This window comes from Pongo pygmaeus, chromosome 23, assembly GCF_028885625.2.
Source record: "Pongo pygmaeus isolate AG05252 chromosome 23, NHGRI_mPonPyg2-v2.0_pri, whole genome shotgun sequence".
In the NCBI taxonomy this organism is placed as follows: domain Eukaryota; kingdom Metazoa; phylum Chordata; class Mammalia; order Primates; family Hominidae; genus Pongo; species Pongo pygmaeus.
Window position 1 is genome coordinate 54357564 of NC_085931.1, and position 566414 is coordinate 54923977.

Sequence of the window (566414 nt, forward strand, 5' to 3'; positions counted from 1 at the left end):
TCAGGGCTGGGTGACCCCTGGGCTGGGTGACTTCAAGGCTGGGTGACCTCAGGGCTGGGTGACCCCAGGGCTGACTATTGGCGGAGCACCTGAGGTGGGTGCCATGGGCACCTGAGAGGGAACTTTGATCTGAGCGGAGGTCAGAACCCTCCTCTGAGGAAGTGCCCCACCCCACTGAGCTCCCAGAGGCTGGTGGCAGGTTGAACAGGGAACTATGCCAGCAGAGGGACTGCCTTCCAGAGACTTTGGGTCATCACCACGATGGGTTGATTTTACAAATTTAGCCACTGTCACCAGAGGCCTGGCTGAACTTCAGAGTTTCTTCTCCAGCGTCGGTTTCTTGGTTTGTAATGGGGAGGGCTGGATCCCCCTGCACTGATACTCCCATGGCATGGCTGCGGGAGGGGAACCCACCCTGCTGGCCTGGTGGCTGTGGAGCGGCCGGAGGTGGTGTGTGCCAAAGCTGCTGCTGGTGCTCCCTCTGGCTGCCTTGGGGCGATGACAGGAGCTGACGGCTTGGCAGCAGCTCCCAGGGAGGCAGCAGCCAGGCTGGCGGCAGGTGGTGGCGGTGGTGGGAGGGGGCTTCTAGGGAGAACAAAGCACTGAGGATGCTGGGCTCCAGGGGCGACAGAGGAGTGGGGGATGGGGGCAGGGTTCTGGAGTGTGTGGCCCACAGGGAGGCCATGGCATGGGTGTGTGTGTGGGTGTAGGATTTGGAACCCACCTCATGGTTGTGTGAGCCCAGGCAGGTCACTTAGCCTCTCTGGGCCTCAGTTTCCACAGCTGTGCAATTGGAACAATACCATCATTACACTATTGTATCCCCAGTGCTGAGAGTAGTGAGTGGCACAGAGTAGGCATTCACTGAATTTTTCTGGAGTCAACAAATCAGTAGGTTTGATGGAAGATGGAACTGGCTAATTCATGCTTAGCTCAGTGATTGGCACATGTTCATTCTAGAGAAGCAATATCTTTGTTATTGCTGCTGTAATTGTTTATCAAGGGTGCAGAGGACTGAGCCAGCATGGAGTCCCAGGGCAGAAGGAGAAAGTTGATCAGTGCATCTGGATGAGGCTGGACTCTGGGACCAGACCACGGAGACTTGAGGGCCACAGCCAGGAGGCTGAGAGTGGGGGAGGGGCCCATATGCCAGGAGTGAGCAGGATGAGATCTAAGCAAGACCACACGAGACACCAGGGAGAGCGTTGGTGGCCCTGGCCTGGCCTGAGGAGGCAGGGAAGCAGAGTGGGCACCTGCGATGGCTGTTTGAGGAAACTCAGTTGAGGAGGTGGATGAGATGGGGCAGGAGTGGGAGGGTGAGGTAGGAGGGACAGAGGCCTGTTTCTTAGGTCAGGTGATGTGAGCAAGTATGAATGCAGATGGAGAGGGGTGGGTGCACCGGGGGTACCTGAAGGTGTGGAGAAGTGGGGTACCAAGTAGAGGGCTCTTGAGGGAGGCAGAGGCTGGAGGGGAGAGAGGAGCTTCAGGAAGGGCTGCAGCTTAGGGTTTAGGCTGGTGAGGGTTTCCTTGGTTCAGTGACATACAAAGTATGTTTGTCTTCAAGGCAGAGAACTGGAGACCCCAGGAGCTGTGAGGAGAGGAAGGTCTGGGGAGAGAGGGCAGTGTGGAGGTGGCAGAGCCCTGCTGTATCACAGCGTGGCCCTGGTCAGCTCCAGACCCAGCCCTGCAGGGACGTAATTGCCTCTGGGAGCCCAGTGGGTCTTTCACAGGGAGATAACAGCTTCTGTGGCAAGCTTTGAGATAATCATCCAACCTTCCAGTTGCCATTTTGCTTGTGGGGCACAGGTTCTGGGGGCACCCTGCAAGGCTGGCAGTCCCCAGGGTTCCATTGCATTTTGGGGAAACTGAGTGGTGGACACTGGGGTGGGGACACGGAGCAGGAACTCCAGGCCTGGCCTGGTGCAGAGGCTGCTTTACCAGTTTGCTGTATGCATGGATCAGTTCACCTCTTTGTTCACTTATATGCCCAAAGATTGCCAAAATTTCCTTCCAGTCTAATACTCTGGGATTCTGGGCCAGTTTCTGGTCTGTCACAGCTGAATAAGAGCACAAGGGCAGGAGTGGAATGTTCAGACTGCTCCAAGAGGACCTTGGCCCAGGTAGGAGTGGCAAGTGGATATTGCTTCTAGGGCCAAGCCCTCAGAGTGGCTGCCTGGAGCCCTGTGCAAGGATTCTAGTTTAATAGGAAAGAGTTCTGTGATGGATTAGTGTTATCTGCTGCATCCTGGTTTAATAGGAAAGAGTTCTGTGATTGATTAGTGATGTCTGCTGTGGACACACAGTGGGAGGTATGGAGCTTGAGTAGTTTCTGCACTGCCCCTGCCTGGGCTTTTTCTTTTGCTAGTGGCGCTAGAATTGGGTGCCACTCCAGCCCTACCAGAGACTCAAGGTGTGACCTTGGGTAAGTCCATTCTTCCAGCCCAATTTTGTCATCTGTAAACTGGAGATAATACTGCCATCTTTCCTGGTGGTTATGAGGATTAAATGCATAATTTGTGCAGAGTGATCAGCTCAAGGGGGATGCTCAGACATAGCAGCTTTGATCTCTGTGAGCGGTTTGCAGGGGTAGAGTGGTCAGAGGAGTATAGGGATGGGAGTCAGGAGGGAGGCCAAGTGCTGTCCCCTTGGGTGATGGCCTGGGGACTGCACATGCACACACACATTTCTCCTCCCCTCTGCTGCCTGCAGAATGGTGTCAGGGAGTGGAAATATGTGGAGGTTGGGGTCATGCAGATCTGGGCAGTGTTGCAATGCACCCTTGGCCAAGTCATTCAGTGCCTCTGACCTCACTTGACTCATTGGCAAAATAGATGCTTTCCTGATGAATTAGATAGTAAAGTTTATCAGCAGCCTCTGCAGCCTCAGGTGATAGGCAATCCTGACAGAAAACATAAAAGTTTCTTTTTAATCTTGCCCTCACACCTTGACCTCCTCTTCAGGAGCCATTTATCCTTTCCTCAAATCTGAGGAGAGAGTGTTTCCTCTCCTACACTTCTTCTTCCGCATGGGTCTCAGTTTTCCTATTTGTACAGTGGAGGAATAGAGTGGGGTTGGAGAAGGGCACTGAGGTCCCCACCAGGTCTAACTTTATTTTATTTATTTATTTATTTATTTATTTTGAGACAGAGTATCACTCTGTTGCCCAGGCTGGAGTGCAGTGGTATGATCTCAGCTCACTGTAACCTCTGCCTCCTGGGTTCAAGTGATTCTCGTGCCTCAGCCTCTTGAGTAGCTGGGATTACAGGCGCCCGCCACCACACCTGGCTAATTTTTGTATTTTTAGTAGGGACAGGGTTTCACCATGTTGGCCAGGCTGGTCTTGAACTCTTGACCTCAGGTGATCCACCTGCCTCAGTCTTCCAAAGTGCTGAGATCACAGGCGTGGGCCACTGCACCTTAATTCAAATATGCTGTTAGAAAAGAGCTGGAAACATTTGGAGTAGGGTGTGAATGACTGCCATGGCAGACACATTACACTGCCTAGCTGGGTTCTGTGTCATCCACACCCTGCTAAGAGCTGCATTTGGCCTCAGCTGGTCTGGCTTCCTCACCTTGAGGGGAAAGAGAGACTGGGGCTCATCCAGAGAAGGGCAGGGGTGTGCAGCCAGGTGAGCCAAGACAGTTGCAGAGAGGGCTGTGGAGCCTGGGGAGGAAGAGGCTCAGGGAGTTCCACTGATGGCTCCAAGGCTCCCTGGGGAACCCAGGAGGGAGCTGAGGGTGCTGTGCAGTCCTGGAGGTAGGGTGAGAAGCAAAGGGAGAAGTTCCAAGCTCAACAGAAGAAAAAACTTCTGACAGGTAGACGTTCTCAAAGATAGAACAGGTCCCAGGCAGGGGAAAAGCAGTGGGCACAGGGAGCAGGTGGACCCTTGCAGGAATGCAGGGGGGGAGGCCTATTTTCTGAGGAGGGCAGCAGGGGGCAGCTGCAAAGTTTGTCTGGTGCTATTTCCCCAGCACTGCTCCTCCTCCCCAGCTCTACTGTCCCTCCCCCACCTCTTCTGTCCCTCCCCCACCTCTACTGTCCCTCCCCCACCTCTATTGTCCCTCCCCCAGCTCTCCTGTCCCTCCCCAGCTTCTCTGTCTCTCCCCACCTCAATTGTCCCTCCCCCAGCTCTCCTGTCCCTCCCCCAGCTCTCCTGTCCCTCCCCAGCTTCTCTGTCCCTCCCCTGCCTCTGCTGTCCTTCCCCAGCTCTCCTGACCCTCCCCCAACTCCACTGTACCTCCCCAGCTCTCCTGACCCTCCCCACCTCAATTGTCCCTCCCCCAGCTCTCCTGTTCTTCCCCAGCTCCTCTGTGCCTTCCCCAGCTCTGCGATCTCTCCCCACCTCTCTTGCATTGTCTCCTTGAGAAAGTGCCTCTCACCATTGGATAATGGCTCCCGTTTTAGGGTGCTTTCCCAGGTTCCTGTGTCTGATGCATCCTGGTGCATGCTGTGTTGACTGAGTGTCTTCTGGGTAGTAGGAATGGAGATGAGGGTCCCGCGGTGCATAGCATGGGACCTGTTGTGGTTGGGGAGGCTGGGGCAGGCACCTGCTGGCTGTCCTGGGGACCACTGCTGATTGGTACTTGCTGGAATCAGAGCTGGCACTAGGCAGTTCACGGTCCTGATTCCATGCCATTGGCACAACCTTGCAGGGCAGCGTCTTTTCCTTCATGTTACAGGTGAGGCAGCAGGTCCGGCACCCTGCCCACAACCACATAGCTGGCCCAGGATTGTCTGACGCCTCAGGCTGTGCTCTCACCAGCTCACTGCGGTGCCTCTCCCAGGTGAGGGGTACTGGGAGGGGGACTTCTGGCAGGAGAGGAATGGGGTGGGGCTCTGGTTGGTGCTGGTATGGGCTCCCGGAAGGCGCCTGCGTGGCGGGAAGCCTCAGCTGTGTGCTGCTGGACCTCAGGCCCGTCCAGCTGCCTCCTTCGCTCTTGATTCCACCCAAGGTTCACAGGCCCAGACCCTGCCACTGGCCGTGGGCCAAGGTCGAGGACAGAGCAGCCATAGCCCATGGTGGGCCAGGATGGGGAGGTTGCCTGGGTGAGCGTATCTTTGGCAGGACAGGCAGGACCCCCTCCCCAAACAGGATGCTGGGCAGGGTGAGCCGGGAGCTCAGTGAGGCCTGAGGGTGGAGAGGGCCGGAGGGACTGCAGGTGGATTCGGGAGCAGGTGGACAGGACCTGGGTACTGCCCGATGCAGGAGTAAGGGACAGGGAGAGGGGACAGGGGACAGGGCATGGGGTTGCACAGATTTCGGTTCTCACTGCCCTGGAAGGAGCTGCCCACTCTGAGCTGCTGCCTCCTGCCTTCGCCTTCCAGCCCTCTGCACCCCCGAACATTCGCCGCAGGGTCTGCTTGGTCCTGGCCAGGACACTCGTGCCAAGACTCAGGCCCATGTCCCGAGCCCCTGCTTATCCGAGCCACCCATGGACCTGTCTGGTGTGGGTGGGGGTGGTGTTTGGGGCTGGGGTTGGGCAGAGATCGGGGTCTGGGCTTTCATGGCTGGAGCCAGGACCTCCCTCACTCATCCCTTTCCTGGGTCCCAGGAGCAAACCCTGTTTGGCTCCTTCTTTCCCCACATTTGACTCTGGCACCACTGTTGACCCGGCTCTCGGGTCAGACTACTGGACTTGAACCCAGGGTTCCTGCTACTGGCCCCCACACCTGGGCCTTCTGTGGGTGGCAAGGGCAAATGAGCCTGCGGTAGGGGCAGCTCTGGAGATGTCAATCCCAGAGAGAAGAGGACACAGGGGACCCGCCATGAGCTGGTGAGCTCACCCAAACTCCTGCGGTAGGGAAAAATGTCCCCAGTGATAAGGGCCTGGTTTTCAGAGCCTGATGCCCCAGGCTCTGCAACTTACTCTCTGGGTGGGGACACTGAGCTCGGGGACGTTAGACAAATCAGAAGCTCAGCTGGAGGGGGTGACTGGAAGCCTGTGGACCTCATAGTGTCCCAGTTCATGCCACCGTTGCCACCACTCCACAGTGAACAGGTTGGGTCATGAGGATTGAATGAGGAGCCCAGCACAGCCCCTAGGCTGAGCAAATGCTTAGCAAGGGTCAGCTGGTGTTGTGGAGACTGTGATGCCACAAGCCATGTAGCTCTGGCCTTTCTACCTCCGGGGGACCCTCCTCGCTATCCCTCTGCCCCCGCCCCACACTCTGTCCCTCGGATTGCTGCCTCTGCTTTGCGCTTGGCTTTCAGTCTTCTGCCTCCGCCCACTGCCTGAGGGATCTCCCCAGGATGGGTCCTGGCCCCGACCACCTTCCCTGGTGTTCTTCTCTGTGGCCACTGACAGTGCAGGGAAGAGGGGCCGCCTCTGCCTCCCAGGCGCTCTCTGAGCAAGGCTCCCCTTTGGTTCCTGCCTCTAGGCCTTTGCTTCTGCTCCCTCTGCCTGTTATGCCCTCTCTGCCCTTGTCAAGGGCACTCTCCAAGCTCCTCTCCTCTCTGCTTTCCAGGAGGGATGGGAGGCCCCAGTGTGCTCCCCAGCCCGTGTGCCCCTCGGCCTGGCAGGGCATGGTCATCGTGTTCTCAAGCCTCACAACCTCTGGACCTCTTGCTCAAGGGCAGGGCTGGGCCCAAATGCCTCTGAGTCTCTGGCTTTACTTGGCCCAGAGGAGGAGGCAGAGACAACTGCAGAGGTGTGCTGAGTCTGAACCACCTCCTGGCTTGCCCCATGCTGTGCCCATTTTTCAGAAAAGGAAACTGAGGCCCTGAGTGTTGAAGTGTGATGTCCAAGGGTACACAGGCAGCGTAGGACCGGAAGGTCTGGGCCAGGCCCGGCATCACATAGTCCCACTTTTCTTTTTTCTTTTTTTTTTAGATGGAGTCTTGCTTTTGTCGCCCGGGGTTGGAGTGCGATGGCACGATCTCGGCTCACTGCAACCTCTGCCTCCTGGGTTCAAGCGATTCTCCTCTCTCAGCCTCCTGAGTAGCTGGGACTACAGGCATGCACAACCATGCCCAGCTAATTTTTGTATTTTTAGTAGAGATGGGGTTTCACCATGTTGGTCAGGCTGGTCTCAAACTCCTGATCTCAGGCGATCCACCCATCTCATCCTCCCAAAGTGCTGGGATTACAGGCATGAGCCACCAAGCCCAGCCACATGTTCCCACTTTTTTTTGTTGCGATCCAGGAAGTTGGAGAGGTGCCAGCCAGGGAAGGATCAGAGGCCTTGAGGCAGGGCTGGGCATGGCCAGGACCCTGGACAGCTCAGAAGAGCCCATCTGCCCGTGGCAGTGCTGGGATGGTAGCCGAGATGTGTTGGGGGCAGTGCTGGGATGGTAGCCGAGATGTGTTGGGGGCAGTGCTGGGATGGTAGCTGAGACGTGTTGGGGGCAGTGCTGGGATGGTAGCTGAGATGTGTTGGGGGCAGTGCTGGGATGGTAGCTGAGATGTGTTGGGGGCCTCAGCAGGGTTTGAAGGAGTTGGTCTGGCGCCAGGTAGGGGCAGGGGAGCTGGGTGGAGGGAAGAGTGGGTGTCTTAGAGTCTGAAGATGGGCCTTGTTATCGCAACTTTACACCAGCTGGGCAGGTCTCGAAACCTCTTGGAGCCTCAGTTTTTTCGTCTATAAAATGGGGTTTCTAGTCTCCCTTCACAGGGAGGGCTGCCCCTCACTGAGGTCCCAACCAGGCTGTTGTGAGAAATAAACCAGCTAGAAGCCATCTGGAGAAGTTCTCTCAAACAGCAAAGGGCTCACAGGCAGCATGTGAGGGTCCAAGAGCCATAGGTACCGTCAGCTCAGGCCACCCCCAGGGGAGGCTTGAGAGCAGTGACTGGAGGACCAGGAGTGGCACCAGGAGCAGCCCCCACCTCGGGAGCATGTCCTCCTGGCTCCTGCAGACTGCACAGGAGCCCAGCCCTGCCTGGGCTTGGCCTCCATCCAGCTCCTGCCTGGCTTTCTGGGTGATGGCCTGGAGTCACGTGGCAGGGAATACTGCAGAGTGGGGTGGGCGTCTCATGTGGCCAGTGGTCCAGTTGGAACTCTAGCTGGGGGCAGGAGGAGGGAGCTCCTGGGGTCTTTCCATAGCTTGTCATTTCATCTATGAGCAAGCTCAGGAGTGAGCCATCCCATCCCCTTTCTCAAGCTGAGGAAACTGAGGCTCAGCGAAACATGAGAATGTCCCAAGGTCCCAAGCAAGTTAGTAACGGAACTGGGTTTTAGAATCCAGATCCCCACACCTGCTGTCTAGAACTGTGACAGTGTGAGCTGCCACTGCTTGCTGAATGTAAACCCTGCACTCTGCATGTGCACGGCCCTTGAGGTAGGGATTATTGCATCAGCTTTACAGAAGAGACTGAGGTTCAGACTCATGAGCTGTCAAGTGGCAAAAGCAGAATTTGGTTAGGACATGGTTTAAGAGTAGGTATAGTCATTGCAGGCTGTACCTGAGCCTGCTGGAGGTGAGCAGGGCCCAGGGTCCCTGATAAGGTGTGGCTTTTCCACCTTGGGCTCTAGGCCTAGAGGAAGGCCCAGGATGAGGACCATGCCAGATAGCTGGACTGAAACTGACCCTGCCCTGGGCTGTGTCAGGATCCACACAGACCTGGCTGGCAGGTAGAGACCTTGTAGGGGTCTAATGGGGCCGAGGTGGGGATATGAAACTAGGGCTCCATCCTTCAAGACCCAGCTTGAGTCACCTCCTCTTGGGAGCCTCTCCCAAACCCCAGCCCATGATGACTTTCATGTCCTCTGAACTCCTCTGCCCTTCTCTGCCAGAGTGATTCCTGGGGCCTAACACAGTGCACATGGATATTTGCTGATTAATAACCTTTCTGGCATGCTGGCTGTGAGCCAGTCACCATGAAGGACCCAAGAAAGGCATGAAAGCTTAGGTCACTCTGTCAACGAAGCCACCCAGGCCTCCAGTTCATCCCAGCCCTTGCCCTGCAGGGACCCCACACACCCCACACCCCTCCTTGAATGCCCCACACTCACCATCCTTCGTGACATCCTGATGATCGCGGGAAAGTAGGAGACAAAAAATTCCCATAAATAAACTAGGCTCCCCCAGCCCCCACCCAGAATCTTATCATCAGGGCTGAAATTTTGCTGTATTTACTTCCTGACTTCTTTCTCCTCTTTCTCTCTATTTTTTCATTTTTCAAAACACAGAATCGGGCACACTCTGGTGTAACCCGCTTTGCTCGTTCACGGGATGGGTGGTGAGCATGAAGCCCATTTCCCACCATGTGGCATTTCAGCAACAGGACTTGGCTGCTTGAAACTCCCCAGACATAGCAGAATTTAAAAAACGGATCCCCTCTGGCTGGGCATTTAGGTTGCTTTCACTTCTGGGCTGCTATAAACAGCCTGCAGTTACTGCCTCAGGACACCTTTCTGGAAGGTGAGTTTCTTGGCCAGGGGAGATCACACATGCACTTTGGAGCCTCTGAGCCTTTGCACAGGCTGGTCCCTCTGCCCGGCTGCCCCCTCCCATTTATCCCTAGATTCTTCTGCAGCACACACACTGCCTCCTCCGAGGTGTCCTGGCTGCATGTGCTGCTCTCCTTGCCCTGGGCTTCCCTCTTCTCCCCGGTGTCATGAGTATCTGCTGACCTTCTGCTTCTCCCAGGACAGAGTGCCTTCCTTCTCTTCCTTCTCCGCCTTGGCCTCCAGCACGTAGTAGGCGCCTAGGAAATGTTTTCCAGCAGAACGAGCCATCTCCTGGCTGGTTTAGCAGTGTGGGATTGTGTGGTGTTTCTATTAGTCTCCATGAACAAGTGCCACTGTGTTATTAAATTTTTCCAAAAGCAGAATGTGTGCTGCGTTTGCCAGAATGGTTGCTCTTTTAGGAGTGGGTCTATCCTGCCCATCCCACACTCCTCATTCCCTCATCTTTTAGGGACCATTCCCTGGGCACCTACAGAGTACCAGGCCCTGTGGGATGCAGCACTAGGCGCTGGGGAGGCTGACCTCTGGGGTGCAGCATGGCCCAGGGGAGGCTTGAGGGCTACATGAGACAGTGTGGGTCAAGCTGAGAGCTCCGTGCCTGGGACTGGGTGGTGCAGGTAGCACCAGGTCCCTCTGGTGGAGAGCTCATGTTTGGCTTCAAAGGAAGTGCCGAGTGCCAGGAATACGGTAGGTGCTCAATAAATGTGTACCCTGGGAAGGTAAGAGATGATGTTCTGGGACTTGAGGGTAGTGCTGGTAGGACTGGAGGTGGTGAGGAAGCTGGCCTTGGAGGACAAGTGTCACAGGAACCTGTGCTCTCGACCCAGGGACCAGGAAGGCACATTTGCCACTGTCCTTTGCGATCTCCAGAGGCCACAGCCAAGCTGTGGCTTTGTCCCGGGCAGGCGGCAGGTGGGGTCTGCTGAGACACTGAGTCCAAGCCACCTTCCCAGGCAGGCACTGAGTCCAAGCCACCTTCCCAGGCAGTTTTCTCCTTCACCTCCCTCGAAGTCACCGTGCTCAGGAAGCCTGCAGCCTAGGGGGAGAAAGAGGCAAGGAAGCCGGAGGGGGTGACTGCCTCAGGACCCCTCGGCCAGCCCTTGCCCCCCATCTCTGGCCTGAGGGCCCCAGGCCTCCATCCTCTCCCTCCATAGCCCAGCCTCTCCCCCTCTACCTCTGTCTTTAGAGGTGCCAGAACAAGCTGTAAAAAGATGAACCTGACCAAGTCACAGCCCTGCTCAAAAACCCTCTATGGCTCCCACTGCCCCTGATAAAGTCTATCCAAGGCTCTTCCCCATCTGGCTTCTGTTCCCTCACTCCCAACCTTGCCACCTCATCTTCCCTCCTCTTGCTTTTCCTTTGTTTCTAACCCCACTGAACTCACATGCCAAGGCCTTTGCGTGCCCCATTCCCTTGGCCTGGATGTCTTTTCCAGGCCTTCTCTCCTGGCATATACTCATTCAACTGGGCTGTCCCCACCTCCAGGAAGCCACACCAGATAGCTGTCCTCAGGGGTAGAACAGGCCTGAGGGGCCAGCAGAGGGTGTCCTTGGGGATGGTGTGATGTGTGTGTTGGTGAAGGGAGACCCACAAGCATTTGTTGAGGGGCCTTGGGCCTCTGAGGAGCCACAGCCCTTTTTCATCTTCCTCTCAGTCTGGGAGGCCCAGGCCAGAGTGATCTGCACCCTAACTATACAAGGCCCTGGAACCCCCGTCCCACCCGCGGCAAGGGGCTGGAAGCCACATGGCCTCAAACTCCCCAGGGTGATCCCCGACACTGAGGGCGATGGTCTCTGCTCTTCCCAGCAAGGCAGGGCCTCTTTACACTGGGTGTCGCGCCCTCTGAGTTCCTGACTTGTTCATCCGTCCCGTTGGGGCTCTGGCCGCTGCAGGCTACCTGCTGTGCCCGGGATTGGGGACCTGGGACTCCCGAGTGGAAGAGATGGTGGCCCAGGAGGAGGACCCCGACCTATTCAGACTGGGAGCTGGAGTCAGAGTGTTTCCGTCTCCGGAGGGGGACCTTCCAGACCCTGGGCGGGAGGGGCCCAGAGCAGGGTGCCCCGGCGGCCCCAGGAGGGGGTCCGGGCCTCGGGCGAAGGCTGCGGCGCCCCGGAAGGAGCCACGCACGCCCCTGCACGCGGTGCCCGCCTCGGCGGCCACGGATCCGGAGGTGAGAGCGCCCCCGCCCAGCTCGCTGCCCAGCCCGCGCGCGGCCCGGCCCGGGCTGGGGTCGGGCGCGGAGAGGGGCGCCGGGCGCGGTGGGGCGGCCCCCTCCCTTTTCCGCAGCGCGGGCCCCGCTCCTCCTCCCGGGTCCAGGCCCGCGGCCGCGCTCCCTGTCCCTCCGCAGCGGGATGCGGGCTCCGAGCCCGGGCGCGGGCCGAGGGCCGAGGCCTGGCGGGCCTGGCTGGGGCCCCGGCGGGTGGCGGCGCAGGGGCCGGGACCGAGGCCGCGAGCGCGCCCCTCCCGGCGGCCGGGCGCGGGGAGGCGGGGAGGGCGGGCGTGGGGAGGCGGGCGGCGGCGGGCGGGGGGAGCCAAGGAGGCTCGGAGCCTCGCGGCGCGCGGGCGGGCGGCGGAGGGGGCGCGGGGAGCCCCCCGCCCCCCGAAGGAGGAGTCTGGCTCCCACTTGCAGCCTCGGACGCGCGGCGAGGCGGCCGCCGCCGGAGGAGCCCCCGCCCCTGCGCGCCTCCCTCCCGGGAGCCCCTGCCTCCCTCGGTGCGCGCTGCTGCTCGCAGCCGCCGCGGCCGCCGAAGAGGAGCCCGGGGCCAGGTAGGACCGGGGGCGGGCGGGGCGCGGCGGGCGCGGGCTGGGGGCCGGGCGCGGGGCGCGGTCGGGACCCTCTCCAGGCGCTGGGCGACGCCGGCGGCGCTGCGCAGGGGCGTCCGCAAAGTTACTTTGGCCGCCTTTGCCGGGTGCGGGAAGCGGGCTGGGCACCCCAGCTGCCCCGCCTGCCGAGCGGGTGCTGGCGGGAGGGGGCTCCGCCAGGGCGCGGGACTCCGGCTGGGGCCGCGGGGTCAGCGAAACTTTTCCCTTGCTCGCCAGTCGCTGCTGCTGCTGGCGGAGTAGCTGGTGGAAGCAGCGGGCTGGTGGGGTGCCAGTGATGATGATGGTGGTAACAATAGCAGCCCCTGCTTGTAGAGAGCCTACTGTGTGCGCTGCCAAGCCCCTGCTGGCACTCGGCGGGGAAGAGAGGGGGGACGAACGCTGGCCGAGTGGCCACTTTTGCTAGGTATTGCTGGAAACTTCATCCATTTCCTTCCATCCATTCATCCCTCCCTCCCCTCCCTCCCTCCATCCATCCATCCATCCATCCATCCATCCATCCATCCATCCATCCATCCATCCATCTATCCATCCACTCACTCAACACATATTTATTCCTGTCTGCTATGTGCCCGCCCAGGGGATTCAGTGGCTACCTAGACAGGTCCCAGCCCTCAAAGGGAATGTTGATCATGGAATGCCCAAACTAAGGAGCAGTTGTGCTCCTGTGTGTTTGTTCTGGGACACGTTACAGGAGCGTGAATTCATGCAGTCTCTCTTCACCCAGGCAGGGCCAGAGGCGTGTCATTCAGAGCACTGATGTGCCCAGGAGTCTGGCAGGCCCCGGCTTGGCCTTCGGGACTCACCCCTCTCCTTTCCCTCCCACCTCTCCGGGCTCAAGCTGGGTGGCCCGGTTGGTGTCAGGAGGCTCCACTCCGGAACTGGCCCCCACCCCTGTCCAGCTGACCTCTCTGGGATGTCTCTTCCCCAGTGCTGGGCTGGCCTGGCTCCCAGCTCCCCTCCCAGAGTTTCTTTGCCTTCCCCCTCCCCATTTCCCCTGCTCTATTGAATGGCCCAGAGGAGAGCTTGTTAAGTGGCAAACAATTATGAAATTAAACTGGGGGAACAAAAGTGGGCTGGCTGTTGAATGGCGGAGCTGGCTCACGGGAGTTGAATGGCAGTGGGAGACTTGTTAGCAGGGATCTGTGGCGCTGCGGGGCGGGGGCGGGTCAGGCAGACAGGCACTGTCAATAATCTGACTGGACTTCGCAAAAAAAAAAAAAAAAATTAAACCAACTTGGTGAGAAACCTGGCACAGGGCGATGTTGGAGAGGCCACCAGCTGACTGCCACGTCCAGTCGGAAGCCAGATCTTGGTGTACAGGAGCCAAGGCTCTAAGAGACTATTTGGGGAGGATGCTGACGGATTCGGCCCGGCTGAGGCAGGGGAGAACCTCAATGCGTTTGAGCTGGTGGTGCTAGGGAGGCATTCTGGAGCCAGGCGCAGTCTGCAGGGGCCCTCTGTGTGGGAACCACGCATGATAAACTGCGCTTCACCGTGCTGGGCTCCTTGCAAATTGGCTTTCTGAGTGGCAGCCCCACAACACTTGTAAAATCTTTTTCTGGAGATGGATTTCGGTGGAATGGTTCCATCGATTCTAGTGCTTGCTCGCTGGAGGTACATTAATTGGGCGATGGCTAGTCAAAAGGCGATAATCCAGTCACGGAGGCTTAATCGTGTGTTCGGAAGTGTTTCAATGTGGGACTGCCTTCCTATTTATTTCTCGGCCCCAGGAATTTCGGAAGACCTGGATTGAATGAGGTCCCTGTACTGGTGATGTGGATGGGTTCAGAGAGTCACCTACATGGCCGAGGAGGTACCCCTGATGTAACCACCCCATGGTACGCTTAGATTCACTCACATCCACCCTGGCTGATGCCCCGTGGGCTGTGCCTGTGGACAGATAGGACAGGTTTAGATCTAGGTGAACAATAAGAATTTTAGAGTGTTTTACTTGAGCCCCAACTGTCAGGAATACAGACTGATGTAGGGAATCATCGTTCTTGAAAAGCCTGCTTTTAATAAATTCCCAGCTCACCCGTGAGACTCTTAAATCTTCATCCAATGAATGTGGCTTAAGTTCATTTGTTCTTCTTTGAACTTGCTACCTTCCCACCTAGGCAGTACGGGCCTTGGTATGCTCACTTTATACAGGACACATCTCTCTCTGCTTGTTTGAGGAATGACGGTGGTCGCTGGGATTCCCTGAAGGGCCACATTAAGGAGAAAAATCAGCATTCTGGGTGCAGCTCTGGACTTCTGGAAAAAAAAGAAAACCCTCCCCAAAGTGCAATCATCTTTTAATCTATCAAAATGACTTCATTTTCCCAATTTCAGGCCTGTGAACTGATCATGAATACCAGGGCAGAGGAAATTAGTCAGCCAGGCAAAGACTTTTAACAAGTAAATATTATGCACAGAAAAACATGCAATTAGTGGAGGTTAGTTAATGCCTTTCAAGTTGCATCAAGCTGCAGTTAAGGGTGGAATTTCTGCGTTATCCCTGGATTGTCTGTCAAAGTCTTTAATGTGACAATGTGACATGTCTCTCCCATCGCCCCTCCCTCACCGGGAACAAAAAAGGGTCTTTTCACGAATTCCCCCTTTCCATTCTTCTTCTCCCTGAGATCTTTCCGTTCAGCAATAAGTACCTTTGTCTGCCTGCCCCTCTGGAGCAAGGGTCCTGGGGCAAAGGGCTCCCCAGGTGCAGAGGCCTGGGAATAGCTTCTCAGGCTCGCTCCGTACCCACAGATCAAAGTCGATGGCACCTCCGATAAGAGGTAGGAGACTTCCTTCTGGCCTGGGCGCCTCACCCTCTAGGACCAGAAGTGTCCAACACTTGGGGGTGGCAGGGAGAAGAGGGGGTGAAGGGACTGTTTCCCACAGTAAGAACTGTTTAGTGTAGCCTGGGGCACTCTGAAAGCCATTCCCTGCAGCCCTCGTTCTTGCTGTGTGAATGTCCCCATGTAATAAGACCACCAGTAAGCATCCCTTCCAGACTGCCACTGAAGTTGTCTGACTTGAGTTTGAAGAGGTGACTAAAATGTCAAAAGCAAAAAAAAAAAAAAAAAAAAAAAAGGTAAAGAAACAAAAAACCCAAGGGGAAAAAAATAGGAGACCCCTTTTTGGGGGTGGTATTGGAGGAAAGGTATAAATTGCTTCTCAGTTAATTTGATTCACCATGGTTCTCCCTGGTGACCTGACAGGTCTGCTGCCAACACAAATGTTTTACTTTATTTTGACTTTTTTCCCCCTAATGAGACAAGACTTAGTTATGCTTTATTTCCCCTTAAAATATCTGTGACCAATGAGGGCAGTCCAATTTCATAAAAAAATAACAAATTGAGATTATAGGTATTAATTTTGAAATCAAATTGTGATTTGAGGTGTTCCTTGGCCTTTTCAGGCCTTTTCGTGAATTACTTTGTGGGGGATTTTCTTGGACATGAACTTGGCCAGCTTAATGTCAGAACCAGGTCGTCATCATAAATAGAAGCAGCTGCGGGGAAAAATAAATAAATAAAATTCTCCCTTCTGGTTGACTCTGCTCTGCATTCAGTTCAAAGCCAGGGATGAGTAGGCTCCTCTTTCCACCACCCCAGTCTACACCTGAAAGTTTGTTTCTATAAAATTATAAAATGTGACTTGTCTGTTGCCCACCTTCGCATTCCCGTCTGCTCCTTCCAAGAAGGATGTGAGGCTTAGCGTTGATGCACACGAAGAGACTTTTGGCATCGCCCATGCTAATTTCATCACTTCAAGGAGAAAATGATGCCTGCTTCCAATTTCTAACACTCTCATCGTTTCCCCTTCATTTCATTCTTTTGCATTTTCCGGACAGTGCTGCAGTCTGCAAGCCTGCAGAATATATTGCACTGGCTACCTGAGAAATGTAATCCTGACAAAGCGCTTTTTAGTGTTTCAGTGTTCACAGAAAAGGCAAAGGTTCTCTCCCCCAACCCTTATTCTGCCCTGGGTTCCCTGCACAGCGCAGTGGTTGGGGGCTGGTGAGAATGGAGTTTTGCTTTTGTAAGTTTGTCATTCAGACACATTAGTTAATTGATCATACTTGGGAGGTTTCATCCTTAATTGCAAATTCCCGCACCATCACAAAACATACACTTGAACTGATCATAAAAATGGCAAAACCCCAATATCAGACTTAAGTGTAGAATTGCCATAGTGCTGATTCGATTATGCTTCAGTGACATCTGTTTAATAGATTTCCACAAGAACTGTAAATCCACATTTACTTTCTTTGCAAATTGTATTTCAATGCTGAGCAATCACAGCCCTCTAGCCTCTTCCCCTCCCTAGCCATGTATGTGCTAAACCCCCATTCCTGTTGAGTGTGACTTGATAAATAAGTGGGAAGGGGACACGATGCTGAGTTTTACACATTTACCTCCTATTTCCTTTTGTGTGTGGATATGTCTGTGTGCATGTTTGAAACAGATCTGAACAGCTTCCCATTTCAACTCCATAGATACGTGACTCTCCAAGTGCTTTATTTTGAAAACTAGGACGTAGCACTTTGCAGAAGAAAAATCAGTCCACTTGCTATTATTTATGTGATCGCTGATCTGCTAGATGGATATAGAAAGCACCAAGAATTATAATAATTTATGGAGTGGAGCACTGGTTTACAAACATATTTCTCTGCCCGAGCTTTGTGTGTTTCTTTGCGTCTCGGGGCTCGTTCTGTGCAATGGGAACGGAGGATATTCAGAATTTGAAGACAAGCCCGGCGAGCCGACTGCATTCATAGCTAAAATTAAAGGAATAAGTGAGCAGCTATTTGTGGCAGACAGGACATGATCCAGTAAGTAGCACTCTTCATATTCCGAAATAAAAGTACATAATTGGAAAATGAAGCGGCAGAGACTGCTGGGGGGTGGCGGTGGTGAGGAATTAGAAAGTGTAATTTAAAATCATGTAGTCATAATTCAAAATGGGCCCAGCTAAAAGGTTTTTAAGTGGTAAATGCTTTAAAGTCACTGTGGTTGATCCTTTTGCAAGGAATAGGGGCTAATTTTCACTTTATTTGTGGATTCCTTCATCTACTGAGCTCATCAGCTTATTCAACTTAGCTGATAATACCAGCTGCTAGCCAGTGTTTCTTTTCCTTGGGATCCCACACTTGATTGGGAAGGAGATCAAACAAAAAGGTCTGTCATTTTAGGACATGGTGGGATGAGGTCTGATTTTTTTTCTCCCATTGGGGTATTTGCTTCTTTTCCTTTGAGTCCCTCTGCTTTTTTTTTTTTTTTTTTCCTTTTATGGCATTTTCTACTATGGGCTCATCAATTGCATATTTTCAAGTAGAGGCAAAACAAGGAAAGAAAATACGATTTAAAAGTGATTTTTGAGCTTGTGTGGGAATCGTCGCTTGTAAAACAATTCTCCCCAGACCCCCACACCTTGGTACTTTTCTGTTAAATATTATCTCCTGCATTTTGCTTGCGGGGACCACTTAGGAAGGGTTAGCGTGGTTTCTCTGTGACATTTTGCCACATTGCAACAAAAGCCCTAGTAAGCACTGCCTTTGCTGAGCCAAGCCGGCTTTTTCTCTGCATTGCCCTGAGCCACCGGCCTGAAGACGGGCAGCTGCACTTTGGGCTGACCCGTTAGAGAGGCTGGGGCTATTCAGTCGCTCCTACTCTCAGTTAAAGGCCCCAAGAGGAGACGGAGCCAAGGTGCGTCTAGGATTCTGGTGAAAGCTTTCCAAGGTGGGGTTCCTCAGAACGCCGCAGCGGGGACGGCTGTTGGGGGAGATGTTTCTCTGGAAGCTTCTCATGCTTAATAAGACAGTCGTTTCTGTGTGCTCATTGACTGTCATCCGAGTTTTGGACCCAGGACAGCACCATATTATGCTAGCCCCCCAGTGATTGTTAAAGAGCTGCCGATGAATGGAAGAGAAACACAGGTGGGTTCTGGGGATGGATGCCTTACGGGCCTGGCACCGGCTTTGATCAGAGTGACCTTTCCCTTCCAAACGAGAGCACTTTTGAGAGCCGGAGACTATGGTAATAGTGGCACAGGGACAGCAGATGTGAACTGGGGCTGTCCTGGGCCCGCGCTGACTTTGAGAGGCCTGTGTTGGCTGGAAGTGATGCTTCAAGTCACACGGTGAAGCAAAATCTATCTTTGGTCTGCAGGGCAGCAGCTCCTCTGGTAGTGCAATGCTCCAAGATCTTCCTCACACATCTTCGGACAGAGAGGGGCCACCAGACTGATCCAAGCATCTCTTTTGCAAAAATCCATCTGCTGCTGAGATGCTCTGTGTGAGCCAAGGCCTCTCTCTCTCTCCTTCCTGGGCATTCGGCACACACTGGCTGGCCTTGCTGTTTGGTGGGGGCCTTCTTAGGGGCCCACAGACCCCCTCCACTGCAACTCCTCAAAACAGAGTTCTGAGGAGGTCTGTTGTCTGCCTGGCTGGTTCGCCGCGTCTGTGCCCTTGGAGGTCTAGTTTCCTGTCTGGGTCCTGTGGCTCCCAGAACAGGATCTGGCCCAGAGCAGGAGCAGCAGCAGGTGCATTGGGGCTGACCAGTGCCCTGCAGTGTCCAGATGGGGGTGGTGGTGAAGAATTTGCCTAGAAAAATGAGTCAAGAGTGGATTGTAGTGGATGTGTCCAGCCACAACTCCCTGGGAAGTCAAAGCCTCAGAGTCTTACTCAGTGGGGCGAGAGGGAAGGGGTCAGGCTCCATGGGCTTTCAGGCAGGAGAGGAGGGGTTGCTTGAAAATCCCTTCTGCATTCTTGAAATTTCCCTGGGGAGCTTCTAAGTTCATCAGAACTTTCTAACTGGAGGGGAAGAGACATGGAGTGAGCACCTCCTGTGTGCTAGGCCCTGGCAGGGGCTTTTGAATCTCCTGTGTCCTTCAGTGCTCCAGCAGCCCAGGAAGGAAGGTTTGAGAATCCACATGTTTGTAGATGAAAAACTAAGATTAAGGGGGGCAAAGCTGCTTTTGAGTCCTGCTGTCAGACTCAAAGGCATGTGTAGTTTCTCTCATTCATTGATTCATTCACATATCATTTTATTCTTTGGCGTTTCCTTCCGTTCAGATAAAAAGCCGACTGTGTGTTGGGAGCTTTGATACAGGAAGCCTTGGGGGCTGTGGGTGGAGGCTCCTGACCCAGCCAGGGGAGGTCAGGGAAGGTGTTTCTGAGGCTCTGAGCCTTCCTGAGACTGAGTGGTCATGTGTCAGGAAACGAGGGTGAACGCAGGGGTGTTGTTGAGTGCAGGTCCTTCTGGGCAGAGGGAATAGCATTCGTGGAGGCTTCAAGACAGGACCCCTTCTGTGCCAGGGAAAGCCTGCATGACTGAGCCAGGCCTGAGAAGCGGGAATGGGGCTGGGGCCAGGTGCAGCCTCCTGAGCTGACCTGAGGCACTGAGCTTCACCTGAGGGCAGCAGCTGCTCTGGAGGGTGCTGGGTGTGCCAGAGGGAATGGCACGGGCAGAGGTGAGTTCTAGGACATTCCTTCGGGAGGCCGGTGTGGTGTGACCATGGTGATGGGGGGTCAAGACCGCCAGGAGACCAGACAAGTTTGGGGGTGGGGGGTGGTCAGAGAGAGGCACAGAGAGGTGGGGCCTGGAGTCTGACCTCTTTCCTAGACACCAGCTTTCCATACAGTTGGCGTCAAATGGGACCTGCTCTTTGGTGTCTTGGCTGACACCCAGTTTCTCCTTGGAGCACCCTGGCCTCACTGGACTCACAGTACCCAAGGAACAACAAATGAATGTCTCTGAAAGGAAAACGGAAAGAGAAACCATCTGCTAAGAGAATCAGACTTTGGAAAAGCAAGCCCTTAGAACCAGAGGGAATTTTTCAAGGAGCGCTGGGCTGGGGCGACCTGGAGTCTCCCATTCTGGGTTCACTGGGCCTTTATGGGCAGGTACAAGGCTCGTTCCAGCCCCTCTGTAACCCCTCAAGGGGACCACTGAAGAAGTAGAAACAGAGAGGTTGAGTGACTTTCCCAGTGTCCCACCGCTCAGCAGCCTGAGATGGAATTTAATGGGAACCCTGCTTTCTCTGACTTCAGAGTCCAGGCTGTCCTCCACGGCAGAAGCATGCCAGTTGACCCATGACAACGAAAGAGTGAGGCCACTTATCCAGGCCACCCGGGCCTCAGGGACTTAGCACTTCCCCTCCCTCTGCCCAGGTTCTCATTCCCCAGGTCGGGGTGTGCCTGTTGTCATTGGTGTGTGAAGTGACACCCCTTCAGATAGACATTTTTTTTTTTTTTTTTGAGATGGAGTCTCTGTTACCCAGGCTGGAGTGCAGTGGCACGATCTCGGCTCAACGCCACCTCCACCTCCTGGGTTCAAGTGATTCTTCTACCTCACCCTCCCGAGTAGCTGGGATTACAGGCGCCCGCCACCACGCCCGGCTGTTTGTATTTTTAGTAGAGACGGGGTTTCTCCATGTTGGTCAGGCTGGTCTCGAACTCCCGACCTCAGGTGATCCTCCCGCCTCGGCCTCCCAAAGTGCTGGGGTTACAGGTGTGAGCCACCATGCCCAGCCCAGATAGACCTTTCTTGATCACCCAATTTAGTCACCCAATCACCCTGTTCTATCTTTTTCCAGGTACCGATTATTAGCTGAAAGTGTCTTTTCTGTTTAATTCTTTGTTTACCTTATTGTCCCCCCTCCCACCTCGTCCCATATTCCTCGAGGGCAGGAGCCTCTTTGTGTTTCCATTGCCCTTCCTGGCACCTGGAACAGGGAGAGCATGTAGGGCCGTGGCTAATGGTTGTTGAATAAGTCATGTGTTCATTCATTCATTCATTCCATCCATCCTCCCTCGTAGTTCCATTTTGGGGAGGCATCTGCAGCCCCATCAGGATACATGACTTGCTTAAGGTCACTCCGCTGGACTGAGAGCCGGGCTGGGAGCCCAGGTGGTTTCCCTGCGGCGGGTCCCGGGGCACCACTGCATCGCTCGCATGCTGTGCTGTTTTGTGGACCGGGTGTAAACGCTTCCTAGCTCAAAGCTGTTTGTTTGGGAGATGCTGCGCCTCCTCCGTGGATCGGCTGCACCGCGGAGAATGCTCGCCTCCTCGCACGGTGGCTAACGTGCTGCTGCGGCTCCATAAATATTAAATGGGCATTAAAAGAAGGCGCTGCGTTTCCAGTTTCCCGGATTTCTCTGAGCAGGGCCCGTTGCGAACCCCCTTTATGTGAAATGCAGCATTTCACCGCGGAGCGCCTCCGGGAGCCTTGCCGCCCGCCTTTCCCGGTTGAGTCCCTTTGGTGCAGAGCGGTTCTCCCTCGACTGCAGGCTGTCTGCATGCTGGCGCCTGCTCCTCTGGGGCAAAGACGGGTGGGGGCCCCTGGAACACCTTTTCACAAGGGCTGTGCCAGCCTGGCAGCCTCCTTGCTGGATATGCAAGGTGGGTAAGATGGAGAGGGGGCAGTGACTCTTTGGTCTTCAGCTAAGCTCTCCTGACACCCACCCTCTGCCAAGCCTCTGCTGGGCACTAGGCAAAGTCTCCAGACATTCTGTATGTCCTTCTGTCCCCTCATTGTCTCTGCATCCATCCCTCCATCCATCCGTTTCTCCCTCCCTGCCTCCATCCATCCACTAATACTATTGATGAAGTATTCGTGATAGGCCATGGGGTGATCATGTTATAAAAATAATATTAGCTATAACATTTATTGACCACTTACTGTGTGCTAGGCTCTGTGATCAGCAGCTTACGTGTGTCACCTCATTGAATATTCATGACTCTACAAGGTAGGGACTGTTTTTCTTTCCATTTTGTAGAAGAGGAAACAGAGCCTCTGGAGGTTCAGCCGCTTGATCAGGGTCACAGAGCTGCTGGGGGCCGGAGCTGACACATGGGGTGCACAAGGAGGGAGCCCAGCCCTGCCCTCAGGGGACATCTGGGCTCTTCCTGGGACCCTGAAACGAAGGCCCCAGATCCAGCCCTCTCCGAGGAGACCCTGGCATTGCTGAGAGGAAGGGTGTCAGCTTCAGCCAGTGGGAGAGGAGGGCAGAGCCGGAAGCCAGGCAGCTAGGTCTGGGGGCTCAGCCCTGCCACCTACTCTCTGTGCAATGAGATGTCACTTCTGTGAGATGTACCCTTCATCATTTGTCAAATGTGAGACATGGGCATCAATATCTGTCTCTTAGTGGTGAGCCTGGCAGAGGAAGACTCTCGAAAAGCGTTGGACTTGTGTGGCTCTGAACAAGAGCATGGCCCCTGTGAGCTGTAGGCCTCCAGGTGCAAGAGGCCACCGGGGGCCGGCCTGTGTGGCTCAAGTAGAGGCCAGACTAGTCACAGGGCCAGACCACGCAGGGTCTTATGGTCAAGGGATTTTATCAGAGAAGTCACCACAAGGATTTCAAGTAGGGATGTGATGCGGTCAGGTTGCATTTGAGAAATATTTGAGTTCTCCAGGGCCTGTCCGGCACTGCTTGCTCCTGGAACTGGCCCCTTGGTTCGCACTTGACACCCTTGTACCAAGGGTGTCCAGTACTCTGGCAGCACCCGCTGACAGCAGCTCCTCAATATGCAGGGATCAAATTGAACAGAATAGTGACTGTGACCATCACAGCTGAGGTGAGCCGGCCCCTGGGACCCACCAGGCATTGTACTCAGGATTCCTGCTTACTTCTTCATTTAACCTGCACAACCCCCGGGAGGCGGCATTACTACTATCAAATCCATTGTCTTTTTCTTTTTCTTTCTTTCTTTTTTTTTTTTTTTGAGACAGAGTCTTACTCTGTCATCCAGGCTGTCTTGGCTCACTGCAACCTCCGCCTTCTGGGTTCAAGCACTTCTTCTGCCTCACCCTCCCAAGTAGCTGGGATTACAGGTGTGCACCACAGTGCCCGGCTAATTTTTGTATTTTTAATGGAGAGGGGGTTTCAGCATGTTGGCCAGGCTGGTCTCGAACTCTTGACCTCAGGTGATCCGCCTGCCTCAACCTCCCGAAGTGCTGGGATTACAGGTGTGAGCCACTGCACTGGGCCTCAAATCCGTCTTCTAGAAGAGGAAGCTGGAGGCTCAGAGAAGTTAGGAAGTTGGCTTAAGGTCACACAGCAAGTCAGCCATGCTGGGGCTTGACCCCCATCCAGATCTGGGCAGGCCTGGCTGAGAGTATGCAGAGTCCTGGAACTTGGCATCTGGTGCCCTGGGGCCTTTCCCAGGGCTTCTGGGTGCCGGGCAGCAGTTACAGACAAGAGGGGTGCAGGCCCCTGCTCCCCCACCTACAGTTCTGTTGCATAGCACCCACAGGGAGAGCCAATTCACTTAGAAACAACCCATAGGACCAAACAATGGCACAAGTGTGTCCCCAGGAAAAGGGAGATTGTTTTCCCCCGTTGTCTCTGCGGGTGGAGAAGAGGGATATGTTTTGGGAATCAGGAAGTGTCTTTAGGGGTCAGTGGGAGAAGGAGGATATTGCTATTTATTTCACCTTCTAGGGAGATGATCAAGATTTAAAAAAATTAATAACCCATTTCTCCTTTGCACATAATTAAAATGTTCTCCAGTCTCTAATTTTTGTCATTTTCCTAATCTAATTTGTTTTCTGACTGTGTCCATTCTTCCAAGCGCAAAGCAAAGGAGATTTTTCTTCATTTAATGTGATTGCGATATGACTGTCCAGGAATAGTTTAAATGATGTTATTTTCTCCTTGGTTAAATACAGCGCAAAAGGAATCGTTGGAGGGTCTTAATGACCCAAACTGAAAACAACGACAAAAAGTCTTCAAAGCATTTCCCATTTACACAGTTTAAAAAATAATTATGAAAAGGAACAAGACAACTCGATGGTCTGGGTAACGAGGCATCGGCCATAGTGCTGTGTGTTGGAGTAGGATGGGGTCTCACCCGGGGCCTGTATTTCCAAGTTTCTACAGAGTTCTACACTGACCCCAAGGTGGGGTCGGTTGGAGGGATATTTAAGCCCAGTAAATATAAATGCAAACTGCACTTCCCAGTGAAAAAGATTTGAAAAATATTGCAGCATTCTCAAGCTGCAATTCAAAGACTGACGGGGCACATCAGGGTTCCTGAGATCCTTACGAGAGAGAGGGTAGAGAGGCATCGGAGGAGGTTTTTGCAAAAGGTTCCTCCTCCCTCACCATCTCTGCCCCTGCCTGCACTACCACCCCTGAGCCAGTGGGTATGTGACCATCTATGTCTGGGAAAATCCCTTCTAGGGGCACCACTAAAAGATATCTTTAGATGAAATTGATGTCGAGGGAGGAATTTTCGCCCGTGCTGTCTCCACCTGCTCAGGCTTGCAGGGGTGTGGGCGTGGGGCCGTGTGGGTGTGTTTGGGGGTCTGTGGGGGATGGGGGAGGGTTGTAGGAGAATCCTTCCTATTCCCCAATTCTGAAAAGTAAAACTTAACTCACCTGTTTACAAAATACCAGCCATTGTCTTACCCCAGCTGACTGTCACCCTGTAGGCTCGGGAGGATTTTGTTGAAGGAAAAAAAAAATGTCTTAAGTATTTAAACACGTTGGGCCATGCATGCATCCGTCCACAGTGCTGTAGGGTTTTTTTTTTTTTTTCTTTTTTTTCTTGTCCCCTCCCTCCTTTCCCTTTTCTTTTTACCAAAGTATATTCATCAAACTGCTGAGTTGGAAAGATTTGTAATGAGTTTTTGAGCTGTACGACTGTGTTTTTTTTCCTCTCCCCCCGCCCTCTCCCTCTTTCTAAATCTTCATCTGACATTAAATAAAGCAAATCCCAAACAGATTAACTGTCGCACGGTTCTGCTCCGTCTCCTCAGTCTGTTTCCAGGTCTGGCGGGGGGCCGGGCTGCGGTGGCGGCAGCGGTGGGAGATGCCGGGGCGGCCAGCGGAGGTCCATGTGGCGCTCTAGGTGGGATGCCGGCGTCCTGAAGGCAGAGGCCCTGGCCCTCCTCCCCTGCGGCCTGGGCATGGCATTCTCCCAGTCCCACGTGATGGCCGCTCGGCGGCACCAGCACAGCCGGCTCATCATCGAGGTGGACGAGTACAGCTCCAACCCCACCCAGGCCTTCACCTTCTACAACATCAACCAGGGCCGCTTCCAGCCACCGCATGTGCAGATGTAAGTGGGACCCGTGGGGTGGGGGTGGGGGCGGAGACGGCCCCCTGGGGTGGGTGCATGGTCTTGGGTACCTCCTGGTTCTGGGTGCACTGTAACAAGCATTGATGTTTGTTGACTGCAACAATTCTGGAATCCTAGGATCATCGGGGCTCTGAGTTGGGAGGGACCGGCAAGAAGTTGCAGATGGACGGCCTGTGGGCCGATTCTGGCCGCAGTCCTGTTTCACTTGGCCAGAAGCATGTTTTACAAATATTTAAAGATGAGGTGGATGCACAGAAAACTCCAGACTTCTGGCTTCACTTTATAAAACCCAAAGGCCTGGCAACCCCAGGCCCACATGTCCTCCTGGCAGCGTCTGGCGGGGGCCACATTCCAGATCCCTTTCTTGGCATTTGGGTGGCGACCCCTGGTCTGATTTACTCTCCTCATTGCACACATGGGGAGACCGAGCCCCAGAGAGGGGAAAGGGCTCGCCACAAGCCCCATGGCAGTTAGGACACCAGTCTTGGGCTCTTTGTTTCCCCTCCCCGCCCTTCCTTTTGTCCAGACCCTGTGCTTCTCTTGTGAAAGCAGAGATGCTTTTCCAAAAGGACTGGGGCATTCTGTTGTCTGCCCCTCGGGGCACTAGGGGTGCTCAAGCAGTGAGGCCCTGGGGAACGCACAGACTCAAGGCCCCCGTGAGCAGCAGGAGGACTTGTCCTGATGCCTCTGTGCAGAGCCAGCCTTTCCCTCTCTGGATTTCCCGAGGACCTGGAAAGCTGTGGGTGGCTTGGGGTGGCTCCAGAGGTGGTCGAGCTCCTGGCCCTGCTCTGGGTGGTTCCCTGAGTTCCTGGAGCCCCCCTCCTCCTTTATCCCCATTGCTCCTCCCATGAGCCCTGCATGACAGAGCTTACCTGGTGAGGAACCAGGGGCCCCAGGCCCATGAGGTGCCCCACCCTGCTGGCAGGTGCCAGAGCTGGACTTGAACCCAGGCTTCCTGAATCCACCCTGGGGCTCTCCATGCTGGGCCTCCCGCATCCTCGGGCTATGATGTGTGTGGACGTTCATGCTTCTGCCTGAGAGCGGAGGCTGTTGTCCCCTTGGCTGTTGTACCTTCAGCCGGCCACTCTGGGTGCCCGCCCCCAAGCTGGGTCTGGATGAGGGATGACCCCTGCAGAGCAGGGAGGTGACAGCACAGGGAGGGGGGAGCTGTGACAGGGGCTGATCCAGTGCTGTAGGGCCTACAGGAAGCCCTCCTGACTGCCCGTGGGTCTGGTGCCCCAACAAAGGTCCAGGCCCTGGGCCGCCTCTGGGGCTGTGATCTCCATCTTGGGGCAGCGGTGTTTGTGGCGTCCCAGCCGCTGTCCATCGGACCACTCGGAGAAGGAGTTGAGGGGGTTTCCAAACCCTGGCCTGGTGGGGTGTGTGTGAAGGTGCAACCTCCCATCCCTGTGTGGCCTCCCTCAGGCCTGGCCTCTGTTGTGGGGAGAGAGAGGTGCAGGGAAGGGCTCTGCAGGGCAGCAGGCTCCAGGCGGGGATCGCCCTCTTCCAGTGGCACTTGCCCAGGAAAATGCTTGTCTCTGTGTGGGGCCACAGGGCTAGTGTTGCCTGTGGCTGCCTACTTTATTTTTTGGTAGATTTCTATCTGGGCTGCTGCCTCTGGTTTTCTGTTTTTGGGGCCCGATTGGCAGGTTTGGGCAGGAAGGAAGGCCCCAGGCCTCAGGCTTGCCGCTCCTCGGTCTGTGAGACTTGAGGCCTGGGAGGGGCTGCAGGGATGGGGGCCTTCCCTGGGCTGGGTTTTGTCTTTTGTTGGTGAGGGTCATCCTCCAACTGGGTGGGTCAGAGGTGACTGAGCCTGAGGTCCCCGGAGGCCAGGCTGAACTCCTGCCCAGTGGGCAGGGGGAGAGCAGCAAGGCTTCCCAGGGCAGGTGGGGTTTGTGAGGGTCCCAGCACCACACACAGTGGGACCATGGACAGCTGTCAATCACGGCGCCCCTGCCTGGGCCAGGCACACTATTAGGGAGCTCCTCGTCAGAGAACAGAGCCAGAGAAAGAGGAAGACAGGGAGTGGGGGCCGAGGAGGTGCTTCCCAGTTTCAAGGGATCCGGGAAAGACCCCCTGGAGCACTAGGTAATTTCTAGGTTAAGGCCAGAGCAGGAGGAATAGGCATAGCAAGTTGGGAGAGGGTGTGAGGAGGAAGTGGGCCAGGCAGAAGGGGTGGCAGGGTTGGAGCCTACAGGTGGCTAGAAGATGGGGGTCTCTGAGAACTGTACGGAGGCCCAGCTGGGCAGGCAGCAGGGGTTGGGGGTGTGCAGGAGACACCACAGGCCCCTGCAGGCCGGGCTGCGTCCTGAGGGAGGGTAGTGAATGACTGAATGAGAGGGGGTGATCTACCCCATTTAACTGAGCAACCCAGGGCCATTCATTCATTTGTTGAGTCATTCATTCACGCATTTGGGATGTCTGTGAGCTGCTGAGTTTCTCATTGTTTAGGACCTTGGGCACTGAGCTTGCCTGCTTGGATGGGGTTCATGCTGCTTGGTGCCTCAGTTTCCCCAACCTGGGGCTGGCTACTCCAGGTCGAGGGACCACATGTTCCCCCTGAAATTCCCCTTGCCGTGCCACCCTTCTTGGATGGCGCATGCACTCTGCGTGGCTCGGAAAGCTGGTCCTCACCCCCCGTGACGCTAGTCCATGCATTCTCAGTGGAGGAAACAGCACCTCCAAGGGGTGAAAACTGGTTCTTAGGGGGTGAAAAAAATGCTGCGCACAGTAATACTGGGGATGAAATAGTTAAATCCTCATAGAGAAGGCCCAGTGGGCAGCAAGCATTCAGCATTGGTAGCACATGCCAGGCCTGGTGAGGTGCTTGGGACCCAGCAGTGATCGAAGGCGCCCCTGCCTGTGCTGAGCTTACATCCAGTGGATGGCAGGCAGTTAGCAGATGGTCATGAAAGCGTGTGATGCTGGTGATGGTAAGTGCTATGGAGAAGAACTTAGCTGGGGAGCTGGAGCAGGTCCCACAAGGATTCACACCTGGCCTGCCCCACCCCATCCCGGACTGCTCTGCACCACCACCTCCGGCAGAGGGGAGAGTTCCCGGCTCCTGCTGGCTCCGAGGCAGCTGGGGTTTGGATGGGGCCCTGGAGGGAGCGTGCTCCGAGCTCCAGCTTTGAAACACAACTTTGCACACAGCTGGGTAAAGCCAGGATGGGCACAGGGATGAGGGGGATGCTGCCTCCCACTCCCCGTTCATTCAGACTCCACACCTCAAGCTCGGAAGCACGCAGGCTGCTGGAGGTGGCTGAATGGATTTCCATGGCGAGCCGGCTGCTCCCTCCCAGGAGCGGTGGGGGGATGACTGCCACTTCCCAACATGTGATTTGTCGCCACCCTGGGCTTTGTCTCGGGGGTGAGGGAGCGAGGGGGCCTTATTTAATAAGTCCACAATTTATATTTAATAACAACAGTGACAGTCCAAACATGGCCTCTGGTTGAGTCCTGTGATTTATGCCGTTGCCCCCAGAGACCCTGCTGGTGACGAGGCCGCCTTTGCTTGGGTAATGAATCTCCGGAGCTGGGCCTCTAGGTTGTGAGCAAGGCTGAAAACTCCTTGCCCCAGCGACTGAGAAACGCTGTGGGGGTCTCAGGAGGCTCCTCCAGGCCCAGCCCTTCTGTCCTGGGTGGGTAGGTGGACCACTGGCCTGGTGGTCAGTGAGAAGGCAAGAGTGAGTGTTGGGGACAGGGTTATCCTGGAGCTCTCACGTAGGTCCCCAGGGCCATGGCACCAAGCACAGCAACTCCTCTCTGACCTTTAAAAGGCGTTATGGCAGAGACTTGAGTCATCGCTTAAAGACCCTTCCAGCCCCTCAGGCTGCACCGGGTCCTTGAAGCTACAGCAGAGTGGGATGCAAGGCCACAGCTGCGTGCCAGGCCTGGAGTAGCCCCTTTGTGCCTTGTTCCTGGCCTTTCCTGCTGTCCCAGGTCGGTGTGGACCCCCTCTCTACAGATGAGGACGCTGAGGCTTTGGAAGGTGAGCATGGGGAGCTGGGACTCCCACCCAGTGCCGTGTGGCTCCTTGGCCTGTCCACACACTGAGAGGCTCCTGGAGACATGGAGCTCAGCCTGGAGTGCAGGGAGGGGGACAAGGAGCAAAGCAGGTGGGGAGGACTCACACCCCGGCGCCACCTGGCTCTCAAGCCTCATTCTCCATCCCTGTCCTGCTGGGCAACAGATGTGGTAGCTGCTTCCAGTTTCTCAAACATTCCAGTCTTCCTCCTGCCTCAGGTCTTTGCACATGCTGTTCCCTCTGATCCCAACTCTTTGCCCTATGAGCACTGACTCCTCCTTCAAATCTCACCTAGGTGTCACCACCTCAGGGAAGTCTTTCCTGCTGCAGCTCTAGGTGCTCAGCACTGGCCCTTGTGGCGCACGCTTTGTGGCACCTGATTCAGTCTGTGCTGACGCATTCACTTGTGGGAGGATTTCCCAAGCATCTCTCCCCTCCACGAGCATGGGGCTGCATGCCTGGTGCCTAGCACAGGGAATAGGAAGCAGGAAAGAGAAGAAAGTGAGAACGGGACAGGCGGCAAGACTCAGGAGGAGTGTCAGGGATCACGGAGGACTTTCTATGGGGGTGGGGGTGGCATAATCCCTGGGTGTGGAGGACCAGTTGCACTGTGGCCTCCGTGGAGTGGGCCACTTTAGGAAGAGGGACCAGCAAGTGCAGAGGCCAGGATGTAGGAAGCAAGGACAGGTGTGGGGATGCAGGAGGGTCCTGTGGCCAGGGTCCCCTTGGATGCAGTGCTTTGTGGGAAGAGCACTGGGCAAGGGATGGGGGCAGATGTTGTGTGATGCTGGTCCAGCCAGTCATTGCGCCTCCCCAGGCCTCAGTTTCCCCATTTGTAAAATGAGAGGAAGGGACTAGAGATCCTTTCCTACTAAAACACCATGGCTGATGCCCAGTCACACGGCTGGATGAATAGTTGGAAGCTGTCCCTGCCTGGACCTTCAGAGCACCCATTTCTGCAGGAATAGGGTTACGAGGGGTAACAGCCTCTGCTTCTGATGCCTCTCTGGGCTTTTGGCACCAGGAACTGCACTTCCACAGAACCAGTGGCTTATGGGAGAGAAAAAACCAAGAGCAGGATCCAGAGCGCACTGCAGGGGTGTTGGCATCAGGGCTCCAGCTGTGAAGGTCGGTGAAGTTCTCACAACATGACAAAGAGGGAGTGGCTTGTCCCCACCCTACAGAGCAGGGCTGGAGCCTGGTGGGGTCCAGGGGCACAGCGAGGAGGAGGTCACTGAGCTGGGGTGCCAGCCTGGGGTCTGGCGTCGGAGGCTGTGTTCTCTCCTCTGTGCTGTTCCTGCTGCCAGGAATCCCATGGGAAGAAGATCGGTGTAGGCTGGGGAGAGCTGGAGATGGGTGTCAGGTCTCAGAGCCACCCCAGTAGGCAGAAGCTTTGGGGAAGTTGAGTTTGGCTCCAAGAAATAAGAAACCTTTGCTTCCACGTCTTATCTCTGGTCCCTGCAGAATGTCACTGAGAAAAAAACATTTTGCATTTTTTTTTTTTTGTGGTCACAAAGTGTTGAGATTAGATGCCCAGATTCCTGTTGTGAGGTCCTGGGTTCAAATTCCACTCTTTAACTTAGTAGCTGGGAGCTTGGGCATGGACTAACTTTTCATTGTCATTGCAAGTATCAGAAACACAACTTAAGTTGCCTTAAGGATGAAAAGGAGTCTACTGGCCCATATTAAGAATTTCAAGTTTGGGTCCAGCTTCAAGTATAGCTGGATCTTCAAATTATGCCCTCTTGTTCACTGTCTCTTTCTATTGTTGTTGTTAATTTTTTTTTTTTTTTTCAGGCAGAATCTCACTCTGTCACCCAGGCTGGAGTGCAGTGGTGCGATCTCAGCTCACTGTAACTTCCGCCTTCCGGGTTCAAGTGATTCTCCTGTCTCAGCCTCCAGAGTAGCTGGGACTATAGGCGCCTGCCACCATGCCCAGCTAATTTTTTATATTTTTAGTAGAGACAATGTTTCACCATGTTGGCCAGGCTGGTCTTGAACTCCTGACCTCAAGTGATCTGCCCGCCTTGGCCTCCCAAAGTGCTGGGTTTACAGGCGTCAGGCATTGTGCCTGGCCTCTTTCTCCATATTTTGACTCCTTTTACTCTTTCCTTCACTTGCAAACATAGTCAGGTTTCTGGATCTTCACACCAGTGGCCTCTGTGGGTGTCCTACCCACAGATGTATCCTTATACCAAGCAGGTCCCTGGCGTTTAGAGGCATTCAGTAGGATTTGTCCATAGGTTGATTGAATGAAATGAAGTCCAGCCTGGTAATAGTCCAGCCTGGTAATAGTCCAGCCTGGTGTGAGTTCTGGACCCAAAAACCAGCTTCAAATTTCAGCTGCAGCAACTCCTGTAGCTAAGATCATGGACAAGTCAGCCTTTTCTGAGCCTCAGTTTGCTCATCTGTAAAATGGGGCTACCCATAGTACCCTGCTTAGATGGTCATTATGAGGGTGAAGAGAGCCACTGCCTGTAACATGCCTAGCACATAATGAGCTCTTGATGCGTGGGGATCATTGAAATCATTATTGTTATTATTTCAGAGTCGAGCATTTGTTGCAATCCAAATAGCTGGGGGACTGTGCCGGGAAATGAGAGTCTATTTCTTTCTCTGGGGATGACTAGGTCTGCGTCTTCGCTGTGCTCCAGAAGCCTCGGGGTGCAGGGAAATAAGAGTGGAGTTAATTAAAGAGCTCTGGCTCCAGCAGCAGACCCAGCCCAACCAGAGCCCTCAGAACCGCACTGCTCTTGGCTGGCTGGTGGTGGGCGGGAGCTGAGGCCCTCTTAGGGCTCCTCTGCTAGGCGGGGCTCCCGGGAGGGTAGACTGTCGGGGCCCCAGCAGCTCGGGGGTGGCATTGTGCTCCCTGTCTCTCCCTTCTTCATCTCTCTTTGTCTCTTTGACTTAGTCTTTGTCACCTTATGACATCTTCAAAACCTCAGAGACACACACACACACAGAGACACACACACACATACAGAGAGAGAGAGAGAGAAAGGGAAGAGAGAGAGGGAAAGAGAGAGAGAGAAAGGGAGGAGAGAGAGAGAGAAAGGGAGGAGATAGAAAGGGAGGAGAGAGAGAAAGGGAGGAGAGAGAGAGAAAGAGACGAGAGAGAAAGGGAGGAGAGAGAGAAAGGGAGGAGAGAGAGAAAGGGAGGAGAGAGAGAAAGGGAGGAGAGAGAGAAAGGGAGGAGAGAGAGAAAGGGAGGAGAGAGAGAAAGGGAGGAGAGAGAGAAAGGGAGGAGAGAGAGAAAGGGAAGAGAGAGAGAGGGAGGAGAGAGAGAGGGAAAGAGAGAGAGAGAGAAGAGAGAGAAAGAGAGGAGAGAGAGAGAAAGGGAGGAGAGAGAGAGAGAAAGGGAGGAGAGAGAGAGAAAGGGAGGAGAGAGAGAGAAAGGGAGGAGAGAGAGAGAGAAAAGGAGGAGGAGAGAGAGGGAGAGAATATGAATGAATGAATTTGATTGGCTCACTTGAATTCCTGTGCCAGGCCAGTAGCCCAGTAGCAATTGGCTGCCCTTGGTCTGATCAGCTGTGTGTGTGAGGGGCGGCAGGGTGTGTAGGTCACACCAGCTGTCTGTCATGGGGAGTGGGGGTCATTGAGGGCCCCAGAGGACAGAGGAGTGGTGGGAATTTCTGGGAAGGAGATTTCAGCTTCCAGACCAGCTCAGACACTACCCCTGATGGAAGCTTCCAGGAGACCCCAGGCCAGGTTAGGGCCTTCTCTGGGCCCTGTCCCCTCTGCTGCCCTGTCAAAGGTGCTGGCTGTATTGTCATCGTCTGGCCAAGTCTGCTGCCGCCATCAGTCCCTGGGCTTGTCGTGAGCAGGGGTCAGCCTGGTTCATCCCTGTGGCCCTCCGCTGAGCTCAGGGTTGGCACACGGTAGTCATTCAGGATGTGTTGTATTCAGTGAATGAGTGAATGAGTGAATGGAGGAGAAGAGGAAAAGCTCCTAGCATCTCCCTGGTTGGTCATCATAAGATTCATATTCATTTTTCTCCCAGTGTAGCCCAGCTCTAACTTGCTGGGATTCTCCCTAGGCCTAACAACCCCCAGGAAGGGGCCCCGGGTGCGCGCTCCCGCCGCGGCATCGTGGTGGGGAGAGGCTGGCTCGGCGCCTCTGGCTGCGGCGGAGGGAGTGCGCTAGTGCACCCTGCACATTAGCATGCTGAACCCACGTCTCTCGTAAGGTGTTAATTAAATTTCTTCGAAGTATATTGTCTGAAAAAAAAAGGATAATTAGAAAGATGTCTTTAAAAGTATTTATGTAACTGATATGGCACCGCTTTTGGTTTGCCGCATAATTAGATTTAAACACAACTCCTCGAGCGGCATACTCATTTGGAGAGAGCTGCTTGTTGAAATGTCATGGCGTTGTTTTTAAGAGTTTTGAGCCTGGTAAAACCATTCAACTGGGGAGGCAACGTGTAGTGGAGACAGCACTGGATGGGGAGCTGGGGTCTTAGCCCACGGGGAACTGGGAGCCGGGGTCTTAGCCCACGTCCACATTTCTGCACTGGGGTGCCCAGGGCCGCTTGCTCAGCCCGGCTGGATCTTGGCATCCTCATCTGTCAAACGAGAGGGCCACGATGGGCTCCTGAGGCACAAGAACTACATTTATGCCGCTTTTTAAAATGTTATTTTTGCTCAGTGAAGTAGCTTCGTTTTACAGATGTGCAGACCCGGGCTGTGCAAAGCCCGGTCTTCTGACTCCAGAAGTGTTTTCTGACACAGCCCTGGAAGGCCCTTGGTCTAGAAATGATCACACTGTCTTACAGTTTTGAAAAATGGACACCTTTCCTTTAGGGTCTTTATTTCACACGTTCTCCTGAAACTCCCCCTCCCGTGCCGCTGTCCTGCGTTGGCGGACGTGCCCTGCACAGCCTGGGCAGTCGTCCTCATCTCCCGACCATAGGCTTTTACTCCATGTGGTTTCAGTGGGGGCCATAGCGCCCCTAAGGGGTAAAATCTGGTGCTTGGGGAGTGAAAAAAACATCTTGCTCTTCTGTCTAAAGCAGAGGTGGACATGAGGTACCTAAACACACGTACAGCATCTCTGTGATGCTAAAGCTTCATGAGAGGGAAGTGAGTAGAGGAAAATAAAAGACATATTGAAAAGGCCACTCTGGGGGTGATAACGAACAAAAGGCTGGAAGCTGTGCAGCACCTCAGCTCAGAGGGCAGATGCTTGCTGCACCCGCTTCTCACTCCCTTTAACCTTCCCAACAGCCCCCCAACCCGACGTTTCCATGTTACAGACAGGGAAACTGAGGCTTGGAGTCCAAACATGCTTTGCCTGGCTGAAGATGAGAGAAGTCAGCATTCGGGCTGGGGTGGACCCCTGGGAAGGCTGGGCGTCCAGTCCTTGGTCTGGTGGATCTGAGCGGGATTGATGGGGCTGTGAGCTGTGGTGGATGGGGCTGCAGACACACCACCTGCCGGCTCGCGGCTCCATGGCCTCCTGACCCGCAGTGTCATCTCTCCCCGCAGGGTGGACCCGGTGCCTCACGATGCCCCCAAGCCTCCAGGCTACACCCGCTTCGTCTGCGTCTCTGACACCCACTCGAGGACGGACCCCATCCAGATGCCGTATGGTGACGTGCTGATCCACGCTGGGGACTTCACTGAGCTGGGGCTCCCGAGCGAGGTGAAGAAGTTCAACGAGTGGCTGGGTAGGTCCCTCCTGCCCAGAGCGGGCGGCTGTGCTGAGCAGGAAGGGGGATCCCACCAGCTCCCAAGGCTGCCTCCCTGCCTTTCACTCCTGCGCTGCCCGGGCCCCCTCCTTGGCGTGTGCCTGCCTGGTCACCCTCCCTGACCTCTCAGAGCAGGTGCCCCTTTCTCTCCCATCCACCTTGGACCTCTCCTCTTCCAGCATCTCTCTTGGTTGTGATTTTCCATTTGTTTGTGGGATTTCTTTTTTGGCCTGGAAAACCCCCTCCAAAAGGGACTTTGCTCATGTCTTTGTCCATTTGTGTGTCCAGGCGCCAGTGCCTGGCAAAGGTAGGGCCTCAATAAATAATTGATGAATGAGGCCGGGTGCAGGGGCTCACGCCTGTAATCCCAGCACTTTGGGAGGCCGAGGCAGGTGGATCACCTGAGGTCAGGAGTTTGAGACCAGCCTGGCCAACATGGTGAAACCCCATCTCTACTAAAAATACAAAAATTAGCTGGGCGTGGTGGCAGGCGCCTGTAATCCCAGCTACATGGGAGGCTGAGGCAGGAGAATCGCTTGAACCTGGGAGGCGGAGGTTGCAGTGAGCCCAGATCACTCCACTGCACTCCAGCCTGGGCAACAGAGTGAGACTCTGTCTCAAAAGAAAAGAAATTGATGAATGAATGAATGAATGGCTGAGTGGGTGAATGAATGAATGACAGGGAGAATGGTGGTGCCAGGGTAGGTGCTCAGCTGGTTCATCCTAGCTCAGTCACCCACTGCCATGGAGATAGTTTCTCCAGGGGCCAGATGTGAGCAGCTGCTGGTCTCAGCAGCAGAGCCCTTTCCCATGCACTGTGCCATGGTGGGTGATGATTTATAAGCACATCCCCTGGGTTTTGTCTTTGTGCTTTTTTTCAAAAATAAGAAACAAACCTGGGGGACCCCCTGGGAAAACTCACTTGCCTTGGAATCCAGAGAAATCTCACAGTGAGACATCTCCGTCCCCACCCTGCGAAGACAGATGGACGGCCCCTGTGCAGCCCAGCACCCAGGCCTACTGCCGTGGAGGCGTGGGTGTGGGGCCGCTCACCTTCCTGCACAGCCCCACGTGGCTGCCAGACGGTCCCTTCTGCCTCCCCAGGGGCGTCCCGCTGTGCAGTTGGCTGGGACTGCGCAAGCAGAGGGCCAGGAGTAAGGCAGGGCAGCCGCGGCGAGCCAGGGGCCCGACTCTGCCAGGCGAGACAAATATTTACAAGCAAGGCCTTCCCTTCTGTTTGGCAGGCAGAGGGCTTTAAATATTGATTTTTCAAACGGGAAATTCTAATCAAAGGCCCCGTTTGGGCTGCAGGAAGTACAGGCTAGGGGATAGGGCTCCTGAAGTCCTTCTCTCGGATTCTCCCCTTGCCCACACTGGCTCCAGGTCTGGGCTGCCTCCCAGGAGGGGCCCCTTCCCCGAGGGAGACTGCTTGTCCCATCTGCTGCGGGTTTCAAAAGACAGGAGGTTCCACTTGGTGGAGTCAAGAGGCCGTTTCCAAGGCAGAGAGACTGGAGTCGCTGTGGGCCAGTCCCCCACTGTGTGCCAGGCATGGGGTGGCCGGCTCTTACCACCTCTGCTTTGTTGAATTTGGGAACAGCTACTTGAGGTGGCTACCATTTGCGTCCCTATTTGACAGAGGAGAATGGAGGTTCTGAAGGGTAGGGACTGTCTCTCACACACAGCTTGGCCTTCCAGGTGCCCATGATGGGTGGAAAGTGTGAACTTACAACTTGTAAAGGGGTCTTCTATATTTTTAGATATAAAAAGAGCTGTTGAACCTACCATTGAAATTTTAAAAGGAAGCTGAAGAACAAGTACAGTGTAATAAATTGTTTGTTTTTTACAATTAAAAAAAAAATAGAAAAGGTTCTTTCCCTCAGGCCTCGCCCCTTTGCTGCCTGGAAGTGTTTGCAGATGTCAGGACCCTCACTCAAGGAGGAATGGGCTTCAGACTGAGGGAGGAGGAGCATTTGCATGGGGGTGAGAGTGTGAATTGAAGCCCATTTGCCGCTGGTATTTTGGGAACTCACCCACTGCACAAAGCGAGACACCTTGGTTGGCCGGTGGGCCAGGTCCCCAGAGTTTGGTGATCATGGCTGAGAGATGGACTGTGCACCTATTCGGTGCCTTTGGAAAGGGGCATTTTTTTCTATGAAGCTCAAGTTTACCGAGCATTTAGTATGTGCTGGGTGCTGTTCTATACCCTTCGCGTGTATTAGTAACTCATTTAATCCTCCTGACAATGAGGCAGGAGCTATTATCATTCCCATTTTACAGAGGAGAAAACCAAGGCCCAGAGAAGTGAAGTCACTTACTCAAAGTTACACAGCTTGTAAATGGCAGAACTGGGCAGTTGGACCCCAGTGCTGAACTCTTGGTATAGCTCTGTGTTGCCTCTCCTTCTTGAGGTGAAGCCTCCCTAATTGGAAGTAAGGGTGTGGACGATGCTGTTTGGAGTCTGGATCTGCTTCCTGCCTGGGTGACCACAGCAGCACGTAGCCCCTCTGGGCCTCATTTTAAAAGGGAGCGGTTAGGCTCCCCTGCCTCGCATCCCTCCAAAGGTTGTTTTGAGGCTCTGTTGGAATGGAGGAAAGAATCACCTTGCAAACTGTGAAGTGCTGTGTACCTGTTATGATTGCCCCCGTGAACTGGCGTCTACCAGATCTGGGCTCCCCTGGGTAGGGGTGGGGTGTTGGGAGGAAGACATTGGACCTGAACCTTGAGGTTGAATTGGCAGGGAAGGCAGTGGAACAACACGTGTGTTACGGCATGTGGAGTTCCTGAGAGATGTGGACGTGTGGTCTCAGCTAGCAACCGCCCTCCCCACAACAGACACAGAGAAAAAGAGACTGGAAAGAAACATTCCGTCATCCTATTGCTGAGCCTCACTGAGAGCCCACGAGGTGCCAGGTGTGTTGCAAGCCCTGGGGTAACAGTAGGCCCTGAGCACGCAGGGCCCCATTCGGCCTGATGCGAGGGGACGGTGGCTCCATGGCCATGAGGGCGGCACGGGAGCCGTTCATTAGAGAGAGCTATGGGGTCTGTCTGGGACCCACCTGGGGACGTGTGGTGATGGTCATTCAGCTGGGTGGGCATGGAAGGCCTCCCTGAGGAGGGGATGTTGGGCCAGGCCTGAGGGTGAGAATGAGGCAGCCTTGTGCAGCTCTGGGCAGGACCCGTTCCAGGCAGAGGACGCGGAGGCTGCAGGGGCCCTGGGGTGGGAGCAGAGAGCACTGGGAGCGTTGGGAAGTGGGAGAAGCAGGGCAGCGGGGCAGGCACTGGTCCACACAGGTCTCCTGGGCCTGGGACAGGAGTGTGGGGCTGATCCTAAGGGCAGGAGGAGCTTTGGGAAGGTTTTTGAATCGGGATGACCTTTAGAAAGCTTTTCAAAGGCCATGATGGATTGTAGAACCAGAGTGTACCCGGCGAGGGCTAAAGCTCCAGAATGTTCCAGAGTCGATGTCTGGGTGGTGGGGTCATGGGGTTTTACCTTCTGCTTTAGGATTGTCTCTCTCTCTCTCTGTATCTGATTTTCTATGGGGGAGGGGTGTGTTTTTCTGGTAATTTCAAACAAAGGCAATGCTCCTGGGCGTCTGGTGCCAAGTGTGTCCCAGGAGGGATGGGACAGCGCTGGGCCTTGGGTCAATCCTGGCGTCATCCAGCCACTCAAGGGCCTCCATGAGCCCCTTCCCCAGCCGACAGGGTGGGAGACCTTTGCACACCCACCTCATCATCTTGCCCCTCACCCACCCACTGGCTCAGCCCCTTCTCCTGGATGAGAAAGTTATAGATTTGAAATTCACAACTTGCTCCTTCCCTGTTCATTGATCTCATGGAAAAAAGCATTTGAAATCATATTCTGGGAGCCACCTCCAGACAGACAGGAAGAGATTTAAAAAATTAATAAAGACCCACCATCTAAGACAAGACAAGGCACCTAACCAGGCTCTGCGTGGCTAAATTCCTGCGGACTCTAACTTGCTGTGAGGTGCGTTGCTCTCAGCTCGGCTGTGACTTGTGTCCATGCGTTGCCCATTTGCAGGCTTCTGTCTGGGTCTGCATTCATTGGAGGGGGACGGGTTGGGATGAAAGAGTCCCTCTGAGCAGCCCCTCTTTCCCCTTGGCCATTAATATCCCAAATGTGTTCATGAAATAGAAGCGGCAGCTTGATTTGTAAATGTCGAGTAAGCAGCTAAAAAATTGATAAGGACATGTTCTCCAGCTACAAAGAGTGAACACAAAAGCAAAACTTGCTGAAAATGGCAAAGAATGTGCAGGTGGTTCCTTGCTCCTCACCAGCCACAGGGAGCTCACAGCCTGGATGGATCAGTCAGCGGTGCCAGTGCAGGGAGGTGGGGCGGCTGGAGGCCAGGCAGCTGTCTTCACCCCTGTTTCCTCCTCTTCTTTGCTGTGTTACCTCAGTTCAGTCTCTCAACCTCTCTGTGCCTCGCCTGTAGAACGAGGAGAATTATTTTCTTGCCCTAGGGCTGTGGGGGAGGGTTGATGAATAGTATTCCCATGCAGCGCTTTGCACAGTCCGGGCACCACGGGAGCCCTGTCATTGTGAAACATCTGTCATGGTGATCAACTTGCCGCTCCCAGATCCTTGCCCCACACAAAACAGACTCCTCAACTTCAACACCAGCAGCACCATTTCCTTCCAGCCACACCGGCCAGCTGGACTCCTCACTCATAGAACAAGCTCCCCTCCCTGGTCCTGGGCCCATGCTCCACTCACCCCTCCAGAGCTGCCCCTTGTGAAGCCTCCCCCACCCCGCTGGGCAGAGCCGTTCCGTCCTCCTCTTTACACCCAGAGCTCCTGGTCTGGGCTCTGCTGGTGGCTCTCACCTTGCAGCGGGGGCGTGTCTCCCACCCTCACTGTCAGCCCCGGGAGGGGAGGGTCAAGGCTTCATGCCCAGTGCCAGCCAGGGGAGCCCTGGACAGAGAGGAATGTGCAGCCATGAATGGCATGCTGACCCCGCTGACACAGCCCTGTCTGTCAGCTGGCCATGGTGACCCCAGCAGGGCAGGGCATGCCTGAATGTTGCTGGGTGGGCCACCAGTAAATGGGGGCTTCAAGGAGGGCAGTGCTGTGACATAGACCAGTGTGAGCCATCGCTGTTGCCACACAGGACTTGGGAAGTGATCTGAGAAGACTCAGGGAGCGTAAGTTGAGTTGGGGTCTCAAGGACGAGGCTAGAAGCTGGGGCCACAGGTGCTCCGGACCTGATGAAATGTGCTAGCATGCAGGCCCCCCTGGAGGCCAGGGTGCTGAGGGCAGGAGGGGAGGCTGAGCAAGTACCCTCCTCCCAGGATGCCTTGCAGAGGCAGCAGCCACTGACCCCAAGGCCCTGGCACTGCCCACATCTTTCCCAAGGCAAGAATGCCAGGTCCAAATTCTGCTGCCGTCTCTGAATGACAGCCATGCCTGCAAGAACTGTCAGTTCCTGAGCTGGGATTTACAAGATGCCAGAAATTTTCCTCTCTGTGACTGGCAGGTGCCAGGCTGGCCTCCCCACCCCCAGCCACAGGAAGTCTGCAGCCTCTGCAGCCCTCACTGCATCCCTAGCCCCCACAGCCTGAGGACCCTGTGCCACCCTCGGGAGTGACTGCCAGAGGCCACAGGTGGCTTTGTACTGGCCGGCCTCTCCTCCCCTCAGCTCTGCGGCACCTGATGCTGGACGCAGGTTCTGCTAGCGTGGGTTCTGCCACAGCCTCCATGTGGCCTCCCTCTCCAGGGCCCTTTTCCATCTCCTCCTTTTGTTCGTCATTCCCCTCCTGCCACCGAAGGGGGCTACTCCTAGGGTCCATCCTTAGGCCTCTCAGCCACCTTCTTTACAAATGATAACTAATCACTCAGACCCCCAAGCTCTCGCTCCACCCAGACCAGCAGAATGCCTCCATCTCTCTCATCCAGCCACTGCATTGTCTAGTCTTCTTACAAAACACCTCCTCCTGGGTGTCTGCCAGGGTTTTAGAATAGTTCTATCCCAAACTGAACTCCCAAACCTCTGACCATCCCCTTAGGCTACGTAGTAAGATGAAGCACTTCACTGTGGCGTTTGGGACCCTCTCAGTCTGGGCTCCTGTGTCCCCTCTCCTTTCCCTTTGAGGCTGATGTCTGCAGTCATCTATTGTGATTCTGACACTGCTATCGTCTGTCCTGCCCACTGTCCCCTCTGCTCACTGTGTCACCTGCTGAGCTGCTGTGAGTGCTCTGTGTGCCAGCCTACTGGCCCCCCTTCCTCCTGCAGCATCTGTGAGCCTCTCCAGGGCCGAGACCATACCCTGGTCAGCACAAGTCCTCAGAGCCCAGCCAAGCCTGGCACCGAGGTGCCCAGGGGTGTTTGTTGAAAAAGCGTGGTCTGTAAAGCACATGATGGGCCCATTAATTAAGTGGCACTACCCTTAGCAGACTCAGGCAGGGGAGGAAGATGAGGGCCTGGTAATGGAGTATTTAGAAGTTATAATTAACTTCGTACTGGCGCCTGAGCATAACACGATATATGAGACAATATAAAAGGGGTCGAAGGATTTAGTGAAATAGAACTAGGTCTTTTGCAAGTAAACCCTTAATTAAAATCCGTGAGGGAGGAAGGGGGAGAAAGGGAAATGGAGAATTTGCGTCAAGGCAGTTTCTTTGGTTCTTGCCTCATTTGCTACTGCGTGGAAGGCCCGAGGCTGCAGGAGCTTTGCCTGGAAATGGGCCACACACAATCGTTTTGCCTCTTTGTGATTTAATCCCAGGGCGCCTGCCGGCGGAATGGGCACCTTCTCTGTTCAAGGTTCCAAGTGGAGATCGGGGGCTTCAGAAAGGAGCAGGTGGGGCCTTGCCCTCCCCTTGCAGGAGCAGGAGGCAGCTCACAGGCACAGTAATTAGGATCATGTGTGGGAAACAAGTACTTTCTGGCGCAAGCTGGTGGTTGATCTCCCTCCACGTCCCTCTCATAATTTGTCTGTTCTTTCCAGTCTACTCTCTGGCCTCCTCTCTTCTTGAGGGGGCGGAGACCAACCTTGGATGCAGATGGGGAAGGTCACCATCCCAGAGTTCATGGCTGTCTGTCCCCGGCAGCTTGTGCAAGTCCCTGCTTTTGTTTCATTTCTTTATTTTTTCCCTCCCTTCTTCCCACGTCCCCATCCAATGAACAGCATGCACAAGCTCCCTCCTTCTCTCCCGTGCTCCTTCCTGCCTGGGTGCACCTCGCTCTTCCTCCCTTTCCTGACTTGAGCACTGCAAGATCCTGCCCCGTGGCTGCCCCTTCTGACTGCTGCAGAGTGTGCTGGGCAGGCACCCTCTGTTATAGGTCAGGACCTAGAGCTGGTACCTGGGCACCCGCCCCAGTGCGGGGCTGCTCTTGCCTCCGGGAGGTGGAGCTATTCTCTATGCATGGAGGGTACGGTCAGGTGGGACTGGAGTCTTCCTGGGAATGGGGTGCCAAGCTCTGCAGGGGCAGTCCATCAGGCCTCAAGCTGGCTCTGTCGGGACTTGCAGCCTCTCCCCAGTGCAGGGCACCAAGCACTGGAGGTCAGGGACGTGGGGCCACTTCTGGCTCTGCCCTCATCAGCCAGCTGGCCTCCCTTCTCCCTCATGGAGTGTCCACCTCAATGAGATGAGACCGTGTGTGCACCCTGTGTGAACTCAGCCCCTCCTGGCACTTAGGGCGCTGCTGGTTCACGTACCTCCCAACGTCAGAGCCCCCAGCATGGGTTAGTGGAGCTCTCACCTCTCCCACGGGGCTGTGAGTGCTAGGGACCAGGGCAGGGGTCTACACGCATCTCAGTCAACACAGTGTGAGGGGCTACTCTGTTCATTGCTTTGGTGCTGGAGATTCAGTGATGGATGGCACAGAAGTGTCCCTGCCTGGGCGGCCTGAGGGTGAATGCAGTCATAGGTGGTAAATAGCAAGCAGAGTGAAGAGAATTGATCAATCCACAGGGTAGGCTGGTGGTTACTGGGGTGAAAAGTTTCTTGACATATGGCTGGGGAAGACCCCCCCTGGGAGGGTTGTGCACGGAGAAGGACCCAGCTGTGAATTCCTGCTGCACAGTGGAGGCCTGTGGGCCTGATCCTGGTGATCCTGGGCCGCTGACCAGCTGGGACGAGGGCATGGATTTTATTCTAGAGGCCACTGGGGGGCTTAGGCAGAGAGGACAAGGTCTGATTCGGGTTTCTGAAGGACCCTTCTGGGTGGAGCCTGACAGTGGCAGGCAGGAGAGGATGCCAGGGTACCAGGAGATGTTGGTGCAGGTGTTTGCGAGAGGCCAGGGTAGCTCAGACTGGACCTGGAGGTGGCCCAGGGAGAATGCAGTAGAGGCTTGGCTCTGGTTTGGAAGTGGAATCAACAGGATTTGCTGGTGGGGTATGGAGTTAGGGGCGAGGGAGATGGCTGACCTGGTATCCTTAGGGCCTGGCAGCCTGGCATGAGGTGGGCATTTAACAAATATTTGTTAAAGGAATGAGGAAAGAGAAGACAAATTTTATGATGTGGTCACTTTGATAAAAAAAAGTCCAACCAACTTTTTTTTTTAAAGAGCCAACAAGAATTCTCTCTGAAAGTATACAGCAGACAAGATGGATTCTGGTGCGACGGCCTGATTCAGACATTTCTAGACACACATTGTTATTCTTGCAAAGACTCGAGATTGAATATTTTAAAAATAATTTTACTTTTAAACTCTGGAGCCTCTTGTCACCTCCGGCACTCTCTGGTGGGGAGCTGTTGGTGTCCAGGGATTTTGGTTGTGTAGTCCCATGGCAAGTGTGATTGATAAACTGAGTGACCACCTGGAGAGTGAGATCAATGCTCAGATGGAAAATGGATGGCTTGTGCAGCAGAGGTTTGGTCTTCATTTAAAAAATTACTTTTCTATATTCTTCATCAAAAAAATTCCTCACAAGCCATGCTGTATTTTAGGGGCTAAAAGGAAGAAAATTAACTTCTAAGAAAGATGAAAAATCTAGAATTCTAAGTTGTAGTCAAGTGATTTTGGCCAGCCATAATTACAGTATTTTCATGTTAATGTATAAACCGCTTGAAAGGTATGCTTAAGTGATAATTATCTATTTACAACAAAATGGCTTTGGAAATGAAATGAGACCCACTGGTGTGTGTGTGTGTGTGTGTGTGTGTGTGTGTGTGTGTATCAAACATGTTATGCAGTGGTGTTTTTTTCTTTCTTTCTTTTTTTTTTTTTTTTTGAGATGGAGTCTCGCCCTGTCACCCAGGCTAGAGTGCAGTGGCGTGATCTCGGCTCACTGCAACCTCCCCCTCCCGGGTTCAAATGATTCTCCTGCCTCAGCCTCCCGAGTAGCTGGGATTACAGGAGCCAGCCACCGCGCCTACTTTTTGTATTTTTTGTGGAAATGGGGTTTCACCATGTTGGCCACGCTGGTCTCGAACTCTTGACCTCAGGTGGTCCACCTGCCTCGGCCTACCAAAGTGTTGGGATTATAGGCATAGGCCACCATGCCTGGCCCTTTCTTTCTTTATTTTTTTTTGAAGACCATCATCCTAAGTATCTCTGCCTTAAAATTAAAAACTAAAAAAAAAATCTAAGCAGCATAGAGAGATTAATTTCTCTGAAAGTCCTGGGCTGTCTGAAAGTTCTTGTGTGGCTTAATTTTGTGTAGTTTGTTATTCACTTGGATTTTTTGTTTGCTTGTTTATATCTCATTTTGTGTAAAAGAGTTGGAGATAGTTTATAAAAATGACAAAAATAGTAAAATGGGTAGAATATTGATGATAAATTAAAAGCCAGTGTTGAAAAAAAAGGGAGAGTAGCTCAGATGGAGGGCCTAGAATTCCAGTACCCAGTGCTATGTGGGCTGTAAGTGGGAAACTAGGGTCTGAGCTTCCTGGGGACCAAAGCAAAGAAGCTAATTTGACTAATGGCCCTGATTATTGGGAGATGTGCCAGCTCCTCTGATTGGTCCTCTGTAGCATGTTTGACATCCATCTCATTCCACTGGGAGTACCTTGAAGCCCTATTCCTGTGTCCTCCTTGTTTCTGTGTGGAAGGACCTTGGTAAAGCCTTTTGTATTTGGATAATAACAACAAATATTTATTTAGTTTCCTGGTATATAAAACATGCCCATTTCTGTCATTCATTTTGTGCTTTCTATCCCCCCCACCTCCACCTTCTTTTGGATTGATTGATTGAAGTTTCTTTTTTTCGCCTCTACTGGTTTGGAAATTCCATATTCTTTTTTGATTTGTTTAGTAGTTACTCATAAATTTTTAATTTGTGTATCAGACTTAACACAGCCTAAAGTTAATCAACATCTCCATTCCTTCCTGAAAAACCTGGGGACACACGTACCCTGCCCCCTCTTGCTGCCATCTTATCTATATCTTTGCTGTCTGGTGTTTACTTTTTTTTTTTTTTTTTTTTTTTTTTTGCAGACGGGATCTTACTCTTTTGCCCAGTCTGGAGTGCGGTGGCACAATAATTGCTTACTGGAGCCTCGACCTCCTGGGCTCAAGCAATCCTCCAGTCTTAGTCCCCCACCTCACCCCGAGTAGCTGGGACTACAGGCAAGCACCACCATGCCTGGCTAATTTTTGTATTTTTTTTTAGAGATGGGGTTTTACCATTTTGCCCAGGCTGGTCTCGAACTCCTGGGCTCAGGTGATCTGCCTACCTCGGCCTCCCAAAATGCTGGGATTACAGGCATGAGCCACTGTGCCTAGCCTGGTGTTCACATTTTTTTTTTTTTTCTTTGAGACAGGGTCCTAGGCTGGAGCGCAGTGGTGTGATCATGGCTCACTGCAGCCTCAACCTCCTGGGATCAGGTGATTCTCCCACCTTAGCCCCCCTAGTAGCTGGGACTACAGGCATGCACCACGACACCCAACTGATTTTTCTATTTTTTGTAGAGATGGGGTTTCACCATGTTGCCCAGGCTGGTCTTGAACTCCTGGGCTCAAGCGATCTGCCTGCCTTGGCCTTCCAAAGTGCTGGGATTACAGGCATGAGCCACCGCACCCAGCCTGGTGTTTACTTTTAATGCATTTTTAACTCTGCCTCCAACCAGTCATCATTATTAGTATTTGTTTTCCAGGTTGCACTTGATTATTTACTCAACAGATGTTTCCTGAGCACTTTTTCTGCACTGGGCATGATTCTAGGCACTGGGGATGCAGCAGTGAACAAAACTAGTTCCTGCCTTTGTGAGTCAGGGGAGAAGGCTGTGGATAAACAGCTGTCATATGATGGGGGTGTTCAGGCTGAGGGGACATGAAGGGATGGGGAAGGACCAGACCCTCTGCTGAGGTGATGTTTGCATGAAGATCTGAAAGGAGGCAGCCAGCCATGCCCATGTCTGGGCAGAGGCAGCAACTCTGAGTTGGGGGTGTTGACGGCACATGGGAGGACGTGGCTGGAACTCCACGGAGAGTCTGAGCAAGTGAGTGGAAGAAGCTGAGTCCAGATGGGGGATGGGACCCAGTAGGGAAGCTTGCAGGGCTTCATGCAGGAGGTGGCAAGCAAGGCGGCCTGGGCATTTGGGCAGTGCTTGGACACATGAAGTATGAGCACAGGCCTTCCAGCTCAAGGGGTGAGGCTAACCTAGAGCGCAAGGCTGAAGCTGCTACTTGCCTTTGGTTTGCAATCATTCATTCACTCAACAAACATTTGTGGCACCCCTGTGTTGTTCTACACCCTGTGCCAGACACCAGAGATACTGTGGGCAGCAAATCAAGCAAGACTTCCACCTGAGAGCCACGCAAACAAGAAAACACCATGACACGATGGAGACAGGACAGGGGGAAGTGGTAGCCTGGGACCAAGTTGGACCATGTAGGCTTAACTTGCGGCTCACCTGACTCCCAGGTGTGAGACAGAGGGCAATGGAGGGTGGCGGTGCCTTCCTCCCCGCTGCTGGTGGTTCTGCGGATGAGAGAGGATGTATGCCAAGCGTGCGGTCTGGGGCTGTGCCAGGTTCTGTCGTGTGAGTCTTCCTCTTCCTGTGCCGCTTCTCTCCAGCTCATTCAAGGCTGTGGACCCTTTGGGGAGAAATTGCTGGTTGGTTGTTCAGAAGTTGGTGGAAGCAAGGTTTTCTTACTGACATGCTTTTTCTCTCTTTTCACAAACATGGAGAGAGGTGTTTGGATATGAAACAAGCCTGTAGATTTTTTAAAATGTCATTTTCATACAGGATTTTATTCCAGAACAGGAATAATGAACAAGCCAGAAAATCCTGGCCAGCACAGAATTCAAATACTGTGTCCCCGCGTGCACATAAACTTCTGAAATGTCTGGAAGTTTCCACCGTCTCCCTGTCTATGCAACCTGCCCCTGCCTGCCTCCTGCACCTGCACTCAGCGTAAATGTTGTCAGAAGCCCGGGGACTAGTTCCGTTTGGAGAATATGATCGCCACTTAGAGAGAGTGGAAACCAGCAGGTGCTGTTATTGTTCATGTAGAGGGGTGTCTCCCCTCCTGGTCTCTCGTTTATCCTCACAACTGGCCTGTCTCACACTTCAGTGCTCAAGTGCAGATTACACAGCTCTCGGGAGGGCATGACATTCTGCATTTCTAACGAGCTCCCAGGGGATGCCCCTTCTCTGTTCTCCCGAGGACTCTTGGGGAGCACACTTTGATATATATACATTTTTTTAGACAAAGTCTTGCCCTGTTGCCCAGGCTGGAGTGCAGTGGTGCGATCTCGGCTCACTACAACCTCTGCTTCCCGGGTTCAAGCAATTCTCCTGCCTCAGCCTCCCAAGTAGCTGGAATTACAGGCACCTACCACCACGCCTAGCTAATTTTTGTATTTTTAATTTTTGTATTTAGAGACAGGGTTTCACCATGTTGGTGAGGCTGGTCTTGAACTCTTGACCTCAAGTGATCCACCTGCCTTGGCCTCCCGAAGTGCTGGGATTACAGGCGTAAGCCACTGCGCCCATCCTGGGAATCACACTTTGAGTAACAGGGCCTGACACCAGCATTGTCAAACTTCCTGAGAGAGTGGAGAGGCTGTATATCTGTGCTGTCCAGTGTGGTAACCACGAGCCCCCATGTGGGTATTGAGCACTCAAAATTCAGTTAGTGTGACTGAGAAACTGACTTTTGTATTTTTATTTCATTGTAGCTGATTTGAAATTAAATGTCCACAGGGAGTTCATGGCTGCTGCGTTGGACCACACATCTAGACATCTCTGGAGGTGTCTGCTGTTGCTGTCTCTGCTTTGCAGATGCAAAAGCTGAGCTCAGGGAGGAGAAATCTTGCCTAAGGTCAACGGCAAAGAAAAGTGGAGTCAGGATTCCAACCCAAGGTCTAGGCTCTTTTAAAATCTTTGTTTATTTATTTATTTATTTATTGAGACAGAGTCTCCCTCTGTCGCCCAGGCTGGAGTGCAATGGCATGATCTTAGCTCACTGCAACCTCTGCCTCCAGGGTTCAAGTGATTCTCCTGCCTCAGCCTCTCGAGTAGCTGGGATTACAGGCATCTGCCACCATGCCCAGCTAATTTTTGTATTTTTAGCAGAGACGGGGTTTCACCATGTTGGCCAAGCTGGTCTCAAACTCCTGACCTCAAGTGATCCACCTTGGGCTCCCAAAGTGCTGGGATTACAGGCGTGAGCCACAAGCCCTACATTTTTTATTTGTTTTTAATAGCTAAGGAGACCTTTTGTATATGGGAACTACTCTTGTGTATCTGGAAAATCCCCTGCCAGCCCCTGACTCTCTCTCTCTTTTTTTAAGCAAATTCTTCGTTTCCAAGACGGTTTTGATATTTATGGTCAGCAGTAATGCTTTATAGGCTTAGGACTAACTAAAAAAAAGTCCTGTGTCAGCTGCTGATGGGATATAGGGATTTTTACATCCTACGTTTCATATTCGAAATACACTTTTGCTGCAAAGCCTAGTATCCAAGTCACATGGGGGCTTAACAGCAATAATGACTTCTGGACAGAAGTTAACAGTTTACAGGCACTTTCACTTTGTTTTTTCACTGATCCCTTGCAACAAACATCCTGGGCCCTGAGTATATTGTCTCCACTTGACAGATGAGGAGACTGAGGCCCAGTGCAGAGAGGTGGTTTCTGGAGGTCATGCAGGTCTCCAGGGCAGGGATCTGGATCGTCAGGTACACGGCCATATCTTCAGCACCACGGACAGTGCTAACCCCCCACAGTAGGCTCTCAGTGTTGTTATTGGCTAAGTCAAGGAATGCACTCATCCACTTATCCTATGGCCCTGAGTTCCAGATGTTGGCCCTGTGTGTGCCCTGGCAGACTGTGGATACGCTAGGCCTCCACCTGCCTCGATCCCCTGCTCGGCCCCATCCCCGCACCCTGGAACTCTTCCACCTGCCACCCAGTGAGGGAGGGAGTTGGGTGCCGAGGGCCACACACATGCGTCAGGGGGACATGGTTGAGAGCTCAGACTCTGAACTGAAACCAGAGCTGGGCCACCTTGCCTCCTCGATGTGTGACCTTGGGCAGGTGACTTAGCCTCCCTGGACCTCAGTTTTATCATTTGGAAAATGGGGAAGTAACGGGATGTTTCTCACAGGGCCTTGGTGAGACCCGAACAAGATAATGCACGTGAAGTGCAAGTTCCAGGTGGATGCAGCATAAACTCTTCATTATTTCCATCCCTCCTGAGCGAGGTGGATTCTAGAAGCAGAAAGGCAGTGGAGGCAGCTGGAGGGATAAGGCTGCAGAATGGGCGGGCCCAGCCGGGTGGTGGTGGTTTGTAGAGCCAGGGACACCAGCAAGTACCATGGGGAGGAGGCATGCAGGGCGTAGCCCCCCAACCCTTGTCCTCAGTGGGACCAGCCCCGTTCTTCTCACATGTCAGTGACCTCCCTCCCACTCAGTGTTCTCTGTGGCTTTTGGAGCCTCCCCCATTGCAGGGCTTATCTGGGTTTCAGAGGGAGCCATGATGTGGTCATGTCCATGGACCTGGGCTAGTTTAATTCCTGAATGAGACAGGGGCCAGGGGAAAGGAATGGGCAGACCCCCTCCCAGCCCTGCCTGGCCACGTGCCTGCTGGGCAGCCCTGAGAAGGTCATCACTCCCCTGTGCCTCAGTGTCTTCACCTAAAAAATGGGGCCACACCCTTGCTTTGGAGGGCTGTCGTGAGGATTAAATAAGGCATTGCAGCTGGGATTCTGCTTAGCCTCGTGGGTGCTGAGAGACCTCTTGAGTCTGGATCCTGGCTCTGCTCTTCCCAGCCATATGGCCTTGGGCATGTTCTGTCTGCTCTCTGAGCCTCAGTTTTCTCATCTATCAAAAGGAGCTGATATTGGGAGAGTTCAGTGAGGCAGTGGGTGATCTGGGCTCATCATAGGGCCTGGCATGGGGTAAATGCATAACACAGGCAGCTGTTGCTGTGGTGGTGATTTTATGAACACATCTAAATCAAAAGTGCCTGGCACAGAGTAGATGGCTCAGTTCATGGTAGACTCTTTCTTTCTTTCTTTCTTTTTTTTTTTGAGACAGAGTTTCATTCTTGTTGCCTAGGCTGGAGTGCAATGGTGCCATCTCAGCTCACCACAACCTCTGCCTCCCGGGTTCAGACGATTCTCCTGCCTCAGCCTCCCGAGTAGGTGGGATTACAGGCATGCGCCACCACGCCTAGCTAATTTTGTATTTTTAGCAGAGATGGGGTTTCTCCATGTTGGTCAGGCTGGTCTTGAACTCCCAGCCTCAGGTGATCCGCCCACCTTGGCCTACCAAAGTGCTGGGATTACAGGTGTGAGCCACTGCGCCTGGCTTTTTTTTTTTTTTTTTTCCGATGGAGTCTTGCTGGAGTGCAGTGGGGCCATCTCGGTTCACTACAACCTCAGCCTCCCGGGTTCAAGTGATCCTCCTGCCTCAGCCTCCTGAGTAGCTGGGACTACAGGTGTGCGCCACCACACCCAGCTAATTTTTGTATTTTTGGTAGAGACTGGGTTTCACGATGTTGGCCAGGATGGTCTCAATCTCTTGACCTCGTGATCCACCTGCCTCGGCCTCTCAAAATGCTGCAATTACAGGTGTGAGCCGCTGCGCCCAGCTGGTGGTAGCTTTAATTACTACTATTAATATCATCCAAAGAGGACTTCCGCTTTTTAAAATTGTGCATTTAAAAGTTAGAATTTAGTTCTTTGAAATTTGTTTTTAAAAGAAAAGCGGATTTTAAAAAGTGTATAGGTTTGTTTCTTTGATCTCTCTTAAGAAGAAGGATTTCACACCTTTCGGAGTGTGCACGATGCAAATGAAGATCCGAGAGCTCGCGGAAGGCCGTTTGGAGCTAATTCTGGGCTGGTTTGACAGCCTGAAGGGGAAGCATCGAGCTGACAAAGCGAGGCTTTCTTTGGTAACATCCCAACCTCTCAAAATAGTCACTTTCCAAACTAACATTTGTCATGTTGGTGTTTGAAAGAAGTTTTTTGTTCATTGATCCAACCATGCGCCGCACCCCCTTAAAACTCTGCAGAGGTTTCCCTCCTGTGTCCCAGGTGAGTCCAGGCACTGCTCCTGTGGTCAAGGCCTCTGGCAGGGACCCCATGGTCCCTACTAGGCCTGGCTCCACCCCTCCCCTTTGTCTGTCCGAGGCTTCAGGGCAGTTGTCACATTGTTGGATGTTTTCCCGCCTCTATGCCTTTCTTGTGTGGGCTGCTCCTGCCGGAGTGCCGATCCTGTCTGCCTAGGGAGCTGCTGTCCACTGTGGACACCTGTTTCTGTAGTTTCTGTGATCATCTCCCTATATTTTTCTTTTCTTTTTCTTTCTTTTTTTTTGAAACGGAGTCTTGCTCTGTTGCCCAGGCTGGAGTGCAGTGGCAAGATCTCGGCTCACTGCGACCTCTGCCTCCTAGGTTCAAGCAATTCTCCTGCCTCAGCCTCGCTGGTAGCTGGGATTACAGGCATGCGCCACCACGCTTGGCTAATTTTTGTATTTTCAGTAGAGATGGGGTTTCACCATATTGGCCAGGCTGGTCTCAAACTCCTTTAGGTGATCTGCCTGCCTCAGCCTCCCAAAGTGCTGGGATTACAGGCGTGAGCCACTGCACCCAGCTGATCACCCCCTTTTATCAATCTTGTGGAACCTCTCATACTCCTGGCCAGGGAAAGGAAACAGCACTGCTGCCTGTGGTTCTGTAGAACTCAATACCCTCCCCACTGCTGCTCCTCAGCTGCCTGTGTCTGTCTCCCTCCACAACCCTAGGCCACAGAGGAAGGGACTGTAGGGGGCCAGTCAGAACTTACTAGGGCCAAAAAAGAGAACTGGGGAATGGGGAAATGAAAAACAGAGAGGGGCAAGACGATTTCATTTTAGTGTATCCTAACATTCAAAATGTTTATTTAGCCTTAAAACCCTTGGCTTTAGGAATAAATATTTTATTCTTTTTTGAGACAGAATCTTGTTTAGTCACCCAGGCTGGAGTGCAGTGGCATGATCACGGCTGACTGCAGCCTCGACTTCCCGGGCTTCGGCAATCCTCCCACCTCAGCTTCCCAAGTAGCTGGGACCACAGGCACATGCCACCATGCCTGGCTACTTTTTTTATTTTTTGTAGAGACGAGGTTTCCCTATGTTTCCCAGGCTGGTCTCAAACTCCTGGGCTCAAGCAATCCTTCTTCGACCTCCCCAAGTGCCAAGATTAAGGGTGTGAGCCACCACACCTAGCCAGAAATATTTTAAAAACAGGAACTTTTAGTCTTACTTTTTTTTTTTTTGAGTCTCGCTGTGTCACCAGGCTGGAGTGCAGTGGCTCAATCTCGGCTCACTGCAAGCTCCGCCTCCTGGGTTCAAGTGATTCTCCTGCCTCAGCCTCCCGAGTAGCTGGGACTACAGGCACCCGCTACCACGCCCGGCTAATTTGTTGTATTTTTTAGTAGAGACGGGGTTTCACGGTGTTAGCCAGGATGGTCTCTATCTCCTGACCTAGTGATCTGCCCACTTCGGCCTCCCAAAGTGCTGGGATTACAGGCATGAGCCACTGTGCCCGGCCAGTCTTACTCATTTTTAAATACTTATTTCAGTTACTACTGCAAAGAACATCGCTATGGGCCATTTCCCCGCCCGCCCCCACACCTCCCTGCCCCTTTAAATGGGTTTTCTGTAGCCAGAAGACACCTTTTACTCAGTGACACAAGGGCCAGATATCTGGCCCTGAAGCCATGCATTTAAAATCCAGGGCCTTTGGCCAAACCCAGCGCAATCCTTGCTGGGAATTTCCTGGTGAGTTGGAACCAGGTATAGCCTTCCAGTCCTGTGGCTTTGCTGTGGGATTTTCTGATGATGATGGGGGTGTGGGGGATGAGGTGGGCCAGGACTCTAGATGACCATTTACTCTTCTTTCATCCCTAAACCTCGTTGACTTCTACAATTCTAGAATTGTTTATTTCCAAGATGAGAATGATTGACTTCCAGGATTCTAAGATTTTAAAAACTGCATTGCTAGAACTCTCAGAGCTCCAAGAGCCTACATTTCTGCCTGCTCACACTTCTAGTTGTGTAGGATCCAGGCTCCCCAGATTATTTATTTAAATTGTGGTGAAATATACATGACATTGATCATTTTAGCCTTTTAAAAGTGTGTAGTTCAGTGGCATTAAGACCATTCACATTGTTGTACAAACATCACTGCCTTTCCTCTCTAGAACTTTTTTTGTCTTCCCAAATGGAAACGATCCATTAAACAACTTCCTCCCTCCTCTCCCCAGCCCCTGGCATCCACCATTCTACTTTCTTTTTTAAAATTTAAATATTTATTTATTTATTTATTTGTTTATTGAGACAGAGTCTCGCTCTGTCATCCAGGCTGGAGTGCAGTGGCGCAATCTAGGCTCACTGCAGCCTCTCACTGCCTCCCTGGTTCAAGTGATTCTCCTGCCTCAGCCTCCCAAGTAGCTGGGATTACAGGCACCCACCACCATGCCTGGCTAATTTTTGTATTTTTAGTAGAGAGGGGGTTTCACTGTGTTGGCCAGGCTGGTCTCGAACTCCTGACCTCAGGTGATCCGCCCTCCTTGGCCTCCCAAAGTACTGGGATTACAGGTGTGAGCCACCGTGCCCAGCCTATTTTCTTCTTTTTAGAGACAGGATCTCACTCAGTTGCCAAGGCTGGAGTGCAGTGGTGTTCTTGGTTCACTGCAGCCTTGATCTCCTGAGCTCAAGCAATCCTCCCACCTCAGCCTCCTGAGTAGCTGAGACTATAGGCATGTGCCACCATGCCCAGCTTATTTTTTGAATTTTTATAGAGACAAGGTCTCACTATGTTTCCCAGGCTGGTCTTGAACTCCTGGCTTCAAGGGATCCTCCCGCTTTGGCCTCCCAAAATTCTTCATCTTAAAGGAACACTGGTACTATTAAGTTATAGGGCTCCATCATGGTTCACTGCGGCCTTAACTTTCCAGGCTCAGGTGATCCTCCCACCTCAGCCTCCTGAATAGCTGGGACTACTGGTACGCACCACCACACCTAGCTAATTTTTGTATTTTTAGTAGAGATGGGGTTTTGCCATGTTGCTCAGGCTGGTCTCGAACTCATGACCTCAGGTGATATGCTTGCTTCAGCCTCCCAAAGCGCTGGGACTGAGACATATATTTCTGTTCCCTCACATCTTATGAAACATTTGTATTCAGATTCTTCAAGTGCATCTGCTGCATTGATACTGTGTTGGTTTGATAGGGCTTCCCTGACCATGTACCAGAGACTGGGAGGCTCAAACAGCAGAAGCCTATTGTCTCCCAGTTCTGGAGGCCAGAATCTGAGGTTGAGATGTTAGCAGGTTGGTTTCTTTTGAGGCCTCTCTCCTTGGCTTGCAGATGGCCGTCTTCTCACTGTGTCCTTATATGAGCTTCTCTGCCTCTCTGTGCCTTCATGTCCTTTTTTTTTTTTTTTTTTTTTTTTTTTTTGAGACGAAGACTTACTCTGTCACCCAGACTGGAGTGCAGTGGCGTGATCTTGGCCCACAGCAACCTCTGTCCTCGGGGTTCAAGGGATTCTTCTGCCTCAGCCTCCAGAGTAGCTGGGATTACAGGTGCCCACTACCACGCCCAGCTAATATTTGTATTTTTAGTAGAGATGGGGTTTCACCATGTTGGCCAGGCTGGTCTCAAACTCCTGACCTCAGGTGATCCACCCATCTCGGCCTCCCAAAATGCTGGGATTACAGGCGTGAGCCACTGAGCCAGGCCAATGTCCTCTTGTTATTGGGACACCAGTCATTGGATTAGAGCCCACTCATATGACCTCATTTTACCTGAATTACCTCACTAAGGGTCCTGTCTCTAAATGTCATCCCATTCTGAGGTACTAGGAATTAAGACTTCAACATGTTCCTTTTGTGGAGGGGGAGACAATTTTTAGCCTATAACAGGTGAAACTGCCATCACTAGAGCTATTTTCTGTTTCCGACATACTTTTCAGAGCATTTTTGAATCTGTTGCAGGAAGCTATGGAAATCCATTCATAATCTCAGCAACATAACTACTCAGTGTAATTGCTCCGTGTTGAATGATCAGCTATCAGCATTACTGTTGATTCTTTGAAGATAATGTGTCCTTTCCTCTGCCCCAATTGCTTGAAAGTTTCTTGTCTTTGGTTTCCAGCACTTTGACTATTGTATTAATTTCCTGAGGCTGCAGTAACAAGTTATCACAAGCTTCTTGGTTTAAGATAACAGAAATGTATCCTTTCACTGCTCTGGGGGTCAGAAATCTGACATTCAGGTGTCGGCAGGGCTGTGTTCCTTCTGGAGGCTCTGGTGAGGGAGAGGAAACAGGGAATCCTATCTTGCCTCTTGTAGCTTGTGGTGGCTGTTGGCAGTCTTTGGCTTCCTTGATTTGTGGCCACAAGATCATGTTTGTCTGTGAATAGAGACAGTTTTATTTCTTCCCTTCCGTTCTGGATGCTTTTATTTCTTTTTCATGCTTCATTGCCCCGGCTAGAACCTCAAGCATAGTGTTGAATAGAAATGGTAAGAGTGGACGTCCTTGTTTTGTGACTGATCTTAGGAGGAAGACTTTTAGTCTTTCACTATTAAGTATGATGTTAGCTGTGGGATTTGTAATATGTATGTATTTATTTGTTTATTTAGAGACAGGGTCTCATTATATTGCCTAGGCTGGCCTTGAGTGCCTGGGCTTAGATGATTTTCCTGCCTCAGCCTCCCAAATAGCTAGGACTGCAGGTGTGCACCACCATGCCCAGCTCGCTGAGGGACCTTTAGAGATGCTCTTTGTCAGGTTCAGAATATCTCTTCTATTCCCAGTTTGTTACATGTTTTTTGTTTTGTTTAGGGACAGTGTCTTGCTCTGTCACCCAGACTGGGATGCAATGGTGCAATTTTGGCTCACTGCAACCTCTGCCTCCCAGGTTCAAGCGATTCCTGTGACTCAGCCTCCCAAGTAGCTGAGATTACAGATGTGCAGCACCATGCCTGGCTGATTTTTGTATTTTTAGTAGAGACAAGAGTTTTCGCCATGTTGGCCAGACTGGTCTTGAACTCCTGGCCTCAAATGATCCATCCACCTCAGCCTCCCAAAATGCTGGGATTACAGGCGGGAGCCACCGTACCCAGTGTGTGTGTGTGTGTGTGTGTGTGTGTGTGTGTGTGTGTGTTTAAATCATGAAAGCGTGTTTTATTTTGTCAAATGCTTTTCTGTGCCTGTTGAGATGATCATATGGTTTCCCCCTTATTATTATGGTATATTACATTAATTGTTGTATGTTGAACCAACCTTACATTCCTGAGTTCAATCCCATTTGATGATGTATAATACCTTTTTATATGGTGTCTAATCCTTTGTTGCTTGATTTGACTTGCTAGTATTTTTTTGAGGATTTTGCGCCTATATTCAGAAGGAATATTGGTCTGTGGTTTTCTTTTCTTGTGATAGCTTTGTCTGGTTTTGGTATCAAAGCCTCCTAGACTGAGCTGGAAAGTGTTTTCTCCTCTTTTGCTTTTTGGAAGAGTTTGTCAAGGACTAGTGTTAATTCTTGAAATGTTTGATACAAATCGCCAGTGAAGCCATCTGTTGCTGGGCTTTTTATCATTATAAAATATTCTTCCTTTTCTCTAGTAACAATTTTTGTCTTCAAATCTATTTTTTTCTGATGCTGGTATAGCGACTACAGCTCTCTTTTGGCGTCTGGATACTGTTTGTATATCTTTTTCATTCTTTTACTTTCAACCCACTTGTTTCTTTGGATCTAAAGTGTGTCTTTTATAAACAGCATATAATTGGATTTTTAAAAAATTAAAAATTTTAATCTCTGCCTTCTTTTGACTGGACTGTTTAAGCATGTTATGTTTAATACAACTACTGACAAAGTAGGATTTATATCTGCCATTTTGCTTTTTGTTCTCTATATATCTTATATATTTTTTGTCCATCTTTTCTTCTATTACTGCCTTCTTTTGTGTTAAATAGATATTTTCTAGTTCACTATTTTAATTTCATTTCTTTCACTATATTGAAAAACTTTATTAGTTGTTGCCCTGGGCATTATAATTAATTTTTTTTACCTTATAACAATCTAGTTTTGATTAATAGCAACCTAATTTCATAAATATACAGAAACTGTGCTCTAATGTAGAGTTCCATGCCCTCCCCCTCCTTTATGCTATTATTGTCATACAAATTACATTTTTGTGCATTATAAGCTCATTAACACAGTTTTATAACTACAGTCATGTGCTGTGTAATGATGTTTCTGTCAATGACAGACCGCATATACTACAGTGGTCCCGTAAGATTATAACACTGTAATTTTACTTACTTTTCTATGTTTAGATATACAAATACTTACCATTGTGTTACGATTGCCTGGAGTATTCAGTACGATAACATGCCGTACAGGTTTGTAGCCTATAGTGATAGGCTGTACTGTATAGCTTTGGTATGTAGTAGGCTGTATGATCTAGGTTTGCCTAAGTACACTCTGCTGTTTGTACGATATCAAAGTCACCTAATGGTGCATTTCTCAGAATGCATCTCTGTCATTAACAGTCCATGACTGTATTCCTTAGTGTAGTTGTCTTTTAAACTGGATAGGAGAACAAAGTAGTTACAAACAGAAATACAATTGTATTGTCTTTTTTTTTTTTGAGACAGAGTCTCACTCTGTCACCAGGCTGGAGTGCAGTGTTGTGATCTCGGCTCACTGCAACCTCTGACTCCCTGGTTCAAGTGATTCTCCTGCCTCAGCCTCCCAAGTAGCTGGGATTACAGGCACGTGCCACCACACCCAGCTAATTTTTATATTTTTAGTAGAGACGGGGTTTCACCTTGTTGGCCAGTCTGGTCTCTATCTCCTGACCTCGTGATCCGCCTGCCTCAGACTCCCAAAGTGCTGGGATTACAGGCGTGAACCACCGTGCCTGGCCTGTACCGTCCTTTATATTTACCTGTGTAGCTACTTTTACCAGTGCTCTCTATTTCCTCATATGGATTTGACTTGCTGTCTGGTGTCCTTTCATTTCAGTCTGAAAGAGTATATTCAGTATTTTTTGTAGAGAGTGTCTGCTAGTGACAGATTCAGTTTGTTTCTGTTTATCTGGGAATGACTTAACTGGGAATGACTTAATTTCTCTATTTTTAAAGGATAGTTTTGCAGGATGTAGAATTGCTGGTTGACAGTCCTTCTTCCCAGCATTTGTATATCCCACTGCCTTCTGGTTATCGTGGTTCCTGATGAGAAGTCAGCTGTTACTGAGGATTACTTGTGTGTGATGAGTGATTGTCTGCTTTCTGACAGTTTGATTATGATGTGTTTAGGTGTGGACCTCTTTGAGTTTATCATGTTTGGAGTTACTTGAAGTTCTTGCATGTGTAGCTTAATGTTTTTCATCAAATTTGGGGAGGTTTTGCTATTGTTTCCTTTTTCTTTTTTCTTTTTCTTTTTTTTTTTTTTTTGAGACAGAGTCTCACTCTGTCACCCAGGCTGGATTGCAGTGGCTCAGTCTTGGCTTATTACAACCTCTGCCTCCCAAGTTCAAGCAATTCTTGTGTCTCAGCCTCCCAAGTAGCTGGGACTACAGGTGCACCAGGCACACCACGATGCCCAGCTAATTTTTGTATTTTTAGTAGAGATGGGGTTTTGCCATGATGGGGTGTTGCCAGGCTAATCTTGAACTCCTGGCCTCAAGTAATCCACTCACCTCAGCCTCCCAAAATGCTGGGATTACAGGCGTGAGCTGTTGTTTGGGAATACAGCTATTGTGTCTTTAACTACTCTTTCTGTCCCCTCTCACTTTTTCTTCTGCGGCTCCTCTTATGCACACATTAGTGCACCCAACGGTGTCCCACAGGTCTCTGAGGCTCTGTTCATTTTTCTTCATTCTTTTTCCTTTCTGTTCCTCAAACTGGATGATTTCAACAGATCTGTCTCCAGGTTTGCTCATTCTTTCTTCTGCCAGCTTGAAACTGCTATTGAGACCCTCTAATGAAAATGTCATTTTAGGTATTTTACTTTTCAACTCCAGAATTGGATTCTTTTTTATAGTTATATCTCCTTATTGATATGCTTTATTTGCGAACACATCATTCTCATAATGTTCTTGAATTCTTTAGACAGTTCTCTAGTTCTTTGAACATATTTCTAATAGCTGGTTTAAAGGCATTATTTAGTTATATCCACCATCTGGGTTTCCTCAAGGACGATTTCTATTGACTGCTCTTTCCCTTGTCTAAGGAGCATACATTCCTGTTACTTTGTGTGTTTTATTTAAAAAGATACTAGATGTTTTTGTGGCCAGGTGTGGTGGCTCACGCCTGTAATCCCAGCACTTTGGGAGTCCAAGGCGAGCGGATCACGAGGTCAAGAGATCAAGACCATCCTGGCCAACACGGTGAAACCCCATCTCTACTAAAAATACAAAAATTAGCTGGGTGTGGTGGCATGTGCCTGTAGTCTCAGCTACTCAGGAGGCTGAGGCAGGAGTATCACTTGAACCTGGGAGGCGAAGGTTGCAGTGAGCCAAGATTGCGCCATTGCACTCCAGCCTGGTGACAGAGTGAGACTCCATCTCAAAAAAAAAAAAAAAAAAACCCCAAAAAAACCCCCCAAAACCAAAGCAAAACAAAACAAAAAAACTGGATTTTGTTTGTTTGTTTGTTGTTGTTTTTTGAGACAGGGTCTCACTCTGTCTCACTGCAGTGGCGCAATCTTGGCTCACTGCAATGTCCGTCTCCTGGGTTCAAGTGATTCTCCTGCCTCAGCCTCCTGAGTAGCTAAGACCACAGGCAAGCACCAACACACTTAGGCTGTGGATGTTTTAAATAACATAATTTGCTGATTATGGGAATCAGATCCCACCCCCTGCACCAAGGTTTGTTGTTGTTTATTTAGTGAATGTTCTGGAAACTCTGTGGTGTTTGTATTCTCTGTCATGTGTGGCTACTAAAGTTTCTGCTTGGTTAGCTTAGTTGTGAGCTGATGACTGGTCAGAGATTTCCTTACATGCCTTGAACTGATAAGTCTCCCATCGTTTGCTGAGGGGCTCCTAACTATTTTGTTGAGGTACATCCTCAACACCCTAGCACTTTACAAAAGCCTTCAGTTCTTGCATGTGCTTCAAGGTCATTCTGAGGTGAGTGATGAGGGCCCCTTTCCTGGGCACACGCACAGCCCTGCACATGAGCATGATCCTCTAGATGCCCTGTGGATGCCTCATTCTCCAGATTTTCATTTTAAGTTTCTTGGTTGGCCTCTTGTTTGCCCTAACTGGTATGGCCTCCTTGGGAAGCTGTGATGTTAGACAACTGCTGCTGATTGTTTTTAACAAATACTTTGGGGATAGGGCTTTCCTCATTGAGCAAGCTCTGAGTCAGGTCAAATAAAGACAAGTCCTGGCTGGGTGCAGTGGCACACACCTATAATCCTAGCACTTTGGGAGGCTGAGATGGGAGGGTCACTTGAGGCCAGGAGTTTGAGACCAGCCTGGGCAATATAGCAAGACCTCATCTCTAAAAAAAGACAAGTTCTACAAATGAGGCTTTATATGCCAAATAGTGAAAGGGGCTTTCTTGGGAGTCTCAAAGCTGTTTTTCCCCCTCCAGTGGCTGCTAGGCTGGTAGTTTTCACAGCTGCAATGGTTCTGAGACTGCTGATTTTCAGGCTACTACAGGCTTGGAAAGAGGAGGCTGAGAAGAGGGTAAGTTAGAATGCTGCACAACTCAGCTCTTTTTCGTGCATCTCTGCTCCTCAGATTGTTGGTTAATTTCCAGAATTTTAAAAAAGTAGATTTTGACAACTTTTGCCAGTGTTGTTGTTGACTTTGTGGAGGAGCATGTGCTCAAAGATCCTTAATCCTCATCCTCAAAGTGCTTCTCTGTATTGCTTCTTTGTTTATAGCAGCTACAAAGTCTTGCCCAGAGTGTTATGTTGCTTAAAATAAAGTCATTGAGAGCTGCTCATAGCAAGAGAGATATTGTAAAGACTCAAATGTATGGCAACACTCTTTTTACTTTTTTTTTTGAGAAATATTTAATGAAAAAACCTGAGAATATATGTCTAACTGGTTGTGACTGAGGGGAAAATCATGGGTTTCAGCTTCAGATGCACCCAGGTTCAAATTCCCACTTCTTCGCTGATCAGTTGTGGAGTTCCTTAACTTTATTAGCCTCGATTTCTTCATCTGCCAAATATTAATAATATTGCCTGTTTTGTGGGGCTATTGTGAGGATGAGAAATAGGGCACCGGGGAGGTGGCTGAAGTTCTCAGCAGGTAGCAACAGTGATGTCATTAACAGCTGCCTGATCTGCCCAGGTGAGGAGCTGCTCAGCTGGATCACCTGCCTTTGAACCTGGTGCCAGAGTCATCCCAGCACTCGGACCCTCAGAATCTCAGAGCAATCAGCCAGCTTTGATTTTCTACCTGCTCTGTCTTTCCATCAATCTTAATTGTGGCCCAGTTTGCTTTTGTTGCAGGTTTTGAGCAACAGGCAGAGCAAGTGAGAGGTCAGGGTGGCCCTGGACAGAGTTGGGAAGTGGACGAGAAGCACTTGGCTTTGAAGATACTTCTTTTTATTTAATCAACATTTTATTTGCATTCAGGTAATAAATGTGCACTGTAAGTCACAGAGTGCTACAAGGCTTATGCTCAAGATAGCAGCCCCCTCCCGAGGCCTGGTTCCCACTCCCAGTGCAGCTCTAGTGCTGCTTCTCTTGTTTCTTGAAGGAACAACCTAGGATTGCTATGTTTTGATTTTTCAATTTAGACATTACTTTTAGATTTCTTACAATGGGAAATGAAGATTTAGAGATTTAGCTTCCCTACTCACATATGCATCTTTTCACCTGTTGGTATTCCTATCCCAATTTTTGGTTGAATATTCATTATATGACATTATTTTTTAAAAGTAGTTAATTATTTTGTTTGTTTGCTTATATTTTCATGTGCCCATCATAGTTCATCCTCAAGTCTTCTGCAGAGCTTTAAACACCCCTCTGTAGTGTGGTGAGATGTGCTAGGTCATCTGTCTTATCGTTTTTCTTGGCGGCTTACCTCCTGGAGCCTCCAAGCCCTGCTCCCATTGGGACTGATTGATTTCCAGTCCTGCTCACAGTCACCATCTTCAGATGGCCATCTTCTCCTTTTACCTTTCTTCTGTCTTGTAACCCCTGGTTCTGGGATCCAGTGGTTTCCTTTTTCTTGGTTTACTCCCTCATTTTGGTGGAGCACACCCTCCAGTAGCTTTCTGAGAAAGTGCACAAGAGAAATATCTGGCAGACTTGCATGTTAGAAAAGATCTTTATTCTGTCCTGTCTTAACTAATAGTTTATCTAGGTATAGAATTCTGAGTTGCAAATCATTTTCCCCTAGAATTTGGAAGGCATTTTTCCTTTTTTTTTTCAGTGTCACTATTGAAAATTCCACTGCTGTTGGGATTTCTCATCCTTTATATATAACCTATTGGGTTTCTGGAGAATGTGCTTAATGTGGGTCTTTTTTTCATTTATTTTTTCCGATCACTCTCTTAATGGAAAAATTTTGTCCTTTAATTCAGGAACTTTTCTCATTTCCAGTTTTTTCTTCCATCTCTTTTTCAGATTTCTCTTCCTGCAACTTGTAGTACTCAGATATTGGGCTTATGATTTTTTTTTTTTTTTTTTGAGACAGAATCTTGCTCTGTCACCCAGGCCAGAGTGCAGTGGTGCAGTCACAGCTCACCACATCTTTGAATTCCTGGGCTAAACTGTCCTCCCACCTCAGCCTCCCAAAGTGTTGGGATTACAGATGGGAGCCACTGTGGCCAGCCTGATTTTTAAATCTTTTCTCACTTGTTATTTACTTCATTGTCTTTTTTATTTTAGTGTCTGGGAGATTTCCTTGATTTCATCTTCCTACTTTTGGCCAAATTAAAAAATATCCTGCTATGTTTTTATTTCTTTTGTAAAAGCACCCTGCTAAAATTTCATGGGTGCAATATTTTATTATCTCACCAAGGCTGTCAATGATATAGTTTAAAAAAGCATTTTCCTGCCTCGGCCTTCTTCCCTCTGATTTCTTTTCCTTGTTTGATTTGGCCTGTGACTCTGTTTTCACTGTGGTTGATTTTTCATTTTTTCTCTTTCTTTCTTTCCTTTCCTTTCTTTTCTTTTCTTTTTTTTTTTCTTTGAGACAGAGTCTTGCTCTGTTGCCCAGGCTGGAGTATAGTGACGTGATCTCGACTGACTGCAACCTCCGCCTTCCAGGTTCAAGTGATTCTCCTGCCTCAGTCTCCTGAGTAGCTGGGTTTATAGGCGCCCACCACCACTCCCAGCTTATTTTTGTATTTTTAGTAGAGACAGGGTTTCGCCATGTTGACCAGGCTGGTCTTGAACTCCTGACCTCAGGCGATCTGCCTGCCTCAGCCTCCCAAAGTGCTGGGATTACAGGTGTGAGCCACTGTGCCCGGCCTTCACTGTGGGATTTTTCTCAGAGGCCTGATGACACTGCATTTGCGTATACGAATTGAACATCTGAAAGCTGTTGGTTAGCTGTGTGTGTGTGTGTGTGTGTGTGTGTGTGTGTGTGTGGTGGGGATAGGCTGATGTGATCATGGGGCCCTGGCCATCCTGGCCATGTCTTTGGGCAACCCCTATATCGATATCTATGGGTTTTTCCTCCTGCACCTGTTTTTCTCCCCAGTTTTTCCTTTCCAAGTCTGGCTTCCAGATTTGATAGCTAAGTGGGTCTGGAGGCTGGGACCCCAGGGTTCATCCCCTTGCCTCGATGTTCCCTAAATGGGGCTCTCTGGAGTTTTTGTGTGACCCTGGTAGTGCTCCCCACTTTTGTGGGGATGAAAGACAGACGGCATGACTGCTGGATGGATGCAAGGTGGGAGGGGCCCGGGTCCCACCTGCTTCTCATACAGGTTCTAAGTCAGACTGCAGCTCTTGGGCTTCTAGTTCCTGAGACCCCCTGGGGCTCTGGCCACAGCTCACCTTGCTTCTTGTAGCTCCACATTCCTCTTATCCACTCCTAAGACTTTGGTTTTAGTTTCCTTTGCTCAGCTAAGCCAGTCCACCCATCCATCTCTTTCCAGCTTCCAAACCTCTGTCCTTGGCAGGCCATGCCTTTTCCTTCCTTTATTGCCGATTTCTTGGGATGTCAGCCACAATTGGAGACAAACATGGGCATTCAGAATCCCATCCTATACAAGGGCCCTTTGGGTCCCACCATCTGACCCTGTTAACACCCTCCGTGGGCACCCCACCCCGGTACCATGTACACACCTGCCTGGAGGGTCTCAGAGAATTGAAAGGGCTCTCAGAGGTCAGGACCTTTATGTCACGTCTTCATGGAACAGATGGGGAAACTGAGGCACGAGGCGGGGAAAGGCCTCACTACCCCGGGTCACATGGTGAGATAGTAGAGAGCTGGGCCGACTCTCAGGCCAGGGCTCTCCCACAGCCTTGTGGGGCAGCTCCGTGGCACGGGCCTTGAAGTCATGGACTGTTGATGTCTGCCGAGTGAGCGGAGACCATGACAGTTGGGAGGCTGCCACCTGATGGGCTCACCTCATCCTAACAGTGTTGGTTACCATCCGTGGGCCAGCTATTTGGCCTCTGGGGACATCCTGTAGCCGATCACTTAGGAGACCTTTGTTGAGTCATGTGACCTCCCTGGCCCTTGACATGGGTGATAAGGGACGACGGAACCTCATGGATTCAGTGGCTGTGTGTTGAGTGTGTACTTGTCACTGAGCCCCAAGCTGGGGGTAGAGTGCTGAACAAGGCAGGGGCCTTGAAGGGGCTCCCAGGCTGCTGGGGAAGCAGACAAATCAACCCGCGGTTGGTTTGCTCGTCAGGGCTGTGAGAAGCACGTGCCTGGGTGCTTGTAGGGGGCACCCATCATCCTGCTAGGGTTGAGTGAAGAGAGGGAGTCTTGGAAGGTGTCTTGGAGGAAGTGGCCCTTGGGTTGGCTGATAAAGTGCGAGTTGAATTGGAGTTGACTCAGAAGGAAGGGCGGGAAGAGGATCCCAGTGTGTGGAACAGCAGATGCGGATGCCAGGAGGCCGTAAGCACCCAGAGGGGTGCAGGGTCGGAGGAGTAGGGCTGAGATCAGAGCACTGCAGGGAGTGCGGTAGCCCCTGGCTGGGGAAGCCGGGGGCCACCAGGGGCCTTTTGTACATGTCTCTGGGCACGTGTGTCCTTCTGGACTGTGACTTTTGAGGACGTTCCCACAAAGTCCTGCTAGCTACAGGCAGCCTTGATTTTTGGGGGAAAACACAGAAAACTTTCGGCCTGAAGTCATATGTGCTCTGCAGTAGCAGTGGAAACAAGCAGTTGAAGATGATTAGGACTGAATGTTCCTGTTTTTAAAACATTTCCCAGGAAAAACGAATGTTTGAAAGTTAAACATTTTGGCTATTAGGATGCAACAGAAGAAAAATCACATTTGCCTTTTAAATCCAGGCACCAGAGCTGAGTTTTGGGTCCAGTAGCCTCCCATGCAGGACCTGTGGAGGCTGGATGAGGCCAGGGGGTCTGCAGCTCAGTGGGGGGGTCTGCCATCCTAGGATGTCTGTTCTATCTGGGGTGTTGTGGCACCGAGCTCTGGGAAGGCAGACTTGGGTCCCAGTGAGCTGCTGTGTGGCCCCAGGCAAGTGACCTGACCTTGTAGAGTCTCTGTTCTCATCTCCAGCCTTGCAGCTCACATTTCTGGGCTGTGCCATACATTGCAGCGTTAATCTTCCTGAATAGCCCCGAAATGCAATGAAAATGGCTAACATCCAGGTTGTATTAACCTTGCCTTTTATTTTCTGTATTCTGATGCTTTGACATCTGAGGGCCTTGCTGAGTCAGGGGGATTGTCCCTCTTTGGGTTAACCAGTTCCTAGATACAGCAAATAACTACACAAGCCAACCACTCCACAGCCCCCAGTGGAGTGGATAGGGCCACTATCCACCTGCCCTGATCACCCCAGGGGCAGTGCCAGACAGTTAGGGACAACCCCCATGTCCCAGAGCCTGCCAGAATTATTCGAACTAGACAGTCCTAAGTCTCTTTCCCTTGCCTTGCCCAACCCTTCCTTTGGAAACCGTGAGACAGGCTTCTGCCCATGTTTCCCCCTCACCCTCCACCTCCTGATTGTCCCCAGTGCTTCCCTGTCTGGCCAGGCATGGTGGAGCGTGGCTTGCGTTTTTAGAGAACTGTGAGTGTAAGCCTCCTTTGTGACAGTCATTTCTGTGTCCATGTGTCTTATCAAACTTGCTTAAAAACACATCCGTGCAGAAGTATAGGTACAGCGTGGGGCTCACGTGTACCTATCATTGCAAGCTTGATCATTGCAAGAACTCTGTGGGGAAGCATAAACGTGTGTTTTACAAATGGGGACACTAAAGCTCAGGGAAGTGAGGGTTCTTATTCTGGCCAGAGAGCCAGTGGGAGGTAAAGATGGAAGTCAGGCTACCCAGCCTGCACCCCTACCCACTCTGCTGCCCTGCCTCTCATCTCTGTCACGGGGAGAATGGCCCATGCCTGCTAGGGGTGTCTGGAAGCATTGAATGCATGTTGCTGGTTGCAGTGCCTGGACAGGGCGCTCAGTACAGGGTAGCAGAATTCCGCTTCTGCAGGCGCAGCCCTGCACTGTGTTCCCCTGAACTCAGCCTTGGCTGTTGGCCCAGACATCTGACTCCAGAACTCTCCCGCCTGTTCAGGTTACACACAGAATTCCCTTTCTCTGCACGGTCAGCCACAGTCCTCTGTGTGCTTGGCCTTGTGATGCCATTCCTGGCGTTCATGCACCGAGCTGCACCAAGACCCCACGGTGGCTCACAACTGACTCTCGCAGCTTGCTCCATCCTGGTGTGTTTCTAGACCATGCGCCATACCAAGAAGTCTGCTAATGTGAATCTCCTAGACATCGGCAAGTGTTTAAACACAGAACTGTCAAAGACGTACTAAAAATGCAATCAGAGATCGTTATGCCATCTCTTTATTCCATCCCCCTCTGCTGTGTTCTGCGAGATGGGAATGGGCGGAAGAAGCCATAAGTGGGCATTTTCCTGATTGTCACTGCATTTAGAGAACACTAAAACTCCGCCGGGCTCAATACTTTGCTCCGGGAATGGCATCGATGGTGGAGAAGCTTGCACATATCTTGTTGAATTTAACAGATTATGCAGTTTTCAGGCAGCACTTTCTGTTAAATGGGATGGGTAAGTGTTAGCGATAAAGAATTGTAACCTTTTGGAGGGAGATTAATCTCAGAAGCACAAAAAGCAGAGATTTCCATGCGCGTCCCCCTCTGCCCTGTGCGGCAGCTGTGCTTGCTGCGATGTGGAATCTGTGTGTGGATGCACAGCTATTTGAATACACGTATGTAGCAAATGAAAAGTTAAGACAACAGGGCCATCCTCTACTGCTCTTCTGGTTAATACTTAAATGTCTTTTCAACAAGAAATCCATGGCTAGCAAATGCCAGGATGTTGAATGATCTGGCTGGGAAAAAAGGAGGCATTTGGGGAAGATGGTCTGAATGTTTTCATGGAGAATACAAATGTGTAGCATTGCTCCCCAGCTCTAAAAAGCACTAGTTTTGGCATCAAGGACCTGGGGCTTGTGGCAGAGGCTGGGAGATCAGCATCCTTGCCCACCTAGCAGAGTCCGCCTGGCCTGTCTCCAGTTTCAGGGTTTGACCGGTGTCGCAAGTCCCTGCTCCACTCTTCCCAGATGTCCTCATATCCTTCCAGTCCCCTAAACTGTCTACTCATCAGGCATGTCCTACCAGAGGCTGGTCATTGTTCAGACATCTCTGAGGCAGGAGGCCAGGGTTCAAGTCCTAGCTCTCTCCACTGTCTCGCTATGTGACCTTGGACAAGTCTCTTCCCCTTTCTGAGCTCCAGTTTCCTCCTGTCCAACCAGCGGCATGGATTAGGAGAGCTACAGGCCTCTTGGTGGTGTCTGGTTCATGACTGTGTCCCCAGCGGAGCCTCGCCGGGGTCTGGAACATGGGAACACTGGGCTCATGTTTAATCAGGGCTCATGGAGAGCTGACCAGGGCAGGGGGCTTTGCAGTGGGTCCTGCTTCAGGGAAGAAGGTGGGCATTCAGCCTAGGGGGCATTCAGGATAGGCTCAGTGGATTCTTAGCTTCTGTTGGGTTGATGAGGGGAGGTGGAGGAGAAAAGGCATTTGGACCCATCTGTGCCCTTGCTGAGCCTTACCAGGGCAAGCACAGCCCCCAGCACCTGCACTGCTGTCCACCGTGCCCAGCCTGGGGGTGCTCTGCAGAGAGGCTTTTTCTTTAGCTTCCCCATGTTGTGCCCATCTTTGGTCCAGGGGGGTCATGTTATGTTCTGGTCTCCAAGGTTGGTGCTGCCTAATCTCTTTTCACACTTGCTTGGAGAACAGCTGCTTTCCCGGGGTTCAGGTGCGTCCGGTGGCTTCTCAGGCAGCTCCCATCAGGGCAATGGGGAAGCTTCCCTGTGGGTCAGCCGTCTTACCTGCTGCAGGGAGGAACAGCAGCAGAAAAGGGCAAAGAGAACAACATCCATTTCCTCTGTGTTCAGTGCAGGCATTAGGCAGAAGAGTTTGTATTCATCTAATTTTTCACCCATAAAGCCCCTGCAAATCAATTAGTTGGTTGAGGTCCCCAAAACACTCCCCTCATTCACTGTTTAGATGGAGGGTTGTGATGAAATTAAGCAAGAGAGCCTCTAATGATTGGTCACTGGGAATTGTATCTATGTTCGGGTTGGTAAGAACTGCAGGGTGATGTGAACACTGGAAAACGAATGCAGACTTAGGCTCTAACAACAGAGTTAGCAGCCCTAGAACAGAGGAGGAGACTCCTCCTCCCCACTCCATGATGGTCGGGCCATGCTGGAACTTCCGTTCTGCGTCCCCCATACCCAGCTGCAAGAGAGCAGGTTTAATTGGAGGAGATTCAGAGATAGACAATCAAGATTGTGGGTAAGGAGGGTGAGTCAAAAAAATGCCCTGCCAGGGACAGTTGGAAGAAACGCTTGAGGAAAAGGGGCAACACAGAGGTCAGTTGGTGTAAAGGAGACAGTCAGACCTAGCTAAGGATGGATTGATTGATAAATGCATCCATCCACCCATCTGTCAGTTCATCTGTCCACCCATCCATATATGCATCTATGTATCCGTCTGTCTATAAACCATCTATCCATCCATCCATCTATATATGCATCTATATATTCACACATATATAAAACATCCATCCATTCACCCACCCATCCATCCATTAAACCATCCATCCATCTACCCACCCACCAACCCATTTATAAGTCATCCGTCCATCCATTCATCCATCTATATATGCATCTATATATACATACATATATAAAGCATCCATCCACTCACCCATCCATCCATCCATCCATCCATAAATCATCCATCCATTCATCCATCCATCCATCCATTCATTCATCCATCTATATATACATCTATATATCCATACATATATAAAGCATCCATCCATCCATCCATAAACCATTCATCTATCCATTCATTCATCCATGTATGCATCTATATATCCATCCATCTACAAAGTATCCACTCATCCACTCATCTATCTATAAACCATCCATTCATCCATCCATTCATTCATCCATAAACCAGCCATCTATCCATTCATCCATCCATATATGCATCTATATATCTATCCATCTACAAAGCACCCATTCATCCACTCATCCATCCGTCTATCTGTAAACCATCCATTCATTCATCCATCCATCCATCCATCTATAAACCATCCATGCATGTATCCATCCATCCATGTGTGCATCTATATATCCATCCATCTATAAACCATCCATTCATTCATCCATGCATGCATCCATCTATCCATGTGTGCATCTGTATATCCATCCATCTATAAACCATTTTTCCATCCATGCATCCATCCATCCACTGAGAGGTGGGGTAGCATGATGGTGCAGAGTACACTTCAGGATACTGCCATAGGGTCTACCAAATGTCCATTGTCCTCTGTAATTGTCAGTCATTTTGCTATTGATTTGTGTCATCTTAGGCAACCTCTCTCTGGGCCTCAGTTTCCCCAGATTTACCTGGGGATAGTAACACTTAAGTGTCTGTGAAGGTTATGCACAGCTGGTGAATTGCCAAGTCCAGGTGGACACCCACAGGCATTCTTGTGACTTTGGACTCAGAGGGATGTGGTGCTGGACAGTTTCTGTGTTCATAAGTGGATGTCCCTTTGCCTCCAAGCCATGGAGCAGATAGTGTTTGAGGGTGTCACCCCAGCAAGTGGTGGCTCCTGCCCTGCTGCCTTGCTTTATGTATGGGAGCTGGGCCTTGTGCCCCACCCACCCTTTTCTGGGAGGGAAAAAGCCTCAGTCATCCACTGCTGAGGTGAGAAGAAGAGGGGAGAGCTGACAGCTTCTGTGCCACGCCCAATCCCCAGTAGTCGGGAGCTGCAGAAATAAATGAAACTGTACAGTTGGAGTAATTTGCTAATTTGCTTAAGTAACACCCCCAGTCAAAGACATGACATAAATACATGAGCACTGGCTCTGCACTCCCAGCTTGGGCTGCAGGATGGATGGGTGATGTGAAGTGGAAACGTGGTGAATCAGAGCCTGAAGGCAGTGATGGTGGCCACCCCCAACACGAGCTGGGGGCTCTGGCTGCCTCCCTGCTGCAGTGTGTTTGGGGAGGGGCTCGATGAGGGGTCTGCTGGCCTTGGAGGAGTCTGAGGCGCCCGTCCAGAGGTATGGAGTCAGCTGGACCAGCACCCCCCTCCGCAGCCATGGCGCCTGGGCGGGTTTCCTGGCATTTGAGCCTCATTCTGCTCAGCTGCAAAGAGGAGATAATAGAACCAAGTACCTTGGGGGTGCTCTAGGGAAATGAGATCTCAACGTTCCACCAGGGGTCCGGAAGTGGCCATCTTTCCTGCTGTGTCCTCCCGGACTCACTGCCAGCTGCTCAGGCCCACGCAGCCCTCTTCCCTCCTCTCCGCAGCCTGAGCCTCACTGGAGAGGGCTTTTCTGCGCCATGCCTGGTCGCACTGTGGGGCTGTGGGCGGCTTCATTCGCCAGACTCCTGCTGGGGCCTGCTAGGGACAGAGCTGGGGGAAGCAAACACAAGAACCTCCATGTTCTTGGAGCTCTCCTATGAGCACAGCAAGCAGAGTTCCCAGCGTCCATCAGGGTGGGCTCTGATGAGCAAGAGGAGGGTTGGTGAGGTGGAAGGGGCTTGGAGAATCTCATCCCTGCAGCCTGATTGAAGAACCTCGGGCCAGGGCCAGGCCATTCCCTTCATGTCCCCAGGGACAGAAACTCAAATGCCTGTTAGGAGTGGGCAGCACCTTCAAATGAATGAATCGGACTAGGTGTGAGACGGTAGGGACAGGTGGGGACTGGGGCCAGCTGGACGCATTCATCCTGTCCAAGGGAACACAGACACTCAGCACTTCCTGACTGGACCGGGATGGCCAGAGGTTAAATTGTATTTATTTCTTTATTTTTAGAAAACAGAAGTAATGAAATGTTATTAGGAATCTCTCAAATTTTTGATGTTGGCAACAAATTCAAGTTTAAAAAAAAAGTTGTGCCAAACAAAATATGTCTGTGGATGGGTCTGGCCTGCCTGCTTCTAGTTTGCAAACTCTGGCCCAGGGAAGCTCCTTGCTTTTTTTGAACATCAAAATTTTGTACATTTCCATTGATTATCTTCTATAATATCAGAACAGTTCTGCAAGGTCGCTGTTACTTTTCTCATTTTACAGGTGAGGAAACTGAGGCACAGGGAAGCTAAGTCGTACAGCTGGTTGGTGGTAGAGTGGGTCTGGGATCCAGGCTGCTGGAGCTGAGATTCTGTGGCCTGCTAAGTACCAGTAGCCCCCCATGTACCAATGGTCCCCCCGCCCCAGAGTTGATAAATCCTGAAGAAGAAAGAGCAGTGCTTTCTTTCTCAAACCTGTAAAGCAGTCTGGGGTGGTTGGTGAGTCAGATATGAGTATATTGGGATTTTCTGCCTGTTTTGCAGAAAACTTCTGTCTCGCCTCAGGGTTCCCTTTCTTACCGCCCTGGCCCACCCTCCCTGGCCAGGCTGGGACCTGGCCATTTGCCGTGGCCATAGGGCACGTGGTTAGACAGACGGCACAGGTCTCATCTAGCTGGGGGTAGAGAAGAAACTTATAACAGGGCCTGGACCCTTCTATTTCATTGCTATTAGGATATAATAATGGCCGTAGTTATAGGACATGTACTGCTGTAAACCTCACTCTGCCCTTCCCTGGAGCTCACATAGGGGCTGGGGAGGCGAGCTCTTCCTAGAGTGCTTCCTGAGAGCTGAGTGTGATGGCACATCTTCTGAGTCTCAGCCCATATTGCAAGCATCCGTTTCCAATAAGAAAAACAATCCTTAGTATTTGGAGCAGAGGCATTTCTGGAATTCGGTTCCCCACGGAATGCTCACACAGTGGGAGAGGTAGAGTTTTTGGTCATGGTGGAAAAGGCTCTGCTGTTCCTGGGCTGCTGTGTTGTCCTAGGGGACAGACCACGGTGCCCGTGCTGCTGGGCATTGCCCCAGGAGGGTGAGGAGTGAAGGGGGTGTCAGGGAAGGGGCTCAGTGGAGCCTGATGGCCAGACAAGTGTTCGGGCACCTTGCCTTGTGTGTGCTTTAGCAGATGAAGGTCATGGTCTCCCAGGGATAGAGGGGATGCCTCACGAGGTGTCGGTCTTTGTTAGCCACAGTTACTGCTTTGTGAACTGGTTATGGAATGTCACCATTTTCCTGTCTGGGCCCCCATCCCCCCGAGGCACCTGTGCTGTGCTGGCGCCTTTGCTACTTGCCTGACCCTCCAGGGCACTCTCCTCCCAGGAGGGGCCAGGAGAAAGGCTTGGGTCTCCAAGTGCACTTTCAACATTCCATTTTTTGTCCAAATCAGGGCTTACAGTACCATCTTGACTCTCCAGGCCCATGAGTGCCCAGCAGCTGAGGCTGGTGGGGAGTGGGGAGTCAGGGGCCCAAGCCTGGGGTCAGGCTGGTTCTCAGATGGAGTAGGGGCAGGGACGAGTGGCGTTTACTGAGACCGAAGAGCTGTGGTGGTCTTGCGCCTGCATAGAGCCAGCCTGGTGGGTGAGGCCTGCCGGGCAGCTGCCGAGAAACCAGCCCCCAGCCAGTCTCTCCTGGGTGGCAGTGCACACTCCTGCCTAGGGCATCCAGAAAACCGGACCCCAGAGAGAGAAAGATGTGTACCTTGGAAGAACTACCCAAAAGTTTGCACACAGCAAAGCTAGAATGACACTATTGTAATTCGGTGGCTGTATACATAGACATTTTTGTTTTGATTCCATCTAGATTTTGTTTTGGCTTTGAGTTTCCATGGCAGTAGGGGTGGGTACTATAATGTTTCCTGAGTGTGGGATCTCCAAACATTTGAACTGGGCTCTGCAAAGACCTTGCAATCCCTTTTGGAAAGTGGAGGATAAAAAGTCCAAGATACCAAGGGGGTGGGGGCCTGGGACCATGAGGCCGGTGACAGCTAGGGCTGGGGATGCAGTGTTGGGGTCTTCTTCCAGTAGAAAACTAGTCCAGACAGAAGAAATGGAGGCAGAGAAGTCCCAGGATGAGGCCAGGCACTCTGCAGCTCAGCAGCCTGGGAGGAACCTGTCCAGCCTCTTTCTGATGATCTCAGGGGCCGATGGCCGGTGGAGGCCTGGGCAGGCAGGACCGTGGGGACAGTGATCAGGCTGCTGCCTCCTTTGATCTGATGAAGACACCTGTTGGGGGCCCGGCACCTGACAGGAATCACCTGTCAGTGATTCCAGCAGCTTCCTCCTGCCCGCCCCTCTCTCAGCCGTGCTGTGGCTTCTGGAAAAGCTGACAGCTGTGTGCTGTGTGTCTGTCTGTGTCCACCCCTGCAGGCAGCCTGCCCTACGAGTACAAGATCGTGATCGCAGGCAACCACGAGCTGACCTTTGACCAGGAGTTCATGGCCGACCTCATCAAGCAGGACTTTTACTACTTCCCATCCGTGTCAAAGCTGAAGCCGGAGAACTATGAGAATGTGCAGTCGCTGCTGACCAACTGCATCTACCTTCAGGACTCGGAGGTCACCGTGCGGGGCTTCCGGATCTATGGCTCCCCATGGTGAGTGGGCCTGGGTGCTGGTCCTGCCTGCTGGCGAGACCAGAGCTGAGGCTGAGTTCAGGGAGTGTAGGGGATGGGAGTAGCAGCAGGGAGCTCCAGATGTGAGGCTCAGGACTGAATCTTGACCCCTCACCCTCTGTGTGAACCTAGGCAGGTCACTGCTGCTCTCTGGGCCTGTTTTCCCATATCTCACTGAAAATAGCATTATCAGCTGTAACCTGTGTTATGCTGTGCAGTACTAGCTCACTTACAGGCAGGTACTATTATCTCCATTTTACAGGTGAGGAAACTGAGTCCCAGAGTGGGTGAGGACCTTGCCAAAGGTCACACAGCTAGGAAGGGGCAGAGCTGGGATTAAACCCAAGCAATTTGGTTCCAGAACCCCTGCCTTTAATGAATATTCTATAATGCTAGGAATCTTTCTCTAATGCCGTCTTCCTGCTCCATACAAAAAAAGATGCATATGTCAGGGGCTGGGGGAGATGATGATCATAATAATAATGATATTGGTGATGATGGTGATAATGATGATAGTGGTGATGGTGATGATGGTGATGCTGATGGTATAGTGATGATGATGGTGATAAGAATGGGGATGATGGTGATGGTGATGATAATGGTGGTGTAATGATGATGGGGATGATGGTGATGGTGATGACAATGGTGGTGTAATGATGATGGTGATGATGGTGGTGATGTGATGGTGATGATGGTGATGTTGATAATGGTGGTGATGGTGATGATGTTGGTGATGGTGGTAATGATAATGGTGGTGGGAATGATGATGGTAAGGTAATGACAATGATGAGGGTGATGGTGGTGGTGGTATGATCATAATAGTGAGGGTGGTGATGGTGATGGTGATGATGGTGGTGGTGATGGTGGTGATGATGATGGTTGTGGTGATGGTGGTGGTGGTGATGGTGGTGGTGATGATGGTGGTTATGCTGATGGTGATGATGGTGATGCTGATGGTGATGATGGTGATGGTGATGATGATGGTGATGATGGTGATGGTGAAGATGGTGGTGATGGTGATGATGGTTGTGGTGATGGTGGTGATGGTGGTGGTGGTGATGACGATGATGAGGATGAGGGTGAGGGTGAGGGTGATGATAGTATGGTGATGGTGGTGGTGTGATGATGATGTTGAGGGTAGCGATGGTGATAATGATGGTGATGATGATGGCGATGCTGCTGATGATGGTGATGATGGTGGTTATGCTGATGGTGATGATGGTGATGGTGATGATGGTGGTGATGGTGGAATGGTGATGATGTGATGATGGTAATGAGGATGATTATGGTGGTGGTGGTGGTAGTGATGGTGATGATGATGATAGCAGTGAGAATGATGATGGTGATGATGATGATGGTGGTGGTGGTGTGATCATAATGGTGAGGGTAGTGATGGAGATAATGATGGTGGTGATGATGGTGGGGGTGGTGGTGATGATGATGGTGATGATGATGAAGAAGGCAATGGTGATGATGATGATGGTGATGGCAGGAAATAATTTCTGAGCAATTACAGTAATCTAGGCCCTAGGCTAAAGGTCCATAAACCTTATCTCTAATCCTTACTCAGCCCTGTGAGGACTGATTTATTATCCCTATTCTATAGGTGGACAGAATGAGCGGCCACAGGGTTCCCAGTGCTGGCAGGGTGAGGGGGGCTTCATACATGGAAGGGCAAGATCACATATGCTTAAAAGTGTGGCTTGATCCTGGAAGGCTCCCTGGAGGAGGTGGAGTAACCTGAGCCTTGAGGGAAGAGAAGGGTATTCACAGGCAGGGAGGAGTAACGTGGCCTGAGGCTGCACTATCAGGAAGCAGCACAGTCAGCCAGGCTAAGGAGCCTTTTAGAGGCACAAAGGGCTTGCCTGGGTGGAGGGACTTCAGAGAGAGCTACTGCCAGCACAGAGCATCTGGGAAACCCCTGTGGCCCTGGTTGGTGCCACATGGTGACCACCTAGTGGCTGGAGGCTGCGGGCAGATTTAGGACCTGGTTTCATCTTGCCATAGCCTCCTCATGGAGCAGAGGGGAAGGTGGGGAGGTGCAGGACTGTCTCATCTTCCTTGGCCTCGGCAGGTGCCTGCTGTCATCTCCCTGGACTTCACGATGTACAGGGTCTTGGTGAACCACCCCCTGCAGCCAGTGAGGTCCCAGACAAAGACCTCTGGGCACTTGAGGATGTGATGAGGTCAGTACCAAGGACAAGGAGAGGAGGGGAGGTGGCTGAGTCTGCCTGACCGGCCACTAGAGCTCAGATCTGGGGAAGTCTGATAGGCCGAAAACCAGGAGGGCAGTCTGGAAGGAGGACCCAGCAAGCAGTGGCCTGGATGTGAGCTTTCCCCTTGACCCCCCTACCAGCCAGGTGCACACACACAGCCTGTGCCATGCCAGGGAGTGGGAGAAGCCGAAAGACAGAGACGGGAACTCGAGCCCAGGAGATGGGTTCAGGGGCCGTGCGACCCTGCTCCAGAAAGGGTTTGGTGAGATCCAGGAGGGCTCCATGTTGGAGGGGGCATTTGAACTGCGGCCAAAAGAGGCATGAGATTTCCACAGGCAGAGGAGGCAGGGGGAGACCACATGTCTGAACCTCTGTTATGTGCCAGGCCCTGTGCCAGGCTCTTCTTGGGTCTGTCACTTGACAGCCCTTAACACCAAGGGCTGAACGCCCCCTCCTCTCCATCCCACAAGGGAGGCTGTGAGCTGCTGCTCCTCCTGTTCCTCTCAGGCCCTGTCTGGGGCTGGGAGCAGGTGGTGGAGGTGAGACCTGGGTTCATTTGCTGGGCAAGTTTCACTCAGTTTCCAACTGGGGTGAGCAGATTGCCTGCGTCTGCTGCTGTGGTGTCATGGAATGCACGCCGAGCTACTCTGGCCGCTACACTCCCCTGGGAGGCTGGATCCCTGCTACCATGCCCCAGCAGAAAGTGTCTGGGAAACCCCTGGGCTGCCTTGGTTGGTACCACATGGTGACCACCTGGTGGCTGGAGGCTGTGGGCAGATTTAGGACCTGGTCTCATCTTGCCACGGCCTCCTCATGGAGCAGAGGGGAAGGCGGGGAGGTGCAGGGCTGTCTCATTTTCCCTGGCTTTGGCAGGTGCCTGCTGTCATCTTCCTGGACCTCACGATGTACAGGGTCTTGGTGAACCCTCCCTGCAGCCAGTGAGGTCCCAGACAAGGGCCTTTGGGTACTGGAGGCTGTTCAAATTGGGATACCACCACTTTTCAGCTGTGTGACTTTGGGCAGGTGGCTCAGCCTCTCTGGTCTTTCTGTGTAGTGGGGAAATGACACCGCCTGCCTCGTTCGGGGGTTGTGAGGTCTGCGTGGGCCCATCCAGGTGAAGGCCTGGCTCAAAGGAAGGCCCTGGAGAGTGGCTGTGGTCATTTATTATTACTGGGGTGCTCCTTGGGGAGCGAGGAAGAGGATAACTATTTAGTTTTATTCCACAAACCCCAAGGCAGGGCTAGGCCTGCAATTACCCCATTTTACAGAAGGGCAGGTAGAGGTCCAGGCAGGGATGTGGCTTGTCCAGGGCACCCGCGGGGTGGCCCTTCAGGCTCCCGGTCCTAGCTCTTCCTGCTCCAGGGCGGAGGCCATTCAGTGGCCTTTCTGAACGCCTCCTGTGTGGCAGGCCTCCGTCCTCAGAACAGCCTTTGGGTGCACACGGGCCTTTTTTGGCCCCCTGAGGAGATTGAGGCCTGAGGATTGAGCTGACATCCTCATGCCCTCAGGAATAAACTTGTTAATTCATCCATCAAGGATGTACAGAGTGCCGGGGAGACCCTGGGGACATGGTGTGGACAGACAGACACCGCTGCTGCCTTCATGGGGTTTACGTTCTCGTGGGAGACTGTCAACAGCCAATTCCATCATCAGTAACAGCCATGAAGAAGAGGCCTTGGGTGCTGGGGTCAGGGGAGGCTTCCCATGGGGAAAGCCGGAGGCTGAAGAGATACAGGCAGCTAAGTGCAGGTGAAAGGGAGGCAGGCAGAGGGAACAGCCTTGGCAAAGGCCAGGAGACTTGAGAGGGCCTGGGGCATTTTGGGGACTGCAGAGCTGAGTGTGGCTCCGGGGGCCTGGGTGGATGACAGCAAGAGAGCAGAGGCTGGGCAGCCAGATCGTGTTTAGTGCCACCAGAACCCAGGTCCCTGGGTCCCTGGCCATACCCCCGTCCACCCACTGTGCTGCTGGTAGCCAGGACTCTGCGGGGCGGCCTTCTCCCTTGAGGGTATCAGGTAGGCTCTCTGAACCCTGGGCTTCCCAGTAAGTAGGAAGGTGACATGACGTGATCTGGGGAGCCCGGGATACTACCCTACGAGAGTCTCTTGGTGGAGAGGGACCCTCAGCTGCCGGTATCCCCAGGTGATGCTAGAAGCTCCACAATTGGAAGTGGCATTAACCAGCCCCTAAAGCTGTATTCACGGCTCAAGAACCCGCCGGCCTGGCTGCCGATCCTGCCTGGTGTCGAGTGGGGTGTGGGAGGGTTGTGCACCCCCTCCCCAGCTGTCTGTCGAGGTTCTAGCTGGGGCCCTCCACTCCCCTGGCGCCGGCCGCCTGTGCATATGGCAGCTCATTCGGGGGGTGCAGGTGACGGAGCTGCTTGTGATCATTGTGAAGTTCAGATGTTCCAGATTTTCCTTTTCTTCCCCTCTGCCCTCAACATATTGGCTACCACGTGGACTGCAGGAGGCATTCCCTCCAGCTTTAGAAGCACAGTTAGACCAGCAGGCAGGGAGCAGGGATGGAATAAACACTAGCAATGAGTGACCTAATAGCTTCTGCAGCTGGACATGTGGGCAGGGCCGACCAGGCTGAGGGGCAGACGTGTTCACCATGTGGCCTTAGGAGGTAGACGGCAGAGCAGAGGACAGAAGGAAGTGACAGGAGGCAGTCTCGCCAGTGCGAGAAGACTCCCCCATAGGCAGGTGCCCTGGGGAGAGGTGATGTGGCGTTACCAAGTAGTGAGCTGCCCATCATGAGGGGCGTGCAAGCAGGGGGTCTGCTGTGGGTGGGCCTAGTGCCCTTCCAGCCCCTTCCCCTTTACAGGGCCACAGTTCCTCTGCCTGTGGCTGGCAATTCCCCCTTAAGCAGAGGGATGCATGGACCCATTCCCAGGAGGTCCTCTCTTTGCTAGACTTGGAGGCTAGCCTTGATATTGAGGGCTTTACATAGCAAGCTAGAAAGGGGAAGCAAAAAGCAAACATATGGTTATAGCAACTGGCTTTTCTTCTGTTACCACTAAGAGATACTCTGCTTGGGAGAATGGTAGGTCAGATTTTCTTTTTCCCTGGAGATGGGGTCTTGCTCTGTCACCCTAGCTGGAGTACAGTGGTACAGTCACAGCTCACTGCGGCCTCGACTGCCTGGGCTCAAGTGATCCCCCCACCTCAGCCTCCCAAGTAGCTGGGACCACAGGTATGTACCACCACGCCCGGCTGATTTTTAAAATTATTTGTAGAGATGGGGTCTCATGATGTTGCCCAGACTGATTTCAAACTCCTGGGCTCAAGCAGTCCTCAGTGGGTTAGATCGTAATGGTTTTGACTTCCTTGTTTGTTGAGCCGCACACTCTGAGGCCCGCTGTGGTTTATCATGTGCCTGGCTCTGTGCAGGGCTTGGGAGACCCTGAAATGGATCAAGCCTGCCTCCCAGGAGCTCAGGTTTGACAAGGACCTATAACTATTGGGGGCAGGGGCCTGTGACTGTTGGCATCCTCTTCTTACCCAGCCTTTGCACAAGCCAGACCCCCTGCTCAGTGCTTGCTTGCATGTTCTCATTCAGTCCTTGCAGTGGGTTGATTCTCATGGGTGTGTGCTGGTGCAGTGTCTCTGGGTGGTTTTCATTTGCATTTACCTAATGACCAGTGAGGCCGAGAATCTTTTCCCATGTTGATTGGCCACTTAGATTTCCTCTTTTGGGAAGTGCTCAAGTCTTTTGTCCATTAAAAACAATAATTGGCTTGTTTGTCTTTTTCTTACTGGTTCACGGAGATTCTTCATGTATTCTGATTATGAGTATGAGCCTTTTCCCAGTTGTGATGTTACTAATAGCTTTTCCCCCTCTGTGACCTGTCTTTCCCCTGTCTTAACAGAGCCTTTGGGTGAATGGAAGTTTTAAATTTTGGTGTAGTCAGATATCTTCGTGTTTTTCTTTGTGATAAATGCTTTTGGTACCTTATTGCAGAGATCTTCTGTTCTCTGAAATAATGAAGACTTGTTTTTTTTGTTTTGTTTTTTTTAAGATGGAGTCTCACTCTGTCGCCTAGGTTAGAGTGCAATGGCATGATCTCGGCTCACTGCAACCTCTGCCTCCTGGGTTCAAGTGATTCTCCTGCCTCAGCCTCCTGAGTAGCTGGGATTACAGGTAGCTGCCATCATGCCCAGCTAATTTTTGGATTTTTATAGAGACAGGGTTTCACCATGTTGGCCAGGCTGGTCTTAAACTCCTGACCTCAAGTGATCCACCTGCCTCAGCCTCCCAGAGTGCTGGGATTATAGGCATGAGCCACCTTGCCTGGGCCTGTTTCTATATCGTCTTCCAGAACTTTTGTTGTTTTGCCTCTTATGTTCAGGTGTTGGATCCACTGGAAATGATTGTGTTGATGGTGTGAGGTAGGGATCCTGTTCAGGGTTTTTCCACGTGGACACCCTCCTGGCCTAGCACCATGTGTAGAAAGCCTATCCTCTTTACTCCTACCACCCTTATCTGACATGTGGGGTCTGTGTCTGGCTTCTCTCTCCTGCTCCATTGGGCCATTCAGTGTAGGACCACCCTGTCTTTATTACTCTGTCAGTTGGTTTATCTTCTCTTTATCCTACTAGAGCATATGAGGCTTCATAGGGGCAGGGACCCAGATCTCTCTTTCTCATAGACCTAACTCCAGTGCCCAGTACAGAATCTGGCTCCTCATAATAAGTATTTGTTGGATGAATGAATGAGTGGATGAGTGACCAGATGGATGGATGTCAAGCTGTGGGGACTCAGTTAAAATCCAGGTCTGGTTTATTCTCCTGCGATTGAACCTTTCTGGGGTTCCTCCCAGGCCTGTCACCAGCTCCCTCCCCTCTTGTTCCTTCTTCCTCTTCTGCTGCTCTCTCTAAAGCAAAGCCTAACTGTGCCCCCTGCTGGCTTGCCATGTCGCCCCCTTGATACCATCCCCTTCACCCTCAAGCTGAAGGCCAGATGCCCCCTCCTGTGTCCCCTGGATCTTGGGCCCTGCCCTCCCCAGCAGGGGTTCCATCACAGCATCATCACTACTGGGGGCAGGGCCATAACCACCGCTGCGCCCTGCACTTGCCAAGCCTTTCAGTCTGTCCAGGCAAGAAGGGACGAAAGTCTCATTAGGGTGGCATGTTTGTGCTGCCCCCTCCCAGGGCACCTTGACGTTCCAGGGCTCAGGAAGGCTGTTTGTGGACCCTCAGTTGCAGCCGGCGTGGGGTCTTCGCTGAGAGCAGCTTAGCGGAAGGGGGCGGGAACCAACTGCAGAAGAGGAAGAACTCAGCTGGTACAAAATCCTAAGTGTTAAAAAAAATCCCGTATACATACCGTATTCATTTATGGGTTTTGGATGCATTTTTTGTTCTCATTTAACTGAAAACGGCCTTGATTTAAAAAAAAAGAGTGAGGGAGAGAGTGAAATTGGCACGCAGCGAGTCCATCTGGTCTAATTACTTCTGGTATTTTGAAAGAAGGGATCCAAACCTGCTGAGACATTAAACTTTGAGAAGTGGCTGCCGGGCCCGTTGCTGGGCGTCTGCGCTCAGATCCTGATTCTCGGCTCAGGGGTTTCACTGTCTCCCGGCAAGGCTGGACCTCAAGGCCAGGCAGGGGTGCCAGGATGCCCTGCACCTCTCTGTGGGAGCCAGCGGCCTCGGGGGTCAGCCCTCTTCAAACAGCCAGGGCTGCTCCAGACCATTCTGGAATACACATCCTGGTACGTGGCTGCCAGCTGTTTAACCTTGGGTCAGAATCTTGGCTTTCTGTGAAATGCCAAGAGGGATAGTCTCCTTGCAGAACTGCCCTCGGGATTGAAGGAGGTCCTGTGTGCGCACTGCTTGGCACATGGTGGGCATTCACAGATCTGCTGTTCGACGTTTATGACCCCCTAGGCTAGGGGATGGAGGTGATACGGGTGGTTTCTCTGCCGCCCACAGCCATGGGACAGAGCTGCAGCCAGGTGGCCTCTGGGATGAGGCTGGGTCGTGGCACTGGCCTTTGACGTCTGTTCCTTCCCTTCCCTTTGTGCACTTAGCAGGCCTGCCGGTTGGATGGGGCCAGAACGGAGCAGTCTGGAACTTGAAATCTGTACCCTGAAAGAGCTCAGGGCCAGGGGTTGATGTGATTGTAGTGACAGTCCCTGTCTTTTGCTGGCCCGGAGGCCCTGTCTTCTGAAACAGTCAGGGAGGCCTAGACTCTTGTCCCCATCTTATGGCTGAGAGGTCTGAGACCCCAGCAGGGAAGTACCTTGTGTGAGGTCCCGCGGGAACTGAACAAGCTGGGTCTGCATGGCAGGGAGGATGGAGGTCCCACCTGGTGTGCACAGTGAGCTGCCAGAATGCTTCTTTCTAACTTTATAAATGTATATTTTAGAGAAAAAAAATGAGACAGGATGATCTCCTGGTACCATAGCTTCCGCCTTGCCTCCCACCAGAACGGGGCCGAGTCCTGGGAGTGGAGGGCAGGATGGCGGGATGCCTGGCCGGCCCCGAGGCAGCCCCCACTCCCCCAGCTGTCGCTGCTGATGGGTGACAGTGGTGAGGCTGGTTCTCTCGTCTCCACCCTGCCCCATGGCGTGCTCCACCCAGGATTCAAGGTGGCCGGTGATGCCACCCTTCCCAGGAAGCCCCCCGGGGGTCGGTTTGGACTGCCAGCTTCTCTGCAGCATGCCACGCCCTCGGTGCCTCCTCCTGTGTCTGCATGAGACACAGGCGGGCCTGGCACTCAGTGCCAAGTTTCTGACCTGGAATCCTTTGTCGTTTCTCTTAAGAACCCTTTTAAATCTTTTATAAAACATTTATGTTTTAGTCTCCAATAATTCCCTCTGAGGTGTTAGGGGTGTTGTCATTTTAGATGGCAGGCTCTTGGCCAGCAAGGTACAATCTGGGGGAGTCCTGGGCAGGCTGGTTTGGGGTGTGGCTGGCTCAGGGGGTGTAGCCCAGTTTGGGGGTGCTCCCTGGGGGGGATTGTGTCTGCCTCAGTCTGTGGGCACACCCAGCAGGGGCCACTTTACGTGAGTTTCTTGGCTTGGGGCATCCTGGACCACACAGGTCCGCTGGCCTGAGGACAGCCCTGGAGATCCAGCTCCTGCTTCCTGTGGCCAGTGGGGGCCTTTTCTGTTCTGCTGTTTTCCTGAAGCCCTCTGGGGCCTAGCGTACCAAGGATGGAGGGCGAGTCCAACTCCCCACTTAAGTGGCCGAGGCCTCCCCTTCTTGTGACCTCATGGCCATTAGGACTATGTCGTCTGGTTCCAGGGGCCAGCGGTCCCCGTGCACCTGGTGCAGCGCTGCTTGCATGTTGCCTTGTATTTCTGGGTGGTTCCAGCACAAGGCTGGCCTTCCCCAGTTTGTTTGGGCAAGTGAGGCAAAGACTTTCGCCCCTGCTTCATACCCGAGACCCGCATTCGGCCGACTGCCCCGTCTATTGTCCCATGTAATCTGCCTAGCAACAGGCAAGGCAGGATGATCTCCATTCCCGTCTTACAGAAGGGTCAGGTAAGGCTTGAGTAGGTTTAGCACCTGGCTCAAGATCTCAGCCCTAGGAAGAGGCAGCCCTGGGTCTGGCTCAGGTGTGTAGACTTGGGCAGCTCCTGGCCTTGGCCATCCAGTGGGCAGCTTGCTCTGGCAGCTGCTGCCTGGCTTCCCCTGGGCCCAGCCTCTGGCAGTCCCTGCTGAGCTTTGGGCTCCTGGATCCCTGTCCCCTTCTGTGACGGATTCCTCCTGAGCACTGGGTCCTGCATCTGTAAAGAGGACTCTCCCTCTCCCCTCACAGGGCCCTGGATGGTGAAACAGGGTGAGGCACGCAGAGCCATGCGGCTGGGGCATTGTGGAGACCTACATGGTATTTCCCTTTCATCCCCTGCCTTGAGCCCAGATCAAGTCAGGAATTGCCCCATCTGCTTAGGGGTGGCTGTAGAGCCTGTCGTCTAGGGCAGGTGTGAGCCCCACCTGAGCCTCTCAGGGAAACGGCTGAGGGGCTTGGGAGCCAGCTGGCACGTGCCATGGATGAGGGGGCCCAAGGCAGCCAGCAGTGTCCACCCAGAGTGATCCCACAGCCACCCACCTCCTTCTCCTTCCTGCACTGGCTTCTTAGAATTCTGAGCCCAACGCGCAGCATCAGTTAAATTCTGATGGAGGCAAAGAAATTCTTCAGTCTCTGGTAGCTTGCTGTGCTGCTTCTACAAACACACAGACACACACTCACACACACACATATTCACATACACACCCACATTCATGTACATGCACAGACATTCCCATACCGTACACACTCACCTGCACATTCACACATGTACACACAATATCAGGTACACACAGAAACATTCACATACAACATTCACATATACACACACAATTCACACGCACGCATATCTATACACCTACACACACATTCATACTCATACACATCCACACACTCATACACACGTGCATTCACACACACATCCACCCGCTCAAACACATGCATTCACACATCCACATCCACACACATATTCATAGACACACACACATTCACAGACACACATTCATACACATATGAATTCACCCATACGTGTATATTCACATATGTACACTCACACATGTTCATACACACATTCACACACACTAATACACAGTCACAAATACACACATACACACTCACACAGTCACACACATACACATGGATGCACACGTCATACACATTCACACACATACATTCACACTCACACACAGTCACACAGACACCGCCACGATTTCTCTTTTACCCCCTTCCTATCTTCATCTTCCGTTCACTTGTCCGGATAAAATTGATTTCACGTGTCTGTTTTCCTTTCTAGAAGGCCCCTCAACACACGTGTGCGCATTACTCCACATGAGATTAATGTTTGAAACGAATCATCTGCCTCCTTCCCGCCGCAAAGTCCCAGCGAAACAAAAGATGGATGATTCTGTGCATGGGAAGGGTGGGGAAATTAATTAGGAATGACAAAGGACCCCGTTCTTCGGTTCCACTTATCTTGCTGCTGACTTGCTGTACGCGGTTGTGTGCCCTGGCCAGGTGTGTGATTGACGGGCTTTGGGGACGCGTTGCCGGCTCCGCACTGCCCTGTCCCCTCTCGGGCAGCCATCGGGCCCCAAGGTCAGTAGAGCTGGACCCCTGCTGTCCATCTCCCCCAGCCTTTGCCTGGGCCCACCGGCCTAGGAGATGCAGAAGGAGGGGTCAGGGCAAACCCCTCTCACCAGGACTGGGCAGAGGACAGAGGAAGTTTGGACAGTGGGACATCCCCAGGAGACAGACACCACCTGTGGTGTGAGGAGTCAACACACAGGTCTGGTCTCCATGCAGGCATGCCCTCACTTGGGAACCAGGCACATCTCTGACATCTCTGAGCCTCAGTTTCCCCTGTTGCAGAATGGGAATAAAGCCTCACTGGGGTGCTGGGAGTGTCTGGGGAAGGACTCGGGGCCAACGACAGATGTCATCCTCACCAGAGACACTCTTAATATTGGCTGTGGTCATGGCTGGCTCCCTGGAAAGCCCGGCCTCTTTGGGGAGGGGAGGTATTGGGGTGGGAAGAACAAACGGGTAGGGATCAGGACAGAGAGTGCTTGGCCTTGGGGGAAGGAGATTGGACCTGGACCTGGACAGGATCCTCTGAGAGCTCAGGGGCCGCTGCAGCAGCCACATGGCTGGAACATGTCACACCCCTGCTTGGAGCTGCAGCTCCTGTAGAGTAGAGACAGCAAAGCTATCCTCAGAGGATTGTCAAGAGGAGGAAGTATAGGAATACCTGGCCGCTGGCAGGTCCTGTAAAAGACCCTTCTTCCTCCACAGGACTTTCATGGTGGTGGTCACCCCAGCAGGCAGCAGGGTTGCCAGCACTCAGCCTGCACCCTGGGAAATGGGGGCCCTGGGGAGGCTGGGAGGGGCTCCCAGGGGAGGTGAGCCTTTCTGGGGGTCCAGATGCAGCAGAGGGTTGTGAGCATCTTGGATCTGGGTTCGCCTCTGAGGCTTCATGTGTAAAATGGACACGTAAGTCCCCTGTGCAGGTTCATGGGAGAGGGAGAGAGAATGGGACACTCAGCAGATGGCAGAGGTCTCAGAGAGTTCTTGTGACTGTTTTCATTGCTGATATAGGTCTTGGGGCTTCCTGACTGTCAGGGACTCTGAGGTGGGGCTCCCGGCAGGAGGGTGCAGAGTGAAGAGGGCTAGTGTGTAGCTCCTCCCACCTGCCTGTCGGGTAGAGCACCTGCTTGTTCATTTCATTCTTCGTTCATTCATGGCCGTCTTGAGCAACCCCTCCCTGAAGCGGGCCTGGGCAGGAGGGGTTCAGGGATGGACCTCAGTTAGGGTGGAGAGGGGACACCTGTGCTGGGGGAGGCAGGTGATCAGGAGGAACTCCTGGAAGAGGTGGCCTTTGAGCCAGTCCTTAATAAAATACGGGTCGTGGATGATGGGAGAGGCTACGAAGGGCATTTCAGATTTCTGAACTAGCATGAGCAAAACCTGGAGGTACGGAAAGGCCAGAATGTGTTTAGGAAGCTGGAAGTGGATGGTTAAGGTTGACAGGGGTGGTGAGCTCCGTGAGGAGCCTGAACAGAATGACCTGGAAGGTGGGCGGGGCAGATCCTAAAGCCCCATGTGCCGGGCCGAGGGCTGGGCTTGTCCTGGAAGCAGCAGGGAGCCATGGGAGGCGCTGGAGTGGATGAGTGACATGCAGTAAATATGTGGGTGGGGTCCTAGGAGCCAGGGGTGCAGGTCTCTTCCCCTCTGTCCAGTCTGGGTTAAGAGGGGACCTGGCAAGGGTCAGGGAGCTCAGAGGAGCAGGCAGGAAGTCATCTTGGGAGAGGGAGAGCCTGTGGCCTGGCACCCCAGGAATTGTCCATGTGTCAGCTGCCAGCTTGGGCACAGGACGCAGGAGCCCTGAGCCCTGGCCCATGCCCCTCTGGCTTCCTGTGTGTCCTCGGGCACACTGCTTGACTTCTCTGTGCTTCCGTTTCCTTGTCTCTAAAACAGGGGGTCCTCACAATAGTTTTGCCCTGAGGATGAACTGAGCTACTAGACATGACAGCGACTGCTAAAGGGGATTTGCTGTGGGCAGGGCGGTGGGACGGGTGGCGCGAGGGTGATTCCTGGTCACATTTTCATCATTCTGGGATGGACACATAGAGTATAGGCTCTGGAACTAGCATTCGGGGTTTGAGCCCTGGCTGTGTCACATGGGTACCTCTCTCCATCTCAGTTTCTGCATCTGTAGAGTGGAGGCTGTGGTGGCAGCTGCCTCTCTGGGGAGGGTGTGAGGATTGAGTCTGGCTGTTCCTGGAGAGGCCGTGGGCACTGCATCTGTGTGGGTGTCTGCTCTGTGTCCCATTGAGGGCGGCCCCTACGCCGCCCTCAGTATTATGCCTGGGCCCGGGTGTGCCTGAGTGCTCAGCACTACCCAGGGCCCCCCAACACCCCAGCACTCCAGGAAATGGGGCTCAGCCAGGGATGGCTGTACTCCAGGGTGCTACAGTGACTCCTGGGGACATGACCTGCCCAGCAGCTGTGTACCTTACCTGGGGAGGCAGAGAACCCGAGGAGGGCAGGCTTGGCTTCTGCCATTTCCTATAGACGAGTGTCTCCCTGCTTCCCTGTTTGCGGCTGAGGAACCTGGAATTCATGCTTCAGCGGGAGACTGTTTAATGATTGGCCACGAGGAGGTCATTTATATTGGCTAAGCGGGCTTAATTAGACGGGACTCGAAGGTTACCATAAGAGCACAAAAAAGCTGTTAAGGGGTTAACCTCTGAGAGATTACATTGTATTCAGCGCTCTGTTAAAGTTTGAATTAATTTTTCCCATGGGTTTGTTCACATTCTAATTTTCAACTAAATGAGACATCTGTTTCAGAAAAGGAAAATTTGCTCTGGTTGTCATGGCAACTATCATTCTGTAAGAAAATTATTCCAATGGTTACTTTAGAACAGAAAGACAGAAATTCAGGACATAAAGCCGCCTTCCATGGCTTAGCGGGAATTCGCATCCGTCCACCCTCCTCAGGCGCTGTGATGTGCCCCGCACAGTGGGGCTGGCATTGGGGATCCTGGACCCTCAGGGTGGTGAGGTTGGGTCCAGGCACTGGGTTGCATTGGCAGCCAGTACAGTGGCTCTTGGGGCACCTCAGCATCGCATCTCAGGCATTCCTGAGTCTCAGACCATGTTGGCAGTGTGGGCAGTGAGGGGTGGGCTGGATCGGGGCTGACTGGGCCCCTGGAGCCCTTGTCTGCCCTGACCTCTGAAACACCAGGGGCCCCATGGGCTTCGGGCCTGCCGTTCACAGTGATTGATCCCACCTGCCAGGTCTCACTGGACATGGAGAGGGTCATTTCATCCCCACACACAGCATGTGGGGAGGACCTCTTCGCACTTCGCCTCCAGGAGGGGCTGCTCCTTTTGTCTCCTCTGCCCAGGGCAGAGCCTGATGGTGGTTTCCATGAATGTTGTACAGGAGGCCGGGGGCTGTCCAGGCCTCATGTGTAGCTCAGAGGCCTCTGGGAGTGAGGTCACCCCAAGGGGTCTACTCAGTCGTGCCCACCCACCTGCTCCTGCCTGCCTTTGAGAAGTCCCCCTTTCCCAGCCTGGGTATGGTGCTCCCCAGTGAGCAGTCTGTCCTGGGAAGTGTCTCTTCTGGATGTCTTGTGCATGACTTGACTCCTCCTGTCCCCCTACATTTTTCTTTTTTTTTTTTGAAATGGAGTCTCGCTCTGTCGCCCAGGCTGGAGTGCAGTGGCGTGATCTCGGCTCACTGCAACCTCTGCCTCCTGGATTCAAGTGATTTTCCTGCCTCAGCCTCTTGAGTAGCTGGGATTACAAGCATGTGCCACTATGCCCAGTTAATTTTTGTATTTTTAGTAGAGACGGGGTTTCACCACATTGGCCAGGCTGGTGTCGAACTCCTGACCTGAGGTGATCCACCTACCTCGGCCTTCCAAAGTGCTGAGATTACAGGCGTGAGCCACTACACCCGGCCCCTGTCCACCAATATTCTAATAAAAGCTGGAACATCACCTCTTCCCATTGATGGAGCTCCCGGGTATTTAGAAGGCATTTTCACAGTGGTGGTGCCGTCTAATCCTCCTAACTGCTCTCCTCCTCCCTCCTTTCCTCCCCTGTGTCAGGCAGTGGGACACAGAGGAGAGCAAGAGGACTAGGGACAGAGGCATCATTAACCCCATCTTTACACAGGAGGAAACTGAGGCTGGAAGAGGTGCAGTGAGCAGCCAGGGGCAGAATGGGGGTGTCTGATGCCCACTTCAGTGCCCTTTCTACCCAGTAGAGGAAAACAAGGCAGCCTATGGCCCCCTGGACCCAATGTTATGGTGTCAGCTGCCCCCGTGTCCCCAGATCCTGCAGGCAAGTCTGGTCCTTCTGTGCATTTGGAGATGTTCTCATGGCCCCCCAGATGGGCAAGGGTGTGATGAGGAGGGAAAAAGGAACAAATTCCAGACCCGCTGCCCTGTTGAGATCTGGTTCTTCACCCAGCTCTGCCTGGGCCTCCCTGTGTGACCCTGGGAAGTGGAACAACCTCTCTGGGCATTGGGGTGGGGGAACAGGGCAGATTCCGGCTCCCCAAGATTTGAGGTCATGTGTTTCCAAGAAGCTGGCGGGAAACTGTCACCCCTAGAGGAAGGCTCCTTGGTGCTAGGTGAGGGGAAGGTGGGACAGGCAGCGACTCTACCAGGGGCCAGCTCCTGGGGGTCCACAGGGTCTCTGATATGTTTCCGAGTGTTTCCTTCAAATAACCACCCCCTGCCATGGCTCTCGGGAACCAACAGATGTGTTCTCTCCATACTGATGAGGCTTCCTCCTGCCTTGTAAATATTTGATCAGATTTTTGAAAAATGGAGGCTGTGTTTGGAAGGTACCACCAGAAATGTGTTGCTTGTTTTTCTGTTGGCTGATGGGGCTGGGGCTCCAGGGAGGACCCTAAGTGGCTTCTAAGCCGCTGAGTCCTTCCCAGAAGTACCTTACCCACTCCCTACCTGCCTGGTTCAGCCAGTGGGGCTCTGAATGTGTCTAGGACCACGGCATCAGAAAATTCCAGCTGTGAACTCAGCAGGTTAGAACTGGGGCAGCCTTGGGAGCTGCCGGTGAGACGCTGTCGGCTCTTCTCCACTAGGAACCGCGGAAGGAAAGCATTTTACTCTGTGACTCAGTCCGTGTTGATGTGGGTGGCTAATTAAATAGAAATATATTTAACTGAAGTATCCCTTTCCTGCCTCGATGGACTCTCAAATCTTGGGGAGCTGATGTTTTCTATTCTTTTTTAAAAAAAAAATGTTGTTGCCATTCATCAAAATGCAATTTGAAAGACCCTGCTGTAGGCCAGATGTTTTTCATTCAGGCTCCATGGGTGAGTCTCAGGAGGGCTCCATGATAATTATGATGATAGCAATAATGATGGTAGTGGTGGTATAGGAGGTGATGGTGGTGATATTGATAATGGTGGTGTATGATGGTGATGATGATGATAATGGTGATGGTGGTGATGGGAGTGATGATGTTGATGTTGATAATGGTGGTGGTGATGATGGTGGTGGTGATGGAGATGATGGTGGTGATAGTGATAGAGGAGGCGGTGGTGGTGATGGAGGTGGTGGTGGTAGTGATGGAGGTGGTGATGATGGAGGTGCTGGTTATGGAGGTTGTGGTAGTGATGGCGGTGATGGAGGTGGTGGTGGTAGTGATGGAGGTGGTGATGAAGATGATGGTGGTGGTGATGGTGGTGTTGGTGATGGAGGTGGTGGTGATGATGATGGAGGTGGTGGTGATGGTGATGGAGGTGGTGGTTATGGAGGTGGTGGTGGTGATGGTGACGGAGTTAGTGGTGATGGAGGTGGTGATGGTGGTGGTGGTAATGATTGAGGTGGTGGTGGTGATGGTGGTGATGATGGAGGTGGTGGTGATGGAGGTGGTGGTAATGACTGAGGTGCTGGTGATGGAGGTGGTGGTGATGGTGATGGAGGTGGTGACGATGGAGGTGGTGATGGAGGTGGTGATAATGATTGAGGTGGTGGTGGTGATAGTGGTGGTGATGGAGGTGGTGGTAATGATTGAGGTGCTGGTGATGGAGATGGTGGTGGTGGTGATGGTGATGATGATGGAGGTGGTGGTGATGGAGATGGTGGTGATGGAGGTGGTGGTAATGGAGGTACTGGTGGTGGTGGTCATGATGGAGGTGGTGGTAATGATTGAGGTGCTGGTGATGGAGGTGGTGGTGGTGATGATGTTGGTGATGATGGAGATGGTGGAGGTGGTGGTGATGGAGGTGGTGCTGGGGGTGATTATAGGGATGATGGAGGTGATGGGGATGATGAACTTGCAATGTGTTGAACACTTACTGTGTACCAGGCCCTGTTTTAAGTACTTTACATGGATTAACTGATTTAGTTATTTCAACAGCCCTATTGAGTATTATCCCCACTTCACAGATGGGAAATTGGGGCATAGAGGTTAAGTTCTTTGTTCAAGATCACACAGGTGGTAAGGAGTGGACCATTGTAACCCAGGTCTAACTGCAAGAAGCACTCGCAGTTGGGTGTAAAATCATGTGTGTGCATGTCAGGGGGTGATACATATTTCTGCAGAGAGAATCTTGGCTTCCTGCAGGCCTGTGTGGATGTGTCTGAGGGAGACGGTGCCCACTAATGGGATTAGCCACTGTCCTTGGTGCTGCCCACCCAGAGGCCGTTCCTTAGCCACAGCTGCCTGGTTTCCTCAATTGGTGGGCACTGCCTGTGGGTGGGGGTCCCTGAGAGAGCCCATACTGGGGGTGCAGGCAGCTCTTCTGTGCTCTGCCCCTCACACTTAATTTTTCCTCTCACAGGCCTGGGGGCAGATCCCCAGGCACAACCCAGAAAACACAGCCAGTCTCATTCCCCAGGCCCCCACCTGTGCAAGGGGCTCTCCTGGAGCCTGCTCATGGCTGGGTGTAGGGGACCCCCTTTCTTCTTCTCCCTCAAGAACTGGGCAGGAGCAACAGCCCTCTTCCTCAAAGCCCAGAGCTTGGCTGGTAGGGGACTGGGAAGGTGGTGGTCTGGTGTGTTCTGCCTGCTTTTAGTACGTTCCCCTGGGGGTTCTGGGGCTTTTCTTTCAAATGAGGGGGATTGGTTTCAGCTTTGGCATTTTGGCTGCAATCCCAAGAACAGGTAAAGTCCTGCTCAACATCCTGTTAACAATTTATTCATTAATTCAGTCCCCTCTCACCCACCATCATTCGTTAAACATAGATTTGCGTGTCTCCTGGGCTGGTGTCTGAAACAATGAAAAGGCCTTTGACCCCAAATAACCAGTGTGGTCACCCATCCTCCTCTGTCACAAGCCCCGTGTCCCAGGAGATGGCTCTGTAGGCTTGAAGGCAGGGTGGGGCAGTGGGGAGAGAACATCAGATCTGGGTTTGAGAATGACTTCTCCACTGACCCACTGTGTGAACCTGGGCACTTTCCGTTCCCTCGCCAAACCTCCATCTTCTGGTCCAGGAGCTGCCAGCATAGGACTAAGTTGGGGTTTTCAAATGGGGTTCCAAGGAGGTGCCAACAGGGTAGTATGTTGGGTTAACAGCCAGGGGTGTCAGTCACCCCACGGAACAGTGCATGGCCCAGGGAGGGATTTCAGTGGCAGCCTTGGGCACTGGTGCTCGTGATGGAGGTGGTGATAGAGGCACTGGCAATGGCAAAGCCCACCCCTCCCCCAGCCTCCACCAACTCTCGCAGCGTGTGGTGGCGGGAGAGTGGTAGTGAGGCACCCTGTCAGGGGCCGGCACACCAGAACCCAAGTCCTGTGCCATCTCACCACTGGGAGCCTCAGTGTCCTCATCTGTAAAAGGAGAATAATGCTAGTCCCTCTTTCACAGGGTTCTTGTAACAGCTGAGCCCATCCCAGTAATGTACATATTTGGGGCCTGGCAGAACAGTAGGTGCACAGGAAATGCTGGTGACTATTTTTATTTTCCAACCCCTGGGCCTCAATTTTCTCATCTACAAAACATGTAGAAGGAGACTTATCTGGCCAACAGTGCTGCAAGGGTGAAGGTCGTCCCAGGGCAGCAGGCGGGGAGGTGATGTGGGGATGGCAACTGCATTACTGTGTAGGGCTGTGTAACTGAGGATCAAATCCAGTGGTGAAAACAACGGAAATTCACTCTCTCACGTTTCTGGAGGCCAGAAGCCTACAGAGGCCTCCACAAGATTGGTTCGTTTTGGGAGGCTCTGAGGGAAAACTCTTCCGGGCCACTCTTCTAGCTGCTGCTTTATTTTGAGACAGGGTCTTGCTCTGTTGCCCATGCTGGAGTGCAGTGGCACAATCTCAGTTCACTGCAGCCTTGACCTCCTGGGCTCAAGCAGTCGTCTCCTACCCCATCCTCTTGAGTAGCTGGGACTACAGGTGTGCGCCATCATGCCCGACTAATTTTTTAAAAATATATTTGTAGAGACAGTGTCTTACTGTGTTGCCCAGGCTGGTCTTGCACTTGAGGGCTCAAACAATCCTCCTGCCTCAGCCTCCCAAAGCACTGGGATTACAGGCATGAGCCACCATGCTTGGCCACGCTGTCGTGGCTTCTGATGGTTGCTGGTATTCCTAGTTGCTAGTGATCCTTGGCCACACTGTCGTGGTTTCTGATGGTTGCTGGTGATCTTGGTCGTTCTTTAGCTTGTGCAAGTGTCACTTCAGTTTCTACCTCCATTGTCACCTGGTGTCCTTCCTTCTGCCGGTGTCTCTATGTTATCACATGGCCCTCTTTTAAGGACACCAGTCATTGGAGGTAAGATCTACATGAATCCAGTATGACCCCATGTTAGCTTGATTTCATCTACAAAGAACCTCTTTATAAATAAGGTCATATTCACAGGTCCTGGGGGTTGGCAACACATCTTTTTGGGGGACACAATTTGATTCACAGTGGTGGTGGTGGTGGTGGTGGTGATGGTGGCTGTCTTAGACCATTCGGGCTGCTACAAGAAAATGCCATAAACTGGGTGGATTCTAAACAACAGAAGTGTGTTTCTCACAGTCTGGAGGCTAGAATTCCAAGATCAAGGTGCTGGCAGATTCCATGTCTGGTGAGGACCCACTTCCTGGTTCATAGATGGCACCTCCTTGCTGTTTCCTTACATAGTGGAAGGAGCAAGGATCTCTCATGCCTCTCCTTATAAGGGCACTGATCCCATTTGAGAGGGCTCCACCCTCATGACCTCATCACCTCCCAGAGACCCCACCTCCTAGTACTAGCACCTTGGGGATTAGATTTCAAAATATTAATTTTGGGGGGATGCAAACATTTAGATCATAGCAATGATTGAGGTAGTGGTGGTGATGGAGGTGGTAGGAGGAGGTGGTGGTGGTGATGGAGGTGCTGGTAGTGGTGACAGGTGTGATGGGGGTGGTGATGATGGAAGTGGTGATGGAAGTGGAGGTGGTGGTGGTGGTGATGGAGGTGGTGGTGGTGATGGAGGTGGTGATGGAGGTGATGGTGGTGATGGTGGTGGTGATGGTGGTGGTAGTGATGGAGGTGGTGATGGAGGTGATGGTGGTGATGGTGGTGGTGATGGTGGTGATGGAGGTGATGGTGGTGATGGTGGTGGTGATGGTGGTGGTAGTGATGGAGGTGGTGATGGAGGTGATGGTGGTGATGGTGGTGGTGATGGTGGTGGTAGTGATGGAGGTGGTGATGGAGGTGGTGGTGGTGGTGATGGTGGTGGTAGTGATGGAGGTGGTGATGGAGGTGATGGTGGTGATGGTGGTGGTGATGGTGGTGGTAGTGATGGAGGTGGTGATGGAGGTGGTGGTGGTGGTGATGGTGGTGGTAGTGATGGAGGTGGTGATGGAGGTGATGGTGGTGATGGTGGTGGTGATGGTGGTGGTAGTGATGGAGGTGGTGATGGAGGTGATGGTGGTGATGGTGGTGGTGATGGTGGTGATGGAGGTGATGGTGGTGATGGTGGTGGTGATGGTGGTGGTAGTGATGGAGGTGGTGATGGAGGTGGTGGTGGTGGTGATGGTGGTGGTAGTGATGGAGGTGGTGATGGAGGTGATGGTGGTGATGGTGGTGGTGATGGTGGTGGTAGTGATGGAGGTGGTGATGGAGGTGGTGGTGGTGGTGATGGTGGTGGTAGTGATGGAGGTGGTGATGGAGGTGGTGGTGGTGGTGATGGTGGTGGTAGTGATGGAGGTGGTGATGGAGGTGATGGTGGTGATGGTGGTGGTGATGGTGGTGGTAGTGATGGAGGTGGTGATGGAGGTGGTGGTGGTGGTGATGGTGGTGGTAGTGATGGAGGTGGTGATGGAGGTGGTGGTGGTGGTGATGGAGGTGATGGTGGTGATGGTGGTGGTGATGGAGGTGGTGGGAGGAGGTGGTGGTGGTGATGGAGGTGCTGGTAGTGGTGACAGAGGTGTGATGGAGGTGGTGATGATGGAAGTGGTGATGGAAGTGGAGGTGGTGGTGGTGGTGACGGAGGTGGTGGTAGTGCTGGTGGTGGTAGTGATGGAGGTGGTGATGGAGGTGGTGGTGGTGGAGGAGGAGGTACTAGTAATGGAGGTGGTGGTGGAAGTGCTGGTTATGGTGGTGGTGGTGGTGATGGAGGTGGTGGTGATGGTGGAGGTAGTGGTGGTGGAGGTGGTGGTGGTGGAGGTGGTGATGGTGGAGGTGGTGATGGTGGAGGTAGTGGTGGTGGAGATGGTGGTGGTGGAGGTGATGGTGGAGGTAGTGGTGGTGGAGGTGGCGGTGTTGGAGGTGGTGGTGGTGGAGATGGTGGTGGTGGAGGAGGAGGTACTAGTAATGGAGGTGGTGGTGGAAGTGCTGTTGATGGTAGAAGTGCTAGTGATGGTGGAGGTGGCGGTGTTGGAGGTGGTGATGCTGGTTACTTTGTTGACATAAAGGGCCCATTCTTGTGGAATCATGCATGGGTGAAACCTAAGGGATGATTCTGATGCTTTTGTTGCAAATGACTGAAAACCCAGTTCAAATGGCTTTGTGTTGGCCCATATAATTGGGAAGTGCTGAGGTAGGGTGGGTGTCTGGTCCAGTTTGATCCAGCTGTTTCTTGGGTAGCTTAACAGCTGCCGACAGCTCCCAAGGCTAGACGCTCACTGTTTATACACAGGGATGATAGTATCCACTTTTCTTCTCCTTGAAAAGAGACTCCCTGCAATTGGAAGGATCTAGGTGATGTGTGTACCACTGAACTGACTAGGGGGAATATCTGGCACTGATGGGTCCAGGTCTTGGCTGGGGAGCAGGCTACCAGGCTGGGATTGCATTTAATGGTCTAGGTCCACCTGGCCCCACCCTCCCAGCTGGGGATGGGCTCAACTCTACCTGGACTCCCTGGCCAGAGCTTCCAGTATAAGCAAGAATGAGCAGTCCACACCTGGAATCTGCTCTCTTTTGATTGGGGGTCCACATACCCCGCCTGGGGGAGGGAGGATGGAGGGGCATCTTCCTGGGGGTGGGGGTGGGAGTATTGGAGAATGTATAATGTTCCCTGTGGATTTTCTTAGAAAGGCTTGGAGCAGGAAAGGTCTTATGAAGAAGCTGATATATATATGTACATATATATGTTCATATATATATGTTCATATATATATGTATTTAGCTTTCTTTTTTTTGGTTATGTAAATAATACTTACAGAAAAACAGAAACTGCAGGTAAGCAGGAGACAGGAGACAGGAAAGAGAATTCCCCGGGGACCCGCAGCCCGCCAGTGGGTCAGAGTCCTGGTGAGTCCCTGCCTTCCCTGGGTGGAGACGTTCCCTGGGTCTCCAGGTAGCGAGCTGGTCCTGAGGGCCCCCTGGCCCGTGGGGAGCTCCGCCTTCCCTGTGACCGCCCTGCACCTTCACCCACCCTCCCTCAACCACCTGCACTTCTTCTACAGGCAGCCCTGGTTCTATGGCTGGGGCTTCAACCTCCCGCGAGGCCAAGCCCTGCTGGAGAAATGGAACCTCATTCCCGAAGGCGTAGACATCCTGATAACCCATGGACCGCCACTGGGTAAGGCTCTGTTTGCCTGGCCCTCCAGCTCGCCCACCTGGGCTGGTGGGTGGGCTCTGGGATGGGGGTCTGGCTGGGCTTGTATAGGGGAGCCGTGGAGGGGCTCTGAGACCCACTTGCTGGGGCACTGAGGACACGTCGCACCATGGTCCCTCTTATTTCCTGAGTGCCCACTGAGAGCAGGAGGCTTGACTTGTTACCTTGTGGGCTCCTCACAACAGCACAGGAGGCCAGAATCACCCACCCATTTGACAGGTGGGACCCTGGAGCTTCGGCTTATGCCTCTGCAGACCCCAGTCCCGGGTGCTGAAAATCACCAGAGCCCTGCACAGGGCTTCCTCCGGGCAGCCCTCACTCCCTCAGAAACCTGGGGTCCCCACTTCCTCACCCCACCCAGCCCAACATCCCCAGGGCCTGTAGACCACCTCCCATCTCTCCTCTCTGCCCCCACCCCACCACCCAATCCACACTGAGGTTATCCCTCATCTGCATACTGCCTCCCCCACCCGCACTGTCCCCTCTGGGGGCTTTCTCAGTTCCCTTCCTTTCCTCATTCCCACAGCCTGGCCATCACCACATCCCTCCCATTCCGCCTCCAAACTGCCTCCCACTCCCCCTTCTCTTCAAGCTGCTGACCCCGCCTCAGTCCAGGACAATGTCTTCTCTCTCTCCCGTGGTCATGGTGGAGGTGGTGGTGATGATGGAGGTGGTGGTGGAGGTGGTGGTGATGATGGAGGTGGTGGTGGAGGTGGTGGTGATGATGGAGGTGGTGGTGGAGGTGGTGGTGATGATGGAGGTGGTGGTGGAGGTGGTGGTGATGATGGAGGTGGTAATGGAGGTGGTGGTGGAGGTGGTGATGGAGGTGATGGAGGTGGTGGAGGTGAAGGTCTTGCCCCTTCCAGTCCACTCACTTTACATCAGCAGGAGGGAGTTCTCTGTATCCTTATGTGTGCTGTGCCACCCCTCTGTGACCCTCTGTGGCTCCCTCAGTCCTCTGAATGAAGTTCAGTCTCCCAGCAGTTCGGCCCATATCAGTGTCTTGCTCCCACCGCCACCTCCAGAAACCCACCATCCCTCCCTCAGTGCTTGGGACCAGTCCCTGTGCTGGGTGACACTGGTCCAGGATAACCCCTGCAGTGTGTGCCTGGGTTGGAGGGCCCCCAGGCGGCAGGGTAGAGGGTTCAGAAACAGCCAAACCCCGTGGGAGACATTCAGGGGTGAGGGAAGCTTGAGGAGTCAGGAGAGATGACTGCTGTTAGGCTGCATGGGGGACTTGCACAAGCTGTGATCCCAGAATTGGAGGAGGAGGGTGAGGTAGAGAAGGCGAGGGGAAGGGTGTCCAGGCCAGAGGCCATGGGGGAGGCTGTGGGGTGAGGCGCAGGACAGCTCGAGTGTCACTGGCTCACACACCAGTTCAGGAAGAAACTCCTGATACCACTTTGTGCCCGTACCCAGCCAGTGCCCCATGGCCCCTCTGCCTCCTCACAAAGTCCAGGAAAGGAAGGTTTTGCCAGCCTCACCCTCACAGGTGGAAGCGGAGGCCTGGGCCCTGGTGTGATTTAAGCAGCACAGGGAGGTTGTAGCCGGGTGCGTGTCACCCCCCCCGAAGCCGCCTGAGTCCTGGGACGGTTCCCGTCAACATTCGGTGTCATTGGTCACTGACAGTGAGGCTCAGCAGCAAAGGCGTCTTGTTCTCTTCCTTCTCTTTTCATTCCCTCCTTTCCCTAGCTCCTTTTTTCCTTCTTTCCTCCCCTCCTCCCTCTTCCTTCTTTCTCTCCCTCTCTCCTTTCCATCCATCCATCTCTCCAAACATGGTGTCGTTTGGCTTCCTGCTCTCCGGACGCCCCGCCCGGGCCCCTTCACACACCGCCCGGCTCCTGTCTCAGGGCTGCCCGTGTGCCAGGCGCTCCAGCTGGTGCTGCCCTTGCATCATCTCCGGACTGTGCGCGCCAGGGCGCCGACGTGCTGGAGACCCTCCCCACAACACACGCTCCAGAATTGCCTCATGCATGGTGGGATCCCAGTGCCCAGCCCAGCACTCTGTTGGATGAAATGGAGGCACAGAGAGGTTAAGTGGCTTGTCCAAGGTCACACAGCCAGTAGGCAGCAGAGCCTGGGACTTCACCCCAGTGTCTGCCCCCAGCCTGTGCCCAACCCATTCCCGGACTCTTTTCTCTGCTTTCCCCTCCTTCTCCCCCTCCTCCTCCTCCCTCATCTTTGTCTCTATCTCTGTCTGTGTCTTCTCTTTATGCCTGTTGCCGCTCATTTGGGCCTTTGAGTGGAAGCTTCCCCTGTCCCCTTCCTGGCAGTTGCAGAAACCTGTTCTGCTCACCCAAACAGAGAGGGGCCGCCATGAACCCTAATTGTTTGCTTGGAGTAATCAATTCTTCTCCGTTTGTGTAGCCATGTGAGGATACTAAGCAGCCACCATCTGGGCGGCTCCAGGAGGCTGGCAGCGGGGGCAGGCGCAGGCGCAGCCACGTGAGCGATGCTGCACCCACAGAGGAAGTTTCTGCTCATGAGTCTGGGCTGTTTAGGAAGTTTCTGACATGGAAATCTCACTCCTGGGCTGTGTGTCAGGACGCCCTGCTCTGCAACTAACCACCAGGGTGCCTGCCTTTGGGACTCACCCGTCCCTCTCTGGCCTCCGTTTGCTGATCTCTGCGGTGGGCGGATGCCACCCTTGAGACCACTCGAGCACAGATGGTCTGGGGGGCGCTAGCAGTTACTGAGCACCCCACCCCAAGTGCCTGGCCCATGCTAAGCTCTTTCAAGGAGGCCCTCACTGCAGCCCTATGGAGGAGGAGGGTGAGGCTTCAAGGTCCTGAATGGTTTCAGTCCCTGAAGCCTGAGGCAGGGCAGGGTTCCGGAGAGCTTGCTCAGGGAGAGTGCAAAGCCGGAGTCCGGAAGCCCCATGCCTCTTCCAGGCTGCAGAAGCTGCTGCTGGGCGTGGGGTGGTGAGGGGCTGGGACAGACCCCGTCATGGCCTCCTGTTGTCTCCCCCATACCAGGCTTCCTGGACTGGGTCCCCAAGAAGATGCAGCGGGTGGGCTGCGTGGAGCTGCTCAACACGGTGCAGAGGCGCGTCCAGCCGCGGCTACATGTCTTTGGCCACATCCACGAAGGTCAGTACGTAGTGGAGACAGGCACCTCACGGGCCAGGGGCTCCTAATGGACCCTCCAGCAGGACCTCCCCTCCGTTCAGCCAGAAGGGAAATAAATAGCCCATTCCTACTGTTCGCTTTGTAACTGCTAACTGCCATACACACCCTGGCTGTCAATGAGCTATCGCTAAATGTTTAGTAATAGGAAGACGACCACATGACCACAACATCCTGCCTAACTTAGGGGGTAAATTTTGCTTCTGGGGAGCCCTGCAACTCTGCTGTGCCTCCAGCCTGGGAAGCCACTGGGAGGTGGGCAGGGGGTTTTCAGAGGAAGGGGCATTTGGGCCGCGACATGGAGGATGCATTATATTTGGTGGGCACACTATGAATCCCTTAAAACTGGTGGCCCTGTCTTGTTGCTTCTATTCCTGGGGCCTGGCATAGAATAGGTGCTTAATAAGTGTGGAGGGACTACCTGTGATGGTGAGGATGATGTCAGCTCCAGTTCTATCATCCACACGGCCACGCCCTGGCCTGTTGCTGTGTGCAGGCATTCCCTAGTAGACCTCAGCCATGCTCACCTGAGCCTCATTTCACCAGTTTGGCACAGATGCCTCTTTTTTTGCTCCTTTTGGATATTTATCCCACCTGCCCAAGGCCTCTCTGTCACATCCCTGCCAGGAAGCATATTGGCTGCTGTGGGATGTCTGGACTGACGTGTTTTCCCCCGGAGGCATCTCCTGGCCTCCTGAACCTCTGTCTGGTTGGACCAGGGACCCCAGGCCTCCACATTGCCTGGTCCACATCAGATCGTTTTCCAGCTCAAAAGCAAGCAAGCCTCAAACCATTCATTCCCTGAGGGCCTCTGCAGCTCATTGTCAAGGTGCAGGAGTGATCAGACCTCACCTGGTCCTGGAGTGGCTCCTGGAGGAGCCCTAGGCACAGAGGAGTCATCAAAGCAGGATGTGAGAGGTCCTGGGAGAGATGGGCAGCTCACGTGCTGTGGGATAATATTAATGGCTGTCATTTTCTGTGGCCCTACTATGGACATGTAGCTCCATCATATCCAAAGTTGCCTGTGACCCAAACCACACCCCCACACAATTGGACAGGCACAATTGGACTCCAAAGAATAGGTCCTCACCCACCCACTAACCACTCCCTTCCTCCCCCGGCACCACACAGGGAAGGGGAAATGTTCCTTCTATCTTGGAGATGACCTGAGCTGAAGGATGAGGGGGATTCTACCAAATAGAGGTGGTGAGAAGAGGGTATGAGGGAGGCAGAGAAAGTACACGACAATGATGATCATGATAGTGATGATGGTGAGAGGATGGTAGTGATAGTAGTAATGATGATGATGGTGGTGGCAATAATGATAGATGATGGCCATGTTCTCAGTGGTGTGGGTAGTGATGATGGTGATAGTAATAATGTCAATGATGATGATGATACTGATGATGATGGTAGTGGTGACAATGGTGATGTGGTGATGATGATAATGATAAACGCAATGATGGTGGTGATGACAATGGTGATGATGATAATGGTAAACGCAATGGTGGTGATGATGACAATGGTGATGATGATAGGTATGCTGGTGATAATAGTGATGATGATAATGATAAGGGTAGTGATGATGATCATGGTGGCATTGGTGATGACACCATTCTTGGTGATGGTGGTGGTGGTGATGAATGATGGTGGTGGTGGTGATGAATGGTAATTATAAGGGTGGTGATGATGTTGATGGTGATAGTAATGATGATGGCATTTTTGATGATGTTGGTGATGGCGGTGGTGGTGGTGATGGCGGTGGTGGTGGTGATAGTGGTGGTGGTGATAGCGGTGGTGGTGGTGATAGCGGTGGTGGTGGTGATAATGGTGGTGATGATAAGGGTAGTGATGATGATGATGTTCATGGTGATAGTGATGATGATGATGGTGATGGTAATGGTGGTGGAGGTAATGGTGAACATGATGATAAGGGTGTTGGTGATGATGATGTTGATCATGATAGTGATGATGATGACATTAGTGATGATGATGATGGTGGTGGTGGTGGTGATGATAAGCGTGGTAATGATGATGTTGATGGTGATGGTGATGATGGCATTTTTGATGATGGTGATGGCGGTGGTGGTGGTGATAATGGTGGTGATGATAAGGGTATTGGTGATGATGATGTTGATCATGATAGTGATGGTTATGACATTAGTGATGATGATTATGGTGGTAGTAGTGGTGAAAAATAGTGATGATCACGATAAGGGTGGTGGTGATGATGATGTTGATGGTGATGATGGTGGTACAGTGGTGGTGGTGATGGTGATGAGGATGGTGGTGAAGATGATGTCGATGATGATGACTCACTGTGTGCTTCTCATGTGCCAGGCACTGGGCCGAGCACAGTACATAGATAATTATCTCATATAATCCTCATAGCAGGCTTGGAAGTGTCATGGATCATTATTATCTCCATTTTACAGATGAAGGGACTGACCTCGAGAGTTTACTAGCTTGCCCCAAACACATTCAGCCCACAGAGGCTGAGTGCCCTGTGACTGCCACACCAACCTGACCACCCTCACTGCTCTGGCTGCTGGCCTGATGGGCATGTGCTTACTTTCCAGGGTATGGTGTCATGGCAGATGGGACGACCACCTATGTGAATGCGTCCATATGCACTGTGAACTACCAGCCCGTGAACCCGCCCATAGTCATCGACCTCCCCACACCCCGGAACTCCTGACTGCTCCTCACTGCCCCTGCCCTGCCCGCCCGTGTCAGCTCCACAGGCCTGGCCCGGCCACTGTTCCTTCCATGCTGAGTTGCCTGGACGACCCATCTGGCTGCGGGGACTGGCCTAGCAGGCAGGTCAGGGCCTTGGAATGACTCTTTAGCCTTCTGTCACCTGGAGTTGGGACCCTGCGCATCCCCATCAGGGGTTCTGTGCTCATTTACTTTTTCTGCGTGTACATCCTGCGTGTACCTCGTTAAAGGACCTACTAAGCTCATGGCCCTGTCGTATTTGGGAAATGACTAAATCTTCATTCTTCTCCCTTGGGCGCCCTCCTGGTTTGGGAAGCTGTTGCTCTTGAATGGGTTTTGGAAGTTACACAAAATTTCCCTCTAACCACGGGTCTGTGTGGCGGCATGCCCCTGGGTTAGGGATGGGTGGGAGGATTCGTGAGCTGCACACAGACAGTCCTTGCTCTCCTCCCAAGTGAGGGAGGAGACAGGCCCAAGGCGGAGGCCCTCCGAGGGAGCATTTAGGGACATCTCAGGAATTCAGACCACACCTGGCCAGGCCCACAGCAGTTTGCCTGGCATTGTTCCCCCGTTTTTCTTCCCGTAGGCATTTTTGTTGACTTGAACAATGACCTGAGTGTCCTAGGCATTCACTCGGAGCCTGGATGATGGGGGCTGGTTCTACAGAATGAGCCACTGGCATGTGTGCCCAGGACCAGCGAGAGGGTTCCCAGTCATGGGGGGATGACGCTTGGTCCCACGGGGAACACACTGCTCTGTAGAACGCGGTAGCCTGGATGGAGGGTTAGGCTGCAGCAGGCCTGCCATGGACATGAACCCATGTCCAGGCACGCACCGACACACATGCACGCACGCACCCCTCTTAATTGAACCAAGTGGGTCCTGTGTTTCTCTTTTCTGCCCTGCAGTGAGGTTCTGTTCCTTGGTGTGGCTTCCCTTGCACTGTTAGGCTGTCTGGCATGCCTGCAGCCGAGGAAGCCCAGGACCAGCCGGCCCTGTGAACAGGAGGGTGACAGGGACCGAGCGGGCCCCAGGCTCCAGCAGCCCCACCTTGGACAGCTTCTTTTTCTTCTTTGAATTAGGACTGGAGGGGGTGGGGCCAGGGCGGTGGTGGGAACCAGTAGGGCCTAGATGAGGGGGGCAGGCAGTCAGGCAGAAATGGGCAAGTTCAGGGTCAGATTCTGTCGTTATTTAATATTTTGTTCATCATGGACTTTTTTCGCATTTACTTTGATTTTTCACATTGCATTAAAGTAGCATTATTTGTCCTGATTGGTGACTTTTTTTGCACCCCCTTTACATTGTACATCTGAGAGAAGGGTGTCACTCCCTCACCCAGGTCCCAGCCCTGGGAACCAGCCTACCGTGAACCCTTTTGCAGATATAGTCTCATTTCATCCTCAGATGGTCCTTCAAGGTAGGTACTTTAGTCCCATTTTAGAGATGAGACAATTGAGGCCAGAGGGGTGTGGTAACTTGCCTGGGGGCTCACAGCACAAAAGGAGCAGAGGCAGGATCTGACCCTTGTTCTCTGGCCTCACTGCCCTCACTTTGCCATGACCCCAAGTTATGTCCCTACAAAGCAATGCATGGTCCAAGGCTCTTTTTATTGTATTTTTATTTTTAAGGGTCCTGTTCAAAACTGGTCTGAGCTCTGAGGAGTCCTGAACCCTAGGTGCAGCATCCTAGCATCCTGGGAGTCCTTTTCTGCCCACGCTGAGCTGGGCTTCTCGAGGGGTGGGGCTGCTCTCCCTGGAAGCCTAGCAGCAGCACTGTGTCGGGCTGGCTGAAGCTGAGCGCCGTGGGATGCAGGGCTCCAGGAATCCCATTTGGCTGAAGGGGTTCCTGTAGCCAGGGATGTTTATGAGGTCTCTCTGATGCCCCAGGCGCAGGGCATGTGTGCGGGTGGAGAAAAGCAGGCCCTTTCAGTGCCAGCTCCACTCAATTTCTATGTGGACCAAGAACTATAAACTTAAAAAAAAATTTTTCCTAAGGTATCTTCAGAATATGGTGTATTTTTATGTGGAAAAGAAAAGTTATGAAGGCAGCTGTTACTTTAAGAGAAAATTCATTAAAAGTCCTCGAGATATGAAGATGACGGCGTGCTTCTCAATCATTTTGGCGTAACTTGATTGTGGCTGTAATTTTTTTTTTTTTTTTGTCAAGCATGTCAGACAATAAAGTCTTTGTAAAAAGAGAAGTCCACGCGGCGCCTCTTCCTTCCAAATCTCTGGCTGTTGTCTGGGACACGTCGGGGCAGCGTGGTGTCCTCTTGCAGAATGCTGAGGCCTGGACAGAGCTTGGAGGCCGAAGACCTCCTGTGTGGCAGCAGTCGGTGTCCCTCTGCTTGCTTTAACCTCCCCAGGGGCGGGGGGATCCCAGAGGTGGTGGTGTGGGCAGTTCTGGGTCCTCTTGTGTACAAATACTTGGCTGCCTGGTCTCCCAAAACAGAACACCTCCAGAGGCCTTAGCGCTGGACTTTTCCTGGAAATGGCATGTTCAGCCCAGCCCCTGTGAAACATAGGGTCCAGACATTGCCCAGGAGAAACACTGGCAGGTACAACGACCCTAGTCTGAAAGCCCCCAAGCTGCAAAAGTTCTGTCATTTTTATCCATCTGTCCATCCATCCCTCTATATACCATCCACCCCTCCTTCCACCATCCATCCATCCATCCATCCCTCATCCCTCCATCTATCCATCCCCCATCCCTCCATCTATCCATCCCCCATCCCTCCATCTATCCATCCCCCATCTATCCATCCATCCCCCATCCATCCATCCCCCATCTATCCATTCATCCATCCCCCATCCATCCATCCCCCATCTATCCATTCATCCATCCCCCCTCTGTCATCCATCCATCCCCCATCTGTCCATCCATCCCTCCATCTATCCATCCCCCCATCCATCCATCTATCCATCCATCTCCCATCCATCCATCCATCTCCCATCCATCCATCCATCCCCATCCATCCATCCATCCCTCCCTCCATCCATCCATCCATCCATCCCTCCCTCCCTCCATCCATCCCCCATCTATTCATCCATCCCCCATCCATCCATCCCTCCCTCCATCCATCCATCATCCATCCATCCCTCCCTCCATCTATCCATCTTCCATCCATCATCCATCCATTCATCCATCCATCCATCCCCCATCCTTCCATCCTTCCCTCCCTCCCTCCCTCTATCCATCCATCTCTCCATCTATCCATTCCCCATCCATCCATCCCCCATCTATCCATCCATCCATCCCCCATCTATCCATCCATCCATCCCCCATCTATCATCCTTCCATCCCCCATCCCTCCATCCATCTATCCCCCATCTATCCATCCATCCATCCTCTCATCCATCCATCCCCCATCTATCATCCATCCATCCATCCATCCCCCATCCCTCCATCCATCCATCCCCATCTGTCCATCCATCCCCCATCTGTCCATCCATTCCTCCATCTATCCATCCCCCATCCATCCATCTATGCATCCACCCCCCATCCATCCATCCATCCATCCCCCACCTATCCATCCATCCCCCATCCATCTATCCATCCCTCCCTCCATCCATCCCTCCCTCCATCCATTCATCCTCCATCTATCCATCTAACCATCCCCCATCCATCCCTCCCTCCCTCCCTCCATCCATCATCCATCCATCTCTCCCTCCATCCATCCATCATCCATCATCCATCCATCCATCCATCCATCCCCCATCCATCCATCCCCCATCCATCCACCCATCCATCCCCCATCCATCCATCCATCCCTCCATCTATCCATCCCCCATCCAGCCATCCCCCATCTATCCATCCATCCATCCCCCATCTGTCCATCCATCCATCCCTCCATCTATCCATCCCCCATCTGTCCATCCATCCATCCCTCCATCTATCCATCCCCCCATCCACCCATCTATCATCCATCCCCATCTATCCATCCATCCCCCATCCATCTATCCATCCCTCCCTCCGTCCATCCATCCCCCAGCTATCCATCCATCCCCCATCCACCCATTTATCCATCCCTCATTCATTCTTCCATCCCTCCATTCACCCCCATCTATCAATCCACCTCTTATCCATCCATCCCTCCATCCCTTCATTCATCCCCCATCCATCCATCCCTCCATTCACCCCCCCATTCATCTGTCCATCCCCCATCCATCCATCCCCCATCTATCCATCTATCCATCCCCCATCTATCATCCATCCATCCATCCCTCCCTTCTTCCCTCCATTCATCCCTCCATTTACCCCCATCCATCCACCCATTCCCTCATTCATCCATCCCTCCATCCCTCCATTCATCCACCATCCATCCCTTCCTCCTTCCTTCCCTCCCTCTTTCCATCCATCCATCCATCCTTCATCCTTCCCTCCCTCCCATCCATCCATCCAATCTACAAACACCACTGAGTACCTCCCATGGGTCTTGCTTGGGCTAGGGAAGTGGTGGTGGCGGCAATAGATTTAGGAGGTAGGATGGCAGTGAGGAATGGATGTGGGGCATGGGGGAGGGACAGCCAAGGACAGCAGTGGAAGTCGGGTGCTGTCATGGAGAAGGGGCACAGGAGCAGGAAGAACAGGGCTAAGGAGGGACATGGAGTGCTGTTTGGGACTCATGAGCTGGGGGAGACTTTGGGCTACACAGGGGAGGTGTTCAGTGGAGAAACAGGCCTGCAGGAGAAACAGTGTCTCTGGAGCCAGATGTGCGGCAGGGGAGACCTCGTAGGGAGGTGTGCAGGGCAGGGGGCAGCCTGGGGCAGATCACAATGTGCCACCTCTTCATTGCCCTCTCCTGTTCTCAGACTGGCCCCACCTGTCACCTGCCCCTCCAAGAGTCCCCTCCACCAGTGTCTCATGGGGGTGTACAACAGCCATGCCAGGCCCTGGCTTCCCGTCCACAGGCCACAAGGAACTGCTCAGTTTAAGGGATCCCAGCTGCTGCTCTTGGCCAGCATGCACCCCAGCAGAGCTCCTGAGCAGGGGCAGGGAAGGGACTCTGGCTGCTGTCACTGGTGGTGCTGTCACTTGGTAGGTGCTGCCTGAATGCATCAGGGTCCTGTTGTCCCAGCTGAGATGCAGCAGCAGCTGAGCTGCATGCTTCTGCAGGATGTGTAGACAGCTCTGAATTTGTCCAGGGTACTGTACCAACAGTGAGGGAATCCTGCAGCAGAGGTGCATGGTGTTGGAGCCTCAGCTCTTGGGGGTGCAGCACTCTGGGCTCACCCAGGCTTGCAGCCATCATTCCCCAGGCAGCCCCGAGGCACAGGAGACAGAGCAGCATGGGGCCTGAGACCGCTCTCCATTGCCAGTGGGAGTCCAGTGGCAAATGCAGCAGGCTGCCTCCCCTCCCTGCCTCCTCTCTGATGCTGCATCCACTCCCAGAGCCCTAGCCCCAGCCCCAGCCCCAGCAGCTCTGTCTTGCAGTTTGCTTCCATGGAGCTGATCCTTGAACCTCCATGAGGACCAAATTCGTAGGACTTTTTCTTCTAGGAGACTCACTCCCCAGATTCCTGAATGAACTGGCGGAGGTGACAAGCCCTGTGGACAGGGGCTCCACCCAACTCTCCCTGGATGCTACCCACAACTCCCACCTGGACTCAAACCTGCCTGGCCAGCTGGGGCACTTGTCACACAGACCTGAGAGGCTCTGGCCCACTTCCCATCGAAGGCATGACTGAAAAGATCTCCACGATGTGGGGATTAGGCCTGGCATCTGGAAACTCTCGGTGCACTGTGGAAGGTTCATCTGACCCCAGAAGAAAAGCTGAACCCCTCAGGCCTTATATATTGGGGCCCAGTAAGTGGCAGATGGGTCAGTCTTGGGGGCCCTGGTGAAGACCAAACTCAGCATACTGGAGGAAGCTTCCTGGAGGAAGAAGCATGGCTGGGCCCCGAACAGCAGGAAGTCATGGAGGGGTTGGGATGCCCACCTCCGTGTGCCAGGCACTCAACGCATCTGTCTCATTTAAGATCCACAGCAACCCTGCAGGGCCATCCTACCTTCACAGAAGAGGGAGCTGAGGCTCGGAGGGGCCGTGACTCACCCACGGCTCAGTGAGTATCCGAGCTGCCAGTGGAATCTGTGGCTGCGGCCTGCAGCCTGTCCACTGCCAAGACCCAGGACTCATTTTCACATTGGTGGAGAGGAAGGGAGGGGCTGTTCTGAATGTGGGTGGTGGAGATCTGAGGTTAGTTCCTCCGGAAGCAGGTCCCAACACAGGGCTGGGTGTTTGTGATTCATTAAGGGCAAGTGTTCCAGAGGGACGGACATGGGGAGCAGGCGAGGACAGGGAAAGAGTGAGGTTGGAATTCGTTTGGAATTCATGCTTCAACCTGATCCTCCGGGGTCACAGGATGTGAATTGCCCCACAGAGTTGGTCCACACTGCCTCCTACCCACAACCCAGCCTTTTATATCCCTAAGGATGTCAGGGATTGGCTGTAGGCCATCCCTGAGCAGAGATGGGGGTGTCTTACATCCCAGGCAAGGCAGCTTCTGCTCAGTCAAGGGCAACTTTCTCTAGGAGGAGGCAGAGGAGAGACCTCCTAGCAGCTGGGGTCTGGGCAGACCAGAGCATCCACCACTGTCCACCTCCTGCAACCCCAGATCCATGTGCTTCTCACACTTACTGCATCCAGGCTTCTCCAGTTCCCTGGTTGGTCAGAATTCCTGGGAAAACCTGGGTGGACACTGTGCTGCTGCCATGGGTCCTGAGTCCGTCACTGACACTCCCTACCTTCCCCTCCACCTGGTCTGGATTCCCTCCCTCTGACCTAGCACTCATGTTGGCCCAGGGGCTTACCTGGTAAGGCAACCCTTCCGCATCCCTAGGGGCCGAAAGCCCTGGTTACCATCCCCTGATAGGCTGTGGTATGTGCACCTTCCCACTTACCACTGGAACTGGCTATGGGAGCACCAGGAGATGCCCCAGCAGGCCCCCGAGTGCCAGGCACACATCTCCCTGCTCCTCACGTGGCAGTAGTCCCGTCTCCCAGTGATGGTCAAGGCCATCCCCCTGCCAGCTGGGGGTTTGTTCTTCGCTGCCTGTCTCCTGGCTCAGGAAGCCCAGGTGGGCCAGCTGACACCAGAGCTTTCCGTTGAGTTAGCCTTGATGGAAGCATGAACCTCGAATCTGGGGCCTCTAGACTTACAGAGCCTGTGCGGCAAGGGACTAGAGGCATAAATTCCCCACGTTGGTCACAGGGTATGATGGTGGCCGGGGCCACCTCCCCCCAGCCCTTCGTTCCTATACCCCCTAATTCCATCTTTCACAGACCCAGCAGCACGTAAGGCCACTGCTAAAGGTATATGCTGCATCGTAAGGCAGAGTGCCCATTTCCGCAAGGGCCACCGTGGTGGAGCGCCCGTCCCTGCCCAAAAGATAGTCAACCAAAGTCAGCACAGCTTCCCAAGGGGTGTGCGGAGGTCAGTACCACTCTCAAGGTTGGCCTCCAACACCTCTCCAATTCATCTGTCCACCTGGCCCCCCTCAAAATGATGATCACAGCAGGCGACAGTGGACCACCAAAAATGTAGCCAAGAAATAGTCCAGTTGTAGCTGCTGTGCCAATTATGGTGTCTGTACTCAGCAGATGAACAGTTTTAAATACAGGGCTGTGTGGCTGCTGATCTGATGAATGTGTTCTTTTCAAAGCCCATCAGGAAGGAGGAACAAAACGGGTTTGCATCACACTGGATGACCAGTGATAGACGTGTGTGGCCTTGGCATGAAACTATGCAAAGTGTCTCACTCTCTGTCACAATGTGGTCCAAAGAGGCGGGTATTCTGGCCATCCTGACACTGGCCCACAGGATTGACGCATCATGTTAATCTGATGTGAGCAGTAAGACATGGTTGGGATGCTCTCCAGACACCTGGGTAAAACGCATGCACCCTAGAGAGCAGGAGATATCCACAAAGATGCAGGAGTTGGCCACGTTGGCTCACGTTTTAGGGGTCTGGAGGCATGGGGTGTTGTGACCTGAATTGTGCATCCCCAGATCCGTACGTTGAAGATCTAATCCCCACTGGGTGTGTATTTGGAGAAAGGGCTTTCAAAGAAGTAATTAAGGTTAAATGAGATCATAAGGTGGGACCCTATACCTTAATAGTACTGGTGTTCCTTTAAGAAGATGAAGAACTGGCTGGGTGCGGTGGCTTACCCCCTAATCCCGGCTCTTTGGGAGGCTGAGGCAGGTGAGTCATGAGGTCAGGAGTTCGAGACCAGCCTGGCCAATATGGTGAAACTCCATCTCTACTAAAAATACAAAAATTAGGTGTGGTGGCACATGCCTGTAATTCCAGCTACTCGGGAGGCTGAGGCAGAAGAATCGCTTGAACCCAAGATGATGAGAGGGCGCCAGCCATGTTCAGAGCTGAGGATAGAGAGAACGTGCCAGGCAGAGGGGCTGGCAGGTGCCAAGGCCCTGGGGCAGGAAGGGGCTGAGCCTCTCCAAGGAATAGAACAGAGCCCAGCATGGTGGAGTCAGAGAGAGTGAGGGAGGGTGAGTGAGGTCCACAGGGGCACAGATGCTCCCTAGGCTGGGTCCTGGGGACAGAGAGGCAAATGGCCCAAGGTCCCTGCCCTTAAGGGAGGCCTCAGTTATCCACTGCCACAGTAACTGTGTGACAGCCACGTCTCAGTGGCATACAATGTGTTTAGGGCTCCCACATCTGGGGTCCGCGAGGTCAGTGAGGTGCTCTACTGAGCCTTGCTGGCTGTTGCCTGACACAGGATGAATCAGCCAGGGTGACTGGGTGACTGGACTATGTCCCACTTCTCTCTCGCCCTTCGCGGACCTGCCTGGGTGTGCTTTCATGAATGACAAAGGGGCAAGCCCAAGGGTAAGTCGAGTCAGGCACTTGTTTTTTTTTTTTTGTTTTTTTTTTGTTTGTTTTGTTTTTTTGAGACAGAGTCTCACTTATCTCTCAGGCTGGAGTGCAGTGGTAAGATCTTTGCTCACTGCAAACCCCGCCCCCTGGGGTCAAGCGATTCTCTTGCCTCAGCCTCCCGAGTAGCTACGATTACAGGCAAGCACCACAATGCCCAGCTAATTTTCATATTTTTAGTAGAGACAGGGTTTTGCCATGTTGGCCAGGCTGGTCTGGAACTCCTGACCTCAAGTGATCCACCCACCTTGGCCTCCCAAAGTACTGGGATTACAGGCGTGAACCACCGCGCCCAGCCTATTTTTTTTTTTTTCTTTAAAAACAATCTTTGTATTTTGCCTGGCATGGTGACTCATGCCCGTAATCCCGACACTTTGGGAGGCTGAGTCAGGAGGGTCCCTTGAGCTCAGGGGTTTGATACCAGCCTGGGCAACATAGCGAAATGCTGCCTCTACAAAAAAATAAACAAAATTAGCTGGGCATGGTGTCATGTGCCTGTAGTCCTAGGAACTTGAGAGGCTGAGGTGGGAGGATTGCTTGAGCCTGGAAGGTTGAGGCTGCAGTGAGCTGGGATCATGCCAGTTCACTCCAGCCTGGGTAACAGAGGGAGAACCTATCTCAAACAAACAAACAAACAACAAAAAATGTTTTTTGTTTTGAAGTACTTTTACTTTTGAGGAAGAGTTGTAAGGCTAATGGAGTTCCTCTATACCCTTCAGCCAGTTTCCCCTGTATATTCATGATACATTTATCCAAACTAAGAAATCAACACCAGTACAACACTGTTAAATACAGTCTTTATTTGGATGTCAACAGTTTTAGACTAGTGTCCTTTTTCTGTTCCGGAATCCAATCCATGATCCCAAGCTGCATTTAGTCATCATGGCTCCCAACTGTCTTCCAGTCTAAGATGGTTTCTCTGTATTTCCTTGCTTTTTCTGACCTTGGAAGTTTTGAGGCGTGCTGGATGAGTATTTTGTGGACTGTCCTTCAGTTCGTGTTTGTCTGCTGTTTTCTCATGATAAGTCTGGGGTTATGTATTTTTGAGAAAAATCCCACGGAGGGGAAGGTGCCATCTGAAGCCATCCATCTAGGGTAACGATAGAGGAGCAGGATGCATTCCTGGTGATGTGCATCTTGATCCCTTGGTTAAAGTGATGTCTGCAGGTTTCTCCACTGTAAAGATACTGTTCTTCTTTATCCACATTCAATTTGTTAGAAGCGAGCCACTAGGTCCAGCTCCACTCAAGGAGAGAGGAGTTAAGCCGCACCCCCTGGAGGGAGGAACACCAAAGGATTTGTGGGCATCTGTTCGAACCAGCATGGTAATTAATCAATATTTGGGGGAGATATTGTGAGGCCACACCAATATCCCATTTCTCCTTCAAGTTTTGCCCACTCATTTTAGCAGCCGCCAGTTGATCTTGGCGTCAGCAATTGCCACTGTGGTGCTCACATTGGTGACTTTCCATTTCCTCATTCCTTCTGCATTCATCCTTTGGAATTCTTCTGTAAGGAAGATTTGCCCCCTCTCTGCTGTTTACGCACTGATCTCACTCTGAACTCATTATTTCATTCTTTAGGTTAGAAACTGATTCTATCATTATCTGTTTTGTTGCTTCAATGGTTGCAGCTTTGTCCGCTGGAAGCTCTGGTAAGTCAGTTCCTGATTCCTTTTGTTTATTAATTTCACTTCCTTACTTTCAGGCACCAGATGTTCTAGGCTCCTCTCATATTTACCTTGCCCTAGGCTTAGAATCAGTCATTTGTCCAGAGAGCCCTAGCTCCTTTTACTTAGAAACTAAGATCTAGGGCCAGGTTCAGTAGCTCACGCCTGTAATCCCAGCGCTTTGGGAGGCCAACGTGGGCAGATCACTTGAGGTCAGGAGTTCGAGACCAGCCTGGCCAACATGTTGAAACCCCGTCTCTACTAAGAATACAAAAATTAGCCAGGTGTGGTGGCACATACCTATAATCCCAGCTACTCAAGAGGCTGAGGCAGGAGAGAATCACTTGAACCTGGGAGGCAGAAGTTGCAGTGAGCCAAGATTGTGCCACTGCACTCTAGCCTGGGTGACAGAGTGAGACTCCATCTCAAAAAAAAAAAAAAAGAAAAGAAAAAAGATCTGGGTGGTAGGTGTGCTGGTTGCAACTTGCAGCATCACCGCTTCTAGGCCTTCTTAGAGACAGAGCTAGGAAATATATTTAGTGTACTAACCCATTTATGCACACATATTTATCTATCTCTACCTGTATCCAACCATCCACCCATCTATCTATCAACCTACTACCTATCATCTATCAATCATCTACCCCATCTCTCCATCCCTGTCTCTATCAATAAACATTAATTCATACTGATAGCCCCACCTCCCATCCTGACCCAACAATGCAATCTCAGCAATGCAACTGATTCTTGCTTTTCTACCTTGTTCATTTGTAACCTGTTATTATTATTTGAGACAGGGTCTCACTCTGTCACCCAGACTGGAGTGCAGTGGTGTGATCTCAGCTCACCACAACCACCACCTCCTGGGCTCAAGTGATCCTCCTGCCCCAGCCTCCCAAGTAGCTGGGACTACAGGTGCACGCCACCATGCCTGGCTAATTTTTGTATTTTTTGTAGAGATGGGGTTCTGCCATGTTGCCCAGGCTGGTCTCAAACTCCTGGGCTCAAGAGATCCATCTGCCTCGGCCTCCTAAAGTGCTGGGATTACAGGCGTGAGCCACTGTGCCCTGCTGCTCATTTGTAATTTTTTTCTTTGACAGTGGACGGTGAGAAGCCTGGCTCCCACAATTACAATTTACTTATGGATTTGTCCACCCCTAACATACCTACGGCCTATTGCTCATCTTACCCTTGTGAGAAGCACAGTTTCCAGCCAGAGTGCAGTGTCCACATGCAGGCTTTTCATTTGAAGCTTTATGAAGTTACAGTGGTCAGTTCCTCCCCCATCGCCTTTCAGTGTGGCTATGTCATCCATTTGTAATACAGTTGGATTATTTTGTCCCTGGTCTGCGTTCCATCCTGGGATCCCCTGACCTCCTGGCTGATTACTTATTTGCATAAAGTGACGTTCACGCTCCATCGTGTACCATCCTATGGGTTTTGACAAATGCATAGAGCCCAGTATCTATTATCATACAATCATGGAGGACAGTTCTTCCATCACCCTAAAAATCTCCTTTTTCAGTCCCTGTGTAGTCAAACTGTTTCCAAAATGGCTGTATGAGCTTGCAGTCCTACCAGCCATGAATGTGTATTCCTGCTGATTCATATCATCACCAGAATTTGATCTTATTTTTAAAAATTGTAGCCATTTGAGTGTGCATGTGGGTGTTTCACCATGGTTTTAATTTCTATTTTCCTAATGACTAATGATGTTGAACATCCTTCTTGTGCTTATCATTCTCATCTATTCATTTGTGGGAGTCTGTTTAGATCTTTCATCTTTTTTTTAAAAAATCAGGTTGTTTGTTTTCTTGCTGTTGAGTTTTAAGAGTTCTTTATATTCTGGATACAAGTTGTTTTTTTTTTCTCCCAGTCTGTGGGTTCTCTTTCTACTCTTTTAACAGTGTCTTTCTTAGAGCAAAATTTAAAAATTCTGATATAGTTCAATTTATTCATTTCTTCTTTTATAGCTCGTGCTTTTCGTGTCATATCTAAAAAATGCATTTCCCATCTCCAAACCCAAGGTCATGTAGATTTTCTCTCATGCTTTCTTTTAGGAGTTTTTTTTAGTTTTGTGTTTTACATTTAGGTCTACAATGCTTTTTTTTTGTTTGTTTTTTTAGAGTCTTGCTCTGTCACAGGCTGGAGTGCAGTGGCATGATCTCAGCTCACTGCAACCTCCGCCTCCCAGTTTTAAGTGATTCTTCTGCCTCAGCCTCCCAAGTAGCTGGGACTACAGGTGTGCACCACTATGTCCAGCTAATTTTGTATTTTTAGTAGAGATGGGGTTTCACCATATTGGTCAGGCTGTAATTTTTGTGTTTTTAATGGAGATGGGGTTTCGTCATGTTGGCTAGGCTGGTCTCGAACTCCTGACCTCAGGTGATCCGCCTGCCTCGGCCTCCCAAAGTGCTGGGATTACAGGTGTGAGCCACTGCACCCAGCCTAAAACTGAATATTTTAAATAATATAGTTTGGCAACTTTGGAAGTAAGATCCCGTCCCCTCCCCTGTCCCCTCCCTCTTCAGTGCCCTGAAGGATTTGTTGCTGCTGCTTGTTGTAGTTGGCTTTGTTTGTTTAGTGACTCTTCCATGTGAATTCTTTAAGGTCTGCATTCTCTGTCATGTGTAGCCACTGAAATTTCCTTTCAGTTATTAGCTTAGTGGTCAGCTGATGATGAGACAGAGGTTTACTTAAACACTTGGAACCAATAAATTTTTCAGTCCCTCTCACACCTGTAATCCCAGCACTTTGAGAGGCTGAGGCGGGCGGATCACCATTCTGTAGACCATCCTGGCCAACATGGTGAAACCCCGTCTCCACTAAAAATACCAAAATTAGCCGGCCGTGGTGGCACGCGCCTGTAATCCCAGCTACTCAGGAGGCTGAGGCAGGAGAATCGCTTGAACTCGGGGAGGTTGCAGTGAGCTGAGATCACGCCACTGCACTCCAGCCTGGAGACAGAGCGAGACCCCGTCTCACATAAATAAATAAATAAATAAATAAATAAAGTAATTAATTAAAAATAAAAAATTTCCCAGTCTCTGCTGAAGTGCTGTGAGTCCCTGTCAGGCTGCACCTTCAACATTCAGCCAGGTGGTTGGCCACTCTGCGTCAGCCTTCACTTTCTGCTGGTGCAGAAAGTCAGCCAGAGGTGAGAGTGTAGGGCCTTTTTATGTCTTTTCTGAGCATGCTCACAACCCCGGGCATATATATGCACAGCACTGTCTACATTTGTAGCTTTCTAGATTCTCAAGAAATATGTTGGTGTTTTTTAAGTCCTCCACAGGACATTTTATTTCCCAGCTTTTCCTTTTAAGCTTTCTGCGTAGCCTTTTGATCACCCCAGCTGTTATCAATTGACTTAGGCGGCCACCAAGTTAAAACACTTTCTTGTTTTTTTTTGTTTTTTTAAACAAATACTCCCTCCTTAACTCTGGGAAAAAGGGTTTTACACCTGGGCAAGCTCCGAGTTAGGCCCAAAACAGCCAGCCTTGCAAAGGGCATCCTTCAGGGAACCACCATGCAGGCCAAATAGCGACCATATTTTGGTGAAATAGGCTTTGAAGTTGCTCCAGCTCTGTTCTGCTCTGTGTGGTGACTATCACACTGAACTGGGAATGCAGGCTGTTATTTTCTAAGGCTGTTGGGGACCTGGATAGTGGCTGGTTGGACTAGGGCAGTTAAAATGCCACAGTCGGCTGGGCGCAGTGGTTCACACCTGTAATCCCAGCACTTTGGGAGGCTGAGGCAGGTGGAACATGTCAGGGGTTCGAGACCAGCCTGGCCAACGTGGTGAAACCCCACCTCTACTAAAAATACAAAAACTAGCCGGGCACGATGGTGCATGCCATAGTCCCAGCTACTTGGTAGGCTGAGGCAGGAGAATCACTTGAACCCAGGAGGTGGAGGTTGCAGTGAGCTGAGATGGCACTATTGCACTCCAGTCCGGGTGACAGGGCAAGACTCCGTCTCAAAAAAAAAAAAAAAAAAAAAGCCACAAGTCTTGCCAACGCTCAGCTACTTTTCTTGAATAAGTGCCCCTTCAGTTCCTGCAAGCATCTGGATAATTTCTAGAGTTCTCAAAAAAGTCGATCCTGACCATTGTTGCCAGTTTTCTTGCTGCTGTTTTGGAGGAAAGATCTCTTGGAGGGCCTTCCTCTGCCATTTCTGCTGATGTAACCCTTCATGATTCCCTTTTATCTCCTCTGTTCACTTGTTAATTTTACCTTTTGCAAGTATATTTTTAAAAGTATATTTTTAGTGGTTGCTCTATGGTTTATAAATACATTATAAAACAATCTGTCTTCAATTATATCATATTGCTTCACAGGCAGTATAAGAACCTTTTAACAGTTCACTCTGAATTCCTTCTGCCCATCCCTCGTGCTTATTGTTGTACTTTTAAATCTGGTGTAAACACATAATATACTGTGACAGATTTTGCTTTAGATGGCTAACTTTTAAAATAATTTCAGGTATAAACATATTTTATTTTACCTTTGATTATATCACTTCTGATACTCTTCATTTCTTTGACAGATCCAAATTTCTGACTCAATCATATTCCTTCTGCCTGTAGAACTTCCTTTAATTTTTTTTTTTTTTTTTGAGACAGAGTCACACTCTGTTGCCCAGACTGGAGTGCAGTGGTGTGATCTCGGTTCACTGCAACCTCCACCTCCTGGGTTCAAGCAATTCTCCTGCCTTAGTCTCCCAAGTAGCTGGGAGTACAGGTGCCCACCATCATGCCTGGCTAATTTTTGTATTTTTAGTAGGGACGGGATTTCACCATGTTGGCCAGGCTCATCTCAAACTCCTGACCTCAAGTGATCCACCCACCTTGGCCTCCCAAAGTGCTGGGATTACAGGTGTGAGCCACTGCACCCAGCCTAAAATTTATTTTATGGTAAGTATGCCGTCAGTGAGTTCCTTCCGTTTTTGTGTGTCTAGAAAATCCAATGTATCTCTTTATTTTTGAAAGGTATTTTTCTGGTTACAAAATTTGAGCTTGATGATTTTCTTTCAGCACTCTGAAAATGTTATTCCATTGTCTGCTGGTTAGCATGGTTTCTGAGAAGTATGCTGTAATTCTTATCCTTGTTCCTCTGTAGGTCATGTACATCTTTTTTCTCTAGCTGCCTTCTTTTTTTTGCAGCAATTCGAATATGATATTCCTAGAGGTGCATGCATGTGTGTGTGTGTGTGTGTGTGTGTGTGTGTGTGTGTGTGTGTGTGTATCCTGCCAGGTTCTATATGCTTCTGTTCTCTGTTGTTTAGCATTTGTAACTAATTTTGGAAAATCCTCAGCCATTATTTATTCAAATATTTCTTCTGCTCCATGTTCTTTTTCTTTTCCTCCTGAATTATGTGCATGTTAGACCTTTTTTTTGACACAGAGTCTCACCGCTCTGTCACCCAGGCTGGAGTGCAGTGGTGCGATCTCGGCTCACTGTAACCTCTGCCTCCCAGGTTCAAGCAATTCTCCTGCCTCAGTCTCCTGAGTAGCTGGGATTACAGGCACACACCACCATACCCCACTGATTTTTGTATTTTTAGTAGAGATGAGGTTTCACCATGTTGGTCAGGCTGGTCTTGAACTCCTGACCTCATGATCTGCCCACCTCGGCCTCCCAAAGTGCTGGGTTTACAGGCGTGAGCCACTGCACCCAGCCCCATATTAGACCATTTTATACTGTCCCACAGCTCTTATATATTCTGCAATTTCTCCCCACTCTTTTTCTCTCTGCATTTAGGTTTAGATACGTGATATCGACCTATCTTCAAGCTCACTCATTCTTTCCTTGGTTATGTAGAATCTACTGATGAGCCTGTCAAAGGCAATCTTCATCTTTATTACTGTGTTTTTTTTATTTTTAGCCTCTCTGATTCTTGCAGTTTTCATCTCTCTGCTGAAATTGGCTGGCCGTGTGTTGTCTTTCTTTTCCATTAGAGCTCTAACACATAAACCAGTTATTTAAACATTTTTCTAATGGTTCCAAAATCTGTGTCATGTCTGAATCTGATTCTTATGATTGCTTTGTCTTCTCAAACTGTTTTTATAATTGCCCTTGGTATACCTCAACATTTTTTGTTGAAAGCCAGACATTTGTATAGCAGGGCCCAGCAAACTTGCTCTATGGAGGATCAGAGAGTAAATATTTTAGGCTTTGAGGTCCACATACATGCAGTTGGTTGCACTTCTTGTTCTTCCTTTCTCTTTCTCCTCCTCCTTCTTCAACCCTTAAAAATGATGGACCCACAAGGCTGCTGAACAGGTTCAGACTAATTGTACTGACTCAGCCTCAGGAAGTCAGGAAAGCTTCGTGGAAGAGGTGGCTTTGCGAGTTTTGAAGGAATACCCAGCATTTCGTGAGGAGTAGGTGGAAGAAACTGCTGGTGCCAAGTGCAAAGATATGTAAGAACCAGCATGGAGAAGCTGAAGTCCAGCACACAGGATGGGATCTGGGCATCCAGGTGGGGCCTCCAGTGCTGAGGCAGGGCACATGGGCAGGGCATCCATCTGCCCCTCACCACTAAGCATCCAACCCTCCATCATGGTGGGGATTTTAATAGGTTACTTTGCAAATTTGGGGACACACTTTCAATTTCTGGGGTTGGAATAACAGCCGGCAGATGCCAAGCCTTCTTTCCAGAGCTCATTGAAAGTTCAGTGTCACCTGATTTGTTTTTATAGGGGAGACTGCATTTTAAAACTGTTATGTCAGAGTGTGGTGCCAGCAGTGCTGGTGGGAAATGCATGGAAAGATCCAGAACTTGTTTTGCCAGGAGCTGGGAGATGTGGCCAAGAGAAAGTGGGTCTGACCCCACAGCCACCTCCTAGTGCTATGGGGAGTCCAGCACTCACAGAGTCCATCCACAGAGAAGTCCCCAACACCAGAGTTGCTCCCCAACTTGCCAGCACTCCCTGCACAGCCTGGTCAGCTTTCCTTCTGGGAAAGGGACCCAGAGGCTGTGCCCCGCCAGCATTAAAGCACCTGCTGTGTGCCAGGTTGGGGGCACAGGTCAGTGTTCTCACCCTATGGGTGGAGTCTGGGTGCAGAAGGGAGGGACTCTCTCTGCCAAGTGGTGACAGCATCGAACGGGGAGCTCACCCTGTGCCCAGGGGTTACAGGAGGATTGGAGCTGGGCCTCAGAGGAAGAGTATGCGGGCTGTGCAGATGAGAACAGAAGTAGTCCCAGAAGGAGGAGCCAGCAGGAGCCAGGGCATGGAGGCAGGGATGTGGACACAGGGTTGAGTGAGTCCTGGTGCTGCCTGCAGGGGAGCCTGCCCGCCCACCTTCAGGGCCTCTGACGCTGGCTTGGGCTGTCACTCACTGTCTGGGCCAAATCCTGCAAGCCGTGAGACTCTGGAAAACTTCCGGTACCTCAGTTTCCTCATCTGTGAAATGGGGATGCTCACAGGAGTCTAAATGATGATGTGTGTGAAGCGTTGTGTCTGACTCCCGCACACCTGTGCTCACCGGGCGCTGGCACTGCCCTGTCCCGGCCTGAGTCCTGCACACCTGTGCTCACTGACTGCTGATACTGCCCTGTCCCAGCCTGAGTCCCGCACACCTGTGCTCACCAGGCACTGGCACTGCCCTGTCCCGGCCTGAGTCCTGCACACCTGTGCTCACCGGGCGCTGGCACTGCCCTGTCCCCGCCTGAGTCCCGCACACCTGTGCTGACTGCTGGCACTGGCCTGTCCTCAGCCTGAGTCTGGCGTGCCTGTGTTCACTGGGAGCTGACACTGCCCTGCCTCTGGCCGGAGTCTCAGGCTGGTGCCCCTGGCCCTCACAGGCCTTCCTTATTCTGGACTGAAGCCTCTCTCATGGGAACATCTGCTGCCCACATGCCCAGGTCCCACAACAAAGATGACACAAGTGTGGTCCCACCATTTCTACAGATGAAGACGCTGAAGGGATGGGACCTGGTACAAAGTCACATGGAGGAGCAGCTGGGGTCCAGGATGTCTCTGCCCCGTAGCATTGCATGGCTCTGTTGATGCACCTACTCAGGGTCCCCTTCCCCTTCCCTGAACTTGGGGCTGCCTGAGCACCCCGTTCCCCCTGCAGCGGTCCAGTCTGAAATGAGGAGGTAACTAAGGGCAGATGGAAACAAAGGTGACCCCATGAAACATTTTCCTGGAAATAGAAGGCCTGCGTGGGCTGGGTGGGAGCCTCTCCTCCCAATCATGCCCATCCAATGTGCAGCTCCGCCACACAGGGAGAGTTCTGCTCACCTCAGGGTGTGGCCTCATTTGGACCCCGTGCAGGGGCAGGGAAGGGGGCTTTGGTGGGCAAGGCCTGGGGCCCAGGTGGAGGGGAGGTGCTCCCCCAACACCACATATCCTGCCTGCTGCTCCCCAGTTCCTTGGAGAACCTTCCAGAAGGTGGCAAACGCTGCCTGCGTCTCTCAGCTGAGTCACAGTCCGTGAAAGCGGAGCGACGATTTTCAAACTTCTCTTGTCAAACCTGTCAGTTCCAAGGAAGGGCCCTCTCATTACTGTCCCTGGCGGGGGTTATGGCCAGTGGCCACTAGGCTTGGGCTCAGGAAGGCAGAGGGAGGCCCAAAGCTCCAGGGGGTCTCACTCAGGCATGAGTTGTTCTTCATGGAGTCAGGCTGGCCAGCGTCCCTGAGCAAGACAGGAATGGGGTGGTCAGTGCCTGTGCCTCTAGGAGCAGAGACATGGCCACCCTGACTGCAGCAGGGGCTCAGATGTCCTCTGACCCAGGACCCAGGAAGCTGGGGAGTCAAAGGAGGCAGCAGCCTTTGGGTAATGGGGTGCAGGGCCCCAACTGCTCTGGACTGGAGGAGACGCCTGGCAGGGGCCATGAACAAAACCTCCGGAAAGTCCAAGCTTTTAAGAATGTTAGCGCAGAGGCTCATGCCTGCAATCCCGGCACTTTGGGAGGCTGAGGTGGGTGGGTCACCTGAGGTCAGGAGTTCGAGACCAGCCTGGCCAACATGGCGAAACGCTGTCTCTATTAAAAATACAAAAATTAGCCGGGTGTGGTGGGTGCCTGTAATCCCATCTACTCAGGAGGCTGAGGCAGGAGAACTGCTTGAACCTAGGTGGCGGAGGTTGCAGTGAGCCCATAGCGCCTTCACTCCAGCCTGGGCAAAAAAGCCAAACTCCATGTCAAAAAAAAAAAAAGTTAGCATTAGTAATTATTTTATAGTGTCAAGAATCATTCTTGCAAAGACTATTTTATTTGTTCAGACTAACAAGTGAGGGTGCCCAAGACATAGTGGTAGCACCTGGCGCCTGGAGCGCAAGCATCCTGTGCCAGAACCCAGGGCAGCCGTGCCTACTACCCCCGACCCAGAGAGAGGCGGGCTGGGCTTGGGCTTGGGTTTTGCTTTTTTGAAAATTCATGAAACCCCCAAATTATAGGATTTTATTAGTCTTGAAACAGGCCCTGTGGCTGTCGTCCCGCTGGGCGCACGGCAGGGGTGTCTACTGGAGGAACGCCCGGAGGAAGTCGTTGTAGGAGATTTTTGAAGACAGTGTCTTATCGTAATACTCCAGAATATGGAAGAACTCTTCCTCAGAGAGGTTGATGCTGTACTGTCTCAGGACCTGGAAGACAGAGAAAAGGGGCCTCTGAGGCTTGTTTGGTACCCTAGGTTAAGGAGGCAGGCTGCCAGGAAGGGGCTGGGGGATACATCCACCTGATCCCCAACCCCACTTCCGATGTCAGCCTCCCATCTGTGCGCTCTCTCTATGCCCTCTCAACCTCTGCCCAAACAGGAAGCAGCCCCCGAGGGCAGCCCTGTGTGCATCTGGGTGTGAAACAGGAGCAGACAGGAGGTTAATCACCTTTGCCTCCCTGAGGGGCTGAAGGCTGGTCAACATGTTCAGACAAGGTTGATGGTCAGAGAGGTAGGGGCTCAAGGGGAGACCTGGCCACGCGGCCCTAACTTGGGGCGGGGCCTCAGGGTGCACCCAGGCAGGGGAGGGCAGGGCCAGTGGGTGCTGAGTGCAGAGAGTTGCTGTGATGAGACCGTAACACAGCCTGGAGCAGAGCCTACTGGTGGGAAACCCAATACTGACTGCCCCTTCCTCTTCAGTTACAGAACCTGACTTTCTCCCAGGCTCCTGTGTGTCCAGCTAACCGGGAACATGTCTCAGCCTCTCTTGCAGCTAGGTATGTTCTGGCCTGAGAAGCTAAGTAAGAATGTTATGTAGAACATCCAGGAAGCCTCCTTTAAAGGACGGGGCATGCCCTTTTCTCTCTTATTTTTCTGCCTGCTGCCTGGAATATGGCTGTGATGCTGGGGCTCCAGCAGCCACCTTGGACCATGAGGTGGCCTAGAGGAAGGAAGCCAGGAGTTGAGAACAGCAGAGCAAAAATGTGGTCCCTGATGATTGTCCAGCCAGCACACCAGCTCTGACCTTCCTACCTCTGGACTTCTTTTATGTGGGAGCGAAATAAACTTTCACCTTAAGCTGCTATTTTCCCCGCCCCATTATGTGAAGCTGAAACAAATCCTGACAGACCCTCATAATATATAAAGATGAGGCCTTACATTTCCTATCCACATTTGCGTTATAACTTGTTTCTAGGAGGAGACTGGAAAGCAGGGCTAGATGGCCCAGAGGTCCTATGGGGCTGAGGTCAGTGGGCCTGGCTGTTGGGCCCCATGGGATGAAGGCAGAAAAGGAAGCTGAACTTGATGACTGAGACGGCCCCTCAGTTACGCCATCTGATCTGCGACTCTGTGGAGGGCAAGGTTTCTTTTGCCCCTTCCCAGCACCACGCCCGAATTCCTGGGAAGTTGCTGGAAGGGAATAACAGAACCTGCCCTACTTCCTTCCTTTCTTTGCATGGGGGATAGGGAGAATCCCTGACAGATTTATACTTAACCCCGAAGGAAAGAGGAACATGAATGTGGATTGGAAAACCACTGCAGGGTGTTTGTTAGGCTATGGGGGTGGGACACGGAGGGCACCCAGGGACATCAGGACAGATGCCCAATGGTGGAGCCCCACTGTGTACTGCGGGGGCGGGGCTCACTTTGCAAGCCCCTTGGGAGGTCCAACATAGGTCAGAGATGCTCTTCAGAGCCTGCAAGAGAGCCCAGATGTGGGGAGAGGGCTCGGAGCAGCAGCAGTGATGGCAGTGCCTTAAGGAACCTGGGCTTAGGCACTGACCCTGAGGAGCTGGCGAGGGAGGTATGGGGCATCCACGCAGGGCTCCAGAAACCTTTGGGAAGGACAACCCGGGGTCTGAAGGTGAGGCGAGTGGACCCAGGCCTGGATAACTTGGGGGTCCCAGGGAAGTGAGATCTGAAACAGCCAGGTCACACCGGGCCTTCGGCAGGGGGTAGAGGGCTCCCCGCAGGAAGTTTCTGGCCACTGGCATTTGGCAGCTGCTCCCTGCAGAGGCACTGGGCGTAGGGCTGTGCTCACCGTCCTGAAATCTGCGATGCTTAGCAGCCCCGTTCCAGCCTCATCATAGCTTTTGAACGTGCGCCGCATTGGCCTCCAGCAGTGCACAATTTTGGGCTGAATACGCAGCAGAGCAGAGTAAAAAGATGACGTCTCAGCGCCAGCTTCTTTCTAGACACAAGACAAGAAGGGGTGAGGAGGGAGCTTTTGAACGCGAGGGTTGGGGTGGGCTCCTCCTCGCCTCCGCCTCGCCCCCGCCTCGCCCAGCCCTGCTCCGGCTTCACCTCCCAACCTGCTCCACTGGCTCTCAATCTAGGAGGGAACCTGCCAGAATTCGTCACAAAGATGCGCACCCGCCCCCTGACCATTGTGTGGGCTGTTTAAAAACGTGTATTACATCAGCCATCTCATTTACACCTCCCCACGGGCAACCCGGAAAGAAGGCAGGTCTCTATCCCCACTTCACAGATTCGGAAGTGGAGACTCGGGGAGGTAAAGTGACTTGGGCTTTGACCCCAACACACTTTAGGCCACACCACCTCCCAGGGAACGCAAGGAGATGGCCGGGCAGATACGGGCCAATTTGAAAATAGTTCGAGGAAAAAAAGAGATTTCACTCTGGGTTTTCCAGTAAGTTATTATAAGGAACAGTGTTAAAAAAAATTCACAAGGTTGTAATTATATCTAGTAATTAGACAGAACACTACACTGTGATTACTTCATTTAGGTGCTATTAGATTGAAAACAAGACATTTGAACATGATTTAGCCCCAATGTGTTGGAATATCACAAAGGTGAACGGTAGGCAACAATGCGTAACACGTCTTGGGAAAGTTGAATTTTACCATAACACTACGTAAGACAGATGAACACAGGGTTAAGCTGCTTTCATTTTTTTTTTTACATCATTTGGCACATATGATGTGAGCTCCCCAGGTACCCACGGCTTCATGAGCTGCCAATTTGCCCAATCAGCTGATCCACAGGTGGGGAAGAGAGGGTGTGGGGCTCACATGACCTCCCACACCACACATCACAGGGCAGGACCACCAGCCCGGCCAGAGCCCCCACCTCTGACCCGCCTTGCAGGGAGGGGCAGCGCCCAAGCTGCCTTCCCCCGAGGACATCTTTCTGCTGCCTAATGGGGTGGAGAAAGCTCCCAAATCACCAGAAAATATAGTCCCCTTTTTAGCTCCTCTGCAGGGAGACATTTGACCTGACCTCCACACTTCCATGGTGGTAGCCTTGGCAGCTGCCAGATGGGACAAGGGCTGTAACCAGGACCACGTCAGGGGCCTACTTACTCTCTCCTGAAAAGCGTTCAATCTCAATCCACTCCGGTCTGGTGCAGGGATTTGAGGAGTGGGGGTGGGAGAACTCTTCTGAACCACAGAGTGGTGCCTTGGGAGGGGTGGGGGGACAGTGCCACAGTCTCTGTGGGCTGACCCACAGCACCTAGCACGACCCCACTCTGACCCCAGCTTTGCAGGGTTGCTGAGGACGGACAGTGCAGCTGGAAGCTGGGGACTGGGGTGGCCCCTTTCACTGGGGAGGGCTCAGAAGGGGGCACTGGTGTGCTCTTCCGTAGAAGCCCATGCACCTCCTAGCAAGTCTTTAGAGCCTCCACAGATCTCCAGAAGGAGAAACTGAGGCCCAGAGAGGTGGAGGAAGGATGGAATTGACGGAGGCTTTGCAGGCCATGTGTCTCCATGTTCTCCATGTTCGTGGCTCCCGTGAAGATGGAATGGGGACAGTCTTTTCTCTGTGCACAGAAGAACTGAGCTGGCAGAACTGTCTTAAGTCTTTTTTTTTTTTTTTTTTTTTTTTGTAAACTTGGTCTAAGCTTTTGATACTAGCTCCTGTTTGTCTAAACTAGAAGCTAGGCTAAGATGGAACCTGATTTTGCACAAAATTGCAAAACTAGCTGTGAAGAAACTTTCTGCATGGCATCTACTTAACTGTGGCTGGCTTAACCCACTCTCCATTCCCTAGAGTCCCACCACTGTGGCCCAGGCAGGTGTGGCCCCTGGGTGGGGTGAGTGGGAGCGGAGCCAGGTCGGGGGTGGGGCCAGGGCCGGGGCTGTCAGCCCAACACTTCTGGTCCCTCCCTCTGAGTCATAAGGTGGTTGGAATCAGTTGTGTTTGTTCCCCAAATCGACAGCACCAGACGTACTTGTACTTGTTATTTAATTCAACGTAACTCAATTCAACGTTAATTCAGTACTAAAAACATTTTTTGGCTTCATGTTTTGGAAGGGCTGGCGCTGATGCTGTGATGGTACTGGGTGTGGGTTTCAATTGTGAAACTGTAAGTGGCTGAGAATCAAAGGTAAAAATCTAGAAGAACTGTGTACCCTCCAGCTGCCCTTTAAGTGGCTTTAGGTTTTCATTCCTCTTCAAAGAAACAGAGAAAACTGTAGACAAGGCATGGTGAGTGTAGTTTCCGCCAAAAATGATGACGAGAGACTCCATCCACCACACACACTCAGAGGAAAGGGCCTGGCCCCATCTCAAATGGCTGGTGGATGAAGACCCTTTTAGTTCCAATGTTGACCAGTGCTGTGACCCACCCCACCCCTCACTTTGCCTTTTGGGTTAATTGACCAGGCACTGCCTCCAGGGCACTGTATGACACCTGGGTCACACAGACGCCTGGGAAGAGCCACCATAACCAGGTGTCTGCCACCTGAACAGTTGGAAAACCTGGGATCAAGGCTACTCGTTCCCATTCTGGGGTCTCCAGACCCTTATAGAGTTCTAAAAGGAGAGGAAGAAAATCTTAAATTGCTTCCAAGAAAATACATTTCTGAGCTGTTTTCAATATCCCCAAAGCCTAGCAGAGGCCTTGTCTTTACCGCAGCCCTTGCCTCCCAGGTGCGAGCCCCCAGCACACAGGCTGTGGGCTTTTTGCCCCCTTCGACAGACCCTGGCTGTCTCATGCTGACCTGACAACTGCCTGGCCCTCTTGAAGTAACGGAGGAAATGGGGTGGCTAAGTATTGCTCACGTATCACATGCGTATAGAGATCATCTGAGTAGGGTCTATGGGGGAGGTGGCAGCAAGGCCGGGGACATTTCACAGATGAGTCCTGGCTGGAAGCAGGACTGGGTTGGGCTGGGCTCTGGCCTCCTGGAGCCTCTGAGTCCACCTTTTCTGTGAAGCTAGGTGATCTGCAAGCGCAACAAATTAACAAAAACGAGGCTGAATGTGGTGGCTCATGACTGTAATCACAGAACTTTGGGAAGCTGAGGCGGGTGGATTGCTTGAGCCTGGGAGTTCAAGACCAGCCTGGGAAACATGGCAAAACTCTGTGATATGGTTTGACTCTGTGTCCCCACCCAAATCTCATCTCAAATTGTAATCACCAGTTGTCAAGGGGGGACCTGGTGGGAGGTGATTGGATCATGGAGGAGGTTCCCCCTTGCTGTTCTTGTGAGAGTGAGTGAGTTCTCATGAGAGCTGATGGTTTTAAAAGTGGCAGTTCCCACTTCACTCTCTCTCACCTGCCACCATGTAAGACGTGGCTTGCCTCCCCCTTCACCTTCTGCCATGATTGTAAGTTTCCTGAAGCCTCCCCAGCCATGTGGAACTGAGTCAATTGAACCTCTTTCTTTTATAAATTACCCAGTCTCAGGTAGTATCTTTATAGCTGTGTGAAAATGGACTAATGCATCCCATCTCCACAAAAATACAAAAATTAGCTGGATATGGCGGCTTGTGCCTGTGGTCCTAGTTAGTTGGGATGCTGAAGCAGGAGGACCACCTAAGCTGGGAGTTCGAGGCTGCAGTGAACCGTGAACCACTGTTCTCCAGCCTGGGCAATAGAGTAAGACCGTGTCTTGAAAAAAATAAAAATGAAAGTGCCCCTTTCCATCTGGCCCCACATTTCCTGCAGGTGAGCAACATACCATTTTGTGTGCATTCTGGATCTTCATCCTGTGCATCAGTGAGCTTTCCTTTGCTTTTAGCAGGAGGACACAGCTCTGAATGAAGTCACAGTATGCAAATTTCCCATTGTTCTTTAAGTCATATTTTATAATGAGCTGCTGACATTCCTCTTTGCTTATGTCCAGGTTGAATTTCTCCACAAGAGCTACAGACAAAAATGGCAGTTCAATTGGTGGCGATTCATTCATTCATTCATTCTTCACTCATTCATTCAACACTTGTCGAGGCACCTTCTCTGCTTCAGGCCCTGGCTTGGTCCTCACATCAAAGAACTCACGGTTGGTGGCTGGACGACAGACATGTGACAAACTAAGTGCCGCAGGGAGGGGGACCCTGAGTACCGCTGGCCCACACTGTCCTGGGTTTGCATGGTCACAGCTTATGGACAGAGACTACAGGAGCTATGACCAAAACGCAGAGTGGGAGGTAAGGGGGCGTTCCCCGCCGAGTCAGGGCAGAGCCAGGTGTATGAGGAGCAGGGGAAGTTTCCCTGAGCTCATAGTGAGCCTGGCCGGGGCTGGACTGTGAGGATGGAATTCAGACTTGGCCCTATGACCAAGTATTTCCTAACGGCACCAGAGACAGGTTCTCTAGTGTCCGTTATGCCAGGCAAATTCTCGCTTTAAGTTTCCATTCCATTGATGATCTAAAAATATATACAACTTATTCTGGATACAGGGACCACCTTTAGGAGACAACAGCTGTGCAGCCTCAGGGGCTGAGTCCAGCTTTGTGATCAGGCTCATGTGGATGCTCCACGGGGAGTGTTGCTGGTGGCCGAGAGGCTGGCCCACTGGAACCTCTGAAGAGCAAGGCTCGCCCCACGCTTGGCACTCATCCTCATGCCGCATTCTCCTGCCAGTTGTAAAGACAACACTTCTCTGGGAGTGACAACTCATAATTGAAGGAGGCTTATGTAAGATAAGATTTGAGTTTAAGTTTCATAGACTAGACTGTGTTTTGACATCCTGAAAGAACAGAGTGTCAGGGAGTGGAATGCTGTGTGAGTTGCTGAGGCAAATGAGGAAGGCCAGTGGAAGCAGACTCCAGGAAAACGACGCCTGCATGCCAAGCCAGGCCAAGAGAGGCTGCTGCATGTTCTAAAAGCAGAGGTTTCTTTGCCCTTGCACACAGTGAAGCAGCAGCAGGTCACGGTGCCCATTGGGACACAACGGGGGCCCACGGAACCCCAAGGAACTGGCGCATACATGCTTCTGATGCTCTGACTCACAGAAGGCCATCAGCAGTGAGGAGAAAATACAGAATGACTTTTGGAAAGCAATCGGCTTTTTTTTACAGTATTGAATTTTGGATGCATGACTAACACCTGACAAGCCTATCATAATAACTGAGTGGGGACTTAAATGAGTTCATGGTTAAAAAGAAAAAGCCAGCAGTAGCAATAAGGACAATAACACAGTGAAGGTTTATCACTCTCAAAATCAAAGAATTAACTAAAAAAAAGGGGAACGCCAATGTGTGTGACAACCAACATGTGTGTTTTGGCTTCAGCAAAACATTACATTAAATCAGTGAACAACATTTGAATATTACTGATTTCAGATTTTTTATACTTAATTTACAAGTGTTTTTTAATAGGCTCTAACTTAAAGAGTTTACACCTGGTTTCATTTGTGCATTTTTAAAGTCATGATTATGATAAAAGTAATTTATATTAATATTGGAGGCTCTCAAAGAAAACATTTTCCTTTAAAAGGAGTCTGTATATTAGTCATGTGTTGGGGGAGCTAAAAAGCCAAGGAGTGACATGGTCAGATATATTTTCCTGTAATGTAAAATGTTGCATAAACAAGATGTAACTGGGCCGGGTGTGTTGGGTCACACCTGATCCTAGCACTTTGGGAGGCTGAGGTGGGCAGATCTCTTGAGGTCAGGAGTTTGAGACCAGCCTGGCCAACATGGTGAAACCTGTCTCTACCAAAAAATACAAAAACAGTCAGGCATGGTGATGCATGCCTGTAATCCCAGCTACTTGGGAGGCTGAAGTGGGAGAATCACTTGAACCTGGAAAATGGAGGCTGCAGTGAGCTGAGATCATACCAATGTACTCTAGCCTGTGTGACAGTGAGACCCTGTTTCAAAAACAAACAAACAAAAAACCAAAAAACAAAACAACAAAAAACAAAAAACCAAGATGCAACATTTACTGGAAGTATAAATCCCACTGGTTTAATTTTAAAAGTTTATCAAAGTGATACATGCTGAAAAACGAAACAACATCAAAGAGTGAATGTTGATGGGAATGGAGCCCCAGGAGTGTCCCCTTCATCCCACCCTCCTCCACCTTTTCCATTTCCTTCTGCAGTCAGAGTCTGTGAACATTCATACTCTGCCCAGGGTGGCAACCACTGTGATTTCTAAAGCTCAGAGTTAGTGCAGCGCTGACTTTACCATGCAGATGGGCCCCCTGCTGTGAGGGCCAGGTGGTCAGAATCCTCCTCCCTGGGGACCTTTGTATAGTAAACTGCGCAGCCCACCCAGAAGTTCCCACCGGTTTCCTGTTCTGCTGCTCCCTAGCCTCCACCCGGGGTGTGGCTTTGTACCCAGTGGGAATAGCCTCTTGCCACAGGGGCTGACCACATATTACCAAGCGGATAGAATCTGAACGAACCCAGGAAATCGGAGGCGTTGATGTCCCCCTGTCTCGCCACATCCTTCTCCTTGCATTCTTTCAGGAGCTGGCGCCAGCAGCCCTGGATTCTCTTCCGGAGCCTGCTCTCTATGGGATCACAGTTCTGCAAGGGCGGAGTACCCGGGATCTCGGTGGTGCTCGCTGGAGTCTAGCAGGGAAGAAAAGAAAAGGCGCTTTTCACTTAAGATTCAAAACGGAAGTCATCAAAAATACCTCAATACCTCCAGTTTTGAAGTTCACAATTTTAGAGGCAGAATTAGCCCAGAAATAAAATGAAGAATAAAACATAGATGGTGATTTTACCTTGTAGCTTTTATTTCCATTGGTGGGCTATATGTACTTGTGCCAAGTCATAACCAAAATAATTTTGGAAATAGCCATGTAGCCAAGGTTCAAATCTACACAGATGTGATATAAACATATTTCTGGTGTGTGTGTGTGTGAGAAGTGACAATGACAAATTTTTCACTAGCGGAAGAGTCTTATCTAAGAGAGAGATTTACTTGTCATGGGCACGAGACATCCAATCCGTAAACATTCACAGAATATCTGTTATTTAGATATTATGTGGACCAAGTAGGAGGCTGTCCTTTGCTTTATTGTATTTTCTATTTAAAAACAAGAGAGTGGCTCTAATCTAGCCCAAGTTTTTTTCCTGAAGGCCCCCTTGACAAGCGATTATCTAAATTAGTAACTTATGCAATTCAATTGGATTCCTGGTTTTTCTCTCAAACCCCCGAGCCTCCTGCATCTCAGTTGATAATTAGGTCCTTCTTCCAGTTGCTCAGCCTGAACCCTTCGAAGTCTTCCTTGACTCTCCCTCACCCTCTGCATCCCACATCTGATCCCTCAGGAAATCCTGTTGGCTCTACCTTGAAGATACATCCGGAGTCTCCCCAGCACCACATCCCAAGCCACCATCGCCTCTGCTAGACCTCCTCACCGACCCACACCCCCAGCATCCAGAGTGTTTTTGTTTTTTTGTTTTTGTCTTTTTTTTGAAATGGAGTCTTGCTCTGTTGCCCAGGCTGGAGTGCAGTGGTGCAATCTCGGCTCACTGCAACCCCTCCTTCCCAGGTTCACGCCATTCTCCTGCCTCAGCCTCCCAAGTAGCTGGGACTACAGGCACCCACCACCATGCCCGGCTAATTTTTGTATTTTTAGTAGAGACGGGGTTTCACCATGTTGGCCAGGATGGTATCGATCTCTTGACCTCGTGATCCACCCGCCTCGGCTTCCCAAAGTGCTGGGATTTCAGGTGTGAGCCACTGCACCTGGCCCCACAGTGGTCTTTAAAGAGTCCCTCAGATTACGTCACTTTTCTGCTTAAAAACAAGCAAAGGCTTCATATCCCTCGAGTGAATGCCAAAGTCCTCATCATGGCCTCCAGGCCTCCAGCCTCCTACTGCTGCTGTAACAGATTTCTGAGAATTTAGTGGCTTAAAACAACACCAACTTATTATCTTACAGTTCTGGAGGTCAGAAGTCTGAACTGGGTCTCACTGAGCTAATATCAAGGTGTCCAGAGGCTTGGCGAGCCTGGGCACCTTCCTCCGTCCCAGGCCTGGGGTGGCTCAGCCAGGGCTCCAGGCTGTGCAATTTGACAGACCTGGGCTTAAAATCAGGTCACTCCACGTCTGAGGGACCAAGATCACATGAGAATGCCTCTTAGAGCCTCACTGTGTTCAACTGGAAAATGGGTATAACTTGCCTCAAGGGACGGTGGCCCGCAGTTGACCACAGGGCCTTGCCTTCTGCACAGAGGTGCCGGCAGCACCACTGCACTGCTGCCAGGTGCCTCCCGCCCTGCCTCTCGCTCCCTTTCCCACCTTGCACCTGCTCTTGCCTCTTTTCCATCCCATTCCTCCACCGTTCCTATCCCCACGTCTGCCCCCTCCCAGAGAATGGATGCTAAGGAGCTGCCAGTGGGCTCCTTGCCTGTGCCCCCACCCTAGACTCACCCATCTTCTCAGCCACTCAACCCTGGGCCATACTAGGGCCCCCAAAGTCCCCCCAGTGGGATTTGTGGATGTGGCATGAGGCGGCCTGGGACACCCGGCAGGATGGAGAACTCACACAGGGGTGACTCTGCGACTTTGACCCTGGTCTCAGCTCCTGAGTGGGCAATGAGAGGGCAGATCTGGTGCCTTCTGAGACGTCGGGGACACTGCTCCCTCTCTGGGCCGCGGCCGAGTCACCAGTGGCCATTGGTGTGGCTGCTGTCTCGGAACTGAACCTGTTCAGGAAGTCCGGGTATTTCAGCCTCCCCTTGGCATTGACTGGCATCTCGTTCCAGAGTCTGTCAAACTGGAGAAGGAGCAGAAGTCATTTCCCAGGTGTCAGTGCAAACACAGGCAGCGTCGCACCTGTGCCAGCGAGAAGTGGGACGGGCCAGCCTCGCAGGAGGTGAGCGCTCACGTGACTGGTGAAGAAGAAAATTAAAAAAATAAAACGCCCATTTGGCCTTCACTCGGCGGAGGCCTCAGGAAGACTCTGGAAAAGCAAAGACAAGAGGATTATTCATGGCTTCTGCAGGACATTTTTTAATTGAATTGGGCCCTCAGTGAGCACTTTAAGGCCATTAAATCTTGTGATTAGTCATAGTGCCTGAGCGGCAGTGTATTTGAACATTTGGGAGAAAATGCAAATCAGAGCCCCCACCCACCTTCATCCCAGGGAAGCCCAGTCAGACTCATTTCTCACCCTTCCAGGTACACCTGAGTTTTGCAAACAGCTCACCAGGTGACGCAGCCCTCAGCCCCCGCACTTGCATCCACGATTTATTTCACCCTACGGGCAAAAGCGTCTTCCCACAAGATGAAAAGGGAGGCATTTGGAAAACCAGGGAGCGGTTTATGGCTTTGTATTTTTGCTGTCTGATGCCACAGACTGTATCAAAACCACACACCATGCAGATAGAAAAAAAAAATGACTCAATGCATCCAAAATGAGCCACTTTTGGTGACTGGAGGGCTTTCAGGGAGCCAAGAAGAAGGGCAACTCCTTCCAATTTGATTTTTGTACAGCCCCAAAAGCCCGACGGAGCCCTAGCCTCCAACACAGCTGATGGAGAGGCAGCCTCCAGAGAGGCGAGGGGAGGCTCAAACCCTGGTTCCTTCCTTCCCATCCTGCGCTTTCCCCTGGAAGCCTGGGCTCTGCCAGAAACTGAGTTGCTTCTGGGTCTCCACTGGGGTTTTCCAAAGCAAATTAGAGTGACTGTCTTGGGCTTGATTTGAATCCTCAGAAGAAGCAGGGAGAGGTACGGAAGTTGGGGTTGGGGGGGTGCAAAGGCAAAAAGGTTTAGTGTGGGACAAGGTTCTCAATTTATCTTTTTACTTTTTATTTAGAAATAACTATAGACTTGCAGGAGGTGACAAGGACAGTACAGTGAGGTCCCTGCACCCTTCCTGCAGTTTCTCCCAAGGCTCTGTCTTAAGTGAAAACACCAAAACCAGGAGGTGGGTGTGGGCGCAGTGTGGGTGTGGTCTGATGTCATTTTACTACAGGTGTAGATTCAAGTTGATTGCATTCTGACCAACGAGGAAAAACTATTTTGTGGAGAAGTGAGGGGACCTTGAGGATGTGACTGCAGCATCTCAGACCTCACCAGCGCCAAGTACAGTAATCTGTCAGACAGGAATCAGCTCCCCCACCTGTGTCCTCCAGGACCACTGGCCAAAACCACTGGGCAGACGGCCCCCCCGACACCTTCCCATGTGGTGCCAAAACCACCTCTGCAGGTAATCTCTCCCCCTACCTCCCCCGGTCTGGAAGCTCCCTGCAGAGTCCTCTGAGAATCAACTTTAAGTGTCAAACATCTGGCGAAGGGGCAGGCACACAGCAGGTGCTCAATACATGTTTGATCATTGGTTAAAGTTCCTAAGAGACTCACATGGTCAGACTGGTCAGACCCAGGGTAAGGATGCTTCCCAAGGTGAGAGCAATGGAAGGTGCGGAACCCTGTTCTGACCCCTCCTCCTGAGGCCCTCTCACGGAGCAGAAGAGGACAAGCCCCGTAGGGGAGGACCCGGTAGGCTTGCGCCCTCCTGTTTGAGCTGGATTCAGAGCTGAGGAGGCAGAAGATCACGCCATGAAGGATAAACACTGAGGGAGGTCGGTGTGCGTGCTGACAGATGCCGTGAAAATGACGCTTGGCAGGAGACAATCCCAGGGCTCCCACCTAAGGATTTCTTCTAACAGGGTGGCTGGGGCTGGCCAACTCCCTAATTAAATTCTGTGCTGCAGAGGAGGCCATGAGGGACCACAGGAATCCTATTTTCATCCTATTTTAACCGAAGAGCCTCAGAACGGGAGGGTGGAGGAGGCATCACCAGAGGAAATAGCCCCCGGCCCGCATGTGGCCTCCAGTCTCCATGGAGGCACCTAGAACACCAATGAGCCTAACGGAGCCAGGATGGGGGCTGAAGGGCACCGTGAGGCTGGACAGACACTGGGGAGACTGGATTCTGAAAAACTGCCAGCCAGTGAGCTTGACATGAAACGTGGGCAAGACGCTGCTGGACTATGAAAGCATCAAAAGCAAGTGAGTTTCCACATCAGCGTGGTGAGGTCTGCGCGTGCTCAATCATCCCGTCTCCTTGAGCCACCAGCTGAACCTTGAGAAAGACACCACCATGGGTTCCGACTCTGCTTATGATGCAGAAAAGCGGCAACAGACGGCTACTTGCCATCAACAGGGACAAGCCAGGCAACCTGCAGCCGCGGTTGATCCCCTATAAGCCCATGATCGCGGGGTCACAGGGAGCCAAGGGGAGGGACAGAATTCCACAGCTCCAGGCTCCAAGGAGAGCTGGACTTGCCACCAGCTCTCACCCCTGGCAAAGTGTGGGAGAAAGTGGTGGCAGTCACCAAGGAGGGAAGAAGTCAGTTCATCTTGGAACAAATTCTGAAGGCCACGTGCAGGCTGCCGTGTCAGTCTAGGACAGCTGGGGAACCCAGGAACCAGGGCGGCTCACACCTGCCCCAAGCCCTTCTCCTCACGCCTCTGCTGGTGCTCTGGATCCACCTGTAAGCCCAAGGTGGGAGAGTGTGTGTGGGGGGCCACTTCTCCAGACCCCCCATAGGATGCAGAAGCCTTAAGCTGCTGGGGAAACCCACTCAACTCTCTGCCTCTAGGACAGGGGTAGGAACCCCTCCTTCCTCCACTGGGAACCCTATCCAGGCTCTGGGGGAGGGGAAAGATCGACATCCTTGCAGAATGGGCAGCGACCCCTTGGGCCCAGGGTCTGCTCCTCTACAAAGCAGAGGTCTGAGGGGATGAGCCCAATAGCCGCCAGAGACAAGAGGCAGAGAGGGCTGCCCTGGAGGGGCTAGATGGGGCCAGAGCAGTGAGAAAGCTTCACCCGAGGCCCAGGATGCCCCCACCCCGTCAGGAGCCCAGCACCAGCAAAGGCAGCAAGAGAGGGAAAGGGACCCCTCTCAGGCACCGATGTGAGCTGAGGGTGGCGCAGGAATGCTGAGAAGACCCTCCGGCAGCCCCAGTCCCGCGCCAAGCCCACAGGCCTCACTTCTGGCCTCTCCTAGTTCTAGACATATCTCTCTCCAACCTTCACCTCCATGTCTTCACCCCTCCTCCTTGAGACCAGCTCTACGTCTGTCCACCACTTTGTTTTACCCTATCCCTCATCCTGCCCAGCCCTCACCTCCCTCCTGAACAAAGCTTGGACCCCACACAGCTACTTCTTCACTCTCACTCCTCCCTCCCCAGCCTCCCCCTGAGCTTACTGGGGAAGCTCCTGCTGTAACTGCCAGACACGCCCACAACCCTTCCCCAGTAAATGTCCCTTGCTGCTCTCTGTGGCAACCCCTCTGCACCATTTCCTCTTCTTAAATATCCACTATGGTCCCCTCACTCTCAGCTGATAATCTTACCCCATATTTCATAGAGAAAATATACATTACATCAAATTGACTGCACCTATGCTCCCGCCCCATAGCTACAAGAGGAGGTCTCGGCTCCTATCCAGGCCGCCCCTCGTCATGTCTCTGGATGTGGTCTGCCTTCTTGAACTACAGAGGCTGGGCAGCTAAAAGCTACTGTGCCCATTTTTCTTTGTAGCAGACACAACAGACACAACTGCCTGCAAGGAAGGAATAAGCCCAGGTGGTGATCAGCTCTTCTGGTCCGTTTGGTGGCAGAGGGGTTTGGTCCCATCCCCTTAGCACCACAGGTGCTGAGCTCTGCTGGGAGGCAGTGGCAGTGGGTTTCTTCTGGAAAAGCCTCCTGGTGGGGTTGGGTTTCTCTTGGCTGCCACGTTCTTGGATGTGGGGACATCCTTCCTGGTTCTCCAGCCCTTCCAGAGCTTCTGTAAGATCCTAATACCCTTCAAAAAAAAACCTCTTTCTGCTTAAACTTGCCTGTGTGGATCGTGCAATCTGCAACTAAGAACCCTGAACAATATGCAAAGCAACAAAAAAGTATCCAGATAAATCAGATAAAAAAGATATTCAGGGCCGGGTGCAGTGGCTCACGCCTGTAATCCCAGCACTTTGGGGAGGCCAAGGCAGGCAAATCACAAGGTCAGGAGATCGAGACCATCCTGGCTAACATGGTGAAACCCCGTCTCTACCAAAAATACAAAAAAAAAAAAAACCTTAGCCAGGCGTGGTGGCGGGTACCTGTAGTCCCAGCTACTCAGGAGGCTGAGGCAGGAGAATGGCATGAACCCAGGAGGTGGCGCTTGCAGTGAGCCGAGATCACGCCACTGCACTCCAGCCTGGGCAACAGAGTGAGACTCTGTCTCAAAAGAAAAAAAAGATATTCAGATCATGTCTGAATTCAGACATGAGAACAGACATGATTATGTCTATTTCAATGGTGTCTTTTTCAGTGGCCAGGTTGCATGCTTTCTGGCCACAATACAATACTAATAGAACCTGATTATAAAGATCCTATGTCTGGAAAATGAAAATCTCACTTCTAAATAGTTTACGGTTTAAAGAGATGCTAAGCACTATGGCAGCCTAGACATTCTAATAAGCCTCCGTTCACAAAACACCCAGTTAATGGACACATATTTTTAAAAACATATATTTAAATTCATTGCAAAGTTCACAAGGAAGTACAGCAAATCATGAAGGGCCAAGGAAAGCTGCTAACCCCAAAGACGGGTGAACAAAAACCTGAAAGCCAGCTCGCAAAAGCTAATCCTGGGAGGCCAGAGTTTTAGGGATTGATGGTGCTCAGGGGTTGGGAGACTGAGGCACAGGCCTGGAGATCCTGGCATAATGAGCCAGGTTACCTGATGGGCTGTATCTTCAGTGCAAGGCTGGGTGAGGAAAACCTGCATGGCTCTGAGCTCCGGGCTGGGCACAGACCTGGAGCTCATGGCCTGGAGTCTGTGAAACCATTTTGGTTTCTCCATCATGGAACCCCAAGGTGGAGGAACTGAAGCAGCGTTGGGCTGGCAGCATCTTTGGCACTTGGAAGAAGCAAACCCTAATCATCTGTGTAGAAAATCATACTCAGTCCAGGCCCCTCAGGATTTCCCTCAGATTAAATTCAGCCAAATATAAGCTCTTTCATGAAATAAAAATCACTAAACACATGAAGAGGCAAGTCACCATAAACATGAGTTGGCAAAAACAAGCTAAGACAGATTTAGACTTCAGATATTTGATATTAGCTAGAGAATATAACAAGATTATATGTAAAATAGTTAAAGAAGTAGACACGTGTATTAAAATGAATGAAAGGAAATGTATAAAATAGCTAAAGGAGTAAACACTGGTATTAAAAATCAGCAAGGAGCAAGATAATATCAGAACTGACAAGTCAGATTTTTTTTTCATTTAAACAAACACATAGACTTCCTTGAAATTAAAAATATAATCATTGATAAATTTTAAAACATACAACGTATAGATTAAGCAACAGATGAGACACAGTTGAGGAGAGAGATAATGAACCTGAAGATAGAGTACAACAGTCCTTGTCAAACCTAAGCACATCAGAGCCACCTGGAGGGCTTGCTAACGCGTGGTTTGGTGGGTCCTACACACACAGTTTCAGATGCAGTAGACACGTTTGGCAGAACACAAAGCCACGACCTTAAAAGCAGTATCAGTGGGAGTCAGAAGATGGTGGAATGATATTTTTTAAAAATTGAGAGGAAATCACTGTCAATTTAAAATTCTCTACCCAGAAAAGTTACCTTGCGAAAATATGGTCAAATAAAGAGATTTTCAGGCCGGGCGTGGTGGCTTACGCCTGTAATCCCAGCACTTTGGGAGGCCGAGACGGGAAGATCACCTGAGGTCAGGAGTTTGAGACCAGCTTGCCCAACATGGTGAAACACCCGTCTCTACTAAAAACACAAAAAATTAGCCAGACATGGTGGTGCGTGCCTTTAATCCCAGCTATTCGGGAGACTGAGGCAGGAGAATCGCTTGAACCCAGGAGGCGGAGGTTGTGGTGAGACGAGATCATGCCATTGCACTCCAGCCTGGGTGACAGAGTGAGACTCTGTCTCAAAAAAAAAAAAAAAAAAAAAAAGGATAATAAATAAAATAAAATAAAAGTGTCTACTCAGAAAAGTTACCTTTCAAAAATATGGTCAAAAAAAGATATTTTCAGAAAAAAACTGGGCAAACTTAAGATCATAACTAAAGGAAATACTTCATGGAGAAAGAAAATGGTCTCAGAAGAAAGGTCTAAGGTGTGAAGAGTGAAGAAGGGGACACCAAATAAATGACCACTGTATAAAACAGTCTAATGATTAATTTGTGGAGAAAAAACAAGATAGATCTAAAACAACAAATAATAATGAAATCTAGCGGAAAACCGGAGTTAGGGCAACTCAATATCATGTGCCCTGTAGGGCTCATGAGGAAGTACAGGAAATCAGTAGGGCCGGGAAAGCTGCTAACCCTACAGGCAGGTGAACAAAACCTTGAAAACCAATTGGCAAAAGAGAACAATGAAAAGGCTGATGAACTTTTGACTTTGTTTTGTTACATACAATAAAATTTCAAGGGCAATGACCACCTATTGGTTAAAATAACAGAAATAGATATATAATTTCCAAACCAATAGTGGGGAAAAAAGGAATTTAAAAAATCTCAATCTGGCCGGGTGCAGTGGCTCACGCCTGTAATTCCAGCACTTTGGGAGGCGAGGCAGGTGAATCACTTGAGCTCAGGAGTTCGAGACCAGCCTGGGCAACATGGCAAAACCCAGTCTCTACAAAAAACCAACCAACCAACCAACAAACAAACCACAAAAATAAGCTGAGGGTGGTAGCGTGCATCTGTAATCCCAGCTACTTGGGAGGCTGAGGTGGGAGGATAGTTGGAGCCAGAGAAGTTGAGGTTGTAGTGAGCCATGATCACGCCACTGCACTCAAGCCTGGGAAAAAAAAGAAAAAAAAACACCGTAATCCAAAATAAGATAATAAGAGTTTAAAAAACAATATAAAAGACTGGGTGCGGCGGCTCACGCCTGTAATCCCAGCACTTTGGGAGGCTGAGGCGGGTAGATAACGAGGTCAGGAGACCAAGACCATCCTGGCTAACATGGTGAAACCCCGTCTCTACTAAAAATACAAAAAACAAAATTAGTTGGACGTGGTGGCGGGCGCCTATAGTCCCAGCTACTCGGGAGGCTGAGGCGGGAGAATGGCGTGAACCCAGGAGGCCAAGCTTTCAGTGAGCCAAGATGGCGCCACTGCACTCCAGCCTGGGTGATAAAGCGAGACTCCATCTCAAAAATAAATAAATAAATAAATAAATAAATAAATAAATAAATAAATCTATATAAAAGAGATGAGCATTAAATGAAAGCACATTTGATGACAGAAATAAATTCATACATATCAGTAATCACAGTAAATGTAAATGGATCAAACATGCATATAAATAAATGAGATTATTAGATTGTATTTTTTAAAAATCCGGCTGGGCAAGGTGGCTCACGTCTGTAATCCCAGCCCTTTGGGATTAAGCCAAAGCAGGTGGATCACTTGAGGTCAGGAGTTCAAGACCAGCCTGACCAACATGGTGAAACCCCGTTTCTATGAAAAATACAAAAATTAGCCAGGCATGGTGGTGCTTGTCTGTAATCCCAGCTACTCCAGAGGCTGAGGCAGAAGAATCGCTTGAACCAGGAGGTGGAGGTTGCAGTGAGCAGAGATCATTGCCATTTGTAATACATGCATATAAAACATAAGTTACAGAAGGGCCAAATAGTTTTTTAAAAGTTGGAAATAGATATACCAAGCAAATATTAAATTTACAAAAACTGGGATAGTTATACTAATATCACATAAAATAGACTTTAGGCCACAAATTATTTTCCAGGCATAAAGAGGGCTATTATATAATGATTAAAGGGTCAATTCAAGGCCAGCTGTGGTAGCTCACGCTTGTAATCCCAGCACTTTGGGAGGCTGAGGTGGGCAGATCACTTGAGGTCGGGAGTTTGAGGCCCGCCTGGCCAACACGGTGAAACTGTGCCTCTACTAAAATACAAAAATTAGCTGGGCGTGGTGGCGTGTGCCTGTAATCCCAGCTACTTGGGAGGCTGAGGCAGGAGAATTGCTTGAACCTGGGAGGTAGAAGTTGCAGTGAGCCGAGATCAAGCCACTGCACCCCAGTCTGGGTGACAGAGTGAGGCTCCATCTCAAAAAAAAAAAAAGGTCAACTCAGTAGGAGGCTATAAGAGTTCTGAATATGCATACGTTTAATTTAAAAAAGAACTAACCTTGAACGCACATATATATTATAATAAAAATGGACAGAATAATAAGAAATGGATACACCTACTATTACAGTGAGTGATTTCAACATACCTCTTAGTGATGGATGGGCCAAAGAGACAAAAAGGACAATGAGTTTTTGAAGGGCATAAATAACAAGCTTTTACTCAGCATATGTGGAACGCTTCACTCAGCCACTGGAGGCTGTGCATACTATCCATCCACAAATGGAACATTTACTAAAAAAAAGACCACACATCAGAACTCAAAATATTTCTAAGAACGGATATCATTCAGATTATATTTTCTGATTAAAATGGAGTTAATTGGTAAATTAATAACTTTAAACATCCATGTATTTGGAAACAAAAGAGAGCACTTTTAAATGCTTTATGGATCAAAGAAGGAATCAAAATGGAAATAAAAACTATGGAGAACTGAATTATAATTTTAAAACTACATATCAAAACTTGGATGCAGCTAAAGTGGTAATTAGAAGCAAATATATACTTTTAAATGCTCATTAAGAAAAGAAGAACAGCTGAAATCAGAAAGCTTTGTCTAACTTAAACTAAAGCAGAAGGAATAATAAAGATAAGAGCAGAAATTAATAGAAAATTAATATCAACTAAACGAAAAGTTGATAATTTGAAGAGACTAACAAAATAGGCAAATTCTGGCAAGATTAAGCCAGGAGAAAAATAATATTAGAAAGAAAAAATAAGGTATAAGTATAGATTCAGCAGAGATTAAAAAGATAACAGGACACTATTAATAATTTTATGCTAATAAATTTGAAAACTTGGAGAAAAATGGACAGATTATTGTAGAAAAGATAAGTCACCCAAACTGACAAAATGAAGATAGCCTGAATGGCTTTATAATCCTGAAAGAAAATTAGCAGTTAAAAAAATCTTCCCATAAAGCAAATGCTGGGCCTTGGTGGTTTTACAAGCATTTCTACTCAATGTTCAATAAATGGACAGCTCCAATCTTACCCAAATTATTCTGGAAAAACAGAAAAAGGGGATTAACTAAAAATGCCATCTCCAAAGCTAGTGTAATATTGATACCAAAGCCAGACAAGATAGTATGAGAAAAGAAAATTCATGAATGCAAATTATACAATAAAAACTTGCTAACTGAATCCTGTACTGCAAAATCACTTTTAATACCTCATGAGCAAGTTTGGCATATACCAGGAATTCAAGTTTAGTTTAACATCAGAAAGTCCGTTAATGTAATTCGCTATATTGAGAAATTGAACCCAAAAAACTACTTGTGTATCTGAATATATACAGGAAAAGCATTGGATAAAATTCAACATCTATTCATGGTAAACAGCTCTTAGCCAAATAGGAATAAAAGGGAACTTTTATACTTGATAAAGAATATCTACAAAAATGGCTTGAGAAAACATATTGAAGCTTGAAATTTTGGAAGCATTTCTGTTAAAATCAAGGACAAAACATCTTTTAGCTATCTATCACAGTTTCTGTTCAACATGGAACTGTAGGTTCTAGACATTGCTATAAGGCAAGAAAAAGAAATGGAAGTATGCAGATCAGAAAAGAAGCTCTGACTGCCATAAATCACAAATATTATTTGAGTGTATTATTTATACTCAAAAGAATCTGATGCATTATTAGAATTAATAAGAGGATTTAGCAAGGTAGCTACACTAGTAACAAACAGAAAGTGTAACTTAGGAAAATACCACGGGAAACATTTTATCATAATAAAAATATAAAGAACTTAAGGATGCAAAAGACCTCTAGGCAGAAAATTATAGAACTAAATTAAAGGCAGACTTTTTAAAAAACTAAATTAATAGAAAACCTATTTTGAGAGAGAGAGACACTATGTTGGCACGTTGGGAGGCTCACTATCGAGAAGATATTATTTCTCCCCACAGAGATATAATGATTTAATGCAATTCCAATACAAATTTCAGCAGAGTTCTTTGTGGAAATTTACCAGACAATGCTAATATTTCCATGGTAAGCCAGGGCTAAGATGAAGGCAGACACTCCTGAGGAAGAGGAACCGGGTGGGAGGTCTTGCCCTGACCAACATCAAGACACTTAAAAGCTAAAGTAACTTAGATACAGAGGTATCAATTCAAGGACAGGGGGAAAAGGAAAGACCAATGGAACAGAATGGAGTCCAGAAAGAAGCCCCACGTCTATGTGGGAACAGGGTACCCAACGGCCTGGGTGTTGCAGGTCAGTGAGGAACTCACAGAATTCAAAAAATGGTGTTGGCAAAACTGTTCGTCCATACGAAAACAATTGTGGATCTGTACTTTCTACAAATGAAAAGAAATTATCTCAGGTGTATTAAAACATAAAGTGAAAATTTAAAAACCTGTAGTAGAGGATATAGGTTAATTTTTTTTCTTTGAGATGGAGTCTCGCTCTGTCAACCAGGCTGGAGTGCAGTGGTGCATTCTCAGCTCACTGCAGCCTCAGCCTCCTGCGTAGCTGGGATTATAGGCATGCAACACCATGCCCAGCTAATTTTTGTATTTTTAGTAGAGACAGGTTTTTGCCATGTTGGCAAGGCTGGTCTTGAACTCCTGACACTCAGATGATCTGCCTGCCTCAGCCTCCCAAAGTGCTGGGATTACAGGTGTGAGCCATTGTGCCCAGCCAGGTTAATATTTTTGTTACCGTGGGATAGGTAAGGATCTCTTAACCACAGCACAAAGTGGAAACTGGCAATAAAAAGATAGATACATTCAGTTACATGAATTCAACTAATGTGGTTTTTTTTTTCTTTCATCAAAGGACACACATACACAGTGACAAAGGATCCAGTCCTCAGACGGCTCCAGGTTCTTCTCCCACGTGATCAGTGGCTGCTCAGTTGTTTTTTCTGGTTTCTCCCCATCTCCTTGACTTCCCAACACCAGGAAGATCCAGAACTCAGCCCTCTCCCAGCTGCACCCCTGCCAGCTCAGGCCATTCTCCATGCATGGGACCTCCAGGGGCCTCTCCTCTGGGCTCCAGTCCTGGCCACCCACCTCCCACTCCACATCGTCCCTTGCACACCCAGCTGTGGTGCTCTCAATCCATCAGGCCCGACGCCAATTCCATCCTCACTTCTTCCACAGCACCCTGCCTCCTCTCTCTGGCCAGTTCCTCATCTTTGCTCCCCCTTTCTCTTCCACACCCCACACCACGAGCACATTCTGTGGGCTCCAACTCTGAGATATTCATGATTCCATCTCTCCTGATCACCTCCCTGGCCTGGGATCACGGCACAGTCACCCCATTGGGTCTGCTCTCCCTGCCTGCTCTGCCCTCGTCTCACCTCCAGGCCACAGGCCACATAGCAGCCAGAGTGATGCTGTTTAGAGCTGAAGTCAATCGCCCTGACAGACAGCCCTTATGCTCAGGGCCCCAGGCCCCTCTTGTCATTGCGAATAAAAGAGAGTACCCCCCTCGGGCTCACAGCCTACTTGGTCCAGCTCCCTGCTCTGACCCCAGCCCACACCGCCTGCCCCCTCCACAGCGCTGGCTTCTTATTCCTCAGACTCCTTCCACGTCGCCTGACCACGCACAATCCTTCTGCCCAGGAAACTCTGCTCCCAACTTCCCCCTACCTGGCGGCCAGGTCTCTACCCCTGCGTGTCACCCTCTCAGGGCGCCTTCTCTGACAACCCTACTCACAAGTGCACCCCTCCCTAGCTCGCTATCCCCTCCCTCTTTCCTGGCTTATTTCCCCTGTGGCATTTATCACCCTAAACACACCAGGCATTTCACTGTTTTGTTCCCTGTGTGAATATCCCTGCAAGAATGGAGGCTCCACAAGGAAAAGGTTTGTCCATGTGCAGCTGGCAGCAGCTTGAACCAGCACACGCACGCCTCCTGCTTCCTGTGTTCCCTCTGCCTGCGCTGCTGTCTCCTGTTTCCTCTTAGAGGCAACTCCCACAAACCCAACACCCTGGCCTCGGGGAAACCCACCCGACCCTTCCGTCCGGGCCAGGCCCCTGCTACGCCCTGTCAGTCTACTGCACGCCCCTTCAGAGCAGGGAGCAGCGCGTCAGGACCTCAGGAGTGCACACCTGGCATTTGGTATGTCTCCTCCTCCCAGGCTTTGAACTCAAAGGAGGCAGGGAGCAAACCCGCCTCAGTGCCCCAGGGCCCAGCATCACCACCCCGTGCGCCATGGGCCCCTGGATGCATGCTGCCTTTGTGCGCTGTCTGCGTCATCAAGACAGACGGTCATGTGCCTAAAAACGTGCACGAGTGTCCCAGGGGGCTTGGCTGGATGATGGAGACTCAAGGTCAGGGAGCCAAGGAGTGAGGGGGTGAGAGGGGCTCCATGGGGGTGTGGTCAGGAAAATGCTGTGCTCTGCATGGAGTCAGGAAGGAGGACTAGGCGTTGAAAGATATGGGCAGGGGCCGGCAGAAGCAGCAGCAAGCTGAGGTGGGGACGGCTGAAGTTCAGCCTGGGTGGAGCGTAGGGCACCTGGAAGAGCCTGGGGGGTACTGTGCATCCCCACTTCACAGAGGGGGACACAAGCTCAGAGAGGCTGGGCACCTCCTCCAGGGTCACACAGCTGGATGAGAGCAGAAGCAGGACTGAAACCTAAGTCCACCTGCCTGAAGGGTTTTGTTTCCTGTGAGCATCATTCTCACTTCCTAGGGGTGTCTGTTTTAGAAATACAGATGTCTAAAATGTTCAGAAGGCTGGGCACAGTGGCTCATGCCTGTCATGAGCCACTTTGGGAGGCCAAGGCAGGTAGATCACCTGAGATCAGGAGTTCAAGACCAGACTAACCAATATGGTGAAACCCTGTCTCTACTAAAAATACAAACATTAATTGGGCATGGTGGCGGGCACCTGTAGTCCCAGTTACTCGAGAGGCTGAGACAGGAGAATTGCTTGAACCCGAGAGGCAGAGGTTGCAGTGAGTCGAGTTCGCACCACTGCACTCCAACCTGCACGACACAGTGAGCCTCTGTCTCAAAAAAAAAAAGTTCAGAAACATTTAGCAGTTCCTTTCCCTAATACATCTGCATATTAAAAGTCCTCAAGCAATCACTGTGGGCTGATCCAAATTGCTTTGCAAAAAGAGGCCCTTGCTGTGGGTCTATTGTCTTAAGCAATACCCAATCAGACCCAGTTCCGACCGCCTTTTATCACGCGCTTTCTGCAGAGCCACGAAGACCCATCCGTTTCCAACTCATGCGCTCTGCAAGTTGCTCTCCTTTCCCGAAAGGTTAATTGCACCAAAGGGTTTCAAAAGATGTGTCACTTCCCGCACTTACAGAGCTCGATAAGTCAAGAAAGCTGGCCCCTCACGTTCGTGACTGTTGGATTTTTTTTTAAAGTAGGAGATAAGCTTTTATAATGTAGATAAACCAAGTCATGAAATATGGAGTTAAGTGTAATTTAATATGGTTGAACTGTCCTGGCATCTTCTGCGAGCTCTTTCAGATAATGGCATGAGGGTCTAGACATGTTAGGAGTACAATGACCCCCATGTCACACTTTACCAGGAACCTCGCCTTCGACCAAGAAGGTCCCCAGCAAAGTAACTCATGCAAGGAGGAAACGCATGGAGCTCTGGGCTTTTGCTGTTGATCAGCCCATCCAGGGGCATTTGCCCCAAGTATAGCACAACCTCTGCTAATCATCCCCCAACGTATTAGACTGGTGCAAAAGTAATTACGGTCTTTACTTTCAATGGCAAAGACCGCAATTACTTTAGCACCAACCTAATATTCGTGCCAGAGTTTGAGGTGCTTGATGAGGACTGTATTGGAGACATGTCAGCTTATTTTTGTTTTTTAAATTTTTTTCCTTCAACTTTTATTTTAGTTTCAAGGGTACATGTGCAAGTTTGTTCCAGAGGTAAATGCGCGGCATGGTGTTTGCTGCACAGATCATCCCATCACCTAGGTATGAAGCCCAGCACCCATTAGCTATCCTTCCTGATGGTCTCCCTCCTCCCCAACCTCAACAGGCCCCAGTGTGTGTTGTTCCCCCATGTGTTCATGTGTTCTCACCATTCAGCTCCCACTTACAAGTGAGAACACGCAGTGTTTGGTTTTCTGTTCCTACGTTAGTTTGCTGAGGATAATGGCTTCTAACTCCATCCATGCCCCTTGCTCCTTTTTTTTTTTTTTTTTTCTTTTTTTGAGACAGAGTCTTGCTCTTTTGCCCAGGCTGGAGTGCAGTGGTGCGATCTCGGCTCACTGCAACCTCTGTCTCCCGGGTTTATGCGATTCTCCTGCCTCAGCCTCCTGAGCAGCTGGGACTACAGATGCGTGCCACCGTGCCCAGCTAATTTTTTTGTATTTTTAGTAGAGACGGGGTTTCACCATATTGGCCAGGCTGGTCTTGAACTCCTGACCTCATGATCTACCCGCCTCAGCCTCCCAAAATGCTGGGATTACAGGCGTGAACTGCTGTGCCTGGCCTCTCATTCCTTTTTATGGCTGCATAGTATTCCATGGTGTAGATGTTCCACATTTTCTTTATCCAGCCTATCACTGATGGGCATGTAGGTTTTTTCCTTGTCTTTGGTATTGTGAAAAGTGCTGCAATATACACACGTGTGTGTATCTTTATAATAGAATGATTTATATTCCTTGGGGTATATACCCAGTAATGGGATGGCTTGGTCATATGGTATTACTGCCTCCAGGTCTTTGAGAAATCACCACAGTGTCATCCAAATGGCTAAACTAACTGACACTCCCAACTTCTACCAACAGTGTAGAAGCATTCCTTTTTCTCTGTAACCTCTCCAGCATCTGTTGTTTTTTGACTTTTAAATAGTAGCCATTCTGACTGGTGTGAGATGGTATCTCATTGTGGTTTTAATTTGCATTTCTCTAATCTCAGTTATGTTGAGCTTTTTTTCATATGTTTGTTGGCTGCACGTAAGAGACATGTCAGCTTATTTTTAGAAAGCCGCGTTTAAAAACAAGTGCTTAATTTGGTTGGGGAAGGGGCTTGATGTGCTGAGGATGGTGAAGTTTTCTTAGTGGACAATTAAAATCAAATTCTCTGTGATGAATGCCAGATATGTCAGCATGTCATTAATTTCTATCTATAATTAGAGTAAAATTTTACTCATTTAGGTGAAATAAAAAAATCTTTATTAGTAAAACCTTGATTACTTGGCCCCATAGAATAATAAATGCAACTCTATTAATTTCAAAGGCTTATTTTCATTTATGCTAAGAGGAGTATTTGCAAATACAGATCTTGCTCAGCTTTGATGTGCGATGGGGCAGGAACATTTGGAAACAGCATTTAATTTTGCTTAGCAAAAATGATCACACAAAAATGCCTGAGAAAGGTGATATTTTAGGAACGTTAAACCTGATAGTCACATTCTTAATGTCTTTACGGAATGCATTCTTGGGGCAGTGAGTTCAGAGCTGTGAGCAGAGCCAGGGGTGACTGCGATGATCACGCTTCCCTGTGAATACTTCTAAGGCCCTACCCTGCAACTCTGACAAAATGAGACAAGAGGTTGTAATGGCCCAATTTTGGAGGCGAAAGAGTGACATTTCCACGCAGTGTCTGCAGGGAACTCCCTGGGCTGAGACTGAGCAGAACCAGGAGGAAGGAGGGAGGCAGAGTTGCTTTGTTAAGTATTTGGGGAACTTATGTTTTAATCTGAATTATTCTCTGGGAATGGGGCATTGATGCATTTGAGAACTAGAGAGGGCTTGCAGCTGTGCATTTTCTGAGTGAAGGGAAATATACTTCTGTAACTGGATCAGTGGTGCTCTGTGCTACTTGGCTGATCAGCCACGGGGCTGCCGAGGACAGTGAAAGGCCGGGGAGTATGGACGCTGTCCATTCAGCAGCACGTACTGAGCACCCACTCAGTACCCTGCACTGCTTTGGCATTTAGGGCACAGCGAGGAACAAAGCAACCTGGGGCACTGCTCCCCTGGTGCTGGTGTTCAGTGTGACTGCGGACGGGAGGCAGGCTGGGCAGGTGCTCTCTTCCCTCCCACAGCTGCCATGGCAAGGCAGACTCTGAGGACGCCATCCCACTAGGAGGTGCTCTTGGCCTTGGAAGGCCATGAAGGGCCAAAGATGCCCAGGGGAGCAGGTTGTCGGAGTCTTTGAGCCACAGAAGAGCTCAGTCCAGTACTCAGGGGAGGAGGCTGGGAAGAAATTCCTTCTGGGGATTCTGTGATAGGGAGGAGGATCTTAGACAGGCAGGACCTGTGTCCAGCCTGTGCACAGTGGAGAGGCCCGCCGGGGGTGGCATGTACCCAGCATGCTTAGAGCAGCAGCCCGGAGCATCCCACACTGCCAGCAGCACCAGGTAGTAGCAAGGAGAAGGAAGGTTGGGGTGGCAGGAGGAACACCAGCCTCCTGCCAAGGTCTGTGACCCTCCAGGCGTGGGGACAGACTGCCCACCCTCTTTGGACCATGTGGAGTCCTAATTAGGGGAAAGGAATCAGGCTGGTGGGAACGGGGGAAAGCAAAATGAAAAAGCGGTAAGCCGCTAAGTCTGCCTTTGTTCATGGTCCAGAACACGTAGTCCTCCTGCACAAATAACAACCTTCCTGCACCCAGCTATCACCATAGAAAAATGCAAGATAGCTAACTGCATCCTTGGTGTTTCCAGTACTGCACAAAACCTTCTTCAGCACCCAGTACAAGCACCATCCTATAAAATCTCCAGCAAACCTTTGTCTCTTTGCAGTCAGCTTTTCTCTTGCTGACTTGCCCCTTGCACCCTTGCAACATATTTTCATACTTTCTCTAATACATCTGCCTTTTTTACCTACAACTGTCTTGGTACATTCTTTTTACTGCCTGCGCAACACTGGCCCCAGATAGTTGCTGCCCATGACAGGCCCAGACCACATTACCTCTGGGATGCTCCAGGGAAGGGAGAAGGAGTGTGGGAGCCGAAGCGGAGTTGAATTTGATTTTAAAGGCAACAGTGACAGTATCTGTACGCTGATGAAAATGGTGTGATTCCTAGTTGTTACATAAACAGAAGGCTCCTGTGAATCTTCAGGAAGATTGAAAAACAAAATAACAAAACTGCAAGCATTTTAAAAATAGAGAACAGTCTTAAACTCTGTACATTCTGGCCAGGGACCGGGCTGACGCTCAGCCGATGGTGTGCAGGGTGAGGACTGACTTGCATTTCTTACCTGTTCATCCGTCAGGATTTGGACGTGGCGATTACAAATGGCCCTAAACTCCTCTCTGGAGATGGTGTTGGTTTTCATGGTGTCAAAATTCTCAAACTCCTGGGTGATGGCATGGTAATGGGAAGTCACTGCTTTGTGGAGGCGAGCCAGGATGTCTCTGTCGGCCATGGCCTTGGGAGAGGTAGGCGGTGGGCCTTTGGGCATTTTCTCAGCCCACTCATCAGCTGTCTGGACAAAATAGAATGGAAATTGACCCATGTGAGAAATAATCAACCACCTCTTGCTCTGAGCTCCTCACCCAGGGCAAGTCGCAGGGAGACCCAGCGTGGTGGGGAGGAGAGGCCAGAAGACAGCTACAGCCTGGAGGTGGGTTCCGGCAGCCTCCAGCCCCAGGTCGGGCCCTGCTGAGCAGAAGCCTGGGTTTCCTGCCATGGGGGATCCAGCGAGTTCCCCATGGGGCAGAGCAGTGGCCCTGGAAGGCTGGGTGGCCAGCACGGAGCCCAGCCCTGGGGAGGGCACACCGTTTACTCTCATCTATTCACGCCTTCAGTCTGTCTTTGGGTTCGATTAACAAACAGTGCGAGCCTTCCCTGAGAGGCCAGGGAATGAACAGGGATTCGCACCCACATGCTTTCATTTCAGGACGCCAGTTTAGTTGATTACTCACAGTGGTCAACATTTGAAACGGGGGCTTTGATGACTGTTGTGCCATTAGACTACAGCTAAATGTTCCTTGAAGCCTGAAACTTTGTGAGACCCACAGGGACTTAATTCTGGGGAATTAAGTGCAGTGGCATCTGCTAAGGGCGACCTCCCCACAGTGGACGCAGGTCCCAGGCCTCGGTTAGCACTCTGCCCCACTCCTTGGGCACTGGAAGTCTGGGGGTTGGGGCATGGTTCAGGTCCTCACGACACTGTCCATGGTACTAAGGAGTCCGGAGGAGGGATGTGCACCTAGCCAGGGCTCAGAAATTTCCTGGGAGGAGGAGGAATTGGCTGTGGAGAAAGAGGGACAGCAGAAGGATTCTTTTACTGATGTGCTGGCAAGAGGGCTGTGGCCAGGTGAGCCGGGAGGGGTCCGCGGAGGGCGGCATCCCACCTTCAGCATCTGCGGATGCTCACTGTGGCAGACACACATGGCAGAGGGAAGAGCCAGCAAGGGAAGTTACTCAGTGAGCAGCAGCGGATGATGACAATTGCAAGGGGCCTTATCCTGGGGCCTGTCAGGAGGAGGCACTGGGGAGACCAGGCTCCACGTTGAAGTCAGGCTTGGGAAACTGGGGCCCAGGGGATGAAGTGAATGGGGCAGCAGAGTCTTGAGCTCCTGCAAAGAGGTAGGGGTCAGGGGTGGGGGGAAATGGGCAGGGCCTGGGAAGCAGCTCTGACATGCATCTACTTGCTGCAATCAGAGAAAGGCTCCCAAAGCCAGGACTGTGGCTGCTGCATCAACAGGGCAGCTCGTGGAGTATGCTGACCTGGAAGGGGTGGGGCTAGAAGATACTCGTGGGAGTCGGGAACAGGTGAGATTCCCAAGGTGACCACACAAGAAAGCTGTTCCTGTACCTGGGTATATTCTGAGATATACTGGGTTTCCCCACATCAAAACCCACCATGGCTGTGAGCTTTGATACCAGCTCCTACCGTGCCCCTCAGTGCCATGCAAAGGGTTTCACCGGAGTATCACTTCTAACCCCTCAACTCCTATTAAAACTTGGTCATGTTTTATTTTAAGCAGCTCCACAGCAATGTATATATTAGATGTTACTGTGTTTTATGACAGAGAAGTCTGCATAATGTATAAAGTCTTTCTTACTTTCTAAAATTGTACCAAATACAGGATGCTGCTGGGAATGTCCTCAGAAATCACGTACACTCAAGCCAAAGCCCACCACATCCTCCACCACGCAAAGGGTAACGGAGCTTCCATACATCTTCATTTGGAGCCATTTGCAAAGTAAATGAATGTCTTTTTTATTTTAGAAAATAAAAGTGATATTGCTGATGCATTTTGAGTATCTTTAGGATTCAGTTGCAAATGCACTTCTCAGATCCAAATACACGAGCATGTCCCTAAGGGATGTTGGCATCAACAGAGTGGAGGAGCCTCTCCTGGACATAGAGCCATACCTCTCAGTCCACCCTTACAGTTTCAGACCTTCAGGGCCTCAGGAAGACAGGGCCTCATGTAAACATTACTGGAAAGAACACAGGTGGATGGAGCCCAGCATGGGAAGATGGGAGTCCTGGGTCTGAGTCTAGACTCTGCCCCTACCCGGCTGTGTGCCCCTCCAATAAGTTGCTTACCCACTTTTTGCTTTGGTTTCCTCATCTATCCAGGAGGAATAAGGGCTCACCCGAGATGATGTATATGAATGTTCTCTGAAAGTATTAAAGCATGAAACTAACTGGAAATACTATGAGTCTAACAACAGATATGGAAGAATTCTAACGAAGTATTATGTGCAACCTTAGGTTAATATGCTCTAAACTTCAGAGGAAATTGAACAGTTTTCTAGAAAAATTCAATTTAATTGAATTAGCAAATAAAGATTCAATTTAAATTGAATTAGAAAAGAAAGTGTTTAAAGTATTAGAAAAGCCTGAATAGACAGGTAACCACAAAAGAAATGAAAAAGGCTGTTAAAAGATCTACCACCTATCATTAAAAAGGTGTCAAGCCCAGATGATTTTAAAGGCAAGTTGTATGGAACCCTTAAGGGATAGACAATTTTTACATTAGTCAAAATATTCCAGAACACAGAAAGAGTCATATTTCAATTATTGTATATTACACAAATACCAAAATATGATAAAGAAAACATGTCAAAAGAAAAAATAAAAGTCAATCTAGTATGGCCATTAGTGCAAAAATTCTGAAATAAAATATTAGAAATATTTAGCATCATATTTAAAAATGACACACCAAGATCAAATATGGTTTATTTCATGGATAAGAATGCAAGAATTGGCAAATCTTTCAATTCCTTACTTTAGTGAAGGCCACATGTCAACAGATAGCAGAGGCATTTGACAAAATTCGGCAGCTATTCCTGATAAAATGGTATAAAATAGAAATAGAATGGGATGGATGAACTATATAGAAATAAAACATTGTAAACATGAGTATTAATCAAAAATTATCTGTAAAGATTATATTAAATGGATGAACTACTAAAGCATTAAAATCAGGAACAAAATAAGCATGCTTTCACTTCTTCTATCCACATTTTTAGAAGTTCCAGCTTTTGAAATAAGACAAGAAAATAAAATCAACATGTAAATGTTGAAAACTGGTATCATTATTTGTGGGTATGACTGTACAGGTAGAAAATCTCAATGGCATTTAGGAAAGTGGCTGGATTCAAGCTAAAAATACAAAAAAGCAATGCCATTCTTTTATGGTCACTGTAAGTAGTTCAGGATTGAGATGTGACAAAAATTCACAATCGCATTAATGACAAAGCAATTGAATACCTCTGGATAAATACCATATGAAAGGTATATATGACACAGGCATACCTCATTTTTTTCTGCACTTCGCTTTATTGTGCTTTGCAGATATTGTGTTTTTTATAAACTGAAGGATCATGGCAACCGTGTGTCAAGCAAGTCTATCAGCGTCATTTTTCCAAAGTAAGTGCTCATATTGTGTCTCCATGTCACAGAGAAACCGTTCATGAAAGAGTCAGTCAATCGATGTGGCAAACTTCAATGTCTTATTTTAAGGAATTGGCAGTGCCACCCCAGCCTTCAGCAGCCATCGACATTGAGGTGGGACCCTCCACTAGCAAAAACATTACAAGAAGATTACTTGCTGAAGGCTCAGAAGATCACCAGCATATTTTTAGTAATAAAGTATTTTTATTAAGCTATGTAATGTTTTTAGACGTAATGCTATCGCACACTTAATAGACTACAGTGTAGTGTAAACATAACTTTTATATGCATCAGTAAATCAAAAAATTCATTGACTCATTTTATTGCGATATTTGCTTTGCTATGGTCTGGAACCAAACCTGCAAAGTCTCTGAGGTATGCCTGTATAAAGAAATCCCATATACATGGGCAAAGACTCCATGACTAAAACACCAAAAGCAATTGCAACAAAAGCCAAAATTGACGAATGGGATCTAATCAAAGTAAAGAGCTTCTGCAGAGCAAAATAAACTATCATCAGAGTGAAAAGGCAACCTACAGAATGGGAGAAAATTTTTGCAGTCTACCCATTGGACAAAGGCCTAATATCCAGAATCTACAAGGAACTTAAACAAATTTACAAGAAAAAAACAACCCCATCCAAAAGTGGGCAAGGGATATGAACAGACACTTCTCAAAAGAAGACATTTATGTGGCCAACAAACATATGAAAAAAAGCTCATCATCACTGGTCATTAGAGAAACGCACATCAAAACCACAATGAGATACCATCTTACGCCAGTTAGAATGGTGATTATTAAAAAGTCAGGAAACAACAGATGCTGGCAAGGCTGTGGAGAAATAGGAATGCTTTTACACGATTGTGGGAGTATAAATTAGTTCAACCATTGTGGAAGACACTGTGGTGATTCCTCAAGGATCTAGAACCAGAAATATCATTTGACCCAGCAATCCCATTACTGGGTATATACCCAAAGGATTATAAATCATTCTACTATAAAGACACATACACATGTATGTTTATTGCGGCACTATTTACAATAGCAAAGACTTGGAACCACCCCAAATGCCCATCAGTGATAGACTGGATAAAGAAAATGTGGCACATACACACCATGGAATACTATGCAGCCATAAAAAAGAATGAGTTCATGTCCTTTGCAGGGATATGGATAAAGCTGGAAGCTATAATTCTCAGCAAACTAACATAGGAACAGAAAAGGAAACACCACATGTTCTCACTCATAAGTGGGAGTTGAACAATGAGAACACACGAACACAGGGAGGGGAACATCACACACCGGGGCCTGTTGTTGGGTGGGGGGCTAGGGGAGGGAGAGCATTAGGACAAATACCTAATGCATGTGGGGCTTAAAACCTAGATGGCAGGTTGATAAGTGTAGCAAACCACCATGGCACATGTATACCTATGTAACAAACCTGCACATTCTGTACATGTATCCCAGAACTGAAAGTAAAATTTAAAAAATGCCTGTATAAACAATGTATATAAATAATATACATATTATATTAAGGTTACTGAAGCAAGATTGGAATAAATAGACATATTATGTTCCTGGATATAAAAACTCACTTTCAAAAGAGAAAGCCTTTCTCAAGTTATAAATAAGCTTAATAAAATTCTAATAAAAATCTCAATGGATATTTGGGAGAATCATTAGACATACTGATATCAACATTGATATTAAAAAATAACGTGAGAATTACCATGAAATTTTTGGAAAAGGATAGGAATGAAGTTTTTGACTCACCAGATATTAAAGTTGCCATGAATTTGATATAATCAGAGTAATATAGCTAGGTTCAGAAATACATAAATATATCAATGTGCAACTACTCTGGCAGTGAGTGGGAACTAAGTCTCTACTGCGGCTGAGCCCTTACATCATAAGGCCTGTTTGTTACAGCATTATAAAAGTGTTAGAGAACAGTGTGGCCAACGTAACCTTGGGTAGGGGCAGCCATGCTCTCAGGAGGGAACACCATGCCACAGATGCAACTGGCTGGGACATGGCCCTGGTTGGGGTGGCCACTGCAGGCCTCCTTGAGGAGGAAATGGCTGAGGTGGGTGCCACGGGAAGTGCAGGTGGAAAGGGATTAAAAACCCAGCGTGGGAGGTAACATCCTCCTCAACAAGCATGGACGTGAAGGTCCGGGAGGCCAAGAAATGCCTGAAGTCACAGAACCAACAGAGTGGTGCCCAGATTCTACCCAGGCTCGTGGCCTGCAAACACATGCTTTCCTAGACGTGCCGAGAGCTGCAGCCAGGGTCCAGGTCATGGTGATGGGTCCCCGCCCTCACCTGGGGAGGCAGGGGACGGACATGGGTGTTGCCACGGAGAAGCAGAAGCAACCCAACTGCATGGCGGCATGGGGAAGGTGCCTCCATTGCATGGAGGTGGCTGGCCACCCGTGCAAATACTCTTTTCCTGCTTGCAAAAGGAAGGATTGCATGTTCACTATAGAAAACTTAGAAACTACAGGCCGGGTGCGGTGGCTCATGCCTGTAATCTCAGCACTTTGGGAGGCCGAGGTGGGCAGATCACAAGGTCAGGAGTTCGAGACCAGCCTGGCTAATATAGCGAAACCTCGTCTCTACCAAAAATACAAATATTAGCCAGGCGTGGTAGCGGGAGCCTGTAGTCCCAGCTACTCAGGGGGCTGAGGCAGAAGAATTGCTTGAACCCGGGAGGCAGAGGTTGCAGTGAGCCGAGATTGTGCTACTGCACTCCAGCCTGGGCAACAGAGCGCTGTCTCAAAAAAAAAAAAAAAAAAAAAGAAAGAAAACTTAGAAACTACAAAAAGGCACAAAGGAAAAATGATCACTGAAAACCCCGCCCCCCTCAGCCACCATTGTTATCACCTCAGAGCAGATGGGAGAAACCACCAAGCTGGGGTCCCCAGGCCCCATGGATGCTGCTGCCCAGAGAACCACAGTGTCCCGCCCCCACACCCCCAGTTGCTGGTGGGAGAGCGCCTGGGTTTTCCATCAAGGGCATTTTGGCTGAGAATCTGTTAGGCGCCGTATTCTGGTTCCCATTTTGCTTTTTAGCAAAGCTGCTCAGCCGCCGCCAGCCTCGCTCGAGTGACTGGAGACGCCAGGGAGGAACAGATGGCTCTTGGTCTGGCGCTTCTGTGTCCCTGGCACTTCTCACGTGATCATTATATCTGAATGGGGGAAAAAATAATGCTTTTGCTATAACTAGAAGAAATGTTTCTCCTAATCAAAAAAGACACCACTATCTTCAGATGCAAATGACACGTTCCAATATTAACTGCGCTTTACATCAAAGGCCCCCTCAGGACAGAAATCACAGCTGCAACAGGAAGAGCAGGGCTGCAGGGAAGTCGGGGGCTCGGCTGGACCCGCTCCGTGCTGGGCCCGAACACCTCACACTCCCCAGCTTATCTGGCAAAGATAAGCTCCTGGCTGCTTCCAGTGATGTTTAAAGTTCAACAAGCAAACGAACAAACAGAATGGAGTGCAGTCATATGCACTCTAGGTCTGACCTCAACAGAGAACCATTTACGTGTTTTCAAGGGGTTTTCTTTCAAGTATTCAAAGATATTCATGGGACCTTGTTTGGGCAAACAATTGCCCTTCTAGATGTGGCAAAGACAGCCCACCACTACCAGAAGGAAAATTCTTGGCCCCTTTCTGTGACTACACCTTAATATTGGCAAAATACATAAAAGAAATAATGTCCCAATACATGAAGTACACAGTCATCAAAGAGGCTACTCACACCCCACTTTGATGGGGTGGCTTCTCAGTTTCAAATGTATCCATGTATCTCGCTAGTAAAAAGCAAGTCACAGCTTCAGAATCTAAACCCCTGGTTCTAATATCCTGCCATGACGTGGGAATCACCCAAGAGGCTGCCCCAACAGCCACAAGTTCTGGGTGGGGGGCGGGAGGGAAGCAGCCCAGGTTGGGGGTGGGAGGGAGGCAGCCCAGGTCAGGGGTGGGAGGGCAGTAGCCCAGTGGGGCGCGGCCTGCTCTCTCTATTATTGTCCTTGGCTCTGCTCAGTGTCTCTCCGGGTAGGCACCTGCTGCTATCTAGGAAGAGCCCTTCAGGGAGGCACAGTGCCAGGATTCCCAGCCCGGGTCCTGGCCTCCGGCACCAGGGCCAGACCTGCCCTTGTTCAGCACCTCACGGGGTATGCTCCTGAGCAGTAGGCAGCACCAGTAACCCAAGCACCACCTGCCAGGGCAGAAGGAACGCGGCCAGGGCCAGCCTAGGCTGGAGGAGGCGGGCTTGGGCCTGAAGAGTGGGGACAGCCCATCATAAACCCTAGGCTCAGGCTGCCCCTATCTTGTTACCTTGGGTAAGATGCACCCCTAAATTGGCCTCCCTGTCCTCACTGGGGTAAAGTGGAAATAAAAACAGCCACCTCTTTGGAAAGTTCAAGAGGGGAGGACTGCTTGAGCTCAGGAGCTTGAGACCAGCCTGGGCAACATGACAAAATCCCATCTCTACAAAAAATACAAAAATTAGCTGGGCATGGCATGCACCTGTGGTCTTAGCTACTTGGGAGGCTGAGGTGGGAGGATCACTTGAGCTTGGGAGGCTGACGCCACAGTGAGGCCTGATCTTGCCACTGCACTCCAGCCTTGATGACAGAGCAAGACCCTATCTCAAACCAAAACCAAAAACAAAAACAAACCAGCCACCTCAAGGGCAGGCCTGGGATTTCACCAACACAACCCTCAAAGCGTGTGGCCCAGAGCCTGCCATGCTGCTGCTGGTGATTACAGATATTTCTGCAGGAGTTGGGAACTCAGACAGATGTGGGTTGAGTCTCTTCCTGGCTAACACCAGGCTATGATGAATGATCAGAGGATGGCGCATCCTGGTGCCCATTACTGCCTGCAGCTCAAACCACCCAGCCAAGGAGTTGGAGGCACTTCTAAGGCAGAAGCCAGGTCTGAGACTTGGTCATAGGAGCCCAGGCACACAGTGGCAATGCCACAGAACTGTGTCTCTTGACCGGCTGCCGTGAGCTCTGGGCAGCAGGGCTGTGGGGGTCAAATCACAGGCTCGAATTGAGGCGAGGGCCCAGTGCCACCATCCTCCAGCTGCAACTCGCTAAGGCAATCACTTCACTTCTCCAGGCTTCCGTCCTCCATCTGAGAAATGGGGATAACCACACCAGTTAGAACTACCCTGCCAGAGTCACTCCGGGAAAAGACAGGCATCTTCCAGGACATCCCCATGCACTTTTGGAAGGAGCTGTTGCCCAGGCGCAGTAGCTCACACCTGTAATCCCAGCACTTTGGGAGGCTAACACGGGTGGATCACTTGAGGTCAGGAGTTCGAGACCAGCCTGGCCAACATGGCGAAACCCCGTCTCTACAAAAAATACAAAAATCAGCAAGGTGTGCTGGCCCACACCTGTAATCTCAGCTACTTGGCAAGCTGAGACACGAGAATTGCTTCCACCTGGGAGGCGGAGGTTGCAGTGAGCCAAGACTGTGCCACTGCACTCCAGCCTGGGTGACAGAGCAAAACTATGTCTCAGAAAAAAAAAAAAAAGATGGTGCTGTCCTCCCTGGCGTCTGAGATAAGGGCAAATTAACTTTTGTCCTGCAATGAACTCACCTGTGTGGCGGGGAAAGCTCTAAGGGAGAAGCTTCCTTACTCAACCCAAGCCAGGGGCGAGAGCAAGCCCTCAGGTGAGAGTTAAGCCCAGTGCAAGAACTGGCTAGAGAGGGGAGGGCAGGCTTCCCAAGGGTCAAGAGAACCTGAAATGTTGTTAGTTCATGTTCGGTTTTATTGTCCTCCTGTTTCAGCAGCTCTATGAGGTGGCCCCAGTAAAGAGCCCTCTAATATCCTGTCAGTATGTCCAGCCTTGTTCTTGGCTGGCTTTAAAATCAGTTTTCCACCAAACTGTATCCTGAACAACTTCTATGGATGATCGGGAAGAGAGAACTTCATAGAAGGGGGTGGTAGACTTGTCAACTAAAGCCACAGAGCTGGAGAGGCAGCGGTGCACATGCGTTTGCTTTCTTGGGGTCTGTCGCCTCCATGGCCCCCCTGCTTCTGATCACCCTGTGTGCATGCCCTTTGCCAGGGGGTGCTTTGTGGCAGCTCCCACTACAGAAGCTGAGAGTATTTCCCCACCCCTTGGCTTTGGATTCCGCCATATGTCATGCTTTGGCCAGTGGAATGTGGGTAATTACAATGTGATGGAAGGATGAAGGAGCATTTGCATAATTGGGTAAGCCCTCTTGCACCTATGCCATGGCCTTAGAAGACAGGCTCTGGCCGTCACACAGGACCAAGGAGGAGAATGAGAGAGATGAAGAGCAGAGTCATCCCAGCCAAGATGGCAGAGCTTAGCCCAGCCTAGATCAGCCCCCACAGCTGTGAAAACTGAACGAACGGATGTTATTGTTTTGTGGCCCTGAGGGTTTATGGTTGCTTGTTACATAGAGATAGCTGACTGCTACAGTTCTCGGTTTCTACTGAGTAAGAAGTAAAAACGGATGAGCTTAGAATACAGAGAGGACAAGTAAGCTGTTGAGCACAGGTGGCTTTTTAGTCATCAGTGTTCCATGAAATGGACACATTGCAAAGGGGCTTTGTGGCCCTTGGTGGGTATCCAAGATGGCGGTCACCCACCCTAGAACAACAGGTTGTGACAAAGTGGTTAGCAAGGTCCATCTAGCTGCTAGACTAGAAATATATCTGCATATTAATGTAATTATGAAGGTTATAATGAGCTCATCTGACTGTATGATTCATATACTAAGTTTTGTTCTGAATACTTACAGAGACAATTATATAGTTTTTTTTCTGTGATTCCTTACAGGAGAAAAAAAAAAAAGTCCTGAAACTTCACACAGAATAAGAACTCAGCAGGTAGCAAAAACTCCTAATTAGAAACACTCAGTAAAGAATTCCTCACTTCCTTTTAAAGAATGGTGTAATTACTTCTAAGAATTGAAAAATTGCTTCATTTTATCAAATATTTTGATTAGCAAAGAAATTAATTGTACTGTATCTTCATTTGTATTTACAGTGAATAAATGAATGCTAAAAATAACAACAGCAGGAAAACTGCCTGTCAAAAAAAAAAAAAAGATAAAACATTAAAAAATCCAGATGAAAATAAAGTGGAAGCTCTGAGGAAGCTGCCTGCTACAGACCTCGCTGCCTGATCAAGAAACGGACGCTGGCCTCCGAAGGTCTCATCACATGCCTGAGGGGAGCCTCTGGTGCATCAGGAGGTCAGGCCCAGGTTATTGCCTGATGGGAGTAGATACTCCAGCACGCTGTTTGCACAAGTGAGGCAGTTTCACCAGAATTCCAGGTGCAGTTCCAGGCTTTCTGGTGGCATAACTGCTGTCCAGTCCTGGGATCTCTTACCACACAAGGATTCCTTCTGGGCAATGAACAACAGCTAATCCGAAGATTCCAGAACTTCCTTTGCAAAGGCCATCAGTCAAGTCAAGCTTCAAGTGAATTCAACCAGTGCTTACTGAAAACTGACCCCAGAGTACCACTGGCCTTCCTTCCTGTGTCTCCTTTACCCAGGCACTGAGCTGGGCAACAGGGAATCTTCTCTGGTCCTCACATCACCCTGAGAGGCAGCCATGGCTCTCCCTGCTGTATAGACAAAGTAAGTGGGGCTCAGTTCCAAGCTCCTGCCAGCCGGTGCTGGAGATAGAGATTGTTTGACTCCAGAGCCATGCTCCTCCGATTTCACCCAAGTCCAACCACCTACCACATGTGCAAGAACACAGAAGCCTCCTGAAAATCCGAACTCAGCAACACTGACCAGGGCTCATGATGTGCCAGGCACACTCCCAGGCAGGAGCGACAGAGCAGTGAACCCAAACCCCTACCCCTGGAAAGGCTGATGTTTTGAGACACCCACCCAGGAAGGCAACCAAGGGTGGAGTGGACCACCCTACTAGCTCGGCCCCTCGGCTCTCCTCACAGAACCCTTTGCCATGGGCCTCCCCCACTGCCCTGCCCTGGCCATGCCCAAAGTGTGGTGCCCTCCCAACCCCTGGGTTCTGGAAGCACTAACTCTCCTCCCAGGAAGCCCCATCTCCTGGTATCTACCTGGGCTGGCTCCTCAACTCAAGCTTCCAGATTCAATGCAAGCTCATCAGAAAGCCATTTCTGCCCATTCTTCCCCCGCTCACAGAGTTAGGTCCTCCTCCTCATGATCATCCTCCTCTTCCTCCCCCTCCTCCTCCCAGCTCTCTGTGCCCTCTTCAGACATACAGCTTGACGTTCACAAAGGATCTATGCCAAGACCTTTGCAAACACCGATTCACAAATCCTCCAGTAGCATGGAATTGCTATACAATGCAAAGAAATAAAAGGGAAACATTTAAGCTGCCCTTCGACCCTTTAATGATTCAATAAATTCATGGGTGAAGTCATTTATAAAAACTATTAAATTCTTCCACCCAAATAAATTCTATGCCACTTAATCACATCATTACTGAACATTAAACATGCACTCACCGGAATAGGATAGAATACAAAAATAATAAGGAATGCAAATGTTTGGTGTTTGCTGTGTTAGGTACCAGGCAAAGCTCTTTCTACATTCACTTGCTTAATCCGAACAATGAGCCTAGGAGGCACACACCAAACAGTTCTCATTGCTCAGGAAGGGAGCGGGGAGCATGGACCTTGGAACTGGCTGGCATTCGAATCCCAGCACTAGCATTTCTAATGGTGTGACTGGGAACGAATGCTTGTACCTGTTTCCTCCTCTGGTACCCCAGAGTACCAGTGGCCTTCCTTCCTGTGTCTTCTTTACCCAGGCACGGAGCTGGGCAACAGGGAATCTTCTCTGGTCCTCACATTACCCTGAGAGGCAGCCATGGCTCTCCCTGCTGTATAGACAAAGTAAGTGGGGCTCAGTTCCAAGCTCCTGCCAGCCAGTGCTGGAGATAGAGATTGTTTGACTCCAAAGCCATGCTCCTCTGATTTCACCCAAGTCCAACCACCTACCACATGTGCAAGAACACAGAAGCCTCCTGAAAATCCGAACTCAGCAACACTGACCAGGGCCCATGACATGCCAGGCACACTCCCAGGCAGGAGCGACAGAGCAGTGAACCAAAACCCCTACCCCTGAAGAAGCTGATGTTTTGAGACACCCACCCAGTTTCCTCTTCTGCAAATGAGGCTCCTTATCCCCAACACAAGCCTGAACCCCAGGGCCTGGCCCAGAGCCAGGCACACATTTTCTCATTCTCACTTGCTGAGTGTTGGGTGTTGAGATTCGTCCAGTCCAGTGCAGCATCCTGAGCGAGAACATAAGCAGTCACACTACAAGTTACCTTTCTGGGTGTGTGATGATAGTTAAGATGCTGGTAACATCCGTATTTTGGATTTTCTCTGCAAGACTTATTTGGGACAATACATTCTTGGATTGGTGCCTGGCTTCCTGATAGGATCATGACCTCATAGAATCACTGGTGCGACTCAACTCTGATGCTTAATTGATCCACAAATGGTTGTCGTGGCTCTGGAGGGACCAAATGAACGGGGATCCTGCCTGGGCTGGTTGCACCATTGTCCATTTAGTTTGAACATATAGAGGGCTTCCCGTGGAGGCTAGGAATCAAGAAGAATCCTGATCCGGGTTCAGGGGAATGAGGCGGGAGTGCTCTGAGGATGCGGGAGTGAGTGATTAACACAAGGCAGGTGCTGGAGGAGGTGAACAGCGCCCCCCACACCATGCATTTCAGTGGGGCCTGGCTGAGGTCCTGCCACGGGGTGCACTGCATAGGGCTGCGGCACAAGGGAGACTGAGACCTCATCCCTGCCCTGGGGGACATGGGACTCCCGGGTTTGAGAAAATTCAACCACACAAATTAAAACAATTACCAGAAATTCTGTCTGATGTGCTTCTTCCAACCTCACCAACAGGTTCATGATAGCTTTGTCTTCTGCCTGACACAGCTGTGTTTGAAAGGCGGCCTCTTCAGTGGGGAAGGGGGCCCACGTGACCACCCTTCACAGGGCCCAGGTGAGGAAAGCCTGGTGTGGCCCCCTCACATTCCTGCAAGAGGCATCAGAAACTGTGCCTCTCTCCCTTTGGCGGCCGGCCCTGTGCTACTTCCGGCAGAGTTTGCCTGGCACGTGCCGAGTTCCTGCCCTGTCCACGCTACTGGGAACCGGGGTTGGAGGGGGACTCATACTGCTTTCTAAAGGGAGGCTTCAGAGCCAGGCCGGACCCAGGACGCATGCGTGGAGGAGCTGCAGTGTCGCCACAGCCAATCGGGACTTAGGAGAAAGTTTGAACAGCAAAAGAATAACTCTGTAGCACGCTAAGTGAGAGTGAATCTTAGCAGCCTGTGCAACCTCCTTGTCAACTTTCTGTGATGACGTGACTTTCATTCTGTTGCTTTTATCACTATAGCTGGCTTTAAGGAGGTGATCCATATTAGTGCAGATACTGGGGCAGTGCTAGGACCCGTGTAGACACAGATGCTCTAGAGGAAGCAGACACCACCCATGCCAAGGTCCCTGGGCTTCCCCCAGGAGGGCAGCAAGCTTACCAAGCTCAAAGGCTGAGGAGGTGAAGTGGATGCATCGGGTCTGCCTGGTTCCCACTGGACCACCACGTGACGATGCCTGTAGGCCCTGCTGGGTGGCCTGGGATAATACTCCTTCTGCCTTAGTGTGGCACAGGGGGCCCAGCAGCCCCTGCACCCTGCCCTGTCTCCAAGGCCCCTCTGAGAGTCCAAGTCAGCCTGAGTTACCCCTCACGATTTGCCACAGTGCCACCCACCTACAGGATGGCAGGTAATGAATTTTGCATTGGCAAGTAGAGAGTGAGTGAAATTCAAGGGAAATAGTTAAAACTGCTGAAATTACATCAAGAAGACTTAGCTTTTCTTGCCATCAAGAGCAAGGGTAAATAACAGTAATGCTAATATCTTAATAATTTACTTAATTTATTTACAATTATCTTAGAGCCCTTTCCTGAAGAGGAAACTTCCCCATTCTTTATTTACCATATTCATTAAAAATACATAGACACCATTATATTTACAATAAAAAGATAAATTGAAGTAACACTGTTGGCAGCGAATATAAATATGATGTTCATAAAAGATTACAAACATTTTGATGTACTTTACCATCCCTTCGGTTGAAAATGACATTCTTCAATTCTCTCTTGGAACAAAAAACATCTTCAAGTTATTTAACATATAACTGAATGACTTTCGAGATTGTATATTTCCATGCAAAGTGAGGAAAGATCTCATTGGCTCTCTGCTTGCTAGAATGTGACAAAATAATTACTCTGTATTGAATAAGGATGTGTTTTGTTAAAAAATTCCATTATTTCCATGGTAATAAAGTAGAAAGATTTTATATGGGTTTCTACTATGTCTTTTAAAAATTCTATTTCTGCACTGAGCGTTATTTTTATACTCACTGAAGAAACTGAAATTGCACTTTAAGATTTAAGGGAAATGTTAAACCGGAACGATTTTCTAAAAACAAGGTGATACTCTACACTTTGCACATGGCACTTTGAATGTAAAATGTTTTTCTAGAAGTGAAGAACGGGTATTTGCTGGGGAGAGAGATCCAGATGATGTTTTCCCAGTTTGTGGGAATCTCATGAGAAGGTGCGTGTGCTGCCGTTTAGGTCTTCTCTCTTTTTTTTTTCTTCTTGTTCAGCTTTTTCACCAAGCCACTGGGTAGCATTTTTGCTTCGATGCCTTGTTCCTCTTGTATGCCATCTAGGCCAGCGCTTCTCATCTTGAAAGGGGATGTGATGGCTTCCAGGCACATGGGACCAACTCCTTGCTCCCGTCTGAAAAGGCACATGTCGCCTTCCCTTCCTGGAAGCTCACAGGCCTCTGTGCCTCCTGGGCTGGTTCTCAAGCCCAGGACAGTGCCAGGAGGATGAGCCCCAGTCCTGCTGCGCAGCAAGACCCCTGGACTCCCCCACCATGGAGCCCTGGGGCGGGCTGGTCTGCAGAGCAGCGGCCTGGGACCTGCACTTTAAGAAGCGCTGTCTGATTTGAGTGGTGCTTAATGAAGCAGTATAAGGAAGCAACAAGGACAGGGGAGGACTCATGGTCAAGCCACACAGCAGGGGCAGGAAGCCCGCAGCCCTTGCCGTGAGAAGAGCTCAGATCATTTTCACGTGCTGCTGTGACAGGCAGAGGAGGCATAAGAATAATAGGAGTTTTGGAAGACAGATTTGATGGCATACCCAATATAAGAAATGGATTATGAGTAGGTGTAAAATTGTCATCTTTACTCTCTGTGTGCTTTCAGTTTACTCAAGGTCTTAGGCAATGTCTTAACTACAATTCCAGTTTTTCTCTCTCTGAGAATGGATTGCTTTGGCTAGGGATTACTCACGGTGAACTTGCTTTGCAGGGAGAGTTGCCGACTGTCTTAATTACATTTTGGTAATCTCCTTTTAATTACTTACCTCCTGTGCATCCCCCAGAGGAAAAGGATGGGTGGTATCATATTTAATGAGCTTAAGGATGATGCATTAACTATTCCTATTATTCGTTACTTCTTTTCCCTTCTATTAGAAAAACACAAAAACTTGGGGTTAAACTGGAGAAGTTAATGATGAATGCAGTCTGGGGTTCTTCCCCGGCTGCCTTCCCCTGCAGCCGCCCTGGAGGAGGCTGGCTGGCTCCCTCGCTCAGGAGTCCTCAGTGATTCTTCTTTATTCGGACAAAGGGAACTAAACTCTGCAGCCAATGTTGCAGGACCCAGGTGGTCTGTCTCTGCCACCACCTCCTGCTCCCGATGGCAAATAAACAGGACAAAAGGAAACTCTCACCTACTCTGTCATTTACTACGACCAGAACTGCTTGTGGTCACCCCTTGCTCCGCGGTCACCCCCCTCCTCCTGCCATGTCATGTTCCTTGCAGTTTCGCGCTGCCCTTCCAGCCCAGAAATCATTTGCTCAAGGATTTACTCGTCCTCCTGGTAAATGCATGCTTTTCCGATTTGTCTGAGCTCAGGTGTTAGCTTCTTGGCCAGGTGCATCCTCCTAGGCCAATTTAGGGGGTTGATCCCATTGAATTCCCAGAAAACAGATCACACACTGATGGGACAGGGCAGGAGGAGGCCGGTGCAGGGATGCGTGCAGCAGGGACAGTGCCACCTCTGCATCCACGGTTCCCAGACCACCGTGGTCGATCCCTGTCTCAAGCACATTTCTCCTCTTCACTCTTGCTGCAATTTTCTCATGAGGATGTTGAGCAGGTGCTTCTGGAGGTGAAGGCGACTCTTTGTGATGCGAACTGGGCAGAACTAACCAATGTTGCGGGAGGCAAGCTGACAGTACATAAAGCTTTAGGAATGTTTTCTCCTTGGTCCAGCAATTCCAGGATCAGCAGAGGCTCCTTGTGACTCGTGCATGAGGACGCTCAGGCCTCGCTGGGGGGGATGGCAGACATGGAGCTTCAAGCCCGGTCTTCTCCACTTGCAGGTCCTTTAGGGGTATCTTGCTATAGCTCCTGAGCAGCCTAAGACAGTCCCCATGTCACTCAGAGTCAAAGCCAAAGTCTTCACAAGGACCCCAAGCCTACGGCTGCCTGGCTCCTTCGCTCCCTGGCCCCATCTCCTTAGACCTCTCCTTCATCTGCCCCCAAACCAGTTGGCCCCCTCCTGTGGGTGCCATCGCACTAGCGGTGCCGGCCAGTCCCTTGCCCGATGTCACTGCTCACTCCCTCCCCTCCTCGTCGCTCGGATGTCACCCCTTGACAGGCCCTCCCTTCTGCTCTGCTCCATTTTTCTCCCAGCTGCTGCTGGAACCTGACATGTGACTGAGTCACTCACTCCTGCTCTGTCCCCCTCGCTGGAATGGGGGCTTCTGGAGGCAGGGACTGCATTTGTTTGGTTTGCTGCTAAGCCTGGCACCCAGCTCAGCACCTGGTACACATGGGCCATAGGAAACACGTCATGAGAGAGTGAATGAACCCACACTGATGGAACGGCACATGCTAGATGGAATCCATGCTTTAGAGGAAAATGAAGACCCCAGAGAAAGCCAGTGCTACCACAGGAGGTGAAAAGGCAGGAGAGAACAGGCCAGGGGACCCCAGAGGTGAGGCCAGCGGAGCTGGAAGAGGAGAGTGGGATCCCCCATCCATCAAATCAGCACATCAGTGAATAACGCCTAAGACTGATCATTTAGGAAATGGCCGGGTAAGAATATTATTGAGAGACAGGAACATATGCAGCTGAAGAAACAGGAAAAAAAAAAAAACAAAATAAAAGTGATTGCTCTTGGGGAGCAGGACTGGAGGTTAAGTGGGTGAGTCAAGTGATCTCTGTTTTTAAATCTTTTGCAATAATTCAATTTTATTTCTCTATGGGCATATGTTACTTTGATACAAATGAAAAATGTTTGTTAAGAAATAGACTTGCAAGAGTTCAGAACACAACCCCCAAACTCAGCAGTATACATGGTCTGTCCTCAGCCCCACTCCTAAAGGACATTCATATAATAAAAAGGGGCCGGGTATGGTGGCTTATGCCTGTAATCCCAGCACTTTGGGAGGCTGAGGCTGGTGGATCACCTGAGGTAGGAGTTCGAGACCAGCCTGATCAACATGGAGAAACCCCGTCTCTACTAAAAATACAAAAATTAGCCCGGCATGGTGGTGCACGCCTGTAATCCCAGCTACTCGGGCGGCTGAGGCAGGAGAATCGCTTGAATCCGGGAGGCGGAGGTTGTGGTGAGCCGAGATTGTGCCATTGCACTCCAGCCTGGGCAACAAGAGTGAGAGTCTGTCTCAAAAAAAAAAAAAAAAAAGGACTGGGCACAAACATGCCAAAGTAGTAATACTAGTTGTCCCAAGAGGTGATTTTAATTAGTTTCTTCAAATGTATCAGCATATTCCAAACAGTATATAATGGACATAAACAACTTCTACGAATGTTAGCTTAAATCATATGAAATTGTCAATATTCAATCACTTATGACTTTAAAAATGGTAATTTCATATAGTCCAACCCAATAGGACAGAATTATTTAAAATATATGTAAGGGGCTGCTTTTAAGATCAATAAAACTACTCCTATCCCTTGACTCCAGTTATTTTATTTCTTGGATCTTTCCTAAGGAATGAACCCAAAATGTAGATAGAGATTTACATGCAAAGTGTTCACTGTAAATTACAGAGGCAAAAGCTGGAAAAAAAATCCTAAATGCTTAAAAATAAGGGAGTGGGTGGAACGTTATATAGACCTTTTAGCTGATGTTTGGGAAATCTTTAAGTGACATGGTACAATTCAACGTTAAGTGAAAAAAAGCAGGATACACGGATATATATACACTGTCATCTCCACTATGTAAAAAAATGCATTAGAAAAAAAAAAAAGTTCTCTAAGGCAGGGTAGTGCATAGAAAGAACACCAGCTCTGAAGCCGAACCCTCTGGCTTGCCACTCCTTGCTGAGCTCAGGTGGCTACGTGACTTCTGGGAGCCTGTCTACGCCGCCTTCCCCAACGGGCATGACAGTGAGATGAGAAAGTGCACGCAAAGGGCCCAGAGCTTAGTAGGTGCTCACCAAACAGTGGCCAAGGTTGTTCTTGTCATCATCCCCATCATCGTGGGGTCTAGATTACTGCTATGCTTTTTTACATATATTTTTTGCATTGTCCCCAGTGTCTCCCAAGAATATGTATTCCTTTTAAAATGACAAAAAAAAAAAAAACATAATCCACTAACTCGTCATCTAGCATTAGGTATATCTCCCAATGCTATCCCTCCCCGCTCCCCTCACCCCACAACAGTCCCCAGAGTGTGATGTTCCCCTTACTGTGTCCATGTGTTCTCGTTGGTCAATTCCCACCTATGAGAGAGAATATGTGGTGTTTGGTTTTTTGTTCTTGCAATAGTTTACTGAGTTAGTGGGTGCAGCGCACCAGCATGGCACATGTATACATATGTAACTAACCTGCACATTGCGCACATGTACCCTAAAACCTAAAGTATAATAATAATAAATTAATTAATCAATTAAAAAAAACATAATCATAAAAATAGCGAGGGTCACTATAAAACCAGAGCAAAGACAAGCCACGGACCAGTGGAAGGTATTTGCGACCCACCTGACAACCAAGGGCTTAAAGCCTTTCAGGTCGTTTGTAGACAACGAGACCTGAATAGTTGACAACCCAGGAAAGTGTCTGACGTTACTAAGGATCAGACGGTAGAAGTTAAAATGTTTAACAATACTAAGGGACAGCAGGGATGTGGAGTGTCAGGAACTCTCCTGTACCACTGGTGGGGCTGTACACTGGTACAACCACTTAGGAGAATGCTGGCCGTTTCTGGGAAGCTGAACGTGGATCCGCCCTCCCATCAGCCATTCCATGCAGAGTAGCTCCAGTGTGTGCACTCAAGGAGACAGGTACAGAAGGGTGACTGGTGCTTTGCTTGTAATGAAGGAAACTGAGAACAACCTGCATGTTCATTAACAGGAGGGTGATGACCGAATGGCAGCATGTTATTCACAATCATATATTCAGTTAATAGACTGTTTCTGTTGTTGTTGTTGTTGTTTGTTTGTTTGTTCTGAGACAGAGTCTTGCTCTGTCACCCCAGGCTGGAGTGTAGTGGTGCAATCTCGGCTCACTACAATCTCCGCCTCCTGGGTTCAAGTAATTCTCCAGCCTTAGCCTCCTGAGTAGCTGGGATTACAGGCACCAGCCACCACATCCGGCTATGGTTTTTTTTTGTTTGTTTGTTTTTTTGTATTTTCAGTAGAGATGGGGTTTCACCATGTGGGCCAGGCTGGTTTCAAACTCCTGACCTCAGGTGATCTGCCCACCTCGGCCTCCCAAAGTGCTGGGATTACAGGCATGAGCCACTGACTTTTTATAGCAGCTTAAGTGCATCAACTAAAGCCAACATATTAACACGGATAAATCTAAAATACATTACTATAAGAAAAAATAAGTGCAGATACAACATTCAATATAATATCACTTACATAAAGCTTAAAGGCATGCAACACAATAGTGTATTTTGTTTAGAAACATCCATCTAAATGGCAACGATGAAAAAAAATCACAAAAACCACAGTGTTTAGGAACCTGGAGTCAGGCTTACAAACCAGCCCCACCACTCACTAGCTGGGTGACTGTGGATAATACTTAATGTCTCTGTACCAAGACCTCCTCTCTCAGCTGGGGATAGTAACAGCTTGTATCTCACAGTGACCTCAACAAGATTACACATGATAGTATATATACAAAGGACTAGAAATAGTGGCAGGTACATAGAAGGCATGCTATAGTGTTTGCTGCTGTTATTATTAACCTGAAACCTTAAAAAGGTTAATGCTGTTTGCTTTAGTAATCTCATTTCCCAGATCATCTTCTGGGATCTAAGACTCCTTAGAACACCAAATCAACCAGAGAAAACAAGCTCCCAAACCTCTTTGAAAATTAAAATAAAATAAAATAAAAATTTCCAACAAAGTAAATGATGCATATTCACCTTCTAATACTCTGTGTATAATTTATACCAGTTTTTCATTTAGAATGAGCTAATTACATGAGGTGATTGCCAATTTATCTGATATGGTTCTAATCAATTATCCATTTTGTAAAAACTAATTTTAGCTCATTTTCAAAGAGATGCTTATGTGCTGCAGATATTCTTACCTCCTCAAGGAAACAGCTAAAGTTCTGGAGAAAATATTTCCAGTTTATATAGGGGGTTAGATGAATTCTTAGTTTCCTCAAAAAATAATGATACTGATTGTCCATTAGTTTGTAACAGAAATCCTTAAGAACTTGTCCGAATTCTGTAGCCTTTACAAATCCTGTATCCTCTTTATCCAATGCAGAAAATGCCTAAAAAGAAAGAAAAGAAAAAAAGATGGCAAATCCTACTGTCAAATGAATACTTCTAAAACACTTTCCTTAAGTACTGTTTCTGCTGAATGCAAATGAAGCCTAGTGTATAAAAGTACCTTGTAAATTCTAAATCACTAAATAAATGCACCATTATTGAAGGACTGAGACAAGTACGATATGAACGCAGTATGGGAGCTTATGAGTTCTAGAGGAAATTTGCCTTACTTGCTCCTATTTTGATGTGAGGAGGAAGGAGAATAAAGAGGAATCCTGGCCCCAAGCCCCCATAACCTTCCTGATGGAAGCCTCGCCCCTGCTCCCAGGATCCCTGTTATACAGAGCAGAGCAGAGAGTAACTTGCTCAAGCTCTCTTGACCCTTACATTCTACTTCCTTTAAGTATTAATTAGTTGTAACAGGAGGCTCAGGAGAGACCCCACCATATCGCTTCGGGGCTGGTGTCTCAAGGCAGGAGTCTGACTTTGGGAGCAGCTGGGAGGAGAGATCAGGGGGCCACCCTGACCCCACCCCTGTCCTTCACAGCCAGGCTTGTGCGCCGAGGCTGCTGTCCTTTCCTGAGTCTCGGCCAGAGCCCGAGTGGCCTCACATCATGAGAAGCTGCCCCGGGTCTGCGCTGGAGCAGTGGGGGCACACCTTGTGAATCCTACAGTAGAGTAGTTAAACTGAAAAAGTGCAAAAATGTGCTATAAAAAGAAAGCACATTTTTTTCCATCTGTCGAAATAAAATCATTCATTTTTATTACACCAGGAAATCTGCATCCGGGGTAGATTAAGATCTTTTTTCAAGGAAGAATTTAGCATGCCTGCAAACCCCACACCCTTGTGGTTAATTCTCATTTGGGGCTAATTAGGCACGCCCAACAGGGTGATGGCATATGTGTAATCAAATTAATCTTAAAACATCAGATAGCTTCACATTTTCATGTAGTCCGTGGTAACACGAGGTAGCTGTGTACAGTGGGAAATCCCCTAGCCAGGAGTTGTTCTGGGAACCTGGGCTCTGCTGCCCACCATAAGTCCTGAACCTCTCTAAACTTTAGCTTCTTTACTGTAAAGATGGACTTAACTCAGAGGGCAGGTGTAAGTTTTCCGAAGTTTACTGGAAAATGCCCCCATCCAGGTACCTGGCCCATGGGGATCTCAAATGTTAAGGAGAACGATCATAAGAATAAACACAGACAACTGTGCCGCAGGGGCAACAGCAGCGGCAGGCTCAGGTGTGAAGAGGAGCCTCCTGTGAAGCTCAGCTGGCTGGGCCGCCCCTCCTCACCCCTTCCCTCCCCACTAATCCCTCACACCGCACCGGGACTCTGGAGCCCACCTTGCTTCCCTACACCAAGGAAATTGGGATGTGATTTACAAAAAAAAAAAAAAGTTTAAAATAGATCTCAGGAGTGGAGAGTGAGTGATTCCCATCTCCAAGAGAGTCTGATACCCTAAAAGGGTCACTAGCCTTGATTTCTTCAAAAGTCAAGACACTAACTAAGGTCAATCCTCAGAAGAAGACATGGGCAGTAGACAGCACATCTCAAGTAAAGATCTTCAGGACTTCAATTCTTCAAACCACCTGGATTTGGAAAAGAAGGGCTGCGACAAGTCCATTTCCCCTTCCTCCTCAGGTTCTGGGCTCTGCTCCATAGTCCCTGTGTGACCCTGGGCAGGTTTATTCACGCTGAGCCTCAGTTTCCCCTCCTGTAGAGTAGAATCAGGAGCCCCACCTTGCAAGGTTATGATTAAAGAGAAAAAGACTCATGAACTCTCATTAGGGCTTGTGGCCCCCCAGCACCCTGGGAAGCCCCCTAGAGTGTGTGGAGCCAGGACTCTATGATGTTAGAAGGGATGTTCACTGTGGGGATTGAGAGGTGTTGAGTGGATCTTTCAGTCTGGGTTGCTGTGGCTGTTTGGGCTCTGGGTGCCGGCTTCCCACAGGATGGTTCTGACATGCTGTCTTGTTCATCTTCAATGCCTGCCCTCTGCAGAAAGCATCTTCCCTTCTTGACGCTGACGCACAGGGAAACTCACCTGGGAGCACCACCTCACCAGGAGGCTGGTTCCAAGCACAATATCCAAGGACACCAGCACAGTCCACAGCCTCAGTACTCCACACACACAAGCATCATTCCATACATGTAGACATCATACCCTACATGCAGGCATCATTCCCTACATGCAGGCATTATTCTCTATTCCTTACATGCAGGCATCATACCCTACATGCAGGCATCATTCCCTACACGCAGGCATTATTCCCTACAGATAGGCATCATTCTCTACATGCAGGTATCATTCCTTACACGCAGGTATCATTCCCTATACATAGGCATCATTCCCTACACGCAGGCATCATTCCCTACACACAGGCATCATTCTGTACATGCAAACATTATTCCATACATATAGGCATCATTCTGTACACGTAGGCATCATTGCTTACGTGCAAGCATCATTCCATACACATAGGCATCATTCCGTACATGTAGGCATCATTCCCTAGATGCAGGCATCAATCCCTACACGCAGGCATCATTCCCTACATGCAGGCATTATTCTCTATTCCCTACACGCAGGCATCATTCCCTACATGCAAGCATCATTCCATACATATAGGCATCATTCCATACATGTAGGCATCATTGCTTACATACAAGCATCATTCCATACACATAGGCATCATTCCATACATGCAGGCATCATTCCCTACATGCAGGCATCATTCCATACACACAGCCATCATTCCCTACATGCAAGCATCATTCCATACACACAGGCATCATTCCCTACACACAGGCATTATTCCCTACATGCAGGCATCATACCCCACACACAGGCATCATTCCCTACATGCAAGCATCATTCCATACGTATAGGCATCATTCCGTACACGTAGGCATCATTGCTTACATGCAAGCATTATTCCATACACATAGGCTTCATTCCGTACATGCAGGCATTATTCCCTACATGCAGGCATCATTCCCTACACGCAGGCATTATTCCCTACACTCAGGCATCATTCCCTACACGCAGGCATCATTCCCTACATGCAGGCATCATACCCTACATGCAGGCATCATTCCCTACACACAGGCATTATTCCCTACACGCAGGCATTATTCCCTACAGATAGGCATCATTCTCTACATGCAGGTATCATTCCCTACACGCAGGCATCATTCCCTACACGCAGGCATCATTCCCTACACATAGGCATCATTCCCTACACGCAGGCATCATTCCCTACACATAGGCATCATTCCCTACACGCAGGCATCATTCCGTACATGCAAACATCATTCCATATATATAGGCATCATTCTGTACACGTAGGCATCATTGCTTACATGCAAGCATCATTCCAGACACATAGGCATCATTCCATACATGCAGGCATCATTCCCTAGACGCAGGCATCATTCCCTACACGCAGGCATCATTCCCCAGGTGCAGGCATCATTCCCTACATGCAGGCATTATTCCCTACATGCAGGCATTATTCTCTATTCCCTACACACAGGCATCATTCCCTGCATGCAGGCATCATTCCCTACATGCAAGCATCATTCCATACATATAGGCATCATTCCGTACACGTAGGCATCATTGCTTACATGCAAGCATCATTCCATACACATAGGCATCATTCCATACATGCAGGCATCATTCCCTACATGCAGGCATCATTCTCTACACGCAGGCATTATTCCCTACACTCAGGCATCATTCCCTACACGCAGGCATCATTCCGTACATGCAGGCATCATTCCATATGCACAGGCATCATTCCCTACATGCAGACATCATTCCGTACACACAGGCATCATTCCATACACACAGGCATCATTGCCTACATGCAAGCATCATTCCATACACACAGGCATCATTCCCTACATGCAAGCATCATCCCCTACACACAGGCATTATTCCGTACACGCAGGCATCATTCCGTACACGCAGGCATCATTCCCTACATGCAGGCACCATTCTCTACACGCAGGCATCATTCTCTACACGCAGGCATTATTCCCTACACTCAGGCATCATTCCCTACACGCAGGCATCATTCCGTACATGCAGGCATCATTCTGTACGCACAGGCATCATTCCCTACACACAGGCATCATTGCCTAGATGCAAGCATCATTCCATACACATAGGCATCAATCTGTACACGCAGGCATCATTCCGTACACCGTCTAAAGCACCACGCAGATGGAAGCCATAGAATGTCAACCTACTCAGGTGACTCCCCTTGCTCCTGGAGGACTTCACAATGAAGTCTCTGTGCCACAATCTGGCCCAGTTCAACCTTTTCAAGGCCACCTTGAGTCCTTCATCTCTGTGGACCCAGTGCTTGGCTGTGTTGAGAGCTCCCAGGATGCGCTGAGCCCACTCTTGCCCAAGGGCCTCTGTTTTCTGCCTTTTTTGCCCAGAGCCCCATGTCCTCACCCCAGACTCAGCATTTCTAAATGCTGAGCACTCCCACCTCAGAGAGCACATGCTGGGGTGGAAGAGTGGATACACATTTACCCACATAAAAACTCTGCTCATGGTTAACTAGACACCCCAAGGAGAATGAGCAGAGGTGGGAGGGGTTTTAGGGTGGGGCTGAGAGGTGTTTTCATGAATCAAGATGCGTTTTCACAGTAAAGCACTTTCAGCCTGTCATACCGTGGACAAAGCCAGCTGGGAGGACTCAACTACTTCCTGGATCTTCCTCACAACCTCCTGTGGATTCAGCGTTGCAAAACTGATTGGCATGCTCTCTTCTTTTTCCTTGGGCTGAGCTCCTGTTGACTTGCTGTTCTCCACTGCTCTCAGGAAGTCGAGGTAATTGATAGCATTCTCATGCCGGCTGACTCCCCAACTTGTCCCAAAAGGAAGAAAAGAACATATTCATTTTAAAAAGCCACCCTACTGCTTAATCATTTAACAGTTGCTGAGCACAGGGCAATGTGGGGAAAATGAATAATTTTAAGACACCATTCCCCTTGCTGTAGGTGCAGACATGGCAGTTAGCTCTGCTCTCAGGTAGACACACACATCCTGCAATATGAGGACACAGGGTGATGAGAGGTGAGAGTGCAGTTCACTGATGGCCGGGGGGCCACAGCTGCCCAACCTGAAGACCTGAGGCTTGAAGGCTGGATATCAGGGTTCGTGGCTTTGCAGAAGATGGTAAGGGAGGTGTCTGCTGAGAATCTGGCCCTATGATGGAGGCACGTGAAAGTATGTTGGCAGGGATGTGACATTCGCATAGCAGCATCATGGGAAGATAAATCTGACAGCAGCTCAAAGACAGTCTAGAAGTGAGACTGTGGGGTGGTGGCAGTGGTGGGAGAGCAGCAGTCTGGATGGGGGGCTCCTGGGGTCATGGAGGCCTTAACCAAGAAGGGCCTGGACTTAGAAATGGCAGTGGGATTTGAAAGAGAGGAAACATGTCAAAGACAGTGAAAAGAAGAAGAGGAACTGAGTAAGAAATATATTAAATTCTCTTTCAGGAGTGGTTGAAATGAAGTTGTCAAGCTGAAAGCACTCAAAAGATATTTTGCAAAACCTATCTAGCTGAGGATTTTCTCAAATAAAAATTTCACCTGCATCGATGGCTCAGCAAGGACATCCCTGTGGAAGCAGAGGCTCATTCATCTCCTTGACTCTGACACAGAAGAAATTACCTAAGTTCTGGAAGACTAAATTGTAAGGTAAAATCCAAAAGTCTCACGGAACATACAGCATATCTATTAAAGATGCAAAATAATTAAAATAAAGTTTAATTGCATTCAAAGTTCACATTTCTACAACTTAAATTCCTGGGGAATTGCTGGCACTTAGACACCTAAACTTTCTCTCAGCAGGATTGGGCTCAAGTGGCAACGTGGAAGAGCTTGGAATGCCAGTAAGCTGGAGAGAGAAGTTTCCAGTGACTCAGATATCTGCTTCTAAAGAAGATGAGCCAAGAGCTGAGCTTTTCCAACTCACAGCTGCAGAGCCGCCTTGCACAGGCTCTGCATCGGGTCGGCTTGCATGATGGAGACACCAAGGAAAAGGACAATCAACACTATTTCATCAGCGGGATAAATTGCCAACGTGGTATTAAAATGTAGTAATAAAATCATATGCATATGCTAATCTCAGTAGTATTTAGAAAAGTCTATTTTGGATCTAGAAAAGAATAATCTACATATAATTACAAATAACAGAGATGTTTATCATCAAGAGGTCTTTGAGAAGAAACAAGCAACTGTGCAATGGATCCTTATTAAGGTTTCAATGCATAAAAAAGTTGATCACCCCCATTGAAAGGTGGGCTTCAGAAATCCCAGTCCTTTTGTTGTTGTTTATAAAAGTATCAAGCCTAACTATGTTTTAACAAGAATTTCTTATAATCATTTAGTTAATTTATCTGCTGCTATTTTTCCATGATTTATTCATTGAATGCATATGAATTCTTGTTCAGCTGGAAATAGATTCAGTGAGAGGAGATCCTGTTTAAGGAAGAAGAAAACATATAGGCATGTGAGGATGAAATGGCCCTTCCTTTCTATATACACACACACACACACACACACACACACACACACACACACACATATACACACAGGCGTTGGACTTCTCATAGCTCAAACACAATGGATCAATGTCTTCAAACTTTTAAGGGAATTATTTTCTTCCTAAGAGTCTGTGCTCAGACAAGCCAGCAATGTGTGTGAAGAAGAATTTAAAAAGTTTCAGTTCAATAAGAACTCAGAAAATTTACTTCCTGTCCACCCTTTCTTATGAGATTACTTCAGGAAGTACTCCAACAAAAGAAGAATGTAAATCAAGAAATAAAGTGATGTGGGATATAGGAGACAGGGGATCCAACCTAGACAATAGTGGAGGCAGCACAGGATGCTCTTTGGATCACAGACCTAGAGCAGGAAAATGTGTGTGCGGGGGGGCAGGTTCTCAGATAGAGATACCGGGGAAAAAAACTCAAGAGAGGAGAAAGTGGAATAGAATGCTGGGGAAAGCTGAAGGTCAAAAATATTGAACATTATCTGAGCCCTGTTCTAGAAAAAAGTGATGGTTAAAGAAATCACCCCAACCTTAATGTCCCTGGATAAGGCTACTGCAAACAACTACCTTTTCCCCATATGACTTAGAAAAGATTCATAGATGCCCCAAGGTTTACCTCTGATAGCAAGGACATAGACCCTCCAAATTCCCAGTCTCAGTCTCATAAATTATTAGCTGAACTGTTTGTTCCCACTGACTAATCTGGACAAAATACCTGCTAACTGACCACAGTTTAGTTAAGCTACTCTCTTTTCTCCAGAACCTTGAACTTGGACCCACCTCAGCCTAAGCCGGCTTCAGAATGTGGAATAGCCCCTCCGTAATAGCTCCTCAGGGACTCTGACCCCAGGAAAGATGTTTCTTGCCCAGCTGTCTGGTCACACCATCTATTCGTCTTACTCCCCACGCTTGGTTCTTTCTATCCTTGTTTACTCTTCCCTATTAAACAAAAGCCCTCTTCTGCTTGCTCTTTGAGATGCTTACAGATTTCATGGTTGGGGCATTCTCTCCATTGTAATAATCTTCCTCTCCCTGTTGCAATAGTCTTTTCAGATAAAGTCTCTTTTACTTAAGTATGGATTTGTCTTTATTTGACAAGGTAAAACAAAGGCAAATATCATAAAGAAAATAAAGAATAAATTAAACTCCAGGAAACAACCCATCCAATAAAATCATAGTATAGATATGAAACAAATTTAAAACACTGCTATGGTCCCTTTGTGTCCCCCTAAAATTCATATGTTAAAATGTTAACTCCTAAGGTAATGACCTTTTAGCAGGTGAGGCCTTTGGGAGATGATTAGGTCATGAAAACAGAGCCCTCATGCATGAGATTAGTGCCTTTATAAAAGAGGCCCCAGAGAGACCTTTGTCCCTTCTGCCACATGAGGTTACAGTGAAAAGACAGACATCAATGATCCAGGACATTTTCAGCAGACACTAAATCTGTTGGTACCTCAATTCTGGACTTCCTAGCCTCCAGAACTGTGAGAAATGAATTTCTGTTGTTTATAAGCCACACAGTTCACGTTTTTTTATGGCATCCCAAAGGGACTGAGACAAATGTGAAATGATTTTCAGCAATTGGTGTAATCTACAAGAGAATCTATTTGATACTAAGGCTAGAGGCTCAGGGATAGTACCACTGGAAAACAAGCTAGTTTTCCTTCATTACCTGGACACTGAACAACAATATTTACATAGTTATAATAATAAAATGGTATTTAATAGTTTTCAAGTTTTAGAATCAATCTATGACCCAAGCAGGAAGGAACTGGTTGTGGCTGCAGGACAGAAGGTTAAATTTAACTACCTATCCAAAGGAAAAATCAAAGTGTAGCTGCCAAAAGCTGGACATTGAAGGAGTGGGGAAAGTGGCAGAGGGAGGAGAAGAATTGAGGTAATAGGGCAAAATGTCACCCTGAAACCTGGAGAGACAGGCACATGCAGAGAATCACATCTGGGGCCTGCTTTCCTGGAGCAAAAGCCTTTGGAGTCACAGGCTGTCAGGAATACTTACATGGTAATCTTGGCAAATTGGTAGAGGCTGAGTGTGGACTAGTGTAAGAGTAAGAAATTCTGGGGGCCCAGTCTTACGTAGCTCCCCACCCCCACCACCACTTTCATGGGCTTTAACTTCAGGAGTCTCACTAGCTTCTCACAGTGAAGATCTGAGAAAGATCCGCTCAGGGTTCTGGCAGGGGAAGGGGAAGAGCAATCCTGGTGAAATATGTCCCCAGCCTTATCTATAACAACTCTCCAAGGGAAAAGACTTTCTGAGAGCCTTATCTTAGCTTGCGGGAAGGGCAATCAGCCAACTCCAGCCCCGTCTAGCATTCCTGTTTTACCTAAGTGGAAAAAAAAACCCAATAAACATTTCTAAAGGTTGCAGCCCACGGACTCAGCCCACTAAAAGACAGAAATGTAATCATAAAACTATAGAATGTTTCCCCTCCCCAATATTTTACCACCACATCAACTCAGCTCTAGTGAAATAATAATGGATTACAACTGAAAGAATTGCAAAACACATACTCTATTTAAGAAGGAGCTCCTAGGGAAACCCACGAAAACAGAAGAGGAAAAAACAAGGATGCTGGAGGAAATTGGAGCCTTTGCACCAATAGCTACAGCAAACATTAAAAACATCCTAACTCCTAGCCAAATGAACACAAAATCTCTAAAGGCCTATATACCTCAGTTCCTGTCTGGCTTTTGACAACAACAAAAAGTACAATGCATATAAACAGTCAAGAAAAGACACAGTATGAAGAAACCAAGCAAGCTGCAGAAGCAGACTCATATGCGACACATATTTTGAAATTATCAGATAGGGAATTTAAAATAACTATGGTTAATATGTAAAGTGTTCTTATGGAAAAAGTAGACAACATACAAGAACAAGTGGGCAACGTAATCAGAGATGGAAACTCTAAGAAAGAATTAAAAGAAAACGCCAGAAATTAAAAAAAAAAAAAAAAGCCACTGTAACAGAAATGAAGAATGGCTTTGATGGGCTCATCAGTACACCGGACATGGTTGAGGAGAGAATTAGTGAGCTTGAAGTATATCAGTAGAAACCTCTCAAACTGAAATGCAGAGAAAAAAAAGAATGGGGAGAGGGTGGATAGGACAAGACATCCAAAGACTGGGAAAATTTCAAAATGTGTAACACCTGCATCATTGGAATACCAGAAAGAGAAAGAGAAATAAGCAAACAAACAAAGAAACAAAACAAGAGAACAAACAAAAACAAAAACCCATTTTAATTAATAATGGTAGAAACATTAATGGTAGAAAAATTAATGACAGACAGCAAATTACACATCCAGGAAGTTCAGAGAACACCAAGCAGGATAAATCCCCCCAAATATATACCTAAACGTACTATATTCAAACTGGAGAAAACTAAAGACAAAGAGAAAATCTTGAAATAAGCCAGAAAATCTTAGGAAAACACCCTTATCTATAGAGGAACAAAGATAATGAATTATAATACATCAGGCTTCTTGCCAGAAATCATGCAAGCAAGAGGAGAGTGGACTGAAATATTTGGAGTGTTGAAATATTTCAACAGTTTAAACCTAGAATGCTAAATCCAGTATTCTCTGTCAGAAATAAAGGAGAAATAAAGACTTTCTCAGACAAATAAAACTGAGAGACTTCATTACCAGCAGCCCTACCCTTCAAGAAATGTAAAAAGACATTCTTCAGAGAGAAGGAAAATCATACGGATCTACATCAAGAAAAGAAGGGTGTCAGAGAAGGAATAAATAACGGTAAAATAACATCTTTTTCTTTTCTCACTCTTAGTTGATCAATGGAGTAATAATAACAACCATGTGTTGGGTGATTAAAGCACACGGGTAAATGAATGACAGCCATGTTATCAGGTACAGAAGGGAGAAATTGGAAATACCCTTTTATAAGTTTTCTGTACTTCCCATTAAGTTGTATTATGTTACTTAAAGGTGGGCTTAGGCTAGCTCTAAATGCATACTGCAAACTCTTGAGCAACCACTGATTTTTTTGTGTGTGTGTGACGTGGTCTCGCTTTTTTTGTGAGGCTGGAGTACAGTGGTGCAATCATAGCTCATTGCAGTCTTGAATTCCTGGGCTCAAGGGATAAAAAATGTTTTAAAGAGGAAAGGGGTGCTAATATTCTCCCCTTACAAAGTGAGGGACATAAGAGTCATGCATTCTGTCAGCACAGCTAAATTATATAGACAGAAATAGGAGTCAGAGGAGGCAATTAGCTCAAGTTGTTTCAGGGTAAAAGTGCATGAGAATAAGACTTCTAGTTAAATAAAGTGACTTGAACACACATATTTAGTTCTGTTACCACTCAAAACTCTTCTAAAATGACAGAAAAGGGAGTTTTAAAAAGGTATAAAACAGTGGTTCTCAAGGTGGGGTGCAAGAGTCCAGCAGCATCAGCATCACCTGAGCCCTTGTTATGAATGCACACTCCTGGGCCCACTGAATCAGAAACTTTGGGGGAGGGACCCAACAATCTTGAGTTTTAATGAGCCCTTGCAATGGTTCTGATGCTTGGAGTTTGGGGACCGCTGGCATAAACTCCTAAGGATTAGAAGTATGTGGAAGAAGAGAACAGCTGCTGGAGAATCTATGGATAATGAGAATAGATGTATCAGAATCCAAGAAATCACTTCCTAAAACAAACAGAGGGAATGTGGAAGACAGAAAATCTGATATGCCCTGCAAATACCCTCAGAGGCTCTGGAACTGATGTTATCAGGTATATCTAGACGTGGAGCTAAAGGAGGAGTTAAAATAGGGTTGATTAAAAGACTGGGAAGCAAGCAGACCCCAGACCTCTCACCAGACTTCACGTGTCTGGGTGCCCGTCCCTCCCAACCCTAATGGAAGACCTGGAGGTATATTCTCTGGAGATGTTGTTTCTGGGAAGGAGGGCATCTGTCCTAGTCCAAGGTAGGGAGGGTTCTTAATGAAAAGGGGAGGATTAATAAAAAGTGTATACACTGACTGTTAGTTTCCTATGGCTTTGTAATAAAATAGTACATACCTGGTGGCTTAAAGCAACGCACATTGATTCTCCTACAGTTCTGGACACCAGAATCTCAAATGAGTTCCCTGCTGTTGGCAGGACTGTACTTTCCCTGGAGATTCTAGGAGAGAATCTGTTATTTGCCTCTTTCAGCTTCTGGGGGCGGTTCGCAGTCCCTGGCTTGTGGCCACATCACTCTACTCTTTGCCTCCCTGGTCACATGGCCTACTCTTTGTCGGTCTGTGTCAAATCTTCAATCTCTGCCTCCCTCTTATAAGGACACCTGTGATGGCATTGAGGGCCCATCCAGATAATCCAGGCTCATCTTCCCTTCTCCAGGTCCTTAGCTTAGTTGTATATATAAAGATACTTTTTCCAAATAAGGTAATATCCACAGATTCCAGGAATCAGGACCTGTATATCTTTGGGAGGGATGATTCAGCTTACCACAGTGACTGGTGAAATACCCAGCCTTCTGTGCCCAGTCTGTTCCTAGACTATTGACAACAGGAGACCAAAGAGTCTTCTCTCATTGGGTTGCCCAATTAGCAAACAAATAAACAAATCAACACACCAAATCTACAGGGATACATAGTTGAATTAGAATTTCAGATAAACAACAAAATTTTTAATATAACTCAAATATTACATGAGACATATTTATATTTAAAAATTATTGTCTATCTGAAGTCCTAATTTAACTGAGCATCTTGTATTTTATCTGGCAAGTCTATTCTCTGGTAAATCTGAAAAGACCAAACAAAAAGTTTTAAAGATACTGACATTGGGGGCCCCTCAAGAAAACTTCAAGCCAGATTACCATACAGTTCAATCCAAAGTCAACAAGCTCCACCTATCTGTGTAGAACTTCTAATCTGCAACTCAGTGCCCCGTCCTCCACTCTTATTATGGACATATTTTTGAAGAAAATATCCAACATGAGTAATAGTTTTAAAAAGCAACACTGAGGAGAGACTTATCTGGTAAAGAAAACTTTTTTAAAAGCCTATTGTTAATACCTTCAGAGAAATGAGACAGCGCACCCGTGAAACAAGAGTAGGATGTTGTAAAAAAGGAACACATAAAGAACTAAAATGAGCTCTCGTAATTAGAAATATAAGCACGGTAGCAGAAACAAAAATCTCAAGGAAGGACTGGGAGCTAAAATTGAGGAAATCTCCCAGAAGGTAGAAAAACAGAAAGGAGAAAAAAAGATTTAAAATATGTGAGACAACAGTCCAGGCAGTTCAATATTCAGTAACAATAGGAGTTTCAGAAAGAATAGAACAGGGGAGGAATTCATTAATAAAATAAGTCAAGAAACTTTCTAAGAATTGAAGAACATGAAAAGGGCAATCTTCAAGAAGATGAAGCTGACAGATTAGCTGACGTGTCTCGATGGATTGGAAAGAGATTAAGTTGGGGATTTAATTAGTAGGAGAATAAGTACATAGGAAACTAAATGAACAGAAGAAATAGGATAATTTGACTTCAGGGGAAAAGTGCTATGTAGAAAAGAAAAGTGATGAGCTAGTCACAGCAAATGTAGATCTAGAATGTGGAGCGAACCAAAACTGACGCAGCAATACAATAGGCATGTGGCATGTGGAGGTAAGTTTTCGTGTGTTTCCATGAGGTAACGGAGGCTGAGCGGGATGAGATGGTTGGTGGCATGGGATGGGTGAAAAGAGTTAAACCCACATTTTCTTGGTAGTAAGTCAATAGAAACTGCCTAAAAGTGAAAAATCAAGAAGTAGCAATATATGCCTGTCACTTAGAAGTAGCGACATCGGCTGGTCATGGTGGCTCACACCTGTAATCCCACTACTTTGGGAGGCCGAGGTGGGCAGATCACGAGGTCAGGAGATCGAGACCATCCTGGCTAACACGGTTAAATCCCATCTCTACTAAAAATACAAAAAATTAGCCGGGCGTGGGGGCGGGCACCTGTAGTCCCAGCTACTCGGGAGGCTGCTGAGGCAGGAGAATGGCATGAACCCGGGAGGCAGAGCTTGCAGTGAGCCAAGATCACGCCACTGCACTCAAGCCTGGGTAACAGAGGGAGACTCCATCTCAAAAAAAAAAAAAAAAAAAAAAAAAAAAAAAAGAAGAAGAGAGGTACATTCACTATCAAAAACCATCAGTCAACAGGGTTGGAAGTTGTTGACTTTGGGTAGGGCAATAAGGGCTGCAGCAGGGCAAAAGGACTGCTGGTTTTAGTAACCAGCCTCATAGAACTACGTGATTCCTGCCAAAGTGCTGGAATAACTTGGATAAAATAAAAATTAATGTGGGCTGGGCACAGTGGCTCATGCCTATAATCTCAGCACTTTGGGAGGCTGAGGTGGGTGGATCACCTGAGGTCAGGAGTTTGAGACCAGCCTGGCCAACATGGTGAAACCCCGTCTCTACTAAAAATACAAAAATTGGCCAGGTGTGGTGGTGTACACCTGTAATCGCAGCTACTTGGGAGCCTCAGGCAGGAGAATCACTTCAACCAAGGAGGCAGAGGTTGCAGTGAGCTGAGATCGCACCACTGCACTCCAGCCTGGGTGACAGAGCGAGACTCCATCTCAAAAAAACAAAACAACCAAGCAAACAAAAAAAACCCCACTAATGATAAGAAATGGTGGCACTGCTGCTAAGACACATCAGGAAAAGTTATGCATTTGTCAGGGGGCTTTCTTTTATTGCCCCTTATTGGGTGGACTCAAACCCATTCTAATGTAACCCAGCCAACAGGAAGACATGGAGGGTATTTTCATCTCAGAAGGCTGTTTGGGCGGACATACAGAAGAAACAAAGGCAATTCTCCAGTATGTTTTTCAGGGCCATGAGAAACATATTTAACTTAGTCCAAAAAGACCTGTTTAGCAGATGGGTCAGCTCCCCTTCTGTAAGAGAACAGCCACATTCTTCCAACACTTTCTGCATCTTGCATATGGATATGTAGTTGGTTTTGGATTTATCAATTTTGGTGAATGCTTTGCTGATATCTTGATGGCGGTCCATAAGCTTATCCCTGAAAGAGAGTACATTGCAGATATGCCCTAAAATCAGGAAAACAAATAACTCCTTTAAAGCAAACATTTCAGGATTACTCTAATGCAATGAGCCGATGGCTCATCTAAGAACTAATTTTGAAGATGTTTTACAGCCTCAGTGTAACACTGACATTAAAAGATATCCTGGAAATATTATAAGTCTGTATCATTATCATTTTCTTATTACCATCATTAGCAAAATTACAACATTAGAGAAATTACAACTTTGTCTTTGTACTAGAATTGGTACTTTAAAAACGGAACCAAGAATTGAAAAAGCTAGTGATTTTACATATAGACATGTGGACTACACATTCATTCTCAATAAACACTAGTTGAGCACCTATGACGTGCCAGATGCTCCTGTAGGTGTTGGGACATGCCTAGTGAATCAAAGAGGCATCCCTAGAAGGATTTCCATTCCAGTAGTGGGGAGACAGACAATAAACAGAAGACAGAGGTACGGCACGGTGGGACAGTAGGTTTGAAGGCAAAAAAAAAAAAAAAAAAAAAGACAGTAGGTTTGTAGGTTTGTATGTTTACAGGCACTTTGGCTGTAGGCTCTTTTTCTTGAGCAAAGATGGATGCAAAAGAGTCAGCCGGGGACTGGAGAACAGCCAGTGCCAAGGCCCTAACGAGGAGAAGAAGGACAGCGAGTGAAGAGTGTGGAGAGGGACGGGGCCTTGTCGGTGCTGGGGCAAGGGAGTGCCAGAGACCCCATTTTGTTTTGTTTGTTTTTTTTAACCAGGCATTTTTATTGTTAAGAAACAGCCATCATGTGGTGTGCATCAGTGGACAAATCAAGGGCCATGAAGTGCCAAAGACCCCCTGGGTTGTTTTTTGTTGTTGTTGTTGTTTTTACCAGCCTTTTTATTGTTAAGAAACAGCCACTGACTGGGTGGGGTGGCTAATGCCCATAATCCCAACACTTCGGGAGGCTGCAGTGGGTGGATCACGAGGTCAGGAGTTCGAGACCAGCCTGGCCAATATGGTGAAACCCCGTCTCTCCTAAAAAACACAAAAATTAGCCAGGCGTGGTGGTGGGCACCTGTAATCCCAGCTACTCGAGAGGCTGAGGCAGGAGAATCGCTTCAACCTGGGAGGCAGAGGTTGCAATGAGCGGAGATCGTGCCACTGTACTCCAGCCTGGGCAACAGAGCAAGACTCTGTCTTAAAAAAAAAAAAAAAAAGAATAAGAAAAAAGGAAAAAGAAACAGCCACCATGTGGTGTGAATCAATGGAAAAATCAAGGGCCGTGCTGCCATCTCAAGTACGCACTCACAAGTGACCTCTCAGCCCTGCCAGGCGGTGTCAGCAGCCCTACTTTCTAGAACAGGAACAGGACAGCACGCAAGTCCAGGGCAGAATCAGGACAAGACTGGGCCTTTCGCTCACAGTGAGGGAGACAGAGACAGTATCTTTCTGTCACTCCCAGCTTCAGGGATGATTTTTTTGCGGGATGTGTGATCTCAAGTCTCTGTGATTCAGAGACACTGAATTTTCAGTCTGGGAAATTTTCTCTCCTAACTTGAAAAAAATTATGGTTAAGGAACTCAAAAAGTGTAGAAACCTTTAAGAAGAAACAATCCTGCACTTGATGTATGGTGGACTGGCTGTAAATTCAATAATTTCAACTTACCCAGGTCCCTGAAAATGTCTTCCTTACAAACTGAGTAATATGCCTGTCTGATGGGCTCAGACTTGATCTTGGCTTTGGGGTTATTCCTCAGTGGAAATAATGTGCTATAAATCCTAGAAACGAAATCTTTGGTGGTAATTGTCTACCACCTGAGGTATGTATTTGTGGGAGAGGATGCCTAGAAACAATAATCCATAGGAATAGAAATGTCAGGACTCTGGGAGAGGCAAGATTCAGTGGGAATGTTCAGGGTGGTGAAGGAGAGCGGTATTTACTTTGAAGCCACCAAGGTGATCAACTCCCTTGTCTTGCTGGCCTCCAGTTTGGAATTGGCTCCCATGACATTTGAGTACTTAATACAAATGAGCTGCAGGAACCGCTCTGTGCGTGTATACCAACAGCAGCATTTTGGATTCCCCTACAGGTGTACATTGAATTCAGTCCCATGTTGCAGAATGATTACTCGTCATCACAACTATTATATTCCACTTAATCCTTCAAAATGAAAGCAAATGAAGGTAGAAAAAAAATCCAAACATTTTTTTGAGATACATATTTTTAGAAAATTGAAGCATTCAGCGTTTCTTGGACTGGTTTCTAGGCAGTAATTATTTCCCTTGCAGAGTAAATATGTGCACAGAGTAAATGAGGGTTTAGAGCACAGATCACAGCACAGAGCCAAACAGAAACAGTGTCAGCCGACACTCAGTGACAAAGCTGCACTGAGTCTGTGTCCAGTTCCTGGTCTGGGCAACAAGACAGAGGCCAGAAGGGGGCACTGTTATGGCCAATGGATGGCCACAGAGCCCCTCACACACACCGCCTCCCCACTCTGGTGCTGCTGAAAAACTGCACACCTCTCAATTTGCGTTTTCGAATGAGCCCGTGTTATGTGGCTCATTTACTGTTGCTATTCTGATTTTGAATCTTCAACTCAGACTCAAGCAAAAAGAGCAAGGCATGGAAAATAAATGCAAAAAGAAAAAAAGATTTTTTTAAATCTTTTAAATGTATTTAGGGCACTCTAAACAAAATGAATTCCCCTAGATTTAAGAGGCAAATACAAAATTGTGGTCACTTTAATGGAACATGACTCAAATCTGTCGATCTGATCAGAGTGTCAGTATAGACGAGGAGGTAAAAAAAAATCCTGGAAACATCGAATCTTCATTGGAAAGACCCACTGACAGCAAAATTTAGAAACAGGCCATCCTGAAGGACAAGGTTATTTGGGAATTTTTACAAGCTGATGTTTTTGAGGAAACAAATTGGTCATGCATTTGTCTTCTTTACTAAGAGAGCATGGGTGTGGCGAGGGGGAGTGGGTGAGAGTGAATTAGTTAACTGAGCTTGATGATCTGAAATGCATTGCACGCCCATGCTCCATGTGGAACAGAGGCACAGGCAGAGAAAGAGTGTACTGGGAGTGCTCAGGATGCACGGTTTCTCTCCTAGAGCCTCATTACTCACAAGTGGCAGGAAAGACGAGAAGAGAAGACATGAATGGGTAATGAGGCCAACCCTGTCTAGTAAAGATAAATTCCACTTTTTCATTAGCTTTATGGCATATTTGATTTATACCAATCTTGCACATATTTTACTTCGAATTTCACAAACTCAATTCTCTGCTTTCAGGCTTCATAACTCAGTAACTTAGACGTAATTCAGGGATGTGTTTGAACTGCTCTTCTCTTAAACCCTGTTTAGCTATTACATTTCATCCCTGTGTCCTTGGCATTCTCAGTTCCTTTGGAGATTCACTCATTCATTCAGGTGATATAGGAGGTGGTGGGACAGAGAGTGAATCTTGCCTTTTGAAATGACAGATAGGAGACAGACTCACAAACAGGTAAGAGCAAGATGGAGCTAAGACAGAGCTATAGAGCAGCAGGTAAGAGCCACATGTATAGGGAGTGTGGATGGCAGACCAAGGATTGAGATCGTGCCAAGAAAATGTCTCATTGCTGTAGTCACATCATATGCAGCCCAATTTTTTTCTTTGTTATAAATGTTAAAAGTATGACATGAGTGGCCGGGTGCAGTGCCTCACGCCTGTAATCTCAGCACTTTGGGAGGCCAAGGTGGGTGGATCACCTGAGGTCGGGAGTTTGAGACCAGCCTGACCAAAATGGAGAAACCCCGTCTCTGCTAAAAATACAAAATTAGCCAGGTGTGGTGGTGCATGCCTGTAATCCCAGCTACTCAGGAGGCTGAGAGGCAGGAGAATTGCTTGAACCTGGGAGGCAGAGGTTGCAGAGAGCTGAGATTGCACCATTGCACTCCAGCCTGGGCGACAAGAGTGAAACTCTGTCTCAAAAAAAAAAAAAAAAAAAAGAAAGACATGAGTAACTAGTTTTAAAATTTGAAAGTAGACAAAGAGTTGCTAGATGGATTAAAAAACAAGACCCAACTATATGCTGCCTATAAGAAACTCACTTCACCTATAAAGACACATATAGACTGAAAGTAAAGAAATTGAAAAAGGTATTCAATGCAAATGGAAACCAAGGAAGAGCAGGAGTAGCTATGCTTATAACAGATAAAATAGACTTTAAGTAAAAAACTAAAAAGACCTGAAGGTCATTATTAATATAAAAGAATCAACTCAGCAACAGGATATAACAATAGTAAACATATGTTCACCTAACACCAGAGCACCCAAATATGTAAAGCAAATGTTAATATATCTAAAAGGAGAGCTAGATTGCAATACAATAATAGTAGCAGACAACACTCCACTTTCAGCAATGCGCAGATCATCCAGACAGGAAATCAACAAAGACACATCAAGTTAAACTATGGTCTACGTCTAATGGACCTAACAGACATTTACAGGACCTGTCATACAACTGCTGCAGAATACAGATTCTTTTCATCAGCACATGGATCATTCTCCAGGATACATCGTATGTGGCCACAAAACATATCTCAGCCAATTTGAAAAAGTCAACATCATATCAAGTATCTTTTCTAAAATGGAATAAAACTGGAAATCAATAAAAAGAGGAACTTTGGAAACTGTACAAATACGTAGAAATTAAACAACATGCTCCTGAATGACCAATGGTCAATGAAGAAATTAAGAAGAAGATTAAAAATTTATTGAAGCAAATGGAAATGGAAATACAACATACCAAAAATCTATGGGATACAGCAAAAGCAGTGCTAAGAGGGACATGTATAGCAATAAATGCCTACATTAAGAAAAAGAACGACTTTGCATAAACAATCTAACAATGCACTTCAAGAAACTAGAAGAGCAAGAAAAATCCAAATCTAAATTAGTAGAAAGGAAGAAATAAAATCAGAGCATAAATTTAAAAAATTGAGAATAAAACAATACAAAAGATCAACAAAATTAAAAGTTGGTTTTTGAAAAGATAAACAAAGTTGACAAACTTTTAGCTAGACTATGAAAAAAAGAAAGTCCAAACGAATTAAATCAGAGATAAAAAAGGAAGTATTACAACTTTAGAGATGACAGAAATAGAAAGCATCATTAGAGACTGCTATGAAAAACTATACGCTGACAAATGGGAAAACCTAGAAGTGGGTAAATTCCCACCAAGATTGAACCATGAAAAAGTAGAAAATCTGAACAGACCAACAATGAGTAACAACATTAAAGCAGTAATAAAAAGTTTCCCATCAAAGAAAAGCCTAGGACCTGATGGCTTCACTGCTAAAATCTACCAAACATTTAGAGAAGAACTAATACCAACTCTACCCAAACTTTTTCAAAAAAATTGAAGAGTAGGGAATACTTGCAAACTCATTCTATAAGGCCAGTAATATTCTGATACCCAAACCAGACAAGAACACTACCAAAAAGAAAACTACAGGCCAAAATTCCTGATGAACATATATGTAGAAATCCTCAACAAAATACTAGCAAACCAAATTCAACAACACATTAAAAGGACCATTCACCATGATCAAGTGGAATTCATCCCAGGGATGCAAGGATGGTTCAACATACACAAATTAATAAATGTGATACATCACATCAACAGAATAAAGGACAAAATTACATGATAATTTCAACAGATGCTGAAAAAGCATTTTATAAAATTCAACATCCTTTCTTGATAAGAACTCTCCTCACAATGAATATAGAAGCAAAATACCTCAACACAATATAGGCCACATATGACAAACCCATAGCTAATATGATACTAACCAGGGAAAAGTTGAAAGTCTTTACACTAAGATCTGGAATAAGACAGGATGCCCACTTTTACCACTTCTATTCAACATAGTACTGGAAGTCCTAACCTGAGCAATTAAGCAAGAGAAAGAAATAAAGCGCATCCAAATTGGAAAGGAAGAAGTCAAATGAGCCACGTTTGCAGATGACATGATCTTATATTTAAAAAAAACCTGGCCGGGCATGGTGGCTCACACCTGTAATCCTAGCACTTTGGGAGGCCGAGGCGGGCGGATCACGAGGTCAGGAGATCGAGACCATCCTGGCTAACACGGTGTAACCCCGTCTCTACTAAAAATACAAAAAATTAGCCGGGCGAGGTGGCGGGTGTCTGTAGTCCCAGCTACTCGGGAGGCTGAGGCAGGAGAATGGCGTGAACCCCAGGGGGCAAAGCCTGCAGTGAGCCGAGATCGCACCACTGCACTCCAGTCTGGACGACAGTGAGACTCCGTCTCAAAAAAAAAAAAAAAAAAAAAACACCTAAAGACTCCACCAATACACAAAAATCAGTAGCATTTCTATATGTTAACAGTGATCAATCCAAAAAAGAAATAAATAAAGCAATCTCATTTACAACATCTATAAAGAATATAAAATACCTAAAAATCAGCTGAACCAAAGAAATGAAAGAGCTATACAAAGAAAACTATGAAACGCTGATGAAAGAAATTAAAGAGGACACAAACAAAAATGAAATGATATCCCTTGCTCATGGATTGAAAGAATTAATATTGTTAAAATGTCTATACTATCCAAAGTGATCTACTAATTCAAGCAATCCCTACCAAAATACCAAATGACATTCTTCACAGAAATAGAAAAAACAATCCTAAAATTCATATAGAACCACAAAAGACCCCAAATAGCTAAAGCAATCCTAAGCAAAAAGAACAAAGCTAGAGGCATCACGCTACCTGATTTCAAATTATACTACAAAGTTATATTTACTAAAATAGCATTGTACTGGCATTAAAGCAGACACATACACCAATGGAACAGAGTAGAGAACCCAGAAGGAAATCCATGCACTTACAGCAAATTCATTTTTGTCAAAGGCACTGAGAACACACACTGGGGAAAGAAAAGTCTCTTTAATAAATGGTGCTGGGAAAAATTAATATCCACATGCAGAGGAATGAAACTAGATCCCCATCTTTCAATATAGACAAAAATAAACTCAAAATGGATTAAAAACTTAAATGTAAGACCATAAACTCATATGAAACTACTAGAATAAAACATTGGGGAAATGCTACAGGACATTGGTCAGGGCAAATATTTTTTGGATAAGACCTCAAAAGCACAGGCAACAAAAGGAAAAACAAACAAATGGGATTACATCAAGCTGAAAAGCTACCGCACCTTGAAGGGAACAAAGTGAAGAGACAGCCTACTGAGTGGGAGAAGATATTTACAAACTCCCCATCTGACAAGGGATTAATAACCAGAATATATAAGGAACTCTAACAACCCAACAGCATGAAAAGAAATAACCTGATTTGAAAATGGCCAAAAGACCTGAATAGACATTTCTCAAAAGAGGACATATAAAGTGGCCAAGACGTATGTGAAAAATGCTCAAGGTCATTGATCATCAGGGAAACGCAAGTTAAAACCACAATGAGATATCATCTCATCCCAGTTAGAATAGCCATCATCAAAAAGACAAAATATAAATGCTGGTGAAGATGCAGAGAAGGTGGAACACTCATCCACTGTTGGTGGTAATGTACAGTACTGTGAAACACAGTACGGAGATTTCCCAGAAAACTAAACACACAACTACCGTATGATCCAGAAATTCTATAATACTGCTAGGTATATATTCAAAAGAAAGGAAATCAGTATATCTGCATTTCCATGTTTATTGCAGCACTGCTCACAATAGCCAAGATATAAAATCAACTCAAGTGTCCATCAACAGATTAATAAAGAAAATGTGGCACACATACACAATGGAACATTATTCAGCCATAAAAAAGAAGAAAATCGTCATTCACAGCAACATGGGTAGAACTAGATACCATTATATGAAGTGAAATAAGCCAGGCACAGAAAGACAAATATCACATGTTCTCACTCATATGTGGGAGTTTAAAAAATTGATCTCAGCCGGGCACGGTGGCTCACGCCTGTAATAGCAGCCCTTTGGGAGGCTGAGGCAGGTGGGTGAGCTCAGGAGTTTGAGACCAGCCTGGGCAACATGGTGAAGCCTCATCTCTACTAAAAATACAAAAATTAGCTAGGTGTGGTGGTGTGTACTGGTAGTCCCAGCTACTCAGGAGGCTGAGGTGGGAGGATCACCTGAGCCTGGAAAGTTGAGGCTGCAGTGAGCCGTGATGGAGCCACTGCACTCCAGCCTGGGTGATGAAAGTGAGACACTGTCTCAGAAAAAAAAAAAAAAAGTTGATCTCAGACAGATAAAGAGTAAATTACCAGAGGCTAATTTACCAGAGGTTATCAGAGGCTGGGACGGGAAGGGTTGGGAGGGGGAAGATATGAGAAGTTGGATAAGGGGTACAAAAATACAATTTAATAGAAGGAATACATTCTAGTATTTGATAGTACAGTAGGGAAATTATACTTAACAATTTTATCGTTACATACAATTTTATAACAATAAAATGTCATATTGAAATACACAATAATTTTATTGTATATTTCAAAGTAGCTAGATTTAATTGTATATTTAAAAATATCTAAAAGAGTATAATTGGATTGTTTGTAGCACAAAGGATAAATGCTTGAGGTGATGGATTTCCCAATTACCCTGAAGTGATTATTACACATTGCATGCCTGTATCAAAATATCTCATGTAACCATAAATATATGCTCCTACTATGTACCCACAAATTTTTAAAAAAATATAGCTAGAAGAGAAGATTTGTAGAATTTGTAGAAAGATAAATGTTTGAGATGATGGATATCCCGGTTACCCTGATTTGATCATTACACATTATATACAAGTATTAAAATATCACACATACCCTCCAAATGTGTACAACTATTAAATATCAGTTTTAAAAATGGAAAGGAATCATGTACGCTCCCATCATCCAAATGCAGTGGGGCACCTTCTGCACAGCATCTTCTGGTCCCAAGCACCTGCTCCTACATTTGATATTGTTCCACTCATGGTACACTTACTGCCCAAAACGTAGCTGCCTGTTAGCCCTTTACACAAACATTTCCGTGTTCTTCCACAGTGGCCGCAGCAGGCATGGGCAATTTCATGCTCTTTCAGGCTACTCTTTGCTAAGCCAGTGCACTAATTTGGGACTGGAAGGTATTCCCTTTGTTGTCGTTTTGCTGTTATAGACACACTGCACTTTGGGAGGCTGAAGCAGGTGGATCACTTGAGGTCAGGAGTTTGAGACCAGCCTGGCCAACATGGCGAAACCTCACCTCTGCTAAAAATACAAAAATTAGCTGGTCGTGGTGGTGTGTGCCTGTAATCCCAGCTACTCAGGAGCCTGAGTCAGGAGAATCGCTTGAACCCGGGAGGTGGAGGTTGCAGTGAGCTGAGACAGCGCCATTGCACTCTAGCCTGGGAGACAGAGTGAGATTCCATCTCAAAAAAAAAAAGACACACTGCAGGTCACACCTTCCCGTTGCTAAGCTGTTGGCCTATTCTGAATTATTTCTTGGGGATCAAGTCCTGAAAGTAGAAGTGTGAGTTAAAGGATATGTCTGGTTCTTTCCTTTATTCATTCAACAGATATTACTGGGTGTCTGTTTGGTGCTAGACACCAGGTAAAGTGACAGACATCCCTATGGAGCCTGCATTCTAGTTGGGCTAAGGGAGTGGCCAGTCGGTATGCCATCCACAACTAAAAAGGATCATTTTCAAGGGTGACCCATAAAATATGATGAACGATATAAGATTGTGACTGGGTAAGATGGACTGGGCTATAGCTTTTCAACTACTCTTTGACTTTGCACCAATTTCTAGAATCGACAGCGGTGAACAAGCATGATCATTTCCCTGTAACTTTGCCAGCATGGGAAGGTACCATTTTAAAATAACTTGTGCTGTGAGGCCAGATGTAGAAGGGGACTTCTAGATGATGGCCCCATGATCCTTCCTCACTCACCTGGCTGCCACGGCCTTCTCTGTGCTCTGCTGCAGCTCCTTCATCTCTTCCTGTAGCTGCTGTGGCTTTGTAAAATGACCCATGAAGTTGAAATAATCCTCCGCACAGGGCTGATGGACAGCAGGTGAATAGTTAATACCCAATTTCTGTAAAAATTCCTGGTAAGTAATGTGCCCTTTTCCCTCGGTGTCGTATCTTAAAAAAACAAAAACAAAAACAGAAAGCACTTCTCAGTAGCCAGTAAGGTGTGCTGGTGCTCAGGGTTTGGAAAATGCCTGCACCATCCGTGAGGAGCTCGTCTTCCATCCCTTACTACTTGGAGCATGCCCTGTGGACCAGTGGCATCAGCCCCGCGGGGCAGAGCTGGAAATGCGCGAGTTCAGGCCTCACTCCTGATCCGATCCGCATCTGCATGTTAACAAGGACCCCAGGTGACTCACAGGCACATCAGCATTCAGGATGGTCATGCCACACGTGGCCTGCCAGGAGAGAGAGCAACCGAAGCCACTCACCTGTCATTCTATTAGAAACACAGTTGTGACTACAGAAAATTAAAGTCAACCCCTCCATACGTTTAGCAGGTTTTTTTGTTTTTTGTTTTGTTTTGTTTTGTTTTTGAGGCAGAGTCTCACTCTGTGGTCCAGGCTGGAGTACAGTGGTGGGAGCTGGGCTCACTACAACCTCTGTCTCCGAGGCTCAAGTGATTCTCCTGCCTCAGCCTCCCGAGTAGCTGGGATTACAGTGCTGGACACCATGCCTGGCTAATTTTTCTATTTTTAGTAGAGACGGGGTTTCAACATGTTGGCCAAGCTGGTCTCAAACTCCTGACCTCAGGTGATCCGCCTGCTTCGGCCTCCCAAAGTACTGGGATTACAGGCGTGAGCTGCCGCACCTCACCCGTTCAGTAGTTTTTTAAAATTGAATACTTACCTGTGAAAGGAATTATGCTAACGTTTAGAAAAAAATTCTTCAAAAAGCATATTCAATCTTAAAACTCGAATGAGTGAATGTCACTTGATTCAAAGATGGTAAAATTCCCCATTTCCTCTTTGAAGAGATGCCAATTACATACAGCCAATGAGAGAGGCCAGTGAGGAAAACAAGATAAGAATTATGCTATGTACCTTTTATGTCATTTTCTATTATTGAGATTTTTCTGAATTAGAACTCATTAAAAAAGGCATAATGGAGGGTTTTTATCTCCCAACGTTATTCAAATAGAATAGAATTACTTCAATAAAAATTTTAAGGCAAATTGCCAATTTTCTTTAAAGAAAGAAAGCATTTATTTTTACAGAAAGATCTTGGTCCTCATCTAATCAATAAAAATGGCATTCGCAGATGTGATTTTCCCCAGATGAACTCAGAGTTACAAGGAATGAGACTATATTTAAACAATGTTGCCAGCAGAATTCTCCCATCAGGATGTTGCTTGGGCATTGGGAGTAGAAGTACAATCGGTTTTCCTTTGAGAGGTAGAGCTCCCTTTTGCTCTGCTCGTTAACTGATGACATCCTGGAGGATCTATGGAACCCACAGTTGCCTGTGACACACTAAGCCTTGTGCGACTGTTTGAGCTGGGTGAACAACAAAGAAAATGTTCTTACTGACCACGTTCTTGTCCTCAAGGGGAAGGGGTGGCGGGTAGGAGAGAAAGTGGAGAGACGTTTGGGTAAATGTTGCTTCATGCACTTGTGCTAAAACTTGCAAAGGCTCTCAGGAGTTGGAAGACCACCACCCTTCCCAAAGGCCATGTGGGCCTGTCCCCACAGGTGCCCATGAGGGCTCTCTCCATGCTCCCTTGCCTTCTGTGCCCTGCAGATCCCCACTCCTCTGCCATGTGTCTGCCATCCACCTGCTGCCTCAACACAGCATTCACCCCATTCTCCACACGGATTCCACCTGACAAGGTAAGAAAAGCCCCCTTGGACGACTTCCTCTGCGACTTTGCAGGCAGGGTGCAGATAGAGGACTCTAGGTAAACAACAGCTCGCCGGCTCTTCACCCGGCAAGGCCCTTTCCTGCTCCAGGGATCAGTTCCTCAGCTGGGAGCCATCACGGGCGGTCCTAGACATGAGGTCTCAGGACAGTGCCCCACCCAGCTCCTGCTGAGACCATCAGCTCCTTATCCCCTGCAGACCTTTTCAGGTGTCTATTATGAGGATGACCTTAATTTTGCAAACCAGAAAAGTATGATTCTACCTTTATTCAGTGAATTTTGTTTTTAAAACCCAACAAGACAACACACCCTCAGAAAGAGGCCTGTGGGCTCTGTAGTTCCTGAGCCTTCTCCGTTGGCTATGGAAGAGCTGTGGTCTCAGCAGCACCATCAGGTGCAAGCACCTCTAGCAAGGGCTTCCCTGTTGCTGGCGATGCTAAGATGGCTGCAGGGAGGAAGTTGAGTTTCACATGGACATACCTAGGAGGCGGAAGGGCTGCCATTTCTTGAGCTTCTAGGGTGATCCCAAGGCCATGCCTCTCTCCTTGAACTACATCAGAACTCTAACTAGCCTTGTGGCATCAGGGCAATGTAATAATGCAACTCTGGTCAAGACGCCCTCTGAATAAAGCTCCCAGGGGTTCCTCATTCTGACAGGAGGGTTCCTAACAGAATAGTCCACAGCCCACCCACCTGACAAGCAGCCCCCAGGGAGCAGTGCATTTCTTTTGGAAACCTCTCTCTCCTCCTATGTCAAAAGAACCATGACCCTGCCTTCCTCTGAGCTCCTCAAGGCGCAGTGAGGACTGGACGGGTTAGTGCACGTGCGGATACATGGGGAGTGCATGTTGGCATTTGCTACTGCTCTATGCCACCCAAAGTTTCTCCCACATCCTGCCTCCAACCAGTTCCTAGGTCCATGTCTTATCTGCCTACTAGATGGCAGGTTTCTTGAGGAGAAACTATGGTTTAATCATTTTTACAAATTCACAGCGTCCAGCAACACACTTTGCACGAGCTATGTTATCCATTCATGGCTGTTGGGCTAAGAACAGTGAAGGGAGTGCATGTCTAAGGAAGGACTGCCCTCCTGGTGTGCTGTGCTCAAGGGCTTACCAACAACAAACTTTCCATCATGACACTTGAACTTAATGAAAAGCCATTCTTAATTGCTTCATTAATCAATATCATAAACATTCCATTCTCATCCAAAGGAACAGAAGACTAGATTACACAACTGCAACTAAAATACTGTTGTGCATGTGATTAATAAGTGGGCTAATTCAGTTTACATAACCTCACCCTTCATTGTATAACCCTTTGTGTAACATTTTAAAACACCAACTTGCCTATAAAAGTTGAATTTTCAAATGGTTCAGCAATAGATGTGCCAGGAAAAAATGTGCACATAAACAGAGGACCCATAAAAACTCACATTTGTGGATGGTGATAGCCACTAATTTATGATACAATCAGATTACTCTGCCCATTTATTGTGCACACAGCAATTCAGTTGTACACATAATTTGAGTATGTTCACATTGATTGGTTTGCTTTACTGAGAATGTCTTACTTCTTTATGCTCAGTTTAGGCACTTAATTCTCACATACATTTCAGAATTATCTTCAAATGCCACTGTCCCTAGAGTTACAGGGCAGAATGAGGATGTGTGGTATAAGCCCTGCTGATGGCCTAGGCCAGGCAGCAGAGGCAGACATAGCACCTCATGCAGCTGGGTACACAAGGAATTCTCTCAGGTACCATCTTGGAGGGAGGTCTGATGACTCAAATAGCTGCTCTTTAGAAATGAAAGTGTCTGATATGGTTTGGATTTGTGTCCCCACCCAAATCTCATGTCAAATTGTAATCCCCAGTGTTGGAGATGGGGCCTAGTGGGAGGTGACTGGATCCTTCATGAGTGGTTTAGCACGATCCTCATTGTGCTGTTCTCGTGATAGTGAGTTCTCATGAGATCTGAATGTCTGAAAGTGTGTGGCACTCCCCACCACCTTCATCCTGCTCTGGCCACATGAAGCGCTGGCTCCCTTTTTTTTCCCTTCCACCATGATTGTAAGTTTCCTGAGGCCTTCCCAGAAGCTGAGCAGATGCCAGCATCACGCTTCCTGTACAGCCTGTGGAACTGTGAGCCAATTAAACCTCTTTTCTTTATATGTTACCCAGTCTCAGGTATTTCTTTATAGCAGCACGAGAATAGACTAATATAGTGTCCAATTGCTGGAGCTGAACATGCTCAAAGAGAACATTCAGTATGTTCTGATGAAATCACAGAAGATCAGACACCATCTGCTCCAGTACCCATCAAAAGCCAAAATCCACCCATTACACTCCCCAGTAAGAAGGGGGCTAGCCTTAGACAAAGCCATGCCAGACATGAGAACCACACTTCCTTCATGTTGAGCTTAGAGTCTACCTGGCTAGCACATCTCCAAGTCGAACTTCTTTGTATTCAGTGCTTCTAAAAGTCACCCTCTGACATCACATCCCACTGAATCTTCCCATTTCTGAGCTAATGATCTCGTTCACTCAACCTTTTAAAACCCTTTCCCATCTTGAGGCTCCGTGTCCAGAGGTTCCAGCAGCCGGGCACTGAGTAGGTCCTCTCTGGGCACTGCTTTGGTTGAGCTTTAATAGAAATGGCATCACTTCTTGTGAACTGAAAACCATGGGTTTTTTTTTTTTTTTTTTTTTGTCCACCTGAGTTGCTGTACATGGCACAGCTGCTTTTTCATAGTCTCTTCTGTTTATATTTGAATACTGATATATAACTCACCTGCCATATCAAGAAATGTGCATAAATTGGGCATTAATTATCTTGTAAACTTTCTGGCAGGTCTGCTTGGCTGGCTAGTTTCACACAAGCAACAATCTCCATGGATATTTCCGAGCCTGCTGCTTTTCCTACTCCGCTCGTCCCTTTGGTGCGTTTTTAGAGCACACCCTCTCCCTCTTCAGAGTTTTCTAGCAAAGTTTGTTTTAGATTCAAAGAGTTGAATTCTACCTGGTTAAAGGAGGCTACAGCAGGTGCTCGGAATGCCAAGCCCTCCCCAAGGGGTGCCTCCCATGCCCAGGGTCAACACTGAGCGACACCCTGTGCCTGGCCTTCCAACTGAAACCACCTTTGCAAAAAGTATGACAATGAGAGAAATGTGACGTCACTGACTCTATCCTGCTTCTAACCACACAAACTGTCCTTGCTCACTCCTGGGCATAGGCCAAGCTAACTATGGGAAGAATTTAATCCGTAATTTAACTTTAAAGCAAAGATGATAATGGTCCTTTTGCAAAACTGACCCCTTCCTTGCTCAGGGACTGAAACCACCTTTGTAAAACTCCACAAGGGGCCAGGCGTGGTGGCTCATGCCTGTAATCCCAGCACTTTGGGAGGCCGAAGCGGGCAGATCACGAGGTCAAGAGATCAAGACCATCCTGGCCAACATGGTGAAACCCCGTCTCTACCAAAAATAGAAAAATTAGCTGGGCGTGGTGGTGCGTGCCTGTAATCCCAGCTACTTGGGAGGCTGAGGCAGGAGAATCGCTTGAACCCTGGAGGCAGTGGTTGCAGTGAGCCAAGACTGTGCCATTGCACTCCAGCCCAGGCGACAGAGTGAGACTCCATCTCAACAACAACAACAACAACAACAACAACAACAACAACCTCCACAAGGTTAGAATTATGACTCAGGAGTCATGTGGCTGGAGGTCACAAGACTTGTACCTCCCCAATTGTTCCTACAGATAACATCACTATTGTGAAACCTAAGACTGCTGTTTGAAGCACCATCAGACCTGCATTTTGATGGGCTAGTTGACACCACCTGGACTGGTAGCTCATACCAAGAAACCGGCTCATCTGGACTTGTGACCCCCACCCAGGAACTGAGTCAGTGCAAAAAGACAAGCTTTGACTCCCTGTGATTTCACCCCTGGCCCAACAAATCAGCACTCCCTAGCCCCTTGCCCATCAAACTAGCCTTGAAAAACCCTAGCCTCTGAATTCTTGGGGAGGTGGATTTGAGAAATACCTCCTGTCCTTTCACTTGGCTGGCCCTGTAGGTTATTAAACTCTTTCTTTTCTGCAGTACTTCTGCCTCAGGGAATTGGCTTTATCTATGCAGCAGGCAAGAAGAACCTGCTGGGCGGTTACACCCTGACCAGGACAGGCCGTCAGACTCCAGTTCTTCTGACATAAGCAGCATCCTGTCCTCTGCACAGCTCTTTCCTCTCTGTCCCAGGACTTCCCACCCTCCTCAGGCTCTGGGCCTCTGCTCACGGATGCCTGTCCCCCACCTCTGGCTGCCTCTCTCGGCTAATGACTGCTTATTAAGACTCAACTCAGGTGTTGTGTTTGGAGTTCTTCCTTGAGCTCCCATGGTGGCTGCCTCCACTGCTCCCTCCTGGCATGTGGCTGTCGTCACTGAGCAACCTGCAGGCAGGGGCTGCCTTTCATCTCTGGAACTTTTGAATCTAGCACAAGGCCTGGCACAAAGAAGGGTCCAAAAAAATGACTGCTTAATGGTTGGTCAGGTGAGTGAGTGGCTGAATGCACTTGCCTCTTGTAGCATCCTTAGCAGTCTCTCCAAAGTCAAACCAAAATTACTGCTCCTGAAATCTCGTACGTAGAGCTCCTAACCTGGCTTCAGTGAGCAGGGTTCCTTTCACAATGGCCTCCTCCAGGCTTGCAATGCTTTATCCCTTTAACCCTTCACAGGCCAGCCTGGGACATCTGCGTCCCCCTTGGCATCCTTGTGCCTCCCCAGCCTCTGTGCAGTTTGCTGGGGCCCCTGGGGGATGGGCTCTGAGCAGAAGTGTGGCACTCGCCCTTGAAAGCCCGTGTGTTATCCTGCAGATCTGCAGTCTCACCTGGGTGGGTGGAGTCCCCCACTAAGAGGATGACACCACAAGCTGAAAGCCAGCCAGGTCCCCGAGTCACTGCTTGGAAGCAGGAGCCACTAGACACGGAGCAGGCTTTGGGTGAATGAGAATAAAACACAGACGTGCTAAGCCACAGAGATTTGGGGGTCAATTGATTAATCTACTTCAGTAGCATAAACCAGGCCCTCTGGACTGATCTGAAATTCTAAAATAGTGCACTTCATAGGTGCTTGAATAAATGTTGACTGAATAATGGACATTGAACATTTTTTTCTTTGTCTATAATCTGTCATATTTTCTACTTTTGTGTTTTCGGAAAAGCACGATGGTATTTTCCTATTTGCTTCTGTCTGCCCAGTTTCTGGGGGCTGTCCTCTCCTGACAGTCAACTTGGACCTGCCCGGACTGCCAGAGCTGATGGGATGTGTCCTGCAAGCCCCCGCTGCTCCCCGACTTCGCCGTAGCCCCTGGTCATCAGGAACATCGGGGTGCGATTGCTTCACTCACACCGTGAGACAGCCCCACGGGGAGGAGTCCCGTTTCTGCTGCTGTTTCAGGGCCCAGGCTCCTTCCTGTTCTTAGGGCAACTGAAGGAGGCTCCTTGGTGCCTGGACAACCCATGGTGGCCACTGAGCCCCATCCTGGCTCATGGTGCCTCCTGCTGCTGCGGTGGAGAGGCGAATCGTCACTATCAGCAAACACTGGGTGAGGAATAGAACACACCAGGAGGGTGGGGAGCAGAGGACAATGAACTGATGTCACATCAACAAGTAGAAAAAGCAAGAAAAAAACCATGATATCAAGTTCCCACGGATCATCACCTCTGCTGAGTGCATCAGGGCTCATCTGTTGTTGTTTTACGGATTTTCTGAGTCTTCTAACATGCATGTGCATTAATATGATGACTAGACGATCTTTTCAAACCTATATTGTCATTTTGCCACTAACGTTCATGCTCACATATACCCAGTGCTCTGCACATACTAGGCTGTTTAGTTGCGTGACCATCCCGTTCATCCCTGGGGCCTTTTGGAGGGTGGAGGGTGAGAGGAAGGAGAGGATCAGAAAAATAACTATTGGGTACTAGACTTAATACCTGGGTGATGAAATAATCTGTACAATAAACCCCCATGACATGGGCTTACCAATATAACAAACCTGCACATACACCCTCAACTTAAAAGTTAAAATAATAATAATAATCTCAGGCCTGGTGCCATGGCTCATGCCTGGAATCCCAGCACTTTGGGAGGCTGAGGCAGGTGGATTCCTTGAGGTCAGGAGTTTGAGACCAGCCTGGCCAACATGGTGAAACCCCATCTCTACTAAAAATACAAAAAATTAGCCAGGTGTGGTAGTGCGCACCTGTAATCCCAGCTACTAGGGAGGCTGAGGCAGGAGAATCGCTTGAACCTGCGAGGCAGAGGTTGCAGTGAGCTGAGATTGCACCACTGCACTCCAGCCTAGGTGACAGAGAGAGACTGTCTCAAGAGGTCAGGAGTTCGAGACCAGCCTGGGCAACATGGTGAAATCCCGTCTCTACTAAAAATACAAAAAATTAGCTGGGCATAGTGATGGGTGCCTGTAATCCCAGCTACTCGGGAGGCTAAGGCAGGAGAATCACTTGAACCTGGGAGGCGGAGGTTGCAGTGAGCCAAGATTGCACCACTGCACTCCAGCCCGGCGACAGAGTGAGACTCTGTCAAAAAAAAAAAAAAATCTCAAGTTTCACAAGATGGAAAGAGTTCTGGAGCTGGACGGTGGTGACAGCTGCACAACATGATGAACGTATTGAACACCACCGAGCTGTGTGCTTAAAATTGGTGAAGATGGTAAACTGTGTTATGTGTATTTTGACACAGTAAAAAAGTGGAGAACAAAAAAATAGCAGTGAAGAAAATCTTGAATCAATAAAAACTTGATTTGATTTTGAAAATGTAGATATTGCATGCAATACTTTCCAGGAAGTAGTTCATCTAATGAAGTGAAATAAAAATGATAGGTGCTATAATTTGCAAAGTGTCCTAGGAATTGCACGATTGACCTAAGGGAAAACGAAAAACACGGACACGGGAGGGGTCACCAGGTGAATGTGTGTGCCGACCCAAAGGCAATTCCAGAGGGAAAAAGGGATTCACTGAAGGGAGGGGGTAGAGGAATTACCAGCCCCAAAACTGGACTTTTCTATGGCCTCTGAATGTATTCTCTCTCTAGCAAACCAGATTCACCATCACTCTTCCACTTCCTCATAAATTAATCTTGTATGTGAAATAACTCAGCTTAAAAGCCCAGTTTATTAGTCCTTGATTTCTGAGCCTTCAGAGGTCCTGGCAGGGACACAGCACTTAATTACCAAGACTTTCTCCCCTTAAGAGCATTTGTGTATTTTAGGCGATGAGCTCTGGATTATTCGTTTATCTTGGTCATCCTCAGCCCCGCAAACCTCTGCAAAGGTGCAGAGCCAGTGTTTAAGAAGCGTTTGCTGGGTGAACAAATGAAGAGAGGGTGTGTTAAATTTACTGAGTGGTTACTGCACGCCATGCCCTGGGCTAGCACTTAATATGACTCCTTACCCAGGCCTCAAGTGGCCCTGGGTGACAGGGAACATCATCTACTGCTTTGCAGATGATGAGGAGTATATGGCACAGAGAAGCTAAGTAACTTGATGGAGGCCACACAGCAGGAAGCAGGCAGGAGTTATGCCCACGCATCTGGTTGCAGAGCTGTTGCTCTTAACCACTCACTATGTGTGGCATGAGGTCAACTAAACAATAGTGGACAAAATTCTGACTGCAAGCAGTTGTCAACACAGGGTGAAAATCCACACATTTCATAATTATGTTCATAAACGTATAAAGAAACTTTAGCCACAAGCCAACAGTGAGTGTCCACCTCTAGTGGAAATGGAAACAAGTTCTGTCCCACCCTCAGAAAGAGGCTCCATCCACACTCATTTCGCACAAGGGAACCCTTGTGGGGGACATGACCCCAATACCTCTCATCCCCATGGCCAGCTCGTACTCAGGGGTTCGTCCTGTCCCCCCGGTGACAGCGGTGGTCTCCCAGGGCCAGCACCCCCAGCCAGCCTCTCCCCTGAACTGTTTCCTGACTCATCTTCCTAAACCGAAGCTCTGTTCGCCCCACAACCACACTCAAATTCCATTGTTCCCGACTGCCTGGTTAATAACACCAGAAAGCAAGGACCTGGTAAGGGAGCGGCCCTACCCTTCCTTTCCGACCCTGGGAGTCCCATGCCACTTCTGATAGAACACCTGCCTCCCTGCAGACAGGTGGCCTGCTGAACAAGAATGTCTCTTTCTCCATCTGGACCCATGACAGCTTCCAGCCCCCGCTAGCCCCATGTTCCTGCCTCACTGCCCAAGCCACTTGACTTGCTCTCTGCCCGAGGGTTTTGCACAGTTGTTGCTGTACCATAGCTACCTGTGTGAATGCATTCTGTGCCCTGACAGCTCCCCAAAGACAGGGACCATGTTGTCATCTTTGGAGCATCCTAAAGGTCAACTGAGAGGCAGGGCTATGCATTTGCCTACTCCACAAAGATCTGCCTATACCCAGCTGGAACCACTAATGTAAGCTACTCAAACAGAAATGGGAAGGGAGTCTAACTGGACCCTGTGTTGGAACTGATCTTTAAAAAGTAAGCATTTTGTAAGAACTTCCAGTTGCTTTTCTAAATTAGACACAAAACAACCCACCTAATTCTAAACTTGGCCAACATTTCAGCCTGCCACTTTGAACAGATGAAAAGCTGGGAAATGGTATGAACTGTTTCATGAGTTTGCCTCCTGAGTGTACGTACGATGTTGGTATACCATCTTGGGGGAATACAGGTGACTACGGACATATAATGAAGAAGGAGGTAATTTGAAGTTGGGTCTGGAACTTGGAAATAGGCCACATTGTTAGTGAAATGTGAAACTTAGACATCTATCCAGGGAAGACCATAACTGGGGGCCCAATTCCAAAACAGCTAAATCGAAAATACATTTGACAAAGGGAACCAACATCGGATACAATTTTTAGTTTAAGAGATCCTCGGGAAGCTACTCCAAGTTGCTAAACGTTTGGTTTTTCTTCCCACAAATTACTTATCTATAAAACAGTTGTGCAACATTAATTTCCATCTATAGGTAACGGGGAGAAACTGCTTTTCCCTTTACCCATTGCATATCTGCTGAGTGAGTTATATTAGAGTTAAGTCCTTGGAGAGTGACTTGTTTTGTTAAAACAGTAAAGGTTTGGGCTTGAGCTCCCAGGTCCTTGGAAATAGAAACCTCTCAAGTCTGGTATGGATGAGCATTTACCCTGGTTCTCCGTGTTACTGAAGACCAACCCATCCACCAAGGGTGCTTGCTATGAGCACCAAGGAGCAAGGAACAAGGAAAGACGCAGGAGATGAGACAGATGCAACCAAGAGAAAATACTCCCAGCCCCCAGTTACCCTGATGTAGGAAAGATTAGGCTGAATTTGCCACAGCAAGCAACTCTAGTCCATAAGAATGGAAACCAGCCAGTCTCATGTGCCACTTACCTTGCCCAAAGCTTTTCAAACTCTCTTGGTGTGAGGGGAATATCAAAACCATACAGTGCGTTCTTTATGTCCCGGCGTCGAAGAATGCCATTGCCCTCATTATCGGTTTCTAGAAAATTCTACAACATCAGAAGATGGTATTTAGGAACATGTGAAATGTGCGTATGACAGCAGAAAAGATGTTCAATAGTCAATATCTGGGAAACTCTAAGGCATTTGTATCCCCATCCACCTCCTTAATCACCTTTTAATCTACGTTCCAGGTATCCTCATCATTCCTGGAAAGAAAGTGATAGAGCAAAACGGAAATGAGAATTAGGTGTTGGAAGGGGGTGGTTTCTGAGTTGCCTCAGGGGTTTGACCTGGATTCTTCTCCTGATCAACAACTTGGGTTCAAAAATGATTAGAAATAAGGGCCAACCAGAGCCCAGGAAATGAGATGGAGGATCCTCATCTCAATGATGGTTTGGTTTTAGCCCTCTGGCTGTAAGAGGGGAAATGAAGGATATTAGACTCCAGCTATTATGACAAGATTATATGGTACCATTTTTATGGCCCTGATGGGTACAGAAGGTATTGTCAGGCATATAAAAGGACCATAGACTTGAATAAGCTAACACATGTGGTTCTCAGCAATGTCTTCAGTTGTTTCCAAGTAATAGCTCATTTAATCTTCTTCATAACAACACGATGAGGTGGATATAATGGGTACATCTACAGAGTTCTCTGCAAGTATGATACTTAATAGTGAAAGAACAAAACATTCCCCCTAAGATCAGGAACAAAGCGAGAATATCTCCATCGCCCGCTATTCTACATTGTACTGCGGGGTCTCAGCCCATTTAATCAGGCAAGAAAAAGGATAAAAGGTGTAATGATAGGACAGGAAGAAATACAATTATTATTATTCACTGACATGACTGTATACACAGGAATACAAAGAATCCACAAATAAATTATTATAAGAGGTGAATTTAGCAAGCAGTCTGGATTCTATATCAACAGGCAAAATCAATCACAGTTTTTATATATCAGACACAGAGAGTGAAATTTTAAAAGATAACATTTACAAAAGGCATCAAAAATAGAAAGGCCTAGGAATAAATCCGTGATATCTGAAAAATGCCTTTATACAGACAAGTATAAAACTTTACTGAAAGATATTGAAGAAGATCAAAATAAATGGAGAGACACTGTGTTCATGAATTAGAAAACTCAAATATAATAGTAAAGGTGTCATTTTCTTTGTGGAACTTGACAAAGCGATTCAAAACTCTTGAAGAACAAAGTAGAGGGAGTTGCCTACCAATTAATTAAGATGTATCATTAAGTTATAGCGACGACAAAGATGTGATGTAGGTGCCAGCACAGACAAGCTGATCAGTGGAACAGAATGAGGAGGTCAGTAGCACCCGCGGGCAGTGATGTAGGCAGTGGTGATGCTCAGATCCGCCAGGGGAAGGGGGACTTCACAATGACCAGTGCTGGGACAGCTGGACTTCCATATGGAGGAAATGAGACTGGGTCCCTGCTTCACAACACTTGGGAAACATCTAGTCCAGATTTCAAGACCTGAATGTGAAAGCTGAAACTGTCAAGCTCCTACAAGAGAGTGTGAGAGAATATCTTCATGACTCCAGAGTGGAATTCTTAAACAAGCTCCTACAAGAGAGTGTGAGAGAATATCTTCATGACTCCAGAGTAGAATTCTTAAACAAGACCTACAGAGAGATGTTAGTAAATTTGACTACATTAAAAAGAACTTATAATTATCAAAAGACATCATATAAAAAAGGTAAGAACACACCATACACACTGAGAGATGATAGCTGCACCACATGTCACTTACAAAAGAGCAGGAAGGAACCACAGAGCGGTGTATACTATAACCATTGTCACAGTTTCTGTTGACCAATGAGAAAAAGACAAACCAGTATGAAGACTTAAAGTCTCGAGCAAGCACTTCACAATCAAGGAAACCTGACCAATAAATGACCAAGTGAAGATACTCAATCTCACTAATAACCAACAAAATGCCAATCAAATCTGCAATGAGATACTATTACATATCCAGTGGAAAAAACTAGGAAGTCTGATGGTACCAAGTGCTACAGGGTTGAGCAGTTTTGACAGAAAGTCAAAAATATTTACTATCTGGGCCTTTACAGAAAAAGTGTGCAGGCTGCTGGTCTAAGATATTGGCAATATTCTTTTCCTTCACCTGAATGATGGTTACGTGGTGACTACTTTAAACTTATTTAAACTATATATATGCATTTTATATACTTCATAGTAGAGTCATAACTTAAAAAAATTATGCTTTAAAAAAAATTGAGTCTGTAGGATTTCAGAGTCCCTTTAAAAACACGTAGCAGGTCTGGCATGTAAGAAACTTGGAAGTTACCACTCTGTCCCAACAACAAGTAAAAATCTGAACAAATTGGAAAATCAACAACTCTTCTTAAATCATAAGACAAGTGAAGTTACAGGCCAAATCACTGTCCCCAAAACTGGAGAGACAGACAGGTGAATACAGAGAATCACAACTTACTGGGACAGACACCCATAAGCAGAAAACTTTACAGGAACTTATGTCAGAAAGACAGAAGTGGAGGGAATAATTCCTAACTTATTCTATGAGACCAGTATTGCCCTAATACCAAAACCAGACAAAGATATTACAAGTAAAGAAAACTACACACCATCATCTCTCATGAGAGATAATGTCATTGATAGTTCAACAGGAATAGCATTGAATCTGTAAATTGCTTTGGACAGTATGGTCTCAAACTGACAGCAAAATTAGGAATGTAATCCCATTCACAATTGCCACAAAAAGAACAAAGTACCTTGGAATATAGCTAATCATGGAAGTGAAAGTTTTCTACAATAAGAATTACAAAACACTGCTCAAAGATATCAGTGATGACACAAACAAATGGAAAAACATTCCATGCTCATGGATCGGAATAATCAATATCATTAAAATGACCATACTGTCCAAAGCAATTTACAGATTCAATGCTATTCCTGTTGAACTACCAATGACATTCTTCGTAGAGCTAGAAAAAGCTATTTTAAAATTCATATGGGACTAGGCATGGTGGCTCACACCTATAATCCCAGAACCTTGGGAGGCTGAGGTAGGCAGATGGCTTGAGCCTAGGAGTTCAAGACAAGTCTGGGAAACATTGGCGAAACCCTATCTCTACAAAAAATACCAAAAATTAGCTGAGTGTGGTGACACATATCTGTGGTCCCAGCTATTTGGGAGGCTGAGGTGGGAGAACGACTTGAGCCTGGTGGGCTGAGGTTACAGTGAGCCAAGATCACACCACTGCATTCCAGCCTAGGTGACAGAGTGAGACCCTGTCTCAAAATAAATAAAATAAAATAAAATTCATATCGAATCAAAAAAGAGTCTAAATAGCCAAGGCAATCCTAAGCAAAATGAATAAAGCTAGAGGCATCAAGTTACCCAATTAAAGTATACTACAGGACTACAGTAACCAAACAGTATGGTACTGGTACAAAAACAGACACATAGACCAGTGGAATAGAATAGAGAGCCCAGAAATAAGACTGCACACCTACAACCATCTGATCTTCAACAAAGCTGACAAAAACTAGCAATGGAGAAAGGATTCCCCTATTCAATAAATGGTGCTGGGATAACTGGCTAACCATATGCAGAAGATTGAAACTGGGCCCCTTCCTTATAACAAATACCCCTTCCTTATAACAGAAAATAAACTCAAGACGAATAAAAGACTTAAATGTCAAACTAAAAACTATAAAAACCCTGGAAGACAACCTAAGCAATACCATTCTGGACGTAAGAACTGAGAAATATTTCATGACGAAAGAAAAAATTGACAAATGGGATCTAATTAGATTTGACAGCTTCTGCACAGCAAAACTGTCAATAAAGAGACAACCTACAGAATGTGAGGAAAATTTGCAAACTATGCATCTAACAAAGGTCTAACATCCAGCATCTATATGGAACTTAAACAACCCCACTGAAAAGTGGGCAAAGGACACGAACAGATACTTTTCAAAAGAAGAAATACATGTGGCCAACAACCATAGGAAAAAAAGCTCATCAGTGATCACTAGAGAAATGCAAATCAAAACCACAATAAGATACCATCTCACACCAGTCAGAATGGCTATTACTAAAAAGTCGGCCAGGTGTGGTGGCTCACACCTGCAATTCCAGCACTTTGGGAGGCCAAGGCAGGTGGATCACCTGACGTCAGAAGTTTGAGACCAGCCTGGCCAACATGGTGAAACCCTGTCTCTACTAAAAATACAAAAAAATTAGCCGGGCGTGGTGGCATGCACCTGTAGTCCAAGCTACTCAGGAGGCTGAGGCATGAGGATCACTTTAACCTGGGCGGCGGAGGTTCCAGTGAGCCTAGGTCATGCCACTGCACTCCAGCCTGGGAGACAGAGTGAGACTCCATCTCAATTAAAAAAAAAAAAGTAAAAAAAAACAGATGCTGGCAAAGTTGCAGAGAAAAGGGAACACTTATATACTGTTGGTGGGAGTGTAAATTAGTCCAACCATTTGGAAAGCAGTGTGGCGATTCCTCAAAGAGCTAAAAACAGAACTACCATTCGACCCAGCAATTCCATTACTGGGTGTATACCCAAAGAAATATAAATCTTTCTAAATATATAAATATAAATATATTTATATAACATAAATATATAAATATTTTATATAAATATATTTATATAACATAAATATATATTAATATATTTGTTATAGAAATATATTTGTTATAGAAATATATTAATATCATATATTTCTATAGCAAATATATTCATATCATATATTTATATAATACAAATGTAAAGATACATGCACGGGTATGTTCATTGCAGCACTATTCATGATAGCAAACACATGGAATCAACCTAAATGCCCATGAAAGGTAGACTGGATAAAGAAACTGGAATATATACATCATAGAATACTACAAAGTCATACAAAAGAATGAGATCATGTCCTTTGCAGGAACATGAATGGAGCTGGAGGTTAACATCCTTTGAAAACTAATGCAGGAACAGAAAACCAAATACCGCATGTTCTCACTTACAAGTGGGAGCTAAATGATGAGAAAACATGGACACAAAGAAGGGAACAACAGGCACTGAGACCTACTTGAGGGTGGAGGGGGAAAGGAGGGGGAGGATTTGGGAAGATAACTATTGGGTGTTAAGCTTAGTACCTGGGTGATGAAATAATCTGTATCACAAACCCCCACAACATGAATTTACTTATATAATAAACCTGCACACGTATCCCTGAACCTAAAATAAAAGTTAAAGAAAACTACAATACCATTTACATTAGCAACCTCCAAAATGAAATACTTAGGTATAAATCTAATAAAATGTTAGCCAGGAATGGTGGTATGCACCTGTTATCCCAGCTACTTGGGAGGCTGAGGTAGGAGGACCGCTTGAAGCCAGGAATTCCAAACCAGCCTGGTCTTATTTACAAGAGCTCTTATATGCAAGAGCTATATAATGAAAACTACAAAACTCTGATGAGAAATGTTTAATGTTTGCAAAACCTAAATAGAGATATTCCATGTTTATGGATAGGAAGGCTCAATAGCATCAAATATAGGTTCAATTCAATCAAAATCAAAATCCCAGCAAATTGTGTTGTAGAGATCCATAAACTTACTCTAGTTTATATGGAGCTGCAAAGACTCAGAATAGCCAACACAATACTGCAAAAAAACAGAACAAACTTGGAGAACTGACACTACCTGATGTCAAGATTTATTATAAAGCTACAGTAATCATGACAGTGGTATTGGTTAAAGAAAAGACAAGTAGACCAATGGAACACAATAGAGAGTCCACAAACAGACCCACATAATCAACATATCCTTGAGAAAGGGGCAAAGGCAATTCAACAAAGTGAAGACAGTCTTTTCAACAAATGGTGCTGGAAGAACTGGACATCCACCTTTAAATAAATGAATCTAGACAGTGACCTTATACCCTCCACAAAAATTACTCAAATGGATCACAAATCTAATTGTAAAATACAAAACTATAAAACTCCTGTAAGACGACATAAGAGAAAATTTAGATGACCTTGAGTTTGGCAGTGACTTGTTAGACACAATCCATGAAAGTTTCTAGTCCTGACCCTTCCCTTACCCTGAACCTAGAGGGCTGTCTGAAAGTGGGCCACACAGAGCTCCAGTCTGTGGGACTGGTTGGTGTGGGCCAGCGCAGACAGTCCACTCCATAGAGTGCACAATACAGACAGTTGACTCTATGGAGTTCACAGCACAGACAGTCCACTTTATGCAGCCCACAGCACAGACAGACCTCTCTATAGAGCCCACAGCACAGACAGACCTCTCTATAGAGCCCACAGCACAGACAGACCTCTCTATAGAGCCCACAGCACAGACAGACCTCTCTATAGAGTCCACGGCACAGACAGACCTCTCTATAGAGTCCACGGCACAGACAGTCCACTCTATAGAGTCCACGGGACAGACAGTCCTCTCTATAGAGCCCACAGCACAGACAGACCTCTCTATAGAGTCCACAGCACAGACAGTCCTCTATATACAGTCCACAGTACAGACAGTCCACTCTATAGAGTCCACAGCACAGACAGTCCTCTCTATACAGCCCACAGCACAGACAGTCCACTCTATAGAGCCCACAGCACAGACAGTCCACTCTATAGAGTCCACAGCACAGCAAGTCCTCTCTATAGAGTCCACAGTGCAGCAAGTCCTCTCTATGGAGTCCATGGCACAGACAGTTCTTTCTATGGAGTCCACAGAACAGACAGTTCTCTCTATAGAGTCCACAGAACAGAAAATCCTCTACATAGAGTCCACAGAGCAGACAGTCCACTCTACGGAGTCCACAGTCCACTCTGTGCAGGACAGGAGGTTGGGTAGAGACAGTCCCAGGAGGTCAGCAGGACTTCAAAGACAAAATTTCACATTGGGCACAGGCCAAGAAAGAGCAAACACAGAAAGAAAATGACCAAATGTGACCAAATGAAACAAAGTGGAGGTATTTTTCAAAATAATGTGAAAATATTTCCATAATGCATTTAAAAAATACTTATTAGAGGGAAGCTATTGCATTCTTGTTGCATTATAAAGTGGTGATCTCACAGCCTAGATTTCAGGACAAACTCGGTTTTGCATATGCAGTTCTATTATCCTGTAGGTCTGGCTGTCATTGGCCCTGTTGGATTAGACAGCCCCATCTCAATACCATAATCACAGTTCATATGATTGCACATGGAGGGTATCTGCCTTACAAATGTGCTTCTACAATTTTGGCAAGACAGGAAGAAACAGCTCTTTAAAATGTATGTTTATATTGTATAAAATTAAGTACAACAGCATCTTATATTTTTCATGTATTAGGTTGGTGCAAAAGTATTGCAGTTTTTCTGTTAAAGTAATGGCTAAAACTGCGATGACTTTTGCACCAACCGAATAAGTTTTTAATTCATATCAAGCCTGAAGTAATGCCAGGAATTTCGGTCCATGTAACTCCAACAATTCCTTATCTTTCTAAACCTCACTTGACCTTGAATGTGAGAATTTAGTTTGAAAAAGTCTTTTAAGAATAGCAGGAGTCCTCACACTGGGTATACAGAGTTGTTTTCCCATCTTAGCAGCTGGATCTGAACAGCTTCATCATCCCAGTGATCTTGAAACATTGAAATAGAATTTCTTTCCTCTTAAGGAAATAATCATTTTCTTACCTTAGACAAGTCTGACCATCTGTTTTTTGCTTTGGTAACAAGATACTGATGAGCCTGTTCACAAGCTAGTTCTGAATCCGCGACCTTCTGTTTTGGTCTTAAAAGAGAAAAAAATAATAAATAACTGTGTTTACATTTAATGGGCTCATTAATCTCCCAAGGGGTTTCCCTATCCCCCCTGTTTGTTTCAAGGATACCATTAAAGTCTGTTATTTCACATCTGGTCTAACTTAATTCTTAAAATACAGCCTTATTTCTCCAGCTGCAAGTCAAGGAAGTCTTCTTAAATTTTGTAAGTCCTTGTTTATTTTCAGATAAATGCTATTCAACTTTTTTCTTTTCAGCACACAAAACAAACAGGGCTCATTTATTCTCAGAGGGGGGAAAACACAATATAACATTAAATGTCTTGGGAGGAAAACAGCTAAAGACTTTTATTTCTGAATTTGCAAGTTGGAGAGATAATGGAGACTACAGGAAATGGTTGAGAAACATTGGGGGAACTTCTTAGTCTCAGCTCATTTTCCAAGGTGAGGCTTGTAGGATTTAAAGACAGGGCCGGGTGCAGTGGCTCACGCCTGTAATCCCAGCACTTTGGGAGGCCAAGTGGGTGGATGACTTGAGGTCAGGACTTCGAGATCAGGCTGGCCAACATGGTGAAACCCCGTCTCTACTAAAAATACAAAAATTAGCTGGATGTGGCAGAAACGTGCCTGTAATCCCAGCTACTCAGGAGGCTGAGGCAGGAGCATTGCTTGAACCTGGGAGGCGGAGGTTGTAGTGAGCCGAGATCGTGCCATTGCACTCTGGCCTGGGAGAGAGCACAAGACTCCATCTCAAAAATAAAAATAAATAAAAATGATCAAAATTCTGTCATATTTACTCACAGGATGGACACTTCAAAAAAGACCCTGTGCTCACAGGTCCCTGCTAGGCCACAGTAAAGCACAATAAAGGCTGAGGCTGGAGGGGCTGGGATGCCCTAGATCTTTCCACACACTAGAACAAATTAGGAATGGAGGAAAATGTGTAAGGTCCATGTGCACACCCACACTGGCATCTGCCCCGTGTAAACTGCAGTCACTGTGATTTTCCTTCTCCACCTGACTCCCGCTGCCCTTGACTGTGCTGTCTCTCTCCACTCTCTTCTGAGAGGTCATCTCTTCCGATGTCCCCAACTACAGCCTTGATGCTGCTTGCCCATAAGTCTGCACCACTGGTACTACAACCTCACCTGCTTTTCTGTGCCATCTTTCTCCAACTGCCTACCGGACTCTGCAGAATCATGGAATTTCGAGGGTGGAAAGGGATCCAAAGCTCAACCAGCCAATCCCCTATCACTACTTGACCATGCAAGCTTTGGAAAATTGATGGAATTACATTGCATTTTTACAATTTTTGCTTAAAAGAACTGTAAGTCCTAATGATGTCTATTTCCCTGCCTTCACTTTTAGACTCCTCCTAAATTCCACCTGCACCAGAGGACTCACCTGAACCTCCCCAAAGTGCTGTCAGAGAGCCCCCGAGAGGCATGTGCTATCTCAGCAAAGTCAGTAGATCCCAGTTGATCTCACGGTCTAAACACATATCCAAACAGCCCTATGCCCCCTGCTTTCCACACCCTGATTTTTTTTCTAGGCTATAAGGCTTGATTATTTCCTTAGTTATCCATGAGCAAATCAATGAATCCTACTGATTTTCCATCCATTTTCCCCTTCCTCATTTTACATACTTGTCCCTCTTAAGAGATCAGGAGGTTTTCTGGTGGTTACTTAATTCCTCTCCTATTGCCCAGCTTGTTAAATCTTGACAATCAGTCAGATCCAGCCTTCCTTCCTATCAGCCAGCTCGTTAGTCACAGATACATAGTCACAGATACATGTGACTGCTCTAGGCCCTGCAGACACAATGACTAGCAATGTGAACAGAGTCCACATTCCCAAGGAGCTTACACTGTGATGGAGAAACTTAGAACAAACACACAAGAAAAACAAGTGACTCGGCCGGGTACAGTGGCTCATGCCTGTAATCCCAGCACTTTGAGAGGCCGAGGTGGGCAGATCACGAGGTCAGGAGTTTGAGACCAGCCTGGCCAACATGGTGAAACCCCGTCTCTACTAAAAATACAAAAATCAGCTGGGCGTGGTGGTGCATGCCTATAATCCCAGCTACTTGGGAGGCTGAGACAGGAGAATCACTAGAATCTGGGAGGCGGAGGTTGCAGTGAGCTGAGATTGTGCCACTGTACTCCAGCCTGGGTGACAGAGTGAGACTCCATCTCAAAAAAAAAAAAAAAAAAAAAAATCTCAAAAAAAAAAAAGAAAGAAAGAGACAGAGAGAAGGAAGGAAGGAAGGATGGAAGGAAAGAAGGAAGGAAGGAAAGAAAGAGAGAGAGAAAGAAAGAAAAGAAAGAAAGAAAGGGAAAGAAAGAAAGAAAAGTGACTCAGATAACTTCAGATACTGCATGGGACCAAGAATGATGGGGCAGGGGAAACCTCGTCTGGAAGACCAGGGAGCGGCCCTTTGACAGCTGCATGAAGACCTCAGGGAACACACTCCAGGCAGTACGAGGGTCTTGAGAGGTGCTTCCGGTCCCAGTTAATATGGAGTAGGCACACTTCACCATTTCTCTCCTTCTTATGACAACCCAAAATCCTACACAGAATACAAAACACAACTATCCGAGGTAAATAATAGGAGGCTGATGGAAGGAGAAATCAAAGCTTGAAGAATGACAAAGTTATGAGTTTCATGGGGCTTTCCTCCCATGTTCCCAGCTTAAGAGTCAAGAGCAGTCCTAATTCTGGAACTGTGCAGCAGATGTGAACAGAAAAAGGTCCAAAAGAAAGGCTGACTTTCTGACCAAAGAGCTAGGATAGGATGGAGGGCCTCTTCGGGACAGAGTGGCAGGAATTCCCGTTTTTGTCTCTGTTTACTCTCCCAGCCCAATTCTGAGACACACTTTTGTAATGGTGCCAGCGATAGCAGTGGCCAAAACGTTAAAATTTTCTCTAACCAGAAAAAAATGGGAAAAAGGGCCCTGTGATTCAAGGAATGTTGGGAAATCCATGTTAATTTTCTCTCTATTTTTTTTTTCTTTTCTCACTGGGGCCCTGAAGGTGGCCCTCACCATGAGACATGCAGAGCAGCACAGATAGGCTAAAACCTAAGATTTTCTAGCCAGAAGACTCAGAAAAGTAGCCCTTGGGGGCTACAGAGTGTGGGGGAGATCATAGAGAAGAGAGAGCTAGAAGAAAGGACATCTGTGCAGGAAGTTCCAGGTTCATCTCTGATGTGTAAAGGTGTGGAACTGACCCCAAGCAGCATAGCAACCAGCTTTGAGAACATGATTACTGTGTAGTTAAGACTGACTTCTAGGTGGTGCACACGTGGGTTTCCCTAAGGAGTGCTGCAATGACTTTGAAAACAAAGTTGACATTAAAACCACAGAAGGCACGTTAGGACTTGCAGTCTAAAACTAACTAGGCTGATTGCCTGCTAAAATAATGACCAAAAACAATCAACACACTACAGAGGATTTTAACAGAATCAGAGTGTCATAATAAAACACTTAAAATATCTAGGATACAGTCCAAAGTGATATAAAATACCAGAAAAATCTCAATAATGCTCAATGTAAAAGACAACAGACACCAACCCCAAGATTAACTAGATGTTGAAATTATCAGATTGTAAAGCAGCTATTATATTCATGAAGAACAAACATACTTGAAAGAAAGAAGAAGGAAAAAGGAAATAACCAAAATACAGTAACTGAAATGATGTTTACTGGATTGGCTCAGCGGCAAAACAGAATGACAGAGGAGTCAGCAAAGTTGAAAACTCATGAACAGAAATCTCTCAAACTGAACAAAAGAGAAAATAAAAATAACAGTCTCAGAGATACAAAACCTGTGATACAAAACCAAAAGGTCTAAGCTTCATGTCATTGAGGTACCAAAAGGAGAAGAAAAAGATGGGTATAGAAAAAGTATTTTTAAAAATAATAGCTGAAAATGCCACAAATTTGGCATAAAACATACATTTACAGATTTAAGAAGCTCAGTAAATCCAAAAATGGATAAACAAAAACAAAACAAAACAAACAAACAAAACCACCAAAAAACCCTGGTCAAACAAGTCAAATCATAAATTATAATCAATTGTCTGAAAAACTAAAGATCAAAAAAAAAAAATCTCTAAAATAGCCTGAATGGTCTGGTGCAGTGGCTCATGCCTGTGATCCAAGCACTTTGGGAGGCTGAGATGGGAGGATCGCTTGAACTCAGGAGTTCGAGACCAGCATGGGCAACATGGCAAGACCCTGTCTCTAGAAAAAATACAAAATTTAGGCATGATGGTGCTCACCTGTGATTGCAGCTACTTGGGAGGCTGAGGTGGATCACTTGGACCTGGGAGGTCAAGGTTGCAGTGAGCTGTGATCGCACCGCTACGCTCCAGTCTGGGTGACAGAGTGAGAGACCTAGTTAAAAAAAGAAAAGAAAAGAAAAAACAAAAGAAAAGAAAAGAAGCCTGGGAAAAATGGCATATTAAATATGAGAAAACGGAATACTTGCATACTTCTTGCCACAGATTATGGAGGCCAGAAGACCATGGAACAACATTTTTAAAGTGCTGGAACAAAAGGAATGTCAACCCCAAACTCTATATCCAGCAAAAATATCTTTCAAGAATAAAGAATAAATAAAGATATTATAATTGAAGAAAACTAAGACAATTTGTCTCCAACAGACCTGCTCTAAAAGATGTCCTATAGGAAGTTCTTCAGGGGAAGAAGAATGATAGCTGAGAGAAACTTAGAACTTCAGAAAGAGAGGAATAGCAACAGAAATGGTAAATATCTAGGAAATTATAATACACAACTTTTTTCTCAGAGTTTCAAATACATGAAGCATAAATTAGTAGTATTAGAAAAAGAAATAGACAAATTCAAAACTATTGCTGGAGACTTTAACACTCCTCTCTTAGTAACTGATAGAATAAGGAGACAGAAAATAATCAAGAATATAGAAGACCTGAACAACATTAATAACCAACTTGATCTGACATTTACAGAACACTCCACCCAACAGCACCAGAATACACATTCTTTTCAAGTATACACAGAATATTTACCAACACAGACCATATCCAGGGTCATAAAACAAACCTTAACTAATTGAAAAGAATTAACATCACACAAGATATGTTCTCTGACCACAACAGAATTAAACTAGAATCAATAACAGAACAATATTTAAACACTATGCAATTTTTTTTTTTTTTTTTGGAGACAGAGTCTCACTCTGTCACCCAGGCTGGAGTGCAGTGGTGCGATCTCAGCTCACTGCAACATCCACCTCCCAGGTTCAAACAATTCTCCTGTCTCAGCCTCCTGAGTAGCTGAAATTATAGGCACCCACCACCACACCTGGCTTATTTGTTTATTATTTATTTATTGTATCTTTAGTAGAGATGAGGTTTTGCCATGCTGACTAGGCTGGTCTTGAACTCCTGATCTCAAGTGATCTGCCCACCTCAGCCTCCCAAAGTGCTGGGATTACAGGCATGAGCCACTGCACCTGGCCTGAACACTATGCAAATATTTTGAAATTAAACAACACACTTTTAAATAATCCATGGATCCAAGAGGAAGTCTTAAGGGAAATTAGAAAATAATTTGAAATGAATAAAAATTAAAACTACAACATATCCAAATTTGTGAAATGCAGCTAAATCAGTGCCTACAGGGAAATACATTACATTAATGGCTTATATGAGAGAAAAAATGACTCAAACAAAAACTATGAGTTTCCAATTTAAGAAATATAAAAGATAAACTGAATCCAAAACAAGCAGAAAGAAGGAAATAATAAAGACCAAAAATCAATAAAATTGAAATCAGAAAAATAGAGAAAAATCAATAAAAACAAAAGCTAGTTCTTTTAAAAGATCTGTGAAAGTGAGAAGCCTTAGCTGAGTTGATGAAGAAGAAAGGAGAAAAGAGATCAACTATGAAAGTCATAAATGAAATAAGGAATCTCACTAAATACTTCACAGATACTTTAAAAAAATTAAAAGAACACCATGAACCATATTAATTCCATGAATTTGACAACCTTGATGACCAACATCTTGAAAGATGCAAATTAGCAAAACTCACTTGAGACAAAATAGAAACTCTGAATAATCCAATAACTATTAAATTAACTGGATTTACAGTTACAAACCTTCCAACAAACGACATTCCAGGACTTGATGATTTCACTGGTTAATTCAATCAAATATCTAAGAAAGAATAACCATTCTATACAATCCAGAAAATAGAATAGAAAGGAATACTGCCAGTTCATTTTATGAAGCTAGCAGTGCCATGATACCAAAATCAGGGCTGGTATTCATGACTTTTATTATGCTTAGATGTCTTACAAAATAAATCACTTATTTTCTTTATAAAATAAAACTCATTCTGGCATGCAGTGGCTCACGTCTGTAATCCCAGCACTTTGGGAGGCCAAGGTGGGTGGACCACCTGAGGTCAGGAGTTCGATAACAGACTGGCCAACATGGTGAAACCTCGTCTCTACTAAAAATACAAAAAATTAGCTGGGCGTGGTGGCACGCAGCTGTAGTTCCAGTTACTTGGGAGTCTAAGGCAGGAGAATCACTTGAACCTGGGAGGCGGAGGTTGCAGTGAGCTGAGATGGCTCATTGCACTCCAGCCTGGGTGACAAGAGCGAAACTCCATCTCAAAACAAACAAGCAAACAAAAACAAACAAACTCATTCTACTTTGCAATTATTATCTGGATCCATTTGTTATGTGGTCTTAGTGATGTTGATTTTAATCTTACTATATCTAACCTAAATAATATATTATCCTAAATAATATTTCATTATTACTCTTCAACTGTTCCTAACTTTGCTAAAAGAGAGAGAGAGAGAGAGAGAGAGAGAGAGATAACAACAAAACCAAAATGATAGAATCACCTGGCAGGATGAGATAATGTTGAAATGAAACACCACTAGGACATCACCCTTCAGTGTTCTTGCTGCAATGCCCAAAGTTCTACAGTATTTCTCAAGAATGTAAAAAGAAGACAATGACACCATGCTCGGGGTGTTGTGTTAGATTTCACTGAATGCAGCTGGAAATTCAGAATTCGTTCTTTATGCCCAAACGGCTAAGGGAAGAAAATGTGAGAAAGGAAGAGATTTCACAATAATGAGATGATTCAGAAGAGGAAGCCAGAGAGACAGAACAGCACTCTAGATTCCAAAGATGATGGTGACATTGATCGTAGCAGCCGAAGAGCTTGATGACTGAATGATATATTTCTAAGGATAAAAAAGGAAATTTGGTATTTTCATTCAGTTAGTCATCCAACAGGAAGGATCTGATCATGCGGTATTTGGTGATGGACTATCTAATTTTGCTAAAAGGACACACGAGAATATTCTTTCATCTTTTAAGATGTTTGTGCATTAAAATGTACTCCATGCAGGCTGTAAGTGGATAAATGGTCAAGGCAAGTGTGTTTTAAACAAGGACTGGAAGGGAATCGAAGAAGTAGAAAAAAAAGGAATAAGTCATTGGACCAATCATTCTACTTGGTATTTATATATCTTAAAATGAAAATGTTTGGCAGTTATGAAGCAAACAAGATAGTGTCCTCTTTTCAGCAAAGTTATGAACTCTTAGCATTTTCCAAAGTATTGTGTTTTTATGATGCAGGTGGAAAGTGAAGACCCAGAGTGCAGAGGGGCCCAACCAAGAGGGCAGGAAGGCTTTTAGAAAGGGGTGGTATCCGGCCAGGCGCGGTGGCTCACGCCTGTAATCCCAGCACTTCGGGAGGCCAAGGTGGGCGGATCACAAGGTCAGGAGATTGAGACCATCCTGGCTAACACGGTGAAACCCCGTCTCTACTAAAAATACAAAAAAAAATTAGCCGGACATTGTGGTGGGCGCCTATAGTCCCAGCTACTTGGGAGGCTGAGGCAGGAGAATGGCATGAACCCGGGAGGCGGAGCTTGCAGTGAGCCGAGATTCCGCCACTGCACTCCAGCCTGGGCGACAGAGCAAGACTCCTTCTCAAAAAAAAAAAAAAAAAGAAAGAAAGAAAGAAAAAGAAAGGGGTGGTATCCAGGTCTGCTTGGTGGTGGAGGTGGAACAGGGCAGGCTCTCCAGGCAGAGGAGGTGGCCCCTCCCAACAGACTCCTGGGCTCAAATCCCTGCCCCACTGCTCATTATCTGTGTCCTTATGGACATGTCACTAACTGTTCTCTGAGCCCCACTCCTTCATCTGTGAAGCCAGCTGGGAATGCCTCCTTTCAGGGCTGCTGGGGTATTAAAGGACATGTCTTCAGGAAACACAACACAGGGCGTGGCCAGGGTGGGCTTAGCTTTCTGAAGCAGTGCTTTGGTTTGGGTCCACCAGACCCCGGGGACCGGACCAAGCCAGTGCTCACTGAGCTGCAGCCTCTCTTCCTTTGTGTCCATCCTCCACTCTAGGGTACAGAAGGATCTTTCTAAAGCACAGTGTAACTCCCTCACTCCATAGCATACGGCCTACTCCTCTGCCTACTGATAGAAGGTGACGTCCTTCACAGCCTGCCCTTCTGCCCTCCTGGCCTCCTCCCCAACCAGGCCCACCATGCAGGTGGATCCCACACATGCATTCTCTCCCCATTTCCCAAAAGTGCTTAACACTCCCGCCTGCCTCTGTGATCCCACAAATGCTCTTCCCTGGCCTGGAATGACCTTTCCTCTAGCCTGCACCTGGCAAACTCTTACTCAAACTTCAAGATCCAGCTCAAATGTCCCTCCTTTTCCTGAGCAACTCACGGGCGCCTCCCTCTGTTCCTGTGGCACTTGGGTCATCTTCTATTTCGTACCTGTCTCATACTCGACCCTGAGCCCCTCAAAAGGAGCATCTGGGTCTTATTCATTGTTGTACCATCTAGTCCTGGGACAATGTCTAGCATATAGTAGGCCCTTAGTAAATATTTGATGAGTGAGTGTATACATACAAATAATAAGGTTGAGTCATCTGAATGGGAAAACTGCACTTTGCAGTTGAAATTTTCCATGTTCGTTCTGGAGAGAATGGAAAATGAACTTTCTCCAGAGAATTTTTTGGGAAGAATTTTGTTTGTTTGTTTTAATGTTAGGCAATCAAGTCTCATATTAAAGCTCCTGAGAACCTGAGCCGTTGGAAGCAGGTGTCCAACTTACGTGTTGGATGATCATTTTGCTATCATGATTTTTTCTTGCTTGCTTTTCAATTTTTTTTATTTTTTTTTAGTGTAGACAAAATAAAACCTACGAATTCAGGGGGAAAAATCAGCGTGCAAGATCAGAGGGCCTTCTGCAGCCTAGCCAAGTGTCACAACAGTCTGGCACAGTGGCTGTGGCTTCCAGGGGCTCCAGTCTTAGGGAGCTGCCCTTGTCTAGGTAGATGTGATACCTGTCTAGAACCCCTGGGGACTGTGAGTGCCTCAAGGGCAAAACAGCAAAGTGAGTGTCACTATGATGCTGTATCATCACATCAGAAGACACACCTTGGTACTAGCATAGCACACAGCATTTCAGAATTACTCATGTAATAATAATTGGTCAAGGAGGAGCTGACTTGCTACTTCATTCATGCATGTTGGCTCTCGGCAGATCTCAGCAGGGAGCCGATGGGGACGGGTGATCCCCTGCTGCCACTGTTGGATGGGGTTGGATGGTAGCCCCATTGTGCCTTCAAAGAGTGTACGTGCTCCCTGGGAGAAGGCCAAGGGAACAGCACTGAGCTGGAGCTCAGCTGGACACCGAGATTCTCCTGGCTAAGGGTGAGGCCATATGGGCTGGGCAGGGGCCTAGGGGGCAGCACTGCCCAGGGAGGGGCTGGAGGAGGTTCTTTCGTCTCCTGAGGCAGTTGGCACAGATAGCTTCTCAGTGCCCGTAGATAGCTTCTCAGTGCCCGTCAATTACTACAAGATGGTCTGCATTCCCCAAATTCACACCCATCACCTAGATTAACATCTGGAGGTGAAGAGGAGGTAGGAGGCATCAGTTCCCGAAGAAGAAGGTTACTGTGTTCACTTGACAAAGATTTATCTGCACAGAGTTGGTGCACAGCCCTCCGCCTGCCCCTGCAGAGATTGGGCCCAGCCTTGGACAGAGGACAGGCTGTGCTCACAGGTCTCCCAAGCTTCAATTTTAAAAGACTGAGCAAAAAGCATATATTTTTGAACCCAGATTAATACATAGAAAAATAAGTATATGTATGTATGTGTGTATATATATATATGTATGTGTGTATATATATATTTTCATATACATATGAGTATATATGTAAGTATATGCATATAAAAAAGACACACACATATATATGTATATATTTATATATGTGTGTCACACACACATATGTAAGTATATGCATATGAAAAAAGACTGAAGTGATACCCAGCAAAATATAAAAATGATGCTCACAGGTGGTAAGACCAGGGCCGTATTTTCTGGTTGTTCTACACTGAATGCATATTCCTTGTACAACTTTTTCTGAACCAAGAAAAAGAAAAAAATAATCACTCCATTATTTGTATCCCTTTGCAGACGCCGTGGAAATGCCGGACATCACAGTGGCACGGGCCGGCATATATTAGAGACACAGAACCGTGCTGCCTTCTTACCTAATGAGTCTTTGAGGCGCTTCATCTGTTCTCCATGGTCTCTTCTCACACAAATTTTGAAATTCCCGAAAATTTAAAGTGACACTAAGTCTCAAGCCAAGAAGGCCAAGGAAGCGCTCAAACTCGTCGTCTTTGAGATTAAGCAGTAGGTGCAGGAGCAGTCTGTGAAGGTCGTGCATGTTGATTATGCCATCCCTGTCAACATCTGTTTTAAAGAAGGCAGAGTAGGGGTCCTAAAAACAAAACACACATGTCAAAGGCCTTCCCCGTGAGCCCCGGACGGCAACACATGCCTACCCCCATGTGTACAGCCTCATCTCCACGTGAGGAGGGGCAGCTTGGCTGGGCCCCAACTATTGCTTTTAGAGACTCGGCTGTTCCAGGAATATCCTCACCATGCTTTGCTTTTCCCAAGGAATTATAAAGCTCTCCAGCTACCCAGGGGATATAAACGATCTTCTTTGAATGCAAAGAGTTCGGGGAAAGGAACAGGCCGCTTTCCTTTTCCTTCCACACTCTCAGTTTGTGGAGCTTATACTTCTAGTCCAGGAAGGAAGGGAAGGAGAAAGTGCTGGAGGTTTCTGGTGTGTATGAACATCCTGCTCACAACTTTTTATATCACTTTCATAACGTTTGGCTGCTTCTGTCTACCGGCAAACAAATACTGCACTGAATCTCACGCCAAGGAGCCACCCGAAGGCCAGGCCTCTGTTTCGATGACTGTGATAGAGATCAGCTGTGTCTGGGATCCACAAGCCTGCCACATCTGAAGGACTTCCGCTCAGCCCACCACGCTGGTTGGAGGGCACAGCGATTCCTATTTTGCAGATGAGGAAACAGAGGCTCAGGGTTCCCTGGGAACCCATGACTAGAGACCCTGATGTGTGATGGAGCGTGCACTCTGCAGGCAGGTGGCTCAGGTGAAAACCCCAGCTCTGCCACTTACTAGCAATGCCACCATAGGTGAGATAGTTAACCTTGTGGTGCTTCTGTTTTCTCGTCTGTAAAATGGGGACTATGACAGTCCCTGCTTCCTTGGCTTGTTTGTGAGGAGTGAATTTGCTAATGATGCAAAGTGCTTAGAATGAGCCTGGCTTTCTTGGCACTCTAAAATGCTGTTTGTTGCGCTTGCCATTTGCCTAAGATCATATAGCAAGTGCAAGGCTCTGCCCGGGGCCAATGCCTGTTTCCTGCATGCACCTGCTTCCTGGGTCTCAGGCCTGAAAAACTGATGTGGCCCCAACCCACCTCGTTCCATCGGCACCTGACGCAGTCCCTCATCTGGGAGTTACCTGGCTGCTCTGGCGGCATTGCTCTTGTCCCCTCTTGTTACAGGCTCCTCCCACGGAGGTTACTTAGGATATCAAGCAAGACCTGATGTGACCCAAGTGTCTCATGCAAATGTGTGGGGATTTTGTGGAAAGCTCTCTCTGTATTCACTCATACCTTCATTCACCAAAAATTATTCAGCACCTAATATGTGCAATCGCCACACTAAATACTGTGGAAATCAATTTAAAAGATGCCGCCCCTGCCTCTGGGAGACAATACAGTGTGGCAGTGAGGCTGATGTCTAACTCTGCCCGAGGGGGCCTCCCGGGGCACAGGCCCATCTGTTTCTTTATGATTCCCTCTACACTGCCAGCCCCAAGCCCCCCAACCCACAGCCTCACATCTCCAGTGGTTTGGGGACATTTTCTCTGGGATGCCAAACTGAACATGGCCCAAATCAAACTCCTGACCTCCACCCCCTGTCCCCACCCTGCTCCTCCTAAGTCTTCCCGTCTCAGTAAGTGGAGCTCTTTCCTCCTGGTTGCTCAGACACAAACCTGGGAGCCCTTCTGAGCCCTTGCTTCCTCTCACACCCACGTCCAGTCTGCCCACACATCCCGCTGGCTCTCCCTTCAGAGTGCATTAGCACTGGACCCCCTCTCCCAGGCCCACCACCTCAGCCCCCACCCAAGGTCGCTGGAGTCCTGCAGGAACCTCGTGATGGCTCCCAGCTGCCATCGTCGGCTCCGTGGCCTCTGCTGTGTGCAATCGCTCCCGAGCGATCCCTTACAGCTGACGTCACGCAGGAGGCGCCTCTGCTCAACCCCCTTGACTCTCCATCTCACTCAGAGTCCAAGGCCAAGGCCTGGCCGTGGCCCACAAGCCCGTCTACAGCCCCATCCCACCCGTCCCCTCACTGTTCTCTGAACAGGCCGAGCCTGCTTCAGGGCGTCTCAAGGAGCCCTCTCCAGTGTCCGCAGGGCTCGCTCTGGCTCCTTCATGACTCTGAGTGTCCCCTCTCCAGAGAGGCACTTCCTGACTCCTCTGTACAACGGCATCAGCCCTGACAGGCCTGTGGCCTCCCACGATCCTCTACTTTTCTCTTTGGCACATGTCACCACCTGACCTAGTAGAGGTTTCTGTGTCCACTGCACTTCCCCCCAGAACATAAGCACGAGTCCGGGCTCTGATCTGCTCCCTGTTGCAGCCCCAGCTCTCCGAGCCATGCTCACCATAACATCTGTGAGATGGGGCTGCTGGACATGAAGGAGCAGCATTTCCTAAGCACCGAGCACTCTGCTGGGTACACAGACACCATAACTGCAATGCGGCCCCTGACACCCAGGTCCTCACTGTCTACTAGGGAAGCAAGACAGGAAACAAATCACGGCAATCCAGCGTGATTACTGCAGGGACAGAGGTATGAGGGCCAGGTGGGGCCAGCCTGGATTCTGGACTCGAGGGACAAGCTAGATGCTATGAGATCATACATGGCTAATCTTCACAAGTTTATAAACTAATCATTCCTCAAATCTCAGTCTTCAGCTTCCCCAATGTTAGTGCGTAGTAGAGAGGCTCTGGAATTGAGCCGGTGTTATTTCAGTTCCTGATGGTGCCATGTACTAGAGGTGTGGCTTTGTGTCACTTTTTCCCTGTCTCTGACCCTCAAGGTCTCCAGCATAACAGGGGAACATTAAACCTACTTGACACGGTGGTTGCAGGTATCAGAATACACAAGGCCCTGTGTGTGGCCCTCCAGTTCACTGCCTGGCATCAGGTGTGGTATGCTCAGTCAGCAAATACAAATCGGTCATGTGCAGTGTGGCAGAGGCAGCCCCTTGGGTTACTGTGGTGAATGATGTAGAAATGGCTTGGGGCTCACTGGTGAATCTAACTGCAGCACCCTGTGGGCTGTGTGCTGTGAGGGACGTGAGGAGAGAGGGGAATGTGCAGTGGCCGATCTCTCAGCTGATGTGAAGGGCTTGAGAAGGACAGAAGCTTGGGGAGGAGTTCACTGGTCAAAGGGGAGGTGCCATCCAAGTAAAGGAACAGAATGTGCAAAGGCTCAGAGGCAGGAAAGGGTGAGGGGGTGAAGGGTCTTGTGGGCCGGCCAGGCGGGAGCAGGATGTATCCTGAGAGCACAGTGGGCACTCCGGTCAGAGATGCACGTGGATGAGACCATCCTGCGAGGGCCAGGAGTCCAAGACGAATTGTGAAGTCCAGGATGAATTGGAAAGTGAAGTTGCAGAGATCTGAGTGTACTGTGACCCTATTTGTGGGGTGACAGGTTAATCCTATTTGTTTCTAAAAGATATATGAGGCCAGGGACAGTGGCTCATGCCTGTAATCCCAGCACTTTGGGAGGCTGAGGTGGGAGGATCGCTTGAGCCCAGGAGTCTGAGACCAGCCTGGGCAACGTGGCAAGACTTTGTCTCTACCAAAAAAATTCAAAGAAAGCGACTGTACCATCCCATTAAAAAATTGAGACCCGTGCTTTTTCCACTTTGCGTATACCTGCAAGGACACAAGCCAAGTCCTCACGAGCCCTGGACATAACCCGCATCCAGCCTGTCTCACACAAAAACTGGCAATTAGGGGTTCACTCCTCTGTTTCACCCACTAGTTGATAAATTCTCTGGCGGGATAGAGTGGGTGTTGGTGACGGTCTGTTGAATGAATTCATTATTTAATTATTTAAAATAAAGATCTCTTTGGAAAACACAGGATATATGTTGGCTGTAGCCAAGCTTCACTGATCGTAAAGATAGGAAAGCAACGATGTGGCGTGGAGCTGGGCTTCCCACGGCCCCCACGGGGAGACTTGAGGAGTGTGTGAGGGAGAGAGGAGAGAGCCTGAGAGAGGGAACAGGGAGGGGCCTGCATTGCAATGGGCAAGGTGCAGTGAGGCAGCTGCCAGGCCTCTGCAGTTAGGGTGCCCACGGAGGCCCTGCCAACCAGCACAGAAGGGAGTCTGCTCCTGGAGCCTTTGCCTCCGTTCTGCTCTCTCTCCCTGCAGCGGCCGCTGCCTCCCACCCAGCCCGGCTCTCCTTTGGAGGACCAGGCACTCCCCACTTAAATGACCCCTGCCTCCTCCACGCTGGAGCCCACAGGCCAGTGGTTCCCAGAGTGCTCCTCTTGGCCAGCCACTTAGCCTGGATGAGATCATAGGACCAATCCTTCTCCGTGTATGCATATGGCGATCATATTTTTTCAAACCAAAAATTAGGATGCACATTCTGAAAACTGGACAGAATGTTCAAAATCTGAGCCCTGCTAGAAAGTCTAAGCTGGACTGCCGTCGTAAATGCACAGGCATGTTGAAACGGGAGCCTGGTAACCAAAATGAATCTCCAGGGGTGATCAGTCTGGGGAGGATGCTTCAGAGCACAGGAAATGGGGTGTTGCCCTCCCCACAGCCCCCCAGGCTGCTCTGATACCCAGTCTCTTGCCCGCCCCTTCCCTTCTGGACTTCACCCATCTCCATTCTGCCTCTGGATGTGTTCCCTCCACCCACGGGGTGAGGACGCAGTCTAACTCCCTGATACCCTCGGCCCTGTCTCGGGATTCGCCTTATTGAATTGATCTCCCTAGCTTTATTCACCCTCTTTTACTTCTCATCACAAAAAGAGCTCAGATCATCTTGTACCGGCCTCTATGTTTGAATGGCTGCCGTCTACTTCTGTTTTGTCTGTTACAACTTGCACGTGCCATGCACACCTCCACCACGACAAGCCACATGCTTTTCCCCAGAGCCCATGCCTTGTCTGTCCTGGCCTGGCTCAGGCTGCCTCATCTATGGCTTGCTCCCTCCTTTCCTGGCCAGCCCATGCTTAGGCCTTACGATTCAGTGTGGGGGCCACCTCCTCCAGGGAGTCCTCCTTAAAGGGATCTTTTCCTTGTGCCTCCAGAGGATGCTCCAGTTCCTTCGACAACAGCCAATTACTATGAATATGACTTGTCTGTTTACCATCTGTGTCTGGGATTAGACTGAGCTCCCTGGGGTGGGGCTGGTAGCTTTCATCCCCAGCATTTAGCACAGATTCTAGCACATAGTAAGTGTATAACACTTGTTTGGTGGGTGAATGGATGAGGGAATGGATGAATGGGTTTCAAAGTCGCTGTACCGTGTGTTGTCATGCTTCTTCTCCACCAACACCCACCTCTTGTGAAAAGGGTCTCCTTACCCTTCTGCCAGCAAAGTGTCCACCGGGGTCCCTCAGGGAGGGAGGAAGCCCCATCCTCCCCACACGCCTCTCTCTGACCAATGCTGGGTCTGCAGAGGGAAATGCTCTGTGTCCCTCCGGCTGACCGGGACATGACCTACACCAGGACTCACACCCACTTGGGCTGCGTGGTTGGGAGCAGGGGAGGCCTAGAGAAGCCCAGAGCCAGACAGTCACGGTTTACCCGGAATGACTCCTTCAGCCTCCTGGGGAAAAGCTTCAGGCATTCTTCTGCGGTGATTAAGTGGCTGTTCACATAACTTTTTGAAGGAGTTGGAGGCTGTGGCGGAGTGGTTTCCAGCCCTCTCATTGGAGGATCTGGAACAATTACAAAGATCAGGGTTTCCATTAGTGCCCATCAGCTTCATTCCCTTCTTTTTTTTGAGACGGAGTCTCGCTCTTGTTGCCCAGGCTGGAGCGCAGTGGTATAATCTCTGCTCACTGCAACCTCCGCCTCCTGGGTTCAAGCGATTCTCCTGCCTCAGCCTCCTGAGTAGCTGGGATTATAGGCGTCCGCCATCACGCCTGGCTAATTTTTGTACTTTTAGTACAGATGGGGTTTCATCATGTTGGCCAGGCTGGTCTCGAACTCCTGATCTCAGGTGATCCGCCCGCCTCAGCCTCCCAAAGTGCTGGGATTATAGGTGTGACTCACCATGCCCGGCCCACCGGCTTCATTTCTACATCAACATTATATCTCTGCCTGTCCCGAATCCTGTTAAAACCCCATACGGTACCCTCCTGTGAGTTGAACACAGCATTGACTTTCTTACTATCTAGTTTCTTTTCCTTTGATTTCTCAGACACTTTCCTCCTCTTCCAGGAGGAACCATGCTGCAGACTGTGGGGCCTCCTTTCACCCTCACAGACCGCACTTGGCACCCTGTTTACTTGTCCTGTGTCTCTTGTTCATCTCCCAATTCCCAGAGGAGGAGAATGAGAATTCCTGCCTCTTTTTTGTTTCCTGGAATCATGTCCTAAAGACAAGAATATAGAATTCATTCAACATCCATTAGTTCAGTGGCTATTTCCTGACTGTGTATCTTTTAAGTAAGATGCTGAGGCCTTCATCTATTTTTTGGTCCTTCCAGCAACGCTCAGGAGAAGGTCTTCGTGTTTGTTTACACACAAGAAAACCTATCATCCCAAGCACTTTACCTAGGGGGCGGTGAGGCTCAGGGGTCCCCGGCTCACCTGGGAGGTGGAGCTCGTGGACAGCACAGCTGAATCCAGGCTGTCTGATACTAAGACCCAGTTGGTTCCCTACTGCCCATGCCCTCTCGCTCCCCTAAAATTAAGGAAGGAAGTGTAACCTCTCCTTAAAAACTCCATGTCGGCCAGGCGCGTTGGCTCACGCCTGTAATCCCAGCACTTTGGGAGGCCAAGGTGGGCGGATCACAAGATCAAGAGATCGAGGCCATCCTGGCCAACATGGTGAAACCCCATCTCTACTAAAAATACAAAAATTAGCTGGGTGTGGTGGTGCATGCCTGTAGCCCCAGCTACTTGGGAGGCTGAGGCAGGAGAATCACTTGAACCCAGGAGGCCGAGGTTGCAGTGAGCTGAGATCATGCCACTGCACTCCAGCCTAGTGACAGAGTGAGACTCCATCTCAAAAATCAAAAACAGAAACAAAAACAAACAAACAAACAAAAAACTTCCATGTCTACCCCGTTTCCATTAGGCTGGGGTCATCTGATTGTGACCTTGTGTCAAAGCCAGGCTACACACCAGGGACTTGGTTCCAGACGTGGTTCTCTGTACCTGTTGCTCCTGCGCCCTCCCCATGGTGTGGTGGGCAGATGGATGGGGGACAGGGCGCCCCAAGATCGTGGGCATCCTCTGCCCCTCTTGAGCCTGACTTCTGCCTCACCTGCCTCACTGCAGAGGCTGCAAGTGGCCTCCCTCCGGTTCCTTACTGCCTGGCAGATAACACCCCCAACCCCACCGCCTGACCCCTCTGCCACATCCCCCTGACCCCTAGCAGGGGCCACACAGGGCCTCACTCCCCACCTTGCTAGAATCTTCACGTGTGAGAAAGCAGCTTAGAGGGGCAGGGAGGAGATGGGTAGGGAGAGAAGGAGCAGGAAGTGAGAGGAGGAGAGCACGGGCAGCCAAGAAGCCGGGAGCAGGTGACAGAGATGGAGTCCAGTTCCAGCTGTGACGGCCTCGCCAGCACTGGGACCTCGGGCAAGTGACCTACGCACCCTGGGCCCCAATTTCCTCACCTGAAAAATGAATACACCTGGCAGGTGGGACACACTCACTAAAATGCAGGTGAGTTCCTTCTCCTTCTTATTTTCCTTAAAAAATATCAAAACATCTACCCAGGGACAGTGCTGAAATTCTAAAATGCTCTGGCTTCTCATGATGCCATTTTTCAGGAGTGTGGGACCTCTCTGTTTAAGGGGTGGCAAATGAGTCTGACAAGGCTAGGGGGACCTTGGCGAGGATCCAGCCTGAGTCTCTGGGAAACTCACCACCTCACACGGTCACCTCCAGACCCAAGGCTTGGAAAATGAAAAATGCACGGGGCTCCTGCATTCCGCCCAGCCAGCCTGCAGGGTATTTGCAGCAAAAGAGTATTCCATTGAGATATCTGTGTGATTTCTGCAGCTTCTCTAGAGGGCTTGTTTGTCCACCAAAATGTCTTTGGCATGTGAGAAAGCAGCATCAGTGAGTGGAGAGGTGGCCCCAGCACACTGCACAAAGATGGGTTTCCTAACATGGGGTGGGGGCGGGGCTGGGGGCGTGGCTGGGTGGCCTTTTAGAATCTCTGCATCCTTCTCTGTCCATAGGGAGGAGTAATATTTGTGTTGCCTGTGTATGGTATTGTTAACTACAGATAACCAGCAACTACATTAGGGGAAAATCTTAAAGGCCGTGAGGTATGACTGAAGAAACAGGCTTTGGGGCACAAACTTTCCAAACCATTTGTGCTCTGAGTTTGTAGAAGACTCTTTCAGGCAAAGTTCTGCACTCACAGTTCTGAACATGGTCAGATAAAATTAAATAAAAATGGTTGTTTGCAGCCCCGGAAGACACCTCGTTTCAACATCTCAGCTTGTGCTACTTCAATCCGAGTGGCCTGGTGGCACTGCTAGCGAAGACGTGTGGTGTCACCCAGGACGCATCCCACAGGGTGTGGACTTGGCCATTAGTTACCTTCGAATCCTGCCGCAAAATCAAGATAGCTCATCCCTTCCTTCTCGAAGCCTATTTTAGTGGTCAGCAGGGCATACTGATCATCGTCCATGGGCATCCCAGTGTCTTCCAGTATCTGACGAGGGAGACAGGGGAGGGTGGAGAGGCGTTAGGTGGTCCGCGGGTCACTACTCCCCGAGAACCTCCTGCCCCTGCACTGGTTCACAGCAGGGCTCATGATTGTTACTTGTCTGACCCCACCCACAGGCTGCCAGGGGGTGGGACCGAGTCTCCTGTGTCCCTGGGCCTTCCACAAGGCTTGTATTTGTTGGGTGAGTGAGTGAATGAAGGGACAAGTGGCACAGTCGGCATGGTGCTCAGGCCCACAGGCGCCACTGCAGACTTTTCCAAGCCGTGCCATCCAAGATACCCAAAGCCACACTTGTCACTGCCATGGCTTTAGAGTCTCATACATTAGGTTTATGTTCACATATATTCAAGCAAACAAAATAAAGCAAGCAAGGTAGTTTGAGGAGGGAAAACTGAAGTTTTCATTCAAGTTTCATTATGATCCCAGTTTACATGAAAAGCGGCTGTGTTTTTTTAAATGGGGGTGGCCATCCATGAATGCATTTTTCTTCTCTATATGCTAGTCCACTTGCTGAAAGTTATTCTTGATTCCTTCCCTCCAAAACACATGATCTACTGTTTCAGTTTTGGGTATGTTGGGGGCAGACGGAGCACCCAAGAAAACACTCTTCCCTGCCTTGCAAATACTGAAGTGGAATCGTCTCGATGACGTCTCCCGAGGAATTACCGAAAAGATGATGCCCTTTGGCCAAAAACCCAGACAGAGCTGCCTGCGTGGATGTGAGCCACCCACAGAAGGGATGCTGGGTGGATAGAGGCAGATGGAAGGCACCACCTTTGCTGATCTCAGAGTATTCACAATCCAAATGGGAAAACATGGGTTTTCCTCCAGAAAAGAACACAGAATCACAGTTCTAAATGCATCTATGGGCCAAGGGGCCAAAGACGTCCAGAATGACTAACCCCACCCGGAACAGGGGATGGAAGGCTTTCTAGGAGAACTGGGTTTGCCAATGGGTTGTGAAGAAAGTGTGTTGAGGGGTGAGGAATACACAGGTTATCATCAACAAAGTCAACAGATGTCACCGGAAGCCAGAGTAAGTTCCAGGTGGAGGAGCAGCGCAGCGATGCTCGCTGCATTCAGCGGAAGAGGCGGTTAGGGAGGGAACGGAGGGACCAGGTGAGGCCGTGCTGCAGTGTCGCCCTCATCATGGTTACTGCGCAGCACCACTTAGTGCCCGTGTGTGCCAGGCACTGTGCGGGGCGCTGTACAGGCTCCACACGGATCTCATTTCATCCTCAGCAGAAGCCTCAAGAAAGGCACTCTTTCTAACCTCATTTTAATGCTGTGGAAACTGACCCTTAGGGAGTTTGGGTCACTTTTCTTAGACATATGAATAGAAAGCGGCAGACCTGGGGTTCAAACCCAGTTATTTTCTTTTTTTTTTGAGACAGAGTCTCACTCTGTCACCCAGGCTGGAGTGCAATGGTGCTACCTATGCACACTGTAACCTTTGCTTCCCGGGCTCAAGCGATTCTCCTGCCTCAGCCTCCCGAGTAGCTGGGATTACAGGCACCGGCCACCACGCCTGGCTAATTTTTTGTATTTTTAGTAGAGACAGGGTTTCACCATGTTAGCCAGGATGGTCTCGATCTCCTGACCTCGTGATCCACCTGCCTCGGCCTCCCAAAATGCTGAGGCATGAGCCACCACGCCCATCCTCAAACCTCGTTCTTCTTATTAACCACTGTGATGAGATCTACTGTTGGAATAAGGTCACAGGGGCCTGGACAAAAAGGAGAGGAGATGAAAATGGACAGGAAATGGCCCAGGGGGAGCGGGGAGCAGCTCTGCCATGGAGCCCTGGTGTCTTCCATGTATACAAAGAGGCCACATAGGCAAAGGCCAGTCTGAGCCTTTGTGGAGCCTGAAAGGACGGGAGGCCTCCAAGGAGCTGCCCTGAGCCCACCTCCCACCTGCCTCCCTATCTCTCCAGGAAGGCTGTCAGGAGACAGTTTCTCCCGCCTCCAGGTTCTGATAGGGTGAGGGGCTTTCTGCCCCGGCCCCTCACACTAGAGCTGCAGAAGGGAAGCCACTTGGCTGCAGTCTGGACGTGGCTCTCGGCAACAGGGCACTCCACACCTTGCGGCGCAGTCATCAGCTTCCTTTGTTTCGGTGTCATCCTTTTTGGTATTCGGGAAGAGGACTCAGGGAGCTGGCCCCTGTGGCTTATTCTCCCTTTCGCTGTCTATGTAAATAACTGACAGTCTGACTGTGAAAGTGCACACTGTATCTACGCTGGTCCAATCAGTCAGGCCTGGCCTTGGCTTCCTGCGTGTGGAGGTTAACAGTAAACAGGCTGTGATGTGGCTGGTGCCAGGCTAGCAGCTGAGAGAAAAGGGAAGGGATGGAAGTGTTGCAGTGCTGCCCAGGGGGACTGAGGCGGGTGGCAACGCAGGATTACGAGGCTATCCCCAGGGCCTGCCTGTGGAATTGGACAGGAAGCACGTGACTGGGAATGCTGACAGTTCTGTGCCATCTGCACATGGTCGCTGGCCCAGCTCTGCAGAGGAGCCTGTCCCAGCACAGGATGGCACTGGTGTTCAGGTAGAAAGCTGTGGCCCCCGCAGAAGCACCCACAGCCGCGGTGAGCCTCTGGTTGCTTGCTTTGAAAAAAACTTTCTATTTTGAAAACAATTGCACATGAATTATTCATGGAAAATTCTTCTTGCTCAATTCTTTCACAAAACCATATGTACTGCATCGTAAGGAAATGTCTGCAGGCAAATGTTCTCCAGCCTAGAGGGCTGTGAGGTGCCAGGGAGATTCGTACTATCTCCCAGGCCCTCAGCAGCCTGTCCAGCGGTCACAGGAGCGTAATCCCCAGGGGCATGGAGCACCAGAGCACCACAGAGAACACAAACGCTGCAAGTGCCATTCCCAGAAGAGGCTCAGGGCAGGCCACAGATGCGAAGGCCTCTGATGCCTCTTCCGAGGCTACCCTTGCACCACTTTCATTTCTAAGATGAACACAGCAGCAAATCAAACAGATTTATCATGACCCTTGGAGGCGACATACAATACGAAGGAAGGCTCACCAGCAAAAAAAATGTTTATAAAACAGATTTAAATGTTTAACCATTCAAGTCATTTCCTTTAGTCTTTTCTAGGAGGCATTCCCCTAAGAAAGTTGCTCAAAGACTGACAGACTATGGTCTGGCATGTGTTGATTCACCAGATAGTCGTCACTCCGGCCATCCCTGGGGCGTCCCTTAGATTGTAGACCGACTCTTCCCCAGGAGGTCACAACATTTCAGGGAACCGTTGCTGGGCCCTCTCCATGAAGGAAGACGCCCTGAGAGCATGCCCAATGATGAAAGTGAGGATTCAGCCTTTTCTAAACGCAGCACCTGCACAACATCCTGTGAGAGAAGCAGCCACCAGTTTGTGTGCGTGACACTTGTTTGCTATGTCTCTTTGCAGCACTTTTTTGGTGGTTTCTATGTGATTACACTATACATTCTGAACTTTTCACAGTCTATTTAGACTTAATATTATGCCACCTCACACAGAATGTAGAAACCTTGCAACCTCATAGAGGTCTCCTGCACCATGTTCTTTTTTTTTTTTTTGAGACGGAGTTTTGCTCTTGTTGCCCAGGCTGGAGTGCAATGGTGCGATCTCGGCTCACCGCAACCTCCGCCTCCCGGGTCCAAGCTATTCTCCTGCCTCAGCCTCCCGAGTAGCTGGGATTACAGACATGTGCCACCATGCCCGGCTAATTTTATATTTTTAGTAGAGATGGGGTTTCTCCATGTTGATCAGGCTGGCCTCGAACTCCTGACCTCAGGTGACCCCCCCCCACCTTGGCCTCCCAAAGTGCTGGGGTTGTCCTGCACCCTGTTCTTATGGTATAGTTGACATTTGTTTCACATCTACATATGTTATAAATCCCACAAGACAATGCCATGATTTTTGCTTTGAATATTCCTATACGGTTTTTAAATGAAGAAAAATAATAGCCTTCTATATTTAATCAGCGATTTACCATTTCTAATGTTCTTTGTTCTGTCATGGACAGCCAAGTCTTCCTAGTATCAAATTCCTTCATCCTGAGAACTTCTTTTAGCCTTGCTTGTAGCGAAGATCCACTTGCAATGAATTATCTTAGCTTTTGTTTTGTTCAGTTTGAAATCATCACCTTCATTCTTGAAGGAGACTTTGGCTAGGTATAAAATTCTGGGTTGGGAGGTTTATGTTTGGTTTTGCTTTTGCTTTTTTCCTTTTTCCTTTCCATATGTTACTGTTCTACTATCTTCTCACCTCCTCCATTGTTTCTGGTGCGAGGCCAATGGTAATTTAAAATGCTGTTTCCCTGTTTGTAATGTGTCATTTTTCTCATGCTGCTTTTAAGATTTTTCTCTTTGATGTTGCTTTTCAGCAGTTTGTCTGTTATTTTCTTTGTAATATCCTACTTGGGGTTTTCTGAGCTTCTGGAATCTATATTAGGGCGTTTCACCAAAATTGGGAAATTTTAGCCATTATTTCTTCACATATGTCCTCTTCCCTAGTTCCTGTCTTTTTTCCTTTTGTGATTCCGATTACACTTATGTTAGACTTTTTGATATTGTTCATGTGATTGTGAGACACTATTCTCTCTTTCTCTCTCTTTTTAAAAAATTTTTCTCTCTCCTCTTCAGTTTATGTAACTATTAATCTATCCTCAGTTTCATTGACTTCTGTCCTCTTCATTCTGTGGTTGAGCTATGTGGTGAATTTTTTGTTTCAGATATCTTATTTTTCAGTTCTAGAATTTCCATATGGTTCTTCTTATAATTTCTATTTCTCTGCTGAGATTTCACATATTTTCATTCATTATGAGTATATTTTCCTTTGTATCACTGAGCATTTTTATAATGGTTACTTTAAAGTCTTTGAGTGTTAATTCTAACATCTGGTCATCTTAGAGTCTCTTCTCTTAAGAAAGATCACATTTTTTATGTTTCTCCAAATGTTGAATAATTTGGGGTTATATCCTGGACATTGTGGAGGTTATGGTGTGGAGCCTCTGGATTCTGTTGTAGTTCTCCAAAGAGTGACATGTTTTATGTCTACGTATGTTATAAATCTATATGTCTATGTATTTTATATAAATCTATATATTTGGTTCATGTGTTTGAGCAGGCAGTAGGCTGGGTTGGACTCAAACTGAAAAAATTTGAATGTGTTGGGCTGCAGTTTAAATTTCAGTTCAGTTCTTGTATCCTTAGCTAGGTTACTTGCAATCTGCTCTGCTCATATGTGGTTTAGAGTCAGACAGAGATTGAGGAAGAATCTATACACAAAAGCTGGAGCATCTGCTCTCTGGCTCTCTCCCTTTCAAAATGCCCCCTTTCTCCATCCCCATCTTTACTTTCAGGTAGCATTAGTTACCCAGACCTCTTCCCTCTGGTTCTTCAAGCCAGAAAGGCTATTAGTTTCCTCAAGTGAAAAGCTGTAGAAAATGGGAACTCACTCATGCTATTCCCATCTTCAGGAGTTGACACCCTCCTGAATCTTCTTGCCTAGTCTAGTTTCATTTTCCAGGACCTTTAGGCATTTGGTTATTTAATAAATTACTGATTTACTGACTGACTTAACATTGTCCAGTGTTTATACTTGGTATCTCTGGGAGGGCTGGTCCAGTAGAAGCTTACATAGCCAAACTGGAAGCAAAACTCCCAGGAATATTTTCTGGGTGCTACAGCAAGCACACCCTTAAGATACAGGTATCAGCAGCTCAGGGAGAGCCTTCTTGGTCCTCTCCAGCCTGGGTGACCAAAAAAAAAATCTTAAGCTTCCATACCCCTTCCGTTTACTTCCATAGATAGTCCCTCACACAGAACCTAACACATGGCAGGCACTCAACAAAGTGCTATTGTGTAGGGAATTACCGGCACTTCTTTTTCACTTCTATACGCCAAGAGCACATAGTAGGTGTTCACTAAAAGTTGAATGAGGACAAGAGAATGGGGATGTCAACACAAGGAACAGCTGGCAACACTCATCAGACTCTTGCTATTGTGTCTGGTTGAATCTTGGGTCTGACTAAGAAAGCCCATGCCCATGCAAATATGAGCACCAAGTGGTCATTCAGCTATGGTGAGGAAGGAGTTGGAATATTAAGAATACTGTGGACCAGGCACAGTGGCTCACATCTGTAATCCCAGCACTTTGGGAGGATGAGGTGGGTGGATTGCCTGAGGTCAGGAGTTCAAGACCAGTCCGGCCAACATGGTGAAACCCCGTCTCTACTGAAAATACATAAATTAGCTGGCCATGGTGGCAGGCGCTGGCAATCCCAGCTACTTGGGAGGCTGAGACAGGAGGATCGCTTGAACCTGGGAGGCAGAGGTTGCAGTGAACTGACATGGCGCCTTTACACTCCAGCCTGGGCGACAAAAGCAAAACTCCATCTCAAAAAAAAAAAAAAAAAAATACTGTGAGGCCAACAAAAGGATACTTTCCTTGTGAGACACACAAAAGGATCCAGGAGGAAAGGGAGACGGGACAGGGACTGTGAGGTGCCAGCTCCTCAATGGGTGGTGCGGACTTCAGTGTGGATATCTCAGTGTGTGTGCTGGACCAGCCGTGGGATCCCCATCAGTCTTTCCTTAATACTACACTTAGCAAAGTTCTCTTCTGAAAATATCAGTTAAGGGGAGCCAAGGGAGAGATTCCTGTTTATATTTAAGCCAGAGATTTAAAGGATGCACCCTGAGGAGATTGAGGAGCACACAATTTGGAGACTGGCTTTTTTTTTGAGATGGAGTTTCACTCTTATTGCCCAGTCTGAAGTGCAATGGCACAATCTTGGCTCACCGCAACCTCCGCCTCTTGGGTTCGAGCGATTCTCCTGCCTCAGCCTCCTGAGTAGCTGGGATTACAGGCATGCGACACCACACCCGGCTAATTTTGTGTTTTTAGTAAAGACGGAGTTTCTCCATGTTGGTCAGGCTGGTCTCAAACTCCCGACCTCAGGTTATCCACCACTTCGCCCTCCCAAAGTGCTGGGATTACAGGCGTGAGCCACCATTCCTGGCTGAGATTGGCTTTTTAGCCATCCCTCCGTGCCTGGAAATCCTGTGGCCTAAATTCTTTTGTGATAAAACTAAAGAGAGTTATGGGTTTTATTTTTAATAAGTAATATTATTTGTATTTCTTTACATACCCATTCACAGACAACATGAAACAGGTACCAAAAAAAAAAAAAAAAAAAAAGTCTGCCTTCTCTAGAATTTCAGACATGCTCTGTCTCCCCACCTCCCCCATCCCAGGGATACCTCATCTTCCAGCTCCTCCCCCACCTATGGACCACCTGCCACCGTAGAGCTGTGTCATCCAGAATGCAGGCATGATCTGAGAGTTCCAGTCATCAAGGTTATCTGATCACATGCAAAGCAGGTACTAGGGAGAAGAGTACTATGGCTAGAAAATAATATGAAATTTTCAAAATAGGTCTAATTTGTACTTGAATGGAAAATTCAAACTCTTTTGGCAAATGCTTCCTAGCAACATTGGACACATGTCTGACTGTCCATGTGGCCCCAGCAAGACAGAATCTTCAAAGCTGATGCAAACTGGGGTGACAGGCAATCATGACGCCACGGTCATGTGTACAGGCCGCAGGATCTTGGGCTCAGGATGCTGTTGCCAGCTGTGAGTGCAGATAAATAATGGGGTTTCCTTTTCAAGTCTTAACCAACAGGAATACTGTGAAGAACGCCATGAATGGTCACAAGGCGCAGGGCATCTCAGATAAGAAGCCCCTTGCGGGAAAACACCGACAGCCACGGTGTGCCCGATTACAGGTACACTTCCCAAGCACAGAGCCCACCAGGAACAGCATAGTGTCAAGAGCCAGAACTGCCTTCTGAGCCACAAACCCTCCTTCCTAGATCCAGACAGGAACGGAAACTTCCCAAGGATCGCCATGAAAGAGCGTTTGATTGAGGAGCTACCAGGGGCCACCCCAGGACTGAACGATTTCCATCCCTCATTTAAACCTTGCAACAATGCCTCAACAGAAGTATGACCAACTCTATGTTCTAAATGAGGAGATCAAAGTTTAAGAAGGCGAAATAAGCCAACTGTTTTCTAGGAAGACACAAGTGGTAAGAAGTACAGCAAAGATTTGAACACGAGTCGGTCGGACTCCACGGGACAACATTGTCTCATACACTCAGCACTGGAAGAGATAAGAGAGTGTCAGGTTCAACTTTGTCCTTTACTGATGAGAAACCCAAAGCCCAGAGATGCAAGAGCCTGCCTCACGGTCACGTGTGAGCAGTAAGGAGCCACTCACGTGACTCTGCTGGGTGTGCTGCTGCCCAGCGAAGCCTGGGAGCCAATGACTGCAACCCGGCTCTGGCAGCTGAGGCTGAAGCGCAGCTGAGGCTCTGGCTGCACAAACAGCACGTGACGCTGCTTCCTTTTGCACAGGCTCCTCACCCTGGGAGACACACTGCTCCCTATCAGTTGACCAGCCTGGCACCATCCGCAGAGGACACACTAGGTTTGTTTCTTCACCAACTGTTGTGTGCCGTGTGTTTGGAACAGGTCTACAGCAGGGATAGGGTGTCTATGAGTCAGCAACTACACAACAAACAAGCTGAAATTCAGTGGCTTACAACGAAATAAGCATTTGTTCTTTTTTTTTTTTTGAGACGGAGTCTCGCTCTGTCGCCCAGGCTGGAGCGCAGTAGCGTGATCTCGGCTCACTGCAAGCTCTGCCTCCTGGGTTCACACCATTCTCCTGCCTCAGCCTCCTGAGTAGCTGGGACTACAGGCGCCCGCCATGACGCCTGGCAAATTTTTGTATTTTTAGTAGAGATGGGGTTTCACCATGTTGGCCAGGCTGGTCTCCAACTCCTGACCTCAGGTGATCCACCAGCCTCGGCCTCCCAAATTGCTGGGATTCCAGGCGTGGCTGCGTGTGGGTTGACTGGGCTTGGCTCCCAAATGCAGGTTGGATTTGGACCTGCTTTATGTAGATTCACTCTCGTGACCAAACGGAAGGGACAGAGCTGCCCTAGGCAAGCTCTTTGAGCAGCAGATGACAGGTGCACAGGCTTAGCGTGTTCCAGGTCAAGGAAAGCCACATATTAGTGGTCAGGGGAGCACACGCCATCCACTGAGGGGTTAATGATGGGGAACAAGGAGGGAGGAGGTAACAGTGGTAAGATGAGCTCTGCAGCCCTTTCGAGCTCTGAATCTCTGGGATTCTATTTACTTTGGTAAAATGCTATGACCATTAGATCACGATTTAAATCACTCCCAGAAATCCAGACATTTCTAGTCCCTAGGCTAAATCTTCTAACTGGTCCCCACATTAATTCTATTTGATCCATAGTGGATGGACTGCATCACACTTCCAAAAACAATCCTTCCTCCAACCTTAGTGCCTGACTCTAGGCCTTCAGCACAGACTGATGGTTTGCTAATGGCAATCACAAGTCGAAAAATGTTCACGTTTTCTTTTCTTCTTTGCTGCTGGCATGATCATGACAATGAAAATGATGACAATGATAAGTTGGTTTGGTTTGTTTTTGTTTTTTAAATATATTATCCCCATAAAAACTAAAAGACTAGAATTGCGTTTAGATGGCACAGAATGACAAAATGCTGGACCTAAGTGCAAGCTTCAAAAACTGAGACTGAAAGATGAGGCGACATGACCGCCTTTCAATGTCAAGGGGAATTCCAGGCATAACTAGTGCATTGACCAGACCTGTCCATTTTAGAAGCAAAGATCCAGAACCCAGCTCGGGTCTACACACACATGTAAAATCTCAGCATGCTCTGCGGGCAGTGAATTCAGTACTTCAATGACAGATTTTGAACATGGCAGATAAAAGCAGACAAGTCGTGCCTACTTCAACTTCAGAGAAGGCTGTTCTCAAGTCCTGGAGGTCAAATCTATCATTCAAAGGGCAAGTGGGAAGAAACTCAAAGCTCAGGACAAACGGGCGCAACAGGAAAAGCTGATGCTAAGCAGCCACTTCCCCTGCAGAATCCCAGGGCTCTCTGTCACTTAGCCTCTGCACGCCTTTATGTTCTTTCTTGCTGATTTCAAGAGCAGATACATTTCTAACATATAAATGTAATGTAAGTCCAGTTATGATCCCAGTAATGCATCTGAGGGGTAATTGAATAAAATGATTTTAAAGTCTATATGGTAACATATAAACCTGGCCTGAGAATAGCCAAGAAAGTACAAAAAGGAAGAACATTGAGAAAAGACCTGTTTTACTAAATTAAAGAGCCATATTGCATTTATATAGAAATAGATGTATAAATCAGTGGGATGAAAATTTTCGGATGTAGACCCTAGTATAATGAGAATGTCATAAATGACAAAGGTAATAGTCTAATTCAGTAAGGAAATATAGAAGAAGAGCCCCATCTTACATCATGTATAGAAATTAATTCCACATGGATTAAGCATCTACATTTAAAAATAAAAATAAATTCTCATGATACAACAATGGAAAAGAGAAGTTCAGGCTAACTAAAATCAAAGAAATGCAAATTAAAATAATGACTATAATTCTGACTGGTATGTTACCATATATTAAACTTTTTTATTATACCCAAAGTTGGCAAACATTTGGAAATTAGTAACTACCAAACACTTGTGGTAGGAATGAATTAGATAGAATCATTGGAAATGTAATATGGCAATATGCATTAAACATTTAACTGTGCATGTTCTTTTGACCTAGAAATTTCACTTGTTCTGTAAGCAAGAAATTGTAATAATTTCAATACATGTTCATAGATTGTAACAAATGTACCATTCTGCTGAGAGGTGTTGTTAGTGGGGGAGGCTGTGCACGTGGGGACAGGGGTATACGGGAACTTTGTAGTTTCCACTAAATCTTGCTATAAACCTAAAGCTGCTCTAAAAACATTCTATAAAAAAACAAATAAAATTCTTGTAAGAAAGTCTAGGAGACTGAGGTGGGGTTGGGGGTGGGGGATGAAGGAATAACATCTTATTAACCATGGCTACAAACCTAGAATTTATTTAGGGAAAAAAAGGACAATAGAAATATTTGGTTGTATAAAAACTGAAAACATTTTAATGGCAAAATATGGAACTATAACAAAACAAAAAGACAAATGATATATTTGGAAAATATATTTGTATTGCAGAAGACAAAGAGCTGATAAATTATTAATTAATTCTACAGATGTTTTGAGCATCTCTATGATGGGTTCTATCCAGGAACTGGGAATACAATAGTGAACAAAAGAGCCAAGTCCCAGCCCTCAGGTGCCAGGCCCTATTTTAAGGGTTATACATTGTTGTCGGTTGAATTGTGTACCCCAAAAGGTATAATGAGGTCTCAATCCTGGTTCCAGTGAATGTAACCTTTAATGGAGCTGGGGTCTTTTCAGTTGGAATCAAGTTAAGACGAAGTTGTGCTGGATGAGAGTAGTACCTCACCCAATGACTGGTGTCCTTAGAACAAGAGGGAAATTTGGACAGAGGCACACAGAGAGGAGAACATGATGTGAAGACATGCAGACAAAGAAGAAAGAGACCAAAGAGGCCATGTGGAGCCAGAGGCAGAGGTTGGAGTGACGCAGCTACAAGCCGAGGGATGCCAGATGGCAGGCAGCCACTGGGAGCTGGGAGAGACAATGAAGGGTGCTCCCAGAGGCAGCAGGTGAGAGCATGGCTCTGCTGACACCTTGATTCCAAACTCCTGGCTTCGACAACTGTGAAAAAATACATTTTTATTGTTTTAAGCTACCCAGTGTATGGTAATTTGTTATAACTGCCCTAGGAAACTATTAGTTTCCCTAACCCTAACCCTGACCCTATTAGGAAACTACTAGTTTCCTAAGGCTGTTGTGACAAATATATGTTGTAATAAATATATATATTAACAAATATAAATATATAATATATCATATGTATATTATATATATCCTTATTTAATCCTTCTAACAATCCAATGATGTAGCTGCTACTATTATCTCCATTTTAGGAAAAAGGAAGCTGAGGCTGAGGGGTGTGCCCACAGGCACACAGTTATTAAGAAGCAGAGCTGAGCTATTCACAATAGCAAAGGTGTGGAATCAACCTAGGTGCCCATCAATGGTGGACTGGATTAAGAAAATGTGGTACATACACACCGTGGAATACTACACAGCCATAAAAAAGAATGAAATCATGTCCTTTGTACAACATGGATGCAGCTGGAGGCCATTATCCTAAGAGAATTTATACAGGAACAGAAAACCAAATACTGCATGTTCTCACTGATAAGTGGGAGCTAAGCACTGAGTACACAGACACAATGATGAGTATAACAGATACTGGGGACTACTGGAGTGGGGAGGGAGAAAGTGGGATGTGGGCTGAAAAACCACCTGTTGGGTACTATGCTCACTACCTGGGTGGTGGGATTATTCATGCCCCAAACCTCAGCATTCTGCAAAATACCCACGTAACAAACCAGCACATGTACTCCTTGAATCTAAATTTAAATGTTGAAATTATTGTAAATAATAATAATAATGAAGAAGAATCAGAGCTGAGATTTGAGCCCTGGCAGCCTAGCTCCAGAGTCAACATTTTTAGCCATAATACTATGATAATTTATCAAATTGATTCATGCATTTGAAAAATACTTATTGAGCACTTACGATATGCTAGGCACTGATTTAGATGCTAGAGATAGGGCAGAGGATGAGAAAGACAAAGCTTCCCATCCCCGCCAAGCTTATACGTTAGTGAGGAGTGACTTGTGACTACAGGGGAAAGAGTGTCCTCAGGAGAGAGCCAGGCTTGAGTTGGTGCAAACGAGCCAATGCCCAGAGAAGACCTTTGGGAGCTGGGAGAATAGAAGACAGGGTCAGATTAAGAGGGATACAGAGCCCGAGGGGGAAAAAGTCCCCGGGCTGAGAACCCAGAAGGTGAGGGAGGAACTGGGAGTCCTGGGATTCTTGTGAGAGCAGAGATAAATAATGATGTCCATCATAAGCAAATAGGTTTTATAAATTGACAAGAGGGCAAAGGATGTAAATAGCAACTCAAAGAAGAACAAATCACAGTGGCAAATAATAATAATAAATTCACTAGTCAGGAAAATAAATGCAAATTAAAGTTTAAATGAGTTGCCATTTTAAAACCATAAGACCAGCAAAAATTTAAAAAGCTATAATGCCTATTGCTTACAAAGGTCCAGAGAAAAAGATACTGTCATACACAACCACTAGAAATGTGAAACATTACAGTATTTTAAAAAAAGCAAATGGATAACATGTTTAAAAATGTTTTAAAAAATCTTCAACCAAGAGTCTTACTCCTGGCATCCATTCCATACAAATAAAAGCATCAGTATATAAGGACACATAAAGAAAGATTGTTTAAAGAGGAAAAAATATTAAAAATAAAAGAAATGAATGCCCAACAAAAAGAGAATGGCTAATGTTCTGCTTGTTGAAATATATTGCAGATTTATGCTTCCACTGACAACAAATGAAAAAGACAGAAAAAATGCATCAAAACATCTGTTTGAAGCATAAGAGAGCTGCGGAGGCAACCAGGACCCAGAGGGACAAAAATCTGAGAGAAGGGTGAAGCTGGAGGAGAGTGAGCCATTTGCTAATCTGGGAGCAGGGCAAGGGGCTCAGGACTGGGGCAGACGGTCCAGGCAGACAGAGAAGCAAGTAAGGTATGTGAGGAGCTCATGACACTGGAGAGAACTAAAGGAGAGACCCAAATGACTGGATTCCTAGTGAGAAAGAAAAAGAAGAAACATGCCCAATACTCTGCCCCTTTTCCTCTCAAAGTATTCGCTGAATTCTTAAGCTGTGTGGGGCAGAAGACTAAGTAGGCAGGAAGCCTCTGAGAAGCAAAAGGGATTTTTTGGTCACCTTGTGGTCCTGAGGAAACAAGGACTGGAGTTCAGGACCTCCTGCAGGGGAAGGGGCAGGGCTCAGAGAATAACCCAGTGATATGGTTTGGCTGTGTTCCCACCCAAATCTCATCTTGAATTCCCATGTGTTTTGGGAGGCACCTGGTGGGAGGTAATTGAATCATGGGGGGATGTCTTTCCCATGCTGTTCTCATGATAGTGAATAGGTCTCAAGAGATCGGACGGTTTTAAAAAGAGGCGTTCCCCTGCACAAGCTCTCTCTCATTTATTGCCTGCCACCATGCATGTAAGATGAGACTTGCTCCTCCTTGCCTTCTGCCATGATTGTGAGGCTTCCCTAGCCACACGGAACTCTAAGTCCAGTTAAACTTCTTTCTTTTGTAAATTGCTCAGTCTTGGGTATGTCTTTATCAGCAGCATGAAAATGATCTAATACAGTAAATTGGTACCAGTAGAGTGGGGCATTGCTGAAAAGATACCTGAAAATGTGGAAGTGACTTTGGAACTGGGTAACAGGTAGAGGTTGAAACAGTTTGGAGGGCTCGTAAGAAGATAGGAAAACGTGGGAAAGTTGGGAAATTCCTAGAGACTTGTTGAATGGCTTTGACAAAAATGCTAATAGTAATATGAAAAATAAGGTCCAGGCTGAGGGGGTCTCAGATGGAGATGAGGCACTTGTTGGGAACTGGAGCAAAGGTGACTCGTTACATTTTAGCAAAAAGACTGGCGGCATTTTGTCTCTGCCCTAGAGATTTGTGGAACTTCGAACTTGAGAGAGATGATTTAGGGTATCTGGCAGAAGAAATTTCTGAGCAGCAAAGCATTCAAGAGGTGACTTGGGTGCTGTTAAAAGCATTCAGTTTTATAAGGGAAGCAGAGTATAAAACTTCAGAAAATTTGCAGCCTGACAATGTGATAGAAAAGAAAATCCCATTTTCCGAGCAGAAATTCAAGCTGGTGGCAGAAATGTGCATAAGTAACGGGGAGGAGAATATTAATCCCCAAGACAATGGTGAAAATGTCTCCAGGGCATGTCAGAGGTCTTCACAACAGCCCCTCCCATCACAGGCCTGGAGGTCTAGGAGGAAAAAGCAGTTTCATAGGCTGGGCCCAGGGTCCCTGAGCTGTGTGCAGCCTAGGGACTTGGTGCCCTGCATCCCAGCAGCTCCAGCCATGGCTGAAAGGGGCCAATTTAGAGCTTGGGCCATAGCTTCAGAGGGTCCAAGCCTCAAGCCTTGGCAGCTTCCACATGGTGTTAAGTCTGTGAGTGCACAGAAGTCAAGAATTGAGGTTTGGGAACCTCTGCCTAGATTTCAGAAGATCTACGGAAACACCTGGATGTCTAAGCAGAAGTTTGCTGCAGGGGCAGGGCTCTCATAGACAACCTCTGCTACGGCAGTGCAGAAGGGAAATGTGGGGGCAGGGCCCCTACACAGAGTCCCTACTGGGGCACTGCCTAGTGGAGCTGTGAGAAGAGGGCCACCATCCTCCAAACCCCAGAATGGTAGATCCACTGAAAGCTTGGACCATGCTCCTGGAAAAGCTGCAGACACTCAATGTCAGCCCATGAAAGCAGCCGGGAGGGAGGCTGTACCCTGCAAAGCCACAGGGGCGGAGCTGCCCAAGACCATGGGAACCCACCTCTTGCATCAGTGTGACCTGGATGTGAGACATGGAGTCAAAGGAGATCATTTTGGAGCTTTAAGATTTGACTGCCCCACTGGATTTCAGACTTGCATGGTGCCTGTAGCCCATTTGTTTTGGCCAATTTCTCCCATTTTGAATGGCTGTATTTACCCAATGCCTGTACACTCATTGTATCTAGGAACCAACTAACTTGCTTTTGATTTACAGGCTCATAGGCAGAAGGGACTTGCCTTGTCTTGGATGAGATTTTGGACTATGGACTTTTGAGTTAATGCTGAAATGAGTTAAGACTTTGGGGGACTATTGAGAAGGCATGATTGGTTTTGAAATGTGAGAACATGAGATTTGGAAGGGGCCAGGGGCAGAATGATATGGTTTAGCTGTGTCCCCACCCAAATCTCATCTTGAATTCCCATGTGTTTGGGAGGGACATGGTGGGAGGTAATTGAATCATGGGGGCAAATCTTCCCTGTGCTGTTCTCTTGACGGTGAATAAGTCACATGAGATCTGATGGTTTTGAAAGGAGGCATTCTCCTGCACAAGCTCTCTCATTTTTTGCCTGCCACCATCTACATAAGATGTGACTTGTTCCTTCTCGCCTTCCACCGTGATTGGGAGGCTTCCCCAGCCATGTGGAACTGTAAGTCCAATTAAGCCTCTTTCTTTTTTAAATTGTTCAGTCTCGGGTATGTCTTCATCAGCAGCGTGAAAACGGACTGATACACCCAGGCTCTGAGTTAGAGCTTTTGAAGTTTTATGCCCTAGGAGCAGGAGTAGTTAAAAAAACAAATGCTAACAGCCTTGCCAAAATTCAATCCAGCCTCAAATCCACCAGTCCCTTACTGGACTAAGGTTATGAGTCCCCACTCTATCTGCCTAGCAAAGCAGAGGATGACCTATTATCCAGAGCCTCTTAATTTTCTTAATAAATAATATTTGATATTCAGTAAAAATCTACCTGGCATTCCAAGAGACAGAACCATATAACCCAATATCCAGAAAGAAAAAAAAAAAACAGACAACAGAAACAGATCTACAGGTGATCCAGATATTGGAAATACCAGAAAAAAAGCTATGAATATGTTTAAGAGAATACAGGAGTATATTGAGACAAAAGATGAAAAAAACACAGATACGAAATATGTTAAAAATAACCTAATGAGCATCCCACCACTGAAAAATATAATACTAAAATTAAGAACTCTGTGAGTACAACTAACCACAGATTGAAAAATGCAGAACATGGGATTAGCAAACTGGAAGACAGATCAATAGGAAATACTGGGACTGAAGCACTGAAAGAAAAAAGATGGAAACTACACAAAAGAGTGAGAGAGGCATGTGGGATCCTGGAAAGGAGTCCAGGGAGGGAGAAGAGAATGCACATAAACAACAGGAGAGGAGGCAGTGGCTGAGAATTTGTCACAACTGATAAAACACATTAACCTACAGATACAAGAAGAACTGCAAACTCCAGCAGGATTCATATAAAGAAAGCTGCACTGAGACTCATCCTAGTATGACTGCTGAAATCCAAAGACAGAGGAAAATCTTAAGAGCTGCTAGAGAAAAAAAAGACACATTACACCCAATAAGATACATGGTTGATTTATCAACAAAACTGATAGAAGACATAGACCATGGAACGGTGTCTTTAAAATGCCAGAAGAAAATAATTGCCAACCTAGAATGTTTTTCCCAGCTAAAATATTTTTTAAAATAAGGGTGGAATTTTTGCTTTCAGCTCTGACATGTAAACAGCTTGGAAGTCCCATCCTTACAACAAGAAAAAAGACAAACTGCAAATTAATGACGTTTCATAGAACCATCAGAGAAACATAAAATCTGGAGGGAGAAATGAAGACAGAGAATCACAGCCATGATCAGCTTACCTGGAGCAAAAGCTACTGAGACCAGAAACTGGTAGGGATACCTAAGTGGTAATTTTGACAAGTTGCTGGAGGCTGAGTGTGAATTAGCTTGACAGGGAGCGATTTCTAGCGGCCCTGTCTTTGGAGGAAGGGGCAGGGGGAGGGCGCACTTTCATGGGCTTTCATGCCAGGAGTCCCATCAGGTTCTCAAGGTGAATATCCCCTAAAAATCCCCTTGTGTTTCAAACTCAGGCAAATTAAAGCCAAAGTATGTAGAAGTAAGTAGAAATAAAGACATAATAAAGATAAAAGTAAAAATCAGTGAAGTAGAATACAGGCGAACAATAGAGGAAATCAATGAAATCACAGTTTGTTTTAGAAAAAGATCAATAAAAGTGATAAACCTCTAGCTAGACAAGTCACAAAACAAACACAAAATATTTTAAAATTACCAATCAGAAGTGGAAAAGGGAAAAATCATTAAGGATATTATACCTATTTAAAGGATAATGAGGCATGAGTCCATTCTAATATGAATAAATGGTTAAGTTAGTAAGTGGAAGAAAAGAGACAAATATCCCATGCAAAAGGATTCCAAATAACGCCTGTTGTTGTGGCTTGAAAGAGCTGGAGCATTGTAACTCCCCACTTCTTCCCTGAGGGCTGTGCATCATGGATTTCTTCCAAAGAAGAAAATCTTTCCAATATGGAAGAGAGAGGGGAGAAAAGGAATAACTTGACAGTAGTGAAACCTCTGCCAGGTGACAAAGTCAGGTAACACACCTCAACCAGTGACAGGTTCAGCACCAACAGTGATGAGTCATATTAATAGCAGGTGCCCTTGACAAGATGTGATGAGAAGGGCACCCGCCTCTGTGGTCTTCCTTCCAAAAACACATTACCCAGTCTAATCATGAGAAAAATATCACACAAATCCCAATTGAGGGATGCTCTACAAAATATCTGATCAGTAATCCTCATAACTGTCAAGGCCATCAAAAACAAGGCAAGTCTAGGAAACTCTCACAGCCAAGGGGAGCCTCAGGAGATGTGAAGACTGAATAGAATGTAATACCCTAGATACCATCCTAGACAGGAAAAGGACATGAAGTGAAGAGGTAAGGAAACGTGAAGAAACCAGGGACACTTGGAGAGTATTGCCAGTACATTTGCATTTAAAGTACAAAAGGGAGGTCTTTAGGCAGAATTTAAAAATAAGTCCAGGTGCAAACACAAAATGTGAGATGGAAAGAAGAGCAGCAAGAGTAAATATGTAGATTCATTTGACAAATTATTTACCATATGAAATAATAATAATGCCTCGTGAGATTTAAAATACATGTAAGGCCAGGTGCTGTGGCTCACGCCTATAATCTCTGCACTTTGGGAGGCGGAGCCGGGCGGATCACCTGAGGTCAGGAGTTCGAGACCAGCCTGGCCAACACAGTGAAACCCCATCTCTACTAAAAATACAAAATTAGCCAGGCGTGGTGGCAGGCACCTGTAATCACAGCTACTCGGGAGGCTGAGGCAGGAGAATTGCTTGAACCTGGGAGGTGGAGGTTGCAGTGAGCCGAGATCATGCCACTGCACTCCAGCCTGGGCAACAGAGCAAGACTCTGTCTCAAAAGTAAATGAATAAATAAAATACTGTAAAATTAAAATGCAAAACAACTATCACACAAAAGAGAAGAGGGGCTAAAGGGAGTATTTTAAAAATCTAGCATTGTTAGGGAAGTGGTGAACAATGATTTATATTTGACAGCAGTAACACAGGCTGCATGTCACAGTCTCTCATGCAGCTTCTATGAGACTAATATAAGAATGAAGCAACTCATAAGCTAATAGAGAGGAAAATGAAATAACGCAACAGAGCGAGACCCTGTCTCAAAAAAAAAAAAAAAAAAAGTTGGATAATCCTAAAAGAAGGCAACAAAGGACAGAAGAAGAAACATGAGACAGCCGGGTCAAATAGAAAAAAATAAAAACATTACAATGATAGATATAAAGCCAACTACATAGATAATTAAATACGTATAGAATGGACTGAATACTTCAAGTGGAAGACTCAGACTATCAGACTATTTTTTTTTAATTGGCTATATGCTGCCCACAAGAGACTTGCTCTCAATAAGTAAACAGATAGTTTGAAAGCAAAAGGATAGAAAAGGATATGCCACATGAACATAGCGTATGTTCTTTCATCAAAAGAAAGCTGAAGTGACTACATTATTATCAGACGACATAGGCCTGAAGGCAAATGGCATTCCTCTGTGTCAAGAGTTATGTCCTAATGATAAAGGAAACAATTCATGGGAAGTTTTAATAAATTCTAAATTTATTTGTACCCAGTAATTAGCTTCAAAGTGAATAATTCGACAGTCAACAGAATGAAGAAAGGATCTCACTAGACAAACCTACAATCGGATGGAAGACCTCAACACACTTCACTCATCACTTAATAGAGTGAGCCCATAAAAATGTGGTAAGGGGCAGTGGCTCATGCCTGTAATCTCAGCACTTTGGGAGGCCGAGGCGGGTGGATCACCTGAGGTCAGGAGTTTGATACCAGCCTGACCAACATGGTGAAACCCCGTCTCTACTAAAACTATAAAGTTAGCCGGGCGTGGTGGCATATGCCTGTAATCCCAGCTACTCAGGAGGCTGAGACAGAAGAATCGTTCGAACCCAGGAGGCGGATATTTGCAGTGAGCCGAGATCGCTGCCACTGCACTGCAGCCTGGGCAACAAGAGCAAAACGCCGTCTACAAAAAAAAAAAAAAGAAAATTTAAAAAAATATGGTAAGGATACAGAAGTTCTGAAGGACACAATTAATAAAATGAACCCAACTGACACGCTGTTATGGACCACATAATGGCATTTTGGTCAGCAGTGGACCATATACCACAGTGATGCCATAAGATTATATCATATTTGTTCTGTACCTTTTCTGTGTTTAGATACACAAATGCTTATCATTGTATTACAATGGCCTACACTGTGCGGTACAATACCATGCTGCACAGATCTGTAGCCTGAAAGCAATAGGTTATACCACATAGCTTAGCTGTGTAGGAGGCTATAGCACCTAGGTTTGTTGTAACCACACTCTAGGATATCTGCACAACAACCAAATCGCCTAACAATGCGTTTCTCATAATGTGTCCCTGTCATTAAGCCGCATATGACTGAATGTGGGAAACTGAGCCTCCAGTGGCAGAGAACACACGTTCTTCTCCAGTGTTTATGAGACATTTCTCAAAATTGATGGCCGGCATGGTGGCTCACACCTAGAATCCCAGTACTTCGGGAGGCTGAGGCAGGCAGATCCCTTGAGCCCAGGAGTTCAAGACCAGCCTGCGCAACATGGGGAAACCCTGTTTCTACAAAAAAAAAAAAAACCACAAAAATTAGCCAGGTGTGGTGGTATGCACCTGTAGTCCCAGCTACTCAGGAAGCTGAGGTGGGAGGATCGCTTCAGCCCCAGAGGTGGAGGCTGTAGTGAGTTTTGATGGCACCACTGCCCTCCAGTCTGGGTTACAGAGAGAGACCCTGTTCTCCCATCCCTCAAAACGACTATATGTATTAGGTCATAATCCACACCTCAGCATATTTCAAAGGATAGACTGAAGTCATTTAGACTTTAGAATCTGTTCTCCGATCACAATGGAATCAACTTTAAAATCAATCATTAAAAAAAAAAACTAGAAAATCCCAACTGTTTTGGAAATTAAATACACTTTAAAAATAAACCATTAGAAAAAGAAAACAATCACAAGGACAATTATAAAACATTTTGAATGAAATGATATGGAAAAGATAGTATACCAAAACCTATATTAATGTGGCTAAACCTGTTCAAGCACTTACAGGGAAATGGAGAGCCACAACTTCATACACTAGAGAAATAAAGGCTGAAAATCATGGTCTAAATTTCTAATTTTCAAGAAATTAGAAAAAGAACAGCAAACTAAATTCAAATTAAGTAGAAGGAAGAAAATAATCAATATAACAGCAAAATTAATGAAATGTAAAACGCATATACAACAGAAAAAAATGACAACACAAATAAAGTTGTGATTTTGAAAAGACTAACAAAACTGACAGACCTCGACGTTTGCCTCTGGATAGGATGCAGCAAGCAAACATTCCCAATTAAAACAACCAGAAAAGCCCACTTGATTACAAAAGTAATCTTTTAAAAGGCATCTAAGGCCAGGCGAGGTGGCTCACGTCTGTAATCCCAGCACTTTGGGAGGCTGAGGCCAGTGGATCACCTGAGGTCAGGAGTTTGAGACCAGCCTGGCCAACATGGTGAAACCCCATCTCTACTAAAAATACAAAAATTATCCGGGTGTGGTGGCGGGCACATGTAATCCCAGCTATTTGGGAGGCTGAGGCAGGAGAATCACTTGAACCTGGGTGGGGGCGGAGTTTGCAGTGAGTAGAGATCGTGCCACTTCACTCCAGCCTGGGCGACAGGGCAAAACTCCATCTCAATAAAATAAAATAAAATAAAATAAAATAAAAGGAGTAAAACTCCAAGGCAGGGGAACCTTTCAGAGGCGACCTAGGGATGTGTGAACAGCTGGTGATGGTGGGGGTGGACATTAAACAGAGAAATTGGGTTGGTCCAGGCAGAGGCCACTCCCGCACTGTGAGTTATGTGGCCCTGGAGCGGCAAAATTGGAGACCCGAGTGGGCCCAAGTCATGACTGGTTTCCCTTTGCAGACAGGAGCCGAACTCTGCAAGGATGGAAGTCCACACACTTTCGTGGTACGCAGGGGATCGAAGCCCAGGGAGGAAGGCCCTGAGAACACAAAAGTGAGCACATGGAGAGCCCTAGAGGAGGGGTCAGCTGAGGCTGCGGCTGCTTTCGCCCTCAGGGAACATGCTCTTCGGGGCACAGCCAGATGCCAAGAGAATCTGGCCATGGCCTCGGCAGAAGGGCGTTGCTGGAGGGTGGAGGAATAAGTAACAACTTCTGAAGCTTGTGTGGGGCTTGGACTGACAAAACTGAAGATGTGAGGGACCTCCAACACAAAGCTGGTCATCCCCTTAAAATAGCCACAGAACTAGGAGGCTGTTTGGAACAGGAAGCTCAAGAACTAAACCTGTTCACTCCTCCCCCACCACACACCAGCTGCCCTCAGTAATGTGAGGCTGCCACCGGTTTCTCTAGGTGTTTCCTCAGCCCCTGAACAAGGATGGAGAAGCTTTGCTCCGTGTGCCGAATCTGACTAGGCCTCACAGCAAGCCTCAGGAACTCCCGCTGTGCCGACAGCAGCCAAAACACAATGATGTCAGAGGCCCTTGCCTGTGGCACCCCTAATCCAGCACATGCGGGAGAAAACTCCGTGAGGATTTCTTGTGCATTCTCTCTGGGTCTCTGGCGCTGTGTGGGTGTATCTGTGACTCTTACTGTTGTCCCTCCTATTATTCTCTTATTTTTGTGTTTTTCCCCCCTCACATAACTGATGTGATACATAACAAAGAGCTTTTAGAATATCTGTTTCCTTTACCAGAGCTATATGTTCCTAACAGAAGATTTACAACCAGAGGAATACAAATATTTAATATTTGACTTTAAAAAAATCTAATTCAGCTGGGCGTGGTGGCTCACACCTGTAATCCCAGCACTTTCGGAGGCTGAGGTGGGTGGATCACTTGAGCCCAGGTGTTTGTGACCAGCCTGGGCAATATAGTGAGACCTCATCTCTACAAAATAATGTAAAAATTATCAGGGTGTGGTGGTGCATGCCTGTGATCCCAGCTACTCAGGAGGCTGAGGTGGCAGGATTGCTTGAGCCTGGGAGGTCGAGGCTGCAGTGAGCTCTGATCACGCCACTGCATTCCAGCCTGGGTGACAGGGTGATACCCTGTCTCAAAAAAAAAAAAAAGAAAACAATCTAATTCACTCCGTTACCATAATCATTTAGTTTGCTTATCCCACCAAGAGTTATGAGCTGACCAACTGTGTTCATGGGGCATGTTTTAGATCAGGGTCTGTGTCCCCAAGGTGGGAAAGAATATGTGTGGGGAATTCATGGTAGTGAGTAAAGAGCAGGCAAATTATCTGGATATGTGAGTTTCATCAGCAGCCGAAGGGAGGAAGTGCTCTGCACAGAGGAAGAAGGAAAGCACATCTCGGGCTAAGCCAGGTGAGATGTCCCTGCCGTAGAGCAGGCACAGGAGAAAGGAGCTGAAATCTGGGACACAGGGTTGGGCTGTTCCAGACTCCGGCTCCCTACTGCATGTCTCAGGGGCCCTGAGCAAGCTTGCTGATGAGCTCTGCAGCTCTGCGTCTGTCTCCAGAGGCCGAGGCGGGGTCTCCAGAGGTGGTACTAACAACAACAGTGAGCTGAACAGTGTCCAGTGTGTTCACAGAGACTGATGAAATCAGACACAGCCAATTACAAGAAGCTGGGATGATCAAGCTGTCCTCAAATTCCTGATAGATTGTACAGCTCAATTAGTCTAATGACTCAATTAAACTAATCTTAGCCCATGTGTCCTTGGGTATTTTGTCATGTTATGTTCCCCGTGGGTCACTGGCCCAAAGCAACAAAATCATTTCCCCTGGTGTCAGAAACTGCACCTTCCGCTACATCCCCATTCCCCATGTGCCTGGTGCCATGCTAAGTGTACAACAGGCACCCTCAAAATGCCTACTGAGAGAAAGGGCGGCAGACAGCTACATTTGCCTACCTGATACATATCTCCTCCTCCTCCCATAGGAACACAATCTTGCTTTTTCCATACTAGTAATGCACCCAGCCCCCAATTTTTGTATATATATATAAAATAAGTATACATATTTATATATTTATAAAATTATATATTTATAATTATATATATATTTTATCCAACCCCCCTTATAGATAGGTATGGCCACATAACACAGTCCTGGTCAATAAAATGTGAGTAGAAACTTCTGGAAGGAGTATCTAAGAAAGAACTTTTAAAAAAGAAAGACCTGGCTGGCTCAAGCGCCTTGCCCTTCACGCCTCCCCATCTTTGTGCCCGAAACATCTGGAGTGGCTGGTGCTCTGGCAGCTAGCCTGCATGCATGAAGATGTACCTGGAGCTGTGGAAAGCTAAAAGCAACCAGGGTGTCTGATGACATGCTGCACTGGCCCTGTAGCAGCAATATCTGGACTCCTGTTCTCAGAGACAAAAATAACCACCTCTCTTATTTAAACCACTGTTTTGTGGGTTTTCTGCTAATTCAGCATATGAAGAAAAGGGAAAGGGGAAGAGAAACAATTCAGAGAAAGAATATAAAGGTTCCAGATCACCCTAAAGTTTTCTGCCAACTTTACCAGTTCTTACTTGATATTTACATAAAATGATACATTTAAAAATACACAAGAGTCGGCTAGGCGCAGTGGCTCACATCTGTAATCCCAGCACTTTGGGAAGCCAACACAGGAGGATTTCTTGAGCCCAGGAGTTCAAGAGTGGCCAGGGCAACACAGTGAGACCTCATCTCTACAAAAAATTTTTTAAAAATTATTCAGGCCTGGTGGCATGCACCTGTAGTTCCAGCTACTTGGGAGGCTGCAGTGGGAGGATCACTTCAGCCCAGGAGATTGAGGCTGCAGTGAGCATGATCGCACCATTGCACTCCAGCCTGGGTGACAAAGTGAGATCTTGCCTCTAAATAAATAAATAAATAAAATGCAAAAGTCAAAGAGGGCCATTTCTCTGGTGGAGAAGTTCAGAACACTGTTATGTTAAGTGTCAAAGGACAGACCATGAGGTGAATGGTCAGAGCAACAAATGGAGACAGGGTTTCCTGGGAGAGGGAATCTGCATCACAGGGGTTGCTGTGAGAAATGATTCCAACTACCCAGAACAGGTCTAGACAATTCCAGAAAGAAGAGCGCCCTTCTCCTTCCCCTCCTCACAGTAGATATCAGACATCCAACCATGGAAAGCACATGGCGTTCATTCACCCCTAGTGAGTTCTGCCTCCACCAGGAGGCATGTGTCCACTCAGCATGCTGTCCTGGTAATTCACATGAATTGGAAGCTCTGCTATGTCTTATATTAAACAGGAAAGAGGGGAGAAGACAAAGTCTTATTGATAGTTAATAAATATAGTTCATAGAGTTGGCTGGGCGCGGCAGCATACCTGTAATCCCAGCACTCTGGGAGGCTGAGGCGGGTGGATCACCTGAGGTCAGGAGCTCGAGACCAGCCTGACCAAATGGTGAAAACCAGTCTCTACTAAAAATACAAAAATCAGCCAGGCATGGTTAGCCAATATGGTGAAAACTTGTTTACTAAAAATATAAAAATTAGCCAGGCACCTGTAGTCCCAGCAACTCAGGATGCTGAGATAGGAGAATTGCTTGAACCCAGGAGGCAGAGGTTGCAGTGAGCCAAGATCACGCCACTACACTCCAGCCTGGGTGACAGAGTGAGACTCCATTTCAAAATAATAATAATAATAATAATTTATAGAGTAGACAGAATCTTTCTGGCCACAATGGTGAGGACTTATGGCAGTGATCTCAGCAGCAACAATGCAGGGACTTGGATCTGGGGACCCACAGGGCCCTATCCACCTGCAGACTCTATTTCTGCCATTCTCCCTCATTGATCCGGGGTAGGCAGCCACCCTCTGCCACGGCACAGGGAAGGAGGTGGCTGGTGGGAATAAATAATTAGCACTTCTAATTTACAGTATGAGGTTATCGGCCAACATCTAAGTGCAGCCTCTGTTTAAATGATGAACAACAGCACGCGTGCTCAGGCCGGCAACCTGAAGTTTGTGACATGGACCTTCACTCCCACCTCCTCAGGGACAAACCTTCACAACCATTTTGCTATACTAATTAGGGTTACACACAGGATGTAGGGGAAGAGGAGGGCAAGAACATTGTATATCCATGACCAAAAGGACAGGAAGAATTAAAAAGCATTGTTATTAAAATTAACGTCCTTCTCACTAAACTCTGAGGCCAGATACTACCTTGAAACACACAGCCATCAATTACTCAGCAAACCTAGTCTGTCCAGCAAGCCAGAATTATGCCAGAATTACACCCAGTAAGCCTCTACTATATGCAACAAGCCTGCGGTACATCCTGCAAGCCTGTTCACATCCAGCAAGCCTATCTCACACCTGCCAGGCCCACATTACACCCAGCAAGGGTCTGAGTCTGACACAGACAGACATGAATTCAACTCCAAGTTCTTGAACAGCTTAACATCTGAACAACACTGAGCCAGTATCATAGGTCCTAAGCTTTGGTCTCCTTGTTTGTGAAATGTGTATACTCTATACCTACAGGCTTCCTGTGAGGAGCAGAAATAATAGATGTAAAGCAAATTCCACATGCCTGAATATTGGAGGGGCTCAGTCCATGGTAGATGCAGCTATCACATCACCATCATCGTTATTATTCCAGCAATGACAATCATCATCATTGTAATTACTATTGCTGTTATTGCCATTACAAAATTACTATTGTCCATTATAAAGCTCTCTTGAGAAGTCGATTCCAAAGGCTTCCACACCACTGAAATTCAACATTCCCAAGCCTTTATCATCTGGAAGCCTTACATCCGGTCTAACCTAAATCCTTTCTTTCTACTGTATAAGCCCATGATATTTCTAGCTCTGATTTCACCAGTAGTAGAAAAAAGCCGTTTACCCTGATCTATAAACAATCTCTGCTGGTAATGATGACAATTTATATTTATGTAATGCTTTATAGCTTATGAAGTGCAAACCCAGGTCCATAGTAGCCTGACTGTTGAAAATCACCCCACAGTTCTTGATCTTCAAAGATGGTCACAAGAAGACTTTCCCAAAAGTTAAACCAAACAAATCACTAGGAGGAAAACCAGTGCAAACTGGTCTAACTGTGTTCACAGCAAATTGATTGTTACTTTTCAAGATAAAACACAACATATCAGTTTGTTATGGACTGAATGTTTGTGTCTCCCCCAAATTCATATGTTTAGACCCTAACTTCCAATGTGAATGGGATTAGAGCCCATATAAAAGAGACCCCAGAGAGCTCTCTTGCCCTCTTGCTGCCGTGAGAAGTCTGCAGTGTACCACCCAGAAGAGGGCCCTTGCCAGAGCCCCAGCATGCTGGCACCTGAGCCTGGACTTCCAGCCTCCGGAATTGTGAGAGAGTAATTTCCATTATTTGCAAGCCACCGAGTCCAGGGTACTTTGTTAAAGCTGCCCAAACTGACTACGGCAAAGTCCTTGCTGGGTTTCTGCTTTTCCTTTCTCCTCCCTGTGGGCATGCCTTCAGGCAGCAGGGAGGTCTCCGAGAAGCCCACAGATAGGCAAGAGGAAGGGGTAGGAGCATGCTGGTTGCCACCATGGAGCCAGCAGCAGAGCAGCTGTTCAGTGAGCTGACCTTCGGGGTCGGCCAGCACCCAGAGTAATTCATGGGGCAGAGAAGAACATGGGCGTTGGACGGCACTGGCCCAGACAGGTGTAGGAACCAGCTTCACATGTGGGAATGCCCATGTCCATCAGTCCTCAGGGTGGCATTCATTTAGGGCTGCACTGGGGATGCCAAGTACTCTTCACATTCATTCATTCAATACATGCTCACTGGGCCCTACTATGTGCAAAGCACTTGGGGAGCAGCACTACACAAAAGAGATCAAATGTCAACCTTTGGAGCATATTTTATAATAGGGGAGGGCAAGCAAACAGAATGCAGAAACAAATGAAAGATGTGGTGAGTGCCGTGCAATACACAACACAGGTGCTGTGAACAGGAAACAAGATGGAGGAGGTGAAGGTGAGGAGGGTGGACTGCATTTGCAATGGGAATGTCAGGGTCACCTTGGTGGAGGAAGAGCAGTGGAACAGAGACTTGAAGGAGGCGAGGGGAGAGCCATGCAGTTACCCAAGGAGCCGCGATCTTGGCAGAGGGCATGGCCAGTGCCAAGGAAGAGCCAGCCTGTGTCTGAGGGGAGAGGAAGCTGATGTGGCTGGAGTTTCTTGAGCGAAGAGAGGATGACCAGAGCTGAGGTCAGGGAGGTGGCTGGACCATGCAGGGTCTCCTAGGCCAGGCTTGGGCCCTGGTTTGTGTTTGAGGAGCCCTCGGTGCTCCAGGGAGGGGTGGCTCTGGCTGCTGGGTTGACAATGAACTGTGGCACGGCCAGGGTGGAAGCAGGGAGGCAGTGAAGGGGCTGCTGTGATAATCGCATGGGAGATGCTGGGGGCAGCAGTGGAGTGGGGTCATCTATTCTGGAACTATCTGGAAGGGAGCCAACAGGCTTTGTTGGTGAATTGGATGTGGGTACAAGAGGAAGAGGAGATTCAGTAAAGACGACTAGATTTTAGGCCTGAGCAACTGGGAGAAAAAGGTTGTTGTCTTTGACTGAGAACAGGAAGGATGTAGGCGGAGCGGCTCCTCTTTGGCTGTGCCCACATGGAGAAGGCAGGTAGACAGGTAGGTGCATGAGACTGACATTCAGGAGTTGCTCTGGGACATGAACTCAGGAGATGCTGGTTTATCAATGGCAGGCACAACTGGAAGCCAGAAGAACCTGCAACTGAGCTGATGACCCAAAGTTGTTCCCAGGTGACGGAAGGATGGGCCAGGTAAGGAGCTACTCCTGGACTCAGATCACAGGTGTTAGTCTCTGCCTTACCACCACCTACTGCCACTTCTCTAAGATAGTCACTTTCCACCCTGAAAAACCAGGGGCAGACTAGGGATTATTAGTTTCCCGTGAATGTGTGAACTGACTTTAAGAATCAAGAATGCAGAGCATTGTGACAGTTCAAGCTCATTATGCATTACGGGCAAGGACCCGTGCCATGTAGCTTAGGGTGAAATAAAATCTAGGACAAAGGGCCCTGCATGGGCAGGGATGGAGGGAGTCAGGTTGGTACTCACTTAGTTTTCAGCCCCTGAAATTCAGCTCCCACGGCTACCACTCACTCCATTGAAACTGCTCTCATCAAAAACATCAATGACTGGTTATCGGCCACCTGGTCCCCAAATCAGAAATCTGGGAATGTCTTTAAATATTTCCTCTGCCTTATTCCCTTCTTTCTTTCTTTCTGAGACTGAGTCTTGCTCTGTCACCCAGGCTGGAGTGCAGTGGCACGATCTCAGCTCACTGCAACTTCCACCTCCTGGGCTCCAGCAATTCTCCTGCCTCAGCCTCCTGAGTAGCTGGGATTACAGGCATGCGTGACCACACCTGAGTAATTTTTATATTTTTAGTAGAGATGGGGTTTCACCACATTGGCTAGGCTGGTCTTGAACTCTGGACCTCACGTGATCCACCTGCCTTGGCCTCCCAAAGTTCTGGGATTACAGGCGTGAGCCACCGCACCTAGCCTATTCCCTTATGTCTTATGCTCTGTCCCTCATTTCCTATCCTCAACTCTTTATTTCTGAGTCTTTCTTGAATCTATTCTCCTGGCTCTCCCCATATGCTCATACAACAAAGGACCCTCCACGTCTTGTCTTGTTCTGGCTGGGGAGGGGAGAGGGTCTGGACTATTTCAGTAGCTACCTAATCCCACTTCTGTGCCTCTAGCCCCGCTCCGTCCTCCAGTCCATGCTCCTCCGTGATGCTGCATTCTGGAGGCTTAGAAATAAGACCCATAAAAAGCCCATTCCAATGCCCGGCAGTGGGGCAGGCACCGGATGAAGGGGCCACTAATGTAATTATTCTCTTCTTGGAAATACATTTCGTTGCCTTCTTCTAAATTTGTCCACATGGACAGGGCTACATATTAACTGAAATGCTTTCCTTAAAAATAGCTGAGGATGATTAGCTAGAGGGATCGTAGTAGGAATTTTAAGCAATCATTTAAATTAATTCCTGAGAAGTCTATGCAGAACCCTTCAAGCTGAGCCCTTTCTGGCAGAAACTCACCAGTTCCCATAAGCACATGCAAATCAGCACTCTGAGTTTCCCATATTTCACTGCCAGATTTTTTTTTTTTTTTTTTCATTCTAGAGGAACAAACCACAGCTCTGTGACTGGAAACTCTCCACTGGCAGGCAGGGGCCGGAGTGGCTTTGTACTCCCACGCGCAGGCTGCCCCATGATGCACAGTGCCAGGTATGGAGCAGAGAGCCAAACCGCATCAATAAATGCTTCTGATATATAAAAGTTTAAATATCAAAAGCTGGCCACATCCATATTGAAAGTATTCTCTAAGAAACGTGCCAATGACAATTTTTTGGCCAAAAAAAAAATCCTTTTAAATTGTTGAAAGATGCCTAGAAATGGATCTGCTGTGTCCTGGGATAAGCCATTGTCCTTTAAAGTATGTTAGTATAAGAAAACAACTGAACTTCTGCAGGAAAGAAACGAAGAGAAACCCATTCTCCTACCTTCCTAAAGTCATGCACGTTAATTTTTCCATTAGGCTCCTTGCTGAAGTCAAGAAATCGTTTTTTGAATGCCGGGTCCTGCTGCTGTATATACTTTCTGAATTTTTCAATCACTTCTTCTGTGGTCATCTTCTTGGTCAGGGTGGTTTTATCCTCTGTGGGCTTGGTTCTAAAACTACAAGCAGGCATTTAGACCCGGTGTCAACTGACACAGGCAGGGTGCTTCCTCCAGACTGCACCCATTTCCATGTAACCCATGACAGTAAGAAGGTTTCCCATCCTCGGTTCACTAGCTGGGAAAGGTGGAGTGACTCAGGGGCTTCTTACCCTCCCCTGGCTGGTAGGTTCCAGGGCCAGAACTGGAGGTCCCCAGCACAGTGTCCAAGTGAAAGCCTGTGTACAGTGGCAGGCTGGGGACAGGCGAACTTGAAGGGAGAGAATATTATGGTCCTCGAGATTTTCAATTATGCTTTGAGCTGGCCGAAGGTGGCATGTGACCGGGCACACAGGGTTGAAAAAGGATATTTTTTGTGAAGTGGAAAAAATTTAAAGTCAGAGCCCATTAGAAAGCCTTAAATGAAAGAAATAGGCTGTTTTGTGGTAACTAGATCAAGGAAGTCATCAAACACCCATGGAAATGAAGGGAAGTCCACAGTTACTCCATAAATCAACTTGATTTATGAAATACAAATTGAATGTGCTGTTCTGTGAGTCTCAGCGTGGATGTGTCTGAGCGCGTGGGCATGGGTGTTTGGAGGACAGTTATTTCCTCAGCTCTCTGGAAGTCTCTTGGGCCCCATATTTTTGGGGAAAAAACAGCCCTGAGACAGTCACGGAGAATGGACTTCTATTCCTTCCCCGCTGCGTGTCTTGATTTTTAAGAGCTCTCCAGGAAAGCTACATTTTTTGAAATGTTTAATTGCCATTGCTTCTTTCACCAGTTTTAGGAAGCAAACATATCTTATCATGGAATATTTAACCTGTCTCTTAAAATACCATCTTTATGCCCATTTATAAAGCTGCTACTACTGAAAAGCCCAGGTAGTCAAATTTAATTAGCATATCATTAAAATATTCCCATTGCTCTTTACTTAAGAACTTTTTAAAAGGGCTATGACAAAGTGAAGTCTGCTGAATAGTTCTACATTTTACCTTTCATTATGAATTTATTATAAGCTGTGAATGAGCAAGTTAAAATAATATCTTTTCATTAAACTAAACCTATATTTTTAAAATGAAGAAGAGCTAGAATATTCATCAGGCTAATTTTTTATAGATTTACTAAGTATGTTTTATTGTTACAATTCAACTTGGAAATCAGTTTAATCATTCTATCATTCATATTAAAAAATGTTAACTGGTTTAATGGATGTGTGTTGCAATAAATATTAGATAGTGGTAAGGAATCTAAGTTTCTGGAAGAGAGTAAATGTGAATGCAGGTATGTAATAGAGAAGTTACAGATTGTCTCTGGGAGTCAGGAGTCCCGGATTCTTGACCCAGGCCAGCCACTAAGTTTGTGAGCCAAGTCCCCAAACCTCTCAGACATCAGTGTTTTCATTTCTAAATTTAAAAGGTAAATTCAATAATTACTAAGATCTCTGCTTGCTCTAAAATTCCCTGACTCTAATTACTGTCTTTCTAGTGTACCATCTTTCTTATTTATAAAATGAAATATTAAAATACTCAGTCAACAAATAGTTACTAAATACCTATTCCATGACAGACACTGTGGTTTTGATATGTGCATTCATTTTGCTGAATTTTACCTCTCAGAAAGATCTGGCTGCTGCTGTTCATCTTTTTGTAAATGTTCACTTAACAGCTGATCCTTTGGAACAAGAACTGGAGAGACAGTGGGTGGGCCATCAATTCCTATGCATGCCAACAGTTTCTTGTAAAGGATTCTTCCTGAACCAATGTCCTGAATCTTACTGCAGAGTCTGAATTTCAAAAAATAATTAAAACACACTCAGTAGGGTAATTAAAACGGAAAAGACTGACCCTGCCAAGTGTTGGTGAAGACGCAAGTAACTATAACTTTCATCCACTGCTGGTGGGAATGTAAAATGGTACAACCACTCTATTCTTAGGCATTTACCAAAGAGAAATGAAAATGTGTGTCTACACAAATATATACAGCTTTATTTGTAACAGCCAAACATTACATATACAGCTTTATTGGTAATAGCCAGAAACTAGAAACAAACCATATGCCTATCAAGAGATGAATGTATACACAAACTATGGTAAACCCATTCAATGGAATACTACTCAGCAGTGAAAAGGAAAGAACTGTTGCTATATATAAAACAAAATGAATGAATCACAAAATTATTATGCTTGGTGAATAAAGCCAGACAAAAAAGAGAATATCTTGTGTGCTTCCATTTACATAAAGTCCTAGAAAACACAAAGTAATCTATCATGAAAGAGAGCTGATCAGTGGTTTTGTGGAGGTGGGAGGAGGGAGTGATGATGAATTGCTAAGGGGCATATGGAAGATTTTTGGGGTGGTGAAAATATTTGATATCTTGATTGATATCTTGTGATGGTTTTATGGATACTGACACATGATGAATCTCATCACATTGTATCACTTAAATGTGTGCAGAGTATTGTATATAAAGTATACTGCAATGCAGATACAGTAAATGTAAAAAAAGAATTATAAAAAATTATATGACTGAAGGCAGGGGCTCACAAAGTGTGGTCTGAGGACAGTTCCAGAGCATCAGCGAGGCCAGAACTAGTTTTCTATTAACACTGAGGTGTGATTTGCCTTTTTCACTCGATTCTTCTATGCGTGTAGAGTTGAGTCCATCAGAGGCAACATGTGTGATCATGTCCTCACTCTGACCACAAATAAAATGTATTCTTGTGTAGGTTGTGTTTTCTAACATTTTTAAGGTTGTAGGCTTAGGGTATAAATGGAGAACTAGGAGTAGGTTTTCAGTGATTAACTCAGTTTCTTTATAGCCTTTCTACTGAGCTCTCTACTAGAGACCTTCAGTTACACTTGCTATAACTGCTGTAACCTCATTATCATCCAACAAGCCACTATTTTGAAATTCCAGTTTTCCCTGAGCCTATATGAAAGCACAGCAAGTACACTTGTTTCTGCAATGACACTTTAAAAATGTCTCAGTTTTAATTTCTGATACAGTACATAATGACATACTCCATATGAGAAACACCCTTTGGGGTTGTCAATTCTTCAGAGTATAAAAGTGTCCCGAGACCAAAAGTGCTGAGAACCACTGACCCAGGGCACATTCCCTACCCTTGCTGTGCATCAGTTTCCTTATCTATGAAATGCAGATAATAAAAGTACCAAGGACTGCCGTAATGATCAAGTGGGAGAATCCAGATAAAGCTGTTAGCACTGGGGCTGACATGCTCTGTGTCTATGTGCTTAATAAATCACAGCTGTAATAACAGTACTATGGTATCGTTATGAGGATCTGCATATAGCTGGGAGCTGAGCATGAGCTCTGAAGCCATACTTTGCTCAATAAGTGCTCACTAGTATTATAATCGCTCCCATAAATATTCATGTGGCTATGTATGAAGCACTATACTAACTACTGTTGCCACAACTGTGAACAAACCAGAACAACGCCTACCTCACTGAACTTTGGTCAGCTGGGAGAGACTGTTCACTTGGAACAGAGGGAAAGATGGTCTAAAAGTCCAGGGGCAAGAGAGGGCCCAGCGTTTTCAAGGAGTGGAAAGCAGGTCAACATAGCTGGAGCTGAGAGCAGCAGCAGCAGCAGCAGCGGCAGCAGCAAACACTGGCTGAGACCTCACCATATGCTTGGCCCTGAGGTAGTAAGGCTTTGTGTATAAGATCTCATTTGATCCTTATCACAACTCTAGTAAGAAATATCTGGATGAAGAAATAGAGGCTCGGAGAGGTTAAGTCACTTGCCCAGGTTTGGAGCTGATTCAACCCAGGCAGCCTGGCTGCACAGTCTCAGCTCCTGAGAGGTGAGAGGCTCATGGAGGGCCTGGGAACCATCTGCATGGTTCCTAATGGCAGTGGGACTGCAAAGTGGTTTTTTGGTTTGTTTGGTTGGATGGCTTTTGTTTTTGTTTTTTGTTTTTTGTTTTGAGATGGAGTTTTGCTCTAGTTGCCCAGGCTGGAGTGCAATGGGGCAATTTCGGCTCACTGCAACCTCCACCTCCCGGGTTCAAGCGATTCTCCTGCCTCAGCCTCCCAAGTAGCTGGGATTACAGGCAGGTGCCACCATGCCTGGCTTAATTTTGTATTTTTAGTAGAGATGGGGTTTCTCCATGAGTTGATTGTGTATCATTATATTTCTCAGTTATCAATATTTGATAATTGTGGTTTTAAAACTACATGAAGCTCTTGCTCTATCAGAATGCAACATATTTAACTGTTGCAACTCACACACACAAAATGTCTCAGTTCCACAAGAGTTGAGATGAAATCTTTGCTTCTTGAACAATACTTTACAAGATGTTACTAAAAAACAAAGGAAAGACATTTGCTTGCAAGAAAAGAAGGAAAAAGAGAGCTCAGGAATCATAGAGACCCAGGAGGGAACTCAGGCCTCACAACTCACCAGCTGTGTGAGTTGGAGTGAGTATTTAACTTCTCCAGACCTCAGTTTCTTTGTCCATAGAAAGGAATAATGTTAGCTACCTTACGTGGCTATGATAAGGACTATATCATATAATGCATGTCAAACTCTTAAGCAATGTCCAGTGCTAAGCAAGGATTCAGTAAATAGCAGTTATTATCAATACCACCTATTAATATTTCAAAACCACACAGAAAAGGTTTAGAATTATGGAACAGGCCTGATGAAAAACATGACATGAATTAATTTTGTTACAAAAAACTTACTTTATGAAATGTGCATTCGTTAAAAATGGGCAGAAGATGTGCATGATTTTCTTGAAATTATTTCGGCCAATGAGCCCTGTGTCTCCAAGGTCATATGAGCGTAGCATGTTATAAAAAGCTTGTAGGTTCCTAGCAATTGTATCATGAACAATTTCTTCCACCTAACATTAAAAAACAAACATATTTCCTAAGCTGTACATCTGTAACCTCTTGTAACAGTAACCTCAAACCATATAGGAAGGCATACACACAAAGAAGGCAAGTGTTACTTACTGAATCCCAGGCCAGGAGGAAGGGTGTCTTAGCATCTGTACAGGGAGATGTCTTTCTCATCTAATTGGGAAAGAGAAAGTATATAAATAAATACCACTCATGAAAGTCATTAGGAGCTTTGGAGGCAGGTGGACCTGGACTGGAATCCTAGCTCTGTCCCTAATTAGCCATTAGCTTTGAGACCTTGAACAACGGAGGTTGCCCTCTAATACCCATCTGAAAGTAAGGATTATAACACTTAACTTGAAATACTATGCAGCCATAAAAAGAATGAGATCATGTCTTTTGCAGGGACATAGACGGAGCTGGAGGCCATTATCCTTAGCAAGCTAACACAGGAACAGAAAACCAAATACCACATGTTTTCACTTATAAGTGGGAGCTAAATGATGAGAACTCATGGACACACAGAGAAGAACAATGCACACTGGGGCCTATCGGAGAACAAGAGAATTTTCACCCTCAGGAGAATGAGGATGGAGGTTGGGAGGAGAGAGAGGATCAGGAAAAATATAATAACTAATGGGTACTAGGCTTAATACTCGGGTGATGAAATAATCTGTACAATAAACCCCCATGACACAAGTTTACCTGTGTAACAAACCCGCACTTGTACCCCTGAACTTAAAATAAAAGTTAAAAAAAATAGCATTTAACTTTCACTTAAAGAAAAGTACAATAAACACAAAAAAAACCCATCACCTAGAAATTAAATAAATGCAAATTAGAAGAATAACGAGATGGTATTTTTGCCTATCAGAATGGTGAAAACGCAAAAGTAAGCAAATTACCTGCACAAGTGGGGGTTTCAGAAATGGCAGGAGTGTAAACTGATCTAACTTTCTGGAAGGTATTTTTGTCTCAAGGTACATTTGGATACTATTTCACAATTTGATAATTTACAGACTCTACAGCGATGAAGGCTGCCGCTGGGGAAGAGAACCGAGAACTGGTAGCTAGGGGCTGGTGGAGAAAAAAAACCTTCTTTCACTCCATCCCCTCTTGTGTCTTTTGCATTCTGTACTTTATACATATCATTCTCTTTAAAAAATTATTAAAATAGTAACAGAATAAAACATATTCTTTGACCCAATAATTCCATTTCTTAAAATTTGTAACTAAAGAAATAATCATAGAGTGATACAAAAAAGCAAGTGCCAAGATGTTCATTGCAGCAAAATTAAAAATAAAAAATAAGTGAACATCCAAATTATAACAGTTATTTAGTATATTTTAAAATTAGATAGCAGGCCAGGCACAGTGGCTCAAGCCTCTAATCCCAACACTTTGGGAGGCCAAAGTGGGCGGATCACCTGAGGTCAGGAGTTTGAGACTAGCCTGGCCAACATGGTGAAACCAACCCCGTCTCTACTAAAAATACAAAAATTAGCTGGGTGTGGTGGTGTGTGCCTGTAATCCCAGCTACTTGGGAGGCTGTCGCAGGAGAATCATTTGAACCCAGGAGGCAGAGGTTGCAGTGAGCCGAGGTCATGTCACTGCACTCCAGCCTGGGCAATAGAGTGAGACTCTGTCTCTAAAATAAATAAAATAAAATTAGATAGCAGAACTTTTATTGACATTAAGTGTTAACAGTATGTTAATAAGCGACAATATAGACTAAAACGTCATTGTATGTGGCGTGAACCTGGGAGGCAGAGCTTGCAGTGAGCCGAGATTGCGCCACTGCACTCCAGCCTGGGTGACAGAGCAAGACTCCGTCTCAAAAAAAAAAAAAAAAAAGTCATTGTATGGTCTTGCTTTTAAATAAAATAGCTACAATCCACAGAAGTGTGTGTCCAAACTCTTCAAACTGCATATATTAAATATGTACAGTTTTTGAATATCAATTACAGCTCAATAAAGCTGTTTTTAAAAAACAAGTATGGGTATGCATGTATGTGGTTTTGGAAGAATATACAGCAAAGTTTAACAGTAAATAACAATGCTTTGGTGTTAGAATTAGTGGTGACTTTTATTTTCGCCTATTGCACATCTATGTTTTCTAATTTTTCCAATTCCTTCATTCATGTTTATTCATTCATTCAATAGATTGTGTGAGTGTGCCTGACACTGCCTATCCCCTATAGTACAATGGGCAGTGATGACAGAAAGGTCTCTGCCTTTGTGGAGACAGGACCACATCAGGCCACAAATGTGACTCTGAGGCTGAGAGGGTCCCTGCGCAGGCTCCGGGGGTGCTGAGCTCTGGAGATGGTAACCTAGGTCACGAGGAGCTGGAAGGAACCCCAGGTAGCAGATGCAGCACAGGCCAAGGCCTGGGAGGGGCAGCCAGGGAGCCTGAGGAACTGGATAAGAGGCCTTCCCAGAAAGCCATTGGAAAGATGAAGGCGTGAAGACAGACACGATCTGTTTTATACTAGACAAAGATCACACCACTTGCCACGTAGAGAAGGGACTGCTTAAGTGTCTATGTTTTGTTTTTAAAGAAAACAGATTCTTAACATTTTATGCACATTATCCTGTTAAATTCCCATAACAACCTTACAAGGTGGTACCATAATCAACCTGGTTTTACAGGTAAAGAAATGAGTCTTAGAGAGGTAAATTATTTGCCCCAGGTCACAGCTAATAAAGGGTGGAGGCAGGGAGTCGAACGCAGGTGCACAAGCTCCTACCCTGGCCGGCTGCTCACTTGATTCCCTGGCCACCAGGCTTGATCTGATTCTGAAGCACTGGCAGTAAACTGAGTCAAGGCATACACTCAGGCTTCCACACGCCACATACATGGCCTGGGTACACAAGTTCACACATGCATCTACCACCTATGCGGGACGGGTACGGGGTACAGCCAACACCGACTGTCAGCCTATTCCAACCCACTGTCTAGCAAAATAGATCACAAGGCCTTTTATGCATAAAGGAATTTTATATATATTATAACTAAATTACAATATAGTAATATAGTTAATATATAATACAGCTAATTTGTAATATACAATATATATCATATAACTATGTATATATAACTATGTTATTATATATTATGTGTACATAATATATTATGCTATAATATAATTATTATATAGCATAATAATTATATATTATAGTATATTAGTATACTATAATATATAATATAATATAATACAATATAGGATTTATAATATATAATATAATATAATATAGGATTATAATATAATATAGTATACTATATGATATAATATATAATACATAATATATGATATAATATAATATAATATATAATAATATATGATATATAATATAGGATTTAATATAATAATATAATATAGGATTTATTAAGTAAGCAATAAAGCAGTGTACAACTGTCTATATATATCCAGATATAGTATATTTATATGATAATTATATTATATATCTGGATATATAATATATTATACCTATAATTCAATTATTGTTATATAAAGTATAATATATTATATATAATAATTCCATTTCTAGAAATATATACTAAACAAATAATCATAAAGTGATGCAAAAAAGCAGGTACCAAGATGTAATTAATTAATATAATAATTGTAAAAATATAATAATATGTAATGTATGATGTAATTATATATTATAATATAATATAACTGGATATACAATATGTCTGGATATATATATATGTATGTATGTGTGTATATATATATATATATATATATATATATATATATATATATACATAGCAACGTAACATAAAAATGCCCACACATTTTGGGCCAGTATTTCTACTTCTAAAATCTATTCTAAGGAATTATTTAGATATGAATGGAGATCTGTGCACAAAGATGTCCAGCATAATGAAAGTAAGTAGAGAAACAGCCCAACTGCCCCAGTGACAAGGACATGCACAGAACACTCTTAGATACCACTGAAAATCTTATTTATGATGAGTTTTTAATGATGTGGGGTGAGGGGGAAAGTCTCATCATATAACATGAAGCTGAAAAAATGGGATATACAAAGTCATACAAAAAATGAGTTCAGGCCGGGCATGGTGGCTCATGCCTGTAATCCCAGAACCTTGGGAGGCCGAGGCAGGCGGATCACAAGGTCAGGAGATCAAGACCATCCTGGCTAACATGGTAAAACCCCGTCTCTACTAAAAATACAAAAAATTAGCCGGGTGTGGTGGCGGGCGCCTGTAGTCCCAGCTACTCCGGAGGCTGAGGCAGGAGAATGGCGTGAACCCCGGAGGTAGAGCTTGCAGTGAGCCAAGATTGTGCCACTGCACTCCAGCCTGCGTGACAGAGCGAGACTCCGTCTCAAAAAAAAAAAAAAAAAAGAATGAGTTCAACCATGTAAACAAAAAAATGTGCCCACCCACACACAAAGAGTGGAAGAAAATTTATCAAAATTTTAACTGTGTAACTATCGCTGAGTGTTGGGATTTGGGATTTTTATCATTATTTTCACCTTTGTAGTTTGGCATATTTTCTAATCCACAATGAATTTCTGTTACTTGTGTAATCACAAAACATTTGAATAAGTTATGTATTATGGCCTATTAAAATTACCTCCAAAATGTTGGTGGAAAATGTCTACATGTACCAAGAGGAGGTAATTTAAATATGACACTTTCACTCCAATAAACTGTCCCATTTTAAACCAAGAAGTATGCCATAAACTCTTCCCAAGACCATGATGCAAAACCACGACAGATAGAAAGGATTTATTGATGATGAATAAATTGCATTTTGCACAGAAACTATCAGAATAGAATGCAGCTGGCTTCAGCTAAACCATCTTAAAGCTTTCCCCAAAGCAAGGCACCCCATTCAGATCCATTCAGTAGAAACATCACCTTTAGGGAAATAGTGCATCTCGTGATATTACTGGCTTGATTTTGATTCATAGGGATGCCAACTTCATAAATCTAAAATTAAAAGCTAATTTGTACCTGTTAAAAGAAGCTTTTAAAAAAATATTTCAACAAGAATCTGTTAAAGCCTATTGCATGCACTATCTGAAATTGATAAAGTTCTTAAAATTTTTTAAATGCTAATAGCTATTAAAGTTATAGAAGCATTTCTAATAATAAAACTGTCAACTTTTCAGTCAAAAAAAGCAAATGCTAAAGGCAAATGCTAGTCACTAGAGGCAATAAGCAGGGTTTTTTTTTAAAGTTTAACCAACATAGGGTACAAAACCCTAAAAATATGAATGAGAACCAGAGTAGTCACTCACAAATACTCCTTTTAAAGACATGGCTGTGGCCAGGCGTGGTGGCTCATGCCTGTAATCCCAGCACTTTGGGAGGCCGAGGCAAGTGGATCACGAGGTCAGGAGATCAAGACCAGCCTGGTCAACATGGTGAAACCCTGTCTCTACTAAAAACACAAAAATTACCCGGGCGTGGCAGCACGTGCCTGTAGTCCCAGCTACTTGGGAGGCTGAGGCAGGAGAATTGCTTGAACCTGGGAGGCAGAGGCTGCAGTGAGCCGAGATCATGCCACTGCACTCCAGCCTGGGCAACAGAGACAGACTCAACACAGAGAGACTCCATCTCAAGAAAAACACAAGAACAACAAAAACAAATAAATAAATAAGACATGGCTGCAAGAGGAGTGCTGTCGAGGTGGTGCCAGTTACATCCTGTATATAAAGGGCTCTCGTTCAGGGATGGGTTTTCAGAAATGTCAATTACCATCCTTTTTTAAGATTCAGAAACTAAAAGTGAAAATCAAACAGCGCTTAAACACTTGACCCTTACTTAAAATGATTGAGTTGAAAACCGCGAAGTCGTTTATTTAAACCATATTTCACCTGCATCTCTTATTAGGAATACTGAAATTTCCCAACATAAAGAGAAAACCAAACAGGAAGTTGTTACAAAACTCACCCTACAGTTCTCTTCAATCAGATCAATAAACATGCTGGTGTTGACCACTCCAGTGTCCCCAGGGTCAAGAATTTGCATTAGTTCTTTGAATTCCGAATCGCTTAGTTTTATAGCCACACAATTTAGAATATATCGAAATTCTTCTCTCGTTATCGGTCCATCGGGTTTCTGAGCATCAGAGTGTATATAAGGAAATTTTTGAAAAAAGAAAAAAGGAAGAAAAAGTATTATGTATGTTTAGCATCATCTAATAAAGAGCGAGCTTTGGCCAAATAGAATTATGATTGGAAATGCAAATACATCGATTGATGATCCTTATATAACATGAGCACTGTGTGTGTGTGAGTGTGTGTGTGTGTGTAGGGGGAATGCTAGAACTTTCCAGGTGCAGTTCCTACAATGTTCTCTATCAGGACAAGGCTTTGGGTGAGCAATGAGGCCCATTTCTCAAGCTCAGGCTGACTCCCTTCCCTAGGGGCTTGAATGGCTTAAACAGCTCCTCACTTCCCTACCCCACCTGAGAGCTGGGGGTTCAACCGCATGGGGCACAAAACTTCCCAGCAGTTCAATTACAGTTTGCCAATTTAGTAAGAATAAATTATGCGTGTCTTCTCCACCAACAGTCTCATCCATTACATAAATGGACAACTACTTTGCTAGAAAAATTTCAGCCATGCTGCATAAAGAAAACATATTATGATCAAAATTCCGTGAGAAAAAATTTCTTCCCCTAGAATAAAAATTTATCAATAAGTAGACTGAATACCAAAATTGAGAGATACTGTTTATTGGAAAGACAGGGTAAATAAACAACCCTCACCTCATACGGAGACAGTGAATATTAACGTGACAAAAGGATTTATTAAGTAAGCGATAAAGCAGTGTGCAAATGTCAAGTATTATTTGGGGGTCCAAAATCTGAAAAGAATATAAGGTTCTCTTGAGGGGTAAATTAAGTACTTTAGGGGATATATGCATGCTTACCTTTTCTTTTGACAGTCATAATCAATTCTTTAATGCCTAAATAGAAATCACTGACAGCTAAATTTTAAGTTACTTTAATACATTTATTTAAAGCATTGTGTAACCATCACAACTATCTAATTCTAGAATATTTTCAGCACCCCCAAAAGAAATCTCATGCACATTTGCAGTCTGTCCCCATTTCTAGCCCCAGTCTAAGGCAATGACTCCATTTTCTGTCTCTAGATATTTGCCTTTTTCTGGATATTTCATGTAAATAGAATCATAAATACATGGTTTCCTGCATCTGGCTTCTTTCTCCTAACATAGTGTTTTTGAGGCTCATCCATGCTCCTTTTTATTCCCAATCGGGCATTACATTGCCAGATTTTGTTTATTTTGTTACAAGTTGATGGACATTTGGATTGTTTCCAGTTTGGAAATAGTGAATAATGTTGTTATGAACATTTGCTCACAAGTCTTTGTGTGGACATGTTTTTATTTCTCTTGGGTAGATACTTAGGAGTGGAATTGCTGGGTTCTGTAAGTCACATTTAATTTTTATAGAAACGGCCATGCTGTTTTCCACAGTGGCTGTGCCATTTTGCATTTTCACGAGCAGTATATGAGAGTTCCAGTATCTCCACATATCCTTGTCAACACTTATTATTGTCTGTCTTTTTGATTATAGCCATCCTAGAGGGTGAGAAGTGGTACCTCGTGGCTTTGAGTTTCTCTAGTGACCAATACTGTCAAGTATCTTTTCACGGGTTCATAAAAGATTGTATTGGCTGTTCATAGATCTTCTTGGGTAAAATGTCTATTAATATATTTTACCCATTTAAAAAATTAGGTTGTCTTCTTATTGAGTTCTAAAAGTACTTGTATATTCTAGATACAAGTTGTTTACCAGATATATGATTTGCATATATCTTCTCCCAGTCTGTGGCTTGTCTTTTCACTTTCTTAAAGGTATCTTTTGAAGCATGAAATTTAATTTTGATAAAGTCCAATGTATCAATTTGTTTTTTTTATGGGTTATACTTTGGTGTCATTAAGAAATGTTTGCCTAATACAAGGTCACAAAGATTTATATATGTTTTTCTTCTAAGATTTTTATGAGTTTAGCTTTTATATTTAGATCTATTTGTGTATGGTGTAAGGTAAGGGACTGAATTCATCTTTTTGCATATGGATATCCAATTGTCCTCTTAACATTTTAACAGATATTTTCCTTTCCCCCACTGAATTTGTCAAAAATAAATGGACCATAAATGAAAGGGTTTATTTTTGAACTCTCAACTCTGTTCCATTGATCTACATGTAGGTCTTCAAACCAGTAACACACAGTCTTTACTACTATAGCTTTACACTAAGATTCAAATTCTGGAAGTGTAAGTATTCTAACTTTGTTCTTCTTTTCCAAGATTATTTTGGCTGTTCTTCCACCTTTGTATTTCCATATGAATTTTCAGATAGCTTTTCAAAAGCAAAAAAAAGAAAAAAAAAAAAGCCAGCTGGGATGTTGATAGGGTTTGCCCTGAATCTATAAAGCAATTTGGAGAGAACTGTCATTTTAATAATATTGTCTCTGATCTATAAATATGGAATGTATTTTCATTTATTTACATATTCTTTACTTTCCTTTAACAATGTTTTGTAATTTTCAGTATACAAATCTGGCACTTCTTTTGATAAATTTATTCCTAGGTATTTTATTCTTTTTGATGCTATTGTGAATGGAATTGCTTTCAGAAGTTCCTTTTCAGATTGCTCACAGCTAGTTTATAGAAGTATAACTGATTTTTGTATGTTAATCTTATATTTCTGCAACCTTATAAATTCATTTATTAGTTCTAGCAGTATGTGTGTATGCACACATACACAAATTCCTTAGAATTTTCTACACACAAGATTGTATCGTCTGTGTACAAAGACAGTTTTACTTCTTCCTTTTCAATCTTAATGCCTTTTATTTCTTTTTCTTTCCTGATGGGACTGTCCAGAACTCTAGCACAGTGTTGACTAGAAGCAGCGAGAGGTGATATTCTTGTGGTGTTCCTGATCTTAGGAAGAAGGCGTTCAGTCTTTTACCATTAACTGTGCTGCTGGCTATGGGTTTGTTGCAAATTCCCTTTATCAGGTGAAGGTATTTCTTTTCTGCTCTAATTTGTGGAAAGTTATTATCATGAACAGGTGTTGGAGTTTTCAAATACTGTTTTTGCATCTTTTGAGATAATCATGTAGTTCTGTTCCTCACTCTACTAATTTTGTATATGATATTAATTGATTTTGGGGGAAGTTAAACCAACTTTGCAATCCTGGGATGAATCCCATGTGGTCACAGCACTTAAGCCTTGTTATGTGTTGCTGGATTTGGTTTGCTAATATTTTGTTGAGAATTTTTGCAACTATAGTCACAAAGGATATTGGCCTGTGGTTCTTTTCTTGTGATGCCTTTGCTTGGTTTTGGTATCTGGGTAATACTGGCCTCAGAGAATGAGTCTGGAAGTGTTCCTTCCTCCTGTATTTTCTGAAAGTTTAGTTTGTGAAGGAATGGCATGATTTTTGTAAGCAATCATTGTAGTCTTCAATGTGTAGAATTTGCACGTTTTTGTAAGACATATTTCTATGTATTTGATTTTTTAAAATGTTATTAGAAATAACATTTTAAAAATTCATCTTTTTCTAATAGTTTATTGCAGTTTATAGAAATATTGTTGGTCTTTGTGTATCGACCTTGTATCCAATGACCTTCTAAATCCTATTATTAACTCTAATGTTTTCTGGGAAGATTCTATTGGACTTTCTATTAACTAAGTCATGTCAGCTACAAATAACAACATCAAGACTAGGTAAAAAGGCAGGATGCAAATTACTTCTGGATGACTGATAGCAAGTAAGCCACACCTGATTTAAATGTAAGTGATCACAGCAGTTGGGTCCACTTGCAGAGTTGGTGGCAGCATTTGGAGGCAGCACATATAGCAAATGGGATGCATGCCTGGGCGTGGATCTAAAGCAGTCTTTTAAACATTCTGCATCCCTCTCTATAGCAGGAGAGAGATTTGTTTTCCATGACTGCCCTGAGCAGCCAGGCAAAACGCCCAGCCCTGCCCACTCCTGGCTCCCACCCTTGTTCTCCTTCTTACCTAGTCCCCTCCGTGGTGGGGTGCATGGTGGGGGGATGGGAAGGGAGGGGAATCTCACTCTGAAACCATGCACTATGTAACTGTAAGGCATCTGATTGTTAATGCCATGATGTGATAGCCCAGAGTGTGAGCTCATCGGCAAGGACATAGCATTAATCATCTGTGTGCTTAGCCTAAGTGCCCAGCACGGGGGCCCAGCATGGACTACGTACTCAATTCTTAACCTACACTGTCTGTTTATTGATTTCGAGTTGAATAGCACAACAATGACTTTTAAATAGTCTAATAGTTGGAGTGATTAGCATTATTGTATAGTCCTCCATTAAAGTAAATGAAGGTTTCCCTATTTTTAATTAAATTACTTCTTCAGTATACTATTAGAACCTGAGTGGGGAGGTAACGCACAAAGGCCTCGTTTATCTTTTCCCACGTGGCTCAGCCAGCAGGGTCCCAGGCAGCCCTGCCCAGTGCTGGAGTGTGGCTGCTCTAGAGCCTGGTGGCCTCCAACACCACTATCTGCGCAGCTTCAGGCGGGTTACTTAGCATAGAAGCCTCCTTTCCTCATCTGTCAGATGGAGATAATAATCATGTTTGCCTCGCCAAGGTGTGAAGAGGATTTAGAGAGTATACCGCCGAATCATTTAAGATGGTGCCTGGCACATAGTAAGCACTCAACATTATTGTTCATTCAGAGAGACCAAGTCACGTAGGTGTAAAGATTCATTCAAAGAACCCCATGTTCCTGAATCCACACTGTGCTTGGAAATCCCATGCAATAGCGTTCTAGTGTGGCAGAGGCAGGTGCTGGGGTCTCCACAGACAGCAAACCGCAAACCTGGAGGCCACCCCCAGGCAGTGCTGGCTTCTCCCTGGGGCACCACCCTCCACTCCCAGACACTCCCTCCACGGCAGGTTCTAGGAGGCTGATGCTGAGCTAAGGGATGCCTTTGGCCTCTGAAATCATTTGTACACAGTCCTGTGTGAGTCTCAGAAACAGTAATTCACCCTGCTCCTCACTGTTTACTAGAGCTTCAATTACCAAATGTGCTTAGTAAATGTTGCTGCGTATCAAAAGGATCCAAATGCTGCTTTCTAAAACAATATTAAAGTCAGACAGGAGCTAATGGTGAACGTGAGAAAAAGCAGGTTGCAAATTCATGAATTAGCCTCTCTTTGTAGTACAATTAAAAAATTAAGTAGGCTATTTTGACACTAAGAAAATGCTCCTGTTTTGGGCAATAAGTTGGTTATGAACTGATCAACTGTAGGTTAGGGTGGGGAAGGGTCACCAGGTCTGGGTTGTTTGTTAATTAAACAGTGAGTGACGATGAGTCACTACAACCATTACGATCTTGCCACACATTATTCCCATCACAATTGGCACTTATGTTACTGTATTGCAGTTAATTTTCCATTGTCCGTCCTCCCAACTAGACTCAACTCTTGAGGTCGGGGCTTCTATCCCTAAGTGCTCAGAATAATTCCCAGCATGTAACGGGGGCTCAAGAAGTGTTTGTTGGATGGATAAATGAACGAATATGGAGTTGTTATTGGTCTCACTCTGAGTGTTTGCATTCTTAGAAACAATGAGTGTTTCACAAGAGAAGGCTTTCAAAATCTTACAGTGTTGATTATCAGTAATGCTTTCTTCAGTGATGCAGAGCGATCTTCAGTGCATCTAAATAACTTTGTGATGATGTTTTCCTTGCGAGATTCACTTCTAGAGTTGATGCTACAAGAGGATTAGGAGAAAAGCAGGAATAAGATTATGTTCTTGAACTTTGTTCTTTTCTTAATGCAAGAAACAAGTACCCTCACCACAATACAATAGAGCTTTCTCTGTGGGTGGCTCTTTTTCCTGACAGTGTGCTGCACTTGTGGGGCTCATCTGAACCTCAGTTACTGTGATTAGAGAGATGCCATGAATGCAGGGCGAGCCTTGCTGGACCATCTCCTCTCCCCACGAGACCAACTCATCAGCCATCTTGCACACCTGTGGTTTTGGTCTCAAACAAGACCAATAAAGGGACCGTGGACCAGTGCTGAGACCTCAGTGGCTGGGAAGCTGGGAGCCCTCCCTCCTGTGTGTGCAGCACATTGTAGCTGTCTCATCCACATGATAACTGAGGGCACAAATTCCCTATTCAGAACTGCAAGGACAGCAGCCTTCTCAGCCTCTCCCTTTCCATTGACAACGACCATGATCCCCTATATTGTCAGAGCCCCCTTTCCCTCTATGGCCTCTTTCATCCCTGAGCTCAGGGCCCGTCAGTGTACATGTGTGCTCCTGAAGGCCATGACTACCCCCTCTGGAGACCAAAACCAAGTTCAATGTGGACTTGGCTCAGAAAGGGAGACTGTCAGAATCTTATCACAATATACCATTGGGTGCTTCTCTTTTCTGATGTTCTACTAGATCATCCTACCTTTCCCACGAAGCCATGAATGACAGTCAGTTTACCTGCGGAACCATTCTCAGATTTGTCTGGGAGTTTTTGTTGCTGCATCTATACAGCCATCTTAGCTTCTTCTGTTTGTGCAGAAACAATAAGCCTACGTCTACCACCACTTTTCAGAAACATATGCTGGCTTCCTGAGGCTGAGTTCCTCACATGACTTGTTAGAACCTTGTTTTTCTACAGACTGCCAGCACTGGCATGAACAGATGCTTTTTACAGAAGATTTTATCCACCGGGTACCCCTGACATAGGGGCTGGAGAGCTCTTTGCTGTGGGGACTCACTGCAGAGTGTTGAGCAGAATCCCTGGCTTCCACCCACTAGATCAGTGCAGGTTTGGATCTTAATCCTGAAAGATGCAATCCCAAATGCCATAATCCCAAATGTTGAACTCCCAAAAGACCAAAATCTCTAAATTCTAAAGCCCCTAATGCCTAAAATCGCAAAAAGCACAATCTCGAAAGATTAAAATCCCAAAGCCAAATACTAGGCAAGGGATCGTACACAGCATAGTTGCATCATGTTAGGTGGAACTACGACCTTGCTATTGTCGTTATTTAGAAATTAAGTGTGGTTTAAGGAGATGCCTGTGGGTACCAAGTTGCCGAGAGTAGATTTGTGGACTTAATTTCAGGTGTCACCTTGACTGGATGAAGGCACACCTAGAAACCTGGTAAAGCACTGTGTTGGGTGTGCCTGTGAGGGCGTTTCTGGAGATTAGTGTGTGGGTCTGAGGGGGCAGGGAGGGTGCAGGGGGAAGATGTGCCCTCAGTGTTGGCCAGCACCATCCAATCAGCTGGGAGCCCAGAGAGAACACAGCTCTCTCTCAGAGCTGCGACATTTTCTGCCACTGCCTTGGACATCGGAAATTTGACTCCACAAAAGTGCGTTATCACAACGTTGCCTTAGTGTGTGAGCATTGTGTGTTGTGTACAAACACTGAAACTCGCTCAGTATATGAAGAGATGTCATTTTTGTTCACTGCATTTGTAAAAGATAAAATTTCTCAAGATCTTGGCTCTTCAGGCGACTGTACAGGCAGTGGTGACCCATCGCGGATTTTGATTGATCTTGCAAAAGACTTAGGTTATCTGTCACCGTATTCTGAATGACTGCAGTTATGAAACCGGGTGCATGCAATTACCCACCATAGTGATATGCATTTATATGTTTCACTTTTTGACCTATTTCTTAAGGAATATGGTTTATCTGCTCATATCTGTCACACCTATGTGATGGTCACTAGTATATCTGAGTGTTTATGCTTGAAAAATATGTGTCATTTTTGCCTATTTTTTGTGTAAAGTGGCCTCTGAAGTGTTCTATTGTGTTTTTATGTTTCTCAAATAAATCCCGTTTTACAATGTAAATAAATATCTTTAAAACAATTTTTTTTTTTTTTGAGATGAAGTTTCGCTCTTGTTGCCCAGGCTGGAATGCAATGGTGAGATCTCAGCTCACTGCAAACCTCTGCATCCCAGGTTCAAGCAATTCTCCTGCCTCAGCCTCCCGAGTAGCTGGGATTACAGGCATGCGCCACCACGCCTGGCTCATTTTGTATTTTAGTAGAGATGGGGTTTCTCCACGTTGGTCAGGCTGGTCTCGAACTCTTGATCTCAGGTGATCCACCCACCTCAGCCTCCCAACGTGCTGGGATTATAGGCGTGAGCCACTGTGCCGGCCTAAATAATTTTTAATTTTTTTTTTCAGAATTATATTTTCATGATTTTGATCTTCTGAGGTTTCAACCTTTAAGGATGATGGTGTTTGTGTCTTTTGGGGTTATGATCAGCTCCCATCAGTAGCTTCCCCACCCTCAGTGTGATAACCAAAAATGTCCGTGACATTGCCAGATATCTCCTGGGAGGAAAAATTGTCCCCGTTTAAGAACCACTGTTTTAAAGTAAATAAAACTTTAAGTTTAATTCTGACAGCCTCTCTAGACAACATGCTATTGGACAAGAAAATTATAAAGAAACAGAAGTAACTTCACATAAGGAATGAACTCAGAGGTTGCAGCTCTGGAGCAGAGAGGGAACGCTCTGATTACCTGCAAGGCTGTTAACAGGGGCAGTTTATTAAATATTCATAAATCCCCGAGACAGGGACAGGACCCACGAAATGTGAATTAACTCCATGGCATATTTTACTTTACAGTAGAGCACAGCACTTTCAATGAACGTGCCAAGATTATAAAGCCTGTTTTTTTCTTTAAGATTCATAGAGGGCAATGAATACAGGATATGCATCAACATAAAATACTTCTCAGAGCAAAAAGCTAAATTCTAAAATTTCATATTATTAAATTTTTTAAAAAACATTTTGGGGCCCCATCACAAGATATTTGGTATTGCAAATCTGAGGTTATAATAGATATTAGAACGAAAACAGAAATAATGATAGACAAATAATCTCCATGACCCATGATATCTGGGCCACTCAGTGGCTGGAAAACAAATGAACATATATTATTCCTTTCCATGTAACACCTAACAAATACACGTTTACAGACAATGTTACAAGGATATGCTTAGAGCTGGGGAGCAGTGCTTGCCGTGGCGGCCTGTGTGCCTGGAGCCTTTGTGGTCCACAGCTGCCTCCACCACACTCTGAGCAGGTGATGGAGTTAAGATTGTATCATCTTATGTTTCTCATCTACAAACTGAAATAATAATTATACCAACCTTATAGTTTAAGGCAGTTTTCAATAAGAAAAATTTGTCAACGGTAAATCACTATATAAAAGTTGGCAATTATTCAATGGAGACTAATCGATCATTCAATAAATGCAGAAAAAGTAACACAGATATTCTCTGATCTTTTACATATTATGATATGTGTAACTAAAATTTGTTCTTTTTTTTTTTTTACATACCTATTTCTTTTTGTCAGGGGACCTTTATTGCTAACTTGCAACCCCTGAGGCTCATGAAATGATGTTAGAAATTGCTTCCAATTGATTTTAGTGGTGGCTTTAAGTCCAAATCTGGATTTAAAAGTAACAACAAAAAACATTACTTTAAACATTTTTTCTATAACACTGCATGGATTAGGTACTTAATGTTGAATTGAAAATGGCAACAATGCATTTATATGAAGTTTCAAATCTAATATAAACAAAATCATTTAGTAAAATAGTACTACGAATTGATTTTTTAAAGCAAGGAAAAATCAAACTGATATTAGATCTGCATGTCTCTATATTGTTAATGGTAGCATACACTGAAGGAAGAATCTAAGGGATTTGATTAAAATAATAATGTCCATAAAATAATTCCTTCAAATTCATCATGTGAAGAGCCTCTATGTTGTGGCAGGGAGGACAATGGCCCCCATGGGGTCCACCCTCTAATCCTGAGCCTCTGTGACTACGTTCTTGCCCCAGCAAAGAAACATGGTAGATGTGGTGGAGGGCGGATCTGGAGATGGAGCGACTCTCCTGGTTTATCCAGGTAGGCCCACTCTAATCCCATACATTCTTAAAATTGGAGAGCTTTTCCTAGCTGCAGCCATCAAAAGACGTGAGGACAGAAGGGCAGAGGTGTGACGCTGGTGGCTTTGAAAGACAGAAGAAGGGGCTGTGAACCAACAAATGCAGGTGGCCTTTAGAAGCTGGAAAAAGCAAGAAATTAATTTGCCCCCAGATTCCCCAGAAGGAAAAAAGCCCTGCTGATTCCTTATTCTAGCCCAGTGAACCCATGTTGGGCTTCTAACCTACCGAACATGAAGATAATACATGTGTTGTTATAAGCCACTAAGCTTGTGTACTTTGTTATGGCAGCAATAGAAAGTTAGTATAGATTTAAAGTCTTAGCAAGAATAATTGGAAAATTGTTCAAAAACACATTTCCAAAGTGAATATGGTCCCATGACTCAGAGTCCAATAATTTCAGAGTTATAAGACGCCTGCGGGAGCAACCTGATGTGAGCATGGGTTTCAGAAAGACCAGAGTACCTGCTTCTGCACTTCCTACTGATGTGACCTCAGACTCGCTGCTCACTATGCTGATTCTGTATTCCTCTCATCTGTAACATGAGAATAATACCACCTACTGGGAGGGCTGTGATAAGGATTAGAGCTAATAGGTCAAAAAGCCTCGGTTGCAGGCTGGAAAACCAGCAAGCATTCCATCACATACACTGACCTGTGTCACATACACCTTCTGTGACTTATACACTAAACCATACCTATCCTTCCCTAACAGGATGGCAAAAAGTAGTTTGGGCTGAGTTCCTTAGATAATTGATATGAGATCTCAAAGTGGGCAGGAAACAGACTGCCCTGTTTTGATTGCTAAAAATTAATGACTGAGAGCGAACTGGTTACACAAACAAATTCTTTATCTACATCTAGGGTATTAAAAAATCCAGATAATAGAGGATAAAAGAGTGAATATTGGGAGAAAATCTTTTGGTATGCTTGAGTCCCAACCCCAGCACAAAAGAGAGAGTGAAGGATGCCTACTCCTCACCTGAAGCCTTGTTCCACTCAGGGAGCTTGATTCTTGTCCCCTGCAATTGGGGGTGGGATGTATCAGTGCCTGACTCCCAGCTAGAAACCTTGCAGGTGAGAGATGAGCTGGCTGGCCATTGAGAACAAAAAATTTTGCAGGGAGCGCAGGGCGGGGGCAGTTTGGTTGGACGGCTTGCTCTGTCAGAGTCATCAGGAAAATAACTGCTGAGAGTTTCATGGGGATCAGACGTGGGCCACATGAGGAAGAGTGGGCCACATGAGGGAGAGCGGGCCACTTGAGGGAGAGCACGTGCACGCACACACACACAGCAGCATCTTCGTCCTTGCCCAAGAAAGCCACCTGGAGAAATGAACAGGCCTTAATAGAGAAGGCTTGCTTTCTCTCTTCCCAGATTCCCAGGGGCTGAGAAGGAAATAGGCAATCAGCAGGGCTAGAGATGCATCTGCCTTCATCAAATGTGAAATCCAAAACCCCTCAACAGCGCTTCATGAAAGCAAACACCTTTGAACACTTGATCGGCCCCAAGAACGCAGCTTCAAGCTCATGGCAGTGCCAGTCAAATGAGAACTTTCAGCCTCCCCTTTTGTTCCTCTACTTCCTCTGTGCATTTTAATTCCTAGAGGAGGCCGAAACTTAGTTTACAAAATGAGGAAAGAAGAGAAGTGCAAAGTGGGAAAGGGAGAAGCTGCCATCATGCCACCTCTACTCGTGCCTGTAACGGGCCCTAACAGGGAGGAAATGCAATTCACGTTTCAATCAAGCTTACATCTTCGATGGCTGTGTGAGACTGGCAGTTGCATGACTAAATTAAGGCTCTTTCTATGATCCAAGACAAACCTGGAAAAGCAAGATCTGCTCACGTTTTTATCCACGGGCAAAAGAACTAACCCAATTGAGTAAATTTAAAGGGGCAGTGGGAAACAAAATTAAGTAGCTGTAAGATGACAGCCCATGAGTCTGCCCAGTTCAACTTAGGTTACATATCCACCCAGCCAGATATCCATCTATTCATACATCTACATATATACCAAGCTTCACTTAAATTATTGCAATAATCTCCTAATGGGTCTTCTTGTACCTACTCTTGCCTTCCTCCAATATATTTCCATACCTCTACCAGCCTGATCTTTTAAAAATACAAATCTGGGCCGGGCGCGGTGTCTCACGCCTGTAATCCCGGCACTTTGGGAGGCGGAGGCGGGCAGATCACGAGGTCAGGAGATCGAGACCATCCTGGCTAACAGGGTGAAACCCCGTCTCTACTAAAAATACAAAAAAAAAAAAAAAAAAAAAATTAGCCGGGCATGGTGGCGGGTGCCTGTAATCCCAGCTACTCAGGAGGCTGAGGCAGGAGAATGGCGTGAACCCAGGAGGCGGAGCTTGCAGTGAGCCGAGATCGTGCCACCGCACTCCAGCCTGGGCGACAGAGCAAGACTCCATCTCAGAAAAAAAAAAAAAAAAGCAAATCCGATCAGATTACTCTCTTGCTTAAAATCTTTCCATGACTCCCCACTGCTCTTAGGATAAAAACGACACTCCTTCTGAAACGTACAAGCCTGCAATGGTGTGGCCCTGCTCACCTCCCTATCCTCACCCCATGGCATGCTCCCCGGGCTCTCTTAGCTCCAGCCACATTGGTCTCTCCGTTCATCCAAAGAGCTGTACTCTTCCCTGCCCTTGGTCCCTTCTGCTTGTTTCTTCCTTTGCCAACTGCCATGTCACCCATCATGACCTACTTCCCATACTTTCCTAGTTAATTCTACTCCTCTTTCAGGTGTCAATGCAATAACTGTTTCCTCAAGGAAGCCTTCCCTAATTTCCATAGCCAGTGCTGTTTTCCCTATTAGACTCTCATTACACTATGTATCCTTCCATTATAGCACTTATTATGTAAATATTATTATTATTACAGCATCTAATAATTCTATAGCACTTTTGCTATGATTATGATTATGGCAGCTAATACTTGATAAATGCCTCTTTCTACTTCTGCTGCTAGCACTGTGGACATGATCATGAGAAAGAGAGACAGAGACTGATTAATGGATTTTGTTAGGCACACATGGCCACGTCTAAAAAAGTAGAACATGACTTTGGCTTCATGTACTACTATTCACATAAATTCTTTTTGCATTTTTGTGACTCAAATTTGAGTCTTTCTTCACCAAAATTTGTCAATTACTTTGATATAGTTTGTCAATATTATATATGTTCATCTTAAATTTCAGCAAATTGAAAAGTAACTTCTTATAATGGAAACTACAGCTGCTATGACAAATAAAATCAGCTTCTATATATTATGTTTAGGAAATCACCTCGCTCTTTGGGGAAAATATCAAAGGAGATCTTCACTTAGTATTACATACTAAAATAAATTTAAAAGAAATTAAAAAGTTAAATGTAAAAACTATGACTACAAAAAAAGTAGAAAAAAATCTAGGCATGTGCTTATCTGGTACTTGAATAAGAATGAATTTTTAAGCGAAACTTAAGAAATCTCAAACTTACCTATTTAATTACATCAAAATATAAGATTTTTGTATACCATAAACACAAAACAAAATTTAAAAGCCGAACGACAGATTAATAAAATTATAAACATATACAATAAATTGTTAAAATTCTTAAAGCATAAAGTGCTTATACAAATTAATAAGAACATACTAAAATTTGACTTCTTCCAATAATGGTAAAATAAGATCCTACTGGCCCAACCCTCCTCCAGATAATCACTATAAAATCTGGACATAATTATCAAAAGCAGCTATTTGAAAGTACTGCGACCAGAGCAGGCAAAGTCTTGTGGGGAATCCATGCTAAGAGGAGAACTGTGGGGGTGTGCTATTTTCAATGCTTTCAGCCTCAAATGAGGCACTGCAGCATGAGGAGTGGCAGGAACATCAGTTAAAAAAAAATAATAGTAAGTAGCCTTTATGGCCTGGAAAACTAGAAGACTAATCCCAGCCAAAAGAGAGAAAGAAGAAATCTTGGAAGAGAAACAGCCAGAGAGGGATCCCCAAATTCTATCCAACTCACCATAATTCTTACTGGCTCCTGAACTTCACCTGCTCAGAATATATACTCAAAATAGCTTAGCTAAACACAAAAGATCTGAACTGAGATCAGAGCTGCCACCCAAGAAACAGTATGCAGTTTGAGTCCAACAAGATAATTGACTACTAAAATAACAGAAAGAACATTCATTAGAAAAAAATAACTGAATTTAGAGTCTCCACAATTTAACATTCCAAATGTCCAGGATATATTACAAAAATATAGCACATAAGAACAACCAGAAAAAATTGAACTCATACTAAAGAGAAGTGAAAATCAACTGAGATAACCCAAATACTGGCATTAACATGCAGGATTTTAAAAGCAGTGATTACAACTATCTTCAGTAAAATAAATAAAAATATTCCCACAATAAATCAAAGGATAGGACATCTCAGCAGAGAAACAAATACAATAAAAAGAAATAAATGGAAATTCTAGAAAAGAAAAATATACTATCTGAAATAAAAAATTTACTGAACAGACTTAACAAAAGAATAGAGAAGATAGAGAAAAGAGTGAGTGAACTTAAATATAGACCAACTGAACCCAACCAATATGAAGACTACAGAATACACATATATTTATCAAATGAGTAGACTTAAAAACATGTTATATAATACTAGATGGTTTGACATACATATACTTGGAGTCACAGAAGGAGAGGAGAGAGAATCGGACAGAAAAAAATATTTGAAGAAATAAAGGCCAAAATTTTCCCAAGTCTGATTAAAGATATACATTTACAGATTTAAGATACACAACAAACATCAAGCATGATATATATGAAAAAGGCCTTGCCAAGGTACATCATAGCTACAAAGCTGAAAGTCAAATTCAAAGGGTAGGTCTCGAATTCAATAAGAGAAAAGTGACTCATTAGATACAGGAAGATGCCAATTTAACAGATGACATTTCATTCAAAACAACAGAAGTGGAAAGATGTGGAACAATGTCATGAAGTTCCAAAAGAATGCAAAAAGTTACTCGAAGATTTTTCATCCAAGAGAACTTCCTTTAAAAATGAAGGAGAAATAAAGATATTTCTAAATAAGATAAAACTAAGGGAATCCATCATTAGTATACCTATATACCTCAATAAACTAAGTTCTTCAGACTGAAGGAAAATGCTAGCAGATGAAGATCTTGACTCCTCGGAAAGGAATGAAAACAGTGTCAGAAATGGTAAATTTCTGGAAAAAAAAATAAAAAAGGCTTTCTTCTTCCTAATCTCTTTAAAGATACTTAAAGGAAAAAATAATAACACTGTCTTATGAGATATGTAACCTAGGTCAGTATCTAGTATTCACAGCAGTCCCACCTCATCCATAGTTCTACTTTCCATGGTTTCAGCTACCCATAGTCAACCAAGGTCCAAAAATATTAAATGGAAAGTTCCAGAAATAAACAATTCATAAGTTTTAAATTGTACACCATTCTGAGTAGTGTGATGAAATCCCAGGGTTCTGCTCCATGCTGCCTGGGATGTGAATCATTCCTTTGTTTAGTGTGTCCACACTGTGTACACCACACACCTGTCAGTCATTCAGTAACCATCCTGGTTGTCAGGTTAACTGTTGTAATACTGCAGTGTTTGTGTTCAGGTAACCCTTGTTTACTTAATAATGGCCCCAAAGCAAAGAGTAATGATGCTGGCAATTTGTATATGCCAAAGAAGCTGTAAAGTGCTTCCTTTAAGGGAAAAGGTGAAAGTTCTTGACCTAATAAGAAAGAAAAAAAGTTGTATGCTGAGGTTGTATTCAACAGTAAAAATGAATCTTCCTTCCATAAAATTATGAAGAAGAAATAAGAAATTCATGCTAATTTAGCAGTCACACCTCAAACTGCAAAAGTTATGATACAGTATGTGGGAAGTGCTTAGTTAAAAAAGGCATTAAGGCCGGGCGTGGTGGTCAAGCCTGTAATCCCAGCACTTTGGGAGGCCGAGGCAGGTAGATCACGAGGTCAGGAGATCGAGACCATCCTGGCTAACACGGTGAAACCCCGTCTCTACTAAAAAAAAAAAAAAAAAAATTAGCCAGGCGTGGTGGCAGGTGCCTGTAGTCCCAGCTACTCGGGAGGCTAAGGCAGGAGAATGGTGTGAACCCAGGAGACGGGGCTTGCAGTGAGCAGAGATCACACCACTGCACTCTAGCCTGGGAAAGAGAGCGAGACTCTGTCTCAAAAAGAAAAAAAAGGCATTAAATTTGTTGGTGGAAGACATGAACAGAAACATATTCCAATTGATAGCAATTGGATTTGGTACTATCTGTGGCTTCAGTCATTCACTGGGGGGTCTTGGAATATATTCCCCATGGATAAGGGGGGACTACTTTATAAAGGACATGGAGGGCCAGATATAGGCCTATATGCTTGCACAGGTTCTTCATTTTATGTGAAGTGGTACAATATTTACTGCATGTAGACTGGGAACAATTAAGGGTGTATATTACAATTCCCAGAGCGACCATTAAAAATTATGCAAAGAAGTGTAGCTAAAAAGACTATAAGAAAATTAAAATGGAATTATAAAAAATATTCAAATAATCTAAAAAGAAGGCAAGAGAAAATGAACAAACAAACAGAAACAAAACAAAACAAAAAAACAGCGGTCAAGGGGATAAAAGGGAGACTCAAAGCCAAACATATCAATAATTACTTTAACTATTAAAGGAGTAAATATTTTATTAAAAGGTAGAGATTATCAGAATAGATTTCTTTATAAAACAAGATCCAAATTTATGCAGTCACAAGAGAGACACGTTTAATGTAAAGACCCAGATAGGTTGAAAGTAAAAGGACACTACCTGGAGCCATGTGATCAAGGTCAACATCAACAGTGACAAGTCATGTTGACTCTATGTACCTTCAATATGCTGTGATGAGAATGGCACTTTACCTGTATGGTCTTTCTCCCCAGAACACATTACTCCAGTCTAATCACCCAAATCCCAACTGAAGAACATTCTTTAAAATATTTAACCAGTAATCCTCAAAACTTGCAAGGTCATCAAAAAACAAGGAAATCTTAAGTAACTGTCATACTCAAGAGGACACTAAGGACATGTGATGATTACTAAGTGCTATGGGGCATCCTAGATGACATCCTGGAACAGAAAATAAAAATCATGGGAAAACTGAGACTTTAATAATAATGTATCAATATTCAATAATCAGTATTCAATAATAATGTATCAATATTCGTTCATTAATTGTGAAAAAGGTACCATACTAATGAAAGATAATAATAGGAAAACTGGGGTGGAGTATACTGAAATTCTCTGTACTGTCTTTACAATAATTCTTTAAATTTAAAACTGTCCTAAAATAGTTATTTTAAAAAAGGATAATGAAGGAATATTATAAATAGCATTATGCCAATACATTTGACAATTAAGATGAAATGGATAACTCAAATACTGGATCAACACACAGGATTTTAAAAGCAATGTTTATAACTATCCTTAATGGAATAAATAAAAATATGCCCACAATAAATCAAAAGACAGGAAATCTCAGTAGAGAAAATGGATACAATAAAAAGAACTAAATGGAAATTCTAGAAGAGAAAAATATACTATCTGGAATAAAAAATTTACCGACTAGGCTTAACAAAAGAATGGAGAAGACAGAGAAAAGAGTGAGTGACTTAAATATAGATCAACTGAACCCAACCAATATGAAGAATACAGAATATACATATATTTATAAAATGAATAGATGTAAAAACATGTTATATAATACTAGATGGTCTGATATATATGTACTTGGAGTCACAGAAAGAGAGGAGAGAAAGAATGGGAAAAACATTTGTTGAAAAACACAAATTACCAAAATGACCCAAGAAGAAAGAGAAAACTCAAATAATTCTATATTAACATTCTCAAACTAATTTATGATTTAAAATATTCCCCAAAACTAACTCCAGGCCTAAATGGCTTCTCAGGTGAATTCTATCAACATTTAAAGAATATAAATAACACCAAGCAGAAAGCAGGGTTCAGGAAGGAAACATTTCCCAGCACATGTCCCAAGGTCAGTGTTACTCTGATCCCAAACTCAGACAAAGATTCTACAAGAAAAGGCAATGTTAGACAAACATCACTCATTTAAAAAGATGAAAAAAATTCTTAACAAAATTTAACAAACAGACTCAAGTAACATATGAAAAGGATAATAATATATTATCACTTAGTGAGATTTACTCCCAGGATGCAAGGTTGGCTTAACATTTGAAAATCAAGCAATGTAATTTACCATAGTAATAGAATAATGGAGAAAAACTACATGCTCAATAGAATAGACACAGAAAAACCAATTGACAGAATTCAACATACTTGATAAACACTTTCAGCAAACAAGTAACAGAAAATTCCTTAAACTAATAAAGGACATCAACAACAGCAACAACAAAAATAATCCATGGCTAATATCACACTCAATGGTGTAAAATGGAATGCTTTCTAAGATCAGGAATAAGCAGGAATGTCTAATATCACCATTTCCGTTCAACATTATACTTAACACTCTAGCAAGTCCTGGCCAGTAAAACTGTCTAGAGAGTAAAATTGTCACAGCCAGTAAAATAAAGCTAGAAAACAAAATAAGAGGCATACGGATTGGGAAGAAAGATGCAAGCTTGCTTTTATTTTTAGGTGACATGACTGTATTTACAAGAAATCTACAACAAGAGGACTAGAACTAATTAACCAGTGAATTTAATAAAGTCATGATATTCAAAGTCAATATACAAACATCAATTTTTGATTGTTTCTGATTAATAGCCATAAATAGTTGGAAAGTGAAATTTTTAAAAATTCCATGTACAGTTGCATCAAAAAATAAAAACACTTAGGAATAAATTTTAGATATTATATGCAAGATCTGAACATTGTAAACAATAAAACTTTGACTAGGAAAATTAAAGACAACTAAATAAGTGGAAAGATTTAGCATGTTTATGGAGTGGAAAACAATATTTTTAAAGTGTTAAATGGCAATATTTTTTAATGTATTTATAATCTAAATCCTAGCAGGCTTTCAAAAAAATATACTGACAAACTGATTTTAACATGACTATATAGAAAGGCAAAGAACCTAGAATAGTCAAATGATGTTGAAATAGAAAAACAAGTTTGGAGGACTTATACAATCTAATTTCAAGACTTAACTCTTTAGCTACAGTAATCAAGAAACCGTAGTACTGATGCGAGAATAGACCTACAGAGACTAAGGAATCCAGAAATATACTCACACTTATAATGATTAGTTAATTTCCAACAAAGGTGCAAAGTAATTCATTGGAGAAAGGGTTGCCTTTTCAACAAATGGTGCTGGAAAAATTGGATACCCGTATGGAAACAGAATTAATCTTACCTCACACCATATACAAAAACTAGAAATGAACCCCAAATGTAAAAGCTAAAGTTACTAAACTTCTAATGGAAAACACAGGATTAAATCTTTGTGATATTAGGTTAGGCAAAGATTTCTGAGAATAGACACCCCCAAAATATTACCCATAAAATTTTGTAAATGGACTTTCTCAAAATTAAAAATGTTTATATTTCAAAAGAAAGAGCTAAGAAAATGAAAGAGCAAGCCACACTGAGGGAAAATATCTGAAAACATATATCTGATAAAATGCTTATACCCAGAGCATATAAAGAACTCTTACAAATCACCAATAGGAAAATAACCTGATAAAAATGGAAAAATGATTTGTACCATTACTTAACAAAAGAAGATATATGAATGGCCAATAATCACATAAAAAGAGGATCAATATCATTCATCATCAGGAAAATGCAAATTTAAAACAGACTGAGATACCTCTACACACCTCTAGAACGGCTAAAATAAGACCGGCAACAGCAAGTGTTGGTGAGAATGTGCCACATCTGGAATTGTTACACACTGCTGGTGGAATTGCAAGATGGTAGTCACTTTGAAAAACAGTGGCATAGTATCATAAATTTAAACATACACTCACCATGCAATCCAGCAATTTTACTATTAGACATGTACTCACAAGAAATGAAAATATGTCCACACAAAGACTTGTATATGAAAGATCATAGCAGTATCTTCTATAATGACCCCAAACTGAAAACAACCCATGCATGTGTCTATCAACTGGTGAGTGTATAAACAAATTGTGATATATCAATACTAAGGAATATGACTCAGCAATAAAAATTAATGGGATGTTAAGATATGTAACAACATGGATCAATCTTTAAAACATGGTAAGTCAAAGTGGTCAAACACAAAAGACTACCACTGTATAACTCCATTTATGAGGACTCTTAGAAAAGGTAAACCTATAGTGACAGTGACAGAGAGCAAGTCAACGGTTGCCAGAGGTGGGGGTCACAGGAGGGGATTAATTACACAGGGCAAATGTAAAATTTTAGGGCTATGAAGTGTTTTAAATCTTGACTGCTGTAGTGGTTACAAAAACAATTGCGAAAGCCAATTAAGCTATACACTTAAGAATGAATTTATAATTTATACCTCCATAAAGCTAGGACCAAAATTTTTAGACATAGAAAATGGACAAAGGACATAAACAATTGTTTACAGAGGAAGTACAGGAAACTTTCAAATGCAAAAAATATGCAACTTCAATATAAATCAAGGACATGTAAATCAAAACACAATGAGAAGCTGTGCTTTCGCCTACCAAATCAGCCAGGGTGTTCAAATGGCAGTGTTCAATGCTGGCAAGAAGCACTCCTGTGAACTTCTGGCTTAAGAATAAATTAACACCTTTCTGAAGTGCATTTTAGCATTACCTAATGTAAACCTTAAAAATGTTCAAACCCTTTGACTTGAGAGTTAACAAAACATCATGGAGCCATTAAAAATTAATTTCAAAGGTTTCTTTAATGACATGAAAAATACTCCTGATACAACATTCTATGAGAAAACAGAATGTAATTTATACTTCATATGGTCTCAACTATGTTAAGTACGTATGTGAGTGTGTGTACGTACACGCACAAAAGAAATTCTGGAAGGAAATATATCAAAATATTAATAGTAGCTATCTCTGGCTATTACAATTATGGTAGTTCTTTTTTTTCCTTTATAGTTTCCTTTATTGTCCAGTTTCCATGGCTTTTATAATCAGCATGAATAAACACAATTTTCAAAAATAAAAAATCAGCAGGTAATTTTGCTAAAAAACACATGAATAACCATCTTTAACCAAAGTCACAAAGATAACAGCTGATTATTTTGCTCCTAAAAGTGTCCCACGGGCTCCTTTTATTGTCTCAGGCAGCAAGCAGCTATCCCTCTGGATTGTGATATTGCGAACCAAGTATCATTCCCAGTCCATCTTTCCCATCCTATGAATCCAAGTAGAGACGTGGCATGTGACTTCACGTACGGAGAGGGCAGAAGAAACATACAGACTTGTCACACTGTTCCCAAAGAGCTTCTAATCCATTCGACAGATGGATAGTGTCAGAAGAGCCAGCAAAGGGTGACAGAGGCAAAGGGACTGATCATATCGGTCATAGGGACCCATGGGAATTCATGGTCTTTTGCCAGGTCATAGACCCAGAGCCCCTTAACTGAGGGGGAATCTGGATACCTTTGAAGAACACCCTGCAATATAGCCATAGGTACATGCTGAGTCAGCTTCCCCAGAAAACTGCTGCTTGTTCATGGGCTTTCAGGGTGGCAGAAATGGAGACAGTGTGTTGGTCTGAAAACATGAACTTCCTGTCACTAAGGCTGAGCTGGCACTGCTCTGCCAAGTATCCAACCTGTCAACAGCAGAGGCCAACACTGAGCCCTCAGCCCAGTCCCTTTCTCTGGGTGGACTTTGCAGACAGCTGGTAAAGATTACACTGGATCCCCGCCATCATGGAGAGGGCAAGAGTAAAATTCAAGATTTGTGGGGATTTGTGTACATACACATCCCAGATTCAAATCGGGCTTCCTTGTCTGAAATGCTTCTGCCCATTACTGTCATTTGTGGAGCCCCGGGATGCTGTATCCATCACCAAGATATCCCATGCAATACAGCCTTTATCGAAGGAGCTCATTTGTTGGGTGAAGAAAGTGTGACAGTGGTCTCAGACCCACAAAATGCAATTGTCTTACCACATACCCCATATCACCCAGCATAGGTGACATCATAGAATGGTTGAATACTTTGCTGATGACTCAATTACAGAGTTGGCTAAGACGAAATGTCCTGCGAAGTTAGGGTGCTGTGCTTCAGGATGCATTATATGCCTTAACCCAGCTGTGGTAGCCCAATAAAGAGAACCCCAAGAACTGAGTTCCCTGAGTAAAGGTGGGTAACTCATCAGTTGAACCACGCTGCACAGTAAAGATGCTGACAGAAAAAGGGAGACATAGAATGGGAAGTGGAGGAAGGGCGTTACAATTATCAACCTAGATCTCATGACCAGCTACAATTATGTGAGTTTTAGCAGCTCAATTGTATGTGGTTTCTCTTTTCCTACTCCCTCCATTGCCTTATACAAAAAGCATTGGTTAAAAGAATATTTTAGATTCTGGGTAGAGGCATAACAGGATTGACATCTCCCTGGAATAATGTGGCAGCTGGCAGGACTTTGAGTAGCTCCTCTTTGGAGAACACAAGGTTTTCACCCCCAAAAGGATGCTGAGGCTCGGAGGGGTTGACTGCACTAGATATTCTTTGTCTGTTCATCTAGATCCACTTTCTGCTCTTATCTACTCTGCATGACATGCAGGTGGGTTGCTTTAATTGGACTCTCATGCTCCTGGCTTTCAGTTGGTTTTGGCCAGTGTGAGGCACCAGCAGGAGGTTGGAAGGTGAGAGGAGAAAGAAGGTGAACTATTTATTCCCCCAGTTCCTGCCCTGCTGGGCAGCAGCTTGACAATAGTCATGTTCTTCTCCCTAAGACCTCATCCCCTGAGGGCAACCCTGTCCTCGTTCATTTCAGTAACTGCTCCCTCTCTTGCCCCTTCAGGCCTAGGAGGGATCCTGGCTTCCCCCTGTTCATATCCCTGAGATGCTTCCTCAACTACTGGCCTTACTTGAACCTGCCTTCGCTTGGGTAAAAGATCCTTTAATAAACTCACATCAGTCACTCCTTTTAGTGTGCCATCTGTTTTCTGCCTGGACTCTGACCAACGTAATGTCCAAATTAAGAAGACCATGATAAGGATACAGAATGATTCCATCACCCCCAAGACTTCCCCATGTTTCTCCTTTGGAGTCACACCCTTGCCTAACCCATAGCCCTGTTAACCACTGATATTTTCTCCTTTTCCAAAATGTCATATAAATAGAAGAGATCCTAAACACGTGGGTTACCAAGGTTTCAATAATAACTGAAAATATATCCCAGAGTTTTGCTTCTACACTTCATATAATTTAGACTAAATGGCTTATTTTTTTCTGTTTGCATAGTTTCTGCCATGCTACTACTGTTACCAGCATGAATGGGAAAATTCTTCACAGGAGAATGTGAGTGAAGACCTGCTCACATGATGGAAGGACGATGTATGGTCTCCAGTGAATATGCAAGTTACAAGTTATAGCATTCATTTATTTCATCATCTCAACTCTTCCTTAAACCTCATCATATTTAAACACAGGTTTTATTTTTTAACAGATATATTTTATATGAAAAGCTAGGCAACATTGAAAAGCACAGCATGTTAGTCAAAGGGTCAAGTTAGCAGTTCAATTAAAGTCTGCCCTTTTATTAAGAAAATACTACACACATGCACATACACACACATGGAAAACAGCTTTTAAAGTCTAAAATATTATTTTGATCTAGATTTTTATGTCTCATTACCAAACTGTTAGGGTTTAAAATTTAAGCCCTAGATATTGTATATTTTAAAAATATCAAGCTCAAAAAGATATCTGTTTTTTGTACTATCCATTCTTAAATTGGACGGTAAGAATAGGCACTCTCAAATCATTTTGTTAGGCATAAGATTTTAGATTTTATTTTACTTCCTTCTTTACTCTCTTGTATTATTTGCCTTTATAAAAAAAAAAAAAGCCCATAGCATATATTTAAATTGTACTTCGTAAGTTAAAATGCAGTAAGCCTGACTTTTTCTCTTGGTGTACAGTTCTATGAGTTTAAGACATGTGTAGATTCATGAAGATTCCTACACTCGGGAGACAGAACGACAGAACAGTCCCCTCATGCCGCACCTGTGGAGACTCACCTTCCCTCACCTCCAACCCTGGCAAATCACTGGCCTTTTCTCCACCCTTATTGTTTTGCCTTTTCCGGAATGTCTTGCAAATAGAATCCTACTGTGGTAACCTTGAGACTGGTTTCTTTCACTTAGCACAATGTCTTTGATGAGATTCATCCATGTTGTGCATATCAACATGGCTTATTCCTTTTTATTGATGAGAAATATTTCATTGCATAGCTTTACCAGTTTGTTTATTAATTCATTTGCTGAGTTACATTTGAGTTTTTTCCAGTTTCAAGTGATCATGAATTGAGCTACTATAAACATTTGTGCATGGGTTTTTAAATGAACTCTTAAATATTTTTTAAAATACAAAACATATGAAATTTAATAAAAGATAAATAAAAGAGTCTATCTCAATAAAAGATAGCCTCATCCTGGTAAATCAACAAAATATGAAACCTAAATCTGGAAGATGAATGAATGTTTTTTGTCATCCTCTGAGGGCAAAGGTAGATTTGCTGTCTTCTGGTAATACCAGGTGTTCTGACTCCACCACTTTCTCCCTGGGGCTTGAGAGGGTGGCAAAAGAAAGAGAAACACAGTGCTATACCCAGTGGGCCAGGGCAACCCCCAGTACCACTCACTGCACAGCACTATTCCCCTCCTCTAATTCATTGTTCTTAGTCCAATATTTCATGGTAGAATTCAGCAGATTCTTCCTTCTTAGATGACATTATTAGTCATAAGTCCTCAACAATCACCATCTAGACTCAAGAAATAGGTTAAAAACAAATAACTCTGAAAGTATGAGGAACTCAATGTTCTCTGTAAAAATATAAAAAAAAATAAAAAGGCAATTGGATGGACCATTGTAGACAGGGCATTGTATAGAAATACCCATGTACAACAGAAATTTAGATTGATGAAACAGAATAAAAAAAATACAAATTGGACCAAATTATTGATAAGAATTTAATATATGGCAAAACAGACAGTAAAAGCAATGGGGGAAATAACATATTATTTAATAAATGATGGTGGGAAAATAGATTATCTATTTGGAAAAAAATTTTTTTAATTTGGATACCTGCCTTATATTAGGATAAAGAGTTTTGTTTTAAACAACAACAAAAAAACAAGCGGAATTGCAGATTTCTTATCAAGTCTAGGTAAGAATGATGAATTTACAGATCTTAAGCAATAAAAGACATTCAGAAGAAGATGCATGTATCTGATTATGTTAAAACGTAAACTTCAAAACAGTGAGGTATCATATAATGAAAGGAAAATAACAGGCTAAGAAAAATAGCTGCAGTACTTATGACAGAAAAGGGTTACCTTTTAATAATTATCTAATTATTTTAAAATATTAAACAAAGAAGTGACAAAATTAACTTAACCAATTAGTTGGGGGGGGGGGTCCCACTAATCAATTAGGACGTGAAGAGAAGAGGAGACCCAGTCAGTGCCCAGGTACATGGGAAGGTCCAGCCTCACACACTATGAGAAACAGAAATTAAAACAATCACAAGGCACTACTTTACACCTCATGAGTTATCAATATTTTAAAACAATGTTAATATTCAATGCTGGGAAGAATATGAAAGTAGAACACTCACACAGTGTTGATGGCAATGTGAATCACTACTCTTTTGAGAGAACAATTTGGCAGTCCTTATAAAAAATAATAAAAGGGAGAGGTGAAGTCAGCAAGATGACAGAATTGTTGGTCCCAGGCTCCACTACTCCCTCACAGGAAGTTCAACTAGCAACCATTCACAGACAGGAACACCTTGGTGGAAACGCCCCAAATTGGAAATAGGCCTGAATCACCTGTGTGATTCACAGAACAAAATAAAAACCACATAAAAAGGGTAGAAGAAGTGGTCTCATTTTAACCACATTCCCCTAAGTCGATAAAGTACCACACAGAAAGTGTTTCCCAGAAACAACAGTTTCTACAGAGGGAAAAGAGAGCTGGAGGTGGACGCCCAGCTTCCTGGCTTTCCAAGATGCTTCCCAGGAAGCCCATTCCCATCTCACCTCAAAGGCAACACAGGGAAATGGCATGGCTAGACCATCTGGAGTCAGGTAGAAACAAAGCAAGGAGACAAAGCAGGAGCTCTGTGTACCTGCCAACAGTGGTGCCCAATCAGAGGTACCATCTAACTGCATATCATACCTGCAAAGCTGAGCTGATAACTCCCAGAAGTAAAAAGAAGTTCCACATGGCTTGAATCCATAGATGGCTAGCCTCCAAAACCAGCCTTAGACCCTACCCTGGGGCTTTTAGACCCTATCCAGGCAGGAAAATTACCACTATATTGAATTTCAGCAAAGAGCAGAGGCTAGATATGCCATACCCAGTAGTTTAAACAATGTTCAGCCCAGCCTCAAAGCCCACCCCAAGGACCCACATAGGCAGGAAGGCAAACATGAACTGTGCATTTCTACTAGCAGAAAGTGTCAGCTCCCATCCATCCCTACCAGCAATTCCATCTAACCTTGGGACCCCTCCTGCAATCCTGTCCAACTGTTGAGCTGAAATAGCAGTACCATGGGGCCAGGAAATCTACCCTGTGGCCCAGCCCAATCTGAGGCAACTGTAATGTCCATCCAGCAGCTCAGCCTGATTACTGAGACCAGCTTGGTGGCCCCACCTGAACTCAGAGCCAACACAGTAGCCCAGCCATCTATAACACCCAAAAGCAAGCTCTGTCTGCCCATGGTCATTACCAGCTGTCCTCTACAGAATCACAAGCTAGACTGAATAATGAATACTTATTTCTGCCAAAGAACACCTGTAAAAGCCAGAAAAGGTGGTTGTCTCTTCAAATGCATGGATACCAACACAATGACAGAAGGATAACAGAATAAAAAAATCATGACACTTCCAAAATAAACCAACAAAGCTCCAACAATGGACCCTAAAGAAAGGAAGACGTATTAAATGATAGACAAGGAATTCAGAACAATCCTCTTAAAGTTCAGTGAGCTACAAGGATAGACTAAAAAATAAAGTAAAATTTGGAAAGCAATACATGAACAAAATTAAAGATTTGACAAAGAAATAGAAACAATTTTTTTAAAACCTAAATAGAAATCCTAGAGATGAAGAATACAATCACTGAACTGAAAAAAAAAAATGCAACCAAAAGCTTCAACAGCATGCTCATTCAAGCTGAAGAAGGAATCAATGAACTTGAAGATAGAACATTTGAAATTATCCAATCAGAGGAACAAAAGGAAAAAAAGAATAAAAAGGGATGAAGAAAACCTATGGGAATTATGGGACTCCATCAATGGACCTAATATACACATAATAGAAATTCAAGAAGCAGAAGAAAAAAAGCCTAGAAAGCATATTTAAAGAAATAATGACTGAAAACTTCCCTAATTTGGGAAAAGGTACCAGTATCCCCAAGTTACAGGAAGCACAGAGGTCTCTAATTCAACCCAAAGAGGAGGTCGCCAAGACAACATAATAATCAAACTATCAAAAATCAAATACAAAGAAAAAATTCTGAGAGTAGCAAGAGATAAAAAAACATACCACATACAAAAAGGTCCCAACATGACTATCAGCAGATTTCTCCACAGAAACAGGAGAGAGTGGGATGATATATTCCAAGGGCTAATGGGGAAAAAAATCCTGACAACCAAGAATACGTCACCCAGAAAAGCTGTTTTTCAGAGATGACTGAGAAATAAAAACTTTCCCAGACATACAAAAGCTAAGGGAATTCATCACTACTAGGCCTGCCTCACAGGAATTGCTAAAGAGAGTTATTTAAGTTGAAACAAAAGTCTGCTAATTATTAACATAAAAGTTAAAAAAACACAAAACTCAATGGTATAAGTATTACACAGTCATGTTTAGAATACTCTAGGACTGAAATAGTGATATGTAAAGTGATTGTATCTTCAGTACAAATGTTAAAAGGAATTGAAAAGACAGAACTATTAATAACAACTACAATTAGAATAAATTGTCAAGAAATATATATGATTACATAAATTTTGACATCAAAAACATTAAATGAGGGGGATAAAAGTGTAGATGTGCTGTATGCAATCAAAGTTAAGTTGTTATCAGTATGAAGTGGACTATGTAAGTATAAAATTTCTATGCAAGCCTCATGGTAACAACGAAACAAAAATCTATAGTAGATGCACAAAACAAAAATAGAAAGCATACCATTACAGAAAACCATTAAACCACAAAGGAAGATACCAAGAGAGGAAGAAAGAAAGTGCCTACAAAACAACCAGAAAACAATTAACAAAATGGTAGCAGTAAGTTCTTCCCTATCAGTAATTACTATGGATGTAAATGGATTAAGTTATCCAATAAAAAGACATAGAGTGACCAACTCTATGCTGCCCACAGGAGACTTGCCTCACTTTTAAGGACATACATAGACTGAAAGTAAAGGGATGAAAAAAGATATTCCATGCAAATGGAAACCAAAAGAGAAAGGATAGCTATACTTATATCAGACAAAATAGACTTTAACTCAAAAATTGTAAAAAGAAACAAAGGACATTATATAATGATAAAGGGGTCACTTCATCAAGATGATTTAACAATTATAAATTTATATGCATCTAACATAAGAGCACCTAAATATATAAAGCAAATACTAAAAGATCTTAAGGACAGATTGCAATATAATAATAGTAGGGGATTTCACTTTCAATAATGGATAGATCATCCAGATAAAAAATTAATAAGGAAACATTGGACTTGAACAACACTTTAGACCAAGGGGATCCAATAAATATATAGAACATTCTATCTCACAGCAACAGAATATACACTCATCTCAAGCGCACATGGAACATTCTCCAAATAGATCAGATAATAGGCCACAAGACAAGTCTTAGCACATTTAAGAAGACTGAAATCATACCACGTACCTTTTCTGACCACAATGATATAAAACTAGAAACCAATAATGGGGAATTTTGAAAGAAAAATCACAAATACATGGAAATTAAACAATATGCTCCTGAACAACCAAAAGATAATAAATAACAACAAGCAATAAAGAAATTAAAGTGGAAAATTTTAAATATCTTAAGACAAACGAAAGTGGAAGCACAATATGCTAAAATATGTGGGATGCAACAAAAGCAATTCTAAGAGGAAAGTTTATACCAATAAATGCCTACACCAAACAAGAAGATCCCAAATAAACAACTGAAACTTATGCCTCAAGGAAATAGAAAAAAAGAGCAAACTAATCCAGTGTCAGCAGAAGGAAAGAAATAATAAAGATCAAAGCAGAAATAAGATACATAAAGACTAGAAAAACAAAAGATCAACGAAGATAAGGGTTGGTTTTTTGAAAAGATAAACAAAATAAACAAATATTTACCTAGACTAAGATACAAGGGAATGAAAGAGGAGATATTATAACTGATACCACAGAAATACAAAGGATCGTGAGACTATTATGAACAATTATATGCCAAAAAATTGAATAACCTAGAATAAATGAATATAATCTAGACATATACAACCTTCCAAGACTGAATAATGAAGAAACAGAAAATATTTTTTAATTGCCACCTCGGCTCCAGGAACACTGGCTTCTGCCAGGTCTCAGAACACACCATGTGGGGCAGTCCTTGGAGCCAGGGGCCTGCTCCTGGGAGGCTCCTCCCACAGTTCTTCTTGTGGCTGCTCCTCCTGCCTCTCACCTTTTCATAGAAGCCTTTCCAGAAAACTGAATCAGAAGTAGTTCCTCTTTGTTATTCTCCATTTTAGTCCCCTGCTGATTCTTTCCAGAGCACGAATCACATTGCATATTCTAGCTCATTATTCATAGGTTTGCCTTGTGCTGGTCTCCCCCACCAGCAGGCACAGTTCTTTGAGGGCAGCAATCATGTCTTTCTCATTCTCCAATGAGTCTTTGGTATCCAGCACAGTGCCTGGTATATAATAAGTGCTCAAGAATTATTTATTGACTGACTGGGCAAACATATGCAAAATTATAAAGAACCTAAAGGCCCAGATGGCAGTCAAACAGTTAAATAGTCTGATGTATAAAGTGCCCAAACAATTGATCATGATCCAATCAAACCAGCTCTTTTAAAAGTGCTGTTTGCTTTCTCTGGATGGAATGCCTTTTTCCAATGTGCCCATGTCAGAAACTCCTATTTAGCCCTCAAAGGTTCATCTCAGTTCTGTTTACTATAAGAGGCATTGCTAACTTCCCAGCCAGCATGAACACATTAAAGGAGGCCTTTGGCAACACTGGACCTCCTTCCAGCCTGTGGAATAAATAAATAAGTAAAAAGATTGGAATAAATCTATCAACAAAATGTTTTTAAATTCAGAGCTGAAGTGGAAACCAAGAAAGGGAAATCCATAGGTATTAGGAGCAAGGAAAGACCCATGTCAAGGACAGTAAGAACGTGAGCTGCTGCAACAAGAGCCCAGGGCTTTATCAAGCCCAGACAGAACCGTATGTGCTAACAGCAACCCTGAAATCTAGTGTAGGCTCAAAGGGAACAGGGTTTTAATGCCCATTTGGGGTTAGAAGACTTGGGATTGTGCAAGACTGGGAGTAGATTTGGCACAGAAGTGAACCAAAATCGATCCTAGAAAAAGAGCCAAAATGCAGCCAAGAGATAAAGACATGAAAAATATAAAAGACAGTTTAAGAGACATAAAGAATGAAATGGGAAGACCCAATATTTATGTAATGTAATAGGAGTTCCAGAATAAAAGACCAGTGAGAATGGGGTGGAGACAATATTCAAAGAATCATAGCTGGGAACGTTCAAAAACTCTGAACAATACAAATTCTCAGATTGCAACAGCAGGAGTGTGGGAAGGTTAAATAGACATCTGTACCAAGATACATGGTAGGGAAACTGTAAAGTAACAAAAAGAAACAAAATCTTAAAAAAGAAATCACCTCTAAAGGAATGACAGATAAACAGCAGAACCTCACAGCAACAGCAGAGGCCAGAAGACCGTGAAGAGTACCTTCGTGGTACTAAAAGGAGATAATTCTCAGACAAGAATTCTGTTCCCTGCTACATTTTCATTAAAGAGTAGGGCAAAATGAAGATATTTTTGAAAACAAAAACTGAACTAAACACTCACAGGACCTTGCTAAACGGACTACCAAAGGATATACCTCAGGAAATTGACTCCAGAAGAAAGGAGTGAGGTTTGTGAGGCAGTAATGAGCAAACAAACTGGTAATCATGGGAAAACCTAAACAGGCATGAGTCATAAAAACAACAGTGACGAATGCAGGTCCCATCAAAACAAGGCAGAAGCAAAGCCCAAGTCAATGACAAAATGGAAGGTGAAGGCGCTTTTTCTTTTCTTTTTTTTTTTTTATTATTATTATACTTTAAGTTTTAGGGTACATGTGCACAATGTGCAGGTTAGTTACATATGTATACATGTGCCATGCTGGTGTGCTGCACCCATTAACTCACCATTTAGCATTAGGTATATCTCCTAATGCTATCCCTCCCCTCTCCCCCCACCCCACAACAGTCCCCAGAGTGTGATGTTCCCCTTCCTGTGTCCATGTGTTCTCATTGTTCAATTCCCACCTATGAGTGAGGCACTTTTTCATTCAAGACAGTAGAAATACTGATTTTTAGACTTTATAAGTTTAGAACACATGAAAATTTTAAGAAAAACCACTATAAGAATAGAAATAAGATATTTAAGTCTTAAAACAGTAGAAGGGAAAAAAAAGAGTGATAAAGAAAACTAAAAAAAAAAGAAAGAAAGTTGGCCAGGCACAGTGGCTCATGCCTGTAATCCCAGCGCTTTGGGAGACTGAGGTAGGCAGATCACCTGAGGTCAGGAGTTTGAGACCAGCCTGGCCAACATGGCGAAACCCTGTCTCTACTGAAAATCAAAAATTAGCTGGGCATGGTGGCGCATGCCTATAATCACAGCTACCGGGGAAGCTGAGGCAGGAGAATCGCTTGAACCCAGGAGGCAGAGGCTACGGTGAGCTGAGATCACGCCACTGCACTCCAGCTGGGTGACAGAGTGAGACTCTGTCTCAAAAAAAAAGGAAAACTTAGCCAATACCAAACAAAAAAGACGAGGAATAAAGAAAAAAAGAAGAAAGAGCAGAAAAAATAATAATACAAAATAAGAGGTAGGGGGAAGAATCCAAACATATTAATCACAATAAATGAAAACAGACTAAACTTGACAGTTAAAAAAGCAAAGATGTTACTTTTGGAATTTAAAAAAATATAGTTATATGCTATTTAATAAGAAATACCTAAAATATCACAATAAAAGAGTAAAAAGTTGGAAAAAGATATACCTAACAAATACTAATTAAAACTGTTATATTTCAATAGCAGATAAGATAGACCACAAAAGGCATTCATAGGGATAAAAGGGCTATGATATAATAGTAAAGGGAACAGTTGACCAGGAACATATGACAAATCTGTACTTCCAGATATGTGTACCAGGAGAATTGTATGTAATACAGCATTTACGATATTAGCACTTGAGTGTTCACTCTGCTATGGTTTCCAGTAACCTATTCCACTGGGAATTTGGGGTGAATGCAAAAAAGAGACTCAGAAATCCCTAGGTCCCTGGCTAGAACAAGTTATAAGAACATCTCAGCCCTGGCCACCCTCAGCCTCCAAAACATGCATTCTATGCACCATCATAGTCTTCATAGATATCATCACTCTGGCAAGTCTTTATGGCTTGGGACGATTTGTTATTTATTTCTTCATTTTTTGAGACGGAGTCTCGCTCTGTCGCCCAGGCTGGGGTGCAGTGGTGCAATCTTAGCTCACTGCAACCTCTGCCTCCTGGGTTCAAGCAATTCTCCTGCCTCAGCCTCCCAAATAGTTGGGATTACAGGCGCCCACCACCATGCCCGGCTAATTTTTGCATTTTTAGTAGAGACAGGGTTTCACCTTGTTGGCCAGGCTGGTCTCAAACTCCTGACCTCAGGTGATCCGCCTGCCTCGGCCTCCTAAAATGCTGGAATTACATGCATGAACCACTGTGCCCGGCCTTATTTCTTCATTTTTAGCATCTACCACCATGTCTGATATAGAAAGGCACTCAACAAATGTTAGCTGAATGACATTGTATGCATTCATTACAATTATAATTTTGAAGACTATGAAGCCAATATGAAAAATGTCTATAATACACATTTCTATTTTAAAAAACACAATATAAAACTGTGATGCACTCTGATTATAAATATGTAAAGATTATATTTGTATGTGAATACAAAAATGGAAGAGAATGTGGAACAATGAAAATAGTAAATTTGTTAGGTAAGGTGGATGGTGACCATCTGCTTTTAATTTTTATTGTTGCTATTAAATTATTATTTGCACAATTTTGAAAATGAAATAAGAAGAAATGGCTGCATAAGTTTTAGCAATGCAAGAAAGTAATTCCTGAAAAATGTCACCATGTGTAGACAGAACAAAAGAGCTGTTTTCTGAGCCATGGAAACATTTACTCCTAGGGCCAAACTTTGCTTTCACTATAAAAGCCACAGTATTTGTACATGGTGATTCTCTCTGGACATATAGGGAGCTGGCAAGGAAAGTGGGGTGCTGCGGGGAATGGATCCAGCTGCTGTGGCTTCATGCCGCATTTTCCATCCCCTTCTCTCATGCCTCTCCTTTCTAGGGAACCCCCAAGGCACCTATCAATTACCCAGAGTTTGACAGGACAATCTTTCCATTAGCTTCTACTCTATTTCCCCCCAAAAAAGGTTCTCTGTCTTACCTGGACAGAAAACCAGGCAAAGAGAATATTCCTAACCTAGATTGTGGTCTACATATACCATTTCAAATTGAAAAGAACAGGGATCCTTGGAGAAATGGCTCATGCCAGGTCCTAGGCAAGGGATGTACAAGAAAAGCCTGGAATGTTTGTCATACCAGAAAGCAAGGAAGCTGTCAAAGACTATCTGGTCACATCAACAGGATGTCGGAGCCAATGTGAAAATGCTCCCACTGGCCAAGATGGAACAAATTGAGTATCAGTATAACAGCTGTAATTAATTGAGACACAAATATGTTTAAAGTCATGAGTTCCTAATCATTATTAAGAAAAAATAATTAAGAAGAAAACACTCATTGCTCACTTTTGGAGGATGCTAGGGAACCAGTTCATTATTTTGGAAAGTAGGAAATGCAGGGAAATCAAGGATATCCTGCCTTTCTTATACTAACTGTGTCGTGTTGTTACCAAATAGTTGGAGAGGGGAAGTTGTTATTACAGAAGTCCTCCAACTAGTAAGAGAAGAAGAAATGATAGACACAGAACGTCACCATTTTACAATCTCTAGTGAATGGATGGATCTGAGTATGATCAACAATGGTTGATAAGATCACGAAAAGAAAGACAATCTATATACGTTTGCCACCACCTATGAAGTATTTTTGTCCCCCCCACCCCCCACAAAATGAACACGGGTCTGCACATCTATATCTAACTATCAATTTAGGGTAGGGAGTCAGGGGAGGGAGACAGGGAAACATGTTAAATGTCACTATGGGTTACAAGCAGTCAAATCCAGATTGTAAGAAATCCCCCATAACAAACAATCCAGATTACTTCTAAAATTAAGAAATGGAGAGGAGGGCTACAGTTCTAAAAAGAATTGTGATAAATCAACCAGTTGAAACTACAGACTTAATTTGGATCCTGATTTAAATAAATTTAAATTAGAAAACATGAGGCAAGCAGTTAGATGTGAACCTTGACTGGATATTTATTAATGTGATTGATAACTATTAGATGTGAAAACTATATTTTCACCTTGTTTCTAAAAAGAGTTCTCATTTTTTAGAGAGAGAGGGAAATATGCTATCTGGTATTTGTTTCAGAAATATCTGGGGTTGAAGAAAATGAGCAGGAATACAAATGAAATAATTGGCCAAGATTTGACCATCGTTGAAGCTGGGTAGTGGGTACATTCATGGATTCACTATATTATTCCCTTTACTTCTGCATACATTTTAAATTTTCAGTAATAAAAAGTCTAAAACATTAATAAAAAATAAACAAAGCTGTGCCTTATTCTTACGGTTGACGTTTGGGGAAAAAAATGTCAAGGAAACAATGAGACTCTTACCTTTTCATTAACTGGATAAAAATTCTTCTTGGTATTTGGTATATAAAGGTGTCGAGGACAATCTTTAGATAATTAAAAGACACGTAGCCACCTTTACAGGGGTCCCCTGCACTGAGGGCCTTTTCAATCTTTTCATAGGACTTCGAAAGCTGCGATAAATTGAAATTGGAGTGTGGCATTCATAAATATCAACTTCATGGAGCTATTCAACCATTTTATTTTTACCAAAAACCTCTTCACATTTTTCTCTCCAAAAACTGATCAAAAAGGTTACTATGGCATGTACTGAACTTCAAATGTTTAATTGATGAGCTCACTACAAAACAGTATTCCCAGTCACAGCTACTCAAGTGACAAGGCAGACATGTTTCCCAGGGAAAAACAGCACATAGAATAGCTCCACCTCAAATTTCAGAGCTAAAAATACTTGGTAGATCTGCCGGTTTGATACATCTTCCTTAATATACTTTCAAGCTTTTCCCTACTGTGAGCCCACGCTACGCTTCTCCTGATTAAGTCAGGCCAATCAAACAAAAAAGCTGGTAATATTTTATTAAAAATAGAAGTAGCTTTTACAGTAAGGAAAATTATTAATATAAGGACTGCATAAACAGAATATACATTGGACATTTCTTTAATCATTCTTTTCTTTTTTTCAATGAGGAATTACAAAGAACCTGGGTAAACAAGCTTTGCTTATGAGGCTTCTAAAATGCAGTAACGCAGGTTAACCTCTGATTTTTATATGACTCATAAAAATACTGTGAAGACTGGTTTTATTTCCAAAGGTTTTCCTGCTGTTTATTATTGAGTAATAACAATATTCACCATTATCTTCAACCATCCTACTTTGTCTGAATTCAATTTTTCCTGCTAACTGGGATAAGAAGATAAACAAAATCGCCACAACTTGGTGTAAAAGGTCACTTTCTTAAAGAGCTCCTGGAACATGGAAATATATGCATGACAAACTCGATCCACTAAAGGAATAAAAAGCAGAATCACTAGATTTTCCTTAGTGTGCATAGAAATATTGGTATCTAAAGGGAAATATCTTTAATAAAAATATTTAGAGATATAAGTTCATTAGAAAGGACCTAAGCTTCTTAGAAAATTGCATAAAATTAACCCAAAGAGCAGCTACATTTGTCCATTTCTCTTTCAGGGAGGTAGGCTGCATCTGATACACTGCCTGGGGGAAGACTTGCAGAGAGAAGCAAGAGGCAAGAGCCTGGTATGGAGCGGGGGCTCGGTGCAGTTACTGGACTGATGAAACCCATTTTTAATGTCTTAATGACACATGGTTTTCCATACATTTTTTTCTTCAGGAGAGTGTTTCTGCAATGATCAAGAGCTTTTAGAAAAAGGATAAGGTATGAAACCAAAATAGTGTCTTTGTGACAAATATAACTTTTTAGAAATTTTCATTGTTACTGTTTATACAGAAAGTACAAGCCTTTGTTTAAAAAAAATGCAAGCAATTCAGCAAAGTATAAAAAAGGAAATAAAAATACCTGGTAGTCTCACCTTCACATACCATCATATTCTTGATGGAAAAGCCAACAGTACATCCATTTTCCATCTTCATATGTTTAGTTTTTATAAATGTTTCCTTAATCTTAAATCTAAATGAGGTCCCTGTTGTTATTCTCTCTCATAACACCCTAGTCTTTTTCATCATACCACTAAAAAAAATTGTATTCATGACTTTTTACTTGTTTAATAACTCTCTCCCTGATATAAGGTAACGTGATCTCTATACAAGCAGAGATCATATCTGTTTTGTTCACAAATAATTACCTAGAATGAAGCACATTATTGGCATGCAGTTGGCACTCAATAAATATTTATTAAACGTGGGTATACTTTTATCAAAAACGTTCTAAACAAAAGTTATAAAATATAAAAAGCTGTTCAACACATTAGTAAAAAGTGAAATAAAAATTATAGCTGAGATAGCATTTCATCTGCATCAGACTGGCAGAAATGTACAAGCTTAGCAGTATCAAGTGTTGGGGGCATGTGGAACAGCAGGAGTGCTCATGTGCTTCTTGTGGGAGTGTAAATCAATACGGTGGCAAGCAATAGGATACCGCCCATTGAGCCTGAGGGGCGTGTTCTCTACAACCCAGCTCACAACTCCACTCCTAGGTGTAATTTCCGGAGAAGCCTTGGCACCTGTGGACCAGAAGCTAAGCTTACAACCACTTATGGTGGCACTGTTTGGGTTGGCATAAAACAGGAAGTAATCCAAATGTCCATCCATAGGAGAATGTATAACTTGCAAAATATTTAGATAAGGGAAACTGTACAGTAGTGAAAATGATAACACAGCTATACCCATAATATGAGTGAATCTCATCCTGAGCACAAACAGGATGAAAATAAATGGTTTTGCAACTATGCCAACATATGATAGGGAAAAAGAGAAAGAAGGATCAGGCAAAGACAAAGAATCCGGAATGGAAGAAGACAGAATATAAAAGAATATGAACACATCCCCTGCAAAAATTTCATGCCACAAAAAGGAACTAAATTAGAAAATCAATTAATTAAAAGAAAATCTTGAGAATGACAAAATAACTTTTTAGAAATTTTCATTGAGAAAAGAAGGAATATTTCAAACCTAAGAAAATAGAAAATAAAAATAGCATAATTATAGGAACTAATAAATTAGACATAGCAAGAATAAGAGGCAAGGATGAGATTTAAATTAGTATTAAAGGAGTGCCGTGGAAGAATCTCAATGAAGCAGAGGAAAGGGACAAAAGAATTAAATCAACTTGAGAGAAGATGACAGCTATCAAGGAGAGGCAAAGAGGATCCAATATAAGGATAACAGGGACTACTGTGGAAAGAAGGAAGGATAGAAGGAGGAGGGGAGAGAGAGGAGATGATTTCAGTACTATGACACAGTATCTATTGCTTACCACCACATTGATTTTCCTGAAATAAAGGAAGAACTGAATCTGTACACCACACTGTGTTCCAGGAAACTTTGTCAAAATGCTCCATACCAAGATATAGCTTCGTTTTGCTTTGTTAATTTCAAGGATCAACAGAAAAAAAAAAAAAAAAAAAGCTTCAGGAATCCAGGTAAAAAAAGAAATCACCTACAAGGGGGAAAGAAATCCGGTTGACCCCAGGTTATTTTCACAGCAACATCCAATGCTGGAAGACAATGGAAAAAATATTTACAACATTACACGGAAAAGAAAGCATGATGGAAGGATTATAGACAGCCAAGTTGCTGTTCAAATATAAAAGCAAAAGGCATACAGTTTCAAATATGAAAAAAACAAAGGGAATAAGGCACCCATGAGCCTTTCTTAAGGAAATTACTTGACAATGAAATCCAGCCAACCAAAAAATAAATCAAAATAAAGAACTCTGAGAGGGATAAACTGTGATCAGTGCTGCACTATCGTGATGCACATTAAATTCATGCAAATATAAAACAAAGTCAAAACAACAGGGGGAATTATGGCAACTGAACAGAATATAAATATTATAAACTCAGCTAAGGACAAACTATAAAGAGCAAAAATGGTGAGGTGGGAGGGAGGCGTAGGAAGAAACAAGTGCCGTCACTTCGAATTTCATAGCAGAAAGCCAGCCCATACTGTCTGAAATGGAAACATCCCTCAAAAACATAGTTTCTCCAGCTCTTAATAGCTTTTTAAATCTCTTTTCTCGCCTTAAAGTCCCTTTGGGGACCTAATATGTCTTGCGGGAAGGAAATGTTCATCCAGAGTTCTTAGTGTCTCCGCTTTCCCTTGAGGACAGTGTTGCAGGGTTAAGGGCAGGGACTGGATAAGCCTGCACTGCGTGGGCTGTTTACACTCGGCCCCAGGACTTAGCTGCACTCATTTAACCTCTTCATGCCTCAGTGTCCTCAGCTGGGATGATCACAGTGCGCTGCTCATGGGGTTGCTGTGAAGACTGAACAGACCACCAGCAAAGCACTGGCAACACTGCCTGGCACAGAGAACGTCCCATAAAAGAGTTAAATATGATGGCGATGGTGACATTTCCTTTTCTTCTGGGAAATTCAAGGAAATTTAAATTAAATACATTTTATTTTTAAAAAGGAGTATGAGCCTCTTCTTATAAAATTATTTCTATCTATGTCTCCACCTACCCACTGATGCAGCCGTCCTTCCATACACGAATAAAGAGAGGTCCAGAATTATGTTCACCAAATGTTGCCTTTGATTCTTTCTGGGTGGTGGATGTGAATAGTTTATTACTTTCTTCTTTGTACTTTTTAGAATTGCTTACATTTTTTGCAATGGTCATGTTTTTATGAAAACAAGAAAGTCATTAACAACAACTAGAGAAAACAAATTTAACCAGATTACCCACAAATATGACAGTGCTCACTTCTCCAACACCCTTATCGACACTGGCTTTGTGAGTTCTTCCTGCATTGACATCCGTCTATTGAACATTTTTTATGAATAATATGTAAAAGTTCTATGAATGTTGGGAATTATTCATCTGTCATTTATGTTGCACATATTGTGCCAAGTTTATCATATGTTTATACAAAGTTTTGCTGTATAAAGGATTGTTCTTTTTTCTGAAGTTAAATTTTATCAGTCTTTTTCTTTAAGGCTTTTGGGCTTTACTTCATGCTTACAAGAGATTCTAAATTTCAAGATTAATAAATGTTTATCCACATTACTTACATTCAAATTGTTGATGAAGATAGAATTTATTTTTGGTAAAGAGTGGAAGGTTATAATCTTCATTCCCCAAAATGGCTGGATAGCAAATTATCTCAATAATAATTACCAAATAAGCCTTTCTCACTACACTTTATTGAAATGCTTCACGTCACAGGCTAAGTTCACATATAAAGAGTGGTTCATTAGCCAACTATCCTTTTAAATCCATCTGAATGTCCATTGCTGCACCAATGCTATATTGTCTTAATTATTATGCCTTTATAAAATATTTAATATGTGTAGAATAAGCCCTCTATTATAATTTTTCAGAAGAAAAAATATATATCCTGATATAGGAAGAACGGGTATTAATACTAAATCTTCCAATCCAAGAATCAGAAAAGACCTCTTCACTTATTCATGTTTTCCTTTACGTTACTCAATAACGTTGCATTATTTCTTTATATGTCTTATTAGAGTTAGTATGTGAGTAGCACAAAGGATGTACTTAAAAATTAATTTCACATCACCATCACTATTATTGATGATCAATGTATTGCTGTTATTGGGAGGTAGAGGGGGTCTCAGTATTGGAGGAGACATAGGTAGGATCGAAACAAATTTTAGAAATAATGTGTAAACCTAATAGTTTTCAATATTGTTTACTTTGCAGTGTTTACTCTGTAGGTAATTGTGGCTTAGGAAAACATCTTACTTCTAGACAAAAGTTCCTCTCAATGTCATCCAAGGAGTAGTTTCTCCAGATATCTTCAGATGATGCAGAACCGAGCAAACGCTCCTTTTTGGAATTTCTGGCTTGTTGATTCTCCAATGAGACCTCTGTTGAAACAAAATAGCTTCAGCTTATCAACATTGTCAAAGGTTAAACATTTAAATATTGTTTCATTTTAATCATTACTTGTTTGGTAAAAAAGTAAGGCTTGAATAAACCAAGAAAATGATGAACCATCTGATTAATGGTGTTGAAATAACTGGCTAAACATTTTGGAAAAAATAAAAGTAATCATCTACTCACTATCTTACTCTAGGATAAACACTAGATAGAGTGAAATGTACACTAAATAGAATAATACGACCATAAAAATAGAAGAAAATTAAGATGACTATTACATACTACATAATCTTTGTGAGAAAGCCTTGCCAAGGAAAACACTAAAGCCAGAATTTATTTAAATAAAGGATAAGTCTGACAACATAATACTTGATTTTTGTTTGGTTAAAAAAAAGCCACAAGTTAGCAGTGAAAAAATCATGAGTGGAGAAGAACTATTGTTAATATACATGAGAAATACAGGTTAATTTTCATAATATATGAGTGGCTCTTATGAAACAATAAAATAAATATAAACATCCAATAGAACAGTAGACTAAGGTTATAGACAGATAATTCACATAAAAAGAATTTTAAAGCATCCAATAAATGTATGGACTACTCAAGCTCATTGATAATTTTTAAAGTCTTATTAAAACAAGTTAACATTTTTTTCTACTGGTCAAACAGGCAAGGAGTAAAGGGAATAATAAGAACCAATTCTGGCTTGTGTATAAAAACTTGGTACTTGAATATGCTTAAATCCTTTTCTAGAGTTTTGTACTCATGGAATAATAGGACTACTCACCGAACTCACATAGATAAGGATATTTTTTGCACTTTTCTTTATAAGAGAAAAAAATGAAACAATCTAAATGCCCATTCATAGAAGATGAATTTTATAAATGAATGGTCCATCAAGCCTATGAAATACTACACAGACTTTAAAAACAAAGATACATGTCTAAATTAACGGATGTGGGAAATGTTCTTTGCTATATATTGTTTCATGATTTTAAAGGGATAATTAGAATAATTTCATTTTAACACTTATTTTGTATATTTTTCTATGCATCCACCCATCCATCCATCCATCCATCCATCCATCCATCCATGTAAGCATCAGAAACAAAATCTGAGAGGATACTACATGAAAAAGAATACAGTGGTAGGATTCAGGTAGTAGAATTATACAGGATTCTTATTTAGTGTTTTTGTGTTTTCTGGCTTTTTTGAAACAAGCATGTATTATTTTTATAATAAAAGAGAATGAAATAAATCTAAAATATAGCCATTTTCTTTTTCAAAGTTGACTGCAAAGAATCACAAATGGTTTCCCAGATTTATTTCCTAAAATGTCTGCAAATACGCTTCAGCCAAATTAAGCACACTTAATTCAGCTGCAGTTAACAAACTGCCAGTCATCTGGAATTCCATTTCCTGGCTCCAAAAAAGAGAAAGGGGAGAAAAAAAAGATCCCTCCGGGCTACACAATAAAAGACAAAGTTGGTCTTCAGAACTTGGTCGTGGCCAGGCACAGTGGCTCATGCCTGTAATCCCAGCACTTTGGGAGGCCAAGACGGGCAGATCACCTGAGGTCAGGAGTTTGAGACCAAACTGGCCAACATGGCGAAACCCTGTCTCTACTGAAAATACAAAAATGAGCCGGTCATGGCAGCACACGCCTATAGTCCCAGCTCCTCCGGAGGCTGTCAGGAGAACTGCTTGAACCTGGGAGGCGGAGGTTGTAGTGAGCTGAGATCATGCCACTGCACTCTAGCCTGGTGACAGAAAGAGGCTCCACCTCAAATAACAGTAATAATAATAATAATAATATCAACAAATTTGGTCTTGGTCTGGAATTCTACAGCCACAGTGGGCTGAGCATTTGAAACCTGGTGTCTCAGGACCTTCGAGCCTGCAAGAGCCCTCGCTGAAAGATGAGGAAGCTGTGTCACAGAAGCGGGACCTGAAGTGGTCTAGCACACAGAGGCCTCCAGCCACTCTTGGACACCTCATCCTGTTCTCAGTCCACCTGTGACACTGGTGCTTTCACGGCACATTTCGGGAAGCCCACTGGGGCTCTGTTTAAACAACATGTCTGGCTTGGAAGGGTGGAGAAGGGATTAGGGTGTGAGGCCTGCCCTGGGGAGCTCACGGCCCGCAGGTCTGTGCACACACCCTGTGGCTGCTCTCACAGGCTGGCTGACAGCACTCGGTACAGTGTATTCAGTGACGCCTCTCACACCACAATTCTACCAGCTTTCATTCTCCAGGGCAGCTTGATAATGCCTGCAACCTTCTGATTTTCTCAAAATTTCCTCTGAAGGATGATGCTACCTGATTTGAAACTGGGTAGAGAAGCAATCCAAAGCTTACAGTGTGGTTTATGTCCACTGCAGGCGAAAGGAAATCTGCTCCCCAGCATCTTTCTTCACGTGCCCAAATAGATGGTGCTTTTCATAAGCAAGATGGTGGTAGCTTATTAAGAACACAAACGGAACCAAAACAGAAGTTCGCAAAATTAATAGAATACATTGTTCCACATTTAGAAAAGTCAGAGATAAAAGGTTGCTGCAAATATATGAACTAGCGACTCTCTTACAGAGGTGAGAACAGCATCAAACCTCTAACCAGCTCTTGGTAATTTGTTCTTATATAACATATTTTCCCCCAAAAAATTTGCTGACTGGCTCTCCCACTTACTAGCTATGCAATGGTGTGCTTTTGTTTCCTTATTTGCAAGAAGAGATAGAAAACAGTACCTTTGTCATGGAACTGCTACCTGGATTAGATGAGCTGATAGAGGTACATGCCCGGCACTTGGTAGATACTCAATAGAATAGGTATTAGCTACGTATTGATTCATAATACTGTTTCAATGATAGGAGTCATGGAAGAGCAGTATCAATCAGTCAGAAAACTCAGAACTCAGATGACAGAAATCAGGAGCAAATTACAAAAAACATGATGTCAGGTATAAAACGTTGTATTATTAACTAACAGCCACCATGAAATTTGCTAAGAGAATAGATGTTACGTGTTCTCACCACACACAAAAAAAGGTATCCATGTGAGGTGATGGAGGTGTTAACTAATTTATTGTAAGAAACATTTCACAAAGTATATGTATATCAAATCACCACATTGTACATCTTAAATACACACAATTTTAACTTGTCAGTTATACCTCAATAAAGCTGAAAAAAAAATCATTTCAGAAATGAAGACTAGGCCAGGCTCAAGGAAAGGAAAGGAAAGGAGACTAAGCTGGGCACAGTGGCTTACACATGTAATCCCAGCACTTTGAGAGACTGAGGCAGGAAGCCAGGAGTTCAAGACCAGCATGGGCAACAAAGCAGAACCTGTCTCTACAAAAGATTTAAAAAAAAAAAAAAAGTCAGGCACAGCAGCATGTACCTATGGTCCAAGCTACTCGGGAGGCTGAAGCAGGAGAACTGCTTGAGCCCAGAAGTTCAAGGCTGCAGTGAGCTATGATCATGCCATTGCGCTCCAGCCTGGGTGACAGAGCAAGACCCTGTCTCTAAAAAATAAAATAAGATAAGAAATGAAGACTAAACTATAAGAAACACAAGAGCAAATAAACACAATAGTAATAGAAGGTGAAATAAAAGTTATATCATGGGAGGAAACAAACAAGGGAGAGAGGGAGGAAAAGAACGAGGAAGAGAGGAAGAAAGTAAGAAAAAAGGGAGGAAAAACGACTTGCGAGGAAGTTGTGGTGTAGAAGAGAAGAGACGGGGAAAAAAAGATCCTAACTTTTGGATAGGGGATCCAAAAGATACAATACACATGATATGAATCACTGAGAAGAAAACCAAACAATGGAATGGAAAAAATACTAAAAGTCACAATTCAAGAAATTAAAGAGGAAGTCCTAGCCAGAGGAATCAGGCAAGAGAAAGAAAGAAAAGGCATCCACTTAGGAAAAGAAGAAGTCAAACTGTCTCTCTTTGCTGACAATATGATTATATACCTAGAAAACCCTAAAGACTCTGCCAAAAGGCTACTAGAACTGATAAATCATTTAAGCAAGGTTTCAGTACACAAAATCAATGTATAAAAATCAGTGGCATTTCTATACATCAATAATGTCCAGGCTGAGAGTCAAATCAAGAATACAATCCCATGTGCAATAGCCACAAAGAAAATAAAATACCTGAGAATACAGCTAACCAAGGAGGTGAAAGATCTCTACAAGGAGAAGTACAAAACACTGCTGAAAGAAACTAGAGATGACACAAATAAGTGGAAAAAATATTCTATGCTTATGGATTGAAAGAATCAGTATCATTAAAATGGCCATACTGCCCAAAGCAATTAACAGATTCCATGCAGTTCCAATCTAGCTACCAATGTCACTCTTCAAGAATTAGAAAAAGCTATCCTAAAATTCATATGGAACAACAAACAAAACAAAACAAAACCCAAAGCCCAAATAGCCAAAGCAATCCTAAGCAAAAAGAACAAAGCTGAAGGCATCACTCTACCCAACTTCAAACTACACTATAAGACTACAGAAACCAAAACAGCATGACACTGGTACAAAAACAGACACATAGGCAAATGGAACAGAATAGGAAACTCAGAAATAAAGCTACTCACTTAAAACATCTGATCTTTGACAAGGCAGACAAAAATAAGCAATGGAGAAAGTTCTCCCTATTAAATAAATAGTATTGGGATAACAGGCTAGCCATATGCAGAAGAATGAATCTGGACCCTTACCTTTCACTATATATAAAAATTAACTCAAGATGGATGAAAGAATTAAATGGAAGACCTCAAGCTATAAAAATCTAGAAGAAAAACTGGGAAATATCCTTCTCGACATCAGCCTTGGCAAAGAATGTTTGGCTAAGTCCCCAAAAGCAATTGCAACAAAAATAAAAATTGATAAGTAGGGCCTTCTTAAACTAAAGAACTTTTCTTCCACCATGATCAAGTGGGCTTCATCCCTGGGATGCAAGGCTGGTTCAATATACGCAAATCAATAAATGTAATCCAGCATACAAACAGAACCAAAGACAAAAACCACATGATTATCTCAATAGATGCAGAAAAGGCCTTTGACAAAATTCAACAACCCTTCATGCTAAAAACTCTCAATAAATTAGGTATTGATGGGACGTATCTCAAAATAATAAGAGCTATCTATGACAAACCCACAGCCAATATCATACTGAATGGGCAAAAACTGGAAGCATTCCCTTTGAAAACAGGCACAAGACAGGGATGCCCTCTCTCACCACTTCTATTCAACATAGTGTTGGAAGTTCTGGCCAGGGCAATTAGGCAGGAGAAGGAAATAAAGGGTATTCAAATTAGGAAAGATGAAGTCAAATTGTCCCTGTTTGCAGATGACATGATTGTATATCTAGAAAACCCCATTGTCTCAGCCCAAAATCTCCTTAAGCTGATAAGCAACTTCAGCAAAGTCTCAGGATACAAAATCAATGTACAAAAATCACAAGCATTCTTATACATCAATAACAGACAAACAGAGAGCCAAATCATGAGTGAACTCCCATTCACAATTGCTTCAAAGAGAATAAAATACCTAGGAATCCAACTTACAAGGGATGTGAAGGACCTCTTCAAGGAGAACTACAAACCACTGCTCAAGGAAATAAAAGAGGATACAAACAAATGGAAGAACATTCCATGCTCATGGGTAGGAAGAATCAATATCGTGAAAATGGCCATCCTTCCCAAGGTAATTTACAGATTCAATGCCATCCCCATCAAGCTACCAATGACTTTCTTCACAGAATCGGAAAAAACTACTTTAAAGTTCATATGGAACCAAAAAAGAGCCCGCATCGCCAAGTCAATCCTAAGCCAAAAGAACAAAGCTGGAGGCATCACACTACCTGACTTCAAACTATACTACAAGGCTACAGTAACCAAAACAGCATGGTACTGGTACCAAAACAGAGATATAGATCAATGGAACAGAACAGAGCCGTCAGAAATAATGCCACATATCTACAACTATCTGATCTTTGACAAACCTGAGAAAAACAAGAAATGGGGAAAGGATTCCCTATTTAATAAATGGTGCTGGGAAAACCGGCTAGCCATATGTAGAAAGCTGAAACTGGATCCCTTCCTTACACCTTATACAAAAATCAATTCAAGATGGATTAAAGACTTAAATGTTAGACCTAAAACCATAAAAACCCTAGAAGAAAACCTAGGCATTACCATTCAGGACATAGGCATGGGCAAGGACTTCATGTCTAAAACACCAAAAGCAATGGCAACAAAAGCCAAAATTGACAAATGGGATCTAATTAAACTAAAGAGCTTCTGCACAGCAAAAGAAACTACCATCAGAGTGAACAGGCAACCTACAAAATGGGAGAAAATTTTCGCAACCTACTCATCTGACAAAGGGCTAATATCCAGAATCTACAATGAACTCAAACAAATTTACAAGAAAAAAACAAACAACCCCATCAAAAAGTGGGCGAAGGACATGAACAGACACTTCTCAAAAGAAGACATTTATGCAGCCAAAAAACACATGAAAAAATGCTCACCATCACTGGCCATCAGAGAAATGCGAATCAAAACCACAGTGAGATACCATCTCACACCAGTTAGAATGGCAATCATTAAAAAGTCAGGAAACAACAGGTGCTGGAGAGGATGTGGAGAAATAGGAACACTTTTACACTGTTGGTGGGACTGTAAACTAGTTCAACCCTTGTGGAAGTCAGTGTGGCGATTCCTCAGGGATCTAGAACTAGAAATTCCATTCGACCCAGCCATCCCATTACTGGGTATATACCCAAAGGACTATAAATCATGCTGCTATAAAGACACATGCACACGTATGTTTATTGCGGCATTATTCACAATAGCAAAGACTTGGAACCAACCCAAATGTCCAACAATGATAGACTGGATTAAGAAAATGTGGCACATATACACCATGGAATACTATGCAGCCATAAAAAATGATGAGTTCATGTCCTTTGTAGGGACATGGATGAAATTGGAAATCATCATTCTCAGTAAACTATCTCAAGAACAAAAAACCAAACACCGCATATTCTCACTCATAGGTGGGAATTGCACAATGGGAACACATGGACACAGGAAGGGGAACATCACACTTCGGGGACTGTTGTGGGGTGGGGGGAGGGGGGAGGGATAGCATTGGGAGATATACCTAATGGTGGATGACGAGTTGGTGGGTGCAGCGCACCAGCATGGCACATGTATACATATGTAACTTACCTGCACATTGCGCACATGTACCATAAAACCTAAAGTATAATAATAATAAATTAAAAAAATAAATAAAAAGAAAGAACTTTTCTGCACAGCAAAAGAAACTATCAATAAACAGACAACCTACAGAATGGGAGAAAATATTTGAAAAGTATGCATCTGACAAAGTCCTAATATCTAAAATCTGTAAGGAATTTAAACACAATATCAACAAGCAGAAAACAAATAACCCCATTAAAAAATGGACAAAGGACATAAACAGACACTTCTCAGAAGAAGAAGACATACACATGGTCAACAAACATATGAAAAAATGCTCATAATCACTAATCATCAGAGAAACGCAAATTGAAGCCACAAGGAGATATCATCTTACACCAATCAGATTGGCTATTATTAAAAAGTCAAAAAAGGCAGGGCATGGTAGCTCACACCTGTAATCCCAGCACTTTGGGAGGCCAAGGTGGGCGGATCACAAGGTCAAGAGATCAAGACCGTCCTGGCCAACACGGTGAAACACCATCTCTACTTAAAAAAAAAATTAAAATTAGCTAAGTGTGGTGGCACGTGCCTGTAGTCCCACCTACTTGGGAGGGTGAGGCAGGAGAATCACTTGAACCAGGGAGGCAGAGGTTGCAGTGAGCCGGGGTCGCGCCACTGAACTCCAGCCTGACGACAGAGCGAGACTCCGTCTCAAAAAAAAAAAAAAAAAAAAAAGTCAAAAAACAACAGATGCTGGCAAGGCTACAGAGAAAAGGGAACACTCAGGCATTGTTGGTGGGAATGTAAATCAGTTCAGCTACTGTGGAAAGCAGTTTGGAGATTTCTCAAAGAATTTAAAACAGAGCTACTATTCAACCCAGCAATCCAACTACTGGCCATATATCTAGTGGAAAACAGATTATTATGCCAACAAGACACATGCACTCCTATGTTCATTGTAGCACTATTCACCATAGCAAAGACATGGAATCAACATAGGTGCCCATCAGTGGTGGATTGGATAAAGAAAGTGTGGTACGGATATACCACAGAATACTGCACAGCCATAAAAAAGAATAAAATCATGTCCTTTGCAGCAACATGCATGCAGCTGGAGGCCATAATTCTAAGCAAACTAACACAGGAACAGAAAATCAAACACTGTTAGCTCTCACTTATAAGTGGGAGCTAAACATTGAATACACATGGATATAAACATGGGAACAACAGACAACAGGGCCTACTAGAGGAGGAGAAATGGAGGGGGTGTGGATTGAAAAATGACCTATTGGGTGCTATGCTCACTACCTGGGTGCAATATACGTGTGTAACAAACCTGTACATGTACCCCTGTATCTAAAAGTTGAATTTTTTTAAAAAAGAGACTCAGATGAAAACCTAAATAGTATACAATAAACTCAGGGAATTTATTCAGATGAAAACCTAAATAGTACACAATAAACTCAACCTTGAGTACCTAATATCATGACATAGTCTAGCAAAATGTATTGGGTTTTAAATTTTTTTAAATTATCAGGGCATCCAGACAAAAAGATCAAATTACGAATAAGGAAAACAACATCAGATTGTCATCAAACTCTTCCTCCACAAAATTTTATATTATCAGACAATGGATAAGGATATCTAAGATACTTAAGGAAAGACAATTTGAGGCAAGGATCTTATATCCAGAAAAATACATTTTTCTTTTCCTTTTTTTTTTTCTTTTTTCCAGACAGAGTCTTGCTCTGTCTCCCAGACTAGAGTGAAGTGGCACAATCTGGGCTCACTGCAACCTCCACCTCCTGGGTTCAAGAGATTCTCCTGCCTCAGCCTCCTGAGTAGCTGGGATTACAGGTGTGCACCACCACGCCTGGCTAATTTTTTTATTTTTAGTAGAGACAGGGTTTTGCCATGTTGTCCAGGCTGGTTTTGAACTCCTGGCCTCAAGCCATCTGCCCACTTTGGCCTCCCAAAGTGCTGGGATTACAGGTGTGATCCACTGCACTCGGCCTGGATTTTTCAAGTATTAAGGCCACAGACAAACACGATTATGTAAGAAATCAAAGAATATCATTTCCATGGTGATTTGCTGAGGAATCTACTAGAAAATATGATTCAAATAACCAAAATGACTGGAAAGAAAAATGTAAGAGAGAGAGAAGCAACTGAACAAATATGATCAAGGAAGCTGGGTCAGTGAGATAGAAAGATCAACTTCTTCATGACTTAAGAAGAAATTAGAAGGTAAATCAAAACTTAGAAATGGCCTTTGAACTGCTCTGGACAGCACCACAGGCAACCTTTGGAGATACTGTGAGTTCTGTTCTAGAGCACCATGGTAAAGTGAATAACACAAAAAAGCAACATGAATGTTTTGGCTTCCCAATGCAGATAAAAGTTACGTTTACATGATACTATATTGTCTATTAAGTGTAATATCTTATATCTGAAAAAAATGTACATGCCTTAATTTTAAAATATGATGAAAAATGCTGATCATCATCTGAGCCTTCAGTGAGTCATAATCTTTTTCTTGGTAGAGGGCCTTCTCTTGATGTTAATGGCTGCTGACTGATCAGGGTGGTGGTTGCTGAAGATGGGGTGGCTGTGGCAGTTTTTTTTTTTTTTTAAAGACAGGGTCTTGCTCTGTCACCCAGGCTGGAGTGCAGTAGTGCTATCACAGCTCACTGTAGCCTTGAACCCCTGGGCTCAAGTGATCCTCCTCCCTCTGCCTCCTGAGTAGCTGGGACTGCAGGCACGAACCACCATGCCCAACTAACTTTTGCTATTTTTTGTGGATACAGGGTCTTGCTATGTTGCCCAGGCTGGTCTCAAACTCCTGACCTCAAGAAATCCTCCTGCCTTACCCTCCCAAAGTACTGGGATTATAGGCATGAGCCACTGGACATTTTAAAAAATAAGAGAACAATAAAGTTTGCTGCATCAATTGGCTCTTTCATGAAAGGTTTCTCTGTAGCAAGCGATGCTGTTTGATAGCATTTTAGTCACAATAAATTTCTTTCAAAATTGGAGTCAATCCTCTCAAATTCTGCTGCTGCTTTATCAACTAAGATCATGTAATATTCTAAACTTTTTGTTGTTATTTTAACAATGTTCACAGCATCTTTACCAGGAGTAGATTTCATCTCAAGAGACCACTTATTTTGCTCATCCATAAGAAACAACTCCTCGTCCCTTAAAGTTTGAACAAAAGATTACAGCAATATAGTCACATCTTCAGGCTCCACTTTTAATTCTAGTTCTCTTGCTATTTCCACTATGTATACAGTTACTTTCTCCACTGAAATCTTGAACCCCTTAAAGTCACCCATTAGGGTTGGAATAAACTTCGTCCAAATTCCTATTCATGTTGATATTTTGACCTCCTCCTATGAATCAGAAATGTTCTAATGGCATCTAAAATGGTAAACCCTTTCCAAAAGGTTTTCAATATTCTTCCTAGACTCATCAGAGGAATCACTATTTATAGCAGCTGTAGACTTACAAAATGTATTCTTAAATAATAGGACTTGAAAGTTGAAACTACTCCTTGATCCATGGGCTCCAGAATGGATATTGTGTTAGCAGGCATGTAAACAAAATTAATCTCCTTGTACATCTCCATCAGATCTCTTGGGTGACCAGGTGCACTATTAATGAACAGTAATATTTTTAAAGGAATCTTTTTTGAGCAGTAGGTCTCAACAATGAGCTTAAAATATTCAGTAAATCATGCAGTAAACAGATATGCTGCCATCTAGGCTTTGTTGTCCCATTTACAGAGCACAGGCAGAGTAAAATTAGCATCATTCCTAACAGCTGTAGAATTTTCAGAATGGTAAATGAGCATTGGCTTTAACCTAAAGTCATTAGCTGCATTAGCCACTCCCAAGAGGGTCATCCTGTTCTTTGAGGCTTTGAAGCCAGGCATTGACTACTCTCTAGCTTAAGAAAGTCCTAACCAGCATCTTCTTCCAATACAAAGCTATTTTGTTTAAAATCTGCTGTTTAGCACAGCCACCTTCATCAATGATCTCAACTAAGTCTTCTGGATAACTTGCTGCAGCTTCTCCATCAGCACTTGCTGCTTCATCTTGGACTTTTATGTTATGGAGATGGCTTCTTTCCTTAAACCTCATGAGCCAACCTCTGCTAGCTTCCAACTTTTTTTCTACAGCTTCCTCACCTCTCTCAGCCTTCATAGAATTAAGAGAGCCAGGGCCTTGCTCTGGATTAGTCGTTGGTGTAAGGGGATGTTGTGGCTGCTTTGGTCTTCAGTACAGACCACTCAAACGTTCTCCATATCAGCAATAAGGCTGTTTCACTTTCTTAATATTCATGTGTTCATTGGAGTAGCACTTTAAATTTCCTTCAAGAACTTTTTATTTGCATCTACAACTTGGCTAATTACTTGGCACAAGAAGCCTAGCTTTTGACCTATCTTGGCTTGCGACATTCCTTCCTTACCAAGCTTAGTCATTTCTAGCTTTTGACTTAAACTGAGTTCCTTTCACTTGAACACTTATAGGCAATTGTAGGGTTGTTAATTGGCATAATTTTAATATTGTTGAGTCTCAGGGAAAAGAGAGACCTGAGGGGAATGAGAGAGATGGGGAATGGCCAGTTGGTGGAGCAGTCAGAACACACAGAGATATGCCTGTATTTTCTTCTTTGTTTGGTTGATACCCTGGGGCCTGTCTGGATTCATTGGCTTTCTGGCTTTTTCTAAACAAGTTAATAAGAGGGGAATTCAAAGTAGCCAATCCCTGGTTCAAATAAAACTATTTCCATCACAATCCAACCATCTTAGCCCATTTTGTGTTGCGGTAACAGAATATCTGATACAAGGAATATCTCTTAAAAGGAAAGAGGTTTATTTAGCTCATGGTTCCACAGGCTGGGAAGTTCAAGATTGGCCAGCCACATCTGGTGACTTCTGATGAGGGCCTTATGCTGTGTCAAAACATGGTGGAGAAATAGAACAGGAACAGTCCCCAAAGGCAATGGGCAACCCTGCCCTGTGACATTGCAAAGCTTAGCCTATGACTCCGCTCTGATGGGTTGGAGCTGCACACTGTTGTCTACAGCTTTTCCACATGGACACTGCATGCTGCTGATGGCTACAGAGTTCTGGAGTCTTCAGGCTTGCTCTAGCTCTGACCCCTCATCTCCACTCAGCATTGCCCTAGTAGGGGCTCTTAGCGGTGACTCCACCCCTGCAACAAGTGTCTGCCTGTGTCCTCAGCCTTTCTGGTACATCCTCTGAGATGTATCAGAAAGGTGGAGCCCACTATGCCTCTATAGCTCTTACATTCTGCACACCTGCAGGGTTAGCACCTCATAGTGTCAAGGCTTACTGCTTACACCTTCCAGAGTTATGGCATAAGCCACATCTGGGCCCACTTGAGCCACAGTGTGCTGCCACCAAGCTTTACAGCTTGTACTTTTCAGAGGGGCACCTAAGCCACAGCTGGGACCAAGGGGCCCTGCACCAGAATGTGGGGGGCAGAGTCCAGAGATGGCCCTGGGCAGCAAGCCCATCAAGTAGGCTTTTTAGTGTAATTGTCAAAAACCATTCTGCCTTCCTATAGCTTTGGTTCTGTGATGGGAGGGTCCTTTCTATTTATGCTAATCTGTTTAACAATGAGTCACTCAGCCACATCCTTATTTTGCTCTCATGAACATGCTTTTTTCATGCTGCATGTGGCCAGGCTGCACTTCCTTCAGGATTGTAAGTTTTATCTTTGTCATCCCTTTGCTTTCAAATCTCACTGCAAGTGGCCAAAAGTAACTATGCACCACCTTGAACACTTTGCTGCTTAGAAATTTCTTTCACCAGCTATCCTAGCTCAGCACTCTCAAGCTCAGCCTGTCACACCACCCTATGGCATGAATGCAATGCAGCCAAGTTTGCAACAGTATAACAAGGATGGCCTTTACTTTAGTTTCCAGTACTTTGTCCCTCATTTCCATCTCAGACCTTGTCAGAATGGTCTTTACTGTTTACTGTCAGTATTTCTTTTTTCTTTTTTCTTTTTTTTTTTTTGAGAGGGAGTCTCGCTCTGTCTCCCAGGCTGGAATGCAGTGACATGATCTTGGCTCACTGCAACCTCTGCCTCCTGAGTTCAAGTGATTCTCCTGCCTCAGCCTCCCAAGTAGCTGGGATTACAGGCACACGCCACCATGCCTGGCTAATTTTTTTGTATTTTTAGTAGAGACGGGGTTTCACCATGTTGGCCAGCCTGGTCTCGAACTCCTGACCTCAAATGATCCGCCTGCCTTGGCCTCCCAAAGTGCTAGGATTACAGGCATGAGCCACCGTGCCCTGCCTACCGTCCATATTTCTATCGACATTCTGGTCACAACCAGTTAAGTAATCTCTGAAAAGCTCTAGACTTTCTCTTGTCTTCACTTCTTCTAAGCCCTCACCAGAATCACCCGTAATGCTTTGCTCATGGTAATCTAGGCTTTTTCTAGCCTGCTCCTCCAAATACTTCCAGCCTTTGCCAATTACCTAGTTCCAAAGTTGCTTCCACATTTCCAGTTATCTGTATGGCAACAACCCCACTTCTCTGTATCAAGTTTCTATCTTAGTCCTTTTTATGTTGCTATAACTACGTATCTGAGACTAAGTAATTTACAGAGAAAACAAATAGATTTATTTCTTACAGTTCTGGAAACTAGGAAGTCCCAGGTCAAGGGACTGCAGCTGGCTGGCTTCTGAGGCCCTCGTGCTGCATTGTAACATGGAAGAAAGCATCACAGGGCGAGAGAGAGGCACGTTGAGAGCCAAACTGGCTTTTTTTTTTATTTCATTTTTTTAGACTGAGTTTCATTCTTGTTGCCCAGGCTGGAGTGCAATGGTGCAATCTTGGCTCATTGCAACCCCCGCCTACTGGGTTCAAGCAATTCTCCTGCCTCAGCCTCCCACATAGCTGGGATTATAGGCATGCGCCACCATGCCCGGCTAATTTTGTATTTTTAGTAAAGATGGGGTTTCTCCATGTTGGCCAGGCTGGTCTTGAACTCCCGACCTCAGGCGATCCACCCGCCTTGGCCTCCCAAAGTGCCGAGGCCCAAACTGGCTTTTATAAAAGACTCACTGTTATGATAACCCATTAATCCATTCACGGGGGCAGAGCCCTCATGACTCAATTACCTCTTAAAGGCCCCATCTCTTAAAACTGCTACATTAGGGATTAAGTTTCAACATGAGTTTTGGAGGGGGCTAACATTGAAACCATAACACCAACCCACAAAGAATATGCTGACACCATGAGATTTACACTTTGGGGCTAAAGTTTTGAACTGGTAGGATGGCAGCCGGGAAGATGACGGGCTGGTGTCAGCAATTCAGCCTTTCCTACTACATACCAATAAACAGCCCTCTGTCTTGACAGCCTTAGTGTAGAGATTTAACATTATATACCCCATAAACCCAAACTACTATATCTTTATTTTAGAACATCCACAAAATGGTTTTGCCTCCTAACTGAGGGATTTGAATTTCAATGATAAAAGTTACAGGATAAGTATTCAATAGGAAAAATGATGGAACTAAGATTGTATTTTACGATGAATGCAGGATAGAAGACAGATTGGGATAGGCCAACAGGCTTTAGACTGTGGTACCAGTTAGGAGGCAGCAATAAGAATGTAAGCTAATGTTGTGGAAACAGGAATATACAGAATGACTGGATATATAGCTTACACTGAATCAAATCAAAGATGCCTTTCATTTAGGCGTTGGGGATACATAAAATAATGCATTATTAAAAATCTGCTGCCAATTATTGATAAAATGCAAAAACAAAAAAGAGATGTCCATAGCAAAACTGAAATTGTATCCTAGAACTTACCTTCTTATAATACCTAAGGAAATAAGCAGAAGAAAAAATGTAAAAATTCACCAAAAAAAAAAAAAAAAAAAAAGCCAGCATAAATTGAAGCAAAAAGAAACTGACTATGAGTAGACAGAAAGTTTTGCTTCCAATTTTGGTGGATTAGCTCATACAACCCTCCCAGCAGATAACATTTAAAACTCTGAGCAAAATATAAACAGAAAACTATCTGGAGGCCCTGGGGAGCAACTGAAAGCAGATACAAACTGAAGCTGGCACTTGGAAAAATGAAATCTTACTCAGTGAATTTCTTGTGATTTGGCTTTTTGCCTGAGGGCAGGCCCCAGCTGGAATCATGCTAAGTGGCTAGAACTTGGATATAAATTCAGGCTCTTACCAGCTTTAGGAATTGGAAAACAGAGTTCAGGCCTCCCACAGTGGCCAGAAGGCAAGGAAGGAAAACCCAAAAGGAAGAGAGGCATAAAGGGGGATCTCCAATATCTGTGAACAAACTTCGCCCAAATCTCTGGCCAACTCCTGAACTATAGATGTGCAGAGAAGACACCAAGCTGCCCCTCTAGGGAGAAAATAATAAAACAAAGATTTCCCACCACTGGGAGGACAAAGTTTAGAGTTTGAATACAGCCAAGTAAACTGGCTGCTAAAACAAAGAAACAATTCTTCAGAACATAACAGCATCCATAGTTGCTATAATGCAAAATTATAGAAATTTACTATATCCAGAATAAATTTCAAAATTATGAGACAGAAAAAAAACCTCAGGAAACTGTGATTCACATTCAAGAAAAAAGGTAATCAATAAAGACCAAACCCTTACTTCTTATGGTATAATATTGAAAAAAAAGTTTTAAAACCCAAACCCGACATGACCCAGTTGTTGGAATTAGCAGATAAAAAAGTTTAAAGCAGCCAAGTGCAGTGGCTCATGCCTGGAATCCCAGCATTGGGGAGGCTGAGTGAGGCAGGAGGATCACTTGACACCAGGAGTTTGAGACTAGGCTGGGCATAATAGTGAGATGCCATCCTCCACAAAAAATAATTTTAAAAATTAGCCAGGCATAGTGGCATGCCTGTGGTGCTAGCTGCTCATGAGGCTGTGGTGGGAAGGTTACTTGAGTCCAGGGGTTTGAGGTTGCAGTGGGCTATGATTGCACCATTGCACTCCTGCCTGGGCAACACAGCAAGACCCTGTCTCAAAAAGAAAAAAAAAATTTTTAAGCATTCTTAAAATTGTAAAATAACAGTGTTCGAGAATGTAAAAGAAAATATATTTCTATTGAGTGAACACGTAGGAAATCTCAGTGGAACAACAGGAGCTGTAGCAATGCATTATGTGTTTATGGTGTATGTAAAAGTACAATGTAGGGCAGCAATATAACATAGGATAAAAGAGAAGAATTGGGAAAACACTGTTGTAAGGTCCAAACACTGCATATGAATCACTATAATATTACTTAGAGGTAGATTCAGACTAATCAAAGATGTATATTATAAACCTTATTTATTAGTCTGCTTTGCATTGCTATCAAGGAATACCTGAGAATAGATAATTTATAAAGAAAAGAGGCTCATTTGGCTTATGGTTCTGCGGGCTGTACAAGCATGGCACCAGCATCTGCTTGGCTTCAAGAAGTTTTTTTTTTTTTCTTTTTAAATTATACTTTAAGTTCTGGGATACATGTGCAGAACATGCAGGTTTGTTACATAGGTATACATGTGCCATGGTGGTTTGCTGCACCCATCAACCCGTCATCTAGGTTTTAAGCCCCACATGCATTAGGTATTTCTTCTAATGCTATCCCTCCCCTTTCCCCCCACCCCATGACAGGCCCCAGTGTGTGATGTTCTCCTCCCTATGTCCGTGTGTTCTCATTGTTCAACTCTCACTATGAGTGAGAACATGCAGTGTTTTGTCTTCTGTTCCTGGGTTAATTTGCTGAGAATAATGGTTTCCAACTTCATCCATGTCCCTGCGAATGACATGAATTCATTCTTTTTTATGGCTGCATAGTACTCCTGGTGTATATCTGCCACATTTTCTTTATCCAGTCTATCATTGATGGGCATTTGGGTTAGTTCCAAGTCTTTACTATTGCAAATAGTGCTGCAATAAACATACATGTGCATGTGTCTTTATAGTAGAATGATTTATAATCCTTTGGGTATATACCCATTAATGGGATTGCTGGGTCAAATGGTATTTCTGGTTTTAGATCCTTGAGAAATTGCCACACTGTCTTCCACAATAATTGAACTAATTTACACTCCCACCAACAGGGTAGAAGTGTTCCTATTTCTCCTCATCCTCTCCAGCATCTGTTGTTTCCTGACTTTTTAATGATCACCATTCTAACTGGCATGAGATGGTATCTCAATGTGGTTTTGATTTGCATTTCTCTAATGACCAGAGATGTTGAGCTTTTTTCATATGTTTGTTGGCTGCATAAATGTCTTCTTTTGAGAAGTGTCTGTTCATATCCTTCACCCACTTTTTGATGGGGTTGTTTTTTTCTTGTAAATTTGTTTAAGTTCCTTGTAGATTCTGGATATTAGACCTTTGTCAAATGGATAGATTGCAAAATTGTTCTCCCATTCTGTAGGTTGCCTGTTTACTCTGATGATAGTTTCTTTTGCTGCGCAGAAGCTCTTTAGTTTAATTAGATCGCGTTTGTCAATTTTGGCTTTCATTGTAATTGCATTTGGTGTTTTAGTCATGAAGTTTTTGCCCACGCCTATGTCCTGAATGGTATTGCCTAGGTTTTCTTTCAAGAAGCTTTTTACTGGTGGTGGAAGGTGAACAGGGAGCAAATGCATCACGTGGCAAGAGAGGGAGCAAGGCAGAGGAGGAGGTGCCTGTCTCCTTTAAATACCAGCTCTTGTGTGAACTAACAGAGCAAGAACTCACTCATTACCATGGGGAGGGCACCAAGCTATTCATGAGGAATCTACTCCAATGACACAAATACCTCCCCCTAGGTCCAACCTCCAACACTGGTGATCACATTTCTTTCTTTTTTTAAATAGAGACAGGGTCTCGCTAATGTTGCCTAGGCTGGTCCTTGGACTCCTGGCCTCAAGTGATCCTCCTGCCTTAGCCTCCCAAAGTGCTGGGATTACAGGCGTGAGCCACCATGCCTGGCCTGGGGATTACATTTCAACATGAGATTTGGAAGAGACAAATATCCAAACCATATTACCCTAGAACAAGCACCAAAAAATTTAATAATAAATAAAAAGTCAATAGAAGAAGTACAATGGAATAGAAAATACTCAGTTTATCCAAATTTCATGAAAGTACACAAACTTTCCAGCAGTGGATAGTGAAGGAAGGAGAGGAACATAATGAACACAAGGCAGAGATCCCACCTTGGAAGAAAATGTAACTTCAGATACAAAATTACCTTACAGAATCTCTCTATAAGAACGTGAACTCAGTAAAAGGAGAGTTGAAAGGCAAGATGATAAACCAACAAAATAAGATGGAAAATAATATTGTAGACCTAAAGAAACAACATTAGAGATCTATTAAGTAAATTAGAAACAGCAAAGAATAGGATAGACCTTGGTGAAAATCAAATTACAGGTATAGATAAAAGATCTAAGATGATCACTGTGAATATGTGCTGGGCATGGTGGCACACACCTGTAATCCCAGCTCTTTGGGACCGTGTATAGGCAGGAGGATCACTTGAGCCCAGGAGTTCGAGATTAGCCTGGCAACATAGTGAGACCCTGTCTCTACAATTTTTTTTTTTTTAAGTTAGCCAGGCATGGTGGTGCATGCCTGTGGTCCCAGTTACTTGGGAGGCTGAGGACGGAGGATCGCTTGTGCCCAAAGTGCTGGAATTGCTCAGGAGATCGAGGCTGCAGTGAGCTATGATCGTGCCACTGCACTCAAGCCTGGGCAACAGAGCAAGCGAGACCTTGTAGAAATAAGAAAGAAAAAAGAGAGGAGAGGAAAGGAGAGGAGAGGAGAGGAAAGGAGAGGAGAGGAGAAGGAGAGCAGGACGGAAGGATGGAAGGAAGGAGGAAAGGATGGAGGGAGGGAGGGAAGGAGGGGAGGGAGGGAGGGAATGGATGGAGGGAGGGAAGGAGGGAAGGGAAGGAAGGAGGGGAGGGAGGGAACGAGGGGAGGGAGGGAAGGGAGGAGGGAAAGGAGGGAAGGGAGGGAGGGAGGGAAGGAAGGGAGGGAGGAGAGGAGGGAAGGAGGGAAGGGAGGGGAGGAGGGAAGGAGGGAAAGAAGAGGAAGGAGGGAAGGAGGGAAGGGAGGGAGGGAAGGGAGGGAAGGAGGGAAGGAAGAGGAAGGAGGGAAGGAAGAGGAAGGAGGGAAGGAGGGAAGGGAGGGAGGGAAGGAGGGAAAGGAGGGAAAGAGGGAAGGGAGGGAAGGAGGGAAGGGAGGGAGGGAGGGAAGGAGGGAAGGGAGGGAGGGAGGGAAGGAGGGAAGGGAGGGAGGGAGGGAAGGAGGGAAGGGAAGAAGGGAAGGAGGGAAGGAGGGAAGGAGGAAAGGAGGGAAGGAGGGAAGGAGGGAAGGAGGGAAGGGAGGGAGGGAAGGAGGGAAGGGAGGGAGGGAAGGAGGGAAGGGAGGGAGGGAAGGAGGGAAGGAAGGGAGGGAGGGAAAGAGGGAAGGAAGGGAGGGAGGGAAAGAGGGAAGGAAGGGAGGGAGGGAAAGAGGGAAGGAAGGGAGGGAGGGAAGGAGGGAAGGGAGGGAGGGAGGGAAAGAAGGAAGGGAGGGAGGGAGGGAAAGAAGGAAGGAAGGGAGGGAGGGAAGGAGGGAAGGGAGAGAGGGAAGGAGGGAAGGGAAGGAGGGAAGGAGGGAAGGAGGGAAGGAGGGAAGGGAGGGAAGGAGGGAAGGGAGGGAGGGAGGGAAGGAGGGAAGGGAGGGAGGGAGGGAAGGAGGGGAGGGAGGGAGGGAGGGAAAGAGGGAAGGGAGGGAGGGAAGGAGGGAAGGAAGGGAGGGAGGGAAAGAGGGAAGGAAGGGAGGGAGGGAAGGAGGGAAGGGAGAGAGGGAAGGAGGGAAGGGAAGGAGGGAAGGAGGGAAGGGAGGGAAGGAGGGAAGGGAGGGAGGGAGGGAAAGAGGGAAGGGAGGGAGGGAAGGAGGGAAGGAAGGGAGGGAGGGAAAGAGGGAAGGAAGGGAGGGAGGGAAGGAGGGAAGGGAGAGAGGGAAGGAGGGAAGGGAAGGAGGGAAGGAGGGAAGGAGGGAAGGGAGGGAGGGAGGGAAGGAGGGAAGGGAGGGAGGGAGGGAAAGAGGGAAGGGAAGGAGGGAAGGAAGGGAGGGAGGGAAAGAGGGAAGGGAGGGAAGGAGGGAAGAGAGGGAGGGAAGGGAAGGAGGGAGGGAGGGAGGGATGGAGTTCTAGGATAAATGCCTCTTAGGCAATCAGCCAGAGAAAACAAATCATCCATAAGAGAAAAAATGAAGCAGGCCTCAGACTTTTCCACAATCAGACTCAGTACCAGAGGGCAATGGACCAAAGTCTACAACATATTGAAGGGGGAAGATGTGACCTGTGGACATTATATCCAAGATATAGAGCCAGGATGTATTCATCATTTTCTTGAGTTTCATTAAATTTCTAGTCTTCTGATACACTGAGGTAAAAGTAAATTCTTACAGAGAACAGCATCTATATAAACCCATTTTTACAAATGTATTTCTTTCTGCCTAACTCTTTTTTCCATGTATGTGCCATGGAGAGATGCCAAGAACACTGTGGACAGTGGTTATTTCTGGGTAGTGGGCTTGGTTCGATTGTTTACTTCAATGTCTTCCTTGTCGCATTGGCACCTGCCTCACATGGCCGTGGGGAATATAAAGAGGTGATGCAGGAACATGCTTTACACGGCTCCTGGCACAGGAGACTTCGAAAACTAGAGCACTGGAGTCTGCTCTAAGCAAGCTTGGTTAGTGGAACCAGGCTAAAACCTGAGAATCTGTCATTTTTCAGCTTGCTAGTGAGAGGGATCTGAGAATCATGGAAGATGGTCCCTGAATATTTGCTGCTCTGAATTAAGCTGAAACCATACAGTGACAACCCATTTTGAGAAAGTCATTCAGGGGCAGTCACTCCTGAAGCACCACACCACTGAGGGGAAATCTTATGTAAGGCGAGGAAAATGACCAAAGGCTGGGAAAGGAGAGGATCCAATTGCATGAGCCACACATTCATCCTTAAAGAACTGGACCCTGACTCTCTCCAAAGCTACCCAGCAGGCCGACAACCCTGGGCGTCGTATGGAGGAGGCTGGAGTAAAGACCGTTTGCACGAGGAAACACGTTCTGTCTCAAGGTTATGTCTAATGACCTGGCTTTGCTTGTCTAACATAACTGCAAATTACTCAGCTATTTGCCCTTTTCTGTTTTTTCCCATCATTAAAGAAAAAAAGTTGAAAATACAGAAGCAACAGAAAGAACAAAATCACAGCCAGACAACCTGAGTATTTTGGAATATTTTCCAATCCGCTACAGATATTCCACACACATCTTCTGTGTTATTATTAACTCTTCATGGATATCCTTGCTCCTGGCTGTAGATTTTACCACATGGCTATATTGTGACTCATTTAGCCTTTTCCTATTCTTAGGCATTGATGTTATTCTTATAAATAACGATACCATGGCTAGCTTTGTAGATAATGTATTTTCTGTATTGGAAAGTATTTCCTCAGGAAAGATTCAAAGAACAGGAATTACCATGCCAAAAGATATTGAAATATTTAGCTATATACTTTAAAAATACTTACCTTGATTTCCCATACAATATCTAAGGTTCAAGTCATTATTTATGCTGAGATTCTTCAAAAACACATTGTAATCTACTGCAGTATCGTTGTGGATGTTGTAGTGTTTCGAAAACCTAAAATACAAATGTTCTTTAGCAATGAGAAATTATGAATCTAAAATGAAGCAAGTTTGTTACTAAGGTATCCTTTACACTCGGGCTGGCATTAATTTTAATGCCTGTTTCTAGCTACAGAGGGAATTAAAAAGTAAACCCCAGAAAATGTTACTGTCAGATTTTTTTTTTTTTTAAATGCAGCTACTTCGAGATCACTTCTCCAGCCTACAGATGGATGCATAGAAATTAGAGTGAGACAGAAATGTTGCTGGACCTGTTGAGGAATACCCCTACCTAGACAGCACCTAAAGAGTTTCTCCCGACTCTGGCGGGAGGGGAGCTGGGGTTCAGTCTGCACGGCAGCCGCCTCTCCACTCCGACAGCAGAAGCAGGTCCCATTTGCCTTTAATAATTGGAGGGAAATGAGTCAGCCAGCACAAAATTTCCATAAGCAGAGAAATGGAGAGCTGAGTGGAGGAGCCAGCAGAGATGATCTCGACTGAGCATATCCTTTCTCTAGAGAGAAACTGAGGCCCACAGATGGCATATGGTTTCAAAACAAGGGATGGGTGGAGAAGGCAAAGTTTCTCTTGAAGCATTTTGTGATTTTTATATGTAACATACAAGACTTTTTAAAACAGAGAACCACTGTCTACTCCTGAAACATACTGAGATCCCTTTTTCTTTTTTTTTAAGGCAGAATCTCTCTCTGTTGCCCAGGCTAGAGTGTGGTGCTGCAATCTCAGCTCACTGCAACCTCCACCTCCCAGTTCAAGCAATTCTCATGCCTCAGCCTACCGAGTAGCTGGGATTACAGCCATGCACCACCACACCTGACTAATTTTTGTATTTTTAGTAGAGACAGGGTTTTGCCATGTTGGCCAGGCTGGTCTCGAACTCCTGGCCTCAAGTGATCTGCTCACCTCAGCTTCCTAAAGTGCTGGAATTACAGGCATGAGCCGCTGTGCCCAGCCGAGATAACCTTTTTTTAAAGTTAAGATGAATAAGATGTTTGAATTTTAAAAATAAATTTTCTATTATTCAAGTCTTCCACCTGATAAATGGTTTCCTAGATCATTTCTGTGTTATCACATTTCTAAAAATTGACGGTTTTTAAATGTTTGGTTATATTATCTCCATATGTGTTGATTTCTGTAATTATCTAATCTCATACTGCTTTCTAAAAATTTAGTAATTATCACTTAAAGTATTTGTTATTTTTCTGTTTTCCAAATTTAACAAAGAGTAATGCCATGTAGTTATTTCAATGCATAACTTTTTTTCCACTTTGATGACTCTTGCCTATTGTTTTAATAAGATAAATGATCTCTAGGTGTGATCGCTGCCAGATGTTAACAGTGAAACTCCCTAACAGCTTCATCTTTCATCTATGGTCTCTGTCTTGTGAAAATGAGGTGGTAAGTTTGAGAAACCAGAAGGCCCAATTGAGGGGAGAAGGGTATGACTCCAATCAGCTCATAAACCTCTCCAGCATCACCACCTGGAACTGGGTTTCATTCATCTGCTCAGGCAACAGGCTGAACTGTAGTGATTTGTTTGCTGGTTTTACAAGGCTGCTCATAAATGATTTCACCTATATCAAACACGCTGGCCTCCAGGGCCGTGAAGAGTAGGCTGGAGGGAGATGGGAAACACAAAACTCAATGGGTTTTGAGATATCCTGATTAAGTATGGGGCTTGGTGGTAATTGTATCTCTGGCCTCTTGTTTTATGTAGGTTGGACAGTAGTCTGCTGCCTAAATGGAACAGGTCATCAGAGGGTAAAGGGCATTCACGGAGTCTTCATGATGATGAGATGGTCACCATGAAATCAGCCCTACTATGTGCAAGCATGTCACAGGCATGTTGTGTACATTACGTTGAGTCTTCATCCCAGCCCTGAGAGGTGGGCTGCTCAGTCCCCCTTTTTTTTTTTAAGATGGAGTCTCGCGCTGTCGCCAGGCTGGAGTGCAGTGGTGCGATCTCAGCTCACTGCAACCTCCGCCTCCCGGGTTCAAGCAATTCTCCTGCCTCAGCCTCCCAAGTAGCTGGGACTACAGGTGTGCACCACCATGCCTGGCTAATTTTTGTACTTTTAGCAGAGATGGGGTTTCACCATGTTGGCCAGGACGGTCTCAATCTCTTGACCTCGTGATCGCCTGCCTCAGCGTCCCAAAGTGCTGGGATTACAAGTGTGAGCCACCATACCCAGACAGTCCCCATTTCTTTAAGAGAAAACTGAGTCTTGACAAGGCCCAGGAGCTACCCTGAGGCCCTAGAACCAGGGAGGAGAGAGCACAGACTTCACCTCCAGCAGCCTGACTTCAAAGCCTGGGCCATTTCCACCACACCAAGAGCCGAATGTTGATATTAAATAGAAAGCTGTTAGATAAAAGAGAGGATTCAAAAATGCATTGTGTTTCTTGCTCAAAAATAAAAAAGACAAAGTTAATACTGAAGCAGCTTCTCCAGGAAAGAGTATATTCTTGAGCTTCAATAAGAAAAGCATTAAAGCAATTGAAGAAATGGTCTACTTTTGATCTTCTGTGTTTCTGAGTCTAAAAGAAAGCAATTCTATTATGTTCAGTTTCTCAAGCCTTATCATGAAAATAGCATTGTTTTTGAGGCTTAAAAAAATCTCAAATAAAAATTTGTGGAGTTCTTTATTATTCAATACTTATGAGATGGGGAAACAGACAGCAACATTTTTTATAGATTTACTAGGTTGGAGACTGCAGTGCCAAACACAAGGTTTATTGTCAAATAAAACACTGTTTTGTTTTTTGATTGCCTGTTTTAGAAGAGTGCTGCCTCTGTTCTATAATTGCGTGCACAAAATTATTTAATTTGTTTTGTTTGGATCTTATTCTGGACACTTTCCCAGCCGGAAAAGATGTAAAAATTAAAACATCTATTATGTCTTTTATATTCTGAGGTGGGTTATAAAGAGAAAAAAAAGAAAAAGATACTCAAAAGAGAAGGAGATGCCATTTTTTCAAGTCTGCCTGCTTTTCAGGCCCTGCAGCGTCAGTGACATGTCACATGCCCTCTAGACTTCCTTGCCTCAGGGGCAAATTCTTCCACTCTGCTTCTAGCAGCAGCCACATTGTCTTGATGAGATACAAGGAGCTACCAGGACCCATTTTCATAGCAACTTAGAACACCAGTGCAATGCGAAAAGCTTGGGCTCCAGGTGAAATGAGGCTTGGTGCTTTTGTTAATGATCTGGAGGGTATTTAGCAAAGTGTTTGAGAAAAGGCACGAAGAAGGAATGGACCTCTCGGCTGGGTACTGTAGAAATTAAGCTAGACATGGGCCCATCTTCCAGTGGCTTTCACTCAAAACTCATGTAGTCACAGAATCCAAACATTTGGCTTCTTCTAAATGATGTGGAGTTTATAGAAGGCTCAAAAAAATGCCCGTGCAGGCTTCTGTGTGCTGCCCTTGGAGTCAGGAGCAGGCGGTGGTGGCGTTCAAACGCCATGAAGCAGCTAAATGTTCTGCTATTCGTCATCCTCCTGCCACACACCTCTCCACCTCAGCAACAACGGTCCTCAAAGGAAAATTAAGTCTCCATTATTGTATCAGGATGCAGAGCCAACGGGGAGCACAGCAACAATGCGTGAATCCTGAAACCTGTCATTCTTCTAACCCCAGGCTTTGAGTAAAAATCAACAGTGAACTAGAAATATGTGGGAAGGAGGGACAGGCACAGTGCCAAGTGGGGAAGGAGACAATTGGTGATGGATTACTCCAATAACCTGGATGTGTTCAAAGCTGCAGGCCAGAGGACGGCCCCCAAGGGTGTTTAAGGAATGAGAACCATTAGCTCTCATTTTTGAGAATGCATGGGGAGCTTTAGGAACATGAGAGAATGTCCAGTGAGTGCCTCTTTGAGATATAAGGTGTGTGTGTGTGAGGTGGGGGGAGGATGGGAGATGGATGGAGCCAATGAACCCAACAGGTCTCATTCTGAAATTGGTTAAAAGTTCTACTGAGCAATCTCTCACCGTGCCTTCATTTGCTTACTTTTCGTATTCCTCGTCTCTTAACTTCAAACAGAAGGTCTCCAGAACCCTTCTTAGCTCCTGCGGTCGAACCAGTCCAGTCTTGTTAACATCAATGAGCTTAAAGGCTTTCATAACAGTCTTAATGTTTTTGAAAACCTATGTATAAAAAGTGATTTAGGAAAAGTCAAAAGATCTAGTGTTAGAAACCAAATGGTCATAAAAATATGAAAGTTTTTTTTAATACTTTTTATAAAATAAAATGTTTTCAAAGGCTCACAGTGGCAGGCATTGCAAAAATGACATGTCTATGGAAAAAGAACACTTTGCATTTATTGAATGTTTTCAAGGCAATTTGCTCTGTAAATGGTCTTAGTAATTTAGAAAAAAATCTCTTTCTGATGTAAAGCAATAAGTCTCATACACAATTCATTCCCTTTTAGGGCCATATGAAAAAATCTTCTTTGTTAATTGATACTTAAAAACTACAGTTCTGGCATGGCTGGACTTGTACAATTTTTATTTTTCACAGCCATATGCAAACTATTTTTACTAAGAGCTGGAAAATATGACTGTATATTTCAACCCCTCTAAATTTTTTAAAGATATCACAGAAAAGTTTTGTAGAGACTTCTCCAAATTCAGCAAATGATATTTATCGGGTGCACAGACGCACACGACATTAGGATAGGCCCTGTGGATCTGCAGGGAGCACCCAGGATATTTATTGGGCGCACAGACGCACACAACGTTAGGATAGACCCTGTAGATCCGCAGGGAGCACCCAGTTGTGCTCTTGGCCTTAAACTACTCAAAGAAAACAAGCACAGAGCTGTGTGATGGAAGCCTTTCAACCCCTCTGAAGGAGGTACCATTTCCCCAATGTTAGATATGGAAACTGACTACTCCCTGCTCACACTCCACACCTTGTTATTTCCAAGGCCTGCTGACTGCACAATCCAGCCCCATGCTGCAGCCGCCCACCCCCCATCTTTCCAGCTCACTCCCTTGGGCGCCCGAAGCTCACAGCCTTGACCCACTGGGCCCTCCCCTGAGCTCTGGCCTCCCTCCACACTCCTCCACGCCTCTCAGCCTCACTTCCTTCCTAACCCTCCCATCAACACCTTCACCACTTGGCATATATGCTTGACTCCCTCCTCCCCTCTGCCCCCTCCTACTCTCTTGGTGAGACCCTAACCTGGGGTAAACCCAACTCACCACCTCTTCCAAACCTGTCCAAATGGCCTGATGTGGCTGAAGAGAATGGGCGCACCTCCCTGGCTCTCCTAACTTGAGACCATTAACTCCACCAGGACGGGTGCTGCGTGGTGATCCCTCTTTACTGACATGGTCCACCCCATACATCATCACTGTCACACACACGTGCACAGATACTCACATGCACACACACCAACACTCACACACACATATATTCATACACACACCTGTGCATATATTCACACACACATCACTCACACACATATATTCACAGATACATGCACACACACCATCACTCACACACACATATTCATACACACACTCACCTGTGCATATACTCACACATACACCATCACTCACACACATATATTCACACACACACCTGTGCATATATTCACACACACACGACTCACACATATATTCACAGATACATGCATACACACCATCACTCACACACACATATTCATACACACACACACTCACCTGTGCATATACTCACACATACACCATCACTCACACACATATATTCACACACACACCTGTGCATATATTCACACACACACGACTCACACATATATTCACAGATACATGCATACACACCATCACTCACACACACATATTCATACACACACACACTCACCTGTGCATATACTCACACATACACCATCACTCACACACATACATGCACATGCACAGATATTCACATGCACACACACCATCACTCACACACACACACATATATTTATACACACACACCCGTGTACTCACACATACACCATCACTCACACACATATATTCTCACACACACACGCACAGATACATGCACACACACCATCACTCACACACATATTCGTACACACACCTGTGCATATACTCACACACACAGCATCACTCACACATATATTCACACACACCATCACTCACACACATATATTCATACACACACACACCTGTGCATATACTCACACACATTCACACCATTACTCACACACATATATTCTCACACACACATACATGCACATATACTCGAATACACTCACACCATCACTCACATATACATATCACACACATGCATATACTCACACACACCTGCATATACTTGCGTACCCACACCATCACTCACACACATATATTCGCACATATATTCACACACACATGCACATACATTCACACACACACACCTGCATATACTCACACATTCACACGATCAAATATATTCACACACACACACGCAGATGCTCACATGCACACACACCATCACATGCACATATATTCATACACACACACGTGCATATACTCACACATTCACATCATCACTCACACACATATATTCACACACACCTGCATATACTCACACACACGTACATATACTCACACACTCACACCATCACTCACACATATTCACACACACCTGCATATACTCACACACACGTGCACATACACACATCATCACTCACACACATATATTCACTCACACACATACGCACATATACACACACACCTGCACATACCCTCACACTGTCACTCACACACATATATTCACACATACCTGCATATACTCACTCACACCATCAGTCACACATATACACACACCTGCATATACTCACACACACACACGTGCATATACTCACACATTCACACCATCACTCACACATATATTCACACACACCTGCATATACTCACACACACGTGCATATACTCACACACTCACACCATCACTCACACACATATATTCACTCACACATATGCACATATACACACACACCTGCACATATTCACCCTCACGCTGTCACTCACACACATATATTCACACACACCTGCATATACTCACACTCACACCATCAATCACACATATATACACACACACCTGCATATACTCACACACACGTGCATATACTCACACATTCACACCATCACTCACACATATATTCACTCACACACACATGCACATATACACACACCTGCATATACTCACACTGACACCATCACTCACACACATATATTCACACACCTGCATATACTCACACACACCATCAATCACATACACATATTCACACACACGCATGTACGCACACATACCTGCATATTTTCACACTGACACCATCACTCACACACATATATTCACACACACCTGCATATACGCACACACACCATCAATCACATACACATATTCACACACACACGCATGTACTCACACACACACCTGCATATACTCACACACACCTCTCACACATTCACATACATATGCACATATACTCACACGCACCATCACTCACACACACATACATGCACATATACTCACACACACACCATCACTCTCACACATATATTCACATACACCTGTGCATATACTCACATGCACACACACTTGTACATATAATCACACACACACCATCACACACATACACATACACCCACATTCTCTTGCACATATACTCACACACAAGTGCATATACTGTCATACACACCATCATTCACACACATACTTGCACATACCCCATCCACACAGCCATTCCCACCTTCTCCACTCTCCTAACCTCCAATTTTTCCTCCCGCCTCCTGCTTTACTGACAACCTTACCTCTTATTTAACAGAGAAAACAGAAACAACTAAAAGACAGCATTCCCATTCCCCGCACCCACTTGCAGCTGGCCTGGCTCCACCCCCACATGAGACAGGTGCCTCCTGTCCTGTTGTAAGGGATCAAGGGATGAACCTCCGTGATCCTACCTATGGCCAGGTGGGGCCACGTGACGCACATGACCCTGACCCTGTCCTCAGGTGAGGAAGTGCTCCTGCCCGTCCTACTCCCTCTTAGGTCACCCCAGGAAGATGAGCTGTCTCAGAAACAGAACCTCCCTCCTTGCCTCACCTCTTCCTCCAGTCACCCATTCCCTTGGACTGAAATTCCCTCAAGATTATCTCCAATGTGTCCCCCTCTCTTAAAACCTCTCCAATCACTTCTGTCCACACTACTGCACAAACACTGTTCTTGTCAGCGTGACCAAAGACTTCCACCTTGTTAAACCCAAGGGCCACTTCTCAGTCCTCATCTTGCTGTCCCAGCAGCCGCCTTTGACACAGCTGCTTGGCCCCTCTTCCTTGAGACACTTTTGCTACTTAGCTTCCAGAGCCAACGCTCTCTCTCCTTCTCCTCCAGCCTCCTTAGAGTCTCCTTCTCAGTCTCCCTTGCTAGTTCCTCCTCCTCTTCCCATCTCTCAGCCTGGAGCATTTTAGGACTCAGTCCTCAGCCCTCTCTGCTTCTCTGACCACACTAACTTCTTGGTGGTTCACTCCTGTGGCCTCAATGTCCCACTGATGACTCCCACGTCTGTCTTGAGCCCCGGACTCTTCTCAGAGCCCAGCTTAGAATATCCAACTGCCCATATGACGTCCACCTTGAGACTCTTAATAGACATCTCAGGTTTACCAAACCCAAGCTGCTCTACCCACAGTCTCCCATCCCAACAAACGGTAAACCCATTCTACTGGGTTCCTTTTTGCTCACATCCCATATCCAGTCTACCAGGAAAGCCCATCAGCCCCTCCCTCCAGACCATTTCCAGAATTCAATCATGTCTTACCACCCCCACCCCGCTTCTCCCCGCACTCCGGGCTAGTGCAAGCCTCCCGCTTGGTCCTCCAGCCTCCACACTTGGCTCCAAGAAGCAGCCAAGGAGTTTATGTTTAAATGTGAGTCTGAGCATGCCCTCTGTGGCCAAAACCCCCCAGGGCTCCCATTCCACTCGCTGTGACCCACCAGGCCACACGTGACTGGCTCCTGGCCACCCCCAGCCATGTCTCCCTCCACCTGACCCCCACCTGCTGCTTTCTGGCCACACCAGACTCCGCTGCTCCCCATGACTGCTCAGCCCCTCCCGCCTCAAGGCGCTGGCGCTTGCTGCTCCTTCTGCCTGGAACATTCTTCCCCCGATACTGGCTCACTCCCTGGCTTCATTCAGGTCTTGGCCCAGAAAGGCCCTCCCTAATCACCATGCAAATTAGGACTCCTCACCCCCAATCCTCTTATCTTCTCTCCAAACTCCTCTTCAACTGGCATCACCTCCTTTTGTTTTTATGGTCCGTCTCCCCCTCTGAGAGCAAGGTTTGTTCATGGCCCCAGCTCTAGGACAGCATCTGGCACAGTGTGGACACTCAGTGAGTATCTGTTGGAATGAATGAATCTGTCTCCTCCTCACCTGCCTGAAAAGAGCCACACTCTGTGGAAGCCTTGTTATGTCTGCAAATACCTCCTCAGTCGACTGGCCCACGCATTCAGGACCAATCCTGAGTGCAGTCATGATGACATTCCGTGTCAATGTCATGATGATTACAATAACATGATCTTCGCACAAACACGAACTGAACGGATGTCTGTTATGTGCAGAGCCCCATGCTTAACTCTATACCAGCCTCCTGACTAGAGAACAGCTGACAACCAAAGAACACTGGCTAACATGGCCTCAGTATCCAAAACTGGGAATACTGAGTGCAGACGAGAGGGAAAGGCACCAGCAGAAGCAAAGCCGGCTCCGGTGCCTCTGTCCTCCACTCCACCGCTCTGTCTAAAAGAGGGAGCCCCAGCCACTGACAGCGCCTGCTCTCATGGCCAGATAAAAATCTCTGCACTTTGTCTGCTGCCAAAGCCAGATTTACCTCCTTTGGTAAAATGGAGGACATGAGGCGATGCGCTTTTTTAAAACCCCAGAGCAACCCATATGGATCTCCAGCGTGAGCACCGGGAAGCGGCAACCTGGCAGCGAGCTCACACCCACCAGAGCGACGTCTCCAAGGCTCTTATCATTTGTCAGACTGAAGTTTGGCAAGGGCTGAAGAACTGAGCTGCAGATGGTGAGGCTTATCAAAGGCAACAAAGTTAGGGCCGTGGTGTCCAAGACTTGTCCCACACAGGGGAGGAGAGAAGAAAAAAGTAAGAAGAAGCATAAAATGGCTAAGCTAAGGCTCCCGACAATAGTGACTGTGCACACCCCACCCCCTCCTCTCCCAGCCACGGTCTCTGGGCTCTGGGCTCCAGCCATGCTGACTGACTTTGAATTCACAAGCGTACTGGGGCTCTTCTCACCCGCTGTGAGCTCCTATTTATAGATGGTCTGACCCCTGCTTTATCTGCCCCTTCTCACTCTGCCTCAGTTATGGGGCCTCTTCCTTCTTTCTTACATACACGAAGCTTGCTCATGCCTCCCTCCCTGCCTTCGTTCAGGTCTCCATCCCACGCCGCCGCTGAGGCCTTCCTCACTTGCCTATTTGAAAGCGCACCTTCATCCTCTGCTGGCCACTTGCTTCATTTTTCTTCTTAGCATTCATCAACACCTGGACCATTTCCTATTTATTTCTGTAGCTGTTTATTGTCTTTCTTCCTCCATTGAAATGTAAATTCCATGAAGCAGGAAGTTGGTTTTGTTTGCTGCCCTATCTTCAGGGCTCAGAATAGTGCCCGGACGCAGCGGATGCCCATAAGTATACATGCAGAGTGGATTCGCACGCCGTGTCTGCGGCCCTTCCCTGTCCTGCTACTGTCCACTCTGGGGCAGGATTCGGTATCTTCTCTTCTGGCTTTCCTAATTATCCCTACATCCAGCCATGGGTAGAACCCTGACTTCCACCCTGCCATCTTGGTTTATTTCTGCCTGCACTTGGTAACTAGCTCCTTCCCCTAGGGGCAGGGGAGACCTGGTCCCTGCTCACCTGTCATTCCATTCCACCCTTCAACTCCCCAGCGCCTGGCGGGAGGAGTGCTCAGAGAGCCAAACCCACCAAGAGAGGGAAAAAACGCTGCACCGATAACAAAAGGGGAAAGGTCCCTGCTTCTTGCAGCCTCCCTCCGAACCAGCATGCTTCTCAGAAAAGAACATCTTGCCTCCAGTATCACCTGACGTCATTACCCATGGAGACCTAACTCCCTTCATTCCAGGTGTGGCAAACTACTGCCCACCACCTGATTCCGTACACCTGCAAGCTAAGAATGGTTTTTAACATTTTTAAATGGTTGAAAAAGAAATCAAAACAAGGCTAATATTTCATGACATGCGAAAGTTATGTGAATTTCAAATTTCAGTATCCATAAATAAATTGTATTGGCACACAGCCACGCCCACTCATTTACATATTGTCTAGGGACTGCTTTCCCCTCCAAGGGCCGAGTGGAATAGTTGGGAAGATATTTACTCCTGAGCCCTTTATGGAAAAAGTTCGCTGACCCATATTCCACTCCGCCACCCTACATGCCGTCCTCGCTTACTTACATCTGAGTGAGTGAGGAAGTTTCAGGGGAGTTCTTTGTGCACAAACACGACGAAAAGCACTGAAGATTTTAAAAGGAAACCAAAGCAACAGCTAACTATGCCTTAAATTAAAGGCTCAGAGCCAGGAAATGGGCCTGCGTGGTCCCAGAGAGTCTGGTCCCAACCCTCTTGCCCCTCTCCTGGCCAGAGACCTGGTCCCAGCCCCACCCTGCACAGCCCCCGCCGAGCCTGGCGCTGATTCCAGCCTGACTCCCTGAGCCCTGCTCAGGGCTGTATGCTAGCCCTGTGCCTGAGCAGGTGCTACCCTCCCAGCATCCCCACTGCACCCCGGCCCCTCCACTGCACCCCGGCCACCACCGCAGCACTGCAGACCCTGGGAGCAGGATAGTATCTGACCCTCTAGGTGTCCTTAGAGCCAGGTCTGGGTAGTTGTTCAGACCTCAGCATGATGGCTGAAGCAAGTGATCTAGGGGAGCACCATGAGACCAAACCCACTGGGCTCTTCTGCCTGGAGAGCAAGGCTGGGGAAGGCAAGACAGAAAGCTCTGAAGTTCCAAAGTGCGGCTGCATAAGCCAAGCCCGTTACCTAACATTTAAAGCAAGGAAATGAAGCCCCATGTCACATAGGAGTGAAGTAAAAGAAGGAAGTGATCACTAAAAATAAAAACAATAAATTTTTGTAAAAAGTAATAGCAAGACAAAATATTCAATTAAAAAGATTTAGGTGAACTGATGAAGGGCAGAATTATAAATGTTACTACAAGCAGAGACTGTCTGACCTTTAAGATGAAAGCCGGAGAGTGGGGTAAATGAACCCTCTCCCAGGCAGGGTGGTTTGCCCACTGAAAGGCACATAACTGCTCTGGGCTGGAGCGATCCCCACTGGACAATCCCAGTGTATCAAATCACCTCTTTGCCTCCTTCCTCTCCACAAGGGACCTGAAGGGCAGAATGATGTAGTGACTAGTCACAGGCTCTGAAATGAGGCTTCAAATCCCAGCTCTGCACCTGTTATTCAGGTAACCTGGGGAAAGCAGCCTGATTCCTCTAACTTCAGCTTCCTTGCCTGTGAAATGAGAATGAATAAGGATATAGGTGTGTGGTGTGTGCTTAAGATGAAAGGAGCTCACGTGTGCAGGTGCTTCACACATGGAACACATTCAATAAATGGTGGTGAAATGAGAATTGCTGACTGGGATCAAAGGCTAAGAATAGAGATCCCAATAACCACACATCCATGTCAGGGAATATTAAGCGGCTGAACCGGCATTACTCTCCCCAACCCCAGTCCCTCCTTCACCCCTCACCCTCCACAGCACCATTGCCTAGACTAAGAAAACAGAAGCCTAGAGATGGAGGAAGGTCTTGAATAGGCATGACTCCAGAGCCAAGACTAGGGCCTGGATCAACGAATAACTGTTAGGTGGATGGATGGATGTGTGGGTGAGTGGATGGACGGATGGGTAGGTGGGTGGATGAATGGATGGATGATGAATGAATGGGACAGATGGGTGAATGGATGGGTGGGTGGATGATGGATAGATAAATGGATGAATGAATGGATGAAGGGATGAATGATGAATGAATGAATGAATGAATGAATGGGTTATGGATGCATGGATGGATGAATGGATGATGAATGAATGAATGAATGAATGAGTTATGGACGGATGGATGGGTAGGTGGATGATGGATAGATGGGTAGATGGATGAATGGATGGATGATGAATGAATGGATGGAAGGGCTATGGACAGATGGATGTGGGGATGGATGATGAAGGATGGATGGGTGGATGGATGAGTGGGTGGATAGGTGGGGAGATTGCAAGCCAAGACAATTCTTGTAGAGACACGACAGGAACCTGCAAAAAGGGTAGACAGGCATCTCATTTCCCAGTGGATTCAGTGATCTGCTCTGCACCTACCTGGGAAGAGGAACCGAAACTCAGACAGACACAGCAGAGCAGGGCAGAAGCAGCAGATGAAAGCAGCCTGAACACCTGTTTTGGTATGGACGGGACTTGTGAATTTTCCATGGGTTAAGAGGACACCACGAAAGGTAGAAAGCTTGAGCTGTCCTGCTCCCAAGGGACTGCTCATCAGGGGAGGGGACACAAGCAGCCAAAGGAAGTGAGCTGGACCACCAGGAGTGGGAGCTGAGGCGGTCCACAGTGGGCTAAGTCAGGGCTGATCTTCCTCAACAGGAAACCATGAAGTTCAGAGGCCCCCAAAGCACTGTCCTAATTACTCCCCACGGGCCCTATAGGAGAGCTTCCCAGAGAGGACCCAGGTAAGGGAGAGAGAGACATGCTCTCCTTCCCCAGCCCTCATCACAGACCCCATGATCTGGGGGAGAGAGGAAGCAGAAAGAGGGAGGTAGGTACAGCCAGTGAGCAAGCCCTATCCACTCCAGGGCCCTCGGGCTGGGAGGAGCTGAGAAGGGCATGCTGAACCAGCCCCACACTTGAGGTTTAAACTGAACTCGCCTGCACTGGACCTGTTTAGACCTAAATGTGACCAGAGAGCCACCAGATCTGCTGAAGATATTCCTATGGGACAAGAGCAGGAGATTCAGCAGCTCCTGTTGGAGAAAACTGAGAGCTAAGAAATCAAACTGCTTCATATTTGTACCCCACTGAGTTCAGATGGTGTCATAAACTGCTAACCATGGATGCTATTATTACTCCAGAGTTCTTTGTTTAAAATTCTTTTTATAGCACTTTGAGCTCCAGGAAGGAAAACTGTGAACTCAAATAAATCTGACCACCCAGGCTTTAAAGAAGATGAGAAAAGGCTGAATGTTTCCCCTCTGAAGCCCAGAATTCCCACTCCACCTGGAAAACAATCCCTCTGGAGGCCTGGCACTAACGTGGCCCTTCCCGGAGGCAGGCCAAGCTTCTTCATGCCACAGCATAACCTGCAGACGAACTTAAACCTTCTACAATTTCATTCTTATTGGCTTCCGTGTAGCTGTTTTCTGTGCAGCTCCTCACCCAGAGCCACTTTTTCTCGCCTGGCTTCTAAGAGAAGGGGGTCAGGAACCGCATCCCACCCGCCTGCCTGTAGACTGAGACTGAGCCCCAAGGGGAGGGGGCTTCGGGCACCCCCACATCTTGGCTCAGCAGCAAGCAGAAAGAGTTCAGCACCCACGGCTGTCAGTCTGGCACCTTTCTGTCTCCACCACTAAATTCATTTTAAATTTAAGAAGTACAGATTTGAAATGAAACCATGAAAAAGGATTTCTCTTACAATAAACACATCAATGCTCATTTTCCTTATTATTCTACTTTTGGCTATTTTGTATAAAATCTTTAATTAAAGTTTTTCTTTGAAATTGTCATTATCAACCCAGAAGAAAGGAAGGGGGAAAAAAGAACAACACAGCTGTGCAGATATGAAGCACTATTCAGGACTAAATGAACTGGAACGAAATAAGTAGCTTGACTGTTATGTTCTTAGTTTTGGCTCTGTATTCTCAATAGCACAGTCTAACTTGTCACTTTATATCGATTCCATCTGTTTACACTCTGCAGAGTATTGGCTTCCTACCGTGAACATTTCCTATTTACCAGCTGGTAGAGATGCGCCAAACCAGATAGGAAAAAATTAGACTACATTCAGAACCTCATAAACACAAACTTCCAATCCGGGGACAAGCGGGAAGCGGGGGCCGGGCATCGCTCACCTTTCACAAAAGCCTCGCCTCCCTGCCTCTGGGCTGATGCTCTCATTGCTCTGGCAGTTGCCCACCGAACATAGGCATACCCTGCCTTTACCAAAAATCGAACAAGCTTACCGAAAAAGATATCCAAATAAGATCCACAAAAATGGAGAAAAGAAAGCTGACCCCGAAAAAATGAGCTAAAGAAACCTAAAAGTCATAGTTGACACAATGAAGCAAAACTCTGGTTCGGGGTCTCCTTGCAGCCACGATGAAGAGGGAAACTCGTGCTTATATAAAGTCCACAGGCCACGTAAACCTTCCCCCACATTCGATTTTTCATTTTTAAAATGCTTACCTGTAATGTATAGCTTATAGACTTCTTTTAAGAAACTCTAGCTACCCATTGAGCTTATGATACAGCTATGAAAAGGTGCCCCGTCTATAAACTGTGGGACTTACAAGGGTGCCAGGCTGGGTGTGGTGGCTCATGCCTGTAACCCCAGCACTGTGGGAGGCTGAGGCAAGAAGATTGCTTGAGGCTAGGAGTTCAAGGCTAGCCTGGGCAATATAGTAAGACACCATCTCTACAAAAAATTAGAAATTAAAATTTTAAAAAGGGCTGCCGATCTATAAGAAATGTTTCCTTTCTTTCCTTTCTTTCTTACCCAGCCCACACTCATAGGATGGGTACTCCACCTCAGATGCCACAGGCCAAGAATCTTGGGGCCCCTAAGAGCCCTGGCCTCAGCTCACTCATACGACAGAGCTGCACACCAGCAGGGGCAAGCCTGGAAGATCAGAAGCCACCATGCTGACCCAGCATCCTACTGCTTGTCTGGACCTCATGGGAGAGGATGCTGCTTTGAGAAAGACAAACTGAAGAAGACTGTTCAGGTTATGTGAAAAGCTTCCCAGGCTGGGCCAATGCTGGGTACTGCCACGTGGCTATAACACTTTGCCAAGAGCCTAGCCAGTCACAGACCACCTCACCTAAGAAATAGACCAGAATCACATTTTAGAGTAGAAAAAGACCTTGTCTGTCATCTCCCCCAGCATTTCCCAAAACGGCGTTCCTCCAAACACAAGTTCTTCTGGATCTAGAGCTAAACAAATACATGCACGGAAAGGCTGGCTGCAGCAACATTCAATAGATTTCTATACGGCAGCCTCCTCTGAGCCTTCACTATGCTAACGTACATTGTGAATCCTCAAGGACTAGGGGAACAGCACTGGAGAAGCTGGGGCCGGCTCTAGGGGACCAAATCTGCAGGACCTAGTGGTTAACTGTATGTAGAGAGTGAGAGAAAAGAAAGTCAAAGTGGCGCCCAGTTTCTGCCTTGGTGACCTGAGTGGATGAGATCAACAATGTAGAATATGTTGCAGGTTTGGGGAGGAAGACTGTTAGTTCACTCAGTGCACACTCAGCTGGGAGTGCCTACGTCCTCCTCGTTCACCCCCGTAGACATCTTTCCTCCTGGCAAATTGATCCAGTTGGTGGGAGAAAACCCACCCTGTGCCCTCCTGCCTGCCTTCTTCTGTTCATTCATGAATTCCTAGACTTAATGAGCCCCTGGTATGTACACACCATCTGAAGTCTTACCCTTCCTCTAAGGCCTGGTTCAAACCAATCACCCTCCCTGGGTGCCTCCCCAGTAGCCAATAGGGGTGACTTTCTCTTACAAAGTCTTAGAGAGTTTACTGTCCACATCTCTCAGCTGTCAGTATGAGCAACTTGTATCACTTTATTCCCTAATTCCTCTTGATCTAGGTGATATACCACCCAATAAACACATTTGTAAACCATCATAACGTGTTGCTTATGCTTGTGTTCCCAAGGTGATTTTACGTTTCTGGAGGACAAGAACCAGGCCTTAGTCTTCTTTGTATCCCCAATAACCACATGGTGTCCCCACAACACCAGTAGGTGCTCAACAAATGCAGATGATGATGGTAAGAGGGTGACCCATGATTTCCAAGCCTGGCAACAGGTACCCCTGACTCCAGTTGCTTTCCCAGCAAATGTACCCATGACGCTGCTGACAGCACTCTCCTAAATACATCATAACCCCCTTATCAGAAACCTTCAGTCATACTCCTCCTGACCCATGCCTAAGCGTTAAAACCTGGCCTTCAAATGCATCTTTTCCTCCAGTCTACCTTTCAAAACTGATCTGTCCCAACTTGCCTTGAGAAACATAACTCTACAGAATAGCCGCAGGGCTTGTCTACTTGCGGTGCTCTGGCCACATCCCAGCTTCCCTCTCCTCATGTCCTTTTCTTATGCCAGGTTGCAATTCTGAAAACTACCCCACATCTCTTCCCCTACCCCATCCTCAACGTGCATTGCAAGTCTATCTATGGTCCAAACTCAAGCTCCAATATCACCTTTCTCATCCAATTGTTCCTGGCTATTCCAAGGAATATGAACTTTTCTACAAAACTTTCTTTATTCATACAATAATTATTTACTGAGTGTATATCAGGCTCCAGGAACTGTTCAAGGCACTAAAGTTACCGCAGTGGACAGGACAGAAAAGGTGCCTGCTCCCACAGAACACGGATCCCAGTCATAAACAAGTAAACAAACAACATTTCAGAATGTTCTACATGTTACAGAAAATGTACAGTTTTAGATAGGGTAGTCAAAAGACATCTCACTGGAGAGCTCTCTCGTGCAGAGCCCTGAAAGCTGGGGCATTTAACTGAAGTTTACTCGATGCACAAGCAAAAGACATGGGTATGTCACCAGAGAAGCCTGATGGGCTCTGGCTTATGTTTTGAACGGATAACTCTGGCTGTCGTGTGGAATGCAGATTGTAAGAGGCAAGAGAGGCAACGGGAAACCCAGCTAAGGAGTCACTGACAAAGCACAGGCCAGCAACGATGGTGGCTTAGGTATAATGATGGCAGTAGGGATGGATCAGAAGTGTCCGGGTTTGGGATCTAGTTCAGGATACAGTAGACATAACTTGCTGATGGCCTGGATATGGGAGGGGCACTGGTAAGGGAGAGGTAATCAAGACTGGTCCTTGGTTTCTGCTTGAATGAATGATGAGTGGTAGAACCATTTACTGACCTGGGAGGAAGGATTCTTGGGGTGGGGCAGGAGGACAGTCACGAGTTACATTTTTGTCTGTGGACACTGGTGAGTCTGGGGCCTCAGAAGGAGATATAAATGTGGGCACCCTCAGCATATAGCCCTCTTATTCTCCCCCTAGTAGCTTTCAATCCTAGAGCAGCGGTCCCTAACCTTCTTGGTACCGGGGACCAGTTTTGTGGAAGACAATTTTTCCATGGACCAGGGGTGAGGGGGTATGGTTTCGGGATGAAACTGTTCCACCTCAGATCACCAGACACTAGTTAGATGATTCTCATAAGGAGCGTGCAACGCAGATCCTCGCATGCGCAGTTCACAATAGGGTTCGTGCTCCTATGAGAATCTAATGCCGCTGCTGATCTGACAGGAGACGGAGCTCAGGCGGTGATGCTCATTTGCCCACCGCTCACCTCCTGCTGTGCACTCTAGTTCCCGACAGGCCACCAACCAGTACAGGTCTGCAGCCTGGGGGATGGGGACTGCTGCCCTAGATGATTGCATGCCATCCTTTAACATCCCATGTAAGAACTCGTATGCTTTGTGTCCTCTAAATACAAACTCCTAATTTTGTTCAGTAACTTCTATGTGCCCAGCACTATGGTGAGTTCATTTTATATTTATTCTCACATAGAATCCCAACAACATTGAGAAAACCTTGCAAAATTGTTCACCCAGTTCACACGTGGGGAAAGTCTCGAAAGAGGCAAGACTAGCTTGCTCATGATCACTCAGAGAGTCTGTGTCCGTGTTCAAATGCACGCTTGGGCTTGCTAAGGCCAGAGCTCCAGACTGTACCCCCACGCCATGCTGCTTTAAACATTTACCCCTACAATCTTGTGTTTGCACTATTAATTTGTCACACACAGGAAGACAAAAAAAAAACTTAGTCTGAAATAATTGCAAATTCTGATATTGCAGAATCTTTGCTGTAGTTCCTTCATGAAGGCTTTAGTAAATTAATGATACAGCAACCAAAAATAGGTCCTGGGGTAGAAGTATTCTCAATATAATTTTTTAATAAAATGCCAACAGATTATTTTGTGGTGTGAGATTCTCTAGATCAAAATATAAGCGCTACTCTTCATTTAGATGCACGTAGACACAAGAATAAAAGCTGTGACATTATTAATCACTATATTCAGTTATGATTGATAGGCTTTTCTGCGGGGAGGAAAAAGTGCCTCAGATACAATCTGTCCCAACAGCTCTACGATATGCTAATATTTTCTTCAGATGAAAGAGGAGATGTGTTCAAATACCTGCTACAATAGGCAATTAATACCAAGTGCAGCAAAGTAGAGCTGATGAAAGTAGGATTAGGGGAATATTAGGAATTAACCAAGAGCTTGCTTGTTTTAGTAAATGGCCTCATTTTGAGCTTGACACAGGCTTTTTGTTAGGCAAACAGACTGCATTCCAGTCTATTCATTCATGCTGATGTAGTGTTATAAAATTAAGGTGTGTTTATGAAATGGTGGTGATTCTAACAACTGATTCTTTATCCTTGAATATTAAATTTTTAAATGTCTTTTTAAAGAAAATTCACCTCTTTAAGAGAATGAATCTACCCACCACTTTTGTCTCTTCTTCATGAGGATATTATAGAGCAAGCCAGCAGCTCAGCAATTATAATTATTTACTAATTGCTTCTGAAATGACTATCTCCACACACCTCCAAGGCACCAGGGTAATCCCATAAAAACCTGTGTCAGATCACTCGGTGTCCAACAGACACGCTTGTCACAGCCGACTGGGTAGACCAGACGTTCTGGCATCATGGTGCCCGAACCTTCAAGCATTTTTTTCTTCTGAGAACTCCCTGACTTGGGTAGTGACATGGTACAAGAGCAAACAGCCTGGGGCTTAGGACGCTTTCTTTTTCTTTATATATTTCTTTAACTGAATATACATTCTTTAATTTTAGTCTTCAGTGAAGAACATATTTTTTTTGTGAGGGGGAGAGTCACGACCTTCTGAACGTACACCGTATTCCTATACAGGTCAGAGTAGCTTCCTGTTTCTCAGTACTTCCCTCAACAGGGCTTACAATGAGCCCTCACCTCACCTTAGGTGGTAAGATGGGATTTTCTTCCTGTCTTAGCCACTCCTATCTTCACCTCTTGTCAGGAGTTGACAAATGAAAGATGGAGTAAAAAACCTGACATTTCGTTAGCCTGGCAACACACTGCATCTTTGTTCAAGTTCTTTCTCTCCTGGCAGTCCTCGCCTGAAGAATGTGAGGAAGCTGTCTGAGGTCTCGGGCACTGCCACCACTCCAGGATGGAGCTGGGACCCCACAGGCAGACAGGGTGCATGAAAGACTGACGAGGTGGAGGGAGTGTGAAAGGCAGGACACCAGAGAGAAAAGGGAAGAAAACTCCCAAATGACCACTTGAGGTAGATGCTCCGTGGACAGAAAGGCAACTCTGTGGTTGGAACACAAAGCTCCATTGACTTGTGCGGTGATGATGAACAGAAAGACTTCTCTCTGTGATGGACTGGGTCTAACTACAGGTGTAACAAGTTGTCACATTTGCTGAATGCAAAGTAAGCATCAACATATGCCTGCTTAACCTCTGTTCTCAGCTTCCTTCCATATCAATATAGGATAACAACAGCACCTGCCTCATGGGGTTCACCTGGGAATTAAATGCCTTAATATGATAAAGCACTTAGAACAGCTCCTAGTACGTGCTCAGTGCTAGCTATTATTACTAGAGTTGGCAAAATCTGAAAAATTACATTAATGTCCAAAAGATTAAGGCCCCATCAGCCAACAGGGGTCCCTTATGTAGGTAGCTGAAGCAGATGGATTGGTTGCCTTCCCAAATCCATTCACCTCTATCCACTTCTCCAATTTTTTTTTTTTTTTGAGACAGAATCTCCCTCAGTTGCCCAGGCTGGAGTACAGTGGCACGATCTCGGCTTACTGCAACCTCTGCCTCCTGGATCCAAGTGATTCTCCTGTCTCAGCCTCCCGAGTAGCTGGAACTACTGGTGTGCGCCATCATGCCCAGTTAATTTTTGTACTTTTAGTAGAGACAAGGTTTCACCATGTTGACCAGGTTGGTCTTGAACTCCTGACCTCAGGTGATCCGCCTGCTTGGCCTCCCAAAGTGCTGGGATTACAGGCGTGAGCCACCATGCCCGGCTGCCCACTTCTCCTTTCTAACAAAACCCTCTATTTTCCATTTTGTTCAGACATCCGCCCTTCTTGGGTGGCCACGTGCTTCATAGCAGGGAACCCAGTGGCCACACCAGGTGGTGACTGAGGTTGGTCCTGGCTGCTGGCGGGAACCAATTCCCTTGCCCATGATTGCTTTAGGTGTGGGGCATAACTCCAGGCTGTGGGACACAGGGAGGGACTTTCTCGTTTTTAGAGTCATATTGGGAAAAAAGGGCCCACTGAAAACAATTTGACATCAAAGTATCTGCCTGGAGTGCTGGCAACCTCCTGGTGACCAGAAAGAGAGGTAGGTGGGTTAGTCAACCCTAGCCTCCACGCCCTCCTGACTTCTTGGGTGAGATAAGAAGCTCCTTATTTTCTAAGACAGTTAAGTTGGAGTCTTCGGTTTCTCATAAGGGGAAAAAAACAAACATCTCTGTGTCCAAGGGGTTGCCAGCTGGTGGCAGATAAACACGGCCACAGCAAGGGTTTTAGTGCTGTTCAGCAAGAAGAACCAGCTTCACTCATCAGTAGGGGAAGGGACTCACGTTTACTGACTATCTACTGTATGCAGGGGCTTTGCTTACATTCATTCTTGTCAGTACCCTGAAAGGTACTTTAGAGTTGTCTCCACTTTAGAGATGAGGAAACTCAGAACAAATGAGAAACCATTCACGGCACCCCACCGCCCCCAGCAGCAGAGGCAGGGTTTCAGCCCAAGTGTACCTGATTCTCCATAAATCCCTCTGGCTCCTAGGACACTACGGAGACAAAGAAGCTGAAGACCAGCGAACTCAACAGCCAGTCCAGGAGATGCTCAGGCAAAGGCACAGAGGAGCCACATGAAAGCAGAGGGTCATGGTTGCGGCCAAAATGAAAAGCAAGGGCCAGGAGAGTGATAGCAAGTGAGAAATGCACCAGGACTTAGCAGGGCTGTTGAGTGGAACCTGAGTGCAGATTAAACCAGAGCCAGGACCAGGTGGATCCCGAAGAGGACATGCTGAGAACCACCCTGGGCTTACAGAGCCTCCTCCCCAAAACAGAGAGCACCTCTTCCCATGAAGCCATGGGACACAGTCACCAAAGATGGAGAGACGAGACCTAGAGGTCATCCAATCTGGCCTTCTCCCTTGACTTATAGAGACAATGAGGCTCAGAGAGCCCAAGGGTTCGACTGGATAATGAGCATGAACATGAGCGTCGATTGGAGGGTCTGACGCCCCGTGAAGAAGAGAGAGGCTGACAAACCAGCCATCAGACCAAGCTCATTGCAGAAGAAAACAATTAGGAAATAGGAGTGCTGGGGTTCAGCTGGTTTGGGGTTCCCACTGCTAATTATTTGCTGGTGTAGGAAGGCCAGTCCACACATGCATGAGCAGAGTCTGGCTCCAAAAATTCAGAGACATCTGCATGCATTCTTGGCTCCAGTAAGCCACGTGGGCTCATATTTAAAATAAAATAATTAGCATTCTTTCATTCCCAAACTGTAACCATCACCCAGCAATGACATGTGTATGAAGAGAGGCTTACTTAGATCATTCCTAAGTCTTCTTCTCAGTCTCCAACATTAGTGTGTTACCGTTAGAAGGGTCAGAGTCTTCATTAGAAGCATGCTACTGCACCCAGCACACAGTTGAGGGGTGTACTGATTTGTTCTCTTTATTTGGAGGTGGAGGGGCTGGAAAGGAATGAGATTCATTTGTGTTCCTATCTGTACTTCAAAGGAAGCTGTAGGGATAAGCATAATAGTAACAGCTGGCATTTATTAAGTGTTCCAGGTGCTTTATTCTGGATATTTTTAAGCCACACAGCAGCACGTCAAGGTGGTGGCTGTTATCCCCACTGACATGTGAAAAAACCCAACGATGAGGGCTTGCCTGAGACCACGTGGTTGGTAAATGGCAGAGCCCCAGGATGGAAACCCAGGTCTGCCCAGGTCCCTGGGTCAGTCTCCTCCAACCTCCCCTGCCTGCCCAGGGTTGGGGTCATAGGTAGAATTTGGGCTACAGTCTGTGCTGGCTGGAACACACGGCAGAAAAAACCCTCCAGTGCTCTGGTACTAAGCATTACCTTTTCCCTTCACCTGTTTGTTCTCATAGGCAATTGAATGAAAACCGCCTGGGTTTCAACTCTTAGCAGGGGGTTCCATGGGGAGGAGGATGGGATAAAAAAATTAACTGAAAGGATGGACAGCAATGGAGTTCCATTTGAGATTTGCTCACCACAGCCTTATTTTGGGCCATTTACAATCCTGGCCTTTGTCTGCATCTCCACACTCAAGGTCATGTTGCATTATTGGTCCTTAACAATGTTTCTGCTGCTGTGATAATTGTCATAAACAATGGACTTTTCCAGAAGCATATCATGATGAACACAGTTTAAAGAGAAAAAAGACATATACCCCTAAGTAATATCAATTGCACGACAAACTTCTTGCAGAATAACAAATGGGTCACAGCAAAAGCAGCAGACAATTATACCTGGGTTCCGACTAATATCAACTATAGTGAAACAGGTTTTTAGAAACACATAATGCTAAGAAATTATCATATTGAGATGAATTTTCTGGTGTTAATGGTATCAGCTAGGGAAAATTGAGACAAACATTTTGTGGATCTCTGGCTATTTTTGAGTATGAAATATATGAGTCTCAGAAGAGTTCAAAAAAGAAAGAAAATTTGTCACATTTCAAACCAACATATTGAATCAAATAAATTAAACCATGATTCTCAAACTGCTCATGTAACTGACAGGCCCAAATGCATTTTAAAAAGGAGTCTGATTCCAACCCTTGAATGACATTATCATCTCCTCCCCGCCTTAGCTGTGTGCTGTGAGATCTAACCACAATCAGCAAATAGGAATGATGCTATATGCTCTTTTTCTAAACACATAGTAGCTTTCATGGCTAAATTACTCAATACTTAAGTATATATCACTTTGAGTTTGACTGGTTATTTTTACTATGCGGCTCTTGATTGGCATTGACTGCTGCAAAGCAGTCGTTTTCCCTTTCTAAAGAAAAAACCTGCTCAGTCTTAGACAAAGACAGAAAAGGCAGCCCTACTAATAATGATCTAAAGTTAATACAAAAGTAATTAATATTCCAGGACTTCTGCTGGTGTCACTCATCAAAAGAGATGCCATCCAAGACAGTCAAAGTAGTCGGAATACAAGCTTTCACACTGGCTTGTTATCAGAAGATCTATTTAGTCGAACAACGTTGACATGAGAACTCGGATGACAAGGTGTGGCTCATTTTCTATCATCTACCTCCACTAACAATTACTGCTGACGATGGGTGGGGTGGGGGGAAATCATTTCTTTAAAATCTCTATTACCTTTTCTCCCACTTGGATTTCAAGTTCTCTTAATGTGCGGCAGCAATTCATTTCATTCCCACCTCCCCTTAGAAATAAAAAAAAAAATCTTTATTAAAACATTTTAACCAAATAAATGTTTACATAGGATATGCAGAGATCAAAATTACAAGGATTTCCAAATAATCTATTTTAAAATGCAAGGTATTTCTTACAAGCTACTGTCTGCAGGAGCATGAAACTGGGCAAATTACTTTGTTTCCCCTGGCCTGTTTTCTCATCCGTAAAATGAAATATAGTAGCATGTGCTCCTCCTAAGGTAATGTGCAGACTAAATACTTACAGCTGACACTTAATGAGGACTTTCTGTGTCCCAAGCCTTAACAAGCCTCATCCCATTTAAGCCTCTCAACAGCTCTATGGATTTGGGACAATTATCATCCCTGCTTTACCGAGGAGACCGACGGGGATCTCAATAGATGAGGAAAATGAAGGTCACATGTGAGGAAGTGGAGGCGCCAGTGTCAGACCCAGGTGCTCTGGGTTCAGATCCAGCTCCTAACCTCTCTGCTGCAGCTGCAGCACTCTGACCTGACCACTGTGGGACTCTACATCCCCTTAATGGCTCACTTGCAGCTGCTCAGTGAAGGGCTTCGTGGTCAATGCATCTATACCATCCCTGGGTTCCATCTGCTTGTCCCTATTCACTGGTTTTTATTTTGCATTATCTGTGTATCTACAAACCACTGCAGAGCCCCTCCTTGGGACAAACTGGTAGGGTGAGGGTGGAAGGAGAACATGAGGAGGCAGAGCTGGTGCCCCTCCACTTTACAATGTCTGTCCATGCCTCCTACCTGCCAGGTCTAGGGCCGTGGTGCTACGGAAGACACTGCCTGTACTGGTGACCGTGACGGATAAGAAATAAGCAAACAAGTAATGTGAGTTGAAATAATAAAAGGTGCCATGAAGAAAATAAAGATAGGCAGGCAGATAAATTGGAGATGGGGGAAGATGGGATGACTCTTTGGATGGAGTGGGTAGCAGAAGGTCTCTCTGGCCAGGTGTCTTTTGGATAGAGGCCCACAAGGTGAAGGGCCATGAAGCCTTCCAGGCAAAGCAAAGGGAACAGGCAGCTGGTATGAAGCCCTTGGCTGGCAGGAGCTCAGCAGACCCCAGGGTCAGCAGGAAGGAGGCCAGGGAGACCAGAGCTGGATGGGCAATGAGAAGGTGTGCAGGCTATGTTCAGACGGAGGCAGATGCCAGGCTCGTGAGTCTGTGGGCCATGATAAGGAGTCTAGACTTCAAAGGGTAAGGGGAAGACACTGGAGTGCTTAGCAGAGATTGAATTCCTTACATAGGAGGAAACTGAGTCTCAGAGGGGTTCTGTTCCCAAGTTAAAGATAAGACCTGATCAGGAATTCAAATCTATAATGCTACGTTAAATGTAATCTTTTAAATACTATTTCAATAATATATTCAATAGATACAAAACACTATTTGTAAAATGTTTAGGAATTAAAGAATAAGCCGAGCATGGTGGCTCACGCCTGTAATCCCAGCACGTTGGGAGACTGAGGCGGGAGGATCACCTGAGGTCGGGCGTTGGAGGCCAGCTTTACCAACATGGAGAAACCCCATCTCTACTAAAAATACAGAATTAGCCGGGCATGGTAGGGCATGCCTGTAATCCCAACTACTTAGGAGGCTGAGGCAAGAGCATCACTTGAACCCGGGAGGCAGAGGTTGCGGTGAGCTGAGATCGCGCCATTGCACTCCAGCCCGGACAAGAACAAAACTCCATCTCAAACACAAAAAGGAATTAAAGAATAAAAATTAAACAAAAGCTTGTTACTCAATCCCCGCCCCCATCCAGCTGCAGGAATGGAATACAGCCTTGGAACTCCAGGAAGCCCTCCCTTCCCAATCACATCCTCTTACCTAGTTCTAGCCAAGTTGGTCAAGGCTTTGTCAGGTCCGCATTGCAGTTCAGCCTCTCCCTCTGCTTAATCCTGCTTCAGCCTGCTTCCCTTTACAGGTGTTTTTCCTCATCTACATCTTGCTCCCCAAACTCCATCTCAGTGTCTGCTTTAGGAGAACCCAGCCTATGACCCTTTATTGTCAGATACTAACTTAGTGACACTAGCTTTCTTTAGATTAATATTGAATGGTATGTCTTTTTAAATCTTTTCACTTTTAATCTTTCTTTATGTTTGAGTTTAGGTTTTTCTCTTACTGGATTTCACTATTTGTTATCTAGACAGACAATCTTTGTCTTTTAAGTGGACTACATTATAATTGAATGCTTAAGCCTTAAAATTTATTTTGCCAGAAATTAATGTAGTTACACTTTCTTTTATTTTTCCTATTGCATAATTTTTTCTATCCTTTTTCTTTTAGTCTTTTTAATCCTTTCTATTTTCAAAAAGTCAGTAACTGGAATTTTTATCCAGTCTGATAATCTGTGTCTTTTAACTGAAATATTTGATCCTTTGCATTTAATGTAGTTATGTTATATACAGAGGGGGGTAGGTCTATAAATTTGTGTTCTCTATATGCAGTATCTGTTGTAGATTTTTTTTCCCCCTTTCTTACCTTCTTTTGGGTTGAGTATTTTAAAATCATTACATTTTTTCTTCCAAATGTTGGGAGTTAAATACTTTGTTTCTATTCTTTAGCAGTTATCCTAAAAATCACAATGTGCATATATAACATTTCAACATATAAAATTAATCAATATATTTATCCTCCTGCTGGCTATCAAATAGATCTTAGAAAACTTTAACTCAATTTATCCACACTCAGCTGATTGTTGTCTAATGTTTTAACTCTAAACTTTTTATTTAACACACATAGACATTTTTGTAACTACCTTATATAGCCAAAAATCATTTCTATTTACCCATATTTTGCCACTTTCTTTGATTTTCACTCCTAAAATCTCAGACCTTTCATCTAGGATTACTTTTCTTCTGCTTCTAGCAGAATCAAGATCTTTCAGTCAAGATCTGCAGGAGATTAACTGTCTCAGTTTTTGTCTGAAAAATGTCTTTAACCCTCAGTCTTTATTTTTAAAATGTTTTCTTACTGACTTTTTATGTCTATAATATTCAAAAATTCAAAATAAGCTGTCCAAATCGAATTGACCTTTAGAGGCATACAAATTCAAGATGTTTTACAACAGGCTTTTTTAAAAATATAGGTTCTGGCTGGGCGCGGTGGCTCATGCCTGTAATCCCAGCACTTTGGGAGGCCAAGACTGGCAGATCACCTGAGGTCAGGAGTTTAACACCAGCCTGACCAGCATGGTGAAACCCTGTCTCTACTAAAAATACAAAAATTAGCCTGGCATGGTGGCGCACGCCTGGCCAAAAGCCTTTCTTATTTCTTTCTTCTCTTCCACAGGCTAGAGTCAGCTAGACCTGCCTGAAGTCAGCCTCACATCTACTCTGTGAACTAATGCTCTGTTGATGCTGTTTCATTTATCCATCTGAATCTCTGATACCTGGACTGCCAAAGAATCTTGCAATACACAGTATTGGTGAATAAATTTAGCTTCAACAGAATTCTCAGGTTCTTTAGGAGATTTTTCTTCAGAACTCTCAGTAAGTCTTCTTGTGTGGTGCTCAGAAAGCTTTTAAACACTTCTGCTAAGATTTATAATGATTGTTTTATACACGAACGATTGTAGTCATTCTTCATGGAAGTAGCATCGTACCAAGTGCCATATGGATTATCTAATATGCAAGGGGCCCTCTCTGTCCATATGTAGAAATGTCCTACACGTCCATCTGAAGCAAATCTCAAAAGGTTCAGCCTGATCATTTTAAGCAAAATCATTCATTGGGTGTTTCTGAAGAGATGATGATGTTTCTACCATTATTAAAGATGATACAAGGTCCTCTGTGCTTGATACAATAATTCCACATTTTGCCCTTACCAGCTCTCATATACTCAGAGATAGAGACTTTTAAAATATCATTCCAGGTCATACCTTTTTAATTTTCATGCTGCTTCCAACTTAACCAACTACTATCGGATATTCAGAAATTTCCTCAATATGGTGATTTTGATACATGACAAGCTCTGGCAAGGCCAGGACAGAAGAGATGGCATACTCTTTCTGTGTTATGTTCACTGTATGTTATCAATGGCATTAAGTTTTGGCTGGTATAAAATGTGATATCCCAGCCGGGCACGGCGGCTCACGCCTGTAATCCCAGCACTTTGGGAGCTGAGGCAGGTGGATCACCTGAGGTCAGGAGTTTGAGACCATCCTGGCTAATATGGTGAAACCCTGTCTCTACTAAAGATACCAAAATTAGCTGGACGTGGTGGTGGGCACCTGTAATCCTGGCTCCTTGGGAGGCTGAGGCAGGAGAATCACTTGAACCCGGGAGGCAGAGGTTGTGGTGAGCCGAAACCGCACCCTTGCACTCCAGCCTGGGCAACAAGAGCAAAATTCCATCTCAAAAAAAAAACCAAAAAAAAAAAAGAAAACCCAGTGATATCCCCAAACATATTTCCAGAAGGGAATTGCTGTGACCAGAATATTAAATCCCACCACCACAAATCCAGGGAATTTGAATTGCACCTCTGACTATGTCCCAAAATCCACCCCCATGTAATGACTTGATAATGCAATCACTACCTCTTCTTTTTACGCAAGTTGATGTGAAGAAATTATACGAAGTCTGGTTGAAAGAGATATTGTTTGAACACAGTAGGCAGAGGTGCCAGATGTTTCTACTTTTTCCAAGTACTCCGGTACCAGTAGATGAGGGTCCCATGGCTACCACAGAAAAAGCTTACTCTTTTTCTTAGAAATATAGTAGAGGCCGGGTGCGGTGACTCACGCCTATAATCCCAGCACTTTGGGAGGCTGAGGCGGGCAGATCACCTGAGGTCAGGAGTTTGAGACCAGCCTGGCCAACATGGCAAAACCCCATCTCTACTAAAAGTACAAAAATTAGCCGGTGTGGTGGCACACACCTGTAATCCCAGCTACTTGGGAGGTTGAGACAGGAGAACCGTTTGAACTCAGGAGGCAGAGGTTGCAGTGAGCTGAGATCGCACCACTGCACTCCAGCCTGGGTGACAGAGCAAGACTCTGTCTCCAAAAAAAAAAAAAGAAAAAAAAAGAAATATAGTATATAATGTAGAGTTCTGGGATGGCAAATATTTTACGTCAGCACACTGAAAAGATTATTTCATTATCTTATAGCCTTCACTGTCACTGTTGAGAAGTTGGTGTCAGTCTAATTGTCACTCCTCTGAAGTCAATTCTGTTTTTCTTCTCACTGCCTATAATATTTTCTCTTTGGTTTTGATGTCTGCAGTTTCACTGTGATAATGTCTAGATAGGCATTTCTTTTTATTTATCTGGCTTGAGATTCTCAGCCATTATCTTTTCAAATATGATTTCTGCCCTGTTTTTTCTCTTATACTGCTATGGGTTGAAGGTGTTCCTCCAAAATTTAGGTGTTGCCACTGTGAGAGGATTAAGAGGTGGTTAGGCCTGAAGGTTCCGCCCTCTTGAATAGGATTAGGTGCCTTTTTTTTTTTTTTTTTCTGAGATGGGCGTCTCACTCTGTTGCCCAGGCAGGAGTGCGGTGGCACAATCTTGACTCACTGCAACCTTCGCCTCCTGGGTTCAAGTGATTCTCCTGCCTCAGCCTCCCAAGCAAGTAACTAGGACCACAGGCATGTGCCACCACACCCGGCTAATTTTTGTATTTTAGTAGAGACGGGGTTTCGCCATGTTGGCCAAGCTGGTCTTGAACTCCTAACCTCAAGTGATCCACCCACCTTGGCCTCCCAAACATTTTGAGCTCATTCATAAAAAGGAATGAGGTACTAATTCATGCTGTAACATGGGTGAGCCTTAAAAGCATATGCTAGACACAAAAGACCAGCCTTCTCGATTGACACACATGTCACAGGAGCCTGGGATTACAGGCGTGAGCCACTGCATCCAGCCTCAGATGCCCTTCTAAAAGGGCTTGTAGGAGGGTGCCAGTACCGTCTTGCCCGTCCTCCTTCCACTATGCAAGGATGTAGTAGAGAGGCCCTCACCACATACTGCTGCCTTGATCTTGGACCGCCCAGCTTCAAGAACTGTGAGAAATACATTTCTCTTCTTACACACTATAGTACCCAGTCTCAGGTATTCTGTTATAGCAGCACAAAACAGACTAAGACAGGTATCTTTTTGGAAATCCAATTAAAAGTATATTAGGACTCCTCTTCCTGTCTTCCATGTCTCCTATGCCTGTCCTCCTAATTTTGTATATTTTTGTCTTTCCGTACTGCATTCTAGATAATTTCTTCAGAGCTATCTCTCAATCCACAAATGTTCCTTTCAGCTGTGTTTAATCCACTATTTTTACCCATCCACTGTATTTTAGATCTACAATCAGATTTTTCAGAAGTTCTATTTTATACTTCTTCAAATATTCATTTTATTGCCTGTTTTGCATTCATATTTTGAATCTATTCTTTTATTTCTTTAAACATATTAAAACACTGGTTTTAGATTACATATCTGATAGTTCCAATATTTCAAGTGTTTGGATACCTGATTCTATTGGATATGACATCTATTGGTTTGTAGTCCTCCTTCTTTGATAGCTTCATATTTCAAGTGTTTGGAGACCTGATTCTATTCAATATTACATCTATTTGTTTGCAGTCCTCACTCTTTGATAGTTTCAATGTTTCAAGTGTTTGGAGACCTGATTCTATCTGATATTACATCTATTGGTTTGCAGTTCCCATTCTTTGATAGTTCCAATATTTCAAGTGTTTGGAGACCTGATTCTATTGGGTATTATTACATCTATTGGTTTGCAGTCCTCATTCTTTGATAGTTCCATATTTTTTTCCAAGTGTTTGGAGATCTGATTCTATTGGGTGTTAAATACATTTGTTTGCAGTTCTCATTCTTTCATAGTTCCAATGTTTCAAATGTTTGGAGACCAGATACTATTGGGTATTATATCTATTGGTTTGTAGTCCTCATTCTTTGATAGTTCCAATATTTCGAGTGTTTGGAGACCTGATTCTATTGGGTATTATATCTATTCGTTTGCAGTTCTCATTCTTTGTCTCTTCATATGTTTTTTAAGATTTTTTGTGTGTGATGTGATGTTACTTGGCACTTTATCCGTGGAAATTCTTTAAGGGATAGGTTAAAGATGCATTCTTCCACAGAAGGGCACACCCCGTCCAGGATTATTCAAAAAAGTTCCTTGCCCGAAACTTTTCAGACCACATAGCATGAATTCAAGCACAGAACCTCATGCAAATCAACTTGTAATTACAATTTTCCCCTTATTCACTCAGCACCAGTGTTGAAATAGGAGGTTTTCCTCATTGTGCCCTTTTGTGATGAAGGTTTATATTTGTAATCGCTGAGGGTGTAGGGTCCCAATGTTGTAGGCAATGGTCCTTTGTTAAGTCCTTCCACCTTGGGAAGGCCTTCTAGGCTTTGTCTCTTGTCTCCCATACTCCAAATGGCAAAATTGAATACACAAATTCACCAGGATTTGGCCAATACCCTCAGGGTAGAAGCTGACTTTATAGAATGCTCCCTTCTCTAGATCCCAATTTTTACTCTATGTTTGGCCTCTGAAGATTTCTTACTTTCTTGCCAGCTCAGTAATATATTAAAATGTACGTATATATTTTGCCTTTTATCCAGCATTTTAATTATTTTCAGTAGAAGTGTTGTTCATGGTATATAGCCTACCGTATTGCTAGAAAAAGAAGTCTCTGTTCGCTATAATGTATTGTCTCCAACAATAAAGATAATTCTGCTTCACGAGTAAATCAGAAATCTTTCAAATTTAGTTTAAATGTTTAGCCTTTTATATTTAAGAGAGTAACTCATGATCTCTTCCATCTCAAATGTATTAGACAAGTTTCACAATAAGGAAAAAAAGACTCTCCTGCTTTCAGTTTTTCCAGTTCTTTAGCTTTCCCAACAAAGACTATTCATATTAGTTTACTGTCCATCCAAGAACTTTATCCATAAAATTGGGATGGTTTTATGTCAAGAACAAGAATATGCAGCCTATAAGACAAACTGTCATTCTTTTGAAAGAGCCTGGAAATCATCTTAGTCCCCACTTAGCACTAACTAAAGACAGCACAGAGAAGTTCCAAATCATGGAGGGGATGATACTGTGTCACTCTTGCTGGAGCTGCTGCACTCATTCCTTTTTTTTTTGAGACCAAGTCTCACTCTGTCACCCAGGCTGGAGTGCAGTGGTGCGATCTGGGCTCACTACAACCTCTGCCTCCTGAGTTCAGGTGATACTCCTGCCTCAGCCTCCCGAGTCGCTGGGATTACAGGCACGCACCACCACACCCAGCTAATTTTTGTATTTTTAGTAGAGATGGAGCTTTGCTATGTTGGCTAGGCTAGTCTCGAACTCCTGACCTCAGGTGATCCGCCGACTTCGGCCTCCCAAAGTGCTGGGATTACAGGCAGGAGCCACCATGCCCGGCCATCTTTTTTTTTTTTAATTGTGATAAACATGCACAAATAACATAACCATTTTTAAGTGTGTAGTTGAGTAGGTGTTGAGTATATTCACACTATTGTGCAAAAGATCTCTAGAACATTTTTATCTTGCAAAATCAAAACTCTACACCCATGTACATAAATTCCCTATCTCCCCCTCCCCACGACACAAATTCTTACACCTAAACTGCATCAGTGATGCATCCATCATAAAAGCCATGATACTAGAATTTTCTAATATTTCAGGATGAAATTTAATTTTTTTATCCCCTTAGGAAGGTCAGTTCTTCATTCTGTGATTTTGTCCATATTTTGTTCATATTAAATATAGTTTTCTCTGATCAATTGATGTTAATTGGCTTTTGTGGGTTTTTTTCAATGAACTAGATAGTGTGTTTATAATTTCAACTTTTATTTTTTATTATTTTCATTCTTTTGAGACAGAGTCTCATTTTGTCACCCAGGCTGGAGTGCAGTGGCACAATCTTGGCTTACTGCAGCCTCCACCTCCTGGGCTCAAGTGATCCTCCCACCTTAGCTTCCTGAGTACCTGGGGCATGCCACCATGCTCAGCTAATTTTTACGTTTTTTGTAGAGATGAGATCTCACTATATCGTCCAGGCTGGTCTCAAACTCCTGGGCTCAAGTGATCCTCTCACCTCAGTCTCCCAAAGTGCTGGGGTTACAGTGTGAACCACCATGCCCAGCCTCAAGTTTTATTTTAGATTAAGGAGTACATGTGCAGGTTTGTTACATGGGTATATTGCCTAATGCTGAGGTTTGGGGTACAAATAATCCTGTCACCCAGGTAGTGGGCATAGTACCTAATAGTTTTTCAGCCCTTGCCCCCATCCCTTCCCCCTCTAGTTGTCTGCTGTGTCTGCTGTTCCCATCTTTATGTCCACATGTACCCAATGTGTAGCTCCCACTTGTAAGTGAGAACATGTGGTATTGGTTTTCTGTTCCTGCATTAATTTGCTTAGGATAATGGCCTCCAGCTGCAAAAGACATGATTTCATTCTTTTTAATGGCTGCATAGTATTCCATGGTGTATATGTACCACATTTTAAAATTCAATCCACCATTGGTAGGCACCTAGGTTGGTTAATTCCATGTCTTTGCTACTGTGACTAGTGCTGTGATGAACATAGGAGTGCATGTGTCTTTTGGTAGAATGATTTGTTTTCCTTTGGGTATATACCTAGTAATGGGATTGCTGGGTCCAATGATAGTTCCAAGTTCTTTGAGAAATCTCCAACTGCTTCTCATAGTTGCTGAACTACAAATTTAATTCTTATATATAATTGGTTACACAACTCCTGAGGAAATGAGGCTTATTCATTTAGAGTCAGATATAAGTAAATATTCTAATTACTAAAACAATATTTCCTAAATCATATACTAAAATAAATAATTTTACTGCTGATTGAGACATTAAAGGTCAAACTCCAACCTGCTCATGTTGCAGAAAAAAAAAGAGTCCCATGCTTTATGCAAAAACTATGAAATATTCAAGTAGCTCATACGAAGATCTTTTTTTTATTATTTCTAGCCACGAAAACATCATCACTTTCCAATGAACAACATTAAAAATGTATAAAAACCTACAAATTTTAAATTTGGCATCTTAATATTTTACTTCAAAATTAAATTCCATTAATTCCAATTTTAAATATATTGCATGTAAACTATTTTTGTCTGGTTTTAATTTGCTATGTTTACATTTTATTACAGTATCATTCCTCTTGTTCTGAAATACATCCTATATAGATGCTAAAATCTTCCCTAAATAAAACTTGACTGGATTAATTCCATTAAATTCCATATGGACAAGTTCTACAAACTCATCTTCCATATATAGCTGTTGATATGATTAGTTCCAATGGCTTCACGTCATAGCTCTTACTCATCATTTCACATTTCACATTTCCACATGAGCAAACCAAACACTTACCTCTTTATACCATTTATATATAGGTCAATTCCACCAAACCTGGACAGAAAGGCAAGGTACGGTACAGTACCAGAGGTGCTAAGGGGGATCTACAGTCAAGGGAGAGGAATGACAACATGTTAGAGAATTAAGATCCAAGCAATAGACGGTGAAGCAGATTTCTAAATCACAGCTCTCAGGGTGTAATAGAGAATACTATTAACAGGACGAGCATTCCATTAAACATTTACATACAACTGCTTAACCCAGGTGTCAGGATGAACATGCATTCTCAGCAAATAAAGTGTAAATAGCACCCTAGAATGCCAGTCTGTGCTCAACTGGAAGTCGAGTTATCTACAAAATTATTTAAAATCACCTAAAAAAATAAAATTAGCATAAATATACTGTATATATACTCTAATATGTGTTATACATATAATACATATTAGAAGCTGAGGCTATAGCACAATTTTATACTGAGTGTCACGTGAACTTTGTACACGAGTTTGCACATACAGTTTTAAGGTAGAAAAAAATCCATTTTTAAATTAAAAATTCCACAAAGGGTATCATTGGGTCAAGTGGGTCAATACAGACTGTAGATTAAATAGAAGTATTATCTCAATGTTTAATTTGCTGACATTGACAGCTGCACTGTGATTATGTAAAAGAATAGCTCTTAGGAAATGTACACTGATGTTTTTGGGGTAAAGAACTATGATATAAGCAACTTCCCCTCAAGTGTTTTTTGTTTGTTTTTGTTTTTGTTTTTTGAGATGGAGTCTCGCTCTGTCACACAGGCTGGAGGGCAGTCATGGAATCTCGGCCCACTGCAACCTTTGCCTCCCCGGTTCATGCGATTCTCCTGCCTCAGCTTCTGGATCAGCTGGGACTACAGGCGCGCATCACACCCAGCTAAGTTTTGTATTTTTAGTAGAGATGGGGTTTCCCCAGGCTGGCCAGGATGGTCTTGAACTCCTGACCTCAAATGATATGCCAGCCTCAGCCTCCCAAAGTGCTGGGATTACAGGCATAAGCCACCACACCTGGCCTCTCTCAAGTGTTTTAAATATATACATATGTGTACATTGTTTGTGTATGTTGTGTGCACACACACAGATAACAAGAGATCACAGGAGGAACAAATGCGGTAAAATGTTCACAATAGGTCAATCTCAATGAGGGTATATGGGCATTACTTGTACTATATGAGTGCTATTTGTACTTTTCTTATTCTTGCAACTTTTCTTTTCTTTTATTGAGACAGGGTCTCACTCTGTCACCCAGGCTGGAGTAAAGTGGCAGGATCTCAGCTCACTGCAATCTCTGCCTCCTGGGTTCAAGCACTGCCTCAGCCTCCCGAGAACCTGGGACTACAGGTGTCCACCACCACACCCAGCTGATTTTTGTATTTTTATTAGAGACAGGGTTTCATCAAGTTGACCAGGCTGGTTTCCAACTCCTGACCTCAAGTGATCCACCCACCTGGCCTCCCAGAGTTCTGGGATTATAGGCGTGAGCCAATGTGCCTGGACTATTCTTGCAAATTTTCTACAGGTTTGAGATGATTCCTTTTATTTATTTATTTATTTATTTATTTATTTATTTTGAGACGGAGTCTCATTCTGTCGCCCAGGCTGGAGTGCAGTGGCACAATCTCGGCTCACTGCAACCTCCACCTCCTGGGTTCAAGCAATTCAGTTTGAGATTATTTCTAAGCAAAAAATTAAATTTTATTTAATAAAATATTTCCAAACAAGCATTATGAATCTAAAATTTAGATAAACATTAAATAAATATACAATCAATATAAATCTATTTCATCAAGCTTCCTACAAATACACAAAGTACAATTTCCCATACAGCTGAATGGCTCCCAACTCTACACAATCAAATCTGTTATTTACTAAGCCCTTAAAATGCCGGCCTCAAAGCCTGGCGTGGTTATCGCAGTCTTCCCCAAAGGATGGATTGCTCTTTACTATTTAAAACATGTGTAAATAGGAAATGAGACCAGGGGAGAGGGGCTCACAGGGTGGGCCTCTGTAAAGCCTTTTCCTGGAAAGAATGCCCGTGACTTCTTTTTCTGACAATGCATTTTTTAGTAGATATAATTTTGAGCAAGGATTTCAGTTTCCCTAGCCTTGCAGAAGAAGGGCAAGAGCAGATTAAACATGTAGTTCAAGGTTGGGTGCCCTCCTGGTTTTGGTAGTGATAAGAGGAAATGAGGAAGAGAAGAAACTTACATCTGAAGAGCTCACACTGAGTGGATGCAGGCACTATTCTCAGTGTTTTACATGAGTAGCCCTAAAACCACCGTCAAAGGTGGTATCACTTTCTACAACTCACAAAGCAGAGGTATGGCCTCCCTGCCCGGCACCGCCGTGAGTGCCAGCGATCTCTGTGAATCCAGCGTGCAAGTCCATCCCGCTGCACTAACCACCCTGCCCATGAAGAAAAACAGAGTCCCTCAAATTATTCAAGCTTTCATCGCATTTCATATTGCTACTTATAGTCTAACACAAATTCTAAGGTGGTAAAGAAATTCTTTTGATGATCAGTCTCCAAAGCTAAGCCCCTTAGACAAGTAAAGAATCTAGTCCAAAAGGAGAGGCTCTGCTCAGTACTTGCCTTTTGGTGTTTACAATTCTGGCAAAATGTTTAAGAATCAAAACCATCTATAGACGAACTGCTGAAAGCGAATTCTTAAGGGTGGGGCTGGAGAAGGCTAGTTTTTAAATCAGTATCCGTCATTGTGGTAAGTATCTTGCAAGAAGACATTTTCTCCAACCTGGCACAACCACTGGGATGAAAACAGAACTTTGTTTTCCTTCTCTGGAATCAATTTACCAATTCAACTTCTTTTAAATGGCCTCCATTAATATTCAGGGACTGAATATTAATTTTTAAAAAACACCGAGTTTGCATCACTCTTAATGGAAATAAAGGTACGGAGCAGATTGCAAGAAAAACCTCCTCATACTTCCTGCCCTGGTCAGTCATTAAAACACCCTGACACTCAAACATTCCTGACACAGGTCTTCAAATAAAATTGAAGCTAAAGTAAATTCAGACTATAACTGGAAAATTCTTTCCTAACTTTAAGGGGAAACTACCATGAAATCTTTTACTCATTTTGTAAGTGTCCAGTTAGGCTTACATTAACTACTAAAAAAGAAAGAGCACGTATCACCAAATGGATTCATCATAGAACCATCTAGAAAAGCCACAGATGCTGGGAAGTCTGTGGATAGAGAAGGGAAGACCTGCCCTTCATTCCCAATGACCTTGGCCTCCTGCAATGTGCCACACTCCAGCCTCCTTGATTGACACACAGGTCACAGGAGCTTAAGGTTCTGGGAATCTTGCTTGTCATTTAGGACAGACTATCAAGACCTGTTTTTTAAAAAGTCTTTGAAGTTCTACAGTTCTCAGTGGCTCTTTTAAAAACAGATGTAGCTTTTAAAAACAGATACACATTTCATATTTTCTGTACTTTTGCTCTTCCTGCATAACTGATTAGCTTGGGAAGATTGTCAAAATTTTAAATTAACATTAGATCATGACTATAAGGACACATAGCAGGAAATAATATTTTAACTCTCCATTTGGCATAAAGTATCACTTAAATCAAGTTTATGAGGAAATTGATACAATGTTTATAAGGACGAATGTTCTTTAAAAGCAAAAGAACATTACCATATGACATGGCAGTTCTCCCCTATGTATGTACCCAAGAGAACTGAAAACATATGTCCACACGAAAACCTTTCACATGAATGTTCACAGCAGTGCTATTCACAAAAGTCAAAACGTGGAAACAACCTCAAAGGTCCATCAGCCGATCAAAGGGTAAACAAAATGTGGTCTATCCATACAATGGACTATTACTCAGCCATAAAAAGGAATGAGGTACTAATTCATGCTGTAACATGGGTGAGCCTTAAAAACACGTGCCAGACACAAAAGATCATATCTTGTATGACTCCATTGATATGAAATATCCTGAATCTACAGTGACAAATCTATGGTGACAGAAAGTACATTAGTATTTGCAGATACAAGCAGAAGGGAAATGGAGAGTAACTGCTAAGGAGGACAGTTTCTTTTTGGAATGATGAAAACGGTTTTCAATTAGATAGTGGTGATGACTGCGAAACTATGAATTTATGAAAAACACCAATTTATACATGTTTAAAGGGTGAATTTTATGATACATAAATTATACTTTAATAAAGCTGCTATTAAAAATGTAGACAGCAATAAAGGGTGATGTGGAAAAAATCAAATGCACTATTTATCCATTATTATAGAAGTAAATAAAGGGGAAATTTTTTTTAAGGGAAGAGAAAAGTTCTGTCTTCCTCCTCCTTTTCTATCTTTTCTAACAATTCAGTCCTAAAGTCATTAGATGGGACAGAGGAAAATGACATCACAGTGTTAGAGGAGCCATCAAAGCCCGGAGAAGGATATGGGGTGAGGAGGGCATCATCATAGTGGGGTGTCAGTGCCCATGAGGGTGCTAGAGTGCATTAGCGTGATCTTGGCTCACTGCAACCTCCAACACCTGGGCTCAAGGTCAGCTCATTTTTTTTTTTTTTTTAGATGGAGTTTTGCTCTTGTTGCCCAGGCTGGAGTGCGGTGGCAGCATCTCAGCTCACCACAACCTCTGCCTCCCGGGTTCAAGCAATTCTCCCGCCTCAGCCTCCCGAGTAGCTGGGATTACAGGCATGTGCCACCATGCCCGTCTAATTTTTTTGTATTTTTAGTAGAGACAGGGTTTCTCCATGTTGGTCAGGCTGGTCTCGAACTCCAGACCTCAGGTGATCCGCCTGCTTCGGCTTCCCAATGTGCCGGGACTACAGGCATGAGCCACCGTGCCCAGCCAAGATCAGCTAATTTTTAAATTTTCTGTAGAGATGGGGTCTTCCTATATTGCCCAGGCTGGTCTTGAACTCCTTGGCTCAAGTGATGCTCCCACCTTGGCCTCCAAAGCATTGAGACTACAGGCATGAACCACCACACCTGACCTACTCACAGTATGCTTCTATTGGATAGCTCTGCTCTGAAATATTATCCAAACATACTCAAATATGAACAGCCAGGGAAATAAGACCCCTCTCAATGGAAAAGACCATCAATGCAGGTCAATCTTGAGGTGACTAACATGTGAAAATTACTAGACAAGAACTTTAAAGCAGCTATTTTAACTATGTTCAATGAGTTGAAAGACATATGCTCATAACTGCAGAAAAACAAAATCTAAGCAGGTAAAGAGATCATTAAGAGGAATTAAATAGAAATTCTACAACTGTAATATACAATGTCTAAAAGTAAAAATTCAAGGGATGGGGCTAATAGTAGAATGAAGATGATAAGAGTCAGTGAACTTAAAGACAGATCAATAGACATTATCCAATCTGAATGATAGAATAAAACTTTTTTTAATGAACTGAGCCTCAGAGGCCAGTGGGACAATATCAAAATGTTTAAGAGAGGAAAGAATGGGACAGAAAAAAATATTTGAGAAAATTATGGCTCAAAACTTCACAAATTAAAAAAAAAAAAAAAGTCAGAATTAAAGGGAAGAGAAAACTTTGAAACAGAACATGGTATGCATAAGAAGAAACAACAAATAGAACTGCACTTTTTTAAAATTTTAAGTCAGAAAAGAAAAGAGAGAGAGAGAGAGAGTGAGTCCTTGAAGTTAAGACTGGAATTTGGGAATGCCTAAAATTCATTGAGCTGTTTGTTTTGATAACACATCACTCCCCTGTGTTGGAAGTATACACAGTGGGTTGTAGTATCCAGCAAATTCTAAAAGAAGTAAGTTTTTAAATTACTAGGAGGTAGCATGAAGTCAGACTCTGATTAAGAACTAATGAATGAGGCCAGGCACGGTGGCTCACACCTGTAATCTCAGCACTTTGGGAGGCCAAGGCAGACTGATCACTTGAGGTCAGGAATTCGAGACCAGCCTGGCCAACATGGAGAAACCCCATCTCTACTAAAAATTTAAAAATTAGCTGGGCATGGTGGCACATGCCTGTAATCCCACTACTCGGGAGGCTGAGGCACGTGAACAGCTTGAACTCGGGAGACGGAGGTTGCAGTAAGCCAAGATAGCGTCACTGCACTCTAGCCTGGATGACAGAGTGAGACTCCATCAAAAAATAAAAAATAAATAAATAAATAAACAAATTTTTTAAAAAACTAATGAATGAGTAAATATATATATATACTTGTCTGCATGTGTGTATGTGTGTGTGTGTACAAATTTAGTTATTGGGTTAAATGGAATACTAATGATATTCTAGCCCAAATTTTCTACTTTTGATCATTACAGACTGATTTTGAAAGGGTTTGATTCCTACTGCATTTCATATTCCTTTTTTAAGGGCCCCAAGGATATAGTCCACAGATTTTTACTCCTTTCATCCCCCTGGTGTGGCACACCACCAGGTGGCCAAGGGCCTTCATCCTCCACATCCCTCCCCATGTAACTGCATCACCCCTGCTGCAAACCCTTCACTGGCTCCCTACAGCCTCTAGGATAAAGGTTGAACTGTTTTACTAAGTACTTTTCTGAATTGGCCCCTCTGGCCACAACATGACCCATATCCCTTCACTTCCGACAGAAATCACAGAACTACCCAGGTCCCTGAGTAAGCATGGCAGGCGGGTGCGGGCATCCGGGCTTTCACACAGGCTGTCCCCTCTGCCATAATGACCTTTCCTTCCCCTCTCATCTCGAGAATACTCACTCCTTCGTCAAAACTAAGTTAAATACCCCTCCTCCAGAAAGCCTTCCTGGACTACCTCTCCTCATTTTCAGATAGCTCTCCCTCCTGTAACTCCCAGCCACCCTGTCGTGGCCTCTCTCCCAGCACTTGCCAACACTCCATAAGTGTCTCACTGGACTGGGAGCTCCTCAAGGGCAGGGCCTGAGTCTGATTTATCTGCACCGCAGTGTCTAGCATTGGCTCTAGCATATAGCCGATACTCCGTAACTATTTGATGAAGGGAAAAAATGCCAAAATACTAAGTTCCAAAATAGAAGTTGACCCAAATACATTTAGATGGACCCTTAAAAGAAATGAAAAGAAGGCCGGGTGCAGTGGCTCATGCCTGTAATCCCAGCACTTTGGGAGGCCAAGGCGGGCAGATCACCTGAGGTCAGGAGTTCGAGACCAGCCTGGCAACATGGTGAAACCCCATCTCTACTAAAAATACAAAATTAGCCAGGGGCCCAGCTACTCGGCAGGCTGAGGCAGGAGAACTGCTTGAACCTGGGAGGTGGTGGTTGCGGTGAGCCAAGATCGCACCATTGCACTCCAGCCTGGGCAACAAGAGCGAAACTCTGTCTCAAAAAAAAAAAAAAAAAAAAAGAAAGAAAGAAAGAAATGAGAAGAAACTGGCTGGAGGAGCGCTACATGCAAAATATGACCGAGTATCTGTCGATCGTGATCATCTACATCAGCCTTAATTAACTGAATTATGAAAAACAAAACTTCAACTGCTCAGTGGCAACAGCGGGGGGAAAGGCAGGATAGGTTACCTGCTCCCCTGATCTACCTCAGCTTGTCTGGAATTGAGTGATTGTAAGTATGTACAACATACAGCACCTGAGCCAACACGTCCTGAAACTGTTCTCGTGTGAGCGGCGTCAGGAAGTCTGTGATGATTCTTCTCAGTTCACTTTTTGACACAGTCAAGTTCTGACCAGTATCCAGCAGCTGAAAGGCTTTTTGCAACTCATCCCCTCTGTCGGCAATTTTTTGAAATAAAATCCGTTTAACATCTAAGGAGGACAGTGTTGGATTTGCAACAGCTGTGGCTATAAAAGAGATACAGCTATTTATTAAACATGTTTAAAGCCGAGATACTAAACAAAAACTCTTGCACTGTTGAACAGAACCAAGAAAACTTATTAGACGGTATTTCTCCCACCATATCTAGGTTTACATGTATCACCGTTAGATGACTTGTAATGAAAAATCTACTCGGTCATCTTTCAACTCTGAAATTTGGTCAGTATAGAATAATAGTAATCACACTAGTAAGAAAAAAAAGAGAATCTTCCCTACAAAGGACATAGGTCAGTACAAGTGAAAAACATGGATATTGAAAGAAAATTTAGTCAATATCATTCAAATAAATCTTTAAAATATCATATTCACCTTTCATCCCCTTGTCAATTTTCGAGGGAAAAACATGTAATTCTTAAACCCAGACCATTTCCCTTTCAAAGACAAGGAAGAGATGGACGCTAAAATGTAGATATAAAAATGTTTTGAGGGCTGGGTGCAGTGGCTCACACCTATAATCCCAGCACTTTGGGAGGCCGAGGCGGGCGGATCACCTGAGGTCAGGAGTTCGAGACCAGCCTGGCCAACATGGTGAAACCCCGTCTCTACTAAAAATACAAAATTAGCTGGGTGTGGTGGCACATGCCTGTAATCCCAGCTACTCAGGAGGCTGAGGCAGGAGAATAGCTTGAACCTGGGAGGCGGAGGTTGTGGTGAGCTGGGATTGTGCCATTGCTCTCCAGCCTGGGCAACAAGAGCAAAACTCCGTCTCAGAAAAAAAAGAAAAATGTTTTGAGTGGTCTAAATAAGCTTTTGGGTTTTGAACTTTTTGGAAGGAAAGGAATAATGTCTTGACTAACATTTTCGGTCCCAGAGCTCCCTGTGTCAGCAAAGGAGAGGTGATACACCATAGGCCTCTTTTCCCTCTCCAAGGCAAAAACAACTAGAGGAACAATAGATAGGAAATTACATAAGTAAATACGGTGAGTACAAACCAACTTATGGTTCCAATCCGTATCATATGTGTGAAGACATTGTTGTTCAATTTGATATTTTATAACTGACTGGGGAAACAGGAGACCAAGAATAATGGTAGTTGGTAAATCCCTCCTACTTACTTATGAGATAAACTTGGTAGCCATAGTTTATTTAGTAGCTCTTCCTTACATAGTAAATCCTAGATGTATGTTAAAGGGCTTTAACATTGCCTTATCCTTTATAATAATATTCACAAGCAGCAGCTAGGGAGGGAGGATGCTAGTTCTTTCCCTTTGAATGAAATTTTCTTATCAAGCTATTTCACATTTCTGGCATAAGGACAGTGGTAGCTTTAGTCTTGGGGTGACCTGGGCAGGTGAAAGACTCCAAAGATCTCGGTGCACCAACTTGAACCCACCCAGAGGGCAGGCTAGGATTTCCTCAGAGCTGTAGGGTGGGCTGGGCTGTCTTCTGCTTGAGGGGATACAAGAGACAACGTGCAGGCACCCCACAGTGACACTGCCATGGAGATCGGCTGCAGACCCTAACCCCATGAGCCACAGCACAGCAGGCTTTGGGGGGCACTTCCACCCCACACAGGGACTGTGCTGCCATTCGCGATTCTCCCCTGACATCCATTGAGGGCCCAGCTCACGCAGGGCCTGTGCCGGGGGCTGGGGATGACTCTCACTCCTGATGCCCACAGCCTCCGGGAGGGAGGCGATTCTGTAACTGGGATGCGGCGGTCCAGTGTGGAGACAGGCATTAGGTGTCTGCAGGGAGCATGGGAGACCTAAACAGAAGATGGCTGGTTTCCGGTGACAGGATGGAAGGTGACAGGAAAGCCTACTCAGTGGAAAGGAACTTGGTGATCCTGAGGGAACAGAGCTGGAAGTGGGGCTGCTGTGGGGCGTGGCCAGCCTGGGCAAAAGGAGGATGGGGGTGGGGACAAGCAGAAGCGCATCGGCCAAGAGATGGGACAGGAAAAGTCAGCAGGGCCTGTCCTTGGGCTTCATGCTCTGGGGTTATGAGATGGCACAGCAGGACTGTCATCAAAAGAACAACATAACCCTATTTTCATTCTTCACCTTCCCCCTGGTACCACATGGAGGAGGAACCAAAAGGGAAGGAGAGTGATGGGGTGGAGACAGGCTGGGTGACTACAGCTGCTTAGGAGAGGAGTGACACACCGTACTAGCGTGATGGTCACAGAGCAAAAAGACTTTGCATGAATAAAAGAAAGGTCAAGCGGGGAGGTCTACAGACTCCTCTGATTGGAGGGGCCAGGTGAGGGATGGAGAGAGGATGGAACACCTATGTCTGGCCTGGGTGGCTGGGCAGGGGCAGCACCCTTCACTTAGAAAGGGAAGAGGGAAGATGCAACAGATGGTATTTTCCAAGATGGGAATGGCAAGATCTCCCAACACAATATCATGTTAACACTCCTCCCTGCAAAAGTGGGCATACGCTCCCCCCTTGAATCTGGTGGGCCCATGACTATGGCAGAATGGACATCTATCAGTATGATACATGACATGCGTGATCTCCATGATGAGGTCACGCAAGCTGCTTGGCCTCTGCCTGGTCCTATTTATTTATTTATTTATTTATTGAGATGGAGTCTTGCTGTCTCCCAGCCTGGAGTACAGTGGCACAATCTTGGCTCACTGCAACCTCCACCTCCTGGGTCCAGGCAATTCTCCTGTCTCAGCCTCCCGAGTAGCTGTGACTACAGGCCTGAATAATTTTTGTATTTTTTTGTATTTTTTAATAGAGACGGGGTTTCACCATTTTGGCCAGGCTGGTCTTGAACTCCTGACCTCAGGTGATCCACCTGCCTCGGCCTCCCAAAGTGCTGGGATTACAGGCGTGAGCCACCACACCCGGCCATGCCTGGTCCTCTTTAGATGCTCACACACAGACACTACTTGGCTGTGAGGAGGCCAAGGAGCCACCCCGGCAGGCCACATATAGGAGTTCTGGGCAACAGCCTTAGCTGAGGTTTCAGGCAACAGCTGTGTCAACTGCTAGCCATTCAAGGACTCCGGCCCCCGATGTGAAGTCAGCCCAGCCTCTGCACCTCCCCAGCTGGACTGCATGGAGCACAGACAAGCTGACCTGCCCAAACTGCGGATTTGTGAGCAAAATAAATGACTGTTGCTATTTCGAGCCACAATGTTTTAGGGCATTTGCACACAGCAATAGATACCTGGAACAGAAGAGGAAAAGGCTTATGGAAAGAGAATGAGTTCAGCCTGGGATATCTAAGCGGGATGTCCATCTGAAAGTTGAATACATACTCTGGAGATCAGAGAGGCTGGACTGGAGATGCAAGTGTGGGAACCACCTGCATGGAGGCCACAGGGAAACAGGCCCAATGGGAAGAGGAGAAGGGGCTGTGGGAAACACTGACTTGTAAGGAAGTGGAATTCATTCATTCAAAAAATGTCGTATGTCAACAACTATCATATTTCAACCACTATTTTCAGCCTTGAGGGTACTGCAGTGAATAAGACAGGTACAGCTTACAATCTGGAGGTGAGACGACAGACAAGAAGCCAATAAATAAATAAACAAACGATAGGGTCATGGTGCACATTGACATGTGCAATGAAGATGGAAAGACAAAACAATGAGGCAGAGTGCAGCCGGGGGGCTGCTTTAGAGGGGATGGTCAAGGAAGTCTGTTCCAAAGTGGGTTTGTGAGCTGAAACCCGGAAGGATACAAATGAGCCAGCCAGTCAAGAAGCTGAAGTAAGAATGTCTTCAACCGGGAAACCATAGCAACCAGTAAAGAACCCCTGAGCAAGAAGGAGCTTGATATGTCCAGGAAAGAAAAAGGCCAGAGTGGACGGTGTGGCACATAGCAGGTAGGATGGAGAACAGTGAGAGCTCAGGCCGGGGAAGGAGAGGGCCAGTCCACACAGGCTTCAGGCATCTGCAGAAAGGATGGCGTTTTCTTCAAAGCGCAATGGAAAGGCTCAGGAGAGTTTAGGGAGGGAAGCAATGTTATCTAATACAGCCTCTGTGTGGGGTTTTAAAAATGTGTTCTGGCTGCTATGTAAAGAATGCATTATAGGGGGCAAAAAATGAGGAAGGGAGACCAGAGATGAGGCTGCTTCAAGGTCTAGGAGGTAACTGTGGCTTGAACCAGATGGCAGCCCTGAAGGTAAAGGAAAAATAGACAGATAGGAGACATGATCTATCAGATCTGTAGCTGACAAGGTTTTGCTGATGGATTGGCTGAGGAGGTGCGTGGGGGGTGTTAAAGAAAATAGAGAAATCAAGGATAATCCCTTGGTGCTGGACATGAGGAACGAGATAAATGACAGTGTCACTGCTGAGAGGGAGAACACGGGGGAGTCGAGAGACCTGTTTAGCCAGTTCAGGTCTGAGATGCCCGTTAGATGCGGTGCACGCAGAAAGGTCCGCGAGGCAACTGGATATACGATTGGGAGCTTAGTGGGGAAGTGAGGATGGAGCTATCATTTTGGTTACAGGTGGCATTTCAGGACATGGAGCCAGATGACTCACTTAAGAGAGGGCAGACAGGGAACAGAGGAATGAGCATAGCCCTGAGGGGGAAGAAGGAACTTAACCCTCCCACAAGAGTTCCAAGAACACTCAGTAATGCAGGAAGCACTTGGGCTTCCCTTCCATTTCTGGCTGTCACTCAGAATCTCAGAAGCAGCTGATTCACACACAGCAGCTGCGTGATTCAGTATCAGCCGGTGAGCACTCTTTCTCCCTCTGCCCAGGAGGAGCAGCCTGAACATCCTCCTCCTGCCCCCAGTGTCAGAGGGGGATCCTTCTTGTTAATGTACACCTCTGTCTTGAAATCCTCTCTTGGACTTCCCATATATATTTTTAGTTGCTTTCTTAGAAGCTCCACCATTGCAATCAATAATTGTAATTTAAAAGAATCAGCAAATATTGATTTGAGACTATTTTAAAATACGTAAAGGAAAACTTTTTATTCCACGTGCCTAATGCAACGTCTGAAGATGAAAATGAAAGCAGTAACCAAGCTTGCAGAACCTGCTGGTGGGAGTACAAATTGATAGAATCTTTCTGGAGGGCAATTTGACAAAATTTTCTATATCCGCTTAGGATATAGAAAGTCACAACAGACTGTCACTGTCACCCTAACAATGAGAACAAGTAGGATACGCTAAAATATATATATAGTTTTAAAACCCACCAGAGATCTGAGGATGCAAAGAAACTACAATTCAGGAAAGGACAAGCCCCTCATCAGAGAAAAAAGAATGATAACTCCTTCCAGCCCTGTGGCACAGCGGGTAAAAAGCAAATTCGTTACAGACTGGGTAGGAAGAAAACAACCCAGTATTTAGCAGCCACATGAGGCTGACAGATGGATGAGATTCCCAGGGGCCTTGGTCACAGAGCAGGTCTGCGCTCACCCTCTTGGGCCTTCCCCCAGTGCAGGTAAGTAGCACTGCACCAAAGGCTGGGGCTACAGGAGAGCTGAGTGATCCACCCCAGCATGGCACATGAGGTTTTGCACAAGTTCGGGGCAGCTGTTTACCAAAGGCTGAATACAGGGAACAAGAGCTCAGGTGAACCCTCCGAAGCATATGGGCCCTTCACTAAGTGTCAGTGGCCCACTGAAGGTTAAATCAGGGCCACAGGGTGGACAGAGATGTTCCCAGGTGCAAAAAGCCATGGCAGAGCTGGACAACAAAGAGACCTCCCATGAGACCTCCCATGAAACACCCCAAAATGGCAGGTAGGCAGTAAAGCAGAGAGAGATCTCCTTGCCATATGCAAAGCTGGTGGCTGGGCTATAAAGCAGAGAGATCTGTGGAGTCTCACCAGTGCTCACACCTCAAAGACCTGTTGAAGGCACGCATATGAAACCAGGGGTAACCCAAACTTAACTAAAACTGCAACAAAGTCAAGGCACAGCTCACCTGAGAGATTAAACTGAGCTCACCTCGCTAGAAACCTGAGAGAAGAAGAGGCTTTCCTTTTCTGGTGGTAAATATTATTGACTTCTGTCTCTGCTGTTTTTAACACAAATATCTGGCATTACTTTTTTTTTAATTGCAAGACAAGTGAAGAAGAAAAGGTAACCTAATCAAGGTAAAAACAGTCATCAGAAGAACACCCACAGAAAGAATAATGACCAGGTAGAAATGATCAGGTATTCAAACTGAGAATGGGAAATATGTTGGCAAGATGAAAGGGAAAAGCTGAGAACATGGTGAACATATAGGGAATTTCAGCAGAGAAATGGAAAGTATTTTTAAAGAGCACATAAAAAAATCTAAAAATTAAAAATACAATATCAGAAGTTAAGAATTCACTTGTTTTGCCTAGTAGCAGAGTGTACATGCTAGAAAAAATAACTCATGAATATGAACTCAGAAATATAGAAATGATTCAACCTGAAACACAAAGATAAAAACACTTAAAAAGGAAACAGTGTGTCTAATATTTATTTGCTTATTTGATGTATGAGTTATACAAATATATATCTACAGTTATATGTTGTGCATGCATGAAAAAGAGACCAGCCCAACTGCTGATGATACCCTCTTGTAGAGGAAAGTGGTGCTGGGAGGCAAATATATCTTTAATTTTTAAAAAGTAAAAAAAACGCCGGGCATGGTGGCTCATGCCTGTAATCCCAGCACTTTGGGAGGTCGAGGTGGGCGGATCACAAGGTCAAGAGATCGAGACCATCCTGGCCAACATGGTGAAACACCATCTCTACTACAAATACAAAAATTAGCTGGGCATGGTGGCACGCGCCTGTAGTCCCAGCTACTCAGGAGGCTGAGGCAGGATAATCGCTTGAACCCAGGGGGCGGAGCTTGCAGTGAGCCGAGATCACACTACTGCACTCCAGCCTGGGCAACAGGGAAAGACTCTGTCTCAAAAAAACAACAAGAAAAAAAGTAAAAAAAAAAACACTCCAGTGCACTAAAAAGTACCACCAATAGAAATAAAAAGCAAATGACAAAAAAGAAAAATACCTGTGGCACTAAGACAGATAGAAGGTTCACATTTTTAATACAAAGAGAGCTCATACTAGTCACTAAAAAAGACCAACCCAAAGTAGGCAAACAGGCAAAGGATATGAACAGGCAACTCACAAAAGCAAAAGGCATAAGCCTGGTAAACTTGAGAATAAAAGTTAACCTCATTATTGAGGAAATGCATATTAAATTCACAATGGAATGTTATTTTTCCATATCCAATGGGCAAGATCTTAAAAGATAATCTGTGTTAGGATACTTAGAAATGAGCACTTGTAAGTATCATGAGTGAGAATGTGCTAAGGTGCGAGCTTCCTGAAGGGTAATCTGGTGGTACTCATTAGGAACCTTAAGAGTAGGAACAGGCTGGGTGCGCTGGCTCATGCCTATAATCCCGGCATTTTGGGAGGCCGAGGGGGATAGATCACTTGAGGCCAGGAGTTTGAGACCAGCCTGGCCAACATGGTGAAATCCTGTCTCTACTAAAAATACAAAAATTAGCCAGGTGTGGTGGTGCGTGCCTGTGATTCCAGCTACTCAGGAGGCTGAGGCATGAGAATCACTAGAACCTGGGAGGCAGAGGTTGCAGTGAGCCAAGATCATGCCCTTGCACTCCAGCCTGGATGACAAAGTAAGACTCTCTCAAAAAAAAAAAAAAAAACAGTAGGAACACCTTTTAACCCAGTCATCTCACCTCACTCTAGTCTTCTTTGTACGATCAGAAAGTTAGTTAAAGATATATCTAAATTAGATTGTAGACGTGGAGCTATTGAACTGGGATGCATTTATTGCTGATGATGTATTTTGATGTCAGAAACTGCTAAACTAATCCCCGATATCCACTCTCCTCTTTCTCCTTAGAAATAGACCCCGAGTTTGGGTAGACACACGGCTGTTGGAAACAGTCTCTATTTTGCAGGCTCCCTGGTAGATGCATGGGACCTGGTGGTTCAAGTCCTGCCAGTTGCAAGTAAGCCTGAGTGTCCAGCATGACTGGGATGGCTTCACCCAATTACAAGGCCAAACCTAACTTCTTTCATAAACCCAGCTTCTTCTTTCACGGTGGCCCGCTGATTCCTCAGGCTGTGTTCATGCAGTGCTTTGTAAGTGCGTCTTATGGCATTTGGCTCACGCTACTTGAATTCTTTATCTCCCTCTCTAGACTGTGAGTCTGTCTAGGGCAGGCCTTCTCTCAGGTGCATCTCTTTATTCTTAGCACCTATTACAGTGCCTGTCACATATTATGGCTCAGAAAATGTGGATAAATGAATGAGTAAATGAAGGAACTAATACATGAAATTAAAGGATATATATTTTTGGAAAATAATAACGTCAAATTCTGTTGCTTTTAAAACTGGTAAGAACTCCAGATGAGTTGAAAACCTATGTCCACATAAAAACCAGTACACGAATGCTCACGGCAGCTTCACTTATAATTGCAAAACACGGAGGCAACCAAGATGTCTATTTATTATTATTTTTTTGAGACAGGGTCTCACTCTGTCACCCAGGCTGGAGTGCTGTGGCACGATCATGGCTCACCGAAGCCTTGACCTCCAGGGCCTAAGCCATCCTCCCACCTCAGCCTCCCAAGTAGCTGGGACTCTAGGCATGTACCACTATGCCTGGCTAATTTTTTGTATTTATTTCTTGTAGAGACAAGGTCTTACTATGTTGCCCAGCTTGGTCTGGAACCCCTGGGCTCAAGCAATCCTCCTGCCTCGACCTCCCAAAGTGCTGGGACTAACAGGCATGAGCCACTCTGCCTGGTCAATACATGGCATTTTATACATTTGTCTAAAACTAATACAATCTACACCATCAAGAGTGAACCCTAATGTAAACTAAGAACTTTAAGTAATAATAATGTTATCAGTATGGGTTCATCAATTGTAACAAATGTACCACACTAATATGAGATGTTAATTATGGGGAAACTGGGGGTGGGAGTGAGGGGGTGTATGGGAACTTCCTGTGTTTTCTACTCAATTTTTCTGTACACCTAAAACTGCTAAAAAAAATTAAGTCTACTAATTTACTGAGTGAGTTTTTATATATATAAGCCCCTGAATTCTGGAATCATACTCCCTGGGTTCAAATCCTGACATACCACTTAAAAACTTGTAACTTTTAGGCAAATAGCTTAATCAATCTGTGTCCCAATTTCCCCATATAGAAAATAGGGATAAAAATAGAGCCTAATTCATAGAGTTATTGTGAGGATTAAATGTCATGTGAATCCTTTGAACTAAGCCTGGTACATATTAAATACACATAAGTGATATCTATAGTTAGTGTTCTTATTTGCTCATGAATACTTACTTGAAGAAGATCTGAACTTATTTGGGGAACCATTCCTTGAATATACTCTACACGGTGAAGAATGGGGTCTTGAATGTGTAAATTTTCGTGTGTGAGGATGCGACCTAAGCCAGTCCGGTATAATCGCCATTTTGCACATTAAATCCCTGTGATATAAAAGAAAACAGATTACGTTACCTTAAAAAGCATACATTCCAAATGTGGCCAATTTCCTATCTATTCCTTTTCTGAAGGGACAGCTGGAGAGTGTAAAAATGATGCTAGTCATAATCTGCTTTGCTGATGTTTCAGACTATTCTTAAAGTGAACACAAAAATCATCATTTTGGACTCCTTGTTTTCAGCATATCCAATAAACTTGAAAAACGGCAAAATAAAGAGACTTTTGGATAGAAAAATCCACCTACATCTTGACTATCACTGACTCATTTCTTTGGTAGGCAGTAAGGGGAAGAAAGTTTGGATTCTCTGAGCTTTTTTGAAGTGCCTCAGTATAAATTCAACATGCAGTCAGAGGCAAAGCTGGGATGACAGGAGCGAAACTGGTGGAGTAAGGACCTCTGAAAATCCTCTCCTCCATTAAATCAATGAGGACACCAGGAAAAATTGTCGAAATCAATTTTTTTTCAGAACTCTGGAAATTAACCAAAGGCTTACAGCAATCTGGGGAGCATTTATTCCCCCAAAATGGCTGAATCTCAATATGAAGAACATGCCTTGTGGCATTTTAATTTGCCTCATTCCCATTCCCCCTCACCTGCCTCCCCCCGCCCCATCAGCTTGGATATAGCCTTGAAAACCATCAGCCTGTAATCACATGGAAAACCCAGCAGGCTGACAGTCACTGGAGTGGACAGAACAGAGCTGGAGCTCTGTCAAAGCCTCCTTACCAGGAAATTATCATTATTTGACCTGATGTTTCCCTGAAAGATCCTACTCCCAAGGCTGTCTTTATTTGAACTCAGAGCTCACTCAGTGAACACAGCCTATCATGAAGGGGCATTTGTTAGAAGAAATCAGAAGCAATTGTTGTTTAAAATCATGGCTACCTGAATAGGTGGATAACGGGGCAAATAATAGGCAACCAAAAAGCTTCAATGGAAAAGCTGGGGAATGAGATGTCGATAGGGACTTGAAAAAGCGCCCACATATTCTTGGGAATCTAGGAAGTCACTCAGTGCACAGAGCTAGAACCATTTCCAGGGAGAGGTGTGTGCTCAGGAAAGACCTGAGAAGGCCCTAACCTCTCACCTCCAACTGACCTTCAAGCTCTGCACAAGCAGGAAATGAAGGCTAAGGCAGAGTTATAAACTGCCTAGCTAAGTGTTGAAGGAATGCTCCAATACAAAAAGCCCCTCAGCAAAAATTGGGAGATACAGTTCCCAGGCATTTACAGAAATTTCTATCCAACCATGAGCTGACCACTAAGCTAACCAATCAGACTCTAGTGGCCATATATAACAAAGAATACAGACTTTATAAATTTTAGAAAACTCAATAAACAAATGAACAACAAGCAGTAACAACAACAAAACATGGAAAGGGATGAGAATATGATTTCCACAACTACTACATTATATTATTTAAAATGTCATGGGCCTAGCATGATGGCTCATCTCTGTAATCCCAGCATTTTGGGAGGCTGAGGCAGGAAGTTCAAGACTTGAGCCCAGAAGTTCAAGACCAGCCTGGGCAACATACTGAGACTCTGTCTCTACAAAAAAAATAAAAATAAAGAAAATTGACCAGGCACGGTGGCATGCACCCATGGTCTCAGCCACCAGGAGGCTGAGCTGGGAAGAGCAGTTGAGCCTAAGAGATTGAGGCTACAGTGAGCTGTGATTACGCCACTGCACTCCAGCCTGGGCAACAGAGCAAGACTCTGTCTCAAAATAAATAAATAAATAAAATGTCCAGTTTTCAACAAAAATTTATGAGATGTGCAAAGAAACAAGGAAGTGTGGTCCATACTTATTTTCAGAAACTATGCAAGAAAGAAAAGAGTAGAGTGAAATATTTAACGTGTTGAAATAAAAACCCCACCAACCTAGAATTCCAAACTCAATGAAATTACTCTTCAAAAGTGGATGAGAAATAAAGACTTTCCTGAGCAAACAAAAATTGAGAGAATGTGTTGTCAGCAGACTTACTTCCAAGAAATGTTAAAAGGAATTCTTCAGAAAGGAAAGGCAAGGTGCAGTGGCCCATGCCTGTAATCTCAGTGCTTTGAGAGGCTGAGGCAGGAGAATTGCTTGAGGCCAGGAGATCAAGACCACCCTGGGCAACACAGCAAGACCCTGTCTCTACCAAAAAAAAAAAAAAATACATATATATATATATATATATATTAGCCAGGCATGGTGGCATGCACCTGTAGTCCTAGCTACTTGGGAGGCTCACAGGGTAGAATCACTGAGCCCTGGCATTTGAGGTTACAGTGAGCTATGATCATGCCAGTGTACTCTAGCCTGGGTGACAGACTGAGACCCTGTCTCTAAATAAATTTTTTTAAAAAAGAAAGAAAGAAAAGAAAATGAAAGAAAGATATATGTCAGAAACTCAGATCTACATTAAAAAAAGGAAGAGCATTTGAGAAAGAGCAAGTGAAAGAAAAATAAACATACATGCACCTAACAAGAGCCCCAATATACGTGAAGCAAAAACTAACTAAATTAGAAAATAGATACTTCAACAATTATAGTTAGAAACCTCAATATACACATTTAATAATGGGTAGAATAACTAGACAGAAGATCAACAGAGACATAGAAGATCTGGACACCACCACAAACCAACTAGACCTCACAGACAACTAAAGAACACATCCAACCAACAATAGTAGAATATCATTCTTCTCAGCACACATGGATCATTCTCCACTATAAACCATATGCTGGAGCATAAAACAAGCCTCAATACATTTAAAAGGATTGAAATTATCAGAGTATAATCTCCAACCATACAGAATGAAAACAGAAATTGAATAATTCACAAATATGTGGAAATTAAACAACACACTCCTAAATGACCAATGAGTCAAAAAAACAAAAGAGAAATTAGCAAATACTTTTAGATGGACGAAAATGAAGGCACGACATACAAAAACTTACAGGATGCAGCTAAAACAGTGCTTAGATGAAAATTTGTAGATGCTAATGCCTATATTTTAAAAAGAAGAAAATCTCAAATTACTAACCTGTTTATTCCTTAAGAAACTAGAAAAATAAGAGTAAACTAAAGCCAAAGTTAGTAGAATGAAGAAAACAATAAAGATTGGAGCAGAAATAAATGAAATCAAGAATAGAAAAATAGACAAAACTAACCAAAGTTACTTTAAAAGATTATCAAAATTGACAAATTTCTAGCTACACTAGCCAAAAACAATGAGAAAACACTCAAATTATTAAAATCAGTGATGAAAGGAGACATTACCACTAACCTTACAGAAATAAAAATGATTATAAGGGAATACTATACACAACTGTATGCTAAATTAGGTAACCTAGATACAATGGAAATATTCTTAGGAAGATGTAAGATACTAAAACTGACTGAAGAAAAAACAGAAATCTAGATAGAATTATGACAAAAAGATTGAATTAATAACCGAAAAACTTCCTGCAAAAGAAGTCCAGAACCAGGACCAGACGAGTTCACTAGTAAATTCTACCAAACATTTAAAGAAAAATTCAAGGCTGGGCATGGTGGCTCACACCTGTAATCCCAGCACTTTGGAAGGCCAAGGTGGGTGGATCTCCTGACATCAAGAGTTCGAGATCAGCCTAGCCAATGTGGCAAAACCCCGTTTCTACTAAAAATACAAAAATTAGCCAGGCATGGTGGCGCATGCTTGTTATCCCAGCTACTCGGGAGGCTGAGGCAGAAGAATCGCTTGAACTTGGGAGATGGATGTTAAAGTGTGCTGAGATCAATTCACCTAATCCTTCACAAATTCTTATGAAAAATAGAAGAAGAAACATTTCTCAACACATCTTGTGACACCAGTATTACTCTGATAACAAATCAGAAAAGACATTAGAAAAAAAGAAAGTGGTTGGGCGCAGTGGCTCACGCCTGTAATTCCAGCACTTTGGGAGGCCAAGGCAGGCAGATCACGAGGTCAGGAGATCGAGACCATCCTGGCTAACACGGTGAAACCCTGTCTCTACTAAAAATACAAAAAAATTAGCAGGGCGTGGTGGCAGGTGCCTGTAGTCCCAGCTACTCGGGAGGCTGAGGCAGCATGAACTCAGGAGGCAGAGTTTGCATTGAGCCAAGATTGCGCCACTGCACTCCAGCCTGGGCGATAGAGCAAGACTCCATCGAAAAAAAAAAAAAAGAAAGAAAGAAAAGAAAAAAAGCTACAAACCAATATTCCTTATGAGTATAGGGAAAATTCTCAAAAATAGAATCCAGCAAACTGAATCCAGCAACATATTTTTAAAAATCAGACAGCACAGTCAAGCAAAATTTATGCTAGGAATGCAACAGAGGTTGACCAAACAAAAATCAATTAATGTAATAGACCATATTATTAATCAAGGAAAAAAAACACACAATAATCTCACTAAGTGCAGAAAAAGCATTTCATAAAATCCTACATCCTTCAATAATTCAAAAACTAAACACTCGACAAATTAGGAATGGAAGGGAACTTCCTTGACTTAATAAAGGGCATCCAAAAAACACTCACAGGTAGTGTCATATTTAATGGTGAATGACCAAAAGTTTTCTCCGTAAGATCAAAAAGAAGACAAGAATGTCTGTTCTCACTACTTCTATTAAACATTATACTGAAGGTTCTAGCCAGAGCTGTTAGGCAAGAAAAATAAATAAAAGGTATCCATATTGGAGACTAAGATGAAAAACTACCTCTATTTGCAAATGACATTGTTGTATATACAGAAAATCCTAAGGAATACAGGCAGACAGACAGATACACACATATGCACACACACTATTAGAACTAATAAACAAGTTCAATAAGGTTGTAGGATACAAGATCAATATACAAAACTCAGTTATATCTCTATATACCTACAATGAACAATCTGAAAATAAAATTAAGGAAACAATTTTATTTACAATATCATCAAAAAGATAAAATACTTAGAAATAAATTAAACAAAAAGTACAATATTTGTGCACTAAAAACCACACAATATTGTTGAAAGAAGTATACCTGAATAAATGGAAAAATATCCCATGTTCATGGATAAGATGGCAATACTCTCCAAACTGATCTATAGCTTTAACCCAATGTTTACCAAAATCCCAACTGCCTTTTTTGAAGAAATTGACAAGTTGATATTGAAATTCATATACAAATGCAAGAGACCCAGAATAGCCAAAAAAAAAAATAAAATAAAGTTGGAGGATTTATACTTCCTGATTTCAAAACTTAATAGAAAGCAACAGTAATCAAGACAGTGTAGTTCTGGCATAAGTATGCACATATAGATCAATGGAATAGAATTGAGAGACCAGAAATAAACTTTTACATTTATCATTAATTGATACTTGTCAAGGGTACCAAGACCATTCAATGGGAACAAAAAGTAGTCTTTTCAACAAACAGCGCCAAAGACTGAAGTTGGGTCCCTAGCTCACACCATATACGAAAATTAACTCAAAATAGATCAAAGCCCTAAATATAAGAACTAAAACTACAGAATTCCTAGAAGAAAGCATAGGTATAAATCTTTGTGACTTTGGATTAGACAATGATATCTTAGATATGATACCAAAAACACAGGCAACTAAAGAAGAAGTAGATTAATTGGACTTCATCAAACTTTAAAACTTTTGTGCTTCAAAGGATACTGTCAAGAAAGCACTAAGATACCCCACAGAATGGAATAAATTATTTGCCAATCATATATCTGATAAGGATTTAGTATGCAGAATATATTAGGAACTCTTACAGCTCAATAATAAGGGACAAATAACCCAACAGAAAAATGGGCTAGGGATTTGAATAGACATTTCTTCAAAGAAAATACACAAATGACCAATAAGTACATGGAAAGCTACTCAACATCACTAGTTATAGAAAAATGCAGATCAAAACCACAATGAGATACCACTTTACATTCATTAGCAAGGCTATAATAAAAGAAATGAAGAATAACAAGTATTGGCAAGATTATAGAGATATTGGAATTCTCATATTACTGGTGGGAATGTAAAATGGTACAGATGCTTTGGAATAGAATTTGAGAATTTCTCAAAAAGTTAAACATAGAGTTGCTATATGGTCAAGCAATTTCACTCCCAGGTATATACCCAAGGGAGTTGAAAACATACATCCACCAAAAAAAAGTTGCACTTAAATATTCATAGCAGCATTATTCACAATAGACAAGAAGTAGAAACAACCCAAACTTCCATCAATGGGTGAGTGAATAAACAAAAAGTGGTAGATCTGTTCAGTGGACTATTATTCAGCCGTAAAAAGGAACGAAGTCCGGATTCAAGCAGTAACATGGATCAACCTTGAAAACATTATGCTAAGGCAAACCCCAAAACCACATACTATATCATTCCATTTATATAAAATGTCCATAACAGGCAAATCTAGAGACAGAAAGTAGGTTAGTGGGTGGCAGGGAAGGGGAAGCAGGGGCAAAAAAAAAGAAAGTAGATTGGCGGTCGCCAGGAACTGGAAGGAGGGAGGAATGGGACTGCTGATGGATACAGAGTTTCTTTTAGAGGTGACAAAAATGTTCTGGGGTTAGATAGTGGTGATAGTTGCACAACTTTGTAAATATACTAAAAGAACACTGAATTATACACTTTAAAAGGATGTGAATTTTATGGTATATGAATTATATCACAATTAGAAAAAAGGAGGAAGAAAAGGAGAAGGTGGAGGAGGAAGGGGAAGACAGAGATGCAGCAGCAGCACTGGGTGAGCCAAGGGAGACGTTGCTCCCGTGGGCACCTTTACAAAGGTAGTTCCCTTTCAATAATTTCTAAGGCAATATGTTTACTTGACAGTTATTTAGATTATGATTTAAAGACCTTAGAGGAAGCAGGGCAAAAGCAAGACATCCAGATATATCCCAGTGAGAGTCACAGCGGTGTCCTGCTTACCATCAGCCAGGCTCACCCCCCCACTGTCAGAGCTAACTTGGCTGTGCTCCTACTGCAGCAGACCTAATGCTCAGCGGTCACCACAGTTACATGCCTTCGTGATTTTTAGCTCATAGATACTGCCAGTCTGTGGCAATGAGGAGTTTGGCTTATTAGTGTTTCAGAAAATAAGGGAAATTTTAGTCTGACTCATTCCTTTTTGGCTACTCTCAACATCAGAGTGAATTAAGAAGGCCAAGCTCCAGTTCTACAAGGAAGTTTACAGCATAATTGTCTGAGGCTCCTAAGTTGGCTAACCTTCTCACAAAAAAAAAGAAAAAAAAAAGTTTTCCTACCAGGTTCCATGTATTAAATGCAAGTGCAAAATTATTTAATATTCAAAAATAGATGGATGTGGATGGCACTATACGAGTATACAGAATCAGACTAGATGATGCTTCTGAAGTCCTCAATTTGAAGAATCACAGAGTTTACAGAGTTGAAGAAATGAATAGGAATTTTTTTTAATGTGCAAGAAATCCACATTGGCTAGTACTTTGCTTTCCCTCTCTGGGCAGGCACCGACTCTGCCTTGCACTGTACAGTCTAGAGACCTGTCTTATTTGCCACAGTCAGGTGGCAGGTCCTGTACGTAAGAACCACCTCATGGCTTATACCATAGGAGCCCTAGAGCCTCAGCAATCCCACACACATCCTTCTTGGGCTGGATTAATTTAACTGAATTGAATCTTTACAGAGGTAAACTTCCAGAATTATACTGAAAAACATAGCTTGGTATGTGTTCACACAGTCAACACATATTTATTCAGTTCCTTTCTAGGAGTCTGGAGATCAATGAACAAAATAGGTAAACTCCTGGACCTTGTGGATCTTATAGTGTAGAAATGGAAGGCAGGCAATAAACAAATTAATCATACAAGTGAATCAGGTCTACGGAGACCAGTGGAGCAGAGAAGAATAAAAGACATTAAGCAAAGATCTAAAGGAGACCAAGAGGGGAACCATGCAGTTAGGAGGACAAGGAAGAAACAGGCGGCCAGATGAAGGACAGCCTTGCAGGCCAGTGTGAGGCTCAGCTCTTATTGTGATACCTGACATGTGAAGCCTCTAGGGGGTTAGTGCAGAGGAGATGATCTGGCCTCTGGGTTAAAGGAATACCTCTGGCTGTATGTCACGAATAGGCTTACAGGTGCAAGGGAGGAAATGAAGACAAAAGTGTTCTGCAATAATCCATGCAAGAGAAGACAGCAGCTCAGACCATGTGGTTTTGGTAAAAGTATTGAGAAGTGATCAGATTCCAGCCATATTCTGAAGGAGGAGTCCATCATACTCTGGCAGATTTGATTCAGCATGCAAAAAAAAGGTTGGATGGAATGACCATTACCTGAGATGGGAAAGACTGCAGGTAGAACAGGTTTACAGAAGATCAACACTTTCATTTTGGACATTCAAGTTTAAGATGCCTGTTGGGTATCCAAGTAGATATACTGAATAGGTCACTGAATACATGAGTTTGAGTTCAGGGGACAGATTGGGGCTGAAGATAAAAGTTTGAGAATCCCAGCACTTTGGGAGGCCAGGGTGGGCAGATTCCTCAAGCTCAAGAGTTCAAGACCAGCCTGGGCGATATGGCAAAACCCTGTCACTACAAAAATACAAAAATGAGCCAGGTATGGGGGTGCACACCTATAGTCCCAGCTACGTGGGAGGCTGAGGTGGGAGGATCGCTTAAACCCGGCAGGTGGAGGTTGCAGTGAGCCGAGGCCATACCACCACACTTCAGCCTGGGTGACAGAAGTGAGACTGCCTCAAAAAAAAAAAGTTTCGGAATTGCCAAAATATCATGTATATACAGGCAGGATATGAGATAGTCCCATCAAGAAAGTAGGTGTAAAAAAAGAAAATGTCGAAGGGCTGAGCCTTGGGGTCCTCCAACATTCACCATTGAAGGAGATGAAGAAGAACCAGCAAAGGAGACTGAGAAAGACCAGAGGCCACAGTCCTAGAAACCATGAGAAGAATAAGTTCTATGGAGGAGTGTTGATGGTGTCAAATGCCACAGTAATCACGGCTTCGGTTTGAGTGAGCCCTGAGGCACCACCGAGGACCCTGATAGTAACAATGTTGGGGGAATGGTGGGGGAAAGCCTGTCTAAGTGAGTTCCCGAACAATTCAGGGGAGAATGAGTAACAGTAAATAGAGACAGCAGTTTCAAAGAACTCTGCTGTAATGGGGAGAAACAGTAGAGCTGAGAGACAGTGTGATGACTGGTCTCGGGAGATATTTCTTCAAGACGGGAGAATCAGCAGCATGTCTGAACACTCGTGACGGCAACCTAGTAGCAGGGAAAAGAGAAACGCAGCAGGAGAGAAAGAAGAGCCTCACTGGTTCCCACGGTTGGCCAATGGAGATGGGATCCCATGGACAAGTAGCAGGATGAGCCTTCATGGTGACAAAAGAGAAGCTGGAGAATGCAGACTCAGGTGTGGTGATGGGAGCTTGTGGCAGCTCCCTTCTGATTCTGTTTTCTCCTTGAACTAGGAAGTCAGGTCATCAGCAGTGAGTGAGGCTGGGAGAAGTGAGGCTCAGGATTGAGATTACAGGACACAGAATGAAACACTGTCTAGAAGAGAAGGCAAGTTGGGGAGTGGGAGAAGTGAAGTGACAGCCAGGGAACTGTAAGAGCCATCTGAGGTTCATGGACACGAACCTGTGGTTGTGTGTTTCTCTCCAGCCATGTTCAGCAGCACAGGTAGGCAAAAAGTTGGGTTTAATTTGGGCCAGGGTCTTGACAGGCAAGTGTGATACCACATGTCAAGGGTGTGTGCAAGGGAAGTGGAGATGTGCACATCTTGGCCAGGAAGGAGCACCAACAGTGATGGGAATTATCTGTGTAGCTGAAATAATAAAACAAGATTGAAGAAATTAAGAGACAAGAAACTCAGCCTGATGAGGAATTTTAAGGAGGCAAATACATTATCTAACTCAATTATTTATTGGGGACTCGCGGAGTCAAGAAATGTGCCTAATATTTATGAAACTTATAGTTATCATTTAACTCTTCCCACACCCAGTTATTCTTCTTCCCACATCATAGGTGAGGAAATTAATGTTCAGAGCAGGCCAGTGACTTGCCCTGGGCTACATGACTGCGGAGCCCCAAGGCTGGAGACTAAGCCTCTCTCTTCCAGAACCAGGAGACATGCTCTTCCCCAATATCAAGTTCACATGGTTGTCAATGACCAAAGCTTTCCTGTCTCTTTTTACAAAATTAATAATACGTTCCTTAAGAGCAGCCAAAAGTCACTGGCTGCCCAGGGTTGTGTGACGGGGACACTCAGTCTCGCACATTACCCGGCTCTCTAAGCACGTGGGGAACATCCACTGTTACTGCATTCCTTGTTGCAGTGATTGCTGATGCACAGAACCGTTCTCTTTATTTTACCCATAAATTCGCTTCCTAATAACAATAAGGCATGCCAGGGCTGTGGCCTCATGCCTTATTACACCACCTGAGGAGTAAGATAATCACTCGGAAATGCACTGCCTGTTGTGCATTTTATTACTTGAATACAAAGTGATTCAATTCAAGAAACACTTAGTTGAAGACAGCATGAAGAAAAAATAATCATATGAAAAGTAATTCCTCCTAATGCCACAGAGTACACTGCAGGGAGTACTCTTCCAGCGGGAGAACGGTCTGGATGACCTGTTGGGTCTCCTCTAGTTCTAATTTCTACCAATTGCAGGATCATAAAAGCTAGTGAGACTTCAATTACGATATGAAGATTCCAAAGGGCCAAATCTGGATCGTTCTGAAAATGGAGCCTATTGGGTGTTCTACCTAAACATTCTTGGTATAAGCATTTTCTAAGCAACTATTCTCTCAACCACCCATTATTCAGCAAACACTGTAGGCCACGCATTGGCTAGGGTCTAGGCAGAGAAAGAAATATAACTCACCCTGACCCTCTAGTCACTCACCATTTAACTCAGAATGTTAAAGAAAATGGCAATATGTTGTAAAAGGAAAGAACAAGGCATCCCCGCAGCATCTCCAACTAACATTACTGTAGCCTGGAGAAATTCAGCATTGCTCTGTGGGGTACCTGTCTCACTGGAGACTAACACTACTGTAGCCTGGAGAAATTCAGCATTGCTCTGTGGGATACCCGTCTGGCTAGAGTGGGTGAGAGTGTGAACTCTATCACTCTATCTCCAGGGTCAGATTAAAGATTCTTCCCAACAGACACCATCCATCAGTTCGTCTGAAGGGGAGAAAGAGCTATTCCATTTGTAGATTCCTCAAGCAGAAATAACATGATTTTTTATTGTTATTAATACCATTGTTTTTAAATGCATTTATTTTCCATTTTTAAAAATGGATTTTCAAAGGGCCGTGAAAGCAAGCATGTACCTTTAAAACAGTGGTTCTCAAAAGGGTGGTGCCTGAACCAGCAGTTTGAGACCTTTTTTCAGAAATGTACATTTCCAGGCTCCACCCAGACAAACTGACTCTCTGGGGGATGGGGCCCAGCCACCTGTATTTAATAAGCTTGAGACCAGTGCTTTAGAAGAACCTGAAGTTGATTGATAAGTATGAGTTTATAGGTTTTGCCTTTAAAGAGGTTCATGTGTAAAGTTTCCCACTTTATATCAAAATGAAGTCAAAAGCCAGCCGCAAACATTACGTTTAGGTCCTTCAACTAGCAATAACCGAGCGTCTATTTTGCTGGGCACTGGCTGTTATCTCATTTAATCATCAACCATGTGACAACCTTGTGAGTTAGACACTATTATCCATATTTTTAGAGGTGGAAAAATTAAACGCCAGAGAAAAAAGGTCAAATTTACTCAGTAACAGTGAAGCCAAGACCCAAACTCCGGTGAATTTAATCCTTGGCTTTTTGTCCAATTGTGTCAGCATGTGTACGTGTGTATGCATTTGCCTACACTCATGTGAGTGATTTGTGTGTACTCGTATGTAAACAGATAAGAGTAATGAAGTTTTCATATATTTGATACGGCAATAAGAAAATCTGTGTATCAATCCACAAGAATGAATAACTTGAGTTTGCAAAACGGTTTAACAATTCTGCAACCTACTCAAGAGAACATGTAGAAAATTAAAAGCAAGCCATCTACATACATTTCTAATCAAATATGAGGATTCCAGCATTCGTGCCACCAACATTTGAAGACCAGTCCCGCCTCCCCCATTCCAGTCTCATACTGCCTTAATATCTTAGACAGACTCTACTGGCAACCCCTAGTCTATTGTTCTAAACATAGGCATTGTAAGAATGCAAGTTGATTTACAAATATATTCCAAATGATAGGGTATCACAAAAAACAATTTAGCCAGTCATCTGAATTCAATTTAGCAGAAAAATCTGAGCTTATAAACTGACCTGCCTCCACAGCCAGGCAACACTACGGCCACACGTTTGGGACACAGTCTCCCTCAACCAAGGGGCTCCCCAGGCCCTGTACAGCCCCTTGCCCTGCCCGAACCTCATCGTCACAGACAGTCTACCCTCACACACTGTAAGACCCACCCCCACAAACCTAGAAATCAAATGAAAAACATAACAAACTGCGGAAAGTTAATATATTTTAATGGAGTAGGATATCACTGCTATAACTGGTAACTGGAAAATATGTAGAAACATCGGAACACGTTTAGGACAATGTCAAGAGAACAAGTACAGTGGGGCACACGCTATGAATACAACGATATAAAATTGTCACAAATGGACAGGGACTAGAAGATATGACAAAAATTGCTACCTGGGGATGATGAAGACATTGATCTTTTTATGTTAAATGTTCTTTAATAACCGTGTCGTGGCATGTTCTAGACATCATGCCTACCAGTGCCCACTAGGCAGGACAGGAGCTGGCTCCTGCCCACATCTCTCCTTTCACGGCCCCATGGGTCCCTCGGCCCTGCTGCACCCCAGCCAATTCCTCTGCCTTGAGACCTCCTGGAACGTCACTTTCTGGAGAGGCTTCTCTGACCACCCTGCGTCTTCCTTGCAGAGTCTCTCACACAGCCTGCACTTCTCCGGCACTGCACATACCCCAACTTCGCGTTACACTTTTAGTTGGGAAATTATGAACTCCATTATAAGCTCCATGAAATAAAAGGGTGTGTTTCCACCACTCTACCCCCAGCCCCGAAGTACTCAGCACGTAACTGCTGCTCCAAATTACTGACAAATAAATGGTTTTCACAGCCCTGTCACTCAGACAGCACTCGCCTCCCAACACACACACACACTACACACTCACCAAATACTCTCACCGTACACAGTCACCACACACAATACACACTCACCATACATACACCACACACACACTTCATCATACACATGTACCACATACAACTCACCCCCCACAGAAACACACACACCACACACAACTCACCCCCCACAGAAACACACACACCACAGACCACTTACCCCCCACAGACACACACACCACACACAGAGTAGCACACATGCACACCACATGTCCTTTTACTCCTGTATTTTATTGAAGAGTCTCTCTTTTTCCCACCATTCAAGGTAGAAGTTTCCACGCCATCCACAATTCCTCATTCATCCCTCTACTGAGAACTGGTGGCCAGTGTCAGCCAGGTTTCCTTAATGAATACCCTCGACCCCATGACTGTTCAATGTCTGTCTTCCCTGTCAGACTATTAATGCCGTGGGGGCTAGGGTCGGGTTTGATCATGTGCTCAGCACGTCATCCTCCAAAAAATGATGAATGTTAAGTTGAACTAAATTAAGTAATTGTGTTTTGTATTAGTTTACACTAGCATGAATGTCTTGCTGCCCCAAATACAGAGCCTAAAGAAAAAAGCTTATATTGTTTTGTTTGTAATACTCTTTATCATGGATATAAAAGTCTAATTTCAGGAGCTATCTCAGAAATTCACTATTACCTCATGAATATCATCAGACCCACCACACCTGATGTGATGACAGACACAGATACGGCAACCGAGGAAAAACAAGTCGTGTCAGAAACACTGACCACAAGTGTGCTGTCAAACATCTCAAAACAGTTGCACTCGAAGCCTTTTAAAATGTAAGAGCTGGAGGCAATTACGCTCTCTCCCAGCTCCTATAAGCAGACAAGGAGTGCTGAGCACATCCTATTTATAGTCAAGCCAAGTCCAAGCAAGTCCTCAGCTCCTGCAAAGTTGCAATGTTTTCCCAGCTTCAGGGTTCAGGAACTAGAAGTCTTGCTGCTGCTGCCACCTATCGCAGGAAATGTGAATCTAGGTTCAAGAAAAGCTGGATTGTTGAGTGGGCCCTGCTGTCTCGCAGTGACGTGGGTGGAATCATTCTCTGAACTCACTGCAGTTGTCTAGTATTTCCATTCATGCTGAGCACCAAATTAAGGTCATCCACTGTTAAAACGTATAAGCCAATGCTTGCTGATGTGATATATATGAGAATGCCTACAAAATTTTGGCACAGGAGTCAGCACTCAGTAAATGCTTATTGCCTGGATGACGGACACAAACCAGATAGAAGTGGCAATGGTAATATGATCAACTTTTAAAGCACCTTTCTCTTGAGACCTGAAGCCCCGCACAATGACCTGGCCGCCTACTGTGCAAAAGCTGTATCAGTGAGCACAGATGCTCAGGGAGGAGGAGCATCTCACCTGGCTTTGGTACTGCCTGAGAGGGTGCTGTTGCCTTTGGGAGCATTTGTTTTGGTGCTATTTCGTTTCATTCCCTTCAACATAAAATATTTCTGACTTTGGGAATGCTGAAAAATAAGAAAGCAATGGGGTTAGCACAGATTGGCGGACAGATTTTCTTATTTGGCCTATGCAAGCTACAAGAATGGAGCCTTTGGGTTTGTCAAACAGTCCAACAATTTGCAAGCTACTGGAGAACTGTGTAGGAAACCTTAGGCAAATCACGTGAATTTCACAGTAAATTTTAGGATTCTCAGGTGGAGAGATTTTATGTGACCACTGTACAAGCATCACTTCTCTTTTTATGTCTCAATCCAATACACACACACACGTACACACACACACACACCCCTACTGTGGTCCCTTCTGTCTTCCTCACAACAACCAGCATAATCATTTCAAATGCTGATCTCCTTGTGTTACTTCCTTGCTTAGAACACTCCAATTGCCTCCTAGTGCTCTTAGAACCAAGACCAAAGTCCTTGGTGTCTTTGTGGCTGCAGCACGGGCCCTCCACTGCTTCTCTGCTGCCACCCTCCCCCAGCTCCCTCTGCCTCAACCACACTGGCAGTCCCTCAAATGTGCTCATTCCCAAGCAAGAGTTTTTTTCTCTTCACCTGCTGTAACCTCTACTTAGACCACCTATTCCTCGCCCCTCTCTGACTAATGAACGCCTCCTTGTCCTAACAATCAATGGTTCTCACACTCGAGTGGACGTCAGGATAACCTGGAGAGCTTGTTAGAAACAGATTGCTGGGCCCACTCCAGATTCCCATTCCAGTCCTGGGTTGGGGTGGGGCCTAAGAATTTGCATTGCTGGCCATGCACAGTGGCTCACACCTGTAATCCCAGCACTTCGGGAGGCCAAGGCAGGTGAATCACAAGGTCAGGAGTTCAAGACCAGCCTGGCCAAGATGGTGAAAACCCATCTCTACTAAAAATACAAAAATTAGCCAGGTGTGGTGGCGGGTGCCCGTAATCCCAGTTACTTGGGAGGCTGAGGCACAGAATTGCTTGAACCCTGGAAGCGGAGGTTGCAGTGAGCCAAGACTGTGCCACTGCACTCCAGCCTGGGCAATAGAGCAAGATTCCATCTCAAAAAAAAAAGAATTTGCATTGCTGACCTGTTCCCAGGAGATGCTGGTGCTGCTGGGCAGGACATCACTCTGAGAATTGAGGCCTTAAATTTCAGTTCAAATGCCACTTCTACAGGGAGCCTTCCTTGACACCTCCTGCTAGGCTGGCTTCCCTTCCACGCTTTCACAACGACCTCTGTTGTCCTTCATAGCCTTAGTCCAGTTTGTAATGATGTAGCTATTGGGATAAGTCTCTGATAAGGCTTGTCTCCCACTAGACTTTCAGTTCCATAAAGACTAGAGCTAAGGCAACTGACATCATCACTACGTCTCCAGACCCGAGGCCAGTGACTGGTGTTCAGAGGTATGCAGAATGAACGCATGAGTGGATTTGCTTCAGCTGCTGAAGCTTGACAACACAAGGTAGACAATGCCTGCCTGCGGCCTCCTGCCTGGAGTCCTCGCTCTAATCAGTCAGCAAGTGATGTCAATTTTACTTGGAGAACACCTCTTAAATCTATCTTCTGCCTCTCTGCATCCCTAAGATCACTGTTCAGTTCATGTGCACTCTTGAGATTACAGAAACAGCCTCTGATCACTTCTGGGTCTCCAACTTCACCTCTGATTCATCCTCCTCTGTTGCAGGATTTACCTTTCCACAGCACAGGCATAATTATGGTACTCCCTTGATAAAAATATACAATGCAGCTGGGAGCAGTGGCTGACACCTGTAACCCCAGCACTTTGGGAGGCCAAGGCTGGAGGATCGATTGCTTGAGGCCAAAAGTTCAAGACTAGCATGAGCAACATAGTGAGACCTCGTCTTTACAAAAAAAAAAAAAAAAAAATTTAATCAGCCAGGTAGGGTGGTGTGCCTGTAGTCCCAGCTGCTCAGGAGGCTGAGATGGGAGGATCACTTGAGCCCAGGAGTTCAAGGTTGCAGTGAGCTATGATCACACTGCTGCACTCCAGCCTGGGTAACAGAATGAGAATCCGTCTCCACACACACACACACACACACACACACACACACGTACAATATCAAATTATACATGTGTTAAAATTTCATAGGATTATTCACCAAGGAAAAAGATATGCACACTGTTAAAAACTAGTGAAATGTGAATAAAGTCTTTAGTTAATATTGACTTTAGTTAAATTGATGTTGTACCAGTGTCAATTTCCCAGTTTCAATAATTATAGTTATTCTGTAAGATATTATCACTGGGAGATGCTGGAAGTACACAGGAACACAGTACTAATTTTATAACTTTTATGTGAATCTAAAATTATTTCAAAATAAAGTTTTTTAAAAACATGCAATAGTCCGGTTCCAAAATGGCAGCATAGAAGCAAGCTGGCTTCACTCTCACCTGAAAACCAAAGTAAATATACAGTGCCGACATTATCATCAGGAATATCCCAGAACTCTTTTATGAAGATGAAACAGATCTTGGGGCCACAGCTATGAGGGGACAGTAAAAGAATTCAACTTCCACATCCACAACACCCCTCCCCCCATTCTGCCTGGCACAAAGCATGCAAGAAATTTCCCCCAAATTCACTGTTTCTACACTGGGAAAAGTGAGATTGAGGTGGACCACCAGCTTCTCCACCATCTTGGGTTCCCTGGCAGGGGACCTATCCCTGCCTTAATCCATCACAAGTGCCTGAAGGGAGAAACACCCCTGCGGACAGACAGAGGTAAAGAGGGGGAGGTGGGACTACCATCTCCAGCTCTTGAAACTCTGCTCTATAACTCAACAAAAGAAGACACCAAATCAGAGTGTATTTTCAGCAGTCACATGCTGTAGGAGGTTTGTCCTACTGGTCGCCTGGACACAAACCCTAGCCAACCTTCCCACGCTGCTGGGACATCCCCTTTGGGACCTCCCCCATTCAGGAAGATCAGCATTCCAAGCAGTTACGAGAGTCAAGGTGAACCTGAGCTCAAGTTACCAATAACTACAGCAGAAAAGGAGGCAGCAACCTAGCAGTAAAGAACCTCTAAGAAAATACATTCAATGAAAACAAAGCAAAAAGTCCAGAGAAGACTGGAATAGATAACTTCAATGCAAAAACATAGATGTACATCCACAAAAAAACAGCAGCAAACAGAGAATCATGATTTCCCCAAGCAAACAAAGCAAGGAATCAGTAACCGACCCTAATGAAACAGTGATATTTGAGCTGTCTATCCAAGAATTCAAAATAGCAATTTTAAGGAAACTCTGTGATTTCCAAGATAACACAGAAAATCGATTCAGAACTTTATCAGAGAAATTTAGCAGAGATTGAAATAATTTTTTTAAAAATCCAGTGGAAATCTTGGAACTGAGAAATACATTTGCTGAACTGAAAAATTCATTAACGGCTACCAACAGCAGAAGGGATCAAGAAAAGGAAAGAATCAGTTAACTTGAAGGCAGGCTATTTGAAAATACACTCAGAGGAGAAAAATGAAAAAAAAGAATAAAAAGCAATGAAGATCACCTATAAGATAGAAAATTTCCTCAAAAGATGAGAGTTTAAAAAATTATTGGTATTCAAGGGAACTGAGCAAGAGCAAGGGGTACAAAGCTTATTCAAATAAATAATAACAGAAAACCTTCCAAGACTTGAGAAAGATATAAATATCCAGGTACACGAAGGTCAGAGAACAACAAACAGATTTGACCCAAATAAGACTATTCCAAGGCATATAATAAACTCCAAGTCAAGAACTAGAGAGAATCCTAAAAACAGCAAGAGGAAAAAAACCAAATAACATATAAAGGAGCTCCCATTCAGCTGGCAACAGACTTCTTAACAGAAATCATATAGCCAGGAGGGAAGGGAACAAATTTTCAAAGTTCTAAAGGAAAAGAAAAAAAAACTGTCATCCAAGGATATTATATCCAGCAAAGTTATCCTTCAACTATGAAGAACAGATAAAGTCTTTCCCAGACAAACAAAAGTTGAGAGAATTCACCACCACCAGACCTGTCTTACAAGAAATGACAAAGGAATTCAATCTGAAAGAAAGAAAACACTAACATTCAGAAAAAAAACAAAAGATATAAAACATGCTGGTAAAATTAAGTACACAGACAAACTTGAGATACTCTAATACTGGAATTGTGGTGTGCAATCTACTCATAACTCTAACATGAAGCCCAAAAGAGAAATCTCTTAAAAATAATAATAGCTACTACAACCTGTTGAGATAGGTAATATAAAAGTATGTAAATTGAGACAACTAAAAGTCAAAATGTGGAACAGATAGAATTAGTGTAGAGTTTTTTCATTTTTTGTTTGTTTATATTCTTTTTTCTGACCTAAGATGAGCTGTCATCTTTTTAAAATAATTTGTTATATCTATAAGATGTTTCTGTAAGCCTCATGGTAACTATAATGCAAAAACCTAAAAAGCAATGGATTAAAACATACTACCAGAGAAAATCAACCACAAGGGAAGACAGTAAGAAAGGAAGGCAAGACTTAAAACAAACAGAAAAAAGCAACAAAATGGCAACAGTAAGTTCTTACTCATCAACAATAACACTGAATGTTAATTGACTCGGTTCTCCAATTAAAAGGCATAGAGTGGCTGAATGGATTAAGAAACAACACCCAACAATATGCTGCCTAAAGAAATCCACTTCACCTATAAAGACTCACATAGACTGAAAGTGAAGGGATGGAAAGGATATTCCATGCAAATGAAAAGTGAAATAAGAGCAGGAATAGCTTTACTTGTATCAGATAAAATAGACTACAAATCAAAGATTATCAAGCAGTGTGAAAAAGAGGTGAGATGTCCCCTGAACTGACAAGAGGCTGTGTGCTGCTATGTCTTGCACCCAGCACCGACATCCCACTGCCATCATCACCATGCCCAAGAGAAAGGTTGAATAGGACACGAAAGAAGATAAAACCAGCTGGGTGGCTCACGCCTGTAATCCAAGCACTTTGGAGGCCAAGGCGGGTGGATCACCTGAGGTCAGGAGTTCAAGACCAGTCTGACCAACATGGCGAAACCCTATCTCTACTAAAACTATGAAAAATTAGCCAGGCGTGGTGGGGAGTGCCTGTAATCCCAGCTACTCAGGGAGGCTGAAGCAGGAGAATTGCTTGAACCCAGGAGGCAGAGGTTGCAGTGAGCCTAGATCGTGCCACTGCACTCCAGCCTGGGTGACAGAGCAAGACTCTATCTCAAAAAAAAAAAAAAAAAAAGATAAAACCAAGATGAAGGACAAATTACAGAGATCTGCAAGCTTGTCTGCTAAACCTGCTCCTCCAAAGCCAGAGCCCAAGCCTAAAAGGGCCCCTACAAAGAAGAGAGAGAAGGTACCCAAAGGGAAAAAGGGAAAAGCTGATATTGGCAAGGAGGAGAATAACCCTGCACGACATGGAGATGCCAAAACAGACCAGGCACAGAAAGCTGAAGGTGTTGGAGATGCCAAGTGAAGTGTGTGCATTTTAAATAACTGTGTACCTCTGATGACTGTACAGTTTGAAATACTATTTTTAATCAAGTTTTATTAAAATGCAGAAGCTATATTGTTAGCACACAGAACACTTCATTGTTGTCTTTTGGGGAAGGAGCCTATGTCACTAATAGAATGTCTTCAAAACTAGACTGATGTGGAAAAAACACCTTTCTCTTCTAGTTTTGAGAGACTTCCTCTTGGCTCCCACAAGGAGGGATTTCCTGGCTTTGACAGACATAGCCACTTTAGCATGAAAGTCTTAAGGAGGGGAAAACAAATTTATTTTTATGTCCTGTTTTCTCTTTCCACCTTCAGCATACACTTAACTCCCTTAAACCGAGATACCTGTTGGGACCTGACCCTCAATAATTGGTTATCAGCATGTCAGGCAATCTGGACTTTCCAGTGAAACCACTGAGATGGTGCCCCTCAAAAGAGCAGCGGTTCTCTTTCTAGGTTGTGGATCTTTAGAGAAATTCTCCCATTTTCATTTCACTTCCTGAAAGTCATGCTTGGCTCATGAAAAGTTGTTCAACTCTCACTCTAAACTTCCCCTGTTCAGAGCATCAAATGAAAACTTCATAGGGCTTGATAGTGGCTTTCTGATTTTTGGTAGTCCATTGAAGAAGGGAGTTTGAAAGTTGTTAAATACTGTTAATGATTGTCTGCCCATGTCCTGCTGAAATACCGTGATTGGTTATGGAAAGTATCTTTAACAAAGCTGGGTATAGTTTGGCTTGGGAAAAAAATCAAAACCTATCAAAAAAGAAAAAGAAGGTCACTATATAATGATAAAGGGATCAGTTCAGCAAGAGGATATAACAATTATAAATATATGTGCACACCATGCCAGAGCTCACAAAGACCTGAAGTTAAACATTACTAGATCTAAAAGGAGAGACAGATTGCAATACAATAATATTAGGATACTTCAAAACACTTCACTCTCGGTAATGAATAGACCATCCACATAGAAAGTCAATAAAGAAACACTGCCATTAAACTACAGACTAGACCTAATAGGGCTAACTGATATTTACAGAACATTTCACCCACTGCTTCAGAATACACATTTCATTTCCTTTTTCTTTCTTTAGAGATGGGGTCTTACTGTATTGCCCAGATTGGACTCAAAACTCCTGGGCTCAAGTGATCTTCCCCTCAGCCTCCTAAGTATCTAGGATTATAGACACGCACCACTGTACCCAGCTAGAATACATATTCTTTTCATCAGCACATGGAATATTCTCCAGAATAGACCACATCTTAGGCCACAAAACAAGTCTCAACAAATTCAAAAAAGTAGAAATCATATCAAGTATCTTTTATGATCACAATGGAATAAAACTATAAATCAATAACAAAAGGAACCTCAGAAACTCACAAACACATGGAAATTAAACAACACACTCCTGAATGACCAACGAATCAATGAAGAAATTAAGAAGGACATTTTAAAATTTCTTGAAATAAATGAAATGAAAATCCAACACACCAAAGTCTATGGGCTACAGCAAAAGCAGTACTAAGAAGGAAGTTTATAATAATAAATGCCTATGTCAAAAAAAATAGAAAGACTTCAAAAAAACAACTTAATGATGCACTTCAAGGAGCTAGAAAAGCAAGAACAAAGCAAACCCAAAAGTAGTAGAAGGAAAGATATTATAAAGATCAGTGGCTGGACACGGTGGCTCACACCTGTAATCCCAGCACTTTGGGAGCCTGAGGTGGAGGATTGCTTGAGGCCAGGAGTTCAAAACCAGCCTGGGCAATATGGCAAGATCCCATCTCTACAAAAACTTTTTTAAAAAAATTAGCTGGGAATGGTGGTGGCACGCACCTGTAGTCCTAGCTACTTAGGAAGCTGAGGCAGGATTGCTTGAGCTTAGCAGTTTGAGGCTGCAGTGAGCTATGATCCTACTACCGCTCTTCAGCCTGGGCAACAGAGCCCTGTCTCAAAAAAAAAAAAAATCAGAGGATAAATAAACACAACTGAGACAAGAAAAAAATACAGAGAATCAATGAAACATGATTTGGTTTTTTGAAAAGATAAAGTCAACAAACCTTTGGCTAGACTAAGAAAAAAAGAGAGAAGACCCAAGTTGGAAGAGAAGAAGTCAAATTAGCCTTGTTCACAGATGACATGATCTTATATTTAGAAAAAAACCAAACACTCCACCAAAAACCTGTTAGAACTGATAAGTTCAGTAAAGTTGCGGAATGCAAAGTCAACATTCAAAAATTGGTGGCATTTATACATACCAACAGCAAACAAACTGAAAAAGAAAGCAAGGAAGCAAACCCATTTACAATAGCTACAGAGAATATAAAATACCTAAGAATCAATTTAACCAACGAAATGAAAGATTGATACAAGGAAAACTATAAAACACCGATGAAAGAAATTGAAGAGGACACCAAAAAACGGAAAGGTATTTCATGCTCATGGATTGAAAGAATTAATATTGTTAAAATGGCAATACTACCTAAAGCAATTTACAGATTCAGTGCAATGTGATACATATACCCAATGGAATATTATCCAGCCATAAAAAAGAATAAAATTCTGCCATTTGTAGCAAATGGAGAGAACTGGAGGTCCTTATGTGACATTCTGATTAAAAAATGAGATAAGCCAAGCACCAAAAAGAAGAATGTTGCATGTTCTCACTCATATGGAGGAGCTCAAAAAGTAGATTTCACAAAGATAGAGTAAATTGGTGGTTAGCACAGGCCAGGAAAGGTAGAGGGGAGGAGAGGATGAAGAGAGGTTGATTAATGGGTACAAATATATGGTCTGATAGAAGAAATAACACCTAGTGTTAGATCAGTAAGGTGACTATAGATTACCATAACCTATTGTACATTTCAAAATAGCTAGAAGAGAAGAATTTGAATGGTTCTAACATAAAGAAAAGACAAATATTTCAGGTGATGGATATCCCAAGTATACTGATTTGATCTTTACAAATTATATGAATGTATTAAATTATCCCATGTACCCTGGAACTATGTACATGGATTATGCATCAATAAAAATAAATAAAATTTTTTTTAAGAAAGAAAAATAGGGCTGGGAGCAGTGGCTCATGCCTGTAATCCCAACATTTTGGGAGGCAGAGGTGGGCAGATCACTTGAGGCCAGGAGTTCGAGACTAGCCTGTCCAACATGGCAAAATCCTGACTTTACTAAAAATACAAAAACTTAGCTGGGTGTGATGGTGGGTGCCTGTAATCCCAGCTACTCGGGAGGCTAAGGTACAAGAATCGCTTGAACCCGGGAGGTGAAGGTTGCAGTGAGCCGAGATCACACCACTGCACTCCAGCCTGGGTGATCGAGTGAGACTATCTCAAAAGAAAAGAGAGGAGAGGAGAGGGGAGGGGAGGGGAGGGGAGAGGAGGGGAAGGAAAGGGAAAAAAAAGAAGAAGAAATGCTTCTCCAGGGCATAAAGACTGAAATTCAATTATTTATTTATTTTTTATTTATTTTTTTTTTTTTGAGAGGAGGTCTCAGTCTGGAATGCAGTGGTGCAATCTCGGCTCACTGCGACCTCACCTTCAGGGCTCAAGTGATCCTTGCACCTTAGCGTCAGCCTCCTGAATAGCTGGGACTACAGGTGCATGCCACCACATCTGGCTAATTTTTGTACAGGCAGGGTTTTGCCATGTTACCCAGGCTGGTCTCGAACTTCTGGGCTCAAGTGATCCTCCCACCTCAGCCTCCTGAAGTGTTGGGATCACAGGTATGAGCCACTGCACCAGGCCTGAAATTCAGACTCTTAATTGTGGGGTAGAAGGTCATTCATAGAATTAACCACCTGGCTTCAGGTGATCCTTCCAGACGCCATTACCTCCAGGCATGCTACGTTCTTACCCAGTGCTCCCAATACACCACGTAGTTCCTCACTTCTGAGCTTTGGTTTATGCCTGTGCTAGAATTTCCTTCATTCTTTTGCACCTGGCACACTTCAATTAATCTTTCAAAACTGAGGGTATATCCCCTTCCTTCAGGAGACCTTCCTATTGTCCTTAGGAAAAATTAATCATGCCTTTACAAAGAACTTAAGTCTTATAGGTGTGCTTTGCTAATTGTTTCATTTAGTAAAGAAAAGAACCAAAAGATAAAAGCCACTTGTAATTCCATCACTTTGCTGTGGGGCTGCAGATGTGGTGGGTAAAATATGAAGTAAAAGTTCTAATATTTTCCCATCTGTTCCTCTAGTCCTACCTCAATTTTCACTTTGATTCTCTGCTTCCAGACCTTTATGTTGGCCCGTGCTAGACAACAAGTCCCTCCAGTGGACTCCACTTGCCTTTTTACACTCAACATGGCTAGCATGCAGTAAGCACCCCATTAATCTTTGCTCTTGATGGACCGCAATTATCAACACTATGACTGCAAGGGAAAGAAGCTTAGGCTAATTTTACCCTTGATTTGAAAGCTAAACAAGGTTCTGAGTATGACCAAGGCACTGTGAGGAGTTTTGTAGCTCACCCCTGACTTTACACCATCCTCAGCTGAGGTTTTCAATATAAAGAGAATTTTGAGACATTAATGAATGTGATTACTTCAGAACTTGGTGAGGTAGAAATTGGCAAGGATCATAAAAACTAATACCCCCCAAATAAGCATCAAGTCACAGACCATCAAATACACTTCTTAACCAACGGGAAAAACACAATTAGAAGGCTATCTCACTGATATATTTGTTTGTTTGCCAGAGAAGTATTGATGTCCAGTTTTAAACACATGCTATTTATATCAGAATCATAACAAAAGTACCATCCATCTGCCTTGGCATCCAGAGAAAACATAATTCAACACAAGAGTAAAAAGTGTGCACAGCCAAATAGAAATGGCACCAGAAGCAAAAATTGCTGGAACTGTGTCATGGAGGGGGGTGTGGAAATTATCACTCGACTAAATTGGAAAAAATTGTAAGCAACACAAAAGGTTTTGGCAGTTAAATCCAAACACTTGAGAAAAATCTTCTTGTCTATACTGATATCAAATGGATGTTCTGTTATATTTTGGGACACATCAACTACCAAGTTCCCTGTATAGCCTTCCACACACTTCCATATATACACTGGCCATTTACTGAGCATCTAAATTCTTGGACAGTGGAAAAATCAAAACCTTTGATGTCAAGCAGGCATAAGGTCAAACTGGCTCCACTATCTACTACAAGAACTTGCAAGTTAATTAACCTCCTCCTGACTCAGTTTCCTCATTTGAAAAAGGGAGATACAGTTGCCGTCCATATCCATGGGTTCCACATCCACAGATTCAACAGTGGATTGAAAATATTCAGGACAAATATGGATGTTGATGTCTGTACTGAATACGTATGGACTTTTTTCCTTGTCTCAATGATATGGTATAACGATTTCCATAGCATTTACATTGTATTAGGTATTGTAAGTAATCTAGAGATAATTTAAAGCATATGGGAGGATTATGTAGGTTATATGCAAATACTACACCATTTTATATAAGGGACTTGAACATCCCTGAATCTAGGTATCTTCAAGTGGGTGCTGAAACGAATCTCCCACAGATACTGAGGGACAACTGGAATATCTCTCCTTTAAGCAAGTATTCTTAACATGGAATCACGGCCCATGTGTGCGCTTTTATAGCCCTACAGACTTACTGAGATGCAAAACTGTGTGTGAGATGATTTTTCTAGAGCACTTCTCAAAAGGCAGGTGACCCCAAAATGGTAAATGCCACTGCTCCAAAGGTGTAGATGGATAACAGGTGATATTCGTGAAGTGCTTGGCACACAGTGAGCTTTAGCTATTTGGTAGCTCTTATTTTTAGGTCCCGAGGATACACAGAAAGATAAATCAGATGGAGCATTGGGCAAAAAAAAAAAAAGTATACGGTTATAGGTGTCACCTCAGAATATCAGAATAAAATAACAGAGAAAAAACAAAAAGTGAGTCCAGAAAAACACCCAGCAGGAAGAACTGGCAGGATGGAAACACCAGGAGAGCCAAGGTAGTGAGATGACCACTGCCTGGGGATCCCCAATGCTTAGGCAGGGGTTGGCATATGGCAGGTGCTCAATGAATAGTTGCTAAGTAAATGAGCAAACAAATGACTGAAACCAACCCAGGATGCAGGATAACACCATTTACAACATCCCAGGGGAAAAACTACATTCAGAAGGTGTTATTGAAAACTTAACTATTCAGAAATCTTCAATTTCAAATATTCAGTTCAAATGCTAGAGTCCACATTCTCTCCCTGAAGAGTGAGGACATTAAGCCCACACTTTTGTCATTGGGCAGTAACCTAGGCCCTTCCAATCCTCTGTGATGAGCCCTGTGAGAAATTTATTTTAGAACTAGATTAGACTTATTTTTCCAGATGAATCAAAAGGCCTTATTTGCCTGGAAAAAAAATTAATTTTATTACCTTCTATTTTTTTTACTTTTATTTTTCCATGAGTTGACAAGAAGCTCCCAGCTAAATTTCCAGCCCAACTTTATTAACCATTATAGATGATCTGAGTATTCCTTCTTTCTGATACCTTCCTATTCTGTCTATATTTTTAATGATTCTGATTTACATGTTTCTATTTTATCACATTGTAGTTATTCTTACAAGTCATCTCAAAGCCTTGGCAGGACTTGTAGAGTATATAAATATTTGAGAGTGATAGCGTACTCATCAAGAACACAGGTTATTATCAGGCAGTCCTGGAGTTAGGGCCATACTCACTACCATTTATCAGCTTTGTTAAGTCCCTTAACCTCTCTGTGTCCCTGTTGCCTTTTGTTTTGGTTTTTTGTTTGGTTTTGGTTTTGTCCGTTTTGAGATGGAGTTTTACTCTTGTTGCCTAGGCTGGAGTGCAATGGTGTGACCTCGGCTCACTGCAACCTCCACCTCCCAGGTTCAAGAGATTCTCCTACCTCAGCTTCTGGAGTAGCTGGGATTACAGGTGCCTGCCACCATGCCTGGCTAATTTTTTTGTATTAGTAGAGATGGGGTCTCACCATGTTGGCCAGGCTGGTCTCGAACTCCTGACCTCAGGTGATCCAACGGCCTCGGCCTCCCAAAGTGCTGGGATTACAGGCATGAGCCACCGCACCCAGCCTGCTTTGTTTTTTGAGACAGGGTCTCACTCTGTCGCCCAAGCTGGAGTGCAGTGGCATGATCATGGCTCACTGCAACCTAAAACTCTCGGGCTCAAGTGATCCTCCCACCTCGGCCTCCTGAGTAGCTGGAAGTACAGGCACATGCCACCATAGATATGGGGGGGTCTCACTTTGTTGCCTGGGATGGTCTCGAACTCCTGGCCTCAAGCGATCCTCCTGCCTCAGCCTCCCAAAGTGGTAGGATTACAGGCATAAGCCACCACACCCAACTTGTACTTTTTCATAGCCAACTTGTGAGGACTAAATTTAAAAAGTATGAGGGACCAAACTGTGCTTGGCACATAGTAAATGTTCAATTAGTATTAGCCACTGGTAGTATTAGTAGTTGCTGTAGTAGAAATAGAAGTAGTAAAACTGTGGACAAATAGATGGAAAGAAAAAGTAACAAATAGTACCTGAAACAAAGTAAACAAAATAACAGTGAAAGATCAAAACCAAAGTAGAAAATGAAGCTTTTAGTACCGAAAGGGTATCATATTCATGTTATCTCTATTCACAGTTTTCTCAAACCTGTCTCAGTTGTTAACAACTGCCTTGTTAATAACCAGTGGCCTCCCACCAGATTCCTGATCTGGGCAGGCACCAGGCTACTAAACATCCTCATGGAGCTGGTTTTGTCTCCAGGTGCCAGTCAGCTGCACAGATCACAGCATGGGTGCTATAGAGATCTCTGTACAAGGGGAAGAAGCAGATAGCTGGAACAGGGCAGTATTTCCCTGGAGAGCGAAATTTACAGTCTCAGGTAAGCACTTCTTGATAAATATCTATGATCACCTATCATGAACCACGCATTAAAATGAGCATAGAGGAAAAAGGGAAGGCACAGATAACTAAAATAAAATCCTCATCCTCAAAGGATCTTGCAATAAGACTGGATAGGAGGCAAATATCTTCACATATAATCAAAGGGGCCATTTCTGACTCACTTTCATATCCCCAGAACTTAGCCAAGTAAACGTTTGCTGAATTGAAGGCAATGGATAAAAGACATGAACTGTAGTGTATGAAAGTAGAATTGATTTACAGCATTTCTGTTAAGGCCACCCATTTAGGAGCACATATTAAATTAGGCCAAGGCGGGCGGATCAGTTGAGGTCAGGAGTTTGAAACCAACCTGGCCAACTTGGTGAAATCCTGTCTCTACTAAAAACACAAAAATTAGCTGGGCGTGGTGGCAGGCGCCTGTAATCCCAGCTACTTGGGACACCGAGGCACGAGAATCGCTTGAACCCGGGAGGCGGCGGTTGCAGTGAGCTGGGATCGCTGCACTCCAGCCTGGGTGACAGAGGAAGAAGACTCCATCAGGAAAGAAAAGGAGAGGGGAGGGGAGGGGAGGGAAGGGGAGGGGAGCGGAGGGGAAGGGGAGGGGAGGAGAGGGGAGGGGAGGAGAGAGTGGGGAGGAAGGAAAGAAAGGGGAAGGGAAGGGAAGGGAAGGGAGGGGAGAGGAGGGAGAAAAGAAAAGAAAAGAGTCCTCTTAACAGGGGCAAGACATCCTGAAAGGCAAAGATTTGTAGAGAAAGGAAGGGAGTAGAGAGAGGGGTGATTTGGACAACCTTCAAGTAAGCCCTATACAGATGTATACCCACAAAGTGCTTCCAAACAAAATTTCTGAGGGAGGCAGGGGGAATTATGTGCAGGCTGTGGGAGAACAGTGTAAAAGAGCAGAGATTTTGCCGTGAGATAGAAATGAGTTTGAATTCTGGCTCAGAAACTTCCTATGATAGTTGTGCGACTTTGGAAAAGCCCCTTCACCCCATAGGTTTCAAGGCCTCGTCTGTCTACAGGAGGGAGTCAATCATGACATTCACAAGACTGCTGTGGGCACAAATGAAATCGGGGCATGAGACATGTTGTAAACTGAAGAGATTTAGGGCGTTTCCACACATATTTCCCAGCTGATTCTCACAGAGATGCAGGGAGGAAGACGTCCCCACCGTCAGCGTTGTTTATCGTTCTTCTCCACGTATCAGGTAAGCTACGGGAACAGGGGCCCTACTATTCCCCACAGGGCCCCATGGCCTACAACATGCCTGGCACAAGCAGACGCGCCATGAACACCTCCTGGGTGAATAAACGAATCACCACCCCTTCGTCCCTAGGGGTGGGCAGCAGCGCCGGCCTTCTCAGGGCAGTGAGACCCACGGAGCTGCCCGCCCGCCCGGCCCCTCCTCGGCCTGTCGCACGCGCGTGGCCACCCCGAATACAGCCTTACCGGGGACCCCTCCTCGATTCTCCGCCTAGCTGGGCCGGCACCCGCGTGCGCGGACCCCCAAGCCGCGGGGTCTCAGAGGGGCTGCCCATTCGGCGTCTCTAGGACGCTGTTGCCCGAGAGACGACGGCAGTCGCTGACTGGAGAATAGCCTACGCGCCTAGAAAGAAGCGGAGCTGTGATTGGTCAATTGGAGATGAACGAGGAGGGGCGGGGCCAGGTCGGTTGGGCGGCTCCGCCGCTCGGCGGCTCCGCTCCCGGAAGAAATTTCCGCCGGAAGTCCCGTTCTCTGGGGAGCGGGAACCCTGGCGACCCGTGTCATGGGAGCGGGTTTCTGTTACGTGGGCTTTAGCGCGAGCTGGGCGGTCGGCCCGGTCCCACCGAACTGCATAGGGCCGTGTAGCCGGGGGAAGTCAGCCCCCTGCTCTGAGAAGCAGACTCTCCATCTGTAAAAGGCTAAGGGTGCCCACTGGGGCCTGTGGTCAGGATTGGCGGGAGTAAAGTCCGCAAAGCCCCTACCGCATCCTGCGCCTTTGTTAGGGTGAGCAGTCATGGGGACTCGCACTGTGCCACCAGGTAGCGGGTCTCACTGGGTCCGCTTGTCTGCTCGAGGAGACAGCCCGTGAGGACGGGGGCTCGCCTGCTTTGCTCACCGCTGTAGCCTCAGCCTCCGCCCGTATCCACAGTAGGCATCCGTTCCATTGATATTCGCTAAATGAGTGAATTATTACTAAGACAGAGGGCCGAGTGGAAGCGCCATAAATCATGAGAGTGAATGTAATTGTTGTCGCTGACCCTATGGAGCCCTTCCCTTGCCAGGCACTCACCCATCCTAGGTATGTACTTTACATGTAATTGTCATCTTCATTTGTCTTCACAACAGCCCTGTGAGGTAGGTGCTGTGGTTATTCCCATTTTACAGATAGGAAACTGAGGCACACAGAGCATTTTGTTCAAGGGCACACTGCCAGTCAGGGGTAGGAGCAGAATGAGAGAACCCAGGGAGCTTGCTCTTAGGCACCCTGCCACACTGCTCACTGTGGGAGAGAAGAAGCCAGGCAGACGTGTGCAGCTTGGAATTCCCTGCACACGTGCTGCGGCAGGTCAATTAGACCGGGTGCCCCGATGTGTGCTGCAAAGATGGATACTATGCGGTCCCTGCTGGGCAGTCTGACTATACTTCACTGGCCAGCTAGTTTTCCTGTTCACCAAGAGAATTGTTTCCCATGGCTTGTCTCAGACCTCCCGCACTCACTACTTCCTCACCCGACTCAGTGATCATGGGTCTTATCCCATTGAGAAAATGGAATGCGTTTCCTTCACAATCACTTTGGCATTCATCCCCTCTTTTGCTCTTGCCCCAAAAGAGGGTCTCTCACAGAGGCCAGTCCCTCTAACTGTGTCCTGGATCCCTCCCCATTTGCCTTCTTTATTATAGGCAGTGCTCTAAGTGTGGTCTAGGAATCCCTGGGGATCCTGAAACCCTTTCAGACTGTCCATGGGGCCAAAAAATACTTTCATAACACTAAGACTTTACTTACTTTTTCATTGTTATTCTCTCATAAGTATATGGGGGGATTTTCCAGAAGCTACATGATGTGTGATATTGCAACAAATTGAATGCAAAAGAAGATAAGAGATCCAGCGGTCTTGTACTAAGCCAGATGTTAAAGAGATCTGCAAAAATAGAAAACTGCCTCTCTTTTCACTTTTTTGGAAAGTATAATTTTTCATTAGAGAACGTTAACATCTAATGGGTTTATTATTTTTAATGAGTTAATAAATTTTTTATCGATTGTATTTTCTAACATGGTAAATATTGATAGATATAAACATAAATAAAAGTTTTTTGGGATCCTCAATACTTTTTAAGAGTGTGAATGGATCCTGAGGCCAAAAAGTTTGGTCCTGAGATCAAAAGGGCTTCGGTTATTCCCTCTCTCATGATAGCCAAGAGTCTCATTCTTTCTCTTTCTCTCTTTCCCTCCTTCTTGGAACATGCTCTAGTATCTCACATCTTAAAAAAAAAAAAAAATAGATGATCTTCTGGTTTCCACCCCATTTCTCTGCTCCTCTTTAACCTGCTTCTCAGTAGAGCTGTCTATACACGCTGTCTTTCAGTTACCAAATTTCACAGAAGCGTGACTCTCATTGCCTGGTAAGTGGCATTCTCACAAATATTTCTTCTATACTTGGCTGTACATTACTTGACCTCTCAGTAGCATTCAGCCCAGTTGATCACTCCTTTCTGCCTGAAATACTTCAGGCTTCTCTAATACCACACCAACTACTCCATTCTTGGGCCCCACTGGTGACTTCCCTCCTCTGTGTGGCCTTTGGATGTTAGGGCCCCTCTGACCCTGTCGTAGGTCCTGCTGTTACACTTCTCACCAGCCTTGACCTCTCTACTGGAATGTACTGGAGACCACTCAGACTTAAGCCATCCATATCGCCCTTGATCCACTCACCTCCCTCACTCACCTATTACTTTTTTTTGGGGGGGGGGCGGTTTTTTTTGAGACGGAGTCTCGCTCTGTCACTCTGTCGCCCAGGCTGGAGTGCAATGGTGCAATCTCGACCCACTGCAACCTCTGCCTCAGCCTCCCAAGTAGCTGGGATTATAGGCATGAGCCACCACGCCCAGCTAATTTTTGTATTTTTAGTAGAGACGGGGTTTCACCTTGTTGGCCAGGCTGGTCTTGAACTCCTGACCTCGTGATCCACCCGCCTCAGCCTCCCAAAGTGCTGGGATTACAGGTGTGAGCTACTGTGCCTGCCCTCACTCACCTATTCCAAGGCAGTGCTCAAACTAGGAAACCTTGTTGTTATCCCTCAATGATCACTACCTCATACCCCACATCTAGTGCTTCAGCAAGTCCTGTTGGTTCTCACGCCAGAATACGTACATGGTAGCAATCTCATCCATTCTCTCCAAGTTCCCCTGCACTACCTTGCCTTAAAAGCCTTCTTATGCTAAAAATAAAAATCTTTAAAACAGCATGCGAGGCCACTGGGACCATCCTATAACCTCATTCTCCCCCCAGAATCACTGTGGTCACAAAACCCAGAAGCCAGCTTGAATGGGGCTCCTGCTGGCCAGAATAACGAAGGACAGTAAAAGAAATAGGAGTCATGAGGCCAGGCCCAGGAGGGATGGACAGATAGAATAAATGCAGGACAAGGGAGGGCATGTGCTTCCAGTAGCAGGCCTAGGGACAAATGGTCATGCAGGAGGACTAGAGCCGAAAAACCATCATGTTGCAACCACTGAGTAAAGATTGATTCAGGCAAGGATCACTCACGGGTGCTTCATCTCGGGGTTGTTTGGATGGGGAGCAGGATATTTGCATTGTTTTAAAGGATAGTCCCACAGATCACTTATTACTTACAGGAGAAAAAGTAGTCATAATACAAAAGAAAAATGGACAATGCTTGGACACCATAATAAAAATTAACACTGCCAACAAGGAGCATGGACATTGTGTGGCTTCAGATGTAATGTGAAAGACAACCTCCGTTGAAAAGGGCAACTTCTGTAGTATTCTAATCTGGAATGCGCCACCTAATCCTATCATAAGAAGACATTAGGAGAAAAAATAAATAAATAAAGATAATTCCATTTTTGTAATGGTTTTTGGTGTTTTGTTTGTTTGTTTGTTTGTGACAGAGTCTCGCTGCGTTGCCCAGGCTGGAGTGTAGTGATGCGATCTCAGCTCACTGCACCCTCCACCTCCTGGGTTCAAGCGATGCTGCTGCCTCAGCCTCCCGAGTAGGTGGGATTACAGGCACACACCACCACGCCCAGCTAATTTTTGTATTTTTGGTAGAGATAGGGTTTCACCATGTTGGCCAGGCTGGTCTTGAACTCCGGATCTCAAGTGATCTGCCTGCCTCAGCCTCCCAAAGTGCTGGGATTACAGGCATGAGCCACTGTGCCCAGCCTGTAACTTACTTTCAAATGCTTCTGAAAAAATTATGTATTGATAGATAGCAAATAATAAAGCAATTGGGGCAAAACGTGCACAGTAAGTGAATCTGAGAAAGGGAGTTGTATTAGATAGGGCTGCGGTAACAAATTTCCACAGACTGGGCGGCTTGCTCAACAGAAATGTATTGTCTCACAGTCCTGGAAGCATCTTCAATCCGAAAGAACCTGAGGGATAATTTTAGGTGATAAACCCTGGCCAATGTCTGGCTGGAATTCTAGTAGGGAATACCTTAATGTCTGTCTCACAGTCCTGGAAGCATCTTCAATCCGAAAGAACCTGAGGGATAATTTTAGGTGATAAACCCTGGCCAATGTCTGGCTGGAATTCTAGTAGGGAATACCTTAATGTCTTTTGCACTGGCCTGCTCTCAACAGTGAAGCAGGCCGGGCACGGTGGCTCACGTCTGTAATCCCAGCACTTTGGGAGGCTGTGGCAGGAGGATCACCTGAGGTCAGGAGTTTGAGACCAGCCCGGCCAACATAGTGAAATCCCATCTCTACTAAAACTACAAAGATTAGTCAGGCGTGGTAGTGGGCGCCTGTAATCTCAGCTACTTGGGAGCCTGAGGCAGGAGAATTGCTTGAACCAGGGAGGCGGAGCTTGCAGTGAGCCAAGATTGCACCACTGCACTCCAGCCTGGGCAACAGAGCAAGACTCCGTCTCAAAAAAAAAAAAAAAAAAAAAACAGTGACACACACATAAGTGGTGTACAACTGGATCAATGTAGCCAAGAACCCAGAAACTCAAAACCTTTGCTGATTTCCTTGAACCCAAGGACGATTTTTCTATGTGTTGAAATGACTAATTAGATCAGTCCGTCATGAAGTTTTGTCATGTGATTCTCTCTTTTTTCTCCTTAAAGATCATCTTCAATCCAGAGGGTTTTCCTTGTTCCAGGAAACGTTTCACCTCCATGTGAAGATTTAATTTTTACAGAAATGGAAATTTCCCTCATTTATTATCTAGATGAACCCCTAAAATCTATTCAATAAGGTTTGATCTTTGATGGAATAGACCAGAGTTGTATAATGTGACAGCGGCCCCAAGGAACAGTTTGTAGGAAGAGATCGTTGTCTTCTCTGAAAACAACTTTCCAGAAGACACTGATGGTTCCCTTAGGTGCCCTGCAGTGGGTCCACTTCCAACAGGCTGAGGCCTGGATTTGGTGGGTGAGGGTCCTACCTTTTCCTAGATGCCATTCAGCATCACTGAAGCCAGTAAACTCACCTCCCGAGGAACCGTTACCATCTCTACTATTTACACCCATGGCATGAGTCTGCTGCTCAAGACCTTTGATGAGAATCTTGAAAAGAAAACCATGAATCGTTGGAGAAAATATCTTTACACTTATATGCAACAGATGGCTCATTCCCTCAGTATTCAAGAAGAAACTCTAGGATCATAGAGAGCTGTGTGACAATCACCCTCTGCCCACCCTGCGGGTTTTGGGGGCTTGGAGCTGGTTTTCACCACAATTCTGTACACCTAAGAGACTGGGCCATAATATCGAGCCTGTAATTATCTCACGGGCATCAGTGATGATGTTACGAATGCAGATTATGCCTTCATGTGGAGAAAGAAACAGTAGGGGCTGATTAGCCCCGAAGAAGTTAAGTACCGTTTTCCACCATGTCTATTAATAAAGAAGGGAAGAAGAGCAAGTGCGTGGCAGGGATGCGTAGCATGTCCACGTGGAAGCGGAGAGCCTCTCCCTCTCAGAAATCTGCTTCTCTGACTGCTGTCCTTTTGGTAGTCTCATAAAATGGAGACAAGACTCTCTTCAGCTGTCCTGAGGAGGAAAAAAAATATGACATAAAAATAAATGAGGTATAAGTAGCTCTTTTGGAAAAGCTACTGTGGTTATTTTTTCTTTACTAAAATAGCTGCTTTCTCTCTCGAATATTTACCTTGACAGATGACGCAGCTGCTCGTTTTAGTTCAATCAGCCAGAAACTAAATTGCACATGTTAAACGTTGTCACTACAAATAATTGATGATTACTTGTAAATAGGGGGCCATTTGAGGATCTATTTGAGGATCCTCCATGGAGGGCGGCTCTCCACAGGGGCAGCAAAGCACCTAGGCATGTTCTCTTTCCCCTTTAAGGGACTGATATACTATTAAGCTCTTAATTTCCTTTAATAGCTACTGGTTGTTTCCTTTCATGGAAAGAAGAATAAAATCCACTTATGTTGCTCCTGAACAAGATTCCGTGGTGTCGAACACTAGTATTTAGAATTTTAATGAACCCTGGCTGGGCACAGTGCCTCACGCCTGTAATCCCAGTGCTTTGGAGACCAAGGCGGGGGGATCACCTGAGGTCAGGAGTTTGAGATCAGCCTGGTCCACATGGTGAAACCCTGTCTCTACTAAAGATACAAAAATTAGCCAGGCGTGGTGGCAGGTGCCTGTAATCCCGGCTACTCAGGAGGCTGAGGCAGGAGAATCGCTTGAACCCTGGGAGGTGGAGGTTAAGGAGAGCTGAGATCACGCCACTGCGCTCCAACCTGGGTGACAGAGTGGGACTCTGTCTCAAAAAATAATTTTAATGAAACCTGCCCCCCAAACATTATATTGCAGCAATCTTAGAAGAATGCGCCACCTCTGGAATAGAGAAATAGTTGGGAAAGAACAGTTTCACGTTTCCTACACCTGGGCAACAGGCAGGCCCCTGACAACCACAGGTAATTCTTTGCTGAGAGCCAGGATCTTGCAACAGCTTGTCATTAGTGCAGTTTAGCATTTAATTTGCCTTTAGTTAGGTAACAAGCATTTATGGATTACCTGTTAGGAACGAATGCACAGTATGGGAACAGAGGGATGAATGAGGCACAGACTCTGCTCACAGTCTACTTGGACTAGAAATATCTACTCAGGAAAGAAAACTTGAAAGCAGTTAGCAAATGCAAACCGATATACCACTACGGGGAATCATCACTCTTTCCGAATTCAAGGCTCTAACTGCATCCCGTCTCATGATGGGAGTGAGGATATGCCAGTCACTCCTTCTGTGGGCTAAGGAACGGTCTGGCATTCTCTTCCTCTGCAGAGTCCGGGCATGATGGAGACGCAGGATGGAGGCAGCCATCACCCATTGAAAATCAGCCTGTCTGCCGGATCTGGTGACCCCCTCTAAGGTCTTTGGTAAAAGCTGAGGCCTAGTTGTGTCCAGGATGGCAGTGAGCTGGGATTCATTCATGGCAGCCCCCAGGAGATTGTGTTTTTAAACCAGCCCAAGGCATGTGGTGGACGTGGATTGGCAGCACTTACAGATAACAGGGAAGGCTTTCCAAGGGGCCAAACGGTCCATAGCAGTTAGGGAAGCGAACATGAGAAGCGCAGGTCAAGGTCTCAGAGTGAGCAGTGTGGCTGGGCCAGACAGGGCCTTCCAAGTGCATAGCCAGTGGAGGCAGCTGGACACAGCTGACGTGACAAGGCAAGGCTGGATCCGTCAGACTCTGGGAATGCTCCCAGCCATCAGGCGTCACGGAGCACTGCTTCTGTGCTAAGTTCCTGATGCCAAGGAAAGTGAGAGAGACATGGCCCTGGCCTCAAGAAGCTTTCCGGGCAGATGGCCGTGTATCCAGGATATGTTAAGGGAGGTGTAATATTAACCAAAAGTGGAGCTCTGAGCTCCTACCCTTGGCAGAGCGCTTCTTGCAGTAGATCATGCCTGGACTGTGCCCAAGGGCATCTTGGAGTAGATCGTGCCTGGATCGCACTGAATCAGTGTAAGCTGGGTCAAGTCGGGGAATGGCAACCCAGGCAGAGGAAGTGCATACTTGGGACACGGAGGGCACAGACAGCCATGGTTCTCTGGCAGTGAGATGGGTGCCAGGCCACGAACTGGATCTGAGAGATTTTTTCCCCATCTGGGAACTGCATGTACTATGGATTGTAAAGGGTCAACCTGGGAGACGGAAACACTCAGGGAAAAGGCCCTCAACCATTCACTTCAGTGTCTGGGGATGCGTGGACTGGGGAAGAGTCTCTGGCTGGCTCCGATGCAGTCTCTGCTTCTGCAGAGAGGGCCTTGCTCACACAGTCTTCAGACCTGCATTCCCAGCTGGTGCCCAGCACCACGAATATATGTAAAGATAACAACTCTAAAGAGGGATAAAATGTATTTTTTGGTCGATTTTTATTTTTCAAACACATTTAGCATTCTCTGGTTTTTAAAAAATGCTTTTAATAGAGCACAGACTCCTTTCCTCAGTGGTGAGGAGACAGATTTAAGGGCTGTAGCTCAGACAGTCAGTGCCAGCTAGCATTCAGGGATCCAAGTGTGAGAATCAAATTGTCGTTTGATGTGTGGATTTGGCAAAGGCTCAGCACGCCTTAGAGACGGTGCCTGTGGCCCACGCTGGGTGGCAGGTGCTTCTGCCTTGGGCTCTGTCTGCTCCTGCTGGCCAGGCCTGTCATCGGCTGAAAAGCCGGCATCTCCCACACCCATCAGCTCCTCTCTGGAGCTGAGTCGCTGGACACTGACCACACTTAAGAGGCACAGCATGCTCCTGCTGGGTGGAATTTTAGGACACCTGGTCTGTGACCTCTTCATTATGACATGAAAGGGAACTTCCCTGCAGTCCCACAAATAGGGACAGAGCAGCACTGGAGCTGGCGCCCGACTCCCGGCAGGGAAGGGTTCTGTCCTCATTTGGGCGTATTCTGTTTCTGCCCACCTGGTGTGTGCCCTCTCTGACTCCTGCCCCGTTTCCAGACCTGGCTCACGCGTATTTCTCACACTAAGCAGTCTCCCTGAAGCCACCGCTTGGAATCTCTGCGGTGTTTACTGTCTGCCCCGCCCCTTTTGTTTGCCCGTTTGTTATGGAGGTGTGTGTTTAAACGGGCAAAGCAGCGTGCTGCCAGGGACACCAGGAAAGCCCACTTAGCCATCAACTGGAGACTCTCACAACTAGAAGAAACCTGGAAGGCCACGTGACAGATATGGAGACAGGCTGAGAGAAGGCAAGGGATGTGCCTGGGTCATGCAGCCAGCCAGGGACAAAGCCGGGACTTTGGAGCCCAGGTCCTCTGCTCCCTGCCAGGCCTCCTTCCATAAGGACGTGGGCGATTGCCGAGAGCAGAGCCCCGAGGGAATGGAATGGAGGGAACTCGATTAGAAGGGGGAGAATACCAAGCACAGGGCCTTGCAGAGCAGGTGCTCCTAAATGCCCAAGAGACGCAGGAAGAGAGGGAGAGATGGGAGTGCCAAGGAAGGATCTCAGTAGCTCTATGGGCACCACGTTTCTGGGCTTGGGACAGAGAAAGAAGGGCAGAAGGAAAGGCACCGGAAACACAGCTATACCTAGATTTGGAAAGCCAGTGACCTCAGAAAGGATGTGCCGGACATGGGGAAGACCACGAGCCAGGCTGCACTTGTAGGAAGGACTGGGACCTGAGCCACTGGCAGTAAAGAAATGTCACTAAGGAAGTGGGGGCAATGGCAGGAAGTAGGGGGTCAGGGTGAGGAGACAGGAGCCCAGGCTGGGTCTTGTTTGGGAAGACGCAGCCTCCATGGGCCAAGCAGGAACAGTAGGAAAACCCTGACGGTGCAGTCCCCACTCTTAGGACATCCCTGTCTCCGAGGGAGACAGCCACACAACACTGAGGTGGGGCGGTGAGGAAAGCAGGGATCGCTGGGGAGCGTGGGGGACGCACTTGCCCAACAGAGGAGGCAGGGCTGGGCAGCTCAGGTGAGGGAAGTGATGATTCCGAGGGCCCTGGCTGGGGTGGCGGCTGCAGAGGGTGGCTCAGAGTGGAGGGGCTGTCCCAGGAGCTGGTGAGCTTACCGGGGACAAGATGTCCCTTGTCAGGGATGTCACAGAGGCTGTTCCTCAGCTGGGTCATGCTGGGCCACCTGACCCAGGGGCCCTCCCTGTCTTAAAATGCACGTTGTACAATAAAGAGTGGAAGAGGATGTCAATGGGCAGGAATGGAGCCAAACTACGGGAGAACGGAGCTGGCCAGGCAGAGCCGCTGGACACCTGAGGCTCCCTCCTTCCACCACAAACACCATTGCCCCACGGCCTAGAGAGGTGGGTAAAAACCAATCTCCACTGAGAACTCCCAGGACAGGGCCTGCACGTGGTGGTGCCTGTACCTGAGGGGGTCTCTCCGCAGTACTGGGGACATTGTGGATGCCCACCTGGCAGTGCTCACGCACCTCCCCACCACCCGCTGGCAACTGCAGCTTGGCCACCCCGGGAGCCTGGCTGGCCGGCAGGAGGACGGGGCCAGCACAGACTCGTTTTATTTATGCTCACAAAGGAGCGTCACTGTTGTTAGAACCATCCTCTGACGTGAGCAGGACAATGACGGTCACCACTGTGTAAATCGTGACACTGGACCAGAGGAATTGACTTACCTGCTTCAGGTCAGAGAACCATGGAATCTGTGCTGATCCCTTTTCAGATGAAGAGCGGGGGGTCGAGGGAAAACAAGTGAACTCCAAATGACTTGGTGTCAGAGCCAGGACAGCAAGGCGCGCCCAGCCCGGCCAGGGTCAGCAGCTGAAGGCTACAATTTGAGAGTTCCGGGTCTTGCTTGGCAAGAAGTGTGTGTGTGTGTGTGTGTGTCAAGAAGTGTGTGTGTGTGTGTGTGTGTGCTATGTTGGTCCCCAGAATACTTTTTGGAATCTCAATTGGTCTATGAAATCAAAATGCCAGGCAACCACTGGCTTATGCTTAGAGGGCTCTGACATTCAGGAATGTTCTGTGGATTGTTGTGTAAAATAACAGAGGACTAGGCTGAGGGCTGCCCAGGACCCTCTCCCATTCCCTGCCTGTCCAGGTGACCCTCAACCTCAGGACGCAGCTCAAATCCCACCCGCACTCCCATGCAACTGCCACCCCGATGGCCCCCTCCTCCAGGCCCTGGCTCCCTCGCCATCCTCACGGCACCTTTGGCCTTGGCGTGTTTTCCCTGCCTTAGCTCCAGGTGAGCACAGCCAGAACCACGCTCAGAAGCCAGCACACGAAGGCCTGCAACTGCAGACCCCTAAGGAACCTTGGAGATGCTCAGACAGTGCCCACCCCACTTTGTGGATGGAGTGACTCACAGCCGGGACAAAGGTCCCCTCGCTCTTGCCCCTGCAGTCTACCCACAAAGCAGCCAGGAGAGCTTCTAAAAATGCAAAGCAGGTGGTGTTCTTCTGAGTAAGCCCTCCCATGGCTCCCTATCTTAGTACAAAAGCTGAAATCTCATGACCTGTGAGGTCCTGCAGCTGGCTCGCGGCCACCCCTCCAAAACCGAGTGCCTGCCAGCACATTGCCCACCCAGCTGCAGCCAGGCCCCCCACTGCTCGGCACCATCTCCTCAGAGGCCCCCCCATTCTTCCACGGGCATGTTCCCTATCCCCTTAGAGCACGCCTGGGCCTGAACTGATCTTGGGTTCTGTCGCCTGTCTACCCCACTGGAATGCAAACTCCACAGAGGCAGGGCTTTCTCTGTCCCCTGCCGCATCCGCAGTGCCGGGAACGGTGCCTGGCATGGAGCAGGTGCAGTAGAATGACCGACTCCACGAAGTGAGGTGAATCACCCACCACGCAGGGAAGAGTGGACATGGGTAAATGGGCGCTGCCTGGGCTCCAGGTGCACTGACTGCATCCTGGCTGCTTGATTGATGTGGTTAATAGATGACTAGAAGGCAAGCCCTCTAGGGCACAGCAGACTGGATACCTGATTAACCCAGGGTCTGTGTTAATTCCAGGTGCCAAAATAATTTCTAGGATTTCACCTGAGACCTAGAGGTAGTTCATTTGAAAATAAACATGATTTTCCAGAAGGCTTGAGCTTTCTCAAGGAAAGCAATGCCCTGGACTTTCCTTCCACAAGAAATCAGGAAGACAGGCTTTGGAATTCCCAGTGGGGAAGTGCAGTTGGAGGGGCCGGCCTCGGGCACCACAGTGCGCAATGCTGAACACAGGGTTCCCAGGCAGAGACTGGGAGGTCCCAATGCCTGGACCCACAGGTGCACCCACATCTCCCATGCTGTTACCCTTTCTCCTCCACCCCCATTTATAGAAGTGATCAGAGGTGAATGAGGAAACAGTGGGGGAACTGACCCCCTGGAAAGTTTGAATTTGAGTGAAATAATGGGGAGAACTGAACCCCTGGAAAGTCTGAATTCTGCTTCATCAAAGCCCAACACGGGCCTGTTTCCCTCTGCTGTCAACCCCAGGGAATGGGGTGTCAACGGGGCCCACAGTCATATTGTCCCAAGCACCGACACCACTGCTGCAGGGACCCCCTCTACCCCCACAAGCACAAATGCTTGACGCAACGCCGGGAATGTGTCTTTATTAAAGATGCAAGCAAGCACAGAAGGATCATGTGTAGTGCTCAGTAACATCCATACAGTACTAAAAATAGAAAAATATAAATGAAATTTCACAGAAAGCAGCCTCCCTCACAGAAACACAGGCAAGGTGCTGCCGAGCCCACCGTGCGATGCCACGTGCCACCTGCCTGGCCACGTTTCTCTCCTTTACAAACAAAAACACAAGCTTCTCTCTACACCCGTTTCAAATACAGCACCAAGAACGGAGACCCCTTCTACAGCAGTGACCCTCCTGACCACCACTTTGGGTGCTTCCCAGCCACAAAAATGACAGACAACCCCGGTCTCCACGGGGTTGGCTGACTGCTGGCCCCCGACGCTCCATCGCTTCAGCGAATGTGGGTGAGAAAATTAGGCCGTGAAGCAATAAAGACCTCACCTTTACTCCCTCAGATACACGGAGGGACGAGGTGGACAGACACGCAGGCGGCCGTGCCAACCTGATCCGAGTGAAACAGGGCTACACTTGCAAAATGGTCCTCCCACGGCTGAGCGCCTCAGGTGCACAGAACAAACTGAATGATAAAGACCCGGGGATTTTAGAAATTTACTATTAAGCATCTGCTTGCCAGCATTAGTAGGCTATCACTTCAGGAAACAAAGTAAGGCTGTGGAATTCAGCTCAAATTCCGAGCGCAACTCGGTCCTTTGGTGGCCGACTCTCCACCCACTGCATGCAAATGCTCCTGACTGCGTTAGACTCCCACCTGCCAGCCTCACCAGGCAGACTTCCCTCAGCACATGCTCCGCGGGCTCCTCTGTATTGGGCCTTTGGAGCCGCCCGCTGGAAGTCTCTGGCAGAGGGACGTCCATTCTGAAGACCTAGTGAACGATTTCTGCTTTATTTCAGGAAGGTTCTGAAGAAGTAAACTCCGTCAGAATAAACAAGTGTCCAGATTCCCCCCAACAGACCCCACTCATCCTCTGGTTCTCACCATTATCTCAGAACCCAGTGACAACAGAATGGCTGTGCCTTAGATAATAAAACTACAAAAATAAAGAGTTAACCCTGAGATCTCTCTACCATTCGGGTGCGGCTCGCTCCTGATGCCCCCTGGAAATGAACTTTTATTTGGTTTACTGACATTTATGTAGATTTCCAGTGAAAAGCTCTATAAAATACAATAAACAATACGGGGTTGAAAAGGCAGACATTCTAGTTGCATATATTACAGGCTTTATCCTTATGGTCCAGGCCATTGGAACTGCGATGTGGAGACTGTAATCAGACATGGAGAGGCTGCACGTTCTAAAGGCGAGACAGCTGCTTTCGGCTGGGAATCATCACACTCCCTCCGCTCACGCCACTCTTCCCTTCCCCCGCTGTTTCACACGCTGCTTCCAGAGTTTGTCCAGCAAGGAATAAATGAATGCATACAGGACTTTTGGCTAGTAGAGTGTCTGGGTATTGTGAGCATGCAGGTTGTTGTTTCTGTTATTATAAATAAAAGTCAAACGTGAGGTCACACTTTCCCATCTTCTGTTTATACACCAAGTCAAACTTCTCGTTCATGGAGACAGTGAAGATGTCCTTCCACAGCCCAACTCTTCCTGAAACGCAAACAAGAGAACTACTGGGGCCACTTGCTGTCAGGCCAGCTACTGAACTAAAGGAAGCCTTGGAAATGGATCTGGAACATTCCAGATCTATTCCTGGATCCCTTTGAACTTGGCCTATGGGGGCAGGAAGGGCCATCTGAGCTACAGACCAGGTGGTCCCCTAACATTTGTGAAACTACTGGATGCGGCAGAACATGACCTGAACCAACTTCCCTCTGAGGCTGTGGCACAGTGAGCCACAACCACCTCCTGGTGCCATTCCGCACCCCCCGCTGGGGCCCACCAGGGAGAGTCTACTCCTGTTCAGTGCTGGGTCCCCAGCACCTAGAACGGCACCTGGCACGTGGCAGGTGTTTAATAAACATCCCAGGAGCGAGTATGATCTGCCGCGGGAGTGCGCTGCTCTGGGCATCGCAGGCAGCCCTGGCCCTTCCCATGCCGTTATCCACTCACAGCTCAACAGTGCCACCAAGGCGCCATTGGCTTTGGGAGAGCTTGAAAAGGAAAAAAAAATCATCCAAAGTGCAGAAAATTTTACACTAAGTAGGAAGCCCTCCTGACTGGGCCAAAGATGCAGCTTTCAAGAAGCCTGCCCTGGCAAACCCTGGGGAGGAATTTTAAGTGAATAATATAGTCGCAGCATTAGCTAGCTTTACAGACTAGATGCAAAACATGCACTGCAGTGAGAATTCCCTGAGTCAACAATAAAATGAGCCTGGGCACAGCCCCCAGCTGCTCTAGCCCAGGCTTGGTCAGAAACCCAGACCTCTTCCTGGCAGCCACAAGGGAGGGCTGAGCTGTAGGCTAAACTGCAGGCACCAGTCTACGCTGGTTTATGAAGGCTTTGGAAAAACAAAAGACAGAGAGCTCAACATGACGAGAAGTTGTTGCTCCCACTGTCTTTGTTAATATAAAATCTAGTCCAATAGCAACGGTGACTATGAAGATGTCTGGAGCGTGGATTCCAAACTTCCCAGTTATGGGAGCAGTGAGTGCATCACCCGAGTACTGGCTCCCTGCTTTTAAAGAACTGCTCGTTTAGAATTCTTTCCATTGTCAGCATCTCTGAGATCAGAGCTCTGTCTCCAGCAAATGTCTTTCACTAGCTCCGTTATTAACAGTGGTCCTTGTCTAGGCAGGACCTCAAGTTTTTCAAACTGTAATCCTGCAAATGCTGAGCTAAAATACCCAACGTAACACGGACTTTCTCTTTGGTAACAAAAAATTATCAGTGTTGGAGAGAAAAACAAGAAAAATTATTCTTGTAACCCTTTAATGATACTTAAGGGACAAAATTAGAAGCTACTAGAGCAACTAAACTATTTTTCCATGATTATTTTTCTCAGCTGAGACAGCTGAGAGCTCGTCAGAGGAGTCACCCACCTGGTTTAGGATTTGGAATCAAGACAATTTATGCTGTGACATGAATCAAATCTAAGCAATGCAGCTGGCTACTCGGCCCTGCATTCTCACCAACTCAAGAAGATCTTCCGAGCAAAGAGGCAATGTGCTAAAAGAAAACAAATCAAAGAACTGAAATAAAGCAAAACCAAGGTAAACCATGATAAAGCAAACCCAAGGGAAGGAGCATATGGGCACACAGTATGTTCTCGACGCTGCTTCGCCACACACATGAACCAAAAGGGGTATTTTGGAGAAGGTCACATCCAAGGATAACAAAACACAGCAAAAGCAAAACTAAAAAAGAGAAAATAAATGTTAAATAACAAATATTTATGAAAATGCAGCCAGGAAAGAAGTCGAGAGAGACTGTGGTTCAGTTCACTTCCTCCTGAGGAGTCCACTGCTCTGCCTTTATAGAGACAGCACTTTGCACTTGACCTTCAGAACTGCCCTTAGCCATCATCAGCCCCTTTTCAGAGAAGAACAAAAAGCCACAGAAGCTGAAGGCCTGACCTACGTTGCGTTCCCAGAGGGCAGCACAGCTGAGCTGGAGCCCAGCGTGTCTCTCATCCGCCCCAAGCATCTCCCACTCCATCTTATGGGGGCTGCTGCTGAAGAGACCCATCCACATTTCTGGGCCCTCCCTGCAAACATTCTCAACCCAGGAAGTGCCCAACACACCAAGTGTCCATAAGGTTCATACTTACCAAGAGGGGGCCTCCTATGGCCAAGGCCAGCACCCTGGGATTCAGGGGTTTTAGAGCCTGGGCTCTCCATCATCAACGCCAAATGCCACACACCCTTAAGGATGGGGAGCAACCCAGGTGGATCTGGGGAGGATTCCTGTCAGGAACACTGTCCCCATCTCCAGCTGCCTCATGGCCACTGTCACTTGCTGCCAAGAGCAGGAACTGGCCTCCGTCTGTGCAGCGGCGTAGCTTGCTACTGTCTGCTTAAGCTTACCACCCCGAGGCGGGGCTAGGCCTCACCTGTGCTGCCTGCACTCAGAAGATGCTCGGTCAGCGTCCACTCAGTGAAGGAAGAAAAACGGTGTCTCTTAACTTCCCACCCACTGACTCTCCCACAAGTCAGTTAGAGACTGAGAAACCCATCAGCATGCTTTGCGCTTTGACATGTCATAGCACCAAACCCAGTCCCTGGGTCTGCTCTGTGGGGCGTTTGATTTCAGGCCATCTGAGTAGACCCCCTGCTCAGAAACATCCTGCCCACAAAGCCTGAAATGCACTTTTTCAAGTCAAAACACTGTTTGCTTGGAGGCAATGCAAACACCAGCGAGCAAGGCACTCCGTCACTCCATGAGCACTGTGCCATCCACAGGCACCAGCTGACAGAGCACAGGCCATGGGCCAGCTACGGACTGCTGTAAAAGGAGAGCAGGGAGGGCAACAGGGACCGGACCCAGCTCCCTAAGCAGGCAGAGAAAGCAGCCTGGCTGGGGTGGGGAGTGCCTGGGCGGGAGGCAGGGTGGGGCACGTACCCCGGCCCACGGGCAGGGCCTCAGCGTTGCAGCACTGGTCCACCAGCTGGTGGCAGTGCTCCGTCAGGGCTTCCAGCTGGGCCTTGTCACAGGACACCCCCAGGAATCTGGCCAGCTGCTCCACCATCGTCACCAGGTCCTGGAAGACAAGTGCAGAGAGCAGAGCAGCCCATCAGAGGCGGGGCCTTTTACTAGACACGACTCCAGGCTGGGCACACGCTGAGGACTTTTTACACGCGGCCTTCCTTACTTAATGCTCACGACAAGGCTGACATCAGCCTTGTCTGGAAATAACACTAAGAGGTTAAGAAATTGCCCAAGTGTGCTCAGCTCTCAAGTAGAGATCTTGAATTCAAACCCTGGTCCTCCAGGGAATTGGGTTGCAGACATGAGGTCTTAATAGAGGCTGTGGTTAATTTTTAACAGGAGCAAGAAGTAAAAAACATATTTCAGAACATGGTTCCTGTGAGGAGCAAGACCTAATGGGCTCCTCTTTCCCTTCCTGCGGCCCGTCAGCTGGCGTCTGGGCTGGCCCTTGGGAGCGCAGGGAGGCCCCTCTGGTCTCCAGATGGCCCTGCACTGGGCAGGGAGCCCGCTTCATCAGAGGCAAGATTCCGTCATGCCTGCCATACCCTGCCCATTATTTTACCATGCCTGACAGCGGAATGTCACTGATGTGGCTAACAGTCTTGAGGGGGCCATTCCCCTGCCCCCAACCCCTGCCAATTTCTCCCCAGGAAATGAGGCTCCTCATCTTCTCAATCGGAGCCCTGAGCTGTCACCTAGAGGTGCCTTGGTCCCATTAGGAAAATGCTGGAGGCTGTTTCCTCTCTGGAAGGTTTGTAAAGCAAATTCCCACATTAAAGCCTCTAAAAAGTCCTACAGTGAAAAGATGATTTAATTTCTTTAATGCAGCACTTCGGAAACCTTAAAAAAAAATGTTCTCTGACCGCTGGCGTGGGCGCCAGCTCCTCCCTGGGTCCCCATAGTGCGCTGACTCCTGCAGCAGCGGTTGCAGGTCTGATTCTGGCCTCACACTGCCTCCCACAGGCAGGGGTGTGGTGCACCCGGGCTTGACTCAGAGTCAGAGGAACAGTTATTAGAGAATGAGCCAAGGAATACAGAGCTCCCTTTCCCTTGCCCTGCCGCCAAGAACTCCATTTCAAAGAAAAAGGGTAGCAATGGAGAAAGAGTGAAGAAACCTAGCTCTCAGAAGAGACGCCGCAAGAAGGACACGGCTGGCTTAAAGTCAGCCTGCTGGAGCGGTCAGCAGAATCCTCGTGGGGCAGCTCACTGCGGCGTGACGTCCATCTCAGAGGAAGGGGCGTTTCTGCCAGGCTACGTCCAGCAACATGTCACAGGACACTTGCTGGTTATGAAACCCAGCGGGGATCAGGCAGAGCGCCAAGGTCAGCAGGCAGGGACGGCCCACTTCACCTCTCTGAGCCACACATTCCCCATCTGGAACTAGCGACAGGGCCGCAGCAAGAGGCCACACACCATGGCACGGAGCCAGTGTGTCGGGGTCATGCCTCCACATGGGCAGGTACTAGCTGGCCACACGGTTACAGTCAGGGCACCCCGTGACTGGTGAGAACACCCTGCAAGATGACTGTGAGGATGAAGTGGGGATATACCCGGGGTGCCTGGCACAGTGCCCGGCTCGTGGGAAAGGGCCACTGTAATTGCGGTGCAGTGGAACGCAGGCAGTGAGCGCTCTGGCAGGAGGCATTCCCTCTCAACCCTGGGGTGGGAACACACGGACCCACACCACAGTCCTGGAGACAACCATGCTCACTCGGGGCTAGTATTCTGGAGTAAGATGTAAACAATATTAATTCCTAAAAATGTGACTTGACCTCCATTAAAACAAGCCATTACTGAGGTTCCTAAAAAAAGAATAAACCCATGCCAATTAGAAGGCGAAACGCTGACTGTCCCAGGGATGCCATTGAGTCACTCAGACCGGCTTTGATAGAAAATGAAGTCCCAGCACTGACCCCGTTAGCTCTTAAAGGTCCAGGCAGGGCTGGTGGCCTTGACCCTGACGGACTGAAAGCAACAGGCCTGACCACTTTCACTGGGGGGCCTCGAAGGCACAGAAGGATGAACTTCCCTTTAAGGGCTTGGAGTAAAGTGTGTGTTTGGACCTTAAAACTTCAGTCCTTCATTGCTGAGGAAACCGAAGCTCCGGGAAGAAACTGCTGACTCGGCAGCTGCCCCCCAGATGTGTGGGCAGCTGGTCAGCCGGGCGCTTTCCCTATTCACCTTGTCATGTTGGGCCTCACTGGCCCTGAGCAGTGCACGTCCAGTGCTATGTCATTGGTGGTAAAACATGAGCAGCTGACAAATGCGCACCCGGCGCCTGACAAGCACGAGCGCTGACGCCCACCAAGACTCCAGAACGTCCACGGGGGCTTTATTCATGGCCACCCCAAAATGAAAACGGCCTCCACGCCCGGCAACACTGGATGGATGAAGAAGCGGTGCACATTCATGCTGCAATGGAGCACCGACCACAGCACAGGAAAGAATAGAGCTCCGCGCCATGCAGGTGGAGGAGCCTCGTCGTCTGCGCAGAAGCCAGACAGCAAAATCCATGAGAGTTCCATACCTGACAGGTTCCGAAGAGGCAACACCAAGCTCCGGTGAGGCAGATGAGAGCGTGGTGGCCTCTGGGAAGCAGGGGTATCAACTGCAAGAAGCTGGAATGTTCTGGATCTGGAAGGTGGCTGCCCAGATGTGACAGGTAAAAGGCTGTCAAGCCCCACATGTGTGCCAAATACACCTCACTATGCATGACACCTCCACAAAAAGGTACACACCAGGCGGGCCCATGCCAGGCCTGCTCGTAGGTGATGCTCACACAGTCCTCCCAGCCACACAGTGACAGGGGGTGCTGTCACCTCCCCCCTTTACAGAGGCTTGGGGTGGTCACGACTTTGGCCTGAGCAGCCAGTGTCCAGAGCCCGCGTTGTTCCCCAGCACCACAGGAAACCACGGCCAACGGCTTCACGGGTCAGCGGCAGGACCAGGGTTCCAACCTGCTTGGGCTACACCTTCATCTCTACTACACCGTCCTCTGTGCGTGAGCAGGGACCCTAAATGTGGCTCTGTGTCAAGCTGTGTGGACAAGAGGCAGACAGGTGGGAGGCCCATGTAGAGTCAGACAGGTTCACCCAGCAGTTGGCTCCATGGTGCGTGTGACCTTGGACCACCACATGACCTTGCTCTTTCCTCACCATAACACACAGCCATGGTGAGGACCCATTTGGGGAACCGACAGCATGCGCCAGCCGGCAGCAGACCTGCACACGGGGTCATTCCTGCACACCGAGCAAGCCCTGAAAGGCCATGCTCCTGCCAAGGCCGACCTGGCCCGTGCTGACCACAGGCCCCGGTGTGTGAGCACAAAGGAACCCAAGAACAACTGCAGCAAACGCAACGCACACACCCCCACCCCAGGATCACAGTGAACACACCCCCACCCCAGGGCCACAACGCACACACCCCCGCCCCAGGGCCACAACGCACACACCCCCACCCCAGGGCCACAACCCACACACCCCCGCCCCAGGGCTACGCCCCCACCCCAGGGTCACAACGCACATGCCCTGCCCCAGATCACAACGCACACACCCCCACCCCAGGGCTACAATGCACACATCCCCACCCCAGGGCCACAACACACAAACCCCCACCCCAGGGTCACAACACACACCCCCCACCCCAGGGCCACAACGCACACACCCCCACCCCAGGGCCACAACCCACACACCCCCGCCCCAGGGCTACGCCCCCACCCCAGGGTCACAACACACACCCCCCACCCCAGGACCACAAGGGTCACAATGCACACACCCCCACCCCAGGATCACAACGCACACACCCCCACCCCAGATCCCCGCCCCAGGATCACAACGCACACACCCCCACCCCAGATCCCCGCCCCAGGATCACAACGCACACACCCCCACCCCAGATCCCCGCCCCAGGATCACAACGCACACACCCCCACCCCAGATCCCCGCCCCAGGATCACAACGCACACACCCCCACCCCAGATCCCCGCCCCAGGATCACAACGCACACACCCCCACCCCAGATCCCCGCCCCAGGATCACAACGCACACACCCCCACCCCAGATCCCCGCCCCAGGATCACAACGCACACACCCCCACCCCAGATCCCCGCCCCAGGATCACAACGCACACACCCCCACCCCAGATCCCCGCCCCAGGATCACAACGCACACATCCCCACCCCAGGGCTACAACGCACACACCCCCACCCCAGATCCCCGCCCCAGGATCACAACGCACACATCCCCACCCCAGGGCTACAACGCACACACCCCCACCCCAGATCACAACGCACACACCACCCGCCCCAGGATCACAACGCACACATCCCCACCCCAGGGCTACAACGCACACACCCCCACCCCAGATCACAATGCACACACCACCCGCCCCAGGATCACAATGCACACACCCCCGCCCCAGATCACAACGCACACACACCCGCCCCAGGGCCACAAGGCACACACCCTTGCCCCAGGGCCACAAGGCACAGCCCCCACCCCAGCGCCATAGGGGACCTCGTGTGGCTCTGCTCACAGCCAGGTCTGGAGTCTTCCTGCAGGCGTGGGGGAAGTGCAAGGCCGGCCTTCCTACTCCTGGGCTTCTGACCTCCAACTCCAGCACTGGCTCACCCTCCCCCACTCCCAGCTCTCCTGTCTGTCTCCCAGCAGACCTCCTCCCCATCCCAGCTCCCACCCGCTGCTACTCAACCTAAACCTGCTTGTCTGTCAGCCACTGACACTAGCAGCCCCACAGCCTGGGCTTGTCTGTCCCCTACACCGACATGGTTTCCAGCTGGCACTCAGGCCTCTGCCCTGCAGGAGCAACCTCATGGTCCACACCTGCACCCCATCCTCTCTCCTCTTTCCCATGCGCCAGGCCACAGGTGTCTCCTGCCTGTCCTGCCCCCGCCACCAGAAGCACCTCTGCCCAGGCTCCAGCCCCAAGCCCTCCTGCCTCTGCCTGGACTAAGACCTTGTCCCATTAGTTCTTTTCAATCCCTCCCCCAGCTCCTGCTTTCTCCCAACACCTAGAAAATGCCCAGTCTCTTCTGCGGTGACCCAGGCTCCCCAAGCTACCAGCTGCCTCGTGTCTCACTGCAGACACTGGCCTCTCCTCAACGTCCCATCAACCACCACTGTAAAGCACTCCAAAGGCCCCCTGATAAGCCAAGCCCCAGTCCCCTCCCCACACCCGCCCGCCTGGGTCCCTCAGCCTCATGCCGTTGTGGCACGGCAGGGCTGCCCCGCCGCACCTCAGGCTTTGACAGGCTGCTCCCCACACCCCCAACCCCCCTTCCAGCCCACAGACCGTCCCGCCCCCTCCTCTGTCCCTCCTCAGACTCCTCCTCCTCCTCCCCCTCCCACATACCCACTGTAAAGGGCTCCTGCATCAGGAGCTGCCAGGCCGAGAGCCAGGGCACCCTGAGGACAGCTGCTCCGGCAGCACTCACCCGATGCATGTCTTCATACTTAAGAAAAAGCACGTTCGAGTCCATGCGGTGCTCCCAGAACTCCTGCACGTGCTCAAACCAGGAGCCGTAGCCCACTGCAGAGACAGGGGACAGGGTGAGCCACACAGCTGGGCAGGAGAAGCGCACACACGGGGCCATCCCCACCCCACAGGGCTGCCCTCCTGCCGCCCAGCAGCCGTGATGAGGACATCGTGATCCCTGCAGACAAGTCTGGCAAAGGCCCCCGAGGCACTCACGTCTCGAGCCATCCCAGCCCTCCCGCCTTCGGCACACCTTGAAGGCCTGACCATGGGGGTGACAGCCTCTGAGAAGGTGGTCTCTGTGGTACCTGTTAGTGGACTGTAACAGTGCCCGTTACTTTATCTGCTTAACAAGTGGTCGCCGGGAAGCCCTGGAACAAAGCCCAGAGGAACTGGGACAGGGGCCGCTAGGGTTGCTAGTGGGGACAGGGTGGGGTATAGGAAGCTGTAGGACAGATCCAGGACATGGGGCCCTGCTGGGCAAGAGGGCCACAGGCAGTAGCCTCAGTAAATCGAGGAACTCTCCATGGGACCTGAAAGCTGAAGACGGGCAGGGAGTCCTGTCCTGACCTCCAAGAGGCCAGCACTCCTGCACCCACACCGCGGCCCTGGGCTTCCTGCGCCCACACTGCAGCCCTGCGCTTCCTGCACCCAGACCTTGTCCCTGCGCTTCCTGCACCCAGACCTTGGCCCTGTGCTTCCTGCGTGGCCTGCGCTGCCTCAGAGCCCTTGGTGTGGGGTGGGGCACACAGGCAGGGACCAACTCATGGAGTCTCCAGCCTGCTTTGCAGTGTTCTTTATAAAAGCTATGGATCCTCTCCTGCCTGCCACATGCCATGCCCATCACTGTGACGGTTTCTTCCAAGGGGACCTCCATATGACAGACAGCAAGGCGTCAGTTAAGGATCACTGGGCAGTGGGGGGCTGACTGTGTTAAGCAGCAGGAAGCAGCCCAGCTGGATGAGGAGCGCTGGCTGTAGAGATTCCTCTGCTGGGCCCTGCCCCCAGGCCGCCTGCAGGATTCTCAAGGAGGAGCTGCACCCACACCCCACCAAAACCTCCACTTTCTGCAGAATAAAGCTGAGTCCCAGAGAAGGGAAGAGACTTGCCCAAGTCACCAACAGGTCAATAATCATGGGGCACAGACAGGGAAGCCCAAGTGGCCTGACTGCAGCCCATCATGGGGAGCTAAGTCCAAGCAGATGAGTCCCTGGGGCAGAAGGAAGAGTCAAATGGCCCTGTGAACACGGAAGGTAAAGAAAAATCCCACTTCATTCCAAGGAAGAATGTAGCAAGATGTCAAAAACAGACATCCCAGTGACATGGAGTTACATGGGGCAATAGTGTAAGGACTCTGGAAGAAGCAACGCATGAAGGACTGCACATGTGGTCCTGCGCTGATGTAAGGAGCAAGTGCACGGAGTCCCCAGAGCACGAGGGGGGACGGGAACGAGCTGTGGGTTGCTGGGTAGAGAGCCTTCCCACTGGAATGCCTGAGAGGAGGCGAGGACACTGGGCCCCTCCACGCTTTTCCCTGGGCTCCACGCTGCTCTGTGAAAGGGAAGGGAATCATCCATCTGGAATATTAAGAAAGAATAACAAAACCTCACTGTCCACCCCAGAGAAGACATGGACACAGAGGCTGCATGCCACACTACAGGTGCCACAGGGACCCTGTCTACACAGCGTCCTCACACTGCAGGCGCCACAGGGACCCTGTCTACAGTGTCCTCCAACTGCAGGTGCCACAGGGACCCTGTCTACACAGCATTCTCCAACTGCAGGTGCCACAGAGACCCTGTCTACACAGCATCCTCCAGCTGCAGGTGCCATAGGGACCCTGTCTACACAACATCCTCCAGCTGCAGGTGCCACAGGGACCCATTCTACACAGCGTCCTCAAACTGCAGGTGCCACAGGGACCCTGTCTACACAGCATCCTCACACTGCAGGTGCCACAGGGAGCCTGTCTACACAACATCCTCAAACTGCAGGCGTCACATGGAGCCTGTCTACACAACATCCTCAAACCGCAGGCACCACAGGGACCCTGTCTACATAGCATCCTCCAACTGCAGGTGCCACAGGGAGCCTGTCTACACAGTGTCCTCACACTGCAGGTGTCACAGGGACCCTGTCTACACAGCGTCCGCACACTGCAGGTGTCACAGGGACCCCGTCTACACAGCGTTCGCACACTGCAGGTGTCACAGGAAGCCTGTCACGGGGCATCCTCACACTGCAGGTGTCACCTGCCTCCAGGGCCCTTTGCCCTCCAGCCTCGCAGAGCTGGTCACCAGCCTCATGCGCGGTTGTTTATGCAGGTCCCTCCTGCCGTTGCCCTGTGCTGCGGCCTCTAATCCCAGCCTGTCTGGACATGGTGTGCTTTCAGGGTTCCCGTGCATATTAGTTTCCAGCGTCTTCAGGACATCAGGGAGGGGGGTCCAGCAGTCCTCAGTATGTGCGTGCTCACTGAGTAACAATGAAGGATGGAGCACAGGGGTGCTGAGTGGGCCTGTCTACTACAGGGTTTGCTGGGACCAAGGCACATGTGGGAACTTGCACTCAGTGGAGGATGGGTCTGTGACTGTGGTGACATGGAGAGGCCTATATTAAGAGAACTGTAAACTGCTCTGGCCTGAGCAAGATGTTTGTAGCCTCTTCCATGTGCTGGTCTGAATGTGGGTGTTGTCCCCATGCTCTGCAGAGAGCACAGTCCATGCTGGACCCTAGGAAACAACTTCAGAAGTCCATGAGTGGGTTTCTCCAAATGCCTGGTGGACCACAAGAGCAGGTGCCAGGGCCAGGAGGCCATGGGAAGAGAGGCTGGACAGAAGGCCTGGAGCAGGCTCAGGGGGCTTCGGGGTGCGGTCTGGGGCCTCCTGCCCCTTGGAGGCAGGGCCACTTCTCAGCAGGCACAGTGGAAGCAGAGGCTCAAGGGCAGGTAAGAGAATCATCCCAGGGCTTTGAGGCCCTCGTGGGTTTTCAAACTGCAAGCAACAGAGTCAGCCTGTGGCGCCCTGCACCGCCCCGCCAAGACGTCCCCTTCCACCAGGCCTGGCGGCAGCTCCAGATCCACTACCCTAAGTTCCACTTAAACTCGGGGGCATTACGTTCCAGGATCTCTGCTACATGATTCATGCTAATCTTGTCACATAAGCCCCCTGCAGAACCCCTGATGAGCCACACTGAACAATGCGGCTCAGCATCACTTCGGCTGGGAAATAAAATAGAAAGTGTATTTTCAGCCTTGGGTACGGAACAGTCTCAGTGTAGATTTAATTAAAGTGCAGCTATTATGACACATTTCAAAGATCCTCTGCCTGCACACCCTACACTGCCCACTTTCTGTCCCAGGACCTCCCAAAGCCATGGCTGGCCATGGGGAGCCCCCTCAGGAAGGCAGGAACAGAACTGCACTGAGGAGCTCCTGCCACCACTCCCAAGGGACAGGTGGCCCAACGGGGCAAGACAGTAAGGACTGGGAGCGAGTGGGACCAAGACAAGGGGCCTGGTCCCGCCTTCCTTGAGAGCAGGGCAGGGTGGAACCCAGCCTCGCTCCTCCGCAGGGGCTGGAATGGAAGCCAGAGAACAGCACCCGGCACTCTCGGCCGGGCTGTCCTCCTCCCTGCGGGCACAAGTGTGCCCTGCCCCGGTGGCTTGCCTGTGCCTGAGGTTCAGCCCGGCTGTCCTCCTCCCAGCGGGCACAAGTGTGCCCTGCCCCAGTGGTTTGCCTGTGCCTGAGGTTCAGCCAAAGGTCCCTGCCTGTTACACTTAGCTCCAGTCTCCACTCCAGCCCCTGTCACTAACAGCAGTGATACATGGGCCTCCATTTTTACTGTTTTCATTCTCTCCCTGTTTGAAACCCAGGTAGGAAGGATGGATGTTTTAACTGGGGAACTTCTCAGAAACCCCGACAGTGTGGTAGAAGAGAAGGGCTCTGGATTCAGATGGACCTGCTCTGACACACACCAGCTCTAGGATCTCGGCCACGTTCATGACGCCCTCGGCCTCAGTGTCTTCATCTGTAAAGTGACCGCGGGCCTGACCTACATGGTCACTGTCAGAACTGGAGACCATGCCGGGGAAGCACCCAGCACCTGCCAGGCCGTTCACGACAACAGACGGCTCCCCTTCTAACATGCTGCCAGGCTGCAACACTCACGCTTATCATTCATAAACCTCCGGCAGAATTCTTGAAAGGTGCCTCGGTAGCTCATGGTCCGCAGAGAGCGGTGGAACTGATAATAAGACACCACCAGGTCCTTGGGGTTGCGAGCCATATAGATGACCTGTGGGTGACAGGAGCAGGGTGAGTCCATGTCTCCTTCCCTCCCAGGCAGGGCTGCCCTGACACAGGCCAGCCCCCTTGAACCTGCTGGTGCATCTCACAAACCAACACCCGCTTCCAGCGTCCAGCTGGGGCCCACGTGCACGGCCGCTGGGTGCTGCTGCTTCGCTGTTTCAGCAGAAAGGTGCCCTGTCCATGCAGTAGTGCTGGCCAGGAAAATTACTTCAGCATTCTATTTCTGTCCTCTAGAACTACTTTAAAATCTGCAGAAGACAAAAAGCTTACAACCCTGATCCTGGTGCTAAGAACACAGGCCTCTGGCCGGGCGCAGTGGCTCACGTCTGTAACCCCAGCACTTTGGGAGGCCGAGGTGGGTGGATCACCTGAGGTCAGCAGTTCAAGACCAGCCTGGCCAACATGGTGAAACCCTGTTTCTATCAAAAATACAAAAATTAGCCGAGTGTGGTGGCACACGCCTGTAGTCCCAGCTACTCAGGAGGCTGAGGCAGGAGAATCGCTTGAACCAGGGAGGCAGAGGTTGCAGTGAGCCGTGCCACTGCACTCCAGCCTGGGTGACAGAGTAAGACTCCGTCTCAAAAACAAAAAAACAAACGAACAAACCCCACAGGCCTTGGCATTTGATGCAATTGAAAAATAAAGAGAATTCGGCCCAAAGCAGGTACACGCCCGCTGGCCTGCTTTGGATTAGGCTGGCCACAGCCATGTTCGATTGTGAGGTAAAAACCAACCCATCGTTAAAAACTTGGGTAAAATGCTAGAGACGCATGACCCAAGACGACCTCAGAAGGGATCTTCACGTGTGGGCTCCTTGGGAAGACAGCCCCCAAGGCCACGTAAGTGCCAGGGACCTGCACGTGTGTTGCACGGGGGCCTTGGGCTCGTCTTGGTGGGGACTCACCTCGGGAGGCAGAGGAGGTGCCAGCTTACCTTGGAGTCTCCATTGTGGAGGTCAGAGGGCAGAAAGCGGTAGGGCAGGTGGCTCTTGATGAGGCGGGGAGAGGTCAGTTCCTGCATGGAGTCAGAGGGAGAGGCAGGTCAGAGGAAGGGGTGGGGCCAAGGGGAAGGGGCCAGAGGAGGAAGGAAGGGGTGGGGTTCGGGGGAAGTGGGGTTCGCAGCGGGAACGGCGGGTCTAGGGTAGCGGAGAGGTCAGGAGAGCGTCAGGGTAAGAGGGAGGGGTGAGGCCAGGGGGAGGGGTGAGGCCAGGGGGAGGGGTGAGGCCAGGGGGAGGGGTGAGGCCAGGGGGAGGGGTGAGGCCAGGGGGAGGGGTGAGGCCAGGGGGAGGGGGGCCAGAGGACGAGGGAAAGGGTGGGGGCCGGGGGGAGAAGGGTAGGTAGGGGTCAGAGGGAAAGGTGAGGCCAGGAGTGGGGAGGGGTCAGAGCAAGAGGAGGCAAGGCTGTCATTCCCTGGTCTCCTCTCCCGGAGAGAGTCTCGGACCCACAGCCAGGACAGCCTCCCTTGTCACCTGAGACAAAGATTTGAGACGTGAGCACACCCCGGCTGGACCCTGGCGGTAGAGACAAGGGTCTCTGACTTCAGCCTGGGGAGTCCACCTATCATAGCCACAGCCACAGGGTCTGCTCAGGGGGCCTGGGAGCTACTGCCCCGGCTTGGAGTGGCGTCGGAGGGCAGCAGAGGCAGCAGGAGGCACCAGGCCCAGTGGGTGCTGCCAGGCTGGCGCTGGACCGCACAGCAACCTGGCCTGATGTGTTCGCTGCTTCCACCTGCCCCTCAGGCCTTCCCATCAGCAGCCAGGGTGGTCCCGTAAACCAGTCAGCACCGTGCTCCTCTGCTCAGAGCCCGTCTTCCCAGTTGCCCTAGGAATGGGCCCAGCCCTCATGAAGCCAAAGAGCCCGGAACCGTTGCCTGCAACCCCCAGGCTTGCCTACTGCTCTGGAAGGCCAGGCCCCTCATGCCGTGGGGTCTTTGTTCACTGGTCCCCCTGCTCCTCTCCTCTTTCAGGACCTGCCTCAGACATCCCCACAGGAGACTGCTGGTCCCCTCCGGATCTGCTCCCCTCCCAGCACTGATCGCTGGCTAGCTACTATGGCTTCCTGGGCTGAAAGGCCGGGCCTGATGCTGTCAGTCACTGCTGCCTCCAATGCCAAGAGCAGTGCCTTGAACGCGGTGGCCCTTGGCACGGCAGTACGGAACGACTCCCAGACGGTTCCGCACGGACAAGGAGAGCAAAATGGCCGTCCAGGCCCGAGAGGCTGCGGTGCAGACAGGGGCCCTGGAGGGCCACAGGGGTCTTGTGCCATGACATGGGGTGGGACGGCACTCTCAGAGCTGGGTTTTGGAATGCTGCTCCAGAAGGAGGAGGACAGGCATGGTGGAGGCTGCAGTTCTGGCCCATTCAGGTGTGAGGCTGCAACTAAAGAGGTGCAGCGGATGGGGTGGGGGGGCCTGTGGGTGTGTCTGAGGGGTGGGGGGAGCAGGGCTCTGGGGTAACATTTATTCATTCTTGATACCAAATATTTGATGCAAACACATCCTACCCAGCTCCCTCAGAGGAGGGCCCCCAGGGGAAAGCGAGGGGGAGGCCCAGGGCCTGCTCCCCACAAATGGCCCCTCAGCCCTGTGCCCCCCAGGCATTGACTTCCTTTCCACCTCACAGACTCCCCGACGTTGATGTGTCACCCACGCCCTCATCAGGCCTGCCAGCTTCTCCCCTGGCTATCTGGGGCTATCTGCTCTCCCCTAATCCACAGAGCCCTCAGGAGCAACTGTCAATCATCAGGGTGTAACGGTAGAAATACCCTAAAGAGGTGCTGGGACAGGTGCTGCTGGCCCTGGGTACCTTGATGATGTCCAGGCCCGGCTGCGGATACTCCAGGACCGGGAGCTGCTCGTCGATGTTCATCAAGCCGATCTCATCAGGGTCAGCGCCCTGGCTCACCAAGTAGACCACCTCCTGCAGCAAGCTGGTGCCTGGAGGGGAGAAGCCCCAGCGTGGGGTGCTCAGAGGAAGCCCACGCGCCCGGCCCTGTGCTCGGGTCAACACCTGCTGCCCAAGAAGGGGCTCAAGAGCCCCAGGTGGGGCCCAGGGCAACTGAGTCTGGGAAGAGGAGCGTGCCCCGCATGGTCTCAGCCTGAATCCCCCGTGCTGGGTCACGGGCCAGTCGGCTCTGATTCTCAGAGGGGCCAGGATGCTTCACAGGGCTGTCAGGAGAACAGAACAGAACCCAGCCCGTTACAGAAGCGGCTCAGGGGCTGTAACGGGTGGGGGACTCGGCCCAACTTGAGGCTGAACTTGGCAGTTTACACAGGAATGATGGGTCGGGGGAATGACCCACTAGCCAAGATGAGGAAATGACGTCTGCCCAGTATCTACTGAAGCTATATATACATAGCCCATGATCCAGGAACTATCCTGGGGAGACACCCAAGGGAAGCCTGTGCTTGTCCACCAGTACACAGGTTCTAGAACAGTCTTGGCCACATCATTCACAAAGTCACTTGGAAACACAAATACCCATCAGCAATAGAATGAGTAAGTTGTGACAATCACCATGGGGTACTACACAGCAACAAAAAAGAATGAACTGCAGACACAGCATGGCCAAGCCCCACACACAGGATGTGATGGAGTCCTCCCACCCCAAGGCGCTCCGGGGTACAATCCTGTATGTCCTATTGGCATGAGGTTCAAGGATGCGCAAAACTCAACTATAGTGATAGAAGTGAGAACGGTGTTTATATTTTGGGTTGGTTATTGATTCAGAGAAGACACAAAGGCAATTCCAGGGTCTAGAGCTATTAACTGGGTCTGGTGGGAATTACATGGAAGCATGCTACATTATGATATATGCAGGTTTCCATCTATGGCTCCTGGCTCATTATTCCCCCCAGCCCTTATTCAGTCTTTTGTCATAACATTGGACCACTCCAGGCCTTAGAAGCAGGCCTCAGTAAACAGCATCTCTCTCTCTCTCTCTCTCTCTCTCTCTCTCTGACCTTCTCTTGCCCCCACCCCTTTCACCTGCTCCTTTTGCTCCCCAAGGCAGGCCATACAAACTGAAAATATACTTGAATCTTTCCCCGCCTTTCTGTCTTGGAGCTGGCTATGAAGAAATTCTCTGGGCTGGGCACAGTGACTCATGCCTGTAATCCCAGCACTATGGGAGGCCGAACTGGGAGGACTGCTTGAGGCCAGAAGTTCGAGACCAGCCTGCGCAACATAGCAAGACATTGTCCCTACAAAAAATAAAAAATAAAAACATTAGCTGGGCATGGTGGCATACATCTGTAGTGCCAGCTACTCAGGAGGCTCAGGTGGGAGGATTGCTTGAACCCAGGAGGTAGAGGCTGCAGTGAGCTGTGACTGCACCACTGCACTCCAGCCTGGGCAACAGAGTGAGAATCTATCTCAAAAAACAAAAAGAAAAATTCTCTGACCTGCCTTGTCTGACTGTGTGGGTCATGAGACCCCCAGTTCAGAACGAGAGGAATGAATGTCGCACAGGCAGGCCTTCCTGGGCTCCCCACTCCGACTGACAGTGTTGGGCTCACAGCCCTTTTGTCTAATCGCATTTCTATGTGCTTCCACCATGCCTAGCCAATGAGGGCTCCATAAAAGGCCCAAGAGGACAGGCTTTGAGGAGCTTCCAAAGAGCTGAACACATGGGGGTTCCTGGAGGGTGGCTTGCCCAGAAAGGGCATGGAAGCTCGGCACTCTCCTCCATCCTCCACAGGCGTCTCCTCTTCTGGTATTCATCAGAAGCCTTTGTAACATCCTTTATAATAAACCAGGAAATGTCAGTGTTGCCCTGACTTCTGTGAGCCGCTCTGGGAAATTAGTCAAACGTGGGCAGGGGGGTGTGCGAACCCCAATTTATAGCCAGTGGGTGAGACGCACAGGCAAAACAACCTAGGGCTTGCGGTTGGCATCGGAACTGGGGGCTGAGCCCTCGCCCCGTGGGATCTCGTGCTGTCTCCAGGTGGGCAGTGCTGGAATTGAACTGGACTGGGGGACACCCAGCTGGTGCTGCTGCAGGACTGAGTGCCTGCTTGCTGGCAGGGAGAAATCCCCAGCCTGTCCGCCACAGGAGTCCTCTGTGTTGACTATTGTGTGAGAGCAGAGGAAAAGCAGTTTGAGGGCTTTTTTCCAACTCATATGCACGTATAAGATATAATTCAATTAAAAAGAGAAAAATCACCTCTGCCCACCAGTGGCCTGGTCAGCATAACCTGCTCTCCTAAGACTGTGGGGAGGTGCGGCCAACGGGAAAAGCCTGGGCAAGCCCAGTGTGCCGTGCCATTAAAGGCAGGGAGAGGCCTGCGGGGGAGCTCGTGTGTGCTGAGGACACCCTGGCACTCACTCACAGGACCACAGCTGCCCACAGGGCTACAGACCTGCGGACCAATTCTCCCTTCTCACAAATCAGCCACACGGCTTAGCCAGGTCTCCTGCTTGGGTCTGGGAACCGTCCCTCTGGGACAAACAGCACATTTCGCACTCATGTCCGACGACTTCCAGCCCAAAACCCTTCCGTAGCTTCCCACTGTTCACACACTCAGGCCCAGGCATTCAACCATTTACTGAGGCCCTACAAGCTCTGCACACCTGGCGCGGGGTCCAGGCTGCACCCTCCTGGGCAGGGCCAACCACAGCACTCTCCGCTCGGCCTGTATGCTCCTCCCAGCCTCAGCCTAGGCACAGCTGTCTCAGAGCCCCTGCCCCTTCGAGTCGGCCTTTTCTGATGGCCGGGATCACCTGGGATGCATGGGACAGGCCCTCTCCTCCCTGCTATGGCCCAGGGGAGCAGGCACTGTGACCGGCTCCACACCTGGTGCAGGCAGGAGGAAGCGGGGCCCCGCCTGGACCACACACGGGGCTGACCACATGCACTGGTGCCTTGAGTGCAGAGTCCCATTCGAGGACCCTAGGGCCAGGCAGGACACCCAACCAGAAGTGTGCTGGGACCAAAGATAACTCCCAGGGAGAAAGGCGGCCCTCTGCGCTTTCTCCAGCCTCTGTTCCCAGGCCCAGAAACAGCTCCAGGTCCCCAGTGATCCTCAGTCATCACCTTGTCTGACCTCCCAGAAGAAATGAGCATAGCTTAACCCACTGTGGTCCCTTAACATCGGCAGCTCTGGTTTCTGCCATCATCTCCCCACCCTGAACGTGGTGACAGCCCAGAGTGCAGCCCTGGTCCCCTGCCCCCAGGCCAAACCCAGGTCCACCCCTCCACACATCAGCCTCCGGGACACATGCCCACGAACTCCAGCAGCTCACCCGCTGCCCAGCGCCTCAGCGGGACCCGGCCAGCTCTGGGGGCAGCGTCCAAGGCTGTCTCCTCCGCAGCCCCCACACCCCATCTCAGCAAGCAGCCCCTCCAGACGACAGGTGCTCGGGCCGGATGGTGGCCTCACTGTGGCTCACCTGGCCCCTCTCCTCTCTGCTTGCTTCAGCGAGCCCCGCCGACCCTGCCATCGGGGGCGTCCAGAGCTGACCCTCCCCCTGCGACACTGCATCCTCACACCTGAGCTGCTTCCTACGAGGGCTCCTCCCTGGCTCTCTGCTGCCACCCAGCTCACTCTGCCTTCTAGTCCAGGGGTCCCCAACCCCCAGGCCACGGGTTTGTGGCCTGTTCCGAACCGGGACGCACAGGAGGAGACGAGCGGTGGGTGGGAAAGCATTCCTGCCTGAGCTCTGCCTCCTGTCAGATCAGCGGGAACCCGAGATTCTCATAGGAGCACGAACTCTGTTGTGAACTGCACCTGCGAGGGATCTGGGCTGTGTGGTCCTCATGAGAATCTAATTAAACCCAATGATCTGAGGTGGAGCAGTTTCATCCTGAAACCATCCCCATCACCCACCACTTGGGTCCATGGAAAAACTGTCTTCCACGAAACCACTCCCTGGTGCCAAAAAGGTTGGGGACCACTATTCTACCTGTTTTCAACCCAGCAGCCAAAACTGTGGCTTTAACATGGAAGTCAGACTCCACCACTGTCCACTGCTGCTGTCTGGGGCAGCTCTGCCTCCCACAGAGTCAACGCAAGGCCTTCACCACGTTCCACTCCCTCACCACCCGGCTCTCCCCTGAGCTCCCTCCAGCCTCTGAGCCCAACCAGCCCTTCCCCAGGTTGCCGACATTGGTGTCCCTGCCTGGAGCCTCCTCACTCCCTGACTCCTCCCTGCGCCTGCTCAGACGCTGCTCAGTCAGCACAGTCTCCTTCACTAGCTGTGGGACTAACTCCCGTCCCTCGCCCTGTCATGCGATTCCAATGTACTATCTACCTGCCCAGAAAAAGCCTGCAAATTCTTTTACGTGCTCTCTCCTCTCCCCACCTTAAGGACAGGGGCTGTTTTGTCTTGTTCTTTGCTGCACCAAGAGAGCCAGCATGTGGCCGTGCTCAATTCATATTTCCTGAGTGGACCAACAAACGCTGGTTGCTGCATAGACACTGAGTAATTAGAAGGGGATCTGTTGATCAAGGAAGACTTCCTGGAGGAGGGAGCTTTGGAGCAAAGGCACTGGAGGAAGGAAGTGGTGTGGCTTGGTGATGGAAAACAAGCTCTTTTTAATACACACAAAGAACTTCTCAGCCCATGGACTCTCCCACCAACCTGAGTAGGAAGTACCACCATCCTCATGGCAGACGAGGCTAAGGCCAAAATGTACCAAGGGTTATAGAACCAGGGTGTGGCTGCCTTGCCTGTTCCTCCTGGTGAGGACCATCCACCCAGCAGCTCAGGACAGCTGCAGTGAGGGGGTCTTTGTCCTTAGAAATCAGACTGTGGGCAGCATCCCTGAAATGGGCCTCTCCCAGTGACATCTTCATCACCTATTTTTCACGTTCCCCATCCCTGCAGCCCCGCAGGCCAATGACCCAGACAGACGTTCTCTGCACATTAAAGTCTTCTTACATCAATATCGGCCACTTCAGTTCCACAAGTCCCATCCTTACCCCCATTAAATATTTATGCCAGAATATCAGCCAAAGGAAGTTCTTGACTCGTCAGGTCCACCTGGCCCTGTCCCCGTGGCCCTTCTCTCCAGCCTGCCACGTCAATTTCCTGGTTGAACACCTCCTGACCTTACATTTTCCAGCTTCCAGGAGAATTCAACAGGAGGTCAACGTGGGCATCAGGGAGGGAGCGGCAGCAAGAACACACACCACGAAACACGCAGGAACAGGCCCCAGCCTTCCTAGGGCATAAAGCCAGCTGGCAAGATGTGATAACATGATCAAAGAAAAATGGTCATTATACTATCTGGTCACTTGCCCCATTCCAGGCACACTTCTAAGCACTTTGAACCAAAGATCAAACCCAGCTTCGGAGTCAAGACAGCCCTAGCTCTGCAAGGCCCTCTGCCAGATGCCAAGCTGTGGCACCCAGCACTCCTCCCACTGGTATCTCTCCATGCTCCTAGTGGTGCCCTTGGGCATGGGCATGAGCCCTGCACAGCCCCTCCACCCACCCTCGCTGTGGCCACCTGCACCCAGGGGCTCCTGAGGTCCCAGTGATGTGGCCCTGCCAGCCCTCCACCCACCCCCTCTGCTCTGGCCAGCCTCCCACCCCCTTCCAAGCCCAGCGCCCCAGTGGCCCGAGGCCTTCAACGGGCTGCCCTCTGCCTGACCAGCTTGGGCTTGCTCTGTGGGTCACTGCTTGCAGGAAGCCCTCCCTAACAACATGCCTCTCGATCAGGTGCCCCTCCCTGGTCCCACGGAGCCCTGGACACTGTCCTCGCACACTGTTACACTGTGCCTGGCTGGGGCAAGCCCTGTGAGGGCAGGGAACTGGTCTTAGTCACTGTTTTAATTTCCTGGGGTGCTGCTGGAGATCACCCAAAACGTGGTGGCTTAAAACAAGAGAAACGTATTCTCTCACAGTTCTGGAGGCCAGAAGTTCCAAAGCCAAGGTGTGCGCAGGGCTGGGCCCCTTTCTGGAGACTGAGGGAGAATCCTCTTCTGCTGCTCTCCCCTCCACCCGCCTTGCCACCACCCTCCTAATTCCTGCCTGGCGCTCCAACCCCAGCGCAGGTACCCCCACCCACCCAGTGAGCCTTTTATTCACTCAGCAGAGGGCTCACTATGTGCCAGGCTCCAGGCTGGCCCAGAAGTCCCAGGAATGACACCATCCCTGCCACCTTCCAGAAAATGGAGGTGGTGATGCTCCTCCCTTCTTCACAGGGCTGCTGGGGTCAAAGGAGATGATGCGCAGAAGGGCCACAAAGTGACCTGCTCAGGCCCAAAGAGAATCAATATAAACAAATGTCAACTCAGCAACTGAAATCAAGATGGGGTACCACCAACAGGGCCTGCTCACGTGCAAGGACACGCCACAGTCTCACAGCAAACCTGGCAACCCTCATCCACAGCACAGGACAGGACCCTCCTGGCACCTACCGATGAAGCCACACACCTGGAGCAGGCAAAGCAATGCCCACAGCAAACCCTGTGGTGCCCTCCACCAGCCTCGAGCAGGAGGGTCCACGAGCACTGCCCTTACTGACAGGGAAACAAGGCACTGGGAAGTGGGGGCCACTCCTGGAGCTGGAGCCGCTTCCCGACAGGGCCAGGTGGGGCCGAGGCAGGACTGAGAGGTGGAGGAGTCCTAGTGAGGCCTGTCATGTTGCTGCGGGACAAACAGGGGGCATGGGGCTGTGGCCACGCTGGGCCCCTTGCAGAGCAGTGAGGGCAAATACGCCGCTGCCGAGGTGGGGGCCCGGGAGGGCACCAGTCTTCCTCATCACAGCTGGGCAGCTGGAAGCCAGCCCAGACCCCAGCAGATCCACCCTGAGCGGGGAAGAATCAGGCTTTCAAACAGAAACCAGGGGAGCCAACAGGGCAGGGCCACCTGCTGGCCAGCGACTCGAGCCAAACACGCTCTCCAGCAGCTCTTCGCAAGTCGGCTGGAAGCAGTAATTCACAGAAGTGCTTCTGCTGACACCACTGCAATCACTTCTGAGTGGCAAACCGATCAATACCCCCTGCAGCAGCGAGCAGTGCACACTGACACCTGGACTTGGGTCGAGGCCTGCGGGAGGCCACTGCTGTTCTGGGGTGGAACTCCCCAGGACTCTAGGGCATGGCCTGTCTTAACACCGGGCACAGAGCCCATCAAAATTCCCACCGGAACTCACAGAAAGCATCAGAACTGATCAGAACGGCCTGGAAACCACTAGGACCCTGTGGCTGAAACCCTTTGATTTTCACTCACAGGATATACCAGTTGCACCTGTGATAGGGACAGGGGGCAGGGAAATACGGGGCAGAAGAGGGCAGGTCCCCAGCAGGGGTCCCACCCTCAAGCCAAAAGGCCTGATACCAAGGCCTAAAGTGAGAGCTTACATCCCCGTTTTCCCGCTCAGATGTTATCTTTTCCAAAACCACTCCCTGCCCCCAATCCTGTGCTTACAAAAACCCCAGAATTCAGCCAGCAGAGAGAGAAAAAGTAACCGGACGTCAGAGACTATGGTTGGACATCGGACAGAAGCAGTGTGACTTCAGAAGAACAGGCTGATGGTGTAGCTTCAGAGAGTCTGGCCAGGATGGCCAGACTCCAGGGGAAGATAACCTTCCCACTCCGTCCCATTTTCAGCTCCCCTTCCCGCTGAGAGCCACTTTCATCAGCAATAAAATCCCCCACATTTACCATCTTCAATTCATTCATGCAGCCTCATTCCTCCTAGATGCCAGACAAGAACTCGGGTGCTACAAGTGCAGGTGCAAAAGGCTGTCACACTGACCCTTAACCCTCGCTGGCAGAAGGCAGCCGCCTCACATGAAAAGGCAGAGGGCCCACTGAGCTGGTAACACTTAAGCCCCGACAGCTGGGTTAAAAGAGCACTGGAACACTTCCTCTGAACCCCAGGTGCTGCTGTGGGGCTGGTACAAAGTTTGTTCCTGCCTCGCTCACCTGCGTGCTCCCTCCCTGGAGGGTGGAACGAAGGAGGTTCGAGTGAGTGGAGCCCACCCCTGCCGGTGCCAGAGCAGCCAGCTGACTCCAGCACTCGTGTACTCCAGCTCCCGCCTGCGAAAAAGTCAGGAAACTTCCGGCTTCACCTGTACCTAGTTGAAAAAGTCAGTCCTGTAAGGCACAAAGATCCACAGTTCTCTCCTCCTCTAATCCCACTCCCCAGAAGGAGACCTTTGGTAGATTCTTTTTACCCTCAAATTTCCAAAAAGTATACTGATATCATTATTTCATGATCTGTACATTTTAGATGGGCTAATGATTTTCGACTACGAAAGATGAGGACTTAGCCAAGTTCCCTTACTCACAAGCTTCCCTCCTGCCGATACAGTCGCAGCACAATTTTGGATTTAATTCAAGGCTTAATTTGGTGTTTAATGCAAACTACACCATGTAGTGATGACATTTCCTCTTTTGTATTCTATTTCACTTTTCCCAGAGTAGGTAACTGCCTTAGTTTGCTTATTTCATTTTCTATATTGCTATTAATCATTCCTTCCACAACTCTCACAAGCCTCAACGTGGCCAGAGACACGGGTGGGTGTTCGCTCGATCCCGTTTGCTGCTTGGGGACATGTCCCTGCCCCCTCTGCTCTCCCTCCCTCATCTGAGTGAACGGCCTGGCATGGCTGCACGGGATCTTCCTGGACCTCCCCCCACCTTGGGTGCACTGGTCCTTTCTCCATGGCCCCTGACTGCAGGTGCCCTGGCTGCTTCCTGGGCGTGAGACTGAGGTGACTGCAAACGTCCACATCCACCTCCCATGTGAGGGACAGTCTGGTCGGGTACAGAAGCCCAGGCTGGAGATCGCTTTCCGTCATCCTGTCTTCTCGCTGCCGATGGTGCCGCTGAGATCCTGGGGGCCCATTTTTCTCTTTGTGGGAGCTTTGAGATCTTCTCTTTGCCCCAGTTTACTCATTCACTAGGCCAGACAGTTGGCAGGGGTTGGGGGTGTCTTTTATTGAGCTCTGAACATTCTGAAAACTCTAGCTTCAATAATTTTCTCTCTTCTGTACTCTGTTCCCTTTCTGGAACTCCAGGATTAATCTTCCATTTTTCTTATATTTTTGCTCCTATTTGTCACCATTTTGTAAAAATGTTTACTCTACTTCCTGGGCTATTTTCTCAGCCTGACCACCCAAACCTCACAACTGTGCATTTAAAACCTCCACATCACACTTTTCACCTCCAGGAGTCTTTGATGATTTCTCCTTATTCCAGTCTTCACTGCTGGTTCCTTTAGTGAAAGCAACACGTGTCTTGACGCTCAGAGGATACTGCAAAGACTTGTGAGTGGAGGTGGTGTTATTCTGGGTATTTAGGTTTTCTTCTGCTCCTCACATGGTCTTTGCTTTCTGGGAGTTCTTTTTTCTGCTTTGTGTTTTGTCTCTGCAGGTCTCTATCTTTCCTGTTGGAGACTCGCTACCTGGTATCTTGAGTCCACTCACAGGTGAAGCAGAGACCGTGGGAGCAGCCCTGGGGGCCACAGGTGCCTGGGGGAGCAGCCTCGGTGCTTTCACAGCTGAGGACCTGTCACTTCGGTAGGAGGTACAGGGCTCTGCTTTGGGGTCAATTTCTCAGAAGACGGTGCCTCCAACCCCAGCCTGGAGACTGGAACCAGGTCACAGGCATCCTGAGAGCTGAGGAGAGGAGGGGCTGGTAATCCCACCCTCCAAGTGTGCAGCCTGTGGGAGACCCTACTTCCCACATGCCCTGTGTCCCAGCCTTCAGCTGTCACAGGACCCTCACATCACAGCCTCTCTGGTCCCCAAAGAAGAAAACTGTCTTGGTGACAGCCTCTGGTTTCCACCCCCAGTGTCATGGATACCACCTCGGCTGCTTCCTGACTGGGCTGCTGGAATTGGTTCCCACCTGGCCGCCCTCCCGACTGCGGCATTCAGGTTCCCCGCCTGCCCAGTGAGCCAGCACTCAGCCCTGCCTGTGGTCTTCTGGGTTTCTAATCCACCACACCCTCCTCTCCTGCTCCGGGAGTTCAGAGCTTTCTATCCCTTTATTGTCACTTTAGTGAGGTTTCAACAGGAAACAGACACCAGCATGTGTGTTCAGTCTGCCCCACTGAAACACAGCCCCCTACAGTGTTCTGGAGTCCCAGGATATCCACACGGATGCCAGAATCCCCCAGCTCCCTGAGAAACAGCAACAGCTGGACATTTTTTTTTTTTTTTTTTTTTTTGAGGAAGGGTCTCGCTCTGTGGCTCAGGCTGGACATGGCTCGCCTCACCCTCCTGGGTCCAAGAGATCCTCCCATCTCAGCCTCCTAAGTAGCTGGGACCACAGGCACACACCACCACACCTGGCTAGTTTTTGTGCTTTTTTTTTTGTAGAGATGGGGGTCTCCCTATGTTGCCAAGACGGTCTTGAACTCCTAGGCTCAAGCAGTTCTCCTGCCTCAGCCTCCCAAAGTGCTGGGATTACAAATGTGAGCCACCACGCCCAGCCCACAGCTGAACTTTTAAAGGGGCAACCCATCAGGCCCAGGCAACAGTCCACGACCTGGGGGCTCCTGCCCCCATCCGGGAGGGAACTGCCCCCCAACAGACACTGAGAATGCTCCCCACCTCCAAAAGGAAAAGAAAAAGGTGAAGGACGTCTGTTAAATGCCTGCGCGGCCAGTCCTTGTCCCTGTGCTTCCACACACTGTCTCTCAGCTCTCAACACAATGCCCTCGACACACAGCAGGATGGGAAGCTCGAAGAGGAAAAGTAGAGTCACCTGGCTGGCAACTGGATAGGGAACCAAGACTTCCGGAGCCCAGCTCACAGCACCAGCTGAGGACACGCTGACCGAGACCCAGAAGCTCACTACGACTTCCCCCTTGGGTCTCACACACCTCACTGGAGCTGCTATTACCATCTAGCTTCACACAGGACCACACAAGCTCAGGGATGAACTGTCCAGGGCCACAGAGGCCAGTGGGCAGTGAACCCAGCACCTCGAACTTTTGCTCCAAAACCAGAGTGCTTTACACACTCATCAGACACACAGACACACATGTATACTCACGCACACCACATACATAACACACATACCACACACACTCCTCCAAACAGCACGCACACACACACCAGACACAGCACACGTGCACTCACACTCACTCCACACACAAACACCACACAAACACACATGCACACACACCACACACACAGCACCAAGGCTCACAAAGCAAGTGAGCAGCAAACAGGGCCACGTCCCATGTGTACTCACTTGCGGGCTAAATCTCTGACCATTTCCTAGTTACGATTAAGCAAGGGTGAAACAGATGGGGCAGTTGCTGGGACTGATCCCCACCCATGACAGTGGCAGCTCACTTCTGGGCCTGGGACCCTGGGAAACGAGTTGCAGCCATCTCCAGCCCACCCCTGCCCACTCTGGGCCACGTCCACAGCCAGACCCCTGCTGGATGCAGAGGGGAAAGAGGCACAGTCACTGGCCGTGACTCCCTCCTCCTGCTGGGGTGATGCCAGGCAGCTGTGGCATGCTGGGTTCCACAGTCAGGCCTGCCCAGTCCAGGAAGCTCTGGCAACCCTGGCTTGGCCCCAGCCTCTGTCTGATGAGACTCTGACCTGGAGACCAGATTCCCAGCCTAGCTCTGCCAGTGACTGAGAGGCCTGAAGGTCACCGCTCCTCTGGGCCTCAGTTTCCTCAAAGTGAACTTCTCCTAGGCCTTTAGCTCTTCTGTTCGGGGTATTCAACCCCGAGGCTGCCAAGAGGCTACCAAGAGGCTGCTGCACCTTCAGACAGAGCTGGCACAGCAAGCAGAGCGTGGCTCCACCCCAGGGGGAAGAGGCTCCGCCCCAGGGGACAGAAGCTCTGCCTCAAGGGGAAGAGGCTCCGCCCTTGCATGAGAGAAAGTCAGGGAGGGCTTTTGTAAAAAAAACAGCCTTTGCAATGGGACCTTAAGGATGAGGGGCGAAACTAGTTGTAAGAAGCTTTGGGGAAAGGAGGCTCTGGTGTGCGGCATTAAGGGCCCCAGTTTGCCCTCATGTAGCACTCTCAAGGCATCACTGATGGTGATGATGGTGCGGACAACAATGGCAAACAGGGCAACGACCCCAACACATGCCCCATGCGCATCTTTGCTGTGGGACTTCACGGCCCCTCATAAAGGTCCTGCTCTGACTCTGGGCACAACCATGTGACTTGGCCAACAGAGACCTTTGCATGTCTCCGCTTATTCTTCTGCACTTCCACTGTCGCCAAGAGAAGGCCATTGGGCCCAGGCTAGCCTGCTAGTCCCAGGAAGAGAAAAAGAGGTGCCTGGAGCAGAGCTGCCCCCGCCAAGCCCAGCCCGAAGCAGGGCCCTAGTCAATCTGCACACACGGGGGACAGTCTGGCCAAGACCAGCTGGGAAAGAATCAGGGCCTTGCCCAAAATCAAAATTCAGACCTAAGTCTTTATAACTGGTCCCCTCCTCCACCAGAGCCTACCAGTGCCCACCTACACCCCTCAGCTGCCCTAGAGGTCACCTGCAGCGCTGGTGAGGGCTTCTGACCTCAAGCACCTGCACCTGCTTCCCACCTGGCCACAGAGGAACAGGCCCAGAAGTGCAAGGAGCCGACGCCCTGAGCCACCCCCAACCACTAAGGGACAAGAGTTGGCGCCTGCCCCCCACACACCAGAGAAGGCTCCTAGCTGTGTTCATGTCATCTCGCAAGGGATCCTGGCAGGCTGAGCCCCAGGGTTCCACAGACGCACCCCTTTCCTGGCTTCCTCCCCCCTTGCCTTCTGAGACCACCTCCCACCTGACTAGCAGAGGCCCACTCTCTAGTACGAAAGCACACCCGCTCACATGCCTGGGCGGGCAGGCCCTGAGAGAGGCGACAGTCATGAGGACTCTGGATCTGAGAGTCCTGATTTGGAAACCAGCTCGGCTGCCTCCAGACGACGGGACACTGGACAAGATCTGCCCCTCTATGTGGGTTCATCATCTGGAAGGCGAGGACAGTGACAAACTCAATGTAGTTCCCCACAGAGCACCAGGCATCAGCAGCAGCGACAATGGTGCGGACAGTGACAGTGGGCGAGGCACTGACCCCACTCATGAACCCGGGGCTGGCACCACCCAAAGCCAGGCCCACTGGAAGGAGGTGGCAGCACAGGGAGATGCCACCTGCAGAGTCGGGCTGGCCTGGGCCAGTTTCTTCTCAGGGTCTTGGTTCCTTACCCAAAAAATGGCCTATTTCAGGCAAAGCTGTGAGGATGGGGAGGATAAAACATAGTACTTGGCACAAAGACAGGAAACCCGCTCTCCTCCCTGGTCGTTCTGAGGCTTGAGCAGGACAAATGCCAACCACCTAGTCCAATGCCCCTGCCGCTGGTGGGGTCAACAGGTCCCAGGAGAGTTTGGCTCATTTCAAGCTGAGCCAAGTCCTGAAGCCCAAGCCAGGGCCTCTGGCTCACTAGCCCCCATAAAATGACTGGTTTAGCTTCCAGAAAATGCCAGCAAGTCTCCAAAGCATGCTTTAGGGAGGCTTTCACCTCTCAATGGGCCCTCCACTCTCCTCTCGCTCACTCCAGAAGCCCACGCTAGTACCCCATTCCCTGCTAACCACAACACAGTCACACTGTGCAACACCCTGTCCCACATCCCAGGAGCTACGGACATGCCCACCACCTCATCTAGTGGTCGGAGATCAGGAGGGACCACTAGGGCCACTTCCCCCTAGATGCAGGATGCTGGAAAGAGCTGCCCCCATACTAACAGGGAGAGGTCAGATAAAATACAAGATCCTAGTTTCACTCAACCAAGATGGGCCCTTCCACAGAGTAGCAGGAGGCAAAAGCACCAGCTCACCTGAGACACGGCCCCGGAGGAAGAGAAGCCAGCCCATGCAGGTGGCGAGAGGATTCAGGTAAAATGTTTCCATGCTGGTAAAAGCCAAGGGTGAGCCCGTGTGACAGCACAGAACCTCTGAAGCCAGAGAAGCCAGAGAATCTTACACTGAGCAGAGAGTTGACACCCAAACACAGGCTCTTCTCCAGACCCAGGCCAGGTGCTCAGGAGAAAGAGTGGGGGGCAGCATGCTTTGGAGAGAGCCTTCCTCAGTATCATGGCTGTAGGAAAAGAAAAACATCCTACTTGTACCCTTCTCCCTTACAGAAAAAAGGCTTTAAGCCACTGAGAGAGAGGCAGCAAACCATGTCACCTCCCAGGGCACTGGTGAAGACACAATGTGGCTGGAGATGGGCAAAAGGAAAAACCAAGACTCTGCCCTTGGGGGAGGGGCAGGAAACTGTCCCTGGGCCCTGACTACTAGAGATTCTCAATGCTACAGAAGGGACATGAAACTCCTGCACAAGAGTTACCATCTAGGCAGAGTTTGGCTGCCACTCAGAGGAGGGCAGGATCAATAAAAAAGCCCCACCCAGACCCAGCAACATGGAGCCTGCAGAAGACTGCAGCTAGACCACACAAGAGAGAACCCCAGACCCTCCCTGCCAAGCTACTAAACCAAAGTAACAGATAACAGCAGAGTCGATCACTGGCACAGGGGCAAGAGTGTGCAAACAAAACTCCTCCATGGTTCAGACCTACGAGGAAGACCAAAAGCTGGAGGTGGAGCAAGAACACTGAGAAAAACCCTCTGGAAACTCAGCTCCTCCACTGAACACAAGCCAAGACTACAATAATATGAAACCAGTGGTCGCTCAAGGTACTCAGATCAACACCTGAACCCAAACCAGACCAACGAGGCAGGGTTAACTCAATTCCTTATACTAATGGCCCAGCAGTTAAAAAGCCAGACTCATTTCCAAGCATAAATATGGCTGACCTTAGTCTCTACTGTCTAATATACTGTGTTGAGCAGTCAAAAGATACTATACACAAAAAAGGCAAAAAAAAAAAACAAAAAAAAAAACAAAAAAAACCTGTCAAGAGACAAAGCAATCAACAGAATCAGACTCATGGAATTTATAAGAAGTCTGATTAACATGTTAAAGGTTCCCAAGGAAAAGATGGACAACACACATGAACAGATGCGATTATTTCAGCAGAGAAATGAAAACTCTAAGTGGAAATGCCAGAGGGAAAAAAACAGAACAGAAACATTGAATGCTTTTGACGGCTCATCAGCAGACTTGACGCAGCAGAAGAAAGAAGCAGTTAGCCACAGATTGGTCCAAAGAGAGTACCCAAACTGGAACAAAAAGAGAAAAAGAAAGAAGCCAGATGCAGTAGCATGCCTGCAGACCCGGCTACTCAGGAGGCTGAGGAAGGAGGACTGCTTAAGCCCAGGAATTCTAGGCCAGTCTGAGCAGCAGTGAGATCCTGTCTCAAAAAAAAAGGAAAGAAAAAAGAGGGAAGAAAACAGAATACAACATCCAAGAGCTGGAGGACAACATCAAACAATCTAACATATATGTAATTGGAATCTCAAAGGAAGAAAGAATGAGGTAAAATAAACATTTTCTAAGATAATGGCTGAGAACTTTTCCAAAATAATGAAAAGCATCAAACCACAGATCCAGGAGGCTTAGAGGAATCCCAAGTAGAATAATTAACACACACATACAAAAACCCTAGACATATCATATTCAAAGTGCTGAAAATCAAAGACAAAGAGAAAACACTGAAGGCAGCCAGAAGAAAACAGGCACATTACCCAGTGGAAAAAAGAACAAGCCAACATTTCAGCAGAAGCTAAACAAGCCAAGGCCATGGCAGCTCACGCCTGTAATCTCAGCACTTTGGGAGGCCGAGGTAAGAGGATCATTTGAACCCATGAGTCCAAGACCAGCCTAGGCAACATGATGAGACCTTATATCTCTACAGAAATATAAAACATTAGCCAGATGTGGTGGCGCACACTTATAGTCCTAGCTACTTGGGAGGCTGAGGCAGGAGGATGGCTTGAGCCCAGGAGGTCAAGGCTGCAGTGAGCCATGATTGCCTCACTGCACTCCAGCCTGGGCAATAGAGTAAGACTCTGTCTCAAAAAAAAAAAAAAAAAAAAAAGAAAGAAAGAAAGAAAAAGAAACTATGGCCAGGCACTGTGACTCACACCTGTAATCCCAGCACTTTGGGAGGCCAAGGCAAAAGAAACCATGGCCAGGCATGGTGGCTCACATCCATAATCCCAGGACTTTGGTAGGCCAAGGCAGGAGGATTATTTAAACCCAGGAGTTCAAGACCAACCTGGTCAATATGGCAAGACCCCCATCCCTACAAAAAATCAAAAAATTAGCCAGGCATCGTGGCTCATGCCTGTGGTCCCAGCTACTTGGGAGGCTGAGGTGAGAGGATCACTTGAGCCCAGGAGGTTGAGGCTACAGTGAGCACTCCAGCCTGGGTGACAGAGCAAGACCCTGTCTCCAAAAAAATAAAAATAAAGATAAATAAGTAAAAGAAACTATGCAAGCCAGAAGACACAGGAGGATCATCTCTAGAGTTCTGAAAGATACTACAGGGGAGGTCTAGGAAGAATGTTTAGCCTCTCATTTAACAGACAAGTGGACTTGAAGATGGGAAGTCATCAGGTACTCAGAGGGCAACATGGGGGAAAGGAGACATGAGGGGAGGGGAGCAACATACCGGACAAGAGGAGCAGACTGTTCCCTGTGGCTGGCGAGCAAGGAGGTGGAAAAGGTGGAGTCCAGGTCACAGAAGGGCAGGCTAAGGGGGTGAATGCTGCCTGGCAGCAATGGGAGCCGGTAAAGAACTCTAAATGGGGAGTCCCCAAGTTAGACTGGTGTTTCTAGGAAATCACTCTAGCTACCAAGTGAAGGATGAGCTGAAGGGTGACTCAGGAGGAGGCCACTGGAACACTCCAGGTGAGAGGGGAAGAATCCTAAGACTGTGGCAGGGGCTGAAGGAGCCAAAAGATCTGAGAGCTGCTTGGGGGGCAGATGCACCCCCTTGTAGAAGCAAGTAACAAGGGCACGGTGGAGGAGGAGTCATTGCTGTCTGGGAAGAATGAGAAAGGAGGAATCCAAGACGAGGCCCTGGAGCTCAGACAAGCAGACTCAGGGTATCTTCCTATTCCGCCAGGGCCAACTACTCAGGAGGTTGTGCTCCCAGCAGCCCCATCTCCTTCTTCTTCCAGAAGTCGTTCTGCAGGCTTTCGCCTCCCAGCCCGGTTGAGTGATGGGGAGAAACGTGACCCCCGCAGACCCAGGACACTTGGTTTGCCACCCCCTTCCCCAGGTCAAGCCTCCTGAGTATGTGTAACAGCCGGAAGACAAAGGGGAAAGGATGAGGGAGCAAGAGGAGAAGGATGGGGAAAGAGGAACTTCTCGGTTCTTCTGGTACAAAACTACACGTTCCATTCTTCAGGCCTCTGCATTCCCTCATAGGATGCAGGTAACTCACCACACTGCTGTGAAACACTTTGTTACCCTGTGTGGTAAAGCTCAAAGGGCTCCGCATGCTCCCTGATCTCAGAACAAACTGGTAACCCAGGAAGTGCTGACAGGTTCTAGCTCCCACCCCCACGCCTCTCTTACCCCCTCCTGTGGGTGGTTTCTCTCCAGGATCTACACTGGGTGCTGACACTACCCCAGCCCTTTGCCCTCCCTGGGCCCTCATTTTCACGTCTATAAAAAGGAAATAATCACAAGAGCACAGGGCTGTCCTGAGGATCAAAGTGGGTAAAGGGCAAAACAGCATCTGTAATGGGTAATCCACCCAACCTGTCTCCTCCTCCATGCAGTCTCCCAAGATCCTCCTCTTCAGAACCCTCATTCCCAGGCCATTTACCTGACCCTGAGAACAGCCACCCTGACTTGTCAGTTAACTTTTCAGCGTTAGGATTCTGGCTTACTCCATGTCACTGCAAGTGCCACAAGGTCACCATCACCTCATGCCCAGCCCTTCTGAAACCTGTCTCTCCCAGGCACAGTGACACACACACCAAGAAAACTAGGACATCCATCTAGCCTGGGACCTGCACACCATGAGTCTCCCCTCAGCTTCAGCTCCCCTCAGCTTCAACCCCTGAGTTGTCTGAAAATTTAAGACTTAAATGAATCAATCTGGTCAAATCCTCTCATTTTTAATGAGCAAACTGAGGTTCAAAGAAACCAAGTGGCTCACCCAAGCCCAGGCCCAGGAGATTCCATCTGCATCAGTGAGAATGCGCACACACTTCAGGACTGGCCGGAACCAGGGGGAAAATAAAATCAGGGCAGTGGGTGCTCGGGCTGAGCCAGGGACCGTATTTCAAAGCCCAAGCTCCACGACTTTGGGGCTGTGCCCCCTCGGGGACGAGCACCCGATTCAAATCAACCTGTTGACAAAACCAATGGCAGTGATTCCATCAAACCAACAACACACACGGACAAAATGTTTTCACAGACACAATCAGATTTAATACAACCACCGTCCCAGGACCAAATACGCTGTAAGAATGAATAGGAACAAAATCAGCGATCAACAGAAAGGTCCTTCTCAGAAGACACAATGGGCTCCTACTGTCTGGATCACGGTTTTACCTGGCGCTGTCCAGCAGAACTTTCAGCTGTGATAGGAGCACTCCATATCTGTGCCACCCAATATAGCAGCCGCTAGCCCCATGTGGCTACTGAGCACTTGAAACATGGTGATGTTATTGAGGAACTGAATTTCCACTTTTATTTCATTTTAATTCATTAGATATAAGCAGCCGCCTGTGGGCAGCGGCTCCTACGCTGGAGAGCACAGTCCTAACCCGCCATCTAAGCTAGAATGTCACAAGCACAAAAAGAATCTGAGCAAGCAGCATGGGGTTGTGGGAAAAAATACTGGACAGGAAGCGAAGGCAGGATCTAATTATCATTGCCTTAGCCACCAGAAAGCCCCCACCACCCCTGTGAACCCCAGTTTCTCCATCAGCGGAGGGTGGGAAGGGGTTGACAAGGGACCAGGCCCTTCCGGCTCTGACCACCTGCAAGTTCGTTAGGATCTCCTAGACCTGGGCACTGGAAATCCAAGGAGGCCCGTGGGTTCCCTGCCATGGCAGGTGAAGGGGGCAGCTGTTAGTCCTGGCTACTTGCCCCAACCCCAGCACCAACCATGTCTCCCCCATCAGACTGAGAGCTCACTAAGGACAGGCACCAGATAGGGCCTCTCTCGGCCTCCCCAGCCCCTAGCAAAGCATCTGGGCACAACAGGTGTTCAGGGCTTAAAAGTCAGCATTAACCACGAGCCTTTCCGGCATGTGTCTGGATCTGGGCTAAGCGCTCTCACCCACCATTTTGCTCATCCTCACAGCCACACATCAGTGGGCCGAGGCGGTCTCTTCTCCCTCCGCAGAGACCACAGCTCAATGGGATTCTATGATCTGCCCAGAGTCACTCTGCTGGTAAGCAGCAAAACTGCATTCAAACCCAGGACTTCCAACTCCGAAGCCAGGTTCTTAATGTGTAAGCACTGACGCCTGCTACAAATCCATCCCCAGTAGCAGAGGGAAGGAAAGGAAAAGAAAATATGAACTGGGCTACCTGAAGTCCACTTGGAGGGGCCTCAGAGAAGTGACACAAACCTCAAAATTCCTAAGTGGCTGAGACTTCCAGCATTTTAAAGCCTACTAGAAAGAAGGATGGGTCCCCCTCCTTCTTGGGCCCTCATGATTTTCCAAGGGCAACGGAGCACCCATAAGGCAGGGGAAAAGCTGGCCGTGGACCAGGAGACCTAGCTAGACCTGACCTGTGTCCCTCAGCAACTGTGTGACTCCGAACAATTTGTGCCTTCTCTGAGCCTCTGAAAAAAAGGTGTAAGATTCCCTCGCAGATTAACAGTGATAGAGCACTTGGCCCGCAGGACTTAATGAGTGACCACAGCAGCCAACGACATGCTTAGCCATTCCTAAAGCATTTTAGGTCCCACCCCATGCGGCAACTGGCATGTGCTCAAGATAGCTGCCCATCGAACGCTCTGTTCTCCAACCAACACTCTCCACTGAGAGCCCCTACTCCAATCTTCCTCAGAAGAATGTCAGGGACCTGCCCTCAGGTGTCTGGAACTCCATACAGCTACAACAGCCAAGCCTACAGCTTTTCCTGAAACTGCCCGACTGCTGATCCGGCCAAGCCTACAGCTTTTCCTGAAACTGCCCGACTGTTGGTCCAGCATGACCTTAGAGCCAGACACCTTCTAAACCACGCTGTGCCCGCCTCAAATACAGTGGCAACAAGGGAATCCCTAGCGCATGTTTAGAGAACAGGAAAGCTGCTACCTCCTTTCCCTACAAACCTCAGATGGGGTACTATACAATCTCCTACCTCAGGTCTGGAAGCAGACCAGCCTAGCTTTAATTCCCAGGTCAGCCACTCACCAGCTGAGTGACCTTGGACCAGCCTCTTCCCCTCTCTGAGCCTCTGTGCCTAGACTGTAAAGTGTCTACCACCACTAGCTCACAGCTGTTATTGTGAATGCGACGTCAGTTAATGCTGGGAAATGTGAATGCCCCAGGTCCTGCCTCGGTGATGGAGGCAGCCCTGAAACAAGAGAACGTACAAGCAAGGCACTCCAGGCGGGGGCTGGTCCCATCCCCCACCCGGAGCCCACGCTGGAAAGGAGGGACGTTACATTTCCACGTTGAAAGCCCTGACGCCCATGTTATCTCCCTTCCCAGGTGAACACCAGGACTTCGCACTCATCAAAGGTTGGGCAGGATTCAGGAACAGAGAGGTTGAGTGACCTGTCCAAGGTCACACAGCCAGCCAGGTAAAGGGAGAAGCAGGGATGGGTGGCGGCCCTGGGCCCATCCTCCTGCAGCGCCGGCCAAATAGGCTCCATCTCCACGGAACGGGCCGCTACCGAAAGTCTCTGACCTTGGTTTCCCCAGGTGAGAACCAAGCCCCTTCCCACCCCCACCCTACCCCGCCCCGCAGGGATCCGAGCATCGGGAGAGCGGTGGGCAGGGCGGGGGCGGTGGCGAGGGCGACCACCCGGCCCGGCAGAAGCCCCGGGCGCGGGCGCGGCGTCTACGCGGCCGCGCTGCAGAGCCGGGGCATGGCGTGGCGGGCGCGGTCGGCGCGGGGCTCACCGGACTTGGGGTAGGTGACAATCCACACGTCGCTGGGCCGCACCGGGAAGTTGGCGATCTCCTCCATCTTCCCGCGGCAGAAGGGCGGCAGCCGCACGCCATGGAACTCGAAGTATTTGCTCTCGAACTCCCCTGGGGTGCTGGGGGTCTCGGCCTCGCTCTCCGCCATGCCGCCGCCGTCGCCGCCGCCTCCCGGCTCGCAGCCCGCACGCGCCCGCGCCCGCGCCCGCGCCCCGCACACGCTCGCGCCCCACCGGCGCGCGGCGGCAGCTCCGCAGGCGTGACGTCATGGCGCCGCCCGACGCGCGGCGGAGGCTCCGCGGGTATGACGTCATGGCGCCGCCCGGCACGCGGCCGTGGCGCTGCATGGGCGTGACGTCAGGGCGCTGCGGAGCCGCGCCCTCCCCGCTCTGCCCCCGGCCGCGGTCAACCACGCGCTCCCGGGGCTGACAGAGACCCTGGCCCGCGGTCCGCAGCCTCCTCAGTCGTGCGTGCGTTCGTTCCGCTCATGGCTTCTGTCACTCAGCAAGCGCTCAACACAGACGCATGAGATACCCTGGCTGGAAGGCCCCGAAAGGTAGTCGTCCATTCAACACGTGCTTAGCGCGCTCCTGATCTGTGCCAGTTACTGGGCCAGGCCCCCGACACGCGTCAGGGTAGAAGCAAGCAGAAGCCTGGCCCTGTTGGAGCTTACATTGGTAAATAACCAAGATCATTTCAGGTAAATGTTAGGTGCTATTAAAAATATGCGTCTTTGCCAGGCGCGGTGGATCACGCCTGTAATCCCAGCACTTTGAGAGGTTGAGCACGGGCAGATCTCCTGAGGTCAAGAGTTCGAGACCAACCTGGGTAAATGGTGAAACCGCATCTCTACAAACATACAAAAAAAAAAAAGAAAAATTAGCAGTGAGTTGTGAGCTTGCACCACTGCACTCCAGTCTGGGCAACAGGACGAGATCTTCCAAAAAAAAAAAAAAAAGGTATGGGCCACCTTGTCCAGCCAAAAAAAAAGTGCTTTTTTTTTTTTTTTTTTGAGACAGAGTCTGGCTCTGTCGCCCAGGCTGGAGTGCAGGGGCGCGATCTCAGCTCACTGCAAGCGCCACCTCCCGGGTTCACGCCATTCTCTTGGCTCAGCCTCCTGAGTAGCTGGGACTACAGGCACCTGCCACCATGCCCAGCTAATTTTTTGTATTTTTTTTTTGTTTTAGTAGAGACGGGGTTTCACCGTGTTAGCCAGGATGGTCTCAATCTCCTGACCTCGTGATCTGCCCGCCTTGGCCTCCCAAAGTGCTGGGATTACAAGTGTGAGCCACCTTGCCCGGCCAAAAAGTGCTTCTTAATATCCCACGAGTAGGGGAGGGCAGTGTTGGATTGCAAATTCCAGGACCCCAGATCTATGGAGAAAAATTACAAAAATATACATTTAGCAAGGCACTTCTTGTGCAAACTATAATTTAAGAGCAACCGAGTTCTAGAGATCTCAGTGCAACCCCTTGCCAGTCATGCACTCAACAGACATATATGAAGCACCTGCTAACATGCCTGGGGAAGCACAAAGATGAAAACAACACAGCCTGCTCTCATTCTCTGCAGCCAAGCATCATCAGCTGTGTAAAGGAAAAGAATGATTCCTACCTCTAAATAGTGTAGCCAGGAGGATGGAAGGAGTTTACACCAACAAGAATCTGGAGCAGAGTGGATGGACAGGACCTATTCCTACTCTCTCCTTCTTACTGTAGAGTGAGACACGTGCATTCTGACACCAAAGACATACATACACATGGGCTGAGAAGCGCAGGCCATGTGTACACAGCAGACAGAGAGAGGAAACAGCAATTAATCCTGACTTGGGAAGCTTGTGGATGTCTTTCCAAAAAAGAAAGAGGACATTCCGAGCACCCAGCGTTTATTCAGAATAATTAGGCCAATGGCAAAAGGGCATCTAGCCAAAAGCTAGAGGGATTGAGTGAATGAATGAATATCCTGATGTTTCAGGTGAGGGTTCTCACTGTGGGAGAAGGAAGATGTAAGTGGGGAATGCGAGAAGGCAGGGAAGAACTCTATGGTATTGGATTGGAATTGGAGATATTGACATGAGTTTATGATATTTTTAAATTCCTATTTCTTATGTTTGCTGGAAAAGCCTTTAGGCAATGATATCTCAATAATACTAGGCATACCCACTGCCCAGATCTTTGCTAAATACTTCCCTCACCAAATGAACCTGGGGTTTCTTGGAGAAAAAGCCAATTCCAGAGCAAGGAAAGTACAAGATGAACCTAAAACGTCTTGTTGAGTCTTGAACTCCTGCAAGTTCAAAAATGTTGGGAATAGGTCAGAAGGACACGGGGTATAGCATGAAAGTATTATCATAGGTCAAATCAGAAACAATTTGAGCATGTTAGACAAAAATGGGAAACAACCCACATACCCAACAGTAGAATAGATAAATGGCAATATATTCATATAATGGAATACTTACAGTAATTTTTTTTAAAAAAAGAATGTAACTGAGAAGAATGTCACAGTCAAAATGATGAACAAAATAAGTCAAGCACAAAAAATGGTATGTTGTATGATTCTATTTATATACAGTCAAAACCAAGCAAAACTGATCTATAGTGATAGAGGTGAGAATAGTCTTAACCTGGGGCATTGGAAAGAGGGTTGACTGGGAGCAGACTCAAGGTTACCTACCCTCCATAGTGTTGGAAACATCATAGCTTGCTCTTAGTGGCGGTTACATGAACATATAGACATAGATAAAAGTACAGACATGGACATAGATGCAGGCCTTGCTTCACGGATACGCAACCGGGGGAGCCACACAGGGTTCTGTGCTCAAAAGGGCCCCACACTTTGGAATTTAATGGTCTGTGGTCACCATCTTGAAATTGTTGCATTTATCTTTGAGTTTGTTTTGTAAGTGAAGTCTGGTCAAAATTAGCTGGGAGTGGTGACACACACCTGTAATCCCAGCTACTCAGGAGGCTGAGGCAGGAGGATCGCTTGAACCTGGGAGATGGAAGTTGCAGTGAGCTGAGATCACACCACTGCACTCCAGCCTGGGTGACAGAACAAGACTCCATCTTAAAAAAAAAGCAAATTGTTCTTCCCATATGAGTGGGCAGCATTTAATTTGTTGAGGGCTTGTATAGAACAAAAAGGTAAAGGAAGGTTGAATTTGCTCTCTGCCTGATTACTTCAATAGAGACATCAATCTTCTCCTTCTCCCAGTGCTCCTGGTTCTCGGGCCATCAGAACTGGATCACATCTACAGCAGCAGATCTCCTGCTCTCAGGTCTTCACACTACACTGCCGGCTTTCCTGGGTCTCCAGCTTGCAGAGGGTAAATCATTCCCAGCCTCCACAATCATGTGAGCCAATACCTTATAATATATCTCTTTCTATAAACATATATGAAACTAGGGGTCATATATGTAAGTGTATATACATAGATATATATGTATTTGTCTTGTTTCTCCAGAGAACCCTAAGACACCACCTTAACCAGGTGATCAAAATAAATGTTACCAATGCCATGGCGAACTGACAGCATGCGCCACCAGATGTGATACACTGAAAAGGACACAGAGTCACTTACGTGGTATTCCTACGAAAAACTCCTATCCTGATCCTGAATCTAATAATGAGGAACGAATACAAAACTAAGGGACATTTTATAAAACAACTGACTCATACTCTTCAAAAATGTCAGTGTCACGAAAGACCAAAAAAAAAAAGAAAAAAAAGGCTGAAAGGACTGTTCCAGATAAAAGAGACTGAGTTATTATCAACTAAATACAACATGTGATTCTGGGTTGGATATGGGATCATTTCTTGAAAGCCATAATGAGCCAGGCGTGATGGTTCATGCCTGTAATCCCAGCACTTTGGGAGGCCAAGGCGGGTGGATCATCTGAGGTCAGGAGTTCGAGACCAGCCTGGCCAACATGGTGAAACCCCGTCTCTACTAAAAATACAAAAATTAGCTTGGCATAGTGGCAGGCACCTGTAATTCCTGCTACTTGGGAGGCTGAGGCAGAAGAATTGCCTGAACCTGGGAGGCAGAGGTGGTGAGCTAAGATCATGCCACTGCACTCCAGCCTGGGTGACAGAGCAAGACTCCGTCTGGAAAAAAAAAAAAAAGCCATAATGGGCATTAATGGGATAATTTGCAATATTCGAATATAGACTCTAGATTAGATAATATTCTATTTTAAATTTCCTAAATTTGAAAACTGCACTGTGGTCATGTAAAAATGTCCATTTGCCTCGGAGGTACATGTGGAAGTATTTGGGGGTGAAGAATCATGATGTCTGCCACTTACTTTCAAATGATTTTACACAAATAAAACCACAATTATAACCCTAATGCAAGCACATGTATGTATATACATTGAGAGCGAGAAAGAAAATGTGGGAAAAGCCACAAGTGTGAATGTAGGTGATGATATATGTTCATTGTGTAGTCATTTTCTATTTTGCTATAATGAATTACCACAAACTCAGCTCTGTAAGTCAGAAGTCTGATGCTGGTACCACTAGACCAAAAGGAAGGTGTCAGCAGGGCTGCATTCCTTTCTGGAGGATCCAGGGGAGAACCTATTTCCTTGCTTTCTTTAGCTTCTAGAAGCCACCCACCTTCCCTAGCTCATGGTTTCTTTCTGTCTTCAAAATGGCAGACACAGTCTTTCTCACATCGTATCACTCTTTTTGTTTACTTGTTTATTTGAGACAAAGTTTCACGCTTGTTGCCCAGGCTGGAGTACAGTGGCACGATCTCGGATCACTGCAACCTCCGCCTCCCGGGTTCAAGCGATTCTCCTGCCTCAGCCTCCTGAGTAGCTGGGATTATAGGCATGCACCACCACGCCCGACTAATTTTGTATTTTTATTAGAGACAGGGTTTCTCTATGTTGGTCAAGCTGGTCTTGAACTCCCGACTTCAGTTGATCCACCTGCCTTGAACTCCCGAAGTGCTGGGATTACAGGCATGACGCACCGCGCTTGGCCACATCACTCTTACATTGACTCTTCTTCTGTCTCTGTCCTCCACTTCTGAGGACCCTTGTGATTACATTGGACCCACCCAATAATCTAAGATAATCTCCCTATTTTAAGATCAGCTGATCAGCAACCTCAATTTCATCTACAGCCTTAGTTTGCCTTTGACATATAACATAACATATTCACAGGCTCCAAGGACTGGAATGTGGACATCTTTGGAGGACTGTTATTCTGCCTACCACAATTGCAGTAAACTTTTCTATAGGTTTAACTTTTTTTCAGAATAGAAACCTAAAGAAAAACCTTTATTAACAGAAAATCCCTAGGAATTTGCAAAAAGGCTGCTAGAACTAATAAGTGAGTTTAGTAAGGTCATAGGATACAAGGCCAACAAATAAAAACAATCCCATTTATACATACTAGTAACAAACAATTGGGAATTGAAATTTTAAAAATACCATTTTTAATAGCATTAAAAACTATTAGATACTTATATGTAGGAAGATATGACAAGATTTGTTTGGCAAAACCTACAAAACATTAGTGAGAGAAATGTTTTAAAACTTAAAGAAATGGAGAATTATGCCCTGTTCATGGATTCAGCATATTGTTAAGGTGCTCATTCTGCCCAGTCTCACTTTTTTTTGTTTGTTTGTTTGAGACGGAGTCTCGCTCTGTCGTCCAGGCTGGAGCGCAGTGGCGCGATCTTGGCTCACTGCAACCTCTGCCTCCTGGGTTCAAGCGATTCTCCTGCCTCAGCCTCCTGACTAGCTGGGATTACAGGCACGTACCACCATGCCTGGCTAATTTTTTTGTATTGTTTTTAGTAGAGACAGGGTTTCAACATGCTGGCCAGGCTAGTCTCGAACTCCTGACCTCATGATCCGCCTGCCTCGGCTTCCCAAAGTGCTGGGATTACAGGCATGAGCCACCGCACCCAGCCTCCTCACATTTATCTATAGAGTCAGTGCAATTCCAGGTAAATCCCACTGGACTCTAAAATTTATATAGTCAGTCTAAAATCCCACAGACTGACTCTAAAATTTATATAGAAAAATAGTCCGGGCATGGTGGCTCACGCCTGTAATCCCAGCACTTTGGGAGGCCAAGGCAGGCGGATCATGAGATCAGGAGATCAAGACCATCCTGGCTAACATGGTGAAACCCCGTCTCTACTAAAAATACAAAAAATTAGCCGGGCACGGTGGCGGGTGCCTGTAGTCCCAGCTACTGGGGAGGCTGAGACAAGAGAATGATGTGAACCCGGGAGGCAGAGCTTGCAGTGAGCCGAGATTGTGCCACTGCACTCCAGTCTGGGCAACAGAGCGAGACCCCGTCTCAAAATAAATAAATAAATAAAAAATAAGAAAAATAAAGAACCTAGAATAGGCAAAATAATTTTGAAAAAGAATAGCAAAGTTTGAGGGCTCACACTACCTGATTTCAAGACTTATTGTAAAGCTACTTACCTTAACACTGTAAATCAAAACAATATGTAACTGACGTAAGCATAAACATGTAAATAAATGGAACAGAATAGAAAGCTCAAAAATATACCCAAACATCTATGACCAATTGTTTTTTGACAAAGATATCCTTAAAGAGCAGAAAGCAGTTAACTTCTCTTGAGCCAAAAATGTCCATCAAGGCCTGAGCCTTTGAATAGAGAAAACCTCACCGCTGCATAAGAAGGGGCATAAGAAGGGGCCGGATAGCGCTTTGTCCTGAAGAGGCTCTTCTTCAGTAAGGTTAACCTAGTAGATCTCCAAATCTCAGCCCTCTGAGATCCATCCGCAAGGCTGCTGAGGCAGCAGGGAAGGCAGGTCGCTGTCCGCGGTGCTGAACGCACAGCTTCCCCCTTATCTTCCTGCCCTTCCATCCTGGCACGCTGGGTAACCACAACTCCCGATGCCCCGATTTTCCTTTGTTGTATTCTATCTTGGGGCATCTTTTCCTATTTCTATGTGCTATCTTGTTCTTAATAGGAGAAAAGGCATACAAATTTAATGTGCATACATGGGAGCCTTCAGAATGAAGACCCAGCTTCCCCATGAGTTACAGAATCTTACATACCATTTTGAGGTTACAGAAAGAACAGGAGCTTAGATTCTGGTAAAACAGATTATGAGAGGGGGAAAGAAGCTTGACTAGCAAAGGTGTCCTTGTTAGGTGGATGAAGCCTCCCTTGGAGAGAATAGATGGTAAAGGGTGTGAGAGTCCCAGTCGCTCTTGGATCTGGGGAAAGAATAGAAGGGTGGGGGAGGGGAAGGGCATGGCAGCATTCGTGGAGATTCTCTACAGATGCAGATTTCCCCACTTAAGGCAGCTTTGCAAGGCCGCTTCTGTCAAGATGACCAAGTGGCAGCCATTTCAAAATATGTCAAAGAAATATATTTTGAGGTAAAATATTTTAATTTCCTTCAATTCCCCACTTTGAAACTTCAAACAAGTTTCCCATATCAAAAGCCAAGCCAGGATGGCTGCAGTGGCTCGCACCTGTAATCACAGCACTTTGGGAGGCTGAGGTGGGAGGCTCACTTGATCCCAGGAGTTCGAGACCAGCCTGGGCAACACAGCAAAACCCCATCTTTTTCAAAATAGAAAAAATTGACCAGATGTGGTGGCACACACATGCCCAGCTACTCAGGAGGCTGAGACAGGAGGATTGCTTGAGCCTGGGAGGTCAAAGCTGCAGTGAGCCAAGATCATGCCCCTGCACTCCAGTCTGGGTGACAGAAAACAAACAAACGAAAAAACCCAAGCTGATAGCTTTGGAGAAATTTGGGTTAGAGGTTGTTAGATTGAGATAGAGAAAAGGGGAGAAAAGACAAACTGGATAAATAGGTGCAAATTGAAATGTATCATCCCATATTGTCAGAGGCATTCAAACCAGAGTGACTCCTTTTTGAATAGGGGCTGGGTAAAATAATGCTGAGACCTACTGGGCTGCATTCCCAGGGGGCTAGGCATTCTTAATCACAGAATGAGATAGTAGGTCAGAACAAGGTACAGGTCACAAAGACCTTGCTGATGAAACAGGATGCAGTACAGAATCTGGCCCTTGAGGCCGGGTGCAGTGGCTCATGCCTGTAATCCTAGCGCTTTGGGAGACCAAGGTGGGCGGATCACTTAAGGTCAGGAATTTGAGACCAGCCTGGCCAACATAATGAAACCCCAACTCTACTAAAAATACAAAAACTTAGCCGGGTGTTGTAGCACACGCCTGTAATCCCAGCTACATGGGATGCTGAGGCACCAGAATAGCTTGAGCCTGGGAGGCAGAGGTTTCAGTGAGCCAAGATCATGCCACTGCACTCCAGCCTGGGCAACAGAGTGAGATTCCGTCTCAATGTAAAAAAATAAAAAATAAAAAAGGCCGGTGCAGTGGCTCACGCCTGTAATCCCAGCACTTTGGGAGGCCAAGGAGGATGGATTGTCTGAGGTCAGGAGTTTGAGACCAGTCTGACCAACATGGCGAAACCCCATCTCTACTAAAAATACAAAAATTAGCCAGATGTGGTGGTGTGTGCCTGTAATCCTATGATTATATATATATATATATGATGGGAAGCGGTGGTCGGGCATGCCTCATTATATCCTACCCCCTTTTGGAATCACAGATAGAAAATATTCTTTTTTTAACATTTCTAGTAGCTTTATTCATAACAGCAAAAACTGGAAACAAAGTATTAATATATTCATTCATTGAGCAAATGGTTAAACAAACTATGGTACATCCATACTATGGAATACTATTCAGCAGTAAAAAAGGAATGAATGATTGATAAATGCAACAACCTGGATGAATCTCCAGAGAATCATGCTGAATGTAAAAAGATAAGCCCCAAAGATTACATACTATGTTATTCCATTTATATAGTATTCTTGAAATAACAAAATTACAAAAATGGAGACTAGACGAGTGGTCATTACGGGTTAAGGAGAGGGTGGGAGCAGAAGGGAAATGAGTGTGCCTATGAAAGGAAAACATGCCAGTATCTTGGTTGTGATACTGGACTACAGTTTTTTTAAATGTTTTATTTCCATAGGTAACTGGGGAACAGGTGGTGTTTGGTTATACGAGTAAGTTCTTTGGTGGTGATTTTTGAGATTTTGGTGCACCCATCACCTGAGCAGTATACACTGCACCCAATTTGTAGTCTTTTATCCCTCACCCCCTTAGAACCCTTTCCCCCTGAGTCCCCAAAGTCCATTGTGTCATTCTTATGCCTTTGCATCCTCATGGCTTAGCTCTCATTTATGAGTGAGAACATATAATGTTTGGTTTTCCATTTCTGAGTTACTTCACTTAGAATATAGCCTCCAATAGGCAGAGCTTTCAGTGAGCCGAGATCGCGCCACTGCACTCCAGCCTGGGTGACAGAGCGAGACTCTCTCTCAAAAAAAAAAAAAAAAAAAAGAATATAGCCTCCAATCTTATCCAGATTGCTGCAAATACTGCAAATACTGTCAATTCATATCTTTTTTATGGCTGATGGCTGAGTAGCATTCCATCATGTATATACACCACAGTTTCTTTATCCACTCAGTGATTGATGGACATTTGGGTTGGTTCCACATTTTTGCAATTGAGAACTGTGCTGCTATAAACATGCATGTGAAGTATCTTTTTCATATAATGACTTTTTTTCCTCTGAGTAGACACCCAGTAGTGGGATTGCTAGATGAAATGGTAGTTCTACTTTTAGTTCTTTAAGGACTCTCCACACTGTTTTCCATAGTGGTTGTACTAGTTTACATTCCCACCAGCTGTGTAGAAGGGTTTCCTGTTCACTACATCCATGCCAATATCTATTATTTTTTGATTTTTTGATTTTTTTATTATGGCCGTTCTTGCAGGAGTAAGGTGCTATTGCATTGTGGTTTCGATTTGCATTTCCCTGATCATTAGTGATGATGAACATTTTTTCATATGTTTGTTGGCCATTTGTATATCTTCTTTTGAGATTTGTCTATTCACGTCCTTAGCCCACTTTTTGGTGAGATTGTTTTTTTCTTGCTAATTTGTTTGTGTTCATTGTAGATTCTGGATACTATTCTTTGTCAGAAGAATAGATTGGGAAGATTTTCTCCCACTCTGTGGGTTGTCTGTTTACTCTGCTCACTGTTCCTTTTGCCATGCAAAAAGCTCTTTAATTTAAGTCCCAGCTATTTATCTTTGTTTTTATCGTTCATTCGCTTTTAGATTCTTGGTCATGAAATCCTTGCCTAAGCCAATGTCTAGAAGGGTCTGTCTGATGTTATCTTCTAGAATTTTTATAGTTTCAGGTCTTAGATTTAAGTCTTTGATCCATCTTGAGTTGATTTTTGTATAAGGTGAGAGATCCAATTTCATTCTCCTACATGTGTCTTGCCAATTATCCCAGCACCACTGTTGAATAGGATGTCCTTTCCCCACCTTATGTTTTTGTTTGCTTTGTCAAAGATCAGTTGGCTGTAAGTATTTGGGTTTATTTCTGGCCTGTGTGTCTATTTTTATACCAGTACCATGCTGTTTTGGTGACTATGGCCTTATAGTATAGTTTGAAATCATGTAATCTGATGCTTCCAGATTTGTTCTTTTTGCTTAGTCTTGATTTGACTATGTGGGCTCTTTTTTGTTTCCATATGAATTTTAGAATTGTTTTTTCTAGTTCTGTGAGGAATTATAGCAGTATTTTGATGGGAATTGCATTGCATTTGTAGATTGTTTTTGACAGTGTGGTCATTTTCACAATATTGAGTCTACCCATCCACAAACATGGGATGCATTTCCATTTGCATGTGTGGTCTATGATTTCGTTCAGCATTGTTTTTTAGTTTTCCTTGTACAGGTCTTCCACCTCCTTGGTTAGTTATATTCCTAAGTTGTTTTTTTGTTTGTTTGTTTGTTTGTTTTGTTTTGTTTTGCAGCTATTGTAAAAGGGGTTGAATTCTTGATTTGATTCTCAGCTTGGTCACTGTTGGTGTATAGGAGAGCTACTGATTTGTGTACATTAATTTTGTATCTGGAAACTTTGCTGAATTCTTTTATCAGTTCTAGGAGCTTTTTGAAGGAGTCTTTAGGGTTTTCTAGGTATACAATCATAACCTCAGCAAACAGCAACCGTTTGACTTCCTCCTTACCGATTTGGATGCCCTTTATTTCTTTCTCTTGTCTGATTGCTCTGGCTAGGACTTCCAGTACTATGTTGAAAAGAACTGGTAAGAGTGGGCATTCTTGTCTTGTTCCAGTTCTCAGAAGGAAGAAAAGCTTCTTTAAATCTGATAGGAAATATTTACAATCTATTCTCTCTGAAGCCTGCTATCTGGAGGCTTCATCTGCATGGTAAAACATTGGTCTCCACAATCCTTTACCATAACCCAGATATTCCTTTCTATTGATTCCTTTTTATTGATAATAACTCTTTCAACCAATTGCCAGTCAGAAAATCTTTGAAACTGCCCTCTGACTTGGAAGCCCCCACCCAGCCACTTCTAGTCTTGCCTTTCCTGACCAATATATATCTTACATGTCTTGATTAATATATATCTTACATGTCTTGATTAATAGATATATATATATAATATATATCTTACATGTCTTGATTAATGCCTTATGTCTCCCTAAAATATATAAAACCAACTTGTGGCCCAACCACATTGGGCACATGTTCTTAGGATCTCCTAAGGGCTGCATCACAGCCCATTGATCACTCATATTTGGCACAGAATAAATCACTTCAAATACTTTACAGCGTTTGACTCTTCATCGACAAGTATCTGTATGTACTATCAAATTTTTAGGATTAAGAACTTGTTGATTATAGAAATGTCAAACACATCCAAAATTAGAGGGAATGGTATAACGAACTTCTATTTTTTTACACATCATTCAAATGACAATGAACTTCTATATACTCATCACCCAGTATCAACTATTATCACTTCATGTTTTATCATCTCCCAAATATCCAGATTGTTTTGAAGCAAACCCCATGTATTATATAATTTCATTCATAAATACTTCAGTATGGATCTCCAAGGGATAAGAGCTCTTTGAAAACATATTCCCAATACATTAACACATATAAGAAGTAATGATTTTTCCCTTACATCACTAAACATCCAGTTAGTGTACATCATTAGATTTATGGGTGGGATGCTATGCTCAGAGGGGTTGAGGCCTCTGCCTAGGAATGACTAGTAAAGCCAGATGATAAGGTTTGGCTGTGTCCTCACCCAAATCTTGAATTGTAGTTTCCATAATCCCTAAGTGTCATGGGAGGGACCCAGTGGGAGGTAATTGAATCATGGGGGCCGTTACTCCCATATTGCTGTTCTCATGATAGTGAGTGAGTTTTCACAAGATCTGACGGTTTTATAAGGGGCTTTCCCCCTTTTGCTCCACACTTGTCCTTCCTGCTTTCATGTAAAGAGGGATGTGTTTGCTTCCCCTTCTGCCATGATTGGAAGTTTCCTGAAGCCTCCCTAGCCTTGCTGAACTGAGTCAACTAAACCTCTTTGCTTTATAAATTACCCAGTCTCGAGTAGTTCTTTATAGCAGTGTGAGAACAGACTAATACAGTAAATTGGTACCACAGAGAGTGGAGTGCTGCCATAAAGATACCCAAAAATGTGGAATAGACATTGGAACTGGGTAACAGGCAGAGGTTGGAAGTTTGGAGGGCCCAGAAAAAGACAGGAATATGTAGGAAAGTTTCAAACTTCCTAGAGACTTGTTGGATGGTTTTGGCCAAAATGCTGAGTGATATGGACAATGAAATCCACACTGAGGTGGTCTCAGATGGAGAAGAAAAACTTCATGGGAACTGGAGCAAAGGTGACTCTTGCCATGCTTTAGCAAAGAGACTGGTAGCATTTTGCCCCTCCCCTAGAGATCTATGGAATTTTGAACTTGAGAGAGATGGTTTAAGGTATCTGGTGAAAGAAATTTCTAAACAGCAAAGTGTTCAAGAGGAAGCAGGGCATAAAAGTTTGGAAAATTTGCAGCCTAATGATGTGATAGAAAAACCCTTTTCTGGGGAGAAATTCAAGCTGGCTACAGAAATTTGCAAAAGTAACAAGGAGCCAAATGTTAGTCATCAAGACAATGGGGAAAATGTCTCCAGGACATGTCAGAGACCTTCATGGCAGTCCCTCCCATCACAGGTCCAGAGGCCTACGAGGGAAAAATGGTTTCCTGGGCCAGGTTCAGGGCCCCCTTGCTGTGGGCAGCCTTGGGACTTGGTGCCCTGAGTCCTAGCCACTCCAGCTGTGGCTAAAAGGGGCCAATGTACAGCTCAGGCCATTGCTTCAGAGAGTGCAAGCCCCAAGCCTTGGCAGCTTCTAAATGGTGTTGGGCCTGCTAGTGCACAGAAGTTAAGAACTGAGGTTTGAGAACCTCCACCTAGATTTCAGAGGATGTATGGAAAGGCGTGGATATCGAGGCAGAAGTCTGCTGCAGGGGTGGAATCCTCATGGAGAACCTCTGCTAGGACAGTGCAGTAGGGAAATGTGGGGTCAGAGTCCCCACACAGAGTCTCCACTGGGGCACTGCCTAGTGCAGCTGTAGGAAGAGGGCCACCATCCTCCAGACCCCAGAATGGTAGATCCACCGATAGCTTGCAGTGTGCGCCTGGAAAAGCCACACACAACACCAGCCTATGAAAGCAGCAAGGAGCAGGGCTGTACCCTGCAAAGCCACAGGGGTGGAGCTGCCCAAGGCCATGGGATGTAAAGCTGCCACCTCTTGCATCAGTGTGCCCTGGATGTGAGGCATAGAGTCAAAGAAGATCATTTTGGAACTTTAAGGTTTAATAACTGCCCCGTTGGATTTTGGACTTGCATGGGGCCTGGAGCCCCTTTGTTTTGGCCAATTTCTCCCATTTGGAATGCGCGTATTTACCCGATGCCTGTACCCCCGTTGTATCTAGGAAATAACTAACTTGATTTTGATTTTACAGGCTCATAGGCGGAAGGGACTTGCCTTGTCTCAGATGAGACTTTGCACTTGGACTTTTGGGTTAATACTGGAATGAATTAAGACTTTGGAGGACTGTTGGGAAGGCATGATTGTGTTTTGAAATGTGAGCACATGAGATTTGGGAGGGGCCAGGGGTGGAATGATATGGTTTGGCTGTGTCCCCACCCAAAGCTCAACTTGAATTGTAGTTCCCATAATCCACGCATGTCATGGGAGGTACCTGGTGGGAGGTAATTGAATCATGGGAGTGGTTACCTCCATGCTGTCTCATGATAGTGAGTGAGTTCTCATGAGATCTAATGGTTTTGTGAGGGGCTTTTCCCCCTTTTGCTCAGCACTTCTCCTTCGTGAACATGTGAAGAAGGACATGTTTGCTTCCCCTTCCGCCATTATTGTAATAAGTTTCCTGAGGCCTCCCCAGCCCTGCAGAAATGTGAGTCAAATCTCTTTCCCTTTTTTTTTTGAGACTGAGAATTGCTCTGTCACCCAGACTGGAGTGGTGCAGTGGAGCGATCTCGGCTCACTGCAACCTCTGCCTCCCAGGTTCAAGCGAGTCTCCTGCCTCAGCCTCCTGAGTAGCTGGGATTACAGGTGCCCACCACCATGCCGAGCTAATTTTTCTATTTTAAGTAGAGACAGGATTTCATCATGTTGGCCAGGCTGGTCTCTAACTCCTCACCTCAGGTGATCCACCCACCTCAGCATCCCAAAGTGCTGGGATTACAGGTGTGAGCCACCACGACCAGCCAACCTCTTTCCTTTATAAATTACCCAGTCTCAGATAGTTCATAGCAGCATGAGAACAGACTAATACACCAGGACATAGCGCTGGGGCAGAGATCGCTTTACTAGCATCACGTGATTCCAGCTACAGATGGGCTTGTAGCAGCCCTCTTCCCACAGATGACATGGAACAAGTCTGAAGCACAGGGCACTGGCTCAGGCAGGTGGTCACATCAATGGGGTGGTTCCCAAGGACACCAGTGCTTAGGAATCACAGGCCCCAAGCACACTCCTGCCAAGACAGGTCTAGGTTAAGATTAATTACATTAGAATCTCTGCAGAAGAGCCCTGAGCATCAGTATTTTGACCCAGAATTCTAGTATCCAGACAGCAGGAGCACGGCCTACCCTGGGCTTGAATGCAAACTTCACCATTGAATGTATAACCTGAGACAGGGAACCTCAGCTCTCTTAGCCTCAGATTCCTTGTCAGTTTAATTTACTATGGGTCACCCCCATCCTACATATGCACTTGCACTTTCCCTTCCAGAATGACTTTCCTGCCAACCCAAATTCTAGTATCCATAAAGACCCAGTTCAGAAACCAGTTCCTCTGGTTTCTGGCTAATCCTGTCCTGAAATCATTTCTCTTTCCCCTGACATGGTGGCATTTATTACATGTGTTACAGGCTCGGAGAGGAGCTGGAGGCTCTTTAGAAACCAGCTAGTCCAACCCTTGACTTTCATGACAAGAAATTGAGGAGCTGATCGAGGAAAAGACTTGCTCAGTGTCCTAGAGCAGGTGCACAATGAAGCTGTGATAGTCGGGGATCTTTCTGTTGCCTGGAGCACAGACTTGGGCATTTCTAGATCAGCCACTTGCCTCTCTGAGCTTCAGTTTCCTCACCCATAAAATGGGGAGGATAATGCCTGCCTCTCAGGGTTGCAGTGAGATTTAGATGATGGGCTTTGGAAACTGCAAGGTGATGTGTACTTGTGAGGGTTGCATTACCTGTTACCTCCATGGAGATAGCATTAGAGGCATAGGAGCTCCTTGGGGAAGGGATCTGCCTCAGGCAGCAGGAAACACCCAGCACACAACTGGTGCTCAGAAAGCCAGGCAGGGAGGCTTGTAGCCGGCCCGGGAATGTGGCCCACAAACGGGAGCCATAGTTGCTCCAGGGCTCAGAGAGGTTTCTGGCTGGGATACCAGGGGAAAGAAGAGGATGGAAGACCCAGAACTTCAGCAAACTTGGTGGGCGGCCATGATATGGGGGCCAGAGAGAGCTCTGACATTGCACAGGTCTGGACTCCAGTGGCAACTTTTCTGTGTTTTGCCTGGACTACTCTCCACTCAGGGGCTGATGTGAGGCTCACAGGAGGGCCCCAGTGGGTGATACACCCAGTCTGGTGCCCAGCATGCTGTGAAATGTAATTAACACACCTTCACTCCCCACTGCCCCTTTCTGAGCAGTCATCTCCATCATTTGATATAGTCTGCAGTAAGCACTTAATTTTTTTTTTTTTTTTTTTAGACAGAGTCTCACCCTGTCACCCTGGCTAGAGTGCAGTGGCACGATCTCGGCCTGCTGCAACCTCCACCTCCCGTGTTCAAGAAATTCTCGTGCCTCTGCCCCCTGAGTAGCTGGGACTACAGGTGCCTGCCACCATGCCTGGCTAATTTTTGTATTTTTAGTAGAGATGGGGTTTCACCATGTTGGCCAGGCTGGTCTTGAACTCCTGACCTCAAGTGGTCTGCCTGCCTTGGCCTCCTAAAGTGCTGGGATTACAGGTGTGAGCCACCGTTCCTGGCCATGAGCACTTAATTTTATCAAGTAAAGATTCCATGAGGCGTGTGTTATCATCTCCATTCTATCCAAGAGTGGACTGAGGCCTTGAGAGGTGAGGAATTCCAGTGGGTCACATCAATGCTGACTTGTAGAGATGGGACTCCAACCCAGGTCAGCCTGAATTCAGAGCCCAGGATTCCTTTTCTGCTCCATAACGTGGGGCTGTGTCAGGAGGATCCTGGTAAGAAGTTGGGGATTCTGACCTGGCTCAGTTCCTAGGCTGCCAGCTGGGCCACCTCTAGGCTCCAGGAAGGGCATGACACCAATGGTAGATGATGGCTCTATAAGCCAGGTCAAGCTCATTCATTCTGAGGCTACATTAATAGAGGCAGTGGCCAGGAGGTGGGAGGTGAAAGACAATTTAGAAACAGTACTGGTCATATCACCTCTGGGACACTGCTGGACTCCATGCTCCCAGAAGGTTGTGAACAAACTCGGGGTATGGGGCTGGAGCTCCCTGAACAGCATCACTGGGTTGGCGATGTCCCTGAGGAGTGGTTGTAAGGGGTGAGCTGTTCACCATGGAGAAGAGTGACCTCAGAAGATCAACACCGTCGGCCCCTCTCCCCAGGCAGGCAGAGCAAGCAGAGTCTGTGGGTCCAGGGTGCAGAGCTGGGGTCCATGGGGAAGACGCAGGCAGTTGGATTTTAGCATCACGTGAGCAAAAATCTAAGAGTTAAATAAGATAAAAACCAGGGACGTGCTTAAAAACAATGAAGTCCTGCCAGGGATGCTTGTGAATGGACTCTGCCATTGTCAAGTTGCCAGCAGAGAACTTTGACGCATGAGCCACAAATAATAGAGATCAAAGAGACGTTTTTCAGAGCAGAGTATTGTAAGCAATTGAGATGTTCAACCATCTGAGCCAGAAACATTTCCCCACACGCTGCTTGGCAAAGGAGGGTGATGGAGAGGGAGGTGGGAGGGGCCAACTATCTTTCCCCGGTCTAAGTCACAAAGCAAAGCAATGGGGACAAAGCACAGGTGAAAGCCCCCGCTGTGTAAAGAACTGACAAGGGAGGGGTGATCAAGGGAGGCTGAGTGCCTGTGGGCATGGAGGCCTGTGTCCGTGAAAAGGGACAAAGGGCAGGGAGCAAGAAGATTCCTAAAGACCTCTAAATCCTTCACCTGGTGACCCAGGTGGCCAGGTCTCCCCTCTCCACCGGGGGAGGAAATCCCAAACCCAGCTCCTGAGGGTGGGGACAGTGCATAGAGCATTCCAGCTCTGCAGACAGTGTTGTGGGAGCTGCGGACCACGTGGCTCCAAGTGGGACAGCCTTTCCTGCTGCAGGGACAGCATCCGTACCTGCCCCCACCCGGGAGATGGCCAGAGGGGCAGAGTCCTGCTCAGACCCAGGGGGTCCTGGAGGGAAGGGGACAGCCTCCTGCATGCTCACTGTCTACCCCTTCCTCCTCCTTTTCCAATCCCACTGCAGCACTGGGCCCTCTTTTCCTCCACTTGCTCCCTTCTCTCACGTTTGCTCCCCAAATCCAAACTCCTCACCATGCCCTGACAGTGCCCTCCTGACCCAGCCCCTGCCTGCCCTGCTCCCCCCACCCCCACTCACTGCGGGCCCTTCCCTCCTTCAGCCTCACCCCAGGGCCTTTGCACCTGCCATTGCCTCCACCTGCAAAACCCAGCCTCTCATCTTCAGTCTAAGCTCAGCTGTCACCTCAGGAAGGCCTTCCTGGGCCACCCGGGCCAATGCTGCTCTCACCCCCACCCTGCCTCACTCTCACACGATTTTGTTTTCTTCACGGCCCCACCACTCCTGGAAAAATCTCATATTTACATTTTCCCGTTTGCTGTTCAGCATCTGCTCCTGCACGCCCACCAGAATGTAAGGTTTCTTCAAGGCTGTGTCTCCAGGCCTATAACTCGCTAAGCATAAGCTGAATAAATGAATGAAAGAATGAATGAGTGGCTTATTGTCTCCTTATTTATTTAGAGACAGGGATTCACTTTGTTGCCTGGGCTGGGGTGCAGTGGTGTGATCATGGTTCACTGCAGCCTCGACCTCCTGGGCTCAAATGATCCTCCAACCTCAGCCTCCCAAGTAGCCGGGACCACAGGCATGCACTATCATGCCCAGCCAAGTTTTTATTTTTTTTTTAGAGACAGGGTCTTGCTATGCTGCCCAGGCCGGTCATTTTCTCTTTAGTTCCCACGTGTATTCCTTTGCTTCCCGTTCTCACTCACGCCTCCATCTCTCTAACCTCCCCATCTCCACTGAAGCTGAGCATTTCCTTAGGGCCTGGCCAGGGGCACAGCATGGGTCCCGCTCTGCCAATGAGGAGAGCAGTGACTTGTGGAGAGGCCAGAGGCCTGGTGTCCCTGGCATCCTCTCTGCCCCAGGTAGAGGCACAGCTACATCACAAACCTTCTGCAGGAATGAGGCTGTCGGGGCAGCAGGGGCCACTGGGCCCAAAGGAAGCACCCACAGCTGGGATCCTGAAAAGACACGGACCCCCCTCTGCTCCTCCTCCTGCTTCCTGCCAGGGCCTTCCACCCTCTGGACCTGATAGGAAGTCAGAAGTCAAGGTTTCCGGAGTGGGGTAGATCCCGGGGGTCACCCTCAAGGGCCGCTGCAGGACTGAGAAAGAGTTTGGGGGGAGCACCCCCACCCCATCATCTCAATTGGCTCCTCTGGTCTCTGACGCAGGCATCAGGCACTTTCTCCGTCTTCTGTGAGGTGCTCCGTGGGCAGCTCCACGGCAGAACAGGAGCCCCTCACCCCAGCAGTGCTGCCCTCCTAGTCCCCCCGTGGAAATTCTGGAAGTAAGACGTGTGTCTCTGTGGCTGTCCTTTCTCTGCCGGATGAGACGGGGCAAGAGGGAGGGCAGGTGACCTGGGTACACAGTCACCGGGGACATGCTGACAGGCTGCGCCCCAAGGAACCACCTCCAAGCTGCAGGGTCTCCATGGAGATTGGCAGGGCTTCTTCCCGCTGGGGCAGATGTGGGCACACAGGACAAAGGCCAGAGCAGGAATCAAGGGACAGCAGTCACTGGGCTGGCCCTGCTCGGCCCCCTCAGGCCTGATGGGTGGGCCTGAGCTCCTCTCTATGAGGAGCTCTCTGGGGTTGGAGGGGGCTTGTTTCCGGGACTCCAGTGGCCGGAGGGCTGTGGAGGGAGGAGATGCCACAGGTAAATGCCTGGGGCTCGGGAAGGGTAGGTGAAACCACATGCGTGCAGGTGCAGCCACAGTGAACCCAGGTCACTCTTTCCCCAAATCCTGCTCTGAGGGAGGACATGTGGCCCTCAGTGTGGCTGAGCTGGAAGTGTCAGGGAGGTCCTAGGATGGCCACTCCCCAGAGAACTGCACTGATGTCCCTGCTAAACCGATAACTGTTGAGTGGGTGGGGGAGGGCCACACGGGACCCCCCAAGTCTGGAGGGCTGGTCAGAGGAGAGGGACCAGGCCACCGCAGGCCAGACCACACACAGGGCCAGCCTCGTCCAAGGTCACATGGGGATGTCTGGCTGGCAGGAGGACTGGTAGGGAGCTGGTGAAGCCGCAAGAGGCACCTGTCCCATGGGTGGGCCAGTGACTGCACCTGGCAGGTCATGCAGACTGACCAAGGTGACTGTCATAGAGCATCTAGCACAGGCCGGGCGCACAGCAGCGACCAACACACGTGCCAATGGCTGTGTGAGTAGGCCAGAGGGATGCAGGTAAGCAGGTGGGCAGGCAGATGGTATGGACGGCCTACCCAGGGTCCAGGGAAGCAACTGGTGCGTTCCTCCCAGCACAGCCACCCCCTCTCCGTCCCTGCCCTCTGCCCACCTCACCTGATGGGCCCAAGGAGCTGGGCCTTGGTCCTGGAGAAAACCTCAAGCGCCACGTTCCTCAGCAGGCCCTGCATCCACCACAAGTCCGCCGGCACGTCAGGCAGCCACATCACCAACCTGGAGGAAGGGGCAGGTCAGCTTTGCCCAGGTGAGCCTGGGGTGTGGCCCCACCAAGCCCACCCTCCCCACAGGCCCAGAGCACAGCCGGGAGCCCTGCACCTGAGTGCTGCCCAGGTTAGGGAATAAGTGCCGGCAGCGTCGGCCACTGTTGCAGAGCAGGTTGGAGTCACAGGGGCACCTGCAGGGTTGGAATGATCCGAAATGGACTTTGAACTTGGCAGAGGTGGCCAGGCCTTAGGTTCCTTGACTCCACAGGAAACAAGTAGGAAGAGCAGTGGACCTTTGGGGTCAGGCTGGCTTGAGGGTACAGCCCAGCTTCCCTGCCCATCAGCTGGGTGACCTGTACAGGTCAGGGAAGCTATCTGGGCCTCTGTTTCTTCACCTGTCAAATGAGGACAGTCACCTCACCCATAGTTCCTAATGTCCTCCTTATCTCCATTCATTTCTCTCTCTTCTCTCCAGGCCAGCCCCTGCCCTCCCCACCCCACGCGCCTTCGTCCACTCTCCTCTCAGAAGCTGCTGGCCCTCCGAAAACACAGCTGACAGAGTCCCCTCTTGCTCAAGATGTCCCTGTGGTTCCCCACTGCCTCCATGATGGAGCCAGCCCCAGATTCAGGGTCCTTGGAACTGCATCTTATCCCAGCACAGAGGAGAGGCGGCATGAGTCTGTCTGCAGGGACACAGCCCTGTGGGGCCAGGCCTGAGAAAGCCCTGGCCAGACACCTCAGACACTGGCCATGGCAGGGCCTCAACCTGCACCACAGCACCCTTGGAGGGGCCCCTACACCAGAGCTCAAACTAGGCATGCAGTCCAGAGAGTGTGGTGTGACGGCAAGACATAAGCTGGACTGTCACCTCCCTTGTTCTGGACCTCCTGCCTCTATTAATTCAACCTATGTGTTGAACATATCTATTGTGAAAAATACCAAGAGTGAAATTCCCTGTGGTCTGGGCAGGCTCCCCTTTGGGGCTCACACAATGAGTTTTTTTTTAATTGAAAAGGTTGGACTTTACATTTATACTTTTGGATTTCATCTTGTCGTTTCCGTAAACAGCTCAGTGTGAGGAGAATCTGTCGGTAGAAAGCTCTCTCCTGGCTTTGGGCCACTGGCAATTTAAACAGCAGGGCTGACCCAGTCATTAACTCAACATTGAGCAGAACGGAGACCTGTGGTTCACTGTCATAGACCTTCTTCCAGAGAATTTTTTAAAATACAGGTGTCCCCATGACACCTCCCTGCTTAAACCCTTCCCAGCCTTTCCACCACTCTCTGGACAAAAACCACGCTCAGCTGGCTCCAGAGCTCGGTGCATCTGCCCCACCAGCCTCCCCTGCGTCGTGTACGGCACACTCTCTGAGGCTCCAGCTTTACTGGCTTCCCTTCCTGCTCCTCGAATGGGCCTTTCTCCCTCCTGCCTCTGGATCTTTGCACATGCTGTTCCATCTGCCAAGAACGTTCTCCTTGTCCTCTTTGCCTGGTGGACGCTGACTCATCCTTCAGATTATAGCCTAAGAGTCATCTCCTCTGGGCAGCCTTCCCTGGCCAGAGAGTCCCTAGATTGAGCTGTGCAACAGGAAGCCAGTGTAGACCTCTCCCAGGGAACCTCTAGGTGGAGCTGTAGGTTGTGAGCTCCACCAGGCCAGGAGCTGGGTCTGCGTCAGGGCTGCTTCCATGGCCCCCAGCCAGGCCTTGGCCCCTGAGAGGTCCTCAGCAACTGCTGGTGGAATGAATGAACAACTGACGCAGATGGGCACATTAACCAGCAAGTTAGACTGTTACTGAGAGCCTAACCACAGCCGGCCTGACTTGGAAGGGGCTTGTTTTACAGAAAAGGAACCTGTAGCAGTGGCTCACACCTGTCATCCCAGCACTTTGGGAGGGTGAGGCGGGCGGATTGCCTGAGCTCAGGAGTTTGCCACCAGCCTGGACAACAAGGTGAAATTCCGTCTTTACTAAAATACAAAAAAATTAGCCGGGCGTGGCGGTGTGCGCCTGTGGTCCCAGCTACTCAGGAGGCTGAGGCAGGAGAATCGCTTGAACCAGGGAGGCGGCGGTTGCAGTGAGCCAAGATCACACCACCGCACTCCAACCTGGGCAATAGAGTGAGATTCTGTCAAAGAAAAAAAAAAAAAGAAAGAGAAGAGAAGAGAAAAGAAACCTGTAGCCCAGAGAGGTCAAGAGACTCAGGCCCAGCCACACAGCCAGCCTGAGACTCAAGAGACCCAGCCCCAGCCACACAGCCAACCTGAGATTCTGATGGGTGGAGCAATGGTCAAAGGTCACGAAGACAGTGTAGGGCCCAGGGGGCCGACCAGGAAGCCCCCAGCTTCCAATCGTACCCACCATGCCACTTCCCCACCAGTCTCATTTTGCAGAGGACATCACAGAGGCTCTGAGTCATGCAGCCAACACCACACAGTGTGGGGACACCAGCTGAGCTCCCCCCACCCCGCTCAGCCCTGCCCACCCAGTGCGCCAGCCGCCTCTCCTGCCATGGGCACCAGTCTCCGCCACAAGCCAGGCCCTTCCCAGGCCCCCTGGCCGAGCCTTACCTTCTGCTGCGGAAGTAGATGTACTCTAAGGGCAGCGTGCAGGGTAGCAGCAGGTACGTCAGCACCTGTCCAGGTCCCGAGCGCCAGAAGCGGGCCCACCGGCTGGGATCCCTCGTACATGCTTTCTTCAGTGCTGCAAGAGAAGCCCCGGCATGGCCCTGCCCACCTGGAGTCTGCGGGCCGGCAGCCTGAGCCCCCCCATCTCACACAGTAAGAGACTGCACCCCCTCCACCTTCTGCAGATGAAGAAGCAACACTGAGCAAGCCCCCACCACAGGCCAGCAGGTAGCTCTGCGCTCATCGTTGTCCATGAGACAGGTGGTGTATGCCCTCTCGTAGATGAGGAGACTGAGGTTCAGAGTGGAGAAGTGACTTGCCTAAGGACCATCAACAGGAAGTGGCAGGGCCAGGATGGACTTGAGGACTCTCAGGCTCCTGAGCTCTTTCTACCTCTCCTGCCCCTCTGGAAAGTCTGTGGCCTGCTAGGCTGGGACAGACGGTCTCACCACACTCTCTCAATAACAGTAACACGACAGTGTTATCAATAACCACAGCTGCAACTATGACCGCAACAACCATTTCCGGGGTCCTCTATTCACTGACCTGACCAGAGTGGAAGGGACCAGCATCTGGGCTGGGACTGAGCCAGAGCCCAAATCCCAGCCTCCAGACATAGCCCAGGCCACAGCTCAGGCCAACACCTCCACTCTGGCCACTGCCCTCTGGAGACGGAGCATTTGAGGATTCACAGATAGCACAGGCCAGAGACCCTGCTCCACATCCACCTGCCGAGTGTCCTAGGACGAGTCCTAGCTTCCTTCTCTATAAACTGGGGATCCCGGCAGGACATTCTTCCCTGGGCAGGCAGATGAGGATTAGAGATGAGATTCACAATTCCCTCCCCAGCTGGCGAGGGCTCAGCGCCCGGGAGTTGGTGCTCCACCCGAGGCAGCTCTCTGGTGCCCCCGTGTGGCTACAGGCACACTGCCGGGTTCCAGAATCCCAAGCTTGGACCTCAGGGGCTCTGCACAGGTCCACGCCCATTTCTGCACGTCCTCGTGTGGTCTCCGGCATGGAAAGGGGCCCCCTCCTCATCCCCTTGCCCACCCCACTCTCCCTGATCTGGCCTCGACCGCCATCACTCTCCTCCCAGCCTCCCACCCCTTCAGCCTCTTCCCACCCAGCTGGGTCCACCACCCCCTGCCGCCCACCTCACTCGTTCCTCCCACAGCTTTCGAGGCCATCTGCCCACCCTGCCAGCCTCCCAAGCTCGCCTCTGCTGCCTGCCGCTCATGCTGCAGCCACAGGGACCTCCTGGCTGTCCCTCACCAACCCCGGGACCTTTGCACGTGCCATGCCCTCTCCCCGATGCTCTTCTGCCTCTTGGCCTGGCCAACATCTCCTTTCCAGCTTCACTTAGATGCTGCTCAAACTTACCCCCCGCCATCATTACATGTGCCTGTGGGACTCTGTACTTTCCTGTTGTTGCAGTTGTGACATTTAGTCACACAGCAGGTGAGCAGACTAAATGGTTCCGAGTAGAACCCCTGGTTCTGCCCTTTGCTACTGTGTGACCCTGGACAAGTTGCTTAACTTCTCTGTGCTATGGTTTCGTCATCTGTACAATGAGAACAATTCTGTACTATCCTCAAATGGTTGTTGGAAGGATGAAGTGAGTTCATTTTCATCTGGGAAATCCAGAACCCTCTGTGTGTGCCTCTCCTATGTCAACACTCCCGCCCTTTCCAGGGCAGTGGGCAAAGACCTGGCTTTCGCAGGCACAGGCTTGGGTTCAAATCCCCTAGTTGCAGGCTCTGAGCCCTTGGTGAGTCCCTTCCTTTCTCTGAGGTTTGGTTTCCTCATCAGTGAAGTGGGTACGAATAATGCCTAGGCCCAGGGTTGTGGGGAAGAATGAATGATGCCACATGTGAAAAGCCCATAGTACCACACTTGGCATTTAGTAGGTGCTCAGTAAATGAGTCCTGTCCTCTTCCAGACCACGAGTGCCTTCAAGGCAGGGTCCCTGAGCCTGGGCCCCTGAGTGCAGGGCCCTGATAAGTGAGCAAATGCAAGAAGAGTCCCTACCAGCCTCCAGCTCTGGTGAGAGCTGCTCAAAGTTGGGTACGTCCTTGACTTGCACATGGGGCACTTTCCAGTTGAGAGACAGGCCCCCCTTCCAGCGTTGGTCACAGCCAGCATCCCAGTTTCCATCAGCCGGGGCTGGGGGTTCCTTAGACACCAGCGTCCATAGCACTGGTTCCTTGGTGAGTCCTGGGTCAGGGAAGGGAGAGGATAAGTCCGGCATCTGAGCCTCCCCCAAGGCTCCCCATGCTGCCCACATCCCTCAGTGCCCAAACCCAGTTCTGGGGTTCCACTGTGCTGTGGGACGGACCCACGGGTTATTCCGGATGACTCCCTTCTGCCTTCCCCTGGCCCTGCTCCCTGCCCACTTTCGAGTGGCTCCTCAGAGCCCAGACCCCGAAGACACAATCCAGAGTTCAAATTCTGGCTCCGCCACCTGCAAGCTATGTGACCCAATGCCCTTTGCCTCAGTTTCCCTCTCTGTAAAAAAGGAAAAGTAAGACCTGCTTTATACAGTTACTCTGAGACTTAAACAAGATAAATACATAAAGCTTAAGCTCACGTCTGGGCACATATTAAGCGCTCGCCACATGCCTCCTGATTGTGTTTTTGGTTGCAACGCAGGACTTGAGCACATGAGTTCTGGAGCCAGGTGGCCTGCGTCTGAATGTCTATTCCACCAATTTGAAGAGCTCTGTCCTGTGGATGATGTTCAGGCTCTCCAGCCCAAACCTCTCTGGCACACCCACTGCCCCATGAACACACACACACACACACACACACACACACACCCCCTGCCATATTGAGTTATGTGCCCTCAAGGTGCCTGCCTCTGTCCCTTCTTTCTTATTTTTCCCTCTGCCTAGAATGCCCTCTTCTTTTGCTGGAACCTTCAATTTTGCTGGTGTCTTCATAACTAGTCAAAACCCAGCTTATCTGTCACTGCCTCCAGGAAGGCCTCCTTGCCTACCCCCAACCCCCAGGCTGAGTCCAATGCCTCCTCTGGACTTCCACAGCCTTGAGCATCCCTCTGTCACTGCACCCATCTCCCTGGTTGTCTCTCTCTGAGTCTGTCCCCCTGCACCAAGCTGCGGGCTGCTCAACGTAGAACTTGTATGTGATTCTTCTCTGAGTCCCCAGTACTCAGCTCAGGTTCAGCACAGAGCAGATGATGAGGAAGAGAGTGAGTGAGCCCAGGTCCCTAGCAGCTCAAAGGCCCAAGAGGCAGGGTCTACCTGGCACCATGTAGGACATGATCCCCAGCCACTGTGGGACTGCCACCTACCACGTCTCTCCAGGAACCTCAGGGCATCCAGGTAGCCTTGTCTGCAGTTGTCGGCCACTACCTGCCAACACACAGGGCAAGGGTGGGATGGGCAAGGCCTGGACCTGCCCCTCGAGCGGATGTCACAGGCCAGAGACTTATCTTCAACTGGAGATAGTCCCAGCCTAGCCTATTCTCCCCAAGTGACCATTCAGCAGGGCTCAGGGACCCCTGGGGACCTTAGCACTGGGCAGGAGGGGCCAGAGGCCTGCAGGCAGAACAGATCTACTTGGCTAGTTCTGTTCCTACAGGCCCATTACATCTCCCCTCTGAGACACCCTGGCTGCTCTTGCCCCTGCCTCTCCCCTCTCTTGCCTCAGTTTCTGCCTCTGGAAAATGGGATAACAAGGCCTGGGATGGCTGGGACTTTGTCTGGCCCCTTGTAGGGCAGTGGATGGGGGTTCCCTTTGCCCCTTTGATGTTCACTTCCAGTACCAGACTGAGGTGGGCTGAGGAACCAGGAGCCCCACCTGCCTGTCTCATTAAAGTCCCACTGGTGGCAAAGGGTGCCGTCCCCCTCACATCCTTGCTGTGAGACTTCAGCATGGCAGTGCCAACTCTCTGAGTGCCTCAGCTTCCCTATCTAGAAAATGGGGCTGGGGTTTCCTGCCCACCGAGGGGTGTGGGGAGTACCAGAGTAAATGAACATGACTTCGTCTCGTGACTTAGAAAGCACTACGCAAACCTGAGAGGTAGAAGGGACAAGGAAGAGTCAGGATGTGGCTGGGGCAGAGGAGCGTGTGCGTGTGCGTGTGTGTGTGTGTGTGTGTGTGTGTGTGTGTGTGTTTCTTTCTTTCCTTTTTTCTTTTTTTTTTTTTTTTTTTTTGAGATGGAGTCTCACTCTGTCACCCAGGCTAGAGTGTAATGGCACGATCTCGGCTCACTGCAATCTCCACCTCCCAGGTTCAAGAAATTCTCTTGCTTCAGCTTCCTGAGTAGCTGGAATTACAGGCATGCGCCACCATGCCCAGCTAATTTTTGTATTTTTAGTAGAGACAGGGTTTCACCATGTTGGCCAGGTTGGTCTTAAACTCTTGACCTTAAGTGATCTGCCAGCCTTGGCCTCCCAAAGTGCTGGGATTATAGGCGTGAGCCAGCACACCCAGCCAGGAGGAGTATATTTCAATAGTTGTCGAATTATCTATTTTCAAGAAATACCAAGGGGTAAAAAACCCTTCCTTGGTTTTTTTCTTTGCATTTGTGCCTTGCCTCCACAATGGATGGTCAATCTGGCCACAGTCAAGGACAGTGGTCAAGAGTGTGGGCCTGAGCCAGCTGAAGGTCTGAATCCTGGTTTTGCTGCTTCCAGGCTGTGTGACTTTGAACAAGTTGCTTAACCTCTTTGAGCCATAGCATCCTCCCCTGAGAAATGGAAATGATAACGGTACCTGCCTACAGACCCTGGCCCAGAGGAGCACAGGCAAAGGCCCTGCTCAAAGGCCAGCTGAGCAGAGTTGGCGCGAGTGTGTCCCATTGACACGGGGCCAGTCCTCTCTCATCACTGGCTCAGGGCGGCGAGAACAGTAAGGACACAACTGAACCCCAAGCTTAGGATTCAGGTGTTTGGCTGTGAGACTCGGGACATGTGTTGTAACTGCCTTTAGGCTCGGGGGGCAGTGGGGATTAGGAGCACACAGAGTCTGACTCACGGGGCCCTTGACCTTGGCCAAGCCTCTAATACCATCACAGGGCCAGACCTACCTCGAGCCTGGGGGGTATGAGACACATGAACCCCAGGAAGAAGTTCTCAGTGGAGATTTGGAAGCTGGAGTTGAAGGCGTTCAGCTCATGCAGGTTGGGGGAGGTGCTCTGGGGGCAGATATCCACTGTCCCATGGAGGGGCAACACCGTGATGGTGGAGGGGCAGTCCGCAAAGGGCAAGTTGTTGCTCAGAGACCCGTCGATGTAGCGCTGCAATTTGTGGGTGGCAGGTGGGTGGTGCTGCCCTCTCAGAGGGCCTCCCACACTGGCTGCAGCCGGTGACCATCCAGCTGTCCCTGAGTCACCAGTGCCACTCCAGTCCAGGAGGCTGAACGCACCCCAGGAGCAGGGGAAGGGCCTGGCACACAGTAGGTGCTCATGGAGTGCTGGTTTCCTCCACCCAAGCACCTCTCCACGGTGTGCACCCCAGGCTGCCCAGAGCACAGAACAGAGTTCCAAAGTGCACTCACCTCCCCTCTGAACTCAGGGGGGATCAGCCCACAGTAGAAAGGAATGTATGAGGTGCAGACCAAGGCCTAGGTAGAGAAGAGTCAGCGGGAACACAACTGTGCATGCTTCTTGCATTCAGAACCTCCCCCGGGCATGGTTTCTAATCCCAACAGCCTGCAAAGGAGTTGTCATCAGTCCTACATCCAGATGAGGGAGCTAAGGCATCACCTCCCAGCCAAGCTCTCCAAGGGAAGCAGGGATTGGAGCACCTCTGTCTTGACACCCATCTCCTCTTTCTGTGGGTGTGCAGGGAAGGAGGCCAGGTGCAGGCTCCTGAGGAAGCCAGCCGGGGACCCCAAAGAGTGGCCCAGACTCCTTGCCTGTGTAGCAGTTGGGATGGGCCTGGCACATAGTAGGTGCTCAATACACATTAGCTGCCGTCACTGTTATCAGTCTGTGGGAACAAAACTGTCACCTGCATCTCCATCTGGTCAGGGCCAGGATGGGTTCTGCACCTCCCAGAGACAGTTGGGATGTTTCCAAGGGTTCCATGAGACAAAGTCCTATATTCAAAAGTTTGCAAGCTCTGGGTTGGTGGTTCTCAACGAGGAGTGATTTTCTCCCCTACAGGACACCTAACAATGTCAGAGACATTTTTGGTTGTCACACTGTGTGCCTGCACTTGAGCGTGCACGTGCACACTATTGGCAAATGTCAATAGTGTCAGGTTCTATGTGAAGCATCTTTTTTAGACATTCTATTTCATTTCTATACTGGATGGTTGCTTACCTCCTTACTTGGAGATGAGTTCATTATGGATACCGCCTGCCCCCCAGAACCACTGAGCATAGAAGGCCCAGGAAGGCAAGGGTTTCTGTCTGTTTTGCTCCCTGTTACAGTCACAGTGCCCAGAACAGTGACTGGCACATAATAGGTGTTCAATAAATGTCAGCCCACCACCAAAAAGCGGCGGGAGGATGGAGTGGGATGGAGGCTGGGGCTAGACAGCTGCCCTCTGGAAAGAGCAGTCCCTGTGGGGGCCCTGACTCGGCAGCCTGACTCTGCCGGGCCCCAGCCAGACTCTTCTGTGTGCAGCAACCTGGAAAGTCTCCAGACCCACCCTGCCGACCCTCTCTGGGCCTCAGTTTCCTCACCTACAAACAGGTCCGCCGGCCCTCCCTCCTTCCGCCCCTGCAGAAACGTCTGCCGGGGAAGTACCTGGATGTCACTCTGGACTAGATGGAGCCTGCCCACCTGCCGCCCACCAGCCAAGCCCTGGGATCCCCCCGCTCCCCACCTGGATGAGCTCATCGCGGGTGGCGAAGTCAGTGACCAAGAAGTTGCGGCCGTCGGGCCAGCGGGTCAGCGAGATGCCCAGCCGCTGGGAGGCCAGGACGTGGGCGTCGGAGGGCAGAGTGTCCTGCAGCTGCCGCTTGATGTGCTCGATGGGTGCGTAGGCCGGGTGCAGGATGCTTAGGCTGAGCCGCTCCACCTGCCCAACCATGCCCAGAAGGTGGGAGCAGCAGAAGTCTGCAGTGGGGGCAGGGAAAGGGAGACCTCAGCGCCCAGGGGTCCTGCCAGTCCCTCCACACCCCCACTGCCCTCCTAGGTGCAATGGGAGCGGGGTCCTCCTCACTCCAGCTCAGAATTTCTGGGCTCGGCCCTGGATTCAAATGATCCGTTCACCTTTTCACTTTTTGCCCCGCCGACCTGGGAAACAGAGTTTCCGGCTCTGAGCCACGATCCCTCCTCTGCAAATGGGGGTCACCTAGTCCCCAGCACTCGCTGTTCTCATGGGATTAAATGGGGCTGTGCCGGGGGTAGAGGGCGCAGAGCACAGCGCCAGGCACCAGAGTCTCTGGGCTCAATCCGCTTTCATTAAGGTGTCCCCGCCCCTTTTCGCCCCCGCGGTCCGGGACTTACCGACCGACTTGCCGCAGACGATGGTGACTGCGTTGAGCGCCCCAGACGAGGAACCGTAGATGCGGCGGGCGCCCTGGAGGAGGCGCGGGGCGCGCTGACGCAGGCATTCGGTGGCGCCCACGTGGTAGGCGCCCAGGTAGCCGGCGCCGGAGAAGGACAGGTTCCAGCTGCCCTCCTCCTCTAAGAAGCCCATGGCGGGTGGATCGGACGGGGTGATCGGGACGAGGAAGGGTCACTCCGTGACCCGGGATAGGGCCGGGATGCAGCCTTGGACGGGGCTGGGCCCAAATGTGGGCTCTGGAGGGAGCCGGGCTGGGGCTGGTGCTCCCTGCGCCGCCCCCGGGCTGCGTCACCTGCGCCCCAGCCAATGAAGTCCCCGGGTCGCGATCAGCCCCCACTCCAGTTGTGCGCCAGGTGTGCCCCAGAAGTGCCCGCGCGCTGTGTATACGCTGGCGCCGCCCCCACGCGCCCGCCCCGGATCCGCATCGGGTCATAGATTTCTGGGTGACACGGCAGGGGAGTGGAACCAAATGTTGCCTGATCTCTGGTAGTCTGGGCAGATGTTATTCCAGTCCTCGTTACGCAAATGAGGCCACTGAGGCGCAGCCCAGGATAGTGACAGCCAGGAAGTGGCAGAGTCGGACCCAGGACACCTGGTCTTTGGGGTCAAACCAGGCTTAAGTCCGCAGCTGTGCTGGTTCCAGGGAGGGACTTGAGGGAAAGGGAGGTCTTGGGGCCAGCCCCCGCTCCAGCTAGCACCACTGCGCCTTCCCCTGGCTCACCCACTCTCCAAGCCTCACCTACCACTACAGCCTGCTCAAACATCCCACCTCCTCCCTCTTCCCCTAATCAATCAATTGGAAAGTGTTTTATAAACTGTAAAGCTCCAAGAACTTGGGGTTGTAGTGATTAGGGCTGTCTGGGCTCCAATTCTGGCTCCAGCATGTCTTGGCTGGTGACCCTGGGTAATTTAACGGATCTGTGCCTCAGTTTTCTCATCCATCAAGTGGGGATAATAACACTACTTACTCCATAGGACCGGTAAGGATTAGAGTTAATGCAAGTAAGGTGTTTGGAATAGCGCCCAGCACTGGATAAGCACACAAACAATGGTTACTACGGTGATTGTTTTAATCAAGTGGCACACAATCAATGGCAACCGCTATGTTATTTATTTGTTTATTTAATTTTGAGGCAGAATCTCACTCTGTCACCCAGGCTGGGGTGCAGTGGCACAATCTCGGCTTACTGCAACCACCACCTCCCAGGTTCAAGCAATTATCCTGCCTCAGCCTCCCAAGTAGCTGGGACTACAGGCACGTGCCACCACGCCCAGCTAATTTTTGTATTTTTGGTAGAGACAGGGTTTCACCACGTTGCTTAGGCCGGTCTCAAACTCCCGGCCTCAGGTCATCTGCCCACCTCAGCCTCCCAAAGTGCTGGGATTACAGACAGGAGCCACTGCGCCCATCCCTGTGTTACTACTTTAATCACATAGCACATATCAGTGCCTTCTCATGTGAGCTCCTTGAGGGCCAGGTCCTCCATCTGTGCCTGGAAGAAGTGTGGTACAGTGTTTGTGGACTGAATGCTCAGCCCATGGCCTGGGTGGGTCATTTTCAGAGGAAAAGGTGGGAGGATCTTCTTCTCTTAGCTTCACACCCACCTCTTCCTTGACCTGGGAATGAAGGGCAGCTTGCCCATGGGCACTGGGTGCGGAAGGCACCCCTGGGACAGGCCAGCCCAGCCTCCCCTCCCACAGAGGTGGGTGGTACCGGGCTTTGCTGATCCCACACCAGGGGCAGCATCCTTGCCTCAGAGACAGTGGGCCTGCACAGACTCACCCACCTGGGGGCAGGTACCCCAGGCTATCTCCATTGTGGGAAGGACCCAGCCCCAGCTGCAGGGGGTAATTAGAAGCCATGTGCTGACTCTGCTCCTGGAGGGAACCAGGTCACAGCAGGCACAGCCAGGAACATTTCACCCACGGTTGTGACTGTGCCAGAGGCAGAGTGAGCGTCTCTGGAACAGTGGACCACCAGTGTGAGTTCAGGAAGGGAGGAGTTCAGGGGCTGGGAGTTCAGCGGGGACGTGTTCCGGAGGTTTTGAAGAAAAAGCAACGTTTGAGCAGGGTCTTGGAGGTCGATCAAGGGTTCACCATGGGGAGAAAGGGAGATGGGCACAGAGAGACGAGTATGAGTAAAGGCACCAGGCAAGGAGGAGTAGGGAGGAGTGAGAAGCCAGCCAGCAGGAGACAGCAGGCATGGCGGTGAGGGCAGGTGGTACGGGGCTGTGGGAAGAAGCGTAAGGCCTGGAGCCAGGCTGAGTTTCTGTGTACTTGGTGCTTCAGGAATTGGGTCTTGCATTTTGGCGTGGGCTTTCTGAGGCCCCCCAGAGACAGCAGGCAGCACAGAGCTCAGGGTGGGTGACTGGTCAACATCAAGTGGGAAAACAATCTGGCTGGTGGCATCACCAGAATGATGGGGCTGGTGGCAAGTCTAGCAGAAAGTGTCCAGAAGCACGGCCTTCCCCAGCAGCACCATCTTCTCAGGGCAGCTGCCCTGGAACCAGCAGCCAAACCAAGGCAGGCTCACTTCTGGGGTGGCTTGGGAGGTAGCAGGAAGGGCAGGAACCTGCAAGGGAAGATGTCGGGAGTTCAGGCTTGCTAGCTGTGTGACCCTCAGCAAGTCTCCTACCCTCTCTGTCTGCCTGACCTGGCCATCCACAGGACAGTTGTGGGTGAGCTGGTGTCAAGGAAGATGCACCTGGTCCACCCGGTCCTTTGTCATATTGTCCAGGCCTCTGGGCTTCTCATTCTTGGAAATAATGCTAATTCTATTACACCTCCCTAAATCCAAAGCAAACATAACCAAACGTACTGGGCCACCCTGAGGCCAGTCTTGCACAGAAGTGTCTCCAAAAGGAAGCGGGGTTTGCCTCCACAGAGCACTGGAGGCCTCTTGCAGGTTCTTCAAGGCAACAGGGAACAGCAGGTGCGTCCGTCCTAGGGCCCTGCCCTTACATTCTCAGTCTCCCAAACTCCCTGCTACAGGGAGAAGTGACTGGGAGGGGCCTGGGGGCTTCTTGGATGCTGGAAATGCTTGGTAGGTTGATCTGATTACATGGTTGTTTACCCACAAAAAACTTCCCCATGTGAATGTGATTGCATTCACAATCAACGTACTTGACCATGTGAATGTCATAAAGCTTAAAAAATAAGCCTTGGGCTGGGCATGGTGGCTCACATCTATACTCCCTGCCCTTTGGGAGGCCGAGGCGGGCGGATCACCTGAGGTCAGGAGTTCAAGACCAGCCGGCCAACACGGGGAAACCCCGTCTCTACTAAAAATACAAAAATTAGCCAGGTGTGGTGGTGTGCACCTGTAATCCCAGCTACTCGGGAGGCTGAGGCCTGAGGCAGGAGAATCACTTGAACCAGGAAGCAGAGTTTGCAGTGAGCTGAGATCTCACCACTGCACTCCAGCCTGGGTGACAGAGTGAGACTCTGTCGCCCCTACAAAAAAAAAAAAAAAAGAAAAATTCAACGAATCCCTCACAAACTCATGAAAAATAGAGGAAGAAGGAACATTTCCCAACATATCCTATGAGGCCAGTATTACCCAGATACCAAACCAGACAAAGACATTAGAAAAAAAGAAAGTTAAAAACCAATATTTCTTATGACTATAGGGAAAATTCTGAAGAATAGGAGTTCCAGACCAGCCTGGGCAATAAAGCGAGACCCCATCTCTACAAAAATAAAAATTAGCCAGGCTCACAGCTGTGGTCCCAGCTACTTGAAAGGCTGAGGCAGGAGGATTGCCTGGTACCAGGAGTTCGAAGCTGCGGTGAGCCGTGATTGCAGTACTGCACTCCCACCTGGGCAACAAAGCGAGACCCCCATCTTGGAAAAATAAAAATAAAAAGCCCCTCCCCACAAGCCACATGGTTCTAGCTTGTCCCCTCCAAGCCCCCTCCCCTGCCTCCTGGGATCCACCTTTTCTTTTCCGTGAGTCCCTCTGCCCCGGCGTTTTCTCCCCAGGTAGAGCACCTGCCTCAGTCCCCCCATTACTCCACTCAGTAGAACAGCAGTCTGAGCACATCGTGTTTGGGGCCTGGTCACATTCACCGACTGCTTACAGGCCTCTGGGTGTCACATGCCTCAGTTTCCCCTCTACAAGTGGAGATGTGGCAGGATGGCCCTCATAGTGTTACCTTTGGGATTGAAAAGGATGACTGATGTCTGTAAAACACTGAGCAGGGTCCCTGGTACATGCTAGTTATCACTTACTCTTTTTAAATTCCTGTCACAATGTGGAGCCTGGCTAAAGTCTGGGGAACTTTAGGTAAGTGGATTCAATCCCAGCCCCAGAAAAGCTCCCTCCTCCAATCTGGGAAACAGGTGCTAATAACCAGTTTGACTAGTGTGCAAAATCAGTCAGGGGCCTCAGCACCTGCTGCTCTGCCCCAGCGGACAATGGGCACCCACGCGTTTGTACTGCAACCCTGGAGAGTGAGGGGAGGGTGTGGAGGATTGAAATGTCTCCTGTTGGGGGAGGGACATGGGGCAGCACTGGCTCCTGGCTGAGACCCAGGGCGCTACCCAACTTCCACTAACCCGGGGTTTTCTGAGGGCAGGTCTGGGAAGGTGGGTGCTTGGTGTCACCAAGCGGGGAAGGGTGACCAGGCATCCATTATTTGGTGATAGGGACTGAGGGCTGATGTGTGCATGGTGACCTCCAGGAGGCACTAGGGGCCACGTACACCGTGGCCTGTTTCCCGGACAGCAGAGGCACAAGGATGAGGGGCCACAGTCAGGTGGGGAAGGGCTGCTCCTGAGACCAGTCGGGGCAATGGAGCGAGACCCTGCCTCTCACCAGCCACATGGCTCTAGTTCGTCCTCTCCAAGCCTCTCCTCTGCCTCCTGGACTCCACCTTTTCTTTTTTGAGAGTCCTTCTACCCCTGCCGTTTTCTTCCCAGGTACAGCACCTGCCTGGGTGCTTTTTATTTTGATATAATCTCCCATTTTCAGAAAAGCTGTGAGAATAGTACAGTGTTCATGGCCACCCTTTGCCAAGATTTCCTGATATTAGCATTTTTATTTACTTATTTTTAAATTTTTTTTTTTTTTTTGAGACCAAGTCTCACTCTGTCACCCAGGCTGGAGTGCAATGGCACATTCTTGGCTCACTGCAACCTCAGCTCACCGCAACTTCTGCCTCCCGGATTCAAGAGATTCTCCTGTCTCAGCCTCCAGCGTAGCTGGGATTATGGGCTCACGCCACCATGCCCAGCTAATTTTGTTTGTTTGTTTGTTTGTTTTTGCGGGAGACAGAGTCTTGTTCTGTCACCTAGGCTGGAGTGCAGTGGCTCCATCTCAGCTCATTGCAACCTCCGTCTTCCGGGTTCAAATGACTCTCCTGCCTCAGCCTCCTGAGTAAGTGGGACTACAGGCATGTGCCACCATGCCCGGTTAATTTTTGTATTTTTAGTAGAGACAGGGTTTCACTATGTTGGCCAGGCTGGTCTCGAACTCCTGACCTCAGATGATCAGCCTGCCTCGGCCTCCCAAAGTGCTGCGATTAAAGGTGTGAGCCACTGCTCCTGGCCCTGATATTAACATTTTTAAATAGGTTTGTTTAATACAAAAAAAAATTTTTTTTTAAGTAGGTTCCAGCAGAGATGGGCAAGGCAGGAGCTGTGGGGTGGACAGTACTGCAGGGGCCAGGTGGTAAGAGCAGTGCTGGGGGCAGGCACAGAACAGCCACAGGCGTGGGTGAGCACCAAAGGCCCTGGATACTGGAGCTGGGCACTGCTGTCAACTTTGTAAGATAAGAACAAGGAGTGAAATGTGGGGTCAGGTGTGCCCAGGAGGCCCCAGACCAGCCACCAGCTAACAGGAGGGGAAACTGAGGTGCAGAGGGAAACTGCTCAGTCAAGGTAACGTGGAGACTCCCAGTTCCTCCTCCTCCTCTCACTGCCTCCATCCCCAGGATTGGGAAGACCTCATCTCCCCTGTGCCCTGTCCGCCTTTTTCCCTGATGGGGCATAGGGCCAGGCAGCTGGGCCAGCCCCGGAGCAAGCTACGGACTAGATGAGGGATCTGAGACGTAGAGAGAGGCAGCAAAGTCCCAGGGCCTGACACAGCTCACCTTGACAGGTTGGTATTGATCCAGCCCTGCGCCCTCGCAGGAGCTGACGCCACAGAGCTTGCACAGCACTTGGTCTGAGTCATGGCTCCCACCCCACTCACTCCAGGACCTGGACGCCCAAACCCCTTTCCCCACATTCAAGTCCAAATGTCTCCTGACCCCTTTGAATTTCTGCCAGTCTCCTCCTCTGACCAGTCCAGGACTGCAGGCAACCGGTTCCAGGATGCTGCCAAATCTGACAACCGTTCTTCCAGCCCATGGTGCCCTAGATACCAGGACACTAGCTAGCCAGGCCATGAAGCCAGCAGCAGCCACGGCCTTAGGTCAGAGGCCCTCCTTGTGATCGGGATGGAGGGCAGCTTCCCACGGCCCTGGGCAGCTGTTGCCAGCCCAGTGATGGGTGTGGAGCTGGGAGCTGGCCTTTTGGGGAACTGAGGACTTACCTGGCCTGGGAGAGCTGCTCAGGGCTGTTCTGGTTTCTGGGAATACAGCTGAGACCCAGACTGACCACTAGTCTCATGGGGTGTCCATCCTGTGAAACCGACCAAAATGAAATGAAAGGAAGAGAATGAAATAAAAGTCAGCAAGAGATGGGTCAGCTAGTGAGAAAGGCTGTAGCAGAGGTGTCATGGAGAGGGAGCTACTCTGTATTTCGCGGTCAGGAAGGCTTCTTGGAGGTGATGTGTTTGAAGCTGAGACCTAAATGACAAATAGGATCTCTGGGGCTAGGGCCTCCACCAGGCAGCAGACGCAGCATAAGCAAAGATGTTAGAGCAGATTAGCTGTTCAAGGAAGCAGGACCCTGTGTGGGGGAGTGATAAGGAGGAGGGGGCCAGGCTGGAGAGATGATGGCTGATGCAGATTGGGTGTGTAATGTCCCAGGCACCCCTGAAAGCATTTTACCCTGGTTAATTTCTTCAATCCTTGCAGCAAACCACTGCCATCAGCCCTGCTTTACAGATTGGGAAATAGAGGCACAGTGAGATGTGAGATGAAGTAACTTTCTTTTTTTGTAGGGCAGGGGACGGAGTCTTGCTCTGTCACCAGGCTAGAGTGCAGTGGTGTGATCTCAGCTCACTGCAACCTCCACCTCCTGGGTTCAAACGATTCTCCTGCCTCAGCCTCCCACATAGCTGGAACTACAGGCACCTGCCACCATGCCTGACTAATTTTTTTTTTTTTTGTATTTTTATTAGAGACGGGGTTTCACTATGCTGGCCAGGATGGTCTCGATTTCCTGACCTCATGATCTGCCCGCCTTGGCCTCCCAAAGTGCTGGGATTACAGGCATGAGCCACCGCGCCCGGCAGAGGTGAAGTAACTTTCTAATCATTAGCTGATTACCTCATGACAACTCAGGAGGTGAGGTGCTTGGATTATCTGCATTTCGCACTGAGGCCCAGGGAGATGAAGCAACTTGCCCAGGTTAACCCAGCTGGGAACTGGCAGGCAGAGTGGCTCCAGTCTGTGCCCCAGGCTGCCACCTGTCCTTTCAGGAGGCCCTGTTGTGCCAGAAAGCATTGCACAAGGGCTCTGGGTGGGCTGTCTCCCTTCCCTGGCCCTGGAAGCCCTCTCCTTGCCTGTTTTGGGTGGCTGTGTTGCCAGGCAGTCAGCATGGGCTTTGCAAACTGACAGACGTGTTTCTAATCTCAGCTCTGCCACTGACCAGGTCAGAGACCTTGAACAAGTCACTTGACCCTGCTGTGCCTGTGCCTACTGTATCCCCTCCAAAGCTCAGGTTGAAATTTAATTGCCATTGTGACAGTATTAAGACATGGGACCTTTAAGGGGTAATCAGGGCCGGGTGTGGTGGCTCACACCTGTAATCCTAGCACTTTGGGAGGCCAAGCTAGGCGAATCCTGACCTGAGGTCAGGAGACTGAGATCAGTCTGGCTGACATGGCAAAACCCCGTCCCTACTAAAAGTACAACAGAATTAACTGGGCGTGGCAGCAGGTGCCTGTAATCCCAGCTGCTTAGGAAGCTGAGGCAGGAGAATCGCTTGAACCTGGAAGGTGGATGTTGCAGTGAGCTGAGATCATGCCATTGCACTCCAGCCATTATCCTGTGGGTCCAGCCTGTTTCGCTCTCCCTTCCTCTCCCTGTGCCTTGTTATGACGCAGCCAGACATCCCTCGCTTGATGTGGCCCCTCAATCTTGAACTTCCCAGCCTCCAGAACCGTGAGCTAAATAAGTCCTTTTTATTTATAAATGATTCAGTCTCAGGTTTTCTGTGATAGCAGCAGAAGACCAACTAAGACAGCACTTCAGTCTCCCCATCTGTGAAACGGAGGTGTTCAGGGCCACCTCTCCCTGAGCAATTGTGAGGATGAGATGAGGGATGTGCCAAAGGTGCTGGGCACAGCAGTGGCCATCACGTCCCAGGACATGGGGATGGTGACTGTCTGTTTCCCACAGCAGGGTGCTCTACCTCCAGCTGCCAGTCATGACAATAACCAAGCCACCAGCTCCTGATGCCTTCTGAGGACTCAGCTCCAGAGAGCACTTAACCCTCGACACCCCTGCTGAGTGGCAGGCATATCACCCCCGCTTAACAGGAAGCTGAGACTCAGAAAGTTTGCGTAAATAACCCAGGGCCCAGCAGCCAGGAAATGTCAGTGCCAGGATCAGAACAGGAGGGTCAGAAACCCTCCAGTCACACTTGCCCTGTGGTTCCAGATCGTGCTTTCCTTTCTGTGCGTGCCCCACACTCCCCTGCACAGGGACCTGGAAGCCACTAGGCCCCTCACAGAACCTGAGCTCAGATAGGAGCACCCCACGAAGTCTGGGCTCCATCCTCCTGGAGGGGGAAAATAAAGCTTCCTGGCTTGGAAGACAAGGAGAGGGGGATGGGGACTGAGCCCCCAGCAGAGCCCTCTCAGGGCCCAGAGCCAGCCAGCAACACAGTCAGGGAGAAAGTTGCCCAGGAGCTTTGTCTCCAGCACTCTCTTGGTGCCCATCATGGGTAGGGGTGGGCTTGGGGGGGCTCCAGGTAACCAGCCAAGGGCTGTATGGACAGACCACCCCTGGAACCTAGGCTGCCAAGAGACACGGCACCCAGTGGGGGAGGTGCCAAGCCTGGCGTTGGCCAGGGTGCTGGACAAGCCATAGTGTGGCTTGGTGGCCCAGTGAGCAGGCAGAGGAGGCCACCTGACAGACAAAGGCAGCTAAGGAGTGGGAGCAGGAACCAGGGCCTTGTCACCCTGCCATCACCTTGTCATCAAGCCCATGAGGACCTGTCACCCTGCCAGGACAGACACCTGAGAGGGGCTTTTTTTTTTTTTTTTTTTGAGACAGAGTCTTGCTCTGTCACCCAGGCTGGAGTGCAGTAGCACGGTTTCAGCTTGTTGCAACCTCCACCTCCCGAGTTCAAGTGATTCTCCTGCCTCAGCCTCCCAAGTAGCAGTGATTACAGGCATCTGCCTCCATGCCTGGCTGATTTTTGTATTTTTGGTACAGATAGGATTTCACCATGTTGGCCAGGCTGGTCTCGACCTCCTGATCTCCAGTGATCCACCTGCCTCAACCTCCCAAAGCGCTGAAATTACAGGTGTGAGCCACTGCGCCTGGCTGAGAGAGGCTCTTGATGCCTTCTCGCTCACCCTTGGCTGGTGGCCACCTCCCACCAATTCTCCCTCTTCAATCCTTACCCAGTCTTTGCTCCGTGGTCCAGCCACCCTCCCTCTCACTGTGAGTGCCTGCTGGTGCTGTAGCCTTCCAACTGGACCACCCCCTCTCTCCCCCATTTCCCCATTGGATTATTTGGGGACCAGCCCACCAAGGACAGCCTTCAGCTTCTGTGTTCTTCCAAGTGCTTGGCAGAGTTTGGAGCCCCTTCGTGTTTCCTGCAACCCCGGTTCTCACTTGTGCTCTTAAGAAAAAAACTCATCTGAGAGTATCCACTCGTTCTCACACGAGGACCACTGCGCTCAGGTCACACAAATGCAGCGTGGATCCCAGCCTGGCTTCTGATTCCCCATGACCTTCAGGAGCCGACCCTTGCTCCCTGGTCCTGGGCATCTGTGGAGCCCCAGCTCCGAGCCAAGCCACCTGGTCTCTTGCCCCACCTTCCTCTCTGGGTGATAGGTACCCTACCCCACCTCAGGACTATTTCTAGAGGCTAGAAATTCCCCTAGCAGGCTCAAGTTCCTGCTGCTCTTTATTTGGGAGCAGCTGCTTGTTTCCTGCTCTGTGGGATAACCTGAAATCTCACATCTGCACCTGCCCATTGGCTCAGCCTAAATGCTCATTTCCGGGTGCTGCCTTTTCTGCCAGAAAGAGGGCCAGCCATTTCCACTCTGCCTGCGCCTCAGAAAGCCTGGGCAGCAGTCCAGGTCTCCCCAGTGGATTGCACCCAGCTTGCTGCCGGTGTGGCAGGGGTCCTGGTCTCAAGGGGAGGATGCATCCTTAAAGCCGGTCTGGTCTCTAGCTGCCCCGTGGCCCTCTTCACGGTTTCTTTAAGAGGCGTCTGTTTTGCTCATCACAAATGACTCCAGGTCACTTTAAATGAATGTGAGGCTTTTCAGGCTGAGCCCAGTGGCTCATGCCTATGATCCCAGCACTTTGGGATGCTGCGGCAGGAGAATCTCTTGAGGCCAAAAGTTTGAGGTTAAATAAGTAAATAAATGTAAGACTTTTATAAAAAGATTACTTATGTGTTTCTACATACTGATCCACATTTTGCAAACAGAAATTCCAGTCATTTTGGTATGCCTAAAATTGTTCCAATTTTGTTTTGTTTTGTTTTGTTTTTGAGACAGGGTCTGGCTCTGTTGCCCAGGCTGGAGTGCAGTGGCGTGGTCATGGCTCACTGCAGCCTCGACCTTGTGGGTTCAAGTGATCCTCCCACCTCAGCCTCCCAAATAGCTGGGACTACAGGTGCGCATCACCACACCCAGCTCGTTTTTTAAATTTTTTGTAGAGAAAAGGGTCTCCCTATTTTGTCCAGGCTGGCCTCAAACCCCTAGGCTCAAGCAGTCCTCCCACCTCAGCCTCCCAAATGCTGGGATTACAGGCACGAGAGCCACTGTGCCCAGCCTAAAATTGTTCCAGTTAAAAAGAGTGAATTTCAAGGGGGTAGGGTTGCATTAGAATCACCTTCCCCAAGCCATGTGTTCCCTATGCTGCCCCCACCCAACACACACAGATTGTCAAATACCTCCTCCCCACAGCCGTGGCCCAGTCGCCTGTCAGAGCTGACGATCCTTACCGAGGACTGCGGTTGCAGCCCGTGGGAGCCAGCCTGCCCCGCAGACACACTGGGGTGGAAGAGGGTTGAGAGCAGGCCCTAAAGCAGCTTTTTTTTTTTTTTTTTTTTTGAGACAGAGTCTTGCTCTGTCACCCAGACTGGAGTGCAGTGGTGTAGTCTCAGCTCACTGCCAGCTCCACCTCCAGGGTTCACACCATTCTCCTGCCTCATCCTCCTGAGTAGCTGGGATTACAGGCGCCCGCCACCACACCCAGCTAATTTTTGGTATTTTTAGTAGAAACGGGGTTTCACCATGTTAGCCAGGATGGTCTCGATCTCCTTACCTTGTGATCCACATGCCTCGGCCTCCCAAAGTGCTGGGATTACAGGTGTGAGCCACCACGCCTGGCCCTGAAGCAGCTTTTATGGAGAGGCACAGTGAAAGGAAAGATTGGTTGAGAGATCATGGTGGCCAGCCAGGGGCAGAGGCAGTGGAGAGAAACAGGGCTGATTTGCGAGGGACGTGGTGGGGACTGGAAGGGCTGGGGTGGGAGCTGGCTGTGGATACCAGGTCAGGAGGAGTTGTTTTCGCAGGCCGGACTCCTGTTCATTAAAAGTATTTCTAGGCCAGCCACAGTGGCTCACGTCTCTAATCTCAGCACTTTGGGAGGCCAATGCGGGCCGATCACCTGAGGCCAGGAGTTCGAGACCAGCCTGGCTAACATGGTGAAAACCCGTCTTTACTAAAAATACAAAAAATTAGCCGAGCGTGGTGGTACACGCCTGTAATCCCAGCTACTCGAGAGGCTGAAGCAGGGGAATTGCTTGAACCCAGCAGATGGAGGCTGTAGTGAGCCGAGATCACACCATTGCACTACAGAGTGAGACTCTATCTCAAAAAAAAAAAAAAAAAAGTATTTCTGGTCTCTTCCCATCCAGCCCTGAGGGAAGCCGTGGGGTAGAGAGTTGCTTCTGGCTCATGCTGGCCGCCTCCTACCAGTGTGTCCTGTCTCGGCACTGGCCACCTGGTCAGAGGTGAGCAGCTCTGCCCAGGGGCTTGTCAGTCACCAGGGGAGGGGACTGTGGCGTTGAGGACAATGAGTTGTGCTGCTAAGCCAGACAGGCTGGCAGAGGGCACAAGGCTAGCAGGGCCAGACACCAGGGGGTCTGAGGCCAGGGCCAGAAGGGATGCTTCCCTCCCACACTCATCCATCAGCCTCCTTGGCCTGCCCCAGGGGGTGTGTGCAGGTGCCTGCAACGTCACCTCCTCTGAGAAGCCCTCCCTGACTCCCTTTCCTCCCTCCCGCCTGAGGTGGCCATTCCCTTAGTGAGGAGATAATCTGACAACCTGGGTTCAAACGCTGGTTCCACCTCTTAGCTAGCTGTGGATCCTGGGTACAATGCTCTGGGCCTCAGTTTCCTCATCCGTAGAAGAGGGGTAACAGTACCACGTATCTCCTGGAGTTACTATGATGAGCATGGCACAAATTCCAGATGCACCTCCTGCCCTCAGTGCCTGCGACGTAGTGTGCTGTCACAGTACACGCCATTATAATTAGTTATTAAAGCCACAAGTGCTCTGTACTACTCTGCTAGAGCTCTTCCTATTTTTGATTAGACATTTATGTGTTTTGGCCACCAACCCAGAAACTTCCACAAAGCAGGGACCATGAATCACTCTGGAAAACAGTGTTAATTATAATCTTAGCAGTCACAGTGATTGTAACGCTAGCAGTTACTATTTCTTGAACGTCTACCCCATGCCAGGCGCTGTCCAGCGTGTTCTGTGGAGACATTAATGGAATCGTCACAGCGACCCTTCCAGGGAAGAGGTCTCATCCCCACTTCTCAGTCCTGCCCGAGGTCACAGAGCTGTCTGTGGTGTTAAGCTTTCTTCATCTGACCCTGTGGCCAATCCCCACATCCGCCACGCCATCTGTCTTCCATGAGGCTGCAGAGACTCAGCAAGTGTTGGATGGAAGAATTGGTTTTTTTTGGCGGGGGCTGGGGGTGGGAGCCCAGTGTTTTAGATAATGAGAAAACTGAGATAAATTCCTGATAAACATGCTCCCAACAGGTCTACAGAGATGTGCTATAATATGTGTCCTTTAAGCTGTAAGAATTAACAGCAGGGCCCAGATGTGCAAGGCTCCCTCAATCTAAGCCCTTAATTATCATTTATTTATTTATTTTATGTCTGAGAAAGGGTCTTCCTCTGTTATGCAGGCTGGAGTGGAGAGGTGCAGTCATGGCTCACTGCAGCCTCAAACTTCCAGGCTTCTAGCGATCCTGCCACCTCAGCTTCCTGACTAGCTTGGACTACAATTGCGAGCCTCCATGTCCTGCTAATTAAAAAAAAATTTTTTTTAAGAGATGGGGGTCTCACTGTGTTGCCCTGGCTGGTCTCAAACTCCTGGGCTCAAGTGATTCTCTCTGGCCTTGGCCTCCTAAAGTGCTGGGATTACAAGCAAGAGCCACCACACCTGGCCCTCAGTTTTGTTGTTTTGTTTCATTAAAAAAAAAAAAAAAATTCGGCCGAGCACGGTGGCTCACACCTGTAATCCCAGCACTTTGGGAGGCCAAGGCGGGTGGATCACGATGTCAGGAGATGGAGACCATCCGGGCTAACACAGTGAAACCCCATCTCTACTAAAAATACAAAAAAATTAGCTGGGCATGGTGGCGGGCACCTGTAGTCCCAGCTACTCGGGAGGCTGAGGCAGGAGAATGGCATGAACCCAGGAGGTGGAGCTTGCAGTGAGCCGAGATGGCACCACTGCACTCCAGCCTGGGTGACAAAGCGAGCCTCCGTCTTCAAAAAAAAAGAAAAAAAGAAATTCACCTCTGTAGCAGCCAGAAGCCTTTACTTTTTAGCAAGCTACTGTTTTGAGGATGAATTCTCCTTACCGGCCGGTGGGGTGGAGTAAGACTGACCTCAGAATCAAGAGCACAGAGCAAATGGAAAGTGTGCCTGGGGCAGCACGAGGCTTGGAGGTTCTGCAGAGCTACCCCAGGCACCTGTTTCATTTGGTCCTCTGTGTGTGGCTCAGCTGTGACGTTGGAGCTCTGGCCTTCTTATTCCCACTTTATAGGTGGGAAAACTGAGGCAGCAAGGGTGTGGCTCGGCCAAGGTCACACAGTGGGTTTGGGCCAGATCGGAGGCCTCTAATGAGGAGGTCTGGGCCCTAATTGATGTCCCCTCCCTTCCCCCAGAGTGGTGATTGGACCCTGCCCCAATGGGTGCCAACCTGTTCGGGTGCCAGGGTGCCTGTTGGTTCAGAGGGTTGGGGATGGAGTTGTTTCATGTCCTGCTGACCTCCTCCCCTCTTTCTTCATACAGGTTGTGCTCCAGGCCCCCCTCTTCCCAAATGACGTCTGAGTCCTGCGGTGGGCTGTGGGCTCTCTCTATACTCATACCAAGCTGCTGTGGTTCCTACATGGGATGTGGTCAGGCCCTGGGGCACCTGAGAACCCTGCCCCATGTCCAGCCTCCTGTGGGGGCTGGCCCAGGGCTCCACGGCAAAACCCAGGCTGCCTCTGAGCCCTGCCAGAAGGCGGGCATCAGAGACACTTCTGCAGGATGTGGAGAAGATGCAGGGATGGGGAGTCCCCAGGTCCCCCATGAACTGACTTCTCTCGGCTCCACACGACACAGAGTCTCCGCTCCATGTCAGCCTCAAGGCTGAGACTGGTGAAGTATGATTTCTACCTCCTGCAGTCACAAACCCCTGTAAGAGTTTGAAGAAAGCCTCTGCGAGAAGGAGCATATTTGTCCCGACTCACAATGTTGGGACAACAGCGCCAGGGGAACCTGCGGGGCCAGTCTCCAAAGTCAGCCCAGAACCCCAGTCTGCAGTGAGTGGCTGGGACCTCGCCCCAGGAGACACACTTCTGGGTGTGTTTAAAGAACGCTGGGTGAAACTGACTCCTGTTTTTTCAGACAATCCTCTCTCCAACAGAAGATTATGGCAGTGGATGCCCTTCTGAAGAGGGAAATGTCCAGAATGGTTGAATGGAGGGTGTCCCCATTCCTGCGGTGACTGTCCCTGCATGAGTTCTTGAGTTGAACGTGTGTCAACTGGATGTCACAAGGATTCACTTGTCAAGGGGTTGGAGTGTCAGCAATGGGGGGTCGTTGTGCCTTTAAAAAAAATTTCAGGCCAGGCGGGGTGGCCCATGCCTGTAATCCCTGCACTTTGGGAGGCCAAGACGGTCAGATCCCCTGAGCTCAGGAGTTCGAGATCAGCCTGGCCAACATGGCAAAACCCCGCCTCTACTAAAGATACAAAAAAATTAGCCGGGCGTAGTGGTGGGCGCCTGTAATCCCAGCTACTCAGGAGGCTGAAGCAGGAGAATCCCTTGAACCTGGAAGGCGGAGGTTGCAATGAGCCGAGATCTCCCCATTGCACTCCAGCCTGGGTGACAGAGCAAGACTCCATCTCAAAAACAAACAAACAAACAAAAACCCCACAAATTTCAGATACCTAAGAAGTCACAGAATGTTCGGATATTGACATCATTTTCCTATCTTAGATGGGCTCAGCTCTGCTGTCTGCCCAGGAGTGAACACCAAATAGCTAGGACCGTGTCTTCAGCATAGTCTCCTTTTACAGATGCAGAAACTGAGCCAGCCAGATTGACTGTGATTAGCCAGTCAGTGTGGTATGGACTTGGCATTCCACCTGGAGCCTTTCTGGAGACCTACTTGGTGAGGGAGAATGACGAGGGCTGGGGGAGGGGCCCAGAGAAGGGGTTGGGGAGGGGACCATGGCTCAACCTGGAAAGCAGGGGGAGAGGATGAGGACCTGGCTGCTGCTTGACCACAGCTCTGGGCAGGGTTAAAAACACTCCTGGGCTCCCTCCACCATGCTCAGGATAGAAATGAGCAGACCTTTCTGCATCCCGATGCCCAGCCTACCTGGGCCAGGTCTTTGGGGCTTCATCCTCTCCTTAATGGCAGGGGGGTTGTGGGGAGAAGCACCACTCCATATGCATCTCAGGACCCAGCAGCTCTGCCAGGACAAGACCTTTGGAGGGTGCCTTAGGAGGAGACATGGGCTGCATCCCGCCAGGGGTGGGTACCACAGCTTCCAGCTGGAACCAGCCCTCAACAGGCCCATGCTTGGATGTGTGAGCAGGTTCTGTGCTGAGGAATAAAAATTCAGCTGCTAGCAACCCCAGGTCTGCACTGGACTGCCAGGGGAGGTGGAGGGGGTCTTGTGGCCTAGGCATTACTTTGTAAATACCACGGAGGACAGCAGGTGTTGGGTGTGGCCCAGGAGGCTGAGCAGTGACCTTATACATCACCATCCCCACATTGCTCCAAACCTGCATCCTCCGCCTAAGGTGACAGGGACCCTCAGTCACACACCTGCCTCTCCACCAAGCCCCTGACATCAGAAACATAGTGAGGTGTCCCCTCCTTCTTGGGGAAAAGATGGAGATGCACCAGTTGACTCCTCTTATCACTTCAGTCCCTTGATGTGTTTGCACCTCTCAGGACAAATCCCACACCGTTGCTGCCAGCTGACCATTGCAGCACTCACAGGCTTCCCGTGAGAAGCCTTGCCTCAAAACACTGCCAGCTTGAGCTTGGCTGGTGCTTCCAAGGGGCCCCTTGACAGAGGGATGTGTGGGCCGGGCGCAGTGGCTCACACATGTAATGCCAGCACTTTGGGAGGCCAAGGTTGTAGGATTGCTTGAGCCCAGGAATTCAAGACCAGCCTGGGCAAGATGGCGAGGCTTTGTCTCTATTGGAAATAAAGAAAGAGAGGAAGAGGGAAGGAAGGAAGGAAGGAAGAAGGGAGGGAGAGAGGGAAGGAAGAAGAGAGGGAGAGAGGGAGGGAAGGGAGAGAGGGAGGAAGGGAAAGGGAGAAAGAGGGAGGGAGGAAGGGAGGAAGGAAGAAGGGAGGGAGGGAGGGAGGAAGGGAAAGGGAGAAAGAGAGAGGGAGGGAGGAAGGGAGGGAGGAAGGAATGAAGGGGAAGAGAAAGGAAGGGAAAGGAAGGGAAGGGAAGGGAGAGGGTTGAGTGGTGGCTTTCAATGGATGGTCAGTAGTGCCCCAGGCCCGTTCCCTCAGCAGGTGCTCCTGCTCCTTCAAGGGAAGTCCAGTCCCAGACCAGGGACTCCTTCCCTTTGACTTCTAGAAAACCTGCAAATGAGCCATCGTCCCACCCCCTTCCTGGCAAGACTGAGGAGCACCATGCCCCTGCCCCCATGACCCCTGCCAATCCTCTACCCCTGCTGAGCCCCCTCCAGCCCTGACTCTCCCACCAGCATCATTAGCAACCCCCTGCCCTACAATCTCTGCTTCTGCAGTGCTTCTGCCAGGAAGCTGCTTCACCACCAGGAGGCTGGGATCTCTCCTGTAGGTGTCCTCCTTGCCCCTCTCCTCTGCTTCCAGACTGTCTCCTTCCCTCCTCCTGCAACCCACCCGCAGCTTTGACTCACATGTCTACTGCACCATCCACACCTGTCCCTGTGGTTGACAACATCCTTTGATGACCTCATCCCCTGGCTCCTTGCCTTTCTTTCTGCCCCTTTCATGTCCCCATTCATGGAGACCTCAGCATCCACATCCCAGCCTCTCAAGCCTTGAGTTCTTAGATTACCTTGCCCTCCAACCCACCCACTCCCACCCACCTTCATGTCATACCTTCACTTGGTCACCACGAGTAACTCCTCTGCCCCCAGGATCTCATCACAATCCTCCCTCCCAGGACCCCTAGCTCTTCCTCTGCAGGAAAATTTTTCCCTATCCATTTACATTCTATAATCAAGGGCCTGCAAATTAACTGACAATAGACAGATGAGCAGGAGAAAAGACAAGGCTTATCTACATATGCACAAAGGAGTTACTCAATAGTGAACACCCACTGGTTAAGGTTTATATACCAGCTTAACAAAGCATGGCAGGGCTGGGAGAAGTTTGGAACTTCAGTGAGGACGTATGGAAGGTTCCATGTTCTGGTAAGATTTCAAATGTTTTCACTTTAAAATCATCTTTATACCCAAACTGTGAGCCCTTCACCAGAGATGCTCCAGCCCCTCTGACTCTCCAAGCCACTGGCCTTACAGGACTCCTACAACCCACAGCCCCCCGAAAGCCCTCCCCTCCCTCCTTCCTCAGCTTACATTCATAGCCCCCCATGACACCCTTTCCCCTGCAAACACCTTCAACTCTTCCATCCCTCTCTCCCTCAGTCATGCTACCTGCAAAAAATCCTAGCCTTCTCCAAGTATTCCATGCTGTCTTGAGAACAGGTGGAAGTTGCTGGAGAAAATAACACAACCCTGTGGGCTATCCTTCAGTGTGTGACCAATGATCTCATGGGGCCCCTCAGTGCTGGTGGACAACCCCACTAAACTTCTTGGGTAAATCTGCTCTTTCTCCTTTCACCTTCTCCACCCTCCCTATGTCGCCAGCACCCTCCTGTTCATCTGGTGACCTGGTGACCTTATGTCATGCTTTACAGAGAAAACAGATACAATCTCATCTCTTGTTTACAACAGGCCTCTGTGTTCACACCCAGGCCTCTGCCCTCTCAGTCACAATGGAAGATTGCTTCCTGGCCTCGGTGCTAGCCCGTGGGCACACTCCACCTCCCACCATTCTCCTCTTCCCTAAAGATTGGCACCAGCAAGAGTCTTTCTGTTTTGGATAATCCAGCTCTTCATCTCTCCCTGGTCTCCCAGTCCCTCCCCGGTCTCCCCATCCCTCTTTGGTCTCCCGTCTCTCCATCCCTCCCCGGTCTCCCCATCCCTCTTTGGTCTCCCCATCCCTCTTTGGTCTCCCCATCCCTCTTTGGTTTCTCCATCCCTCCCAGGTCTCCCCATCCTTCCCCGGTCTCCCCATCTGCATACAAACCCACTTTAATGCCTCTACCATTTAAAAAGCCCTCTAATGACCCCATCTCTCCCTCCAGCTTCTGCTCCTTTCCCTCTTCCCCTTCACAGGAAACAGAGCCAACGCCACTGACAGTCCCCATTCTCTGCTTGACCCATCCCTAACTGGTATTTGTCCCAACCTGAGATTGTGTTGTCCGTATTGCCAAAGCCAGTGGGCAGTTACCTGTCCTTGCTGCTCTCTCAAGGCTTCCGTGCATCTACTGGCTGCGTTCCCTCCCTGCTTCCTGGCACCTCCTCCCCTTGCAGACCTCCCCATGGGTGCTGTCCCAAGACTCTGTCTTCTCTGCTTCTCTCTCCCACACTTTCCAGTCTCCTGGCTTTAAATATCATCTCTACCCATGACCCTCAAATTGCTCTGGTTTCTCTGAGCTCCGGACCTGGAAGTCGACTATCTGCCTGACCACTGCACCTGGCTGTCTAACAGGTGTCTCCAGCTCAGTGTGGCCAAGCAGAACATTAAGTGACTCTCCAAATCTACTGTTCTTGAGCCTTCTCTATTACCATTGTCCTTGCGTCTTCTCTTCCCTCACATCATCCCCAGTCCACCAAGAAGCTCCGTTTTCTCCACCTCCAGAGTAAGTCTCTGATATAGTTTGGACATTGTGCCCTCTAAATCTGATGTTGAATTGTAACTACCAGTGTTGGAGGTGGGGACTGGTGGGAGGTGGTTGGATCATGGGGGCAGATCCGTCATGGGTTGGTGCTGTCCTCGAGATAGTGATTTCTCTCGGGATCTGGTTGTTTAAAGTGTGTGGGATTGGCAGAGGCCTTTGAACCAGAGCAAATCCTCCCTGGACAGGGGCTATAGGTAAAATAAGGCTGAAACCTCCTGGGCTGCATTCCCAGATGGTTAAGGCATTCTAAGTCACAGCATGAGACAGGAGGTCAGCACAAGATACAGGTCATAAACACCTTGCTAATAAAGCATGTTGCAGTAAAGATGCTGGCTAAAACCCACCCAAACCAGGATGGCCATGACAGTGACCTCTGGTTGTCCTCACTGCTACACTCCCACCAGCACCATGACAGTTTACAAATGCCATTGCAACATCAGGAAGTTACCCTATATGGTCTAAAAAAGGGGGGCATGAATAATCCACCCCTTGTTTAGCATATCATCAAGAAATAACCATAAAAATGGGCAACCAGCAGCCCTCGGGGCTGCTCTGTCTATGGAGTAGCCATTCTTTCATTCCTTTACTTTCCTAATAAACTTACTTTCACTTTATGAACTCACCCTGAATTCTTTCTTCTTCTTCTTCTTTTTTTTTTTTTTTTTTTTTGTGAGACGGAGTCTTGCTCTGTTGCTCAGGCTGGAGTGCAGTGGCGTGATCTCGGCTCACTGCAAGCTCTGCCTCCCGGGTTCATGCCATTCTCCTGCCTCAGTCTCCCGAGTACCTGGGACTACAGGCGCCCGCCAACATGCTCAGCTAATTTTTTGTATTTTTAGTAGAGACGGGGTCTCACTGTGTTAGCCAGGATGGTCTCCGTCTCGTGACCTCGTGATCTGCCCACCTCAGCCTCCCAAAGTGCTGGGATTACAGACATGAGCCACTGTGCCCAGCCTGAATTCTTTCTTCTGCAAGATCCAAGAACCCTCTCTTGGGGTCTGGATCGGGACCCCTTTCCAGTAGCAGCACCTCCCTCCGCCTGTTGCTCCTGCTTTTACCATGTGACACACCTGCTCCTACTTCACCATGGGTAAAAGCTTCCTGAGGTCTCACCAGAAGTCGAGCAGATACCAGTGCCATGCTTGTAGAGCCTGCAGAACCGTAAGCCAATTCAACCTCTTTTTCTTATAAATTTTCCAGTCTCGAGTTGTTTGTTTGTTTGTTTGTTTTTGAGACGGAGTCTTGCACTGTCACCCAGGCTGGAGTGCAGTGGTGCGATCTCGGCTCACTGCAACCTCCACTCCCAGGTTCAAGTGATTCTCCCAACTCAGCCTCCCAAGTAGCTGGGATTACAGGCTTGTGCCACCAGGCCAAGCCAATTTTTGTATTTTTAGTAGAGACGGGGTTTCTCCATGTTGGTCAGGCTGGTCTCCAACTCCTGACCTCAGGTGATCCACCTGCCTCAGTCTCCCAAAGTGCTGGGATTACAGGTGTGAACCACCATGCCCGGCCAAGTCTCAGGTATTTCTTTATGGGCTTGCAAATGACCTAACACAGCCTCAACTCCATCCACTTCTCCCCATCTCCAGCTCTGCCCCACTAGTCCAAGCTGCCACCTCTCTGGGCTCCTGCAGTACCCGCTATGTGGTCCTCCTGCTACCAGCTGCACCTCCCCAGAGCCCCTTCTTCACAAGCCACAAGCCCAGCTTCTTCACTTATTCCCATGAGCAATGCAGTGGAACCTTGCAAAATTCTCTGGAGAACTATTTTGTTCATTTGTTGTCTTTTATTTTTTTCCACAATCCCTATTTTTTTTTAAGATGGAGTCCCTCTCTGTCGCCAGGCTGGAGTGCAGTGGTGCAATCTCGGCTCACTGCAACCTCCAACTTCCTGATTCAAGCAATTCTCCTGCCTCAGCTTCCCGAGTAGCTGGGACTACAGGCGTCTGCCACCACGCCCAGCTAATTTTTGTATTTTTAGTAGAGACGGGGTTTCACCATGTTGACCAGGATGGTCTCGATCTCTTGACCTCATGATCCAGGTGCCTCAGTCTCCCAAAGTCCCGGGATGACAGGCGTAAGCCACCGCACCTGGCCTGGAAAGGGTATCATTTTTGTATTCACTCGTTCACTCATCACCTGTTGAGAGCTACTGTGGACTAGATTCAGCGCTAGAAGTTGATGACTCTGTACCGAGCAAGACAGACATGGTCTTCACTCTCCTGGAGCTTACAGTCAGGCAGAGAGTCAGCCGGAGAAAGCAATTTCTCATGTATTTTTTCTGAGTCCAATGAATGAGTGCCTTGAAAGAAAAGTTCAGGGGCCAAAAGAGCTTTAATTGTAACTGGGCCAGCAGGATGTCTTCCCTGAGGAAATGGCAATTTGATGACAACCTGAGGCCCCGGGAAGTTACAGAATCCAGAAATTGGGGAACCTGGGTCTCAGGGGCAGACAAGGCTTAGAGGCTTCAAAGGCCTTTGAACTTTACCTTGAGAGGAACGAGGAGTAGGGAGGGACAATATTCGTCTTGCATCGTAATCAATTAAGCAGGGGCCAGGTTGGAGGTGGGCAAGCTTGAGGCAAGGAAACTCATTAAGAGGTTACTGTAGTAACCTGTAAGAAATGACACCTGCCAGGGACAGTGGGCTTGCAGCAGGGGAACACATGTCTCTGGGCTTACGAAGGATTTTCCAAGGGGTGCACAGACACAACTAATGTTAAGGGAGTCGTTTCCCGAATTCTTTCCTAAAACCGTCCTCCTGAGACCCTGCCTCTGTAGAAGACCCAAGGTCTGTTCTCTTTCTCCCCCTCCCTCAGCATTGTCCCTTTTCTCCACTACTCACAAGAAAAGCCTTGCCAGGGGAATGTGGGGCTGGGATGGGCTAGGGAAGTGGCCATTTAGGTGCAAAACAAAAGGATGATGGAGGCACCAGGGTTGTGTTGGACTCTGTTGCCTGAATAACAAATCCTTTTGCAACTTAAGGGACTTCTAATGCTTCACCTTCCACAAAGCTGAGTGAGACCCTAAATAAGTTTGCAGCTGATAAATCGTTAAAAATCTGTCCATTTGAGTATCACTTGAGCCCAGGAGTTCAAGACCAGCCTGGGCAACATGGCAAGATCCTGTCTCTACAAAATATTAAAAAATTAGTCAGGGATGGTGGCACACACCTGTGGTCCCAGCTACTTGGGATGCTGGGGTAGGAGGATCACTTGAGCCCAGGAGGTTGAGGCTGACGTGAACTGAGATAGCAGCACTGCAGTCCAGTCTGGGAAACAGAGTGAGATCTTGTCTAAATAAATAAATAAATCATAATCATAATTTTTCTAGACAGATTTCTATGTCATTTTTGGATAAATGAGTGACCCTGCTATGACAAACTCTCATTCCCACTCTTTTATTTATGTGAGTGGCTTCTTAGCATTTGCCTTATAAAAATTAAGTTATAAGCGTGAACCCGGGAGGCAGAGCTTGCAGTGAGCTGAGATCACACCACTGCATTCCAGCCTGGGCGACAGAGTGAGACTCCAGAGTCTCCGAGTCATGGAAAACTTATAGTAGATAAACTGGTATGTTTTTATCTTGTGAATCTAAATTTCATCAGTCCAAACTACAGGGCCCCAGCCAAGGAACCTAAGATGGTGCTATTGTTTGAATCATTTTAGTCCCTCCAAAACTCATGTGGAAACTCAATCCCCAGTGCAATGGTATTGGGAGGTGGGGCCTAATGGGGGTGTTTAGGCCTTGAGGGTGGAGGCTCAAGGATGGATTAGTGTTGCTATAAAAAGAGGTCGAGGGAGTGATTTGCTCACTTTCAATCTTCCACCGTGTGAGGACACAGCATTCCTCCCACTCCCCCCTCCCCCTTCCGTCTTCTGCAGTGTGAGGACGCAGCAAGAAGGCCCTCACCAGACACCAGATGCTGGTGCCTTGATCTGTGTGAGGACACAGCAAGAGGGCCCTCACCAGACACCAGATGCTGGTGCCTTCATCCGTGTGAGGGCGCAGCAAGAAGGCCCTCACCAGACACCAGATGCTAGTGCCTTGATCCTGGACTTTCCAGCATCCAGACTGTGAGAAATATATTTTTGTTCTTTACAAATTATCTAATTCTTTATAAATTACAGCAGCACAAAATGGACAAAGACAGATGGCCAGAAGAAAATGATCTTTTTCCTCCCCCAACCTTTTTTTTTTTTTGAGATGGAGTCTCACTCTGTAGCCCAGGCTGGAATGCAGTTGCACGATCTCGGCTCACTGCAACCTCTGCCTCCTAGGTTCAAGTGATTCTCCTGCCTCAACCTCCCAAGTAGCTAGGATTACAGGTGTGTGCCACCATGCCTGGCTAATTTTTGTGTTTTTAGTAGAGATGGGGTTTCACCATGTTGGCCAGGATGGTCTCAAACTCCTAACCTCAAGTGATTCACCCACTTTGGCCTCCCAAAGTGCTGGGATTATAGGCGTGAGCCACCACACCCTGCCAATGAAAGTTTTTTATATTTATTTATTTAATTTTTTTGAGACGAAGTCTCACTCTGTCACCCAGGCTGGAGTGCAGTGGCATAATCTCAGCTCACTGCAACCTCTGCCTCCTGAGTTCAAGCCATTCTCCTGTCTCAGCCTCCCCAGTAGCTGGGACTGCAGGTGCATGCCACCATGCCCAGCTAATTCTTGTATTTTTAGTAGAGAATGGGTTTCACCATGTTGGCCAGGCTGGTTTCAAACTCCTGACCTCAAGCAATCCACCCACCTTGACTTCTCAAAGTGCTGGGATGATAGGCATGAGCCATTGCGCCTGGCCTGCTCCCCTATAATATTGATTTTAAAATGCACAAGGGAATACACTGTTTCTTTCCAGAGTTTTTGGGGTCCAGGAGCAAAATTCCTGGAGGCCCGATCCAGATGAAGATAGCGGCAGGGGAGGTGGAGAGAAGCAAATGTTTAGAGGGTCTTTAGGAGGGTGGTCACCAGGGCCTGATGGCAGGCTGGATGTGGGGTGGGAGAGAATGAGGTGGACCAAAGAGGGTGCTTAGGTTACTGGCTTAAGGACATGGGGAGGGGTTACTAAGATGGGGAAAATGGGAGAGTTGAAGGTTGGAGAGAGAAAGTGATGCTCTCCTAGCTGGGTGTGGTGGCTCACGCCTGTAATCCCAGCTCTCTGGGAGGCTAAGGAGGCAGGCAGATCAGGAGTTTGAGACCAGCCTGGTCAACACAGTGAAACCCTGTCTCTACAAAAAATACGAAAACTAGCCAGGTGTGGTGGTGCATGCCTGTAATCCCAGCTACTTGCGAGGCTGAGACAGGAGAATTGCTTGAACCCGTTGGGGCAGAGGTTGCAGTGAGCCGAGATCGTGCCACTGCACTCCAGCCTGGGCGACAGAGTAAGATTCCTTCTCAAAAAAAAAAAAAAAAAAGGAAGTTGATGGTCTCCCTCTCCCCTCTCAGTCATCCACGTGCCCAGCACTACTGGACTTCAGCGGGTGTCAGAGAGACTTCCAGCTTCCTGCCGTGTTTGGCCCTGTGGTCAGCTGCCCTGCTGACCCTCAGTTTCCTTGGCTCCATGATCCACTCTGCTCAGGAGATATCCAGAGGACCTTAGAGCCCCAACATGGCCCCTGTAGGGCCTTTCCCCCTGTGACGACTTGCTGGTCCCATGGAGGCTATCTCCACAGCCTCCTCCCTCCCTCTTCCCACAAACCCATCTCTCCACTCTGGTGAACTCACAGACCCAAGACTTTTGAGCAAAGCTGCTAAAGTGGGGGTAGGAAGGCTCCAGATATTCCAGAAAAAGCAGGGGTAAGTTGTCAGGGGGGTTGTAAAATACTGAGTTTGGTTCTGGATGTGTTAACCTGGTCATGGCCACAGCACATCCAGGAAGACAGCCAGGGGCAGCAGGCTCTTTTAGATTAAATGTGGGAAGGACTCAGCAGAAGTGCTTGGCAGGCACAGCCACTGTGGCTGCTAAACCCGGCTCTGTGGCCACAGATGCTCTGGACCTAGAGATGGCCCTCATCACATGGTGGACAGAAGGCATGGAGCCCAGGCCTTGGCCAGCACTGACTCCATCACCCGGGCTAGCTAAAGGAAAAGGTCTGTGTGGAGTATCCTGAGGGGGGATGAAAAAGGCAGTGCCTACTGGGGACCATGCTGCCTGGGCAGAGGAGAACCCATCATCATTGACAGACAGGAGGATGCTGGGCCCCAGGAATGTGGCCTTTGGCGTGTGTCAGGGAGTGTCCATCTGACTTCACCATGCCTGGTGAATAAGCCCTTCAGGTCACCCAAGACTCTACACTTTCCCAGCACTGCTAATGTGAGCAATTCTCTTCCACCAGAACCAGGACAGTTGGAGGGAAGGTGTGTAAGACAGGGAACTCCCTGGGTTTTATTCTGGGGACAGAGCCAACCTGAGAAGCATCCCAGCCACAAGGACCAGTGCCGATGGGTGGGGACCTGGGGCCTGGATGGAGCTGGAGGGGAGTTTGTTCACAGATGCAAGAAGGAACCACATGAATGGATAGACCCAACAGGGTGCATACATACAGTGGAATATTATTCAGCCCTAAAAAGGAAGGAAATTCTGACCCCTGCTACAACATGGGTGAACCTCAAGGACATGATGTTCCGTGAAATAAGCCAGACACAAAAGGACAAATACTGTATGATTCCACTCACAGGGGCCCCTAGAGTAGTCAGATTCATAGAGACAGGGTGGTGGTTGCCAGGGGCTGGGGGAAGGGGCATGGGGAGTTAGTGTTTAATAGGGGTTGTTGCAGTTTGGAAAGATAAGAAAGTTGTAGGGATGGATGCTGGTGATGTTTGCACACGATGTGAATGTACTTAATGCAGGTGAACCATACATATAAAATGGTTAAAATGGCAAATTTCATGTCATGTTTATTTTACCACAATTTTAAAAGGAAAAAAGAGTGCATTGCAGCCAGAGCCAGGACACTGGGCCAAGAATGGAGGTGCAGAGGTGAGGCGAGGCTGGTACTGGGCCCATCAGGGTTCCCTGCCTGTTGCTGCCAGCGTCGGTTGGGAAATGTCGGGCCAGGTGTGTGGAGGTAGAAGGTCCAGATGCAGCCAGGGGCACTGTGAGGAGGACAGCAGCAGGCAAAGGGCTGTTCTCACGTATGTTCTGTTCCCCACCCTGAATCTGGTTTCTATCCCCTTTTTGCCCATGGCTGGAATTAGCCAGTTCTCTCATTGACAGAAATGCCTCTGTGAACAGATCAAGATGTCTGGCAGGTTGGCAGAGAAGCTGAGACCTCCCACAGAGTCAGTCCTCATGGTGCTAGGTTTGGTAACTGGGTGAGGGATGCCAGCTTTCATTTTCCCAGCGGTGTAGGGAGAAGAGGTCAGGCTGACACTGTCTGGATGCGGTGTGCCCACACAGAGCTGGCATGGTCAGGGGTGGCAACGATCTGTATTTCCAGCTTTAGAGAGGAAATAGACACTGGAGTTCGAGCACCTCCTTGCTCCCCTTCGTGAATGTTGGGGTGACGTACCATCAATTCTTGTGATTCATGGTGGTTACATTTATAAAGTCTCCACAGACACTGGATTAGCCAAGACCGAGTCATTGCTCCTAGGAGAAGGATGGGGTTAGGTTCCATCCAGGCTCTGGGCACATTTTTGTCAACTGATTGATACATAACCTTGTTTTATGTGTGTTCCTGGTTAAAGACACCTTAAGTGATAACTCGTTTTTTTTTTTGTTTTGTTTTGTTTTGTTTTGAGACAGAGTGTAACTCTGTTGCCCAGGCTGGAGTACGATGGTGTGATCTCTGCTCACCGCAAACTCCACCTCCCAGGTTCAAGCGGTTCTCTCACCCCAGCCTCCCAAGTAGCTGGGATTACGGGCATCATGCCCAGCCAGTTTTTGTTATTTTGTAGAGATGGGGTTTCACCATGTTGGCCAGGCTGGTCTCGAACTCCTGGCCTCAGGTGATCCACCTGCCTTGGCCTCCCAAAGTGCTGGGATTCCAGGCGTGAGCCACTCCGCCCAGCCAATAGCCTATATATTGTTGATTCATTAACCTTGAACCCACAGCAAACAGCACAAGAACTCATGCCTGAAGGAGCTTCTCTAATGCATGGACTTTTTGTTTTTATCTGAGACAGGGTCTCCCAAAGTCTGATATTGAAAAGTGGTCCTGGACAGGTGAGGTGGCTCACGCCTGTAATCTTATCACTTTGGGAGGCTGAGGTGGGCGGATCACCTGAGGTCAGGGGTTCGAGACCAGCTTGGCCAACATGGTGAAACCCCGTCTCTACTAAATATACAAAATTAGCCAGACATGGTGGCGCATGCCTGTAAACCCAGCTACTGGGGAGGCTGAGGCAGGAGAATCACTTGAACCCAGGAGACAGGGGTTGCAGTGAGCCGAGATCGCACCACTGCACTCCAGCCTGGGTGACAGTGAGACTCCATCTAAAAAAAAAGAAAAAAAAGGAAAGTGGTCCTTAGCGTTCACTTACAGATGTTGCCAATCAGTCCCACATCATATCACGAGTACTGGGAACTGGAATTTGAAGACCACAAGGAAATGGACATTTACGACTCCTGGAAAATAGCACTTCCTTATGCAAGCATCCATGCCATCTGATGATGTTTTGACACATGAATTCACTTTTCCTCCTTCCCAAGTGCCTCAGCCACCAGTCCTCTCCATTCTTCCAAGTATTGTCTGTGTCTGATGTGAGCAGGGCACAGCCACAACTCTTGGTACCACGGGCAAGGCAGTAACTTTTCTTTTGAGAGAATTGTTCAAGAGATACAAAGAAGTCTCCCTGGGGCCTGAACACTGAGTTCAAGATAAGAAATGTTTATAACTCTGCTGGCAGCCAAGAGCTGGATCCCAATTGCAGATGGGGCTATGCGTAGCAGTGAGAGTGGGAGACACAGAGACAGGGACTGAGAGAGAGAGAGAGAGAGAGATAGGTTCAGGGATAAGGGCAGTACTGCCAGGCACTGTGCTGGGTGCTTTCTGTTCATCACATTTAACCTCACGATGCCCCTCACACAACTGTTTTCTCCCCCATGGTACAGATATAAAAACTGAAGCTCTGAGAGATGAAATGATGCTTGCGAGGTTGTGCACTGGCTGTCTGATGCCAAAGCTTGCAGTCTCAACCATGATATCGCGTGCCTGTCCCACTGGAGGCTGGATAGGGGGCTGAGAGAGCTGGACCATGAAACCCTTGCCCAGCCGGGTCCTCTGTTTGTCTCTGGAAAGTGGGGAGGGCCCCCAGCTGCTGTCTACATGCAGTGACGCAGAGGGGGTGAGTCCTCAGCCCTGCTCCTGTCCTGCCCACATCTGGGTCACACTGGGGATGACAGATGTCCAGTGTGGCTGGCCAAGAATGAATGCCGGTGGACAGGAAGAGAATACGAATGCCTGTGGCTGGTGGCAGGGTGACTCATCTCGGGCCTTTGGTCACAGCCTCAAATTCCTGTGCCAGGGCCTGGCTCTCCTGTCATTAGTCCTAAGACTGGTCATGCAATGCAGGAGGGATGGATGGGTACAGGAGGCTAGAGGTTCTGACCCCAGCTGTCCCCTCCAGAAGCCTCAGTTCTTCAATCCAGAAGCCACAGTTCCGCCGCAGCCCTGAGCGTGAGGTGGGGGTGGAGGGCAGTTAGGGCAGGACTATAGGTAATGCCCCTCTCCAGCAAAGCCAACACGTCAGGAACAGATGGGACCCCTGTCTGCTTCTCAGCTCTCCTGACTTTCCCTGGGACTTAGGACCTGACCCTGCCTTGCTCTGGGCCTCCATCTACAAAGTGTCTATGTGATGAGGCAGTCAGCCCAGGTATTCACTAAGGCCTGAAGCTCCCATGCCCTGGGATTCCTGCCCAGAGAAAGGAGGCAGCCCTGCTCCCAGCTCCCCTATCCCTCCAGGCAAGGCAAAAGCAAGGACTGCAGCTGACTGGGGAAGCTCAGTTGAACATGAACCACCCAACCAGTCCAGGTGCTTCTCAGGTGACATTTGGAATCCTGACAGCAATGTCACCTGTTTTACAACACCACCAGTCATTCTGCAGTTGAGGACACTGAGCCACAGACAGGGCGGAGGCCTGACCCCAAAGCTCACATACTCTGCACTCCTCCAGGTCTCACGGAGAAGGAGGAGGGCTTCCTGGTCCAATCCAGCTGGGGGCGCTATGGCCCGGCAGACCAGGGTCCTCCAGTGAGGAGCTCTGGACCAAGGTCTAACTTGTCCCCATGTACTGCTGTGGGCTTGCTCCACCCAGTGCCAGGGGTAGGTCAAGGTCAAGGGGCCTCTTAGGCATCTCCTAAGGGCATGCTACTATCCAAATGTTTGTGTCCCCACTAAGGTCATCTGTTGAAATCCTACACCTTAAGGTGATGGTCTTTGTAGCCGGGGGCCTTTGGAAGGTGATTTGATGAGAGGGTGGCATCCTCATGAATGGGATTGGTGCCCTTATCAAAGAGGCCCAGAGGTGAGGATGTGGCAAGATGGCACCTCCTATGAGCCATGCCTCTCACCAGGGACCAAATCTGCTGGCATCTTGAACTTGGGCTTTCCAGCCTCCAGAACTGTGAGACAGAGAAATAAGCCAGGCGAAGTGGCTCACCCCTGCAATCCCAGCATTTTGTGAGGCTGAGGTGGGTGATCACTTGAGGTCAGGAGTTCTAGACTAGCCTGGCCAACATGGTGAAACCCCATCTCTACTAAAAATACAAAAAATTAGTCAGGCGTGGTGGCGCATGCTTGTAATCCCAGCTACTCGGGAGGCTGAGGCAGGAGAATCGCTTGAACCTGGGAGGCGGAGGCTGCAGTGGGCCAAGATCGCGCCATTGCACTCCAGCCTGGGGGGAATAAAAGAGAGAAATAAATCTCTTGTTTGTAAGCCCCTCCGTTTACGGTGTTTTGTTTTTGCACCTGAACGGCCTAAGGGACTAAGACCACTAGGAATCATCTAGGCCTCAGCTTCCCAAAGCACTCCCCACTCCCCAGTTCCTACAGGGCCCCGACCCCAGCCCCAGCACCCGTCATTCACATTTTTTACTTACAAAGGAAACTTTGAAATGGACACTTCCTGTTACTGTCATTCAATAAAAATAATCCCCAGCACTTGAAGGCAATCATACAGAAAGCCTGCAACAACGCAGACAGTAGACTCTTCAGGTGGTGGTGCCTGCTTTAGGCTGGCTCTCACCGGGTCAAAAGGGACGTGATAAAGTGTCAAAGGGATGTTAAGGATCAAGTGGGCACCAACTGCGACTCCCCTCCCACCCCCGGACTTAACGGATGACAAGGAAAACAGAAGGAAGCCGTTTCTCTCCAGGACATGCAGTGTCTGTTGGAGTTTTGGAAAAATGCTTTCTCTCGAGTCGCTGGGGGGAGCTCCCAGGCTGGACCCCCACAACAGGTCCTCCCCCATCGCCCTCCCAGCCCCCGCCCCCAATCCCCCTCCCAGCCCCCAACCCCGCCACATCCCCTTCCCAGACCCGGTCCCCGCCCCATCCCCCGCCAGACCTCGTCCCCACCCCCATCCCCGTCCAAGCCCCGCCCGGGAGGGCGTCCTGCCCTCTCATTGGGCCTCCCGCCGGCTCATTTGCATGGTCCGAGGGGGGCGGGGCGCTGGGAATGCCCTGGCGGAGACACTGAGGCCGGGTAGAGAGCGCTTGCGGGCGCGGGGCGGAGCTGCTGAGGATCAGGACCCGAGCCGATTCCCGATCCCGACTCAGATCCGAACCCGCGCCCCCGCCCCGCCGCCGCCATGTACGACGCCGAGCGCGGCTGGAGCTTGTCCTTCGCGGGCTGCGGCTTCCTGGGCTTCTACCACGTCGGGGCGACCCGCTGCCTGAGCGAGCACGCCCCGCACCTCCTTCGCGACGCGCGCATGTTGTTCGGCGCTTCGGCCGGGGCGTTGCACTGCGTCGGCGTCCTCTCCGGGATCCCGCTGGGTGCGTCTGGAGCCGCCGCCCGGGCTCCGCGTGCGGAGGGGGCGCCCCCTAGGCCGGGGAGCGGGGGATCCCTAGGGGTCGCGGGGTCCGGGAGGAGCGGGCACCGGACGCGGACACGGTGGGGTGCATCCCGAGGGCCCCCTCCGGGGCAGATGCTTCCTGCGGGGGCGCTGTTCCTGGGCCCGGGAAGGGGGCGTTGGAACCCCGAGCGGTCCGGGCCGAAGCCTGGGACTCTCGTGCGTCCCCACCCCTACCCCCATCAGGCGCCCGTGCATGAAGGGAGACCCTCGCCTCCGGACTGAGAGTCGGAGCGTCTCGGAGCGACTGGGAGTAGGGAGCGCGACCCGGGGCGGAGGGTAGTGCTGGCCCCTGCGGACTCCTGATCCCCTGTGTCCTCTCGGGAGGTGCTGGACGGGCTGAGCTGCCGAGGGGCCGATTTGCCCTGGGCCGGACAAAGAATGGGGCTTTGGCCGGTGACCCAGGGTGGGCTCCTTCCCTCTGGGGATTGAGGGACTCAAGACACCCCGCGCCTGCGCTTTTCTTTTTTTCTTTTTTTTTTTTTTTTGAGACGGAGTCTCGCTCAGTCGCCCAGGCTGGAGTGCAGTGGCGCGATCTCAACTCACTGCAAGCTCCACCTCCCAGGTTCACGCCATTCTCCTGCCTCAGCCTCCCGAGTAGCTGGGACTACAGGCGCCAGTCACCACGCCCGGCTAATTTTTTGTATTTTTTAGTAGAGACGGGGTTTCACCGTGTTAGCCAGGATGGTCTCGATCTCCTGACCTCGTGATCCGCCCACCTCGGCCTCCCAAAGTGCTGGGATTACAGGCGTAAGCCACTGCGCCCTGCTGCCTGCGCTCTCTGGGTCGCAGCCCAGCCTTCTGGGGGCTGGGTAGCCTCCCAGAAGGGCAACCCTGGGCATCCTCCAGGGCAGGCTAACTGGAGTCTGGTGGGGAGGGGTACCATGAAAGAAGAAAGTTGTTTCCTCCTCCTCCTCCTCCTCCAGTGTTTGGGACCCTTCCTGGGGGCTGGAGTGCATCCCTGGACACCCCCCAATCCCATCCTCTCCTCTAGTTTCCACTGACCTAGGCCCACCCTCCCCTCTCCAGCTCAGTACTCCTGGAAGTGAGATTCCGTACATTTGAATCTTGTCCTAATGAAATATCTGTCCATGTGGGTACCTGTGTGTGTATGTGGTGGGGGTGCAGACGGAGGGTTTGTTTCTCACTAGCCCGAACTACTGGGGTGTGGTATGCTTCCTGCGAATTTGTGTGCCACAGTCCTGGAGGCGGGGAGGGGGTTGTGAGCCAGCAGGCAGGGGCTGGGGCAAGTAGCATTGTGGAGCTATTGACACCCAGACTTCCCCAGGCAGGAGATTATGCCCCCATCAGCCCCCTTTTATCTGGGCTTCCTTAACAATGGACTCTTTGCCCTGCCTGCCAGAGCCAGCAGGGGGTGACTGTTCAGTGGTGAGGAAGCGGGTAGAGGAAGCCCTGCCATTGGGTAGGAGCAGTGGGCAGCCTCTGGGCTGACTGGGAGGTGGTGATTAGGGATTAGACCGTCCTGGCTGTCTGCCTTCCCCTAAGCCAAGGGGAGAGGAGCAAAGGGCAGGAAATGTGGCCTTCAGGAGGATTAGACCGGCCACATGATCATTTGCACACCCTGGGGTTTAGCAACAATAAAAGTCAGTTTTTTGTATCCCAAGGTGGCCTGTGGACACCCACATGGACAAATGTTTACATTGGGACAGAATTCAAATGCAGTGGTCCCAGGAGCCTAAAGTATACTCACTCTGGTATAGAAAGGATTCCTTACTGGGCAGAGGACAGATGCAGCCTGGGGCTTTCCCGGGCAGGACACAGGGAGGCTCAGGAACCACTAAGTCCCTGGAAAGTGGATCTGGAGGTGTTGGCAGGAGCCAATCCCTGGGTTCCAGGGCTCCAGGTTCCTGCTTTAACCCCGTCTCACAGAGGGCTGTGCACTTGGGGACTGCTGAGCATGTCCCAGAGGCTGCATCCTGGACACAGCTCCTCAGTGCATCTGAACTGAGGCTAACCTGGCAGGAGGGACAGGCAGAACCTGCCAGCCACGTGCAATTCCACCCCTCTGGCCTCTCAGGGAAGGAGAGCTGTGAGTCAAGATCAGATTTGGGTCAGGACAGGCTGGGGCATGCCCATCCCTGTGCATCCCAAGATTTATGGCTGTTCAGGGGTTGGGCTGGGAGGGGTGGTCTTGCATGCCAGGAGAGTGCAGATCAGCCCGAGAGTCCAGGCCAGTAAGTGAGGTCAGATCTCCTGCACCTGACAGCATTAAGGCCATCTACGCCAAAGCTCTGATGCTGATATGTTCCTGGCCTGTAACTTTGCGGGGCATGGGGGTGAGGCCTGCTCACCTGGGCTTCTGGAAGAGTGGGAGACTCATTCCTGTGGCTGAGGCCTACAGCAGCGCTGTGTGGTAGGAATATACTGGAAGCCATGATGTCATTGTGCATTTTCTAGAAGCCACGTTGAATAAAGTAAAAGACACAGGTAGAATTAATTTCATTGAGCCCTATATATCCAAAATAGTATCACTTTCACATCTATTCAATATAAAAATTTACTAACAAGATATTTCATACTAAGCCGCTGAAATCCAGTTTGTATCTTACACATCTCAGTTCAGACGAGCCACATTTCAAGGGCGTGATAGCCACATGTGGCTCCCATAGTAGACAGTACTGGTCTAGACAAATGTTGGTGGCATCCTTGCTGTCTGGTTTCTGGCCTTGCCAGAAGTATCGCCATCCCAGTGTGGTACATTCTTTCATGTATTTGTCTCCTGTCCCCAGAGCAGACTCTGCAGGTCCTCTCAGATCTTGTGCGGAAGGCCAGGAGTCGGAACATTGGCATCTTCCATCCATCCTTCAACTTAAGCAAGTTCCTCCGACAGGGTCTCTACAAATACCTCCCAGCCAATGTCCACCAGCTCATCTCCGGCAAAATATGCATCTCACTCACCAGAGTGTCTGATGGGAAAAACGTTCTGGTGTCTGACTTTCGGTCCAAAGACGAAGTCGTGGATGTAAGCAGTTTGCTTATCTGGATGTTGTCAAGTTAGAAAAGCTGTTTTAGGATGGGTGTGGTGGCTTATGCCTGTCATCCTGGCACTTTGGGAGGCCGAAGCGGGTGGGTTGCTTGAGCCCAGGAGTTTGAGACCAACATGGCGAAACCCAATCTCTACAAAAAAATACAGAAAAATTAGCTAGGCATGGTGTTGTGGGCCCGTAGTCCCAGCTACTAGGGAGGCTGAGGCAGGAGAATTGCTTGAGCCTGGGAGGTGGAGGTTGCAGTAAGTCATGATCATGCCACTGTACTCCAGCCCGGGTGACAGTGAGATGCTGTCTGGAAAAAAAAAAAAAAAGACTGTTTTGTTTTGGAAGCAACATAGGCAGTTGTAGGCCCCCTGTGCCAGAGTGGCATAAACTCTGTACGCCTCCAGTGATTTGGTCCATAATGTTTATAAACCCTGAATGTTCCAGGGCAGTTTCTTTTCTTCACTTTTTTTCTCTTTTTTTTTGGTGGGGGGCAGGGTGCAGAGTCTTGCTCTGTCTCCCAGGCCGGAGTGCAGTGGCGCAATCTCAACCTCCCGAGGAGCTGGGACTACAGGCACAGGCCATCACACCCTGCTAATGTTTGTACTTTTTGTAGAGACAGGGTTTTGCCCTGTTGCCCAGGCTGGTCCCAAACTCCTGCACCCAAGTAATCTGCCCACCTCAGCCTGGCAGTTACAATTTCAAATAATTCCTGCCTTTCCTTCAACACTTGGCTCATGACCGTCCAGTCCAAGGAACCTGTCCTGCAGGTGTGCCTCTCCCGAGCTTCCTCTATGCATCTTCCATAATGAAGATGCTTTCTCATTGGAAACCCTACAAGGGTGGGAACGTGCCTTATTTGCCTGTATCCTCAGGGTCTAGCAGAGAGAAGATAATTTGCAATACCAAAACACCATTACATTCGGCTGATGCTTTCATAAGCGCTCCTTGGACGAAGGACTCCATTTTACTTAACAGATCTGTGCAAAACAGCAGCCTGTCGCGTCTAACCAGCAGCCAGTTTCATCCTCTGTTTAACCTTGTTTGCAGAAGCTTTCTCTAAACAGCCAGCACTTGTCTGTTCCCACATGCGTCCGTTCTCCCAGTGAATCACTGTGGTGCCTGCTGACTGCTCTGTAGCACAGCGCTTCGCTAAGTGTGATCCTGGGACCAGCACAGCAGCAGCTCCTGAGAGCTTATTGGAAAGGCAGACCCTCAGGCCACCTCTGACCTGCTACATGGGAATTCTGGGGAGGGACGCAGAATCTCTGGTTCCACAAGCTCTCGGGTGATGGTAATGAATACCGGCATTTGAACAGCACTGATCTAGCCCCTTTCAGTCCATGAGCCAACAACCCTTGGTCCTGTCTGTGGTGACCCAGTGTGACTCTCGTGGGGAGCAAGGAGAGGAAGTTGAAGTTCACTGACAGAGTTGTTAAGGGGATTATGCAATAGATGAGACCCATGGGCCTGAAGTCCGAGGGTGTATGTTAGTTCCCCGTTCTTTCGACCCATGGATTAACCTACTCTGTGCAAAGGGCATTTTCAGGTTTGTTGTCCTGCTCACTTGGAGAAGGCTTATGAAGGATCAGGGAAATTAAAAGGGTGCTCTCGCCTATAACTCCTCTCTCTTTTGCTTTCACAGGCCTTGATATGTTCCTGCTTCATCCCTTTCTACAGTGGCCTTATCCCTCCTTCCTTCAGAGGCGTGGTAAGTCGGCTTTCTCTGCTAGTGCTGAGTCCTGGGGGCCTCTAAAGCGTGCTCACACATCTCCTGCCTGCAAGGCACTAGTGTCAGGCACCTCAGGGTCTGTCCCACGGTGGAGCCCCATGCCTCACTGCCTTTCAGACAGAGTAGCCACAGCTGGCCCTACTTCCAGGCTACCCAGGCAGCAAAGCTTACTGCATGTGTAATTAATTATCTGGCTATCTGTAAGGTAAACTGGCTGGTTCACTTAATCTGCACCTTAAGCATCAGATAGCTTCTCAGTGATCTAGTTAAACTATAGGATGTTGGCTGGGCGCGGTGGCTCATGTCTGTAATCCCAGCACTTTGGGAGCCTGAAGCAGGCAGATCACTTTGGGAGCCTGAAACAGGTCAGGAGTTTGAGACCAGCCTGGCCAACAGTGTGAAACCCTGTCTCTCCTAAAAATACAAAAATTAGCTGGGCATGGTGGTGTGCACCTGTAATCCCAGCTGCTCGGGAGGCTGAGGCAGGAGAATTGCTTGAACCCGGGAGGCGGAAGTTGCAGTGAGCCGAGATCGCACCACTGTACTCCACCCTGGGTGACAGAGCGAGACTCCATCTCAAAAAATAAAAATAAAAAAAAAAGATAAATAAAGTATATGACACTGAAGAACATGTTACCCCTGGAAGAATCTGTTACCCCTGAAAGGTGGAGCTTTACTCTTAGGAGGAACTATAACAGTTATATATATATATATATATATATATATTTTTTTTTTTTTTTTGAGATGGAGTCTGGCTCTGTCACCCAGGCTGGAGTGCAGTGGTGCAATCTCGGCTCACTGCAACCTCCGCCTCCCAGGTTCAAGCAATTCTCCTGCCTCAGCCTCCCGAGTAGCTGGGATTACAGGTGCCTGCCATCACGCCAAGCTAATTTTTGTATTTTTAGTAGAGACAGGGTATCATCTTATTGGCCAGGCTGATCTCCAACTCCTGACCTCAGGTGATCCGCCCGCATTGGCCTCCTGAAGTGCTGAGATTACAGGCGTGAGCCACCGTGCCCGGCCAACAATCATATGTGTTCTAAACAACAACAAAAATCTGTAAGCCTGGTCTAACCTAGATTTGTGCTTTGTTTTGTTTTGCCACTTTGTGATGCGCAGGAGGAAGTTTAGGCTGTAAAATACTAGCCTTTTAGGGGAATTTTTGAACTCACAAGAGCAGCAGCGGAACCTTTGATGCAGTCCTGTATGTAGCACCGGCAGAGCCACGTGGCAGAGGGACTCACATTAGGAGCCTCCCATTACAGGCTACGTACTCCTATGCGTTATCTTATAGGGTCCCCACAACCGAGGGGAGATGTGATTATTCATCCTGTGTGGCTGTGGGGAACTTGAGAGTCATACTTGCCCAAGGAGCATGGCCAGGGAGCTTGCGCCCAGGTCACTCTCTGCTCCTCCATCAGAACAGGGCATGTCTTGGTTCACTGCAGGGTGGCTCTTCTCATTCTCTGTAGTTTGGGGTCCAGGATAGTGGTCCACGGAGCCACTGGAGTACCCAGCCACTGAGTGACCAAAGCACATTTTGGATTTCCGACATTGCCGCAGCATGGTTGGGCATCAGCAGGACCCCAACCCCTTGTTATGCTGGTGGCTTTATGTGGGTATTTGATCTTCCCCGGAACTCAGCAGGAGTGCACCCAGCAGCAACGTAGTGATGCTCTCTGGCTCCCCAGTGCACGGTGCTGGCTTTCCTTCCTGGTCAAGAGTTTCAAGCCCTCTGGGTCCTACTCTGTCCTTTTCAGCCCATAGCTTTGTTGGAAAGCTGCTGGCAGTGTTCGGATTTGGCTGAGTTCAGCGAATATGTGCATTGGCTGATTTCTGAGCCATGCCAGGGGGATGGAGAAGCCGAAGCGGGAATGTTTGTTCTGCAGGCTCTGGACTAGGCACTGGGTCTGTGCCGGCTCACTTGCTAGTCTTGCATCGTTCCCCAACCCCCTCTGGGGATGTCTGGCCACATCAGAAGACAGTTTGGGTTGTCAGAACTGGGGGAGTGCCAGGCCAAGGCGGGTAGATCATGAGGTCAGGAGATCGAGACCATCCTGGCTAACACAGTGAAACCTCATCTCTACTAAACATACAAAAAAAAAAAAAAAATAGCCGGGCATGGTGGCGGGCGCCTGTAGTCCCAGCTACTTGGGAGGCCGAGGCAGGAGAATGGCGTGAACCCGGGAGGCGGAGCTTGCAGTGAGCTGAGATCCTGCCACTGCACTCCAGCCTGGGCGACAAAGCGAGACTCCATCTCAGAAAAAAAACAAAACCAAACAAAAAAAAACTGGGGAAGTGCCACTGGCATCTGGTGTATAGAGGCCCGGGATGCTGTGTCATCACCCGTTGAGTGCGCTCATAGGAATCTTGCTGACAATTAGAACCCATTATTCTTGAAATTCAATGCAAGCAAATTCAAAGCATTACTGTGTACATACCACGTGCTAATCAGTTGCACCACTGGAGCTCCTAAATTCAAAACATTACTATAAAAAATTTCAAAATGCATGGAAAAGTTGTACGTGGCAGGAGAATATTTGGGCTTCAGACTACCCCTTGAATGAAGATGATCCACCAGCCGCCTTCCTTCTTGGTCTTCACTCCAGATTCCTGGCATTTCATTCTGAGTCTCTTTATGCTAGTGAGCTTTTTGTTTGTTTTTTGAGACAGAGTCTCACTGTATCACCTAGGCCTGGAGTGCAGTGGCGTGATCTCAGCTCACTGCAACCCTCGGTGGTAACTGCAACCTCCCGAGCAGCTGAGATTACAAGCACACACCCCCATGCCCAGCTAATTTTTGTATTTTTAGTAGAGACAGGGTTTCACCATGTTGCCCAGGCTGGTCTCGAACTCCTGGCCTCAAGTGATCCATGTGCCTCAGCCTTCCAAAGTGCTGGGATTACAGGCGTGAGCCATCATGCCCAGCTCCTAGTGAGGTTTTTGATGCCTTGCTACATCTGCCCTAGAAATTGTGTGGCTACGATTTTGGGAATGTTGCTGTGTAAACTTGTGATCATTTCTGGACTCCAGGCAAGAATCTTGATGGCTAAGGTGTAGGCTGAACATGTCTGATTCTCTCCTGGACCTGTTTTAGGCCAAACTCTGCTCTGAAATTCCTCCGTGTGGAAGGGCGGGCTGAGGAGAGCCTCCCAGCTGGAATCTTTTGGAGGCCTTTCTCTGTGGGTATCTAATGGCTGGCTCTGATGGCTGGCTGTGATGGCCGTGGCTGGAAATCATTGTAGACACGAGTTTCACAGGTGCAGGCTCTGTCCAAATTGTAGCAAAAGCTGCCTGCCCCAGCTGAGCTATGGGCAATAAGGTGGTTTAAGGATATAGATGAAGGAAAACTCACCCCTAGAATAATTTATCCAAAATGCTGTTGTGTTGTGGGTTAGAGGACATTTTCTGAGGTCCCAGGTTCATTGTTTAAGTCTCAAAAGTCCCTCCAGGTGTTGGTTCTAATTGTCAAAGCGTGGGGGGAGACAGGCTCGTGGGTTAAAGGTCTTATCCCAGATTTGTGTATCCTCCTTGCAAGCAGCAAAGGGGTCTGGATTTGAACCCATGACCATGTTTCTCCTTTGGGTTTCCATCACACTCTGTCCCCAGTGCACTGAGCACCCCCTAGTTCATATGGCCCCCTTAGGCATGTTACATGAGCACTCCTATAGGTGTCCATCTGGCTCTAGGACTTGGCCAACACAACATGGACTCCAGTCTCCATCTGCCTCTTTGCCAGGCACTTTTGTGCAGTGCACACACTGTACAACAGTAGACAGCGACCCTGAGAGCCAGAGTAGAACCTGTCCTAGCACAGGAATGCTCAGTAAGGATTTGTCGCAGGAGTGATTCCAAAGCCAATGAATGTCCTCCCTCCATATCAGCCTGTTTGCGGCTCTGAGAAGCTCTGCTCACATGTGAAAGCTTGTTAAGCAGTTAAGCACTAACCCAGAGCTTCAGACAGTGCCAGTCCTTTTTTCCCTTCTTTAAAAGCGATATGTGGATGGAGGAGGGAGTGATAACGTACCCTTCATTGATGCCAAAACAACCATCACCGTGTCCCCCTTCTATGGGGAGTACGATATCTGCCCTAAAGTCATGTCCACGAACTTTCTTCACGTGGACATCACCAAGCTCAGCCTACGCCTCTGCACAGGGAACCTCTACCTTCTCTCGAGAGCATTTGTGCCCCCGGATCTCAAGGTGAGTTGGTGGTGAGGGGGTAGGTGTTCTGGGTGCAGCTCTTCTTTGCCTCCCTGATTGCCAGGAACTACCAGTTGCTCTCTGCACAATCAAACAGAAATAGACCTTGTCTCTGATGGTTAATGGAAATAAAAGGCGCTTGTCCCAGAAGCTCAGGTGAGGCACCACCCTGATTATGGGAATCCCCTGGGAACATATACCCAGACCTAAAACTCACATCCACTTCCCAGGCTGTGGTTATATAGTCAGGGGGGTGCAGTATGGGTATTAGGATTTTTTATTTTTTTAGTTATAAAGATGATTTTTTGTTTGTTTGTTTTTGAGACAGGGTCTTGCTCTGTCACTCAGGCTGGAGTGCAGTGGTGCAATCATAGCTCAACTCCTGGGTTCAAGCAGTCCTCCCACCTCAGCCTCCTAAGTAGCTGGGACCCACAGGCATGTACCACCACACCAGGCTAATTTTTAAAAATTTTGTAGTGTTGCCCAGGCTGGTCTCACACTCCTGGCCTCAAGTGATCCTCCCACCCCAGCCCCCCAAAGTGTTGGGATTACAGGCATGAGCCACTGTACCCAGCCACTAAGATGATTCTTATTTGGAAACACGGTCAAGAACAACTGCGTTGGGTAGTTTAACCTTTTTTGATTGTGGTTGTTTTAGTATGCCTTACCACTCTACCATAGTAAGAAATTTGCAGACCATGTACACCAAACTTTGGTGCTCCTGGGGAGAAAGAAAGAAGGCTATGCAATGCAATGCATGCTCACAGTCCAAGGGAGAGGGAAACCTGTCTAACAGGATTGGTTTTCCTGTGTGCTTTATAAGCAGATGAGTAGAAGAGACAGCTCTTATTGTCCTAGTAACAACTGGGATAGGCTGCAAAGTTTGTTAGGTTGGAGGCTTATTCCGGGACCAAGGGACCCCAAAGAAACAAGCTCCTGCCAGGTGCGGTGGCTCACGCCTGTAATCCCAGTACTTTGGGAGGCTGAGGCAGGTGGATCACTTGAGGTCAGGAGTTTGAGACCAGCCTGGCCAATATGGTGAAACCCCATCTCTATGAAAAATACAAAAATTACCCGGGCATGGTGGCGGGCACCTGTAATCCCAGCTACTAGGGAGGCTGAGGCAGGAAAATGGCTTGAACCTTGGAAGCGGAGGTGGCAGAGAGCCGAGATCGCACCACTGCACTCCAGCCTGGGCAACAGAGCAAGACTCTGCCTTAAAAAAAAAAAGAAAAGAAAAAGGAAAAAAAAAGGCTCCGGCCTGCTAGGGTGCCTGCAAAGTCTCCGTGGAAGGGTGACATTCAAGCTGAGACCTGCAGGGAACTGTCTCCTGGGAGCACAGAGCCGTTTGCTCAGCCCCCAGGTGTCTCAGTCCCCCCAGCCAGCAGACTCAGAGCTTGCGTGATTCTTCGGTGCTCTCTGCGGTCTTCCAATGATGCTTAAATAAATGGTGCTTGGTGTCTCCCTGCTGTAGTCCTCTTGCTTGCTTTGCTCACAGGTGCTGGGAGAGATATGCCTTCGAGGATATTTGGACGCATTCAGGTTCTTGGAAGAGAAGGGTATGTATGGGCTGGGAGGATCAGCCATGCCCTTTTGACAAACGTTTACTAGCGGTCTTGGTAAACACTTGAGGTTTGCCGTACACCTTAGTGCCCAACACCTTCCTTGTGTTGCTCAACCTACTCGTGATCCCGGGAGATAGGAAATCTCTGTCCCATTTTACAGATAGGGAAACAGAAGCTTGGAAAGGAGAGCCAAGCAGCACACACCCCTCCCTAAGGGGCAGAGCCGAGATTTGAACTGGGATGTCATGACTCCAGGGCCCTCTCCCTCCCCAGGGTCCCCTTATCTGAAGGCGGTTTTTCTTTCCAGCTCGACCTCTTGTGATCCTTTAGTTTAACAAGGGCTGAAGTTAAAGAGTTTCTGCACCTGGACCCCACATGAAGCAATCAGATTTCTCATCTCCAGTCAGGTGTGGGTCCAAGCCCATTAGACCAGTTTGCTCTTCCCAGAGCACATTTCTGCCTTCAAGTCATCCTGGCTTGTCAGGGCTCAGGGAGTTCTGCTCTAGAAATATTAGAGTGGAAGCAAAAAGATGTGTCGGGAGCTATTTTTCTTTAATACTAAAAGTTGATTGATGTATTGGTCTTGTGAATTTGTCATTGTCCAAGACCAAGGAGACTGCATTTTTAAGGACATATGTGTATTTATCTGCTCAGAAAATGTTCATTGCTGTGTGCTAGGGATACTGCAGTGAACACAGAGGTGTGGCCCTTGCCAGCCTTGTGAGAGAAGTGAGCAGATAAGTAAGCAGAAGGGTGATGCTGTATCGATGGGAAAGTACAGGTGCCAATGAGAAGGCACAGGTGTCAAGGAGAAGACACAGGATGCTGGAGGCTCATGCAGGATGGAACACCAAGGCCCAGAGGAAGAAGGGCCTCTCGGAGGACGTGAATCCACATTAAGACTTTGGGGATAAGTAGGAGAGCCTTAGGCATGAGGGCCCATGGATGCGAGGCCTTCAGGACACAGAGAGGATGGCATGAAGGCCTGTGCAGCTGGAGGGGTGGGGATGGGGACACTAAGAGATGGCTGGAAGCGTGGGGGTGGGGACACTAAGAGATGGCTGGAGAAGAGGGGGTCAGGAGTGGTGAAAAATGGGAGAGGAGGGCAGGCTGGGCCTTTTGGATACAGGGGGATTGCATCCTGCAGCAGTAGGGAGCCACTGAGGGCTGCTGCAGTAGGAGTGAGGGGATCAGAGGAGAGCTTTGGAAGCCCCCTGGATGCAGGACAGGAAGGGAGATACCAGCGTCTAGGAGGCCAGTGAGGCAGCCAGAGGCTCCACCAGCATCAGGGCTGCGAGGGTCATGAGGAGGAAACCAATTTGAAGGAGTCCAGGGGAATAGGACTTGGAAATGACCTATGGGACATTTGGAAAGAGGAAGACAGAAGAGCGCAGTCCCGGCTCCTGGCTTTAGCAGTTGGGCAAGGGGAGATGGGGAGATGTGCCCATGGGTTGAGGGTTGAGGACATTAGGAGGGAGCCGGTATGGCAGGAAGAGCTGGTGTGCCAGAGATGCTGGAAGCAGCATCTCCCTGAGAACAGATACCTGGCAACATTCCTAAGGGAAAGTGACATCTCAGAGGGTGAGGAGGGCATCTGATAGGGCCTGGAAAGAGCCGGGGCAAGCATGAATGTGAGGTTATCTTGGGGGGCAAGGCTCAGGCGTTGAGGAGCAGCCCCTGGTCTCTTCAGCCTGAAATTGGAAGCCAGAGTTTGGCCAGGTGCAGCTGTGGTTGTCTGAAGGCCCCCTCCCGCAGCCCTGTGTGCCAATGCTGTAAGAGCAGGGGCCACTCACTGGTGCTGGTGGCTGAGTCCCAGCACCCAGGACAAGGCCTGGCACATACAGGTGCCCAATCCTCCCTGCTGGGTGCTTCTTCCAAGGCCGTGTGATAGAAGTGAGTACCCTCTTTGACATCAGACCCGGCTTCAAATCCCGGCTCTGCTATGTATTGGCTGTGTGGCTTTAGACAAGTCTTTTAACCTCGCTGTGCTTCTGATTTCTCAGCTGAAAAATGGAGATGATGATAATGGTTGCTGTAAGGCCTGATGGTGAAGCACCTAGCTCAGGGCCTGGGACGCAGGTGTAACCAGTGGTTCAGTTGTTATAAATGAACACTAACCCTCGCCTTTGCACCTCATGAATCCAGACGTGTAGATGGAGCCCACAAAGCTAGCAGGAGCCAAGCTCACGTGTGTCCTGCTTTAAAGCCCCATACCCCTTTCTCTGGGTGACAAAAACCTGTGCTCATTCTCTTCCCTTCCCCTCTTCCCCTTGCATTTGGCTAATAACAGGCCGGCTGCCTGCCTCCCTGCAGTTGGGTAGATGGGTGGGTAATGACCAGCACTCCCCACGTTCGCCTGATGGGCTTGTTTTCCGTGCCCTTCCACAGGCATCTGCAATAGGCCCCAGCCGGGCCTGAAGTCATCCTCAGAAGGGATGGATCCTGAGGTTGCCGCGCCCAGCTGGGCAAACATGAGTCTGGATTCTTCCCCAGAGTCGGCTGCCTTGGCTGTGAGGCTGGAGGGAGACGAGCTGCTAGACCACCTGCGTCTCAGCATCCTGCCCTGGGATGAGAGCATCCTGGACACCGTCTCGCCCAGGCTCGCTACAGGTACCCACTCCTCAGGGTGAGCATGGGCAGCACCTTGTTTTCTTTCTTGTGCATTATGGAGGAAGGTGGTACTGCCACATGGGAGCGATAGGGCGAGGCAACCATGACAGGTGGTTGGGAACATCTCCTTCCATGTGTACAGCCTGGGCTGCTGCCATCACTCCCAGCACAGCCCCCAACCCCCCCCCAGTCCTGGAAACTTGCCAAGTCTCCCTTCTTGTGGGGTCATGACCAGGAGGAAAACAAACTCCAGCTGAGCCCCTTGGGGTTCCCCATATAGGCTCCCGCCTGTGGCAGCTGGGCCCTCTGTCCCGCTTTCCAACCCTGTCTCCCTAACATGGCACCTGAGCTCCTGCCATCCTGGATTTCATGGACCCCAAGGATGGGGGTTCTGCATCTGGGACTTGGCCCATTACTCGGAGCTCCTTTCCGGCCGCCTCCCTCCACCTGTCCACCCACCTCAAGGCTCCTTTCTTGAGGCATCTCCTAATTTCTCCCTTCCCCTAAACCCACAATTTTGAACCTCCATTGAATGGTGCTGTATTTTATAATGTCATCAAATATGAAATGGAGACAGTGCTATGGTCCAAATGATTGTGTACCCCCCGGGATTTGTCTGTTGAAATCCTAACCCCCAACATGATGGTCTTAGGAGGTAGGGCCTTTGGGAGGAGATTAGGTCATGAGGAAAGAGCTGTCATGAACAGGATTGGTGCCCTTATTAAACAGATCCAAGAGAGGTCCCTTGTCCCTTCTACCATGTGAGGACTCAGAAGGTGGTGTCTATGAAGAAGCAGGCCCTCACCAGACACCAACACGTCTTTTGCCCCTTGATCTGGGACTTGCAGCCTCTAGAACTCTGAAAAATCGATGTTTGTTGTTTTATAAGCCACTCAGTTGGTGGCATTTTGTTACAGTAGCCTGAACACGGACTAAGTCAAACAGAAGAACCCACAAACCAGCTACAGAGTTGGGCATTTGGAGAAATTCAAAAATGAGTCAGACATATCTCCTTGTTCTTGAGGTGCCCTAAGAGATGGGACACAGCAGCTGCCCAGGTGCATTAGTTTGTTCTTGCATTGCTATAAAGAAATAACCTGAGACTGGGTAACTCATAAAGAAAGAGGTTGAATTGGCTCACAGTTGCACAGGCTGGACAGGAAGCATGGTGCTGGCATCTGCTCAGCTTCTGGGGAGGCCTCAGGAAACTTACAATCATGGCAGAAGGCGAACGGGAAGCACGCACATCCCATGGCTGGAGCAGGAGTGAGAGGGAGAGGGAAATAGAGGGAAGGTGCCATACACTTTTAAACAACCAGATCCCACGAGAATGAACTCAATATCAAGAGAACAGCACCAGTGGGGAAATCCACCCTCACGATCCAATCACCTCCCATCAGGCTCCGCCTCCAACACTGGGAATTACAATTCGACATGAGATGTGGGCAGGGACACAGATCCAAACCATATGACCAGATTAATATGATTTGAGGCATCACGAGGTCATTAAAGAGAGGGACTAAAAGACTGGGGCTCCAGGAAGAAGGCTCTGGAATCCAGCAGAGGGTCAAGGACCAACTTGTAAAGCTGGTGGTGCGTGAGAAGTACCTAGGAGAACATAGATGCTGTGACGTTTGATGTAGCTGTTTTTTGTTTTGTGTTTTGTTTTTTGAGACAGAATCTCGCTCTGTCGCCCAGGCTGGAGTGTGCAGTGGTGTGATCTTGGCTCACGGGAGCCTCCATCTCCCAGGTTCAAATGATCCTCATGCCTCTGCCTCCTGAGTTGCTGGGATTACAGGTGTACACCACCACACCTTGCTAATTTTTGTGTTTTCAGTAGAGACAGGGTTTCCCCACGTTGGCCAGGCTGGTCTTGAACTCCTAACCTCAAGTGATCCAACAACTTCGGCCTCCCAAAGTGCTGGGATGACAGGCATGAGCCACCATGCCCAGCCTGATGTAGCTGTTTCTGTGCACATTATTTGCTGTGGGGTATATTCAGATTTCTTAATACAAGATGATTCTTTGCCTCATGACTTACACACCATTTTCTATTTAATTTCAGCTGTGATATTGGAAATGGACATGTCTTTTCAAGGAAAATAAAAGCAGGCTTTCTGGAATGGCGACTTCCAAACATATTTGTCAATTTAAAGGAGCTGGGAGTGGGGACCCTATGCCCCGTCAGCACTCTCTTAGCTGTTCTTGGCTGTGCTCCCCACTTCAGCTTCACACTGCCCTTGCTGTGCAGGGAGCAGCCTGGGTCGGGCGCAGTGGCTTACACCTGTAATCCTAGAACTTTGGGAGGCTGAGGTGGGTGGATCACCTGAGGTCAGGAGTTCGAGATCAGCCTGGCCAACATGGTGAAACCCCATCTCTACTAAAAATACAAAAAATTAGCTGGGCGTAGTGGCAGGCACCTGTAATCCCAGCTACTTGGGAGGCTGAGGCAGAAGAATTGCTTGAACCTGGGAGGCGGAGGTTGCAGTGAGCCAAGATCACACCATTGCACTCCAGCCTGGGCAACAAGAGCAAAACTCTGTCTAAAAAAAAAGAAAGGAGCAGCCTGGCAAACCCCACCTCATTGCCTTTGTGAGTGCTTCTGACCCTTTGGCTGCCAGGACGGGCGTATTTCATGGAAATGCTAAGCACCAACAGAGTAAAGTGGTTTGGTTTTTCACACTGGTGGGAGATAGTAGCTCCAAATTGTCTTTTTCAGCACTGAGTGAAGAAGTGAAAGACAAAGGTGGATACATGAGCAAGATTTGCAACTTGCTACCCATTAGGATAATGTCTTATGTAATGCTGCCGTGTACCCTGCCCGTGGAGTCTGCCATTGCGATTGTCCAGAGGTGAGCATTTTAGGTGGTTCCGTGTCTTCCTCACAGGGTTGATATGAGGATGAAACAAGATGACAGATCATGGTGGAATGTAGTCTGGGACCTGGATTGGCATGCCGCAGATCACAGCTCACAGTCTATGCGCAATGCCCCTGAACGTTGCCCGCCTGTCCTCAAGCCACACATGCACCTGTAACTCAGCGCAAGCCCAGAAACTCTGCGTGGGGACTCCTAGAGCTGTCAGTGGCCTCACATAGCAGCTGGTCTAGTCTCTTGTGATTGCCCAAGGAAACTGAGTCCTGGAGAGCTTGGGGTCACCGCTCTGAGGTCACAGAGATGCCTAGTAGAAGTGCCAGGCCTAGAAGCAGGATCCTTGCTGCCCCTCTGAGCTGTTTCCATTTATAATCACACGAAGGCCGGCACAGTGGCTCACGGCTGTAATCCCAGCATTTTGGGAGGCCAAGGTGGGTGGATCATGTGAGGTCAGGAGTTTGAGACCAGCCTGGCCAACATGGTGAAACGCCATCTGTACTAAAAATACAAAAATTAGCGGAGCATGGTGGCACGTGCCTGTACTCCCAGCTATTTGGAAGGCTGAGGCAGAAGAATCGCTTGAGCCTGGGAGGCAGAGGTTGTAGTGAACCAAGATTGTACCACTGCATTCCAGCCTGGATGACAGGAGAGAAACCCTATCTCAAAATAAAATGAAATGTAATGAAATGAATAAAATAATAAATCAAGTCACGACCGGGCGCGGTGGCTGACACCTGTAATCCCAGCGCTTTGGGAGGCCGAGGTGGGTGGATAATGAGGTCAGGAGTTCAAGACCAGCCTGGCTAACATAGTGAAACCCCGTCTCTCATAAAAATACAAAAATTAGCTGGGCATGGTGGTGCGTGCCTGTAATCCCAGCTACTCTGGAGGCTAAGGCAGGAGAGTTGCTTGAACCAGGACCTGGGAGGTGGAGGTTGGTTGCAGTGAGCCGAGATCATGCCACTGCACTCTAGCCTGGGCTACAGAGCGAGACTCCGACTCAACAAAAAAAAAAAAAAAAAAAAAATCAAATCACATGGAAGTAGAACATAGGGAATTCCATCTTTCGTTCTAGGCATAGTTTGTTAATATGATTCAGAGCCAGCAGTTAGGAGAACACAGTGTGACGCTCCTAGAACTTCTTGATTGGGCTTCCTCTGATTGGGCTTCCTCTGACTGGGCTTCCTCTGATTGGGCTTCCTCTGATTGGGCTTCCTCTGATTGGGCTTCCTCTGACTGGGCTTCCTCTGATTGGGCTTCCTCTGATTGGGTTTCCTCTGACTGGGCTTCCTCTGAAAGGGGGGGTGGGGGTGGGGGCGGGGAGCAGAATGGTCAGAGCTTGGCTCAGCAGTCAGACTGCTCTTCTTCAAGTCCTGGCTGCACTGCTTACTACAGCTGTGTGACTCTGGGTGACTGAATCCACCTCTCTGTGCTGCAGCTTCCCATCTAGAGAGATCACCTGGAGAAAAGGGTAGTCAGGAGACTCAATCTGGTTACTGAGTCACAGTGCAGGAGTACTCATCCCGTAGTAAGCATCCAGCTAGAGATGTTGATTTCTATTTTCAGGTAATAATGATGATCGTAAAATTAGAGACAGATAAAAGGTATGGGCATTAGACCAGGGCAGTGCAATTTCTAAGCTGTGTGACCTCAGGCAAGTTACTCGACTTCTCTGAGCGTCAGCGGTTTCATCTGCAATATATGGATAGGAAAACCGACCTCAGTGGGTTGTCTGACAGTGGAGGGCACTTGATTGAAAAAAAAAGAAAAAATTACCCTGGTCTGAATATCACCCGGGACTGGAAGAAAAAAATTGAGCTAATACAGGCGTCAGGAATGGGGCTGCGTGGGCCTGCAGGGAGTCCAGGGAAGGGAGAACAAAGAGCCTGAAGGTGTGAGGAGGTGCGAGTGCTGACCTGTCTACTACAAAAAGGCTGCTGAGCCTCCTGTGGATGTGGCCCTGGACTTGGCAGTTTAATACCTGAGCTGTTAAAATAACCTCAGATGCTGTGTTCTTTAAGGGGTAGGATTCACATTCCTGCTGAAATGCTTCTGAAAGGGAGGGAATGAGCCAGCCCATCCCCAGTTGCTTTTTAAGATCATCAGGTAGTTCTGGTCTTGCCGTTTGTCCCTGGACCACTCCTAGGTCCTCCGTGCCCCACTTCCATCTGGGTGTGTGCCTTGGGCTGTCCACCACACAGCTACATCCTGCCATCTTTCCTCCTGGAGCCACTGTGCCATCCATGGATCTGTAGCTTCATTTTTCTTGGCTTTTCCCTGGTTTTTCTGGAGCGGAGTCTCTAGTAAACTCTCAAGGAAGAAAACATTTGACTTTATGTGTGTTGGGAAACGTGCTTTTTTTCTATCATATCTCAGTGATAAGTTGGCCATGTCTAGAATTGCAGGTTGAAAATCATTTCGTCTCAGTATATTGGTTAGTGAGAAGCCTGGGACGGAGACAGTCACATTCTCACTTCTTTGCAGGTGAGTGCTTTTAGGGCTGTCTTTTTATCCTTTATAATCTGAAATGTCATATGTCTTGGTGTAAGTCCTTATTTCATTTATTGAGCTGGACAAGTACTGGGGACCCCTTCAGTCAAAGCCTTCTGTCATTCTCCAGCTCTGGGAAATTATCTTCTATTGTTATTTCTGTTATCCCTTCCCTTCCATTTTATTTTTACTTTTTTTTTTTTTTTTTTTTTTTGAGACAGGGTCTTACTCTGGTGCCCAGGCTGGAATGCAGTGACATAATCATGGTTCACTGCAGCCTGAATCTCCCAGACTCAAGTGATCCTCCCATCTCAACCTCCTAAGTAGCTGGGACTATAAGCACACATCACCACACCCAACAAATTTTTTAAAAAAATTTTGTAAGACAAGATCTTACTATGTTGCCCAGACTTTTTCTTCCTCTTCCTGGGGGCTCTTATTAGGAAGATGTTTGACTTCCTGGGTTGGATTCCTGTCTCTGTGTCCGACTTTCTCTCTTTGTCATATTTTTCATCACTCTGTCTTTTTGTGTCTGCTCTGACAGGTTTCCTCAAATTTTGTCTTCTAGTCTTATCCTACAGTTTTTACTTTCAGCAAATATAATTTAATCTCCAAGAGTACTCTCTCATTCTTTTTTCTTAGCATTCTGTTCTTGTTTTATGGATGTAATGTTCTCTTGGAATATTTGCTGTCCTCTGGATCATCCCTTCTCCATTTCTTCTTGGGCTAGTTGTTCTGTTTCTTCATCTTTCTCTTTTATGCTACTTATTCTGGGCATGTGCTTGGTGGGTTTTTTCCCATATAGCAACAGAGGACTTGGAGCTCAGGGAGAAAAGGGTAGGTGCATCACCTGGCAGAGCTCCCAGATAGTGACAGGCAGGCTGCCGGAAGGATGTCTACTTGGGGATGCTACCTCTTTCCTAGAAGCCCTTCCTTTCCCTGGAGCTGGTTGAACTGTTGGGTTTTGCCCTGGTGGTGAATGCTGGCTCCCCGTGCTCTGCCGGTTTCATCACCAGCCCCCTCCCCTTCTGCCTGGAGTCCAGTAACCTGTTGAAATATCTTGCTTATTGGTGAGCCCCTGCTCCTTCCTTGTTGCTCTTGCAGATTTATCACTTCTTATAAGGGTGCGCTTGTACTTGGGGATTTTCTCTGTGCCACACTGGGAAACATGAGGTGGTTGCATGCTGCAGTCCTGAGCACTTATTTCACTCATATCTTTACACAAAGATTTGTGTGGGTGTTTACTTTGTTTTTAGTAAGTTAGTCTGTCATGTCCTTTGATCCTTTTTTTTTGGGTGGGGGGATGGAGTCTCGCTGTGTCCTCCAGGCTGGAGTGCAATGTTGCAATCTCAGCTCACTGCAACCTCCACCTCCTGGGCTCAAGAGATTCTCCTGCCTCAGCCTCCTGAGTAGCTGGGATTACAGGCGTGTGCCACCACACCTGGCTAATTTTTGTAATTTTAGTAGAGGTGCGGTTTGGCATGTTGGCCAGCCTGGTCTCAAACTCCTGACCTCCTGATCTGCCTGCCTCGGCCTCCCAAAGTACTGGAATTACAGGTGTGAGCCACCGCACCTGGCCCTGATTAATCTTTTAATGCCCAGTCCCTTCTTCAAAAGCCGGCTCCTTTCTCCCCCTGGCCTTCCTAGATTCCTTCTCCACTCCCCAGGATCAGCCTCCTCCTCCCCACCCCACCACTGCCGGGGGGATGTCTGTGGTCAGGCATTTATCAGAGACCCTGAGGTGGGGGTCCTTTTTGTGTCTGGGGGATGGAGAGTCTAGAGGAGGTAGTGGTCAGACCTCTCCATGGTGCCTCTGCTGGGCTCACACGTGACCAAGCACAGCAAACCATGAGGCAGGGGATGGTCTTGACCATGAGAGCCCTTGCAGCAGCTGCCATGGGCCTCAGCTCCTCTCCAAGCTGGGAAGAGCCCTGAAAAGCCAAAGTTTTTTTTTTCCCCCTTTATTTCAGTGTAAGTCCCTTGAGCTTTCTTGAACCAGAAGTGGCCTCATTTTGCTTTAGAGATTTCAGGTGGGCTCGTCCTTGTCCTAGCATCCCAGATCCACCTTCTGGGAAGTCATCAGATTGGAGGTGACGTTGGCAGCTTTTGTAAACAAAGGGTAGTGTTGTAAGCTGTTGTGTCTGCCTATGCGTGTGTTTGTGTACTTGGTCTCATCTCTGCAGACTGGTGACATGGCTTCCGGATATGCCCGACGATGTCCTGTGGCTGCAGTGGGTGACCTCACAGGTCTTCACTCGAGCGCTGATGTGTCTGCTCCCTGCCTCCAGGTAAATACTTTGGCTGAGGGTGTGTGGGCCAGACGGGCACCTCTCTCATCTGATGAGGCCTCACACGACATTCTAGAAACAGCTGGCTGAATGCCAAGCAAGGAGTTTGCCCTTGGGTGTGGGGACCCTGTCTCATGGGAGGCAGCTGAGTCAGTCAGAGGTCCCGGCACACCTGCTGAGAGCTGTCACCCAGGCCGACCTGAACCGGGGCCTGGGAAGACTTCCCGTCGGATGAGTCTCTTTGAGTGCAGCATTGATGGTGGAAGAGCAGAGAGGCCCCGGATAAGCAGGGAAAGGTGCTTCAGACAGAATGGCTGGGATGAGGACCAGGGAGTGTCAGATAGCACTGGGGTGCCTGAGGGAAGGAGCTCTGGCGCCCATGGCACAGGAAGGAGGTGGGACTCTGGAGGGGCAGGGCTAGTAGAGCTCCTCGGAGCATGTGGCTAGGTGCCTGGGAATGCAAGCCCCCTGTCCTCCACCCTTTGTTGTACTGAGTCACAGTCTCCGGGGTGAAGCCCAGCAGTCTGTGTTGACAGGCCCCAGGGGATGCTGCTACTTAATTCTGAATTCTGGAAACTGAGCCAGAGCTCAGGGTCTGGCTCCCATTACCGGGGTTGGGCGTTATCCTGAAAATCATAGGCCTTGGTTTCCTCACTTGGCCAACAGGGGCGATCCCCGTCCCCTCACTGGGCTTCCGTGAGCTCCTGAGAGCCCGTAGCATGGTACTTGGCACATGCTGGGCATCAGGAGGTATGGCCTCTCTTGCTATTGTTGTTATTGGTAGACACAGAAGGATTTAAAAGTAGGGGAACGCAAAGATCCGATTTGCTAGGGAAGAGGGCAATAGTGGCCAAGTAGAGGGTGGATCCTGGGCCCCGGCTGGCAGCAGGCAGCAAGGGGGGCTCCCAGGGCCCAGGCAGGGACGATCTGTAGTCCGAGAGGCTTCCTTAGGCTCTTGGACAGGAGGAGGTGTTGGTTCCAAGCCCGAGGAGCGGGGGCAGCCCTGGTGACTGGTGGTCAGTGGTGCCAGGCGGTGGTAGGACACCCTAGCGGGCAAGCAGGTTTGTGTGGGGGAAACCGATAGACCCCTCCAGGGATTCGTTGGTGGACGACACCTGTGATGTCCAGTGGGAGGTGTCCAGGTAGCTGGGAGGGCCACAGGCTTGGAAGACCTAGGTGATGATATCAGCCCAGCACTGAGGGCTGGAAGAAGCTGTGTCTCTGGCTGGGACTGCATCCTGGAGTGTGTGTGGTGGTGCCCTCTACTGGCTGGCAGTGTGGGTCCACCATAGCTCAGACTGCATACTGCAGCAGCGGGAACGGCCTCTAAGCCAACTTTCTCCATGTGTTTCAGGTCCCAGATGCCAGTGAGCAGCCAACAGGCCTCCCCATGCACACCTGAGCAGGACTGGCCCTGCTGGACTCCCTGCTCCCCCGAGGGCTGTCCAGCAGAGACCAAAGCAGAGGCCACCCCACGGTCCATCCTCAGGTCCAGCCTGAACTTCTTGGGCAATAAAGTACCTGCTGGTGCTGAGGGGCTCTCCACCTTTCCCAGTTCTTCACTAGAGAAGAGTTTGTGAGTCACTTGAGGAGGCAAGTCTAGCAGATTCTTTCAGAGGTGCTAAAGTTTCCCATCTTTGTGCAGCTACCTCCGCATTGCTGTATAGTGACCCCTGCCTGTGACATGGAGGATCCCAGCCTCTGAGCTGAGTTGGTTTTATGAAAAGCTAGGAAGCAACCTTTCATCTGTGTAGCGGTCCAGCACTTAAGTCTAATACGTCAGCATGCGTTAATTCAGCTGGTTGGGAAATGACACCAGGAAGCCCAGTGTAGAGGGTCCCTTACTGACTGTTTCGTGGCCCTGTTGATGGTCAGACTGTTCCAGCGTGAGGTTCTTAGCATGACCAGTGTTTGGATGGGTGGGGGCCTTGTGATGGGGAGTGGGCTGGCCCATGTGTGATCTTGTGGGGTGGAGGGAAGAGAATAGCATGATCCCACTTCCCCATGACGTGGGAAGGGGTGCAGTTCGTCCCCAAGAAGGACACTGCCTGTCGGGTGGCCTGCAAAGATGATAACCTTGACTACTAAAAACATCTCCATGGCAGGGGTAACAAGATGATAATCTACTTACATTTTAGAACACCTTTTTCACCTAACTAAAATAATGTTTATAGAGTTTTGTATAAAAATGTAAGGAAGCGTTGTTATCTGTTGAATTTTGTATTATGTGAATCAGTGAGATGTTAGTAGAATAAGCCTTAAAAAAAATCGTTTGGGTGCAGTGGCTCACGCCTGTAATCCCAGCACTTTGGGAGGCCAAGGTTGGCAGATCACCTGAGGTCAGGAGTTCAAGACCAGTCTGGCCAACATGGCAAAACCCTGTCTCTACTAAAAATGCAAAAATTATCTCGGCGTGGTGGTGCGTGCCTGTAATCCCAGCTATTCGGGAGGCTGAGGCAGGAGAATCACTTGAACCCAGGAGGCGGAGGTTGCGGTGAGCTGAGATCGCACCATTTCACTCCAGCCTGGGCAACACGAGTGAAACTGACTCAAAAAAAAAAAAAAACAAATTAAAAAAACACAAAAATCTAGTGTGCAGGGCATTCACCTCAGCCCCCCAGGCAGGAGCCAAACACAGCAGGAGCTTCTGCCTCCTCTCCACTGGAGCACACAACTTGAACCTGGCTTATTTTCCACATGCTTCTGGTCTGCGTTCTTTTTTTCTCCTTGCATCTTCCCATTCTCTCATCACCCCAACCTCTCTCTGTCTTCCTTACTCTGCCAGCCTTGATGGAGAGAAGCCCTTGAGACCAGAACTCACCTTTTCCCCAGGTGTGATAATTTATTAGCAAGGTCAGTGTAATATGATTGACGGTGAAACGTGTATTTTTTTCTATTTATGCATTTGAGTACAGTACATACAAGAAAAATAATGGTATGCTCAAACTGTTAAATGTTGGAAAAGAAAGTTACAACCCTCATCCATACTGTGTACGTGCCCTGGAGTGGAAGAACCAGCAAGTTCAGACAAAGCATTTGACTGAGAAGACAGACCCTTTAAAGGAAGCGGGTTCTAGGGACAAACTCTATGTGGGCCTGTTCTCTTGATGAGACCATGAACTCTTTGAGAAAAGAGGCTACTTGTGAAAATAATGAGCTCCCTTTGGGGCAGGAGTTCCGGGGTTTGAACCTGCCTTCTTACATCTTGAGGGCTAAGTGAGTTCCCAAGGCCTCTGTTCAGTGCTTGCTCCATCAGTGAGCTCAGGTCTGGTGAGTGGCAGGGTCTTCGACCCCCAACCCCACCGGGTGTCACAGCAACACACTGTCCCCTGTGGAGCTGGAATGGGGTGGAGGAGCCCACATCTGGCACCCACGTGGCCTCCTTGTGACGGACCCACCCTTGCAATGTTGGAAAAGAAAGTTACAAATTTATTTTCCCAAGTTTCCCAACAGGCTTTGTTCTGTTAGCATCACATCTTTGGTCATTTGCAGATATAACTAAACTTTAACAGTATTTTTTTTCTTTTTTTCTTTTTTGAGACGGAGTTTCACTCTTGTTGCCCAGGCTGGAGTGCAATGGCACGATCTCAGCTCACCACAACCTCTGCCTCCCGGGTTCAAGCAATTCTCCTGCCTCAGCCTCCCAAGTAGATGCTAAGTAGATGCCAAGCCTCCCAAGTAGATACAGGCATGTGCCACCACACCCAGCTAATTTTTTTCTATTTTTAGTAGAGATGGGGTTTCTCCAGGTTGGTCAGGCTGATCTTGAACTCCCAACCTCAGATGATCCGCCCGCCTCGGTCTCCCAAAGTGTTGGGATTCCAGGTGTGAGCCACTGCACTTGGCCAACAGTATTTTCTAATAACCAATATATTTCCATATACACAGATGTATACATGGGTATTGTGATTGTTATCAGGAAAAAATATATTAAATGGCTGATAGGATACCATGGACTTATTTTCTTTCTGCTTTTAAAAATTATTCAGGCTGGGTGCTGTGGCTCATGCCTGTAATCTCAGCACTTTGGGAGGCCAAGGTGGGCAGATCACCTGAGGTCAGGAGTTCGGGACAAGCCTGGCCAACATGCTGATACCCCATCTCTACTAAAAACACAGAAATTAGCCAGGTGTGGTGGTGGGCACCTGTAATCCCAAGTAGTGGGTTGGCTGAGGCAGGAAAATCGCTTGAACCCAGGAGGCGGTGGTTGCAGTGAGCTGAGATTGTGCCACTGCACCCCAGCCTGGGTGACAGAGTGAGACTCTGTCTCAAAAAAAATAAAAATTAAAAAATAAAAATAAAAAATAAAAAATAAATTATTCAATCTTCTTTATTTTTATTTTTTTAATTACTAAAATTATTTTTAGTAGAAACAGGGTCTTGCTATGTTACCCATGCTAGTCTTGAACTCATTGGCTTAAGCAGTCTTCCTGCCTTAGCCTCCCAAAGTGCTGGGATTATAGGCATGCCTGGCCCCTCCACCTTCTTAAAATGAGCATTTATTTTATAATTTTTTTCCAAGTGTGTATCAAGATAAGGAAATCAGGAAGTGTAATACTCTTATAGAAATGGCCAAGGCCTCCCCCTATACCTGTGCCTCAGATGCTACCCAATCCCGTGTTCTCTGCCCCTCCAGAAGGCACCCTTTGCTTAGGCCTCCCTCTATTCCTAGGCCACCTCTGGAAGTTTCTTATCAGCCTATGAATGCATTCTTATTTATTCTTATCAAATAAAGCCTTCCCTTTAATTTATGGCACATTTATGCTTTGGAATCCACTCTCAGGAGTAATCAGTATGTAGCATATTACACATCAGGCGGCAACATTCTTTTTTTTTTTTTTTTGAGGCAGGGTCTCACTCTGTCATCCAGGCTAGAGTACAGCGGTGCAATCATAGTTCACTGCAGCCTCAACTTCCTGGGGTCCAGCCATCTTCCCACCTCAGTCTCCCAAGTAGCTGGAACTACAGGTGTGCGCTACCACACCCAGCTAGTTTTTTTGTAGAGACAGGGTCTTGCCATGTTGCCCAAGCTGGTCTCCAACTCCTGGGCTCAAGTGATGCTCCTGCCTTGGCCTTCCAAAGTGCTAGGATTACAGGTGTGAGCTGCCATGCCTGGTCCAACATTCTTCATTTGGTAAACAGCAAAACTTAGTGCAGAATATGAGCCTGATATTGTTTAAAAAAAAAAATGTGTGTGGGTGTGTGTATGTATCTTTGAGTGTATATAAAAAGACTGAAAGAGGGCTGGGCATGGTAGCTCATGCCTGTAATCCCAGTACTTTGGGAGGCTGAGGGAGGTGGATCACTTGAAGTCAGGAGTTTGAGACCAGACTGGGTGAAACCCCATCTCTACTAAAAAATACAAAAATTAGCTGGGCATGGTGGCAGGAACCTGTAATCCCAGCAACCAGGGAGGTTGAGGCAGGAGAATCACTTGAACCCAGGAGGTGGAGGTTGCAGTGACCCGAGATGCAGTGAGACTCCATCTCAAAAAAAAAAAAAAAAAAAAAAGACTATAAGGCTATATTATCAAAACCCTTACGGCAGTTATCATTAGACTGTTATTTGTAATTGTATTTTATTTGTCGTGCTTATATGTGTTGCCCAAGTTTCTATGGTGAACGGTATGCGTCACTTTCAGCATGAGAAAATAACTCCTAATAAACGTGATTCTTAAAGGACTCTCCCTGTCTACATCCTTTCCAAGGAGCCCCAATGTACCCTGCTTCCCTCATAGCCAAGCTCCTCTAGGACAGTCCTCCCTAGGGGGTTATGGCCTTGCTCCTTGGATGGCCCTGCCACAGCCCGGGGGCTCTTTCCTGGGCACTGTGGACCAGACCCTCCTAGAATCCCTCTCCTTCCTCAACCCCAGACTCTCAGGCACCCCGTCTCCATCCTGGACACCGAGCTTGTCACCAAGGCCCAGCTGCAGCCGCTGTGCTGAGTGTGCACAGCCACCTCTGGGAAGGCTGTGCTCCCCCTGAGGACCTGGGTCCTCAGTCTCTGACTCTGGGGGGATTGGGGCCACCTACCCACCTTTTGGCTCCACTCGACACCAGCAGCCCCTCAAAATCAAGCCCTCCAGCTCACAGCACCTCAGCTCTGCAGCTCCCAAGCCACCTCAGCCTGGAACTGGGGACTCAGGGAGACCCCCTCGCCCCAACTCCAGCTGGTCCCAGCACTGCCTCTGCTGTCATCTCTGGAATCTGGTCTCTTGTCCCCAGCCCACTGCTGTCAGGGTCAGCCCTGGTACTTTCTACCTGGGTTGCTGCAGCAGCTTCCCTCTGGGGGCCAAGGCCTGTTTTCAGCCTTGGGCCCATCTGCCCTCCACGTTGCTGCTGGGCAAGCTGAGGCCCCGCCACACCCCCAGTACCTCCAAGCCTCCCCTGCCAGTACACCCCCTCCAGCCCCTGAAGCCCTGTCAGCAGCTCAGAGCCTTTCCCCGGAGTCACCCTGCTTCCTGAGTGGACCCACACTGCTGCTGGGCAAGCTGAGGCCCCGCCACAACCCCAGCGCCTTCCTCTGCCTCCAGACTCCCTCCCAGCAAACCCTCTCCAGCTCCTGCAGTCCCACCAGCAGCTCAGAGCCTCTTCCCTGAGTCACCCTGCTTCCCGAGGGGATCTCCATCCAGGGAATGCCCTTCCAGGCTCTTCTCACTGATTCACCTTCACTCCTCAGAGGTCAGGTGCTGGGTGATAGAGGCAATGAGATGAGCCCCTCACCTCAGGACGCTCAGCCCCTGGGAAGATGACGAAAAAGGGCACCCCAAGGGGTGTCCCAACCTAATAGGTGGATGACTCCAGTGGGAAGATCCAGTCTCCCCTCCCCATGGCCAATTAAATTTGGGGTGTTTTTATTTGCTTTTTTTGAGGCAAGGTCTTACTTTGTTGCTCAGGCTAGAGTGCAGTGGCACAATCACAGCTCACTGCAGCCTTGACCTCCTGGGCTCAAGCAATCCTCCTGCTTCAGCTTCCTGAGGAGGTTTTGATTAAATAAATTAAAAGCTAATTTAATTTAATTTTTTTTTTTTTTGTAGAGATGGGGTCTCAGTTTTCCAGGCTGATCTTGAGCTCCTGGACTCAAGCAATCCTCTTGCTTCAGCCTCTGGAGTAGCTGAGACTACAGGTGCATGCTACTATGCCCAGCTATTATTTTTATTTTTTATTTTTATTTTTTGTAGTGATGGGGTGTGTTTCCTAGGCTGATCTTGAACTCCTGGGCTCAAGCAATCCTCCTGCCTCGGCCTCCCAAAGTGCTGAGATGATAGGTATGAGCCATTGCACTCAGCCTGGATTTTATTAAGGAAACTAGCTTAGTCACTAAACTGCACTTGTACTTCTGATTGGACCAGATTAGCACTTTGTAAACCAGGTTTTCTGGGATGCTGGTTTCCTTGAAGATGTTTCTAGCTGGTATTATCATATAGGATAGGCTGAGTTATGCTGCATCAACAAGCAAAACCCAAAAGGTTTATTTCTCATTCGTGCTGTATGTCCAGCAGACGTGGCTGGGCTTCATTTTAAGTCATCCTCACTCCCAGACTCAGCCTGTAGCTGCCCCACCATTGGGGGATCGCTGATTGCCATGGCATGGTGAGAGAAATATGGTTCTTAAAGGTTCTCACCCAGAGTGGCACATATCTCTTCTGCTCACAATGTGTTGACCAAAGCAAGTCACATGGATGGCAGCAGGGAGATGCAATCCTCTCTTGTGCCCAAAAGAGGAGCACAAGAAATACTGTTGAATAGCATTGCCAGAGGCCACAGAAAAATCTCCAAAACCAAAAATCTCTATGACCCAATACATTCAAGAAATACTGGGTTAAAGAGAAGGAAACCAGTATATGCACTGTGAGACTTCTCAGTCTTTATTATATACATTGTAACCATCACAGACAGCCTTTAATATATACATTTTAACTATCACAGACAGCCTTTAATATATTATATACATTATAATCATCACAGACAGCCTTTAATATATACATTTTAACTATCACAGACAGCCTTCAGTATATTACGTACATTATAACCATCACAGACAGCCTTCAATATATTATATACATTATAACCATCACAGACAGCCTTTAATATATACATAACTATTACAGCCTTTAATATATTATGTACATTGTAACTATCACAGCCTTTATTATATACATTGTAACTATCACAGCCTTTAATATATACATTGTAACTACCATAGACAGCCTTTAATATATTATATACATTGTAACTATCACAGATAGCCTTTAATATATACATTGTAACTATCGCATACAGCCCTTTGAGGGTAAAGCATGTGACTTTGTTTTCCTCCTGTTCCCTCTGCCATCCTCCAGGGCCTCACACACGATAGGCTCTCAAATATTGCAACCATCTTGCACTCTGCAGGGCAACCTCATGGCTTATCCTTTACAAGTGGCATACTCAGAAGAATAACGAGGAAGAAAGTGTAAGAAAAGAGGGCTGTTTGGGCAAAGAAAATCTGGTTGATTCGGTTTACAGTGTGCCAGGCCCCATGCTTGATCTCATGAGGTCCTCAGACCTTATGCCTTAGGCTATCATTCCCATTTTACAGATAAGGAAATTGAGGCTCAGGGAACTGGCAGAATGAGGGAAGGGCAGGGGCCTGGCTGGTGCTGGGTTCTGTCTCTTGCCAGGCAAGAAGGGACATGTGGACTTGAATATTTAGCTCAGGGATGTTGGAGGCCTAGGGTGCTGCTATTTAAATGGAAAGGGTGTCGGGGTTTCTGGGAGGGAGTAAGGGGAGAAAAGAAAAGATGCTTCTGTTATCAGGAGGGAGTGGCAACGTGAGAGGATACTGAAGTTTCCTCTTTTCCTATTCTGTCTCGTTTCTTTCAATATGCTTATCACAATGTGTGGCTGATATTTATTATGCCTTTTTCTTTTCTATTCTCTTTTCTTTTTTGGGGCAGGGGAGCTGTTTTGCCACCAAAACCTAAGCCCATGGCCGTCTTCTTCACCGATATGACTGGTTCTCATGCAAGCACCTAGATGGCCCTCGCCCATAATTACTGGCTGCAGTTGAATGAATAGCGGTCATTATCTAGTGCCCACCGTGTGCCCGGCCCGGTGCCGGGAGCTTTGCTTTCCGTCTCTCACAGTAGGCCCTTTTAATCCAACCCCCGAGAAGGAGACATGATCATCGTCTTCATTTTGACGATTTTGAGTGGGGGTTCCAATGACTTGAAGGAAAGGAGCCAGGGCACCAATCCGGGTTTGTGTAGCAGATGCCGGTGA

General features: G+C 47.3%; 5 protein-coding genes and 2 long non-coding RNA genes across 20 annotated transcripts; 4 read left to right on the forward strand and 3 right to left on the reverse strand.

Moving 5' to 3' along the window:
• Positions 1–219: 219 nt before the first annotated feature.
• Positions 220–9721, forward strand: LOC129023370 (uncharacterized). The gene is made up of 4 exons (XR_008496786.2): positions 220–343; positions 1994–2120; positions 4681–4785; positions 9125–9721. It is a non-coding gene; the product is annotated as an uncharacterized LOC129023370 (long non-coding RNA).
• Positions 9722–11931: 2210 nt separating this feature from the next.
• On the forward strand, positions 11932–105849 carry MPPED1 (metallophosphoesterase domain containing 1). Of its 2 annotated transcripts, none has more exons than XM_054470027.2 (7): positions 11932–12169; positions 24977–25278; positions 34813–34994; positions 74312–74537; positions 97655–97770; positions 100782–100895; positions 103511–105849. In XM_054470027.2, the coding sequence occupies exons 2-7, from the start codon at positions 25055–25057 to the stop codon at positions 103627–103629; spliced, it is 981 nt and encodes a 326-aa protein (XP_054326002.1). In that variant the 5' UTR covers positions 11932–12169; positions 24977–25054; the 3' UTR covers positions 103630–105849. The 2 variants fall into 2 exon arrangements, with proteins under 2 accessions (XP_054326002.1, XP_054326003.1); XM_054470028.2 differs by lacking the exon at positions 11932–12169 and adding an exon at positions 16583–17045.
• Positions 105850–123417: 17568 nt separating this feature from the next.
• On the reverse strand, positions 123418–423696 carry EFCAB6 (EF-hand calcium binding domain 6). Of its 4 annotated transcripts, XM_063663108.1 has the most exons (32): positions 423441–423696; positions 393698–393843; positions 384210–384421; positions 376603–376691; positions 366146–366212; positions 345419–345555; positions 341295–341407; positions 319330–319454; positions 316875–317057; positions 313945–314093; positions 287986–288096; positions 284276–284384; positions 278538–278705; positions 272717–272776; positions 272444–272604; positions 269340–269513; positions 267571–267745; positions 236700–236814; positions 233719–233852; positions 228040–228272; positions 217361–217457; positions 209584–209702; positions 198199–198393; positions 188080–188235; positions 178298–178493; positions 173415–173606; positions 152087–152314; positions 134296–134526; positions 132199–132367; positions 129527–129711; positions 125640–125789; positions 123418–123806 (listed from the first exon to the last, which is right to left on the reverse strand). In XM_063663108.1, exons 1-32 carry the CDS (start codon positions 423527–423529, stop codon positions 123684–123686), a joined length of 4791 nt encoding a protein of 1596 aa, XP_063519178.1. In that variant the 5' UTR covers positions 423530–423696; the 3' UTR covers positions 123418–123683. The 4 variants fall into 4 exon arrangements, with proteins under 4 accessions (XP_063519178.1, XP_054326004.2, XP_054326005.2 ...); XM_054470029.2 differs by lacking the exon at positions 316875–317057; XM_054470030.2 differs by lacking the exons at positions 316875–317057; positions 366146–366212; positions 376603–376691.
• A 12015-nt stretch (positions 423697–435711) lies between these two features.
• SULT4A1 (sulfotransferase family 4A member 1) lies at positions 435712–474316 on the reverse strand. Of its 2 annotated transcripts, none has more exons than XM_054470031.2 (7): positions 474032–474316; positions 452916–453046; positions 451046–451126; positions 449972–450098; positions 445766–445860; positions 440230–440368; positions 435712–437318 (listed from the first exon to the last, which is right to left on the reverse strand). In XM_054470031.2, the coding sequence occupies exons 1-7, from the start codon at positions 474198–474200 to the stop codon at positions 437206–437208; spliced, it is 855 nt and encodes a 284-aa protein (XP_054326006.1). In that variant the 5' UTR covers positions 474201–474316; the 3' UTR covers positions 435712–437205. The 2 variants fall into 2 exon arrangements, with proteins under 2 accessions (XP_054326006.1, XP_063519180.1); XM_063663110.1 differs by lacking the exon at positions 435712–437318 and adding an exon at positions 438725–438837 and having other exon boundaries at positions 474032–474258.
• A 339-nt stretch (positions 474317–474655) lies between these two features.
• LOC134739312 (uncharacterized) lies at positions 474656–477905 on the forward strand. Its single transcript, XR_010125935.1, has 3 exons — positions 474656–474752; positions 477269–477408; positions 477519–477905. It is a non-coding gene; the product is annotated as an uncharacterized LOC134739312 (long non-coding RNA).
• A 10939-nt stretch (positions 477906–488844) lies between these two features.
• Positions 488845–504801, reverse strand: PNPLA5 (patatin like phospholipase domain containing 5). 6 transcript variants are annotated; one of them, XR_008496788.2, is made up of 10 exons: positions 504524–504801; positions 503898–504130; positions 502621–502686; positions 502147–502360; positions 500411–500467; positions 499129–499314; positions 497044–497176; positions 494370–494486; positions 492372–493701; positions 488845–491247 (listed from the first exon to the last, which is right to left on the reverse strand). XR_008496788.2 is itself a non-coding variant. In XM_054470033.2 (9 exons), exons 1-9 carry the CDS (start codon positions 504714–504716, stop codon positions 493611–493613), a joined length of 1290 nt encoding a protein of 429 aa, XP_054326008.2. In that variant the 5' UTR covers positions 504717–504801; the 3' UTR covers positions 491391–493610. The 6 variants fall into 6 exon arrangements, 5 of the variants coding, with proteins under 5 accessions (XP_054326008.2, XP_054326007.2, XP_054326009.2 ...); XM_054470033.2 differs by lacking the exon at positions 488845–491247 and having other exon boundaries at positions 491391–493701; positions 500411–500471; positions 502151–502360; XM_054470032.2 differs by lacking the exon at positions 488845–491247 and having other exon boundaries at positions 491391–493701.
• Positions 504802–535981: 31180 nt separating this feature from the next.
• Positions 535982–559354, forward strand: PNPLA3 (patatin like phospholipase domain containing 3). Of its 4 annotated transcripts, XM_054470037.2 has the most exons (9): positions 535982–536320; positions 539148–539380; positions 541036–541101; positions 545116–545325; positions 546824–546884; positions 549279–549500; positions 552220–552352; positions 557047–557151; positions 558506–559354. In XM_054470037.2, the coding sequence occupies exons 1-9, from the start codon at positions 536134–536136 to the stop codon at positions 558729–558731; spliced, it is 1443 nt and encodes a 480-aa protein (XP_054326012.1). In that variant the 5' UTR covers positions 535982–536133; the 3' UTR covers positions 558732–559354. The 4 variants fall into 4 exon arrangements, with proteins under 4 accessions (XP_054326012.1, XP_063519162.1, XP_063519164.1 ...); XM_063663092.1 differs by lacking the exon at positions 552220–552352 and having other exon boundaries at positions 536013–536320; positions 549279–549516; XM_063663094.1 differs by lacking the exon at positions 545116–545325 and having other exon boundaries at positions 536013–536320.
• The last annotated feature ends 7060 nt before the right edge of the window (positions 559355–566414 follow it).

Excerpts from the sequence above, each read along its gene's own strand:
- MPPED1 (XM_054470027.2), top strand. The coding sequence starts at position 25,055 with ATGTGGCGCTCTAGGTGGGATGCCGGCGTCCTGAAGGCAGAGGCCCTG. Across the intron at positions 74,538-97,654 it reads CGGATCTATGGCTCCCCATG|GCAGCCCTGGTTCTATGGCT; the intron begins GTGAGTGGGCCT and ends CTTCTTCTACAG. Across the intron at positions 100,896-103,510 it reads CTTTGGCCACATCCACGAAG|GGTATGGTGTCATGGCAGAT; the intron begins GTCAGTACGTAG and ends CTTACTTTCCAG.
- EFCAB6 (XM_063663108.1), bottom strand. The coding sequence starts at position 423,529 with ATGGGCAGCCCCTCTGAGACCCCGCGGCTTGGGGGTCCGCGCACGCGG. Across the intron at positions 209,703-217,360 it reads GATGGTCAGACTTGTCTAAG|AATTTTCTAGAAACCGATAA; the intron begins GTAAGAAAATGA and ends CTGATGTTGTAG. Across the intron at positions 152,315-173,414 it reads TTAGCTGTTTCCTTGAGGAG|ACAGCTGATGAGTGGGCTGA; the intron begins GTAAGAATATCT and ends TATTTTGTCCAG.
- SULT4A1 (XM_054470031.2), bottom strand. The coding sequence starts at position 474,200 with ATGGCGGAGAGCGAGGCCGAGACCCCCAGCACCCCAGGGGAGTTCGAG. Across the intron at positions 453,047-474,031 it reads TGTCACCTACCCCAAGTCCG|GCACCAGCTTGCTGCAGGAG; the intron begins GTGAGCCCCGCG and ends TCTCCCCTCCAG. Across the intron at positions 440,369-445,765 it reads AGTATGAAGACATGCATCGG|GACCTGGTGACGATGGTGGA; the intron begins GTGAGTGCTGCC and ends CTTGTCTTCCAG.
- PNPLA5 (XM_054470033.2), bottom strand. The coding sequence starts at position 504,716 with ATGGGCTTCTTAGAGGAGGAGGGCAGCTGGAACCTGTCCTTCTCCGGC. Across the intron at positions 500,472-502,150 it reads TCATACCCCCCAGGCTCGAG|GTAGTGGCCGACAACTGCAG; the intron begins GTAGGTCTGGCC and ends GTGTGTTGGCAG. Across the intron at positions 493,702-494,369 it reads CAGCTCCTTGGGCCCATCAG|CCCTCCGGCCACTGGAGTCC; the intron begins GTGAGGTGGGCA and ends CTCCCTCCACAG.
- PNPLA3 (XM_054470037.2), top strand. The coding sequence starts at position 536,134 with ATGTACGACGCCGAGCGCGGCTGGAGCTTGTCCTTCGCGGGCTGCGGC. Across the intron at positions 536,321-539,147 it reads CCTCTCCGGGATCCCGCTGG|AGCAGACTCTGCAGGTCCTC; the intron begins GTGCGTCTGGAG and ends TCCTGTCCCCAG. Across the intron at positions 557,152-558,505 it reads TGTCTGCTCCCTGCCTCCAG|GTCCCAGATGCCAGTGAGCA; the intron begins GTAAATACTTTG and ends CATGTGTTTCAG.